We start from the raw sequence: 570,201 nt of genomic DNA on the forward strand, positions 1-570,201 counted from the left end.
TATGTTTTTGGTTAGATTTTTGTATTTTTGGAAGGCCTTATTAAAAGGAAATGTGTATCTATAAAGGCAACACATTGTTTCTGAATCAAGATTAATTCAGTGTGTTTGCTAAGTTTTATGGAGTAGAATCCTGCAGCAGTCCACAGGACAAGTACATATTAAATAAGGCCACTCTCACCTAGACGCTAAGGGATTTTCTGCAGGAAAAATGTGACCTATTCCCATAGGCTCTCTGGGCACTTTTAGTAATACTTATTTTAGGGATACCAGATCCAGGGTATATTTTTCCTTTCTACTCCCATGGCCAATCTTACAATCTAACAATGTTACAGGGTGCAATTGCAGCTCTCTACAGAACCTGCTATGTCATATTCAGAATTATAAATTTCCTTAAAGGAAATGTGATGACCTGAGAACACTTTATAATAATTACCTTCTGAACCTTTTAATAACGATTTACTGTAGAACTACCAGTAAAATTATTTTCATTTACATATTCACCTATCTAATCCATCTTCCCGTTTACAACCATCTCTGCAAAAAATTTATGCTAATAATTAATCTTTCTATTTATTCTCTAGTATTTTTCTAATTAAAAGCCAAAGTCTATATTTTGGCAGCTTTTCATATTGTTGGCATTAATGTAATATTATTCACTTTTAAAAAATTGAATTCTTATTGTTCTACTGAAAGATGTCCAAGACTATCATGTTCCTATCCTACAGGAGCTAAAGCCATCTTGTAGAGGAGAGAAGACTTACCCAATAAATGGTTATGTTCAAACAAGATGACATGTTAAGTACGTACATGAGTAGCAAACTATATGCTCATAGGAGTTTGGATAACCAAGGAAGATTACAGCAGGGAAATTAGAATTGAGTAGGATCTTGAAAGAATGGGTGAGATTTCAATAGGAAAAGTGAAAGGAGAACATTTGAAGTGACAGAACACATGGACTAGAAATAAGGTAGAACAAGTAGATCAGAGCTGATTGTAAAACTTTCAAAATGCAAACCCAGGTGTTTTAAATTTACCCAGCTGTTTAAATGTGCTGTCACAAACAATGGGGAGACCAAAGTTTCTGAGGAAGGGAGGACCTTAATAGAAATGATTTAAAGTAGTTTAGGCTATCAAGGGTGCAGGATAGACTAGAAAGGGGAGTGACTGTGCTGGAGGTATGGGGGAAATTGCAAATAAAGTGCAATTTCATTGTGGCCAATAAATCCCTTTTTCAGACTTCTGATGCACCTAATGTGTGGCAAGCACTATACTGGGAGACGAAGAACATAGCTCTGCCCTGAAGTTTCTCACAGTAGATTTGGAGAAATTCCAGTACAGATTATAAGTGTTGGGAAAGAGTGGAAGCCCAGGGCATTATGTGTCAAGAAGCCTGTACTGGTTTGAAAGAATTATGTACCCCAGAAAAGCCATGTTTTAATCCTGATCCAATCTTGTGATAGCAGCTGGTTTTATTTTTCAATCCCTATTCGGCACTGTCAGTTGGAAACTTGACTATCTCCATGGAGATGTGACACACTCAATTGTGAGTGTGACCTTTGATTAGATGGAGACATGACTCCACCCATCCAGGTGGGTCTTGATTAGTTTACTAGAATCCTTTAAAAGAGGAAACGTTTTGGAGAGAGTCAGGGTTAACAAATGACAGAAACAACAGAAGCCTCAGAGCCAACAGAAACTTCACAGCAGAGCTGACACAGTTGCGGACACGTGGAGAACAGAGACACAGGTGTTTGGAGGTGCTTGGGGCCCAGAAGACATTGAAGCAAGCCAGAACCTAGAGAGAGGCAAGGGATGCCAAGAGGTGAAAGCCGGCCCTGAAGAAGCAAAGTGAGGGTTCCCACAGGAGCCGAGGCTGAAAGCAATGGAGCCCAGGAACAAAGGAAGAGCCATGTCACTACCCAGCTGACTGAGGTGTTCCTGACTCATCAGCCTCAAGTAAAGGTAACTTCTTGTGGTGCCTTAATTTGTACACTTTCCTTAGAACTATAAACTTGTAACTTACTAAATTCCCCTTTTAAAGGGTGTTCCAGTTATGGTGTATTGCGTGCTTACAGCTTACAAAATAACACAATGCATAATCCAGTTTTATTGTCAGAGGGAATTTCACTTTTTGAGATAACTTTTCTATCTTAGAAATATTAATAGGGGGAGTCCGGGTCCAAGATGGCAACTTAGTGAGGTGTGGGATTTAGTTCATCCCCCAGAGCAGCTAGTAGATAGCCAGGGCCAGTAGAGAACAACTGCTGGGACCACGTCAGTGACCAGACACACAGCGTACACCCATCTGGACAAGCTGGACCAGCTGCGATCCCACCCAGAACCATGAGTTCTCCAAGCTGCAGAGGCCAGCGTCCCTCCCCCACAGGCTGGTTTCCCAAGGGGAAAGGAAAGAGAGTTTACTAACAGCAAGGGGCTGAGCTCAACCTAACTCCAATTGGGGAATTAATCGACAAATTCTGACTAATAAAAATAGGCCCGCAGTTCAGAATAAAAGCTAAAGTTACTAGTTTTTGCCCCAGCGCAGAGGGGGCTGGGCTGATGGGGGGGAAAAAAAACAGGTTTTTTTGACCAGACAGCACAAAATACTTTTAAAGGTCTGGACCCTAAAAAAAAAAGAGGGGGCACATAGGACCTGGAGATATGTAGAACAACATACCAACTTAAAGTCTTAATTAACAAACCCAAGAAATGGGGGCCCTGCTCTGAAAAGAATTTTTTTTTCTTTGTTTCTACCACTTAAAACTGCTCTCAGGCTCCAACTGCCCCAGATAAGGGTGGAATTAAGCTTGTCTGAGATGCAAAGAGGCTGGTCAGATTTGGGAATACCCAAATATGTTCCTAATTTTTAAGAGAAAATCATTCCATGTGAACGACTCTACTCTCTTTTACCTTCTTGCCATGCTAGAGCTCTATGCTAGCTCTTTGCAAATATTGCATTTCCCATAAGTAAAGGTGACCCCACTATTTTGGGGGGAAAGGAAATATCACCCTTCTCTTTGAACTTTGAACTGTATTCCAAATAAGGATTTGCCAGTTTCCTTAATTCTCACAGTTCAGTCAGATCTAGTAATCAAGTGAAGACAGGAATTTTCTAAAGGTTTTGAATTCTGGAGTGGAGGTAAAATACAAGTTGTAATTACTACAGAATTTCTGCCTTTGGGGATCCTTGGTGTGCCGCCTCCTTGCTGTGCTCCAGTACTATCACTATGTAGCATTGTTTCAGAGTCCAGACAGAATGATACTAATATTTACAGAGAAATGGAGTTTCCTAACTTTTTTGGAAGTCTCCTTTCTGAGTCTATAAGTCCTTGGTAATTACCCAGATAATTTGCAATGTGTGAATCTAGTCCTTCCAGAGGACTCTAAACTCCCACCTACATGACTGTCAGAGCTTCTGTTAGCCTTATCCAGAGTGTGAATTCAAAAAAGGCATCTGTGCTGGCTTGAATCTGTTATGTACCCCCCCACCCCGAAAAGATTATATAATTTTAATCCGTGGGGGGTGGAACCATTTTATTGGGTTGCTTCTGTGGAGATGTGACATACCCAATTCAGGGTGAGTTTTAATCCTTAAATGGAGTTCTTTATGAGAAGAAGTTCAGATACACAACCCAGAGATAATGAAACCAGGTGAAAGACAGAGACATAGAAATGCCCTGGAATAAACAAGCAAAGACCCACAAAAGCCCAGAAACATTTGGAGAGAAGAACCAGCAAATGTCACCAAGTGACCGAGAAAGTGACAGAGCCTTCCCATGTGATAGAGAAATTCTGGATACCATGGGCCTTTCTTCAGTGAAGGTGTCCTCTCGTTGATGCCTTGATTTGGATGTTTCCATGCCCTTAGAATTGTGACTTCTAACAAATGGACCCCTTTATAAAAGCCAATCCATTTCTGCTTTATTGCATCCTGGCAGCTATAGCAAACTGAAACAATTCCCTGGAGGCTGTGCCTTCCCCAGGAGAGGGGTGGGGCCCAGCTCAGAAGGAATCCCTCCCTCAAGGAATTCAGACCCCAGGGTCTGGAAAACTAAAGGGATTAAAGCCAGCCTACAACCTCTCCTCTGTCTCAACCACGCCCCTGGCAGGAAGAGTCTGCTGAAATTAAGGGTATTGCATTGCTTTATGCTGATGGAACCCGCAGGCAAACAAGCAGCACATACTGGGCAGGATAGGAAAAACACAGAGTCTAGAGGCTTCATAGGAAAGTCTTTCAACTCGCTGGGTCTCACCCTCAGGGAAAACTTATGCAGGTGAATCTTTCCTCCTGAGAGGAGGCCAGTCTGGTCTGGGAAAATCTGAATGGGGTCTATAATACCGGCATCATACAGATAGGGCGAGAAACAAGAAAACAAGAACTGAAAAAATCTGATCCAGTAAACAAAACCTAGCTAGAGGTCTAGAATAAGCTGAACTAAATGTCAAAGAACAGACAGAGAACAAGTCATCCAGCAAGAAAATCCTAGGTAAAAAAGTGAAAACAATCTCCAGAATAAACTAATTAAGGAATTTAAATGCCCAGATGCCAGTGAAAAATAACAAATCATACTAGGAAAATTGAAGATATGGCCCAGTCAAAGGAACAAACCAACCATTCAAATGAGATGCAGGAGTTGAAACAATTAATTCAGGATGTTCAAACAGACATGGAAAATCTCATCAAAAATCAAATCAATGAATTGAGGGAGGAAATAAAGGCAAGGAATGAACAAAAAGAAGAAATTGAAGTTCTGAAGAAACAATTCACAGAACTTATGGAAATAAAAGGCAAAGTAGAAGAGATGAAAACAAAAACAATGGAAACCTACAATGTTAGATTTCAAGAGGCAGAAGATAGGATTAGTGAGCTAGAGGACAGGACATCTGAAATATGACAAGCAAAAGAAAATACAGGAAAAAGAATGGAAAAATATGAATAGGGACTCAGGGAATTGAATGATAACATGAAACGCAGGAATATACATGTTGTGGGTATCCCAGAAGGAGAAGAGAAGGGAAAAAGAGGAGAAAAACTAATGGAGGAAATGATCACTGAAAATTTCCTACTTCTAGTGAAAGGCTTAAATTACAGATCCAAGAAGTGCAGTGTATCCCAAACAGAATAGATCCAAATAGACATACTCCAAGACACTTACCAATCAGAATGTCAGATGTCAAAGAGAAAGAGAGGATTTTGAAAGCAGCAAGAGTAAAGCAATCCATTGCATACAACAGAAGCCCAATAAGACTATGTGTAGATTTCTCAGCAAAAAACTATTGAGGTGAGAAAACAGTGGTATGATATATTTAAATTACCAAAGAGAAAAACTGCCAACAAGAATTCTATATCCAGCAAAATTGTCCTTCAAAAATGAGGGGAAACTAAAACATTTTCAGACAAAAAATCACTCAGAGAATTTGTGACCAAGAGACCAAATCTGCAATAAATATTAAAGGGAGCACTAGAGACAGATAAGTAAAGACAGGAGAGAGAGGTGTGAGAAGAGGGCAGAAATGAAGACTATTAGTAAGGTGAAAAGAGGAAAAATTAGATATGACATGTAAAATCCAAAAGGAAAAATGGTAGAAGAAAGTACTGCCCTTACAGTAATAACACTAAATGTTAATGGATTAAACTCCCCAATCAAAAGACATAGACTGGCAGAATGGATTAAAAAACAGGACCCATCTATCTGCTGGGAGATGGAATTTTAGACCCAAGGACAAACATAGGTTGAAAGTGAAAGGTTAGGAAAAGATATTTCATGCAAGCAACAATCATAAAAGAGCAGGAGTAGTATTCTAGTTTGCTAGCTGCTGGAATGCAACACACCAGAGATAGATTGGCTTTTAATGAAAGGGGATTTATTTTGTTAGTTCTTCAGAGGAAAGGCAGCTAACTTTCCACTGAGGTTCTTTCCTACATGGGAGGGCACAGGGCGATCTCTGCTGGCTTTCTCTCCAGGCCCCTGGGTTCCAACAACTTTCCCTGGGCTGATTTCTTTCTGCATCTCCAAAGGCCTGGACTGAGCTGCGAGTGCTGAGATGAGGTATGCTGAGCTGCTTGGGCTTTGCTACATTGAGCTCTCTCATTTAAGCACCAGCCAATTAAATCAAACATCATTCATTGCTGCAGGCACACCTCCTAGCCAACTGCAGATGTAATCAGCAACAGATGAGGTTCACACACTATTGGCTCATGTCCACAGCAATAGATTGAGGCATCTTCACCTGGCCAAGTTGACAACTGAATCTACCTACCACAAGTATCTATACTAATATCCAACAAATAAGACTTCAATTGTAAAACAGTTAAAAGAGGCAAAGAAGGACACTATGTATTAATAAAAGGAGCAGTTCAATAAGAAGTCATAACAATCATAAATATTTAGGCATCCAAATTGGAAAGGAAAAAGTAAAACTTTCATAATTTGAAGATGACAAGATCCTATGCTTGGAAAATCTTGAGAAATCTATAACAAAGTTACTTGAACTAATAAGCAAATTCAGCAAGGTGGCAGGATATAAAATTAATGTGCAAAAATCAGTAGCATTTCTATACACAAGCAATGACCTAACCAAGGAATCTGTTAAGGAAAAAATTACATTCAAAATAGCAACTAAAAGAATCAAGTACCTAGGAATGAACTTAACTAAGGACGTAAAGGAGTTTTTTTACACAGAAATCTATATAGCATTGCTAAAATAAATCAGAAGATCCAAATAGGTGAAAATATATTCCCTGCTCATGGATAAGAAGGTTAAATGTAGTTAAGATGTCAGTTCTACCCAATTGATCTACAGATTCAACCCAGTACCAATCAAAATTCCAACAACCTACTTTGAAGACTTGGAAAAATTAGTTACCAAATTCATCTAAGAGGGAAAGAGACCCTGAATAGCTAAAAGCATCCTATAAAAGAAAAACAAAATGGGTGAATTAACACTTCTTGATTTTAAAACTTATTATAAAGCCACAGTAGTCAAAACAACATGGTACTGGCACAAAGATAGAATCGAATGTGGCACAATGGAATCAGATCGAGAGCACAGAAATAGACTACCAAATCTATGGTCAACTGATCTTTGACAAGGCCCCCAAACCCACTGAACTGGGACTTTCAATAAATGGGCATGGGAGAACTGAATATCTGTAGCCAAAAGAATGAAAGAGGACCCTTACCTTATGCCTTATACAAAAATTAACTCAAACTGGATCAAACACCTAAATATAAGAACCAGTACCACACAGCTCCTAAAAGAAAATGTAGGGTAACATCTTCAAGACCTAGTAATTAGTAGGAGGTAGCTTCCTAAACTTTATATCCAAAGCACAAACAACAAAAGAAAAAAGAGATAAATGGAAACTACCCCAAACCAAATGCTTCTGTGCCTCAAAAGACTTTGTCAAAGAGGTGAAGAGGCAGCCAAGTCAATGGGAGAAAATATTTGGAAATCACACATTGGATAAAGGTTTTATATCCTGTATACATAAAGCAATCATACAACTCAACAACAAAAGAACAAACAACCCAATTATAAAATGGGCTAAAGTTATGAATAAGCATTTTTCTGAAGAGCAAATACACATGACTCAAAAGCAAATGAAGAGATGCTCATTTTCATTAGCTATAAGGGAAATGAAGATCAAGACTACAATGAAATACCACCTCACACTTACAAGAATGGCTGCTATTAAACAAACAAGAAAATACAAATGTTGGAGAGAATATGGAGAAACTGGGATACTTATGCACTGCTGGTGGGAATTTATAATGGTATAGCCGCTATGGAAGACAGTTTGGCGTTTCCTTAGGAAACTAAATATTGAGTTGCCCTATGACTTGGCAATAGCACTACTCAGTGTATACCTGGAAGAGCTGAAAGCAGTGACACAGACATTTTGCACACAGATATTCATACCAGCCATTATTCACAATCACCAAAAAATGGAAACAATCCAAGTGAACAGTTAATTCCTCGATTTTTTTTTTTTTTTTTTTGGCATGGGCAGGCACAGGGAATCAAACCCGGATCTCCAGCATGGCAGGTGAGAATCTGCCTGCTGAGCCATAAGCCACATGGCCCGTCCCTTTCTTCTTTTTTGAAATAGGCATTTAGGGCAATAAATTTCCCTCTTAGCACTGCCTTTGCTGCATCCCATAAATTTTGATATGTTGTGTTTTCATTTTCATTTGCCTCGAGATATTTACTGATTTCTCTTGTAATTTCCTCCTTGACCCACTGGCTGTTTAAGAGTATATTCTTGAGCCTACATATATTTGTGAATTTTCTGTCCCTCTGCCTATTATTGATTTCCCACTTCATTCCTTTTTGATCTGAGAAAATGTTTTGTATGATTTCAATCTTATAAAATTTATTGAGACTTACTCTGTTCTCCAGCATATGGTCTATCCTTGAAAATGACCCGTGAGCACTTGAGAAAAAGGTGTATGCTGCTGTAGTGGGGTGTAATGTTCTATACATATCTGTTAAGTCTAGTTTGTTTATTGTATTATTCAAATTCTCTGTTTCTTTATTGATTCTGTGTCTAGATGTTCTGTCCGTTAATGAGAGGAAGGAATTGAAGTCTCCAACTATTATGATAGATGTGTCTGTTTCTCTTTTCAGTGTTTTCAATGTTTGCCTCATGTATTTTGGAGCACTCTAGCTCAGTGCATAAATATTTATGATTGTTATGTCTTCTTGTTGGTATTATGGTCTTCAGCTATATTAGAAGGTGCACTTGATTAGTGCATTTCTTAATACAACATATATGGAAGGTTATTGAACACCATAAGTACATCAAACCTTGAGTAGGGCATGAAATTTTGTGGGTTTGTCCAGTGTGATGCCCCGATATATCCCAGAGAGATTTGAACAGTGAATAAAGAAGTATTTGCAAAGTTCCCTTGGGGAAATGGTGAGAAAGGGAGAAAATTCAATGTCCCCATTTGGAGAATTCCTGATATTCTCGCAAGCAGTGAGGACGACCAAATCAATAGGCCAAGCCCTCAATCTTGGGGTTTGTTCATATGAAATTTATCCCCACAAAGGTTAGGCTAAGCCTACTTAAAATTAGACCTAAGAGTCACCCCCAGGGAACTTCTTTTGTTGCTCAGATGTGACTTATCTCTCTCTCAGCCAAAACGGCAAACAAACTCACAGCCCTCCCGTCTCTATGTGGGACATGACTCCCAGGGGTGTAAACCTCCCTGGCAACGTGGGACAGAAATTCTAGAATGAGCTGGGACTCGGCATCAAGGGATTGAGAAAACCTTCTCGACAGAAAAGGGGAAGAGAAAGATGAGACAAAGTGTCAGTGGCTGAGAGATTTCAAACAGTCAACGTGGTGTGGTACATTTGTTAACTGTTAATGAAAGAATACTAAAATATTACTGTTAACTTTAGTCCATAATTTGCATTAGGTACATTTTCCCCATGTATTCATCTGTTTTTTTTAACATTTGTTCCCACTAATATTTATTTATTTTTAATCCATATTTTTTTATTCATCTGTCCATACTGTAGATAAAAGGAGCATCAGAAACAAGGTTTTCACAATCACATAGTCACATGCAAAAGCTATATCATTATACAATCATTTCAAGAAACATGGCTACTGGAACACAGCTCTACAGTTTCACTTCCCTCTACCTCTCTAATACTCCTTAGACTAAAAGGGGGTAGCTATATAATGCATAAGAATAACCTCCAGGATAACCTCTCGACTCTGTTTGAAATCTCTCAGCCACTGAAACTTTATTTTGTCTCATTTCTCTCTTCCCCCTTTTGTTCAAGACTTTCTTAATCCCATGATGCTGGGTCCCAGCTCATCCTGGGAGTTCTGTCCCACATTGCCAGAAAGATTTACACCCCTGAGAGTCATGTCCCACGTAGTGGGGAGGGCAGTTAGTTCACCTGCTGACTTGGCTTAGAGAGAGAGAGACTGTGTGAGCAACAAGAGGTTCTCTGGGGGTGACTCTTAGGTGTAATTTCAAGTAAGCTTTGCCTGTCCTTTGCAGGATTAAGTTTCATAGGGGCAAACCCTAAGATCAAGGGCTCAGCCTATTGATTTGGTTGTCCCCACTGCTTGTGAGAATACCAGGAACTCCCCAGATGGGGAATGTTCTAGTTTGCTAGCTGCCGGAATGCAGCACACCAGAGACGGATTGGCTTTTAATAAAAGGGGATTTATTTTGTTAGTTCTTCAGAGGAAAGGCAGCTAACTTTCCCCTGAGGTTCTTTCTTATGTGGGAAGGCACAGAATGGTCTCTGCTGGCCTTCTCTCCAGGCCCCTGGGTTCCAATAGCTTTCCCTGGGGTGACTTCTTTCTGCATCTCCGAAGGCCAAGGCTGAGCTGCGAATGCTGAGACAAGGAATGCCAAGCTGCTTGGGCTGTGCTACTTTGTGCTCTCTCATTTAAGCACCAGCCAATTAAGTCAAACGTCATTCGTTGCAGCAGGCAGGCCTCCTACCAACTGCAGATGTAAATCAGCAACAGATGAGGTTCACATCTCATTGGCTCATGTCTGCAGGAACAAAACTAGGTATGTTCACCTGGCCAGTTGACAACTGAATCTAACTACCACAGGGAAGTTGACAATTTCCTCCTTTCTCCCAGTCCCACCAAGGGGACTTTGCAAATACTTTTTTATTCTATGCCCAAATTTCTCTGGGACATATCAGGGCATCACACTAATGTAGAGAAACCAACAAAATCTCTCAATCTATTTAAGATTCCATGTACTTATGGCGTTCAACTAAATTGACCATACAAGTTAAATTAGGTAATGAACTATCTGGATATTTTTTAAGTTAAAAAAAATAAGTAAAATTAAAAGTAAAAACTTAAAATCTACCTCCTTATCTTAACTCCCACATACTGCTATTTAGCTAAGTTTTCAAAACCCCTGTGACAGATACCCAGTCTTTATTTAGTTTCTCCCTACTCCAAGCAATTTTATAGTCTGCTTCTAATCATTTTTGTGAATGATAGCTTTCACCAAATCACTGGCCTACTCAGAAACTTCACGTGGTTCAAATTCTTCAGCCTGACATTCCAAGTTGTCTGCTGTGCAGCAACCTTTCCAGCCTTATCTCCCATCAGCTCTATCCTACAGTTTATAGCTATTTATCTCCTCACTAAAGAGGGAGTCACCCTGAAGTACCAATGTTTAATTGATTAATATGTTTATACTAAAGTAGACTTTTTAAATTTTGGGGGTAGAGTCTCATCTAAGCTCTGTTAATCAGGCTTCTTAGTCCATCTGAATTACTCTGTGTGCTTGAAACTTACTTAACTGTAGATCATTCAGTAAGTTGTTCTGTGAGATTTGTAGCATAAGATTTGGGTTAAGATTGATCAAAATAAAAAGGGTGGAAATATTAAACTTCCCCACCTGGGGGAGCACTGCGGACTGCCAATTTGATGAGCCAGCCCCAGCCTCTTGATCTTTTTATTTTTATTTTTTCCTTTTGGTAGTGGTGGTGGTGGTGGGTTCCAGAAGCTGCTTTTATAGTACTTTTATTGACAAATCTTGATACACATACAGTCTATACATGGTGTGCAATCAATCAATCAATGGCTCACAATATCATCACATAGTTGTATGTTCATCACCATGATAGTTTTTAAAACATTTGCATCACTCTAGAAAAAGGAATAAAAAGAAAAAAGAAACAAGAAGAAAACTCACATACCCCCTACTCCTTACCCCTCCCTCTCATTGACCACTAGTATTTCAATCTTTTATCCCTTACCCCCCATTATTTATTTATTTATTATCTTTTTTTTTTTTACTGATCTGTCCATACTCTGAATAAAAGAAGCATCTGATACAAGGTTTCCACAATCCACAGTCACACTATAAAATTATATCATTATATAATTGTCTTCAAGAATCAAGTCCACTGGAACATAACTCAACAGTTTCAGGTATTCCCTTCCAGCCACTCCAGTACATGCAAAACTAAAAAGGCATATCTATATAATCATAAGAATATCCTCCAAGATAACCTCTCGACTGTGTTTGAAATATCTCAACTACTGAAAATTTATTTTGTCTCATTTCTCTCTTCCCCCTTTTGGTCAAGAAGGCTTTCTCAATCCCATGGGTCCCAGCAAATCCCAGGGGTTCTGTCCTTAGTTGCCAGGGAGATTTATACCCCTGGGAGTCATGTCCCAAGTACGGGGAGGGCAGTGATTTCACCTGCCAAGTTGGCTTCAAGAGAGCAGGCCTTTGATCTTGGGGCTTGCCCTTATGAAACTTAATCCCGTAGAGAAGAAGCTAAGCCTTCATTTATCATGCCTAAGAAGCACCCCCAGCAACATTTTTGTTGCTCAGATGTGGCCTCTATCTCTAAGCCAGCTCCTTAAGTGAACTCACTGCCCTCTTCCCTACATAGGACATGACTTCCAGGCGTCTAAATCTCCCTGGCAACATGGGTCATAACTCCAGAGATGAGCCTGGCCCTGGGAACATGGGGGTAAAAAATCCTTCTTGACCAAAAGGGGGAAGAGAATTGAAACAAAATAAGGTTTCAGTGTCTAAGAAATTTCAAATAGTGTTGACAGGTCATTCTGGAGGTTTTTCTTATGCAGTATATATATATATATATCCCTTTTCAGTTTTTGGTGTATTGGAGTAGCTAGAGGGAAATAGCTGAAACTGTTGAACTGTAATCCAATAGCCTTGATTCTTGAAGATGATTGAATAATTATAGAGCTTTTAAGGTGTGCCCTTGTGATTGTTAAAATCTTGTGACTGATATTCCCTTTATCCAGTGTATAGACAGATAAGAAAAAAAAAGACAAAAAATAAATAAACAATGGGGGGAGGTGGGGGATATAGGATGTTTGGGGTATTCTTTTTTACCTTTATATATATATTTTTTTGATTTTTGGAGTAATGAGAATGTTTGAAAATATTGATGATGAATGCACAGCTATCTGATACTGCAAACCACTGATTGTACACTTTGGATGATTACATGGTATGTGAATATATAATATATCTCAATAAAAAGAAAAAAAAGAGCATTAGAAAGAAAAAGGAAAGAAGAGTAGCTGCCCCTAAGAACAAAATAAACACGCTGTGAGAAAAAAAATTACTTATGATTCTTTCTGCTAGAAATAACTGACCATAATAAATATTTTGGTTAATTTTTCCTCAGTCTCTCTTTTATACATATAATTTTTATCTTTAAAAAATGATCCATTGGCTGTATTCTTTGGATGGATTTTATGGTATGTAAATATATCACAATAAAATTACATTTAAAAAACCTTGAAAATTAAAAACGATTGATCAAAGCAGTTAGCACTGAGGGAATATGTGGATGTGCTATACATATAAATATGGAGAATTTTAATGAGTACCAGTTTTGCTCACAGTACTACTTTCAGCAGTAGTTTCTTTCTTTCTTCTTCTTTTTTTTTTTTTTTACTTTCAACAGTAGTTTTGAAAAATGAATTAGATTAAGCAGGTTTGGAAAATAAATGCATTCATTTCTTTGCTTTTTAGTATACTGTTTCTATGCCTTACTTTTTCAGCAATGCCAATAAAACATTAAAATCGCACCTCAAGTGTTCAGCAACAAATCTGTGCACCACTTTGACCACTAGGCAGCTCTCTTATGTCACATTCTAAAAAGTAGGCAGTGTCTCCATTCTTTTCAAGGACTATAAGTCTCTGTTGTGGAATCAGGTTCATAATGTTTTCTTACTGATGATGAATAATAAGCAGGAAAGCCTCTGCGAACATTAGGTAAAGAGCCCAATGATTTCCATTGGCTAAAAAGGTTTGGGCTAGAAGAAAGCCTACTTTCTTACTCCTCTCCCAGTACCACACATAACAAAGTCAGCCTTTCACAACATGACCTTGTTGGCCTATGATTTCACTTTAGTCCTGCAAGGAGATGTGATTAATAATTTTGAAGACATTGGAAGAAATGTTTAATTCATAGCTGCTTAAACATTTTCATGAAACCCTAGCATTTTCCAGAATTCTGTCAGAGTTTAGGAGAGTTCCATACAGGCATTTTATAAACAAAGTTAGGCTTTAGATTTTTTAAAACCACTATAGACTTTGGGTTTCTTGATATCTTGATTACTTTCTCTTTTTTTAATTACTTTCTACCTTAAAATTGCATTCTTGTGTGAAGCTTCATCAACAAAAATATTTTTAATTGCACTCTTATCAACATTCAGAATCACTGAATGATCTTTAGTATTATTACTCTATATATTACCATAATAAAGACAAAAAGGTTCCATTTTTTTCCTATTACTACAAAGCTTTTGTGACTTTAAAAATTTGAAAATTCTTGCTTTAAGCTTTTGTTAAGATGCCTCCAGCTATATAAACTGACAGTAAGTTCCCCAATTATGAGAACTTATTTGGAAGTTCTAGATAGTAAATGGAGCTACTAGTATCCCCTTTACTAAAGATGAAAATGAAATAATGAGGGAAGAATGAGGCATCACTACATCAATCCTGAAAAACCAAAATATCCCATATGATACATTGAGTGTTGAGCTATCATAAATCATATTGACTAATACTTGACTTCCTAGTGTTCTTCAAGTTACTCATGTCAGAAATGTTGAATGACTTCCAATATTTTTGTTTTGTTTTTCTACCTAAATCTGACTCTCTATTTTCTTGTGTTCTCAAAAAAGAAATTATTTTCCCCCATCTTCCCAACAACAATCCCTGTAAATTTGAAGGCTGTTTCCATTGTAGCACATTGATTCAAGATTTCCATGTTTTTTTTTAAACTTTTTTTATTGTATAGTATAACATAGATACAAAGCAAAGAAATAAAAAAAAATAGTTTTCAAAGCCTTCTTCAACAAGTAGTTACAAGACAGATCCAAGACTTTGTCATGGGCTACCATATGATCCTCTCATATTTTTCCTTCTAGCCGGCTTCAGAATATAGGAGGTTAGAGGGCATAGATATTCTTTTATCCTCACAATCGATTTTTTTTCCTTCTTTTTTTGTGAAAAATAACATATATATACAAAAAAGCTATAAATTTCAAAGCACTGTACCACAATTAGCTGTAGAATATATTTCAGAGTTTGACATGGGTTATAATTTCACAATTTTAGGCTTTTACTTCCAGCTGCTCTAAAACACTGGAGACTAAAAGTGTCATGGTTAGGTTCATGTGTCAACTTGGCCAAGTGGTGGTACCTGTTTGTCTGGTTGGGCAAGTGCTGGCCTATCTGTTGCGATGAGGACATTTCATAGAATTAAATCATGAGCAGGTAAGCTACATCCACAGGTGATTACATTTGTAATCAGCCAAAGGGGAGTGTCTTGTGCAATGAGTAATGCTTAATCTGATCACTGGAAGCCTTTTAAGGAGGATTCAGAAGAGACAGCCTCTTCCTGTCTCGGCTGGTGAGCCTCTTCTGTGGAGTTAGTTCAGACCCTCCATTGGAATCATCAACTTCACAGCCTGCCCTGCGGATTTTGGACTCTGCGTTACTGCGGTCACTCTCCAGCCACGTGTGCCTTCTAGAATCTCAACTCTAACTCCATAACTCAGAGAGTTCACTGGATTCCACCTGGATTCTGATTCCCTGTGCTGAAGTCTGAAATTTTCTTAAGACATTGAGCTGCTTGGGCTGTGCTACGTTGAACTCTCTCATTTAAGCACCACCCTATTAACTCAAACATCATTCATTGCAGCAGGCATGCCTCCTAGCCGACTGCAGATGTAAATCAGCAACAGAAGAGGTTCAGGTACCATTGGCTCATGTCCACAGCAACAGAACTAGGTGCCTTCACCGGACCAAGGTGACAACTGAATCTAAATACCACATGTCCACCCCTTGTCAACTTGGCAAGTACAAGCATCACCTTAAACAATATTAAGGTGCAAAAAATTCTCTTCTGATTGTGGACCTGTGAATCTCAAAACAAGTTACCTGATGCCAATATGCAAAGGAGGACAGTCACAGGATCCATAGGGAGAAACTGGAAGGAAAGCCTGCAGGGCAAACATCATTGGATTTCAAGGTCTGAAAGTCATTTATCCTTCGGCTTTAGAAAGTGGCGGTCCCACCCTTTCCAAGGGCCTATGCAGTGGCCCGCCTCTTTCCAAATCAACCTCGGGGAACATTGAGGAGACCACCTTTTTTCGGCTCCACTCTCTCCAGGCATCAGGGTTACCCCTGGGCTCTCTGCCATTTCTGGGGCACACACTCAACCCTTCCATGTGGTGGCAGCCAGACTCTCCCCAGTCCCCCAAGGAGCGTGCTGTACCTTTTCCAGGGCCTGAGGCTGCACAACTCTTCCACTGCAACAAGGTACCTTTTCCTCACCCTTCAGGGAAAACTCACCCTCTCCATGTATATGGGTGGGTCCACTCTCCTGGCCGAGGTTTCTTGGCTTCAGACCCAAACTTCCATGGTTCTCACTCTGCAAACTCCAGTTTGTCCCCTTTGTGTGCCCCTTTGTCCAGACTGGCAGTGGTTCCATTTACACCAACAGTCTCTTCAAGCACTCCAGGACTTCATCATTCTCTTCACAGTTCCTCCAAAATCTTCCCCTTAGCCATCCAAAAAACCATTCAAATATATCTGGTATTTGCAATCTGCACAAAAGGGGATTTATTTTTTTAGTTCTTCAGAGGAAAGGCAGCTAACTTTCCACTGAGGTTCTTTTTGATGTGGGAAGACACAGGATGGTCTCTGTTGGCCTTCTCTCCAGGCCTCTGGGTTCCAACAACTTTCCCCGCTGACTTCTTTCTGCATCTCCAAAGGCCTGGGCTGAGCTGCGAGTGCTGAGATGAGGTATGCTGAGCTGCTTGGGCTGTGCTACATTGAGCTCTCTCATTTAAGCATGAGCCAATTAAGTCAAACATCATTCATTGCAGCAGGCATACCTCCTAGCCAACTGCAGATGTAATCACCAACAAATGAGGTTCAGGTACCATTGGCTCATGTCCACAGCAACAGAACTAGGTGCCTTCACCTCGCCAAGTTGACAACTGACTCTAACTACCACAAAAAAGATACCAATTAAATGATTCAGTATTCATATTCATTTGTTGAATATGTATAACTTCTTTGTATAACTCCCCCATCACCTTCGATCCTTCCATCCCTCTCTTTAGGGGTGTTTGGGCTATGGTGATCCTAAATTTTTCATATTGGAAGGGTTTGCCACTAATATGGGGTAAGGAGATGGAACTTTCTAATGTTCTGGAGAGGCTGGGCTAGGTTTCAGGACTTTTCTGGTCCAGGGACCCATCTGGAGGTTGAAGGTTTCTGGAAAGTCACTTTAGTGCCTGGAATCCTTGTGGAATCTTGCCCTAGGTGTTCTTTAGGATTGGCTGGAATGGTCCTGGTTGGGGGTTGGCAGATTATGATAGGTAGCAAGGTGTAACTGAAGCTTGCATAAAAGCAATCTCCAGAGTATCCTCTGGACTCTATTTGAACTCTCTCTGCCACTGATACTTTGTTGATTACACTTCTTTTTCCCCTTTTGGTCAGGTTGGAATTGTTGATCCCATCGTGTCAGGTCTGGATTCATCCCTGGGAGTTATCTCCCACATCACCAGGGAGATTTTTACCCCGGATGTCATGTCCTATGTAGGGGGTAGGGCAATGACTTCACTTGCAGAGTTGGGCTTAGGGTGATTGAGGCCACATCTGAGCAACAAAAGAGGTCCTCTAGAAGAAATTCTTAGGCATGCCTATAGGTAGTGGAAGCTTCTCTGTTACCTACATAAGCTTCACAAGGGTAAGCCTCATGATTGAGGGCATCACCTATTGATTTGGATACCCCTAAAGTTTGATGCAGTATCAGGGGATTCCCTGATGGTAAGGTTTAATAGTTTCATATTTTTCTCCCATCCCTTAGGGACTTTGTCAATACTTTTTGATTATCTGTTTAATATACTCTAGGTTATATCCAGGCATTACAATAATCTATTCAGGACTCAGGTGCCAGGACCTCTTTCTTATCCTCTGCTCCCTGTGTTTCAATTGTTCAAATGAGCTAAACAGGTTGAATTAGATTATACACTACAGAAAATTTCAGTTCCAAACCAAATAAACCTTTCTTCCATTGGTCTTAAAGAGCATGTGTGGTTCTAAAACAGACACTGTCTTTCTTCCCTCTTTGTTCTGAATTACTTTAACCCCAACCCCGTTCAGCTTCATTCTTATATCTAAATATCAGGTTATATATAAAAAACAGCCTCTCAAAATCCAGAAATAATAATCACCACTCCGGACTAAATGTGTCTGCTCTAAAAGTTTACAATCTAGGCCCCTGTTTTCTTATAAGCATTTTCTAAAGGTGACCGTACCATTCTTCTTCTTTTGTTTCTGGCTTATTTCATCTCACCAAATGTCCCATATGTTCATTCACATCATTGCATGCCTCACGACTGTTTCTTTTTGTAGCAGAACAACCTTCATTCAAAAGTATACACGGTCATTCGAAGTCTACTTCTCCATCAGTGCATCCTTCAGCCACCTTTATGCTGGTCATAAAAGTAGAATCGTACAGTATCTATTCTCTTGTGTCTGGCTAACTTCACTCAGCATATGTCCTCAAGGCTCATCCATCTTGTCATGTGCTTCAGGATGTCATTTTGTCTTACTGCTGCATAATATTCCATTGTATGTATATACCACATTTTGTTGATCCACTCCTCTGTTGATGGGCATTTGGTTTGGTTCCATCTTTTGGCTATTGTGAATAAAGCTGCTATGAACACTGGTGTGCAAATGTCTGTTTGTGTTGTTGCTTTCAACTCTTCTGGGTGTATACCAAGTAATGCTATATCATAGGGCAACTCAATATTTAGTGTCCTAAAGACCCATCAAACAGTCTTCCATAGTGGCTGCACCATTATCCATTCCCACCAGCAGTGCATAAATGTCCCAGTTTCTCCACATCATCCCAAACATTTACAGTTTCCTGTTTGCTTAATAGCAGCTATTCTTATAGGTGTGAGGTGGTATCTCATTGTAATCTTGATCTGCATTTCCCTTGTAGCCAATGAAAATGAACATTTCTTCATGTGTTTTTGAGCCATCTGTATTTGCGCTTCAGAAAAATACCTATGCATATCTTTAGCTCATTTTATAATTGGGTTGTTTGTTCTTTTGTTGTTGAATTGTATGATTTCTTTGTATATACAGGAAATCAAACTTTTGTCTGATATGTGATTTCCAAATATTTTCTCCCATTGAGTTGGCTGCCTCTTCACTTTATTCACAAAGTCTTTTGAGGTGCAGAAGCATTTGATTTTGAGGCATTCCCATTTGTCTTTTTTTTTTTCTTTTATTGCTTGTGTTTTGAGTGTAAAGTTTAGGAAGCTACCTCCTATTACTAGGTCTTGAAGATGTTTCCCTACATTTTCTTCAAGACGATTTATGGTACTAGTCCTTATATTTAGGTGTTTGTTCCACTTTGAGTTATTTTTTGTGTAGGGTGTAAGATAGGGGTCGTCTTTCATTCTTTTGGCTATTGATATCCAGTTCTCTCATGCCCAATTATTGAAAAAACTTTTTGTCCCAGTTCAGAGGATTTGGGGGCCTTGTCAAAAATCAGTTGACCATAGATTTGGTGGTCTATTTCTGTACTCTCGATTTGATTCCATTGGTCAATGCTTCTGTCTTTGCGCCAGTACCATGCTGTTTTGGCCACTGTGGCCACTGTGGCTTTATAATAGGTTTTAAAGTCAAGACTTCCATGTATTTTTAACAGGCCCTCTTTTGACATAAAAATTCTGTGTAGTCAGGGACCAGAATGGCAGTAATTGACTTCTGACCTATGGTAAAATTCTCCATCCTTTCAAAGAGATTTACACAGACATGTATTATATTTTCCAACATAAAGCCAATTTGAAGAATTAAAACAAGAAACCAAGGACTGGGTTTGCTTCAATTCACAGTTTGACTAAAACTCTGGAAAAAACCTTCCATAAGATATGTAGAATCTCAATAAATGATATCTATCCAGACCCTCTTCTCAATTACATTTATTTTCTTATATCATTTATATATCTTACATGCAAGAGGAGAATACTTGAATCCCTCTTCTCCAGTAAAGACAGTAAGAATGTGATGAGCCTAGGCTCATCAGTGTTTTGTTTGGCCTGGTAATACTTAAAATTTGGTTCTATTTGAATGCCTTTTAGGTGGGACTGGACTCACCTATGACTCTGCCACTCCCAATTGTCTTTACTCAACAAGATGTACCCATTTATATTACCTTCCTATTCTTTGTAAGCTTTTGGGTTTGTGCTCCTTGCTCCAGGAATGTCTATCCCAGGCATAACACAATTATAAAGGCCTTGAGATAAGGTATGGCATATTGGAATAAACTTGAAAGGGAAGCCAGCCCTAACTAAAATTTTAAAGTACGGGGATCTTGTTTGTGCTCTCCAGTGGTGACCAGATTTCTTCTTTTATAGGCAGTCAACTGTTAACATATTTCTCTATTCATCCCCCACCCCTCATTGAAACCTATACATGAATAAGGGTCTAAACCTCATTCATAGGAAAATGATTATTAAAAATGTAATTTAAAAAAAAGTTGGGGAAGGAAGGAAGAGATTCTGGGCCAAGATGGTGGCTTAGTGGGGTGTGGAAGTTACTTCATCCTCCAGAGCACTTAGTAAATAGCTAGGAACAGTACATAACAACAGCTGGGGACACGTTAGTGACCAGACACACAGCATACCCCAGTCTGGACAAGATGGACTGGCTGTGATCCCACACAGAACCATGAGTCCCCCCAAACTGCGGCAGCCAGCACCCCTTTCCCACAGGCTGCTTTCCAAACGGGAAAAAAAAGAGTTTACCAGCAGCAGGGGCTGAGCACAACCAAGCTCCAATTGTGGAATTAATTAACAAATTCTGACTACTAAAAGTAGGCCCCCAGATCAGCTGAACCTCAAGTCAAAGGCGAGGTTGCTGGTGTTTGTGCTGGCACAGAGGGGGCAGCGTAGACAAGAAAAGAAAACAGAAAAAAAGAAACAGAGTTTTTTTGATCAGATAGCACATAATACTTGAAAGAGTCTGAGCACTGAAGGAAAGAAGGGGGCATAGGAACTGAAGGTACACAAAGCAACCTACCAACTTAACCTCTTGATTGGCAAACCTGAGGAATGGGGGTACTGCTCTGAAAAGGATGTTTCTCTTTCTTTTTTCTGGCTGTGTTTCTATGGCTTGACTAGTCTTTGTTTACAGCTGCAAGGCTTCTCAGGCTCTAACTGCCCAGGCACAGGCAGAGTTAACCTTGTTTGAGTGTTTGTCTGGAGCCTGTGCCTTACCCAGGAGAGGGGTGGGGCCCAGCTCAGGTGGATTCCCTCACTCAAGGAATTCAGACCCCAGAGTCTGGAAAAGTGAAGCAATTAAAGCCAGCTTACACCCTCTCCTCTGTCTCAACCACACCCCCAGCAGGGAGAGTCTGCTGAATGGTACCACATCACCTTATGCTGGTGGGACCCACAAGCAGACGAGTGCCACATACTGGACAGGACAGGAAAAATGCAGAGTCCAGGGGCTTCATAGGAAAACCCTTCAATCTACTGTGTCTCACCCTCAGGGAAAACCGATGCAGGTGACTCTTTCCTCCTGACAGGAGGCCAGTTTGGTCTGGGAAAATCTGGCTGGAGCCTATAATACCTAAGTAGATCCTCCTATGGTGGGGTAAAACAGGCACCATACAGGCAGAGCAAGAAACAAGAAAACAAGAACTGAAAAATTCTGATCTGTTAAACAAAACCTAAGTTAGAGGTCCAGAATAAGCTGAACTGAATGTCAAAGATCAGATAGACAATAAAGTCATGAGCAAGAAAATCCTAGGTAAAAAAAGTGAAAACAATCTACAGAATAAACTAATTAAGGTAATTAAATGCCAAAATTCCAGTAAAAATAACTAATCGCACTAGGAAAATTGAAGATATGGCCCAGTCAAAGGAACAAACCAATGATTCAAATAAGATACAGTAATTGAAACAATTAATTCAGAGTGTTTGAACAGACATGGAAAATCTCATCAAAAATCAAATCAGTGATTTGAGGGAGGATATAAAGAGGCAAGGAATGAACAAAAAGAAGAAATCAAAAGTCTGAAAAAACAAATCACTGAACTTATGGGAATGAAAAGCACAGTAGAAAAGATGAAAAAAAACATCTACAATGTCAGATTTCAAGAGGCAGAAGGCAGGATTAGTGAACTGGAGGGCATCTGAAATCTGACAAGCAAAAGAAAATATAGGGTAAAAAATGGAAAAATATGAGTAGGGACTCAGGGAATTGAATGACAACATGAAGTGCATGAATATATGTGTTGTGGCTTTCCCAGAAGGAGAAGAGAAGGAAAAAGGAGGAGAAAAACTAATGGAGGAAATTATCACTGAAAATTTTCTAACTCTTATGAAAGACTTAAAATCACAGATCCAAGAAGTGCAGCATACCCCAAACATAACAGATCCAAACAGACGTACTCCAAGACACTTACTAATCAGAATGTCAGATGTCAAAGAGAAAGAGAAAATCTTAAAAGCAGCAACAGAAAAGCAATCCATCACATACAAGGGAAGCCCAATATGACTATGCATAGATTCCTCAGCAGAAACCATGCAGGCAAGAAGACAGTGGGATGATATATTTAAATTGCTAAAAGAGAAAAACTGCCAACCAAGCATTCTATAGCCAGCAAAATTGTCCTTCAAAAATGCGGGAGAAATTAAAACATTTCAGACAAAAAATCACTGAGAAAATTTGTGACCAAAAGAGCGGCTCTGCAAGAAATACTGAAGGGAGCACTGGAGACAGATCCGAAAAGACAGGAGAGAGAGGTATAGAGAAGAGTGTAGAAATGAAGATTATGAGTAAAGGTAAAAAGAAGGAAAATTAGATATGACATATAAAATCCATAAGACAAAATGGTAGAAGAAAGTACTGCCCATACAGTAATAACACTAAATGCTAATGGGTTAAACTCCCCAATCAAAAAACATAGACTGGTGGAATGGATTTAAAAACAGGACCCATCTATATGCTGTCTACAGGAAACACATCTTAGACCCAAGGATAAACACAGATTGAAAGTGAAAGGTTGGGAAAAGATATTTCATGCAATGAACATTCAGAAAAGAGCAGGTGTAGCTATACTAATATCCAACAAATTAGACTTCAAATGTAAAACAGTTAAAGGAGACAAAGAAGGACACTCTATTAATAAAAGGAACAATTCAACAAGAACACATAACAATCATAAATACTCTTGCACTGAGCCAAATATTCACTGAGCCAAAATATTCCAAAATACACGAGGCAAACACTGAAAATGGAAATAGACACATCTACCATAATAGCTGGAGACTTCAGTTCCCCACTCTCATCAGTGGACAGAACATCTAGACAGAGGATCAATAAAGAAACAGAGAATTTGAATAATACAATAAATGAGCTAGACTTAACAGACATTTATAGAACATTACACCCCACAATAGCAGGATACAGCTTTTTCCCAAGTGCTCATGGATCATTCTAAAGGATAGATCATATGCTGGGTCACAAAGCAAGTCTCAATAAATTTTAAAAGATTGAAATCATACAAAACACTTTCTCAGATCATAAAGGAATGAAGTTGGAAATCAATAATAGGCAGAGTGCCAGAAAATTCACAAATATATGGAGGCTCAACAACACACTCTTAAACAACCAGTGGGTCAAGGAAGAAATTACAAGAGAAATCAGTAAATATTTTGAGGAAAATGAAAACACAGCATATCAAAATTTATGAGATGCAGCAAGGGCAGTGCTAAGAGGGAAATTTATTGCCCTAAATGCCTTTATCAAAAAAGAAGAAAGAGCAAAAATCTAGGAATTAACTGTCCACTTGGAAGAACTAAAGAAAGAACAGCAAACTAACCCCAAAGCAAGCAAAAGGAAAGAAATAATGAAGATAAGAGCAGAAATAAATGAAACTGAGAACATGAAAACAATTGAGAAAATCAACAAAACCAGAAGTTGGTTCTATGAGAAAGTCAATAAGATTGATGGGCCCTTAGCAAGGCTGACAAAAAGAAGAGAGAGGATGTAAATAAATAAAATCAGAAATGGAAAAGGACCCATAACTACTGACCCCACAGAAATAAAGGAAGTAATGAGAGGTTACTAGGAACAGCTTTATGCTAATAAACTCAACAACGTAGATGAAATGGACAACTTCCTAGAAAGGCATGAACAATCAACTTTGATTCTAGAAGAAATAGATGACCTCAACAAACTAATCACAAGTAAAGAAGTTGAATCCATCATTAAGAAGCTCCCCAAAGAGAAAAGTCCAGGACCAGATGGCTTCACATGGGAATTCTACCAAACATTCAAGAAAGTATTAGCACCAATCCTGCTCAAACTCTTCAAAAAAATGGAAGAGAAGGGAAAGCTACCTAACTCATTCTACAAAGCCAACATCACCCTCATACCAAAGCCAGACAAAGATATTACAAGAAATAAAACTACAGGCCAATCTCTCTAATGAATATAGATGCAAAAATCCTCAACAAAATTTTTGCAAATCTAATCCTGCAGCACATTAAAAGAATTATACACCATGACCAAGTAGGATTCATCCCTGGTATGCAAGGATGGTTCAACATAAGAAAATCAATTAATGTAATACACCATATCAAGAAATCAAAGTAGAAAAATCACATGATCATCTTGAGTGGTGCAGAAAAGGCATTTGACAAAATTCAACATCCTTTCTTGGTATATCTGTCCTTTCTTGATATATCTATCAAAGGATAGGAATAGAAGGGAACTTCTTCAACATGATAAAGGGAATATATGAAAAAACCTTGGCTAACATCATCTTCAGTGGGGAAAAACTAAGATTAGGAAGAAAACAAGGATGTCCACTATCACCATTGTTATTCAGCATTGTGTTGGATGTTCTAGCCAGAGCAAGTAGACAAGAAAAAGAAATACAAGGCATTAAAATTGGAAAGGAAGAAGTAAAACTCTCACTCTTTGCAGATGATATAATATTATTTGTCGAAAAACCCGAAAAATCCACAGCAAAATAACTACAGTGAATAAACTACTACAGCAAAGTGGCAGGTTACAAGATGAACACTCAAAAATCTGTAGTGTTTCTACACACTAGTAATGAAGAATCTGAGGGGGAAATCAAGAAAATAATTCCATTTACAACTGCAATCAAAAGAATAAAATATTTAGGAATAAATTTAGCTAAACAGACAAAAGCCCTATACAGAGAAAACTGCAAGAAATTGTTAAAAGAAATCACAGAAGACCTAAATAGATGGAAGGGCATACTGTGTTCATGGATTGGAAGACTAAATATAGTTAAGATGTCAATGCTACCAAAATCGATTTACAGATTCAATGCAATACAAATTAAAATACCAAAAACTTACTTTTCAGAAATAGAAAAACCCAAACCAAATTTATCTGGAAGGGCAGAGTACCCAAATAGCTAAAAGTACCCTGAGAAAACAAAATGAAGTCGGAGGTCTCACCTACTTGACTTTCAGGCGTATTATGAAGCTATAGTGGTCAAAACAGCATGGTACTGGCATAAAGATAGATATACTGACCAATGGAATTGAATAGAGTGTTCAAATATAGACCCTCTCATCTGTGGACAATTGATCTTTGATAAGGCAGTCAAGCCAACTCACCTGGGACAGAACAGTCTCTTCAATAAATGGTGCCTAGAGAACTGGATAGCCACATGCAAAAGAATGAAAGAGAATCCATGTCTCACACCTGATACAAAAAATTAGCTCAAAATGGATCAAAGACCTAAACATTAGATCTAAGAACATAAAACTTTTAGGAGAAAATGTAGGGAAATATGTTATAAATCTTGTAACAGGAGGTGGTTTCCTAGACTTTACACCCAAAGCATGAGCATTGAAGAAAGAAAGAAAGAAATGGAACTCCTCAAAATTAAAACTTTTGTGCATCAAAGAACTTCATCAAGAAAGTAAAAAGACAGCCTACACAATGGGAGACAATATTTGGAAATGATATTTCAGATAAAGGTCTAGTATCCAGAATACATAAACAGATCGTTCAACTCAACAACAAAAAGACAGCCAACCCAATTACAAAATGGGCAAAAGACTTGAACAGACACTTCTCAGAAGAGGAAATGAAAACGACCAAAAGATACATGAAAAGATGCTCAACTTCCCTGGCTATTAGGGAAATGCAAATCAAAACCACAATGAGATGTCATCTCACACCCACCAGAATGGCCATTATCAATAAAACAGAAAATGACAAGTGCTGGAGAGGGTGTGGAGAAAGAGGCACACTTATCCACTGTTGGTGGGAGTGTCAAATGTTATAACTGCCGTGGAAGGCAGGTTGGCAGTTCCTCAGGAAGCTGAGTATAGAGTTGCCATGTGACATGGCAATACCATTGCTAGGTATCTGTTCAGAGGACATGAAGGCATGGATACAGACATTTGTATACCAATGTTTATAGCAGCATTATTCACAATTGCCAAGAGATGGAAACAGCCTAAATTTCCATCAAAAGATGAGTGGCTACAGAAGCTGTGGTATATATATATATATAATGGAATATTATGCAGCTGTAAGACAGAATAAAGTTATGAAGTATATAGCAACATGGATGGACCTTAAGGACATTATGCTGAGTGAGATCAGCCAGAAACAAAAGGACAAATACTGTATGGTCTCACTGCTATGAACTGACATTAGTGAATGAACTTGGAAAACTTCACTTGGTAACAGAGACTATCAGGAGATAGACATAGAGTACATACTGCATAATTGGAGCTGAAGGGATACAGATTGTGCAACAGGACTGATCGTAAAAATTCAGAAATTGATAACACAATTCTACCTAATTGTAATACAATAATGTTAGAATACTGAATGAAGATGAATGTGAGAATGATAGAGGGAGGAGGCCTGCAGGTACAAAAGAAATCAGAAGTAAAAGATTTTACTTTACAATAAGGACTGAGCTGGTATAATCCAGGAATGCCTAGAGTGTACAATGATAGTGACTAAATGTACAAATTTAAAAGTGGTTTTGCATGAAGAACAAAGGAATGTCAGTACTGCAGTGTGTTCAAAATAGGGTTTTGCTCATTAGGAATTTTGTTCATTTGGGGTTTGTTTATACGAAACCCCGCAAAGGATAGGCTAAGTCAACTTAAAATTAGGCCGAAGAGCCACTGCCATGAGAACCTCTTCTGTTGCTCAGATGTGGCCTCTCTCTCTCAGCCAACACAACAAGCAAACTCACGCCTTCCCCTGTCTATGTAGGACATGACTCCCAGGGGTGTGGACCTTCCTGGCAACGTGGGACAGAAATCCTAGAATGAGCTGGAACTCAGCACCAAGGGATTGAGAAAACCTTCTTGACCAAAAGAAGGAGGAGTGATATGCGACAAAATAAAGTGTCAATGGCTGAGAAATTTCAGAGTTGAGAGGTTATCCTGGAGGTTATTCTTATGCATAATATAGATAGCACCTTTTTAGTTAAGGTGTAATGGAGGGGCTAAGGGAACTGCCTGAAAATGTAGAGCTGTGTTCCAGAAGCCATGTTTCTTGAAGATGATTGTATAATGATATAGCTTTCACAATGTGACTTTGTGATAGTGAAAACCTTGTGTCTAATGCTCCTTTTATCTACCTTATTGACAGATGAGTAAAACACATGGATTAAAAAGAAATAAATAATAGAAGGAACAAATGTTAAAATAAATTTAGTAGATTGGAAAAAAAAAAAAAGCTGGGTTGTCCTGTCCCAATATGAATTGCTTTAAGTAAAAACAAACATTTGTTACATAAATATCACCAAGCAAATACTGTACCCAGAAATCACCCCATACTCAAACCTGCTGGTTTTATAGAGGCATCTCTTTCTTTCTGTTAATTGCTAACATTTAAGTATATTACTTTTAGTCTTTTCTTCATACACAGTGTTTAATTAAACCTAAGACACCTACATTTGAGAATACAATATTATTTTGTGCACCACTAAGAATGTGAAATTACACTCAACAATACTTCTTATCACAGACAGTGAGATGTATTCCATTTCAGATGTGAAAAAAATCTGTGTTGTGAAATCTATATAATAAGGCTATGTATTTTTTTAAACAAGTTTTTATTGCATTTCCAACTTTGTAGCTTGCTTCTTAACTATAATTCTTAACTCAGAATTATACCAAAATAATTTCCAAGGTATTAAAACTATTTGTAAAGCTGTATAATATTCTATTACATTGATATTCTACAATTTACACAACCATTTCCCTACCAACAGATATTATATGGAGTCTTTTTTTTTTTTTTTTACTATTAAATACAGTAACTCAATGAAAAATAGAGCCCATAGTGTTTATCTGAATTTTAGATGATCTGTGTAGAGTAGATTCCTAGTCATGGATCAAAAGGATGAAAAAAAATTAGGCTTTTAATGTATATTGCCAAATTGCTTTCCAAAAACTTCATACAAGGTTATACTCCCATTATTGGTATATAAGTGAGTGTCAGAGCCTTTTTTTTTTTAATTAGATGATTTTTAATAAAGTTTTTTAAATTGTGAAATATGACATATTTAAAAAGCAATAAATTTCCAAGAACATATTAACAAGTAGTTATAGAACAGATTTTAAAGTTTGGTATGGGTTACAATTCAGCAATTTTAGGTTTTTACTTCTAGCTGCTCTAAGATACTGGAGACTAAAAGCAATATCATCATAATGATTCAGCAATCATACTCATTTGTTAAACCTCACCTTCTCTGTATAACTCCACCATCTACTTTAATCTTTCTCCCACTCTTTAGGTATTTGGGCTATGGCCATTCTAACTTTTTCATGTTCTTTTTGATCAATTTATTTTTAACTTGGTAGAAGAGATGCCTAGGAAGAGTAGAAAATGAAAGCTGCTTTTGAGAAAGGAGAGACAGAGGAGTTTCAACTTAGTCTTTTAGAATGGCAGGACTAGAGAGAAGAGGCAGTCAGAAATCAATTGTTCTAAGTCAATACCCTCATTTTAAGGAAAACCGAGCCACAGAAGTATGGATCTGTGTGCTATTAACCTTTTTAGAAACCCATACCTGGCCCTTCAAGACTTACTTAAACTTTTTCTTACCTAAATTTTTTCTTGTTGTAGTTCTGGGGTATTTATTCTTTTAGTTGCTCATGTCAAAGAACACAGCAGTGATATGCTTTCATCTATTTAAAAATTAACATAATATCTCTCTGACAGTTGTTTCTTCCCTTGCCTTTAAGCCTCTTTCTCATATGTCTTATTTTGGAATGCTCTCCCCATTGTTACTAACCTTTCTCTGAGTTTGTTTTTACCTAAATTATAGGGGCCCAAACTCCTTTAGTACCTTCAACTATAATATACATTGGATAATTTACACATATTTTGGGGAAGGTTCTTGATGCTAGCTTTTCTAGATCAAAACTTGGGTGAAATTCTGTTCTTCAAAAGGCATAGGTTTTTAAGCAAATCTGCTACTGGAAAACCTGGGTTTATATTACAGGAAGTGATTCTTCAATTAAAAAGATTCACCAGTACTTTTTTAAAAAAAGCTCTCCTCTGGTACAGATAGTTTTTTTAATAACACATTTAGCATGCAAATCAAAATGCCCTTGTATAATCTGAAAGGGTGAAGAGAAAACTATGTGCAAATTGATGCAATACAAGAGTTGCCAGTTTTATAGAAAGTAACAATATATCCTTGCGTCATATAATTCTACAGTACTCTTTCCTACACCTTTCTTAATATGCCTCTACTTAAAAGCAAAATTAAAAGCTCTTAAAAGAGCTTTCTACTCTCCCTTAGCCTAAGTAAAGAGCATACTTCTCCCCAAACAGATAGTAGGTAAATAGGAAGGAAATCAACTCATTTAAAAAGGTAAAAGTAAGCATTTTTATTAATATCTCTTCCTTTATAAGTTTCAAAATAAGTACATTGATTTGGACTTTGAGCTCTATTTTTAAGATTACATTTTAACTAAAACCATGCAAAGCAATAACCTTCCTTATAATTCAAACAGTTCCTTGACTTTTTCAGATAAGCTCCACCCTTGGTCGTGCTGATATATCAAAGTTGTGAGCCAACTTCCAAGCCCCTTTGTAACTGGGATTAGAGAACAATATTTCCTTGCCTCTATGTGTATGTGGAATGTGTGTGTGTGCAGGCATGCCTGTCTGTGTAAGAGAGAGACAGACAAACTAAAACTGTGAAAACAAAGCTCAAAGCCCAGAGCCACTTTGATCCCTAGAGCAGTGGAAAATCTATTTCACTTACGTTGTTACCCAGAAGTTCTAAGTGGCAAACACAGGGAACTTATTGCCCTATAAACATAGCAGGCTATTGTCAAAAGGGTTAAGGGAATGATGGTTCAAATAGGCTACTCACTCTTTTTGCTGGGAGAAAAAAAAAAACAAACAAAAAAAACAAATACAACTTCCCAGGAAACTCATGGCTGGAGATACAGTGCTCCCCTCTCCACTCACCAGTTCTGCACATTTAACTGGTAAAAATGGGTGGCTTATTTCACCAAATTTATGGATCATTTTTAAATTTTTGCTTTGTGACCACTTCTAGGCCAAACCTTGACTTCATTGCCGCATTCTGGGTGGGTATGTTTTACCTCTTCTAAAAATAAAATTGATTTGTCTGGACTTGAAACTTCTCTAAGTAGAAAGGTTTTACCCGGTAGAAATAAAAATATCAGTGCCTTCAGTTAGTATGTCGGCTGATTATTTTGGAAAGAAATGAAATCCTTACGTATTATAGTGACTTTTTGAATTAACTAATTCATACATTCAACAAAATTTTTGAGTACCTATTATCATTGTTATATCTAACATAAATGAAACCTAGAGTAGATCATTTTTTAGCTTTCTCCTCTATACAACTAATGTTTTTTTTTTTAAGAATCTTGGCTTAAGATGAATAATAACAATGGCCAGAAAAGAACATTGAGAGAGTGAAAATTTTCTTTACTGAACTTTGTATTTAACAGTAATAAATAAATAATGAAATACTTAGTACAAAAAAGGAAAAGAGCAACTGACTGATACTTTTTAACTACATCATATATTTTTAAAATAGGAAAAACTGATAAATTGATCTGTTGCGGTGATGAATAATGATATTTTAGCTTATTAAATAAGAAGTATAACAATTTAAAAAATGCATTGCAATTTTAAAGATAATATTCAAATCCCATAAAATATTTCACATGTGTACAAATATTTGTATTTACTAGACAAAATTGTTACATCTTGCAGTTTGCACTCCATTTCAGAGTTTTAAATTTGAAACGCAAATGATACAGAAAATGGTCACATAGAGTGGCTTAATAAATATCACTGCTTCTTAATCTTTACAATCATGTACTATTATGTGTTTATTTTGAATCTACTGTTTAAATTCAGAAACAAGTAGTACCACAGGAGTATAAGATATGAACTGCTAAAAGTGAGTTAAAACAACACTAAACTTATGAACTTACTTTTTTTAAAAAAATATTTTTATTATAAATAAAAACATACAAATGTTTTTGACATGGTTACAATCAATAACTCACAATATAATCACATAGTTGTGTAGTCATCACCATGATTATTTTTTTGAACATTTGCATCTCTCCAGCAAAAAGCAAAAGAGAGAAAAAAGAAAAAACTGATACATGTCATACCCCTTACCCCTTCCTCTCATTGACCACTAGTATTTTAATCTACTCAATTTATTTAACCTTTGTTCCCCTATTATTTGTTTATTTCTTATCCATATTTTTTACTCATCTGTCCATACTGTAGATAAAAGGAGCATTAGACACAAGGTTTTCACAATCACACAGTGACATTGTTAAAGCTATATCATTATACAATCATCTTCAAGAAACATGGCTACAGGAACACAGCTCTACAGTTTCAGGTACTTCCCTCTAGCCACTCGAATACACCATAAACTAAAAAGGGGATATCTATATCATGCATAAGAATAACCTCCAGGATAACCTCTTGACTCTGTTTGAAATCTCTCAGCCACTGACATTTTTGTCTCATTTCTCTCTTCCCCCTTTTGGTCAAGGTTTTCTCAATCCGTTATGCTGAGTCCTGGCTCATCCTAGGATGAGAAAGAGAGAGGCCACATCTGAGCAACAAAAGAGGTTCTCTGGGGGTGATTCTTAGGCCTAATTTTAAGTAGGCTTAGCCTATCCTTTGCAGGGATAAGTTTCGTAGGGGCAAACCCCAAGATTGAGGGCTCAGCCTATTGATTCGTTTGTCCCCACTGCTTGTCGAGAATATGAGGAATTCTCCAAATGGGGAAGTTGAATTTTACCCCCTTTCTCGCCATTCCCCCAAGGGAACTTTGCAAATACTTCTTTATTCACTGTTCATATCACTCTGGGATTTATCGGGGCATCACACTAACCTGGACAAACCAATAAAATCTCATGCTCTATTAAGGAACCATGTACTTATGGTGATGAACTTAGTCTTGAAATGAATGTGTGTTACTGAGCCTGCATGTATTAGGAGGCTATTATATAACGGGGAATAGGTTTAACTTTTATGTAAAATAAAATATGGGCATGTAAGTGATACAAATATGCTGATTTGAAGCTTACAATGGGGAAACAACAATAATGGCCACAAGTGTTACAGAATGTAAATCAACCAAAGATTTTCCAGGGGAGGAATATTTTATGATTGACATTGTTTAGAATTAACAACTTATGTTGATAATGAAAAGCCAACTAACTTCTAGTTGGTTTTTATTATTCTTTTAAATATATCCCCTGATTGCCTGTGCCAGGGGCAGATTGTTCCCCCTGTGGGGCCATGGTAATCACTGCCTAGCATGTGCAGGCCATGTCAGGCGGATGAAGTACTACCCTCATGGAGTTCTCAGGTTAGTGAAAGAGATCAACATGGAATAAGTAAACAAATAAGAATTTACAAAATTCAAAGTGCTATGAAGGAAATAAACTAGATCCAGGGTTAGACACTAACAGAGAGAAGTCTATTAGCCAAAGTGGCCAAGGAAGGCTCATGTTCTCATACTTTATGAACATTGGGGAGAGTGGTATAAGTTGAAGGTGCAAGGCAAGCAAGCCGCTGAAGAGCCAAACTTTGAAGAGTTTGGCTTTTATTTAAAATGCAGGAAAAGTGTATTCCAAATTTTAAATAGTGGAATGATATAAATTTATATTTCCAATGATTACTCTGGCTGTTATGTGGAGAATGGATCAAAATTTGGCAAAAATAGAAGCTAGGAAACCTGTTAGATTCTTCCTAGTCCTGGAGAAAGATAATTGTGACTTGGCCTCAAGAGGCAGCAGCAATGACAGAAAAAAATATTAAAATGTGTGTCATGGTTAGGGACAGGTGTCAACTTGGCCAAGTTGTGGTACCTGTTTATCTGATTGGGCAAGCGCTGGCCTGTCTGCTGCAATGAGGACATTTCATAGGATTAGGTCATGAGCCTTTCAGCTGCATCCACAGCTGATTCCATTTGTAATCAGCCAAAGGGTAGTGTCTTCTGCAATTAGTGATGCTAAATCTAATCATGGGAAGCCTTTTAAGGAGGACTCAGAGGAGACAGGTTCCATTCCTGCTTTGGCTGGTGAGCCTCTCCTGTGGAGTTCATCCAGGCCATCCATTGGAGTCATCGGCTTCGCAGCCTGCCCTGTGGATTTTGGACTCTGCATTCCTACGGTCACATGAGACACTTTTATAAATTTTATATTTGCAAGTGTTCCCTGTTGATTCTGTTTCTCTAGAGAACCCTAACTAATACGCTGTGTTTTGGAATAGGAATGATTGAAAGTGGTGGAGGGGTTGGTGAGGTAAGGGAGGGCATCAAGAACAACACCTAGGTATCTGGTTGTGTAACTGGCAGAAGAGTGGTGTCATTTATTTAAATGGGGATCTTGGCGGGGAGCAAGTTTCCTAATGATGACTTGATCCAATGCACATTTTTCCCTGTGCTTTCAGTTTTGCCTCTTCAAACCACTGTTTCATGTAAGACAGATTCACTTTAACTCAGCCAAATGTGGATTCCTTTCATATTGTACAAGGCTATTTTTTTTCTTTTCAAAAATGAAAATATTTTCTTTTTATAAAAACAATGTGTATTCCCAATGGGAAATTTGAAAAACACAAAATTTAGAAAAAAAGAGGAAAAACTCTTCAAAAATAAAAAAAAAACTCTGGTACCTGGAAGACTGGAGGCTTTGGGAGTATCTGGAAGCCACTTCCTTAAGTTGGACATTTTGATGATACATGTCAAAAGCCTACAAAAGATACTTACACTTGATCCAACAATCCTTGTGAAAAAAACATATTCCATGGAAATCATTGGACATGTGTCTGAGGGTTAAATACAAGGATGTTTATAATTGGAAAAACTGGGAAACAACTTAATCCAGAAATTGGGAATTAGTTATGTAAAGTATAAGGTAGTTACACAATGGTTCATCCACGCATTTTAGTTCATGCATGAGTTTTTAATAATTGCATTAAAAATGGCCCTATAGGAATGTCACGGTCAGCTTCATGTGTCAACTTGGCCAAGTGGTGGTACCTGTTTGTCTGGTTGGGCAAGTGCTGGCTTGTCTGTTGCAATGAGGACATTTCATAGAATTAGATCATGATCACGTCAGTTGCATCCACAGCTGATCCTATTTGTAATCAGCCAAGGGGAGTGTCTTCTTCAATGAGTGATGCTCAGTCTAATCACTGGAAGCCTTTTAAAGAGGATTCCCGAGAGACAGGCTCTCTTCCTGCTTCAGTTGGCGAGCCTCTCCTGTGAAGTTTGTCCAGACCCTCCATCAGAACCATCAGCTTCAGAGCCTGCCCTGAGGATTTTGGACTCTGCATTCCCATGGTCATGTGAGACACTTGTATAAATTTTGTATTCGTGAGTGTTCCCTGTTGATTCTTTTTTTCTAAAGAACCCTACTAATACATTTTGGTACCAGAAAGTGGGGTACTGCTGCAGTTTACAAATACCAGATATGTTGGAATGGTTTTTTTGATGGCTAAGGGGAAGATTTTGGAGGAACTGTGAAGAGAATGATGGAGAAGTCCAGGAGTGCTTGAAGAGACTGTTGGCATAAACAGAACCACTGCCATTCTGGAAAAAGTGGGACACAGTGGGACAAATTGCAGTTTGCAGAGTGAGAACCATGGAAGCTCGGGTCTGAAACCAAGAAACTTCAGCCAGGAGAGTGGACCCACTCCACATGGAGAGGGTGTTTGTCCTGAGGGCAGAGAATGAATCTCCCATCTCGTTGCAGTGGAAGAGTTGTGCCACCTCAGACCTTGGAGAAGGTACAGCCTGCTCCTTGGGGACTGGGGAGAACCTAGCTGCCACCACATGGAGGGGTTGAGCATGTGCTCCAGAAATGGCATAGAGCCTTGGTATGGCCCTGATGCCTGGAGAGAGTGGAGCCAAGAAAAAAGTGGTCTCCTCAATATTCCCCAAAGTTGATTTGAAAAGAGGCAGGCCATTGCATAGGCCCTTGGAAAGGGTGGGACTGCCACTTTCAAAAGCTGAAGGATAAATAACTTTCAGACTTTGAAATCCAATGGTGTTTGCCCTGCAGATTTTCCTTCCAGTTTCTCCCTATGGATCCTGTGACTGTCCCTCCTTTGCATATTGGCACCAGACAACTTGTTTTGAGATTCACAGGTCCACAGCCAGAAGAGAATTTTTTGCACCTTAATATTGTTTAAGGTGATGCTTGTAGTTGCCAAGTTGACAAGGGATGGACATGTGGTAGTTAGATTCAGTTGTCAACTTGGCCAGGTGAAGGCACCTAGTTCTGTTGCTGTGGACATGAGTCAATGGCATGTGAACCTCATCTGTTGTTGAGTATATCTGCAGTCGGCTAGGAGGCATGCCTGCTGCAATGAATGATGTTTGATTTAATTGGCTGGTGCTTAAATGAGAGACTCAACGTAGCACAGCCCAAGCAGCTCAGTATACCTCATCTCAGCACTCACAGCTCAGCCCAGGCCTTTGGAGATGCAGAAAGGAATCACCCCAGGGAAAGTTGTTGGAACCCAGAGGCCTGGAGAGAAAGCCAGCAGAGATTACCCTGTGCCTTCCCAAGTAAACAAAAACCTCAATTGAAAGTTAGTTGCCTTTCCTCTGAAGAACTAATGAAATAAATCCCCTTTTATTAAAAGCCAATCTGTCTCTGGTGTGTTGCATTCCAGCAGCTAGCAAACTAGAACAAGGAAGAACAAAGGAATTTCAATAATGCAGGGTGTTGAAAATAAGTGATAATTAATATTTTAAAACTTTAACTTATGTGTGAGACTAAAGCAAAAAATGTTTATTTGGTACAAAATTCATATTTTGACTAGTGCATTTCCTAATGTAACTTATGTGGATAGCTTAATTGAACACCATAAGTACATGGAACCTTGAGTAGGGCATGAGACTTTGTAGGTTTGTCCAGAGTGATGCCCTGATAAATCCCAGAAGGACTTGAACAGTGAATAAAAAAGTATATGCAAAGTCCCCTTGGAGGAATGGTGAGAAAGGGGGAAATTTCAACTTCCCCAAGTGGGGAATTCTTGATATTCTCACAAGTAGTGGGGACAACCAAAGTGATAGGCTGAGCCCCCAGTCTTGGGGTTTGTTCATATGAAACTTAACCCCACAAAGGATAGGCTAAGCCTACTTAAAATTAGGCCTGAAAGTCACCCCCAAGAGAACCTCTTTTGTTGCTCAGATGTGGCCTCTCTCTCTCTCTCTCTCTCTCAGCCAACACCACAAGCAAACTCACTGCCCTGCATCTCTACATGGAACATGACTCCCAGGGGTGTGGACCTTCCTGGCAACATGGGACAGAAATCCTAGAATGAGCTGGGATTCAGCACCAAGGGATTGAGAAAACATTCTTGATCGAATGGGGGAAGAGAGAAATGAGACAAAATAAAGTGTCAGTGGCTGAGAGATTCCAAACAGAGTCGAAGGGTTATCCTGGAGGTTATTCTTACATTAAATATTCTTGCATTAAATAGATATCACCTTTTTATTAAGACATAACAGAGAGGCTGGAGGGAACTGCCTGAAAATATAGAGCTGCTGTGTTCCAGTAGCCCTGTTTCTTGAAGATGATTGTATAATGATACAGCTTTCACAATGTGACTTTCTGATTGTGAAAACCTTGTGCCTGATGCTCCTTTTATCTACCTTATCGACAGATGAGTAAAACATATGGATTAAAAATAAATAAATAATAGAGGGAACAAATGCTAAAATAAATTTGGTAGATTGAAATGCTAGTGATCAATGAAAGGGAGGGGTAAGGGGTATGGTATGTATAAATTTTTTTTCTGTTTTCTTTTTATTTGTTTTTTCTGAATTGATGCAAATGTTCTAAGACATGATCACAATGATGAATATACAACTGTGTGATGAAAAAAAGAACGTTCATATTGTATCTTGATTGGTTTATTAATAAAAATTTAAAAATTTTTTTGAAATGGCCCTATAGGTAACTTAGAGGAAATGGACAATTTCCTAGATACACTTGAACAATCTACACTGACTCTAGAAAAATAGAAGACTTCAGCCAACCAATCACAAGTAAAGAGATTAAAATGATTATCAGAACCTCCCAACAAAGAAAACCCCAGGACCCGATGGCTTCACAGGTGAATTCTACTGATAATTCCAGGGAGAAGTAATACCAATCTTTCTCAAACTTTTTCAAAAGATTGAAGAGGAGAGAACACTACCTAACTCATTCTATGAAGCCAACATCACCCTAATACCAAAGCCAGATAAAGATACCACAAGAAAAGAAAATTACAGACCAATCTCTTTAATGAATATAGATGCAAAATACCTCAACAAAATACTAACAAATTGAATTCAACACATTAAAAGAATTGTGCACCATGATCAAGTGGGTTTTACTTCAGGTATGCAAAGGTGTTTCAATAAGAAAATCAATTAATGTAATACACTGAATTAACAAATCAAAGAGGAAAAACCACATGATCATACTGACTGATGCAGAAAAGGCATTTAACAAAATCCAGCAAATGTTCTTAATAAAAACAGTTCAAAAGATAATAGAAGGAAATTTTCTCAACATGATAAAGGGCATATATGAAATACACACAGTTAATATGTACTCAATGATTGAAAGACTGAAAGCTTTCCCTCTAAGATCTGGTAGAAGATAAGGATGACCACTGTCATGGTTATTCAACATTGTGCTAAGTTCTAGTAGAGCAATTAGGCAAGCAAAATAAATAAATGGCATGCAAATGGGAAAAGAAGAACTAAGACTTTCCCTAGTTGCAGATGACATGATCCTATATTTAAAAAGTCAAAAAAACTACAACAAAGCTACTGGAGCTAATTAATGGGTTTGGCAAATGGCGGGATACAAGATCAACACGTAAAATTAGCAGTGTTTCTATACACTAGTAAGGAGCAATTTGAGAAGGAAATCAAGAAAAGAAACCCATTTACAACTGCAACTATAAGAATCAAATATCTAGGAATGAATTTAACTGAGGATGTAAAGGACCTATACACACAAAATTATAAAACAGTCCTAAAAGAAATTTAAAAGACCTAAATAAATGGAAGGACATTCCATGTTCATGGATTGGAAGACTGAAAGATGTCAATTCTGCCCAGATTGATTTCCAGATTCAATGCAATCCCAATCAAGATTCCAGTAGCCTACTTTGCAGAAATGAAAAGCCAATCATTAAATTTACTTGGAACAGTAAGGGGCCCAGAACAGCCAAAAACATCTTGAGAAAGAAGAATTAACTGGGAGGACTCAAACTTTCTGTCTTTAAAGCATGTTACAAAGGTATAATGGTCAAAACAACATGGTACGGGCATAAAAACAGATATATTGAGCAACAGAATTGAATTCAGAGTTCAGAAATAGAACATTCTGAACATTTCTGCTCAGATGATTTTCCATCCAGACAGAATAGTCTCTTCAACAAATGGTGCTGGGAGAACTGACTAGCCACATCCAAATGAATGAAAGAGGACCCACACCTTAAACAAAAATTAACTTGAAATGGATCAAAGACCTAAATATAATACCTAGGGTCATAAAACTAAAAATAGAAGAAAATGTAGGAAAGCATCACGAAAATCTTGTGGTAGGAGGTGATTTCTTAAACTTTACACCCAAAGCACAAGCCACAAAAGAAGAAATAGATAAATGGAACCTCCTCAAAACTGAAAACTTTTGTGTTTCAGAGGACTTTGTCAAGAATGTAAATAGGCAGCCTACTCAATGGGAGAAAATATTTAGAAACCACATATATGATAAAGGTTTAATATCAAGAATATATAAGGAAATCCTCCAACTTAACAACAGAAAAGACAAACAGTTCCATTTAAAATGGGCAAAAGATCTGCATAGACACTTTCTCCAAAGAGGAAATACAAATGGCTAAAAAGCACGTAAGAAGATGCTCGAAATCACTATGCTCGGTAAAGTTATTTGGGAATTACAAATCAATACTACAATGGTGTATCATTTCACACCTACTAGAATGGCCACTATGGGAAAAAAAAAAAAAACCTCTAGAAGTTGGAGAGGATGTGGAGAAATAGGAACATTTATTCACTGCTGATGGGACTGTAGAATGGTGCAGCCACTGTGGAAGGCAGTTTAGTGGCTCCTCAGGAATATATAATTGCCATATGATCCAGCAATCCAGCTACTAGAACCAAAAGCAGGAACATGAACTGACACTTGCAAACTGATGTTCACAGCAGCATTATTCACAATTGCCACAAAACGGAAACAACCCAAGTCTCCATCAATGGATGAATGGATAAATAAAATAAATGTATGCTGGAATATTATTCAGCAGTAAGGAGGAATGAGGTCCTGAAGCATGCAACAGCATGGATGAACTCTGCAGACATTATGTGGAGTGAAATAAGTCAGATACAAAAAGAAATATTGTATGATCTCACTAACATGAACTAATTATAATATGTAAACCCATAGACATAAAATCTAGAGTATATGATTATATATGTAGAACGGAATGATCATATGTTAAGAGTGTTTTGTTCGTTTGTTGTTAATTTTTTTAATTTAATAAATAAATAAAATTTAAAAAAATCTAGAGTATAGGGGATCAGGGGATAGAATGAGGCTAGAGGATGGGGAGTGGCTGCTTAATATGTCAGAATGTTTAATAAGGGTGATTGTAAATGTTTGGAAACAGAGGTTTTAGTGGTACATTACTGTAAGGGTAACTAATAGTGCTGAATTATCGGTGTGCTTATGGTTGAAAGGGGAAATTTAAGTCATGTATGTCACTAGAAGGAAAGCTAGAGGATGAAACATGGCACTGCATAACAGTGAACCCTGTTGTGGATGATGACTGTGGTTAATTGTACAAATATCAGACTGTTCTTACATGAACTAGGACAAATGTACGTCACTAATACAAGACGTTACTGATAGGGTGGTATATGAGAGAAACACAAATAATGCAAACCAAGGACTATAGTTAACAGTAACACTGTAACATTCTTGCATCCATTGTAACAAAGGTACTATATACCAATGCTAAGTGTCAAGATTAGGGGGCACAAGGAGTATGGGAATTTTTTCTCTTTGGAGCAATGAGAATGCTCTCAAATTGAGTGTGGCAACGAATGCACAACTTGGTGATTTTACCAAGAGCCATTGATTGTACACTTTGGATGTATTGTATGGTGTGTGAATAAAACTGTCTTTTAAGAAATGGCCCTAGAGATATATATGACATGGAGTTTCATTATCTACGTTGCTAAGGAAAAAGAGCAGGCTACAACACAAAAGGTGTACTGCAATTCTTTTGTCTTCTGTGTTTGAAATACATATAGAAATGCACAGAAAAAAGTCTGGAAAAGGTAACATCAATTATATTTAGGACATGATAATGGGTGATTTTCTTATTTATTTATTGCTTAACTATGTGTTTTAATTTTTTCCACAAGTTTGTGTAATATTTTAAACTGTCCACTCCTCCAAAACACACATACATCAAAAAAGAAGAGGGGAAAATACTTTACCCTGTGCCTAAAGTGTATCTTAGAGAACAGTTCTCTAGTCATGTGCTTTACCCTTAGCCATTTCTGCTTTCCAGCTACTGAGGTGAGTCTTACAGGGATGTGAAAGCTTACTCAGTGTTCTTTACTGTGTCTGTGTGACCCTATATAGTAATGGTCTGCTCATTTAATGTGCAATGAAGTGCTCAGTGTACTTTTACTCCTTTTTAGAGGCTGTTTGGAAAGATTTTCACTTAATCATAAGACATTGCTGAAGCCACTGGCATTATGACTGAATGATTCATCTCGGTTTAGGGCTTAGGATCAGAAAAACTCTGAACTCTGTTTTCAAAGTTGGAAAGAAAATTTTAAGATAGAGTAGTTCCGAAAAAGAGAAGAGGGTGATTATATTCAGTGTCCTTATCTCTATGGAGTTTGAGAGTGCCTATTCCTTTCTAATTAATGGGAATATTGATAAACAGGCATTTGTCTTTCAAAGCCTGTTTTTTCCCCAGAGGATGGACCTGCCACCCAAGTTATTTTTTTGTAGGCCTACTACTCCTCCCCTTTACCCCGCTTCTGAAGCTGGGGGATTTATGCACAAAATAGGCACTGTTGGAACAAAAGGACAACACCTAAGTTGAGACATAATAAAGTAACCTGTGGTTACCCGTGTACATGACTCCACATGTAAGCTTTTGCTTTGCATAATATACCCACATGGCCATTAAAATTGTTGTTTGATGAACAGAATTGTAGCTACTCTCTGAGCTGTAACATGGAAAGGTGAGAGATTTAGCGTGGTGATACCTGTATAAGTAGTAGAATACAGCAACAGCAGAACTTAAAAATCTAGTCTTTCAATAGAGTGGGAATCTTATATTAAACACCTTGTTTATACCCTAACAAGTCTTGAGAATCCTGTAGATTTGAGAATCCTCAACAGATATGAAAACATTTAAGATTCCCAGGAGAGGGTACTTGGGAAAGTTACTTTTCCTCTGTGTGCCTCAGTTTCCTCATCTGTAAAATATGGAATTTGAACTATGTGAACTCTAAAATGTTTTTGGCTCTAAAATTCTGTGATTCTATCTGCCTCTATATTTGAATTATGAATGATTGAATTCTATTTTTAAAGTAAAAGAAGAGTGCACCTACTCTCTGCGAAATATGATTAACTTTACCTTTTTTGTGTAAATGTTGCCAGGCATTCTCTTCTGTATTTGGTATGACTGGAACAATTTCATTTTCATTTCAGTGGTTTCAATTATTGTTTTTGAATTATCATTCTACCAAGGAAGTAATTGGCTCAGTGGTTAAAGGTGATCTGACTGAGTTCCTTTGGGTCCCTTTTAAAGCATTACTTTGAAAAATCTCCAGACCTCCTCCCCTCTATCACTTGGCTAGAGTGATCCTATTTTCATTTGAATCCTATCTTTTTTTTGCTTCTTGGAATTGGGAGAGAGGTTGTAGGGTCTTCTAAAGATCAGAAATCCAGGAAGATCCCTGGAAAGGGGAATATTTTTTCTAAGTAGTGGGAGGGAAAGCTGCCAGGTTGCTGACTCTACGATAGCAGATGACAGGGAATTAGTTGCCTGAGTCCTCTCCCCACTATAGGGTTTCTGGTTTATGGTGTCTCAGTAAAGTCCTCTAGACATGTCATGGCAGCCTATCCCTTGCCTTCTTCTGCCTGCATGTCTACACACCCAGGAACAGAGAATCAAGAGATCAGCCTTCTTGGCTGTTGTTGAAAGGATGCTCTATGTGTCAGCGGCAGACTTGTCTTATTCTGAAAACTGCCCTAATTTGCAAAGCTGCACAATGCATAGCTATTTGTTACCTGGATTTAAGGGACCAAAAGGCTGAATGTCACATTATTTTGATGGTCTCTAAAAGACCTCTCTCTCTAGCATCAACTGTTTCATGCCTCAGTCACTCAACAGTATTTATGAAACACTAGCCTTAAGCATGAAGGAAAGTTTGAAAAGGAAGAGAAACCACAATCTCTGGCCTTTAGGGGCTAAACAATTGCTGAGAAGAGACTTGGAAAATGCATTAAAAAACTATTCACTCACAAACAAGTACAAATTAACATTATCCAGAATATTTCCAGGTATGGTTAGGAGTTAATTGGAATGGTCAAGCTAGGGTAGAGTTAATTAGTGAAGGTTTCTTAGAAGAGTAGTCATTGCAAATTTAATTCAGTACATTAACATACTTCTCTAGAGAACCCAGGGACAATTTTACAAAGGGTTTAAATGGTTAAGAAAGCCCCACCAAGTCATATTCTAGAAAACACATAAAATGTAAACTAAAAGATCATGTAGTAAACTGTGTAAAAAGGGTTTGGGGAAAAAAATAAAAAGAGTTTGAGTAGGGAGAGAATAAGGAAGCTCAACAAGGGAATTTTGTAAAAATACACCTGACCTAAGGCCAAGCTGAGGAATTTGGATCTGATAAAATTTTCTATAGGGAGCCACAGCAGGCTCTTGAGCACAGAACTGGTAGGTGAGATTCTGAGGAGAATTAATCTTTCTGTTATGTATAAATTAATATGGAAATGTTAGTGACGGGGCTCAAGTTAGAACTACAGCTTTGGAAATGAATTGTGATTAAGTGAAATGGAACCACTTAGCAGGGCTTGACCAAGGCTTGGACAGTAATAACAGCCGACGTCCACTGAGTATTTACTATGTTCCAGTCACTGGCCCAAGAGCTTGTTTCTTGAATTAATGGGTTCAAATCTCCCCAGAACCATATGAGGGGACGTTAAATAACTTGCTTCAGAGCATACAGCTGTTAAGCGAGGAACCAGGATTTGAACCCAGGCACTCTGGTCCAAAATATACTATATACATTGCCTCTCCAAAGCAGAGGAAGAAAATTACCCAAGTGTAGTAGTTAGGAATATTGCCTCCAGATTCAGACTCCCTGGGATTTTATCCAGTCTCTGGCACTTCTTAGCTATGTGCTCCTGAACAATCTATAAAGATTCCAACTCTCCTTTTCCTCATCCATAAAAATGATAATAAAAACAGTGCCCGTGTATAGGGTTGCTGTAAGGCATAAATGTGGAATAGCATGTACAGTGCTCAGCACAGCGTCTCTCACATAGTGAGTGCTCAATATGTATTAACTATCAATAAAACTCTTATCCCTGTGTTAGAACCTAGAGTCCTGGCAGGATAGTACTATAATTGCCAGAATAAGAAAGGGGAAGTTTGGGTTCAGGTTATTTACTGCTTGAAAGTCCTCTGCACCTGAGTTAAAGAGGATTAAAGGGTCAGTAGAATCACACTGAGGGAAGTGATGAGAAACTGGGGGAAGTTCTTAAGTCATGAGTTAACTGAAAATGCCAGTCTTACAGATCCTTGTGGAAAAATCATGCCACAAATTGGGAAAAGGGAGTGAAGCTAAGACTTTGGGTAGTGTTGACCTGCTTGGGTTGTGAGCAGGGAAGAGTGGAATTGCCATTTTATTAGTAACTAACATATCAAGGATGAATTTTAACTTCCCTTTTGGTTTCCTCTTTTTCATCTTCACTATTAGTATACCATGCACATATTGAGAAGTAATCTATTGCTGCAACTCTCCCTCAGAACTGTAAGTGCTTAAAATGGAGTTAGTGGAGAAGATTTTAAAAGGACATTGCTTTATCAGTTGTCATCTTCTGGTTTCCTCCATAACTTGATTCACCCTCTGAATCTTTCTTGCGCTCTTCTCTATGTCATATTTACCCCACCCTTTAGTCTAAAAGTGAAAGAAAAAGAAAAAATTTATTCATGCACAGAGAGGACATTGTTTTAAGAAAAATTTTAAAAAACAATGCACCATGATAAGTGACTGTCATCTTTCATAGATCAGACCTGCTAGTTCTCTGTAGTTCTTTTCTCTCTAGAGAGATATTCAAGAAGAGGTCTTTGTACCCCATGTGTAATGACTATTTAGAAGCTGAGTCAAGCAAGGAGCCTTATTTTAGTCTTTTAAATACCAAGTCTGGGCAGGCCTCTACTTTCACTGCATGTGAAGAATCAGCTGTGCTTTTTCATTATATTGGGGGAGTAAGCAGTTAAGTGTATTCATTTGTTACTGCCCAAGTCATCCCACTGGGCCCATTTCTCAGTTATTTCTCCCAGCTGACCAGGAAGAACATAAATGGGGGCTAAGCTCTCTACTGTGTATAACAGGAAATAGTGATTTGGTACTCCGCCCTTTGAATTCATTTTCTATCCTAGAATGGCTAAGTGATATTGAGAAAACATAGCAGTAATCATTTGTGACATTTGTGCTGTTAAAAATCATTCATTCACAGATATTTATTGACATTGGTAGAATATCTGTATATAACACTGTATCTGCTACATAGCAGAAGCTCAAATTTTGTTGACTTGATGGCAGCATGAGTTGCCCCAAGGTTCCTTTGTCTGACAGAATATTTGAACAACTAGCAAAAACTTCCAAAGCCATTTTCCTCAGAGCTCCAGAAAATAGTTAAAGGGTTGCAGGAACTGAGTGAATGAGGAATAAAAAAAAAAAACAGCAATTTATAAATGGTGGGAAAAGCTTGTGGCACCCTTGCTGGTCACTCCACCATACATGGTGTGGAACCAGCCTGCACTCTCAGTGCAGATTCCTGGTCCTGTTTTGGAAGCAGCAGAGTAACCCTTATAAGCATCCTGGGGTGCATGTATGTCTGTGCCCATATATTTGCGGCAACCTTAAAGACTGAAACAGGACATTCATTCTGCCATCCCAGAACTTGCCCTACCTGTAGAAGCAGCTTGTGGACAACTAAGTCAGTGTAAGAAACAATCAAATCACAGTGGCTTGGGACAAAGGATTGCCAGCTTTAAGACACTCTGAGTCTAAGCTCCAGGGTTAACACAGTATAAAATATTAAAATATACAGTGTGCAATAAAAAATTATAAGACAAACAAATAAATAAGGAATAAAGGCCCATCCAAAGGAACAAGTTAAAATATCAGAAACCATCAAGGAAGAAGACCAAAATTTGCATAAATCAGACAATAAAAACAGTTTTAAATATATTCAAAGAGCTAAAGGAAAACACAGAAAAAGAACTAAAGTATATCAGGAAAGTGATATATTAATAATATGAGAATTTCCATAAAGATACAAATTATAAAAAGAAACAAATAGAAATAAGTGCACAACAGCTGAAACAAAAGAATCAGTAAACTCAAAGATAAGACAATTGGAACTTTTTGGATTGCAGGGCAAAAAGAAAAAAGGATGAAAAAAGTGAACAGAGCCTAAGAGACTTGTGGGACACCATCAAGAGTACTAATATGTGTATTATGGAACTATCAGGAGAAGAGAGAGATGGGCAGAAGTAATATTCAAAGAAATGATGGTAGAAAACATCTCAAATTTAATGAAAGAGATGAATATACACATCCAAGAAGCCTAACAACCCCCAAACAAGATAAACTCAAAGAGGTCCATGCCAGACACATTATCAAACTGTTAAAGACAAAGAGAGAATATGGAAAGCTACATGAAAGAAGCCACATGTCATGTACATGGAAGCACCAATAATAGTAAATGCTGATTTCTCATCAGAAACCATGGAGGCAAGAAGGCACTGGGACAATCTATTTAAAGTGCTTGAAGAAAATAATTTATATCCATCAAAACTGTCTTTCAAAAATGAAGGAGATATTAAGACATTCCTGGATAAACAAAGGACTTTGTCACTAGTAGACCTGCCCTACAGGACTTCTTCAGATGGAAAGGAAAGGATACTAAACAGTAGACAGAAGCAGCATAAAAAAATAAAGGTTTCTGTTAAGGGTAACTTCATGGGTAATTATATAGTCAGTATACTACTGTATTGCATTTTTGGTATGTAACACCAGTTGTTACTTCTTATAGGATCTAATATGCATATCTAAAATGCATGAAAGTAATGATAAATCTATGGTTTGGGACACAGAGTGAATAGATATGTAATCTGTGACAAGAACAACAGAAAGGTGGGGAGATAGAGGAATAAAAGAACATAGTTTGTGTATGCTATCTAAGTTAAGTTGACATCAAATCAAATGAGATAGTTTTAAATTTAGGATGTTACATTTAAGCCCCTGGGTAACCACAGAGAAAATATCTGAAAAAGATCACAGAAGGAAATGAGACATGACTCAAAATGGTTCCTATTTTAATCTGCCAGAACTGCTAGAATGCAAAACACCAAAGATGGATCTGCTTTCAATAAACTGGGATTTATTTAGTTAAAAACCTACAGTTCTTCAGAGGAAAGGCAGCTAACTTTCATCTGAGGTTCTCTATTATATGGGAAGTCACACGGTGATGTCTGCTGGCCTTCTCTCCTGGTTTCTGGGTCCCAGTGGCTTTCCCTGGGGCAATTCCCTTCTTCATCTCCAAACATCTGGGCTGAGATGAGGTATGCTGAGCTGCTTGGGCCACGCTGCTTTGAGCTGTCTTCTGACCTCTCTCTTTTAAGCCTCCAGCTAATTAAATTAAACATCACTCGTTGCAGAAGGCACTCCCCTTAGCCAACTATAGATGTAGAAAGCCATAGATGAATTTCACATGCTGACGGTTCAAGTCCACAGCAAGAGAACTGCGAGGCATCATCACTTGGGCAAGTTGACACCTGAACCTAACTACCATAGTTCCCTACAAAAAATTAAATAAACATGAAAGAAGGCAGTAATGGGAGAACTAAGGAGAACATAAAAACGTATAAGATTACAAGAATCACATAGCATAATGACAGAAGAAAGTCCTTCATTGTCTGTGGTTGCTTTAAATGTAAGTGTATTAAACTTCCCAGTCAAATGGTAGAGATTGGGAGAATGGATTAAAAAGCATGACCCAAGTATATGCTGTTTACAAGTGAGTTTAAATTCAAAGACTCATATTTTTTGAAAGTGAAAGGATGGAAACAAATTCTATGCAAATAGCAAACAAAAGATAGCTTGGGTAGTGTTAGGTAAAATAGACTTTAAGACAAAAAATATTATAAGGGTCAAAGGACACAAACATATATATATATAAAACAGCAGAGCCCCAAAACATGAAACAAATATTTATAGATTTGAAGGGAGAAATAGACAGTTCTATATTAATAGCAAGAGACCTCAATACATCACTTTTAATAACAGATAGAATATTGAGACAGGAAATCAACAAAGAAATAGAAGACTTGAAGTATACTATAAATCAACTAGACCTAACACACACGTGTAGAACACTTAAGTCACAACAGCAGATACACTCTAGGGCACATGGATCATTATCAGGATAGACCATACATTTGGTTAAAAAGAAGCCTCGATATATTTAAAAATATTTAAACGATCTAATATGTATTCTCCAACCACAAGGAAATGAAGCTAGAGACCATTAACAAAGGAAGAACTAGAAAATCCACCAAATGTGAAAATTAAATGATCATTTAAACAATTGAAGGATAGAAGAAGAAATCACAAGAGAAATTGTGAAATATCTCAAAGCACATGAAAACACAGCATACCAAAACTTCCTGGATGCAGCAAAGGCAGCCCTGGGGGAAAGTTTATAGCTCTAAATTCATACATTAAAAAAGAAGAAAGATCTGAAATAATGACCTAACACCTGGAGAAAGTAGCAAAAGAAGAGGAAACTAAATCCAAAATGAGCAGGAAAAAAAGGGAATAGTAAAGATTAGAGTGGAAACAAATGAAGTAGAGAATAGGAAAAAAAAAATAGAGAAAATCAACATAATTTTCTGAAAGGATTGATAAAACAGACAAATATTTAGCTTGACTGACAAAGAAAAAGAGAGAGGATACAAAACAACCAAAATCAGGAATGAAAGAAAAAGAGAGGACACAAAACAATTAAAATCAGGAATGAAAGGGGGAACATAACTACTGACCCCATAGAAATAAAAAATTAAAAGAGAATACTGTGAAGAATTGCATGCAAAGAAATTAAATAAACTAGATGAAATGGACAAATTCCTAGAAAGATGCAAACTACCTACACTGAATCAAGAAGAAAGAGAACACCTCAACAGATCAAAAACAAGTAAAGGAATTGAATCAGTAATCAAAAACCTCCCAAGCATAGGACCAGATAGCTTCACTGGTGGATTTTACCAAATATTCCAAGAAGAATTAATACCAATCCTGCTCAGACTTTTTCAACAAATTGAAGAAGAGGGAATACTCCCTAATTCATTTGTGAGGCTAGCATCATCCCAATACTAAAGCCAAATAAAGATATCACAAGAAAAGAAAATTACAGACCAACATCCCTATGAATATAGATGAAAAAATTCTCAACAAAATACTAGCAAATCAAATCTGATAGCTCATTAGAAGAATTAAAAGATGACCAAATGGGAATTATCCCAAGGTATGCAAAGATGGTTCTGCAAAAGAAAATCTGTTAATTAAATATACCACATTAACAGAATGAAGGAAAAAAACCTCATGACCATCTCAATTAATACAGAAAAGGCATTTGACAAAACACAGCACCATTTCTTGATTTAAAAAAAAAAAAAAAACGCTTAGAAAACTAGGAATAGAAGGAAACTTCCTTAACATGATAAACAGCATATATGAAAATCCCATAGGTACCATCATACTCAAGGGTGAAAGACTGAAAGTGCTCTCTCTAAGCTTAGGGACAAGACAAGGATGCCCACTGTCATCACCATTGTTATTCAACATTGTACTGTAAGTTCTATCCAGAACAATTTGGCAAGAAAATGAAATAAAAGGCATCCAAATTGCAGATGACATGACCCTATATACAGACAATCCTGAGAAATCCACAACAAAATACTAGAGCTAATAAACAAATTAAGCAAAGTGACAGGTAGAAGAGTAACATACAAAATCAGTAGTGTTTTCATATGGATAGCCCTTTTTAGTTTATGGTGTATTGGAGTGACTGGAGGGAACTACCTGAAACTGTTGAACTGTGTTCCAGTGGCTTTGATTCTTGAAGATGATTGTATAACTATACAGCTTTTACAATGTGACTGTGTGATTGTGAAAACCTTGTGTTTGATGCTCCTTTTATCCAGGGTGTGGACAGTTGTGTAAAAAAATTAGCATTAAATAAATAAATAAATAATGGGGGGGATTAAGGGTAAAAATTGGGTAGACTGAAACACTAGTGGTCAATGAGAGGGAGGGGTAAGGAGTATGGGATGTATGCATTTTTTTCTTTTTTCTTTTTATTTCTTTTTCTGAAGTGTGTAAATGTTCTAAAAATGATCATGGTGATGAATACACAAGTATGTGATGATATTGTGAGCCACTGATTGATTGTGTACCATGTATGGGCTGTATGTGTGTGACGATTTCTCAGTAAAAAAAATCAATGGTGTTTTTATGTGTTAGTAATAAACAATCTGAAAAGGAAATTGTTTCAGTTTCCTAGGCTGCTTAAAGCAAATACAACAAAACAGGTTGGCTTAAACAAGTGGAATTTATTAGCTTACAGTTTGAGGCCAAGAAAATGTCCAATCAGGGCATCCTTGTGGTGATTCTTTCTTCCTGAAGAACAGTTGCCGATGATCCTTGGCTCTTTTACCACATGACAAGGCACAGAGAAGCATCTTCTGGTCTCTGCCTTCTCTTCCAGGTTCACTGCTTTTAGTTTCCTACTTCGATGGCTCTCTCTATCTGTATTCATTCCATTTATAAAGGACTCCAGCAAGAGGATTAAGGCCCATCCCAAATGATGTGGGTCACACCTTAACTGAAGTAACCTTATCAAAAGTTCATACTTACAATGGGTTTATACCCACAGAAATGGATTAGACTTAAAAAAAAAACACAAACGTTTTTCTGGGGTACATACAGCTTAAAACAACTAAAGAAATCAAGAAAAATATCCATTTACAATAGAAACTGTCTTAGTTTACCAGTTGCTCTGACAAATAGTACACACAGGTTGACTTAAACAATGGAAATTTATTGTGTCACTGTTTCAGAGGCAGTAAAGCTTGTTTTTTTCTAGTTTGGTGTATTCTAGAAGAGTAGGAATCTTTTGGGTTCTTTGGTTTTCCTTCCATATAATGAGATCCTCTCTTTTCTTTTCAGGGTTCCAGCTGGCTTCTGGCTCATTCTCAAGGCTTTCTCTTTGTAAGGCCTTCACTAATAGGATTAAGCTCCATCCTGATTCAATTGGCCACACTTTCACTAAATATACCATCTTTAAACGGTCCTGTTTCCAAATAGTTTACAACCACAGGAATGAGATTAGATTAAGGACATTTTTTTTTTTTTAATTCTGGGTTACACAACTCAATCTACTATTCAACTAAAAGAAACAATTATCTGTGGATAAATTTAACCATGGTGTAAAGCACTTTTACATGGATATCTGTAATGTTTCTGTAAAACATTGCAGAAAGAAATAAAGGAAGTAGCAGATAAATGGGAGGACATTCTGTGGTTCATGGATTGGAAAACTAGATATTGTTATAATGCCAATTTTATCCAAAGAGATTTATAGATTCAACACAATTTCAATAAAAATTCAACAATCTTTTTTGCAGAAATGGAAAAACCAATTATCAAATTCATATGGAAGGGTAAGTTAAAACCATCTAGGAAAAGAAGAGCAAAGTTGGATGACTCACCCTTCCTAAATTTAAAACTTATTATTACAAAACTACAGTAATTAGAACAGTGTGGTACTGGCACAGGCCTGTTTTAGTTTGCTAAGGCTGCAGGAATGCAATATACCATAAATGGACTGGTCTTTATAAAGGAGATTGATTTAGCTACAAATTTTCAGTTCTTTAGAGGAAAGGCAGGCAGCTTTCATATGAGTTCCTCTGTCACATGGGAAGGTACACGGTGATGTCTACTGGCCTTCCCTCCCAGCTTCTGGGATCAAATGGCTCTCCCCTGGGCACCTCCTATCTGCATCTCCGAACGTCTGGGTCTATGTTGGCTCTGAACCCTGAGCTCAGTTGGGCTGGGTTGTGCTGAGCTCCATTGCTCTTTGTTGACCCTTCCTTTTAAGCCTACAGCTGAATAAATTAAAACATCATGTATTGTGGAAGCACTCCCCTTAGCCAACTGTAGATGTAATCAGCCATAGATAAATTTCACATGCTGATAACTTAAGTCCAGAGCAACAGAACACTGCATACCATCACCTAGCCAACTTGACACTTGAATATTACTGCTACAAAGGCAGATATATAGCCCAATGGAACTGAATTAAGAGTTCAGCAATACCGAGAACATCAACCAGTTTCCTTTCTCTACCCCAAAAGGTTGACACCCCTTTCCAGCTTGAAGAATCTAAAATGGTCATTGTCCAGATATCCCTGAAGATAGAGAAAATTATCAAATGAGAGGGAGGAGGTGTAACTAAGAAATTAGGATTAACAAATGATTATGATTACTGACTTGCTATGTATAGATATTTCTTTTTAGTTTCTAGTGTATCAGAATAGCTGGAGGAAATACCTGAAATTGTTGAACTGTAATCCAGCAGCCTTGATTTTTGATAAAGATTGTATAACTATATAGCTTTTATCATGTGACCATGTGATTGTAAAAACCATGTGACTGACACTATCTTTATTTGCTGTATGGGTAAAGAGTAATAAAATAAAGACATATATGAAAAAAAATAATACGTTGGGAATATGGGAAAATAATACCTCTATGTAAACTATGAAAAGTTGTTATAGTACTACTTTAATACTCTTTCTTCAAGTGTAATAAATGTAAATACTGTTAAAAAATAGAATTACAAAAAAGTGTTATCAATTGTAACAAATTTTCCACACCAACGCAAGTGTTGGATGTGGGGTGGTGTATGCATGATTTTTTAAAATTTTATGCATGATTGTCCTGTAATCCACAGCTTCTTTTAAGAAAAAAAAATGAGTTCAGAAATAAACTTTCACAGTATGGCCAACTGATTTTTTACAGGGGGGTGAACTCCACTGAATGGGCAAAGAATAGTCTTTTCAACAAACAGTGCCAGGAAAACTGGATGTCCACATGCAAAAAAATGAATGAATCCCTACCTCATACCACATATAAATTAATCCAAAAATGGATCAACGACCTAAATATAAGAGCTAAAACTATAGAACTCCCAGAAGAAAACAAAAGGGAACATCTTTAATCTCTTATATTAGACAATGGAATCTTAGACTTTACAACAAAAGCAGAAGCAACATCAAAAGTTGATAAATTGGCACAACAAGCAAACTCACTGCCTTCCCCCGTCTATGTAGGACATGACTCCCAGGGGTGTGGACCTTCCTGGTAATGTGGGACAGAAATTATAGAATGAGCTGAGACTCAGCATCAAGGGATTGAGAAAACCCCTAGAATGAGTGGACTCAGCATCAAGGAATTGAGAAAACCTTCTCGACCAAAAGGGGGAAAAGCGAAATGAGACAAAATAAAGTGTCAATGGCTGAGAGATTCCAAACAGAGTCCAGCGGTTATCCTGGAGGTTATTCTTATGCATTAAATAGATATCACCTTGTTATTCAAGATGTAATGGAGAGGCTGGAGGGAACTGCCTGAAAATGTAGAGCTGTGTTCCAGTAGCCCTGTTTCTTGAAGATGATTGTATAATGATACAGCTTTCACAGTGTAACTGTGTGATTGTGAAAACCTTGTGTCTGATGCTCCTTTTATCTACCTTATCAACAGATGAGTAAAACATATGGAATAAAAATAAATAATAGGGGGAACAAATGTTAAAATAAATTTAGATTGAAATGCTAGTGCTCAATGAAAGGGAGGGGTAAGGGGTACAGTATGTGTAATTTTTTTTCTTTTCTCTTTTTATTTCTTTTTCTAAATTGATGCAAATGTTCTAAGAAATGATCATGATGATGAATATGCAACTATGTGATGATATTGTGAATTACTCATTATATATGCAGAATGGAATGATCAAAAGTTAAGAATGTTTGTGTTTGTTGTTATATTTTAAAAAAGAATTAAAATTTTTTTTAAAAGTTGATAAATTGGACTTCATCAAAATGAGAAACTTTTGTGCATCAAAGGATATTACCAAGAAAGTAAAAGGAGAACCCACAGAATGGGAGAAAATATTTGGAACCACATGCCTGATAAGGGTTCAATATGCAGAATATATAAACTCCTAGAACTCAGTAACAAAAAGACAAAAAATCTAACTAAAAATGGGTACTAGAGCAATATCTTTAAAATCCTGAAGAAACCTCATTTCCAAGCTAAATCAGCAATCAAATATAAGGGTTGAATAGGCATGTGCAAACATACAATGTCTCTAAATTTTATCTTCAATGCATTTTTTTCTTAGGAAGCTATTATAAAACAAAAGAAAAATCAAGCAAATAAATGAAAAAGGAAGATCTTGGGTTTAGGGAACATGAGATACATGCACAGCCAAGAAGTAAAGGTAAATTCCAGGCTATGTAGAAGGCTTAGAGCATATCCTAATTCAGTTGGAGTAAGAGAACAGAATTCTCCATTTGGATGTTAAAGGAAAGATAAATCTCTAATCAATTTCAGAAAGGTTTGAGTATTCTTTTAAGGGTTTTGGGAAGAGCACTGAAAATGTAGTCAATGACAAAAAAAAAATCAGTTAATTTTATTTGGGTTTGAAAAAAAAGTTTGCAGAAATATTGCTTTTATACAATAGTCAATTTAAATACAGAAATATTTTGGATAATACAGTTATTATCTATAAACCCCAATTTCAAATTTTAGTGTTTACCAAAATAACCTCATTGTTTTCTCAGATTAATTTTTTTACATTAACTTTTTTTGCTAAAATAATATGTGAACTTGCTTTTAAAAAACCCAAATAGTAAGCACAAAGAACATATATAAAAAAGGACATCTTTCTCTCACCCCTTTCCCTCCCAATTCCCATTTTCAGAGACTACTTTCTTGAAATAATTTTCAGAGATATTCTTCTATGCCCATATAGAATATAGAATATGCCCATAGAAGAATGTATATAAATATATTCCTTAAAAAGAAAAGAAAAACACTATTGGTCATGCATATTGTTCTATATCAAGCATTTTTCTAATTATGAATATATCGTTAAATATATAGATGTTAAGAGTTTCTGAAAAGATATAAAAGCTGCTGGTACAGTGGGTATTATATCTCTGACAGCACAATGTCAGTGAACAAAGGGAGTCAATATCTTGCCTTTGAAGACTGAAAAGACCATATAGAGGGTGATTTTTGAGTTGAATCTTTATGGAAGCTTGCCTGACAGAAAAGTAGAAATAATTTTAAGCAGCATATGTAAATAGCGGAAATACCAATTCCAAACCTAATTTATTTTCTTTTTCTTTCTTCACAGTATATGTTAATAGGTATATGCAAAATATCTAGAGCAATTTCTAGTCTGTTGAAAGTCATTGTACTAGGGTGAAAAAGAACGCTGTGTGGGAGTCAAAAGGCCAGAGTTCTAGCTTTAGAAAAGTCATTTAATCTCTCTCTGCTTTAGTTTCCTCATTTATAAAATGGTATAACACATACATGTCTTTCTCACCAGGTTTTTGAACTGGAGTACCGTTTGATGGTGGAAGCAGATTGGTTCTAAAATCTAAAAGACATGAGATTGAAATCACTGTGTTCCTTTGTGACTGTGAATGGTACAGTTGCTAAATCATTCATTCATTCACAAGAAATTCCTGAACACCTACCATGTACTACTCTGCCAAACATGAAGACACAAGGTTGAACAAAACAGACAAGAGCTTAAATGATCTTTTTGAGCACTTAGCTGGCTACAGCCGAGAAGTAGCTGTAAATCCTTAGTTGATCTCATTTTCTCATACTGAAGACTCCCAAATTTTTATCTCCGGATCTGACCTCTCTGAACTTGAAAAGCCTTTCTGATGACGTCTCTTGGATAATTCATAAGAAACTCAAGCTTAATATGCCCAGAACTTAACAAATTTAGATCTCAAGACTTTTTTTCCTCCATTCTTCCCCATTCTGGCTAGAAACCTGCCAGACATCCCCCTCTGCTCTCTCCTCTTCATTTCCTATCATTTGCAAAACAAGTCAGTTCTACCTAAAAGGTAGATATTGAATCATCCATTCTTTCTCCCTCTCTGCTATCTCCCTTGCTCAGACTTCTTTGCTATAGCCTATTCACTCTCTCCTTGCTTCTTCTTGCTCCCTTATAAGCCATACCTATACAGTAGTCAGATGGATCCCCAATGTAAAAGTCACAGCATAAACCAAATAAAATTGAAATTCAAGTATTTTTTTCATTACCACAATTTCTTGGGAAGATTCCACCCCTGGGCTTTGGGGCTTCTGTTGTGCCTATCAGGATAATTTGGTAGAGATGCAGAAATGGTAAGGTTCACAGGGACAGGTTGATTTACATTAGAAAGAGCAGAAAGTTATTCAAGGAGAAAGAATGGACCTGAGAAGCTGGGAGAACTATACAAAAAAAAAGAAGAGCCAGTTCCAGATCTGGGCTAGAGTTTTGTTTTTTGTTTTGTTTTAATCTTCAGAGAGAAGAGAGATTGACTGCTGCTGTGCTGTACTGAATAGAATTTGAAGAGATAGATGAAAATTGTTTACTGTGGCTCATGCACAGAAATTTCCCTTTCATATTTATTTCGTAGGTTCTGGGAAATATTAGACTGCTTTCGTTTCTATTTTTGGAATCTGTTGTTTTTTTAGAATGAGACTCTATGCCGATACATGCAGCGAATGGGCCAGGCTTTATTAAAATGAAGTATGTACTTAGAATAAAATCTGAATCCCTTACCAGGGCCTAAAAATCTCTATACCAACTATCCTCTATCTACCTTACCATCTCATCTCTGAACTACTCTCTCCTTAGCTAGCACTGGCCTTCTTTGTTTCCTTAAACACATGGAGCTCTTTTCTTTCTTAGGCTCCACACAGCTATTCCTTCTGCTTGGAATGTATGTTCACGGATGGCTCATTCTTATATGTCTCATCTTAAATGTCACTTCTTCGGAAAGATCTTCTCACCATCTAACTTGGCTAGATCCCCATTGTTCTCTTTCGTGATACTCTATGGTTTCCTTTACAGAGCTTGGCAGTTGATGATTTATATGCGTGTGCTTACATATGTATGCATACAAAAGCTTTGTTTTCTGGCTCATTGTTTGTCTTGGGCAGATGTAAGTCCATGAGGACAAGGAACTTTGAGGTTGTCCATCACTGTAAACTCAGTGCCTCTCACAATGCTCTGCACATAGAAGGGACTCAATGAATATTTGTTTAGTGAACAAATAAGCTTTTGTGGAGCTTAAAGTTGAGCAGGAAAGAGAGATACTGAACAAGTAATCATGTTGTGACGGCTACAACAGGGAAGTATAATGTTATTGTAAACCTGGGGAGGTTAACTTAAGTGGGGAATGAGGCAATCCAAGAGTTCTTGAGACCAAAAAATTTGGCCAGGAATTGGCCAAATGATGAATGAGGAGCATTCTAGGAAGAAGAAAGAGCAAGCATGAAGTCCTCATAATGAGAGTGTGGGGTATTTGGGAAAATTAAATAAGCTGGAGCCTAGAGAAGAAGAAGTGGCAGGGGTGTGTCTGTGGAAGGTATGATAAGTCATATGGTTTGGACTTTTGTCCTAAGAGAAATGGAAAGCTTGAAGCAGTTAAGTGATAAGGTTTGTGTTTTTAAAAGACAACTAGAGATGTTGGGGGAGTGGGTTACGGGTGTGGAGTGGGGAGTCTGAAGAGGTGGAGTGAGGCAGAGATGATCTTGGGAGACTGGTTGGGTGTTAAGAGAGCAGGCCAGAGATGATAGCAGCTTGGCTAGAGGAGATGATAGGTCTGCAGAGCAGTGATGGATTCACAGGAAATTTAGGAATTAGAGTAGAGAGTAGATAAATTATGGTAATCCAATGGGCTTGGTGTGAGGAGGGAAGAGACAGACTTCCAGGGTTTTGATTTAGACCACCAAGTTGGTGGTGCCATTTACTGAGATGAAGAAAAACTGAAAGAGGAGCCAGATGGTGGTAGTGGGTGGGTGGTGAGAAGACAGTGAATTCAATTGTGGACAAGGTTTGAGGCACCTGTGAGATATACAAGAGACTAAGCAGGCAGTTGTATAGTTGTCAGTGTGATGATCAGTAGAATTTGACACTCATAAATGAAGCTATCAGAATAGGGAGTGAGTGGAGAGAGACAGGCTTCGCTAGGGTCCTGAGGTACTACCACCATTTATGGGTCAGACTGAGAAGAAGCCAGCAAAAGTGACGGAGGAGTAGTTAGAGATGGAATAGGAACATCTGGGAATGTGTGGTGCTATGTAAAGTCTTAAAGAAATGGTTTTATATGAAAGTCTCAGTGAAGTAGCAGTCACATTTTAAATAGAGAACAATATAAATTCTGATAATTTCCCCCTTTTATTAGGAAACCATGTATCAACATTTCTTGGAAAATAACCCCCCAAAATTTTACTTAAAAATGAATATATTCTTTTCATTTCAGTATTTTACCTTCCAATATTTGTTTATAGCTTCTAAGTGTTTTTGCATGTCACTGTTTTAGTTTGCTAAAGCTGCCAGAATCCAACATGCCAGAAATGGATTGGCTTTTAATAAAGGGATTTATATAATTACAAATTTATAGTTCTTCAGAGGAAAGGCAGCTAACTTTCATCTGAGTTTCGATCACATGGGAAGGCACACAGTGATGTCTACTAGCCTTACCAGTTCGTCTGGCTTCTGGGTTCCAATGGCTTTCCCGGGGATGATTCCTTTCTGTATCTCCAAACATCTGGGCTGAGTTGGGAGTGCTTAGTTGAGGTATGCTGAACTGAGCTCTCCTCTGACCTCTTTTAAACCTTCAGCTAATCAAACTAAACCTCACTCATTGTGGAAGGTACTTTCCCCAGCTGACTGCAAATGTAATCAGCCATAGACGAATTTCACACGCTGAGGATTTAGGGCTAGAGAAACAGAACAACAGGGCATCATCACTTGGCCAAGTTTATACCTGAACCTAACTACCAAGTCACATTTATAATAGATACATAATTTTGATTTTTCTTGTTTAAAAGTGAAAGTAATTTATGATTTCATGATTATCATTTTAGCAGTGATATAATGTTCCATGCAGTACTATTTTAGAAATTTTTTGATGGATATGCCTGGTTCTATTAAAACTACAGAAGGAGATTAAAAGCTATAGGAAGGTAAACTTTTTTGCAGAACCTATCATCCTTTTACATAACAATATGATTTTAAAGAGTTAAAAAAGCACATGAGCAAATTAGCCTACCAATAATATTGCCTTTGGGAATTTAAATATAGACAAACCAATTCCAATACATTGCTTCTGGTCTACAACTTCTTCATAGGTCACATTTCAACCTTGGAAAGAAAATGGAAAATTTGCATTATATCCTAAGAAAAGCAGAATTAAATTAGAGGAAGACATTTATTTCGTTGATCCTTGAATTACAAGGACTCTCTTCATAGATAACCTACCAAACTGAAGACTAATTCATCATCTTATTGTACATTATTTGCTTTGAATTTTTAACAACAGTTGAAGTCAAGGGTAAATATTAATGATGCTTTTATACATTGCTATCGGATTTTCAAAAGAGATGAGTTCTAAGATATACAAGTCATTTTTTTAAAGCATTCTTTGATGGTTTCATACTTTCAAAGCTTTTATTTGCAAGTCTTCACAAACATCCTTCAGTAAAAGGGGGGCTGAAATGGTTAATATGTGCTTCAGGTGCAGTGCTCTCATTTGTTTAAAGTTAAGCCCTAACCGACTAGGGAGGTAAGCTGTCAAGATGAAAAAGAGGTATATTTTGGAGATGAACCATTTGAGTTTCTGCAGGAAACATGGCTAAAAGCAAAAGGTGAACTGGCTCCACAAGAACTCATAATTGAGCCAAGCACATTTAACTCTTCACCTCAATGAACTTTTTCTGCTAAAATAAGTTCTTTAGGTTAGAAGACCTAAAAGTCTCTGGATATCAACAAATAAGTCTCTAGTTTGGCAACACCAAAAGCAGTTACGTGAGCTAGGTCACCAGGACTACAAGACTTCCTTCAGTTTAATTCAGTAAATACGTATTGAGATCTTACTTTCTGCAGGGGAAAGTGTAAGATACAGTTTCCATGACACCCTATTTAAAATCTTATCTTTCCTCCTACCCATTGTTTTAAAAGCAGATTTAGCTCTCTGCACGGATCTTGTCCGCAGTTTCCTGCATGTGGTCTGCCAAGTAAGAAGCTTTTTTTTCCTTCATTCTAGCTTGAGGGGAACAGGTAGTCATGTCAGGTGTATTTAGAGCACTAGCCACTTAAGGCAGGTTCCTAGACTAAGGCTTGGGGCTCTCCCTGTGGTGGGGGAGAAGGGAGGATAAAGGGGAATGGCTGGTAAGGAAAGATGTGGGCCTCTGAATCACATCTGAAAGTTTTGAGTACTGTTCCAGTTTGCTAGCTGCTGGAATGCAATATACCAGAAACAGAATGGCTTTAAAAAAGAGGAATTTAATAAGTTGCTAGTTTACAGTTCTAAGGCCAAGAAAATGTCCCAGTTAAAACAAGTCTATAGAAATGTCCAATCTAAGGCATCCAGGGAAAGACACCCTGGTTCAAGAAGGCCGATGAAGTTCAGGGTTTCTCTCTCCAGTGGAAGGGCACATGGCGAACACAGTCAGGGTTCCTCTCTCATCCGGAAGGGCACATGGGAAACACAGTGTCATCTGCTAGCTTCCTCTCCTGGCTTCCTGTTTCTTGAAGCTACCTGGGAGGCATTTTCCTTCTTCATCTCCAAAAGTCGCTGGCTGGTGGACTGTGCTTCTCTTGGCTAGGTTGTTCTGCTCTGCTCTCTCTGAATTGCTCTCATTCTCCAAAATGTTTCCTCTTTTATAGGACTTCAGAAACTAATCAAGACCCACCCAAATGGGTGGAGACACACCTCCATCTAATCTAATTTATCAACCACTCTTGATTAAATCACATCTCCAGGGAGATGATCTAATTACAGTTTCAAACATACAATATTGAATTGGGATTAGAAGAAATGGCTGCCTTTACAAAATGGGATTAGGATTAAAACATGGCTTTTCTAGGGTACATACATCATTTCAAACCAGCACAAGCACCATCTACACACCCTATTTTCATTTGACCCTTCATTAATAATCATAATTGTAAGAAGGAAATGGCATTAATTGCATTCTACAGATAAGGAAACTGGCTCACGATCTGCTCAAGGAGTAGTAAGAAGTGGATATGGGATCTGCATCTCCTTTCTAGGGTTGTAAAGCCTTTCCACCACGGTGCAAAGGGATCCAGAATAATTTTCAAGTCCAGACTGAGTCATATTGTGTTCTCCTCTACCACATTTTTACAAGGTGAAATCTATCTAGAATGTTTATCTAATAAAATATTTAAGGGAAAAGAGGCCCCAGAAAGACAATCTGCAGTTGGGGAAGTGAGTGGGTGAGGTGCAGTCCCATTATTCTTTCTGTCTTAATGAGGAGTTCTTTAGGTCACTTTAGAACTAGTGTTACTGCCTGCCTTTCGGAGTGCTTGCCCATACTACAAAGACCTATTTTCTTGACTAGATAAACACATGGGTGGATGGCCCACTTCTATCTCAGATAATCATTGTGAAGATAAAATAGGACCCTTTGCAGACTATAGCACTTTACATACGTAGCAGACCTCTTTCCAAGATGGCAGGGAACTGACACAGCTGATTAAATTCTTGATTACTTGAGATGTAACAGGGTAGAAATGGCATTTGGTAACTGGACGCCATAGATACAGTCTGAAATCGCATTCTAACCAGTAATTTGAACTCGAGATATGGTTCTTTGTAGGGCAAAAAAAAAAAATAAAAGTTTGTGTGTGTGTGTGTAAAATGCCAGCAATATAAATTAAATTTCATCTTCCTTTGAGCCCTGTCCATACGTTTATGGAATTACTACAGAGCAAATACATCAGGAAAAAAGGCCAGAGATGCGCGTATACGGCCCCTGCCAATTAATACTGTGGTAAAGAAATGAGTTATGCGGCAACGACTTCAGACTATCTATCCCTGGGGACCGCTCAGGTTCTAGACATTCATTTTGGCAACATTCCAGAGTCTGAGTCCCCAGGGCTCCCCCCAGTGGGAAGGGAAAGACGCGCGTGGCAAGGCGCGAGTACGTGTACACTCACATGTACACATACTCACGCGCGCGTACGCTACACTTACACACGGTGTGTGTTCTTCACTCCCCCCCCCCCGGGGGGCGGGCCTCTTTCTCTTTAAAGAGCAGACGGTGTTCAAGCAAACCCGAGCTCTCTAAGGCCCCGAGGGCCCAGGACCCAAGCCGCTGTCAGCCAATAGGCGCGGTCGAGTGGCTCGAGCGCGGCTGACGCTACGCCAATGGGAGGCTGCGGGGGGCGGGGGCAGCGGAGGAGACACTATTGTCGATGAGGAGGAGCGGCGGCGGCTGCTGCTGCACCACCTCGTTGCTGCCGGCCGCGGCTCCGGCACCCCCCGTATCCCCCGCACCCCGGATTCCAGCTTCGTCACCCCGTCGCAGGGGCCTTCCCTTCGGTCCTCATCCTCGAGAATTCTCTCCCCTGCAACACCACTACAACAACTACCTCCCCACCCCCCCCCGTCTCGCCCAGTCACCAGGGAGGGGGGACCATGTCCCAGCGGGTGAGGCGCAATGGGTCCCCCACGCCAGCCGGCTCCCTCGGGAGCGGCGCGGGCTCCACGGCCGGGGGAGCCGGGAGCCGCCTGCAGCCCATGAGGGCGACGGTTCCGTTCCAGCTGAAACAGCAGCAGCAGCAACATGGCAGCCCCACGCGGAACAACGGCGGCGGCAGCGGCGGCAACAACAACGGTGGCTGCTATGGTGGCGCCTCAGGCCCTTCAAGCAGCGGCGGCGGTGGGGGCCCACGCACCGCTTCGCGGAGCACAAGTCCCACGCGCGGTACCGGGAGCGCAGCGGCTCGCACCAGCCCCACGGTGGCCACACAGACGGGCGCATCCGCGACTTCCACACGGGGCACCAGCCCCACGCGCAGCGCCGCACCCGGGGCTCGCGGGAGCCCTCCTCGGCCGCAGCCGCCACCGCCGCCGACGCTACTGGGCACCGTATCGTCGCCTTCCTCGTCGCCCACCCACCTGTGGACCGGTGAGGTGAGCGTGGCCCCACCCCCAGCCCGCGTCCGCCACCGGAGGAAGTCCCCGGAGCAGAGCCGAAGCTCCCCGGAGAGGAGGAGCCCGAGCGCTCCGGTTTGCAAAGCAGGTACGTGCTTGGGGCCGCGCGACGAGGGGGAGCGGTCGGCGGGAAGGGGTCCCGGATGCCCCGGGCTTCCGCGCCGGGACTGCGGCGCTGCCGCTGTGCCCGTACGGCCGGGGGCGGGGCCGGGGGCGGGATGTACGGCCGGGTGGTGCGGCCCCGCCTCCCTCAGGGTCCGCGTGGTGCCAGGTAGCTGTGCGCGGCGGCCCTAGCTCATCGCAGTCGGTTCCGCGCTGCGTCCCCAGCAGTGGAGCTGCTGCCGCGTACCTTGTACTTGGCTGGATATGTGTTAATTATAAACCTGAGATTCTGTCGGTCTTGTCTGCCCTCTGGTTACTGCTTACTCTTCCTTCCTTTTTCTCTACCGCATGTTGGGGGTGGGTTAGGAGTGGCTTGTTTTTTGTTTTGGTTAGTGTTTGTATAGCACATATCTGCTGCTTCGTGTTTCTTTTTCATAAAACGGTTTCACGTATGGAGGGCTGAATGCATTAGTGTGGCAGATTGGGAGCAAGGAACCGAGGTGAGAGAGAGAACGTTTTAGCATTTCTTAAGACTCGGTAAATGCAAGAAGTGAGAAGGAAGTTAAGCAACATTCCTTTGGAAGGTTTGTGGGTTTTGTTTGGGGTTTCGTAGTATATTTGACATATTTATTTTGTGTGCTCAGGATTTAAAACCATTTATCCGAATTTATATTTAAAAAAACATTCCGAAGTTTGTTTCCTTGTGTGATTATTTTTAGGGACCTAAACGTTGTTTTTTTGTACTTTTTGTATGTTTCTCTGTGTGCCTGGGGGTTTTCTTGGGAAAGGTCCAGAATGGAGCTGTTGGGTTCCAATGGAGTTATTCATAAAGAAGAGTATCTCAAAAGAGAATTTAATAGACTGTGGGAGGTGGAAAGGGTTAAAAGTTATCATCTGGTTGCCTTCCTATCAGAATCTAATTAAAAAGAGAGAAATGGGTAGATTTTTAGTTATGATTTAACACACCTTGCCTTTTTCTGTCTTGGAAATTCCTGTTAGAATCTTCCAAGTCGAATGGCTAGGAAGTTCAGGAAACTTAGTACAGTACTTTCTGACTAAATAAATTGGACAAGTTGTTTCAGGAGTTTCAGAAATGGAAGGAGTAGGCCGTCTGTCTTACTATTTTATAAAGATGTTAGACATCAAATCCTTTTTTTTTGTGCTAAGAACTAGCCCTGAGAATGATCAATAGCGTTTTCTAATTAGAATAAGAGATATTGTCTTTAATCTTTTCAGAATGCAAAATATGTTTTTAATTTATGAAAAGCCCTAGAACCTCTCCTCCCCATAATGCTACCTAGCTATTGCTTATTGAGCTCCTACATGGCAGGTGATTTTCATAAAAGATCTCTATCTGGTAATAGCCTTTAGAGAGGTGAAGTAACAAGTGACAGAGTTGAGATTTGAATTCTATTCTGTGGTACTCCGAAGACCAACTATTTTACATTACATAAAAGGGGGGAGAGTTTTATGCTATATAGGATTGACTCTGGGAATTGTATTGTACACCAGAACTACATGTGCTTAGTTTTTTTTTTTTTTTTTTTACATGGGCAGGCACCGGGAATTGAACCCAGGTCCTTGGGCATGGCAGGCAAGCACTCTTACCTGCTGAGCCACCGTGGTCCACCCTGTGCTTAGTTTTTTATGTTGGTTTTTTTTTAAGGGAATTTTTTTTTATTGTGAAAAATAACATATATACAAAAAAGTAATAAATTTCAAAGCACCCCACAGTGGTTAGTTGAGGAACAGATTTCAGAATTCGGTGTGGATTATAATTCCACAATTTTAGATTTTTACTTCTAGCTGCTCCAAGACACTGGAGACTGAAAGAAATATCAGTCTAATGATTCAGCAGTCATACTCATTTGTTAAGTCCCATCCTCTCTGTTAAAACTCCACCTTCTCCTTTGATCTTTCTCCCAATCTTTAGGGGTATTTGGGCTATGCCCATTCTAACTTTTTCGTGTAGGAAAGGGCTATTATTAATACGGGATAGGGGGATGGAACTAGTTGATGTTTGGGAGGCTGGCCCCTGTGGGTTTCAAGACTTTACTAGCTTAGAAACCCATCTGGAGGTTGTAGGTTTCTGGAAAGTAATCACAGTACATGGAACCTTTGTAGATCTCAGATAAAGCCCTAGGTGTTCTTTAGAGTTGGCAGGAATGGTTTTAGTTGGGGTTTGTTAAACCATGATAAGTTGCAATGTCTAGCTGAAACGTGTATAAGAGTAGCCTCTTAACTCTATTTGAACTCTCTCTGCCACTGATACTTTGTTAGTTACACTTCTTTTCCCCCTTTTGGTCAGGATGGCATTGTTGATCCCATGGTGTCAGGGCCAGACTCACCCTGGGAGTCATCTTCCATGCTGCCCAGGAGACTTTCACTCCTGGATGTCATGGCCCACATAGTGGGGAGGGCAGTGGTTTTATTTGCGGAGTTGGGCTTGGATAGAGTAAGGCCACATCTGAACAACAAAAGAGGTCCTCCAGAAGTAAGTCTTAGGTATACCTATAGGTATGTTAAGCTTCTCCACTATGTCCATAAACTTCACAAGCATAAGCCTCAAGATCTGTTTCTGAGTTTTTGATTTTTATGTGTTAACATATGCACAAAATAAAATTTCCCATCTCCATTGCTTTAAAGTATACAATTAACTGGTATTAATTGCTTTCACAGTGTATGCTCCCATCACTATCATCAAAACTTTTCCCATCACTCCAAACAGACTCTACCCATTGAACCATGACTACGTATTCCTTTTCTACCCCCTCCCCTGGCAACCTGTAATCTCCTTTCTGTTTCTATGCTTTTGCATATTCTAGCTAATTCATATAAGTGAAATCATACTATATCTCTCCTTTTGTTTCTGACCTATTTTACTCCACAGAAAATTTGAAAGGTTCATCCGTATTGTCACATGTATCAGAACTTAATTTTGTTTTTGACTGAATAATATTCATTGTATATAAATATATACCACATTTTGTTTACCCAGCATTTGTTGATGGACATTTAGGTTGATTCCACTTTTGGCTATTGTGAATAATGGTGTTATGAATATTGATGAACAGTGTTCTGTTTTTTTTTTTTTTGCATGGGCAGGTCCCAGTACTGCAGGATGTGAGGTGATATCTCATTGTGCTCTTGATTTGAATTTCCCTGATGGCTAATGATATTGAGCATCTGTTCTTGTGCTTATTGGCCATTTATATATTTTCCTTGGAGAATTGGCTGTTCATGACCATTGTCCATCTTTTAATTGGTTTGTTTGCCTTTTTGTTGTTGAATTGTATGAGTTCTTTTCTGGATAATAAACTCTTATCAGATATCCACTTTCCAATTATTTTCTCCCATTCTATAGTTTCATTCACTTTCTTGATAATGAATTTTGATACTCAACAGTTTCTAACTTTGTGGAACTTCATTTTCATTTTTTTTATTCTGTTCTTGCTCTTGCTTTTGGTATAAAGTCTAAGATTCCGTTGCCTAATAAAAGATCCTAAAGATATTTTCCTATATTTTCTTCTGGCAGTTTTATAGTTTGTTTTTATATTAAGGTCTTTGATCTATTTGAGTTAATTTTTATTTATGATATGAGGTAGAGGTTCACTTTCTTTGTTTTGCATGAGGATATCCAATTTTCCCAGCATCGTTTGTTGAGTAGATTATTTCTCCATTAAGTGGATTTGGCACCCTTGTCAAAAAATGACTTGGCCATTGTGTTAGTGTTCTCTAGAGAAACAGAGCCAACAGGAGAGATCTGTAAATATGAGGTTTGTAAAGGTGCTTCATGTAACCATGGGAATGGAGGAGTCCAAAATCTTTAGAAGCTGGTGGCTCCATGAAGGGTCTAGACGAATTCCACAGGAGAGGCTTGCTGGCTGAAGCAGCAGTGAAAGAGTCCTTCTTCCTTAAAAGCCTTCATCTGATTGGATTATCTCATTGTGGGAGACATGCCTTAGTTGATTGCTGATGTAATCAGCCACAGATACAGTTAACTGACTGATGACTTAATGCATCAGACTTCTAGTTTATCAACCAGCCATGAAATATCCCTGTAGCAATGGTCAGGCCAGTGCTTGCCTGACCAGACAGCTGGACATAATCATCTGGCCAGGTTGACACCAGAACCCAACCATCACAGTCCACCCTTTGTCAACTTGGCAGCTGTACATATCATCTTGAAACATGCTTAATTTCCAACTAGAACACAGTAGCAGACATGTTTTGCCTAACAATACTCAACTGTCCTGTGTACAACTGGAAACGCACTACATCTGTCCAGAATAGGGTGCAAGTGCTTAGGTAACATTCACTCTTAAACATCGTATGACTTAAATAGTACAGCTTGAACATATCATAACTTATGTCATATGATAAGAGGAAAACAAGATATTTGTTCATGTACAAATGTAAACATTCTCATAACAAAGCAAGGAGGAAATACTCATACCATCACACTCCTTGTTTCTGTAACTGGTCATGTAGTCATAGTTGATATTTATCACTAACTTCTACCCATTCCATGTTCTTTTGGCCCTCAGCAAACACATCGATTGGCTGTGGGCCTTTGCCAGTTGGGGTGACCCACCTTCATTCTTGAAGTTTCTGGGCCATTGGTAGTCCTTCCTGGATTGGGTTGTTGCTGTTTTCCATTAACTTTAATCACAGGGAATAGTAGTACTAAAAGACACCCTAGGGGGTTTCCTGATTCTAGGAAAACTTTTCTTTACCTCCATTGGGTAGTTGCAGCCATATTTCACCTTGATAATTGGGATCAGTCACCCCATACAAAACAGTAATCCCCTTTCAAGCCTGTTGATTCAGTGGCATGAGAAGCCCAAAGGGGCCAGATGGCAGTCTTAATTTCCAGTTCACTGGAATCATTGTTGTGTCTTCTGGTAGGAGCACTCCTCCTTTTGGAACTAAGATCTGTAGACCAGCAGAACTTAAGGTTTCAAGGGCAGGAAACCAAAATTTTCCTAGTGGATCACTAGAGGTGATAGGGAGTAGTACCACTCCCATTTCCATCTCTTGATTCTGGACCCATGAATTCTGGCTATGGGAGAAATAGCACCATAGAGTGGACTGATTCAGAGCATACACAGCCTCCTGGAGAACATTGCCCCAGCCTTCAAGGTATTGCCACCTAGTTGGCACTGTAATTGAGTTTTCAAAAGGCCATTCCACCATTCTGTCAACCTAGCTGCCTCTGGATGATGGGGAACATGGTAAGACCGGAGAATTCCATGAGCATGTGCCCATTCCCTCACTTCATTTGCTGTGAAGTGAGTTCCTTTATCAGAAGCAATGCTGTGTGGAATATCATGATGGTGGATAAGGCATTCTGTAAGTCCACATTTGATATTTTGCAGAAGGCTCATGTGCAGGGAATGCAAGCCCATATCCAAAATATGTGTCTATTCCAGTTGGAACAAATTGCTGCCCTTTCCATGATGCAAGTGGTCTAATGTAATCAACCTGCCACCGGATAGTAGGCTGATCACCTCAAGGAATGGTGTGAATTTGGAGACTGAGTGTGGGTCTCTGCTGCTGGCGATTTGGGCACTCAGCAGTGGTTGTAGCCAGGGTTGGTATTGGTGAGTGGACGTACATGTTGTTGAGCCCATGCATAACCTCCATCCCTACCACCATGCTCACATTGTTCACAAGCCAGAGGATGAGCAGCTCTTCATGTGCTTTTTAGCCATCTGCGTTTGTTCTTCAGAAAATTGCCTATTCATTTTCTCTGTCCATTTTATAATTGGGTTGTTTGTTCTTTTGTTGTTGAGCTGTATAATTTCTTTGTATACACAGTATATCAAGCCTTTATCTGATATGTGGTTTTCAAATATTTTCTCCCATTGAATTGGCTGCTGCTTCACCTTTTAAACAAAGTCCTTTGAGTTACAGAAGTGCCTGATCTTCAGGAGTTTCTATTTATCAATAAATGGGCATGGGAGAACTGGATTTCAATAGCCAGGAGAATGACAGAGGACCCCTTCTTTACACTTTATACAAAAATTAATTCAAAATGGATCGGAGAGCTAAGTGTAAGAGTCAGTACCATAAAACTTCTAGTAAAAAATGTAGCATCTTCAAGATCTAGTAATAGGAGGTAGCTTCTTAAACTTTACATCTAAAGCACAAGCTGTGAAAGGAAAAATAGACAACCATTGTTTTAAAAATATTTTTTTTGACAGCCTTCACACACATACGTTCCATACATGGTGTAAAATTAATGGCTCACAATCTCATCACATAATAGTATATTCATCACCATGATAATTTTTTAGAACTTTTGCATCACTCCAGAAAAAGAAAAAAACTCACACATGCCATACCTCCTTACTCCTCCTCCTTTTTGACCACTAGTACTTGCATCTACTCCATTTATTTTACTTCTTATCTTCACTATTATTTATTTTTTATCCATGTTTTTTTACTCATGTTTCCAAACCTTGGATAAAAGGCGCATCAGACACAAGGTTTTCATAATCACACAGTCCTGTTGTAAAAGTTATATCTTTGTATACAGTCATCTTCAAGAATCAAGGCTACTGGAACACAGCTCAACAGTTTCAGTTACTTCCCTCCAGCACTCCAACACACCATAGGCTAAAAAGGGATATCTACATAATGCATAAGGATAACCTCCAGTATAACCTCTTGACTCTGTTTGAAATCTCAGAGCCACTGACATTTAATTTGTTTTATTTCTCTCTTCCCCCTTTTGGTCAAGAAGGCTTTCTCAGTCCCATGAAGCTGGGTTCTGGCTCTTCCCAGGAGTGCTGTCCTACATAGGAGAAAGAGCAGTGAGTTCACCTGCCGAGTTGGCTTAGAGAGGCCATATAACTTCAGTCCAAATTTGGTGCTTATCCTCAGGAGTGCAGTAAGAGGAAAGAGTGACTTTTACTGCCCCTAGGTAAATTTATAGGTTAATACTATGTGTTTAAAATTTTTCCATAGATTTTGAGGGGTTCTCCTACGGATAACATAATTTATAAGAGCCTTTCATGGATTTATTCTGATATAAGTTCATAAAAAGTTGTACAATAGAATTTCTTGTCACTTTCCCTCCTTTTTACAAAAGAGATTTAACTGCAGGTTAGGGTTCTAACTCTTCCATTTGTGGGCTAACACTGGCTGTCCTCCAGGCTATATTGTGGCCACACAATATTGCAGTAGAGAATAGGCTTTCTTTTTTTAGCTCTGTTGGGGGAAGATTATTCCAATTTCATAACAGGCAGCCCAAAGGACTGGAATACTGGAAGCACTACCCATTTCTAAGGAAGAGAGAGAAAATAAAAAGGGAGATTTTAGCACTGTGCCTGGTGTCCAGGTCATCACCCTACTGTTCTGAGCACTGATCTCTTGGTGCCATAGGATCAGGCTTCCTATTCCTAGGCGTCCCCTGGGGTCCTGGAAGACTCAGAAGACAGAGTGCATAGTACCATCCTGATACTGCTGAGCTGACTCATTCGTATTCCTAGAAGTATTTGTGCTTGTAACTTACTGCCTGATTTCTTGCCTAAGAGAATGGAAAGGATTTGCCACAAATAAAAAGACTCTAAGAAGGGAATCTTTCTGGGTGTGTCATGGGCAAGGCCAGTTACACAATAAAATGTGGCTTAGAATTCTTTTCAGGCAATTCATGGGGTCTGGGTATGGACATATTGTAGGGCCGGGCCAGGATGAGGCTCACTTCATCCCTTGCAATGCACATCTCTTTTAACAAAGTGAATGCACACCCACCAGCCTATTTTCCCCAGCCAATGGTTTCCTCCTGCGCTGGGTGACACGCTCAGGAGGACTAAAAGCAAAATGTGCTGGGACTTGAGATGTAGTAGTGGACAAAAAGATAAAAAGACCCAGAGAGAAAAAGTGAGAAGCCATTCATCAGAGCAACACTGTGAGTGAGCAGAAAGCAAGAGGTCCTGCATGTTCATGCTTACCAACTTTTATAGGCTCAGCTAACTCCAATCCTCACTCCAATCAAGTTAGCCAGCACTTTTGCTTATCCTACAAACCTCACTTCTGGCTCTTAGCCAGGAGACACTCACATTGGAATGTATCAATTCGATTCCCTTGGGCCTAAACCAGAGGTGACTCCCTAGAATGTTAAGACAACACCTTGTTTGGTACGAGAATCCTTAGCCAAGAATTCTGTGTTGTAACAGATGAAATGTCTTAGAAGACATTGAAGGCCAAACAGAGGAGAAAGGGAGATTATCTTGTAGGCAAAGAAAAGGACCTCTGTCAAAGAGGTGAAAAAAGGAATAGATTCAGCAGAAAGGGTCTGGGTCCTCAGATGGTAGGGAAAGAGAGAAGTGAAAATGAGGACATAGGATAGCATTGAGTCAAGTGAGTAGAAAAAGTGAAAGCATTCCAGTACTCATCAGTTCAGACTTTTGGAAAAGAGGCCTCATTCCTGGCTGGCTCGCAAAAATGTGTTGCCGTATTTTGACTTCCAAGTTCTTGGCCATGGCATGAGAAAAAATTCAAGAGCATAGCAGGAATAGAGCAAGTAGGTAGAACATTTATTAGATACATAAGTAAGAAGACATGTGGGCACTTTCGCAAGTAAAGAAAGATGGTGAGTGAGAGGCCCCCAACATTGGGACCATCTGCTTTTATTGCTTTGCTTTACCTACTTCCCTTCCGTGTTCGAGGTACTTCCTTTTTTTTTTTTTTTATAATTTTATTTTTTTAATTAATCAAAAAAAGAAAAGAAATTAACACAACATTTAGAAATCATTCCATTCTACACATGCACTCAGTAATTCTTAGTATCATCACATAGATGTATAATCATCTTTTCTTAGTACATTTGCATCGATTTAGGAAAAGAACTAGCAAAATAGCAGAAAAAGATATAGAATGTTAATATAGAGAAGAAAATTAAAATAATAATACTAATAAAAATATATATATAAAAAAGGAAAAAGAAAAAAACAAAAACAAAAGATACAAACAAACAAACAAACAAACAAAAAACTTTATTTCAGGTGCAGCTTCATTCAGTGTTCCAACATAGTTACATTACACTTAGGTATTATTGTGCTGTCCATTTTTGAGTTTTTGTATCTAGTCCTGTTGCACAGTCTGTATCCCTTCAGCTCCAATTACCCATTATCTTACCCTGTTTCTAACTCCTGCTGGTCTCTGTTACCAATGATATATTCCAAGCTGATTCTCGAATGTCGGTTCACATCAGTGGGACCATACAGTATTTGTCCTTTAGTTTTTGGCTAGACTCACTCAGCATAATGTTCTCTAGGTCCATCCATGTTATTACATGCTTCATAAGTTTATCCTGTCTTAAAGCTGCATAATATTCCATCGTAGGTATACGCCACAGTTTGTTTAGCCACTCGTCTGTTGATGGACATTTTGGCTGTTTCCATCTCTTTGCAATTGTAGATAATGCTGCTGTAAACACTGGTGTGCAAATGTCCATCTATGTCTTTGCCCTTGAGTCTTTTGAGTAGATACCTAGCAGTGGTATTGCTGGGTCATAATCCATTCTGCCGTTCTATGTCTTTTGATTGGGAAATTCAGTCCATTAACTTTTAGTGTTATTACTGTTTGGATATTATTTTCCTCTACCATTTTGGCTTTTGTATTATATATATCATAACTGATTTTCCTTCTTTCTACACTTTACTCCATACCTCTCTCTTCTGTCTTTTCGTATCTGACTCTAGTGCTCCCTTTAGTATTTCTTGCAGAGCTGGTCTCTTGGTCACAAATTCTCTCAGTGACTTTTTGTCTATAAGTGTTTTAATTTCTCCTTCATTTTTGAAGGACAATTTTGCTGGATATAGAAGTCTTGGTTGGCAGTTTTTCTCTTTTAATAATTTAAATATATCATCCCACTGTCTTCTTGCCTCCATGGTTTCTGCTGAGAAATCTACACATAGTCTTACTGGGTTTCCCTTGTATGTGACAGATTGTTTTTCTCTTGCTGCTTTCAAGATCCTCTCTTTCTCTTTGACCTCTGACACTCCAACTAGTAAGTGTCTTGGAGAACGCCCACTTGGGTCCATTCTCCCTGGGGTGCGCTGCACCTCTTGGATCTGTAAATTTAGGTCTTTCATAAGAGTTGGGAAATTTTCAGTGATAATTTCTTCCATTAGTTTTTCTCCTCCTTTTCCCTTCTCTTCTCCTTCTGGGACATCCACAACACGTATATTTGTGCGCTTCATATTGTCATTCAGTTCCCTGATCCCCTGCTCAAGTTTTTCCATTCTTTTCCTGATAGTTTCTGTTTCTTTTTGGAATTCAGATGTTCCATCCTCCAGTTCACTAATTGTAGCTTCTGTCTCTTTAGATCTACCATTGTAGGTATCCATTGTTTTTTCCATTTTTTCTTCTTTGTCCTTCACTCCCATAAGTTCTGTGATTTGTTTTTTCAGATTTTCTATTTCTTCTTTTTGTTCAGCCCATGTCTTCTTCATGTCCTCCCTCAATTTATTGATTTGGTTTTTGAAGAGTTTTTCCATTTCTGTTCGTATATTCAGCATTAGTTGTCTCAGCTCCTGTATCTCATTTGAACTATTGGTTTGTTCCTTTGACTGGGCCATATCTTCAATTTTCCGAGCGTCATCCATTATTTTCTGTTGGTGTCTGGGCATTTGATCAGATTTCCCTGGGTGTGGGACCCGGCTGGTTGAAAGCTTTTTCTGTGAAATCTCTGGGCTCTGTTTTTCTTTTCCTGCCCCAGTAGGTGGCGCTCGTGGCGCTCGTCTGTCTGCGGGGCCCACCAGTAAAAGATGCTGTGGCTCCTTTAACGTGCCAGTCCGAATCTTGCAGTCGGCCCGGGAAACTGGGCGTGGAGGGGGGGTCACTGGCTGCCGGGGCTTGGGGGAGTGCCGGTCCAAATTGCCCAGCTGGCCCGAGACGCCAAGCGTGGCGGGAGGGCCCCGCTATCCAACGTTCCCAGTCAGACCGCGGAGCCACGTGCGTGGAGGGGACCCCAGTCGCCAGCCGCCCCGCCGGGAAAACGCGCGCCCCTCGGGTATCTCACCGCAGCGGATTCTCCCTGCCCATTCAGCCGTTCCAGAATGGGGTACGCTGTCTTTTTGGTCTCTGTCGTGGCTCTGGGAGCTGTTTCGTATTGTTTCTGTTTCTTTAGTTGCTTTTCTGGAGGAGGAACTAATACCCGCGCGTCTTACTAAGCCGCCATCTTATCCGGAAGTCCGAGGTCCTTCCTTTTAACCTCCCTTTCTCTCCGGGGTGGTGCCTGTTAGTAGATAGTGCATTTGGGTGGGTTAGTTGGTTCCACCCTTCTCCATGGTTAACTCACTCAGGTGGGGGTCATTTGGCTTCATATGCGTCCACTGCTGCTGGGTGTTTCCCATAAGTGGGTAGCCCCCAGGCAGGTGTTTGTGCCAGACACAGGCCCTGCTGACCTTGATTACCCTCCTTGTTCAAGGGCTCCTTCATGTTTTTTTTTTTTTTTTTTACCTCTTTCCTCTCTCTCCCTGTTCTAGCCTGCTTCTGACTGGATTTTGTCAGAAACCTTTTTTTTTTTGAGAAAATTGAGATGATCATGTGATTTTTTTCTCTCTTCATTCTTTATTAATATGATTGGTTTTCTTAGGTTGTAAACTTTCTAACCCTTAAATTTCTCATTTGTAAATAGTGATAATATCTACTACAAATGGCGCTAAATATTAAAATGAGAGAAAATGGAAAAATACTCAGCATAGTAACTCAGTATAGAAGTTAGCTATCATGTGTCATTAATTTTGCTTATGGTTTTAGTGGATGTACCATAAATTGCCAGTTTAAACTTGGTTTTCATAGTTGAATGAAATTACAAATTTGAAAGAAAATTTCCTTTGAACATCAGAAGACTATTTCTCAAAAGTGGGGAGGTGTGGTTCATTTGTATCAGAATCACTTCGTGTGCTTGTTAAAAATGCTGGTTCTCAAGCCCTCCTCTAGACCTTGAAAGTTATGCCCCTTTCCCCAAGGTGATTGATTACCTGTGCTCTAAATTTGAAAACAGTCACAGAAGCCTCCAAGGAAAATAGTTTGAAAACTCTTACATTAGAGAAATGGGCATTAGTACAGTATTTATAAAAATTATTTTTGCATTGTGGCTGATAATGTGGATATCAAATTACATTCTTGCTAATTTTTCTTGTTGGATGAATTATTTTGTATTTGACTTTGTTTATTGAGGTGGAGGAGTGGCTAGAGGAGCAACAGAAAGTGGCCTTCTCTAGGCTAATGGGTAGAACCGGGAACCAGGAAGTAGTAGGGTATCAGAACTTGATATTGGACTTTTGCTTTCTAGTACCTTGTGAAGTACACAGCTCTATAAATTCAGTGTTTCTAACATTTGAAGGATTGCTGCCCACTTCACACCTTTAAGGGGATTCTTTTCGTTTGTGATGTCTTTATTTTACAGTTGGAAATGAGGCACAGTAAAACTTTATTCTTAGTTCTGCATCTTAGCTAGTGGAATTCACATTTATTTAAGTTCAATTCTGTAAGCTTTGATTCAATTACTCTATGTGTTAGTAACTCTGCAATCAGAGGGAAAAGGCACAGAGAGCTCCAGGACTTACCAGCTACAATGTAACAGGTGCATAGATATATTTTATAATGAATGCTCTGGACTCAGAGGAGTGAGTAATTCTAGTAGGGGATGGGTATAGAAATTCTTTCAGAGGAGATGACTTTTTGATGAAAAGAAATATTTTTATTGCAAAATCTTCACATTCATTCAGTATTCTAGTTTGCTAGCTGCCGGAATGCAATATTCCAGAAACAGAATAGCTTTTTAAAAGGGGGAATTTAATAAATTGCTATTTTACAGTTCTAAGGCCGAAATAATGTCACAATTAAAGCAAGTCTATAGAAATGTCCAATCAAAGGCATCCATGGAAAAATATCTTGGTTCAAGAAGGCCACTGAAGTTCAGGATCTCTCTTTCAAGTGAGAAGGCATGTGGTGAACAGGGTCAGGGTTTCTCTCTCATCTGGAAAGGCATTTGGTGAATACAATGTCATCTGCTAGCTTTCTCTCCTGGCTTCCTTTCATGAAGCTCCCCGGAAGGCATTTTCCTTCGTCATTCCCAAAGGTAGCTGGCTGGTGGTTTTCATGATTATGTCATTCTACTCTCCCTGAATCTCCTTCTTTCTCCAAAATGTTTCCTCTTTTTATAGGATTCCAATAAACTAATGAAGACCCACCCAAATGGGTGGAGACACGTCTCTACCTAATCCAGTTTAATAGCCACTCTTGATCACTCAAGATTACATTACGGTCACATCAACATAATATCAAGATGTGACTCACTAAGTCACATCTCCAGGGAGATGATCTAATTACATATTCAAACATACAGTATTGAATGGGGATTATTCTGCCAGTATGAAATGGGATTTTTATTAAAACATGGCTTTTCTAGGGTTCATGCATCATTTCAAATCAGCACACTCACCAAGAAGATATACCAAAGACTAATAAGCACTTAATAGTGCTCAAGCTCATTATTTATTGGGGAAATGTGTATGAAGCCACATTAAGATAACACTACACATTTATGAGACTGAATGAAGTGAAAAAGACTGAAAAGTTCAGTGTAGCCAATCACTCAAGCCATGGTTCAAAGGCTCCCTCATCTTTGGGTTATTTGTCTTCCACTGAGTAATCAGATTTACATTTTCTCTTTGTATAGCAATATGAAGAATTCAATTAGAACCCATGTATGTTGTTTTCTTGTAATTTTTGTTCTCATATATAAATAGTGTTTCATTACATTAAAAAAAAAAAAAAAGAGAGAGACCAGCAATACCAAAGGTCGATAAGAATGTGAAACAATTGGAACCTTTATATGTTGGTGGGAATGCTACCACCATGCTGGAAACCATTTTGACAGTTTCTTACAAAGTTAGACCTACATTTGTTTTAACACCCAGAATTTCCACTGTTTACCAAAGAGAAACTTTGTAACTGTATGTAACTTTGAAAACTCGGTGTAACTATATAAAAATTTGCACAAGGATGTTAATATATGTCTCATTCTTAATAGCCATATGCTGGCCGTTAGTACCCAACCCAAATGCCCATGAACAGGCTGTGGATAAATAAATTGTATACTATCCATACAGCAGTAAGATTATTCAGCAATAAAAAGGAATGAACTGTTGATAGAACTATAGAGATGAATCTCACAGATACTATGCTGAGTGAATGAAACTGACCACAAGAGTAATTACTATATGATTACATTTATACAATATTTTTTTAAAAAGGTGAAACTAATCTATAACAGAAAGCTTGTTAGAGTTTGCTAGGGTCCAGAGGTGGAGTTTTTGACTTCAAAGGGGCCTGAGGGATTATGTTGGGGTGATGACAGTATTCTAATGGGTATAGTTGGTTGTCAAAATTCTTGAAACATGTAATAAAATGGGTCCATCATATTTTATGTAAACTATATCTCACATTGATGAAGAAAAAAAAATCAGTGGATTTATGTATTTCTAGGATTTGTATATTTCTAGAATAGTCCTTTTCTTTTTTAAATTTTTTATTAATTAAAAAAAATTACAAGAAAGAAACACAAACATTCCCAACACGTACACTCAGCAATTCACAATATCATCGCATAGTTGCATATTCATCATCGTGATCATTTCCCTGAACATTTGCATCAGTTCAGAAAAAGAAAAAGACAACAGAAAAATAAAACAAAAACAGAAAAAAAATTAACATACCATACCCCTTACCCCTCCCTTTCATTGATCACTAGCATTTCAAACTAAACTTATTTTAACATTTGTTCCCCCATTATTTATTTTTATTCCATATGTTCTACTCATCTGTAGACAAGGTAGATAAAAGCATAGGACACAAGGTTTTCACAATCACACAATCACATTGTGAAAGCTGTATCATTATACAATCATCATCAAGAAACATGGCTGCCGGAACACAGCTCTACATTTTCAGGCAGTTCCCTCCAGCCTCTCCATTACATCTTGGTTAACAAGGTGATATCTACTTAACGCATAAGAATAACCTCCAGGATAACCTCTTGACTCTGTTTGGAATCTCTCGCCATTGACACTTTGTCTCATTTTACTCTTCCCCCTTTTGGTTGAGAAGGTTTTCTCAATCCCTTGATGCTGGGTCTCAGCTCATTCTAGAGTTTTTCTCAATCCCTTGATGCTGAATCTCAGCTCATTCTGGGATTTCTGTCCCATGATGCCAGGAAGATCCACACCCCTGGGAGTCATGTCCCGCGAGACAGGGGGTGGGTGGTGAATTTGCTTGCTGTGCTGGCTGGAGAGAGAGGCCACATCTGAGCAACAAAAGAGGTTCTCTTGGTGGTGACTCTTAGGCCTAATTTTAAGTAGGCTTGACCCATCCTTTGTGGGGTTAAATTTCATATGAACAAACCCCAAGACTGGGGGCTCACCTATAGCTTTGATTGCCCACACTGCTTGTGAGAATATCAAGAATTCAACTTGGGGAAGTTGAGTTTTCCCCCGTTCTCACCATTCCCCAAAGGGGACTTTGCAAATACTTTTCCACTCACTGATCAAATCACTCTGGGATTCATCAGGGCATCACCTGGGCAAACCAACAAAATCTCATGTCCTTTACAAAGTTCCATGTACTTAAGGTGCTCAACCAACTATCTACATAAGTTATATTAGGAGATGCACTAGTCAAAGTATAAATTTGTACAAAATAAACATTTTTTGCTTTAGTCTCACACATAAGTTGAAATTTTAAAATATTAATTACCATCTATTTTCAGCACACTGCAGTAATGACATTCTTTTGTGCTTCCCCATGCAAAGACATTTTTTAATTTGTACATTTAGTCACTATCATTATACACTCTAGGCATTCCTAGATTACACCATCTCAATCTTTATCGTCTATCTTTCTTTGTGATTTCATTTATGCCCCAGCCCTCCTCCCTCTATCATTCTCATATGCAGCTTCATTCAGTGTTTTAACATAATTTTATTACAGTTAGGTAATATTGTGCTGTCCGTTTCTGAGTTTTTGTATTCAGTCCTGTTGCACAATCTGTATCCCTTCAGCTCCAATTACCCAATATCTTACCCTATTTCTATCTCCTGATGGTCTCTGTTACCAACGAAATATTCCAAGTTTCTTCACTAATTTCAGTTCATATCAGTGAGACCACACAGTATTTGTCCTTTTGTTTCTGGCTAATCACGCTCAGCATAATGTCCTTAAGTTCTATCCGTGTTGTTACATACTTCATAACCTTAATCTGTCTTATGCTGCATAATATTCCATCTTATGTATATGCCACAGTTTGTTTAGCCAATCATGTGTTGATGGACATTTTGGCTGTTTCCATCTCTTGGTAATTGTAAATAATGCTGCTATAAACATTGGTGTGTAAATGTCCGTTTGTGTCCTCACCCTCATGTCCTTTGAGTAGAGACAGCATATACATGGGTCCTGTTTTTTAATCCATTCTGCCAGACTATGTCTTTTGATTGGGGAGTTTAATCCATTAACATTCAGTGTTATTACTGCATGGGTAGTACTTTCTTCTACTATTTTGCCTTCTGGATTTTATATTCCATAGCTAATTTTCCTTCTTTTTACCTTTACTCATAGTCTTCCTTTCTACACTCTTCTCCACAACTCTCTTCTGTCCTCGTATCTGTCTCTAGTGCTCCCTTTAGTATTCTTGCGGAGCTGGTCTCTTGGTCACAAATTCTCTCAGTGATTTTTTGTCTGAAAATGTTTTAATTTCTCCCTCATTTTTGAAGGACAATTTTGCTGGATATAGAATTCTTGGTTGGCAGTTTTTCTCTTTTAGTAATTTAAATATATCATCCCGCTGCCTTCTTGCCTTCATGGTTTCTGCTGAGAGATCTGCATATAGTCTTATTGGGCTTCGTGATGGATTGCTTTTCTCTTGTTGCTTTCAAGATTCTTTCTTTCTTTTTGACCTCTGACATTCTGAGTAGTAAATGTCTTGGAGTATGTCTGTTTGGATCTGTTCTCTTTGGGGTACGCTGCACTTCTTGGATCTGTAATTTTAAGTCTTTCATAAGAGTTTGAAAATTTTCAGTAATAATTTCCTCCATTAGTTTTTCTCCTCCTTTTCCCTTCTCTTCTCCTTCTGGGACACCAACATATATGCGTGTGCTTCATATTGTCTTTCAGTTCCCTGGGTCCCTGCTCATATTTTTCCACTTTTTTCCTTATATATATTTTTTCATGCCGGATTTCAGATGTTCCGTCCTCCAGTTCAGTAATCCTATGTTCTGTCTCTCGAAATCTACCATTGTACGTTTCCATTGTTTTTTTCCTCTCTTCATCCTTGCCTTTCATTCCCATAAGTTCTGTGATTTGTTTTTTCCGACTTTCAATTTCTTCTTTTTGTTCATTCCTTGCCTTCTTTATATCCTCCCTCAATTCATTGATTTGGTTTTTGATGAGGTTTTCCATGTCTGTTCGTATATTCTGAATTAATTGTTTCAGCTCCTGTATGTCATTTGTATTGTTGGTTTGTTCCTTTGAGTGGGCCATCTCTTCAATTTTCCTAGTGTGATTTGTTATTTTTGCTGGCGTCTAGGCATTTAATTACCTTAAGTAGTTTATTCTGGAGATATCTTTCACTTCTTTTACTTAGGGTTTTCTTGCTGGATGAATTTGTTGTCTGTCTGTTCTTTGACATTCAGTTCAGCTTTATCTGGGCCTCTAGCTTAAGTTTTGTTTAACAGAGGAAAATTTTTCAGTTCTTGTTTCCTTGTTTCTTGCCCTGCTTGTGTGGTGCCTTCCCCCACCCCACACACCCTTAGGAGGGTCTACTTAGGTATTATAGACCCCAGCTGGATTTTCCCAGACCAAACTGGCCTCCTACCAGGAGGAAAGAGTTACCTGCGTCAGTTTTCCCTGAGGGTGAGACCCAGCAGGTTGAAAGACTTTCCTGTGAAGTCTCTGGATTCTGTTTTTCTTATCCTGCCCAGTATGTGGTGCTTGTCTGCCTGCAGGTCCCACCAGCATAAGATGATGTGGTACCTTTGACTTTGGCAGACTCTCCCTGCTGGAGGCTTGGTGGAGACAGAGGAGAGGTTGTAGGCTGGTTTTAATGGCTCCAAATTACCAAGCCCTGGTGTCTGAATTCCTTGAGGGAGGGATTCCACCTGAGTTGGGCTTCACCCCTCCCTTGGGGAAGGTACAGGCTCCAGACAAGCCCCCAAATGATCTTGTTTCTGTTTATGCCTGGGGCAGGTGCAGCCCGAGAAGCTCCACTGCTTCATTCAAAGGCAGTCAAGCCTTTGTAGAAACACAGCCACAAAATCCTGTTTCCTTCTTTTTTCCCCCCTTTTTCAGTCAGCCCTGCCCCCTTGGTGCTGGGGCAAAAATGAGCAACCTCCGCCTTCACCAGGTTCACCTAAGCTGGGGGCCTATTTTTAGTAGTCAGAATTTGTTAATTAATTCCACAATTGGCGTTTGATTGTGCTCAGCCCCTGCTGCTGGTAAAGTCTCTTTCCTTTCCCTTCTGGGAAGCAACCTGTGGGGGAGAGGGTGCCAGCCGCCACAGCTTTGGGAACTCACGGTTCTGTGGGGGCACGCAGCCAGTCCATCTGGTCTAGACAGGGGTACACTGTGTGTCTGGTCACTGATGTGGCCCCAGGAGCTGTGCTGTACTGTTTATCCTTATTTAGTAGTTTTGCTGGAGAACAAACTAAAATGTGCACATTGTTAAGCCGCCATCTTGACCCGGAAGTCACCCTAGGTATCAGTCCTTTTCTTTTTTTTTTTTTTTTTAGAGAGAGGGAGGAAGGGAAGGAAAGACAGAGAAGGAAGGAAGGATGGAAGGAAGAAAGGGAAACATCTTTAAACATTTTCTTGTTTTTTATTATATTTTGTTTGTTTGTTTGTTTTTTACATGGGCTGGGGCCGGGAATCGAACCGAGGTCCTCCGGCACGGCAGGCAAGCACTCTTGCCCGCTGAGCCACCGCGGCCCGCCCAGTCCTTTTCTTTTTGATACTATGTCTTAAAAAATCAGTTTGGTTAAATTAATCATTTATTCTTTGCTGGGATAATTACTACTTAGTAGTGATGTGCCAGTAACAAATTTTAGCTTTGTGATGTATTAGTAGAGCTCTCTTACTGTTTCATTTACAGATGAGTGGAGAAATTAACCGAAGAAGAAAATGGAAATAACCAAAGAAGAAATGTGAAATTAGAAATAAATTATGGAAAACACCTGAACTGTTTTTAGTTTTTATTCCCCATTCCTTTCAAAATAAGATTGTCTTTTTCTGAATCCTACCACCCAGAAGACAGCGCAATTAACATTTTGGTATATTTTCCTTATGATTTCTTTCTATGTGTTCCTGTGCTTGTGTGTATATATTTTTCATAGTTATGAAATGTAACATTTCTGTTATTTCTTTATTCTAAAGTTTTCCTTTAGAAGAGTATAAAAATTGTCATGTAGGTTTATCCTTTCAAAAACATAATTTTTAATATCATCTTCAATATTCTATCATTTTTCCCATCTTCCCATCGGTTTCCCTGTTCTCCAGGTTTTGGACATATTATTTATGAGTTTTCCTATTGTAAATATTATGAATATCTTTATATGAAGTTTTTTTTGCATTTGATTAATCTTTTCTATACTTACCTATATCAGTCATTGAATGAAAGAATATAAATTTGAAGAATATATGGGTTAAGTTCACGTGTCAAATTAAAAAGGTACAATTAGGAGTGAATACAGTGAAATGTCTCCCTTGTGCCACTGTCTGCCTGTTCCTGGAGGCAGCCAGTGTTGCCAGTTTTTTGTGTTTCCTTCCAGGAATGTTTTAAGTGTGTGTATGTGTGTGTTGTGTGTGTGTATGTATGTGTAGACATTCTGGAAGGATACTCTTTAAAATGGTTATCTTTGATGGTGGCTTTATTGTGGGTTTTTTTTTTTTTTTGTACTTTGAGATTTCTAAATAATGAGTATTTATCAGTTTTATACCTGAAAAAGGAAAGTTTTTTCCCCTTTCCTAAACAAATGAATATGCCCAAGTTATCCCTTCTGTTTGTTCAATGTTTTTCTGGGTAACAGGAATAATAACCTTTAAGCAGTACCTGACAAAGTTCCACAAATACTTAAACCTAACTCTTTTATAGCAAAGTCTGTAGAATTTTCGTAATGTAATACCTAGGGACCCAGGTTTGGAATGTTCTGCTAGTGCCACTGAAATTACCCAGGACCAGTTGAATTGCTGTTGAATTGTTATTGTTAGTTGGTGAACTCTGAACTCCAGAGCCCAAGGGATTGACTAAAATTTTCAATACTATCCCTGTTGCAGTTAATTTTTTTAAAGGTTTGTTTTTAAAAGAACAAAGTCAAGATTTGAGCCTTTGTTTTCCTATTTTGTTTTACATTGTATTAATAGAAGATCATCTGGAAAAAAAAAATCATCTGAATTTATTACATGAACCTGTCCTTGTTAGAAGATAGTAACATTAGAGAGTCATTTGCTTCTCTGTGTGTTTTCTCAAGTTTTCATTTAGAGTAAGTGATTTTTCTTCAGTTAACCAAAAATTTAGGGGGACCCTTCTATGTGTCAGGTACTGTCTTAATCTCTGGATCTGGAGGGAATACAATTACTGCCTTCCAAAAGCTCACTGTGTAGTGGGACAACAGGAATAGCCTATACCTTTTTAGTGAACCATACCACGCCAGCACTCAAGAAGACTTTCGACCTACCTATTATGTGTCTTGCGGTTGGGTGACTGTTCCAGGAAGATTTTCCTGAGGAAGTTACACTGAAGTTGAATTTTGAAAGTTTAAGCAAGGATTAAACAAACAGGTAAAAGGGATTGCATAGTGTTCTAGGTGGAGAGACAGAACGACTGGAGTCATGGAAGTACATGACACATACTGGGAACTGCAAGGCGATTTAGCCTGGCACCACTGTTGAAATTGAGGTAGTGCAAGCAAGAAATGAGGCTGGGGGGGTCAGATCATGAAGTATCTTGTTAGCTACTAGAATATCTTCCTTTTTGTACTTATAGTCTTTGTTCATTTAGCCTGGGAATCTTTGACTGTCTAAGCTTCTTCCCCTCCTTTAACTTCCCTCATAATTAGGTACCAGGATTTGTCAATTTTGGGCTCTTGGAGAGAAATGGAATGTATGCAATGGGTTTTTTTGGGTGCTTGCTGTGATTTTCTGTTTTTCATTTCTGGGCCCAGCACTGGCTCAGAGGCCCTCAGTAAATGTTTAAATGAATGAATTATTGGAAGAAAATTCAAAAGAGAAAATGTTTAGTATTTTTACATGTGACCATGTATAACTCTTCCATTCCTCATTTCATTATAGAAATCTAATAATTTCAGGAGCTGTTTTAGTTTTCCTTGGCTGTTCAAGCAAATATCATACAACGGGTTGGCTTAAACAATGGAAATTTAGTAGCTCATGGTTTTGAGGCTAATGTTGAAATCAAGGCATTATCAAGACAGTGCCTCTCCTAGAAGACTGTGGTGTTCTGGGGGGTCTCCTGGAGATCCTTGGTCCTTAGCTTCTCTGTCACATGGTAATACGCACGGTGGCCTCTCCCTTTACTTCCAAGTCCCATTGACGCTCAGCTTCTGGCTGCAACCTTTCTGGCTTCTCACTCTATGTAAATCATTCTGCTTATAATAAAGGACTCTAGTAATAGAGTCCTTCAATAGTCCTTCTGATTGATTTGGGCCATACCTTAACTGAAGTAACCGCATCAAAAGGTCCTACTTACAATGGGTTCCCACCTACAGGAATGGTTTAAGAACATGTTTTCCTGGGAGTACATAGCTCCATACCATCACGGGAAGCCATGTTGAAAAGTCAAGCTCTTAGACAATTAAAAATCTTTCAAATGAAATTATAGTTATCTCTTCGACATTGCAACTTTCTCCATCACAGTTTTGTTATATTACAGGTCAGCATAAGAAATGCGAATTTTTGGTGGAGTTTTGTACTTTTACTTAACATTGACTAACATATATCCTATAACCAAATAGCTAACCCAGATTTTACAATAAAGTACTGTAAAACCCCAAAAAGAAAAAAAAATTCAGATTTTTCGGATATGAGGGAAGTGCCAAAAATTTTTATGTGAATTTTCCAGATTGCAGGGATGCTACTCCCGCCAACCCACATGATGTGGAAGGGATAACTGTAGATCCATTAGTAAGATCTGTTTGATTTGTGTACTTTTGGGCAACAGAAGTGCAAGGGTCATAGGGTAGAAAAGTGCTAGATAGTTCTTAGCAACTTGATTTTAATATACACCATTTTACATAGTGTATACTTTTATTTTCCTTGCTGAAAATGGTCCTTTTGTGACTATCCCAAGAAATTTATATTTTAGTTAGCAGAACATATATATTTATTGCTTATCACTAGTCATAGTTTAAAAATGTGGGTACATGTTCTCGAGCTTAGATATATTACTCCATTTATTTTCTGTTCTGTTTAATAAAAATATACTATTAAAGGAAAACTACATGAAGAGATGGTTCACAGTTGCAAGAATTAGGCACTGTTTTAGTGAAATAATTGTTCCATTTCAAAAGCAAATTATGTATCTGAGGCATATCTGTGAAGCAGTTTTGTAATTATCAGGAAGACAGCTGCTGTAACTATAATCATAGTGGAATTGAATCATTTTATGTGGGGTCACATAATCAGCAGCTGAACTTTTATTATTTTTTTAACCATGTCTTATTAAGACATAATGTAATATAAGCTACATATGTCCAAAGTGTTTTCATAGATGGCCTTCAGAAGATCAACTTATTTAGCATCATACAGAACTAGAATGATCGAAACTAGAATGACAGCATTGTAATATAATCCTACTTATGCATATATTTAATATTTTTAAAGTCCTCCTGAAAGTTAAGCTCAAGTTAGCCGAGCCTGTCTCTCCTCTCCCTTGAAAAAATAGATGTGAGAGTGTTCTGGCAGAGAAACCAAGACATAGAGGCATGCAATATAAACCATGGGTCAGCAGAGTTTTTCTGTAATGGGTTAGATAGTAAATATTTTAATGTTGTGGAGAGGCAGAATTAAAGATATTAGGTAAATGCTTTTTTTTTTTTTTTTTTTTTTTTTGGTGCATGGTCCAGGAAACGAAGGTAGGTACTTATTTAACAAGAGAGAAAACAGTTTTCCACAAATTTTTAATTGATTAAATTTCAAAATGTATAATAATTATGTATGTTTTCTTGTAATGCAGTTCCATTGAGAGGTAGGAATTCTTTTTGGGGGGTAGCATTTCACTTAATTGTGATTCAGAGTTAGTGTTCCTGTTATCAGCTCAATTGCAAATATTCATCTGTTAATACTGATCTGTAATAAGTTTTATTTATTTATTTATTTTTTGAGTGTATGGAATCGAACCCAGGTCCCCCAGATGGAAGGCGAGCATTCTACCACTGAACCACCCATGCACCCTGTAATAAGATTTTATGTATCATTTTTAAAAATGTCTTTTTACATAGATAGGTAATATGGCATTATTGGTTCACTACAATTTGCAGTACATTGAATGGCAGCACAAAGCTATGAGAGGGCCTCTTAAGGTCTCTAGCACTGCTCAAATCTGCTATCATAACATAAAATCATGTAACTGAATGAACATGCCTGTGTTCCAGTAAAACTTCGTGTACCGTTGATATTTTTTTCTTAGTATAATATTCTTTATTTACCTTTATAAAAAAACAATTTTGACTCCATGTCTCCCTTTAGCTGCTGCACTATTTCTGTTCCCTTCTTTAGCAGAACTCATTTAAAGAGCTGTCTTTATGTCTATTTTCTCTTCAGTGTTCTCCATACTTCTGTCTCCAGTACTCTACTAAAATTAATCTTGTCAGGGCTGTCGATAACGTTAATTTTCAGGCCTCTTTTTACTTGAATTCTCAGCAGCGTTTGAAAAGCTAAGGTTGTTTTCCTGCGAATATTTTCCTTCACCAACCTCTTTTTAGTCTTTTGCTAGATTAATCTGCCTGTTTCTATCCTCTGTAGTTTGGAGAACTCAGAAATACACTCTCTTCTTAAACAAACTCATCTAATTCTGTGTATTTAAATATGTATATCTCATGGTAAACAGTTAAAGGTTGATAGAAATTTTGGGAATTGTTAACGTACATAGGTTGACTAGAGCTTTACCTTGAAAAATAAACTAAATATTCTGAAAACAGTCAAATTTTATGTTTAACAAAATTAAATTATAACTATCCACTCCTAGATCAAAGAATAAATCAAGTAGTTAATTTGTTTTGATGACAATTTTCTGACAAAATAATGAGCATAAACATGACTTCACATTTGACTTTCAAGGAGCAGTTATCAACAAGGGTAATCTTTACTGCACCAAATTTCCCCAAGGACAGTCTTGAGCCTTTGAAGCACCTTGTCAGGATGCTTAATTGTTTCTACTCAAATTCTAACTGGTCTTCATATGAAGCCAGGTCATTATTTTCCTTTTGGTTATAATTTGAAAAGTTTTCTAACAGAACATTCGTGAATTTAAAATTAAATAAGAATACTTGCCCAATTATACTTAAATCAGAAGGGTCTTAGGCTTGATCAAAAAGAGCAATTTGAAGCTACCAGGTAGCTTTAAAGGTAAATAGTATTCCACCTCCTATGGCCACAGCTGAGTGTCCAGGGAAGGGCATCAGACCATCCAAGATGAGTCTGAACCCTTCCCTGAGATATCTGAATTTGCAAACAGAGGAAATGAAGCTCAGTCTCTCATCAAGCTGGTGTGAATTTAGGAGATGCCAGTCAAGTGGTGAAAGAATGAATCACGCAAAGGTTTTACCAGTTTTCTTTGTCATAAACATCTTGAATGTTCTGTCCTTTATTTTTAGTAAGAAAGACTTTGCTGGGTGGTACTGCTTTCACTGCTACTGGAGTAACTAGGTTTGAATTGTATTTTGACAAAATCTGGAGAATATCTTCTGAAATTGTGGTTACATCTGGAGGTGTAGGTGTTCTGAGCAGATTCTCATAAGAAATCGTAAGAGAAGAGGAATCCACAAGATTTTCAAAGCACTCCTCTGAATTTAAAACTAAGGAAGTACCATTTTTCATTTCCAAATCTCTTGATGAACTGTTTGATTTTGATAATGGATGATTTTTGGATACCAAAATTGTACTGTTCTTTGTAGAAGGAATTTTCAAACCAGGAGTGCAGAATGTAGGTGCCAAGGGTGAATCTGTGTATATGGCATCATTTTTTTCTCAACTGCTGGATTATGGGGCCAGAAGTGATGAAGAAATTATCATTGGTTATTGGTTTTCTTTCTCTGGCTTCTTCGATTTTATTATGCCTCATGTTTTTAATCCCCATTGTATAATCTTCAATAAAACACATAGTATATTTAGAGATACCGAAGTATTCTAATTTAGGAGTTATAGACCAAAAATCATCCATCTTTAGTGTACATTTGGAGTTTTTAGTACTTTAGTTGGTGATTGTTTGGTAGATGGAGTTAAAATTTTTGGCTCTTCCTGATGGTTATTCACTGCCTGTGGATGGTTTGATAGAACTTGGGATATCATCTAATGCTCAAGTCCAAAATCAGAAAATTCTAGACTACGTGGAGGTGTATCAGAAACTGAACTGCTTGTAACAGTAGGATCAGGCAGATCATCTTTCATATCAGGCGTTTGAAGCTTTCACATTTTGCCAACTCTGGTTTAGAGTTAATGACTTCTTGTTCATCTCTTCAGAGTCTGGACTTCTGAATGTAGGTCATGTAAAATTCTCATTGGATAATCTTCAAAGTTGGTTCCTTCTCTGCTCAGCACTAGCTGCAACCGGGCCATTTCGCTCTCCAGGGTAGCGGCCAGAGACCACAGCTTTGTGCGGAAGTTGTAGATTGGGTCCATTGGCAGGCACCTGGCAGAGAAGGAACATAGATGCCAGGAGACCAGCTCAGGCTGCCTGCTGCCCTTAGTTTGAAACTCTCGTCACCTGAACTCATTGGTTCTGTGGAGACCCCGCACCATTGAAATTTGAATGTGATATAATGATTGTGTCCCAAAATATTGTTCTTCTGACTTTTTTCCCCACCTATTAAAAAATGTAAAAAACACCATTAGCTTGCCAGCCATACAAAAAGCATATGTGATTCAGTTTTGGCCAGTGGGTCATAGTTTGCATCTTAAGACCGCTTATAAATAAATTATTATAGTCTTAAACTTGAACATATTCTTTAATTTTGAAATGGTTTTATGTTTATCGAATATAGTTTTAATATTGTGCATTTGTTAGAATGTAATTTCCTTTTCCACTGATGATTATAGGGGGTGAGGCTAGTTAGGATTATTTCTAACAGAGAGCTATGCATATGCTTGTTCCCAGTTGTTAGATCACACATATAGTATTGGACTGGTGCTTAAAATTTGTTTTTGTCTCCACAATGAGGTATCATCTCACACCCATCAGATAGCCATTATCAATAAAACAGAAAATGACAAGTGCTGGGGAGGATGTGGAGAAAGAGGCACACTTATTCACTGTTGGTGGGAATGTCAAATGGTGCAACTGCTGTGGAAGGCAGTTTGGCGGTTCCTCAAAAAGTTGAACATAGACTTGCCATATGACCCAGCAATAATACCATTGCTAGATATCTACTCAGAGGACATAAGGGCAAAGACACAAACGGACATTTGCACACCAGTGTTTATAGCAGCATTATTTACAATTGCAAAGAGATGGAAACAGCCAAAGTATCCATCAACAGACGATTTGCTAAACAAACTGTGGTATATACATATGATGGAATATGTATATTATGCAGCTGTGAAACAGAATAAAGTTATGAAGTATGTAACAACATGAATGGACCTTGAGAACATTATGCTGAGTGAGACTAGCCAAAAACAAAAGGACCAATACTGTGTGGTCTCACTGACCACGCACTCACTGACATTAGTGAATAAACTTGGAATATTTCGTTGGTAACAAAGACCATCAGGAGCTAGAAATAGGGTAAGATATTGGGTAATTGAAGCTGAAGGGATACAGACTGTGCAACAGGACTGAATACAAAAACTCAGAAATGGACAGCACAATACTACCTAATTGTAATACGATTATGTTAAAACACTAATGAAGCTGCGTGTGAAAATGATAGAGGGAGGGAGGGCTGGGGACATAAATGAAATCAGAAAGAAAGATAGATGTTAAAGATTGAGATGGTATAATCTAGGAAAGCCTAGAGTATATAATAATAGTGACTAAATGTACAAATTTTAAAAATGTTTTTGCATGAGGAAGAACAAAGGAATGTTTATTATTATTGCAGGGTGCTGAAAATAGATGGTAATTAATATTTTAAAATGTCATCTTATGTGTGAGACTAAAGCAAAAAATGTTTGTTACAAAATTTATATTTTGACTAGTGCATTTCCTAATATAACTTGTATAGATAGTTTGATTGAACACCATAAGTACTTGGAATCTCAGGTAGGAGATGAGATTTTGTTGGTCTGTCCAGAGTGATGCCCCAATGAATCCCAGAGTGATTCGATCAGTGAGTGGAAAAGTATTTGCAAAGCCCCCTTTGGGGAATGGTGAGAACGGGGAGAAATTCAACTTCCCCAAGTTGAATTCTTGATACTCTCACAAGCAGTGTGGACAACCAAAGCTATAGGCTGAGCCCCCAGTCTTGGGGTTTGTTCATATGAAACTTAACCTGAAAGGGTAGGTTGAGTCTACTTAAAATTTAGACCTAAGAGTCACCCCCAAGAGAACCTCTTTTGTTGCTCAGATGTGACCTCTGTCTCCAGCCAACACAAGCAGCAATCTCACCACCCTCCTCCTGTCTACATGGGACATGACTCCCAGGGGTGTGGACCTTCTTGGCAACGTGGGACAGAGATCCTAGAGTGAGCTGAGACTCGGCATCAAGGGATTGAGAAAAACCTCTAGAATGAGCTGAGACTTAGCATCAAGGGATTGAGAAAACCTTCTTGACCAAAAGGGGGAAGAGTGAAATGAGACAAAGTGTCAATGGCTAAGAGATTCCAAACAGAGTCGAGAGGTTATCCTGGAGGTTATTCTTATGCATTAAGTAGATATCATCTTGTTATTCAAGATGTAATGGAGAGGCTGGAGGGAACTGCCTGAAAATGTAGAGCAGTGTTCCAGTAGCCGTGTATCTTGAGGATGATATAGCTTTCACAGTGTGACTGAGTGTTTTTGAAAACCCTGTGTCTGTTTTATCTACCTTGTCAACAAACAAGTAGAACATATGCAATAAAAAATAAATAATAGGGGGAACAAATGCTAAAATAAATTTAGTTTGAAATGCTAGTGATCAATGAAAGTGAGGGGTAAGGGGTATGGTAAGTATAATCTTTTTTTTTCTTTTCTGTGTTTGTTTTATTTCTTTTTCTATTGTCTTTTTATTTCTTTTTCTGAAATAATGCAAATATTCTAAGAAATGAATATTCAACTAAGTAATGATATTGTGAATTAATGATTATGTTGATGTTTTATCTCGTTTAATTTTTTAATTAATAAATAAATTTAAAAAATTTGTTTTTGTCTTATAAAAACTTGGCCTGCATCCATGCAAAAATTTTTTCATGTAAATGAAAACGTAATCAAATCAGTTATTCCATTATTAACTAGTGTATTAGTTAGGGTTCTCTAGAGAAACAAAATCAACAGGGAACACTCACAAATATAAAACTTATAAAAATGTCTCACATGATTGTGGGAACGCAGAGTCCAAATTCTGCAGGGCAGGCTGTGAAGCGTACGATTCTGATGGAGGATCTCGACCAACTCCACAGGAGAGGCTCACCAGCCGAAACAGGAAGAGCCTGTCTCTTCTGAATCTTCCTTAAAAGGCTTCCAGTGAGTAGATTGAGCATCACTCATTGCAGAAGACACGCCTCTTGGCTGATTACAAGTGGAATCAGGTGTGGATGCAGCTGATGTGATCATGATTTAATTCTATGAAATGTCCTCATTGCAACAGACAGGCCAGCACTTGCTCAACCAGACAAACAGGTATCACCACTTGGCCAAGTTGACACATGAACCTGACCATGACAACTAGTAATCTGACATTTACAATGTTTAATTTCCTATTTAATAAAAGTTATATTATAACATACACTTTTTTTTGTATGCATCTCCCTTTGCATTACTTGTTACATTGGCTTTATTGCCATTGTATTTTGCTATTGTAATTTGCATTGAATTATATCATAATTAATGTTCATGTATTGGCAAACATCCCTTTTATTTGCTCAGAAATTAAACCTGTGCCTACTATAAAGCTGGTGGTTCGTACTTGGAGTCGATTTAGTTGTTTTGTGGGTCTTCTATGTAATCTCAAAGGTATGGGATCAGTGAACAAAGTATTAATAAAATTTAGTCTTTTAGAGCTGTCCTTTGGGATGCTATCAAATTATTATTAGAAAGCTCTGTTACTTATTACTCTATCACCTGTGAAGGTTTTGTTGTTGCCTTAGGGTGAGCTCTGTGTGCCTACATTGTATATTTTTAAAAATTGATGTTAAATAATATGAAATGTCACTAATATTTTATCCCATAATTTTCACCTTCCTGTCTTATTGTTGATATGATTTCATAGTTCCCTGAAAAATAGGACAACAATTTAATTTATAAATGAAAAGGAGACTTGGATAAGAATTTGTAGATACCAAGAGTACATGAATTCTGTAAAAAATTTCCAGGTACCACCATAGAGATACTGATTTGTGAGGTCCAGAATGGGGTCCAGGAATGTGCATTTTAAACAAGCATCCTAAAGTGGTTTTGTTGCTCTGACCTAGACTTTAAGAAACTTTAGATATGTGAGCCTGCTGTAATTGAGATTCTGTATTATACCATAGCATTCAGTTTCCTGTAGAAGTGAAGACCAAGAATTGTTTTGATTACTCCATGGATAGATTTTTTTTTTAAATTTGTATTGTGGTAACATATTTTATTTTAACCACTTTCTTGAGTGTGATTCAGTGGTGTTAATTATATTCATAATACTGTGCTACAGTCATCGCCATCCTTTGCTGTATTCATCAAAGTTCTCCAGAGAAATACTGTCAACAGAATATGTATGTTTGTGTGTGTGCATGCGTGTGTGTATAAAGAGATTTATTATAAAGAATTGGCTCATGTGACTGTGGGGGCTGGCAAGTCCTGACTGTACAATCCATGAACAGGAAACTCCAATAAAGGTGATGTTGAAGTCCTTCGTCTGAATACCCAGGTGAAGCAGGCTGGCTGGAAAATTTCCCACAAGAACCAATGTTGAAGTTGAGGTAGAAATTCTTCTGACCTCTGGTACCTTCAGTTCTGGCTTTCATGTATTTTTTCTCTTTTCTTTCTTAGAATAGTGACTGCATTGTTTTTTTTTTTTTTTTTTTATGGGGTACATGGGCTGGGAATTGAACCTGGGTTTCCTGGATGACAGGTGAGCAGTCTATCACTGAACCACCTGTGTACTCTCAGTTCTGGCCTTGAAGACCTCTAACTGATTGGATGAGGAAACTACCCACATTGCTGAGGGCAGTCTCCTTTGTTGATTATGGAAGCAAATCCTATCTATGAAATACTTCTGTCACAGTAACATGAAGGCCACTGCTTGACCAAACAACTGGATACTATAACCTAGCCATGTTGACATATAAAACTGATTATTGCAATTATGAAAACCTTTTTATCATTCCAAACAGACTTTGTGCACATTAAGCAGTAAGTCTCCATTTCTGTCTACTGCCCATATGTTTTTAATCTGTAACTAATGTGGTTAGAAATTTAGTAGACACAGAACCTGATCTAAGTTTCAATATCCCCCTACTCCCAGTGTTCCAAAGGGGAGGTAACATGAGTGTGGTAAAAAGAACACCAAGAAATCTGGGTTCAAATCTTAGTATTACCATAACTAGCTGTTTAACAATAGGCAAATTACTTCTCTATTTGTCATCCTCTGGCCCGACCCCATTTTATGAAATATGGATAGCACCTGTTCATAAGAGATGTAGGTACTAAACAATTGCTACATGAAAAAGGTAATGATTAAATTAGGGACTGATCTGTAAAGTCCCATTCAATTTTTTTAAAATTTTTTATTAATAAAAAAATTACAAAAATGAAACACAAACATTCTTAATATATGCTCATTCCGTTCTACATATATAATCAGTAATTCACAATATCATCATATAGTTGCATGTTCATCATCATCATCATTTCTTAGAACATTTGCATCAATTCAGAAAAAGAAATAAAAAGACAACAGAAAAATAAAATGAAAACAGAAAAAAAAATTTTTACATACCATACCCCTTACTCCTCCCTTTCATTGATCACTAGCATTTCAAACTAAATTTAACATTTGTTCCCCCTATTATTTATTTTTATTCCATTTGTTTACTCATCTGTTGACAAGGTAGATAAAAGGAGCATCAGACACAAGGTTTTCACTATCACACAGTCACATTGTGTAAGCTGTATCATTATACAAGCATCATTATACAGTCATCAAGAAACATGGCTACTGGAACACAGCTCTACATTTTCAGGCATTTCCCTCCAGCCTCTCTATTACATCTTGGTGAACAGGGTGATATCTGCTTAATGCATAAGAATAACCTCCAGGATAACCTCTCTACTCTGTTTGGATCTCTCAGCCATTGACACTTTTGTCTCTATTCACTCTTCCCCCTTTAGGTTGAGAAGGTTTTCTCAATCCCTTGATGCTGAGTCTCAGCTTATTCTAGGATTTCTGTCCCACACAGACAGGCGGAGGGTGGTGAGTTTGCTTGTTGTGTTGGCTGGAGAGAGAGGCCACATCTGAGCAACAAAAGAGGTTCTCTTGGGGATGACTCTTAGGCCTAATTTTAAGTAGGCTTGACCTATCCTTTGTGGGGTTAAATTTCATATGAACAACCCTCAAGACTGGGGACTCAGCCTATAGCTTTGGTTGTCCACACTGCTTGTGAGAATATCAAGAATTCAACTTGGGGAGGTTGAATTTTCCCATTCTCACCATTCCCCGAAGAGGACTTTGCAAATACTTTTCCACTCACTGATCAGATCTCTCTGGGATTCATCAGGGCATCACCTGGATAAACCAACAAAATCTCATGTCCTACTCAAGGTTCCTTGTACTTATGGTGTTCAACCAACTATCTACATAAGTTATATTAGAAGATGCACTAGTCAAGATATACATTTTGTACCCAATAAACATTTTTTGCTTTAGTCTCACACATAAGTTGAAATTTTAAAATATTAATAACCATCTATTTTCAGCACACTACAGTAATGACGTTCTTTTGTGCTTCCCCATGCAAAGACATTTTTTAAATTTGTACATTTAGTCACTATCATTATACACTCTAGGCATTCCCAGATTATACCATCTCAATCTTTAACATCTATCTTTCTTTCTGATTTCATTCATCCCCCAGCCCTCCTCCCTCTATCATTCTCATATGCAGCTTCATTCAGTGTTTTAACATAATTTTATTACAGTTAGGTAATATTGTGCTGTCCATTTCTGAGTTTTTATATTCAGTCCTGTTGCACAATCTGTATCCCTTCAGCTCCAATTACCCAATATCTTACTCTAATTCTTATCTCCTTATGGTCTTTGTTACCAATGAAATATTCCAAGTTTATTCACTAATGTAGTTCATATCAGTGAGACCACACAGTATTTGTCCTTTTGTTTTTGACTAATCACACTCAGCATTATGTCCTTAAGGTCCATCCATGTTGTTACATACTTCATAACTTTATTCTGTCTTACAGCTGCATAATATTCCATCTTATGTACATGCCACAGTTTGTTTAGCCAATCATCTGTTGATGGACATTTTGGCTGTTTCCATCTCTTGGTAATTGTAAATAATGCTGCTATAAACATTGGTGTGCAAATGTCCGTTTGTGTCTTTGCCCTCATGTCCTTTGAGTAGAGACAGCGTATAATGGGTCCTGTTTTTTAATCCATTCTGCCAGACTATGTCTTTTGATTGGGGAGTTTAATCCATTAACATTCAGTGTTATTACTGCATGGGTAGTACTTTCTTCTGCTGTTTTGCTTTCTGGATTTTATATGTCATATCTAATTTTCCTTCTTTTTACCTTTACTCATAGTCTTGCTTTCTACACTCTTCTCCATACCTCTCTCTTCTATCTTTTTGTATCTGTCTCTAGTGCTCCCTTTGGTATTTCTGGCAGAGCTGGTCTCTTGGTCACAAATTTTCTCAGTGATTTTTTGTCTGAAAATGTTTTAATTTCTCCCTCATTTTTGAAAGGCAATTTTGCTGCATATAGAATTCTTGGTTGGCAGTTTTTCTCTTTTAGTAATTTAAATATATCATCCCACTGTTTTCTTGCCTCCGTGGTTTCTGCTGAGAAATCTATGCATAGTCTTATTGGGCTTCCCTTGTACGTGATGGATTGCTTTTCTCTTGCTGCTTTCAAGATTCTCTCTCTCTTTGACCTCTGACATTCTGAGTAGTAAATGTCTTGGAGTATGTCTGTTTAGATCTATTCTCTTTGGGGTATGCTGCACTTCTTGGATTTGTAATTTTAAGTCTTTCATAAGAGTTGGGAAATTTTCAGTGATAATTTCCTCCATTAGGTTTTCTCCTCCTTTTCCCTTCTCTTCTCCTTCTGGGACACCCACAGCACGTATATTCACGTGCTTCATATTGTCTTTCAATTCCCTGAGTTTCTGCTCACATTTTTCTATTTTTTTCCCTATATTTTCTTTTTCTTGCCGGATTTCAGATGTTCCGTCCTCCAATTCAGTAATCCTATGTTCTGTCTCTCGAGATCTACCATTGTACGTTTCCATTGTTTTTTTCATCTCTTCTACCTTGCCTTTCATTCCCAAAAGTTCTGTGATTTGTTTTTTCCGACTTTCAATTTCTTCTTTCTGTTCATTCCTTGCCTTCTTTATATCCTCCCTCAATTCATTGATTTGGTTTTTGATGAGGTTTTCCATGTCTGTTCGTATATTCTGAATTAATAGTTTCAGCTCCTGTATGTCATTTGAATTGTTGGTTTGTTCCTTTGAGTGGGCCATGTCTTCAACTTTCCTAGTGTGATTTGTTATTTTTTTGCTGGCATCTAGGCATTTAATTACCTTAAGTAGTTTATTCTGGAGATTGCTTTCACTTCTTTTACCTAGGGTTTTCTTGCTGGATGAATTTGTTGTCTGTTTGTTCTTTGACATTCAGTTCAGCTTTATCTGGACCTCTAGCTCAAGTTTTGTTTAACAGAAGATAATTTTTCAGTTCTTGTTTTCTTTTTTTTTTTTTTTTAATAATTTTTTATTAATTAAAAAGAAATTACAAGAAAGAAACACAAACATCCATAATATATGCTCATTCCGTTCTACATATATAATCAGTAATTCACAATATCATCACATAGTTGCATATTCATCATCATGATCATTTCTGAGAACATTTGCATCAATTCAGAAAAAGAAATAAAAAGACAACAGAAAAATAAAACAAAAACAGAAAAAGAAAAAAAATTTTACATACCATATACCTTATCCCTCCCTTTCATTGATCACTAGTATTTCAAACTTACTTTATTTTAACATTTTTTCCTCTATTATTTATTTATTTATTTATTTTTCCTGAATCTACTATGTGCTTTTATTTTTTTATCCAATTTTAAAAAAATTTTTTTTAATTAATCAAAAAAAAGAAAAGAAATTAACACAGCATTTAGAAATCATTCCATTCTACACATGCACTCAGTAATTCTTAGTATCATCACATAGATGTATGATCATCATTTCTTAGTACATTTGCATCGATTTAGGAAAAGAACTAGCAAAACAGCAGAAAAAGATATAGAATGTTAATATAGAGAAGAGAATTAAAATAATAATACTAATAAAATATATATATATAAAAAAAGGAAAAAGAAAAAAACAAAAACAGAAGATACAAACAAACAAACAAACAAACAAAAAACCATATTTCAGGTGCAGCTTCATTCAGTGTTCCAACATAGTTACATTACACTTAGGTATTATTGTGCTGTCCATTTTTGAGTTTTTGTATCTAGTCCTGTTGCACAGTCTGTATCCCTTCAGCTCCAATTACCCATTATCTTACCCTGTTTCTAACTCTTACCAATGATATATTCCAAGCTGATTCTCGAATGTCGGTTCACATCAGTGGGACCATACAGTATTTGTCCTTTAGTTTTTGGCTAGACTCACTCAGCATAATGTTCTCTAGGTCCATCCATGTTATTACATGCTTCATAAGTTTAGTCTGTCTTAAAGCTGCATAATATTCCATCGTAGGTATACGCCACAGTTTGTTTAGCCACTCGTCTGTTGATGGACACTTTGGCTGTTTCCATCTCTTTGCAATTGTAGATGCTGCTATAAACACTGGTGTGCAAATGTCCGTCTGTGTCTTTGCCCTTAAGTCCTTTGAGTAGATACCTAGCAGTGGTATTGCTGGGTCGTAATCCATTCTGCCATTCTATGTCTTTTGATTGGGAAATTCAGTCCATTAACTTTTAGTGTTATTACTGTATGGATAATATTTTCCTCTACCATTTTGGCTTTTGTATTATATATATCATATCTGATTTTCCTTCTTTCTCCACTTTACTCCATACCTCTCTCTTCTGTCTTTTCGTATCTGACTCTAGTGCTCCCTTTAGTATTTCTTGCAGAGCTGGTCTCTTGGTCACAAATTCTCCCAGTGACTTTTTGTCTATAAATGTTTTAATTTCTCCTTCATTTTTGAAGGACAATTTTGCTGGATATAGAAGTCTTGGTTGGCAGTTTTTCTCTTTTAGTAATTTAAATATATCATCCCACTGTCTTCTAGCTTCCATGGTTTCTGCTGAGAAATCTACACATAGTCTTATTGGGTTTCCCTTGTATGTGACGGATTGTTTTTCTCTTGCTGCTTTCAAGATCCTCTCTCTCTCTTTGACCTCTGACATTCTAACTAGTAAGTGTCTTGGAGAACGCCTATTTGGGTCTATTCTCTTTGGGGTGCGCTGCACTTCTTGGATCTGTAAATTTAGGTCTTTCATAAGAGTTGGGAAATTTTCAGTGATAATTTCTTCCATTAGTTTTTCTCCTCCTTTTCCCTTCTCTTCTCCTTCTGGGACACCCACAACACGTATATTTGTGCGCTTCATATTGTCATTCAGTTCCCTGATCCCCTGCTCAAGTTTTTCCATTCTTTTCCTGATAGTTTCTGTTTCTTTTTGGGATTCAGATGTTCCATCCTCCAGTTCACTAATTGTAGCTTCTGTCTCTTTAGATCTACCATTGTAGGTATCCATTGTTTTTTCCATTTTTTCTTCTTTGTCCTTCACTCCCATAAGTTCTGTGATTTGTTTTTTCAGACTTTCTATTTCTTCTTTTTGTTCAGCCCATGTCTTCTTCATGTCCTCCCTCAATTTATTGATTTGGTTTTTGAAGAGTTTTTCCATTTCTGTTCGTATATTCAGCATTAGTTGTCTCAGCTCCTGTATCTCATTTGAACTATTGGTTTGTTCCTTTGACTGGGCCATATCTTTAATTTTCCGAGCGTCATCCATTATTTTTTGCTGGTGTCTGGGCATTTGATCAGATTTCCCTGGGTGTGGGACGCGGCTGGTTGAAAGGTTTTTCTGTGAAATCTCTGGGCTGTTTTTCTATTCCTGCCCAGTAGGTGGCGCTCGTGGTACTCGTCTGTCTGCGGGTCCCACCAGTACAAGATGCTGTGGCTCCTTTAACTTGCCAATCCGAATCTCGCAGTCGGCCCGGGAAACTGCGCGTGGGGGGGGGGGTCGCCGGCCGCCGTGGCTTGGGGGAATGCCGGTCCAAATTGCCCAGCTGGCCCAAGATGCCAAGCGTGGCGGGAGGGCCCCGCTATCCAACGTTCCCAGTCAGACCGGGGAGCCACGTGCGTGGAGGGGACCCCAGTCGCCAGCCGCCCCGGCCAGGAAAACGCGCACTCCTTGGGTATCTCACCGCAGCGGATTCTCCCTGCCCGTTCAGCCGCCCCAGAATGGGGTACGCTGTCTTTTTGGTCTCTGTCGTGGCTCCGGGAGCTGTTCCGTATTGTTTCTGTTTCTTCAGTTGCTTTTCTGGAGGAGGAACTAAGACCCGCGCGTCTTACTAAGCCGCCATCTTCTCAGTTCTTGTTTTCTTGTTTCTTGCCCTGCTTGTGTGGTGCTTCCCGCCACCCCCCCTGACACCCTTAGGAGGGTCTACTTAGGTATTATAGACCCCAGCCGGATTTTCCCAGACCAAACTGGCCTCCTATCAGGAAGAAAGAGTTACCTGCGTCAGTTTTCCCTGAGGGTGAGACCCAGCAGGTTGAAAGACTTTCCTGTGAAGTCTCTGGATTCTGTTTTTCTTATCCTGCCCAGTACGTGGTGCTTGTCTGCCTACAGGTCCCACCAGCATAAGATGATGTGGTACCTTTGACTTTGACAGACTCTCCCTGCTGGAGGCGTGGTGGAGACAGAGGAGAGGTTGTAGGCTGTTTTTTTTTTTTTTTAATATATTAAAAATAATTAACTAACACAACATTTAGAAATCATTCCATTCTACATATGCAATCAGTAATTCTTAATATCATCACATAGATGTATGATCATCATTTCTTAGTACATTTTCATCGATTTAGAAAAAGAAATAGTAACACAACAGAAAAAGAAATAAAATGATAACAGAAAAAAATTAAAATAAAAAATACAAAAAAAATATTAAAAAAAAGCTATAGCTCAGATGCAGCTTCATTCAGTGTTTTAACATAATTACATTACAATTAGGTAGTATTGTGCTGTCCATTTCTGAGTCTTTGTATCCAGTCCTGTTGCACAGTCTGTATCCCTTCAGCTCCAATTACCCATTATCTTACCCTATTTCTAACTCCTGATGGTCTCTGTTACCAATGACATATTCCAAGTTTATTCTCTAATGTCGGTTCACATCAGTGGGACCATATGGTATTGTCCTTTAGTTTTTGGCTAGTCTCACTCAGCATAATGTTCTCTAGGTCCATCCATGTTATTACATGCTTCATAAGTTTATTCTGTCTTAAAGCTGCATAATATTACATCATATATATATATATACCACAGTTTGTTTAGCCACTCGTCTGTTGATGGACATTTTGGCTGTTTCCATCTCTTTGCAATTGTAAATAATGCTGCTATAAACATTGGTGTGCAAATGTCCATTTGTGTCTTTGCCCTTAAGTCCTTTGAGTAGATGCCTAGCAATGGTATTGCTGGGTCGTATGGCAATTCTATATTCAGCTTTTTGAGGAACCGCCAAACTGCCTTCCACAGTGGTTGCACCATTTGACATTTCCACCAGGAGTGGATAAGTGTGCCTCTTTTTCCACATCCTCTCCAGCACTTGTCCTTTTTTGTTTTGTTGATAATGGCCATTCTGGTGGGTGTGAGATGATATCTCATTGTGGTTTTGATTTGCATTTCTCTAATGGCCAGGGACATTGAGCATCTCTTCATGTGCCTTTTGGCCATTTGTATTTCCTCTTCTGAGAGGTGTCTGTTCAAGTCTTTTTCCCATTTTGTAATTGAATTGGCTGTCTTTTTGTTGTTGAGTTGAACAATCTCTTTATAAATTCTGGATACTAGACCTTTATCTGATATGTATGTTGTTTCCAAATATTGTCTCCCATTGTGTAGGCTGTCTTTCTACTTTCTTGATGAAGTTCTTTGATGCACAAAAGTGTTTGATTTTGAGGAGCTCCCATTTATTTATTTCTTTCTTCAGTGCTCTTGCTTTAGGTTTAAGGTCCATAAAACCGCCTCCAATTGTAAGATTTATAAGATATCTCCCTACATTTTCCTCTAACTGTTTTATGGTCTTAGACCTAATGTTTAGATCTTTGATCTATTTTGAGTTAACTTTTGTATAGGTTGTGAGATACGGGTCCTCTTTCATTCTTTTGCATATGGATATCCAGTTCTCTAGGCACCATTTATTGAAGAGACTGTTCTGTTCCAGGTGAGTTGGCTTGACTGCCTTATCAAAGATCAAATGTCCATAGATGAGAGGGTTTATATCTGAGCACTCTATTCGATTCCATTGGTCGATATATCTATCTTTATGCCAGTACCATGCTGTTTTGACCACTGTGGCTTCATAATATGCCTTAAAGTCTGGCAGCGTGAGACCTCCAGCTTCGTTTTTTTTCCTCAAGATACTTTTAGCAATTCGGGGCACCCTGCCCTTCCAGATAAATTTGCTTATTGGTTTTTCTATTTCTGAAAATAAGTTTTTGGGATTTTGATTGGTATTGAGTTGAAGCTGTAAATCAATTTAGGTAGAATTGACATCTTAACTATATTTAGTCTTCCAATCCATGAACACGGTATGCCCTTCCATCTATTTAGGTCTTCTGTGATTTCTTTTAACAGTTTTTTGTAGTTTTCTTTGTATAGGTCTTTTGTCTCTTTAGTTATATTTATTCCTAAGTATTTTATTCTTTTAGTTGCAATTGTAAATGGAATTCATTTCTTGATTTCCCTCTCAGTTTGTTTATTGCTAGTGTATAGAAACAATATAGATTTTTGAATGTTGATCTTGTAACCTGCTACTTTGCTGTACTCATTTATTAGCTCTAGTAGTTTTGTTATGGATTTTTCTGGGTTTTCAACGTATAGTATCATATCGTCTGCAAACAGTGATAGTTTTACTTCTTCCTTTCCAATTTTGATGCCTTGTATTTCTTTTTCTTGTCTAATTGCTCTGGCTAGAACCTCCAGCACAATGTTGAATAATAGTGGTGATAGTGGACATCCTTGTCTTGTTCCTGATCTTAGGGGGAACGTTTTCAATTTTTCCCCTTTGAGGACGATATTAGCTGTGGGTTTTTCATATATTCCCCCTATCATTTTAAGGAAATTCCCTTGTATTCCTATCCTTTGAAGTGTTTTCAACAGGAAAGGATGTTGAATCTTGTCAAATGCCTTCTCTGCATCAATTGAGATGATCATGTGATTTTTCTACTTTGATTTGTTGATATGGTGTATTACATTATTTGATTTTCTTTTGTTGAACCATCCTTGCATACCTGGGATGAATTCTACTTGGTCATGATGTATAATTCTTTTAATGTGTTGCTGGATTCGATTTGCTAGAATTTTGTTGAGGATTTTTACTTCTATATTCATTAGAGAGATTGGTCTGTAGTTTTCTTTTTTTGTAATATCTTTGCCTGGTTTTGGTATGAGGGTGATGTTGGCTTCATAGAATGAATTAGGTAGCTTTCCCTCCACTTCAATTTTTTTGAAGAGTTTGAGCAGAGTTGGTACTAACTCTTTCTGGAATGTTTGGTAGAATTCGCATGTGAAGCCATCTGATCCTGGAGTTTTCTTTTTAGGAAGCTTTTGAAGTACTGATTCAATTTCTTTACTTGTGATTGGTTTGTTGAGGTCATCTATTTCTTCTTGAGTCAAAGTTGGTTGCTCATGCCTTTCCAGGAACTTGTCCATTTCATCTACATTATTGTATTTATTAGCATAAAGTTGTTCATAGTATCCTGATATTACCTCCTTTATTTCTGTGAGGTCAGTGGTTATGTCTCCTCTTCCATTTCTGATCTTATTTATTTGCGTCCTCTCTCTTCTTCTTTTTGTCAATCTTGCTAAGGGCCCATCAATCTTGTTGATTTTCTCCTAGAACCAATGTATGGTCTTATTGATTTTCTCTATTGTTTTCATGTTCTCAATTTCATTAATTTCTGCTCTAATCTTTGTTATTTCTTTCCTTTTGCTTGCTTTGGGGTTAGTTTGCTGTTCTTTCTCCAGTTCTTCCAAGTGGACAGTTAATTCCCAAATATTTGCCGTTTCTTCTTTTCTGATACAGGCATTTAGGGCAATAAATTTCCCTTTTAACACTGCCTTTGCTGCGTCCCATAGCTTTTGATATGTTGTGTTTTCATTTTCATTCGCCTCGAGATATTTACTAATTTCTGTTTAATTTCTTCCTTGACCCACTCGTTGTTTAAGAGTGTGTTGTTGAGCCTCCACGTATTTGTGAATTTTCTGGCACTCTGTCTATTATTGATTTCCAACTTCATTCCTTTATGATCCGAGAAAGGGTTGTGTATGATTTCAATCTTTTTAAATTTGTTGAGACTTGCTTTGTGACCCAGCATATGGTCTATCTTTGAGAATGATCCATGAGCACTTGAGAAAAAGGTGTATCCTGCTGTTGTGGGGTGTAATGTCCTATAAATGTCTGTTAAGTCTAGCTCATTTATTGTAATATTCAAATTCTCTGTTTCTTTATTGATCCTCTGTCTAGATGTTCTGTCCATTGTTGAGAGTGGGGAATTGAAGTCTCTAACTATTATGGTAGATGTGTCTATTTCCCTTTTCAGTAATTGCAGTGTATTCATCACGTATTTTGGGGCATTCTGATTCGGTGCGTAAATATTTATGATTGTTATGTCTTCTTGTTGAATTGTTCCTTTTATTAGTAGATAGTATCCTTCTTTGTCTCTTTTAACTGTTTTACATTTGAAGTCTAATTTGTTGGATATTAGTATAGCTACTCCTGCTCTTTTCTGGCTGTTATTTGCATGAAATATCTTTTCCCAACCTTTCACTTTCAACCTGTGTTTATCTTTGGGTCTAAGATGTGTTTCCTGTAGACAGCATATAGAAGGATCCTGTTTTTTAATCCATTCTGCCAGTCTATGTCTTTTGATTGGGAAATTTAGTCCATTAACATTTAGTGTTATTACTGTTTGGGTAATACTTTCCTCTACCATTTTGTCTTTTGTATTGTATATATCATATCTGATTTTCCTTCTTTCTACACTCTTCTCCTTACCTTTCTCTTCTGTCTTTTTGTATCTGACTTTATTGCTCCCTTTAGTATTTCTTGCAGAGCTGGTCTCTTGGTCACCATTCTCTTAGTGATTTTTTGTCTGAAAATGTTTTAATTTCTCCGTCATTTTTGAAGGACAATTTTGCTGGATATAGAAGTCTTGGTTGGCAGTTTTTCTCTTTTAGTAATTTAAATATATCATCCCACTGTCTTCTCACCTCCATGGTTTCTGCTGAGAAATCTACACACAGTCTTCTTGGGTTTCCCTTGTATGTGATGGATTGTTTTTCTCTTGCTGCTTTCAAGATCCTCTCTTTCTCTTTGACCTCTGACATTCTAACTAGTAAGTGTCTTGGAGAATGCCTATTTGGATCTATTCTCTTTGGGGTGTGCTGCACTTCTTGGATCTGTAATTTTAGGTCTTTCATAAGAGTTGGGAAATTTTTAGTGATAATTTCTTCCATTAGTTTTTCTCCTCCTTTTCCCTTTTCTTCTCCTTCTGGGACACCCACAACACGTATATTTATGCGCTTCATATTATCATTCAATTCCCTGAGCCCCTGCTCAAATTTTTCCATTCTTTTCCCTATGGTTTCTGTTTCTTTTTGGATTTCAGATGTTCCATCCTCCAGTTCACTAATTCTAGCCTCTGTCTCTTGAAATGTACCATTATAGGTTTCCATTGTTTTTTTCATCTCTTCTACTGTATCTTTCATTCCGATAAGTTTTGTGATTTGGTTTTTCAGACTTTCCATTTCTTCTTTTTGTTGATCCCATGCCTTCTTCATTTCCTCTCTCAATTTATTGATTTTGTTTTTGAAGAGGTTTTCCATTTCTGTTCATATATTCAGAATTAGTTGTCTCAGCTCGTGTATCTCATTTGAGCTATTGGTTTGTTCCTTTGACTGGGTCGTATCTTCAATTTTCCTGGTGTGATTTGTTATTTTTTGCTGGCGTCTGGACATTTAATCAGATTTCCCTGAGTGTGGGACCCAGCAGGTTGAAAGACTTTCCTGTGAAGTCTCTGGGCTCTGTTTTTCTTATCCTGCCCAGTATGTGGTGCTTGTCTGTCTGCGGGTCCCACCACCAAAAGATGTGGCTCCTTTAACTTTGGAAGACTCTCGCTGCTGGGTGTGTGGTGGAGACAGAGGAGAGGTTGTAGGTTGGTTCTAATGACTTCAAATTGTGAAGTCCTGGGATCTGAATTCCTTGAGAGAGGGTTTACACCTGAGTTGCATTTCACCCCTCCCGTGGGGAAAGTTCCAGTGGTAGAGAGCCCTGAAAGCACCCTGTTTCCTCGTTTGGGGCAGTCGCAACCTGTGTAATCCCAGCACTGAGCCCAGAGGCAACCAAGCCGCCATAGAAACAGCTGCAGAAGGCTCTGTTTCGCCCCCTTTCCTTTTTTTCAGTTAGCCCAATAGGCGACTTCCACCTTGATCAGTTTTCCTTGAGCTGAGGGCCTCTTTTTAGTAGTCAGAAGTTGTTCATTAATGCCGCTGTTGGTGTTAGGTTGGACTCAGTCTCTACTACTGTTGGAGACTCTTTCCTTTCCCTCCGGGAAGCCGCGTGTGTGGAAGGGGCTCAGGTCGCTGCAGCTTGGGGAACCGCTGATCCGAGGCTCCCAGCCGGCCCGGGAAGCTGTGCATGGGGGAGGAGCGCTGGCCGCCACGGCTTGGGAAACCGCCGATCCGTGGCTCGCAGCCGGCCCGGGAAGCTGCGTGCGTGGGAGGGGCTCTGGTCTTCGGCTGCCGCGGCTTGGGGAACCGCCAATCCGAGGCTCCCAGCCAGCCCGGGAAGGAGGGAGGGAGGGGGGCCGGCCTCCACCCACTGTGGCCCGGGGAAGCACGCACCGCTCGGGAACCTCACTGCAGTGGAGTCTCGTAGCCGGTCCAGCCGTTCCAGACTGGGGTACACTGTGTGTCTGGTCTCTGTCGTGGCTCCGGGAGCTGTTCTGTACTGTTTCTAGTTATTTAGTAGTTGTTCTGGAGGAGGAACTATGACGCGCGCACATTACTAAGCCGCCATCTTCTCCGGAAGTGTAGGCTGGTTTTAATGGCTCCAAATTACCAAGCCCTGGTGTCTGAATTCCTTGAGGGAGGGATTCCACCTGAGTTGGGCTTCACCCCTCCCCTGGGGAAGGCACAGGCTCCAGACAAGCCCCCAAATGATCTTGTTTCTGCTTATGCCTGGGGCAGGTGCGGCCTGAGAAGCCCTGCCACTGTATCCAAAGGCAGTCAAGCCTTTGTAGAAACACAGCCACAAAAACCTGTTTCCTTCTTTTATTTTATTTATTTTTCTCTTTCTATCAGATCTGCCCCCTTGGTTCCAGAGCAAAAATGAGCGACCTGGTCCACTTTGACCAGGTTCACCTAAGCTGGGGGCCTATTTTTAGTACTCAGAATTTGTTAATTAATTCCACAATTGGTGTTTGGCTGGGCTCAGCCCCTGCTGCTGGTAAAGTCTTTTTCCTTTCCCCTCTGGGAAGCAGCCTGTGGGAGAGGGCCGCCGGCTGCCACGGCTTGGGGAAGTCACCGTTCTGGGGAGGCTCACATCCGGTCCCAGCTGGTCCAGACTGTGGTATGCTGTATGTCCGGTCACTGACTTGGCCCCAGGAGCTGTTCTGTACTGTTTCTGATTATTTAGTAGTTGTTCTGGAGGATGAACTAAAATGCGCACATTGTTAAGCCACCATCTTGGCCTGGAAGAAGTCCCATTCAATTTTGACATTCTATGGTTGGTATGTATTTACATGATATAAAACTGATATCCTTTTATTTTTTTCTTTTCCTAGGTGTCCCCCTTTTCAGTAGCATTCCTTCTCTTTACTTCTCCTACTTTCTCAAATTTGATCTTCTGTAGGATTATTCCCATTGCTTCTTAGGGCTCTTCTCTTCCTTTCTCAGGTCTAGCTCACAGCTTCTCTTGTTTGAAGAGGCTATTAATGGTTATCTTGATGCACAGCACCACCCAGTTTAGGGTTACAGTGTCAAGGGCATTTCAAAAAATAAAAAATAGCTGAGTTTCATCAGATTGGAGGAAATAAAGCAAAGTTACCACCAGGTACTAAGTACTTACTGGGATATATTCATGGTATTTTCAGAGTTATTGCCAAGGTTTTAAATATTGTTCCCTACCCTGAAATCAGAGTTCTGACTTTTCAGTCTTTAGTCATCTGCATCCCATCTCTTATCTTGTTACCTAGTGTTTTAGATTTATGTTATCTTTAGAACTCCCTATATTAGTTGTTACCATTGTCACTTTATATCAACAGCATAGTTTGATCCTAAATTTTAGCCTTAGTTTAATCACCAGTGCCTCTTACACCCCACTTTTTTCTCCTAGGTTTCAATTTCCCTCTTTCTATAGTACTTTAAGTAATTTTTGCTTTCCTTCTTTGCATGGTAAATCTTCTTATTCTATGTTTGAGAATGAGTTTGTTTCACCCTCACACTTGAAAAATACGATAGCTGCTTATAGAATTCTAGATTGATAATTATTTTCTTAGTACTTGAAGTTATTTAAGTAACTTCTGCATTCTGTTATTGTGGATGAAATTGTTAATCGTTTTTTTCTTGTGATGCTTTGGGTTTTTCACATTATCTTTATGGTTCTGCAGTTGTACTACAACGTATTTGCTTCTGTTTTAGATTTATTTTGAAGATTCATATCTTTTATCAGTTCAAAAAATTGTAATTCATTATATCTTTGAATATTACCTTTCTTTTTTTGCCTCCTTCTGGTATTTATATTGCACATATGATGCAATAAATACAGTAAATAATGCAAATGTTATTATTTCTCTTTTTTCCATGTTTCATTTTCTTTCTTTTCTGATTTTTAATCTCTGTGCTGCTGTTTGGTGGAATTTCTTTTTTATCTCACCAGCTTTGTGGTTATTTTTAATTTCCATCTAATCTTGCATTTACTTCAACCATTCAATTTTAATTTTAATGACTGTTTTGTTTTTGTTTTGTTTTTGTTTTAATCAGGGCTTCTTTTTTTTTTTTTCTTCCCACTTTTATATATTTACCTTGTTAGGCTCTTTATTCAAAGGTTGCCTTCTTTGGAAGAGTGTCCCTGAAAAGCCCTCAAGGCTTCGATTTATGGTAATGCACAGCTACTTACTAAAGGTACTTGTTAGGCCAAGAAGTAAAGGATCTGTACCTATTTACAGGAGTCAGTAAAGATTGGTTGTTAATTCTTAAATGGGTATTCTAAGACTTGTGTTTTAGGTGAGCAATATGGGAGGAGTTTTTTAAACATAATGTAATGTTTAATCCTATGATAAAATTTGTAGAGTAGATTAAATTATTACACATCTCAATTGAAAAAATTTTAAGATGATAGTATAATGGATACTACTTTCTAAATAAGTGGTTAATTCTTTAATTATTGTCAAGTAGACTTTTTTCCTTCATTGAGAATATTGAATATAGTTGTACTTTTAAAATTGTTTTATAAAACAAAGTTAATTCCATGTGTTTGCAATGTCAAGTTAGAAACAATACCTAACCAAGTTTGCCCATCTAACATTCTTTGTAATATAACACTTTCCAATAGTATTTTTTTGCCATGGGCAGGTTCCTGAAATCAAACCCAGGGGGGTCTCCAACATGGCAGATGAAAATTCTGCCACTGAGCCACTGTTCTAGTTGGCTAGCTGCCAGAATGCAATATACCAGAAACAGAAGGGTTTTTTTTTTTTTTTTTCTTCAAATAGGGGAACTTAACAAGCTGGTAGTCTACAGTTCTAAGGCCAAGAAAATGTCCCAGTTAAAGCACGGAAATATCCAATCTAAGGCACCCAGGGAAAGATACCCTGGTTCAAGAAGGCCAGTGAAGTTCAGGGTTTCTTTCTCAAGTGGAAGGGCCCATGGCGAACACAGAGTTTCTCTCTTATCTGGAAAAGCACATGGTGAACACGGTCAGGGTTCCTCACTCATATGGAAGGCATATGGAAGGGCACATGGTGAGTACAGCTTCATCTGCTAGCTTCTTCTCTTGGCTTTCTGTTTCATGAAGCTCCTGGGAGACATGTTCTTTCTTCTTCTCCAAAGGTCACCAGCTGGTGGACTCTGCTTCTTGTGGCTATGTCGTACTGCTCTGCTCTCTCTAAATCTCTCTCATTCTCCAAAATGTTTCCTCTTTTATAGGACTCTAGAAACTTATCATGACCCACCCAAATGGGTGGAGACATGTTGTCACTTAATCTGGCGTTAACAACCACTCTTTTTTTGTTTGTTTGTTAATTTTTAAATTTTTTAGAATACCAAAAAACACCAAACAAATGCAAACATTCGTAACTTTTTATCATTCCATTCTACATATATAATCCGTAATTCACAATATCATCACATAGTTGCATATTCATCATTATGATCATTTCTTGGAACATTTACATCTATTCAGAAAAAGAAATAAAAAGAAAACAGAAAAAAATTCATACTTACCATACCCCCCACCCCTCCCCCTCACTGATCACCAGCATTTCACTCTAAATTTATTTTAACATTTAACAGCCACTCTTGATTAAATCACATCTCCAGGGAGATGATCTGATTATAGTTTCAAACATACAATATTGAATAGGGATTATTCTGCCTTTATGAAATGAGATTTAGATTAAAACATGGCTTTTCTAGGGGACATACATCCTTCCAAACCAACACAGCCACCATTGCCCAACCTCCAGTAGAATTTTTAATTTGTGAGTTGCTAAGTTCCTGTAGCCAGTAGTGGCGTTTTCTTATTTTACTGAAAAACTTTTTTTCTTTGAGCAGTTGTAGGTTTACAGATCATGCAGAAAGGACTTGCACAATATATAAATCCCCATATCCCTGTTCCTCACATGCATTTTTTTCTATTAACATTTTTTTTAACCTTTTTTGTTGTATAGTATAACAAAATACAAAGCAAAGAAGTAAAAAAGCAATAGTTTTCAAAGCACTCTTCAACAAGTAATTACAGGACAGATCCCAATATTTGGCATTGGCTACTATACAATCCACTCATATTTTTTCCTTCTAACTGCTCCAGAATATAGGAAGCTAGAGGGCTTAAATATTTTTTTATCATCACAATTGACTTTTTTTCTTTCTTTTTTTGTGAACAATAACATATACACACAAAACCTATAAATTTCAAAAAACAGCACCATAATTAGTTGTAGAACATGTTTCAGAGTTTGACATAGGTTACAGTTTCACAATTTTAGGTTTTACTTCTAGCTGCTCTAAATTACTGGAGACAAAAAAAGAGATACCAATTTAAAGATTCAGCATTCATATTCATTTGTTAAATCCTATCTTCTATGTATAACTCCACCATCACCTTTCATCTTTCCATACCTCTCTTTAGGGTTGTGGGCTATGGCAATTCTAAATTTTTGATATTGGAAGGGTCTGTCACAAATATGGAATAGGGAGATGGAACTATCTGATGCCTGTGTTTTTCTTTCAGCTGGCAGAACTCGTTTTAGTATTTCTTGTAGGGCTGGTCTCTTGTTGACAGAGTCTCTAAGGACTTCTTTGTCTGTGAAAACTTTAATCTCCCCCTCAATTTTGAAGGACAATTTGGCTGGGTACAGAATTCTTGGCTGGAAGTCTTTGTCTTTCAGATCTTGAATATATCATATCACTTCCTTCTCACCTCCAGGTTGCTATTTGAGTAGTCTGAACTCAGTCTTATTTGATTTCCCTTGTATGTAGTAGATTGTTTTTCTCTTGCTGCTTTCAGGATTTTCTGCTTCTCTTCAACATTTGACAGATTGATTAGTTTGTGCCTTGAGGAAGGCATGTTTGGATTTACTCTGTTTGGAGTTCTTTGGCCTTCTTTGACTTGTATATTTATGTCCTTTATGAGGGTTGGAAAGTTTTTCCCCATTATATCCGCAACTACTCTTCCTAACCCTTTACTTCTCTCTTCTCCTTCTGGGACACCAGTGATTCTTATATTTGTGTTCTTTGTTTTGAATATCATTTCCCTGAGTTCCCATTCAATGTTTTCCATCTTTTTTTGCCATTTGCTGTTTTGAGTTTTTGAAGTGAATTATCCTGTCTTCTATATCACTTATTCTTTCTTCTGTCTCTTCAAATCTGGTGTTGTGTGCCTCTAGTATGTTTCTTATTTGGTCAGCACAGTCCTTAATCTCTGTGTTATCTGCTATTTTTCTATTTATTCTTTCAAATTCCTCTTTGTACTCTTCTCCTGTCTTCGTGATCTCCTTTATGTCATTTGCTATTCCACTTATTTTATTAAGTAGAGTTGTATGAACATCTTTGATTAGTTGTTCCAGCATCTGTGTCTCCTCTAGTGTTTTAATTTTGTCATTAGGCAGGGCTATATCTGTCTGCATTGTGATATGCTTAGTTATCTTCTGCTGTCTTTGTGACATGTAAATATCTCAGTTGATTTACTTCGAGAGTTGATTTCTTTCAATAGTCTAAGGCCTTGTGTTTATGGGATGATTGTACGGTAGGAGCAGGGTATGTGGTGGGTACTCAGTGCGGTGATTTGTTTCAGGGCAAGTACAGGGGATGTTACACTGATGCTTGTCAACATGGGCACCCAGAGGCCAGGCAGGATATAACTGTGTGGGTACACTGGTCTGGTGGGCCTAACCCTGGTATGTGCTGGTCTAAGGCACAGGGCCCTTTGTGTGCATGCTTAGAGCTGTCGTAGCAGTTTAGCATTATACCTTCGTGTATTGGGGCAGGTGTGACCTGGCTGCCCAGATCGGCACTTTGTGAAGTGTGGCTGAGGGCTATGCACATGTGCTGTTCTAGGACTGCTGTAAGTGCAGTTCCCAGAGCTGAATGATGTGATTGGGGGCCTGTATGCATGTGTGGGCCTGGGAGTGTTGTAAGCGGATGCACAGAGCTCAGGAGGAATGGAGTGAGGCTGTGCCACGCCATGGGCAGGGATGGGCAGGGGTAGCCTAGGTATGGAGGTTAGTGCCTGAAGCCTTTATTTGCTGGCATCAGCCTGCAGGGAGCAGGGAGGGGGAGGTAGTGCTCGGGAGGGCTGCAGGAAAGGTGGGTTGGGCTGCACTTGGGGTGGGGGTGGGGGGCAGGTATGTGTACTGGGGGCTGGTGGGGTGGGGGCACCTAGAGCGCAGGGAATGGGAGCAGATGACAGGGTTTGGGTGCATGGGGTGTGGGGTGAGTCGCTGGTCACAGGGCTGCGCTGGTGAGGGTTGCGCGCCCAAGAACACGGCCTGGCTTACTTCCTAGTCCCGGGATCCTGTCCATGCACTGCTGCAGGCTCCGTGCCTCCATGCCAGGTTCCAGCTTTCTGCCTCTCAGTTCCTCGGCCTCAGCAACTGAGGCTGAGGTCAGCTGCACTCCCTAGTTGCCACCTCAGTTGCCCTCCTGTCCCTTCTGTAACTTTTCTGTGGCGCAGGGCTCAACTCGAGCTAGTCTATTCAGCCATCTTCCCCGTATAGCCAACTGATTTTTCTCTATTAACATTTTGCATTAATGTGATACCTTTGTTACAATTGATGAAACAATATTAGTATAATTTTTTATCATATATATAATTATTTATTAATTATATTCCATCTACTACATTAGAGGTCACTCTTTGTGTTGTAGAGTTCTCTGGTTTTTAAAAATTTTTTATTCTGGTAACATATATACAACTTAAATTTTAACTGCTCTCAAGTATATAATTCAGTGATGTTAATTACATTAATAATGTTGTGCTACCATTACCACCCTCCATTACTAAAATTTTCCATCACCCCAAAAGGAGCTTCTGTACCAATTATGTATTAACTCTTCATTCCATACTTCAAGCCCTGCCCCTAGTAATCTTTATTCTAATTTCTAACTGAAATTGCTTATATGAATTATTTTGTATATGTGAGATCACATAATATTTGTCCTTTTGATCTGGCTTCATGTTGTTGTAGCACGTATCAGAATTTCATTTCTTTTTACAACTGAGTAATAGTCCATTATAAGTAAGCACCACGTTTTATTTATCTGTTCTAATGGACACTTTGGATCCTTCTCTCTTTCAGCATTTATGAATAATGCTGCTATGAACATTGGTGTGCAAATATCTGTTTGACTACCTGCTTTCAGCTCTTTTGTGTTTGTACCTAGAAGTGGGATTGCTGGGTGGTATAATAATTCTGATTTTAATTTACTGAGGATTTTAATTTACTGAGGAACTGCCAAACTGCTTTCTAGGTGGGCAGCACAATCTTACATTCGCCTCAACAGTGTACCAGGTCCTTATTTCTTTACCCCGTTACCAATACTTGTTATTTTCCAATTTTTTAATAGTAGCCATTGTACTGGATGTGAAATGGCATTTCATTGTGGTTTTGATTTGCCTTTCCCTAATGGCTAAATATGTTGACCATCTTTTTTATGTGTCTGTTGCCCATTTGTATGTTGTCTTTGAAGAAATATCTATTTTTTTGCCCATTTTTAAATGAATTTATTTGTCTTTGTGTTGTTGAGTTGTAGGGTGTCTTTATATATTTTGATATTAAACCCTTATGAGTTATGTGGTTTCTAAATATTTTCTCTTATCTGTAGGCTGTCTTTACTTTCTTTATAATCAAAGTTTTATCTTTCAACTTTTTCTTTTGAAGAATTTCTAACTTATAGCATGTTGCAAAAATAATACAGACCCCCATACGGAAAATTCCAACATCTCTGGCCTACCATATACCTAGATCCACCATTTTTAAGATTTTGCCTCATTTGCCGTATGATTCTTTTAGGTGTCAGTACAGCATCAATCTCATCTTTCCATCATTTATATCTGTGTATCTATTTTCTGATATTTGAGACCAGGTTATATACAATATACTCAATGAACACATAATACTTCAATGTGCATTTTCTAAGAACAAGGATATTCACTTATATATCACCTTGATAAATCTTACATTTTATGTTTTGATTTTTTTTCATGCCCCAATAATGTCCTTTTGAGCCTTTTCTTCTTCTTTGATCCTATCCAGGATCATATATTTTATTTAATTGCCTCCTTAGTTTCTCTTTTTTTTTTTAAACATAAATCTTCCCATCCCAATCCCTTCCACGCATACCATTTAATGGGATTAATCACATTAACAATGTGGTGATTTGCTCACTACCATCCATTACTAGAATTTTCTTTCACTCCAGACAGAAATAGTCTACACATTCTGCTCTAGCTCCCATTGTCCCTTGCCCAAACCCTATAACTGTCTCTGTTGCTTTGCATAGTCTCTGATATTTTCTTTGTATTTACCATAGAGCTTAAATTTAACATCCTTAATTTATAACAATCTCATATAGCTTGATACCAGCAGCATACACAAATTGTTACAACTCCTGTTTCCCCTAGTTTATGGAGTTCTTGTCACAAATTACATATTTATATAGTATGAGTCCAAAAATGTTGATTTATCATTACATTTTATGCATTTGCCTTTTAGATCCTATAGGAAGTAGAAAGTGAAGTTAGAACAAACCAAAATTACAATAATACTCAAATTTACATTTACCCAGGTGTTCTCTATTGATAATCTCCTTGTGTTCCTGTATTTTTTTCCGAATGTCGTTTAGTTCTTCATCCCTGTGTTCCATTAGTTCTTTGAGCTATTTAGGAATGTTGTCTAAAAGTCTTTTTCTAGAATGTTCTAGGTCTGGTCCTCCTTATTGATGGGAAGGAAAAAAGAAAACACATTTCCAGTCCTGTCAGATTGACCTGTGTAAGTGTTCTCTTTCAGAGTGTCACTATAGAAGGAGTTCAGAGATTACTCTTGCAAAAGCATAGGGTCCTCCCTTTTGGCTTATGTATCTTTTCTTGGGGCCTAGGAATTCCCCTGTTTACACAGTATGAATGTTCTCTCTTCCCTATGAAACACTTTCTCACAGACCCAAGTACTGCAGTATACGTCCCACAGACAGAAATACCTTTCCCCTATCAGCCTTCTACACGGAGGGCAAGTTCTGGGATGCAAGATGGTGAGGAATTCCTGGTCCAGTTCTTCAGGCTACCACTAGACAGGTAGAGGCACACATATGTCTTTACTTTGCCCGAGGGTTACTCTGCTGTTTCTGAAACTAGGACTAGGAACCCACACTGGCAACATGAGGGGGTTCTGTGCTGAGCCGGTGATTGAATGAGGGAGGTCCAGTAAGTGCTGCAAGAGGTACTACCATTTTTAAGATGTCTTTTTTTTTTCTTTTAAAAGGGGGAATTTGTTAAGTTGCAAGTTTACAGTTCTAAGGCTGTGAAAATGTCTAATCTAAGGCACCCAGGGAAAGATACCTTGATTCAAGGAAGGCTGATGGGTCCAGAACTCCTCTGTCAGCTAAGCAGCTATGGTGAAGTCTGCTAGCTTTCTCTTCTCATTCTTGGTGGTGTTTTCCTTCTGTAAGATGCCTTTTCTTGATTTGGTGCTCACCCTGTTACTGCAGTTCTGTAACTGTTTTCTAGAGCTTTGAGAAAGGTGTTTCTGCTAGTTCCTGCTGATTGTTTCAAGATTCTTTGGTACAGCAGAACCCTGGAGTGACTCACTCTGCTATCTTGACTGTGATGTGGCCTCTGATGTTCAGAGTTTAAAAATTTTGATGGTCACATTTAAAAATTTTTTCATTTGTTGCTCTTGCTTTTGATATAAAAGTCTAAGAAACCATTGGGTAACACAGGCTCCCTGAAGATGTTCTCCTATGTGTTCATCTAGGAATTTTTATAGTTTTGTATGTCTTTGATCCATTTTTAGTTAATTTTTATATATGGTTTGAAGTAGGGATCCACTTTCATTCTTTTACATGTGAATATACAGTTTTCCCAGCATTGTTTGTTGACATGACTGTTCTTTCCCCACTGAGTGAACTTGGCACCTCTGTCAAAAATCATTTGACCATAAATGTGAGATTTATTTCTGAACTCTCAGTTCTATGCCATTGGTTTTATGTCCATCCTTGTGCCAGTACCACACTGTGTGACTACTGAACCTTTATAGTAAATTTTGAAATAAGGAAGAGTCCTCTAACTTTATTTTTATCTTTCAAGATTGCTTTGGTTATTTGGGGTCCTCCAGAACAGTGTGGGGAATGCAAGCTTTTCCTAATGTTTTAATTTGTGTTTTTCTTGGTGCTCATTCAGTGATTGCACCCTTTTATCTGTTTTCTGGAGCTATGAAGATGACTCTGCCAGATTTTGCTACTTGTTCAAAGATTCTGTAGAGGAATGGCACCTTGGAACATCTCATCCCAACATCTGGTCAGCCTGAAGTCATTGGGCATCATATAATGCTTTGAATCAAAACTGCATTATTGCCTTCTCCCCTCCAAATTACTTATTGGTTGTTTGAGGATGCATCCTTTTTTGTGATCCCTATAGAGCTTTACAAGCAGTTAGTCTTCAATAAATGTTTATAAATAGACTTGAAATAATTAGTTTTGTATTAATTGATACATAGTAAGATAATAGATGGAAAAGGAATTGGAAATGTGCATTTTTTTCCTCCTTTATTTTTCTAACAACAGGCTATATTTACTTTATAATGCTTATTGTTTATAATGCTCATTTCCTCTAACTTTCAGTTACCTCTAGTGTTTTTATTTTTCATTTTTGGCTTACATCTAAGTTCTATCCTGCCTTTGAAATTAAGAGAGGTTTGTATTTTTGGTTTCCTATAGCCTGGTTAGTATGTTTTTGTTTTTTTTTTTAAACATCTACTTAGTGTAACAAAATCTCACTAAAATACATGTCTTATGGAGTTGATTAAAATGAAATTTTATGTGCAACTGTTTTAGCTGCCTTATATCCTCTTGTATATGTTTGGATATAATGATAAATGAGTATTTTGCACATTGTACTATTTAATCTTCAAATCAAGATGAACATTTAAAAAATGGACAAGTATGTTTGTCTTAGTTTCTGTTTGCATGAATATCATTGTAGATTCCTGTCAAAAATAATACAGAGATCTTTCATACATTTTGCTCAGTTTACCGTAATGGTAACATATTACAAAACTGTAATATAATATCACAACCAGGATGTTGGCATTGATGTAATCCACTGATCTTACTCAGATTTTCTCACTTGTACTTGTACTTATTTGTGTGTGGATATGTGCGTTAAATTCTATACAATTTAATGTCTTGTTTATGTTTGTAAATCAACCACCATAGTTAAGATACTGAATAGGTGCAATACATCAAGGGTTCCTTGTGTGGCCCTTTTATTATAGTACCTGCCTGGGTCCCCCCTTAGCCTCTTTGTCCATTGTGAATGTCTGGCAACCACTAATCTTTCCTCCATTTCTGAAATGTTTTCATCTTGAAAACATTATATAAATGAAATCATACAGTTGTGTAACCTTTTGGGATTCACTGTTTTCATTCAGCCTAATTCCCTGGAGAGTCATCCAAATTGGATGTATCAACAGCTTGTTCCTTTTTATTGCTTATTTTCTACAATTTAGGATTGAGAACTTCCTCATGGTTTAAAACTTAGTTTCTGCTTTGTATCCCTCCTAATTTTTTAAAAAAATTTTTGTCTTAAATCTAGGTGACAAAACACGACCACCTTCTTCAAGTCCTTCAAGTATTATCCGCCGCACTTCCTCCCTCGATACGCTTGCCGCACCATACCTTGCAGGACACTGGCCTCGTGACAGTCATGGCCAAGCTGCACCTAGCATGAAGGACAAAGCTACGCAGGTAGGTTTATTTACAGTTCTTTTCCTGAGGTGCTTTACTCTGATGCCGTTTCTCATAATATAATTTGCCTTACTCTATGTTCAGATTCTGAAAACATTTTGTGTATTAGAAATACCTGAAGCCTTATTAAAGGTGTATAATCCCAGGCCCAATCTCTAGTAGATCTGGGGATGTGTATTTTTAAGACAGGCCACAAAGTAATTCTGTTAGAAACAGCTAATTTATGGACATACATTTCTCCCACTTGTTCCTTAGAGTTAGTTAAGAACTAACTAATATATTTAATGTGTGGAATTTGAACTTAGAATTTTATAATATTAAGAGTTACTTACTTTCCATATAACCTTATATTTTTGTGTCAGAAATCTTCACGTGTTGGGAGATGTGCCCATTAAAATGTGAATTATATTACATTTCTGATTCTGTAAACAAATATTCTGACAAAGGTACTCTGGAAGTAAAGTTTTACACTTTTAGATATATAAATTTTTTTAAATAAAAGAGTTGAAGGGATCATTTAGATCTGTCCCCTCATTTTACAGATGAGGGAGCTGAGGGCCAAGATCATATAATCAGTTGGTGATTGCATCTTAGTTTGTACTTTCCTTCATAGTTCTTACCACAATTATAATATATTAAATATTTCTGTCATCACTTCTTAAGTGTTTCTCATACTTAATGGGCTGTTAGCTCCAGGAATTTAGGGACTATGTCTGACTTGTCCATTGCTGTATTTCCATCCCCCAGGATTTAGTACTGTGATTGACATAGAATAAGTAGTTAGGAATGTTTATTAAAAAAATGAATGAACGAATTAGGGTCAAGATGGTAGCTTAGCGAGGTGTGGTAGTTAATTTGTCCTCCAGAACAGCTAGTAAATAGCCAAGAACAGTTCAGAACAACCGCTGGGGCCACGTCAGTGACCGGATACACTGCGTACCTGTGCTGGTTTGAAAGAATGTATGTCCCCTAGAAAAGCCATGTTTTAATCAAAACCCCATTTCGTAATGGCAGAATAATCCCTATTCAAAACTGTATGTTTGAATCTGTAATTAGATCATCTCCCTGGAGATGTGATTTAATCAAGAGTAGTCATTAAGCTGGATTAGGTGATGACATGTCTCCACCCATTTGGGTGGGTCTTGATAAGTTTCTGGAGTTCTATGAAAGAGGAAATGTTTTGGAGAATAAAGGAGATTCAGAGAGAGCAGAGCAGAACAACATAGCCACGAGAAGCACAGTTCACCAACCACTGACCATTGGAGATGAAGAAGGAAAATGTCTCCCAGGGAGCTTCGTGAAACAGGAACTCGGGAGAGAAAGCTAGCAGATGACGCCAGGTTCACCATGTGCCCTTCCAAATCAGAGAGAAACTCTGACCGTGTTCACCATGTGCCCTTCTACTTGAGAGAGAAACCCTGAGCTTTATCAGCCTTCTTGAATCAAGGTATCTTTCTCTGGATGTCTTAGATTGGACATTTCTATAGACTTGCTTTAACTGGGACATTTTCTCAGCCTTAGAATGGTAAATTAGAAACTCATTAAATTCCCTTTTTTAAAAGCCATTCTGTTTCTGATATATTGCATTCTGGGAGTTAGCAAACTAGAGCAGTACCCCAGTCTGGACCACCTGGACCAGGAGCAAGCCTGCCCAGAACCATGAGTTCCCCAAGCTGTGGTGGCCGGTGCCCTTCCCCTCCACCACAGGCTGCTTCCCAGAGAGGAAAAGAAAGAGAGTTCACCAGCAGTAGGGGCTGAGTGCAACCAAACTCCAATTGTGGAATTAATTAACAAATTCTGACTACTAAAAATAGGCCCCCAGTTCAACTGAACCATCAGTAAAAGTGGAGGTAGCTGTTTTTTTTGCCCCGGTGCAGAGGGGACAGGGCTGATGGAAAAAGAAAAAAAAAGAGGTTTTTTTTGGATTTGAAAAGGTCTGGGCTGAAGGAAAGGAGGGGGGCACATAGGACCTGGAGATACACAGAGCTACATACCAACTTAAGCTCTTGCTTGGCAAACCCGAGGAATGGGGGTCCTGCTCTGGAAAGGATTTTTCTCTCTTGTTTAGTTGCTTTGTTTCTACAGCTTGACTGCTCTTTGGATACAGCTGCAAGGGTTCTCGGGCTCCACTGCCCCAGGCATAGGCAGAATTAAGCTTGTTTGAGTGTTTGTCTGGAGCCTGTGCCTTCCCCAGGAAGGGGTGGGGGCCCAGCTCAGGTAGAATCCCTCCCTCAGGGAGTTCAGAACCCAGGGTCTGGAAAAGTGAAGCAATTAAAACCAGACTACAACCTCTCCTCTGTTTCCACCACACCCCACCCCAGCAGGGAGAGTCTGCTGAAGTTAAAGGTACCACATCATCTTATACTGGTAGGACCTGCAGGCAGACAAGGACCATATACTGGGCATGATAGGAAAAACAGAGAGTCCAGAGGCTTCATAGGAAAGCCTTTCAATATGCTGGGTCTCACCCTCAGGGAAAACTGATGCAGGTGACTCTTTCCTCCTAAGAGGAGGGCAGTTTGGTCTGGGAAAATCTGGCTGGGGTCTTTAATACCTAAGTAGACCCTCCTAAGGGTGGATAAAAAGGTACCATATAGGCAGGACAAGAAACAAGAAAACAAGAACTGAAAAATTCTGATCTGTTAAACAAAACCTAAGCTAGAGATCCATAATAAGGTGAACTGAATGTCAAAGAACAAGATAGACAACAAAATCACCCAGCAAGAAAATCCTAGGTAAAAAAAGTGAAAACAATCTCCAGAATACACTAATTAAGGTAATTAAATGCCTAGATGCCAGCAAAAAATAATGAATCATACTAGGAAAATTGAAGATATGGCCCAGTCAAAGGAACAAACCAATGATTCAAATGAGATATAGGAGTGGAAACAATTATTTCAGAATGTTCGAATAGACATCCTCATCAAAAATTAAATTAGTGAATTGAGGGAGGATAAAAGAAGGCAAGGAATGAACAAAAAGAAGAAATCAAAAGTGTGAAAACACAAGTAACTGAACGTATGGGAATGAAAGGCACAGTAGAAGAGATGAAAAAGACAATGGAAACCAACAATGTCAGGCTTCGAGAGGTAGACGGTAGGATTAGGAAACTGGAGGATGGGACATCTGAAATCCAACAAGCAAAAGAAAATATAGGGAAAAGAATGGAAAAATACAATCAAGGACTCAGGGAATTGAATGACAACACGAAGTGCACAAATATACATGTTGTGGGTTTCCCAGAAAGAGAAGAGAAGGGAAAAGGAGAAAAAGAACTAATGGAGGAAATTATCACTGAAAATTTCGCAACTCTTATGAAAGATCCAGGAAATGCACTGACTCCCAAACAGAATAGATCCAAACAGATGTACTGCAAGACACTTACTAATCAGAAAGTTAGATGTCAAAGAGAAAGAGAGAAACTTGAAAGCAGCAAGAGAAAAGCAATCCATCAAATACAAGGGAAACCCACTAAGACTATGTGTAGATTTCTCAGGAGAAACCGTGGAGGCGATCATGTATTTAAGATACTAAAAGAGAAAAACTGCCAACCAAAAATTCTATATCCAGCAAAATTGTCTTTTAAAGATTAGGGAGAAATAAACCATATTCAGACAAAAGAATCACTGAGAGAATTTGTGACCAAGAGAGTGGCTCTGCAAGAAATACTAAAGCGAGCACTAGAGACAGATATGAAAAGACAGGAGAGAGAGGTATGGAAAAGAGTGTAGAACTGAAGACTATCAATAAAGGTAAAAAGAAGGAAAATTACATATGACATATGAAATCCAAAAGGCAAAATGGTAGAAGAAAGTACTGCCCTTACAATAATAACACTAAATGTTAATGGATTAAATTCCCCAGTCAAAAGATATAGACTGGCAGAATGGATTAAAAAACAGGACCCATCTATATGCTGTCTACAGGGAGCACATCTTAGACCCAAGGTAAACATAGGTTGAAAGTGAAAGGTTGGGAAAAGACATTCCATGCAAATAGCAATCAGAAAAGAGCAGGAGTAGCTGTACTACTGTCCAACAAATTAGACTTCAAATGTAAAACAGTTAAAGGAGATAAAGAAGGACACTATGTATTAATAAAAGGAACAATTCAACAAGAAGACATAACAATCATAAATATTTATGCACTGAGACAGAATGCTCCAAAATACATGAGGCAAACACTGAAAAGAGAAATAGATACATCTACCATAGTAGTTGGAGACTTCAATTCCCCACTCTCATCAATGGACAGAACATCTAGACAGATGATCAATAAAGAAACAGAGCTCCTGGGGCTACAGCAGGAAATGGACACACAGCGTAACCCAGTCTGGGCTGGTTAGTCTGACTGCGAAACTCGGCTGCGGTGAGTGAGATCCCTGAACGGCGGGCGATTTCCCGAGCAGCTGCAGCTGCGGCGGTCCGAGCTAATCCCTCCCTCCTTCCTGGGCTGGCTGAGAGACGCGGAGAGACAAGCTTCCCAGCCAAGGCGGCCAGCACCACACTTTTGCGGGCGGCTTCGAGTCTTGGCTTCGAGTCCGCGACTACGAGTCTCGGATCAGAGGGCTATCCAAAGTCTGGGCTGGCAAGTCTGACTGCGAGACTTGGCTGCGGCGAGACCCCCGAGCGGCTGCAGCTGCGGCGGTCCAAGCTAATCCCTCCCTCCTTCCCGGGCTGGCTGAGAGACTTGGAGAGACAAGCTTCCCAGCCAAGGCGGCTGGCGCCACACTTTTGCGGGCGGCTTCGAGTCTCGGCTTCGAGTCCGCAGCTACGAGTCTCGGATCAGAGGGCTATCCAGAGTCTGGGCTGGCAAGTCTGACTGCGACTCTTGGCTGCGGCGAGACCCCCGAGCAGCGCGCGATTTGCCGAGCAGCCGCAGCTGTGGCGGTCCGAGCTAATCCCTCCCTCCTTCCCGGGCCGGCTGAGAGTATTGGAGAAGCAAGTTTCCCAAGCCGAGGCAGGCGGCGACCTTCTTTTGCGGGCGGCTTCGAGTCTCGGCTTTGAGTCCGCGGCTACGAATCTCAGATCAGAGGGCTATCCAAAGTCTGGGCTGGCTAGACTGACTGCGAGACTCGGCTGCGGTGAGACCCCCGAGCGGCGCGTGATTTCCCGATCAGTGGCAGCTGCGGTGGTCCGAGCTACTCCCTCCCTCCTTTCCGGGCCGGCTGAGAGTATTGGAGAAGCAAGTTTCCTAAGCCGAGGCAGGCGGCACCCCTCTTTTGCGGGCGGCTTTGAGTCTCTGCTTCGAGTCCACGGATACGAGTCTCGGATAGGAGGGCTATCCAAGCCACGGTAGCCCCCCCCCACGGGAGGCTTCCTGGTCCGGTGGGGAATCCCCCAGGCCCGCTGCGGCCTGCAACCAGCCACAGGGTCCCCTCAAGCCGCGGCAGCTGACGCCCCCACCACGCGCGGCCCCTGAACCAACGGAGAGAATTGGATCCGAAATCCCCAGGCCACGGAGATCGGTGACTGGGGGAGACCCATTCCAAACACTTGAGACAAACGTGCGCCACGTGCGCCACCTACTGGGAAGATAAGAAAAACAGATCCCAGAGATCTCACAGAAAAATCTTACAACCTTGCTGGGTCCAACACCCAGAGAAATCTGAATAAATGCCCAGACGCCAGCAGCAGAAGATAACTGTCCACGCTCAAAAGATTGAAAATATGGCTCAGTCAAAGGAACAAACCAATAGCTCAAATGAGACAGAAGAACTGAGACAACTAATGCTGAATATACGAACAGAAATGGAAAACCTCTTCAAAATTGAAATCGATAAATTGAGGGAGGACATGAAGAGGACATGGGCTGAACATAAAGAAGAAATAGAAAAACTGAAAAAACAAATCGCAGAACTTATGGAAGTGAAGGATAAAGTAGCAAACATAGAAAAAATAATGGATAGCTACAATGATAGATTTAAAGAGACAGAAGATAGAATTAGTGATTTGGAGGATGGAACATCTGAATTCCAAAAAGAAACAGAAACTATAGGGAAAAGAATGGAAAAATTTGAACAGGGTATCAGGGAACTCAAGGACAATATGAACCACACAAATATACGTGTTGTGGGTGTCCCAGAAGGAGAAGAGAAGGGAAAAGGAGGAGAAAAACTAATGGAAGAAATTATCACTGAAAATTTCCCAACTCTTATGAAAGACCTAAAATTACAGATCCAAGAAGTGCAGCGCACCCCAAAGAGATTAGACCCAAATAGGCGTTCTCCAAGACACTTACTAGTTAGAATGTCAGAGGTCAAAGAGAAAGAGAGGATCTTGAAAGCAGCAAGAGAAAAACAATCCATTACATACAAGGGAAACCCAATAAGACTATGTGTAGATTTCTCAGCAGAAACCATGGAAGCTAGAAGACAGTGGGATGATATATTTAAAATACTAAAAGAGAAAAACTGCCAACCAAGACTCCTATATCCAGCAAAATTACCCTTCAAAAATGAGGGAGAAATTAAAACATTCTCAGACAAAAAGTCACTGAAAGAATTTGTGACCAAGAGACCAGCTCTGCAAGAAATACTAAAGGGAGCACTAGAGTCAGATACAAAAAGACAGAAGAGAGAGATATGGAAAAGAGTGTAGAAAGAAGGAAAATCAGATATGATATATATATAATACAAAAGGCAAAATGTTAGAGGAAAATATTATCCAAACAGTAATAACACTAAATGTCAATGGACTGAATTCCCCAATCAAAAGACATAGATTGGCAGAATGGATTAAAAAACAGGATCCTTCTATATGCTGTCTACAGGAAACACATCTTAGACCCAAAGATAAACATAGGTTGAAAGTGAAAGGTTGGGAAAAGATATTTCATGCAAATAACAACCAGAAAAGAGCAGGAGTGGCTATACTAATATCCAACAAATTAGACTTCAAATGTAAAACAGTTAAAAGAGACCAAGAAGGACACTATATACTAATAAAAGGAACAATTAAACAAGAAGACATAACAATCATAAATATTTACGCACCGAACCAGAATGCCCCAAAATACGTGAGGAATACACTGCAAACACTGAAAAGGGAAATAGACTCATATACCATAATAGTTGGAGACTTCAACTCACCACTCTCATCAATGGACAGAACATCTAGACAGAGGATCAACAAAGAAATAGAGAATCTGAATATTACTATAAATGAACTAGACTTAATAGACATTTATAGGACATTACATCCCACAACAGCAGGATACACCTTTTTCTCAAGTGCTCACGGATCATTCTCAAAGATAGACCATATGCTGGGTCACAAAGCAAGTCTTAACAAATTTAAAAAGATTGAAATCTGACACAACACTTTCTCGGACCATAAAGGAATGATGTTGGAAATCAATAATAGGCAGAGTGCCAGAAAATTCACAAATACGTGGAGGCTCAACAACACACTCCTAAACAATGAGTGGGTCAAAGAAGAAATTGCTAGAGAAATTAGCAAATACCTCGAGGTGAATGAAAATGAAAACACAACATATCAAAACTTATGGGATGCAGCAAAGACAGTGCTAAGAGGGAAATTTATTGCTCTAAATGCCTATATCAGAAAAGAAGAAAAGGCAAAAATTCAGGAATTAACTATCCATTTGGAAGAACTGGAGAAAGAACAGCAAGCTAACCCCAAAGCAAGCAAAAGGAAAGAAATAACAAAGATTAGAGCACAAATAAATGAAATTGAAAACATGAAAACAATAGAGAAAATCAATAAGGCCAGAAGTTGGTTCTATGAGAAAATCAATAAGATTGATAGGCCCTTAGCAAGATTGACAAAAAGAAGAAGAGAGAGGATGCAAATAAATAAGATCAGAAATGGAAGAGGAGACATAACTACTGACCTCACAGAAATAAAGGAGGTAATAACAGGATACTATGAACAACTGTATGCTAATAAATACAACAATTTAGAGGAAATGGACGGGTTCCTGGAAATACATGAACAACCAACTTTGACTCAAGAAGAGATAGATGACCTCAACAAACCAATCACAAGTAAAGAAATTGAAGCAGTCATTCAAAAGCTTCCTAAAAAGAAAAGTCCAGGACCAGACGGCTTCACATGTGAATTCTATCAAACATTCCAGAAAGAATTAGTACCAACTCTCCTCAAACTCTTCAAAAAAATCAAAGTGGAGGGAAAACTACCTAATTCATTCTATGACGCCAACATTACCCTCATACCAAAACCAGGCAAAGATATTACAAGAAAAGAAAACTACAGGCCGATCTCTCTAATGAATATAGATGCAAAAATCCTCAATAAAATTCTAGCAAATCGTATCCAACAACACATTAAAAGAATTATTCATCATGACCAAGTAGGATTCAACCCAGGTATGCAAGGATGGTTCAACATAAGAAAATCAATTAATGTAATACACCATATCAACAAATCAAAGCAGAAAAATCACATGATCATCTCAATTGATGCAGAGAAGGCATTTGACAAGATTCAACATCCTTTCCTGTTGAAAACACTTCAAAGGATAGGAATACAAGGGAACTTCCTTAAAATGATAGAGGGAATATATGAAAAACCCACAGCTAATATCATCCTTAATGGGTAAAAATTGAAAACGTTCCCCCTAAGATCAGGAACAAGACAAGGATGTCCACTATCACCACTGTTATTCAACATTGTGCTGGAGGTTCTAGCCAGAGCAATTAGACAAGAAAAAGAAATACAAGGCATCAAAATTGGAAAGGAAGAAGTAAAACTATCACTGTTTGCAGACGATATGATACTATACGTCGAAAACCCGGAAAAATCCACAACAAAACTACTTACTAGAGCTAATAAATGAGTACAGCAAAGTAGCAGGTTACAAGATCAACATTCAAAAATCTGTAGCATTTCTATACACTAGCAATGAACAAGCGGAGGGGGAATCAAGAAACGAATCCCATTTACAATTGCAACTAAAAGAATAAAATACCTAGGAATAAATTTAACTAAAGAGACAAAAAACCTATATAAAGAAAACTACAAAAAACTGCTAAAAGAAATCACAGAAGACCTAAACAGATGGACGGGCATACCGTGTTCATGGATTGGAAGACTAAATATAGTTAAGATGTCAATCCTACCTAAATTGATTTACAGATTCAATGCAATACCAATCAAAATCCCAACAACTGATTTTGCAGAAATAGAAAAACCAATAAGCAAATTTATCTGAAAGGGCAGGGTGCCCCGAATTGCTAAAAACATCTTGAGGAAAAAAAACGAAGCTGGAGGTCTTGCGCTGCCTGACTTTAAGGCATATTATGAAGCCACAGTGGTCAAAACAGCATGGTATTGGCATAAAGATAGATATATCGACCAATGGAATCGAATAGAGTGCTCAGATATAGACCCTCTCATCTCTGGACATTTGATCTTTGATAAGGCAGTCAAGCCAACTCACCTGGGACAGAACAGTCTCTTCAATAAATGGTGCCTAGAGAACTGGATATCCATATGCAAAAGAATGAAAGAAGACCCATATCTCACACCCTACACAAAAGTTAACTCAAAATGGATCAAAGTCTAAACATTAGGTCTAAGACCATAGAACAGTTAGAGGAAAAAGTAGGGAGATATCTTATGAATCTTACAATTGGAGGCGGTTTTATGGACCTTACACCTAAAGCAAGAGCACTGAAGAAGGAAATAAATAAATGGGAACTCCTCAAAATTAAACACTTTTGTGCATCAAAGAACTTCATCAGAAAGTAGAAAGACAGCCTACACAATGGGAATCAATATTTGGAAACGACATATCAGATAAAGGTCTAGTATCCAGAATTTATAATGAGATTGTTCAACTCAACAACAAAAAGATAGCCAACCCAATTACAAAATGGGAAAAAGACTTGAATAGACACCTCTCAGAGGAGGAAATACAAATGGCCAAAAGACACATGAAGAGATGCTCAATGTCCCTGGCCATTAGAGAAATGCAAATCAAAACCACAATGAGATATCATCTCACACCCACCAGAATGGCCATTATCAACAAAACAGAAAATGACAAGTGCTGGAGAGGATGCAGTGAAAGAGGCACACTTATCCACTGTTGGTGGGAATGTCAAATGGTGCAACCACTGTGGAAAGCAGTTTGGCGGTTCCTCAAAAAGCTGAATATAGAATTGCCATACGACCCAGCAATACCATTGCTGGGAATCTACTCAAAGGAATTAAGGGCAAAAACTCAAACAGACATTTGCACACCAATGTTTATAGCAGCGTTATTTACAATTGCAAAGAGATGGAAACAGCCAAAATGTCCATCAACAGACGAGTGGCTAAACAAACTGTGGTATATACATACGATGGAATATTATGCAGCTTTAAGGCAGGATAAACTTATGAAGCATGTAATAACATGGATGAACCTAGAGAACATTATGCTGAGTGAGTCTAGCCAAAAACTAAAAGACAAATACTGTATGGTCCCAATGATGTGAATCGACACTCGAGAATAAACTTGGAATATGTCATTGGTAACAGAGTTCAGCAGGAGTTAGAAGCAGGGTAAGATAATGGGTAATTGGAGCTGATGGAATACAGACTGTGCAATAGGACTAGACACAAAAACTGAAAAATGGACAGCACAATAATACCTAATTGTAAAGTAATCATGTTAAAATACTGAACGAAGCTGCATTCGAGCTATAGGTTCTTGTTTTGTTTTGTTTTGTTTGTTTTGTTCTTATTATTATTACTTTTATTTTTTTTCTCTATATTAACATTATATATTTTTTTCTGTTATACTGCTAGTTCTTCTAAACCGATGCAAATGTACTAAGAAACGATGATCATGCATCTATGTGATGATGTTAAGAATAACTGATTGCATATGTAGAATGGTATGATGTCTAAAAAAAAAAAATGGTCAGCACAATACTGCCTAATTGTAATGTAATTATGTTGAAACGCTGAATGAAGCTGCATCTGATCTATAGTTTTTTTTTTGTTTTTTTTTCTTTCTCATATATTTTTGTACTTTTTATTTTTATTTGTGTTTTCTCTGTGTTATCACTTTATTTCTTTTTCTGTTGTCGTGCTATTTCTTTCTCTAAATCGATGTATATGTACTGAGAAATGATGACCATACATCTATGTGATGATATTAAGAATTACTGATTGCATATGTAGAATGGATTGATTTCTAATGTTGTGTTAGTTAATTTTTTTAATTAATAAAAAAAAAATAAAGAAACAGAGAATTTGAATAATACAATAAATAAGCTAATCTTAAACATTTATAGAACATTACACCCCACAACAGCAGGATACATCTTTTTCTCATGTGCTCATGCATTATTCTCAAGGATTGACCATATGCTGGGTCCCAAAGCAAGTCTCAATAAATGAAAAAAGATTGAAATCATACAAAACACTTTCTCAGATCATAAAGGAATGAAGTTGGAAACCAATAATAGGTATAGTGCCAAAAAATTCACAAATATATGGAGGTTCAACAACACATTCTTAAACAACCAGTGGGTCAAGGAAGAAATTACAAGAGAAATCAGTAAATATCTCGAGGGAAATGAAAATGAAAACATGACATATTAAAATTTATGGGATGCAGCAAAGGTAGTGTTAAGAGGGAAATTTATTGCCCTAAATGCCTATATCAAAAAAAGAAGAAAGAGCAAAAATCGAGGAATTAACTGTCCACTTGGAAGAACAAGAGAAAGAACATCAAAGTAACCCCAAAGCAAGCAAAAGGAAAGAAATAAAGAAAATTAGAGCAGAAATAAATGAAATTGAGAACGTGAAAACAATCGAGAAAATCAACAAAACTGGAAGTTGGTTCTATGAGAAAATCAATAAGGTTAATGGACCCTTAGTGAGGCTGACAAAAAGAAGAGAGATAAATAAAAATAAATAAATAAATAAATAAAACCAGAAATGTAAGAGGAGACATAACAACTGACTCCGCAGAAATAAAGGAAGTCATGAGAGGATACTTTGAACAACTTTACACTAATAAACTCGACAATGTAGATGAAATGGACAACTTCCTAGAAAGGCATGAATAACCAGCATGGACTAGAGAAGAAATAGACAACCTCAACAAACCAATCACAAGTAAAGAAATTGATTCAGTCATTTAGAAGCTCCCCAAAAAGAAATGTCCAGGTCCAGATGTCTTCACATGTGAATTCTACCAAACATTCAAGAAAGAATTAGTACAAATCCTCCTCAAACTCTTAAAAAAAAATTGAAGAGGAGGAAAAGCGACCTAGTAGCTCATTCTGAGAAGCCAACATCACCCTCACACCAAAGTCAGACAAAAATATAACAAAAAAAAAGAAAACGACAGATCAGTCTCTCTTATGAATATAGATGCAGAAATCCTCAACAAAATTCTAGCAAATCGAATCAAGTAGCATATTAAAATAATGATACACCATGAGCAAGTAGGATTCATCCCAGGTATGCAAGGATGGTTCAACATAAGAAAATCAATTTACGTAATATACCGTATCAACAAATCAAAGCAGAAAAACCACATGATCATCTTGATTGAGGCAGAAAAGGCATTTGACAAAATTCAACATCCTTTCCTATTGAGAACACTTCAAAGGATAGGAATAGAAGGGAACTTCCTCAACATGATAAAGGGAATATATGAAAAACCCACAGTTAACATTATGCTCAGTGGATAAAAACTGAAAACTTTCTTCCTAAGATCAGGAAGAGGACAAGGATGTCCACTATTGCCATTGTTATTCAACATTGTGTTGGACGTTCTAGCCAGAGCAATTAAACAGAAAAAAGAAATACGAAGCATCAAAATTGGAAAGGAAGAAGTAAAACCTCACTCTTTGCAGATGATATGATACTATATGTCGAAAACCCCCAAAAATCCACAGCAAAACTACTAGAGCTAATAAATGAGTACAGCAAAGTGGCAGGTTATAAAATCAGCGTGGAAAAGTCTGTAGTGTTTCTATGTGCTAGTAATGAAGAATCTGAGGGGGAAATCATGAAAAAAATTCCATTTACAATTGCAACCAAAAGATAAAATATTTAGGAATAAGTTTAACTAAAGAGACAAAAGACCTATACACAGAAAACTGTAAGAAATTGTTAAAAGAAATCACAGAAGACCTAAATACATGGAAGGGCATACCGTGTTCATGGATTGGAAGACTGCATATAGTTAAGGTATCAGTTCTACCTCAACTGATTTACAGATTCAATGCAATACGAATTAAAATCCCAAAAACTTACTTTTCAGAAATAGAAAAGACAATAACCAAATTTATCTGGAAGGGCAGAGTGCCCCGAATAGCTACAAGTATCCTGAGAAAGAAAATGAAGTCAGAGGTCTCACACTACCTGTGGTGTATTATGAAACTACAGTGGTCAAAACAGCATGATACTGGCATAAAGATAGGCATAATTACAAATGTAATAGAATAGAGTGTTCAGATATAGACCCTCTCATGTATGAACAATAGATCTTTAATAAGGCAGTCAAGCCAGCTCACCTGGGACAAAACAGTCTCTTCAATAAATGATGCCTAGAAAAAAACTGATATCCACATGCAAAAGAATGAAAGAGGATCCGTATCTCACACCTGATTCAAAAATTAGCTCAAAATCGCTCAAAGACCTAAACATTAGATCTAAGACCATAAAACTGTTAGAAGAAAATGTAGGGATGTATTTTATAAATTTTATAATAGGAGGTAGTTTCCGAGCCATTACACTCAAAGCATGAACATTGAAGAAAGAAGTAAATGGGAATTCCTCAAAATTGAACACTTCTGTGCATCAAAGAACTTCGTCAAGAAAGTAAATAGACACCCTACGCAATGGGAGACAATAGTTGGAAACAATATATCAGATAAAGGTCTAGTATCCAGAATATTTACAGAAATTATTCAACTCAACAACAAAAAGACAGACAACCCAATTAGAAAATGGGCAAAAGACTTGAACAGACACTGCTCAGAAGAGGAAATACACATGGCCAGAAGGCACATGGAAAGATGCTCAACTTCCCTGGCTATTAGGGAAATGCAAATCAAAACCACAATGAGATATCATCTCACACCCACCAGAATGGCCATTATCAATAAAACAGAAAACGACAAGTGCTGGAGAGGATGTGGAGGAAGAAGCACACTTATCCACTTTTGGTAGGAGTGTCAGATGGTAGAACCGCTGTGGAAGGCACTTTGGCGGTTCCTCAGGAAGCTAAGTATAGACTTGCCATATAACCCAACAATACCATTGCTAGGTATCTGTTCAGAGGATGTGAGGGCAAAGACACAGACGGACATTTGCACACCAATGTTTATAGCAGCATTATTTGCAATTGCGAAGAGATGGAAACAGCCCAAATGTCCATCAACAGATGAGTGGCTAAACAAGCTGTGGTATATACATACGATGGAATATTATGCAGCTGTAAGACAAAATAAAGTTATGAAGTATATAACAACATGGATGGACCTTAAGGATATTATGCTGAGTGAGATTAGCCAGAAACAAAAGAACAAGTACTGTATGGTCTCATTACTGAATGAACTTGGATAATTTCATTTAAGAACAGAGGTCATCAGGAGATAGAAATCGGGTAGATATTGGGTAATTGGAACTGAAGGGATACAGATTGTGCAGCGGGACTGATTGTAAAAATTCAGAAATGGACAGCACAATATTACCTAACTGTAATACAATAATGTTAGAACTCTGAATGAAGCTGAATGTGAGAATGATAGAGGGGGAGGACACCTGGGGGTACAAATGAAATCAGAAGGAAAGATAGATGATAAAGACCGAGGTGGTATAATCTAAGAATGTCTAGAGTGTATAATGATAGTGACTAAATGTACAAATTTAGAAGTATTTTGCATGAGGAAGAACAAAGGAATGTCAGTAATGCAGGGTGTTGAAAATAGATGGTAATATTTTAAAACTTTAACTTTTGTGTGAGAATAAAGAAAAAAATGTTTCTTTGGTACAATATCTATATTTTGACTAGTGCATTTCCTAATATAACTTATGTGGACAGCTTAATTGAACCATAAGTATGTGGAACTTTGAGTAGGGCGTGAGATTTTGTAGGTTTGTTCAGAGTGATGCCTTGATAAATCCCAGAAGGATTTGAACAGTGAATAAAAAAGTATTTGCAAAGTCCCCTTGGAGGAATGCTGAGAAAGGGGAAAATTCAACTTCGCAAGGGGAGAATTCTTGATATTTTCACAAGCAGTGGAAATAACCAAAGGAATAGGCTGAGCCCCCATCTTGGGGTTTGTTCATATGAAACTTATCCCTGCAAAGGATAGGCTAAGCCTCCTTAAAATTAGGCCTGAGTCACCCCTAAGAGAACCTCTTTTGTTGCTCAGATGTGACCTCTCTCTCTTAGCCAACATGACAAGCAGACTCACTGCCCTCACCCTCTCTACGTGGGATATGACTCCCAGGTGTGTGAACCTTCCTAGCAACATGGGACAGATATCCTAGAATGAGCTGGGACTCAGCATACCAAGGGATTGAGAAAAACCTTCTCGGCCAAAAAGGGGAGGAGAGAAATTAGACAAAATAAAGTGCCAGTGGCTGAGAGATTTGAAACAGAGTCGAGAGGTTATCCGGGAGATTATTCTTATGCATTAAGTAAACATCACCTTTTTAGTTAAAGCGTAACAGAGAGGCTGGAGGGAACTGCCTGAAAATGTAGAACTGTGTTCCAGTAGCCCTGTTTCTTGAAGATGATTGTATGATGATATAGCTTTTGCAGTGTAACTGATTGTGAAAACTTGTGTCTGATGCTTCTTTTATCTACCTTATGGACAGATGAGTGAAACATATGTATTAAAAATAAATAAATAATACGGGGAACAAATGTTAAAATAAATTTAAGAGATTGAAATGCTAGTGGTCAATGAAAGGGAGGGTTAAGGAGTATGGTATGTATGAATTTTTTTCTGTTTTCTTTTTATTTCTTTTTCTGAATTGATGTAAATGTTCTAAGAAATGATGATGATGAATATACAACTATATGATGAAAAAAAAATCACCAAGAGAGAAGTAGAGCTAAAAAGAGCTCTCTAAACCTGCCAGTCTGGCTGCCCTCCAGTTCCATGAACCTCGTCTCGGTTGTGCAGTAGGGCCTTGACCAACTCAACCTGGTCTCTCTGAGCCTTCACAGCCTCATCAGGAAAATGCAGGATTGAAGATTCCCTTCCAACTTGGAAATTCTGAATATGTGCATCTATGTGACCCTGCTCTGTGCCTCATCATCAGGCTGTAGTAGCAATTCCAAAAGAAGAATACATAGGACGATTTGAAAATCTTCAGGATAAATGTTGCGTTTCCTGGGGTAACTGAGAAGAGTGAATAAACTCTGGTCTGTGTGGTTAAGAAAAAAAAAGAATGATCCAAAACACTTACAGTCTTATTGCTAGTGAATAATGAACATCATTTAAAGATTTAAAAGATTCTTAATACTGTTTGTTGAAAATCATCTAAAGTACATCTTGATTTGTACTTCAGATTTACATTACTGGTGGTTGCTTGATCCCAGCATTTGATGAGTGAATGGACTTTTACAGAATCAAGCAAATTCCCTTTGATGATTTTGAGGTTTGCTTGTTGGTTTCCAAAATTTGAAACTTTCTTTGTGGGCATAATTTATTTTTTGTTTTGATATTCCTGAAAGTTCACCCCACTGTTAGGGCAGATGTTTGGGATTGAGATTGCCTCAAGGTTTTTACTCAAATGGTAACTATGGAAACTTAAACAATAGTGTGTATTCATCACAAGTAATCAGTCTTAATAGTAATTGTGACCTTCTTAAACCAAAATTCTGCAGAGTTCTGCAATTATTCAAAATCTATTCTTGCTGATCTTAGGGCTCTGTAGTAATAGAAAATATTTATGGTGTCTGCTTGCTTTCTATTTAGTCTGCATATCCTGTTTAAATTTGAGTGGGTATATTTCCTTGAACATGACGGCAATGCTCTTTATTTCCTCTGCAACTTCAGACTGTATTTTGGCGGGTTCAGATATTTTGTCATGTTAGTTAGAATATACAGTCTTACAAGCCGTTCGGAACTCTTTGATCTGTGCATGCAATTTAATAAGTCTTTTTTTTTTCCAGCAAGTTAGTATGATCTGGCTCTCACTACATTGAATTAAAATATAGAATATTCTCTGCTTCACCTTCTTCTAAATGTCTCCCAAGTTTGGAATGTTAGGGTACAAAAACAAAGAAAATGGGTAATTAACGTACTATTAATCTTGCTTATAGCTCACATGCAGAATTTACTAAGGAGTAACATGATGGTAGCTAGGCACACCAATCTTATGCTTACATTATGGGTCACCCTCTTTGGCAAATCAGTTTAGCACTAATGTGATTAATCACAGGTTCTCAAATTCCTTATTACCAGATGTTGGGTTTATTAATTAGGTCAAATTTTTGGTGAAACATCTCTTGTGGACCCTATCCAACATCATGTGGGGAACATTCGACTCATGGGCTACAGATTAATGCCCTCTACTATTTCATATTAGGATTGGAGAAATCTTTATTAATCTGATGGGTGAAGAATTATCTATCTAATGACCTACTTTTTTATTTTTTTAGGTAGAGTTGAAAATATTAATATATTCATAGCTGTTTTGGTTTTTTTTTTAATAAAAAGGTTATGCTATGTGTGTTTAAGACCCCAAACCTCCATTTAAAACAAATTCTTTCTCCTTTGGGAAGTGACTTTTGATTTTATGTTACTGAGATCCCTAGTATCTTTTACGATAGAATTCAATCTTAAATTTGGGAAGGTTTGCTGTGTAGGGTCTCTTTATGGATCTTATCATCAGGTACTATCTAAATTGGGTAACATTTCAGTGCTAATGACTGGTAGCATGCCTGAACTACAGTACTGATATCATTTTATTTTATATGTTTTTTAATATGTTATTGATTAAATAGTTGAAGTTGCACTTGTGATTGCAGTTCAGTTATATATGGTGCCTGATTATATCAACTTTCAGTTATTTGTCTGCGGGTATTTATTTCATGTGATTTCCACTTTGGAGAAGTAACTTTATATAGGTGAATTCCTTTTTTCCACCCTGTGCTACCTTTTCTCCTTCCCTCTACTTATGCATATGTTACTAAGTTAAATGCTACTTAACTAAATGCTTAAGAGCTCAAGTTCTGGAACAAAACTGCTTGGGTTTTTATCCTTGCCTTGACACTCACTAGACTAGAGTTGTTTCTTCGGGTACTTTCGTAACATCTCTGTGCTTCTCTTTTCTCTTTGTAAGATGAGGAAAATAATAGTATATTATGAGGAGTAAACAAGGAAGCACATATAAAGCACTTAGAACAGCATCTCTCACATAATAACCATTCAATAGAAGTTTATTATTTGAATTTTTACCCTGATTATTGTCAGATTAGAACAAGGATGGCATATAGGTTTCATCTCCTTTATCAGTTTGATTAATTGCTGTTAGATTTATGGACATTCATTATGTTGAAACAGATTCAGGCTATAGATTGTTGTAACTAATTAGCAAGTCCTGCCCCTAGTGAGGGTCTGGGAGCACATACATCAGGTATATACCACCACTGATCCAGAATCTTGTATTTGCCCAGTGTTATAGCAGACAGTAGGATAGAAATAATTTATCTTATATTGTAGATGGGTTCTTCCAGAAAATTGTTGTAGTCTTTGACAAGTAATATTATGTTCTCTGAGCCCAGGTTTCTATATTTGTGTAATAATTATTTCAGACTGTAAAGTCCTTTCTAGCTCCTGAGAGGGCAGGGATGGAAGAGGGAGGCTCTGGAAATGTAAAGAAAGGCAACATCGAAGTAGGAATATGGAACAAGTTTTTGAAGATTCACTCTTCCCCTCTATCTCCCCTCCATCGACATCTACTTTTTTTTTGTATGCTATATGGTGGGGGTCATATTTCATTCTTTTTTCCATGTGAGTATCTGTTATTGCAGCGCAGTTTGTTGATTTTTTGTGGTGGGGAGGTGGTGGGGGGTGTACCGGCTGGGAATAAAACCTGGGTCTCTGTCATGGCAGGCTAAAATTCCACCACTGAGCTACCCTTGCACCCCCTCTTTGATGTGTACTTTTATCATGAGAATGAATAAGATTTTACTATACCATGATGTTTATGTGACACAAAATTAACAAAATGTGACAACATTCTTTTTTTTTTTTCTATGTCACTGGCAGACATTACCCATTCCCTGGGAGCTCTAGTAGCCTAAAACTTTTTCTCACCTATTACTCGAGCATGTCATTGTCAGTGGATCAGGGCTGGTCTGCAAGACTAACTGCCTAAAGTCTGATTTGCCGTTTCTGTTTAGAGTTTGGTACAGAGCTTAATGCTACATTGCCATCATCCTTTGCCTTCAGCTACCTCCCCCACTCACTCATGTTCTTTTAAAGACTCTAGTCTGAGTCTGAAAAAGATTATACTAATTTATATTCCCAGCATTTTCTACTTATTCTATTATTTTAATTTAAACTACTTAATTTCCAGAGACTGCCTTTTGTATTTCTCGACTATTCCAATTTAGGGTGAGAAAAAGTGATGGGTATTGTAGTTGGTTTATTTGGGATTCTTCTGACACAAAAGCTATTCTTTTCAAACCTTCTTTAATCTCCTAGGCCTCTTTATGGTAGAGGTGGCTTAGTCCTGGATTTTTTACTCATTATAATAGCATTTGGTTTTTCTCTAATTTCTTTTCATTGTTTGGTTTCTTTATTTCATAAGCTAGTCATCTTTTGCTTTAAAAATCTTGCTATATTTTCTCTTGGAACACTTCTTACATTTCAGAGGCTCATTGTTTTTTCCTCAGAGATTGCTTTTAAAAAAAAAAAACAAAAACACAAAGCAGTCCTATTCACACACCATACAATTCATCCTAAGTGTGCTGTCATTGGCTTCTCGTATAATCACAAAGTTATGCATTCACCACCACAATCTATATTAGAACATTCCCATTTCTTCCTGGGGGTGGGGGTGGGGCAAAGTCCTGTACCCTTCCTTTATATCCCCGTTAGTTCTAGCTAGAGCAATTAGGCAAGAAAAAGAATAAAAGACATCAAAATTGGAAAAAAAGAAGTAAAACTTTCACTGTTTGCAGATGACATGTTCCTATATGTAGAAAGCCCTGAAAAATCTATAGCAAAGCTACTAGAGCTAATAAACGACTTCAGCAAAGTGGCAGGATACAAGATCAATGTGTAAAGATCAGTAGTGTTTCTATACACTGTTAAGGAGCAATCTGAGGAAGAAATCAAGAAAAAATTCCATTTACATTAGCGAGCAGAGGAATAAAATATCTAAGAGTAAATTTAACCAAGGACATAAAGGACCTGTACACAGAAAACTATAAAACATCACTAAAAAGAATTAAAAAAGACCTAAATAGATGGAAGGACACACTGTGTTCATGAATTGGAAGACTAAATATAGTTAATATGTTGATTCTACCCAAATTGATTTATAGAGTCAATGCAATACCAATTAAAATTCCAACAACTTATTTTTCAGAAATAGAAAAAACAGTATCTAAATTTATTTGAAAGGGCAGGGTGCCCTGTATATGTAAAAATATCTTGAGAAAGAAGAAGAATGAAGTGGGAGTCTACGCTCTTGTCAAAACAGCATGGTACTGGCATAAGCATAGATATGCTGAACAAAGGGGAGTTGAGTTAAGAGTTCAGAAGTAGACCCTTCCATCTGTAGACAGTTAATTTTTGATAAGGCAGCCAAATCCATTCAACTGAGACAAAACAGCCTCTTCAACAATTGGTGCTGGGAGAACTGGATATCCATACCTAAAAGAATGAAAGAGGATCCTGTTTTCATACTTTATACAAAAATTAACTCGAAATGGATCAAAGTCCTAAACATTAGAGCTAATAAATAACATAAAACTCAGAAGAAAATGTAGGGAAATATCTTATAAATCTTGTGATAGAAGGTGATTTCCTAGACCTTACACTCAGCACAAGCAATGAAAAATAAATAGATAAATCGTATCTCCTCAAAATTAAACACTTTTGTGCATCAAAGGACTTTGTCAGAAAAGTAAAAAGGTCGCCTATGCAATAGGAGACAATATTTGAAAACCACATATTAGATGAGGGTTTAATATCCATAATATATAAAGACATTCTGCAACTTAACAGAAAAAAAAAAAACTAATAACCCAATTAAAAAATGGGCAGAAGAAGAAAGGGGAAAAATTCAACTTCCTCATTTGGAGAATTCCTGATATTCTCACAGGCAGTGGGGATAACTAAATCAATAAGCCGAGCCCTCAGTCTTGGGGTTTGTTCATTTGAAACTTATTCCCGCAAAGTATAGGCTAAGCCTACTTAAATTTGTCCTAAGAGTCACCCCCCAGAGAACCTCTTTTGTTGCTCAGATGTGGTCTATCTCTTTCTCTCTCTCTCTTTCTCTCTCTCTCTCAGCCAGTGTGGCAGGCAAACTCACTGCCCTCCCCCTCTCTATGTGGGACATGACTCCTAGGGGTGTAAACCTTCCTGGCAGTGTGGGTCGGAAATCCTACTGTGAGCTGGGACTCAACATAAAGGGATTGGGAAAACCTTCTTGACCAAAAGGGGGAAGAGAAAAATGAGACAAAATAAAGTGTCAGTGGCTGAGAGATTTCAAACAGAGTCAAGAGGTTATCCTGGAGGTTATTCTTAAGCATTTTATAGATATCCCCTTTTTAGTTTAAGGTATATTAGAGAGGCTAGAGGGAAGTGCCTGAAACTGTAGAGCTGTGTTCCAGTAGCCATGTTTCTTGAAGATGACTGTATAATGATATAGCTTTTGCACTGTGATTATGCGATTATGAAAATCTTGTGTTTGATGCTTCTTTTCTATATGGTATGGACAGATGAGTAAAAAATATGGATAAAAATAAATAAATAATAGAGGGAACGAATGTTAAAACAGAGTAGATTGAAATGTTAGTGATCAGTGAAAGAGTGTTAAGGGGTATAGAAAAAAAGAGGGGAACAAAGATTAAAATATATTGGGTAGATGGCAATACTAGTGATCAATGAGAGGGAGGGTTAAGGGGTATGGTATGTATGAGTTTTTTCTTTTTTTGTTTCTTTTTCTGGAGTGATGCAAATGTTCTAAGAAATGATCATGGTGATGAATATACAACTATGTGATGATATTGTGACCACTGATTGTACACTAAGTATGAAATGTTCATATGTTAAGAGTGTTTGTGTTTGTATGTTGTTTTGTTTTGTCAATAAAATATTTTTTAAAAATGGGCAAAAGGCATGGAAAGACACTTACCAGAAGAGGAAATACAAATGACTCAAACGAACAAAGAAACATATGAAAAGATGCTCAACCACACAGGCTTTTAGGGAACCACAAATCAAAACCATGAGATATTTCATACTACTAGAATGGCCATTATTAAAAAAACAGAAAATGACATGTGCTGGAGAGGATGTGGAGAAATGGCACACATCACTTTAGTGGGAGTATAGAATGTTGCAGCCACTCTGGAAGGCAGTTTGGCAGTTCCTCAGAAAATTAAGTATAGAATTGTCGTATTATCCAGCAATCCCATAATTCGGTATATATTTGGAGGAACTGAAGACAAGGATGCAAACTGACATTCGCACACCCTTGTTTATAGCAGCCTAATTTACAGTTGTCAAGAGATGGAAACAGCCCAAATATCCATCAATGGACGAGTGGTTAAACAAACTGTGATATATACATATGATGGAATATTACACAGCTATAAGACAGAATAAAGTCATGGAGTGTATAACAACGTGGATGAACCTTGAACATTAGGCTGAAATTAGCCAGAAACAAAAGGATGAATACGTATGGTCTCACTGATATGAACTACCATTAATGAGTGAACTTTGAGTGTTAAAGTTGAGAACACAGGTTTTCAAGAGATAGAAAGAGGATTAGAGACTGGGCATTCAGTGCTGAAGGAGAAAGAGGATAGAAATTGGGCATTTGTTACTGAAGGAGTACAGAATGTGTAATAGACTGATTGTGAAGATCTAGAAATGGATAGCACAATACTATCTGATGTAGTATAATATTGTAAGTATACTGAATAAAGCTGAGTGTGAATATCATTGAGGGAGGAGGGCTGGGGGCATGTTTTTTTTTTTTTTTTTTAAAGGGAAACATCTTTAAACATTTTCTTGTTTTATTGTATTTTGTTTGTTTGTTACATGGGCTGGGGCCGGGAATCGAACCGAGGTCCTCCGGCATAGCAGGCAAGCACTTTGCCCGCTGAGCCACCGCGGCCCGCCCTGGGGGCATGTTTTGACACCAGAAGGAAATGGATGGTAAAGACTGGGATGGTATAACTTAGTGATGCCTAGAGAGAACAATGATGGTGATTAAATGTACAAATAAAAGAATGTTTTTGCCCGAGGGAGAACAAATGAATGTCATTGTTGAAAATGGGATGTTATATGGGGGAAAATGCAGTTAATGCAAACTAGGGTTTATAGTTAACAGTAACATTGTAATATGCTTCCATTAAATGTAACAAAGGTAGTGTGGGAAAGCTAAATGTCAGTGGGGGTGGGGTATGCGGGACAAGTATGGGATTCTTCGTTGAAGAAATGGAAATGCCCTCATATAGATTGTAGTGGTGAAGGCCATTGATTTTTTTACTTATGTTGGATTGTATGGTGTGTGAATAAAACCGTTTCAAAATGAACAGAGAGATAGAAATGCTGGGAAAATGTGAAGAGAAAGAGACGCATCTAATCACTGCTGGTTGGAAAGTAGAGTGGTGTAGCCCCTCTGGAGGACAATGTGGTGGCTCCACAGGAGGCTAGGGATGGGGTTGTCGTAATGCACAACAACCCCATAATTAAGTATATATTTGGAAAAACTGAGACTGGGAACACAAATGAACATATCCACGCTTTATGTTGTCAGTGTTCGCAATTTACAATGGATAGAGGTGGCCTTAGGGTACATTGACTAAGGAATGAAAGGGTGAACTATGGTTATACATACAATGGATTTTGAATTAACTACAAGAAGGAATGAAAGTGTGGGGTATGCAGCTATGTGAATGGAGCTTGAGGACAGTATGTTGAGTAAAATAGGTCAGAAATAAAAAGACAAATATAGCACTTCACTAATATGGACTGACTATAATGTATAAACTCTGAGAACTGAATTCAAGAGCATAGATTATCAGGTAAAGTCCTATGATAAATGTTCCTAGATTGTGAACTCTTACAGTAGTCACATCTATTCCTGAGTTGTAACTGTCATTTCAAGATTCTGAGTTGCTGAGCTCTTTGTATTTAACTTGGTTGTCCCCTTGAGCTTTGGGTATTTGTGTCATACCTGAGACTCAGAGGTAGAGTTCTGCAGCTATGGAAGTCAGCATTACCCCATTCAGCATCTGTAAAAAATGCTGAAATAGTGATCCCACTTCAGTTAGAGATATGAATGAAGCTGATCTGGGTAGGTCTAAGGTAAATCAGACTAAAGGGTAAACAGTGATATTGACTGTATTTTAAAACTTCAATTTCTGTGTGAGACCAAAGAAAGAGATGCTTATTTGGTGCAAAATTTCTATTTTCTGTAGCACACCATCTAATTTAACTTGTATGGCCAGTTTATTCGAGCACCATGATTACATGGAACCTTGAATAGGGAGTGAGACCTTGTGAGTTTGTATAGGTTAGTGTGATCCCCTGATACATCCCAGAAAATTAAAAAGTGTTTTTAATCTCCCCTTGACAGACTGAGGAAAAAGGTGGAACTACTTCCCCACCTGGCAAAGACCTGATATTCTTTCTTATAAGCACTGGGGGACTGCAAATTTGGTGAATCATGCCCTCAATCTTGTGGCTTGCACTTATGAAACTTATTCCTGCAAAGGATAAACTAAGCCTACTTATGATTTTGCCTAGGACACACCCTCTTTTTTTGTTGCTCAAATGTGGCCTCTCTAAGCCAGATCCACAAGTAAACTCACAGCCCTCTGCATGATGTAGCATATGACTCCCACGGTTGCAAATTTCCCTGGTAATGTGGGACATGACTACTGGGGATGAACCTAGCTCAGCCATTGTTGCAGTGAGAAAGACTTCTTGACCAAAAGAAAGAAGAGAAATGAAAGAAAATAAAGTTTCAGTGGCTGAGAGATTTAAAATAGAGTCAAGAGGTCATTCTGTATGTTATTTTTATGCAGTATATAGATATCCCTTTTCAGTTTTTGGTGTATTGGAGTAGCTAGCAGGAAATACCTGAAGCTGTTGAACTGTAATCCAGTAACCTTGATATTTGAAGATGACCCAATGGCTATAGAGCTTATCAGGTGTGTCCATGTGATTGTGAAAACCTTGTGACTGACACTCCCTTCATTTAGTATATGGACAGATGAGTATGAAAAAAAGACAAAAAACAAATAAACAATGGGGGGAATGTGGGGTATGGGATGCTTTTTAAGATGTCCCTTTTTACTTTTATTTTTTTATTCTTGTTCTTATTTTTATTTTTTATTTGGATTAATGAAAGTGTTCAACAGTCTATTGTGATGATGAATTCACAGCTATATGATGATACTGTGACCCACTGATTGTATAATTTGGATGATTATATTTTCTGTTAATATAGACTATATTTCAATTAAAAAAATGATTATGAAGCCTAGCTCCACAAAAATATTCTTAAAATACATCTAAGAATATTATCTGTTTAAAAACATTCTTATGTTGCATAGAAATCTACCTTCCTATAACTTCTATCCTTTTCATCTGATGCCCTTCTCTCAAATGTGTAGTTACAGATCTTGTTGCAGATGAACTAATTTCTAAATGCGTTATCATATTTGGCATGTCTTTATTAGATAATCATTAAGGTTATTGATGTATTTCCAAATGTGGTCTCTGCAATGTAAAACTGTTTTTAATATGAAGTTCATCTAGTGAGCACAGTAAGATTATTAGATCATTCCTTATTCCAGACTTTATGTTCTTATATATATTTTTCAAAGATTATATCACACCATTGGTAAGTATTGAACCCAAATTAAGTCCCTCCATCTTTTACTTGGATTGTTACCATTTATGTCTTCTAGTCTTAATGTAGTTAGTTGCGCTTTACATATATTCCTGTTTAGAAGAAATTTGTAAGTTTTTGTTCATTTTTCCAATTTGGTTCTGTGAGCCAATCATTTGATCTGTCTTCTAACTTTTATCGTATTTGTTTCTGTCTTTCATCTTTTTCTGAATCTGGCTAAAGCATTGAACAGGATCAATGAGTCAAGTAGAGAGCTCAGTGTCTCCTACTGGAGACTTCTTTCTAGCCAGCATTAATCTTTAATTCTCCATGATATGAGCCAGCAATACTACTTTCTTGAATCTATCCTATAAAAATTAAAATGCAAATAAATTTATGTAAAGGAATTTTACTTCAACCTCAAATTGCAAATAACCTCTCAATTGTATGGTAGTGAAATGGATAATTATATTATGATAGCTCCATACAGGGAGGTACAAGTAAAAATAATGAATTAAATAAATGTAAACCGAAAGGAAACTAGGGTAGGTTAACTGAAAGAAATTACATATCATTTGTATGGTATGTTTTCAATTTTTATTTTAAACAAGTTATGTCTGTAGTATGTGTTTGTGGGAAATCACAAAGTACTCTAGAAGGGTACAAAATGCCAATTGTTAATTGTTATCAAAATGTTAATAAGTGATTCCCCCTGTTTGGATGGCAAAGGAGATAATAAAGAAGTTTTTGTTTTCGTTTGATTAATATGTGTGCTGGTTTGAATCTATTGTGTACCCCAGAAAAAACATGTCCTTTAATCCTCATTCAGTATTACTGGGTGGAGGCGTTTTGATTGTTTTTTATAGATGTGATCCATCCAATTGTGGGTGGTAACTTTTGATTAGATGGCTCCCATGGAGGTGTGTCTCAACCCATTCAAGGTGGGGTTGCTTACTGGAGCCCTTTAAGAGGAAACTATTTTGGAGAGAGCCACCAGAACCAACAGAGCCAACAGAATGGACAGAGCCCCGGGAAGCTGTTGAAGAGAAAGCTAGCAGATCTTTCCAGCTGAGAGAGAAACCTTTAACATCATCTGCCTTCTTGAATCAAGTTATCTTTCCCTGGATGCATTAGATTGGACATTTTTATAGCCTTGCTTTAATTTGGACATTTTCACAGCCTTGGAATTGTAAACTAGCAACTTAATAAATTCCCCTTTTGGAAAGCTGTTTCATGTCTGGTGTATCACATTCCAGCAGCTTTCAAATGAGAACAACATGTATGTGTTACTATTGTAGAGAATTTTAAATGGTCAAAAATTGCTCATGGATAGTGTTCAGTCAATTATAAGTCTACCGACAGCACAAATTTCTCTATCTTTTTTATATTTTCGAGAGAGCTTTTTAATTCCCTGAGACAGAGTGGGGCAATAACATGGAATTTCCAGTAAAAAAGACATAACTTTAAATCTTGGCTGTGCTGTTTTCTGGGTTGGCCAGATTTTCTTAGCCATTTTGGAATTACAGTTTTCCTTTCTTGAAAGCATCATGTGATGTTTGGTTTTAAAATTAAAGGAGATATAAAATAGAGCATATGTATAGAAGATATCCATAAATGTTAGGTATTATTATTAGCTCAGCTACTGGAAACTAAATCTGAAACTAACTCTTTTGGCTGATTAAAACAGAAAATAAATTTGTTGAAATGATACTGATGTATCATAGTGTGGGTTAGAATACCTGCTCAGAGTCATGGTAGGTACATTTGATTGGCCAAGTGTGATGGTTAATTTCATGTGTCTAATTGACGAGGTTATTTTGCCCAGTTGTTTGGTTACACCAGCTCTGACCTGATTGTTGCTGTGAGGGTATTTCATAGATGAATTTGCACTTGCATATATAATCAACAAAGGAGATTTCCCTCAGCAATGAGAGGAATCTCTTGTTCATTCAGTTGGAGGTTTTAAAGTCCAGAAAGATTGTAGAAATCAAGAAGAATTTTTGTCTCTACTTCAGCCAGTCAGTTTTTCCTGGGGAATTCAACTTCACCTTCATTAGAGTTTCCAACTCATGGCTTCTCCTGGGAAATCCAGCTTCATCTTCATTGGAGTTTTCAACTTGTGACCTGCTCTGTGAATTTGGGCTTTTCAGTCCCCACAGTTGTGTGAACAGTTCTTATGACAAATTTCTTAATATTGCATACACACATATAAACACTCACACACTGTTGATTTTGTCTGAAGAACCCTGACTAATATACCAAATATTATTTAGCCATAAAAAAGAATAAAGTACTGTTACATAAATAGAACATGGATGAACCTTGAAAACATGCTAAGTGAAAGAAGCCAATCACAAAAGATCATGTATTAAATGATTCTGTTTATATAAAATGCTCAGAATGGGCAACACTAGAGAGAGAGAAAGTGGTTACAAGGGTGTGAATGAGAGGAAGGGGTAATATGGACTGACTGTTAGTGGGTATGGAGCTTATTGTGGTGATGAAAATGTTCTGGAATTAGAGGTGATTGTTGTGCAATCTTATAACTATACTAAAATGTCTGAATTACACAGTTTAAGGGGTGACATGAGTTTTGTTATGTGAACCATCTCAGTTTTTAAAAAACTTTGAAGAAAATGCAGTGTATTTTCATATTTATTATTTTATTTGCATTTCACAATTTTACAAGCTCTTGACCTCTATAATATTTTGTATCTTTTCTTCCTGATGTTTCTTACTTCAACATTTAATTTCAAGTTTGATGCTACTCCTTTTATGTTCATACAGTTTTGTTGAACTCCATCATAATATATTTGCAACATTGTGTATCAGTTTGAAAAGGTTCTGTTTTGCAAATATTTCAAAATGATAGAAATCCATGGGTGGGCCACGGTGGCTCAGCAGGTAAGAGTGCTTGCCTGCCATGCCCAAGGACCCGGGTTCGATTCCTGGTGCCTGCCCATGTAAAAAAAAAAAAAAAGAAATCTCTTACCTTTATCTTTTTGTATACAGAAATAATTGAACTGTCCTGCCTTGGGGAACCTAACATGTTTTTCAATCACTTTTTTTTTTTCCTCATCCATAAAAATGTCCTTCTTAGTGTATGACCTGCCAATACAGAATTTGATACAATCTCTACCCCACAGCTACTCTCTTTAATTTCACAAAGTAGTGTAGGGAAGAATGTTGTTGCCAATGAACCCTCCTCTTCCCATCCTCCCTCAAAAATAGAAAGGACTACATGTAATCTGATACAAAGGAAAATTTTGATGGTTGAATCATTTTAGTTATCTTACAAAGAATAAATTGCTTAATTTCTCTTTCTGGATGATCTAGTAGAATTGGAGGTATTTGTTATTATAAGATAGCTCAGAAGGAATTTCTTGGCACTTTATGTTCCTGTTATAAATGTTTCTAGATCAGTACACTAGATGTGAGCGAGTAAGAGTGCTTAGCAGTCAGTGACTTCATGGGTCAGACTAGAGAGACCATGTAGATGGAGACTTACTTTATCGTAAAACTGTGACAGTGGAATTGCCATCTAAAGCAGAAAATTTTTCAAAGGAAAGGAGGTGGAATAAATGTTAAACTAGATAGGATTCCTGCTCAACAGACATTAACCAGGACTCTTCCCAGGGAAACCCTGCCCTCTGTTTAAAGGTAAATTATGTGTGTGTGTTTTTTTGTATTTATGTTTGAATGTGAGTAAATATTCAGATGTATCCCCCAAAACATGAATTTTGACACACTTGGTGGGAAAGTTTCCTTTCTTTTCCTATTGATATATAACCTAAGCCACCAAGTTTTGTACGGAGTAGAAGAGATAGTCCTAATATAGCCTGGTTATTTTCTTTTTTAAAAAATATTTTTAATTTTTAAATAAAAAAAAATGACAAGAATGAAACACATTCTTAACATATGACCATTCTGTTCTACATATATACAATATCATCACATAGTTGGCATATTCATCATCATGATCATTTCTTAGAACATTTGCATCAATTCAGAAAAAGAAATAAAAAGACAACAGAAAAAGAAAAAGACAACAGAAAAAATTTTTATACATATCATACCCCTTACCCTTCCCTTTCATTGATCACTAGCATTTCAAACTGAATTTATTTTAACATTTGTTCCCCTATTATTTATTTTTATTCCATATGTTCTGCTCATCTGTTGACAAGGTAGATAAAAGGAGCATCAGACACAAGGTTTTCACAGTCTACACAGTCACATTGTGAAACCTATATTATTATACAGTCATTTTCAAGAAACATAGCTACTGGAACACAATTCTACATTTTGAGACAGTTCCCGCCAGCCTCTCCATTACATCTTGAATAACAAGGTGATATCTACTTAATGCATAAGAATAACCTCCAGGATAACCTCTCAACTCTGGAATCACTCAGCTATTGACACTTTGTCTCCTTTTACTCTTCCCCCTTTTTCGAGAAGGTTTTCTCAATCCCGTGATGCTGAGTCTCAGCTCATTGTAGGATTTCTGTCCCACGTTGCCAGGAAGGTCCACACCCCTGTCCCACATAGATGGGGAGGGTGGTGAGTTTGCTTGCTGTGTTGGCTGGAGAGAGAGGCCACATCTGAGCAACAAAAGAGGTTCTCTTGGGGATGACTCTTAGGCCTAATTTTAAGTAGGGTTGACCTATCTTTTGTGGGGTTAAGTTTCATATGAACAAACCCCAAGACTGGGGGCTCAGCCCATAGCTTTGGTTGTCCACACTGCTTGTGAGAATATCAAGAATTCGACTTGGGAAGGTTGAATTTTCCCCCGTTCTCACCATTCCGGGAAGGTTGAATTTTCTCCCGTTCTCACCATTCCCCAAAGGGAACTTTGCAAATACTTTTTTATTCACTGTTCAAATCACTCTGGGATTTATCGGGGTATCACTCTGGACAAACCAACAAAATCTCATGTCCTACTCAAGATTCCATGTACTTATGGTGTTGAATTACGCTATCTATATAAGTTTATATTAGGAAATGCACTAGTCAAAATATAAATTTTGTACCAAATAAACATTTTTTGCTTTAGTCTCACACATAAGTTGAAATTTTAAAATATTAATTGCCATCTATTTTCAGCACCCTGCAGTAATGACATTCCTTTGTTCTTCCTCATGCAAAAACATTTTTAAAATTTGTACAATTTAGTCACTATCATTATACACTCTAGGCATTCCTAGATTATACTATCTCAATCTTTAATGTCTTTCTGATTTCATTTGTGCCCCCAGCCCTCCTCCCTCTATCATTCTCACATTCATCTTCATTCAGTGTTTTAACATAAATTGTATTACAGTAGGTAGTATTGTGCTGTCCATTTCTGAGTTTTTATATTCAGTCCTGTTGCACAATCTGTATCCCTTCAGCTCCAATTACCCAATATCTTACCCTATTTCTATCTCCTGATGGTCTCTGTTACCAACAAAATATTCCAAGTTTATTCACTAAAGCCAGTTCGTATCAGTGAGACCATTTGTTGTTATTTTCTTTACCATCTATTATAGCACCAGCTATGATGATCACCATTTTTCTGATATTTATGTTTAGTCTTGGTATTAGCATTTTATGAAATAAATTATTGTTATTCTTTAAATATTCTGTAAAAGTCGTACATTATTAAATAAGAAGAAAAAAATCCCAAAATATAAGAAAACAAAAAATTCTGTATTATCAAATATGTAGGTATATGATAAAATATTCAAACCATTTTCTGAATAAATTGTCTAGTTAGTTAATGGGTTAAATATACTAAAACATGGTTTAATTTCAGACGTAATTTTTACCTGTTATTTTCCCACTAATCTAAGTAAATAAGAACAATGACTTTAATATTTATCCCCTAGATTGAGTACTAATCAAGATTTTGTGTATCTGCTTCATTTGTACCTTTGTTCTTTGTAGAACAAGTTTCAGATATTATGTCACTTAACTGTTACATAACTTAAGTATTGAAGACCAGTGTTTTTTTTTTACTGTACCTAGATATTAAATTTGTTTTTCACAAAAATATGACTTAGTGATTCTGAAACTACTTTATAATAATTAAACAAATAAACCTGTAAACATATTAAGCAAGTAAGATATACTATAAACATTTTATTAATAATACAAAGCTAGATTTCCCACAAGTAAGAAAGGAGGGGTGGTTAAATAAACATATGATGATCTTGGTTTAGAATTAAAGGTATCAGCATAAACTCAACTTTTACAATATATATCCCCATAAACAGATATATAGATAGATATACATAGATGTATTTCCTTGCTCTGTTTGCTGAGACCCTAGAAGCTATTTCACCTAGTAGCAAAAAGCATACCCAATTTGCAAATCATAGTTCTAAATATAACACCTTCCAAATACAAAACTAAGGTTGCTTCAAGAATCAATTGGATTAAGGACAAGGGTGAAACTTGAATAGCTTGTGGTAACAAAGATTAAGGTTTTATGCAAGCAGCTCAGAAGATATGCCAAAAGGAGATAGAAGAAGGTCTGAAGAAGTCCCAAATGGCCATAAGTGAGAAGAAATGGAGTAATAAAAGAAGTAATGATGTTAATATAACTCACAATATAAAATAATTACCCATGAGTTCATACATACAATTTTCAAATGCATGAATGCATACATGATAGAGAGACAGGTGGGTGGATGGATGGATGGATGGATGGAGAGAGAGAAAGAGAGAAATAAGCATAGGTAGGTCAAGACAGGTAGGCAGACAGGCAGGCAGAAAAGATAGTTGATGGTTTGGTAGGGGAGAAGGGAAGTTCCTCCTTGCAGTTGAATTCCAGTTAATATTTTTAGAAAGAATGCTGAAAATGCAGCATCATCAACTGAAAAACACCTAAATAATAATTTTTTCAGGTAGCAATCATCTGTAGGCTAAACGTCATAGGCAAAAATGATGAAAAATACATTATTTTTCTATCCTCAAAATATATCTCCACAAAAAAAATCTTAATTAAAAGGTAAAAATAATAACTTTACCATGTAGATTTCTGACTATGCCATCTTTACTAAGTGATAAATTTTAACATTATTTGTAATGGGATACATTTTATGAACTGAGAAGGGCACAACGTCACTTCTTTAATATTTTTGCCAAGGATGCAGAAACTGAAATAATTTATGAGGAAACATCAGACAGATACAAGCTGAGAAATATTTTACAAAATAATTGATTAGTATCCATAAAAGATTAAAATAGGAAATAACGTGCAACACAGAGAGGACTAATAAACTATCCCAAATTGGAGGAAATTAAAATGACATAGCAGCTACATGTAATGTGTTATACTAGATTATCGTATGTGTATATATGTATATATATATGCACCTTATATATCGTATGTGTGTGTGTATATATATACACCTTATATATATATAAAAGGTGTAATTGAGACAACTGTTGATATTTGAATGTTGAAGACCAGTATTTTTGAGGTTGCCTTAATTCTCTCCTTTTTTCTTATTTTTTCGAGATCCTTTGCCAAATGGGACATAAGAAATTATGGTATAGGAACATTGGTCACTTCTCTTTCACCATTTCCCTATAGTTATTTAAAACCTGGAAAAAATTGCCAGTGAAAAGGGGAGATCTGCAAAAAAATTCTCACTTGTTTAAGAAAATAGTACAGTAAAAACTAAAGGACCAAATCTGTTTTCTGAATTTCCAGAAATGTACCATTTTTTTTTTGGTAATCACCTTACACATATTTGAAACCTTTCCATCTGAAATTTTAAAATATTAAAATATGATACTGTTTTGATTTGTCATGGAAAGTTTAGTTTGGGATTTGTATTTCAAAGCAAACCATTTCCAAATTGCTTAAATACATATAGAAAATTGTTGATTTAATTTGTTTCTTAAATCTTATATCTGAGAAAAGAAAGGAAGAATTGTGGTTAACTCTTTTGTATCACATTTGAGCATGATGAAATGATATGCATATTTTTAGGACTAAGGGAAAGGAAACCTAGTTAAAACCTAAGGTATTTTCAGATTGTGGACTCAGATCATTACTCAATCATCTTTGGTTCCTTGGTTATTTGTAATTAACACTCTTTGAAGAATAAGAGCAAAAATGAGGTATTGATACTTTAGATGATTTTAGAATTCTTGGTAAAATGATTCAAAGAAAGAAAATACTATTTTTCTAGTGTGACCTTTTTTTCCGTTTGCTGTTTTAACTTGTTGAGAAGCAGCTGTGATGAAGGCAGCTACATGGAAATGACCTTTGCTTTTATTTTTTTCCTTTTCATTCTGAAGTAATTACAAACTTACAGGACAGTTGGAAAAATAAGACAAGCAAAGTTTTTCAGGGACTTCTGTGGAAGATGGCAGAGGAGGGAGCTCCAGAACTCAATCCTTCCACCCAAACAATGTTTAAGTAGGCAGGAACTGTGTAAGACTACTATTTTGAACTGTGGCTACTGGCACCCACCCACCTAGCAGTAGGTTGATGTGTGGTCCTTGGCTAGCTCACTGGTGACAGGGACATAAAAATCCTCTTTCCTGAGACTGGAGGTAGGGGACATGGCCAATTACTGATCATGGCTTTTGATTAGCAAAATTGAATTGCTGAATCTTGGCTCTGAGATCAGCTATTACTTCAACTCTTTCTGAATAAAGACAGCCTTCCTTAAGACCGGGAGAGTTGGTGGAGATTTAAAAAATGCAGCACTTCAGCTCAGATCTACAGGTAACAGTTAACTGAAGCACTGTATTTGCTAGACAACCAGGAAAGCTCAGCTTTGGGGAGCTGTTAGAGAAGTTCTTAGTAGCCCTTGCTGACCTCCTCCTCGGGGGGAGGCCAGTCTGTGCACCCTTTGTGAGTCCTAAGTTCTGTTTTTGCTGGGGAAGACCTCTCTGGGGTGTTTCTCCTCTCAGAATTTTCCCTCCAGCCAAAAGCAACTTTAGATTAAAATGGGAGTATAAAAAACTACAGAGGTGGACAACCTGGGACAAAGTCCTGACAGCTTCAGACTCCTGGAAGAGTATTTTAGTTTGTTCACACTGCTGGAATGTAATGTACCAGAAGCCAAACAGCTGTATAAAGGGAATTTATTAAATTGCAAGTTTGCAGTTTAAGGCCATGAAAATGTCCAAATTAAGTCACCAGCAAGAGGTTACCTCCTCTCTAGAAAGGCCGATGCTGTCCAGAACACCTCTGTCAGCTGGGAAGTCATGTGGCTGGCATCTGCTGGGGTCCTTGGCTTCTGGAACCTGTCAGCTGAGAAGGCACATAGTGCTGCCTGCTAGCTTTCTTTCCTCATTTCATAAGGTTTCCCCTGGGGCGTTTTCCTTCTTCATCTCCAAAGATCTCTGACTGTGTGGGCTCTCAAGCTTTTTCTAAAATGGTTTCCTCTTAAAGGACTCCAGTAAGCAAACCCAGCTTGGATAGGTAAAGACACATCTCCATGGAAACCATCTAATCTAAAGGATACCACCCAGCAATATCGAATGAGGATTAAAGAACATGGCTTTTCTGGGGAACCCAGCAGTTTCAAACCAGCACAAAGAGGGAGGTCTGTCTCCTGGGAAACAGAGGAGACAACCAAACTCCTTTAAGCAAGGGAGTGCCAACACAGCTAACAAACAAAAGCCCAGGAGAAGACAGAGACAGGACAAGACAGGAGGGCTGATGCTCAAGAAAATCTCTGTCTAATCACCAGCTGGGTAAATAAGAAACCGATTTCCCAGTAGTAAATCTCATAGTTAACATTTTAAAGTATTAAATGTACAGTGAGTATAAAACAGACAAAGAAACAAGAAATGCTGGCCCATCCAAAGAGGATGAAAAATTAGAAAACACCAACAAAGACAGTGAGAATATGGACATGGCAATGAAAGCCTTTTTAAAGAATGATCTTAAAAATGGTCCAGGAGATTAAGGAAAGGGTAATGGTCAGGTCAGTTTCATGCGTCAACTTGGACATGTGGTGGTACCTGGATGTCTGGTTGGGCAAGCGCTGGCCTGTTTGTGTGTGCTGTGAGGACATTTTATGGACTTAAATCATGATCATATAGGCTGTATCCACAGCTGATTGCATTTGTAGTCTGCTAAGGGAAGTGTCTTCTGCAATGATGCTTAATCTAATCACTGGAAGGCTTTTAAGGAGGATTCAGAAGGGACAGTCACTATTTCTTTTTCAACTAGCCAATCTCTCCTGAGAGTTTGTTGAGAACCTTCATCAGAGCTGCCAGCTTGCAGCCTGCCCATCAGATCTTGGACTCTTACATCCCCATGGTTGATTGAGACATTTTTGTAATTTTTATCTTTACAGATATCTCTTACTGATTATGTTTTTCTGGAAAACCCTAGCTGTTTACAGGAGTGGAGTGGTTTTTAAGAAACAAAATCTTAAAAATGAATTTTTACGACTGGCTTTCTACTCTGACTAGACTCAAAGGCACTAATTACTCTGTTTCCCACAATCAGGATGGCACTTTCAGTCCATGGGGGGAGCTGGCAAGAGAGATAATAAAAATAACACCATTAAGTTCTGCTAATTGTACACTTGTATGAGGCCATACTCTGGATGATAATGTTTTTGACACCTTTACGAGTTTTATGGAATTAAGATATATAGAGATGTCAACTGGTTGTTGTTAGATATGCTGGATACATTGATGAGGAAAAGGGATGAGCTTGAAGGCTTCAAATGAGAAGCTTACGCACTTTATGACAGATGTAAAAGTTTCTATGAGTGCCCTGAAGGAAAAATCTTATTTCCTGTAGCTTCAGACTTGAGATCTTTGAAAATCAGACCCATTCTGTAATTATTTCCCCAGTTCCAGAATGCATAATTGAAATAGACATACTGAGCAACTGGCAGAATTCCACATTGGCTCTCTGCTTCGTGGAGTGAGGGCTATTGTGTAGGAATGGCCAAGAGGAAGCCACTAAAACTGCCCTACCTAGCAAAATATGAATTCAGAAGCAATACTGATTTCTGGGAGGGATTGCAGAGATTTTAGTGCCAATCTTAAGGACTTGAAGAATGCAGGTATGGTAATTCCTACCACATCCCCATTCAACTTTCCTGTTTGGCCTGCGCAGAAAATAGATGTGTCTTGGAGGATGACAGTGGATTATCATAAACTCAACCAGGTGGTGACTCCAATTGCAGCTGCTGTTCCAGATGTGGTGTCATTGCTTGAGTAAATCAGCCCATCACCTGCTTCCTGGTATACAGTTATTGATCTGACAAACACTTTTTTCTTAATTGCCATTAGTAAGGACCACCAGAAGCAGTTTGCTTACACCTGGCAAGGTCAGCAATGTACTTTCACTGTCCTACTGCAGGGGTATATCAGCCCTCCAGTCCTATGTCATAATCTTGTCCGCAAGATTGAACTTGATCGTTTCTCCCTCCCACAAGACATCATACTGGTCTGTTATACTGATGATTTCATGTTGATTGGACCTAGTGAGCAAGAAGTAGCAGCTACTCTAGACTTATTGGTTAGGCATTTGTGTGTTCAGGGGTGGGAGATAAAGCCAAAAAAAATACGGGTGCCTTTCACCTCAGTGAAATTTCTAGGTGTCTGGTGGTGTGGGGCATGTCGAGATATCCCTTCTAAGGTAGAGGATAAGTTGCTCCATGTGGCCCCTCCTCTGACCAGAAAAGGGGCACAATGCCTAGTTGGTCTCTTTGGATTTGGGTGACAGCATATTCCTCATGTGGGTGTGCTACTCTGGCTCATTTATCAAGTGACCAGTAAAGCAGCTAATTTTGAGTGGGACCTGAATAAGAGAAAGCTTTGTGACAGTCCCAGGCTGCTGTGCAAGCTGCTCTGCCACTTGGACCATATAATCCTGCAGATCCAGTAGTGCTAGAAGTGTCAGTGGCAAACAGAGATGCTGTCTGGAGCCTTTGGCAGGCCCCTATAGGAGAATCACACCACAGAGCCTTAGGATTTTGGAGTAAAGCCTTATCATCTGCTGCAGATAACTACTCTCCTTTTGAGAAACAGCTTCTGGTCTGCTACTGGGCCTTAGAAGAGACTGCTTCACCATGGGCCACCAAGTTACCTTGAGACCTGAGTTGTCTATCATGAGCTGGGTGTTGTCTGATCCACCAAACCATAAAGTTGGGTGTGCGCAGCAGCACTCTGTCATAAAAAGGAAAAGGTATATATGAGATAGGGCCAGAGCAGGTCCTGAAGGCACAAGGAAGTTACATGACTAAGTGGCCCAAATGCCCATGGTGTGCACTCCTGCTACATTACCTTCTCTTTTCTAGACCAGGGCTATGGCCTCTTGGGGAGTTCCTTACAATGAGTTGACTGAGGAAGAAAAAAACTTGAGAAAGAAAATCTGGTTTCCAGATGGTTCTGTATGAGATGCATAGAGCCCTTGAAAGTAGACAGCTGCAGCATTACAACTCTTTTTTTGGGATGTCCCTGAAGGACAGTGGTGAGGGGAAATCCTCTCAGTGGGCAGAACTTCGAGCAGTGAGCCTGGTTGTTCGTTTTGCTTAGAAGGAGAACTGACCAGAGGTGCATTTGTATACTGACTCATGGGCTGTTGCTAATGGTTTGACTGGATTGTCAGAGACTTGGAAACACCATGATTGGAAATTTGGTGACGAAGAAGTATGTGGAGAGACCTTTCTGAGTGAGCTAAAAACACGAAGACATTTGTGTCCCACGTGAATGTGCACCAGAGGGTGACTTCAGCAGAGGAAGGTTTTAATAATCAGTTGGATAAGATGACCCTTTGTGTAAATACCAGTCAGCCTCTATCTCCAGTATCTCCTGTCATTGCCCAACGGGCTCATGAACAAAGTGGTCATGGTGGTAGGGATGGAAGTTATGCATGGGCTCAACAGCAGAGACTTCCACTCACCAAGGCTGACCTGGCTAAAGCCACCACTGAGTGCCCACTCTGCCAGCAGCACAGACCTACACTCAGTCCCTGATATAGCACCATTACCTGAGGTGATCAGCCTGCTACATGGTGGCAGGTTGGTTACATTGGACCACTTCCATCATGGAAGTGGCAGCAATTTGTTCTAACTGTCTATGAGTTTGGTTTGAGATACGGGTTTGCTTTCCCTGCATGCAATGCTTTTGCCAAAACTACCATCCATGGACATATGGAGTGCCTTATTTATCACATGGTATTCCACACAGCATTGCTTTTGATCAGGGAACCCACTTCACAGCAAATGAAGTGTGGGAATGGGCACATGCTCATGGAATTCTCTGGTCTTACCGTGTTCTGCATCATCCAGAGGCAGCTCGGTTGACAAAATGGTGGAATGCCCTTTTGAAAACTCAGTTATGATGGCAATACTTTGCAGGGCTGGGGTGATGTTCTCCAGAAGGCTTTGTATGCTCTGAATCAGTGTCCACTGTATGGTGCTGTTTCTCCCATAGCCAGGATCCATGGATCCAGAATCAATGTGTAGAAATGGGAATGGGATCACTCACTATTACCCCCAGTGATCCACTAGGAAAATTTTTGCTTCCTGTCCTTGCAGCCTTGAGCTATGCTGGTCTACAGGTTTTAGTTCCAGAAGGTGGAGTGCTTCCACCAGGAGAAACAGCAATAATGCCATTGAACTGAAATCTAAGACTTGTCACCATCACTTTGGGCTATTCATACCCCTGGACCAAGAAGCCAGGAAGGGGATTACTTTACTGACTGGGGTGATTGACTCTGACTAATAGGACTGCAACTACACAGTGGAGATAAAGAAGAGTTTTCCTGGAATATAGGAGATCCTGTAGGCTGTCTCTTAGTACTGCCTTGCCCTGTGATTAAAATCAATGGAAAACAACAAGAGCCTAATTCAGGCAGGACTACCAATGGCTCTGAAACTTCAGGAATGAAGGTTTAGGTCACCCTATCAGGCAAAGTACCAAGGCCAGCTGAGGTACTTGGGAGGTTAAAGGGAACATGGAATGGGTAATAGAAGGAAGTAGTGATATGAACTGTGACCACGTAATCAGTTACAGCAATGGGGACGTAATGGTATGAGTATTTCTCCCTTGCGTTGTAGTTAGTATCTGTGTATTTATACGTAAATCATATATCTTTGTTTTCTTCTTTATTTTATCCCCTTTATTATATGACATACGCTGTTTTGTTCATGTTATAGTACTTAAGTTGTAAAATATCAAATTTAAGAGTGAATATTACCCAAGGACTCTCTTATTCTGGAGAGATTTAATGCGTTTCCTGTTTGTTCTAGCTTGCTAGCTGCCGAAATGCAATATACCAGAGACAAAATGGCTTTTAAAAAGGGGAATTTAATGAGTTGCTAGTTTACAGTTCTAAGGCTGAGATAATGTCCCAGTTACAACAAGTCTGTAGAAATGTCCAATCAGAGGTTTCCAGGGAAAGCTACCTTGGTTCAAGAAGACCGATGAAGTTCAGAGTCTCTCTCGCGTCTGAGAAGGCACATGGTGAACACAGTCACGGTTTCTCTCTCAGCTGGAAGGGCACATGGCGAGCAAGGCATCATCTGCTAGCTTTCTCTCCTGGCTTCCTGTTTCATGAAGCTCCCCGGGAGGTGTTTTCCTTCTTCATCTCCAAAGGTTGCTGGCTTGTGGACTCCCTGCTTCTCGTGGCTATGTCATTCTTCTCTGCTCTCTTGAATCTCATGTTCTCCAAAATGTTTCCTCTTTATAAGACCTAGAAACTTATCAAGACCCACCTCTATGGGTGTAGACATGTTGTCACCTAATCCAGTTTAACAACCACTCTTGACTAAATCACATCTACAGGGAGATGATCTAATTACAGTTTCAAACATACAGTATTTAATTGGGATTATTCTGCCTTTATGAAATGGGATTTTGATTAAAACATGGCTTTTCTAGGTTCCATACATCCTTTCAAACCAGCACACTGTTGTACACAAGAAAGTTGAGTATTGTTAGGCAAGGAAAAAATATGTGTTAGTGTTTTCTATTTAGAGATTAAGTATGGTTTAAGGTGATGTGTATAGCTGCTAAATTGACAAGGGGTGGACTGTGATGGTCAGGTTCATGTGTCAGCTTGGCCAGGTGGTGGTACCTAATTGTCTGGTCGGGCAAGTGCTGGCCTGTCTTTTTTTTTTTTTTTTTTATTAATTAAAAAAAGAATTAACAAAACAATTAGAAATCATTCCATTCTACATGTACAATCAGTAATTCTTAATAGCATCATATAGTTGCATATTCATCATTTCTTAGTACATTTGCATCGATTTAGAAAAAGAAATAAAAAGACAACAGAATAAGAATTAAAACAATAATAGAAAGAAAAAAAAACAAGAAACAAAAAACCTATACCTCACATGCAGCTTCATTCAGTGTTTTAACATAATTGCATTACAATTGGGTAGTATTGTGCTGTCCATTTCTGAGTTTTTATATCCAGTCCCGTTGTACAGTCCGTATTCCTTCAGCTCCAATTACCCCTTCTCTTTTTTTCTTTTTTTTTAATTAACAGAAAAAAAGAAATTAACCCAACATTTAGAAATCATACCATTCTACATATGCAATCAGTAATTCTTAACATCATCACATAGATGCATGATCATCATTACTTAGTACATTTGCATCGGTTTAGAAGAACTAGCAACATAACCGAAAAAGATATAGAATATTAATATAGAGAAAAAAATAAAAGTAATAATAGTAAAATCAAAACAAAACAAAACAAAACAAAAACCTATAGCTCAGATGCAGCTTCATTCAGTGTTTTAACATGATTACTTACTTTACAATTAGGTATTATTGTGCTGTCCATTTTTGAGTTTTTGTATCTAGTCCTGTTACACCGTCTGTATCCCTTCAACTCCAATTGCCCATTATCTTACCCTGTTTCTACCTCCTGCTGGACTCTGTTACCAATGACATATTCCAAATTTATTCTCGAATGTCTGTTCACATCAGTGGGACCATACAGTATTTGTCCTTTAGTTTTTGGCTAGACTCACTCAGCATAATGTTCTCTAGGTCCATCCATGTTATTACATGCTTCATAAGTTTATCCTGTCTTAAAGCTGCATAGTATTCCATCGTATGTATATACCACAGTTTGTTTAGCCACTCTTCTGTTGATGGAGACTTCGGCTGTTTCCATCTTTTTGCAATTGTAAATAACGCTGCTATAAACATTGGTGTGCAAATGTCCGTTTGTGTCTTTGCCCTTAAGTCCTTTGAGTAGATTCCCAGCAATGGTATTGCTGGGTCGTATGGCAATTCTATATTCAGCTTTTTGAGGAACCGCTAAACTGCCTTCCACAGTGGTTGCACCATTTGACATTCCCACCAACAGTGGATAAGTGTGCCTCTTTCTCCGCATCCTCTCCAGCACTTGTCATTTTCTGTTTTGTTGATAATGGCCATTCTGGTGGGTGTGAGATGATATCTCATTGTGGTTTTGATTTGCATTTCTCTAATGGCCAGGGACATTGAGCATCTCTTCATGTGTCTTTTGGCCATTTGTATTTCCTCTTCTGAGAGGTGTCTGTTCAAGTCTTTTTCCCATTTTGTAATTGGGTTGGCTGTCTTTTTGTTGTTGTTGAGTTGAACAATCTCTTTATAAATTCTGGATACTAGACCTTTATCTGATATGTCGTTTCCAAATATTGTCTCCCATTGTGTAGGCTGTCTTTTTACTTTCTTGATGAAGTTCTTTGATGCACAAAAGTGTTTAATTTTGAGGAGCTCCCATTTATTTATTTCCTTCTTCAGTGTTCTTGCTTTAGGTTTAAGGTCCATAAAACCGCCTCCAGTTGTAAGATCCATAAGATATCGCCCAACATTTTCCTCTAACTGTTTTATGGTCTTAGACCTAATGTTTAGATCTTTGATCCATTTTGAGTTAACTTTTGTATAGGGTGTGAGAGATGGGTCTTCTTTCATTCTTTTGCATATGGATATCCAGTTCTCTAGGCACCATTTATTGAAGAGACTGTTCTGTCCCAGGTGAGTTGGCTTGACTGCCTTATCAAAGATCAAATGTCCATAGATGAGAGGGTTTATATCTGAGCACTCTATTCGATTCCATTGGTTGATATATCTATCTTTATGCCAATACCATGCTGTTTTGACCACTGTGGCTTCATAATATGCCTTAAAGTCAGGCAGCGCAAGACCTCCAGCTTCGTTTTTTTTCCTCAAGATGTTTTTAGCAATTCGGGGCACCCTGCCCTTCCAGATAAATTTGCTTATTGGTTTTTCTATTTCTGAAAAATAAGTTGTTGGGATTTTGATTGGTATTGCATTGAATCTGTAAATCAATTTAGGTAGGATTGACATCTTAACTATATTTAGTCTTCCAATCCATGAACACGGTATGCCCTTCCATCTGTTTAGGTCTTCTGTGATTTCTTTTAGCAGTTTTTTGTAGTTTTCTTTATATAGGTTTTTTGTCTCTTTAGTTAAATTTATTCCTAGGTATTTTATTCTTTTAGTTGCAATTGTAAATGGGATTCGTTTCTTGATTCCCCCTCCGCTTGTTCATTGCTAGTGTATAGAAATGCTACAGATTTTTGAATGTTGATCTTGTAACCTGCTACTTTGCTGTACTCATTTATTAGCTCTAGTAAGTAGTTTTGTTGTGGATTTTTCCGGGTTTTCGACGTATAGTATCATATCGTCTGCAAACAGTGATAGTTTTACTTCTTCCTTTCCAATTTTGATGCCTTGTATTTCTTTTTCTTGTCTAATTGCTCTGGCTAGAACCTCCAGCACAATGTTGAATAACAGTGGTGATAGTGGACATCCTTGTCTTGTTCCTGATCTTAGGGGGAAAGTTTTCAATTTTTCCCCATTGAGGATGATATTAGCTGTGGGTTTTTCATATATTCCCTCTATCATTTTAAGGAAGTTCCCTTGTATTCCTATTTTTTGAAGTGTTTTCAATAGGAAAGGATGTTAAATCTTGTCAAATGCCTTCTCTGCATCAATTGAGATTATCATGTGATTTTTCTGCTTTGATTTGTTGATATGGTGTATTACATTAATTGATTTTCTTATGTTGAACCATCCTTGCATACCTGGGATGAATCCTACTTGGTCATGATGTATAATTCTTTTAATGTGTTGTTGGATACGATTTGCTAGAATTTTATTGAGGATTTTTGCATCTATATTCATTAGAGAGATTGGTCTGTAGTTTTCTTTTTTTGTAATATCTTTGCCTGGTTTTGGTATGAGGGTGATGTTGGCTTCATAGAATGAATTAGGTAGTTTTCCCTCCAATTTGATTTTTTTGAAGAGTTTGAGGAGAATTGGTACTAATTCTTTCTGAAACGTTTGGTAGAATTCACATGTGAAGCCATCTGGTCCTGGACTTTTCTTTTTAGGAAGATTTTGAATGACTAATTCAATTTCTTTACTTGTGATTGGTTTGTTGAGGTCATCTATGTCTTCTTGAGTCAAAGTTGGTTGTTCATGTCTTTCCAGGAACCCGTCCATTTCATCTAAATTGTTGTATTTATTAGCGTAAAGTTGTTCATAGTATCCTGTTATTACCTCCTTTATTTCTGTGAGGTCAGTAGTTATGTCTCCTCTTCCATTTCTGATCTTATTTATTTGCATCCTCTCTCTTCTTCTTTTTGTCAATCTTGCTAAGGGCCCATCAATCTTATTGATTTTCTCATAGAACCAACTTCTGGTCTTATTGATTTTCTCTATTGTTTTCAATTTCATTTATTTCTGCTCTGATCTTTATTATTTCTTTCCTTTTGCTTGCTTTGGGATTAGTTTGCTGTTCTTTCTCCAGTTCTTCCAAGTGAACAGTTAATTCCTGCATTTTTGCCTTTTCTTCTTTTCTGATATAGACATTTAGGGCAATAAATTTCCCTCTTAGCACTGCCTTTGCTGCGTCCCATAAGTTTTGATATGTTGTGTTTTCATTTTCATTTGCCTCGAGGTATTTACTAATTTCTCTTGCAATTTCTTCTTTGACCCACTCGTTGTTTAAGAGTGTGTTGTTGAGCCTCCACGTATTTGTGAATTTTCTGGCATTCTGCCTATTATTGATTTGCAACTTCATTCCTTTATGATCCGAGAAAGTGTTGTGTATGATTTCAATCTTTTTAAATTTGTTAAGACTTGCTTTGTGACCCAGCATATGGTCTATCTTTGAGAATGATCCATGAGCACTTGAGAAAAAGGTGTATCCTGCTGTTGTGGGATTTAATGTCCTATAAATGTCTGTTAAGTCTTGCTCCTTTATAGTAATATTCAGATTCTCTATTTCTTTATTGATCCTCTGTCTAGATGTTCTGTCCATTGATGAGAGTGGGGAATTGAAGTCTCCAACTATTATGGTATTTGTGTCTATTTCCCCTTTCAGTGTTTGCAGTGTATTCCTCACGTATTTTGGGGCATTCTGGTTCGGTGCGTAAATATTTATGATTGTTATGTCTTCTTGTTTAATTGTTCCTTTTATTAGTATATAGTGTCCTTCTTTGTCTCTTTTAACTGTTTTACATTTGAAGTCTAACTTGTTGGATATTAGTATAGCCACTCCTGCTCTTTTCTGGTTGTTATTTGCATGAAATATCTTTTTCCAACCTTTCACTTTCAACCTATGTTTATCTTTGGGTCTAAGATGTGTTTCCTGTAGACAGCATATAGAAGGATCCTGTTTTTTAATCCATTCTGCCATTCCATGTCTTTTGATTGGGGAATTCAGTCCATTAACATTTAGTGTTATTACTGTTTGGATAATATTTTCCTCTACCATTTTGCCTTTTGTATTGTATATATCATATCTGACATTCCTTCTTTCTACACTCTTCTCCATATCTCTCTCTTCTGTCTTTTTGTATCTGACTCTAGTGCTCCTTTTAGTATTTCTTGCAGAGCTGGTCTCTTGGTCACAAATTCTTTCAGTGACTTTTTGTCTGAGAATGTTTTAATTTCTCCCTCATTTTTGAAGGACAATTTTGCTGGATATAGGAGTCTTGGTTGGCAGTTTTTCTCTTTTAGTAATTTAAATATATCATCCCACTGTCTTCTAGCCTCCATGGTTTCTGCTGAGAAATCTACACATAGCCTTATTGGGTTTCCCTTGTATGTGATGGATTGTTTTTCTCTTGCTGCTTTCAAGATCCTCTCTTTCTCTTTGACCTCTGACATTCTAACTAGTAAGTGTCTTGGAGAACGCCTATTTGGGTCTAATCTCTTTGGCGTGCGCTGCACTTCTTGGATCTGTAATTTTAGGTCTTTCATAAGAGTTGGGAAATTTTCAGTGAAAATTTCTTCCATTAGTTTTTCTCCTCCTTTTCCCTTCTCTTCTCCTTCTGGGACACCCACAACACGTATATTTGTGCGGTTCATATTGTCCTTGAGTTTCCTGATACCCTGTTCAAATTTTTCCATTCTTTTCCCTATAGTTTCTGTTTGTTTTTGGAATTCAGATGTTCCATCCTCCAAATCACTAATTCTATCTTCTGTCTCTTTGAATCTATCATTGTAGGTATCCACTGTTTTTTCTATCTTTTCTACTTTGTCCTTCACTTCCATAAGTTCTGTGATCTGTTTTTTCAGTTTTTCTATTTCTTCTTTATGTTCAGCCCATGTCTTCTTCATGTCCTCCCTCAGTTTATCGATTTCGTTTTTGAAGAGTTTTTCCATTTCTGTTCATATATTCAGCATTAGTTGTCTCAGCTCCTGTATCTCATTTGAACTATTGGTTTGTTCCTTTGACTGGGCCATATTTTCAATTATTTGAGCGTGATCCGTTATCTTCTGTTGGCGTCTGCGCATTTAGACAGATTTCCCTGGGTATTGGATCCAAAAGCTTGGAAGATTTTTCTGTGAAATCTCTGGATTCTGTTTTTCTTATCCTGCCCAGTAGGTGGCGCTCGCGGCACACGTATTTCTGCGGGTCCCACCAGTAAAAGGTGCTGTGGGACCTTTAACTTTGGAAAACTCTCGCCATCCGGGAGGTTCGCTAGCCGAAGCGGCTTGGAAGAGTGCGAGCTGGCCCGGGGTCTGAACGCGGGGAGGGTTGCTGGCCGCCGCAGCCCGGGAAAGTGCCCGTCCGAATTTCCTAGTCGGCCCGGGGCGACAAGCGTGGCGGGAGGGCACCAGCCGCAGCGGCCTGCCCGGGAGAGTGCACGTTCCCGGGGAGTCACGGGTTTGGAAGGGGCCTCCCCCACCCGTCTCCGTTCTCCGTGGCCTGGGGATTTCCGATCCAATTCTCTCAGTTGGTCCGGGGGGCCGCGCGTGGGGTGGGCACCAGCCGCCGCGGTTTCAGGGGACTGCCTCTCCAATTCTCCCAGCCGGCCTGGGAAGGAGAAAGGGAGTGACTCTGGCCGCTTGCCGCCCCGTCCGGTGATGCCCTCGCGCCTCGACGATATCACCCGAGCGGCTTCTCTCAGCCAGCCAGCGGTTCCAGGATGGGGTACGCTGTCTTTTTTATCTCTGTTGTGGCTTTGGGGGCTGTTCTGTATCGTTTCTACTCCCCTAGTAGCTGTCCTGGAGAAGAAACTAAGATCCGCGCGTCTTACTAAGCCGCCATCTTCTCTGGCCTGTCTTTTATTGTGAGCACATTTCATGGACTTATATCATGACCATGCTGGCTGCATCCACAGCTTATTGCATTTGCAGTTCGCTAAGGGGAGTGTCTTTTGCAATGAGTGATGTTTAATCTAATCTCTGAAACCTTTTAAGGAAGATTCAGAAGAAAGAATCACTCTTCCTGCTTCACCCAGCCAACTTTGTTGAGGACCTTCATCCGAGCTGCCAGCTCATGGCCTGCCCTATAAATCTGGACTCTCACATCCCTATGGTTGTGTGAGACACTTTTATAAATGACAATTTTACAGATATCCTGCTGATTTTGTTTCTCTAGAGAACCCTAGTGACAGGATATCAGGAAAGCAGTGAATGATCAATATGAGACTCTAAAGAGATAGAAATTTTTTAAAGGAACCAAACAGAACTACTAGAGTTAAAGACCACAGTAATTGAAATGAAGAATCCCCGGGAGGGTTTCAAGAGCAAATTGGAGCTGGTAGAAGAAGGAATCAGTGAACTTGAAGATAAAGATACTTGAAATGAGTCAGGCTGAAAAGCAGAAAGGAAAAAGAAAAATTAAAATAAAAAATAGCCTAAGATGCTATGGGATACCATCAAGGTCGCTAATACACACACATTATGGAAGGCCAAGGAGGAGGAGAAGGAAAGTGACAGCAGGAATAATCAAAGAAATAATGACAGAGAACTTCTTAAACATAGCAAAAGAAGTGCATATGCACATCCCAGAGGCTCAGAGAACACCAAACAGGGTAAACTTGTAGAAAAGTACACCACATCATATATTTGTTACAGTGTCTAATGCAAAGGACAAGGTGAGAGTTGTGAAAGCAGCAAGAGAAAAGGAGCATGCTATGTACAAGGAATCCCAATTAGATTGAATGCTGATTTCTCATTAGAAGACCATGTAGGCAAAAAGGCAGTGGGTTGAATCAGAAGTGAAATTACAAAATATCTTGAGGTTCATGAAAATACACCAAGTGTTGATGGGAAAAAAATTGCTGGCCAAGAATTTTGTATCTGGTAAGACTCTTTAAAAAATGAGGAAAATGCTTCCCTCCAGACGATCCAATACACCATGAACTAAAAAAGGATTCTCTATAGTGCATAAGAATAACCTACAGAATAAGTTCTCGACTCTCCCTCCTTGAAATCTTGCAGCCACTGAAACTTTATGTTGTCTCATTTGTTTCTTACCCTTTTTGGTCAAGAAGCCTTTCTGAATCCATGATGCTGGATTCTGGCTCATCCCAGGAGTCCTGTCCCATACTTTCAGGGACATTTACCCCTGGGAATTATATTCCATATAGGGGGAGTTGGCTTAGAGAGAGTTGCCACATCTGAGCAACAGAAGAGGTTTTTGGGGATGACTCCTAGGCATAATTATAAGTAGGCTTAGCTTCTCCTTTGCAGCAATATTTTCATAGGGGTGAACCCCAAGATGGAAGGCTCAGCCTGTTGAATTGGTTGACCCCACTGCTTGTGAGAATATCAGGAATTTACCAGATGGGGAAGTTGAATATTTCTCTTTTTTCCCCTGTTCCTGGGGGGACTTTGCAAATACTTTTTTCTTTTCTGTCCAAATTACTCTTGTATGTATTGGGGCACCACACTATCCTGTACAAACCAACAAGATCTCATGCCCTGTTCAAGACTGTGTACTTATGATGTTCAAATAAACTGACCCTACAAGTTAAATTAGGGAATATACTATCCAAAATATAAATTTTACAGCAAATAACTATCTATCCCTTTGGTCTCACACAGAAGTTGAAGTTTTGACATATGGGCTATATCCTCCTGTACCCTGTATTCTGATTTTTACCTTAGTCCTATTCAGATAAGCTTCATGCAAATCTGTAGTTGAAGTCTTACCACTCTTTCATCTTTTTAAATAGTTGCTGTATGGGGTACTGCTGACTTTCATAGCTTCAGAGCTCTAACTCTGAGTGTCAGGTGTCATAAATACCCAAAGTTTCTGGCCATGATCACGTTATATACACATAGCCAAGTATCTCAGAATTTAGAAATAACAGGTACAATTTCTGAATATATGTGACTCCTGTAAGAACTTACAATCTAGGACCCTTTAAAATAGGCCCCAACCTGATAACCCATGTTCTCGACTTCCATTTTCTGAGTTTATATATTAAAGTTAGTCCATATTGAATGAGGCAAGGTAATATTTGAGTTTATGTTTTATTGGAGTGGCTGGAGGGAAGTACCTAAACTGTTGAGCTGTGTTCCAGTTGCCTTGATTCTTAGATTGTATAATGATAAAGCTTTTACAGTGTGACTGTAGAATTGTGAAAACCTTATGCTGGTGCTCCTTTTATCCAGGGTATGGACAGATGAATAAAAAAATAAGGATAAGAAATAAATAAATAACAGGGAGGATGAGGAGTAAAATAAAATGAGGGAGTGGTAAGGGGAATGGGATGTATGAGTTTTTTCTTCTTTTCATTCTTTTTATGGAGTGATGCAAATTTTATAAAAATGATCCTGGTGATGAATACACAACTATGTGATGATGTGAACCATTGAACATAACACTATGTATGGACTGTATGTGTGTATGGACTGTATGTGTGTGAAGATTTCTCAATAAAACCATTTTTTAAAATGAGGGAGCGATTAAGACTTAATCAAATAAACAAAAGCTGAGGGCATTCATCATCACTATACCTGCTCTATAAGTAATGCTGAAAGGAATTTGTCAGACTAAAATGAAAAACAGAGCAGCATAAAGAAATAAAATCTCTGCAGTAAAGGTAACCATTTGGGTAATTATAAGTGCCATTATTATTGTATTATTGGCTATGTAACTCCTCTTTCTACTTCCTATAGTTGCTAAAATCAGATGCATAAAAAGTATGGATAAATCCATGGTTTTGTATATAAAATATGCAAAGGTAGAATTGTTAACAATTACAAAAAATCGTGGGCAAAAATAGGATTATAGAAAAAGTAATAATACATACTATTAAAGTTGTTAAGAAACCAGTTATGATTGTTATATATTTAGGATGTTAAATTTTAACCCCATGGTAATGACAAGGAAAATAGAAGAAGAATGTATCTAGGTAGAAGTAGAAGACTTTCAATATGGTGTTACACAAAAAGGCAAATTAAATATAAAGTACGCATTAACAGATGTGAGGGGCAAAAAAGGTATAAGACTTACAAAGACTACATAGCAAAATGACGAGCAAAAATCCTGTATTATCAATAAATAACTTTAGATTTAAATGAATTAAACTCTCCAGTCAAAAGACAGAGATTGGTAGAATGGATAAAAAAAGCATAGCTCAATTATAGGCTCTCTGCAAGAAACTCACCCTAAAGTCAAAGATACAGGTAAGTTGGGGGTGGAAGGATGGGGAAAAAATATACCATCAAGTGGCAAACAAAAGAGAGGTAGAGTGGCTGTACTAATATTGAATAAAATAACTGTAAGTGAAAAACAGTTACAAGGGGCAAAGAGTGTCATTATATACTGATAAAGGGGACAGTTCAACAAAACTACCTAACAGTTGTAAGTATCTGTTCACCTAACAGCAGAGCCCCAGTGTATGAAGCAAATACTGACAAGTTTGAAGGGAGAAATTGACAGTTCTGCATTAAAAGTAGAAGATTTTAACACACCACACTTTCAATAATGGATTGAACATCTAATCAGAGGATCAATAAAGAAATACAGGGCTTGAATGATTCACTAAGCCAACTAGATGTAACAGACATATATAGAATGCTGTACCCAATCAAAATAGAATACACATTCACATTTTCCTCTAGTGCTGGAATATTCTGCAGCATAGACTATATTTTGGGTCACAAAACAAGTCTCAATAAATTTAAAAATAGTGAAATCATGCAATATATATTCTCCATTCACAAGGAAATTACAGTAGAAATTGGAAAAAGGGAAAATTTAAAAATATGTGGAAATTAAGCAACATACTCTTAACCGCTGTGTTTAAGACAAAATCAGAAGTGAAATTACAAATTATATTGAGGCCGAATGAAATTGAAAATGCAACATACCAAAACTTACAGGATGCAACAAAGGCAATGGTGAGATGGAAATTTATATCTCTTAAGTGTTTACATTAAAAAAGAAAGACTTCACATCAGATACCTAACCTCAAAACTGGAAGAACTTGATGAAGAAAAACAAACTAAACCCAGAGGGAGCAGAAAGAAAGAAATAGATTAGAGCAGACATAAATGAAATAGAAAACAAAACAATAGGATCAACAAAGTAAAAAGTTGCTTCTTTGAAAAGTTAAAAAAAAAATTGAGAAACCTTTAGCTAAGGCTGACAAAAAAAAAAGAGAAATGATACATATAATGATAATCAGAAATGAGAAGGGGAATGTTACCACTGACTCTGCTAAAGTAAAAAACAAAAACAGCTATAAGAAAATACTGTGACTAATTGTATGCCAATAAATTAGATAACCTAGATGAAATGGGCAAATTCTCGCATGAAGAAACTACCTACATTGACTCAATAAGAAATAGAAGATCTCAGCCGACCAATTACTAGTAATGATATTGAATCAGTCATCATAAACCTCCCAACAAATAAAAGCTCAGGACCAGATGGGTTCATGGTGAAATTCTACCAAAATTCCAAAAAGACTCAACCCTAATTCTGTTCCAACTTTTTCCAAAAATGAAAAATGAAAAAAAAAGGAAACCAAAAAAACATGCTTCTAGTCTTTGCATATTGGCCTGTGTGAATGCTCTCCTTCAGGGCTTAGCCATCAGTGAATTTGGAGAATAGTTCTAGGAGAAAGCGTTAGCTCTTCCCTGGTTATTTCTGTGTGTGTATCTTATCTTGGGCATGTATGCATGACTCTAGGGATTCCCCTGTTTGCATGGCTACAAATGTCCCCCTTTCCCTATGAAACAACCTTTCCTTGTAGTCTCAGTCACTGGACTGTATCTCCCACAGCCGGTAGACCCTTGCCCTAGGCTGCCATGACTTGCTTGCACTCTCCCAATGTTCTTTAGTAGCGTTCTGTGAACTAGTTGCCTTCTACATGAAGAGTGAGTTATGGAATATGAGCCAGCGAGGTTCAGTTCTTCAGTTCCAAACAGATTTGCAGGATATACATCCTCCAGTATGTGCACGAGGTTTTCTGGACTCCAAAGCCACAGCTATAGCTTCTTGGGCTCTGACTCCGTCTAGTTAGATTGTACTTCTGTACATTGCTTTTAACTGTCCCCTTGTTTTCTTGTCAGCTGGGTGTTGAGGGATAAGGAAGGGAAAAGACTCATCATTAGATTAATGTGTCATGAACTAACTGAAGTCCTTTTGGTTTTTGTGAGAGATTTAACTACTTTATCATTAATGTGACAGTTTGTTTTGGAAAAATCCAAACTACTTAGCTATTTTATAGTTACTTCTGAGGAGTACCAATGAGTTCTATGATTCTATTGCTCAATACTATCTCTTCAAAAATTCAAGCCTTTGCCCACTTCATGGGAAGGTATGTTCCTTATGCTACAGTGATCAGGTGATGTCTGGCATTTTCATTGAAGAACCCTCAAAATGATAGCATTTTCTTCAGATAAGCATCTTCAAATCATCTGTTGGATACTGGCCCCAGTGTTTTGGGAGCTAGATGCGAGAAATGGGCTCGTGTAATATTGAAGACTTGTAGTTATTCTCTGACCTCAGCTGTGACTGATGTTCCTTTTGTTTATTCACATTTTTAGATTGAATTTCTCTAGCCCAATGAATAGTACATTGTTTTTTTCACTTTTAAAAAGTTTTTATTGAAAAATTTTCACATACCTACAGTCCATAGGTGGCATACAATTGGTGGCTCACATTATTATCTTGTAGTTGTGTATTCATCAACATGGTCATTTTTAGAACATTTGCATCGTTCCAGAAAAGGAAATAAAAAGAAACCTAACTCATTCTCTGAAGCCATCATCACCCTAATACCAAAGCCAGACAAATATATTACAAGAAAAAAAAATTACAAACCAATCTCTTTAGTGGATATAGATGAATATAGATACAGAATATAGAGATGAATGTAAATGCAGAAATCCTCAACAAAATGCTTGCAAATCAAATCCAGCAGCACATTAAAAGGGGGAAAACAAAATGTCTCTCAAGCATTTTTCTTTTCTTTAGAAGTGTATTTTTGCATTCTGTTCGCAGACCAAAAAAAAAGAAAAGAACCCAGTGCTATGAGTGGGAAATAATATAATTATGTTATTTTAATACACATCTGCAGAATAAGTTACTAGAAGAGGGGTTGTCATGTCAAACCATGTGCTTTTGTAACTTTGACAGCAATTGCTGAATTCCCTTGGTTTTTTTTGACTCTTACCATCAATGTAGGAGAATGTATGTTATCAAATCTTCCAGTCTTTGTGAAGTTTTAAGTTGTATTTCTCTTACTATGAGTGAAGATGAAACATTTTCATATGCCAAGAGCTATTTATCTTTTCTTTTCTGATACAGTATTTTTAAATTCTGGGTTTGGAATAACCACTAAGAACTTAATATTTTGAGACTATTCTCTGAACGTACTTAAAGCAAGATAAGACATAGTATGGTAAGATTATGAACTCTGGAGTCTGGTTTATAACTTGGCATTGCCATGTTTTAGCTTTGAGACCTTAGGCAATTTATCTAACCTCTTATTGTTATAGTTTCTTATCTGTGTAAACTAGTAGAACTTTTGTATGTATTTGTGTTAGTTTGTAAGCTGCCAGAATGCAATATACCATTAATGGAATGGTTTTTAAAAAGGGAATTTATTAAATTGCTGTTCTAAGGCCCTGAAAATGTCCAAATTAAGACATCAAAGGAAAGAAACTTAACTCCAAAGAAAGGGCTGATGAAGTTTGGGGTTTTCCTCTGAGCTGAGAGGGCACATGGCAATGTCTGCTAGTTTTCTCTCCTCATTTCATAAGGATTCCCTGGGGTTGTTTTCCTTCTGCTCCAATGGTTTCTGGCTGCAGGGGCTCTGTTGGTTCTAGTGGCTCTAAAGCTTTTTCTAAAATGGTTCTCTCTAAAAAGGCTCCAGGAAGCAACCCCATCTTGAATGGCGTTCCATGTCCATGGAAACCATCTAATCAAAGGATACCTCCCACAGTTGAGTGGGTCACATCTCCATGGAAATAATAAATAAAAATCCCATCCAGCAATATTAAATGAGGATTAAAGAACTTGAGACTTTTCTGGGGTACACAGATTCAGACCAGCACAGTATTAAATTAGGTAGTGCATATGAAATTACAGGACCTAGCATATAGTGAGAACACAGAATATTAGCTATTAATAAGGATGCATTGTTACACATATATTCAATAAATGCTAAATTTATAGTTTGATTTCTGTTATGTAAAAATACTAATTACCAGTTTTTTATTAGTAGTAAAAATGAAGGAACTATGCTAAAATGTTAATTCTAATTAATTATCTGATGCTGGAGGAAATATGGATAATTTGTGTTATTTTAAATAGTTTCTAATACTCCTCCCCTCTTTTTTCTGTTATAGACAGAGAGTGCATGGGCTGAAGAATATGCTGAAAAAAAGAAAGGGTCTCACAAACGTTCAGCATCCTGGGGCAGTACTGATCAACTTAAGGAGGTCAGGAAAATGGTTTCAAGAAAGTGGGTGTGGTAGTTCCTTAAAGTTGTGGGCAATGAAGATTTGTAATTTCTGATTTTTTTTTGACTTGAGAAATAATGGAAAAGCAGTTATTGTGTTAATTTGATAATGATTTGTATAGAAGAATAGACATTGATTACTTACGTGTTTTTCTTGCTCTTTTTTTTTTTTAAGGAGAGTTCATACCTGTTGATATAAACATCAGATGTATAAAACTATAGTGATGTAGCAAATTCACATTTATTATTTCCATATATATGATAGTGTTTCTAAAATTTATAACCCCCTAAATATTTAGGGTTGATTATGGCTCTGTGCTTTGAGTGCTTACTGTTTTACATGCCTATAATTATGACATTTGCATTTTGCATGTAATAGAAATAAAACAAAAAAATTAGTCTTGGAGTAACATTCAGTGAAATAGAAATTGTTAGTTATAGGTTGTATCTGTAAATGCATATCATGACTTGAATTTAATTTTTTGAAACTTTTGAAGGTTATGTATTTGATTTAAAAATCTAAATAAAAGTAGATTCATCGTAAGTGCAATGAGAGAATATCATCATTTTGAATTCTTTGTGAAAGCTGTAACATAATTTATTCTAAATGTGGAAGACTTAATTTCTTTAATGTTTGGGAAGGCTCAGAACAATGTTGAAACAAAATTCTGTTTTTCTTTCATATATATAATTTTTTTACATTAAATTTTTTGCATGTTTAAAAAATTGAAGGATTATTAAGGCTGAATTTTACTGATTTTTATTAAGTGAGGATATGTTTTTATTTATATCAGAAAGTACTGTGGTATACCTGTTATTTTTCCCCTTTTCAGATTGCAAAATTACGTCAGCAGTTGCAGAGAAGTAAACACAGCAGTCGACATCATCGAGATAAAGAAAGGCAGTCTCCATTCCATGGCAACCATGCAGCTATTAACCAGTGTCAGGTAAGAGCATTGATACCATAAAATCCAGACAAAGAGTAATGGCGTGGTGATGTGTTATTTCATAGATATTTGTTTAAGACAAAAATGTCCAAAAATATACTTGAAACTGGTTAAATACTGAATCACAAACGTCATATAAAAATAAAATATTACATTGCAAACATGCTGTTTTCTTTTGTGATATGAGATATGACTTTTAAGAGATGTAGCTAATTACATATTTTGATTGTATTTTTTTCTTTACTAGTCTGATATATTGGAGGTAGAATAATATAGAGAAAAAAATAGTAGAGATACAATTATTGATTACAGAATCAGACTCTGAGCAATTTCCTCATCTGAGGATAATGTAATTCCTGTGTTATTAGGATTTCCTTCTTGGTAGAGAAGCTACCTTCAGCTGTTTAGCTGCTTTGGTTCCTTAATGAAGCCGACTGCTCATGATGGCTTGTTCTGGGAGCATTTCTCTTTAACTGAATTGAAATTGGCTGGGGTCTTTTGACAAAGAGAGAGCAAGGTCTTTTTACATCCTTGAATCTTTTAAATCCTTTGAGTGAAGCTCTGGAAATGGGGGGAAGCCGCAATTCAATTTTATGTCTTATCTTGACAGTAAGACAATAGGTCCTGGAAGTAGAGGGAACTAGAAAGTGTAGTGCTGTGACTTTGATGATCTCATAGGACTGGAGTTGATAGACTGCCTCCTGCAGGCTTGGTGTGGCTTTCCACCTGTTTGAGTAGCTGTCACAGAGACTGGCTAGCCTGCAAAGCCAAAATTATTCACTATTTGGTTTAGAAAAAGTTTGCCAACCCATTTTATAGGGTGTTAGCTTCTCATGATTGGTATGTATATATGAGGCTTTTTTTAAAAGAGAAAGTGTGGGTGTATATATGTATATATTTTTTCCAAACTGATTTTATTCTAAATGATTGATACATGAGTAAACCTTTTTTTCATAAGTTTTTAGTTTGTAGTTTTCAGTAGCTTTTTTCCATGTACAAAATATTTTAATAAATATGTGAACATATGCTAATACATCTAAAAACCTAAACAGGTTTGTTTCTGGGAAAATAGGAAATGTAAAATTGAAAAATAAGAAATGAAGGAAAATATGAATAGACTTATAACTGTCAAAATGGGAAATTTATTAAAAACTAAAACTTTTCTCCCTCAAAAGACTGCAAACCCACATGGTTTTTACAGGTGAATTTGTCAACCGTCCACCTCCTCCTATTCATTCATAAATAATATATCTACTATAGTATGTATTATATAGAATACTATATATATATTTAGATTTCTCTTTTTTTCTCCCAGTGTGTATTTTTTTTTTTGTATGCTTTATGGTGGGGGCCACATTTCATTCTTTTTCCATGTGACTATCCTATTATTGAAGCACCATTTATTGAATTTTTTTTTCCCGCCAAGGAGGTAGCAAAGTGCATAGGCTAGGAATTGAATCCAGGTCTCCTTCATGGCAGGTGAAAATTCTACCACTGAGCTCCTTGTCATGCCTGCCCCCCACAATGTGTATTTTCACTCCAAGTAGGATAGTGGTTAAGATTGAATTTTATGGAATTAAGTTATAAAATTTAGGAGTTTATAAGTTTGTGAAGTGATTATTTTAGTTGTGTGAAACTTAGCAATGGGAAAATAGTTAAATTTTCCTTTTTTCGCCTTTAAAGGTGAGTTTGCTTAATAAAGATTATTAGAGCTTGCATGAAATCCATGTTGATTTAGTTCTAGAAAATCCCTTTGGAGGGAAGGTAAGGAGTAGTAAATATAGCAGCTTGAAAAATAAGTTCATGTTGCTTGAGTTTTGTACACTTGGCATGCCAGAAATCTTGAGTACTTGACTTACTGACTATTAATATCAAGTCACAGATGAGGCACATGTGTCATCATGATACTATTACAGTGGTATTTGACCAATTGAAATGATCAGACTGTGAACATGGAAATTTATCTATTATGTCATGAGTGTGTGGGTTTGTTTTACTGGAGTCTTTCTCTAGTGGAGAAAAGTACCACTTCTGTGTACTTTTGAGGCCGTTTGCTTATCCACATAGTGTTTTTTATTTATCACATGCCTGTTATTGTAGTATTCATTACGGGATACAGTGGTAGATGAAATATTGGGGCTTGCCCTCACCAACTCTTATATAAGCTAGATATAATAAATAGTTAATTATGATACAGTGTGTTCTAGTTTGCTAGCTGTTGGAATGTGATTTACCAGAAACAGAACGAATTTTAAAAGGGGGAATTTATTAAGTTGCACATTTACAGTTCTAAGGCCATGAAAATGCCCTAATTAAAGCAAGTTTATATAAAAATGTCCAAATTAAGACACCAATTACCTTGACTCAAGAAAGACTGATGAAGTTCAGGGTTTCTCTCTCAACTGGAAAGGCACATGGTGAACATGGTGATGCCTGCTAGCTTTCTCTCCAGGCTTCTTGTTTCATGTAGCTCCCCTGGAGGTGTATTCCTTCTTCATCTCCAAGGGTCTTTGGCTGCATGGGCTGTTGTGGTTCTTGTGGCTCTGAAGCAGTTTTCCAAAATGTTTCCTCTTTGAAAGGATTCCAGTAAACTAAACAAAACCCTCCTGGAATGGGTGGAGTCACCTCTCCTAAGCAAGGGTTAATACCCACAAATGTGCATGCCATATCTCCATGGAGATAATCTAATCAAGTCTCCAACCTACAGCGCTGAGTAGGAATTAAAAGAAAAAGCTGCCTCTACAAAATGGATCAGGATTAAAACATGTTTTTGCTGGAGGACATAATCCTTTCAAACTGGTACACAGTATAATGAGTGAATTGATAGGGAAAGTTCTGAGTGCTATAGAAGGGGTAATTATGCTCGGTCTGGGAATGGGAACATCTTGAAAGGCTTATCAGAGAGAGTGGTATGTGAACATATTCCTGAAAGATAGGTAGGAGTTAGCCAGTCTTCTAGGTGGAAAAGAAAATAGAGACAAAGAACTAAAGTTGGAAGCCATTATAGCCCAAGGTAGAAGTAGTAGTAAGAGATTAGGTTGAAGAGGTAAATAATAGCCAAATCTGAAGATCTGCATGTCACCATTGTTAAGACGCTTCAACTTTGCCTAGGGGCGTCAGGTAAATTTTTTAAATGCAAGGATTGATGTGCATGTATTCTGAAGTTGAGTTCCTTAATCAGAAGCAATACTATGTGGAATACCATAATGATTATAAGGTATTTTTTTTCTTGAGTATTATATATCTTTTTTTAATGTTTTTTTTATTGTGATATATAATATATACAAAAAAAGCAATAAATTTCTGAGAATATTTTAACAAGTAGTTATAGAATAGATTTTACAATTTGGTATGGGTTCCAATGCTGTGATTTTTCATTTTTTTTTTCTTCTTCTAGCTACTCCAAGACACTAGAGAACAAAAGAAATTTCAGTATAATGATTCGGCACTCATACTCATTTGCTAAATCCTACCTTCTCTGTATAACTCCACCATCACTTTTGATCTTTCTCCCACTCTTTAGGGCTGTTTGGGCTATGCCCATTTTAACTTTTTCATGTTGGAAGGGGCTATTGATAATGGGATAGAGAAATTGAACTAGTTGATGTTCTGGAAAGGCTGACCACTCTGTATTTCAGGACTTATCTGGTCTGGGGACTTATCTGGAGGTTCTGAATTTCTGGAAAGTTACCCTAGTGCATGAAACCTTTGTAGAATCATATATAATGCCCTAGGTATTCTTTAGGATTGGCAGGAATGGTTTTGGTTGGGGTTTGGTAAGCTATGATAGTTAGCAATGTCTAATGGAAACTTGCATAAGGGTGACCTCCAGAGTAGCCTCTTGATTCTGTTTGAACTCTCTCAGTGATTGATACCTTATTTGTTACACTTCTTTCCCCCCTTTTGGTCGGGATGGCATTGTTGATCCCATGGTGCCAGGGCCAGGCTCATCCCTAGGAGTCATCTCCCATGCTTCCGGGGAGACTTTCATCCCTGGATGCCATGTACCGTGTGGGAACGGCAGTGGTTTCACTTGCAGAGTTGGGTTTAGAGAGAGAGAGAGAGAGGCCACATGTGAAGAACAAAAAAAGAGATCCTCCGGAGGTGACTCTTAGGCCTACCTATAGGTAGGCTACGCTTCTTTGCTATACACATAAACTTCACAAGAACAAGCTTCAAGATCAAGGGCTTGGTCTATTGATTTGAGGGCCCCTAGTGTTTGACACAGTATCTGGGATTTCCCTGATTATAAGGCATTCTGTAAGTCTATGGATAGTAGTTTTGGCAGAAGCATTGACTGCAGGGAAGGCAAATCCTTATCCAGAGTAATATCTGTTTCAGTAGGAACAAAGTGCTGCTGTTTCCATGATAGAAGCCATCTGATATAATCATTTGCCACCAGGTAGCTGACTGATCACCCAGGTAAAGGTGCCATAATGGGAACTCAGTTTTAGTCTTTGTTGCTGGCAGATTAGACACTCAGTGGTGGCTGTAGCTAGGTCAGTTTTGGTGAATTCAAATCCATATAGCTGAGTCCATGCGTAACTACCATTTCTGTCATCACTTTGTTCATGATCCCTTTGGGCAATGACATGAGTGGCTGGGAAAAGAGGCTGACTGGTATCCATAGAATGGGTCACCCTGTCCACTTATTAAAATTCTCCTCTAACTGAGGTCACCCTCTGGTGAGCATTCATATGGGACATAAATATATTCCTGATTTTTGCCCATTCAGAGAGGTTTACCCACATACCTTTTCCCCAGACCCCATTGTAAACCAATTTTTCAGTCATGTACCTTTCAAATCCCTGACCATCTAACCAAACCATTGGTTACAGCCCTTGAATCAGTAGACACATACCTCTGGCCATTTCTCCATCTAAGCAAAATATGAACAACCTGGTATCCTGCTCAGAGGTCACTGAGAGGATTTCCCTTCATCGTTGTCCTTTAAAAGTGTTCCACAAAGGGGCTCTAGTCTTGCAGCTATCAACTTTTGAGTAGTTCCTGCACATTGTACAGAATGATCAGTAAGTCAGACCCAGGTTATCTTTTCCTCATAGGGAACTCATTAAGAGGCCATAGATGTGAGCTGGGAAAGAGATGGTGATATATTAAGAGTGGGTGCCATGAGCATTTGCACCACTTCCTTATATAACTTTTACACTTGCCTTCAAGTCCTGCTCAAGCCCAATGTCACTTATACCACTTCCATTTGATGATGAAATTCTGTGCTTACCCAGTTTTATGGCTTGGTGGGTCAAAGTATACCCAGTTCATGATGGGCAGCTCAAGTTGCACAGTAATCTGGTAATCCATGGCTAAACATTCAGTCTACTGAGGCCCGGTATCAAACAAGAAGTTGTTTCTCAAAAGGAAAGTAGTTATCTATTGGGGATTCTGCCAGTACTGAATATGTCTATTCCAATTATGCATTCAGGAATTGGGAAGATAACCATAGAATAACTTTAGGGACTCACTAGAAGCACTGTGAGATGGACATGGGTGAGACTCCATTGATCACTTAACCTCCATAAGCCCCTACGCTGATTTTTCAGATCTCTTGGAATTAGTGTTAGTTCAGAGTCAGAGCCCAGAAATTCCTGAAAAGTCTCATTATTTCCTTTTCCCCAGTGCGCAGTCACCCTGATAAAAGGCTGTAGTAGGTCCCTTTGAGGAAGACTGAGAGAAAGATTAATGGTGTAAATTTTTGGCAGTATAGTAGAGTCCTTCCTCCAGGACACTAGCTTCCCCTTCCTTTAATGAGTTGTGGGTCTATAAACTGGCTTAAGTCTGAGAATTGATCAAGGGGCCATATCTCTGTTTTGGTGATTCAAGTTAGATTGCTACTCACTCAAACTAGACATTTTTTGCTTATACAGATCAAGTATGAATTTAGTAGACTGCCCATCTGTTTGTCTTCTAGGTTATGGTATGATCAAATAGCCAATGCCATAGGATAGATTATTCTTATTACCGCTTTTTTTTTTTTTTCTGTTACAGTAACCATGTCTCCCTTGTCTTTGACAATTAAGTGCCACCACTTGGCTCCTGCCAGTCCAGGACCCAATTATCCCCATCACATTTAAGAATGTTAACTAAGTAGCAGCAGTCCTACTGTAATTTCTGACCCTTAGAGAAGATCAACCACAGAGTTCTTCAAGGATGTATGGGGCTTCCTTCAAGAATTTATTTCTCATGGTCATGGTGAAAGTGTGTTTTCTAGACACAGGGTATGTGAACATGAACAGGTCTGACGTAACTTTAATATTTCAATCTCCTTTGAACTTTGGATACTTTACAGTATACCAAGGCAGTTCTGACATTTCACCTTCATTTAGTGTTGGTCATCTTTTGATTCATATTTCCATCAACCAAATAAACTAACTAGTAAGAGTCCTTTCTGATCCCTCAGGGTACAACATTGAAGCCAGAATCTCTGTTCAGTGGGCCCATAACAATAAATTCAGCTTGATCCAAGTTTATGTTCCTTCTATCACTATCCCACATCCTTAATATGCATTTCCATCCATAGTTCCTGGATTTATGTCCATATAAATTGGAACAATCATGTAGATTTTGGTGTGTAGTATGTCTTGTGAATCACACATTGTACCTTACCTTCTGGGCCTTTTGGGACTTGAGTGTAATTATAGGTCTAGAAGCAAAGAGGGAATGTGGGGTTAGGTCCTGAGGAGAATCAGCAGTGTCACATAAGGCAGTTACTTAAGGACAGAGATCATTACAGGTTCATCAGGCAAAACAGGGTGAACCTTCTTAGACAAGGATAAAGGGGCTACTACTGGCAAAGACAGCAAAATTTAGAAGTTCAAGATCTGTCCATTTGTCCCCCTTCCAATTTTTGGGATCCCTATTGCTTTCCAGTCAGTGCACCCTCACTTTAAGAGACGATACCTTGTAAGGTTGGAAATTCAGTTTGCATTGTAATTCATCCACTTGTAAGATGAGACTCTGGATTTGGTTTTTAGAAATCTCAAGTATTCAGATAAAGGAGATAAGAATTTCTTTCAGGGCAGAAGTAGAAGCTTTTAGGTCATTTATGTGGCCCTTGAGCTGTGAAGTTGAAACTCTGAATTCATCCTTTTCTTTCACCACCTTTTACCACTTTCTTCAGCACAAGTAGGAGCAGTTATCCAATCTCATTATGTTTGTTAGCTTGATTCAAATGTTCTAAGGTATCAGATTCATGGTTACCCAGAATCTTGGCTTTTTAAATTATTTGATAAGGAATATTTTGTGGTGATATTTTGTATATATCCATTGCCATATCGTACTGTGGGCTATTACTGCATGCTTTACTACTGAAAATAATCAAAATAGTGCCCCAAGTATCTAATCAGATTGGAGGACCAAATCCAGAAGCCTAATAACCAATCGACAAAACTCATCCTTAAGTTTCTGTTCCTCTAGAAGCATTCTCTACCAAAATCCATATCAGCTAGGGCTCTCCAGAGAAACACACACACACACATATGTAATTATGTGTATGTGTATGTTAAGAAATTTATTTCAAGAAATTGGCTTACATGATTGTGTGAGGGCTACCTGGTTTGAAATTTGTATGGTAGGCCAGCAGGCTGGAAATAGAAACTAATGTTGCAGTCTTGAGGGAAAATTTCTTCTTCCTTAGGAAAACATCAGTTTTGCCCTTAAGGCCTTTCAACTGATTGTGTAAAGCCCACTCACATTAGGATGATCTCCTTTACTTAAGTGAATTCATTGTAGATGTTAAGTACAGCCACAAAATACCTTCACTGCAACACCTAGATTGGTGTTTGATTGAATAACTGAGTACTATATCTTAACCAAGTGCGACATAAGGCTAACCATCATATCTTTAAACATTATTTTAAAAATATATATATATTATAGGTAATGGAGGAGGGGGCAATTATTGCTTAATTGGTATAGAGTTTCTGTTTGAAGTGATGAAAAAGTTGGGATAATAGATGTTGGATGTAGTAAGTGCTACTGAAACGTATACTTGAGAGTGGTTAAAATGGGAAATTTTGAGTTATATGTGTGTATGTGTGTGTGTATATATGTTACTATAATAAAAAGTTAAAAAAAAAAAACGAAAAACCTGTCTCACACTATATGCAAAAGTAATTCATAGTGGATCAAAGACCTAAATGTAAAATTCTTAGAAGAAATCCTCATGACCAGGGATTAGGCAGTGATTTCTTAGATATGACAGCCACCAAAAGCAGAAGAAATATAAGAAAAAGTAGATAGATTAGATTTCACCAAAAGTGGAAAATTTTGTGATGCAAAAAACACAAAGTGCAAAGACAACCCACAGAGTGGAAAAAAATATTTGCAGATGATTTATCTAATAGGGGACTTGTATCTAGACTATATGTAACGAACCCTTGCAACTCAATAATAAAAGGAATAAAAATTGCAATGAAAAATGGGCAAAGGCTCTGAATAGACAGTTCTCCAAAGAAGAAATATATAAAAGGGCTCAACACTATTAGTGAATAGGGAAATGCAAATCAGAACCCCACCAGGATGACTGTAGTTAAAAAAACCTGCTGATAATAAGTGTTGGCTAGGATGCAGAGAAATTAGAACCCTCATACACAGTTGGAAATGTAAATGGTAAAGCCACTTTGGAAGACAATGTGGCAGTTCCTGAAAAGATTTATCATTGACTTGCCATATGACCCAGCAGTTTCTCCCCAAGGTATGTACCCAAGAAAATTGAAAACTTATCCACCTAGAAATCTGTACTGGAATGTTTATAGCAGTCGTATTCATAATACTCCAAAATGGAAACAACCTCAAAGTCCATTAACTAAGTTATGGATAAATAAAGTATAGTACAATGGACTATTATTCTGTCATAAAAAGGAAGGAAGGACTAATCCAAATGAGTGAACCTTGCAAACATTATGGTAAGTGAAAGAAGCCATTCACAGAAGTCCACAAATTATATGATTCCGTAATATGAAATGTCCAGAAAAGGTAAATCCATAGTGACACAAAGTAGATTGTTGGTTGCTTGGTGCTGGGTGGGTCAGGGAGAAATGGAGAGTGACTGCTAATGGTTAAAGGGGATTTCTTTCTGGTGTAATTGTGTCATGGTGGTAGCATAACTGTTTAAAATTATTGAAAAAAAAACAAGGTGTACACTTTAAATGGGCCTTTTTAATATTATGAATTATATTTCAGTAAAGCTTTTATTAAAAATATCTAGCCACATAAAATAGAATAAAAATGTTTTAAATAGTAAATTAGATTAGATGGTAAAAGAACCAAAAAATATGGTTGGAAGATCATGTAGCAGTGGTGAGGTTTAGCATAAGAACTCTGAAATCAGACCCTCCAGCTAAAAATCTGTTCCCTACCATTTGCAAGTTTTATGAAGTTCTTCAAGTTCTCTGCATGGCACTGTCACCTATATATTGTGTTATCCTGGGAATTAAATGAGATTAAATTTTATAAAACACATTGAAATTCTTGGCATTTAACCTGGAAGGAAGCTTCAGGAAGACAGGTGTCACATGCTGGGCAGGATAGGAAAGACATAGAGTCTAGAGGCCTCACAGGAAAGTCTGACAACCTGCTGGGTCTCACCTTCAGGAAAACTTGATACTGATTACTCTCTCAGCCTGAAACATGTGCCTGTCTGGTCTGGGAAAATCTGACTGGGATTGATCATATTTGAAGAGACAGGGAAAGAAATGAAAAACAAGAGCTGAAAAATTTCAATCAGTTAGGCAGAATTTATGATAGAGGTGTGGAATAAGTTGAACAGAATACCAAAGAGCAGATAGAGCCACCCAACAGGAAAACCCTAAGTAAAGAATGAAAAGGACTTCCAGCATAAACTAATTAAGAAGTCAAATGCCTAGATGCCAGCAAAAAAAAAAAAAAAAAAACATGTTATACTAGAAAAATCAAAGATATGACCTGGTCAAAGGAATAAACCAACAGTTCAAATGAGATACAGGAGTTGAAAGAACTAATTCAGGATGTTTGAACACACATGGAAAATCTCATCAAGAATCAAATCACATTCAGTTTCATTCAGTGTACTTACATTATTGTGTCCATCAATGGACAAGTGGCTGAACACGCTTTGGTGTATACATACGATAGAATATTATGCAGCTATGAGATGGAATAAAGTCAGGAATTATGTAACAGTGGGGATGAACCCTGAAGACATTATGCTGACTGAAATTAGCCAGAAACAAAAGGACAAATACTGTATGGTCTCACTGATAGTTCTGAAATTGGAGAATTGAAGTTAAGAACACAGGTTATTAGGAGATAGAAATAGGATAGCGATTGGGCAGTTGGTGCTGAGGGAATACAGATTGTGCAACAGGACTGATTGTACAAATTTGGAAATGGAAAGTGTAGGTACCACCTGATTGTAGCACAATAACGTGAGTAAATGGAATGCAGCTGAATGTGAGAAAGATAGAGGAAGAAGAACTGGGGACACATATGAAACCAGAAGTAAAGATAGATGATAAAGACTGAGATGGTATAATATAGGAATGCCTAGAGTGTACAATGATAGTGACTAAATGTACAAATTAAAAAATGTTTTTGCATGAGGAAGTACAAAGGAATGCCAGTATTGCAGGGTGTTGAAAATAGATGGTCATTCATGTTTTAAAACTTCAATTTCTGTGTGAGACTAAAGCAAGAAATGTTTATTTGGTACAAAATTTATATATATATATATATATTTTTTAATTTTTTAATTTTTTATTTTTTAATTTTTATTAATTAACGGAAAAAAAGAAATTAACCCATCATTTAGAAATCATACCATTCTACATATGCAATCAGTAATTCTTAACATCATCACATAGATGCATGATCATCGTTTCTTAGTACATTTGCATCGGTTTAGAAGAACTAGCAACACAATAGAAAAAGATATAGAATGTTAATATAGAGAAAAAAACTAAAAGTAATAATAATAGTAAAAAAAAAAAAAAAAGACAAACAACCAGACAGACAAAAACAAAACAAACAAACAAGCAAACAAAAAACCTATAGCTCAGATGCAGCTTCTCATTCAGTGTTTTAATATGATAACTTTACAATTAGGTATTATTGTGCTGTCCATTTTTGAGTTTTTGTATCTGGTCCTGTTACACAGTCTGTATCCCTTCAACTCCAATTGCCCATTATCTTACCCTGTTTCTAACTCCTGCTGGACTCTGTTACCAATGACATATTCCAAGTTTATTCTCGAATGTCGGTTCACATCAGTGGGACCATACAGTATTTGTCCTTTAGTTTTTGGCTAGACTCACTCAGCATAATGTTCTCTAGGTCCATCCATGTTATTACATGCTTCATAAGTTTATCCTGTCTTAAAGCTGCATAATATTCCATTGTATGTATATACCACAGTTTGTTTAGCCACTCATCTGTTGATGGACATTTTGGCTGTTTCCATCTCTTTGCAATTGTAAATAATGCTGCTATAAACATTGGTGTGCAAATGTCCGTTTGTGTCTTTGCCCTTAAGTCCTATGAGTAGATACCTAGCAATGGTATTGCTGGGTCGTATGGCAATTCTATATTCAGCTTTTTGAGGAACCGCCAAACTGCCTTCCACAGTGGTTGCACCATTTGACATTCCCACCAACAGTGGATAAGTGTGCCTCTTTCTCCGCATCCTCTCCAGCACTTGTCATTTTCTGTTTTGTTGATAATGGCCATTCTGGTGGGTGTGAGATGATATCTCATTGTGGTTTTGATTTGCATTTCTCTAATGGCTAGGGACATTGAGCATCTCTTCATGTGCCTTTTGGCCATTTGTATTTCCTCTTCTGAGAGGTGTCTGTTCAAGTCTTTTTCCCATTTTGTAATTGGGTTGGCTGTCTTTTTGTTGTTGTTGAGTTGAACAATCTCTTTATAAATTCTGGATACTAGACCTTTATCTGATATGTCATTTCCAAATATTGTCTCCCATTGTGTAGGCTGTCTTTCTACTTTCTTGATGAAGTTCTTCGATGCACAAAAGTGTTTAATTTTGAGGAGAAATTTATATTTTGACTAGTGCATTTCCTAATTTAACTTATATGTACAGTTTAATTGTTATAAGTACATGGAACCTTGAAAAGGACATGAGATTTTGTTGCTTTGCCCAGGTTATGTGATACCCCAATAAATCCCAGAGTGATTTGAACAGTGAATAAAGAAGTATTTGCAAAGTTCCCTTGGAGGAATGGGGAGAAAGGGGGGAAAATTCAACTTCCCCATTTGGAGAATTCTTGATATTCTCACAAGCAGTGGGGACAACCAAATCAATAGGCCAAGCCCTCAGTCTTGAGTTTTGCCCCTATGAAACATATCCCTGTAAAGTATAGGCTAAGCCTACTTAAAATTATGCCTAAGAGTCACCCTCAGAGAACTTCTTTTATTGCTCAGATGTGGCCTCTCTCTCTCTAAGCTGACACAGCAAGTGAACTCATTGCCCTCCCCCCCCCATGTGGTTCATGACTCCTAAGGGTGTAAACTTTCATGGCAACGTGGAATGGAAATCCTAGGATGAGCTGGGATTCAGCATCAGGGGATTGAGAAAACCTTCTCGACCAAAAAGAGGAAAGGAGAAATGAAGCAAAATAAAGTGTCAGTGGCTGAGTTTTCAAACAAAGTTGAGAGGTTATCCTGGAGGTTATTCTTGTGCATTATATAGATATCCCCTTTTTAGTTTATGGTGTGTTAGAGTGGCTAGAGCAAAGTGCCTGAAACTGTAGAGCTGTGTTCCAGTAGCCATGTTTCTTGAAGATGATTGTATAATGATACAGCTTTTGCAGTGTGACCATTTGATTGTGAAAACCTTGTTTCTTAGGCTACTTTTGTCTGTGGAATGGACAGATGAGTAAAAAATATGGATAAAAAAATGAACAAATAAATAATAAGGGGAACAAAGGCTAAAATAAATTGAATAGATTGAAATACTAGTGGTCAGTGAGAGGGATGGGTAAGGGGTATGGCATGTTTGAGTTTTTCTTTTTTATTTATTTTGCTGGAGAGATGCAAATGTTAAAAAAAATGATCATGGTGATCATGGATGAATACACAACTATGTGATGATATTGTGAGCCATTGATTGTAACCTTTTCAAGAATGTTTCTATGTTTTTTACAATAAATTATTTTAAAAAATCAAATCAGTAAGTTCAGGGAGGATATAAAGAAGACATTGAATGAACATAAAGAAGAAGTTGAAAGTTTGAAAAAAATCACAGAACTTATGGGAATGTGTATTAGTTAGGGTTCTGTAGAAAAACAGAATCAACAGGGGACACTTGCAAACATAAAATTTATAAAAGTGTCTCATGTGACCGCAGGAACGCAGAGTCCAAATCCACAGGGCAGGTTGTGAAGCTGACGACTCCGATGGAGGGTCTGGATGAACTCCGCAGGAGAGGCTCACCAGCCGAAGCAGGAATGGGGCCTGCCTCCTCTGAGTCCTCCTTAAAAGGCTTCCCATGATTAGATTTAGCATCACTAATTGTAGAAGATACTCCCCTTTGGCTGATTACAAATGGAATCAGCTGTGGATGCAGCTGACGTGATTATGACCTAATCCTATGAAATGTCCTCATTGCAACAGACAGGCTGGTACTTGCCCAATCAGATAAACAGCTACCACAACGTGGCCAAGTCGACACATGTCCCTAACCATGACAGAATGAATGGCATAATAGAAGACATGAAGAAAACAATGGAGAGCTAAAACAATAGAATTGAAGAGGCAGGAGAAAGGATTAGTGAACTAGAGGACAGGACATCTGAAATCCTACACACAAAGGATCAGATATGGAAAAGAATGGAAAAATATAACCACGGTCTCAGGGAATTGAATGACAACATGAAGTGCATGAATATGCACATTATAAGTGTCCCAGAAGGAGAAGAGAAGGAAAAAGGAACAAAACAACTAAAAGAGGAAATAATCACTGAAAAATATCCTGTCTTTTATGAAAGACATGAAATTACAGATCCCAGATGTGCAGTATACTCCAACAGAATAGAACCAAATAGACCTACCTCAAGACACTTACTAATCATATTGTCACATGTCAGAGACAGAATTCTGAAAGCAGCAAGAGAAAAGCAATCCATCTTCATACAAGGGAGGCTTGATAAGTCTATGTGCAGATTTCTCAGTAGAAACCATGGAGGAAAGAAGGCAGTGGTATAATGTATTTAAAATACTGTAAGAGAAACACTACCAACCAGGAATTCTATACCCAGGCCAACTGACTTCAGAACCAAAGGGGAGATTAAAATTTTTCAGACAAACAGTGACTAAGAGAATTTGTGCCTAAGGGACCAGCTCTACAAGAAATACTAAAGGAAGTGATATAGGTAGATGGGAAAAGGCAGGAGAGAATGGTTTGGAGAAGAGTGTAGAAATGAAAACTATCTGTAAAGGTAAAAAGAAAAGAATTAGATATGACATATAAAATATAAACTCCAAAAGTCAAATGGAAGAAGAAAATACTGCCTTAACAGTAGTAACGTTAAATGTTGATAGATTAAACTCCCCAATCTAAAGATATAAATTAGCAGACTCGATTAAAACACAGGACCAATCTAAATGCTGTCTACAGGAGACTCGCTTTCGACCCAAGGACAAGAACAGACTGAAAGTGAGAGTATGGAAAAGGATATTTCATGCATACAACAATCAGAAAAGAACGGGGTTAGCTTTACTAATATCAGACAAAGTAGACTTCAAATATAAAACAACTAAAAGAGACAAAGAAGGACACTATACATTAATAAAGGGAACAATTCATCAAGAAGACATAACAATCATAAATATTTATGCAAGTCAAGAGTCCTCCAAAATACATGATGCAAACACTGAAGGGAGTAGAAACCTCTACAATAATAGACTTCAATTCCATGTTCTCTTCAATGGATAGAAATCTAGATGGAGGATCAATGAAGAAACAGATTTTGAAAATACCATAAATTTGAAAAACACAACAAATGAACTAGACTTAACAGACATTTACAGAACATTACATCCCACCACAGCAGGATACACATTTTTCTCAGGTGTTCATGGATCATCCTCAAGAACAGACCATAGGCCGGGTCAAAAAGCAAGACTTAATAAATTTGAAAAGATTGAGATTATGCAAAATACTTTCTTAGATCATAACAGAATGAAGTTGGAAATCAGTAACAGACAGAGGACCAGAAATTTCAAATCTATATGGAGGCTAAACAACACACTCTTAAACAAGCGGTGGGTTAAGGAAGAAATTACAAGAGAAATCAGTAACTATATTGAAGCAAATGAAAATGAAAACACAACATATCAAAATTTATGGGATGCAGCAAAGGAGATGTTGAGAGGGAAATTTATTGCCCTAAATGGTTATGTTAAAAAAGAAGAAAGGGCAAAAATCAAGGAATTAACTGTTTACCTGGAAGAACTAGAGAAAGAACAGCAAACCAACTCCAAAGCAAACAAAAGGAAAGAAATAATGAAGATTAGAGCAGAAATAAATAAAATTGAGAATGTGACACAATTGAGAAAATCTTCGAAACCAGAAATTGGTTCTTTGAGAATATCAGTAAAATTGATGGACCCTTAGCAAGGCTGACAAAAACAAAACAAAACCACAAGTGAGGATACAAATAAATAAATTAAAAAATGGAAGAGGGAACATATTGACTGACCCTGCAGAAATAAAGGAGATAATGGGAGAACACTATGAGCAACTATATGCTAATAAAATATACAATGTAAATGAAATGGACAACATCCTAGAAAGGCATGAACAACCAACACTGACTTGAGAAGAAATGGACAATCTCAACAAACCAATCACAAGTAAAGAGATTGAATCTGAGTCATCAAGAGGCTCCAGAAAGAGAAAAGCCTAGAACCAGATGGCTCCGCATGTGAATTCTACCAAGCATTCAAGAAAGAATTTGTTTCAATCCTGTTCAAACTCTTCAAAAAAATTGAAGAGGAGGGAAAGCTACTTAACTCATTCTATCAAATTACCCTTGTAACATTACCCTTGTAACAAAGCCAGACAGAGGTACTACAAGAAAGGAAAATTACAGATCAATTTCTTTAGTGAACTCAGATGTGAAAGTTCAACAAAATACCTGCAATTCAAATCCAGGTGCACATGAAAGAATTATACACATGACCAAGTGGGATTTATTTCAGGTATGCAAGGTTGGTTCAACACAAGAAAATCAGCTGTTGTAATGCACTGTATCAATAAGTCAAAGCGGAAAAACCACATGATCATCTCAATGGATGTAGAAAAGGCATTTGACAAAATTCAGCATCCTTTCTTGATGAAAACACTTCAAAGGGTAGGAATAGAAGGGAGCTTCCTGAACATGATAAAGGGAATATATTAAAATCTCAAAGCTAACATCATCCTCAAAAGATCAGGAACAAGACAGTGATGCCCACTGTCACAATTGTTATTCAGCATTGTGCTGGAAGGTCTAGTCGGAGCATGTAGACAAGAAAAATAAAAGGCATCCACATTGGAATGGAAGAAGTAAAATTCTTTTTGCAGTTGGCATGATACTATATGTCAAAAATCCCAAAAAATCTACAGCAAAGCAGCTAAAGCTAATAAGTACTGCAGAGTGGTAGGGTACAAGATCAACACCAAAAAATCAGTAGTGCTTTTATATACTAGTAATGAACAATCTGAGGAGGAATTCAAGAAAAATATTCTATTGCAACCAAAAGAATCAAATATTTAAGAATAAATTTGACTAAGGACATAAAAGACCTATACACAGAAAACAACAAGAAATTCCTAAAGAAATTGTGGAAGACGCAAATAAATGGAAGGGCAAATCGTGTTCATTTATTAGAAGACTAAGTATAGTTAAGATGTCAAGTCTGCCCAAATTGATTTATAGATTCAGTGCAATACCAATTAAAATTCCAGCAACTTACTTTGCAGAGATAGGTAACCTAATAACCAAATTTATTTGAAAGAGCAGCTTCTCAAAATAGTGAAAAACATCTTGAGAAAGAAAAATGAAGTGGGAATTCTCACACCACCTGACTTTAAAGTATGATCACAACAGCATGGTGCTGGTGGGAAGGTAGATATACTGACCAATAGAACAGAATTGAGAAATAGACCCTTATCTACAGATAACTGATCTTCAAATAAGGTAGTCAAGCCATTCCAACTGGGACAGAGCAGCCTCTTTAAGAAATGGTGTTCAGAGAACTGGATATCCATATGCAAAAAAAATGAAAGAGGATCCAAACTCACACCCTATAGAAAAATGAACTTAAAATGGGTCAAAGACCTAAACATTTGAGCTAAGAACATAAATTTTTTAGAAGAAAATGTAGGGAAATATCTTATAAATCTTGAGATAGGAAGTAGTTTCCTAGACTTTACAGCCAAAACAGGAGGAATGAAAAAAAGAAATAGATAAGTGGAATCTCCTCAAAATTAAACACTTTTGTACATCAAAGCACTTTGTCAGGAAAATAAAATGGCAGCCTATGCAATAGGAAACAAGGGTTTAATATCCAGAATATAGAAAGAGATTCTACAAGTCAAAAACAACAAGACAAACAATCCAATTAAAAGATGGGCAAAAAATGTGAACGGATCAACATCCTTTCCTGTTGAAAACACTTCAAAGGATAGGAATACAAGGGAACTTCCTTAAAATGATAGAGGGAATATATGAAAAACCCACAGCTAATATCATCCTCAATGGGGAAAAATTGAAAACTTTCCCCCTAAGATCAGGAACAAGACAAGGATGTCCATTATCACCACTATTATTCAACATTGTGTTGGAGGTTCTAGCCAGAGCAATTAGACAAGAAAAAGAAATACAAGGCATCAAAATTGGAAAGGAGGAAGTAAAACTATCACTGTTTGCAGATGATATGATACTATACGTCGAAAACCCAGAAAAATCCACAACAAAACTACTAGAGCTAATAAATGAGTACAGCAAAGTAGCAGGTTACAAGATCAACATCCAAAAATTTGTAGTGTTTCTATACACTAGCAATGAACAAGCTGAGGGGGAAATCAAGAAACAAATTCCATTTACAATTGCAACTAAAAGAATAAAATACTTAGGAATAAATTTAACTAAAGAGACAAAAGACCTATACAAAGAAAACTACAAAAAACTGTTAAAAGAAATCACAGAAGACCTAAATAGATGGAAGGGCATACCGTGTTCATGGATTGGAAGACTAAATATAGTTAAGATGTCAATTCTACCTAAATTGATTTACGGCTTCAACTCAATACCAATCAAAATCCCAAAAACTTATTTTTCAGAAATAGAAAAACCAATAAGCAAATTTATCTGGAAGGGCAGGGTGCCCCAAATTGCTAAAAGTATCTTGAGGAAAAAAAAACGAAGCTGGAGGTCTCACGCTGCTGGACTTTAAGGCATATTATGAAGCCACAGTGGTCAAAACAGCATGGTACTGGCATAAAGATAGATATATCGACCAATGGAATCGAATAGAGTGCTCAGATATAGACCCTCTCGTCTATGGACATTTGATCTTTGATAAGGTAGTCAAGCCAACTCACCTGGAACAGAACAGTGTCTTCAATAAATGGTGCCTAGAGAACTGGATATCCATATGCAAAAGAATGAAAGAAGACCCATCTCTCACACCCTATACAAAAGTTAACTCAAAATGGATCAAAGATCTAAACATTAGGTCTAAGACCATAAAACAGTTAGAGGAAAATGTAGGGAGATATCTTATGAATCTTACAATTGGAGGCGGTTTTATGGACCTTAAACCTAAAGCAAGAGCACTGAAGAAATAAATAAATAAATGGGAGCTTCTCAAAATCAAACACTTTTGTGCATCAAAGAACTTCATCAAGAAAGTAGAAAGACAGCCTACACAATGGGAGACAATATTTGGAAAAGACATACATATCAGATAAAGGTCTAGTATCCAGAATTTATAAAGAGATTGTTCAACTCAACAACAACAAAAAGACAGCCAACCCAATTACAAAATGGGAAAAAGACTTGAACAGACACCTCTCAGAAGAGGAAATACAAATGGCCAAAAGGCACATGAAGAGATGCTCAATGTCCCTGGCCATTAGAGAAATGCAAATCAAAACCACAATGAGATATCATCTCACACCCACCAGAATGGCCATTATCAACAAAACAGAAAATGACAAGTGCTGGAGAGGATGCGGAGAAAGAGGCACACTTATCCACTGTTGGTGGGAATGTCAAATGGTGCAACCACTGTGGAAGGCAGTTTGGCGGTTCCTCAAAAAGCTGAATATAGAATTGCCATACGACCCAGCAATACCATTGCTAGGCATCTACTCAAAGGACTTAAGGGCAAAGACACAAACGGACATTTGCACACCAGTGTTTATAGCAGCATTATTTACAATTGCAAAGAGATGGAAACAGCCAAAATGTCCATCAACAGACGAGTGGCTAAACAAACTGTGGTAATATACATACGACGGAATATTATGCAGCTTTAAGACAGAATAAACTTATGAAGCATGTAATAACATGGATGGACCTAGAGAACATTACGCTGAGTGAGTCTAGCCGAAAACTGAAGGACAAATACTATATGGTCCCAGTGATGTGAACTGACATTAGAGAGTAAACTTGGAATATGTCATTGGTAACAGAGACCATCAGGAGCTAGAAATAGGGTAAGATAATGGGTAATTGGAGCTGAAGGGATGCAGACTGTGCAACAGGACTGGATACAAAGACTCAGAAATGGACAGCACATTACTACCTAATTGTAATGTAATTATGTTAAAACACTGAATCAAGCTGCATCTGAGCTATCGTTTTTTTTATTATATTTTTTGTATTTTTTATTTTTATTTTTTCTCTATATTATTTCTTTTTCTGTTGTCTTGTTATTTCTTTTTCTAAATCGATGCAAACGTACTAAGAAATGATGATCATACATCTATGTGATGATATTAAGAATTACTGATTGCATATGTAGAGTGGAATGATTTCTAAATGTTGTGTTAGTTAATTTTTTTTTAATTAATAAAAAAATGTGAACGGACACACTTTTCAGAAGAGGACATAAAAATGGCAAAAAGGTATATGAAAAGTTGCTTGACTTCACTTGCTATTAGGGAAATGCAAATCAAAAGCTATCATCTCACACCCACTAGAATGGCCCTTATCAAAAAAACAGAAAATGACAATTGCTGGAATGTATGGAAAAAGAGGCACACTTATCACTGTTGGTGGGAATGTAAAATGGTTCAAACCACTCTGGGAGGCAGTTTTCAGTTTCCACAGGAAGCTTAGAATAGAATTTCCATATGATCCATCAGTCCAATTACTAGGTATATATTCAGAGGTACTGAAGGCAAGGATGCAAATGAATATTTGCACACTGATGTTTATAGCAGCATTATTTATGATTGCTAAGAGATGGAAACAGCCCAGATGTCCTTCCATGGGTGAGTGGCTGAACAAGCTGTGGTATAAACATACAGTGGAGCAGTATGCAGCTGTAAGGCAAAATAAAGTCATGAAACGTGTTACAACGTGGATGAACCTTGAAGACATTATACTGACTAAAATTAGCCACAAACATAGGACAAATACCGTGTGGTCTCACTACTATGAACTAACATTAACGAGCGAACTTTGAAAGTTAAAGAACCCAGTCCATCAGGAGATAGAAAGAAGGTGGATATTGGGCATCTGTGCTGAAGGAATACAGAATGTATAACAGGACTGATTGTAAAAATTCAGAAATGCATAGTGCAATATTATCTGATGCTAGCACAATAACATAAGTACACTGAATGAAGCTGAATGTGAATATGGTTGAGGGAGAAGGGCTGCAGATGTGTATGACACCCGAAGGAAAGAGAGGATAAAGACTGAAATGGTATAACTTAGGAATGCCTAGAAGGAACAATGATGGTGATAAAATGTAAAAATATAAGAATGTTTTTGTATAAGAGAGAACAAATTAATATCAACATTGTAAGGTGTTGAAAAATGGGATAGTGTACAGGTTAAAATAAAATCAAAGCAAGCTAGGGTCTGTAGTTAACAGTAACCTTGTAATATGCTTCCACTGAATGTAACAAAGACATTTTGCCGAAACTAAATGTCAACAAGTGGGGGATATGGGGGAGGAGTATGGGATTCTTTGTGGAAGAAAAAGAAATGTCTTCATTTAGATTCTGGTGGCAAAGGCATGGGTATATGATTATACCAGGAACCAATGATTTTTTACTTAGATTGGATTGTACGATGTGTGAAGAAAACTGTTTAAAAATGAATAGAGAAAGGCAAGTGCTAGAGAAAATGTAGAGAAAAGAGACGTACCTATTCACTGTTAGTAGGGAAGCTGAGAGGTGCAGCCTCTCTGGAGGACAGTGTGGTGGGGGTTCGGGATTGCCATATCATCCTGTAACCCCATTGTAGGTATATACCTGGAGAAATTGAGAGTGGGGACATGCATAGACATTTGCATGCTGGTGTTTTTGGTGCCAGTGTTAGAGGTTCACAATGGGTGGAGGTGGCCTAAGGGTACAATGACTGAGGAATGGAAGGAGTTACTGTGGTGTATACATACAATGGACTACTGAGCAGCTGCACGGAAAAAGTTGTGAGGCATACAACTAGGTGAATGAATCTTGAGGACAGTATGTTGAATGAAATGTCAAAAGAAAAAGACAAATATTATCATGCCTTACTCAGATGGACTAACTACAATATACAAATTCACAGAGTTGAAGTCTAGAGCATGGGTTATCAGGTTGGGGCCTATTGAAAGGGTCCTATATTGTAAGCTCTTACAGCAGTCACATCTACTCTAGAGTTGTAACTGTTATTCCTAAATTGAGATACTGTGTGATTTTATATATAACATGGTCATTCCCTGAAACTTTGGGTATTTATATAACACTTGAGACTCAGAATTAGAGCTCTGAAGCTATGAAAGTCACCATTATCCCATATAGTAACTATTAAAATTTTTGAAAAAAGTGATCAGACTGTGACTAGAAATATGAATGAAGTTGATCTGGATAGGACTAAGGTAAATCAGAATACAGGGTAAAGGATGTTATCGTCCAAATTTTTAAACCTCAGCTTCTGTGTGAGACCAAAGGGAGAGATGTTTATTTGGTGCGAAATTTATATTTTGCTTAGTACATTATCTAATTTTACTTGTATGGTCAGTTTATTTGAGCACCAGAATGACATGGACTCTTAAATAAAGCATTAGATCTTGTTGGTTTTTATTGATTAGTGTGATGCCCTGATACATCCCAGGGTAATTTGTGCAGAGAATAAAAAAGTTTGCAAAGTTCCGTTGGGAAACTGGGAAGAAAAGCCTCCCTATCTGTGGAATTCCTGATACTCTCTCACAAGCAGTGGGAACAACTAATTCAATAGGCTAAGCCCTCAGTCTAGGGTTGTGCCCTTTGAAGCTTATTCCTTCAGAGGAGAAGCTGAGCCGCCTTACAATTATGTCTAAGAGTCACTCCCAGAGAACCTCTTTTGTTGCTGAGATATGGCCTCTCTCTCTAAGCCTACTCAGCAGGTGAACTCACTGCCCTCCCCCTTACGTGGGATATGACTCCAAGAAGTGTTTAAATCTTACTGGCAGCGTGGGACAGGACTCATGGCATGAGCCAGGACTGCGCATCATGAGATTGAGAAAGACTTCTTGACCAAAAGAGGGAAGGGAGAAATGAGACAAAGTATTAGTGGCTGAGAGATTTCAAACAAAGTTGAGAGGTTATCCTGGAGGTTATTCTTATGCATTATATAGATATCCCTTTTTAGTTTATGGTATATTGAAATAAATAAAATATTAGCAAATTGAATCCAACAGCACATTAAAAGAATTATACACCATGACCAAGTGGGGTTTATACCAGGAATGCAAGGATGGTTCAATACAAGAAAATCAATGAATGTAATGCAGCACATTAACATCAAAAGGGAAAAATCTCATGGTCATCTCGATTGATGCTGAAAAAGCATTCAGCAAAGTTCAGCATCCTTTTCTGATAAAACAACATAAGATAGGAACCAAAGGTAACTTCCTCAATATGATAAAGGGCATATATTGAAAAACTGATAGTCAACATCAAACTCAATGGGAGAGACTGAAAGCTTTCCCCCTGCGATCAGGAATAAGACATGGATGCCTACTGTCACCACTGTTATTCAGTGTTGTTTTAGAAGTTCTTTAGCTAGAACAGTCAGGCAGGGCAAAGAAATAGAAGGTATCCAAATTGGAAAAGAAGTAAAACTTTCATTGTTTGCAGATGACATGCTACTATACTTGGAAAATTTTGAGAAATCTGCAACAAAGTTATTTGAGAATTTGTGAGAATCAAAACTATAAGCCTCCTTGAAGAAAACTTAAGGAAGCAGTGGTTTCTTTGAGTTTTACACCAAAATACATGCAACAAAAGAAAAAAATAGATAAATGGGACATCTTCAGCATGATAAATTTGGGGGTGTCAAAGAACTTCATCACGAAAGTAAAAGAAAACCACATAAGGGGAGAATATATTTAGACCATATAGACTATCTGATAAGCACCTAATCCAAAATCTGTAAAGAAATCCTACAACTCAACAACAAAAAGACAACCAACCAAATCTAAGAATCAGCAAAAGAAATCAATCAGTAGGCATTTATTCAAGGAAGATATATAAATGTAGAAAAAGCACATGAAAAGAGGGTTAACATCTTTAGGAAAATGCAAATCAAAATCACAGCAAGATAATAATTTCACACCCACTAGAATGGCTACAATTAAACTAAAAATAACAAATTTTGGAGATGATGCAGAGAAGTGGGAATATTTTTGTCATTGTTGTTGAGAATGTAAAATGGTGCTGCTGCCATGAAAAATAGTTTGCTGAGAATTACATTATGACCTGACAATCACATGTCTTAAGTATATAACCCCAAAATATTGAAAGTTGGGATTTGAGCAGATATTTGTATACAACTGTTCATTATGGCATTATTCACAATTGCCAGAAGATGAATGCACCCCAAGTGCCAGCCACAGAAGAATGATTAACAGTATGTTCTATATACATACAGTGGAGTATTATTCAGCTGTAAAAGAAGAAATGAAGTACTGTTAAATATAACATGAACGAACCTTGAAGACATCATGCTAGTAAAATATGCTTAATTAAAAGGACAAATATTATTTGTTCTCACTGATGTGATGTAATTAGAATAAGCAAATCCATAGAGGCAGAAACTAGAGTACTAGGAGTTGGAGTGGGTTAAAGTAGGGTTGCTGATGCTGACTTGCTACAGAATTCTGTTTGGGGTGATGGATTCTGGTGATGGTTGCACAACATTGTGAATATAATTAATTCCACTGAATTATATATATATATTAGTGTGTTTATAAGGGGAAATTTTAGGTTATATATGTGTTATTTGAAGAAAAATTTTTTTAAATGCATAGGACTATGCAATACAACCAGAGAACCCTAATGTAAACTACAGCCTACAATTAATAGTATGATTATAATAATATTCTTTCATTAATTGTAACAAGGGAACCCACTAATACAAATTGTTAACAATGGGGCTGGGATTATATGGGAATCTGCATTTTCAGTATGATATTTTTGTATACCTATAACTTCTCAAATAGAAAATATTTTAAAAAATTAAAAAGAAGGATGTTATGATGACTGGGCTGACCCCTCCCCCAACCCTCATCTGCTCGGTGGAGTGCTGGCTGGAGCTCCAGTGTAGATCCCTGCTTCCCAGTATTGGAGGAAGCACAGTGACCCTTATGTACATGTTGGCAGCCTATATGCCCAGCTCAATCTATCTGGTGGCCTGATGGATTTGCTGTCTCAGAATTTGCCCTGCAAGTATAAGGCAGCTTATTGAGCTCCATTACAGAATGCTGTGAGACAGCAATCAACTCCTACTGTCAGGGGCAGTGGATTATTGGCTGTGAGACATATAGTGCAGTGCCCATGACTGTGAGAAAACTTTTTCTTAGGTAGGAAGTGGACATTTGATTCCATGTAAATGGGAATCTTAGGCCCACACATGCATGCCCTAGGCAAGACACATGTGCAGAAAGGATCAGGAAGGGCCCATATTCTCTGGTTTGAAGCTATTCTCTGAACTTGTTGTATAGAGAAGAGCCAACGGGGAGAGAGTATGGTACAGGTCAATCTGCAAAGGGTAGGAAAAATGTTTTATTTTTTCTCTTGTTAGTTCCTGGCATTCAAGAAAGCTGTCAGAGCTGGATACAAGCTTAATGAACAGACACCTCAGAGACTAAATTCCAGTGATAACGCATCAAAATATAAAAATGTCTAGGATTCAATAAAAGGTCACAAAATATGCAAAGAAAGAGGAAGCAATGCCCCAGGCAATGGAGAACATTAAAGCATCTGAAACCATCAGTGCAGAGGCCCAGGTCTGGAACATACCAAAGACTTAAAAGATGTTCCTAAAAATACCCAGAAACCTAAAGGAAAATATGGACAGAGAAGTAAAGGAAATTAAGGATCTGATGAATAGAATACAAAAGAGAATTTTTGAGAATATAGAAATGGAAATTGTAAAAAGGAACCAAGTATAGCTGAAGATCATAGTTAATAGATGCTAAGAATTCCCCAGAGGGTTCCAGTAGCAGATTAAAGCAGATAGAAGAAAGAATTTATGAACTTGAAGAGAAGACCATTGAAATCATTTGTTCTGAGGGACAGAAATAAGAAAAGTGAGCAGAATCTAAGGAACAGAAATAAGAAAAGTGAGCGGAATCTAAGGAACCTGTGAGATGCCATCAAGCGTACCAATATGTGCATTGTGGGAGTTCCAGAAGGAGAAAAAGAGTAAGGGGCAAGGGGATATTCAAAGAAATAATGGCAGAAAACTTACTGATTTAATGAAAGATTTGAATATATACATCCAAAATGCTCAGTGGTAAGGGAGTTTATCACTACTGGACCAGCTCTAGTGGAGCTTGCAGGTTGAAAGGAAAGGACAATAAATTGAATAGAAGTCAAGTGAAGAAATAAAGATCTCCAGTAAGGATAACAACTTAGGAAAATATTAATGCCAGTACTATTGTATTTTCGTTTTAACCCCCCTTTTTGTTTTCTACAGCATCTTAAAGGCAAATGCATAAGATATAATGATAAATCAGTGGTTTGTGACTCAATACATATATATATATAATTTATGACAGCAATGTAATGGTGAGGGGAATGGAAGGTATAAGAACATTGTATATATTATTCAAATTAAGTATATACCAAAGCAACTGAGATTGTTAAAGATCCAGGCTGTTAAATTTAAGCACCAAGGTAACTATGAAGAAAATATCAAGAGAATATGCAAGGTCACAGAGACAAAAATTAGAATATAAGTTGCCAAGAATGGTGGGCTGGGGCAGTGGGGCATTATTGCATAATGGGTATAGGGTGTATGTTTGGGGAGATAGGAAAGTTTTGTAATGGAAGGTGGTGAAGGTACTCCGATACTGTGATGTAATTAATCCCATTGAATGGTCAGTTTGGGATTGGTTAAGATGGGAAAGTTTCTATTGTTTGTATGTTCCCACAATTAAAATATGAAAAAAAGAGTAACCAAAGTGACAGTCACAACTGAATACAACATGATCCCAGATGGAATGTAGCAAGAGTGAAGAAAAGGCTCAGAGGGACATTATTGGGATATCTGAAAAAACTGGAATGTAGACTGTAAGCTTTATATGAATGTTAAATTGGATTGATAGATGGATAGATAAATGCATAGAAAGAAGCAAAGAAAGATAAAGTCATGTGGCAAATGTGGTAAAATGTTGAAATTGGTGGATCTGGGTATGGGGGAGAGGGGCATAGTATAATGTTAGAGTTCTCTGTGGGGTTTGTATTGTTTTTGTAAAGGTCTATTAAGTTTGAATGGATTTCAAAATGAGAGGTTAAAAAATAATGCCAAGAACAGCAACTTAAAAGGTAATGTATTGAGAAAAAAAATAGGTAATGTATTGGATGCATGGGTGGTTCAGTAGTAGAATGCTCAGTTTCCATGCAGGAGACCTGGTTTGATTCCCAGACCATGCACCATCCCCCTTCCTCCCCCCCCCCCCAAAAGGGTAATATATGAAACCTCTCTTTTTTGCTCTCACGTTTTTCTTAAGGCTCCTGTTCCAAAGAGTGCACTTATTCCAGTAATTCCCATCACCAAATCAACAGGCTCCCGATTTCGAAATAGTGTGGAAGGATTGAATCAGGAAATTGAAATAATAATTAAAGAGACTGGAGAAAAAGAAGAGCAACTTATAGTAAGTGATCTTATATGTTAAAATATGTTTTTTTTTTTCACATGGGCAGTCACCGGTACGGTAACAGAACCCGGGTCTCCGGCATGGCAGGTGAGAACTCTGCCTACTGAGCCACTATCTCCTGCCCTAAAATATGTTTTTAACTATTAAAAACACAAAATTTTAATTTCCATATTAATTTCCTTCCCATTAAGAGATAATGAAAATTTGGGAATTTTTGGAAAACTTTGACCTTGGAAAACTTTGACCTTGGCAAGTGAGTGAAAAGTTTCAGGGGCAGCTGATGTAAGTTAAATTGAGTCCTTGAAAAAAATTTTTTTTTCTTTATTTGCATTTGACAATTAGTAGACAGATAATTTACTTATTATTTGCTGTTTTTCAGTATACACAAGTTTATTTTACTAGTTTTGGGGAATCTGTGTGTTACATGACGTAAAAATCTTCCTAAACATTAATCTACTCGTTGCTTTATTGTTTGGTTTTTGGTTAACATTTCGTGGGTATACTGGGCTGTATCATTATGAAGTGCCATTTGAAACCATCTTCTACATAACCTTTTGCCAGCTAGAATACACTTAAGAATACTTCATATGTTAGCCACAGTGAGAAAGATTCCTACTTAGATTTAAAAGCTTTGTCACAGAGTATATTTATCTAAGCCTCCATTCTTTAGTGAAAGAGGAATTGAGGAGTTTGTGTTTTATTGATGGTTTAAATCCTTTCCTCTAAAGATGAAAGATTTGTTTAGCTTAGAGAAAACAACTCTCTACTACCTTTCCTTTCTCCATGATGGAGAAATGTTCCCTGAGATAAAAATATATGAATCAAGGGTGGAAAAGGGAGCTGATTCCTTTACTAAATGAGCCACACAAGCTTTCCTCCAAGTGTCTCCTTGATTTCCCTCTGTAATCACTCCTGATATAATTAACCTTTTAGGAAGATTTCTTTGAAAGTCTTTCAGGCGGAGTAGGCAGACAGAGAAAGGTAGCAAACGCCTGGCTTCAGTTATCACTAGGTCATACAGTGGATAACCTTTTCCTCTAATATGGAATCTGGTGTTACACTTAGTTTTCTCAGACACTTTTTACTTTAGCCCTTCCTTATAATTAAAAAATAACATTTAGCACATAAGTGTTTCAGTGTGATTCAAGCACCATTGACTCTCTGCTGTGAGCCAGGCCCTGAGAATAGTCTTTCACCAGGCTGCTCAGTGTCCAGTGGAGGAGTTAGATTCAACCAGGATGTCACTAACAGAACGGCATGAAGGCTCTTTTTTTAGCCATTTAGGTCTCATAAGTAGGAGGGAATTTCTCTCTTGTTTAGGTCTCATAAGTAGGAGGAAATTTCTTACTTGTGTGTCTTTGGGACTACAGGGGAAAGTAGACATTGGGTACATTTCTGGGTGCATTTCAAAATCAATAATAAATTTACTTATATTTAAAAACATTTATTTATAACAGCCACAAGATATTCCAGATGGCCATCGTGCACCTCCCCCCCTTGTACAGAGAAGTAGCAGCACACGCAGCATTGACACGCAGACACCTGGTGGGGCAGACAGGGGAAGCAACAACAGCAGCCGCTCTCAGTCTGTGTCCCCCGCATCGTTCCTCACCATCTCCAATGAAGGTAGTGAGGAGAGCCCTTGTTCAGCTGATGACCTGCTTGTTGATACCCGGGATAAAGGTACAACACTGGAGGAATTTGTTGCTAGGTGATAAGCAAACAGCACCTGTTTTATTATGCATTCTGTTCATTTTCTAGCAGAATGCACACTGTTAAAGCTACCAAGGCAGTGGCTTTGAGATGTGTGCAAAGCACAAATTTTTAAAATTGGAGTAAGAACAAAAGGTTTTACTGTGGTGCTCAGGTGATCTCCTAGTTGGATGGTTTTTGGGGCTTTTGTTTGTATTTTCTTTTTTTAGCATTATTAAATAGTTCCTTATTAGTGAAAAATACATTCTTTTTGGTATAAATGAGGTGAACATTTGTCCCAAAAGCACTTTGTTCTGTCTCACCTTACTAGTCATAAGTTGTTAATATCTAAATACTTTTTAATTGAGTGTGAATCCCTCAAGTTAGTGTTTTTTAGGATCTATATTTGTGATATTGCTAACACAGGTTAACCTTATTTATGTCAATGCAAAATGTATATTCAAGGCAAGTCTAGACTAAAAAGTTGGAGAAGGCTATTTATACACTTAAACTGCTTATGCAACTTAAAAAATAACATGAAAACATAGCAGTTTGTATATTGATTTACAATTTTTTTAAATCTTTTAAGACAAATGTGAACTTTTGTGTCAGTCCATATCAAGGCAATGTTTTTGTTAGCTTAATCTTAGTTACCACATCTACCTGAAAACAACAATATGAAATTTATTTGTGAATTCTGCGGCTCAGTTCAGTGGTCATTTATTTACAATCTGTTACATGCAGTGTATTGAGTGTCCTAAAATGTTTCAGTTTTTTAAAAATTTATTTTTATTTTTTTAAATACCAAAAAACACAAAGAAAATGCAAACATTCCTATTTTGATCATTCCGTTCTACATATATAATCAGTAATTCACAGTATCATCACATAGTTGCATATTCATCATCATGATCATTTCTTGGAACATTTGCATCTATTCAGAAAAATAAATAAAATGAAAACAGAAAATGCTTCAGTTTTATGACTGGCCATTACTACTAGTCACCTAAATCAGTGAGACTATAGCAAGTGCAGATGGCATAAGAGTCACTGAAGAAGTCACTTCAAATTGTGGACAGTTTGTGGGCCTTTTTTTTTTTTTCTAGTTTCTAGTTGAGATAAACTATGGCTATTAAAATTTGCGCCTTTATTTTCCATAATTTCTCCTCTTACATCAGTAATTGTAAGAACTCCACAAATTTTTTGTTGTGCTGTTTTGTATTTTAGGAGATTAGTGATTGACGTCTTTGAAGAAAGTAGGGTCACGGGCTACTATCAGAAAGGAATTTGTAGCTTAGCTGATACAGTCAGACTGAAAAATTTAGAACAGTTATGTAATATATCAAGAAGTTTAAGTTAATATAGTAGAAACTGAGGACATTACACTGAACATGAATATAGGAGTAAAGAAGTATTCCCTCTGGTAGGGTTAATTTGGAAGGATTTCAGAAATTCTGAGCCGACTTTGAAGGAAGTTTTGGAAAGTGAACCAAGAAGGACCTTATAGTGAAGAGGAATTTCATCAGCAAAAGGAAGTCTTCAGCAAACAATGCACATATGGCTATGGCTACCTGGAGCAGAGATTATAATAAGAGGAGCAGAAAATTCAAATGGAGAAATTTTGAAGAGCAGGCCAAGAGCTACCAATGAGTAATCCATTTCAGAAATTTTTACTCAGGAAAATGGAAGTGGTGTTTGGGTATATTTGTTGAGTATAGAATAAAAATAAGGCAGCCAACTAGATCATTGTTCACAGTACTGAGGGTTACATGACTCATGCCTAGGTGGTTGTGGGTGAAAAAAAAGTATCACTTAATAGTTAAGCATGTATTAACAAATATTAATCATTTCCTCTTGAGTAGGAATGGTGTAAGATATTGTGGTGATAGAGATGAACAAAACACTTCCTTCTTTCAATTAGTTTGTGTCTGTGTGTGTGAGGGGTGGTGGCCATGAACAATTACAACACAGTATGACCAAGTATTTATGCAGCAGTATTTCTTAATAATCTAATGTGTTATTTCTTGCAGAGAATGGGAACAACTCTCCTTTGCCCAAATATGCAACTTCACCAAAACCTAACAACAGTTATATGTTCAAAAGGGAACCTCCTGAGGGCTGTGAAAGAGTCAAAGTCTTTGAGGAATGCTCGTAAGTCTCCACCCCCTATGCCCAAACTTTCATTATCAAATAAGTTGCAAGACTAGTATAGTGAGCACCGTATCTATCACGCGGATTCTGTAGTTGTTAACATTTTGCCATATTTGCTTTGTTTGTGACTGGTGGTATTTGTTTTGCTGAACCATTTGAAAGTAAGCTGCAGATGTCAGGATACTTAAACCCTCACTACGTTTTAATTTGCATTTCATAGAAGTCCTCCTGTATAAACAACAATACCATTATCACACCTAAGAAAATAACAGTAATACCTAATGTCAACTAATATCCAGTTGTTATTCAGATTTCCTCAGTTGTCCCCAAAGTATCTTCTATGGCTGTTTTTTTTTTATTGTTATTTTTAAAAATCTTTGTCTAGTCAGATTTGCACATTGAATTCAATAATGTATGTAGTAAAGGTAGACCATGGATCTCACCTAGTTTGTTTCTCTTCTTTCAAGGATCAAATCTCTTTCAGTTTTTGTTTACTTTTAGTGTCTCTCCAGTTCTTTTAAACAGTTTTTAAAAATATTTTGTCCGGAACTGGAATTCTTTCACTGTGTAGAATCATATTACTATGATGAAGATAATGTAAGAAGCAAAACTTTAAACTAACAGTAATTGGTGCCCTTGATATTCCATATTCTGTACTCATGTAATTTTGTTGGCTGGCATTCTAGTCACCTACTCCCATTTAGGCTTATAATTAACCCAGAAAGTGTGAAGCCTTGTGTTTTTTGCGTTTTTAGTAACTGTGGCTCCTTTCTTTACAAATGATGGCTTACAGAGTTTCAGGTAGGTATACAACTGGGAAAATGAGGTGGTGAACATTATTTGTGATTATGATGATAGTACTTAATCCTCATCTCCAGTCCCTCTATGGCTGCAAGTCTGGAAACCATCCTTGGCCTTCTGTCACTATAAAACCCAAAAGACAATATGGAGATTGTTCAGCCTCTTCCAATTGACATACTTGTCTTTCTCTATCAGGAACATCTTTGAATAGTTTGAAATATGGCATCCTTTGGTTGTTCTTATGTGGTCCTTCCTGTCAGTGCTTTCTTCAACCTGAATTCTCAATAATTTTGCCACACAAAGAGCATTTTTTAAAATTCCTTCAACTTCTCTGTTAGGAAACAGCAGCTATCAGTCTCTTACCTATTTCTTTGACAGTAATTGAAAACTTTTTTAGCAACTGCTATTTTTTTTTTAATCTTGTCAGTCTCTTAAGTTTTGTCTATTGCTAGCTGAGTGTTTAAGCCAGTATTTCTCTAGATTTATACCATGAACTCTTTGCATCATATCCAGGATAACTAGTTAAAACCCCATCCCGGACTTAATGAATCAGTAAATTTGGTGGTAGGATGTATATTCTGCATCTTCAACTTATATACTTCATGTGATTTTTATGCTCAATTTGAAAATATTGGCTTAGACTTCTTAATGAACAATTCTTAAGATATGGGGTCATAATTTATTAAGTAAAAATCAGTTGGGGGTGCACAGGTAGTCCAGTGGTTAGAATGCCTGCCTTCCATGCGGGAGACCTGGGTTCGATTCCCGGACCATGCATCCAAAGAAAAATCAGTTGGGCCAAAAAAACCTTTTTTAGGTTTGACTCATTGATGTAGTCATTAGTGGGTAGGATTTGCTTAAGTGCAGATAAATGGCTGATTGATTCAAAAGCAAAAGGAATTTTTTTAATGACCTTGAATGAACAGGTTGATGTTCTGTGATATCTGCATTAGATGATTATATTTCTCATGACTTAATATGAGAGTGTTCTAGTTTGCTAGCTGCCAAAATGCAATATACCAGAAATGGAATGGCTTTTAAGAAGGAGACTTGAATAAGTTGCTAGTTTATAATTCTAAGGCCAAGAAAATATCCCAATTAAAGCAAGTCTATAGAGATGTCCAATCAAAGGCATCCAGGGAAAGATACCTTGGTTCAAGAAGGAAAATGTCCCAATTAAAACAAGTCTATAGAAATGTCCAATCAAAGGCATCCAGGGAAAGATACCTTGGTTTAAGAAGGCTGATGAAGATCAGGATTTCTCTCTCAAGTGAGAAGAAATCCTTCTCTCTCAAGTGAGAAGGTACATGGTGAACACAGTCAGAGTTTCCCTCTCATCTGGAAGGCACATGGTGAACACGGTCAGGGTTCTTCTCTCACCTGGAAGGGCACATGGCAAACACAGCCTCATCTGCTAGCTTCTCCTGACTTCCTGTTTCATGAAGCTCCCCGAGAGGCATTTCCCTTCTTCATCTCCAAAGGTTGCTGGCTGGTGAACTCTGCTTCTCGTGGCTATGTCATTCTTCTCTGCTCTCTCTGAATCTTTTTCTCCAAAATGTTTCCTCTTTTATAGGACTCCAGTAAACCAATCAAGTCCCAACCAAATGGGTGGAGACATGTCATCACCTAATCCAGTTTAACAACCATTCTTGACTAAATCACATCACCCAGGGAGACGATCCAGTCACAGTCTCAAACATATTGTATTGAACAGGGATTATTCTACTTTTATGAAATGGGATTTTGATTAAAACATGACTTTTCTAGGGGGCATACTTCCTTTCAAACCAGCACAGAGAACTATATACTACTGTTATTTATATTTAAAGAGAGGAAAGAAAGGACAGATGTGTTTGTATAGAGAGAGAGATTGATAGGTAGATAGATAATGAAACAAGCTAAATCCTACATTACATGTTTTATGACACATCTATTATTAGAAGGCAAAACCCATTCTTTTTTATATGTGTATAGTTTATTATAAATTTTACTAATATAAAGGATGCATAGCACATCAAAACATATTCATTTTTTAAAAACTTTTTTTTATGGTATAATGTAACATATATACAAAGCAAAGAACGAAAAAAGCAATAGTTTTCAAAGCACTCTTCAACACGTATTTACAGGACAGATCCCAAAGTTTCTCATGGGCTACCATACCATCCTCTCAGGCTTTTCCTTTTAGCTGCTCCAGACTATAGGAGACTTAGAAGGAATATGTTTTTTTTTAATCATTGAAATCAACTTTTTTTTTTTTTGTGAAAAATACCATATAAACAACAAAACAATAAATTTCAAAGCACACCACAACAATTAGTTGTAGAACAGATTTCAGAGTTTGATTATCGGTTACAATTCCACAATTTAAAGTTGTTACTTCTAGCTCCTTGAAGATACTGTCAACCAAAAGAAATATTCAAGCTTTTTCAACTTGGAAGGAGCTGTAAATACTGTAGGGTAGGGAGATTGAGCTAGCTGATATTCTGGAGAGACTGGGTCCTCTAGGTTTCAGATCTTATCTAGTCCAGGGACCCATATGGAGGTTGTACAAAACCTGTTCATTTTTAAACACAGTATGGATGTATTTTTTTTTATGTAATATGACTTGAGTTTTCTTTCTTTGGAGCTACCATTTTCTTTGCTAGTAATTTATTTCCAAATTGAAAAAAAATTCAACAGTTCTTTAAGAATAACAAGGAGGGGCTTCTGGGAAGATGGCTGAATACAGCAGCTCAAGATTAGCCCTGCTCCATGAAAAAGTTAGAGAAGGGACAGGAGGGCAACTGAGGCAGCGATTTGGGAGTGTGCATGACTGGGAAAGCGTTCTGCATGACATGGGGCAGCCTGGGTTGCAGAGGCTGAGGAACTGAGAAGCAGAAAGCTGGAGTCTGGCATGGAGGCACAGAGTTGGGGAGCCCGCGGGAGTGCATAGATGGAATCCTGGGACTAGGAAGTAAGCCAGGCCATGTTCCTTGGGTGTGCTACTCTCACCAGCACAGCCCTGTGACCGGCGACTCATCTCACGCCCCACACACCCGAACCCCATCATCCACTCCCATTCCCTGCGCTTCAGGTGCCCCCACCCCACCAGCCCCTAGTGCACGTACCTACCCCCCACCTCCACCCAAGTGCAGCCCAAGGAACTTCCTGCAGCCCTCTCGAGCACTACCTCAACACCTTCCCTGTTCCCTGCAGGCACTAACCTCCATACATAGGCTACCCCCGTGTCCCTGCCCATAGTGTCACACAGCCTGACTCCCCACCCCCTCACCACTGTGTGTCCGTTTACAGCATTCCCAGGCCCACGCATGTGCATGGGCCCTCAGTCATGTCATTTAGCTCAGGGAACCGCACTTTATAGCAGTCCTAGAACTGCACATGTGCACAGCCCTCAGCCTCACTTCCCAGCTCTGAGAAAGTGCTGACCTGCGCAGCCAGGTCAAATCTGCCCCCAGTCCATGAAGGCATAACGCCAAATTGCTGCCACAGCTCTATGCATGCGCAAAAAGGGCCCCATGCCTTAGACCAGCACACATCAGACTTATGCCCCCCAGACTGGTGCCCCTACACAGTTACCTCCTCCCTGGCCACTGGGCATCCACGTTCACAAGCATCAGCGTAACATCCCTAATCTGTTCCTATATATGCCCTGAAACAAATCACCACACTGAGTGCCCCAACCTGTGCCCTGCTCCCTGCTGCACAACCATCCCACAAACACAAGGCCTTAGACTACTGAAAGAAAACAACTCCCAAAGTAAATCAATCAAGATATTTACAAGCCATGAAGACAGCAGAAGATCACTAAGCATATCACAATGCAGATATAGCCCTGCCTACTGACCAGATTAAAACACCAGAGGAGACACAAACATTGGAACACTAATCAAAGAAGTTCATACAGCTCTCTTTAATAAAATAAGTGGGATAGTAAATGATGTAAAGGAGATCAAGAAGACAGTAGAAGAGCACAAAGAGGAATTTGAAAGAATAAATTAAAAAATAGTGGAAATCACAGAGATTAAAGACTATGTTGACCAAATAAAAAACATACTAGAGGCACACAACACCATATTTGAAGAGACAGAAGAAAGAATAAGTGACATAGAGGACAGGATAATTGACTTCAAGGACTCAAAACAGCAAATGGCAAAAAAAAAAAAAAGGTGGAAAAAATTAAATGGGAACTCAGGGAAATGATACACAAAACAAAGCGCACAAATGTAAGAATCATTGGTGCCCCAGAAGGAGAAGAGAGGAGTAAAGGGCTATGAAAAGTAGTTGAGAATATAATGGGGGAAAACTTCCCAACCCTCATAAAGGACATAAATGTACAAGTCAGAGAAGCCCAAAGAACTCCCAACAGAATGCATCCAAATAGGCCTTCCTCAAGGCACATACTAATCAATCTGTCAAATGTTGAAGAGGCAGAAAATCCTGAAAGCAGCAAGAGAAAAACAATCTACTACATACAGAGGAAATCAAATAAGACTGAGGTCAGACTACTCAAATAGCAACCTGGAGGTGAGAAGGCAATGGTATGATATATTCAAGATCCTGAAAGAGAAAGACTTCCAGCCAAGAATTCTGTACCCACTAAAAATTGTCCTTCAAAATCGAGGGAGACAGAGATATCCCCCCGATGAATCCCAGAATGATTTGATCAGTGACTGGAAAAGTATTTGCAAGCCCCCTTTGGGGAATGGTGAGAGTGGGGAGAAATTCAACTTCCCCAAGTTGAATTCTTGATACTCTCACAAGCAGTGTGGACAACCAAAGCTATAGGTTGAGCCCCCAGGCTTGGGGTTTGTTCACATGAAACTTAACCCCACAAAGGATAGGTCAAGTCTACTTAAAATTTAGGCCTAAGAGTCACCCCCAAGAGAGCCTCTTTTGTTGCTCAGATGTGGTCTCTCTCTCCAGCCAACATGACGAGCAGTCTCACCACCCTCCCCCTCTCTGCATGGGACATGACTCCCAGGGGTGTGGACCTTCCTTGCCACATGGGACAGAAATCCTGGAATGATCTGAGACTCAGCATCAAGGGACTGAGAAAAACCCTAGAATGAGCTGAGAATTAACATCAAGGGATTGAGAGAACCTTCTCGACCAAAGGGGGAAGAGTGAAATGAGACAAAGTGTCAATGGCTGAGAGATTCCAAACAGAGTCGAGAGGTTATCCTGGAGGTTATTCTTATGCATTAAGTAGATATCACCTTGTTGTTCAAGATGTAGTGGAGAGGCTGGAGGGAACTGCCTGAAAATGTAGAGCTGTGTTCCAGTAGCCATGTTTCTTGATGATGACTGAAAAATGATATAGCTTTCACAATGAGACTCTGTGAATGTGAAAACCTTGTGTCTGATGCTCCTTTTAGCTACTATATCAATAGAAGAGTAGAACATATGGAATAAAAATAAATAATAGGGGGAACAAATGTTAAAATAAATTCAGTTTGAAATGCTAGTGGTAAATGAAAGCGAGGGGTAAGGGGTATGGTATATATAGTCTTTTTTTTTCTCAATTATTTTATTTCTTTTTCTAAATCGATGCAAATGTACTAAGAAATGATGAATATGCAACTATGTGATGATATTAAGAATTACTGATTGTATATGTAGAGTGGAATGATATTTAAATGTTTTGTTTGTTAATTTTTTTTAATTAATAAAAAAAGTTTAAAAAAAAAATCGAGGGAGAGATTAAAGTTTTCACAGACAAAGAAGTCCTGAAAGAATTTGTCAACAAGAGACTGGCCCTACAAGAAATACTAAAAGGAGTTATACTGGGCTGAAAAAAAAAGTCAAGAGTGGGAGGTCTGAGGAGGGCACAGAATTGAAGAGTACCACTAAGGGCAATCTAAATAATACAAAGAGAAAGAGGGAAAAGAATATATAGATCTGACAAATAAAATAAAAATGATAAGAGGGTGGAATCAAGAAACACCTTTTCAGTAATAACTTTGAATGTTAATGGACTAAACTTAACAGTTAAAAGATATAGATTGGCAGAATGGATTAAGAATCATAATCCAGCTATATGCTGCTTATAGGCATATCCTATATGCCTTAGGCACAAGGATACAAACAGATTGAAAGTGAAAGGATGGAAGAAGATTTCCCATGCAAGTTGTAACCAAAAGAAAGCAGGAGTAGCTAGCTATACTAATATTGGACAAAATAGACTTTAAATGTAAAGACATCATAAGAAGCAAAGAAGGACACTATATGTTAATTAAAGGGTCAAGTCACCAAGAAGATATAACAATCATACATGTTTATGCTCCCAATTTAGGAGCTCCAAAGTACATGAGATAGACATTGGCAAAACTGAAGGGAGTAATAGATGTTTCAACAGTAATAGGAGGTTTCAATATACCACTCTCCTCTATAGGTAGAACAACCAGACAGAAGATCAACAAGGAAATAGAGAAGTTAAATAACTTGATAAATGAATTAGACCTAACAGACCTATATAGATCATTGCACCTCAAAGCACAAGGATATACATTCTTCTCTAATGCTCATGGAATATTCTCCAGGATAGATGATATGCTGGGGCATAAAACAGGTTTTTATAAATTTAAGAACATTGAAATTATTCAAAGCATTTTCTCTGATCACTATGGGATGAAGCTGGATCTCAATAACCACCAAAGAACAAGAACATTGACAAATATTTGGAGATTAAATAACACACTCTTAAACAACCAGTTGATCAAAGAAATTGCTAGAGAAATCAGTAGCTATCTGGAGATGAATGAAAATGAGAATACAACTTATCAGAACTTACAGGATTTGGCAAAGGCTGTGCTGAGAGGGAAATGCATTGCCCTAAATGCCTATGTTAAAAAACAAGAAAGACCAAAAATTGAGACTTAATAGCATATCTGGGGGAACTTGAGAAAGAATAGTAACTAACCTGAAAGCAAACAGAAGATGAGAAATAACAAAGGTTAAAGCTGAGATAAATGAATGGGAGAACAAAAGAACAATAGAAAGAACCAATAAAACCAAAAGTTAGTTCTTTGAGAAAAATCAATAAAATTGATGGGCCACTAGCAGACTGACAGAGAAAAAGGATACAAATAAACAAAATCAGAAATGAGAAAGGGTGCATTACCAGAGACCCTGAAGAAATGAAAGAAATCATAAGAGGATACTATGAACAACTATACGCCAACAAATTAGACAACTTAGCTGAAATGGACAAATTCCTGCAGACTGTACACAAACAAGCTACACTGACTCAGGAAGAAATAGATGCGTTCAACAAACCAATCACGAGTAAAGAGATTCAGTCAGTCATCAGAAATCTTCCTACAAAGAAAAGCCCAGGGCCAGATGGCTTCACAGGGGAATTTTATCAAACATTCCGAAAAGAATTAACACCAATTCTGCTCAAATTTTTTCCAAAAAGTTGAGGAAAAAGAAACTCTACCTAACTCATTTTATGAAGCTAATATCATTTTAATACCAAAACCGGGTAAAGGTGCTAAAAGAAAGGAAAACTATAGGCCAATCTCCCTATGAACATAGATGCAAAAATTCTCAATAAAATATTAGCAAACTGAATCCAACAGCACAATAAAAAAATTATACACCATGACCTAGTGGGGTTTGCAGGGATGGTTCAACAAGAAAATTAATGAATGTAATACAGACATTAACAAATCGAAAGGAAAAAAATCACATGAATATCTCGATTGATGCTGAAAAAGCATTTGACAAAATTCAGCATCCTATTCCAATAAAAACACTCCAAAAGACAGGAATCAGAGGTAACTACTTCAATATGATAAAAGGAGTATATGAAAAAATAATAGCCAGCATCATACTCAATGGAGAGAGACTGAAAGCTTTCCCCCTAAGATCAGGTACAACACAAGGATACCCACTGTCACCACTATTATTCAACATTGTGCTGGAAATTCTAGCTTGAGCAATCAGGCAGGACGAAGAAATAAAAGGCTTCCAAGTTGGAAAGGAAGAAGTAAAACTCTCATTATTTGCAGATGATTGATACTATACTTGGAAGATCCTGAGAAGTCTACAGCAAAGTTACTTGAGTTAATAAACAAGAATTTGTAAGAATCAAAATTATAAACCGCTTTGAAGAAACAAAAACAGGGAGTAGATCAGATTTGGCCTGCAGGCCACAGTGCCAATCCCCCATTCTAGTGAAATACTGGAATAACAGTAGTTCACTGGAACTCAGTGTAAGTGACACATATGGAAATGTGATTTGAAAGTATAATTGCTAGAAGGTTCTGATTAGGAATAAAACCTAACTAGATTCAAACCCAAACCCAAACCCAAAATACCCAATATGAAAAAACAGAAGTACTAGAGAAATACTATCTCTAGGAAGCTGTTCAAACCCAACAACCAAAAGAGAAGAGATTGGCCTCTAAATTCTTCTCCCATTAATACATGGACTCCAGTAATAAGATTAAGATCCATCCTGATTGAATTGGGCTATGTCTTAATTGAAGTAACCTCATCTAAAGGTCCTACATACAATGGGTTCACAGCCACAGAAATGGATTTCTGTGCTACATAGCTCCAAATCCCCACAGTTTGTCCTCTGAACCCTAAAAACATATGTCCCTTTTACATATAAGATACATCACAAAAGCCCCAAGTCATTTCAGTAACAATGCTAAGTACAGAGTCTCATCAAATCAGTTAAAGGGATTATCTGTCCTGATGCACAATTCCCCTCTATCTGGACATATGAAATCTAGAAAACAACTTATCTGCTTCAGATATGTAAAAGAGGGATTGGCATAGAATAGACATTACCATTCTAGAAAGGAGAAATGTGAAGGAAAGCAGTGTTCATGGGTCTTAAGCAACTCTGAAACCCAGCAGGTAAACTCCTTTAGATTTCAATGTCTGGGAGTCATTTATGGATCACAGTTTTGTCCTTTGGACCTGAGGGAGCAGCGGCCCCACCCCTTCCAATTGTGCAGTTGTTTGCTCTTGCCAAACACTGGGGTGAAGGATTCACCCTCTCTGAGCATCAGGATGGCGGCCAGGATCTGTGCAAAGGCAGCTAGGCTCTCTGCAAATCCTGGGACATGGCCTCATTCTCTGTGAGCATTGAGGTAGTAGCTAGTCTCTCCATACCTCAGGACAACACAGGTTCCACCTTCTCCTATCATCAGGGTGGCAACTTTCTCTCTGAACAATGGAGCACAAGCTCTGCTCCATCCAAGAGCAGTGGCAAACCTTTCTACACAAATGGTGGGCCCACTTTTTTTATCCTGAGATCTCTTTGGTTCAGACATTAGCTTCCATAGTTCTGCCCTTAGTCATTCTTCCTTCAATTCAGCCTCTCTTTGTCCCTTTCAGTTCAGGCTGGCAATGGGTCTGCTCTTACAAATTTTGCAAAGGCCTTATCGATTTTGTGTGCAATTCCTAGGGATAAAAACCATCAGTAAAAAGGGCTTTTTACAGATCCTTTCTGGATTACTGTACATTCAGTACTGACTTTCACTGACCTGGCTGACTGAATCCATGTTCAGTTAAACCCTCACATGGAGCCGTTTTCTCTGGTGATTCACTTTCCAGAAGCTCAAGGAGGTATCTTGATATTGGTGCTCCTGGCTCTATTCTCAGAGCATACTATCTGGGTAGGCTCTGAATTTTCAAAACCATCAATTTCTGTTTTCTTTGTACTTAACAGTTTGTTTTTCAGCTTATCCCTTATCCCTTTCCTCTCACATTCCAGTTTAAGCTGCATGGGGAAACCAGGCTGTACCATCCAAACTTAGCTTGGGCATCTCAGCTAAATATTCATGTTCATTGCATCCAAGTTCTGCCTTCCATCCAACATCAGAACTCTATTTTGCCAAGTTCTCTGCCCTTTCAAACAAGGGGATTGCCTTTTTTCCCTCCCATTTTCTAATAACACATTTATTATTTCCTGAAGCTCACTTCGGAATGAATGAACATCCATGTTTCTACCAATAGTCTCTTCAAGGCAATCTGGGCTTTTTTTTTTTTTTTTTTTTTTTTGCGTGGGCAAGCACTGGGAATCGAACGTGGGTCTCTGGCATGGCAGGTGAGAATTCTGCCTGCTGAGCCACCATGGCCCGTCCCAATCTAGGCTTTTTCTGTCAAGCACCTCACAGTTTTGTTTCTTTGTTTTGGTATTTTTAATAGCCATAACCCATTCTCCTAGTTCCAGATCTATTTTAGTTTTCTGGCTGCCAAAGCAAGTATCATACAATGGGTTGGCTTAAATAGTGGGAAGTTATTGGTTCACAGTTTTGAGGCTCAAAGTTCAAATGGGGCTATCACCTAGGTGATGCTTTCTTCCTAAAGATTGGCATACTGGTACTGGCTGCCAGTTATGGTTATACTTGGTCCTGGGCATTACTGTCACAAGACAATGCAAATGGTGCCCTCTTTAGGTTTTGTTGACTTTGAGCTTCTGGCTGCTCCCTCTGTGGCTTTCTAGCTGTCTGAATTTCATTCTACTTATAAAGGACTTCAGTTAGTAAGGATTAAAATCCATACTAATTTAATTATGCCCCACCTTAACTTAAGTTACCTCATCTAAAGGCCCTACTTACAATGGATTCAGAAGCCCCAGAAATGGATTAAGTTCAAGAACCTGTTTTCCTGGAGTATATAGCTCCAAACCACCACAGCCACCTAATTTCTTTTTACTTTTGTGGCACTGATGAGTTATTTTAAACAACTTAATTTTTTCATGAAATACTATTAACACCAGTATCCTTTTCAACTATTGGGCTAATTTTCAGGAGCATTTGGGAACAAGGAAGAATTCTGATTTCAATAAAAACTTTGAAAAGCAAAGGACTGCCATTGGCTTTATTTTGGTTTCAAAAAAATTTACATTATATTGCTCAAAACTCAAAGAGTTGTTTCAGTCAAAGAGATTTCTAAGAGAATTTGATGATTGACTTTGTAGATCATTAATTTCCATGCTTTATCCTTCCAGAATAGTTCAAACCTTGGAAAAACCATGATAGTGGAATGTAGTTTTGTCTTTAAACATCCACATTTTCTTTGCTTTGGGGAATTCATTTTTCATACTACCTATTTTAGATCGGGACTGAAATGCACTGGTCACTATCCTGAGCCTCCTATATGGTAAACAGACTTACCAGGGAACTGAAAGCTTGAATGTGAATGTTGACCTTTGGCATCATTCATTTGAATCATGTCTAATATTGCTTTGGTTCTTGACATTTGAAGCTTTTAATAAATACTTCCTGCTTTGCTTCGTTTTATATGTCTATGTTATCTGTTTTTTTAAATGTAAAAGAACTCTTTCTAGCATGCAGTGACTTAAAAGTATTGGGTTATCTGTTTGTTTAGGCCAAAACAACTTCATGAAATCCCAGCCTTTTACTGTCCTGACAAGAACAAGGTGAATTTTATTCCTAAAAGTGGCTCTGCTTTCTGCCTTGTCAGCATTCTCAAACCACTCCTTCCCACACCAGAGCTTACCCTAAAGGGCTCTGGCCACAGCCTGACAGTCACCACAGGCATGACGACCACTCTGCTGCAGCCTATCTCTGTGGCCTCCCTGACTACAAACGCGGAGCAAGATCGAGTCTCTCGAGGAACAAGTACAGTCATACCATCAGCCTCTCTGCTCCCACCACCAGAACCAATTGAGGAAGCGGAAGGATAGATCCCAGTGCTGTACGTCTGTTGTTCTGGGAAACTGAGAATGTCCTTGGATCATGTGGCTGTGACAGCATCCATGCACTTGCGACTGGCTGGGATGTAGTTCAGCCTCCTGCTGTGACATGTCAGTGAAGCTTCTGGAAGAAAGCAGCCGCTCTGATGGCTCTGCCCCACTCATGAAGGCCAACCCTATGTTCTTAGCCTGCTTTTTTAAAAGCATTAATTGAAATAAGAAGTCTTATTCTTTACTTTTGGAGGGCCAATAGCACATTGTTTTTTATTTTTTAATTAGACTTCTTTAAAAACAACAAGAACAACAGCAAAACAATCCCTGTAAACATGATTCCTGAGGGGAGACATGAATGATGCTGCAAGAACCATCTTTTATATGAAAAGGACTATTTTATAATACCAATGTTGCATTTTCTGAAACAAAGCCAACAGGATGTTCAAAGGATTCTTTGGTGGCCTCTGTTTCTTGTTTCCCTTTCTAGATATGTGCTTTTCTCAGTTGTTTGCAGCTTTGGGACCAAAGGGACTGTTGATATTTTCCAGCAATCTTAATCTCATGACTGTGTTCTTCTCCCAGACAAGAAATAATAAGTAAATGCATTGAACCAAGTATATATAAAAAGAGATAAAGAGCAATATCAGTACATTATGTGATTTATGTTTCTTGACGTCAAAAGTTTGTGCTTTGGGTGAAATATTTGTAATACTGCTGTTTTCTTCACTATTCCTGTACACATTTCACCATGTGTCAGAAAAGTTATAGTCTGGAATCAAGTGCTTTAATATGGTCTTACCTATCATTGGAACTTGGTTTAACAGTCAGTGAGCCAAAAGGTAACTAACTACTCAGTGTCAATTGCTATCTAGGAATAATGATCCCCTTTGGTTTTCTGCAAAGTATATATTACCTGATCTCCTTCTTTACCATAGGTGTCATTCTACCTTTAATCATCACTGTATCATAGCCCCAGAAGATCGTAAAATGGCTGTGCATGGATTCCCTCCTTTGCTTTTGTGATGTTGTCTTGTGGATTTGATCAGGTTTAGTAGTTTGCCATGAATGTAATCCACTGAATAGTAATCCACAGCCACATAATCTCACAACTGACATTTTCTTTATGGTGGCTGGCATACAGATTTTGCTAGTTTTTCCTCCAACATTCCACATAATGGGGAAAACAGACAAGGAGAGCTTTAGAGCATAGACAACAAGCATCTCTGAAATATCAATATAATTTTTGGATTTGGGCTCATCCAAATACAGATCACTGCCAATATTACATGACAACAGATCTTTCAGTCATGAATATGTGGCACTGAAGTTAAGGAGCAGCTCTTTTTATAAATGAGTGAAAAATGTTGATAAAAGCATCCTTCTAAGATCTTTATGTTCCACCCTATGATGCAATAATTTAACGTTCCTATACATATTATAGGCAGAATAAAATTTTAAATACTCATTAAAAGAGATACTGTTTTCACAGTCAGTATGTCCTTTGTCCAGACTTATATCATCAAGAAAAACCTACTGGTAGCAATAAATCTTCTAAAAGGACTACTTATACTCATGTACCTTTAAAACATCTAAGTGATTAAAAATATGCACTGTAAATCGAAAATAGAAATATTATTAGGAAAATCAGATAAATTCAAACATTTAAATAAATCTGACAGATTTTAGTTGGTAGGACCAGTGGACTTTGGTACTTTTCCTTGCAAAAAAACAATTAATTAAATTTTCTGGTTGGTAGTTAAAAATTTTTGAGAACCTCATTCTTACTCTCTCTACCTTCTCTCTTATGCCTTTTGACTTTATCATTCCACCACTGAGTGGTGCAGAAGAAGCAGTGCAACTGAAATCGGGTGAGTTGGTATGAATGATTTTTTATATTTTATAATTTTATATTTTTTTTAAAAAAAAAACCTGTTTTGGATTACCCAAATTCTATTAAATCTATGCTCTTCTTGCTTTAGTGTTGCTTTCCTCTTCTCTCTTCATTCCTACCAGTTAACGGTGTATTTTACAATCTGCCACTCTGTAAACGTTTTTTCCATGTTCTGCATGTTTGTCTAATTCACACCTTTTTGTAGCGTTCCATATATCCTTAATCTAAAGTAATTTAAAATTGGAAGGGAAGAACAAGAGTAAGATTTATTACCTACAAAGTATGTAAGCAGAACTTCTCGTATAAAGTTAGGTTCTAAGGAGAGTGTGAATTTGCAGAAAAATGAATTATATGGCAACCAAAACAACTCCCTTGTGTTTGGGAGAAAGAGCCTGAGATTTGACAAGAGAGGTACAAGGTACAAACAACCCTAATCATCAGTGCTAAAGGGCTAATTTTTAAGCATCTATGCTTGACTGGTGTCTTGAAAAAATATTAACTATATAGGTCCATCCAGCTATTATATTTAATCCTTAGTTCACATTCTATTTGTGAAAAGGTCTGTTCACAGTAGAATGCATATTTTTTTTCTATAGTTTCATCCCATAATTATTGTTTTATTTTGTAGAAAACTATACAGAACATAAATAAATTAGAATAGCCTCAATGGGAAATAATTTAAAATTTTAAAATTTTACTTCCATTGCAATAAAAGAAAGATATAGGTAGCATGTAACTTTTGACAAAAGGCGCTATTCTCTGGTTATTGTTCACATTGTCAATCTTATTTTTTACCCGTCAACAGATTTTCCTTGTGGTGATAAAACTTACAGAAGTTTACTGTTTCTAATCATGACTAAGTCTGTTTCTATTGTCATGGCTCTTTTGTGAACAATTATGTTTTTAAAAATACCTGTTTTATTTCCTAAGTTGTTAAGCTTGAAATCCAAAATTATTTTTGAACTAGATACTTCATTTTGTTTTAAAATTTTCTTGTATTTATGACCAGAAGCCAAATCAGCCTTTTAGAAGGTGCTATTGCTAACTGTGGACAACATGAAAGGCATTTAAAAAAAAATTTTGTGGTTTTTTTTTTTTACTGGAAGAAGGTATTTTAAAATGACAGAATGTGTAACCTTCTGTATATCAAACATTAGGACTCAGTTGTCAAGATGTTCTTTTGTTAAAGGAAATTTTTTAAAAATTGCCACTGCTGAATTTACTGTTCTAAACTTAAGATTTGTTCCTCAAAACTTGGAATTTTGATGTCTCAAAACTAGACCAATGGAAGTGCTGAATTTGTAAAGAAGCTGAGAATACTTAACTCTGCACTTTAAGTTTTACTCTGCCAATAAGCAGAGCAGTCCTGAACACTATTTTGTTTATACCGTCCTGTTGAAGAATTATAATTTGTTTTTTTAAACTCAGCATCTTTTCATCTATTGAAGCTGTGTAAATCTTTTTAAAAAGCAATTTTTAAAAAAATGTGTTTTTCTAAAATATTCTCCTGAAAATCAGCATTTCCAGTGGTGATAAATATTGTTACTATGTACTTATGTATTAGTAAGTACGTGTATTTGAACACTTGTTGCTGCCTCACAAGAAAATAGAACTTTTATCTTAAACAGTGTCTGTTCTTGAGTTTTTTTATGTGTATGTCTATGAATATTGCCTTGGAAATTCAAATTATATTTCTTTCAAGACATTTATAGCCTAAAATAACTTATAAATAAGAGTTTCTTTCACAAATTTGTATAAAAATGGGTTTGTGTTAAGTAACAGAAGAAGTAATTCTGTTAGTTGTTACTCCTTTGCCTAGCTCCTTAATTTCTTTGGAATTAAAAGTGTGGGATCTTTATGCTAAGTGCTAAGCAAAACATTACAATATAAGCAAGAACACTGAAAGATACATGTTTATAAGTAATTTTAGTACCTCATAGTTTATTAGATATTTTAGCTGGGGTGGTCAATTTCATTCTAAAGTATATAAAGAGGTTTTGTTTTGCTTTATTAATTCATTCTTGCTAAATTATGTTCTTCCTTTATGATGATGGTTTTGTTTGTATGTAAGACCATTTAACCTGAGTGGTTTAGTCTGTATCCACACAATAGAGCTAGCGGGAAAAGGGAGGGTTTGGGGATAACTTTGTGTGTTTGTGTCTATTACTGTGTCATTACTTAACCTAGTGTCAAATGCAAAGGGCATCTCTCTAATTGGCACGTTTTCTTTTTTTCCCTTAGTCTTCTATGCACCTTTAAGAAAATTGAAAAGAGCATATTTAGTGCAACAGAAGATCAGCTGAAATATAATCTCTTAGTTTTTACTTCTCAAGTTGGGGAGATTTTTATCCCACTTGTTTGTTTGATTGACTGATTTAATTTTTTGCTTTGGTTCAAGAGTACTAAATTTACAAAAAAAAATTTAGGGCTATAATGATCCTTTCTGTTTGTTTACTTTTAGTGGTTGTGTCTGAAATAATCTAGTAAGAGCAATTCCCTGCCTGTGTCTATCAAATAGCAGGGTTTTTTTTTTCTTTGATAAGATTAGACATGCTTTTTAAATCCTTTTTTTAAGCCTCTACTAGAACATGGGTAAGATAATACATAGAGCTTTCATATTTCTGGGTTCAGTGTTATTTAAGAGTATACACACATACTAGGTTGTGATGTAAAATGCATTTCTTATTTAGGGTTGCAATCAAAGTGATTTGAAAACATTGCTGTAGAACATACACGTGCCTTTGGGTTGGTCTGGTATTTTAATGCACATGAGATTGGAATCTTTTAAGACTGCAATCTTTCTACTTCCCCTTTTTATTTTTTAAATGCTTTCAAATTTAAGACAGAAAAATCTACTTCACTTTTAATAACTATCTACACACACTGCTGATTTCAAAAACAAAATAAAATACTTGTCTTTTCTACAAAGGTTGCATCTTCCTCAAACTGCAAATTTATCTCCGTATATTATAACTTTGATTTTATATGCTAGCATGGATTAGTCCTGCTAAATCATCGTGTTTTATAGAAGACTACCATGGAAGCTCAGATGGTTAAAAACCACAAGTAGTACTATTTGTCTCAGTCCCTTGTCTTATAAGTAATTATGTTTGAGATCAATAGGATGATTCTGGAAGATCAGAGAAAGCCTTGGATTTTGGAGCACAATTTTTGTATTATTTCTGGCTCTGCTGCTTAATGGCGATGGGATCATAGGCAAGGAAGCCACAAGCCACCTTTTTGAACCTCATTTTCCTTATGAGATAAAGGAAATGCTGTCATTTAAATGGGCTAGTGATTATGAAAATTGTCCGCAGCCGTCTCGTTCGGCTTCTGATCCCCGGCCGGCGAAGGGAACAGGAGGGGAGAAAGAGACAGGCGCAGGCAAACCGACTCGAGTGACAGACACGGGTTCGAGGCACGCAACGGTTGTGAGCACAGACCTTTACTGGAGTTAAGCTTGCATTCTCTGTTACAGGTTCCACGCGGGCCTAAGCACCCCGCGGGGAGACAACCTCTGTGCGGCCGTCAGGTACGGCTCCCTGTGGGTCGTCTCCACCCACCCCGTCCGGGTAACCTCTTATATACTGTGCCCAAACCCAATAGGTTAGTGCCACGTATACAGAGGTGATTGGAAGATAGGGTTGGTGGGCGCGTACGTCATACGCGGAAACAGGATGCGGGCGCCATCTTGACTCACTCGATGGGCGGGGGGAACTCTAGAGCAGGCTGCAGCGCGACCACTAGGCCTGACCCGGGAGGCGGCTCTCCACAGAAAATAGTTTAACTTCTAAAACTGTAAGCAAATATTTATCATCTCCTTTATATTTTGTTAGGTAAGTCCATTCATTCCAAGGGCTTTTGATCATGGAAAGTGGTCCCGTAAAATTCATTTTAGCTTTGGATGTAGAGTTAAAATTACAATAAAAGTAGGTAACTCTTACTGATAGCATACCAAATGCCAGGCTCTTTACATATTACTGTCTATAATAATCATTATAGTAATGCTGTGAAGGCAAATATTGCTATTTTTACTGTCTAACAAATGATAGAATTTGATTAAGTAACTTATTCATGGTCATACAGTTGAGAAATGGCCAAGTCTGGCTTAGAACCAAGTCTTATTCTAGAAGTCAACCATTACACCTTACTGTTATTTCCTGTACCAGTGACACTGATAAATCATGAGTGTTTAGTATCGCCACAGATTATTTGCCATTGGGCCACTGCCTTGCTCTCTTTTTGTGGGCTTTTGCATTGTGTACTGCCAGCAGATTGGTTGAGAGGGCTAAAAGAAAGAAAGCTGGTTAGACACCAGCTCCTGACCAAGGTAGGTTAGTGACACAAATCCCCAAACTCTAGGGTTTTTAATGTTGCATAGCTGCAGAAATTCAAGAGAAATTTTTTCTTTAGTTGGGAAGCACATTTTTTAGAGAGTTAGGAACTGACTTCAGTCACATTTTTGGTAGATTTTCTTTTTTAAACCTGACTTTTTGTGGAAAAGGTGTATAAAGTCATTTCTTCCCCTCAGTGACTTGGTATGCCCATTTCAGACAGGACAATAAAATGAAATCACCTGTATTACAATTTAATTCGTATGTGTGCCTAGAGGTACTAAAAAAGTAACCCAATATACATTGTTAACAATGGTTATCTCTGGAAGGTAGGGCTATGGATGATTTTGTTTACATCTAGTTTTAGCTGCTTTGCAGACTTTAAAGTGAGAGGGTATCACTTTGAAATCCATGTTTCTATCTTACCTTATAAGAACAACAGATCTTTATCTCCTTTTTGTATTTACTCTTTGGTCATTGAATGGTTTATTTGCACGACTGAATGAAGATCCATATCTGTACTTTCAATGCCAAGGATGGTATTTACTGAACTCTGGTCTTCCTTTAACTTGCACACAAAAGACAGGTGATATTTTATACTGGGCTCTGAATGTGACCATCCTGACCAACATTTGTTCTTCCCATCCTGTTCCTTGGGTTCCCTTTGCCATTTTAAATACCATACTGTTCAGATGTTTTAAATGCATTATTTTTAGTACTATTGAATTAGTTAATATTTTAAAGTTTGTGCTTCCTTTCTAGTTTAATTTTTACATTCTGAGGTTCTGAGGATGCTTCTTTGCTTGTAAAGAAATGGTGGGCCCTACCAACTCTATGGAAGATAGAAATAACTGGAATCATTTCTGGGTTTTGTTTTTTATTCCTGTCTTCAATAAGATTAAATACTATGGCTTATGTTTGCAAAATGGGATATCTGATAATCTGTGTTCTGTTACTGAGAGTATTTACACAAAACACATATCCTATTCCATATGGTACAGCCTCCTTCTGTATGAAGTAGATTAGAAACACAGCCTCACAAAGATATAAACTGCTCCTGTTTTATTTTCATTCTGAGGGAAGTATATCAATTTAATCCATCTACTGTCCTACCATGGTCCATAAGTAAAACCCAAGTTTGTGAACAGGGGAAATAAACAATAATTGGATTTGTATGAACACCTTAGGAAATGAACTTTTTGTTTTATGCCTTCTTGTAATCTTCATTAAAAGAGGATCAGAAAAACAGAGCACATTCAAACTATATTCGTTCTAATGCTAAGGCCTATACAGTTCTAGATGGTCTAAAAAGATAGTTGTATAAACTGTCCATAGTTGAAATACAAACACTTTTCCCATGTGCAAATACTTAAATCTGTTTTGGAAATATTGTTTGTTTCTAATCATATCAGAGCTCTGTTCGACAATTACTAAAAGATTTTTTAAAATACTAAATTAAACACTGATCTTATCTTAATATGCCAGGCATTCCTGTAAGTGGTATTGTAGAAAGAGTAAGCAAATTTTAGTTTTTCTGGGTCTTCTTTAAATTCATTCTAATCTTGTATTTAAAAAAAAAGTAAAAGGTGTTTGCTCCCCATTTGATAAAAAAACTATACATTTTTGTTGAAGAGTTATAGCCTACCCATAGTTAAGGTTAATTTACTTATTAAGTGGATGATCTGGATTGAGCAAATAGCAACTGTTATGTTTGTTACTGTTAGGCTTATTTTGTCCTTCCCATCATCCCTTACTGAATGTGTGGCTGGTTTCCTCTATTAACAGTACAATTTTAAGTAAAATTCATCTTTTTGATCCTTAAATTAGAGGCTGAATTTCATATAACTAATCTTGAGAAAATATAAATTATCTCCATTTTAATAAAGTTTTCAATGTGCTCTTGAAAAATGGAGTAGTTAGACCTTGTTGAAGTAAATAAGTGGACTTACTATGGCAGTAATGTAGCTTCTGTGTTAAACGGGCAATTATTTCCATATTCTGTGTTGAAAGGGAAGTTAGAAAAACTGAATAATAAAAAAATCCTTTGTATGTTTCTACTTTTTAAGAACCTTTGGTTTTAGAAAATTTAGGGCACTATCCCTTCCTATTTATTGACTAGGATTCAGGCTTCTGGCGTGGAGAGACTAATGGTTTTCCTACACATTGCGGTTCATTTATACCAGATAGCAAGGACTGCTCTGAATCAGTGTGAGGGAGATATAAAGAGATCTTTGACCTAACACTTAAGTGAAGCTACCACTGAAAAGAAAAATAGCACAAACTCAAGATATAAAGTTAACATTCATTTGAGGCGCTGAAAGCACCAGAATCACCATAGTTACAGAATTTTCAGATTGTGATTTATAATCGTAATCCTTATTGATTGGCAAAGACAGTACTGCATTCTGGGAAATTCCACTGAATAAAGAGTAAAATATGCTTCTGAAGTAGAAATAAGCATGTGAAATGATCTTGAAGAAAGACAGTTTATGATCGTTTTCTGGGTCCTTGTTTCTGAGCCTTAGATGTTATCTCTCCAGTGTATGCAGTAATTGGCCAGAGTTGCGATTTTCTAGAGAGCTCATGGGCTGTGAAGAGCCTGGCAGTTAGGCCAGACCTCTGTGGATGGAAGATGGCCTACATTTTACTTAGAATGAATGGTCTATTCCTAAAAAAAATTGTTTTTCTCTATACAATGACTCAGACATTGGAAGCATTTCTTTTCTAAGCTTGTTTCGAACAAGGAATGCATGGAAACTACCATGAACAACTTAGTTAAAATGTTCTCTTATGGAGATATGAAGATGCTGTGGATTGGATGACCAAAATAAGACACCTGGCAAACTGCCTCAAAACTAAAGGGCAACACAAATAAATAAACAGCAATAAAAACAAAACAGAAAATTGAGTGATGGACATACGTGTACCATAGTTATGTTTTCATCTGCTCATACTAACTTCTATAAGTTTTCCTTCTGATGCTTGTTTTCTAAACCTTCCAAGGGTAAATGTTTTAGCTTAGCAATCCCAGAGAGCCTCAGAGGATATACTCACAGAGAGAACTGGAAAAATAAGACACTTTTATTGATCATGTAGACCTTTCTGTAACTTTGCCAGCAAGTATTCCAGATTAATGTCAAGAAATATGGGGTATGTATGCAAATAGTTTTAAGGATACAAGGTGTTCAAAATTTCCTTTCTCTCATTCAGGTAGAAGTTTCTGGGTACTTTCGGAAATACTACTGCAGTTGCTTAGGGAGTATCCTCCCCTTATTTTCTTTTATGGAAGAATATGAATACTGTATAGTTCCAGTGTGTACAAAACCAGGCCTGACACTTCTACAATGTCTTGAATATTATTGGACATCCTTGTGGTTTATGAGCAGGGAAGAGAGATTTTCCATTTCTGTGGGATGAGTTTAGTAAATAATCATCCTACTAGACTCCCTGTGATTTTGTATGAATTAAAAAAAAAAATTAGTTAACCTTAAACTTTAGCCTCCAAATGGAGAAAAGCAAGGGCCAAGATTCTCTGTGATCGCATTACAACAAATTAAGTTCTCATGTTATTTCACTTTTCTAACTAAAGACAAAGTTGATCTGCTTCTAATTCCCACAACAGATTAATTTCCCTACCACAGTTTTATTTAAAAACTAATACCAAACCAACCCCAAAATACATGTCTTTTATCCACATGGTCCTTTTATAGCTAGCAAGGCAACTTACACATTAAAGTTTTTCTATAGAAGGATGCCCAACTCATTACTGACAGAATTATTCCTAGCTGTTTTTAAAAAACAAATTTTGGTATCTATTTTGAACTCATTTTCTAATGTTTTCCACATATTACCAGAGTTACAAATTCAGGATATTAAAGGTATACTTAATAAATCCAAATGTAGTCCTTACCATCTGTCTAAAAGTTGGCTAAAAGTTTTAACATTCGCGAACACCATGGTTTGTGTGTGGATTACAATATAAACTTCTTTCCACCAAGGAAATGTGTTTCAAAATTGATATCTTGAAGCCACTGAAGTGCCATAATTTCAGTTAAGCATTAAGAAGTTCATCATCAGAGTGTCCAATAGCATCTGGATTTGAAAGTGGATCCAAGTCTGCAAATAGATTGAACCAGGCTGACATGTCTTGGTTACCACTGGTAGGGGCTAAAAAAAAAAAAAAAGAAACACATTAAAGAGTTGTAACTTTCTGAAATCACATTTTTATACTACTGTTATGATCTTGAACTAGATGACAAGAATAAACTGTCTTCTTGAGGATAATTTTGAAAAGCTAATGCAGATACCTGTGCTTTGCTGAGGGTCCTAATATTTAAGTAATTGAATGGTGCTCTGAGAACTTAAAAGTGAAAAGGTAGGCAGTAGTATAGGCTTCTTAAAAACACTAAGATAATTTATCAGAGGTCTAAGATAAGATTTAAAATTAAAAGTAACCTTCGTTCCTACCAAGTAGAAGCATTACATTTATAAATTCAGTCCTTAAAAGGTATATTTATTATAAAAATAATGTAAGAAAAAATACTAGTCATGAGGGGAAAAAAGTCTAATCCAATCACATCAACACAACTCAAAGCTGTCATTTTGGTTATAGTTATCTTTTTTTCATGTGCACTTTTTAAAAATTTGATATGTACAATATTCCATGGAGAGGACTGTATCTCAGATACAAACTTATTAACTAACTCTTCTCTCCTGGTGGAGACTGAAAAATCTCTCATATTATTGACAATCTACAACTTGCACCATGGCAAAAATTCAGGGATGCATTTTTAGGCTGAAGACTGAGACTGATAAAAATGCACTAGAGAGAAGAACCAGCTCTCAAGATACACATTTCAAAATATCTGCCCTGGGAGGACTTCTGAGAAAATGGCAGAGTAGGATAGGCTGGATTCGCCCCTGCTCCATAGACCAAGATAGGGGTTGGGGGAAAAGTGACTGGGACTGCAGTCCCAGGGATGAGTGGTTGAAGAGGGTTTTCAATATTTCCTAAGGAAGAGAGAGATGGGTAGATCAGGAATGAGAAAGCAGTGTGGGTTGGAGCTGTGACAACTACCAGGGGGCTGGTGCACAGGTAAGTACAGATCCAAGGGAACCGAACCATCTCTTCAACTCCAGCCTGTCCCAGCTGCTGGCGGAGGAAACCTCTCTGTACTTATCCATAGCCAGCAGCACTTGTGGATAGTCCAGAAGAAGGACTGGTTATTTATCACAAAAAGATGTGCCCCTGGACAATGGGAGCAGTTGCCCTGCTGGGTGTCATGAATAGCAGTCCCATCAGGCATGGTGAACAGGACATGCTAGGCAACAGGTGTGGTGATCGGTTCCCAAGTCTCACTGTTGCATACCATGAACACTTTCACTGCATTTGTCATCTTCCCAGTTGGCCACTGCAGTTGGGGAGGGGTGGGCCTGAGGAGAGGAGGTACCTCAGGAGCACCACCTGCTGGGAAGAAATGGTAAGTACAGTCTGGCAAACTCCCTATCTGCCTAGATTTTTAAATATATTTACTTATAGTTTTATTAAAATTTTATTTTTTTATTTTTATATTTTATATATTTATAGTTTTATTGGTCTACATTTTACTTTATTTATTTTTAATTTCCTTTCCCTTTTGTGGGTACCAGTATGGGTTCATTCCAGTATATCTTGGGGTATCTCCTTCTGACTTCAGGGCCTACTATTGCTGAGGTGTGTTTTTTAATATTTTTATTTTGTTGGGTTTTTTTTTGGGGGGGGGACAATTGGGCCAGGAATAGAGCACCTGGGTCACCCACATGGTGGAGAGGCATTATGTCACTGAACTACCTGTGCAGGCCTGCCTAGCTTTTAATAGACCCTCAGATAGAACTGTATTCCTTACCTGAGATCTGGACCTTAGTTTGGTGAGGAATTACTGACAAACCAAGTGCAAAAGGAAACCTTCCAATGTAAAACGAAGTAGATACAAAACTTTAGGTGAGTGAAGGAAACCAATTTGCAAAATAAACTTATTAAGGGAATTGAATGCCCCAAATGTAGCAGAAAACAGCAAAGCATGTGAGGATCCAGGCAGAAATGGCTCCGCCGGATGACAAAACACTGGAGGGAATGCAAAATACAGAATAACTGCTCAAGTATATTATTATAAAGAAATAAAAGATATCAGGAAGACATTAGGAGAGCATAAAGAAGAATTTGAAAGATTAAATAGAAAAATGGCAGATCTCACAGAGATAACAGAGAAGACCAAATTAGAAATATAGTAGGGGTGCATGATAGTAGATTCGAAGAAGCAGAAGAAAGAATAAGTGAGCTAGGAGACAGAACAATTGAACTAGAGTGCACAAAAGAATGAATGGCAGGAAAGATGGAAAAAGTGGAACTGGACCTTAGGGGAAAGATGGACAACAAAAGGTGTGCAAATATAGGAATCAGACCTCCTCCTCCCCTCTCTTTCTCCGCCGGCCCGCCGCGCGGCGCCCAAGCCCCGCAGCAGCCGAGCCGCCCGACCTCCTCCTCCCCTCTCTTTCTCCGCCGGCCCGCCGCACGGCGCCCAAGCCCTGCAGCAGCCGAGCTGCCCGACCTCCTCCTCCCCTCTCTTTCTCCGCCGGCCCGCCGCGCGGCGCCCAAGCCCCGCAGCAGCCGAGCCGCCCGACCTCCTCCTCCCCTCTCTTTCTCCGCCGGCCCGCCGCGCGGCGCCCAAGCCCCGCAGCAGCCGAGCCGCCCGACCTCCTCCTCCCCTCTCTTCCCCCTCCTGCTCCGGCTGCTCTCCAACCACCACGGTGCCCTCTTCCCCCGCCTTCACCGTGCTCCTCCGCCACCAGCCTCGACAGCCTTGCCGCCCTCACCTTTCCTCCTCCAGAACAGCTACTGGGGGAGTGGAGATAATACAGAGCAGCTCCCGGAACCACGAGGGAGATCAAAGGGACAGCGTACCCCATCCTGGAACGGCTGACTATCTGGGAGAACCAGCTCCGGTGAGATCACCAAGGGGCACGGGCTTTCCTGGGTGGGACGGCAAGCGACCGGAGTCCCTCCCTTCCACCTTCCTGGGCCAGCTGGTAGAATTGGACAGGCGGTCCCCTTAGGCCGCGGCGGCTGGTGCCCCCACCACACAAGGCCCCCCGGAACAACTGAGATAGTTGGGTCGGAAATCCCCAGACTGCGGAGAACAGTGACCGGGGGATCCCTTCCAAACACGTGACTCCCCCGTCGGCTGGGAACAGTGTACTCTCCCGGGCTGCGACAGCTGGTGCCCTCCCGCCACGCTTGGTGCCCCGGGGCGACTGGCTAATTTGGCCGGACGCTCTCCTGTGCTGCGACAGCCGGCGACCCTCCCCGCGTTTGGAACCCCGGGCCGGCTGGCATTCTTCCAAGACGCTTCGGTTGCCGAACCTCCCCTACGGCGAGAGTTTTCCAGAGTTGAGGGACCCACAGCAACTTTTGCTGGTGGAACCCACAGACAGGCATGTGCCACGAGCGCCACCTACTGGGCAGGATAGGAAGAACAGAACCGAGAGATTGCGCAGAAAAATCTTTCAAGCTGTGGGGTCGAACACCCGGGGAAATCTGACTAAATGCCCAGACGCCAGCAGAAGATAACGGATCACGCTCAGAAAATTGAACATATGGCCCAGTCAAACGAAGAAACCAATAGTTCAAATGAGATACAGGAGCTGAAACAACTAATGCTGAATATACGAACAGAAATGGAAAACCTCTTCAAAAATGAAATCGATAAATTGAGGGAGGACATGAAGAAGACATGGGCTGAACATAAAGAAGAAATAGAAAAACTGAAAAAACAAATCACAGAACTTATGGAAGTGAAAGATAAAGTAGAAAAGATGGAAAAAACAATGGATACCTACAATGACAGATTTAAAGAAACAGAAGATAGAATTAGTGATTTGGAGGATGAAACATCTGAATTCCAAAAAGAAACAGAAACTATCCGGAAAAGAATGGAAAAATTTGAACAAGGTATCAGGGAACTCAAGGACAATGTGAACCGTACAAATATACGTGTAGTGGGTATCCCAGAAGGAGAAGAGAAGGGAAAAGGAGGAGAAAAACTAATGGAAGAAATTATCACTGAAAATTTCCCAACTCTTATGAAAGACCTAAAATTACAGATCCAAGAAGTGCAGCGCACCCCAAAGAGATTAGACACAAATAGGTGTTCCCCAAGACACTTACTAGTTAGAATGTCAGAGGTCAAAGAGAAAGAGAGGATCTTGAAGGCAGCGAGAGAAAAACAATCTGTCACATACAAGGGAAACCCAATAAGACTATGTGTAGATTTCTCAGCAGAAACCATGGAAGCTAGAAGACAGTGGGATTATATATTTAAGTTACTAAAAGAGAAAAACTGCCAGCCAAGACTCCTATATCCAGCAAAATTGTCCTTCAAAAATGAGGGAGAAATTAAAACATTCTCAGACAAGAAGTCACTAAGAGAATTTGTGACCAAGAGACCAGCTCTGCAAGAAATACTAAAGGAAGCACTAGAGTCAGATACAAAAAGACAGAAGAGAGAGACATGGAGAAAAGTGTAGAAAGAAGGAAAGTCAGATATGATATATATAATACAAAAGGCAAAATGGTAGAGGAAAATATTATCCAAACAGTAATAACTCTAAATGTCAATGGACTGAATTCCCCAATTAAAAGACATAGACTGGCAGAATGGATTAAAAAACAGGATCCTTCTATATGCTGTCTACAGGAAACACATCTTAGACCCAAAGATAAATATAGGTTGAAAGTGAAAGGTTGGGAAAAGATATTTCATGCAAACAACAACCAGAAAAGAGCAGGAGTGGCTATACTAATATCCAACAAATTAGACTTCAAATGTAAAACAGTTAAAAGAGACAAAGAAGGACACTATATACTATTAAAAGGAACAATTAAGCAAGAAGACATAACAATCATAAATATTTATGCACCGAACCAGAATGCCCCAAAATACGTGAGGAATATAGTGCAAACAATGAAGAGGGAAATAGACACATATACCATAATAGTTGGAGACTTCAATTCACCACTCTCATCAATGGACAGAACATCTACACAGAGGATCAATAAAGAAATAGAGAACCTGAATATTACTATAAATGAACTTGACTTAACAGACATTTATAGGACATTACATCCCACAACAGCAGGATACACCTTTTTTTCAAGTGCTCATGGATCATTCTCAAAGATAGACCATATGCTGGGTCACAAAGCAAGTCTTAACAAATTTAAAAATATTGAAATCATACACAACACTTTCTCGGATCATAAAGGAATGAAGTTGGAAATCAATAATAGGCGGAGGGCCAGAAAATTCATAAATACATGGAGGCTCAACAACACACTCTTAAACAACAAGTGGGTCAAAGAAGAAATTGCAAGAGAAATTAGTAAATACCTCGAGGCGAAAGAAAATGAAAACACAACATATCAAAACTTATGGGACGCAGCAAAGGCAGTGCTAAGAGGGAAATTTATTGCCCTAAATGCCTTTATCAGAAAAGAAGAAAAGGCAAAAATGCAGGAATTAACTGTCCACTTGGAAGAACTGGAGAAAGAACAGCAAACTAATCCCAAAGCAAGCAAAAGTAAAGAAATAATAAAGATCAGAGCAGAAATAAATGAAATTGAAAACATGAAAACAATAGAGAAAATCAATAAGACCAGAAGTTGGTTCTATGAGAAAATCAACAAGATTGATGGGCCCTTAGCAAGATTGACAAAAAGAAGAAGAGAGAGGATGCAAATAAATAAGATTAGAAATGAAAGAGGAGACATAACTACTGACCTCACAGAAATAAAGGAGGTAATAACAGGATACTATGAACAACTTTACGCTAATAAATACAACAATTTAGAAGAAATGGACAGGTTCCTGGAAAGACATGAACAACCTACTTTGACTCAAGAAGAAATAGACGACCTCAACAAACCAATCACAAGTAAAGAGATTGAATTAGTTATTCAAAAGCTCCCTAAAAAGAAAAGTCCAGGACCAGACGGCTTCACATGTGAATTCTATCAAACATTCCAGAAAGAATTAGTACCTACTCTCCTCAAACTCTTCAACATAATCGAAGTGGAGGGAAAACTACCTAATTCATTCTATGAAGCCAACATCACCCTCATACCAAAACCAGGCAAAGATATTACAAAAAAAGAAAACTACAGACCAATCTCTCTAATGAATACAGATGCAAAAATCCTCAATAAAATTCTAGCAAATCGTATCCAACAACACATTAAAAGAATTATACATCATGACCAAGTAGGATTCATCCCAGGTATGCAAGGATGGTTCAACATAAGAAAATCAATTAATGTAATACACCATATCAACAAATCAAAGCAGAAAAATCACATGATCTTCTCAATTGATGCAGAGAAGGCATTTGACAAGATTCAACATCCTTTCCTGCTGAAAACACTTCAAAATATAGGAATACAAGGGAACTTCCTTAAAATGATAGAGGGAATATATGAAAAACCCACAGCTAATATCATCCTCAATGGGGAAAAATTGAAAACTTTCCCCCTAAGATCAGGAACAAGACAAGGATGTCCACTATCACCACTATTATTCAACATTGTGTTGGAAGTTCTAGCCAGAGCAATTAGGCAAGAAAAAGAAATACAAGGCATCAAAATTGGAAAGGAAGAAGTAAAACTATCACTGTTTGCAGACGATATGATACTATATGTAGAAAACCCAGAAAAATCCACAACAAAATTACTAGAGCTAATAAATGAGTACAGCAAAGTAGCAGGCTACAAGATCAACATTCAAAAATCTGTAGCTTTTCTATACACTAGTTATGAACAAGCTGAGGCGGAAATCAAGAAATGAATCCCATTTACAATCGCAACTAAAAGAATAAAATACCTAGGAATAAATTTAACCAAAGAGACAAAAAACCTATATAAAGAAAACTACAAAAAACTGTTAAAAGAAATCACAGAAGACCTAAATAGATGGAAGGGCATACCGTGTTCATGGATTGGAAGACTAAATATAGTTAAGATGTCAATCCTACCTAAATTGATTTACAGATTCAATGCAATACCAATCAAAATCCCAACAACTTATTTTTCAGAAATAGAAAAACCAATAAGCAAATTTATCTGGAAGGGCAGGGTGCCCCAAATTGCTAAAAACATTTTGAGGGAAAAAAACGAAGCTGGAGGTCTCACGCTACCTGACTTTAAGGCATATTATGAAGCCACAGTGGTCAAAACAGCATGGTATTGGCATAAAGATAGATATATCGACCAATGGAATCGAATAGAGTGCTCAGATATAGACCCTCTCATCTATGGACATTTGATCTTTGATAAGGCAGTCAAGCCAACTCACCTGGGACAGAGCAGTCTCTTCAATAAATGGTGCCTAGAGAACTGGATATCCATATGCAAAAGAATGAAAAAAGACCCATCTCTCACATCCTATACAAAAGTTAACTCAAAATGGATCAAAGATCTAAACATTAGGTCTAAGACCATAAAACAGATAGAGGAAAATGTTGGGAGATATCTTATGGATCTTACAACTGGAGGTGGTTTCATGGACCTTAAACCTAAAGCAAGAACACTGAAGAAGGAAATAAATAAATGGGAGCTCCTCAAAATTAAACACTTTTGTGCATCAGAGAACTTCATCAAGAAAGTAGAAAGACAGCCTACACAATGGGAGACAATATTTGGAAACGACATATCAGATAAAGGTCTAGTATCCAGAATTTATAAAGAGATTATTCAACTCAACAACAAAAAGACAGCCAACCCAATTACAAAATGGGAAAAAGACTTAAACAGACACCTACCAGAAGAAGAAATACGGATGGCCAAGAGGCACATGAAGAGATGCTCAATGTCCCTGGCCATTAGAGAAATGCAAATCAAAACCACAATGAGATATCATCTCACACCCACCAGAATGGCCATTATCAACAAAACAGAAAATGACAAGTGCTGGAGAGGATGCGGAGAAAGAGGCACACTTATCCACTGTTGGTGGGAATGTCAAAGGGTGCAACCACTGTGGAAGGCAGTTTGGCGGTTCCTCAAAAAACTGAATATAGAATTGCCATACGACCCAGCAATACCATTGCTAGGTATCTACTCAAAGGACTTAAGGGCAAAGACACAAACGGACATTTGCACACCAATGTTTATAGCAGCGTTATTTACAATTGCAAAGAGATGGAAATAGCCAAAATCTCCATCAACAGAAGAGTGGCTAAACAAACTGTGGTATATACATATGATGGAATATTATGCAGCTTTAAGACAAGATAAACTTATGAACCATGTAATAACATGGATGGACCTAGAGAATATTATGCTGAGTGAATCCAGCCAAAAACTAAAGGACAAATACTGTATGGTCCCACTGATGTGAACGGACATTCGAGAATAAACTTGAAATATGTCATTGGTAACAGAGTTCAGCAGGAGTTAGAAACAGGGTAAGACAATGGGTAATTGAAGCTGAAGGGATACAGACTGTGCAACAGGACTAGATACAAAAACTCAAAAATGGACAGCACAATAATACCTAATTGTAAAGTAATCATGTTAAAATACTGAATGAAGCTGCATCTGAGCTATAGGGTTTTTTTTTGTTTTTGTTTGCTTGTTGGTTTGTTTGTTGTTGTTGTTTTTTACTATTACTACTACTTTTATTTCTTTTCTTTATATTAACATTTTATATCTTTTTCTGTTGTGTTGCTAGTTCCTCTAAACCGATGCAAATGTACTAAGAAACAATGATCATGCATCTATGTGATGATGTTAAGAATTACTGAGTGCATATGTAGAATGGTATGATTTCTAAATGTTGTGTTAATTTCTTTTTTTTTTTCTTTCCGTTAATAAAAAAAAAAATATATATATAGGAATCATTGGTGTCCCAGAAGAAGAAAGGAGTAACAGATTGGCAAGGTTAGTTAAAGATATAATTGGGGAAAACTTCCCAACCCTTATAAAAGAAATATGCAAATCAGAGGCACAACAAACTCCAAAATGGATCAATCCAAATAGGCCTACTCCAAGACACATACTAGGTCAGACTCTCAAATGCTGAAGAGAAGCAGAAAGTCCTGAAAGCATGAAAAAACTGACCTACTACATAGAAGGGTAAACACAAGACTGACTTCAGACTACTCAACAGGCACCATGGAGGGAAGAAGGCAGTGGTATGATACATTTTAAGATCCCAAATAAAAAGGGTGCCAGCCAAGTTCTCCTTCAAACAGAGAAGACATTAAAATCCTCAAACAAAAACAAATGTTGAATGAACAAAATGTTTTTGCATAAGGAAGAACAAAGGAATGTCAGTATTGCAGGATGTTGACAATAGATGGCCATTCATATTTTAGAACTTCAACTTCTGCATGAGACTAAAGGGAAAAATGTTTATTTGGTGCAAAATTTATATTTTGACTGGTGCACTTCCTAATTTAACTTGTGAGATCAATTTAATTCAACACCTTAAGCAAATGGAACTTGAATAGGGCATGAGATTTGGTTGGTTTGTCCAGGTTAGCATGATGCCCCAATAAATATCAGAGTGATTTAAACAGTGAATAAGGAAATATTTGTAAAGTCCCCTTGGGGAAATGGGGAGAAAGGGAAAAATTCAACTTCCCCATTTGGAGAATTCCTGATATTTGCACAAGCAGTGGGCACAACCAAATCAACAGGCCAAGCCCTTGATCTTGGAGTCTGCCCCTATGAAATTTATCACTGCAAAGGATATGCTAAACCTATTTAAAATTATGCCAAAGCTGACATGTAAATTGACCTCACTGCCCTCCCCCTCTCGTGGTACATGACTCCCAGGAGTGTAAACCTCCCTGGCAACATGGGATAGAAATCCTGGGATGAACTGGGACTTGGCATCAAAGGATTGAGAAAAACTTATTGGCCAAAAGGAGAAAGAAAGAAATGAGACAAAATAAACTGCCAGTGGCTAACAGATTTCAAGCAGGGTCAAGAGGTTATCCTGGAGGTTATTCTTATGCATTATATAGACATTCCCTTTTTAGTTTATCGTGTATTAGAGTGGCTAGAGGGACGTGTTTGAAACTGTAGAGCTGGTTCCAGTAGCCATGTTTCTTGAAGATGATTGTATAATGATATAGCTTTTGCAATGTGACTGTGAAAACTTTGTGTCTGATGCTCCTTTTATCTACAGTATGGGCAGATGAGTAAAGAATAAGGATAAGAACCAATAATAGGGGGAACAAAGGTTAAAATAAATTGAAGAAACTGAAATACTAGTGAGAGGGAGGAGTAAGGGATATGGCGTGTATGAGTTTTATATTTTTTCTTTTGCTGGAGAGATGCAAATGTTAAAAAAAAAAGATGGTGATGAATACACAACTATGTGATGATATTGTGAACCACTGATTGAACAAGAATGTATGTTTGTTGAGTACAATAAAAATATTTTTTAAAAAATGCAGAAGAAAGAAAGGAAATGAACAGCTTTTGCAGTAATAACTGAACATTAACTAAACTCACCAATTAAAAGATACCGATTGGCAGAATGGTCTTGAAAATAGGATCCATCTATATGCTGTTTACAAGAGACACATCTTAGACCCAAGGACACAAATAGATTGAAAGTGAAAGGACGGAAAAAAATGTTCCATGCAAGCTATAAACAAACAAGACAAAAACAAAAAAAGCAGCAGTAGCTATACTAAGATAAAATATACTTTAAATGTAATGACATCGTAAGAGACAAGAAGGACACTACATATTAATAAAAGGGTCAATTCAACAAGAGGAAATAACAATCATAAATGTTTTTGCTCCCAATCAAGGAGCTCCAAAGTACATGAAGCACACATTGGCAAAACTAAAGGAGCTATGGATATTTCAACAATCATAGTGGGAAACCTTAATATACCACTCTCCACTTTATATAGAACCACCAGGCAGAGGATCAACAAGGAAACAGAATCTAAAAATGTGATAAATGAATTAGACCTAATAGATACATTGAGATTGTTACACCTCCAAATACCAGTATATACATTCTTCTCTAGTGCACACAGGATGTTCAGAAGGATAGATCATATGCTGTGACACAAAATAAGTGTTACAAATGTAATAAGATTGAAATTATCCAAAGCACTTTCCCTGACCACAAAGGAATGAAGCTGGAAATTAATAATCACCAAAGGTCCAGAGCTTTCACAAACATGGAGATAAAACAACACACTCTTTAACACTCTTTAATAATCAGTGGGTCAAAGGAGAAATTCCTAGAGAAATCGGTAAATATCTGCAGACAAATGATAATGAGAATACAACATATCAGAAGTTTGGGACGAGCAAGGCAGTGCTGAAAAGGAAATTTACTCCCTGAATTCCTGTATTAAAAAAAAAAAGGAACAAACAAAACGCGAGGACTTAATTGCTGACCTGGAGGAACTAGAGAAAGAACAGCAAACTAACCACAAAGTAAAGAAAAGAAGAGAAATAACAAAGATCAAAGCAGAAATAAACAAACAGAACAATAACAACAAAAAAAGAATCAACAAAACCAAAAGTAGTTTTTGAGAAAATCAATAAAAATTGATGGACCCCTAGCTAGACGACAAAGAAAAAAAGAGAAATGATGCAAATAAAATCAGAAATGAGAGAGGCATGATTACAACAGATGCTGAAAGTTTAAAAAATCCATAGTATACTATGAACAACAAAACTAGACAACTTAGATGATATGGACAAATCCCTAGAAACACATGAACTACATATTTTAACTTGAGAAGAAATAGAAAAGCTCAGCAAACCAATCACAAGTAAAGAGATTCAATCAGTCATCAAAAATCTTCCTTCTAAGAAAAGCCCAGCACCAAATGGCATAACGGAGGAATTCTATCAAGAATTACAAAAAGAAGTGACACCAATCCTGTTCAAACTCATCCAAAAATTTGAGGAAAAAAGAATGCTACCTCATTTTATGAAGTTAACATTACTCTAATACCCAAACTGGATAAAGATATAAGAAACGAAAACTACAGACCAATCTCCCTAATGAATATAGATGCAAAAATTCTCAACAAAATACTGGCAAATTGAGTCCAATGACATATTAAAAGAATTATATATCATGACCAAGTGGGGTTTATACCAGACATGCAAAAATGGTTCAAAACAAGAATATCAATCAACATAATACAGCACATTAACAAATGGAAAGGGAAAAATCACATGATCATATGGATTGATGCTGAAAAAGCATTTAACAAAATTCAGCATCCTTTCCTGATAAAAACACTTCAAAAGGTAGGAATCAAAGGAAACTTCCTCAATATCATTAAAGGCGTATATGAAAAACCCATAGCCAACATCATACTTAATGGTGAGAAACTGAAAGCAATCCTCCTAAGATTGAGAAGGAAACAAGGATGCCCATTTGTCATTACTGTTATTCAACACTGTACTAGATTTCCTAGCTGGAGTGATTAGATTAGACAGGAGAAAAAAATAAAAGGCATTCAGATCAGAAAGGAAGATGTAAAACCTTCATTATTTGCAGATAACATGATCCTAATACTTGGAAAACCTTGAGAAATCAATGACAAATCTACCAGAGCTAATAAACAAATAAGCAAAGTGGCAGGATACAAGATTAATGTACAAAAATCAGTAACGTTTCTATACACAAGTAATGACCTATCTGAGGAGATAACTAAAGAAAAAATTCCATTCAAAATAGCAACCAAAAGAATCAGGTATCTAGGAATAAGCGTAACTAGGAATGTCAAGGTCTTGTACACAGAAAACTACAAACACTGGTAAAAGAAATTTAAAATAACCTAAATAATTGGAAAGACATTTCATGTTCCTGGTTAGGAATGTTGAATGTCATAAGATGTCACTTCTACCCAAATTGATCTACAGATTCAATGAAATACCAATCAAAATTCCAACAACCTACTTTGAAGACTTGGAAAAGCTAGTTATCAAATTTATTTGGAATGGAAAGACACCCTGAACAGCTAAAGATTTCCTTAAAAAGAAGAGTGAAGTGAGAGGACTAACACTTCCTGACTTTAATGCTTACTATAAAACCAGAGTGATCAAAATAGCATGGTACTGGCACAAAAACAGCAGTATCCAACAGTGGAATAAAATCAAGAGTGCAGAAATAGGCCAACAAATATATGGCCAGCTGATCTTCAACAAGGCCCCCAAATCCACTAAACTGGGACAGAATAGTCTTTTTAATAAATGGGCATGGGAGAATGGGATATCAATAGCCAAAAGAATGAAAGAGGACCCCTACCTTATACCCTATACAAAAATTAATTAAAAATGGATTAAAGACCTAATGTAAGAGCCAGTACCATAAAAGTTCTTGAAGAAAATGTAGGGAAACATCTTCAAGATCTAGTAACAGGACATACTACTCAAAACGTTATACCTAAAGCACAAGCAGCAAAAGTAAAAACAGATTAATGGGAACTCCTTAAGATCAAGAACTTCTTTGCTTCAAAGGAGTTTGTCAAAAAAGTGAAGAGGCGGCCAACTCAAAGGGAGAAAATATTTTGAAACCACACATCAGATAAATGCTTGATATCATGTGTGCATAATTCTATGGCATAACAGCAAAAGAACAAACAACCCAATTATAAAATGGGCAAAAGATATAAACAGCCACTTTTATAAAGAGCAAAGACAAATGGCTAAAAGCACATGAAGAGATACTTATTTTTTATTAGCTATAAGGGAAATGCAAATCAAGACAACAATGAGATATCACCTCACATCGATAAGAATGACTGCTATTACAGTGGGGACAACCAAATCAATAGAACCCTCAATCTTGGAGTTTGTCCCATGAAACTTATCCCTGCAAAGGACAGGCTAATCCTACTTAAAATTATGCCTAAGAGTCACCCCAGAGAGAACCTCTTTTGTTGCTCAGATGTGGCCTCTCCATTTCTCTAAGCTGACACAGCAAATGAACTCACTGCCCTCCCACCACCACTCTCGTGGGACATGACTCCCAGGGGTATAAATCTCCCTGGCAACATGGGACAGAAATCCTGGGATGAGCTGGGACTCAGCATGAAGGGATTCAGAAAACCTTCTTAACCAAAAGGAGAAAAGAGAAATGAGACAAAATAAAATATCAATGGCTGAGAAATTTCAAAGAGTCGAGAGGTTATCCTGGAGGTTATTCTTATGCATAATATAGATACCCTCTTTTTAGTTTATGGTGTATTAGAGTGGAAGTACCTGAAACTCTAGAGCTGTGTTCCAGGAGCCATGTTTCTTGAAGATGACTGTATAATGATATAGCTTTTGCAACGTGACTGTGTGATTGTGAAAACCTTGTGTCTGATGCTTTTATCTATGGTATGGACAGATGAGTAAAAAATACGCATAAGAAATAAACAAATAATAGGGGGAGCAAAGGTTAAAATAATTTGAGTAGATTGAAATACTAGTTGATCAATGAGAGGGAGGAGTAAGGGGTATGGCATGTATGAGTTTTTTCTTTCTTTCTTTTGCTGGACAGATGCAAACATTCAAAAAAATTATGGTGATAAATACACAACTATCTTATGATATTGTGAGCCATTAACTGTAACCATGTCAAGAGTGTTTGTATGTCAAGAATGTTTATGATTGCTATTAAACAAATAGGAAATTACAAATATTGAAGAGGATGTGGAGAGATTGGAACATTCAATCACTGTTGGTGGGAATCTAATGGTGCAGCCATTGTGGAAAACTGTTTGGTGATTTCTCAGAAAACTAAATATTGTGTTGTCCTATGACCTGGCAATACCAATACTCAGTATATACCTAGAAGAGCTGAAAGCAGTGACACGAACAGATATTTGCACACCAATGTTCACAGTAGTACTATTCACAGCTGTCAAATGATGGAAACAATCCAAGTGCCCATCAACAGATAAGTGGATAAACAAAATGTAGTGTGTACATACAACGGAGTATTATGCAGCAGTAAGATGAAATAAGGTCCCAAAGCATATGACAACCTGGATGAACCTTGAGAACATAACGCTGAGTGAAATAAAGCAGACACAAAAGGACAAATACTGTATGATTTTGCCATTATGACTCTGGTAAAGGTAATCTCAGAGGTTACACTATAGAATATAGCAAACTTAGAGGTACATACAAGCTAGAGATGGGGGAAAAGCTACCCAATTAAGTTGAATTTAAATGTTGAGGGAATGGATAGAAGTGATGGTAACCAATTAGGGGCTTATGAGTAACATTGCCATATTGAAGGTGAAAGTGATTTAAAGGGGATATATAGTGCCATGTGTCCCACTGGTTAAATCTACAATTATAAATAAGTTCTCACATGAACTGTTTCAAAGGTTTGATATCAAAGAGTCAATATTAGAGGGGTACAGGGCGAAAACTAAATGCATACTATAACCCACAGTTAACAGGAGGACATCAACAGTACTACAGCACAACCAGCGGCAACTAATTGGAGGGGAGGGACCAGTGATAAGGGGTAATTTTGATTTGATATTTGGTAAGGCTGTTTTTGTTGGTTCTTTGTCTCTATGGACCAATGAAAACTGTCTGAAGTTGAGTATGCTACAGACTGTACGACCAAGTGAGGATACTGTAAGACATGGTTTATTCTGGACCTTATCAAAGATGCCCAATAGATAGAGGGGGCTGAAGGGTACAAAGACTGAGAAGCAGAATGGTGAACTTTGGTGCATTTATATGATGGAACACAGTGCCGCTACAAAAAGGAATGATGCCAGGAGGCATGCAATGAACAGAGTAAACCTTGGGGACAATGTGTTGTGCTAAATAAGCTAGAAACAAATATGCTACAGCCTCTTTCAGAAAATACTTAGAAGAAAATTGGAGCCTAGATCATAAGCCCTTATAGGAGCCACACTTAGTCTGAAGTTTTAAGTTTATTTCTAGATTCTGAGACACTGGGCTATATGTGTATCAGCTCGTATTTCCCTGAGCACCCTACTGAGTAACTGTGACATTTAAGACACAGAAATGGAGTGCTGCAGCCTTGAAAGTTAGCACAACTGTATATAATAACAGTAAAAGTAAATGAAAAAGAGATCAGGTCTCCATTAGAGATAAAAATGAAGTCAATTTGAGGGTGTTGCATGGTTAACTCAGCAGTAGAATTCTCACCTGCCACGTGGGATACCCAGGTTCAATTCCTGGACCCGGCACTCCCCCCACCCCTATCTCTCCAAAAAAACCTCCTTCAAATCCACAGAGATAAAAAGTAGATTAATGATCACCCAGGGTTTGGGGAGTTTAGGGAGCAGGAGTGGAGGCTATTACTAAAAGTTACAGGTTTGCTTTTTTCTTTTTGGGCGTGGTCCAGTAATCAAACCCAGGTCTCCTACACGGAGGGTGAGTGTTCTGCCACTGAACCAACTATGCACCCTTCAGGTTTCTTTTTGATGTGATGAAATTGTTCTAAAGTTAGTTATGGTCATGGTTATATAACAGTCAATATACTAGAAAAAAAAATGAAGCCAATCTCGCTGGGACTAAGGTAAAATGGAATACAGGGTAAAAGATGATAGTATATATACTCTAAAGCTTCACCTACTATATCAGACCTAAGACAGAGAGGTTTATTATATCTAGAAGCTAACTTTTCTGTAACACACAATCACTATATCAATATTTCTTCTAGCCTCCAGCATTTTCAAGCAGCTAGAAGGAAAAATCTGAGATAGTGGAATGGTAACCCTTAACAAACTCTGAAATCTGTTCTGTAACTACTTGTTGAAGTGTACTTTGAAAATCATGCTTTTTATTTGTATATATGTTATATTTCACAATAAAAAACAGTTTTTTAAAAAATGCAGAGAATGGGTCAGATCACCTTCCTTAGAAGGCAAGTCTCATGAAAGCCCAGGAGTCAGACCCAGAAGACCACCTAAAGTACTAGATTATGAAGTCAAAATAGTGGACAAAGAGCAGAAGGCAGTTCTACTTTGAAGACTCTAATGCAGCCCAATTTACAATCACGGTTATTACTTTCCACAAAAAGAGGCTGGCTTGTGGGCTGCCTAAGCCTCAAGGATCAGAACAGAGTAAGACTGCAGTGTGTGTCCAGTTCTGTTTTTAGGTACCCCAGAGTTGCGCAGTGATACCCAAACAAGTTCTAGCTTTGAGTACTGGGAATACTACCTACTAATGAGTAATACTGGGCAAGTTATTTAATGTGGAGGGAGGAAGGGCTCTTGTTTACTCATCTATAAAGTAATAAACATATAATTTATCCTTAGACCAGGACAGTTGAGAGTCATCAGGGGGACTATTAACAATTATGCTGGAAGGAAAGATGTCAATCTGTACATGTGGTCACTGCCAGTAATACCTGACCTCCTTTATGCAGTTATGGAGGGATTCTGATGAGTACAAGAAAACTGTACAGTTTTACACAATACAAAATGCTTTTATATTCATTAGTAACAATGGAAAACATTTTTTTCCTTTTTTTATGGAGGCTATCTTTGAGTACACAATTCTTGCCTCCAGAGATTCTTAGAGGATGGCAAATAGAAAAGGAATTAATTGTACTGAGTACTAATATACATATAGATATAAGAACTCAAGTAACTTTAATTTTCATAAAGTAAATGCAAAGAAACAGAGCCTGACAACTCCCTAGAACTTCCCCTTGTGACACCCTTCCAGTCATTATTCACATGCCCCCCACTGAGGGAACAAGTGGGGTAAATAAATCCCTTTTTGGGCATTAGCAACAGTGCTGTGATAAACATTCTTGTGCATATACTTGGGTCAAAATATGGATACATTTCTGTTTGGAAGGTACTCAGTAGCAGAAGTGCTTGATCGGGGTAAAGTGCCAAACTGTTTACAAATAGTAATACTAATTTATACTCCACAAGCAGTGTATGAAAAATTTCACTTTCTCTACTTTCCTTGACAATATATGGAATTTGCTATCTTCTTTTTCATTCAGCTATTCTGGCAGGTGGATATTATTATATTTTGGCTTTAGTTTGCATTTCCTTAATGATTAATGGAGTGGGACAGTTATGAATAAATTTAAAGATGTTAAGAATTTCAATTTTTATTAAAATTTTCCAGCTTAGTTTTATTGCACCTTTCTTTTCTTCCTTATTTTTTTCTCCAAGAAATGTTGGGAAGTATAAAATAGGACTCCAAGAATTCACACTGATATATTTAAGTAACTAAGTAAATAGGGGGGACAAGAGAAAAGCTTTTCCATAAAAAAGCATGCCAATTAGTAAATGAGGGAAAAAAGAAATAAAAAAATCACCACTTGGCAATATTCATAATATTAAATGTTTCAGGCAAGAATTACCAATGAATGCCAAATCAGCAGGTAAAAATTTGATAGAAATATGCTGAGAAACACAGTCTCAAAATATTTTCCAATAAGATGTCTATTAATTACAAAAGGAAAAATACAGTAGTATTAAATACAATAGTACATAATTTTATAGTGGAGAAACTTGGCTGATACCACTTTAACCAAGTGATCAAAGTTACCAACAATGTATCATCTCACCAACAAGACAAAATAGATATTACATACCCTCTGATGTGATTCACGCATAAGGCACAACATCACTCCTGTGCTGCTTGTCCTACCACAATGCATAACCTGAATCTGATTATCAGGAAATATCAGACAAACCCAACTCAAAGATCTCTACAAGATAAAGTACCTGTACATTTCCAAAATATCAAGATCATGAAAGACAAAGACTAAGGAACTGTTCCAGATTAAAAACTAAAGAGATTTGACAACTAATTATAATGTGTGACCCTGGACTGGATCCTGAACCAAAAACAAAACCCACACTTTTTTTTGGTTATAAAAGACATTAGTGGGGTGGTGCGATGGTGGCTCAGTGGCAGAATTCTGGCCTGCAATGCCAGAGACCCGGGTTTGATTCCCGGTGCCTGCCCATACAAAAAAAAAAACATTAGAGGGCCAGTTGGCAAAATTTGAATATGGTCTGTATCAATATTCCTTGATTTTTGATCATTATACTGTGCTTATGTAAAAGGATATCCTTGTTTTTAGGAAACAGACATTAAGTATTTAGGGGTAAACGGGCATTATGCTTGCTACTTAGTCTCAAGAGGTTCAGAATATATATATATGAAGAGAGAGAAAGAGAATAAGGCAAACAGTAAAATGTTAACATTTCAGAGAATCTGGGTGAAGAATATATGGAAATACGTTTTCAACTTTTCTCTAAAGTATGAAATTATTCAAAATTAAAATTAAAAAAAATACTGATATCACAAGGAGAGGCCCTGAAAGGGCTCTCAGTGGCCAACACGGAGGCAATTTGAGAACCAAAATGATTAAACAGAGTTATGATTATAAACCATTGAAAAAAATGTTTTCTTCCAGAGATATTTTGCAAGGTATATTATGTGTGATAAGAAAGAAAGAGAGAAACCTGCTTAAAGTAAATAGGGTAAAATACTAACAATAGGTGAATCTGGGTAAAGGGTATACAAGTATTCTTTGTGAAACCATTTTGTGCAACACTTCTGCACATTTGAAATTTTCTGAATAAAAAGTTTTAAAATTGACATCAGTACATAAGATTAATATCTATCTAAAATCTTGCAAGCCAGAGAGCAAGTTTGTTTTTTTATGTTTATCCTTTACTACATGGATCAGAGCTCTGCAGACAACAATAATGAAAAGTATTCAACATATGATCACAGTTACTATATACCAGGCTCTGTGCTAAGTGCCTGAATTGAATTAATCATCAGTAGGATCCTGTAATCAAAAAGCATCTTCTTTCTGTAATGGTATCCCTTATCAATGAACCTTAACACAAAATATAAAAGATTACAGTACAGAATTTAGGATATTATGACAAGTTCATAATTTTTATTCAGTGCTTTCTGCAGTGAGGTGTAGCCAGGAATAGGTTTCGTTTTAATAATAGCTCATTACTAATAAAATATTTTTCTGGGCAATGTGAAGCAAAGACTTTCAGTTGATTCTTTTCAAACTTTATCTGAATTCAACTAATTCCTAATGTGGTGGCAAAAAATATTTTTAAAATAACTTACATCTTGTTAATTTCTTTCGACTTGGTGAAGGCACTGGTTGGTTATCAATGTGTGAAGGAGGAAGTTCAGCTCCTTTGTGGGAGGCCCAGCCTAGAGGGAGGAAAGTAATGAATTATCTACTGTTTAGGAAGTAGGTAGTAGTAATGGAAGGACAAAAAGTAAAAATATCTAATAGGTCCTCCAGTCTTGGGTACCAGGGTAAAGGTCTATAATACAAAAAGTATAAAATACTTAAAATTCATCTACATAAAATGTATTTTATTCAAACAAATCTAACTTTCATCCTAGCTGGGATTAGACTTCCTCATATTTTTCAACGTCAGTTTGAAATAAGTATATAGGTTTTATTATTGTTTTTTTTAACAACTGAAAATGGAGAAGGTATAGAAAGAGAAGTTCTAGGGTGTCAGAAATAGAAGAAATAGCCTGAGTAGAATCTTGAAACCTACAAATATGTTTATATCCTTAGACTCAATAACACTCCTAGAAATTTACCTTAAGGAAATATTTCAACCAAAGAAAAAAGGGCATGCATAATTATATTTATTGCAGCATTATCTGTAATGATGAAAAAGTATTAATAGTAAAGAAGGAATTAAGATTATGGAATATAAAAGTGACAAAATATTATGTAGCCTTTTAAAAGTGTTATTATGAATGTTCTATGGGAACAAAAGGAAATGTTTACTACAACATGTAAAACCATTTATGCTATAATTCAAACATAATACTAGAAAGGAATTTAGATTATCCAGCCTAATCCTTTCTATGTAAAGAAGACACTTTTGAGACCCAAGTAAAATGGAGTTTCTAGAACATAGATGTTTTAAATTTTCAGGGCAGCTCACGTTCTTGATCTATATCAAAGGAGAAAAATAAGTGGAAATAAAGGAAAAACTGATGAAGCAAGAAGAGTCCTAAACTAGGAGGCAGGAACCAGATTGTGGATCCCACTTAAAATGTTTTAAACTGCCTGAAGGTTTTCAGCAAGTCACGGCACACTGGATTTTAACTGCCTCAGCAATGAAATGGAATGTCTGTTAGCCTGCAGGCAAGAACCATTTTCGATATTATTTGTACTGCCTAGAAATAAGACAAAAATCCAGTGCTGCTCAAGACGTGGTATGGTAAGAGGAAAGAGCAGGAAGAGTTCACAGTAGAGAATGAATCAGTTCATAAATCTTTATAACTACTAGGCCATTGATATGCCACGCAAAACCAAGTGTTTCCAAAATTTTGCTATAGCAAAAACACTTGAATTATCCTAGATAGAGTGCTTCTTTATCAAATAATAATGCCCATTCTTTCTTTTAGGCTATTAATTTAGCAAATTCTTAGTTACTATTTAACTAATGTATTTTATTTATTGAGCCAACTTTATGCTGCTGTCATAGAAAGCACAAAGACAAAAATCACTCCATAGATCATGCTTTTGAAGTATTTTCAGAATGGATAAAATGTATGATGATCTTTCAGAAACAGTATTTTAAATGAAAATACAATGCATTAAGACACTGTTAGACTAAGGTAAATCAGAATACAGGGTAAAGGATAATTTCATTCATATTTTAAAACTTTAACTTCTATGTAAGACCAAACCGAGAGATGTTTATTTGGTACAAAATTTATATTTTGGGTAGTGAATTTCCTAATTTAAATTTTATGGTTATTTTAGTTGAATACCATGAGTTCATGGAATCTTGACTAGGGTGTGAGATTTTGTTGGTTTGTTCAGGTTAGTGTGATGCGCCGATATATCGTAGAGTAATTTGGGCAGTGAATAATGAAGTATTTGCAAGGTACCCTTGGGAGACAGGGGAGAAAGGAGGAAATATTCAACTTTCCCATCTGGAGAATTTCTGATATTCTCACAAGCAGTGGGGACAACCAAATCAATAGGCTCAGCCCTTGATCTTGGGGTTTGCCCCTATGAAACTCATTCCTACAAAGGATAGGATAAGCCTCGAAAATAGGCCTAAGAGACACCCCCCAAGAACTTCTTTTGTTGTGCAGATGTAGCCTCTCTCTCTAAGCCAACTCAGCAGGTAAACTCACTGCCATCCCCACTAGCTGGACATAACTCCCAGGGGGGTAAATCTCCCTGGCAACATAGGACAAAAATCCCAGGATGAGCCAGGACCTGGCAGCAGGGTCAAGAAAGCCTTCTTGACCAAAAGGGGGAAGAGAGAAATGAGACAAAATAAAATTTCAGTGGCTGAGAGGTTTCAAACAGAATCGAGAGGTTATCCTGGAGGTTATTCTTATGCATTATATAGATATCCCTTTTCAGTTTATGGTGTATTGGAGTGGTAGGAGGGAAGTACCTGAAACTGTTGAGGTATGTTCCAGTAGTCTTGATTCTTGAAGACAACTGTATAATGATATAACTTTTACAATGTGACTGTGGGATTGTGAAAACCTTGTGTTTGTTGGTCCTTTTATCCATGGTATGGATAGATGAGTAAAAAAATATGAATAAAAAATAAATAATAAGGAGGACAAAGGGTAAAATAAATTGGGTAAATGGAAATACCTAGGGGTCAATGAGAGGAAGGGGTAAGGGGTATGGTATGTATGAGTTTTTTTCTTTTTATTTCTTTTCCTGGAGTGATGCAAATGTTTTAAAAAATGGTGATGAATACATAACTATGTGATGATATGTGAGCCACTGATTGTACACCATGCATGGAATGTATGTGTGTGAAGATTTATCAATAAAAATATTTTGAAAAAGACACGTTAGGTGCCCTTAAGTTTTTCTCACGGATTAATATGTACTAGAGGAATAAAGACAGGGATATAAGGCAAGTCAATTAGATAAACTATAATCACAGCCATAAAAATAGATGAAAGAGCTACGGGAGGCCAGAGGAAGGAGAAGTTACTTCCATCTGGCAGTACTGATGACTGGGAATCAAATATGCATTCTCAAATCCAAGTGCATCATTAACCATCATAGGTCAAAGGAGCAACACAAAGATGCCTTGGAGGAATGTGGAATTACTCAGTTTGCTTATGTAAGTGGTAAGTAATATGAAGTAAGTTAGGAAATAAAGGTGGAAATGCAGGCCCAGGCAGGTTTTATTCTGGAGCCTGTGGTGCTTCATTTTAATGAAATGTAAGAGGGTTCTGACATGAGAATTTGTTTCTTGGAGGGAACTCTGGAGGCAGTGTGGATGATGAATGATTTGGAGGTCTCTTATAGAAATTGAGGAAACCAAATGAGGATCTACCTGGCTCTGATAGTGGAGGGAGGGAGGAGTGGGAAATTTGAGACATGTTTTAGAAATAGAATCAACAGGACTTGGTAACCAATATGGATATGGGGTACAAGCAGTACTAAATGACACTCAACGTGCAGGATTGGACACATAATGGTGGACCCAAAGGTAAGTAGAGGGAGCTCTTACCATATAAACAAACCAGGAGACCCTTTCCTCAGGAAAGTGCCCTGCCCCAAGCTTTCTACCATAGTCTTCGACTCCTAGGTTTTGCCCAGAAGGCTGCAGTGGGAGCAGCCTTCAGAGCTGTTCCTTTTCTCTTGTCATCTCTAAACCCACAGGAACCAGAACACAAGTTTTGCTTTTCCTTTGTTTGTTTATCATAATGGCTCCCATAAGTGGACAGACAGTATCACCTCATGTAGGCAGGGGTAACTTAGCAGGTCAGATGTCTTAAACAAGGAGCTAATTTTCCATACAGGGAAGATAACAGCAAAAGTCAATGAAGAGAACGTGGGGTTTGGTGGCAGTGGCAGGAAAGCAGCCCTTCTTTCACTCCTGTTTAGATTCCAGTACAATATATATTACATGTATATAATATAATATATATTATAATATAATAAATCATATTTATTAGCTTTCTAGTTGGTTGGTGTGCTACAGATTTCATCTAGCTGTACTGAAGTTAAAACTGATATTCTCATGGATTGTAGCATCAGTCAGCAAATACTTTTGCTTCACAGAGATAAAATAAGACACACAGGTACAAATGTTTAGTAAACACTTACTGTTCAAAGCCCCAGCAGCATGAAAGCCAAGGTCAAAGAGTTGTGAAGGAAGGAATCCACAGGAATGACCAAGAGGCTTGGACCCCACAAAGGGCTCCTGGGACATGAGACTGGCACTGGGGCTCCCAAATGCAGTCTGGCATTCTTGAGTAAATTCACTAGTACTTGAAGAACCAGGACTTAAGAGGTTGTTGAGAAATGAGAATTCCTTCTCAAAGTCCTCTCCTTCCAATGAATCTACAAGTAGATCTTTTGCAACTGTTGAGTGAAAACAAAACCAAAAAGTTTCCTTTTAGCAGGAAATGCATGTAGGACAAAGCAACTGTGTTTCATTGTTCTCATACTTTATTAACATAATTTTTTTTTTTTTTTAAAGGAAAGACAGAGAGAAGGAAGGAAGGAAGGAAGAAAGGGAAACATCTTTTAAACATTTTCTTGTTTTATTGTATTCTGTTTCTCCGTTTTTGTTACATGGGCTGGGGCCGGGAATCGAACCGAGGTCCTCCGGCATAGCAGGCAAGCACTTTGCCCGCTGAGCCACCGCGGCCCGCCCCTATTAACATAATTTTTAATGAGCTAAACTGACTGGGATTTTATGTGAAAATTATTTCTAATTAGGTAGGATAAGTATTTAAATGGCCACATTTCACAATGAAGATCAAGTTATGAATATCTAAATGTGAAATAACCAAGCAACCACCCATATAAAGCAAAAACTAAAGGAGATGCAAAGAGAAATAGATAGGAAAAACTAATAAAAAGAGACTAATACATCATTCAGAAAAAACATGTCAAGAGGACAAAAAATAAGTAAAGTTATTCTGAATAGCAAACCATAATAGAAAATATACCTTCTTCCCAAGCACACATTGAAAATTCACAAAAATGGATTATACCAAGACACAAAAAATCAGGGTTTCCTAATGCAGAAACATTAAAAACAATATTCTCTGATTACAATATAATAAAACTGTAATATATATAAAAGTGACATTAAAAAGGCTCTTCCACCTGGAAATTCTGAAACCTTCTATTGAACACCTCAAGTAAAAAGGGAATAAAATTTCTGAAAAATAAAGATAAATCCACGGGATACTTAAATAGCAATGACAGAGGAGAAATGATAGTCCAACACCCTTATCAAGAAAAATTAAAGAAGACTTCTCAGATGACACTGTAAAGAGGTCTGTGAACCTACATGCCAGTGAAACTCATAAAAATTATTAAAAAGCAACCATTTAGGGTTTTTAGAAATGGTTATAAGGCTATAGAGCAAATGAAATATTTACTCAAGAAAATCTACTAAAATTCAGTGCAGGCAGTGAAATCTGTGGTATTTGTAATGAGACCCACTACACCCCTTCCCCTCCCAATTTAGCTGGACAAAACTCTACCATAGACTGGTGCAGCCAAGAACACTGGGAACCCTCTTCCCCTAGCTTCCAATAGGAAGGCCATCTACCTAGGAGGACCAGGATGTCAGCATTTTTTATCTTGCCCTCAGCTACCAGTTGCTGAGGCTAAGTTCTGGACAAACTGCAGTACATTCATAGAATATTATTACTTATTAATAAAAAGGAACCCATAACTGGATACCCACAACCACATGGATGAATCTCAAAAACATTACGTTGAGCAAAAGTGTCCAGACAAAACAGAATACAAGTTTTGAGAGTCCAGTCACAAAAGACTACATATTATATGATTCCATTCATATGGAAGGTCTGGAATAGGCAAATCTAAAGAGACAGAAGGTGGATTAGTGGTTGCATAGGTCTGGGGGTGGGGGTGAAGGTAGTTTATAAGAAGGCGGTAGTTAAAGGGTTCAGGGTTTTTTTTTTAGATGAAAATATTATAAAATAGGCTGTGACAATGGTTGCACATATCTGTGAATATACTAAAACAACAACAACACTGAACTGTACTCTTTAAGTGGGTGAATTTTATGATATCTTCATTATATCTCAATAAAACTGTTTAAAATAACAGAAAACAAAACAAAAATAAATAAAACCCCAATTCAAAAAGCCAGAGAACTGTATCATGTAAAGTGGTTAAAACAGAAAATGTTATGCTGTATATACATTACCAAATAAATGTTAAAAAAACAACAAAATGACAAAAAAAATCCAGAGAAAGTACCAAAAATAAACTTAGCACAGGATTGACAGCAAATAGACTCAAGGGTATTGGGGGTGGAGAATGTTGGAAATGTTCTAAAACTGGATCATAGTGATAGTTGCACAACCCTGTGAATTTATTAAAATCATGTATTGTAAGTTTACAATGCTTGGGTTTTATGATATGTACATATACCTCAATAAAGCTGTAAAAGTATAAGGAATAAGATAAAATTAAAAGGGAAAATTATTGCAGTAGAAAACAGAAAAACAGCAATCAAAATAAATTAGAATGTCATTCTAAGGGTAAAAAAATCAGTACAACAGATCAATTATCAGCTAATTTAATCAAGGGAAAAAAAGGGAAGATGGCACAAATATATAAAATAAATGACCAGCTACTGATATGGTACAGAGGTCAGCAAACTCTTTCTGTAATGGATCAGATATTAAAAAGAGTAAAAAGACAGCCTACACAATAGGAGACAATATTTGGAAATGGTATATCAGATAAGGGTCTAGTATACAGAATATATAAAGAGATTGTTCAATGCAACAACAAAAAGACAAACAACACAAGCACAAAAATGGACAAAAGACACGAATAGACACTTCTCAGAAGAGGAAATACAAATGGGTAAAAGGCACATGAAAAGATGCTCAACTTCCCTGGGGATTAGGGAAATGCAGATCAAAACCACAATGAGATATCATCTCACACCCACCAGAATGGCCATTATCAATAAAACAGAAAACAACAGGTGCTGGAGAGGATGAGAAAGAGGCACACTTATCCACTGCTGATGGGAATGTAAAATGGTACAACCACACTGGAAGGCAGTTTGGTGGTTCCTCAGGAAGCTAAGTATAGAATTGCCATATGATCCAGCAATACCATTGCTAGGTATCTATTCAGAGGACATGAGTGCAAGAAAACCAACAGACATTTGCACACCAACGTTTATAGTAGCATTATTTACAATTACCAAGAGATGAAAACAGCCCAAATGTCCACTGACAGATGAGCGGCTAAACAAGCTGTGGTATATACTTACAGTGGAATATATGTGCTATAAGGCAGAATAAAGTCATGAAGCCTGTAACAACATGGATGGACCCTGAGGACATTACGCTGAGTGAGATTCGCCAGAAACAAAAGGACAAATACTGTATGGTCTCACTGATAAAAACAAACATTAATGAATGAACTTGGAGGATTTCAGTTAAGAACAGAGGCCATCAAGTGTTAGAAATAGGGTAGATTTTGGGTAATTGGAGCTGAAGGGATACAGATTATACAACTGGACTGACTGTAAAAATTCAGAAATGGATAGCACAATGCTACTTAATTGTAGCAGAATAATGTTAGTACAATGAATGAACCTGAATGTGAGAATGACAGAGGGAGGAGGGCTGGGGGCACAAATGAAACCAGAAGGAAGACAGACAATAAAGACTGAGATGGTATAATCTAGGAATGCCTAGAGTGTACAATGATAGTGACTAAATGTACAAATTTAAAAATGTTTTGCATGAGGAAGAACAAAGGAATGTCAATATTGCAGGGTGTTGAAAATAGATGGTAATTCATATTTTAAAACTTCAACCTATGTGTGAGACTAAAGCTAAAATATGTTTATTTGGCACAAAATTTATATTTTGACTAGTGCATTTCCTAATATAACTTATATCAACAGTTTAAGTGAACATCATAAGTACAAGGAACCTTGAAAGGGCATGTGATTTTGTAGGTTTGTTCAGAATTGATGCCCCAATAAATCCCAGAGTGATTTGAATAGTGAATAAAAAAGTATTTGCAAAGTCCCCTTGGGGAATGGCAACAAAGGGGAAAATTCAACTTCCCCATTTGGAGAATCCCTGATATCTCTCAAGCAGAGGGGACAACCAAATCAATAGGCCGAGCCCTCAATCTTGGGGTTTGTCCACATGAAACTTATCCCCAAAAAGGATAGGCTAAGCCTACTTAAAATTAGGCCTAAGAGTCACCCCAGAGAAGCTCTTTTGTTGCTCAGATGTGGCCTATCTCTCTCTCTCAGCTAACACAGCATGCAAACTCACCGCTCTCCCCCTCTCTACCTGGGACATGAGTCCCAGGGGTGTGAACCTCCCTGGCAACTTGGGACAGAAATCCTAGAATGAGCTGGGACTCAGCATCAAGGGATTGGGAAAACCTTCTCAACTGAAAGGGGGAAGAGAGAAATGAGACAAAACAAAGTGTCAGTGGCTGAGAGATTTCAAACAGAGTCGAGAGGTTATCCTGCAGGTTATTCTTACACATTTTATAGATACCCCTTTTTAGTTTAAGGTGTATTAGAGAGGTTAAAGGGAAGTGCCTGAAACTGTACCAGTAGCCATGTTTCTTGAAGATGAATATATAATGATAAAGCTTTTGCAATGTGACTGTGTCTTTGTGAAAACTTGAGTCTGATTCTCCTTTTATGTATGATATTGACAGGTAAAAAATATGGATTAAAGATAAATAATAGTGGGAACAAATGCTAAAATAAATTGAGAAGACTGAAATACTAGTGAACAATGAAAGGGAGTGGTAAGGGAAGAGAAAAAATGTAAGGGGAACAAAGGTTAAAGTCTATTGAGTAGACAGAAATACTAGTAGTCAATGAGAGTCCCTCTGTCTTAAAAAGGTTAAGGGGCATGGTATGTGTGGTTTTTTCTTTTTATTTCTTTTTCTGGAGTGATGCAAATGTTCTAAAAGATGATCATGGTGATGGATATACTACTACATGATGATATTGTGAGCCACTGATTGTACACCACAGAATGTCTGTATGTTGAGAATGTTCATGTTTGTATGTTGTTTTGGTTTGATACTACAAAACAAATTAAATTTCAAAATTTAATTCAAAAATTAAAATTAAAAATTAAAATAAATAAATATGGCAATAAAGAAACTGAATCTAAGTGAAAAAAGAATGTATGTGTGTGTACATTGTTTTATCCATAAAAAATTTTTTAAAAGTAAAAATAAAAAAGAAAATCATAGGATAGGCATAAAAATCACAGCCATTTTGACTAAGGCTGAGTGAGTGAGGGTCATGAAGTCCTCTCCACAAAAAGCAGCTACAGAAAGTTAAACAAAATTGACAATTTTTACAGTGCTGGTAATCAACTAAAGTCATGGAACAATCTTAAAGGGTTTTTCCTTAGAAAAACTGCTGAGCTTCTGGTAAGAACAGTGGGAGTCCTTATGTTTTGCCTACAGGTGCTCCTATACCCCACCCATAGCTTATTTGATAGGAAAGTTTTGCCAGAGTGGGGTAGGCTGTGAGGGTCAGCATCTGTGCTAGCATGGCCAAAGATCCAACAGATTGGAAATGTGGAAGACCCCCTCAACCAGCATCCTTGTTATTAGAAGTGATGATCTCAATGGTAGGCAATTTGCACAGGGCCAATGGCCCTATGTCAGCTGTGGATGGGGCAAATATAATTCTAGCTGAGCCTGTATGCATAAGCAGCAGAGACCAGATAGGGCCCAAGATAGCCACTTTTGGCCAGTCCTCAGACTCTGTGTTCATGCACAGAGAAGACTGAAAAGAATTCAGTGGAAAGTAAAGGCTGGGGCCAACTTGTAAATGGCCTAAAGGTTTAATGTGCTTCCCATCAACACTGTAACAGATATAGAGCTAACCAATGTAGCTCAGGCAAGTTGCTAAAGCAAAACAAGACAAACCACAAAGAAACAAACAAACAGCAGCAGCAACAACCATAGCCACCTGTGGTTGGGGGAAAAAAAACAGAATTTTTAGAATATATTATCTAAAATGTCCAGTTTCCAACAAAAAAATCTGAGGCATTCAAAGAAAAAACTGTGACCCATTCTCAGGCAAAACAATCTATAGGAGAAACAGGAAAAAATTTTCATGACATTGGGTTAGGCAAAGAGTTCTTAGATATAACACCAAAAGAACGATGCATGAAAGAAAAAAATGACAAATTGGTCCTCATAACCAAATGATTAAAAATTTTAAAATTTTGTGCTTCAAAAGGCAAATTAAGGTGGTACAAGGATAGTTCAGTGGTAGATTCTTGCCTGCCATGGGAGAGACTGGGTCCAATTCCTGGTCCATGCACTTGCCAAAAAACAAACAAATAAGCAACACAAACAAACAAACAAAAAAAAAACAAAAATTCAACAAATGGTAGTGCAATAACAGGATACTCACATGGGAAAATAATGATATGTAACCCTGCCATACAGCATACAAAAAAAAAAAGAAAAGACAAATTACAAAAGTAAGAAGACTAGGACATAAGAACATTTAGGGCAATATATAAGATTCTACAAAGGTTCCATGCACTAGGGTAACTTTCCAGAAACCTACAACCTCCAGGTGGGTCCGTGGACCAGATAAGTCCTGAAACCTAGAGGGCCCAGCCTTTCCAGAACATCAGCCAGTTCTTTCTCCCTACCCCATGTTATAGAGACAGTCCCTTCCAACATGAAAAAGTTAGAATGGCCATAGCCCAAATACCCCTAAAGAGTGGGACAGAAGGAACAAAGGTGATGATGGAGTTACACAGAGAAGGTAGGGTTTAACAAATTAGTATGATAGCTGAATCATTGCACTGATATTTCATTTAGTCTCCAGTATTTAGAGCAGCAGGAGCAAAAACCTAAACTTGTGGAATTGTAACTCAGAACAAACTCTGAAATCTGTTCTACAACTAATTGTTGTGTTGTGCTTTGAAATTATTGTTTTTTAGTATATATGTTATTTTTCACAAAAAAAAGAAAAAAAGTGATGATAAAAAATATACATATTCCTGCTAGCATCAAATGTTCTGGAGCAGCTAGAAGGAGAAATCTGAGTTGATGGTATGGTAACCCATGATAAACTCTGGGATCTGTCCTGTAACTACTTGTTGAAGAGTGCTTTGAAAATTATTGCTTTTTTTGCCCAGATATATCCCAGAATAATTTGGGCAGAGAATAAAAAAGTATTTGCAAAGTCCCCTTGGGAGACTGGGGAGAAAGGAGGAAATACTGAACTTCCCCATCTGGGACATTCCTGATATTCTCCTAAGCAGTGGGGACAACCAATTAAACAGGCTGAGCCCTCAATCTTGGGACTAGTCCCTATTGAAGCTTAATCCTGCAAAGGAGGAGTTAAGCCTAACAATAATTATGCCTAAGAATCAACCCCAGAAAACCTCCTTTGTTGCTCAGTTGTAGCTTCTCTCTTTAAGCCAACTTGGCAGGTGAATTCACTGCCCTCCCCTCTACATGGGACATGACTCCTAGGGGTATGAATTTCCTTGCCAATGTGGGACCAAATTCCCTGGGATGAGCTGGGACCTGGCATGATGGGAATAAGAAAGCATTCTTGACCAAAAGGGGGAAATGAAACAAAATAAAATCTTTTTGGCTGAGAGATTTCAGAGTTGAGAGGTTATCCTGGAGGTTATTCTTATGCATTATGTAGATATCTCTTTTTAGTTTATGCTGTATTGTAGTGGCTAGAGGGAAGTACGTGAAGCTATTGAACTGTGTTTCAGTAGCCATGATTCTTGAAGAAGACTATATAGCTATATAGCTTTTACAATGTGACTGTGTGACTGTAAAAACCTTGGGTCTGATGCTGCTTTTATGCAGGTTATGGTAAAATGAAGAAAAAAAAGGATAAAAACTGAATAACTAATAGGGGGAGATAAAGGTTAAAAATTGGGTAGATTGAGGCACAAATCCCATTTGCCTCTGCATTGTCCTCGTAGCTTGTAGGTACCTGGCTAGACTTCCCTACTGTGCTGACGGGAGCCTTGGTAGTGTCCTTCACAGAGAAATTACCCACGATGGGACTCTCTGCAGAGAACCAGTCCAGTACAGGTGGGGAAGGATGAGGCGACACTGACCGTAAAGATCCTATTATTGTCATAATTAAATCAAAATATGATCGAGTTAAAGAGGTGTGGTCTCAAGCAAATAGGAAGAGACAGTTTTATATAGGACCCCCTATATAAAAGACTTCAGTCAAGAACCTTGGGAAGCAGCTGGTGTCCAGAAGAGAATCTCCTAGTGAAGAGCAGGAGACATGTCAGAACACTTTCAAGAAGCAAGCAGATGTCCCATGTATCAGGCCTATTTTGAGAAACCCAAGTACTTAAAATGTGGATACATTTGCTGCCACCACTGCACCAATTCCCTGCAGAAGGACCCCAATGGGGATGGGGAAGCACACTTCCCATGTGCTCTTTGGTTTCTCAGAAGGACAATGTTAGGACAAACTGTCAGCTGGGGAAGTGGTTTCCAAAATCAAGGACCAGGAGCCCCACCTGAAAGTTGAACTAAAGATGAATCCAAGGATGCTGAAATTCTAAGTAGACATGATCTTGGACATTGACTCAGCCCACAACTACCTCCCAATTTCTGAGGACCAGAGGAGTGTTGGGTGTGTGTACAGCAGACAGAACTGTGAAGGGTGCGCTGAGAGATTCTGCTTCGGAATCTGTGTCCTGGGCTCCTCTTGGTTCACCTCTGGCCACCATTACTGGGAGGTGGATGTGGGAACAAGCAATGAATGGGATCTGGGTGCCTGCAGAGAATCTGTTCAATGAGGATGGAAGGTCTTGATGACCACAGAATTTGGATTCTGTACCCTGAACTTGAGAAAAGGAAAACACTTCTCAGCCAGCACTAAACCAAGGACTCTTCTTTGGGTAACCCCCCAGCTACACTGAATGGGCATTTTCCTAGACATGGATATTGGAAACATCACTTTTTATGACGTTAGAGATGGATCCCACACCTTCACATTTATCAAAATTTGTGCTTCTGAGTTACTGAGGCCATTATTTTGTCCAGCAAATCCAAGAAATGATGATGCAAGCATCTTAAGTGTTCTACAATGATATCAAGTATTCTTTTCTTCTGCACAACCCAAACTAGACCAATAAAGCCAAGACAAACTTTGGGCTTACAGCTATGGCTTTTCTATTTGGTCCACACATTGCACAGAGTACTAGAAAAATGTGGAACATTTTATGAATCACAAATACCAAAATTTAATTAGAATATACTTGCATTTAAATATTAAATGTTGTCATGGTCAAACAAAAAAAAAACCTGAGTAGACTGAAATGAGAAGGAGTGCAAGGGGTAGGGGATGAATGAGTTCTTTTTTATTTCTGTTTCTGGAATGATGCAAATGTTCTAAAAATGATCATGGTGAAGAATACACGACTATGTGATGATATTGTGAGGCACTGATTGCATAATATGGTTGGACTGTGTGTGTGTGTAGATTTCTCAATAAAATATTTTTTAAAAGGGCAGCAATAGAGGGCAAATAGCAAAACTGTTATTATTTCAAAATGCATTAAGTGTATTCTGACAAGTTTTATTTTGAGGGTAATTGTATGTTGTGAGATGTTTGCCTGGAAAAAGTTTCTAAAATTATATTGATAACTTAAGTATGAAAGATATAAAGAATGTGGTTTTTTATTAAAAGGAAAAAGTGTAGCTTTGTCCCAAGACAAAATGAATAGTTGCTACAGAATGAGGTAAATGTAAGACAAAACCCAAATGGATATGGAGGTTGTAGAAAGTTTGCAGAAAGAGAAATTATGCCCACGGTTAAGAAAAATTTGATGGATCTGTAATATACTAATGCAAAGGTAAAACACAGTTTTCTGTTAAAGTGACAAAGTTTTCTTAAATTATTATTCCACCTTCAGAACAGAGTTTTCCTTAAGTAGTCAGTGTAAAAGCAAAAAGTCTAGTTTATCAAAATAACTTCTTGTGTCTGTGTTAACATGAGAATACCTTTAGTTCAAAAACAAAACTTCTCACTTTTAAAAAAGCTAAGTCTTTTCCTTAACATTAATTAAATAAGAAACCAAATATTGTTTCAAACCTAACAACTTTGAACAGTTCTCTTTCTCAAGGCCAAATCCTAAACTTTTATTCCAAACAGTTGCTAAAATGTATTGTTTCACCTCATAAAAATTAAGTGCTGAAAATAGTTAAATTCATTTAATAATTATTACATAAAAAGTGTTCAGTGTTATAATCAAATTTCCCTGTCAACTGCTTTGCATCACTCTAATACTTCTCTAAAAGTGTTTGTAGTAAACAACAAATCAGAAATTCATTTCACAAAAAAAAGACGTTTAAAAGAAGCAAGGCAAGCATATAAATTATCTTTTTCCTGTTAATGTAATCATAGTTAGGTTAAAAAAGAAAAAATAAATCTCTATTTTAACTAAAGCATTTGGAAAATATGTTCCAGCTTGTGCTGGGTTGACATGATGTATATACCCTAGAAAAGCCATGTTTTAATCCTAATCCCATTTTGTAAAGGCAGCCATTATCTAATCCCTATCTAGTACTGAATGTTTGAAACTGTAATCAGATCATCTCCCTGGTGATGTGATTTAATCAAGAGTGGTTGTTAAACTGGATTAGCTGGAAGTGTGTCTCCACCCATTTCTTGATTGGTTTCTGGGGTCCTATAAAAGAGGAAACATTTAGAGAAAGGAGGAGATTCATAGAGAGAAGGGCAGAATGACATAGCCACAAGAAACAGAGGATACACAAGAAGCAGAGTCCACCAGCCAGTGACCTTTGGAGATGAAGAAGGAAAATGCTTCCCGGGCAGCTTCATGAAACAGGAAGCCAGGAGAAGAAGCTAGCAGATGATGCCATGTTTGCCATGTGCCCTTCCAGATGAGAGAAGAACCCTGACTGTGTTCACCATGTGCCTTCCACTTGAGAGAGAAACCCTGAACTTCATCGCCTTCTTGAACCAAGGTATCTTTCCCCAGGTGCCTTAGATTGGACATTTCCATAGACTTGTTTTAATTGGGACATTTTCTCGGCCTTGGAACTATTAACTACCATCTGATTAAATTCCCCTTTTAAAAAACCCTTCCATTTCTGGTATATCGCATTCTGGCAGCTAGCAAACTAGAACAGATTTGGTACCAGAGAGTGGGGTGCTGTTGCTGTTTGCAAACACCAAACATGTTGGAACGGCTTTTTAAATGAATAAGGGGAAGATTCTAGAAGAGTTGTGAGAAGCTTGATAGAGAAGGCCTAGAATTCTTTGAAGAGACTGTTGATAGAAATATGGACTCTAAAGATACTTCTGACAAAGCCTTACATACAGATGGGCATGTGTTATTGTAGACTAGAAGGAAAGAGAGCCTTGTTTTAATATTGCAGATAATCTGGCAAAGTTGACTAGTGGTTTTGGCTGGAAGGCTGATTTTAAAAGCCATGACCTTGAATATTTAGCAGAAGAGATCTTCAAATTAAATGTTGAAAGTGCAGCCTGGTTTCTCCTCACAGCTTATAGTGAAATGTGACAGGAGAGAGATAAGCTGAAAACTGAACTCTTGAGTACAAAGAAACCAGAAATTGATGTCCTGGAAAATTTTGGGCTTCCAGGAAGGGAGCAGAGAATAATGCCCTGTATGAGAATTTAACCAAATGTGGAACCAGTCAGCCATTTCTCTGATCCAGAGAAAGCCAGGATCAGACATGGAGTTAACCAAGAAAGATTTGTGGAAACTCTTTATGTCTGATGGGCATGATCCAAAGCTACGGCATAGAAAGCCAACAAGAGTGCTGTGGGACCTGTATAAACAGAGCTGCTGCCAGTCTGGACTGGGTGATTCAGAGAAGGGACATATTGGAGAAAAAAATAACTTCAAAGGCAAAACCATGGAGGCTGAGGTCTGAATTCAAGAAGCCTCATGCCAGGAGAGTGGACCCACCCAAGCCCATGGAGAGGGCAAGTTTGCCCTGAAGGCAGAGGATGGGCCTTCCACCTGGTTGTAGTGGAAGAGTCATGCTGCCTCAGGCCTTGGAGAGGGTGTAGCACATTCCTTGGGGTTTGGGGAGAGCCTGGGGGCCACCACATGGAGGGGTTGAACGTGTGCCCTGGAGATAGCAGAGAGCCTGGGTGCAGCCCCGATGCTTGGAGAGGATGGAGCCGAGTAAAAGGTGGTCTCCCCAACATCTCCCAAGGTTGCATTCAGAGAGAGGCAGGCCTCTGTGTAGGCCTTTGGAAAGGGTGGGACTGCTGCTTTCTAAAGCCACGAGGATAAATGACTCTCAGGTTTTGAAATCTAATGGTCTTTGCCCTGTCGGTTTTTGAAACTGTATGGGTCCGGTGACCCCTGTGTTCCTTCTTCCCTATGGAAATGGGTATATGTATCCTGTGACTGTTCCTCCTCTGTATGTCGGCAGCAAATAACTTGTTTTGAGTTTTTATAGGTCCAGAGACAGAGAATAATTTTGCCTTAGAACAGACTATGCCTGTAACTAACTTTGATAGAAGTTTGTACATTTCTAAATTTGTATTTCATGTGTATTGCTATTGAAATGGTTTAAGGATTTGTGATATTGTTATGGAATGAATGTATTTTGTATATGGGGAAAACATGTCTTTTTTAGGGTCCAGAGGGTGGATATGTGTTGGTTTGAAATGATGTATGTACCCTAGAAAAGCCATGGTTTAATCCTAATCCCATTTTGTAAAGGCAGCCATTTCTTCTAATCCCTATCTAGTATTGAATGCTTGAAAGTGTAATTAGATCATCTCCCGGGAGATGTGATTTAATCAAGAATGGTTGTAAAAGTCCCCTTGGGAAATGGTGAGAATGGGGGAAAATTCAACTTCCTCAAGTTGAATGCTTGATATTCTCACAAGCAGTGTGGACAACCAAAACTATAGGCTGAGTTTTTCATAAGAAAACTTTCATATAGGTTTTTCATATGCAATTTAACCCCACAAAGGATAGGTCAAGCCTATTTAAAATTAGGCCTAAGAGTCATCCCCAAGAGAACCTCTTTTATTACTCAGATGTGGCCTCCCTCTCTCCAGCCAACATAAGAAAACTCACCACCCTCCCCCTGTCTATGTGGGACAGGGGTGTGGACCTTCCTGGCAACGTGAGACAGAAATCCTAGAATGAGCTGAGACCCAACATCATGGGATTGAGAAAACCTTCTTGAAAAAAGGGGGAAGAGTAAAAGGAGACAAAGTGTCAATAGCTGAGTGATTCCAGAGTTGAGAGGTTATCCTGGAGGTTATTCTTATGCATTAAGTAGATATCACCTTGTTATTCAAGATGTTATGGAGAGGCTGGTGGGAACTGCCTCAAAATGTAGAGCTGTGTTCCAGTAGCCATGTTTCTTGAAGATGACTGTATAATGATATAGCTTTCACAATGTGACTGTGTAGATTGTGAAAACTTTGTGTCTGATGCTCCTTTTATCTACCTTGTCAATAGATGAGTAGAACATATGGAATAAAAATAAATAATAGGGGGAACAAATGTTAAAATAAATTTAGTTTGAAATGCTAGTGATCAATGAAAGGGAAGACTAAAGGGTACGGTATGTATGAATTTTTTTTCTGTTTTCATTTTATTTCTTTTTCTGAATAGATGCAAATGTTATAAGAAATGATCATGATGATGAATATGAAAGTATGTGATGATATTGTGAATTACTGATTATATACGTAGAACAGAATAATCAAAACAGGAATGTTTGTGTTTGTTTGGTGTTTTTTGGTATTTAAAAAAAATAAAATTAAAAAATTAAAAAAAAAAGAGTGGTTGTTTAACTGGATTAGCTGGAGGCGTGTTTCCACCCATTTGGGTGGGTCTTGAGTCCTATAAAAGAGGAAACATTTTGGAGAAAGGAGAAGATTCAGAGAGAGCAGAGCAGAATGACAAAGCCACAAGAAACAGAGTCCACCAGCCAGCGGCCGTTGGAGATGAAGAAGGAAAATGTCTCCTGGGGAGTTTCATGAAACAGAAGGCCAGGAGAAGAGCTAGCAGATGATGCCATGTTCGCCATGTGCTTTTCCAGGTGAGAGAGGCACCCTGACTGTGTCCACCATGTGCCTTTGCAGATGAGAGAGAAACTCTGACTGCCATGTGCCTTCCACTTGAAAAAGAAACCTTGAACTTCATCGGCCTTCTGAACCAAGGTATCTTTCCCTAGATGCCTTAGACTGGACATTTCTATAGACTTGTTCTAATTGGGATATTTGCTCAGCCTTGGAACTGTAAATGAGCATCTGATTAAATTCTGATTTTTAAAAGCCCTTCTGTTTCTGGTATATTGCATTCCGGCAGCTAGCAAAGTAGAACACAGCTTTAAGTAATTCTAGCCTCCCATGGAATATTCTTCCACTGCCTTCAGTTAATTGGAACAATTAAATAAAAACTGTTAATCACCCATATCCCCCAAAGTGGCAACTACCTAAGTTCGAATACTCTATAACTATTCCCTCTGTTCTATATGTTATCTCTAATGTCAGAGGACATCTAAACAGGACCTGCCCATCTATGACATACATTTGGAACAGTTGAATCTCGATAATTACTAAAGGTGGCAACCAAAAACCAGAACTCCTAATTCAACTGCACACCAGCACATAGGATGGCTGTCCATACTCAAGTGTGTCCAGGACATCATTATATAACAAAATAAATGAACAAGCAAGCAAAGCCGCTCTAAGAAAGTCAGAGCATATTGTCTTCCCCTTAGTACTACTATATTCTCCTTCATTAGCACTGCAGACTACACACCTGTAACCTCCGTTCCCACTCAGGGACTCAGGCAGAAGAGGTGGAAGAAAGATGGTAAGAATGGTGGGTGGAAGGGGGACTGTAACATAATAATGCTTTTGCATTTCCCAATATCCCCAGCCCTTCCAACTCTGTCAGCAGTTATACACATTCCTACATGTACTTTCTCAATTCTGTGAAAACATACAAAAAAATTCATCCTTCAACCCCCTTTAGGACTAACTGAATTAAACTCTTTCAAGGGAGAGATTGAAGCAGGATAACATAGGACAACTGTAACTGCCTGGTTTCCTATTCAGGTCTGAAAGAGTTAACAGACAACTGTAAGTACCTTGTTTCTTATCCAGCTCCAAAGAAACTAACACAGAACTGCAAACTTCAGCAGCCAATTTCCTGGGACAAATTTCCCTAAAGCCCCCAAACCTCCCCAAACCACTGAAACTTTCCCAAACCATAAAAGCTTGTAAAATTCTGGGGCCAAAACAAACTTAGTAATAGGATGCATTGGATCATAAAGATTGTTAACCATTTGCCCAAAGACAACAAACCATGAATGTGACAACAAACCATGAATTTTGCTAGCTATCTCCTCCTAGAACAAAGAAGACACCTAGTGTTCAAAGGTCTCTACAGAAACCTTTACTAACAAAACTTTCCTATAAAACAAGCCAGTGCACTTCACTCAGGGCATGTCCCTCCCTTTAGCATGTCTGCATTAAACTCTTTAACGTGTACTCTCTCTTTCTGATAAACTTCTCCTTTTAATAACCTTTCCTACTTATTACAAATATAAAAGATAAAAATAAATAGCAGTCATATACACAAAATAATAACTACTGAAAAGTTATATGGAAAAGAAAACCTTGTTTACAATGGCAACAAAAAAGATAATCTACGTAGAAATAAACTTAACAAAAATGTTCAAAACCTGTAGGAAACATTCCAGAAGGATACACAAACTGAAATTTAACAAATGGAAAGATGTGTCTTGTTTTCAGTTAGGATATCTCGACATCACGCTGTCAGTTTTAACATTTATTGTGATCACTATAGAAGTATTATGCATATTTTTATGGATCTACACAATTTGGTATAAAATTTATATTGAAAAATAGACATGTAAGAATAGCTAAGAAAACAACAAAAAGGAGGGAGGGGGACTAGCCCTCCAACATATTAAAACATGCTAGAAAACATGCTAGAAACTTTCTATACTTAAAACTGTGTGGTATTGGTATATGAACACACTACCAGAATATAAAGAAAGTTTAGAAATAGACCAAAGTAACACAAAGAAGATTAATGTATGATGTTACCTAAATGACCAGGGCAAAGATGGTGTTCAAGTTTGCTAGCTGCTGGAATGCAATATATCAGAAACAGAATGGCTTTTAAAAAGGGGAATTTAATAAGTTGCTAGTTTCCAGTTCTAAGGCCAAGAAAAGGTCCCAGTTAAAACAAGTCTATAAAAACGTCCAATCAAAGGCATCCAGGGAAAGATACCTGATTCAAGAAGGCTGGTGAAGTTCAGAGTTTCTCTCTCAAGTGAAAGGGCACATGGTGAACACATTCAGGGTTTCTCTCGCATCTGGAAGGGCATGTGGCGAACACAGCATCATCTGCTAACTTCTTCTCCTGGCTTCCTGTTTCATGAAACTCCCCAGGAGGCATTTTCCTTCTTCATCTCCAAAAGTTGCTGGCTGGTGGACTTTGCTTCTCATGGCTATGGCATTCTGCTCGCTGTCTCTGAATCTCTCCGAATCTCTTTCATTCTCCAAATGTTTCCTGTTTTATAGGACTCCAGAAACTTATCAACACCCACCCAAATGTGTGGAGACATGTCGTCACCTAATCCAGCTTAACAACCACTCTTGATTAAATCACATTTCCAGGGAGAAGATCTGAATACAGTTTCAAACATACAGTATTGAATAGGGATTATTCTGCCTTTACGAAATGGAATTTTGATTAATACATGGCTTTTTTAGGGGACATACATTCTTTCAAACTAGCACAGATGGCATTTTTGGTAAATCATATAAAGTATAGCCATTTGCACAAAGATAATATTTAATCCATTCCTAAAACCATACACAGGAATAAGCCCCAAATCAACTGGAGATCTATACATAAAAAATAAAACTAAACATATACTAGAAGCAAACATGAATAAATTTCTCTGTCATGTGGGTTTGGCTTTCTGAGTAGGACAAAAGCTCATACCCAATTAAAAAAAAAGATTAATAGAGACTACATGGAAATCAAAAAAAAAAAAAACTTTTACATGGCAAGAAACAAGTATGCAACAAGTATGCAAAGTCAAAAGAGAAACGATAAACCTGAATAAAAGCTTCACAACATATTGCTAGGGGAAGATAGTCAAGGTAGCTTTTTAATGCAGAAAATATCTCAAACTTGATTTAATCTTGTTACTTCATTTCATAGCATTAGGAAACCAGAATATTGGCAAGTTGTTTTGTTAATAATATAATGATTTTAACTTTTTTAATGTGGAACAAAATTAGAATATTAGATAGACTAGTATCTCAAGACATTGGATGTATAACTTGTATCCATTTGTTCAACAAATATTTACTGAGTGACACACTGCTGGATGGTGGTGGTACATGAAGAGTACGATAGACATTGTCCAGCTGTCCTCAAAGTTATACACAATAATAGGGCCAAAACAAACACAAACAAGAATTCTTTAATATCCATTATGATATGCTACAAAGCACAAGTTCAGAGTTGTATTATTGCTCTCTAGGGACCTACACAGTTTCCGTTGATAAAGAAATGGATACAATAAAAAATTGAAGAATTTTAAATAACGAATTATCCTTGTATATATTGAAATTGTAATTTCTTACCATTTTCAGAGTTAGAAAACTGAAGTGCTCCAAATTCTCTCATTTGAAAATATTTCTCCTTGTGACCCTTGGTTGCTGAAACAAAAGCAGATAAAACATAAGTTGAAAAAAGAAGAAATTTAGAATGCTTATTTACTATAATAATCCATAATAATTAGACAAAATATTTAATTGACCAAATCAGATTATAACACATCTGAAAGGGAGATGTAAAATTTTAAAGACTCTTACCTATAAAACCCACATTTCATATAACAAATAACTTTATAATACTACTGAATACCCAGTTCAGGTATTCTGTTAATCTTAGTTTTCACATTCCAAAGCCTACTCCTTCCCTGATGGACATGTTCTCCTTCTATGTTCTCCAAAAGGCATTTTATATTTATTCTGCCTTATCTCCACAGCTCTGATACAGTGGATGTTCTTTTTAATGTTGAATAAATGGATGTGGCCTACTTTTAATTCAGACTGCTTTATTCTTGTAAGAACAGTGCACAAGAATAAACTGGATCTCCACATTTTTTCACTTAAACTACAGCTAGAGCAGTAGTGATCTTATGTGAAGGGAAAGATTAGACAGACACTAGAAAACACGGTCTTCTGATCAAATGGATAGCACACTCTCATGTGTTTTTCCATATTTTAAACATCACTACCTCATTTGCTACCCAGTATAGACACACATACAAAAAAAAATCCAAGATTTTGACATCATCAAATATTATCAGGGTCAATTCAGAAAAGACAAATGAAATGGAAATTTCTTCAAGATACAAAAGTAGATAGTATCGTTGTCTCTGGAGAAATGAGAGGGTGTAACACATCTGTTGTTTTTGGAGAACAGAGAGGGCATAATACATCTAAGGACAAGGAAATAATAGCCCTGCTACACAATCATTAAAATTCTACGCTGTTTGGGATACTACAAAAGAATATGGGGAAGGGTGCACAGGTGGTTCAGTGGTAGAATGCTCACCTTTCATGCAGAATACCCCAAGTTCTTTTCCAAGGCCATGCACCCCCCCCCAAAAAAAGAATATGGGGGTCAGGTCATGGTGGCTCAGCAGGCAGAGTTCTCACCTGCCATGCCAGAGACCCAGGTTCGAGCCCTGTTGCCTGCCCATGCAAAAAAAAAAAAATGATAATGCATATACTCTAGAGTTTTACCTACTGTGTGAGACCAAAGACAGACAGGTTTATTATGTCTAGAACCTAAATTGTTCTGTAACACATAATCTAAATCAACCTATCTGGATAGCTCATTTAAAACAACCCAAACACATGGAGCCCAGAACGGGAGCAAGGCCTGGTAATCCTGTGTAGCCTAATGTAATGCCAGGATGTATCCCAGACTGTGGGGGGCTGATAATGAAAAAGTATTGAGGCCATATTGTCGACAACTTTCTCCAACATGAAAAAGTTAGAATGGGCATAGCCCAAATATTCCTAAACAGTGGGAGAAAGATCAAAGGTGATGGTGGAGGTATACAGAGAAGGCAGGGTTTAACAAATGAATATGATTGCTAAATCATTAAATTGGTATTTATTTTAGTCTCCAGTACCTTGGAGTAGCTAGAAGTAAAAACCCAAAATTGAGGGATTGTAACCCATATCAAACTCTGAAATCTGTTCTACAACTAACTGATGTGTTGGGCTTTGAAATTTATTGCTTTTTTGTACATGTAATTTTTCACAAAAAAGAAAAAAAAGTAAGTTGTGAGATAAAAAAATATTCCCTCTAACCTCCTATATTCTGGAGTAGCTAGAAGAAAAAATCTAAGAGGATGGTATGGTAGCCCATGACAAACTCTGGGATCTGTCCTATAACTACGTATTGAAGAGTGCTCTGAAAATTATTGTTTTTTTCTTTCTTTGCTTTGTATATATCTTATATTATACAATAAAAAAGGCTAAAAATTTTAAAAAGCACATGAAGAGCTGCTCATCTTCACTGGCTATAAGTGAGAGTCAAATTAAGATGACAACAAGATATCATCTCATACCTATAAGAATGGCTGCTATTAAACAAACAGGAAAATATAAATGTTGGAGAGGATGTGGAGAAACTGGAACACATATTCACTGCTGGTGGGAATATATAATAGTTCAGCTGCTGTGGAAGTCAGTTTGGTGATTCCTCAAAAAACTAAACGTTGAGTTGCCTTATGACCTGGCAATACCAATATTTGGTACATACCCAGAAGAGTTGAAGGCAGTGACACAAACAGACATTTGTACACTGATGGCCATAGTTGCATTATTCACAGTTTCCAAGAAATGGAAATAATCCATGTGCCTATCAACAGACAAATGGATAAACAAAATGTGGCATATACATATGATGGAATATTATATAGCAGTTAGATAAACTGATGTCCCAAAAGATATGACAATGTAGATGAACCTTCAGGACGTATGTTGAGTGGTATAAGTCAGACACAAAAGGACAGATACCGCATGATTTCATTATTATGAGTCTGGTAAAGCCTAAAGGATTTTGGAGCAGATAGGAGGAAAAATCTAAGATGAGGGAATAGTAGCCCATGACAAACTCTGGAATTGTTCTGTAGCTGCTTATTGAAGCGTGCTTTGAAAATGATTGCTTCTTCCTTTCTTTGCTTTGTGTATATGTGCTATAATTTACAACAAAAAGGTAAACAAACAAACAAAAAAACTATAGTCAGCTATAGTAATATTAGATAAAATAAATTATTGAAATCACAAATCTGAAAATGTTTAGTGACATAGGTCCTACTATAGCAAAATTGATTTTTGTAATAACTTTCAACTTGATATTTTGAAAATGTATACAGTTTCAATAGTTAATCGAAGGTATTTAAGATAGTGTTTAATATTTAGAATTTAGGAAATTCTGATATCTTTATCTGTAGATTTTTTCCTTCCTTGCTTTAATTTTAAATTGGTTTATGAAATGTATTGTAGAAACAGGCTTTACAATGATTATTTAGATATTTTATTTAAATATGCCTATGGATAAGCTAACTAAGATATTCATTTAAGGTGGTTAAAATTTTCATAAGTTAATTGTAAAAACATTTGTATCTTTATATTTTCCTGACACCAGGAGAATTTTTAGTAACATAGGTCACTACTACAGCAATGTAGACATTTGTAGTAACTTTTTACTTGATATTTTGAGAACATTCAGTTTTGACAGCTGATCAAATGGTACTTAAGTTAGTGTTTAATATTTAGAGTTTAAGAAACTCTACTATCTGAATTTGTAGATTTTTTCTGTGTTGCCTTAATTTTAAAATGGTTTATGGAACTTACGGTACAAACACAGGTTATATAATGATTATTTCCATACTTTATTTAAATATGCCTGTGGTTAAGCTAACTAGGAGATCCATTTCTGGTGGTTCTAAGTGTATTGTTTGTTTTCTTAAATAAAAATATGAAAAATTAAAGTATATAAACTTTTAATTAAATAAATTATAAACAAAGATAAAGAAAGGTGAAAGGCACAACTCCAATATTCATGGAATGTTCTCCAAGATAGATCATATGCTGGGGCATAGAACAGGTCTTAATAAATTTAAAAAGATTCAAAACTATTCAAAACACTTTCTCTGACCATAACAGAATGAAGCTAGAAATCAATAATGACCAAAGAACTAGAACTTTAAAAAAACATGTGGAGATTAAATAACACACTCTCAAACAATCAGTGGGTCAAAGAAGAAATTACAAGATAAATCAGTACATATCTGGAGATGAATGAAAATGAGATTACAGCATATAAGAATTTATGGGATGTGGCAATGGCAGTGCTGTGAGGGAGATTTATTGCCCCAAATGCCTATATTAAAAAAGAAGAAAGAGTAAAAATAGAGGATTTAACTGCTCACCAGGAGGAACTAGGGAAAGAATACAAACTAACCACAAAGCAAATAAAAGAAGAGAAATAACAAAAAATTAAGGTAGAAATAAATGAACTGTAGAACAACAACAAAAAAATAGAATCAATAAACTAACAGTTGGTTCTTGGAGAAAATCATTAATATTTGGATGCTGGCTAGGCTGATCCAACAGAGAGAGGATGCAAATAAACAAAAAATAAGAGGGGTGTAGTTATGATGGATCCTGAAGAAATTTAAAAAATCATAATACTACGAACAATTATTTGCCAACAAACTAGACACTTAGATGAGATGGACAAAATTCTAGAAACACACAAACCACCTACACTGACTCAAGAAGAAATAGAAGCTGTTAATACACCAATTGCAAGTAAAGAGATTCAATTAGTCATGAAAAATCTTCCCACAAAGAAAAGACAGGGCTAGATAGTTTCACAGGGAAATTTCATCAAATATTCCAAAAAGAAGTAACACCAATCCTGCTCAAACACTTCCAAAAAATTGCAGAAAAAGGAATGCTACCTATTTTAGTTTGCTAATGCTGCCAGAAATATAATATACCAGAAATGGGTTGGCCTTTATAAAGGGAATTTATTAAGTCACAAATTTGCAGTTCTAAGGCCATAAAAATGTCGAAACTAAGGCAATCCAGAAAAAGATACCTTGACTCAAGAAAGGGATGATTACGATTGGGGTTTCTCTGTCAGCTGGGAAGGCACATGGCAATGTCTGCTAGCTTTCTCTTCTGACTTCTAGTATCAGATAGTTTAGGGTGTTTTCTTTCTGCATCTCCAAAGGTCTCTCTCTCTGTGTCAGCTCTGAAGCTTTTTCCAAAATGGTTTCCTCTTAAAGGATTCCAGTAAGTGACACCACCTTGAATGAGTGGAGACAGATCTCCATGGAAACCACTTAAAAGATCCCACCCACAACTGGGTCAGTCACATCTCCATGGAAACAATTTAATAAAAAAGATCCTACCCAACAAAATCAAATCAGAATTAAAAAAAAAAAACTTTTCTGGGGTAGACAACAGTTTCCAACTGACACATTCTACCCTCTGCACCCCAAAAAGACATGTTCTTTCCATATACAAAGTACATTCATTCCATTACAATACCAGAAACACTTAAGCAATTTCAGTAAAAATACAAATGCAATACCAAATCAAAACCAGTAAAAATCTTATCAAAGTCAGCTACATGCATAGTCTGTCCTAAGGCAAAATTCTCCTCTGGCTCTGGACCTGAAAACTCAGAACAAGTTATCTGCTGCCAATATACAAAGGAGGGACAGTTATAGGATAAATATTCCCATTTCCTTAGGGAGAAAGGGGAAGGTACACAGGGGTCACTGGACCCAAACAGTTCTAAAAACCTGCAGGGCAAATTCCATTAGATTTCAAAATCTGAGAGTCATTTATTCTCAGAGCGTTATAAAGCAGCAGTCCCACTCTTTCCAAGGGTCTATACAGTGACCCTGTTCTCTCCAAATGCTGGGATGAGTCTTGCAACATTGGGGGACACTAAGGAAATCACTTTTTCTAGGCTGCATCCTCTCCAAGCATTGGGCAGCAGTCAGGCTCTCTGCCATATCCAGGGCTCACACTCAACCCCCTCAGAACAATGGGGTAGAAGCAAGGCTCTACCCAATCCGCAAGGAATGTGTTCCACCATCTTGGAGGCCTGGGGCACCAAAACTTTTCCTGAACAAACTCATCTGCTCCAAGTGCATGGGTGAGTCTGCTTCCCTGGCCCAAAGTTTCTTGGCTTCAGAACTTTGCTTCCATGGTTCTGCATCTGAAGTTATTTTTCCTTCAACTGGTCCCTTTTCATCCAGACTAGCAGTGGTTCTGTTTATACAGATCCCACAACACTCTTGTTGGTTTTCTATGCAGTATGCATGGATCATAACCACCAGACAACAAGACTTTATACAAATCTTTTCTAGATAACTCCATCACCAATCCTTGCTTGTCCTATAATGGCTAACTGTTTCCACGTTTGGTTAAATCCTCAGGTGGGACCCTATTCACTGGAGTGAACATTCACTGAGAGCCCAGAATTTTCCAGACCATCAATTTCTGTTTTCTTTGTACCCAGGAGTTCAGTTTTCAACTAATTTCTTTCCTGTCACACTTTACTATAAGCTACAAGGAGCAACCAGGCCATACTTTACATATTTAATTTGGAAATCCCTTCAGCTAAGTTTCCCAGCTTGTGGCTTTTAAAATCTGCCTTCCATCTAAAAGCAGGACAAAATTTGGCCAAATTCTCTGTCATTTTAAAACAAGGATCACTTTCTTTGCAGTCTGCCATAACACATGCATCATGTCTCTCTAAGGGCTTATCAAAAGTATCTTTAGACCTGCCGCCATCTAGCCCTCCTCTTCCTCTTTCTCCGCCGGCGCTCCTGCCGCCATCTAGCCCTCCTCTTCCTCTTTCTCCGCCGGCGCTCCCGCCGCCATCTAGCCCTCCATTCCACCTTCTCCGCCGGCGCTCCCGCCGCCATATAGCTCTCCTCTTCCTCTTTCTCCGCCGGCGCTTCCGCCGCCATCTAGCCCTCCTCTCCCTTTCTCCACCGGCGGTGCTCCCGCCGCCATCCAGCCCTCCTCTTCCTCTTTCTCTGCCAGCGGCGCTCCCGCCACCATCTTGCCCTTCTCTTTCCCCTTCTGCTCCGGCGGCGCTCCATCCGCCATCTTATCCTTCCCTTTCTCCTCCTACTCCAGCGGCTCTCCAACCACCACCGTGCCCTCTTCTGCCTTCACCAGCTCCTCTGCCACCATCCTCGACAGCCTTGCCATCCTCATCTTTCTTCCTCCAGAACAGCTACTAGGGGAGTAGAAATGATACAGAACAGCTCCCGGAGCCACAACAGAGATAAAAAAGACAGTGTACCCCATCCTGGAACAGCTGAATACCTGGGAGAAACCGTTCTGGTGAGATCACCGAGGGGAACGGGCTTTCCCGGGTGGGGCGGCAAGTGGTCAGAGTCCCTCCCTTCCTCCTTCCCAGGCCAGCTGGCAGAATTGGGCAGGCGGTCCCCTGAAGCCGCGGCGGCTGGTGCCCCCACCACGTGAGGACCCCCGGAACAACTGAGAGAATTGGATCGGAAATCCCCAGACCGCGGAGAATGGTGACCGGGGGGAGGTCCCTTCCAAACACATGACTCCCCAGTCTGGCTGGACACGGTGCACTCTCCCGGGCTGTGGTGGCTGGCGCCCTCCCGCCACACTTAGCGCCCCGGGCCGAATAGGAAATTCGAACGGGCGCTCTTCCAGGCTGCGGTGGCCAGCGACCATCCCCGCGTTCGGACCCCCGGGCCGGCTGGCGCTCTTCCAAGACGCTTCGGCCGGCGAACCTCCCCCACGGCGAGAGTTTTCCTAAGTTAAAGGACCCACAGCACCTTTTACTGGTGGGACCCGCAGACAAACGTGTGCCACGAGTGCCACCTACTTGGCAGGATAAGAAAAACAGAACCCAGAGATTTCACAGAAAAATCTTTCAACCTGTTGGGTCCAACACCCAGGGAAATCTGACTAAATGCCCAGACGCCAGCAGAAGATAACGGATCACGCTCAGAAAATTGAAAATATGGCCGAGTTAAAGGAACAAACCAATAGTTCAAATGAGATACAGGAGCTGAAACAACTAATGCTGAATATAAGAACAGAAATGGAAAACCTCTTCAAAAACGAAATCGATAAATTGAGGAAGGACATGAAGAAGACATGGGCTGAACAAAAAGAAGAAATAGAAAAACTGAAAAAACAAATCACAGAACTTATGGAAGTGAAGGATAAAGTAGAAAAGATTGAAAAAACAATGGATACCTACAATGATAGATTTAAAGAGACAGAAGATAGAATTAGTGATTTGGAGGATGGCACATCTGAATTCCAAAAAGAAACAGAAACTATCAGGAAAAGAATGGAAAAATTTGAACAGGGTATCAGGGAACTCAAGGACAATATGAACCGCACAAATATACGTGTTGTGGGGGTCCCAGAAGGAGAAGAGAAGGGAAAAGGAGGAGAAAAACTAATGGAAGAAATTATCACTGGAAATTTCCCAACTCTCATGAAAATTATAGATCCAAGAAGTGCAGCGCACCCCAAAGAGATTAGACCCAAACAGGCGTTCTCCAAGACACTTACTAGTTAGAATGTCAGAGGTCAAAGAGAAAGAGAGGATCTTGAAAGCAGTGAGAGAGAAGCAATCCATCACATACAAGGGAAACCCAATAAGACTATGTGTAGATTTCTCAGCAGAAACCATGGAAGCTAGAAGACAGTGGGATGATATATTTAAATTACTAAAAGAGAAAAACTGCCAACCAAGACTCCTATATCCAGCAAAATTGCCCTTCAAAAATGAGGGAGAAATTAAAACATTCTCAGACAAAAAGTCACTGAGACAATTTGTGACCAAGAGACCAGCTCTGCAAGAAATACTAAAGGGAGCACTAGAGTCAGATACAAAAACACAGAAGAGAGAGGTATGGAGAAGAGTGTAGAAAGAAGGAAAATCAGATATGATATATATAATACAAAAGGCAAAATGTTAGAGGAAAATATTATCCAAACAGTAATAACACTAAATGTTAATGGACTGAATTCCCCAATCAAAAGACACAGACTGGCAGAATGGATTAAAAAACAGGATCCTTCTATATGCTGTCTACAGGAAACACATCTTAGACCCAAAGATAAACATAGGTTGAAAGTGAAAGGTTGGAAAAAGATATTTCATGCAAATAACAACCAGAAAAGAGCAGGAGTGGCTATACTAATATCCAACAATTTAGACTTCAAATGTAAAACAGTTAAAGGAGACAAAGAAGGACAATATACTAATAAAAGGAACAATTAAACAAGAAGACATAACAATCATAAATATTTACGCACCAAACAAGAATGCCCCAAAATACGTGAGGAATACACTGCAAACACTGAAAAGGGAAATAGACTCATATACCATAATAGTTGGAGGCTTCAATTCACCACTCTCATCAATGGACAGAACATCTAGACAGAGGATCAATAAAGAAATAGAGAATCTGAATATTACTACAAATGAGCTAGACTTAACAGACATTTATAGGACATTACATCCCACAACAGCAGGATACACCTTTTTCTCAAGTGCCCATGGATCATTCTCAAAGATAGACCATATGCTGGGTCACAAAGCAAGTCTTAACAAATTTAAAAAGATTGAAATCATGCACAACACTTTCTAGGATCATAAAGGAATGAAGTTGGAAATTAATAATAGGCGGAGTGCCAGAAAATTCAAATACGTGGAGGCTCAACAACACACTCTTAAACAACGAGTGGGTCAAAGAAGAAATTGCAAGAGAAATTAGTAAATACCTCGAGGCGAATGAAAAAGAAAACACAACATATCAAAACTTATGGGACGCAGCAAAGGCAGTGCTAAGAGGGAAATTTATTGCCCTAAATGCCTATATCAGAAAAGAAGAAAAGGCAAAAATGCAGGAATTAACTGTCCACTTGGAAGAATTGGAGAAAGAACAGCAAACTAATCCCAAAGAAAGCAAAAGGAAAGAAATAACAAAGATTAGAGCAGAAATAAATGAAATTGAAAACATGAAAACAATAGAGAAAATCAATAAGACCAGAAGTTGGTTCTATGAGAAAATCAATAAGATTGATGGGCCCTTAGCAAGATTGACAAAAAGAAGAAGAGAGAGAATGCAAATAAATAAGATCAGAAATGGAAGAGAAGACATAACTACTGACCCCACAGAAATAAAGGAGGTAATAACAGGATACTATGAACAACTTTACGCTAATTAATACAACAATTTAGATGAAATGGACGGGTTCCTGGAAAGACATGAACAACCAACTTTGACTTAAGAAGATATAGATGACCTCAACAAACCAATTACAAGTAAAGAAATTGAATCAGTGTTGCAAAAGCTTCCCAAAAAGAAAAGTCCAGGACCAGATGGCTTCACATGTGAATTCTATCAAACATTCCAGAAAGAATTCGTACCAACTCTCCTCAAACTCTTCAAAATAATCGAAGTGGAGGGAAAACTACCTAATTCATTCTATGAAGCCAACATCACCCTCATGCCAAAAACCAGGTAAAGATATTACAAAAAGAGAAAACTACAGACCAATCTCTCTAATGAATATAGATGCAAAAATCCTCAATAAAATTCTAGCAAATCGTATCCAACAACACATTAAAAGAATTATACATCATGACCAAGTAGGATTCATCCCAGGTATGCAAGGATGGTTCAACATAAGAAAATCAATTAATGTAATACACCACATCAACAAATCAAAGCAGAAAAATCACATGATCATCTCAATTGATGCAGAGAAGGCATTTGACAAGATACAACATCCTTTCCTGTTGAAAACACTTCAAAAGATAGGAATACAAGGGAACATCCTTAAAATGATAGAGGGAATATATGAAAAACCCACAGCTAATATCATCCTCAATGGGGAAAAATTGAAAACTTTCCCCCTAAGATCAGGAACAAGACAAGGATGTCCACTATCACCACTATTATTCAACATTGTGTTGGAGGTTCTAGCCAGAGCAATTAGACAAGAAAAAGAAATACAAGGCATCAAAATTGGAAAGGAAGAAGTAAAACTATCACTGTTTGCAGACGATATGATACTATACGCCGAAAACCCGGAAAAATCCACAACAAAACTACTAGAGCTAATAAATGAGTACAGCAAAGTAGCAGGTTACAAGATCAACATTCAAAAATCTGTAGCATTTCTATACACTAGTAATGAACAAGCGGAGGGGGAAATCAAGAAATGAATCCCATTTACAATTGCAACTAAAAGAATAAAATACCTAGGAATAAATTTAACTAAAGAGACAAAAAACCTATATAAAGAAAACTACAAAAAACTGTTAAAAGAAATCACAGAAGACCTAAATAGATGGAAGGGCATACCGTGTTCATGGTTTGGAAGACCAAATAAAGTTAAGATGTCAATCCTACCTAAATTGATTTACAGATTCAATGCAATACCAATCAAAATCCCAACAACTTATTTTTCAGAAATAGAAAAACCAATAAGCAAATTTACCTGGAAGGGCAGGGTGCCCCGAATTGCTAAAAACATCTTGAGGAAAAAAAACGAAGCTGGAGGTCTCGCGTTGCCTGACTTTAAGGCATATTATGAAGCCACAGTGATCAAAACAGCATGGTACTGGCATAAAGATAGATATATCGACCAATGGAATTAAAGAGAGTGCTCAGATATAGACCCTCTCATCTATGGACATTTAATCTTTGTTAAGGCAGTCAAGCCAACTCACCTGGGACAGAACAGTCTCTTCAATAAATGGTGCCTAGAGAACTGGATATCCATATGCAAAAGAATGAAAGAAGACCCATATCTCACACCCTATACAAAAGTTAACTCAAAATGGATCAAAGATCTAAACATTAGGTCTAAGACCATAAAACAGTTAGAGGAAAATGTAGGGAGATATCTTATGAAACTTATAATTGGAGGCGGTTTTATGGACCTTAAACCTAAAGCAAGAGCACTGAAGAAAGAAATAAATAAATGGGAGCTGCTCAAAATTAAACACTTTTGTGCATCAAAGAACTTCATCAAGAAAGTAGAAAGACAGCCTACACAATGGGAGACAATATTTGGAAATGACATATCAGATAAAGGTCTAGTATCCAGAATTTATAAAGAGATTGTTCAACTCAACAACAAAAAGACAGCCAACCCAATTACAAAATGGGAAAAAGACTTGAACAGACACCTCTCAGAAGAGGAAACCAAATGGCCAAAAGGCACATGAAGAGATGCTCAATGTCCCTGGCCATTAGAGAAATGCAAATCAAAACCACAATGAGATATCATCTCACACCCACCAGAATGGCCATTATCAGCAAAACAGAAAATGACAAGTGCTGGAGAGGATGCAGAGAAAGAGGCACACTTATCCACTGTTGGTGGGAATGTCAAATGGTGCAACCACTGTGGAAGGCAGTTTGGCGGTTCCTCAGGAAGCTAAGTACAGAACTGCCATACGACCCAGCAGTACCATTGCTGAGTATCTACTTAAAGGACTTAAGGGCAAAGACACAAACGGACATTTGCACACCAATGTTTATAGCAGCGCTATTTACAATTGCAAAGAGATGGAAACAGCCAAAATGTCCATCAACAGAAGAGTGGCTAAACAAACTGTGGTATATACATACAATGGAATATTATGCAGCTTTAAGAGAGGATCAACTTATGAAGCATGTAATAACATGGATGGACCTAGAGAACATTATGCTGAGTGAGTCTAGCCAAAAACTAAAGGACAAATACTGTATGATCCCACTGATGTGAACCGACATTCGAGAATAAACTTGGAATATGTCATTGGTAACAGAGTCCAGCAGGAGTTAGAAACAGGGTAAGATAATGGGTAATTGGAGCTAAAGGGATACAGACTGTGCAACAGGACTAGATACAAAAACTCAAAAATGGACAGCACAATAATACCTAATTGTAAAGTAATCGTGTTAAAACACTGAATGAAGCTGCATCTGAGCTATAGGTATTTTTTTTTACTATTATTATTACTTTTATTTTTTTCTTTATATTAACATTCTATATCTTTTTCTGTTGTGTTGCTAGTTCTTCTGAACCGATGCAAATGTACTAAGAAACGATGATCATGCATCTATGTGATGATGTTAAGAATTACTGATTGGTATGATTTCTAAATGTTGGGTTAATTTCTTTTTTTCCGTTAATTAATAAATAAAAAAAAAAGTATCTTTAGAGTACACATTTCTACCAACAGTCTCTTCAGAGCATTTTAGGACTTCTCTATGAAACACCTCACAACTCTTCCAGAATCTTCCCCTTATCCACTTAAAAAGCCCCTCCAATGGGTTTGGTATTTGCAAACAGCAGCACCTCACTTCTATGGTACCAAAATCTATTTTTCTTTGCTAATGCTGCCATGAATATAATATACCAAAAATAGGTTGGCCTTTACAAAGGAAATTTATTAAGTCACAAATGTACAGTTCTAAGGTCATAAAAATGTCCAAACTAAGGCATCCAGAGAAAGATATCTTGACTCAAGAAAGGGCTGATGACATTCCAGTTTCTCTGTCAGCTGAGAAGACACATGATGATGTCTGCTAGCTTCCTCTCCTCGCTTCTTGTTTCAAACGGCTTCCTGGGGGCACTTTTTCCCTGCATCTTGGGAGATCTGTTTCAGCTCTGAACCTTTTTCCAATATGGTTTCCTCTTTAAGGACTCCAGTAAGCAACTCTATGTTGAATGGGTGGAGATATCTCCATGGAGACCACCTAATCAAAATGTCCCACCCACAATTGGGTGGGTCACAACTCCAGTGAAACAGCGTAATCAGAAGTATCTCACTCAACAATACTGAATCAGAATTTAAGAGCATAGCTTTTCTGGTATACACAACAGTTTCAAACTGATACACTAATTCATTTTATGAGCCTCACATCACTCTAATATCAAAAGTAGATAAAGATGCTAAAAGAAAGGAAAACTACAGACCAATTTCCCTAATGAATATAGATGCAAAAATTCTCAAGAAAATAGTTACAAATCAAATCCAATGACACATTAAAATAATTATATATCACAACCAAATGGGGTTCATACGAGGCATGAAAGGTAGTTCAAAACATGAAAATCACTCAATGTAATAAAACACATTAAGAAATCAAGAGGGAAAAACGCATGATTATATTGATTGACACTGAAAAAACATTTGACAAAATTCAGCATCCTTTTCTAATAAAAACACTTCAAGAGCTAGGAAACAAAGGAAACTTCCTCAATATAATAAAAGACATATACAAAAAACACACAGCCAGCCTCATCTTTATGGCAAAGGACTCATTTACCCCTTAGATTAGAATGAGACAAGGATGCCCACTGCCACCACTATTATTCAGCTTTGTGCTAGAATTTCTAGCTAGAGCAATCAGGAAAGAAAAAGGAATAAAAGGCCTCCAAATTGGAAAAGAAGTAGTAAAACTTGCATTATTTGAAGATCACATGACCCTATACTTGGAAAATACTGAGCATCTATGACAAAGTGAATTACGCTAATAAACATATTCAGTACAGTAGTGGGATACAAGATTAATGTGCAAAAATCAACACTGTTTCTATATACAAGTAATGACCTAATGGAAGATACAATTAAGGAAAAAATTCCATTCAAAATAGCAACTAAAAGAATCACGTATTTGGGATTAAACAGACCTGCATACAGAAAACTAGAAAACATTGCTAAAAGAAATCAAAAATCTAAATAGGTAAAAGGCATTCCATGCTCATGGATAAAAGGATTTGATGTCATTAAGATGTCAAGTCTACCCAAATTGATCTACAGATTCAAGCAATACCAATGAAAATTCCAACAACCTACTCTGAAGACTTGGAAAAGGCAGTTATCAAATTTATATAGAAAGGAAAGAGATCCTGAATAGCAAATCAAAACTACCATGAGATATCATTTCATACCAAAAGAATGGTTGTTATTAAACAAAAAGGAAATGCTAGAGAGGATGTGGAGAAATTGGAACACTTATTCACTGCTGGTGGGAATGTATAATAGTTCAGCCACTGTGGAAGTAAGTTGGTGGTTCCTCAGAAAACTAAATATCGAGTTGCCCTATGACCTGGCAATACTCGGTATATATCCAGAAGAGCAGAAGCGTGACACAAACAGACATTTGCATACCGAAGTTCATAGCACCATTATTCATAATTGCCAAAAGATGAAAACAATCCAAGTGCCCATCAACAGACAAGTGGATAAATAAAATGTGGTATATTCATACAGTGGAATATTATGCAGCAGTAAGACAAAATGAATTCCTGAAGCATATGACAACATGGATGAACCTCCAGGACATAATGCTGAGTGAAATAAGTCAGATACAAAAAAAAAACAGATACTTAATGATTTCGCTCTCATGACCCTGGTAAAGATAAACTCAGAGTTTTATAATATAGAATATAGGGGACCTAGATAAACACAGAAGCTGGAGAGAGGTGAACAGTTACCTAATGAGGTTGAACTTTAGGAATGGATAGAGGTGATGGTAGTTCATTAGTGGGTTTATAAGTAATATTGCCATACTGAAGGTGAAATTGATGGAAAGGGTTGTATAGAGCCATGTATCTCACTCACCAATTAACACTACAGATATAAATAAGCTTTTGAATAAACTATTTAAATATATGAACCTTATACAAAGAGTCAGTAATATAGGGGTATACGGGGAAAACTATTGTATGCAACGGTCTAAATTTAACAGGGAGACATCAGCAGTATCACACCAATACTAGGAGTAAATAATTGGGGGCTAGGGACAAAAGTTAAGGAGAGTTTTGAATTTTTTTCTTTGGTGAGAATGTGTTCATCTGTTATTTTTTTCTTTGGAGCAATGAAAAGTGTCTAAAATTGAGAGTGATGATAATTGTACAAAGAAGTGAGGATACTGAGAGACATAGATTGTTTGTTTTGGATATTACCCATGAGGGCCAATCAATGGAGGGGACCAAAGGGTATAATGACTGAGAACCAGAAAGGTGAACTGTGGTATAAACATATGGAATATTTTGCGGTTACAGAAAGGAACGAAGTTATGAGGCAGGCAATGAGGTGAATGAATCTTAAGGACATTAGGTTATGCAAAATAAGCCAGAAAAAAAGGGACAAATATGCTATGGTCTCTTTTAGAGAATACTTACAAGAAAATTGGAGCCTAGATTGTAAGGTTTTAAAGCAGTCACATTTTTCCTGAGCTTTAAGTGTTATTTCTAGATTCTGAGATGCTGTATTCTATGTGTATAAACTGATTTTTCCCTGCAGCTTTGGATACCTGTGTGACACCTAAGACTCAGAGCTGGAACTCTGTGGCTCTGACAGTCAGTATTGCTACATATAACTGTTACAGAAACGAAAAAAAGAGATCAGGGTTCAATTAGAGATAAGAACAAAAACAATCTGGTTGGGACTAAAGTAAATCAGAATACAGGGATAAGAAGGACACTGTATTTTAGAATTTCACCTACTCTATGGGACCGAAGGAAGAGAGTTTTATTTTGTCCAAAATCTAAATTTTCTGTAGCATACAATCTAACTCAACCTGTCTGGGTAGTTCATTTAAACAACCCAAACACACGGAACCCAGAATGGGAATGAGGGGTTGTAATTCTCTATAGCGTAATGTAATACCCAGATACATCCCAGAGTATGTTGGGCAGATAACTGAAAAAGCATTGGCAAAGTCCCTTGAGGAATGGAAGAAAAAACATGAAAGCATTAAGCTCTACCCCCTAGGAACCCCCTGATGCTCTCTTAAATACTAAGGACTCCCAAGTTAACAGGCTAAGCCCCTGATCCTGAGGTTTGCTCTTATGAAACTTATTACTGTAATGGAGAAGCTAGCCTAGCTATAATTATGCCTAAGAATTACTTCTGGAAAACCTCTGGTTACTCAGATGTGGCCTCTAAGCTCAACTCTGCAAGGAAAATCATTACCTTCCCCTCTACGTGAGAGACCAGATATCGAGGGATGAGTCTTCACGGCAACATGGCACATAACTCCTAGGGATGAGCCTGGTCCTGGCACCATGAGTTTGACATGCCTTCCTGACTAAAAGGGGGAAAAGAAATGTAATATAATAAGGTATCAGTGGCTAAGAGAGTTCAAATAGAGTTGAGTCGCTACTCTTATGCAAGCTTCAGCTACGTATTACTAATTAGCACATTCTGCCAACCTCCAACCAATATCATTCCTGTTAACCCTAAAGAACAACCAGGGATTCTACAAAAGTTGAGATCCTACAAAAGTTGCACACACTAAGCTTACTTTTCAGAAACCTAAAACCTTCAGACGGTTCCTAGGCCAGATAAATCCTGAAACCCAGAGATGCCAGTCTCTCCAAGATCATCAACCAGTTCCAATCCCCTAGTCCACATTGTCAACACCCCTTTTCAACATGAGAAAAGTTAGGATGGGCATAACTCAAATATCTCTAAACACTAGGAGTAGGGTCAAAGAAAAAGGAGGAGTTATAGAAGTTATGACTACTCAATCATTACATTGATTTATTTTTTAGTCTCCATTGTCTTAAAGTGCTAGAAGGAAAGACTTGAAATTGTGGGAAATGTAGCCCATACCAAACTTTGAAATCTGTTCTATAAACCACTTGTTAAAAGGTACTTTTAAATGTATCACTTTTTGTATATATATATTTTACAATAAAAATGTAAAAAGTGCAATTATGAATCTATGGTTTGCACATACAAAAGAAATAACTTATATAACAAGTACCAGAAAAGATCTGTAGATGGAATAAAAGAGGAAAAGTATATGTATATACTATTGAAGTCAGCTTGGTTTCAAGACAAATATGATTGTTTTATATTTAGGATGGCAAAATTTTATCCCAAGGTAATATATGCAAAGGTAAACATATAGAAGGAAAATACATACAAAATACATCCAGATAGAAATAAGAATGGACTCAATATGGTACAATACAAAAAAATCAAATAAATATGAAATTAACCATTATCGGAAGAACTGAACAAAAAAGGTATAAGACTTACAAAGACAAAATAGCAAATGGAAGAAGAAAGTCATGTATTATCAGTAGTGATTTTTATATATAAATGGCTTAAAGGCAGAGATTGGCAGAATGGATTAAAAAAAAGCGTAATCCAACTAAATGCTGTTTACAAGGACCAACCTTAAATTCAAAGATATGAGTAGGCGGAAAGTGCAAGGATGGAAAAATATGTACTACAGAAGTAACAACTGAAAGAAACCAAGGATGGAAAAATACGTACCACAGAAGTAACGACCAAAAGAGCTGGGGAAGCTATACTAATATCAGATAAAACAGACTTTAAATCAAAAACAGTTTACAGGGACAAAGACTATCATATTATATTATAAAGGGGTCAATTCAATGAAAAGATTTTAAAAAGTATAAATTTTTGCATTTAAAGGCACCTGTATTAGCTAGGGTTCTCTAGAGAAACAGAATCAACAGGAGATATCTATAAATATAAAATTTATAAAAAGTATTTCACACAGCCGTGGGGATGTAGAGTCCAAGACCTGTAGGGCAGGACACAAGCTGGCAACTCTGATTAAGGTTCTCAATGAACTCTCAGGAGGGGCTGGTTGGCTGAAGCAGGAAGAGTGATTGCCTCTTCTGAGTCCTCCTTAAAAGCCTTCCAGTGATTAGATTAAGTATCATTCATTGCAGAAGAAACTCCCCAATCATCTGTGAATGCCGCCAATGTGGTGATGATTTAAGTCCATGAAAATGTCCTCATAGCAAAAGACAAGCCAGTGTTTGCCCAACCAGACAACTGGCACCACCACTTGGCCAAGTTGACACATGAACCTGACCATCCAGTCTACCCCTTGTCAACTTGGCAGCTGTACACACCACCTTAAACCACACTTAATCTCTACATAGAAAAGAATTAGACACATTTTTCCTTGCCTAATAATACTCAACTGTCCCACATACAACTGGAAACACATTAAATCTCTCCAGAATAGGGTGCAAGTCCTTGGGTAATATTCATTCTTAATTTGATATCTTACAAATTAAATACTATAACATGAACAAAACAGCTTATGTCATATGATAAAGGGGATAAAATAAAAACAAACAAAAACAAAGATATTTGATTTATGTATAAATACAAAGATACTAATTCAAAGGAAGGAAGAAATATCCATACCATTACAGTCCTCATTGCTATAAGTGATCATGTGGCCGTAGTTGATATTTATCACTATGTTCTTCCACTACTCATTCCATGTTTCTTTATCCCCAGTAAGGACTTCAGCTGGCCGTGGTTCTTTGCCTGGTGGGGTGACCCAAACCTTCATTCCTGAAGTTTCAGAGCCATTGGTAGTCCTGCCTGGATTGAGTTGTTGCTGTTTTCCATTTATTTTAATCACAGGACTTGGTAATACTAAGATATGCCCTAGGGGATCTCCCATATTTCAGGAAAACTCTTCTTTATCTCCATTGTGAAGTTGCAGTTCTATTTCCCCCTGATAGTCAGGATAAATCACCCCAGCCAGCAAAGTAATCCCCTTCTTGGTTTGTTGATCCAAGGGCACGAGTACCCCAAAGTGACCAGGTGTCAGCCTTAGATTCCAGTTCAATGAAATCATTGTTGTGTCTCCTGGTGGAAGCACTTCCCCTTCTGGAACTAAAACCTATACACCAGCAGAGCTCAAGGTCACGGGGACAGGAAGCAAAAATTTTCATAGTGGATCTACTAGGGGTAATAGTGAGTGGTGCCACTCCCATTTCCACTCCTTGGTTTCTGGGCCCCTGGGAGAAACAGCACCATACAGTGGATGCTGATTCAGAGCATGCATAGCCTCCTGGAACACATTACCCCAGTCCTGCAAGAAATTACCATTTAGTTGGTACCATAACTGAGTTTTCAAAAGGCCATGAATGTCCAAATTAAGGCATCAATCAGAGGACATCAGCTTTGAGGAAAAGCCGCTGGGATCTGGGATTCCTCTGTTACATGGAAAGGTACATACCAACATGTGCTGGTCCTTCTTCTCTCTGGGTTCTGGTTCCAAATTTAGCTTTCTTAGCTCCGATGTGTCCCAACTTCTAGGGCTTTTTCTTTCTCTCTTAACGTCTCTGGCTCTCTCTCATAAAGGGCTCCCAGATACGATCAAGATCCACCTTGAATTGGGTGGGTCACATCTCCATGGAAACAACTTAGTCAAAAGGTCTCACCCACAACAGGTTTCATATATATACTGTGATCATATGGGGCTTATCCCAGGAATTGAAAGCTGATTCTATATTTGAACATCAATCAATGAAATACACCATATTAACATTCCTTTGCAATTTCATCTGGTGAAACAGGATTAATCACTCCAGAGTAAATCCCCTTAGGTTGGGTGGCCAACTCCTCAGGGCAGGCTGGAGGAGGGGTGGCTATGTCCTCAGGGTAGACTATTACAGGGTTATCTGGAAAAGACTCAGCATGATCTAGGGTTTCTACCTCTCCACAGCCATCATTATCAATCCATACGCCGCCATCCCATTTTTCAGGGTCCCACTCCTTTCCAATCAATGCCCTCAATTTTAACAGCAGACACCATGCAAGGTTGAGATTTCAGTTTACATTGTAAAATTGCTACCCTAACAATGAGACTCTGAGTCTAATTTTCAGAGATCTCAAGTCTGCGGCTACAGGAAAAAAAGATTTTCCTTCAGGGCACTCAAAGAAACTTTTATACTTGTCATATGGTGCAAAACTTCTCATTTGAAGCCTTCAGATCATCCCTTTCCCTCATTAGTGTATACAGCATAGCTAACAACAACCAGCCAACAACCCTATATCCACAAACCCCCGTAAAGGTGTCAAAAATATTATCCCCGAGAGCCTGGATTCATATAAGCAAAGCATTACAAGAATCCAATGGTGATATTTTGACTATCTCTTTTGCCAACTCACCCCATGGATTGGCAGTGTCATTCTAATAATGGGAAACAAGTGCCTTTGAGTCCAGTAGGAGTAGAAAACTAATGATAAAAACCGATTTTTAAGATTCTGTTTCTTAAGAACCACTCTCAGTACCAAGCTTATGTATTAACTAGGGTTCTCTAGAGAAATATAATCAGCAGGACATATCTGCAAATACAAAATTTATAAAAGTGTCTCACGTAACCACAGGGATGTAGAGTCCAGGGTCTGCAGGGCAGCCCACCAGCCGGCAGCTCTGATGAAGGTCCTCAATGAACTCAGGAGAGTATGACTATCTCTTTTGCCAACTCACCCCATGGATTGGCAGTGTCATTCTAATAATGGGAAACAAGTGCCTTTGAGTCCAGTAGGAGTAGAAAACTAATGATAAAAACCGATTTTTAAGATTCTGTTTCTTAAGAACCACTCTCAGTACCAAGCTTATGTATTAACTAGGGTTCTCTAGAGAAATATAATCAGCAGGACATATCTGCAAATACAAAATTTATAAAAGTGTCTCACGTAACCACAGGGATGTAGAGTCCAGGGTCTGCAGGGCAGCCCACCAGCCGGCAGCTCTGATGAAGGTCCTCAATGAACCATGAGAATGTAAGAGTCCAAGATCTGTAGGGCAGGCCACAATCTGGCAGCTCCGATGAAGGTCCTCAATGAATTCTCAGGAGAGGCTGGTTGGCTGAAGCAGGAAGAGTGATTGTCTTTTCTGACTCTTCCTTATAAGCCTTCTGGTGATTAGATTAAGCATCACTCATTGCAGGAGACACTCCCCTTAGCTGATTGCAAATGCAATCAGCTGTGGATACCACCAATGTGATCATGATTTAAGTCCATGAAATGTCTTCATAGCAACATACAGGCCAGCACTTGCTCAACCAGACAACTGGGCACCATCACCAGGCCAAGACACATGAACCTGACCATGACAGCACCTAACAGCAGTGCCCCAAAATACATGAAGCAAATACTGACAGATTTGAAGGGAAAATTTTATGGTTCTACATTAATAGTAGGAAATGTCAATATGCCACTTTCAATAATGAACAGAACATCTACACATAGAAGACTTGAGCAAATACTCTAAACCAGCTAAATTTAACAGTTATATATGGAACACTTCACTAAAAACCAGCAGAATACACACTATTCTTGAGTGCACAAGGATCATTTTCCAGGACAGATCACAAAACAAGTATCAGTAAATTTAAAAATATTGAAATCATGCAATATATCTTTTTCAACCACAATGGAATGAAGCTATAAATCAGTAACAGATGGTTTCAGAGGAAATAATAAGAATTAGGAAGTATCTTGAGGCCTATGAACATGAAAATACAACATACCAAAACCTATGGATCATAGCAAAGGCAGAATTGAGAGGGTAATTTATAGCTCTAAATACTTACATTAAAAAAGAAAAAAGATTTCAAATCAGAGACATAATTTCTATACTAGAAAAAGAAGAGCCAACTAAACTTCAACTGAGTTGAAGAAAGGAAATAACAAAGATTAGAGATGGAATATATATATATATATATATATATATATATATATAAAATAGAGAACAAAAAACAGAGAATATCAACAAAACCTAAAGTTGGTTCTTTAAAAGATCAATAAAATCTACAAAACTTTATCTAGGCTGATGAATAAAAAAAGAAAAATCAGAAATGAAGATTGACATTACTATCAATCTCACTGAAACATGGGAGGATACTATGAACAACTGCATGCCATGAAATCAGATAACATAGATGAAATGGACAAATTTCTAGAAACACAAGAACTACCTACACGGTCTCAAGAACAAGTAGAAGATCTTTACAAAACAATAGCTAATGAAGAGATTGAATCAGTAATAAAAAGCCTCCCAACAAAGAAAAGGACCAGATGTCTTCACAGGGGAACTATCAAACATTCCAAGAAGAATTAACCCAATCGTGCTCACAGTCTTCAAAAACATTAAATAAGAAAGAACACTTCCTAATTAATTCAACAAGGCCAACATCACCCTCATACAAAAGCCAGATAAACATACCACAAGAAAAGAAAATTATAGACCAATATCTCCTATAAATACAGAGGCAAAAATTCTCAACTAGCAAACCAAATCCAAGAGCACATTAAGAGAATTATACACCATGTTTAGATATCCCAGGTATGCAAAGTTGGTTCAATGTAAAAATATCAATTAATGTATTATACCACATTAATAGAATGAAGGGGAAAAAAACACATGATCATCTCAACTGATGCAGAAAAACCATTTGACAAAATCCATCATCACTTCTTGATTAAAAAGCATTTAGAAAACTAGGAAAAGAAGGAAACCTCTTCATCATGATAAAGGAAATATATGAAAACCCACAGCTACATCATACTCAGTGGTGAAAGACTGAAAGCTAAGATGAGGACTAAGACAAGGATGCCCACTGTCACCACCATTATTCCACACTGTGCTGGGATTTCTTGCCAGAGCAATTAGGCAAGAAAGGAAATAAATGGCTCCCAAATTGGAAAGGAAGAGGTAAAACTTACCCTAACTGCAGATGACATGACCCTATATGCAGAAAATCCAGAAAGGTCCACACCAAACCTCTAAAGAGCTATTAAATGATTTCAGCAAAGTGGTGGGGTACAAGAGCAACAACCAAGAGCAGAAGTGATTCTACACACTAGTAATGAACAACCAGAAGAAGAAATCAAGAAAAAAATTATATTTATAATAACTAAAAGAAACAAATACCCAGGAAAAAATCTAATCAAGGATTAAAGGACCTCTAAACAGAACCTATGAAATACTGCTAAAAAAAATCGAAGAAGAGTTACATAAATGGAAGAACAGTCCTTGTTCACAGATTGGAAGATTAAGTACTACTAAGATGTCAATTCTACCCAAAACGATTTACAGAGTCAATGCAATCTCAATCAAAATTCCAATAGCCTTTGCAGAAATGGAAAAGCTAATCATCAAATTTTTATGAAAGGGTAAGAGGCCTAAAATAGCCATAGCCATCTTGAAAAAGAAGAATTAAGTTGGAAGTCTCATACTTGATGATCTTAAAATTTATTACAAAGCCATAGTAAACAAAACAGCATGGTACTGGCAGAAGGACAGATAAATAGACCAGTGGAAAATCACTGAGAACTCAGAATTCAACCCTCACATTTATGGCCAATGGCTTTTTACAAGGGGGTAAAGACCATTCAATTAAAAAAGAATAGTCTCCTCGACAAATGTTGCTAGGAAAACTGGCTCTCAATTTGCAAAAGAAAGTAGGTGGACCCCTACCTAACACCATATAGAAAAATCAATTCAAAATAGATCAAAGACCTAACTATTAAGAATCAGAACAATAAAACTCCAAGAAGAAAAACTGGGATGCATCTTCAGGACCTTGTGTTAGGCAATAGTTTCTTAGACCTCACACCCAAAGCATAAGCAAAAAAAAGAAAAAAATAGATAAATGAGACCTGACCAAAATCAAAAACTATTATGCCTCAAAGGACTCTATCATGAAAATAAAATGACAATCTACACCATGGGAGAAAATATTTGGAAACCATGTATCTGATAAAGGTCCTTTCAAATCTTTCAACTTAACAACAAAAGACAATAACCCAATTAGAAGATGGTCAAAAGGCTTGAATAGACACCAACTAGAATGGCTACCATTAAAAAGACAGACAATTACAAGTGTTGGAAAGGATGTGGAGAAATAAGAACTCTAACTCATTTTGGTGGCAATGTAAAATGGTCCAGCTACTGTGGAAGACAGTTTGGTGGTCCCTCAGAAATTTAAATATAGAATTACCATCTGACCTGGAAATCCCACTTCTAGGTATATACCCAATATAATAGAAAGAAGGGACTTGAACAGACATTTGCACACTAATGTTCATAATGGCATTATTCACAATTGTCAAAAGATGGAAGTAACACAAGTGTCCATTAACCAATGAACACATGAACAAAATGTGGTATAAACTCACAATAGAATATTTTCAAACAAAGAATGGAATTTTCCCCATGCAGGCTTCCAGTGCCCTCCAACTTCTTCCACTAAGCGTGGGCACCCCCTCTCCCTCGCTCCTGTGCCCCACTGCCTGCTCGTGGGTCCAGACTGGCCCACTGGGCCACTGTTGCCACTACAGTACCAGCAAGGAAAGAGATACTTTGAAGATGCTACTTCATTATCTTCTGACTTCTGTTGTGTCAGTTGAAAAATCAGTTTAGAATTTAATTGCTCCTTTAAAGCAAAAGACATAAACAGGTCATGACACATTTAGCAAAAAGTCAACAACTGGCTACAAAAGCTATCCAGCATTTTTGGGCAGCTACTGAAATTATACAGAACCAGAAGCAAATTGTCAACGTGACCACATTACAAAGTATATATCTCAAGTCCATGGTATGCATCCAAAACAGACCACCTGTCAGCTTAGCTCTTTTGTTTTTTGTTTTGCTGTGAAAAGATATTAAACATTTTCACAGCTAAGCCACCTGTTGGCTTAGCTGTGAAAGATGGTCTTATTGTCGAAACTCTAATAGTGGACTGCAAAGGTTCAAAAGCTGGTATTGAACAAGAAGGATACTGATTGCTAGGAGATGAGGTTGACTGGGTATTCTAGTTTGCTAACTGCCAGAATGCAATATACCAGAAACATAATGGCTTATAAAAAGGGAATTTAATAAGTTGCTAGTTTACAGTTCTAAGGCTGAGAAAATGTCCTAATTAAAACAAGTCTACAGAAGTGTCCAATCACAGGCATCCAGGGAGAGATACCTTGGTTCAAGAAGGCTGATGAAGTTCAAGGTTTTTTTCTGAAGTGGAAGGGCACATGGCGAACACAGTCAGAGTTACTCTCTCATCTTTAACAGCAGGGGTGAACATGGTCAGGGTTTCTCTTTCATCTGGAAAGGCATGTGGCAAACACGGCATCATCTGCTAGCTTTCTTTCCTGGCTTCCTGTTTCACGAAGCTCCCCAGGTGGCATTTTCCTTCTTCATCTCCAAAGGTTGCTGGCTGATGGACTCTGCTTCTTGTGGTTATGTCTTTCTGCTCTGCTCTCTCTAAATATCCCATTCTCCAAAATGTTTCCTCTTTTATAGGACTTCAGAAACAAATCAAGACCCACACAAATGGGTGGAGACATATCGTCACCTAATCCAGCACAACAACCACTCTTGATTAAATCACATCTTCAGGAAGATGATCTGATTACAGTTTCAAACACACAATATTGAAGAGAGATTAGAAGAAACGGCTGCCTTTACAAAATGGAATTAGGATTAAAACATGGCTTTTCTAGCATATATACATAATTTCAAACCAGGACACTGAGAAACAAAATCATGACTGGTATTGGTTTTTTTTTTGTTTTGTTTTTTAAATGGGCAGGCACTGGAAATCTAACCCAGGTCTCCAGCATGGCAGGCAAGAATTCTGCCACTGAGACACTGTCGTACCACCCTGACTGGTATTGTTTTGAATGCCATTTCCTGGAGAGGTGTTGTTATGTGACCTGTGTTTTCGTGTATTATTCCAAATGTTTGTCTCATGAGTTCAGGCTTAGAGACAGCAGTAGTCACTGGCAGTGCCCAGTTTGTAAGAGCATTAAGACAAAAAATACAAACAGGAGATGAGCACGTACCTGAGATTCACTGTCTCCCACATGATGAAGCAGGTTATAGATCATAATAAAAAGAGGAAAGACAATAAGCATCTGATGTACAGAAGGCTGGTTCATTCAGCCCTGATGTTCCCGCCATAGCAGAGAAAGCAAATAAAGGGAAATACTGAAGTTTTGAAGAGTTCAAAGCTGATGCTCAACTACTTCTCCAGAACACCGTGATTTTCTATGGAGCACACAGTGAACAAGCTGACACAGCAAGGATGCTACATAAAGACACATGTCATGAGCTGGATGAACCACAGTTTGGCAAGAATTTCTTCTATTTATCAAATGCTCATCCTGACAATTGATTTTGCTATCCTTGAATACCTAATCATGAACTGGTTTGGGCTAAAACGAAAGGTTTGGGGTTTCAGCCAGCAAAAGTCATGCAGAAAAAGGACAATCAGGTTGACATTCACTTTTCTGAGCACCACCACCAGAAGGCCTGGATTTATTCTCAAAACATAAGATATCACAGTTGACATTAATCAGTTACATGTTAAAAAAAAGTGCAGTATGGGTTGGAAAAAGGCACGTGATGAGCTGGAACTGCACCAACGTTTCCTTTGTGAAGATTTTGAAAATTGAATTATTCTACCAGTAATGAACAGATGAAGGTTTTACTCAGGAACCAAGAGAAAAGAAAGGATGATGTAATCAAAGTATGGAACCCAAAAAAGAAGAACAACAGCCTGAAGCTGAAGCAGTAAGTTTGAGCCAGGAAATTCCCACAATGCCTCAGCCAATAGAAATAATTTCAGTTTCAACTCAGACCAAGAAGTTAAGTGCTTCTTCTCTAAGAAATTTGCATCAAAGCACTCACACCAGAAACGATGGAGTGTGTCCAAGCAAGTACCACGACAAATACACCAAAATTTTCAATGACCAAATGCAATCCAATCACAGCCTGAAAGAGTTGCATGAGTTGCATTCTGAAATAGAAGAAAAAAGACAAGCTGTGAAAAAAAAAAGAGAGAGAAGTTGAAAATAAAGCTGTAGCTAATATCCAGGTGAGATGGCCAGAAAATGTTAGCAAGTAAAGGAAAAGTGTAAATACAGATTTGGGGACACTAGACCATCCATTCTCCTATATGCCTAGTAATAAACTCTTTCTCTCTTTGTAACCCAGGTGTCTCAGGAATTGGTTATTGAGCTTACTGGGTAAAAGAATCCACCGGCTTTGTCCAGTAACAATTTGGACAAATGCCCAGGGCTTTGGAGCCCTAGCCGAGCAGGTAAGCCAGGTAACTGAGCCTTTTGCAGCCACTGGACTGAATTTAGTCTAGATGCTTGCAAATGGGATTTCTCTGTTCTGCTGGTACACTATTTTGGCACCATAAAAAACTTTAAAGACAGAAACTGTTTCTAGTTCCATACCAGGACATCTTACTAGGTGAGTGGGTTATCAGGATAAAAGTGGACTGGGGAGTAAATAGGCGGTTCAAGTTCCCTTGGCTTAGGCCTGGGTCATGCTTCCAGAATGATCCCCTTTGCTCTGACTTCTGCTTTTGGCTACCGTATTACACAGGGTTTGAAGCCCTGACCTAATCCAACAATTAACTGGTATTTAACGAAATTAAGTAGGCTTGTTTAAATGCTAGTGAGTGTGCTACCTGGGTATAGTAAGAATTAATGGTGTTAAATAGTTAAATGGTGTGTTAAGCATTTTAATTACTGTTTGTTAGTTGGTATGTTCAGTCTAGTTATTAATTGGCATGTTAGTGAAATATAATAAGTATTAAGCGTCTATTTGAATTTGTTGATTGGTATGTTCCTGCATTTGTATTGGTCAAATGTTCAGAATTGGTTACTGATTATGGAAATTATTTTAAAAAGAGAACCTTTGGGCCATATTGGAAATTGAAAAGATTTTGGCTATGAATCTATAAAAAAAAAGGTTTTATTTCTGTACCATAATCTGGCCTCAAAATGTTTTAAAATTAAAATACTACCATTATACCTAAAGTTATAGATATGGTGCTAGAATTATCCTGCAAAAAGGGAGAAATGGTATGAGAGAATAGTAATTCTATGTTTCTGTTTTTTTGTGTAACTAATTTTCTATTTATGTCTATCTGTATTTTCAATGCATATTTTCATACCTCCAGATAGTAATAGCAAATTAATAAGAAAAATTCTTAAAGAGCTCTATTTGGACTGCTAGAAATAACTAGGTGCCTGATATAATATATAAATTGGTACTTCTGAAATAAAAGAGTAAAAAGAGAAAAACTTCTCTGAACGGCAAGATTTAAAACCCTAGTACTATAATTACTGTAAAAAATTGCAGTATATTTTCCATCCTTGGTAGTCAATGTACTTTTAAAATTGTTGATAATTTTAAGATATTTCAACCTCTGATAAAAGGAATTTTATGATAAATTTTGAACGGAACAAATTCAATTTATTCTACTTAGGTATATTCTTCCTAAATCTATATAAGCTTACTGATAAAATAAGCTAGTATTATAAATACAGTCTCAAAATTTCACTTAAAATAGCCTAACCAGATAGGTTAGTTACATGAACTGAGCAATGTACCTGGTAATAAAACTTACAGAAAGTATAATAAAATTAAAAATATGCTAATGATTCAAACATATTCTATTTAAGAAATCAGTTACATTTAGTAAGAAATATAAATGGATTTTTTTATAACCTTGATAACCTAGATTTCAAAGAACCTGGATTTTGGTTACTTGGTGATCTGTTACCTCAATATGTGAAAGAATTTGAATTTGTAGTGGTTTTATTAATGTTAATCAGAATATTTCTATTAGTAAATGCTGTCATAAATAAAGAAAACTTAATTCTTAGCTTCAAAGAGTTTAATTCTAGTTAGAGTATACTCGTACAAGGGCATAGTGTAAGACAATAATAATGAAGGAATAAAAAGGCTGGAAAAACTTAAAAAGCATTTAGATGAAGAATGACCTAAGAAGACCTCATATAAGAGATGACTTTTATAAGACCTTTTAAATAAGAAAGTAGTATTTAAATAAATAGAGCTCTGAACTAGTTCCTATAAGATTACTTTTTTAAAAAAAGCTACAGATTATAGAAACAGCCAAATTATCAGTTACATTGCTTTGACATATTACTTTTCTAAAAGTATATGTGGTCAGCTATAGGTCTGATCTCCATCTGTAAAAAGGAAAGACTTATTTAAAAAGCAGGTCAAATATATATATATATATATATATATTATATTTTATCTGTTTAATTAGTATAATTCGGTAAATGTGTAAAAGGGAAACAGAACAAAACCTCTGCTATGGTTTCTTAATATAAAACAACTGTCTAATGTTTTTATTTCTGAAAGTAGTTTCATTTAAAATGCTTACAAGTTCCAGGTCAAGATGGTGGCTTAACAATGTGCGCATTTTAGTTCGTCCTCCAGAACAACTACTAAATAACCAGAAACAGAACATAACAGCTCCTGGGGCCACATCAGTGACCAGACACACAACGTACCCCAGTCTGGACCAGCTGGACTGGCTGCAAGCCTCCCCAGAACTGTTGAGTTCCAAAAGCTGCAGTGGCTGGTGCCCCTCCCCCACAGGCTACTTCCCAGAGGGGAAAGGAAAGGACTTTAACAGCACCAGGGACTGGGCACAATCAAATGCCAATTGTGGAACTAATTAACAAATTCTGACTACTAAAAATAGGCCCCCAGCTTAGGTGAACCTGGTCAAAGCAGAGGTTGCTCATTTTTGCCGTGGCACCAAGGGGGCAAGGCTGACAGAAAAAAGGGGGAAAAAAAAAGAAGGAAACAGAGGTTTTTGTGGCTGTGTTTCTACAAAGGCTTGACTGTCTTTGTTTAATCCATTAACATTCAGTGTTATTACTGCATAGGTAGTACTTTCTTCTACCCCAGGCATAGGCAGAAGTGAGCTCTTTTGGGGGCTTGTCTGGAGTCTGTGCCTTCCCCAGGGGAGGGGTGAAGCCCAACTCAGGTGGAATTCCTCCCTCAAGGAATTCAGACCCCAGGGCTTGGTAATTTGAAGTCATTAAAACCAGCCTACAACCTCTCATCAGTCTCCACCACACCTCCAGCAGGGAGAGTCCGCCAAAGTTAAAGGTACCGCATCATCTTACGCTGGTGGGACCTGCAGGCAGACAAGCGCCACACATAGGGCAGGATAAGAAAAACAGAGTCCAGAGACTTCACAGGAAAGTCTTTCAACCTACTGGGTATCAACCTCAGGGAAAACCGACACAGGTGACTCTCTCCTCCTGCTAGAAGGCCAGTTTGGTCTGGGAAAGTCTGGCTGGGGTCTATAATATCTAAGTAGACCCTCTTAAGTGTGGGGGGGAAAAGGCACCACAAAAGCAGGGCAAGAAACAAGAAAACAAGAACTGAAAAATTCTCCACTGTTAAACAAAACTTAAGCTAGAGGTCCAGATAAAGCTGAACTGAATGTCAAAGAACATATAGACAACAAATTCATCCAGCAAGAAAACCCTAGGTAAAAGAAGTGAAAGCAATCTCCAGAATAAACTAATTAAGGTAATTACATGCCTAGATGCCAGAAAAAAATAACAAATCACACTAGGAAAATTGAAGATATGGCCCAGTCAAAGGAACAAACCAACAATTCAAATGACATACAGGAGCTGAAACAATTAATTCAGAATGTACGATCAGACATGGAAAACCTCATCAAAAACCAAATCAATGAATTGAGGGAGGATATAAAGAAGGCAAGGAATGAACAAAAAGAAGAAATGGAAAGTCTGATATAACAAATCACAGAACTTATGGGAATGAAAGGCAAGGCAGGAGAGATGGAGAAAACAATGGAAACCTACAACGGTAGATTTTGAGAGACAGAACATAGGATTTCTGAACTGGAGGACGGAACATCTGAAATCCGACAAGAAATAGAAACTATAGAAAAAAAATGGAAAAATATGAGCAGGGACTCAGGGAATTGAAAGACAATATGAAGCGTATGAATATACATGTTGTGGGTGTCCCAGAAGGAGAAGAGAAGGGAAAAGGAGGAAAAAAACTAATGGAGGAAATTATCACTGAAAATTTCCCAACTCTTATGAAAGACTTAAAATTACAGATCCAAGAAATGCAGCGTACCCCAAAGAGAATAGATCCAAATAGACATACTCCAAGACGTTTACTAATCAGAATGTCAGAGGTCAAAGAGAAAGAGAGGATCTTGAAAGCAGCAAGAGAAAAGCAATCCATCACATACAAGGGAAGCCCAATAAGACTATGCACAGATATCTCAGCAGAAACCATGGAGGCGAGAAGACAGTGGGATGATATATTTAAATTATGAAAAAAGAACAACTGCCAACCAAGATTCTATATCCAGCAAAATTTTCCTTCAAAAATGGGGGAGAAATTAAAACATTTTCAGACAAAAAAATCACTGAGAGAATCTGTGACCAAGAGACCAGCTCCGCAAGAAATACTAAAGGGAGCACTAGAGACAGATACGAAGACAGAAGAGAGAGGTGTGGAGAAGAGTGTAGAAAGGAAGACTATGAGTAAAGGTAAAATGAAGGAAAATTAGATATGACATATAAAATCCAGAAGGCAAAATAGTAGAAGAAAGTACTACCCATGCAGTAATAACACTGAATGTTAATGGATTAAACTCTCCAATCAAAAGACATAGTCTGGCAGAATGGATTAAAAAACAGGACCCATCTATATGCTGTCTCTACTCAAAGGACACAAGGCCAAGGACACAAATGGACATTTACACACCAATGTTTATAGCAGCATTATTTACAATTACCAAGAGATGGAAGCAGCCAAAATGTCCATCAACAGACAGTTGGCTAAACAAACTGTGGCATTTACATAAGATGGAATATTATGCAGCTGTAAGACAGAATAAAGTTATGAAGTATGTAACAACATGAATGGACCTTAAGGACATTATGCTGAGTGAGATTAGCCAGAAACAAAAGGACAAATACTGTATGGTCTCACTGATATGAACTGACATTAGTGAATAAACTTGGAATATGTCATTGGTAACAGAGACCATCAGGACATAGAATTAGGGTAAGATATTGGGTAATTGGAGCTGAAGGGATACAGATTGTGCAACAGGACTGAATATAAAAACTCAGAAGTGGACAGCACAATATTACCTAACTGTAACACAATTATGTTAAAACACTGAATGAAGCTGAATGTGAGAATGATAGAGGGAGGAGGGCTGGGGCATAAATGAAATCACAAAGAAAGATAGACAATAAAAATTGAGATGGTGTAATCTAGGAATGCCTAGAGCATATAGTAATAGTGACTAAATGTACAAATTTAAAAAATGTTTTTGCATGAGGAAGAACAAAACAATGTCATTACTCCAGTGTGCTGAAAATAGATGGTAATTAATATTTTAAAATTTCAACTTATATGTGAGACTAAAGCAAAAAATGCTTATTTGGTACAAATCTCTACTTTGACTAGTGGATCTCCTAATATAACTTATGCAGATAGCTGATTGAACACCTTAAGTACATGGAACTTTGGGTAGGACATGAGATTTTGTTGGTTTGCCCAGGTGATACCCTGATGAATCCCAGAGTGATTTGATCATTGAGTGGAAAAGTATTTGCAAAGTCCCCTTCGGGGAATGGTGAGAACAGGGGAAAACTCAACTTCCCCAAGTTGAATTCTTGATATTCTCACAAGCAGTGTGGGCAACCAAAGCTATAGGCTGAGCTCCCAGTCTTGGGGTTTGTTCATATGAAACTTAACCCCACAGGGGATAGGTCAAGCCTACTTAAAATTTAGCCTAAGAGTCACCCCCAAGAGAACCTCTTTTGTTGCTCAGATGTGGCCTCTCTCTCCAGCCAACACAGCAAGCAAACTCACCACCCTTCCCCTGTCTACGCGGGACATGACTACCAGGGCTGTGGATCTTCCTGGCAATATGGGACAGAAATCCCAGAATGAGCTGAGATTCAGCATCAGGGGATTGAGAAAAACTCTAGAATGAGCTGAGACCCAGCATCAAGGGATTTTGAGAAAACCTTCTCTACCAAAAGGGGGAAGAGTGAAATGAGACAAAGTGTCAATGGGTGAGAGATTCCAAACAGTTGCGAGGTTATCCTGGAGGTTATTCTTGTGCATTAAGTAGATATCACCTTGTTAACCAAGATGTAATGGAGAGGCTGGCGGGAACTGCCTCAAAATGTAGAGCTGTGTTCCAGTGGCCTTGTTTCTTGAGGATGACTGTAAAATGATATAGCTTTCACAATGTGACTGTGATTGTGAAAACCTTGTGTCTGATGCTCCTTTTATCTACCTTGTCAACAGATGAGTAGAACATATGGAATAAAAATAAATAATAGGGGGAACAAATGTTAAAATAAATTTAGTTTTATTTTGGTATTTATTTTGAGAGAATTTGTGACCAAGAGACCGGCTCTGCATGAAATAGTAAAGGGAACAATGAAAGGGAGGGGTAAGGGGTATGGTATGTAAACTTTTTTTTTTCTGTTTGTTTTATTTTTCTGTTGTCTTTTTATTTCTTTTTCTGAATTGATGCTAATGTTCTGGGAAATGATCATGATGATGAATATGCAACTATGTGATGATATTGTGAATTGCTGAGTGTATGTGTTGGGAATGTTTGTGTTTCTTGTAATTTTTTTTTGAATTAAAAAAGTTTTTAAAAAGTAAAAAAAAAATGCTTACAAAATTTTGAGCTTAGATTTTAAGCTTTAACTATTATCTTTAACTTCTGAAATGCTTTGCACTTTGTATAACCTAGTCGTTCCTTGGAACTTTAAGTATCTGTGTAACACCTGAGACTCAGATTTAGTTCTCCAGTTCTCAGAGTCAGCATAAGTCCATATAGCAACTGCTACAAAAAAACAAAAAACTGAAAGAGATCAAACTCTGATTAAAGATGTGATGAAACTGATCTAGTTAAAACTAAGGTAAATCAATATAGAAGGTAAAGAAAGTATTGTATATATATTTTAAAACTTGAACTTTTTTGCGAGATAAAAATGTTTATGGAGAGCCACGATGGCTCAGCAGGCAGAGTTCTCACCTGCTATGCTGGAGACCCAGGTTCTATTCCCAGTGCCTGCCCACGCAAAGAAAAAGAAAAATGTTTATTTTGTCCAAAGTTTAAGTTTTCTGTAGTACACTATCTAATTTAATCTGACTAGTCAGTTAATTTAAACAACCTAATCCAGCTTTATTTGATATAGAACCTGGAATAAGGAATAAAATCTCAATTTTCTGTACAAGGTAACATTATTCCATGATACATTTCAGATTATTTTGGGCAGATAATGAAATAGTGTTTGCAATGTCCCTTGAGGGACTTGAAAAATAGAACTATTAAGCTTCCCTATCTAGGGAATTCCTGATATTTTCTTAAGTAAGATGGACTCTCAATTTAATAAGCCAAGGCCTCAATTTTGAGGCGTGCCCTTATGAAATTTATTTCTGTAATAGCAAACTGAAGCTACTTATGATTGGTGCCTGAGTCATCTCCAGAAAATCTCTGCTGTTACTCAGATATGGTCACTCTCCAAGTTAAACTCTGAACTTCTCTCCCTACATGGGTGATTTCTGGGGTATAAGCCTGGCTCTGGCATCGCAGGATAAAACTTGCTCTGGCACTGTGAGACATAAGTTCCAAGGATGAGCCTGGCTCATGATGGATTAACTGACCAAAAGAGGGAAAAAGAAATAGAGTTCAATGGCTAAGAGACTTCAAATAGAGTTGAGAGGGCATTCTGGAGGTTACTCTTATGTAAGTTTCAGCCAGAGACTGCAAACTGCCATAACATGGCAACCCCCAATCAGCAGTGTTCCTGGAAACCCTGAAAGATATCCTGTGCTCTAGAAAATCGTATTTGTTAAGTTTGTTTTTCAGAGACTTGAAACCTCCAGATTGTTTCAACGCCAGAGAAGTTCTGAAATCCAGAGATATAGGACTCTCCAAGAACAACAACCAGTTTCATTGTATCATGCCTTTGCCTCTTAATAACAATGTCTCTTTTCAGCTTTGAAGCAGTTAGAGAGTCATCACCCAGATATCCCTCAAGATTGGGAGACAATTATCAAATGAGAGGGAGGAAATGTAACTGAGAAATCAGAACAGCAATCCAGCTGCCTTGAACGCTGATGATGATTGTATAGCCCTTATCTTCTGCCCCTATGATTGTGAAAACCTTGTGACTAACCTTCATTTGTACCTAGTTATCCAGTTTTTCAACTTTAGAGTCTTGTAATAATTAAAGATAGCCCCTAATGTTTATTAATGAAGAGTCTTGAGTCCACCTGGAACTAATGCACCCCAAGTACAAAGTTATCTTGCTGAGACTGGATCCAATCAAAGTGGGTCCATGCACAGTAGCTTAAATTTCAACCTACAAGTCACCTAATACCTCATTCCACCATTTTCTTTTACACATTCTGTGACTAAGCATGTAATCAATCTGTGCATACTCAGTATCAGAGTCCTCTAGTTATATCACCTGGGGCCATTATCCTAAATCCTGCCCATCTTTTCTCTAATAAAACTATCTGAATTACTGCAGTTTGGGGAGAAAGATTTGGGCCAATAGGCCATCTGCTCTCCACTATGCACCTAGTAATAAACTCATTCTCTCTTTGAAAAAAAAAAAGGAAAAATAAAAAGAAGCTTAGCCAACCTATAGGTATGCCCAAGAGTTACTTCTGGGGGGCCTCTTTTGTTACTCAGATGCAGCCTCATTCTTTCTAAGCCCAACTCTGCAAGTGAAATCATCGTGAGACACAACATCCGGGGGTGAAAGCCTCCCTGGCAATGTGGGAGACAACTCCCTGGGATGAATCCAGCTTTGACATCATGGGATCAACAATTCCACCCTGACCAAAGAGGGTAAAAGAAGTGAAACTAAAAAAGTATCAGTGGCAGAGAGAGTTCAAATAGAGTCCAGAGGCTACTCTGGAGTTTGCTCTTACACAAGCTTCAGTTAGACATTGTTACCTATCATAACCTGCCAAACCACAACCAGGACCACTCCAGTCAATCTTAAAGAACATCTAGGGCAATATATAAGATTCTACAAGGGTTCTATGCACTAGAGTAACTTTCCAGAAACCTACAACCACCAGATGGGTCCCTGGACCAGTTAAGTCCTGAAACCTATAGGGCATCAGATAGTTCCATCTCCCTACCCCATATTAGTGACAGACCCTTCAAACATGAAAAAGTTAGAATGACCATAATCCAAACACCCCTAAAGAGAGAGATTAAAAAAATCAAAGGTGATGGTGGAGTTATACAGAGAAGGCAGGATTTAACAAATGAATGTGATTACTGAATCATTAGATTGATATTTCTTTTAGTCTCTAGTATCTTAGAACAGCTAGAAGTAAAAACGTAAAATTGTGGAATCATAACCCATGTCAAACTCTGAAATATGTTCTACAACTACTTGTGGTGCTGTGCTTTGAAATTTATTGCTTTTTTGTATATATGTTATTTTTCACAAAAAAAGAAAAAAACAGTCGATTGTGGTGATAAAAAAATATTTAAGCCTTTTAGCCTCCTATATCCTAGAGCAGCTAGAAGGAAAAATCTGAGAGGATCATATGGTAGCCCATGACAAACTCTGGGATCTGTCCTGTAATTATTTTTGAAGAGTGCTTTGAAACTATTGCTGTTTTTTCATTTCTTTGCTTTGTTATACTACACAATTAAAAGTTTAAAAAAAGGAATTACTATATAACATAGTATTATACACTATACTGTATGATGGACAATTATAAAAATGTGTTTTCATCATTTGTAACCAAATGTACCACACCAACACAAGGTGTTAGTGATAGGGTAGTATATAGTTATCTTGTAATTTATGCATGATTGGTCTATAAACCTACAACTTCTGTAATAAAAAAAATTTTAAACAAATAAAAAGGGAAAAATAACATTATTTCCAGTTAAATATAAGCCAAGTTTACCACCAAAAGATTCACTAAAGAAATTCTAGACTCAAGGATGTATACTTAAGGAAAAAGGAAAATAGCCTCACAGTGAATATATCTGTAATACAGGAAGAAAGAGTAAACTAGGAAATATAATGTTAAACATAAAAAAATCTTATTTCCTCATAAAATAATAAAAATATTCTAATTTGTGGGAAATTAGCCAATAAAAGTAATCAAACGCTAGACAATAACAGCTGGTAAATTGGGATGGGATGGATTGGGATTAGTTTTCTGAGATATTTGTAATATTTGGAGGCACCTGAGATATTCATGAACTATACTATAAATTACTATCAATGGGCATAAGAGATCTTTTAAGGGGATAAAAAATGTTCTAAAATTGATTTATGGTAATGACTGTACCACTCAATAGTTACTCAAGATCAGTGAATTGTACACTTGAAATAAGTGAATTATATAATATTTTTAAAAATACCCAATGTAGCTGTTAAAAAAAATAACTGTGGGATACAGAAAAGTGAAATTTTAAGGGAAATTATAGCCTTAAATACAGAAAAACTCAATGTAGAAGGAAAAATATAATAAAAATAAGAACTAAAATGAATAAAACAGAAAACAAAGACACAATAGGATTAGTAAAAAAAGCTGGTTTGTTGAAACATTAATAAAATAAGTCATTACCAAGATTAGCCACAAAAAAGGGAGAAGGCACAAATATCTGGAATTTGAAAAGGAACATAACTACCACCACAGGAAGATTTAAAAGATAATATAATACTATGACTGACAGTGAAATTTTCAGCAATGACTGTTGTATTTTCTTTGTGATTTAAAAAAATGTTCTCTGCAGGGTGCAGTATTTTACACACACAGGTAACTCACCTTTTGCACACAGATTTTGAAGCTATATTTTAGTTATACAAGTTCACTATTATTATGACTTCTTAAATTGTTTTATATCATCTTTGTGTGTATACTTAAAAATGGCTCTCATATTCATTGGGCACCTATTATTTGGTTTGTATTTATAAATATTATCTCATGTCCCCGAAAGATAGGCATATATGACTCATATCTCAGATGAGAAAACAGAGACATAAATGACTTCAAATGCAGCAAAGCTTTAAACCCACGTTTTTCTGGCTCCAAAGTCTGCACTAATTTTTACCACAGTGATTCAAATATATGTTGCCTATATATATATATATAAAATATGAAAAAATAACAGGAATTAAAGTCTGAGGAAAAACTCAAAATTCAAATCACTCATGCAAATGTTTTAACAAATGATCATGATGATGAATATGCAACTATGTGATGATATTGTGAATTACTAATTATATATGTAGACCGGAATGATCATATACTAAGAATGTTTTTGTTCACTTGTTATTTTTTGTTTGTTTGTTTGTTCTTTTAACATGGGCAGGCACTGGGAATCAAACCCGGGTCCTCTGGCATGGCAGGCAAGCATTCTTGCCTGCTGAGCCACCGTGGCTTGCCCTGTTTTTTCTTTAATTAATAAATAAGTTTTTAAAAAATTCAAATCACTCAACCCTATTATCTGTGAATTTCTGCATTTAGAAGCATCTAGCTGTGAGAAAGCCAGAATTTCCTAAAGAAACCCATCAGACTCTTCCTTAATTAGGCACTTTTAGAAGGATAACTCAAAACTGTTTGTACAGAGGGACCCATAAAGTTACTTAATATTTCTTTTATAATTGAGTAGATTTTAACACAACTTTTTTTTAAAAGCGTTAAAGTAACTATTATGACATTTAAAATGTGTTCCTTTCAAAATAATGAATTCACTATCTTACCTGGTTCACTTCCCAAGCTTGCTTCTTCATCTACCAGAACTAATCTGAAGTAAAAAACAAAAATTGCAAAGATTATGGTTAAAATACAATTGGAATTCATGTTCCACAAACGGTAATATGTGATTTTTTAAAAATAAATTTGAAAAACAACAGCTGAAATAGCTGTCCAGGAGATTTCATAAAAGCTCTCTCTCAGAGAATTTCTTAGATCTTCTATAGCTCTATACAGATTATGAAATTAACCTTTCATTCCCTCATTCTTTCAATAAACATTTACTGAGTACCAAGGAAGCATCAGGCATCATCTTCAACATTGCAGTCATTGTGCTAAGTACTACATCATAGAGGATATTTATCAGTTTGTCAGGCTTCACAGGAAGCACCCAAGTAACAGAGTTTAGTTTTTAAACATTGAAGGGTTTTGCTCAGGAATACTCAGAAGTAAAAGAGGAAGGAATCAACTCCAGGAAAAAAAACGCAGTACTCCATTTTGAACAAATTCTCAACCAATGCTAATTTTGATATTTCTAGGCATCCATTTGATGGAACAATAAATAAGTAAAACAAATTTAATACATTAAGCCATAATCCCTGGGATATGACTTCATAATTGTTAAGTTTTGGAGGTTGTTTTTAAGAAGTCTTTAAAGATACTTAAAAACAATACAGTATTTATTTGACAAGTGTCACAAAACTAAATCAATAGAGAAAATAGGTATGGTGACTTGGAATGGAATTTCCAATGATGGTAAATATATATAGTTTTAAATAAATTGGATGGAAAAGAAGGTGAAGTGCTTAGGAATTTGTTGACACAAAAAGTAGCTCTCAATGCTGAAGATGCATGAGAAGATTCTGAATAAAACTTTTCAGAATATGAGAGTGGAAACATTCTATTGATTTAATATATTTCATTAGCATATGATTTTTTTCCCCCATGGGCAGGCACCAGGAATCAAACCCAGGTCTCTGGCATGGCAGGTGAGAATTCTGCCACCGAGCCACTGAGCTACTGTCGCACTGTCCCATATGATTAAGTTCAGTTCAGTTTATAACTAGACATTTGATTATTTAATCTATAACCTAAAAGGTTTACATATTCAAGCTAGCCAAAAAAATGTTTTAGATTTTCACATAGAGAAAATAGGGAGATGCTTTATATCTAGAATGATTACCTTTTACTCAAGAATATATATGGTTTGTCATTGTCTGGGCCTTATTTCTAGATACATTTTTATGCCCAGTGAAACCTGCTTAAAATCAGTATTAATGGGTCCCTGGACCAGATAAATCCTGAAATCTAGAGGGCCCAGCCTCTCCAGAATATCAGATAGCTCCATCTCCCTACCTCATATTATTGACAGCCCTTTCTAACTTGAAAAAGTTAGAATGCCCATAGCCCAAATTCCCCTAAAGATGGGAAAGATCAAAGATGATGGTGGAGTTATACAGAGAAGGCAGGGTTTAACAAACGAATATGCTGTTTGTTAAACGACTGCTGAATCATTAAATTGATATTTCTCTTAGTCTCCAGTATCTCAGAACAGTTAGAAGTAAAAACCTAAAATTGTGGAATTGTAACCCATGTCAAACTCTGAAATATGTTCTACAACTAATTGTTGTGCTGTGCTTTGAAATGTATTGCTTTTTTGTATGTATGTTATTTTTCACAAAAAAGAAGGAGAAAAAGTCGATTGTGGTGACAAAAATATATTTACTCCTTCTAGCCTTCTATATTCTGGAGCAGCTAGAAGAAAAAATCTGAGATGATGGTATGGTAGCCTATGACAAACTCTGGAAACTGCCTTGCAACTACTTGTTGAAGAGTGCTTTGAAAACTATTGCTTTTTTCTTTCTTTGCTTTGTATATATGTTATATGATACAATAAAAATGTTTTTAAAAAATCAGTATTAAGGGACAGCTCTGAAAGGAAAACAAAGGGAAAATGTAATGAAAGACAAACAAGCCACATGAAAAATATGCATGGAAAGAGTTTATTTTCAGGTAATCTGTCCCAGTCCCATTTGCTTTATTTTAGAGACAGATTTTTAATAGGAGTCTCCTGGGCTGTTGTGACATACTGCTGACACCTGTCCTTTTTTCTCTCCAATGTCCCCACTAGATGGTGGTACTTGTGGTTCTTATCATGAGGCTCAGACTCCCAATCTATAGCGTGGGGTTATCACCCCAATCTGTTCTATACTTCTGTCAATTCCTTCATCTGCCACTTTAAAAAAAAAAGACTTCAAAATAAATGTATATTGTTGATTGGGAAAATGACATAGAAATGATTATTCACTAAATAAGAGAAGAAACTACTCTTTCGAAATAAAGCATACAATGGTATCCAAGACCTTCATAACACTATATATAACTTTTGCCTGCTTACTTATTGAGGTTTTCAGTAGCACAAGTGTTTTCTGTTTGTTCTTCTTTATGGTCTTCAGAAAGCTTACTTGTAGTGTCTTGTAGTTGCTAAGGATAAGAAATTCAATGTTAAATAGATGGAAAGAATTTGGTTCTCTGCAAACAAAACAAGAATAAAAATTCTAAAGAACAATATGAAACAGGAATAACTGTGGAACTAGAGAGCGATAAACATGGGAAATGAATGCTAATGTAATTTGAACTGATCACCATGTACTTCTTTATTCTGGTTGTCTCTGGTAACTGCATACATTTGATGCGGGCTAGCCACAGAGGTGAAAAAATTTAGTATATACCAAAAGAAGATTTATACTCTGTTGCTAGCCCATAATGCAATGCTCTAAAATACAGCTAAAGATTTTCAATTTCAATTCTAAGCAGAAATTGGATATTAAATTTGCCTAGATACACTGTATGCAATCCAGTAAAGCATTTATTATAGAAGTAAAAACAAAACAACTAATTCAAAGGTGAATTTTGGATTGGAAAATGCCATATCAGAAAATGAGTTAAAAATCCAGACCAAACAAACCCATCACAGATACACATCCAGCTTGAGCAAACCCACCAGCAACACTTTGAAGGTTTACTAAAAATAAAGCAAAATGGTAAGTTAAAAGGTACCAAAATCTAGCCTATTAGAACTGAAGAATTGCTTCTCTGCTGGATATATCATATGCTAAGAAGGCACACAGGAAGATATGCAAATGTTAAAAAACATTATAATCACAGACACTGAACACCTTTCACATATGTGTCACAGATAGAACTGCTAATATGTTAGTCTCTGTGAAACACATTCTGCGACATCAGCATGGAAGTAAAACTAGAAATTTTATTTGTAACTTTTAAAATTGTCAAGTGGGTACTCTGGTTACTTCTGAGAACACATGGCCACTTTCCATCATTTGCTCCTCCCTAAGTTTCCTTTTCATAACCTTTCCCTATCTCTTTTGCATTTTAATTTTCATTTCACACCTTTATCCTCTTCTTTCCCTCATCCTACTATCTTGAACCTATCAGCAGTATTCACAAGTATTTTACTTAATATTGCTGGTAGCATAAAGAATCAAGGAAGTGCTGATCCTTGGCTTGAAAGAGTGCAGAAAAATGCTTCCCAACGTTTTGTAAACCTGAAATTAGGTTTAACAGAAAAATGGGGTAGGGGAGCAGGGAGTAGGTTGCACTTTTTTTTTCATTAGAGAAGGTGTCGGTTTACAGAAAAACCATATAAAAAGTACAGAGTTCGCATACACCCCTCTACACACAACTTTCCATTTATTATTTTTATTACAACTGATGAAACAATATTATTATAATTATGCTATTAACTTTGGGACATGGTTTACATTAGGGTTCACTATTTGTGTTGTATAGTGCTTTGGATTTTTAAAATTTTTATTCTGGTAACATATGTACAACCTAAAATTTCCCAACCTTCTAACCACCTTCAATTATACAATTCATTGTTGTTAATTACATTAACAGTGTTGTGAATATAACCATATATTACCAAAACTTTTCTATCACCCAGACAGAAACTCTGTTAACAATTAAGAAGCATTAACTCCCCATTTCCTACTCCGACCCTTGTCTCTGGTAACGGCTTTCTAGTATCTGACCCTATGAATTTGCATATTTTAATTATTTCACGTAAGTGAGGTCATACAATATTTGACTTAAAAATCTGGACCAAACTCCAGGGATATATGGTTGTAAGATATGAAAGATATTTGTCCTTTTGTGTCTAGATTGTTTGATTTAAGATGATATTCAAGATTCATCCATGTGTGGCATTAATGTAAATAAGAAAATAGATTAGTAAAAAAGAAAATAAGCATGTAATGAAAATAGTTTTAATGTTATCACCCAAATCATCCAACAAAAGAAAATGGAAAGAAATGTACCTTGAGAGATACAAAATCATATGGATGGAAGCCAATACATTCCCCATGGATAAGGGACATCATTCGAGCTGTATTTTCCCAGAACCCAAGCAGTGTTCTCTGTGGAAAAAGAAAAGGTAACTACAGTTCTGTTTCCCCTCTATGATGCGTTCAGTGCTATTTTTACTTATGGTATAGTAGATGAATAGCTGCCAAACATTAAGAAGTAGGAACTACATTCAATTTTCCAAGTCTGGGGAGCAAAAAAATGCTGTAAATGGCCATTCTGCATGCAAATTGGCATCTGTGTCTGCATATACATATGCCTATTTGTATATAGCTCTGGAATGCACATTTGAGCCACCTAGAGAGTAACTGTAGCCAAGTGAATGGAAGCTGATGGATTAAAACATCTGAGAAATCCAAAAAAGAATTGTTAAAAGCATGGAATAGAGCAATTTCTGTAAAAGGAAGGGCATATGTATAATCTTTATGATAGTAAATATATATAAACACTAATTTGAGAAAAACTCTCAAAAAACATCTTCTCACGCTAACTTAAGTAATTATACCTTATTCTTGTTGCTTCAAGATTCTGGTTCTAAGTGGAGGGATGAATGGAGAAAAAAAAGAATGCAATGAACAGCCATTATGTTTCAAAGAGCTACTGTGTTTCAAACATTATGCTAGATAGATTATTGTATTTTTTTCCTAACTTGTATCCTTTCTTAATTGCTGAATTCCACAGTACTGAACTGAATTAGATAGATTCTTTAAAGCAGCAGTGAATGTCCTTTTCATTTAAGTTTATTTTTAAAATTATAAACAATCTGATCTCCTTTTTGCTGTTTACAAATATATGTTTAAGTCAGGCATTGCTTACTTGTTAATATCTAACTAATTTGTTGTATGCTATTTATGTGGAATCTGGGGAGTATAAATACAAGTGAGAATTTTGAGGTTAAAGTGGTTTGGGAATGACACTTTGGCAGAATGAAAAGAACATATAACCTAGAGTTAGAAAACTGGTTTTTAAGTCCAACATTGTCATTTACATTAATTCTCTTAGGTTTTACTTTCCTCATCCATAAGAATGTCAGGGGAAGAAAGCAGAAAAATTTTTAAACTTTTTTGGCTACAGCATCTTTGCTTCATAGGAAATTGTATGTATAAATTAAAAAACAGAATGGAGCAGCTCTTGGTGAATGAGAGCTAATGGGCCTTGAATCTTACCTCTTTGACCTTCCCTTTCTCAAACCCAGATGGTTCCTAAGTCTTCAGTGAAGTCTTGGGACACCAAGGAGCACAACGTGAAGCTGCAGGAGGCTATCTCAAAGATCTTTTTCAGTCTAGAATTCTATGACTTGCTGACTGTCATAAGCTCAATAAGCCAATTACAGCAGTCAAAGGAATCAGATCAATTATATACAATTTTTTTTTTGGCATGGGCAGGCTCCGGGGACCAAAGCCGGGTCTCTGGCATGGCAGGTGAGAATTCTGCCACTGAGCCACCATTGCACTGCCCTAACTATATATAATTTTATGCACCCTTTAACAACTCTTTTTTTTTTTTTTTTTTTTACCCTTTAGACAACTTTTAAAAAGGAATCTCACCACTCATCTTTTACTGCAAGGGCATGCTGACCATGGAGTTGGGTACCTGGTAGGTAGTGAGTGAATAAGATAACATATTGCAGCGACTAGCTCCAAGTAAATCCACTTTCTGACAAACATCCATCTTTAATTTGTCAAAAGAAGCTTTGCTGTTTTTCACTTGGATCTGTACCTGTAACCACAAAAATATTCATTATTATTATGATCAAAAGACAGATATAACCACATCATACAGCTTCACATAATATCTTCAGATGCATAAAGCTGCAATAAAGAAGAGAGATTCCTTTTTCGGTATTACTAGTATTTCATGATTAATGGCAAAGGTTATAGCTATTTTTAGTAATTGTAGGAGATTCTTTCTAGCAGGTAACTTTTGCTACAAAAATATGAAATAATAAATGGTATAATGAGAAATGATTTAATTAAGAAGAAAAAATTCATTCCAAATAAAAAGAAACATCCGAAGTTACTCATGGATGGTATAATATTTAGCTAATAGTAGAAGAATAAATGGAAAGGGGACATAGATAAAATGCTGAGAAACATTAATAGTTCTGAATCATGAAGATATATTTATAAACACAGGCCTATTATATTTCTTAGCCGATATGGAGAGTCATATGTTACCAAGTAATGTGAATCCTCAACTTTTAAACAGACTCCTTCATTCATTCAACAAATATAATGTATCTATTATTTGCCAGGCACCATTCTAGGCACTGGGGATACTGTGGTGGATGAGACAATGTTTTCCCCCACTATCCCCGAGTGGGGAGGCACAAGAAAAAATAAAAAAATAAATATATAAGATAACTTCAGGTGACAAAGATAGAAAATAAGTGAAGAGAAATGGGAAATTATTATTAATAAACTGATCAAGGAAGCCTTCAGTGAGATTGCGTATATCTGAAATGAGACAGAAAGATGATGACAGGGCCATACTAAGGCCCTGGGAAGAGTATTCTAGGGAAAAGCAAGGACAAACCTGATAGGAAATGAGCTTACTGTGTTTGCAAAGGAAGTAAGTGCAAGATGAGGCTGCAGAGCATTCAGAGGTCAGACCAGGCAACCCTTTTTGGGTGGAGAGAATGGGTTTGGATTATATTCTGATTGTCAAAGACTGTAAAGGGAATGAAGTGCTAAAATTGCTGTGGCCTGAGGTCACGTATCCACCTATTTCACAGGGCTGTTGGGAGTAATCAAAGAGGCAAACCACAGAATAAAGGCTCTATCAATAGTAAATATTATTATTTTTATTACAGGTACTCTAAAAATTCATGAAATGAAGACATGAATGAGTTTATGTTATTGTTATGATACCATACATGTATGGTTAATTTAGGGGATATAATTTAAAACAAGGGTTTATTTAGCAAAAACATAGGCCCATACATAAATAGCTGCTTTAAAAGTTTGTGATCTAACTCTGTATTGTGGTAGAATGAAAAATTGGATAACCTCTACTTTTTCTTAAAATTTATATTCATTTTACATGGATTTTCACTGAAATTAATTTTTGTCTTGTAATAAACTACTTTCTTTCTGCAAACAAATCCCAAAAATCCAGGTAAGCAACATTTAAAGAGGAGTTCATTCAATTATGAAGAGGATAAAAAGAGATTAATAAAAACGGTTGATGGGAGTGGGGATGCCATTCAAAGAGTAAAGAAAAGTTTCACAAAATTTTATCCTTCAACCAAACATCTCAAAGCAGCAAAAAATCTATAATATAATACATATTTTCTAAAAATAGTCTGTATTTTATGATCTCCATTAAATTATTCTGTAGCAGTTCCAGTCGTTTATGTATTAAGCAAAGGAAAAGGGTATCTTTTCATACTTTTCTGAACCTTTCCATTTGTTTTGTGGTATCTGGGTCCAGTTCTTGGGAAACATCCTTCATCCACAGCAGAGCTGCTCTGTATTCTGTGCGTGCCTGTTCCATCCGATTAATTGTCACCAAGGTGTCAGATACTGCCCTTTGACTGAATGTTGCTACTTCTTGCTTAAGACGAGACAAAGGAGTATACAAGGCTAATCTAATAATGGGAGAGAGGTAAGAATCAGAGTTATACATCCTGTAAGCAAAACAAAACAAAAACAAAGGTACAAACCAACCATAAAGCATATTTATCATTAAGATGAGTCTACAGATAGAAAATTTTTTTTTTTGGGGGGGGGGGGTACACAGTCCAGGAATTGAACCTGGGTCTTCTGCAAGGAAGATGAGCATTCTATCACTGTGTACCAATACAAATAGGAGATACTTAAGGAGCTTTAATCAGCAAATAAGGATCATGTGGCCAACTTTGAATGGTTAACATAAGATTTATCTCTTTTTCTTATTTTAAGAAATACATCATTTTTGTAACACTTTGTTTGCCAATTCAAATGTAAGTAACCTGCCAAGTAAATCTGCCATTTAGAATAGAGACCCATGAGTCATAGAGAGTCTGCATTCATAAAGCATAAATCCTATAAAAACAAAGCCTTTCATTTGACAAATCTAGGAAAAATGTGAGTATAGCAGATAAAATGCCAGAACTAATGAGAATTGGGATGAGGACAAGAAATCAGGGATTTAAGAAACATGATCAAATCCAACTCCTCTGTTCTGCTTTTGACTCAGTGGCACTGGAGTGCCTGCACTGAGTATCTGTCACTTCCAAGATAGACTTTTGCACTGATGTTGCATTTCAGAATAAAGTCACCTTGGTTGGACATCATCTTTATAGTCTGATATGGCCCACCTTAATTTTTCTGTTAAAAATGCAAATATTTGGCTATATTTAGTAACTGTCAGAGATGCTCTGCAGCAGGTATCTTTATTCTACAAAATTGTGAAATGATAAATGGGAAGTCTGTAACTAAAAAGAAATTTTATTCTGTTAAAAAAAGAAAAGTCCTGTACTACCCATGGATATTATAGTATCAAAGAAAAAAGAAGGAAAAAAATGAAAATACATATATGTAAAACATTAGCAGTTCTGTGATTTAGTTACATAAAACCAATAAAAAATTTAAATACAGGCCTAAAGGCTACTTCTAGGCATTAAAAAAAACCCCAAGAACTTCAAGTTTTAAAATAATTTTTAAAATACAAAATTAGTAATTAATAGTTAGGCATCAAAGCAATTATATACTATAATATATTTTTGTCTTCTTTTATCCTGTACTGGAATGATCAGTGATCTTTACAAATAAGCATATCTATCATATTGACTACAACTTTAAGGATGATGGAAAACCATGGTGAACCTTTGCTTGGCTGAAGAACAGAGTGCCTTGCCAGTGGCATCCATCATTCTACCAGCTTGAGTTACATCCCGTTCTGCTTGAAACTTTAAAAAGAGTCCTAGCTCATTTTCTTCCTCCGATACAACTAGGAGAAAAATTACAGTATAGTTAATTCTATAATTTCGTCATTTGCTTAAAATACACAAATAACATGTGCAACTAAAATTCTCATAGCAATAGTCCTCTCTATATAAGAATACTTGAGAGAAGAAAAGGAGAGGATTATACTAAAAATGTAAATTCCTGGGCTTCATCTCCAAAGACTCTGATTTCCAGAGATTCCAGAGATTGCGGTCTGTGATGGGGCCAGGAGATCCTTTTATTTATTTTTTTACAAGCACCCCACATGCTTGTAATGATTTTGATGCAGTGAATCCATGGACCTCACTTTGGAAAAGAGTGCTCTTTAGTGACAAAAAAGCCAAACCTAATCAAAAGAAAACAAAACCCTCAAAATGACAAAACAAAACCACAAATGATGCATTTTCAAATGTACAGAGATGCGTTTTAAGATAACTGCCTCTTACAAAGTATTAATTTTTCACTTAAACTTTTAAACTTATTCTTGCCTCTCATCTTGGCCTCAGTTTCCTACACTCAATATCCCCAAATCACAGATGTCTACAATTCTGCTGCTGAGACACTAAAATTTGTCTAGTACACCACTTCTCACAGTGTGGCCCACAGCCCAGTGCCCGTCCAAAACTGTCAGCTAACAGCCTGTGACAAGATAAGAACAGAAAAAGATAATAATTGTTTAGAAACTTTTACCAATTTGACTATTTTATATCTGTTGAATCTAATAAAAAAAAGTGAACTTACATTTTACATGTCTTAATTTCATTTTTCTAGTAATTCATTTTTATTATATTTTTTAAAGTGTCAGCTAACAAACTGAAAGTGAAAATCAAAACAAAAAACTGGTCCTTCTCCACAGATAGTTTTAGAAGCACTGATCTAGACAAGTTCTAATGACAAGAAAAGTAATAAAGGGAGGGTGGCACAAAAGTGTTCAAACTGTAAGCTTAAAGTGAAAAAAATGATAAATGTCACCCTAATTTTGCCCTTATTTACTGGTAGAAAAACTGAAGTTAAAAACTGAAAGGAAAGTTCTTAGGTATCTCTGATGCAGCAACAGAACTCAGACTGCCTCGCTTGTGGTCCTTCCACTCCCACTACTTCTTGTATCCTGGCTATAAGGGTGGCCGTAGGAAAACAGGACAGCATTATGGGAAACAGTCTATACATTCTATAGTACCATCTTTTAAAAAAACATGCGCTGCATTATGAACTAACTGGATCTAGAGTGGTGGGATTTGTAAGTCCTTACTTATTTAATACTCTGATTACTGGAAAGATTACACATCTTTTCATTAGATCTTCGTAAAATACATCTCAATGAAAACTGCTGGAATAAAATTTAATTTGTATATATAAACTAGAAAGACCTCTAAGAACTTGGAATACTTCATTATGACAAAGTTTCAATTGAACAAGAATCATCACTGAGCTTTACTCCTATCAATGCAGAAAGGTAGGAGATGAAGCTGAATCTATACTGATTCTGTTAGGATCCTCCTATCAAAAACTACAGAGATCCCATCTCTATATGTTTTTTACCTCGCCACGTGATTCCCATAAAGGTTTCTAATGCTGGCCCAACTAATGCATTTGTGATGTTATTCCCAACAGACGAGGTATTAACAAAATAAGCTTCAAGGAATCATATGTTTATATAGAATTTCGAAGAGAAAATATACAATGAAATCTATATATGTGGATCACTTCCTTGTTCTGAAATGTTCCACCACAGTGCTAAAAGATCTAGTGATTTCAGGACAAAATGCAGGACACACAAACTTGCCAATGTTTCTTTACGTTTCCATTTCTAGTATAGGTTTTCCTTGCTCCAATGGTTGTGATGGCTTTTTACTGTTTGGTAATATTTAAAGTCCTTAACAATCTGATCCCAATCTTTCTTTCCCCCTTTACTTCTTTACTATTCCCAGTCAAAAATTCTTCTGCCCACACGGGCTGTTCTTACTCTTTAAGCTTGTTTCCCTGACTCCAGATCTCTTCTTTTCTACACGTTTGCCTTCAATAAATCCTTTAAATTTATTGGGTTTGTTTTTTTTAACCTCAATTCTCATCTTTGGAGTTGCCTTTACCAACTGCTACACTAATCCATCGTTATATTTTACTCCGAGGAATTCAGAGTTATGTCTGTATTACTATTCTGAAATCAATTACATATTATTTTCTGTCATGCTATTTTCCTTTGAAAAGCACAGCTTTACCACATGGCAGATACTCAAAAATTATTTGAATAATCGTGCAATACTGGATTTATTAGTTTAATAATGGGATAATACATGAGTTTTGACTATAAAGTGATGAGATTAATTGCCACATAAGACATTCATTCAACTCATTGAACAAATGATTAATTGTATAGCCATACAAGACATTCATTCAATTCACTGAACAAATATTTACTGAGTAGCAACTGTGTGCTAGACACTGTTTCTTGGTGTTGGGGACAAAAAGTAAAACAGGCAAATCCCTGTCCTTAGAGAGAGCATATTCTAACAGAAGGAAGAAAAACAATAGATAAAAAATATACAAAATGTTAAATACTGTTAGGTGCTATTTTTAAATAGGCAGAATTTTATGAGGGGAAAAGGGTATTGCATTTTAGTTATGAAGGTCAGGGAAGACCTCACTAAAAAGATGACATTTGATAAAAAAAAAACAAAAAACTAAAGTTGGGGAGCTCACTACGCAGATATCTGAAGGTAGTGGCATGCCTACTTGAAGAAGACTAATGTGGCTGAAGTACAGAAAGTTTTAGGAGATGAGATCAGAGAGATAACTAGGATTAGAGAGGTGGCCAGGTCCAGTAGTTGCAGGCAGGCAGCCAGTGCAATTAAAATAGGAGAAGAGATCCAAAAATTTAGTTCAATCCTTAAGATGCCTAGGAGAGAGCAGGATTCAGCAAAGGCAGAATATTGAGAAAGAATGACCAGTAGATAGAAAACCAGGGAAGTGTGCCGTGGAAGCCGAATGAAGAAAGTGGATCAAGAAGGAGGGAATAATCAATTGTGTTAAATCTGATAAGTCAAATGAGACAAGAATTTAGCTCTTCATGACTCTTCTTGGAGGCTGGGGGTAAAAATCTTACTGGAGTAAGTATAAGAGAAAGTAGAAGGAGAGGAATGGAAACTGTATACAGACAATTATTTCAAAATTAAATGTAAAGAGGAGCAGAAGAATGGGATAGTAACCGTGAGAGCAAGTGGAGTCAAGAGAGATTCTTTAAATGACAGAAGCAAATCCACTTAAGACTCTGGGAAGGAGAAGTTAACATCAACAAAATTACTGAGTCAGTAGATTGGATGAACTAAAGAGGGAAGGATTGGATTCTGGGGGTTTTGAGAACTAGTCACTCTAAATATTCATATTTTGCCATAAAATACTATCTATAAAATAATTCAATAAACCACTTCTTTTACATCAAATACAATTTTCAAAAAAAATACAAGGTAATATTTATTTCAAAGGATATCAGGAGATAGATATCTATGATTCCATACCATTGAGTCTCTGCTGATATTTCTCAATTATCTTCAGAAGGTCAGTGCATGTTTCTTGAATGGAATGAAAAACCTTAAAATATAAAAATTTATAATTTTTTTGTCCTAATAAAATATTAGGGCAATTTAAAGGACTATAAACAAATATAAAATATCTAGTAGATTCTCCTTTCAAATTAAACACTTGAAACATTAAGATAGGATACAATTATACACATGAGGTAATTGTTCATATGGATCTATAAATACAGGTTTTTCAGGCTAACAAAGCCAGCATAGGTTTTAGGGTACAACCTCACAAAACCATATGTTGAAGAATTTTTATGAAACGTAGTTCAAAAAGACTTTGACGCTATGGTGTAATAATCTTTCGATTATTAAATAAATTCCTAATAGCATTATAAAATCCAAATCGTCTATCTCTTAAGCAATTTTACATTATTTTGGTGTTCGAACAGAACTCAGAAAGATTAATAATAGATACTATTTATAACAAAGTCCCTTCATTTTTCCACATCTTTTACAGAATTCTAAGAAGAATGCTTTTAAACACAAATTGTAAAGCTTGTTAACCTGTCCTCTATTTCCATATCTGTTATGGTAATAACTGAGTTTACTTTTTGCCAAATGAAGAAAAATCAGTGTACATAAAAACCTATTTAATTAGACCTATATTTTTAAGAACCCCAATATAATGATTATATTTCAAACATAACTAGAACCCCTGCCTGGAAATATTTCTAAGAGTTAACGTAAATTAGTGCATGTACATGAAATTAGTAAAATGGCATTTAAATATCAAGATTTTCATCAATTTACACAAGATGCCCATCTAATTATAATTAGTTTCATTACTTAAAAGTATGAAACATTTATAGGTTTAAAGGTATTTCATGGTCATTATTGCTTTTATTCAAAATGAAAAACAGAGCCAAAATGAGGCCCTAGGAAATATTTCAACAATTCTCTTAGTGACAGAAACAACCAAATCCTCATTTTCTATTTTATGTCAATGAACTATAAGCCCAACTCAAAGTAATATAAAATGATGATATATAAAGAATACAAGGTCCCACAAAGACTTTACATAAAAGCAATACAAAATATTATGTCAAAAATGTAATGACTATATGGTCCCAATTGGGAATATAATTATTCATTTACATTTAACTTTAATACGTATGGCAAACAAATTATTTAGTTCATGACTTATCTAATTTAGTGAATACCAGTTCTGGCAATTCTCAATTTGTGAGAACCACCTATGCAGAAGATGTGATTAACAGTTACAACTAAGCATTCTATTAACAAACTTGCATTTATTCTCCTAAATTCTCCAGTGTGAAAGCTTGTCAAAGTCCCCCTTGTAGTTCCAAATAATAAACAGTTATATGCAATACTCAGAATTCTCAAATTTACCTCAAGTTTAGCATCAAGTTCAGCATCAGATGCCACCACATGCTCATCCTCTTTTTTCCCTGTTGCTTTGATAAAGACCTGTTTAGTTTTCCAATATTTCTTTTGCATTCTGCTGACTACTGATTGGTTATCTTCTGGTCCAGGTTGTGCAAAGGAATCCATGGAATGACTATAAGGAAAAGACTACAATTAAAGTTCTTAAAAAATATTTTCTATAGGGCAGTGCAATGGTGGCTCTGCGGCAGAATTCTCACCTGCCATGCCAGAGACCCGGGTTCAATTTCCAGAGCCTACCCATGCCAAAAAAAAAAAAAAAAAAGTCTGCTTTTTAGCCAATATTTAATCTAATTGAAAAACTGAAAAAGATACTAAAGAGAATACTGTCAATAGCCACAAATGTAAATATTGGTTTTCTGTAGTCTAAGTTTATGTTACAATTACAACTTACACAAGAAACAGGAAAAAAGATAAATATTTATATTAATTTTGGTAAGGAAGTAAAGTTGATAAAACTGTCACGTTTTTGCAAATAATGGCTGGAATAATTCTATTTTATTTGATCACTCTCAATTTGTAGGAAAATTAGTTTATAATTTCTGCTTTTATAATAAAACTACACACATATCTTTGTGGGGGTGCCTAGCAGCACCTGTTCATGGATACCAGAGACTTAAAGCATCTAGAATGTCTCAGTGCCAGATAAGCTCTGAAACCCATAAGTATTGGTCTCTCCGAGAACAGCAACCAGTTTCATCTCTCTGTTTCATAATGTTGACTCTCCTTCTCAGCATAAAGAAATCTGAAGAATCATTACCCATATTTCCCTCAAGATTGAAAAAAAAATTATCAAATGAGAGGGAGCTGTAACTGAGAAATTAGGATTTAAGGGGTGATTATGGTTACCGAAATCATTATATAGATACTTCTTTTTGTTCTCTGGTTATTGGAGTAGACAGAGGAAAATACCTGAAATCTTTGAACTGTAATCTAGCTGCCTTGATCTCCAATAATGACTATATAACCTTTATCAAATGCCCTTGTGATTGTGAAAACCTTATGACTGACCCTCACTTGTACCCATTTTATCTGGTTTTTCAACTTTGGATTCCTGTAATCACTAAAGACAGGCTCTATGTTTATTAATGAAGGGTCTTGGGTCAGCCCAGAACTAATCCATCACAAGTCCAAAGTTATCTTGATAACTGAAACTGGATCTAACCAAAATGGACTCACCTGACATGAGCAGTGGCTTAAACTTTATCCTATGTCACCTATACTTCATTATAATACTAAAACTCATACCCATCATCATACTAGGGTTATCATTTTCTTATACACATTCTGTGACTAAGCATGTAATTAATCTGTGTATGTTAAAAAATTAGATCACCTCTATTACATCACCTGAGGCCATTTTGCTCATTATCCTAAAACCTGTCCATATTTAATACTATAAAACTATCAGAATTACTGTAGTATGGGGAGACAGATTTTTAGCCAACAGACCATTTGATTTCCTGCTCCGTGCCTAGCAATAATTTTTTCCTCTCTCTGAAACCCTGCTAGCGCAGGAATTAGTCACTGAATCACATCAGAAGAAAATCCACTGCCTTTGTCTGGTAACACCGGTGGGTACAGATAAAATGATACTAAACTTTTTCGAAGTAAAGTTGATGGTTATCACAGTTATAGTTTTGAAGTCTGTGTGGAAATAATGTCATTATATTTTCATCTCTGTGCACAATGTAAGACCAGAAAACATTTTCTGCAGTATGGAGAAAATTAAGATGTTACTATATGAAAATATTTTATGCCAAAATTAGCCTCATATCTTTATAAACATACATAAGTCATGAAAGCAAAGAGGGAAATTGCCTTTTTATTTCTCTTCACTGTGTGTATGTTTAGTCATTGCCTTGAAAACTCTCTCAAATTTTTGCTGTTTTACATTTTGGATATTATGTGTATAAGAGTCTCATCTTTCCATAGAGGGATCTGGGAGTCCAAAATGATCAGACAAGTAATTACTTTGCGTCCTCTTGGTGTCAACAAACCAAAAAAAAAAAAAAAAATCCACAGGAAATTCTTTAGATCTCAGAGCTTTATTAAACAATTCATTAATTGGGATTCATGCTAGTTTGAAACTGTTAGGTACCCCAGAAAAGGCAATGTTCTTTTAATCCATCTCTGTGGGGGCAGACCTACTATTGTGGGTAGGACTTTTGGGTTTAATTGGAATGTGACCTAGTCCATTTGCGGCAGGTCTTAATCCCCTCACTGGTGTCCTTTATGAGAGGATAAAAGACAGAAAGAACCCAGATAAAAAGTACAACAAAGCTAAGAGAGGACTCAGAGAAGCTGAGAGAACCAGAGGCTGAAAGAAAGGAAACCTGGAAGCAAAGGACCAGCAGATGCTGGTTGTGTGCCTTCCCATGTGGCAGAGGTGTCCCAGATACCAGCAGCCTTTCTTCAGAGTCCAGGTATCATCCTGTTGATGCCTTAATTGGGACATTTTCATAGCCTAAGAACTGTAAATTGTAAGTTAATAAATCCTCATTGTAAAAGCCAGTTCATTTCAGGTATATTGCATTACACCAACTTTAATAAACTGAAACAGATTTTGGTACTAAGAAGTGGGGTGCTAAGGGATACAAATACCAGAAATGCTGGAACCGCTTTATAAATGGATAAGGAAAAGGTTCTGAAAGAATTGCAAGGTCCTTGACAGAAACAGCTTAGACTGCTTTGAAAAGACTGTTATTAAAATATGTCCTTACAGGTATTTCTGATGAAGCCTTAGACAGAAATGATGAATGTTTCATTGCAAACTGGAGGAAATGTGATCCTTGTTTTAAAGTGGCAGACAATTTGCCAAAATTGAGTTCTGGCTTGTTCAGTGGAAGACAGACTTGAAAATGATGAGCTTGGATATTTAGTTGAGGAAATATCCAAACTAAACGTGGAAAATGCAGCCTGGCTTCTCCTTCTAGTTTATAGTACAAAGGAAACCAGAAATTGACAGATTGGAAAATTTTAAACTTTAGGAAAGCAAGTCCCCAGAGAATAGTGCCCCATGTGAGGATTTAAGCAAACATGGAACTGGCCAGTCATTTCATTGTAAGTTACGATTTGAGATGGAGTTATTCAGAAAGGATTTGTGGAAAGTCCTATTGCCTGACAATTGGGACTCCTGTGTGCTGCATTGTGAGGTCTCTATGAATGGAACCACTGTCATCCTGGACTAATAGCAACAGAAAAGAGACAGACTGACGGAAACATAATCTCAAAGGCAGAACCATGGAAGCTGAGGTATTGAACCAATAAATCTCAGATTAGGAGAGTGGACCCATCCATGCACAATGGAAAGGGTGAGTTTGCCCCAGAGTTTGCAGAGATAGGGCCTTCCTCCCCATTGGTCAGGAAGTATGGGGCCATCCAAGGGCTCTCGGATACAGAAGAATTGAGGGGAGCTTAGCCACCTCATTGTTTAGGAAGAGTGCTACTGTCCCAAGCCTCAGAGAGGGTGCAGCACATTCTTCAGGAATTGGGGAAAGCCTGGCCACTACCCCTCCATTTTGATGGGGCTGAGTCTATGCCCTGGAGATGGCAGAGGGTCCAAATGTCACCAAAATGCTTGAGTCAGGAGGGACCTAGAACATGGTCATCTCTCCAATATTTGGAGATGCTGGAGACCTTACTGCAGTGTTTGGCAAGAGCAGGGCTCCTGCATAGGCCCTTGGAAAGGGTGGGAATGCTCTTCTCTCAAGCCCTGAGAATAAAAGCCCTGCGAATAACACATCTACAGTTGACTCCCAGACCTTAAAATCTAATGAAGTATGCCCTCCAGGTTTTTGGAATTGTTTCAGTCCAGTGACCCCTGTTTTCCTTTCAATTTCTTCCTTTGGAAATTGGTAAAATTATCCTATGACTGTTCTTCTTTTGTATACTGAACCCTGTTTTAAGTTCCACAAGTTCACAACCAGAGGAGAAATTTGCCTTAGGATAGAACACACATGTAACTGAATTTGATGAGACTTAATACTGTTATTGAAATGATTTAAGCTTTTATGATACTGTGATAGAATGAATATATTTTGTATATGGAAAAAAACAGGTCTTTTTTGGGTCCAGAGGGTAGAGTGTGCTGATTTGAAGCAGTTAAGCACCCCAGAAAAGACCATGTTCTGTTTTTAATGCAATTTTGAGATATATTCACCCACCATATAATCCATCCAAAGCATACAATAAATGGCTCACAATATCATCCTATAGTTGTGTATCCATCACCACAATCAACTTCAGAACATTTTCATTACTCCAAAAAATAAAAATAAAAAAGAATACGTAAAACCTAAAACATCCCATACCCCTTATCCACACACCCACCCCCCATTATTAAGAAAATCAAGTCCATGGTCTTGGAAAAAAAAAAAAAGAGAGAAAGTTTAAAATATTCATAGTTAAACAGGAATTGAAATAATTCATCAGAGACCTGCCCTACAAGAATCATTATTAAAAGGAGTTCTGCAGGTTGAAAGGAAAAGACAGGAGAGAGTGACCTGGAGTAGTATAAAGAAATGAAAATCATCAGTAAGGATAACTAAAAAGGTAAATGCAAACACAAAAGCACTGGATCCTCTTTATATAACTCTATTCTTCAATTCATGTAAGAATCAGAATAAAATTGAACAAGAAAAAGACATATTTCCTGATAAAAGACATATAAAATATCAAGTGGTAAAATCTGACAAAAACTACATAAAGAGAGGAAACAGGATATGGGAGCATAGACCATGTATGCTACTGAAGCTAAGTTGCTATCTTTCTAAATTAGGTTATAGAATAGGTTGCATAAAAACAGACCCGAGGGCGGGCCAGAGTTCTCGCCTGCCATGCTGGAGACCTGAGTTCGATTTCTGATGCTTGCCCATGCAAAAAAAAAAAAAAAAAAAAAAGCAGAAAACCAGACGTGAGAATTCCTGCCTACCATGCGGGAGACCCCAGTTTGGTTCCTGGCCCAAGCACTTCCCCTCCCCCCAAAAAAACCCAGAAAACAAGCAAACAAAAATTCAACAAATGGTGCCACAACAATGAGATACTCACATGGAAAAACAATGAAATGTGACCCCATCATACAGCATACAAAAAAAAAAAAAAACCCAGACCCAAAAGATTTCCCAGATACGACAATTATCAGATAAGTACTTTAAAGCAGCTATTACTTATCAATATGTACAAAGACTTTAACTAGGCTATGTGTATAACAACTGAACAGATAGTAAATATTAAAAGAAACAAATGGAAGTCTCCAGTTGCAAAGTTTAACAACTTCAATTAAGAACTGACTGGATAGGCAGGCTTAAGATGGCAGAAGTAAAAAGTGAAGTTAAAGAGAAATCCATAAAAATTACCCAATCTGAAGCATACAGAGCTAAAAGAGACCCAGAAGGAGTGGAGAGGTAAAATGAGGCAGAGGAAATATGTGAAAAAATAAAAAAACCCAAATTTTGTGAATGATATTAATTTACAGATTTAACAAGCTCAACAAGCCCCAAGCACATTAAATACAAAGAATACCACAGACAGGCACATCACAGACTGCTTAATTCCAAAGCTTAAGAGAAAATCTTCACAGTAGAGAGAAACGGCACATAACTAACAAGGGAACAAAAATACAAATGGCAGATGACTTCTTAACAAAATCAACAAAAACCAGACTACAGTAGCAAGACCTATTTAAGGTGTTGGGAAAAAAAATGTCAACCTATAATTCTGTATTTATTGAAAATGTCCTTCAAAAAATGAAAAGAAAATAAAGACTGTGATAGTTTAAAGTTATATGTACCTCAGACAAGATCATGTTCTTTTAATCCATTCCTGGGGGTATAAACCTACTGTAGGTAGGACCTTTTGATTAGGTTATTTCCACTGGATTGAGAGAAGCTCAGAGACTCTCACAGAAAAAAACCCCAGAAATGTGGAGAGAGGAAGCCACTGAAACCAGAAGCTAGAAGGAATGAAACTGAGGGTGGGAGTGGGGGTGGGGATCTTGTGATAATACAATATCTATTCTTTGTTTATATATATATATGCATATATTTGTACACCCATACACATTTACATAAAATGTCTTAAAAACACTGTGTAATATTTAATCAACTATCCATGAATTCAGTAGTCATTTTTGGTTCTGGCAAATCAACAAATGGATTAGGTTATAGACTCTTGTCCTTTTCCCTTCACGGTTTAGGATAAAATGAAGACTACTAGAACAATTATTAAGGGCTACTGATATGAAAGACAAACCACCAAGTCACACTGAGAAATGTCCTAAAGGACATATTTTGTAAAGTACCAGCTTTACCATTAGATTACAATTGGATACAGGTTATAAATATGAATCTTTTGGATAGGTGTACTTAATTAAGGTTCAGCCAAACATACACTGGTTACTGAGATACAGAAACTATCACAGGACTATTGTAGTTGAAATTTCCAATTACACTAGGATAGCACAAACACTGTAAAACTAAAGTAGCTTAAATTACCAAATAGCCCCTTCCCAATAGGAAGTCTGTTTTATTTTACATGCCAAGTCTGTTCTGGGTGCTACATTTGGTACTGCAATGTAGGGATAACACTACACCAATGAGACACTGATATGGAAAAATCCAAAAATTGAGACCTGTGTTTGTTTAGAGTAGAAAGAATACTGCAAGTACCACCATTCAATCATACTCCTCCAGTCCAACAGAGAATGTTACCACCTTAACCAAGTATTCCTGTAATTTCTATAAAATGAATAGAGCTTAGACTCTTTTCAAAAACAATTTAAAATTATAAAAAGAATAATTTTCCTAGAGGGGGTGGAAGACATTTAAAAGTTCTCAATAATCTTAGTACTACTAGTTCTTCAAATTATAATCATCATATTTGTAGATCCCTGGATGGTTTTTAAAACATTTGCACATATTTTATCTCCTTTGATCCCTATAACAATCCCCTTGAAAACTAGAAATGGCAGATTTTATTAGTCCAGTTTTATAAAGGAGGTAGCTGAGGCTCTGTAAGTATATTCATACATTAAAAATATCTTGATATCTGACACATATCCAGGTACTTTTACTTCAAAAGTAGTGTTATTGTCCATTTTGAAGGTGGCAAAGTGCGATTTAAGTTTTTATCTCTAATACTGTAGTGAATTAACTGCAATATACAATATTAGCTTCAGGCAATCCACTTCAAACAATCTATAGGTTTCCAAACGATTAGCTGGGTACAGAAAAAGGAATGTTGCTTCTAAGAACGAGAAACAAATCAGCTATTATTTTATTCCAAAAATGTATGGTTCAGGATTATCTATTTTTCATATTCTCTGACAGATCAATAATGTACTACAGAGATATAATTAACTTACTTTAGCAAGTCAGTCATATCATGTCTGAAAAAAAGTATGAGTAGCATACAAAATAGATTAGAAAAATAAGATTTGAAAAATGTTGATGAAATCAATAAGACCTATGAAAATACAAACAATTTATTGGAATGGAAGAGAAAATGAACCAGAGAAGAAAATACTATTTTATCTTTTTGAAGGAATGGCTGAACATTGTATTTCAAATGCTCTTGATAGTTTAATGTAAAGAACCTAAGTTCTTATGTTAAAAAGAGTATTAGAGCTAAATTCACCATTAAGCTTTAGAGTTATATTTCCAACTTTACCACAAACTTCAGTCCATTACCTTCCCTCAGAGCTCTGCTATGCCAGGTGCAAAGCCATTCATGTTATGAGGATACAATGGATGATGCATGCAAAACTGCTTTGAAATATGTAAAGGTATATATAAGTATAACACATTATTATAATTATTATATCCAGCATAAAAATAAACAAAAATGTGTAGGATTATTCTTTTTATTTAAATGACAAAATTATTTTAAAGCACAATATTGAGAATAACCCATAGAAGAAGAGAGCTTGCCCTTCCAGATAAAATAAATTACAAGGGCATCCAGTTAAAAGTGTGGATAGATCATTTATACTTACCTGTTTCCCTTCTCAAACCCCACTAAAACAATAGTAAAGGAAACAAACAAAAAAGTAATATATTAATTTATAACTATAAAAACCGTTGAGAGACTTCCTGGAAGATGGCGGCTTAGTAAGACGCGCGGATCTTAGTTTCTTCTCCAGGTCAGCTACTAGGGGAGTAGAAACGATACAGAAAGCGCCCAAAGCCACAACAGAGATAAAAAAGACAGCGTACCCCATCCTGGAACGGCTGGCTGGCTGAGAGAAGCAGCTCAGGTGAGATCGCCGAGGCGCGCGGGCCTTACCGGGCGGGGCGGCAAGCGGCTGGAGTTACTCCCTTCCCCCTTCCCGGGCCGGCTGGGAGAATTGGAGAGGCGGTCCCCTGAAACCAAGGCGCCTGGCGCCCACACCACGCGCAGCCCCCCCGGACCAACTGAGAGAATTGGATCGGAAATCCCCAGGCCGTGGAGACCAGTGACGGGTGGGGGAGGCCCCTTCCAAACCCGTGACTCCCGGGGAACGTGCACTCTCTCGGGCGGGCAGCTGCCACTGGCGCCCTCCTGCCATGCTTGTCGCCCAGGGCCGACTAGGAAATTTGGATGGGCTCTTTCCCGGGCTGCGGCGACCAGCAACCCTCCCTGCGTTTGGACCCCGGGCCGGCTCAAGCCGCTTCGGCTAGTGAACCCCCCGGACGGCAAGAGTTTTCCAAAGTTTAAGGTCCCACAGCACCTTTTGCTGGTGGGACCCACAGACAAACGTGTGCCACGAGCGCCACCTACTGGGCAGGATAAGAAAAACAGAACCCAGAGATATCACAGAAAAATCTTCCAAACTTTTGGATCCAATACCCAGGGAAATCTGTCTAAATGTGCAGACGCCAACAGAAGATAACGGATCACGCTCAAATAATCGAAAATATGGCCCAGTCAAAGGAACAAACCAATAGTTCAAATGAGATACAGGAGCTGAGACAACTAATGCTAAATATACGAACAGAAATGGAAAACCTCTTCAAAAACGAAATCGATAAATTGAGGGAGGACATGAAGAAGACATGGGCTGAACATAAAGAAGAAATAGAAAAACTGAAAAAACAAATCACAGAACTTATGGAAGTGAAGGACAAAGTAGAAAAGATAGAAAAAACAATGGATACCTACAATGATAGATTCAAAGAGACAGAATATAGAATTAGTGATTTGGAGGATGGAACATCTGAATTCCAAAAACAAACAGAAACTATCGGGAAAAGAATGGAAAAATTTGAACAGGGTATCAGGGAACTCAAGGATAATATGAACCGCACAAATATACGTGTTGTGGGTGTCCCAGAAGGAGAAGAGAAGGGAAAAGGAGGAGAAAAACTAATGGAAGAAATTTTCACTGAAAATTTCCCAACTCTTATGAAAGACCTAAAATTACAGATCCAAGAAGTGCAGCGCACCCCAAAGAGATTAGACCCAAATAGGCGTTCTTCAAGACACTTACTAGTTAGAATGTCAGAGGTCAAAGAGAAAGAGAGGATCTTGAAAGCAACAAGAAAAAAACAATCCATCACATACAAGGGAAACCCAATAAGACTATGTGTCGATTTCTCAGCAGAAACCATGGAGGCTAGAAGACAGTGGGATGATATATTTAATTTACTAAAAGAGAAAAACTGCCAACCAAGACTCCTATATCCAGCAAAATTGTCCTTCAAAAATGAGGGAGAAATTAAAACATTCTCAGACAAAAAGTCACTGAGAGAATTTGTGACCAAGAGACCAGCTCTGCAAGAAATACTAAAGGGAGCACTAGAGTTAGAACCGAAAAGACAGAAGAGAGAGGTATGGAGAAGAGTGTAGAAAGAAGGAAAGTCAGATATGATATATATATAATACAAAAGGCCAAATGGCAGAGGAAAAAATTATCCAAAAAGTAATAACACTAAATGTTAATGGACTGAATTCCCCAATCAAAAGACATAGATTGGCAGAATGGATTAAAAAACAGGATCCTTCTATATGCTGTCTACAGGAAACACATCTTAGACCCAAAGATAAACATAGGTTGAAAGTGAAAGGTTGGGAAAAGATATTTCATGCAAATAACAACCAGAAAAGAGCAGGAGTGGCTATACTAATATCCAACAAGTTAGACTTCAAATGTAAAACAGTTAAAAGAGACAAAGAAGGACACTATATACTAATAAAAGGAACAATTAAACAAGAAGACATAACAATCATAAATATTTATGTACCGAACCAGAATGCCCCAAAATACGTGAGGAATACACTGCAAACAATGAAAAGGGAAAGAGACACAAATACCATAATAGTTGGAGACTTCAATTCCCCACCCTCATCAATGGACAGAACATCTAGACAGAGGATCAATAAAGAAATAGAGAATCTGAATATTACTATAAAGGAGCTAGACTTAACAGACATTTATAGGACATTACATCCCACAACAGCAGGATACACCTTTTTCTCAAGTGCTCATGGATCATTCTCAAAGATAGACCATATGCTGGGTCACAAAGCAAGTCTTAACAAATTTAAAAAGATTGAAATCATACACAACACTTTCTCGGATCATAAAGGAATGAAGTTGGAAATCAATAATAGGCGGAATGCCAGAAAATTCACAAATACATGGAGGCTCAACAACACACTCTTAAACAATGAGTGGGTCAAAGAAGAAATTGCAAGAGAAATTAGTAAATACCTCGAGGCAAATGAAAATGAAAACACAACATATCAAAACTTATGGGATGCAGCAAAGGCAGTGCTAAGAGGGAAATTTATTGCCCTAAATGCCTATATCAGAAAAGAAGAGAAGGCAAAAATGCAGGAATTAACTGTTCACTTGGAAGAACTGGAGAAAGAACAGCAAACTAATCCCAAAGCAAGCAAAAGGAAAGAAATAACAAAGATCAGAGCAGAAATAAATGAAATTGAAAATATGAAAACAGTAGAGAAAATCAATAAGACCAGAAGTTGGTTCTATGAGAAAATCAATAAGATTGATGGGCCCCTATCAAGATTGACAAAAAGAAGAAGAGAGAATGCAAATAAATAAAATCAGAAATGAAAGAGGAGACATAACTACTGACCTCACAGAAATAAAGGAGGTAATAACAGGATACTATGAACAACTTTATGCTAATAAATACAACAATTTAGATGAAATGGACGGGTTCCTGGAAAGACATGAACAACCAACTTTGACTCAAGAAGACATAGATGACCTCAACAAACCAATCACAAGTAAAGAAATTGAATTAGTCATTCAAAAGCTTCCTAAAAAGAAAAGTCCAGGACCAGATGGCTTCACATGTGAATTCTACCAAACGTTCCAGAAAGAATTAGTACCAATTCTCCTCAAACTCTTCAAAAAAATCAAAGTGGAGGGAAAACTGCCTAATTCATTCTATGAAGCCAACATCACCCTCATACCAAAACCAGGCAAAGATATTACAAAAAAAGAAAACTACAGACCAATCTCTCTAATGAATACAGATGCAAAAATCCTCAATAAAATTCTAGCAAATCGTATCCAACAACACATTAAAAGAATTATACATCATGACCAAGTAGGATTCATCCCAGGTATGCAAGGATGGTTCAACATAAGAAAATCAATTAATGTAATACACTATATCAACAAATCAAAGCAGAAAAATCACATGATCATCTCAATTGATGCAGAGAAGGCATTTGACAAGATTCAACATCCTTTCCTGTTGAAAACACTTCAAAAGATAGGAATACAAGGGAACTTCCTTAAAATGATAGAGGGAATATATGAAAAACCCACAGCTAATATCATCCTCAATGGGGAAAAATTGAAAACTTTTCCCCTAAGATCAGGAACAAGACAAGGATGTCCACTATCACCACTATTATTCAACATTGTGTTGGAGGTTCTAGCCAGAGCAATTAGACAAGAAAAAGAAATACAAGGCATCAAAATTGGAAAGGAAGAAGTAAAACTATCACTGTTTGCAGACGATATGATACTATACGTCGAAAACTCGGAAAAATCCACAACAAAACTACTAGAGCTAATAAATGAGTACAGCAAAGTAGCAGGTTACAACATCAACATTCAAAAATCTGTAGCATTTCTGTACACTAGTAATGAACAAGCTGAGGGGGTAATCAAGAAATGAATACCATTTACAATTGCAACTAAAAGAATAAAATACCTAGGAATAAATTTAACTAAAGAGACAAAAAACCTATATAAAGAAAACTACAAAAAACTGCTAAAAGAAATCACAGAAGACCTAAATAGATGGAAGGGCATACCGTGTTCATGGATTGGAAGACTAAATATAGTTAAGATGTCAATCCTACCTAAATTGATTTACAGATTCAATGCAATACCAATCAAAATCCCAACAACTTATTTTTCAGAAATAGAAAAACCAATAAGCAAATTTATCTGGAAGGGCAGGGTGCCCCGAATTGCTAAAAACATCTTGAGGAAAAAAAACGAAGCTGGAGGTCTCGCGCTGCCTGACTTTAAGGCATATTATGAAGCCACACTGGTCAAAACAGCATGGTATTGGCATAAAGATAGATATATCGACCAATGGAATCGAATAGAGTGCTCAGATATAGACCCTCTCATCTATGGACATTTGATCTTTGATAAGGCAGTCAAGCCAACTCACCTGGGACAGAGCAGTCTCTTCAATAAATGGTGCCTAGAGAACTGGATATCCATGTGCAAAAGAATGAAAGAAGATCCATCTCTCACACCCTATACAAAAGTTAACTCAAAATGGATCAAAGATCTAAACATTAGGTCTAAGACCATAAAACAGTTAGAGGAAAATGTAGGGAGATATCTTATGAATCTTACAATTGGAGGCGGTTTTATGGACCTTACACCTAAAGCAAGAGCACTGAAGAAGGAAATAAATAAATGGGAACTCCTCAAAATTAAACACTTTTGTGCATCAAAGAACTTCATCAAGAAAGTAGAAAGACAGCCTTCACAATGGGAGACAATATTTGGAAATGATATATCAGATAAAGGTCTAGTATCCAGAATTTATAAAGAGATTGTTCATCTCAACAACAAAAAGACAGCCAACCCAATTACAAAATGGGAAAAAGACTTGAACAGACACCTATCAGAAGAGGAAATACAAATGGCCAAAAGGCACATGAAGAGATGCTCAATGTCCCTGGCCATTAGAGAAATGCAAATCAAAACCACAATGAGATATCATCTCACACCCACCAGAATGGCCATTATCAACAAAACAGAAAATGACAAGTGCTGGAGAGGATGCAGAGAAAGAGGCACACTTATCCACTGTTGGTGGGAATGTCAAATGGTGCAACCACTGTGGAAGGCAGTTTGGCGGTTCCTCAAAAAGCTGAATATAGAATTGCCATACTACCCAGCAATACCATTGCTGGGAATCTACTCAAAGGACTTAAGGGCAAAGACACAAACGGACATTTGCACACCAATGTTTATAGCAGCGTTATTTACAATTGCAAAGAGATGGAAACAGCCGAAATCTCCATCAACAGAAGAGTGGCTAAACAAACTGTGGTATATACATACGATGGAATACTATGCAGCTTTAAGACAGGATAAACTTATGAAGCATGTAATAACATGGATGGACCTAGAGAACATTATGCTGAGTGAGTCTAGCCAAAAACTAAAGGACAAATACTGTATGGTCCCACTGATGTGAACAGACATTCGAGAATAAATTTGGAATATGTCCTTGATAACAGAGTCCAGCAGGAGGTAGAAACAGGGTAAGATAATGGGCAATTGGAGTTGAAGGGATACAGACGGTGTAACAGGACTAGATACAAAAACTCAAAAATGGACAGCACAATAATACCTAATTGTAAAGAAATCATGTTAAAACACTGAATGAAGCTGCATCTGAGCTATAGGTTTCTGTTTTGTTTTGTTTTGTTTTGTTTTGATTTTACTATTGTTACTTTTATTTTTTTCTCTATATTAACATTCTATATCTTTTTCGGTTATGTTGCTAGTTCTTCTAAACCAATGCATATGTACTAAGAAATGATGATCATGCATCTATGTGATGATGTTAAGAATTAATGATTGCATATGTAGAATGGTATGATCTCTAAATGTTGGGTTAATTTCTTTTTTTCCGTTAATTAAAAAAAAAAAAAAGAGAAGGGATAATTGGAGCTGAAGGGATACAGACTGTACAACGGGACTGGATATAAAAACTCAGAAATGGACAGCACAATACTACCCAATTGTAATGCAATTATGTTAAAACACTGAATGAAGCTGCATGTGAGGTATAGGTTTTTTGTTTTTGTTTTTGTTTTTTTGTTTTTTTCTTTTTCTTTCTATTATTGTTTTAATTCTTATTCTGTTGTCTTTTTATTTCTTTTTCTAAATCGATGCAAATGTACTAAGAAATGATGAATATGCAACTATGTGATGTTATTAAGAATTACTGATTGTACATGTAGAATGGAATGATTTCTAATTGTTTTGTTAATTCTTTTTTTAATTAATAAAAAAAAAAAAAAACGTTGAGAGATGTTAGTGAATTTTTGGAAGACAGCAGAGAAAGTAGCAACCTAAGTAATAAACAAAGGAATGCTAGTGAGTCAATTATTCAGCAGTATATCTGTGTGACTCACCATTCAGTGAGGAGGATTTACTGAAAGTGGTTGGACCCTGAGACCCCTCCTTAATCTGTGTCACTCAAGGGAAATTGAAAAAATCCAATCTGGAAAGCTCTGGATTTGGACATGCAGACACAGCAGGGGACTGGGTCTAAAAACAGAAAAACTTAAGTGAAAGTCTACATATTGAACCACTGAATGTCAGGGTCTTTCCCCCTTCCTTGCTTACCAGCAAGCATTCACACCCAAACCCCCTGTCACCCAAAGCCTCTTTCCACTACTCAGAGAAGACTGGAAGACTATTCTCTCTGGAAAAAAAGGAAAAGATCTAGAGAAAAGAAGGAAGTCACTGGGGCAATCCAAAAGGGTGGATTCCAGCCTATTCACCCTAGAGCAAAATACACTTTGGAAAAGCTCACCCATGCAAACAAAAGTCCCAATCAGTTTTTTTAGAATCTCTTAAATATAAATATGAAGCCAAAGATCACCAGATATCTGAAAAAGCCTCCCTCAAGAAAGACCTCTGACCAAAACCAGCAAATATCAGAAAATAGGAAACAAAGAATATAGGGAGAAAAACAACAAAATACAAAAATAAAACACACAACCCTCTAATACTCTCAGAGACATGAGAAGCTTCTATGAAAAAAGTACAGAATATCACTAAGAAAAGATAAAAAAAAAGAAGAAAGAATTCTTGGAAAATATAGGAGAGCTGATATTTAAAAAAAAATTAATAGACTAGTTGAAAAATGAAAGAAACATCTTAGAAAAAAATTAAAAGGAAAGAAAATTAGGGATTCAGTTGAAGAAGTCCAATAAATAACTAAAAAAGCTCTAAAGATTGCTAAGGGAAGAAATAATTCAAGAAATTTTCCTATGACTGAAAGACACAAACTTCTATATTATAAGAGATTTAGTCCAAACTGTAATATTAAGAACTTTCAAGAAATCAGGGATAAAAAAGATCCTAAAAGTTTTAAGACAGAAAAGGTAGATCTCACACAAATCACTGAGAATCACAATGAAGCAAATTTCCCAAAAAACAACAACGCAAATTAAACACCAAAACCCAACCTAGAAGAGCAAGGACTGGAAAGCGCAGCAGGACAGCCACACAGAGGCCCACAGAAAAAGCTACTTCAACCGGAACATGAAGATGAAAGTCTCTGGAAACGAAGTCTCCAGGCAAAAGTAAAACAAACTATAAATTTGAGCCTATAAAAAAAAAAAAAAAAAAAAAGACAGTCATGTAGCCAAGATGTTAAATCAACTGGAAAAAGAATCAATGGTATGTATTATGAAAATTAGGTAAATGAAAAACAGCTATTATTGACTCTAGTAAAAATGAAAGAAAAGGATATTCAAAAGAGAAGGCATATTTATATTTCAATATTTGCCTCAGTTTCAATATTTTATACTTCATTGTAATATGAACACTTGTTTGATTTAATAAAAATTCTAATATAAGTATCTGGGGATAAAGAAGGAAGAGAAGTGATAAGAGATAAGTCCTCATCCATCATAGTGGAAAGTCAGTAGATAATGCCTAAAATGAATAAACTAAGAAAAACAGTATAGATAAATGGTTTAGAAATATAGAAGGAAATATCAGGAGCAACAGAAAAATTAACAGTAGGTGCTGTTGGAAACTGAACTAGGGCAAGAGTGGGAAGACTGCAGATATAAATTAAAATGCTTTAGTACTTCCAGCTCCACTTCTTGATAAAAACAGAAAACTATTGGCTATGGATGGTAGTGATGGTAGCAAAATAATGTAAATGTAATTAATACCACTGAGTAGCATATTTCAAAGTGGTTAAAATGGGAAATTGTATATTGTATAATGTTATTACATTTAAAAAAGGAAAAAGATAGAAATTTAAAAATATTTAGAGCTCAAAGATAAAACAAAACAAACCCAAACTTGTGGCTTCAAATAAAGAATATTGCACTGATTTGAAACTGTTGTGTAGCCTAGAAAAGCAATGTTCTTTAATTCTATTTCAATACTGCTAGGCAGGGACTTTTGATGAAATTATTTCCATGGAGATGTGACTCACCCAATTGTAGGCGGGACAGTTCATTTAGGTGGTTTCCATGGAGATGTGTCTCTACCCATTCAAGGTGGGGTTGCTTACTGGAGTCCTTTAAGAGGGAACTATTCTGGAAAAAGCTTTAGAACCAACACAGCTGAGAAAGCCACAAGGCCAGAGACCTTTGGAGATGCAGAAGCAAATACCCCCAGGGGAATCCTTACGAAATGAGAAGCCAGAGAGAAAGCTAGCAGATGTCACTATGTGCCTTCCCAGCTGACAGAGGTGCCCAGAAGCCAAAAAACCCCACAATTGCCAGCCATGTGCCTTCACAGCTGACAGAGGTGTCCCAGATGGTATCAACCTTTCTTGAGTGAAGGTAACCTCTTGTTGGTGCCTTAATTTGTTCATTTTCATGGCCTCAGAACTGTAAACTTGCAACTTAATACATCCCTCTTCTTAAAAGCTGTTTTGTTTCTAGTATATTGCATTCTCTGGTATATTGCATTCTGGCAGGTTTAACAATCTAAAACACATGCTAAGAGGGAAATTTGTAGCTTTAAATGTTTATATTAAAGGGGAAAAAGTGTAAAATCAATTATGTAGGTTTCCATCTTTAGAATTTAGAAAAAGAAGAGTAAATTAAACCCAAAGTAGAAGAAAAGAAATAAAAATTAGAGGAGACAAACCAAATTGAAATATTAACTCAAAATGCACTAAAGTTCTAAGTGTAAGAGGTAAAACTATAAAACTCTTAAGAGAAAATATAGGGAACTATATTGAGGACCTTATATTAGGTAACGGATTCTTAAACTTTACATCAAAAGCAAAAGCAAGAAAAGAAATAATAGTTAAACTGGAATTCACCAAAATTAAAAACTTTTTAGCTTCAAAGAACAATATCAAGAAAGTATAAAGATAACGTATAGATATGAGAAAATAACTGGAAACCATATACCTGATGTGGGTTTAATATCAGGAATAAAGAATGCTGACAAATTGAAAACAAAAAGACAAACAAGCCAACCAAAAAATGAGCAAAGGATTTCAACGGACATGTTTCCAAAGAAATACACAAACTGCAAATAAGCACATGAAAAGATGCTCAGCATCATTAGCCATTACGGAAATGCAAATCAAAACCACAATCTGGGCTTCAGAGAAGGACTATGAGAAGATGGTAGATTTGGAAGCTCCAGGATCATTATCTCCACCAAAACATTTATTGAACTGGTAAGAACTGTCTGTAACAACTATTTTAGAACTCCAAAGGCTAATGGAACACTATGCAGCATCAAGAAATGAGCAGGACTAAGAGGCAGGTAAACCGTGGTAAATACCAGTGAATTTCACCCTCTGTGCAGTGGATACCATCCTCACAACCCAGTCACATGGCAGGCAGCAGTCGGGACTGTAGATTGAGGTGACAGGATGGCCTACGAAAGCCTAATTCTCGATAATCTCAGGGAGTGTGGTCAGACTGCTGATCCGTGCTTTAGATCAGCTACTTCAGATCACTGGAGGGCCAGCTCTAAGGGTGGTTACTGCTCCAATCACTGCTAACAGAAAAGGGGAAGTTAAGAAGAGGAAAAATACACTTTTTTCCCCAAATAGTTAAGAGGGGGTGAAAATGGCTACTTCTTTAAGAATCCTATTCCCCAGTTGGAAGCAAAAATATGTTGGAAATGTCACAAATTTATAGCTTAAGTCCTCAACAACAACAAAAACAAAAAGTTTGTGATCCCAGAGAAGTAGGAAAAGTAGATTTCCAGAATTACAACATAATACTCAGAATGTCCAGTTCTCAACAAAAAATTACAAAACACATAAAGATACAGGAAAGTATGGCCAATTCACAGGGAAAAATAATTTGCCAGAAAGCATCCCTGAAGAAGCTCATACATTAGAAATTTTAGTCAAGGAACTTTAAATCAACCACCTTAAATATGTTCAGTGAGTTAAAAGAATCCATATACAAGGAACCAAAGGAAATCAGGAAAATGTTAACTCAGCAAAGTAAAGAGATGGAAATTATAAAAAAACAAAGAGAAATCTAAGAGTTGCAAAGTACAATAACGGAAATGAAAAACTCAAGAGGATTCAACAGGAGATATGAACAGGCAGAAAACAATCAGCAAACCTGGAGATACCAAAATAGAAATTATCCAGTGTGAGGAGCAGAAAGAAAAAATAATTATAAAGAAAAATGAACAGAGACCCAGAAACCAGTGGGACACCACCAAACCTACAACTTACACATAACTGGAATTCCAGAAGGACAAGAAAGAGAGAAACGGGCAGAAAAAGTATTTGAAGAAATAATGGCCACAAACTTCAAAAATCTAATGAAAGACATGAATACACACATCCAGGAATCACAACAAATTCCAAGCAGGATAGACTCAAAAGAAATTTACACCAAGAATATCACAGCAAAACTATCAAAATCCAAAGATAAAACAAGGATTTTGAAAGCAGCACGAGAGAAGCAACTTCTCACATACAAGGGATATCTGATAAGATTAACAACAGAATTATCATCAGCAAGCATGATGTTCAGAAGACAGTAAGAAAAAACAAGAAAAATTATCTTTCTAAAATGAAAGAGAAATTAAGATATTTACAGATAAACAAAAGCTGAAGAAATTCTTTACCAAAAGACCTGACCTACAAGATGCTAAAAGCAGACCTTTCAGCTGAAATAAAAGGACACTAGACAGTAACTCAAAGTCATAAGAAGAAATAAAGAACATTGATATAAGTCAGTACACAGATAAATATAAAACCCTAGATTACTGCACTTTTGATTTATAACTGCTTCCTCCTCCCACAATATGACTTAACCAGCAAATGTGCAAAAAAAGTCATAATTCTATGTTAAGGTGCAGACAATACATAAAGATGTAATGAGACAATAACAAAATAAGCCAGAAACAGAAGAGCAATTATTGTATGGTTTCATTTAAAAAATGCTTATCTCTAGGGGCCTAGAGATTGTAAGCTCTTGTAGCAGTCACATTTTGCCCAGAGTGGTGATTATTATTTTTGGATTTTTAGAGGCTGTTTTATATATGTATAACCTGGTATTCAGAGATAAGAACAAAGGTGATCAGTCAGGATTAAGGTAATTCAGAATACAGAGGTAAGGAAGACATTGTCTGTATTTTAGAACCTCACTTACTCTTTGAGAACAAAGGAAGAATGGTTTATTTTGTCCAGAACCTAAATTTTCTGTAGCACATAATCTAACTAAATCTGTCTACATAGCTTCTTTAAACAATCAAAACACAGGGAGTCCAGAATAAAAATGAGGGCCTTTAATCCTGTATAGCTTAATGTAATGCCTGGATACATCTCAGAATATATTAAGCAGATAATTTTAAAGTATTGGCAAAGTTCCTTGAGGGATGGGAGAAAAAATATGGAACTATTAAACTTTATCACCTGGGAAACCCCTTACACTTTGTCAAACATTAGGGACACCCAAATCAATAGGCTTGCTGCTGTGAAGCTTATATATGTAGCAGAAAAGCTTAGTCCACCTATAGGTGTACCTATGTCACCTTTAGAGGACCTCTTTTGTTGCTCAGATGTGGCCGCTCTCTCTCTAAGCCCAACTCTGCAAGTGAAAACACTGTCATCCCCTCTACGTGGGACATGACATCCAAGAGTGAAAGTTTCCCTGACGGCGTGGTAGATGACTCCCAGGGATGAGTCTGGCCCCAGCACTGTGGGATCAACAAAACCATCCTGACCAAAAGGGGGGAAAGAAGTATAACAAATAAGGTATCAGTTGCTGAGAGAGTTCAAATAGGGTCTTAAGGCTACTCTAGAGGTTGCTCTTAAGCAAACTTCAGTTAGGCATTGCTACCTATCATAACTTGCCAACCCCCAACCAAAAGCATTCTAGCCAATCGTAACGAACACCTAGGGCAATATATAAGATTCTACAGAAGTTCCATGCTCTAGGGCAACTTTCCAGAAACCTACAACCTCAAAATGCGGTACCTGGACCAGATAAGTCTGGGAACCTAGAGAGGCCAGCCTTTCCAGAGCATCAGTTAGTTCCATCTCCCCACCCCTTATTACTGATAGCCCTTCCAACATGAAAAAATTAGAATGGGCATAGCGCAAATACTCCTAAAAAGTGGGAGAAAGAACAAAGGTGATGGTGGAGTTATACAGAGAAGGTAGCGTTTAACAAACGAGTAAGATTGCTGAATCATTGTATTGATATTTCTTTTAGTTTCCAGTATCTTAGAGCAGCTAGGAGTAAAAACTAAAATTGTGGAACTGTAACCCATACCAAACTCTGAAATCTGTTCTACAACTAACTGTCATGCTGTGCTTTGAAATTTATTGCTTTTTTGTATACATGTTTTTTTTTCACAAAAAAGTGATGATAAAAAAATATATCCCTTCTAGCCTCCAATGTTCTGGAGCGGCCAGAAGGAAAAATCTGAGATAATGGTATGGCAGCCCAAGAAAACTCTGGGATCTGTCCTGTAACTACCTGTTGAAGAGTGCTTTGAAAATTATTGCTTTTTCCTTTCTTTTCTTTGTATATACGTTATATTATATAATAAAAGTTTTTTAAAAAGATGTAATCTGAGGATAGAGGGGAAGTGGTGGAGATATACAAGAGTAGAGAGTTTGTATACTTCTGAAACTAGGCTGGTACTAGTCGAACAAGATTGTTTTTAAGACCTTCATTGTATTTACAAAGGTAACCCCTAATAACTAAAAAAAAATAAAGAAAATGGAGTAAAAATCTAACCAAAATGATACACTATAAAAAAACAACTAAATACAAAAACAGCAGTGGTATAATAACTGAGGAGCAATAAAATACAGAAAACCAACAGCTAAATGACAGAAGCAACTTTTCTCTTTTCAGGTATAACCTAAAATATCAAAGGATTAATCTCCCCTATTAAAAGGCAGAGATTAGCAGACTGGATGAAGAAGCATGATCCAGTCATAAACTGCCTACAAGGACTCACTTCAGATACAAAGACATAAAAAGGTTGATGGTGAAAGGATGGAAAAGATATTCCATACAAACAGAATTCAAAAGAGCAGGTATGGCTATATTATTCTTAGACAAAATAGACTGTAAGTAAAAAAAAAAAAAAATTACAAGATATGGTGAAAACTGCCTCATGTAGTAATAAGTTGAGCCCGCATGGGTCAACATGACTGTGTCCCCAGCCTATAAAGACTAGAGGCAATCATCCTTGATCCCAAGCTTCTAGATGAATTCCCTCACTGTGCTAAATGCCCTAATCTCTGAATTCTCAGAGCTGCACCTCTGAGAGGAACTAGGGAGCTACTGAAGAGCTATATCCACTCTCATGCATCTATAATCTTTTGCATATCTTCTGTAAATCCATGTATGTTATACTGCATGCTTACTGGATTAACAGTAAATTAAGGTGAAGCAATATTTAAAAAAAGATTACAAGAGACAAAGTATATTATATTTTGGTAAGATGTTCAATCCATCAAGAAGATATAACAATTATAAATATGTATATATGCACCTCATAAAAGAGCCCCACAATACATGAAGCAAAAAGCAACAGAAATGAAAGTAGAAATACAGTTCTACATAAGGAAAGAGGATTTGAATAACACTATTAAGCAATGACACCTACTGGGCATTTATAGACACTCCACCCAATAACAGGAGAATATATATTCTTCTCAAGTACTCATGGACCATGTTCCAGGAGACAGCATATGTGGTCAGAAATCAAATCTTAATATATTTGAAAATACTGAAATCATGCAAGGTATCTCTTAGACCACAATAGAATAAAGCCAGAACTCAAAAACAGAAAGAAAACTGGAAAATTTATAAAAATGCAGAAATTAAACAAGATAGAAGCAACCCAAGTGTCATTAATGTATGAATGGACAAATGAAATGTGGTAACCCATATGTGCTGGTTTGAAAGGATGTGTGTGGATGTGTGTCCCCTAGAAATGCCATGTTTTAATCCTAATCCCATTTTGCAAAGGCAGCCATTTCTTCTAATCCCTATTCAGCATTGTAAGTTTGAAATTGTAATTAGATCATCTCCCTGGAGATGTGATGTAATCGAGAATGGTCGTTAAGCTGGATTGGGTGACGACATGTCTCCACCCATTCGGGTAGGTCTTGATTAGTTTCTGAAGCCCTATAAAAGAGGGAACATTTGGGAGAATGAAAGAGATTCAGAGAGAGCAGAGAATGCTGCAGCACCATGAAGCAGAGAGTCTACGAGCCAGTGACCTTTGGAGATGAAGGAGGACAACGCCTCCCGGGGAGCTTCATAAAACAGGAAGCCAGGAGAAGAAGCTAGCAGATGACGTCGTGTTTGCCATGTGCCCTTCCAGATGACAGAGGACCCCTGACTGTGTTCACCATATGCTTTTCCAGATGAGAGAAAAACTCTTACTGTGTTCGGCATGTGTCCTTCCACTTGAGAGAGAAACCCTGAACTTCACTGACCTTCTTGAACCAAGGTGTCTTTCCCAGGATGCTTTTTTTAAAAATTTTTATTATTTTTTTTAATTTTTACATGGGCAGGCATGTAAAAATTAATTAAATTAAAAAAAATCGGGAATCGAACCTGGGTCCTCTGGCATCACAGGCAAGCATTCTTGCCTGCTGAGCCACCGTGGCCCACCCTCCCTGGATGCTTCTGATTGGACATTTCTATAGACTTGTTTTAATTGGGACATTTGGGACATTATCTCAGCCTTAGAACTGTAAACTAGCAACTCATTAAATTCCCCATTTTAAAAGCCATTCCATTTCCGGTATATTGCATTCAGGCAGCTAGCAAACTAGAACACCATACAAGAGAATATTCTTCAGCTGTAAAAAGAAGTGAAGTACTGGTACATGCTAAACATGGATAAACTTTGAAGACATCATGTTGAATGAAATAAACCAGACACAAAAGGACAAATATTGTATGATTTCTCTTATATAAAAGACTTAGAATAAGCAAATTCATAGAGACAGAAAGCAGGATAGTGGATACCAGGGGTGGCAGGAGGGGGGCATTGGGATTAGTACATAGGGGTGTAGGGTATCTGTTTGGTGTGATGAGAAAGCTCTGATAATGGACAGTGGTGAGGATGGTGGAACATTATGAATGCGATTAACACACTGAATGATATGCTCAGTAGTGACTGAAATGGGAAATTTTATCATTTGTGTATGTTTCCATACTAAAAAAAAAAATAAATAAATAAGTGACTAAAGAGATAATGACAATCGAATGCAATCAGTGCTCCTAGACTGAACCAAAAATGGAGAAAAAAGCCCAAAAGGACATTATTGGGACAACTGAAAAAGAAGAAAAAAAAAACTATAATATAGAATGCAAGATTTATATCAATGTTAAATTTCCTGAACTTGATAATCATGCTAAAGGTGGTCACATGAGTGAATATCTGTGATTTCAGAAACATATATGGACGTATGAAGGGTTCAAACAGCATGATACATAAAGCCTACTCTCAAATGTTTATAAAATAGACAATCAGAGGGATAAATACTGATGGATAGAGGGGGAAAAGAAGTGTAATTAATAAAGTATCAGTGGCAGAGAGAGTTCAAATAGAGTTGAGAGGCTACTCTGGAAGCTGCTCTTTCGCAAGCTTCAAGTAGACCTTGCTACCTATCATAACCTGCCAACCCCCAACCAGGACCATTTCAGCCAATCCTAAAGAACACCTAGGGCAATATATAAGATTCCACAAGAGTTCCATGCACTAGAGTGACTTTCCAGAAACCTACAACCTCCAGATGGGTCTCTGATCGAGATTAAGTCCTGAAACCTAGCCCAACCTCTCCAGAACATCTCCTACCCCATATTATTGACAGACCCTTCCAATATAAAAAATTTTGAATTTTCATAGCCCAAACAACCCCAAAGAAAGGTATGGAAAGATCAAAGGTGATGGTGGAATTATACATAGAAGATAGGACTTAACAAATGAAGATGAATGCTGAAAAATTAAACTGATATGTCTTTTAGTCTCCAGTATTTTAGAGCAGCAGAAGTAAACACCTAAAATTGTGAAATTGTAATCCATGTCAAAGTCTGAAATATGTTCTACAACTAATCGTGGTGCTCTGCTTTGAAATTTATAGCTTTTTTGTATATATGTTATTGTTTACAAAAAAAAAACACAGAAGGAAAAAAAGTCAAATGTGATGATAAAAATATTTAAGCCCTCTAGCCTCCTATATTCTGGAACAGCTAGAAGGAAAACTATGAGAGGTAGCCCATGATGAACTCTGGGATCTGTCCTGTAACCACTTGTTGAAGATGCTTTGAAAACTATTACTTTTTTTATTTCCTTGCTTTGTATATATGCTATACTATACAATAAAAAAAAGTTTAAAAAATAGAGATGGATGGAAAGGTTGATGGATAGACTGATTAGGTAAATGTGGCAAAATGTTAAAATCTTGTAGATCTGGGTATTTAAGTGGGGCTTTGTGGAAGTTCTCTGTGTGGAATTTGTGTTATTTTACAGCTGTCCTATATATATGAAATCATTGCAAAATAAAAAGCTTTTTAAAAATTAAAGTAGAAATCAGTGAAATAAAAGACACATCAGAGAGAAAGACAACAAAACCAAAAGTTGGTTCCTTTTAAAAAAATTACTAACATTGATTACATCATCAGTACTAATAAAGAAAGAAAGAAAAAGAAAATCAGAAATATCAGGAATAAAAGAAGGAACATTACTACAGATCAAACAGATATTAAAAGAATAGGGTAGGTAAAGCAAGATGGAGACATGAGATGCTCCAATATTCTTTCCCCCCACTGAATGATTGAACAAGTAGCAAAAACTAAAGCCACCTTCCTCAGAGCTCTAGAAAATACTTAAAGGGTTGCAGTAACTGGGGAAGTCCCAATCAAGAAAAAGGGAACTTAAAAAGGGTAGGAAAACATTGTGACCCTCTTGTGGGCCACTCTCTCACCACACCTGGTTCTGTATTGAGTCAGCCTGTGCTCTCAGTGTGAATCCCTTGGCCCCATTCTGGAGAGAGCAGGGTAACCCCTATGAGTATACTGGGAAACAGGTAACTCTGTGCCAATCTATCAGGTGGCAGCATCTAAGAATGAACCAGGACACATATCTCAGACTCACCATCACATATCCCTCCTCAACTTGAAGCAGCCAGAGAAATAATCATCCCAACTCCCTCAAAACTGAGGAATGAACAAAAAATAGGAGGGATTATCTGCTAACTAGAGCAGATATACTGTTATTGTAGTTATCATTTTGCATTAAATGAACACATTGTATTTTTACTATAAAACCAAAAGAAAAAATATGTGCTACTATTAATTGTAACAAATGCTTCACACCATTGCAGTTGGGAGGTGGTTTACAGGAATTCTATATTTTACAGGTGACTGTCTATAAACCCGCAGCTTCTCTAATAAAGAAAAAAATCTTAAGTATGTTCAAAGCGCCAAGAGAAATACAAAAAAGGAACTAAATGATAGTTGCGAAGCAATATATGAAGAAAACGGGAACTTCAATAAGGAGATAAAAATTTAAAGAAAGGAACCAAACAGAAATACTGTAAGTGAAGAGTATGTAATGCCAGAAATAAAAATTCCCTGGAGAGGTCCATCAGCAGGTAGAGCTGGCAGAATGAACAGTGAATCTGAAGAAAAGATAACTGAAATTATTCAGGCTGAAAAAAAGGAAAGAAAAAGCATTAGTGGTGCAGTGGCAGAGTTCTCACCTGCCATGCTGGAGACCCATGTTCGATTCCTGGTGCCTGCCCATGTAAAAAAATAAAAAAGTGAACAGAGCCTAAGAGTCCTATGGGACTTGAAGAAAAGATAACTGAAATTATTCAGGCTGAAAAAAAAAGAAAGAAAAAATAATTTTAAAAAGTAACAGAGGCACAGTGGCAGAGTTCTCACCTCCCATGTTGGAGACCCAGGTTCGATTCCTGGTGCCTGCCCATGTTAAAAAAAAAAAAAAAAAAGTGAATGGAGCCTAAGAGTCCATACCAATGAACCATACTAATATATGCATTATGGAAGTCACTAAAGGTGAAGAAAGGGAAAGAAGGAATTTTCAAGGAAATAATGGCAGAAGAGTTCCAAAATTTAATGAGACATGAATATATAGACCCAAAAGCTCAACAAATGACAAACAGGATAAACATGAAGAGCTCCCTGCCCAAACACATTATAATCAAACTGGCAAATGCCAAAGACAAAAGAGAGAATCCTTAAAGTTATAACAGGGAATTTGTCATGTACAAGGAAATCCCAATGAGATTAAATTCTAATTTCTTATCAGAAATGATGGAGGTAAGCAGGCAGTAGGATGACATATTTAAAGTGCAGAAAGAAAATGATTGCCAACCAAGAATTTTATATCTGGTAAAAAGTCTTTCAAAAATGAAGGAGAAGGGGAGTGCAAGGATAGTTTAGTGGTAGAATTTTCACCTGCCATGTGGGAGACCTAGGTTTGATTCCTAGTCCATGCACTTTCCAAAAACTAAAAAGCAGGACAAAGTAAAAACAATCAAACAAAAATTTCAACAAATGGTGTTGCAATAATGGGAGACTCACATGCAAAAATAACGAAATGTGACCCCACCATACAACATAAAAAAAAAGAGGGAGAAATTAAGACATTTCAGATAAACAAAAGCTGAGGGAGGGCATCACTATTAGACTGATCCTACAAGCAATGCTAAAGATAGTTATTCAGTTTGAAAAGAAAGAACATTAAAGAGTAGACTGAAATGGCATAAAGAAACAAAGATCTCCAGGAAAGGTAAACACATGGGTAATTATAAAACCCAGTGCTATTGTACTGCATTTTTTATGTAACTCCATTTTTTACTTCTTACAGGTTATAAAACACAAATACATAAAAAGTAATAATAAATCTATGGTTTTAGATATATAATGTAAAGAGATATAATTTGTAACAAGTACATTAAAAGTTGTGGGGTTTGAGGAATATAGGAAGTATTTGTTTATGCTGCTGAAATTAAATTGCTATTAAACCAAACTTGAGTGTTATATATTTAGTATGTTAAATTCAAACCCCATGATACCACAAAGAAAATATTTGAAAAATGTATACATAAGTTAGAAAGAACTCAAAATGATACACAAAAAAAAATTTTTTTAAAACATGAAAGCAACCATTAACAGAAAATTGTGGGATGAAAAAAGATACATTTACAGAGTCAAAATAGTAAAAAGGCAGAAGAAAGTCCTGCATTATCAGTAGTTACTTTAAATTGAGGATTAAACTCCCCAGTCAAAAGATAGAGATTCACAGAAAGGATAAAGAAGCATGATCCAACTTAGTCTGTTTGCAACAGAGTCACCTTAAATTCAAAGATTCAAGTTAAGTTGAAATTTAAAGGATAGAAAAAATATAACATTAAAACACAAACAAAAGAGAGCTAGGGTAGTTTTACTAATATAGTAAACAGACTTTAAGTCAAAAACTGATATGAGGGGCAATATACTGATAACAGGGTTAATTCAAGAAAAACACATAACAATTACAAATAAATATGCACCTAAAGGCAGAGGCAAAAACATATAAAGCAAATAGTGATATATTTGAAAGTAGAAACAGAAGTTCTTCATTAATAGTAGGAGACTTTAATGCACCACATTCAATAATGGATAGAACATCTAGACAGAGATTAATAAGGAATTAAAAGACTTGAATTATAATATAAAGCAACTAGACCTGACAGACATGTATAGAACACTTCCCTCAACAGCAGCAGAATACACATTCTTCTCTGATCACATGGATCATTCTTCAAAACAGACTTTATGTTAGGTCACAAAACAAGCCTCAATGAATTAAAAAATATTAAAATCACACAATGTATCTTCTTCAACCACAGTGAAATAAGGCTAATAAGCAATAACAGAGGGAGAACAGGAAAATTCACAAATATGTGGAAATAAAGTAACACACTCATATAAACTAGTAGGTCAAAGAATAGAAAATTAGGAAATATCTTGAGACCAGTGAAAATGAAAACTGAACATATCAAAACTTATGGGAAACAGCAAAAGCAGTGATTACAGGGAAATTCATAGTTCTAAACATTAACATAAAAAGAGAAATATCTCAAATCAGGAACCCAATTTCACAACCTATGAATCTAGAAAAAGAAGAGCAAGCTAAACCCAAAGTAAGCAGAAGGAAGAAAATAAAGATAAATAAACCAGAGGTAAATGAAATGGAGAATAAAACAACAGAGAGAATAGAAAAACAAAAGTTGGTTCTATGAAAAGAGTATAAGTTGACAAAGCTTTACCTAGATTGATAAAGAAAGAGAGAGGACACAAATAACTAAACTCTGGAATGAAAAGGAGGACATTACTACTGACCACACAGAAATAAGAATGATTATAAGAGGACACTATGTCCAACTGTAAGCTGACAAATTAGATAACCAAGATAAAATGGACAAACTTCTAGAAACACACAAACTACCTGCACTGACCCAAGAAAAAACAGAAGATTGGAAATCAATAATGGGCAGATTGCCTGAAAATTCACAAATACGTGGAGTCTCAACAACACACTCTTAAACAACGAGTGGGTCAAGGAAGAAATCACAAGAGAAATCAGTAAATATCTCGAGGGAAATGAAAATGAAAACACAACATATCAAAACTTACGGGATGCAGCAAAGGCAGTGCTAAGAGGGAAATTTATTGCCCTAAATGCCTATATCAAAAAAGAAGAAAGGGCAAGAATTCGGGAATTAACTGTCCACTTGGAAGAACTGGAGAAAGAACAGCAAACTAACCCCAAAGCAAGCAAAAGGAAAGAAATAACAAAGATTAGAGCAGAAACAAATGAAATTGAGAACAAGAAAACAATTGAGAAAATCAATAAAACCAGAAGTTGGTTCTATGAGAAAATCAATAAGATTGATGGGCCCATAGCAAGACTGACAAAAAGAAGAAAAGAGAGGACGCAAATAAATGAGATCAGAAATGGAAGAGGAGAAATAACCAGTGACCTCACAGAAATAAAGGAGGCAACAACAGGATACTTTGAACAACTTTATGCTAATAAATACAACAATGTAGATGAAATGGACAACTTCCTAGAAAGGCATGAACAACCAACTTTGACTCAAGAAGAAATAGATGACCTCAACAAACCAATCACAAGTAAAGAAATTGAATTAGTCATTCAAAAGCTTCCTAAAAAGAAAACTCCAGGACCAGACGGCTTCACAGGTGAATTCTACCAAACATTCCAGAAAGAATTAGTACCAACCCTGCTCAAACTCTTCAAAAAAATTGAAGTGGAGGGAAAGCTACCTAATTCATTCTATGAAGCCAATATCACCCTCATACCAAAACCAGGCAAAGATATTACCAAAAAAAGAAAACTACAGACCAATCTCTCTAGTGAATATAGATGCAAAAATCCTCAACAAAATTCTAGCAAATCGAATCCAGCACCACATTAAAAGAATTATACATCATGACCAAGTAGGATTCATCCCAGGTATGCAAGGATGGTTCAACATAAGAAAATCAATTAATGTAATACACCATATCAACAAATCAAAGCAGAAAAATCACATGATCATCTCAATTGATGCAGAGAAAGCATTTGACAAGATTCAACATCCTTTCCTGTTGAAAACACTTCAAAGGATAGGAATACAAGGGAACTTCCTTAAAATGATAAAGGGAATACATGAAAAACCCACAACTAAGATCATCCTCAATGGGGAAAAACTGAAAACTTTCCCCCTAAGACCAGGAACAAGACAAGGATGTCCACTATCACCATTGTTATTCAACATTGTGTTGGAAGTTCTAGCCAGAGCAATTAGACAAGAAAAATAAATACAAGTCATTAAAATTGGAAAGGAAGAAGTAAAACTCTCACTGTTTGCAAATGATATGATATTTTGTGTCGAAAACCCTGAAAAATCTACAGCAAAATTACTAGAGCTGATAAATGAATACAGCAAAGTGGCAGGTTAAAGATCAACACTCAAAAATCTGTAGTGTTTCTATACACTAGTAATGAACAATCTGAGGGAAAATCAAGAAAAAAATTCCATTTACAACTGCAACCAAAAGAATAAAATATTATATTTAGGAACAAATTTAATTAAAAATACAAAAGGCCTATACAAAACAATTACAAGGAATTTTCAAAAGAAATCACAAAAGACCTAAATAAATGTAAGGGCATACTGTTTTCATGGATTGGAACACTAAGTATAGTTAAGATGTCAATTCTACCTAAATTGATTTACAGATTCAAGGCAATACCAATTAAAATCCCAAAAACTACTTTTCAGAAATAGAAAAACTGATCACCAAATTTATTTGGAGGGGCAGGGTGCCCCGAATAGCTAAAAATATCCTGAGAAAGAAAAATGAAGTTAGAGGCCTCAGGCTACCTGACTTTAAAGGCATATTTTGAAGCTACAGTGGTCAAAACAGCATGGTACTGGCATAAAGATAGATATATTGACCAACGGAATCTAATAGAGTGTTCAGACATAGACCCTCTCATCTATGAACAACTGATCTTTGATAAGGCAGTCAAGCCAACTCACTTGGGACAGAACAGTCTCTTCAATAAATGATGCCTACAGAACTGGATATCCATAAGCAAAAGAATGAAAGAGGATCCATACCTCACATCTATACAAAAATTAACTCAAAATGGATCAAAGATCTAAACACTAGATCTAAGACCATAAGACTTTTAGAAGAAAATGTAGGGAGATATCTTATAAATCTTATACTTGGAGGCAGTTTCCTAGATCTTACACCCAAAGCAGGAGCACTGGAGAAAGAAAGAAATGGGAACTCCTCAAAATTAAACACTTTTGTGCATCAAAGTACTTCATCAAGAAAGTAAAAAGACAGCCTACATAATGGGAGACAATATTTGGAAATTATTGTCACCCTCCCCCTGTCTACAAGGGACATGACTCCCAGGGGTGTGGACCTTCCTGGCGACGTGGGACAGAAGTCCTAGAATGAGCTGAGACTCGGCATTAAGGTATTGAGAAATCCTTCTTCACCAAAAGGGGGAGGAGCAAAATGAGACAAAATAAAGTGCCAATGGCTGAGAGATTCCAAACAGAGTTGAGAGGTTATCCTGGAGGTTATTCTTACACATTAATTAGATATCACCTTGTTACTCAAGATGTAATGGAGAGGCTGGAGGGAACTGCCTGAAAATGTAGAGCTGTGTTTCCAGTAGCCATGTTTCTTGAAGATGATTGTATAATGATATAGTTTTCACAATGTGACTGTGTGATTGTGAAAACCTTGCATCTGATGCTCCTTTTAGCTCCCTTATCAACAGATGAGTAAAACATATGGAATAAAAATAAATAATAGGGAAACAAATGTTAAACTTAGATTGAAATGCTCGTGATCAATGAAAGGGAGGGGTAAGGAGTATGGTATGTATAAATTCTTTTCGAATGCCTTTTTATTTCTTTTTCTGAATTGATGCAAATGTTCTAAGAAATTATCATGATGACGAATACGCAACCATGTGATGATATTGTGTATTACTGATTATATAGGTAGAATGGAATGATCATATGTTAAGAATGTTTGCGTTTCTTTCTTGTCATATATATTTTTTAAATTAAAAGTTAAAAAAAATTTTTTAAAAAGAATAATAGTGGCAGACTTCAATACACCACATCCATCAATGGATAATCAAAAATTCACAAGTATATGCAAGTTAATAACATGCTATTAGCAGCCAGTGGGGCAAAGAAAAAAAATTGCGGGCGGGCCGCGGTGGCTCAGCGGGCAAGAGTGCTTGCCTGCCATGCCGGAGGACCTCGGTTCGATTCCCGGCCCCAGCCCATGTAAAAAACAAACAAACAAACAAAATATAATAAAACAAGAAAATGTTTAAAGATGTTTCCCTTTCTTCCTTCCTTCCTTCCTTCCATCCTTCCTTCCTTCTCTCTGTCTTTCCTTCCCTTCCTCCCTCTCTCTTAAAAAAAAAAAAAATAAATAAAAAAAAAAAAAAAAAAAAAAATTGCAAGAGAAATCAGCAAAGATCTTGAGATGAATGGAAATAAGAACACAAATTATGGGACGCCGTGAAGGCAGTGATGAAAATGAAATTTATGGCACTAACCACCAACATTAAAAAGGAAGAAAGAGCTAATATCAAACACCTAACTGAAAATCTGGAAAAATCAGAGAAAGAACCACAGACTAATCCCAAAGTGAGCAGAAGGAATGAAAAAACAAAGATTAGAGTGGAAATAAATTGAACAAAAAACAAAAACAATAGAGAGAATAAAACTGAAATCCAGTTATTTGAGAAGATCAATAAAATTGGCAAACACTTAGCTAGACTGACAAAAAAAGAGAGAAGATACAAATAAAATCAGAAATGAGAGGGTAGTCATTACCACTGATTCCACAGAAATGAAAGAGATCATAAGATACTATGAACAACTGTACGCCAACAAATTAGATAATGTAGAGGAAATGAACCACTTCTTAGAAACACATGAACGACATACACTGCCTCAAGAGAAACAGAAGATCCCATAAACCAATCACAAATGGAGAATGACTCAGTCATCAAAAATCGGTCAACAAAGAAAAGCCCAGGATCAGATGGCTTCACAGGTGAATTTTAGCCATCATTCAAGAAAAAAATTGAAAAAAAAAGACAGAAAAAAACTAATACCAGTGCTTCTCAAACTCTTCCCAAACAACTGAAGACCAGGGAACACTATTTAACTCATTCCACAAAGCTAAGATCACCCTAACACCAAAAATTACAGAGCAAAATCTCCAATGAATATACATGTAAAAATCCGCAACAAAATACTTGCATATAGAATTTGACAACACATTCAAAGAATTATACACCATTGCGCTGGTTTGAATCTTTTGTGTACCCCAAAAAGCCATGTCCTTTAATCCTCATTCAATACTGATGGATGGGAGCTTATTGATTATTTCCATGGAGGTATGACCAACCCAAATGTGGTGGTAACTTTTGATTAGATGGTATGCAGGGAGATGTGTCTCCACCCATTCCAGTTGGGGTTGATAACTGGAACACTTTAAGAGGGAACCATTTTGGAAAAAGCTACAGAGCCCATACAGCCAGAGACTTCTGGAAATGGAGGAGGAAAATGCCCCCAGGAGTTTCATGAAACAAGAAGCCTGGAGAGAAAGCTAGCTAATTTTGCCATGTGCCTTTCTAGTTGAGATAGAAACCCTGAATATCGTCTGCCTTTTTGAACCAAGGCATCTTTACCTGATGCCTTAAATTGGATATTTTTATAGTCTTGCTTTAATTTGGGCATTTTCACAGCCTTAGAACTATAAATTAGCAGCTTAATAAATTCCCCCTTTTAAAAGCTATTCCATTTCTGGCATATCGCATTTCAGCAGCTATCAAACTAGAATAACTATCATCAAGTATTGTTTATTCCAGGTATGGAAGGGTGGTTCAACACAAGAAAATTATTTAATGTAATACACCACACTCACAAATCAAAAGGGAAAAATGACATGATCATTTTGATGCAGAAAAGGCATTTAACAAAATCCAGCATCCTTTCTTGATTAAAAAACACACTGAAATACAGGAATGTTGGGGCCCAGAAGCAGGCCCCTGACTGTTGGCAAAGCCATGTCAGAATAACCTTGGAGGCACGGCCCCTTGGTCTCCGGTGAAATGAGGTCCAGCCTCTATGCACTATCTAATCTGGCCTTACTGTGAGAAGGTTCGGCCTGTGCAGTTTCAGGCAGGTTAGTCAATGCTCACTCTGCTCTCAAGGATGCTGACTCTGGAGCCCAAAGAGAGTTGTACAGAAAACATTCTGATAAGAAATAAATGGTTCCTGGGACAGAAACTGTGAACCAAACTTTGTATCTTTGCAGGCATGACAGATATTAAAAATAATCTTGCTTTGTTATACTCCCTAAAGCAGTTCCCATAAAAGAGCACAATAAATATGTGGCTGTCAGTTTATTTGGGACTCTTGCTCCTGATGAGCTTGAATTCCCTGACTCCACTTAACTAACTTCTTGTGTCTGTCGTTTCTTAATCCTGTACGGTGACCCTTCTTCTCCCCTTTTCCCTAGGGAAATCCCGGCACAGGAATAGAATGAAACTTCCTCAACACGATAAAGGGCATATATGCAAAGCTCACAGTTAATACTGATCTCTCTGGTGAGAGATGGAAAGCTTTCTCTCTGATTGGGAACAAGATAAGGATGCCCCCACTGTCACCACTGTTATTCAACATTGTGCTAGAAGTTCTAGCGAGAGCAATTAGGTAAGAAAAAGAAACAAAAACTTACACATCAGAAAGGAAGAAGCAGAACTTTCACTATTTGTTCACAACATGATCCTATATTTAGAAACCCTGAAAATTTTATGACAATGCTATTAGAGCTAATATATAAGATCAGCAAGTGGTGGGACACAAGATCAACATGCAAAAGTAGTGTTTCTATACACTAGTAATGAGCTATCTGAAAAGGAAATAAAGAAAAAATCCCATTTACAATAGCAACTAAAAGATCAATAACTAGGAATAAACTCAACCAAGGATGCAAAAGATGTATATTCAGAACACAAAAAAACATTGCTAAACAAAATCAAAGAAGACTTAAATAAATGGAAGGACATTTCATGTTCATGGAATGGAAGGCTAAATACCTTTAAGATGTCAATTCTAGCCAAATTCATCTACAGATTCACAGCAATACCAATCAAAATCTCAAGAACCTACTTTGCAGAAATGGAAAAGCTAACTATTTGGAAAGGTAAGGGGCCTCAAATAGCTAAAAACATCTTGAAAAAGAGCAAGTTGGAAGACTTACGCTTCTAACAACACAAAGCCACAGTGGTCAAAACAGCATGGCATGGCATAAAGATAGATGTATTGATCAATGGAATCAAACTGAAAGTTCAGAAATAGATTCTCATATCTATGGTTAATTAATTAATTTATTTGTTTGTTTTAAACTTTTAATTTACTTTTATTTTTATTTTTGGAGGGTGAATGGGTCAGGAATCGAACCCGGGTCTCCTACAAGGCAGGCAAGCATTTTACCACTGAATCAGTCAATTTATTTTTGACAATCTGCCAAATTCACTCAACTGGAACACAACAGTCTCTTCAATTAATGATGCTGGGAGAACTGGATACCCATACCCAAAGGAATGAAAGTAAATCCCTATTTCACACCCTATACAAATATTAACTCAAAATGGATCAAGGAGCTAATTGTAAGAACCTCGATCATAAAACGCCTAGAAGAAATACATGGAAGTATCTTCAAAATCTACTGGTAGGCAGTGTTTTCTTACACTTTACAACCAAAGCATAAGCAATAAGAGAAAAAAAAGATAAAAAGGACTTCCTCAAAACTGAACACTTTGTGCTGCAAAGGATTTTGTCAAAAAGGTGAAAAGGCAGCCTACTCAATGGGAGAAAATATTTGGAAACCACATACCTGATAAGGGTCTGATATTCAGAATATATAAAGAAACCCTACACTTGACAATTAAAAAAAGAGACAATACAATTTTTGAATGGGTAAAAGACATGAACAGGCCTTTCTTCAAAGAAGATAGACAAATGTCCAAAAAGCACAAGAGGCTCAACATCACTAGCTATTAGGGAAATGCAAATCAAAACCACAATGAAATACTACATCATACCCATCAGAATGGCTATTACCGAAAAAAAAAAAAGAAAAAGCATTGGGGAGGATGTGGAAAAACTGGAACTGTGACTATAAAATGCTGCAGCCATGGAGGAAAAGGTTAGCAGTTCCCCAAGTAGTTAAGTATAGACTTACCATGTGACCCTGCAAACCTAATTCTAGGAATATATCAAAACTAATCAAAAGTCTAGACTTGAACAGATATTTCCACACCCAAGGTGGAATTATTTGCCACTGCCAAAAGGTGGAAGCAACCCAAGTGTCCATCAATGGATGAACAGAAAAACAAAATATGGGTATACCTGCACAATGGTATATTAATCAGCAATAAAAAAGTACAATGTTCAGACACATGCAACAACATGAATTGTGAAGACATCATATTGAGTGAATATAAGTAACACACAAAAGGACAAATAATGTATGATCTCACTTATATGAAATAAGACTAAGCAAATTCATAGCGCTTGAAATCAGAATACAGTTACCAGGCACGGGAGTGATGATGGGGAATGGGGAGTTAATGCTTAACTGGCATAGAGTTTCCATTCGGGATGATGTTTTGGCAATGGATGGAGATGCTGGTGTCACAAAATTGTGAATGTAATGAACACCATTGAATTGTATTCTTGAAAGTTATTCAAATGGGGGAATTTTAGGTTGCATATATGTTACTAGGGTAACAATTTTTTAAAATGCCATAGAAATGTACAACATGTAGAGATAACCCTAGTGAAAACTAGGGAGTGGATTTAATAATGTAACTAAAATAATATTGTTTCATTAAATTGTAACAAAGATACCACACTAATGCAAAATGTCAATAACAGGGAAAACTGCATATGGGGGGGGTATATGGAAACTGTGTATCTTCTGCATATTTTTCCTATAAACCTACAACTGCTCTAATAAAAACATTAAAAAAATTAAGAGTATATTATGAACAATCTTATGCAAAATCATTTTACACCTTAGATAAAGCGGACAACTTCCTTAAAAAATACAAGTTACAAAAACTAGCACAAGAAAGAAAGAAATCATCTGAATCACTGTATATTCATTAAAGAAAACTCAATTCACAATTTAAAAAATCCTACAAAGACAATGGCAGTCCCAGACGGCTGACTGGTGAATTCTGTCAAACATTTAAAAAGAAATAAAACCAAACTTACATACATGCTTTCACAAAGTATAGGAGGAAGGAAAAATTTCCCACTCATTTTATGAGCTAGCAAAACTCCACTCTCAAAACCAGCAAAAGATACGTATGTAAAAATCCCCCAGAAAATTCTAGCAAATCTAAGAGGGCAATATATTAAAGGATTATACACCATAATGAAGTGGAATTTATTCCAGGGATGTAAGATTAGTTTACCATTTGAAAATCAGTCATATCATTAATTAAATGAAGGGACAAATGGAGAAATATTATATATTCATTTTAACAGATGCAGGAAAAAAATATTTAACAAAATTTAGCACTCATTCATGATTAAAAAAACCAAGAACTCTCAGCAAACTAGGAATTGCAAAGGACATCAACAGATTACATCATAGTTATCTGTGAAATACTGAATATTTCCTTTTATTATTGGAACAAGGCAAGGATGAATCTCTCAAAACTGCTATTCCAGGACTTCCGGGTCAAGATGGCGGTTTAACAACGAGCACGTTTTAGTTCATCCTCCAGAACAACTACTAAATAACCAGAAACAGTACAGAACAGCTCCTGGGGCCACGTCAGTGACCAGACACATAGCGTACCCCAGTCTGGACCAGACGGATCGGCTGCGAGCAACCCCACCCCCACCCCAACCGTGAGTTCCCAAAGCTGCGGTGGCCAGGGCCCCTCCCCCACAGGCCGATTCCCAGAGGGGAAAGGAAAGGACTTTACCAGCACCAGGGACTGGGCACAATCAAACGCCAATTGTGGAACTAATTAACAAAGTTAAACATACACTTGCTAAACATCCCAGCAATAGCACTCTTAGGTATTTACTCAAGAAAAATAAAAACACATGCCCACATGAAGATTTGTTCACAAATGTTCATACTAGCTCTATTCACACTAGCCAAAAACTAGAATGTCTATCAACCCAAGTGTCTATCAGCAGGTGAACAGATCTACAAATGATGGTATATCCATGCAACGGAATACTTCTCAGTAAAAAAAGAAGAAACTTGTGATAAAAAACATGCATAATTTTTCAGTTCACATTATTATATCTCTAAACATACCCACTAGAATGACCGAAATGAAAAAGACTAACACCACCAAAACTGGTGAGAATATAAGCAAAAGAACTCATACACATTGCTGATGAAAATATAATTTAGTATAACCAGTTTGGAAACAATTTGGGCAGTTTGTTGTAAAACTTAACATGCTCTTACTTTATGACCTAGGAATTTCACTATTAGATATTTAAAGCTCTACATGGGCAGATATTCTCATTGGTCTCTGAGCAAATAGTGTGGGCACATAGTAGATAAATATTTATTAAATAAGTAATTGAATGCATACATGTTAATTTCAGCACTGTAATAGCTAAAAACCATAAAACAACGTAAGCATGTTAATCAATAGCTATATGGATAAAAAATATGGTATATTCAGATGACAGAACACTATTTAAAACAATTATACTAATGACTAGATCCATCAGTATCAACCTGAAGGATTTTAAAAGCAACACTGAATTAAAAAGACAAGTGGCAGACCTCAATATAATTCATTTAAAATGTAAAAACGTATGCTATACTAGTGCATACATAGACTATATAAATGTATTTTTAAAGAAATCAAAACAAAGACATTAATTCATGATGGTGATTAACTGATTAGGAATGAAGGTGGGCAGTGGGGAATGGGTAAGGTGGAATAGAAACATTAGCTTTATTGAAAATGTTTTATTTATTTAAAAGTATTAGAAAGAAAGCTGACAAAATGTTAACCATTGTTAATGTTGGCTGTTGTAAATACAGATGTTGTGTTATTTAATTATTTTTGTTCTTTACTTCTTATCTATATCAACTAAATTAGCAAAAAAAGAAATGTAAAAAACCTAGTGTTATTTGCAAATGAGTCAACAATGGCAAAATAATAATAATTACATACACAGAGGATGACTAACCTGTAAGGGTGAATATTGGATCCAAGGTGAAGTTTGAAAAGTATGACTTCAGGAAAAAGTCCAAATTTAAGAGATAAATGAAAAACAGACAAAATAGAAAAGAGAATAAGCAGCTTATTAAATAATCTTTTCAGTTACAGACATAATAAAAAGTCTTCCCCACACTCCATCAGTTCTTTAAAGAATATAAAAAGAATAAATTCTTAAAGATGGTGCAGTGACTACTGAAAAAGATAAATCACAAAAGGAAACATATAGGATGCATTACAATGAAATCACACAGTCTAGCAGCATTGTACAACAAAAAATGTACTATCCGTTTTATACTTGAAACGTTAATATTTTGATATTTGGTCCTACTTCAGTCACTGTATAAATTGTGTTTTATGTATTGTTTTATGGATATAATAAACATGTGACTTCCTCTTTTCCCATCAGTCATACATATGCAATTTTTGCACTTGGGGCTCATCTCTGAGCACCTTTCTATCTCTAAAATTATATTGATTTTTCCGGCAATTGTAGTTACTGGTAATCAGAACAATTCCTTGCACAAAGTTGGTGTTTCAATTTTAGCTGTACAATCATTTTGCGCTATTAAAAAATACAGAAATTTCAAAAATACTAGTTATAGTTAGGCACAGGTAACAAATGTAAAACGATAAAAACTGTCATGTAAAAATATACACATACTGTTACATGTTTGGGTAATAAATGTACAATTAACTCCTACTAAAAGATGAGGACCTGTGACTACTCCACAAATATTGATGTGAAGATGATTAAAGTAATATTGCCTCAAGTTATGTTGCCTGGTACAGAACCAAATAAATCAATACATACTCGGAGAAAACCCAAAACCATGGAAAAAACATTATCTTCCCTATAAGCTTTCTCATAGCGATCCACAGCACATAGCAGTTCTTACGCTGTAGTATCATGGCCTGTTACATGAAAAATAATCCTTGCCCTACTGGCAAGCCCACAGCTTCGCAGGTTTGGCTAATTGCCCGGATGGCTTTTTTCCTGCTCTACCTTTCTCAGAGCTTCAGTATCTGTTCACTGACATCATGTAGGCACCTGACTAGATGAATCGCTTTTCCCGGCCCCCACGAGGCCAGATCCGTGCGGTGGAGCCACTGGGCTCCGAGCCTAAGGCTGCAGGATTTGTGCACGCAACCCTCGGGAGCTCGTGCATTCCTCCTGTTCATGCCAAACAGCGTATTTCTTATGTTTTCTTTTTACCAATCGTTTCCCACATAATTTCTAAGTAATACATTCCTACTGTAAAATAATGAAATAAAAATAACCACAACGTAAAAAACAGGTCAGGAGGAAAGCTCCTAAAGACTGAGCATTTGCTTCTCAATGGAAGCAAACTCCACCTTCGAGAGAAATCCCAACAAGCCTCGGGCCGCCGCACGTTCGTGCCCGGGACGAGAGTGGATGTAGGTTTCTTTCCGCTTAAGAGGACACAGCCACGCCCAAAGCCACTCCTTGCCCGTTTTGTCCCGGGTGAACCCCGAGAAACTCGGACTAGGGCCTCGCCTGGAAGAGCGAGGGCCCGGGGGCCGGGGAGAAACCGGAGAGGCTGGGGAGGCCCCGAGAGTCCGCGCACGCTCGAGCGCCTTCAGCCCGGCCTCCACCGCCTCCTACTAAATCCGCGGGCGTCACCATGGGAACCCAGGTTTTGGCCTTAGGGCCAGACTCCGTCCATCCCGCGCCCGGGAAGAAGAGAAAACGGGCAGGCTAGAGGCCCCGGACGCTCACCGCGACGCTAGACCACCGACACGCTGAGTCTGCACCGCCTTAGGTCGCGCTTCGCGGGGCAGAGATCCGTTCCGGCGCCAGTTCGCGCTGAGGCCACCCCACGACGCCGTTCGGCGGCTACCACAGCCTGTGCTCCTCCGCACCAGCGTGCGTGGAGGTATCGGGCTCCGGCTGCGAGGCGGGAGATATAAACCCCCGCGGTCGGTGAACGCGGGCTCAGTGAGTCGGGGAACTGCGCAGCACTCAGTACCTCGGACCTGGCATCTCTTCTTTCTCCGCCTTTAGCCTAACCCAGTGGGGGTTCAGGCTGTGGACAGGTGTCTCTCTCCGTCCATTCTTTAATGAGCTCAGTAACCCCTTTATTTCTCCTTTGCCTGAATTCCTATTTACTTCAAGTGAAGTGACAAACACTAAGCCGGTCAGGGGATCAGTATAAAAGAACTGATTATGAGACTGAGGCGTGGTAAGTGGAAGGAATTCTTGGCTTTCTTTTCTGAACCTCACGCCTTTAGCCTGGGTCCCCCCTCCCTTCTCGGAGTTCTAACTGCACCTGCCAGACACCCTCCAGGGCCTCCCGTGTAAGGCGGTAAGCTTCTGAATATCATTCCAGAATCATCGGGCAATTTTCGGTATGTGCCTGGCACGTGGTAGGTGTTCACGCGCAACAGCTTAACCCTCATTTTAAAGGTTAAAAAGAACTAAGTTAAAAACTGTTAAAACTGACCCCAAATGCACATATATATGTAACCATAATTTTGGCATAAATGAGTCTTCAAGAGTAAATGGCAAAACCTCAGTTTAAAAGGCTCAGATAAAAATTAGAAATAAAGCAAAAGGAAAACTGATGTTACTGGTAGAAGAGAGCTCAATAAATTGCAAAGTGCTGGTTTTCTTTTTAAAGACGACTGAAAAAGTATCAGCTTTCTTAAAATTTTGCAAACTATGAATTAACTACAACTATGTTAGCAAGTAAAAAAATTTACACTTGAACTGATAACTAAAATCTGTAAAAGCAAGATGGACAGAGATGAGATAATGGCATACTGATAGTACAAAGTACCCTCCTTAAAAACCCAAAGTAGTTTTAGAATACCGAAGAGTGAGGTATTTATAGGAAAGAGGGTAAATTTGGACTGAAAGTTTTAAGATATCTTTTGACCAGGGATTCTTACTCTGAGATTGGTGAATACCTTGAAATTACATGCAAAATTCTGATATCTCGTTTTGCTCAGAGTCCACAGCTTTCCTCAGATTCTCAAAGTGCAGCACATCCTTAAAAGTTTAAGAATTAATGTTGGACAAACGTGGACGACTGCTGTACTTCTTAAGGATGCTCTTCCTGATCCTGGTTGTTTGGCATCCCTTCCTAAGGGGCATACCATACCGATACTCTCATTCAACAACTGTACTGTATTTTAATTATTTACCTTTCAATCCCATTAGATGCTGAGCTGCTCCAAAATGAAAACCTTATGCATTTCCAGAGCCTTCTTCTATCACATTACTTAATATATACTAAGCCATAAATGTTTATTTAAATGATAAACAATTTATCCAAAATGCTTATTTTTAATCAATAAAGATGGCTAATTTGACAACTGAAGGAGACAGCATAAAATGTCAAAAAAATAACTGAACATCCCCACCACCACCACCACCACCCCCCCCCCCAGGAGGAATAGCTAACTAATATGGTAAGCAAAATGAGCTTCAAAGTGCCATGTGCACCATGCGAAGTTTTCTTGGGACATTTTAGGAAATATTTAACAGGATGAAGTTTAACTGAAGCAAGGAAATCTGAATCTGAAGCAGGGAAAGGTAATCCATGGAACACTACAGAAAATCTAAGGGGGGCAGACCTGTTGATTTTGTTCTCTTAATTGGGGACAATTACAGAAAGCTACATGCTACCTCCAAACCATCATGAAATATAGCAATTTACACATAATCTCATTTCCTTCAGAAGTCACTGAGAAAACTGTACAAGTGTGGCTTCAGTGAGTAAGGTAGAGAGAGCTCCTTATGCTCTTCCAGGGCAGGAATTAGATCTTACTGCTAGTATTCCAATTGTTTGAATGAATAAAAAGAAAATCTATTTTTAGCTGTTAGATTGGTAAGACATTTAAATAGCTAGTAACAGTTTCTCAACAAATAAATGAGGTAGTGAAGCAATTAAAATTTAGTGCTACTTTAGAGAATGAAAGGATTTAACACCATTAAAATACCTTTATATGGAGGATTTTAATTTCATTTTGAAGTACATTTATAGATCATATCATTTTCCATCAACATGTAACAGAAGTACTCTAGTATAAAAAGTGTTTTTGGGCAGGCTACGGTGGCTCAGCAGGCAAGAATGCTTGCCTGCCATGCCAGAGGACCTGAGTTCGATTCCCGGTGCCTGTCCATGTTAAAAAAAAAAAAAAAAAGTGTTTTCATCTCCTGTGGACTTTCACTCTGCAAACTAACAAGAAAAGAAGAGCATGAGATGACTTAAAATGTAGGACCCACAAATCTGGGATCTAAACCTGGAGTCCTAGTTTCCTTAGTGAAAAATGATCTTTTATATTTGCATTATCAGGCAAACCTCTGGTTAACCACCCCAATAAAATCTCAGCTGATACTAGAAAACATTAAGAATTCTGACTTTTGTATAATTTTACTCTTAAATATTAGGGACCTATTGAACCTGAGATCGTGGAAATAGTTTAATTCTTCCAGCTGTTCCGCCTTATAATCTGATTTTTACCAAGGATGTCTGGAGAAACATTACAGGTAGTGTACTAATGGCTGTTAGGAAAGAGATGGAGATCTATATTCCCAGGTGATCACACAAATTACTTAAACATTGCAAGCCTAACATATTCTCTTTCCCCTATTATATTTTCAGTTATTCAAGCAAGTCTAGAATTACAGACATTATTATAGGATGTTATTTTTGTTTAATATGAAATATTGTGGACATTAAAAAAAAAAGTGTTTCCTTCCCCCTGAAAAAACAACGCTGAATTTAACTTGGTATTAATAAGGCCCAGGCATATAATTTATACTTTTTTTAAACTATAGATATAAATTTTAGAAACAAAAAAATTCTTTCAGATTGTAACTAACAAGATGATTTTGCTGTAGTCTTCAATATGCAGAGGCATGTCTCCTAGCTCTATCATTAACTAGCTTTATTCCCTCATACTAGTTACTTGATCTGTCTGTGTTGTGGCTTCTTTTAGTGACAAGAATAACATTATAATTCAATGTTTTGAATCAATAGGATAATTTCTAAAGTTACTTCTTGCTCATATACAATTTCTACATGAAAATAAAGAAACATTTTAAAGTATATATTTGGTTACTATTATGCTAACATATTTCATGGTATACTAAAATTTAAGTGAATTTTCAAGGCCAAAAATGCACAGCTGCACATAACTTTATGGTATTTTAGTACCAATAAATGCCACCCCAAAATTTATATATTTCCTTTCTTTTATGTATCTGAAGGTATTTTCATACTTATTCTTTACATTGATAAAAAAGTCATTCTAATGCACTAAATAAGAACAGATAGACTATGTACTCGTGAAGAGCCTGAGCTCTAGAAAGATAAACCTGAATTCAAATCCTGGCTCTGCCATTTACTGGCTGGCTATATAATCGTAAATAACTTACCCGCTCTAACAACTATCTTCTTTTTATAATACAGATAATATAGTACTTATGCCAGAGTACTATTTTAGTAGGATATAATTTTATTTCCCTTTTACAGATACCACCAGAAAATAATTTACTTCCTTAAACCTACAAATCATTGGAAAAGATACGCAAGACAGCCAAATTCTATTATACAAACATTACTACTAAGTTACATTGAAGATATATTTTGTTCATATAACAAAATTTTAATTAATTTTATTATTATGTTAACTTGAAGTCTATACTAGTAAAAAAGCATCAGTATTAAAGTGACCACAAGTTGCTATTTTTTTTTTTTTCACATGGGCAGGCAACTAGGAACCGAACCCAGGTCTCCTGCATGGCAGGCAAGAACTCTGCCACTGAGCCACCACTGCCTGTCCCCTACTGTTTTTACACCCTGGAGTTTTTTATTAGAAGTTTGGATTTTACTTCCCTTATGAACCTGATTCTTATTAGTAGCTTTTTTTTTTAGTATGCTGTATGGCGGGGTCACATTTCATTCTTTTTCCATGTGAATATCCCATTATTGCAGCACCATTTGTTGAATTTGTTTTGTTAATTTGTTTGTTTGGGAAGTGCTTGGGCTGGGAATCAAACCCGGGTCTCCCGCATGGCAGGCAATTCTACTACTGAACTACCCTAGCACCCCCTCCTATTAATAGCTTTTATAAAAAAGATATTAATTGACTATCTCTTGCATATACAGTCATAAAATGTCACCTTTTTCCTTTAAGAATAGGAGCTATGTTAACAACTATCAAAGATTAGTATTTTTCCTTACATTTGCTTTATATAACATAAGCAATGACGATTTTTCAAAACTAGAATATATCAAAGGAATTTTAGGCTGTCTGAACAGATTTCAGTGTTATTGTCAGAAATTCTCAGATGGTATTTGCTTTGTTACGTAGGGTTGTTTGTTCAACTATTCAACTATTTTATATTAATATCAAAATTAAACTTTCATTTGTTCTGTTTCCATGATAATGCTAGGAAACATTCTGATACATAATTATGCACTGTTGGCAAAAGCTCCAAAATGTTAATTCTAAATTCAAAGGAAAAGGATATGGCATAAATTCTGGTCATCTACTCAAAGAAATTATTGTTTTTAAACATTCTATGTAGAATACCAATTTTAAAAAATTCAAATGTCTATCCTAATAATCTTTGGGTAATCTTACAGCAAGGTTTTCCAATATGAAAAGACCATCTTGTCTTACAGAAGACCTGGAAGATGGTTTTATTTAAAAGAGGAAAACAAAATTAAATTTCTTAGCATTTCTATTCTTCATATAAAAATATTATGCCTACTTGCTTATAGTATTTCTGAGACATCACTTCTGATGCTTCCATGCTGCTCCCTCTTCCAGGAATAATCTACTCAGCACCCTCCAACCAATTATTTGTCCAGATCTGGACCAAATGTCGTTCCTTCATGATAACTTTCTTGGCAACCAGTTCCCTCTCCAAAAGGTTAATTGCTTTAATCTCTATGCTGTCTACCTAATATTTACATCTTTCTTTGCAGTTTGGACATTGTCATAACTGATTGTTAATGGCTATGTCTTAGGGGTAGAAGGAGTCCAGATTCTTAAACGGAATGTGGAACAAAACACTATGCCATCCCTGGACGGCCTCTGAACTTCTTCATTACAAGAGAACTAAATGCCTAAATGGTTTAATTTACTATTAATTTGGTGGTCCACTACAACAAAGTATAGATGTTATTTCCCAGACCTCCTACGCTGGTTTGAAACTGTTGTGTACTCCAGAAAAGCCATGTTCTTTAATCCTGTTTCAGTACTGCTGCGTGGGATCTTTCCCCCCCCCCCCCGCTGCTTCCATGGAGCTGTGACTCACCCAATTGTAGGTGGTACCTTTTGATTAGGTGGTTTCCATGGAGATGCTCGTCCACCCATTCAAGATGGGGTTTATTACTGGAAGTCCTTTAAGAGAGAACCATTTTGGGAAAAGCTTCAGAGTCCACACAGCCAGAGGCCTTTGGAAATGCAGAAGGAAAACACCCCCAGGAAAGCTTTATGAAATGAGAAGCCAGGAGAGAAAGCTGGCAGACATCACCACTTGCCTTCCCAGCTGACAGAGATGTCCAGAAGCAAAAGCCTCCAGCAGATACCAGCCATGTGCTTTCCCAGCTGACAGAGGTGTTCTGGATGGCATCAGCCTTTCTTGAGTAAAAGTAACCTCTTGTTGGTACCTTAATTTGGACATTTTCATGGCCTTAGAACTGTAAACTTCCAACTTAATACATTTCCTTTTTAAAAGCCGTTCCATTTCTGGTATATTGCATTCGGCAGCTTTAGCAAACCCAAACACCTCCATAATGGGAATATCTTTTGAGATATGCTGCACTTGAATCTAGTTAGGAGATAAAATTGACTTCCTATATATTACTAAGAGGTTGTGTAAGTGCTCTGCTTGAGGGATTCCACAATCCATTAAAGATAAAAATTATTTAAGACAATTACTTTGAATATTTGATATTTAACATGCTAAGGATAAATGCTAATGATAAATCATAAATTCTGTAGAATGTTTATTATCTTATTAAAAGGTTTTGTCTAAAGAATCTATTCCTATTTACAATGATAGTAAGAGAAAAGAAATGTCTGGTTATCAGGAAATTTGTATGCACTTTCTAAAGGACTCTGACATCTTTTATCAAAGTTCTTCACAAATATTTCAGTAAATACTTAGTAAACCATCTTCAAATGTTCTGAATACCTACAAAGTCTTACTTTCTTATAGTAAAGATATCACTTATTTTACCAAAGGTAAATTGTATTTCTAATTATTTACCCTATTTAAAAATATGTATTAGACTTTTTAATATATGCTTTTTAAAAAAACAGTAAATTTAAAACCTAAACTTATCCATCAGAAATAAAACTTAATTACTACATTGCTAATATATACTTTGTAAAGCATTACAAAAGCAAATCTTAATTCAAACCAAAATCTTTAAAAAGAAAATAAAACACTTTAATTTCAAGAGTTCAGAGAATGCAGTTCATATTTTATACTTTATAAACACAAAATGTTGTTATTATAAATACAAAATAAAGAAGAAAAATACAGTAATATAGCTTTATAAAGGATGAAAACCTTATGTAAACTTTTAACTTAAAAGGCTGCTTTCTGAAGAGTTGACCTGCGGGTCTACATAATCTGAGAATTATCTATAGATTTCATTTATAGAAAGAATCTCTATAGTCAAATTATCATTCACTTTCATGCCCCCACATGGGAAGTAGTAGGTGAATATCTGTAGGAGTACAACTTATTGTCTGCTCCTCCACTCAGAAGTAACTGTATAAAGGGAAAGAAAAAGACACAAAAACATAAGTAAATACAATTATTTCAAGTGACAACTAAACCTAACAAGATACTGATGATTTTGATTCAAAAAAGAACTACACATGACTTGCAGCAAGTGCTAATATTTAAATGAACCACTTGCATCAATTTTCCCATTATATACATCTATCAAAATTTTAAAATCAGATCATCTGAAATCAGTTAAGACATAAGCTCTACTTTCTATGACACATTTGCTAAAAAACAATAAACAAGTTTGAGTATAATTATCCATTTGAGAAAATTAAAAGTTAAAGGACAGCAGAATAGTCTGCAGGTAAACAGATAATACAAGTTATGCAAATAACCATAGAATTCGTATTTAAAAAGAATTCTTAGGAACAAGAGTTTATAAATATACAGAATATACAGAAAAATAACTACAAATTGTATGCCTTTAACAACATTTTATAATCCAGACACAAGATTTTTCTAATTCGGAAATACTTTGATCCAACTAAGTCTAAAGTAGTGAATTTATGGACTTAAAACACTGCTTCAAAATTTAAAATTTTACTGTTCCTATTATTAAAGGACAAATTTGTTTCTTCTTTCCATGAGATGTAAAATTTTATTAATAACTTTAATGAATAACAGAGTACAAGACTTGTAAATGATATACTGAAACTAATAACTATAAACACAAATGCCAGATTTAATCTAATAACAGATTTTATTCTTCACCAAATAACCAATTAAATTCTTACCCCTGCGTCTGTCCAATCTACACTCAGAACTTTGTCTTCATGAGCAGCCAGATCATAGAGAGGAGCCTTACAACTAAAAGATGACAAATTAACAAGGTATATGTATTTCATAGTATTAAAAGAAACAAATATATATGGATATATACACTTTCCTAAGACCTTTACAGAAGTTTAGTACCCTTGTCCTGATAACCACAGAATCTTAAAATTCTGAGTATTTACTTAAATACCTCTGTTTTTTCCATATCATTAGCAGGCAAAAAATTTACTGTAACAAATATATTCAGGAAAGATGCTATTTATAAAAATTTATAAAATTTATTTAAAATTTCACACTTTCACGACTACCTTTCTTTTACCCAAAATTGTGGCTTTATATACTCTTTTGTCTATATGCCAATAACACCCAAATTTATATCTTCAGCTCAAACTTTTCCCTTGAACTTGGTAAGTACAACAAATTGCCTGACAGGTATCTTATAAACACTACAAATTTAAAACACCCAAAACAAAATTCTTGATTTTCACTTTCAATCCTGTTTTTCTACTCCTTCCCATCCCAGTAAGTGGCACCATCACCCCATTGCTCAGGCAGAAATTATGGGCATAATCTTTGCTTTCTGTCTCCACATTCAATCCATAAACCAGATATGCCAAACACCATCTTCAGAATATATGTCAAAGCTAACCACTTACCATCTCTAGTATTCCTATGATAGTCCAAGTCACCATGACCATTCTCCTAAATTGCAACAGCCACTCTGCTTCTATTCCTGCTCCTCTGCTCAAAACCCTCAAAAACCTTCCCAGCTGATAATGAAACCCAAACACCATTTGGCTTATAAGGACCTACTCAATAGAACTACTACCTTCCTCATGTCCTGCTACTTTCTCCCATGTTTCATTCCATTCCATCAACACTGGCCTTCTTGCTATTTCTCCAACATACCAAGATTCTTCCTACCTTATTTACTGTTCCCTCTGCCATGATCTTTGTTCATCTCATAACTTCATATTATTCAGTTCACTGCAAAAATATCATGTTCTCTGAGAAGCCTTCCTCAAAGATGTGTCCCTTTACCCTGCTTTACTTCCTTCACAGAACTTAGAACGTACTAGAAACTATAGATTATTTGCTATGTAAAATGTCCAGTTAAAATGCATATTCCTTCTGAATGTTAAAAGTCACATATCAGACTCGTAGCTCAGCCCAGGCCTTTGGAGATGCAGAAAGGAATCACCCCAGGGAAAGTTGTTGGAACCCAGAGGCCTGGAGAGAAGACCAGCAGAGACCATCCTGTGCCTTCCCACGTAAGAAGGAACATCAGCGGAAAGTAAGCTGCCTTTCCTCTGAAGAACTAATGAAATAAATCCCTTTTTATTAAAAGCCAATCCGAGTTCCGGACCAAGAGGGCGGCTTAACAATGTGCACATTTTAGTTTGTCCTCCAGAACAACTACTAAATAACCAGAAACAATACAGAACAGCTCCTGAGGCCACATCAGTGATCAGACACACAGCGTACCCCAATCTGGACCAGCTGGACTGGCTGTGAGTCCCCCCAGAACCGAGAGTTCCCCAAGCCGCGGCGGCCAGTGCCCCTACCCCACAGGCCGCTTCCCAGAGGGGAAAGAAAGAGATTTTACCAGCAGCAGGGGCTGAGCCCAACCAAACACCAATGTGGAATTAATTAACAAATTCTGACCATTAAAAACAGGCCATCAGCTCAGGTGAACCTGGTCAAAGCAGAGGGTGCTCATTTTTGCCCCAGCGCCTTCCCCAGGGGAGGAGGGTGGAGCCCAACTCAGGTGGAATCCCTCTCCCAAGGAATTCAGACACCAGGGCTTGGTAATTTGAAACCATTAAAACCAGCCTACAACCTCTCCTCGGTCTCCACCATGCACCCAGCCAAAGTCAAAGGTACCACATCATCTTATGCTGGTGGGACCTGAAGGCAGACAAGCACCACATACTGGGCAGGATAAGAAAAACAGAGCCCAGAGACTTCACAGGAAAGTCTTTCAACCTGCTGGGTCTCACCCTAGGGAAAACTAAAGCAGGTGACTCTTTCCTCCTGATATGAGGCCAGTTTGGTCTGGGGAAATCTGGCTGGGGTCTATAGTATCTACGTAGACCCTCCTAAGTGTGTGTGGGAGAAAGGCACCACACAAGCAGGGCAAGAAACAGGAAAACAAGAACTGAAAAAACTCCTCTATTAAACAAAACTTAAGTTAGAGGTCCACATAAAGCTGAATTGAATGTCAAAGAACAGACAGACAACAAATTCATCCAGCAAGAAAACCCTAGTTAAAAGAAGTGAAAGCGGGCGGGCCGCGGTGGCTCAGCGGGCAAAGTGCTTGCCTGCTATGCCGGAGGACCTCGGTTCGATTCCCGGCCCCAGCCCATGTAACAAAAACGGAGAAACAGAATACAATAAAACAAGAAAATGTTTAAAGATGTTTCCCTTTCTTCCTTCCTTCCTTCCTTCTATCCTTCCTTCCTTCTCTCTGTCTTTCCTTTAAAAAAAAAAAAAAAAAAAAAAAAGAAGTGAAAGCAATCTCCAGAATAAACTAATTAAGGTAATTAAATGCCTAGATGCCAGCAAAAAATAATGAATCACACTAGGAAAATTGAAGATATAGCCCAGTCATAGGAACAAACCAACAATTCAAATGCAATACAGGAGCTGAAACATTTAATTCAGAATATACGCACAGACATGGAAAACCTCATCAAAAACCAAATCAATGAATTGAGGGAGGATATAAAGAAGGCAAGGAATGAACAAAAAGAAGAAATTGAAAATCTGAAAAAACAAATCACAGAACTTATGGGAATGAAAGGCACGGTGGAAGAGATGAAAAAACAATGGAAACCTACAACGGTAGATTTCGAGAGAAAGAACATAAGATTTCTGAACTGGAGGATAGAATATCTGAAATCCGGAAAGAAAAAGAAAATATAGGGGAAAAAATGGAAAAATATGAGCAGGTACTCAGGGAACTGAAAGACAACATGAGGTGCATGAATATACGTGTTGTGGGTGCCCCAGAAGGAGAAGAGAAGGGAAAAGGAGGAGAAAAACTAATAGGGGAAATTATCACTGAAAATTTCCCAACTCTTATGAAAGACTTAAAATTACAGATCCAAGAAATGCAGCGTACCCCAAAGAGAATAGATCCAAAAACACGTACTCCAAGACACTTACTAATCACAATGTCAGAGGTCAAAGAGAGAGAGAGAATCTTGAAAGCAACAAGAGAAAAAGCAATCCATCGCATACAAGGGGAGCCTGATAAGACTATGTGTAGATTTCTCAGCAGAAACCATGGAGGCGAGAAGACAGTGGGATGATATATTTAAATTATTAAAAGAGAAAAACTGCCAACCAAGAATTCTATATCCAGCAAAATTGTCCTTCAAAAATGAGGGAGAAATTAAAACATTTTCAGACAAAAAAATCACTGAGAGAATTTGTGACCAAGAGACCAGCTCTGCAAGAAATACTAAAGGGAGCACTAGAGACAGACATGAAAAGACAGAAGAGAGAGGTGTGGAGAAGAGTGTAGAAAGGAAGACTATGAGTAAAGGTAAAAAGAAGGAAAATTAGATATGACAGATAAAATCCAAAAGGCAAAATGGCAGAAGAAAGTAATACCCATGCAGTATTAACACTAAATATTAATGGATTAAATTTCCCAATCAAAAGACATAGTCTAGGAGAATGGATTAAAAAATAGGACCAGTCTATATGCTGTCTCTACTCAAAGGACATGAGGGCAAGGACACAAATGGACATTTGCACACCAATGTTTATAGCAGCATTATTTACAATTACCAAGAGATGGAAACAGCCAAAATGTCCATCAATGGACAGGTGGCTAAACAAACTGTGGCATATACATATGATGGACTATTATGCAGCTGTAAGACAGAATAAAGTTATGAAGTATGTAACAACATGGATGGACCTTAAGGACATTATGCTGAGTGTGATTAGCCAAAAACAAAAGTGGGAATAAACTGGGAATATTTCGTTGGTAACAGAGACCATCAGGACATAGAATTAGGGTAAGATATTGGGTAACCAGAGCTAAAGGGATACAGATAGTTCAACAGGACTGAATATAAAAAGTCAGAAATGGACAACACAACACTACCTAACTGTAATACAATTATGTTAAAACACTGAATGAAGCTGAATGTGAGAATGATAGAGGGATGAGGGCTGGGGGCATAAATGAAATCACAAAGAAAGATAGACAATAAAGACTGAGATGGTATAATCTAGGAATGCCTAGAGTGTATAATGATAATGACTAAATGTACAAATTTTAAAATGTTTTTGCATGAGGAAGAACAAAGGAATGTCACTACTGCAGGGTGCTGAAAATAGATGGTAATTAATATTTTAAAATTTCAACATGTGTGTGAGACTAAATAAAAAAATGTCTATTTGGTACAAAATTTATATTTTGACTAGTGCATTTCCTAATATAACTTATGTAGATAGTTGGTTGAACAACATAAGTACACGGAACCTTGGGTAGGACATTAGATTTTATTGGTTTGCCCAGAGTGATGTCCCGATGAATCCCATAGTGATCTGATCAGTGAATGGAAAAGTATTTGTAAAGTCTCCTTCGGGGAATGGTGAGAACAGGGGAAAATTTAACCTCCCCAAGCTGAATTATTGATGTTCTCACAAGCAGTGCGGACAACCAAAGCTATAGGCTCAGCCCCCAGTCTTGAGGTCTGTTCACATGAAACTTAACCCCACAAAGGATAGGTCAAACCTACTTAAAATTAGGCCTAAGAGTCACCCCAAGAGAACCTCTTTTGTTGCTCAGACGTGGCCTCTCTCTCCAGCCAATACAACAAGCAAACTCACCACTCTCCCCCTGTCTACATGGGACATGACTCCCAGGGATGTGGACCTTCCTGGCAACGTGGGAAAGAAATCCTAGAATGAGTTGAGACACAGCATCAAGGGATTGAGAAAACCTTCTCGACCAAAAGGGGGAAGAGTGAAATGAGACAAAGTGTCAATGGCTGAGAGATTCCAAACAGAGTCGAGAGGTTATCCTGGAGGTTATTCTTATGCATTAAGTAGATATCACCTTGTTATCCAAGATGTAATGGAGAGGCTGGAGGGAACTGCCTGAAAATGTAGAGCTGTGTTCCGGTAGCCATGTTTCTTGATGATGACTGAATAATGATAGAGCTTTCACAATGTGACTGTGTGATTGTGAAAACCTTGTGTCTGATGCTCCTTTTATCTACCTTGTCAACAGACGAGTAGAACATACAGAATAAAAATAAATAACGGGGGAATAAATGTTAAAACAAATTCAGTTTGAAAGGCTAGTGATCAATGAAAGGAAGGGGTAAGGGGTATGGTATGTAAAATTCTTTTTTTATTTTTCTGTTTTTGTTTTATTTTTCTGTTGTCTTTTTATTTCTTTTTCTGAATTGATGCAAATGTTCTAAGAAATGATCATGATGATGAATATGCAACTATGTGATGATACTGTGAATTACTGATTATATATGTAGAGCGGAATGAGCATATATTAAGGATGTTCGCGCTTCTGATTTTTTTTTAATAAAAAATTATAAAGAATAAAAAAGCCAAAAAAAAAGTCACATATCATAAACTTGTATAAGAATATCAAAAGGCAAATTTAAGGTAAGAAAATAACTACACCAAACAGGAATTTTCAATTCTACTTGTAAAAATATGTAAATAAACAATGTATCCACTTTATTGGTACATTATATAATAGTATTGTAGCACTAGCCCATAAATAAGATGATTATCTTTAATATCTAGTTATCTTTTAAAATCTATATTTTTATTTAATTTTCTATTGCCATATAATTTATAATTTAGGCACAAAACTATTTACTCAGTGACTTGGCCTTCTTCTTTATTTCTGGAATATATATCATAGGTTCTCTAAACTCTCTTTTTCTCTATGTCTTTTTTTTTTTTTTTTTTTTTTTTTTTTAAAGAGAGAGGGAGGAAGGGAAGGAAAGACAGAGAAGGAAGGAAGGATGGAAGGAAGGAAGAGAGGAAGAAAGGGAAACATCTTTAAACATTTTCTTGTTTTATTATATTTTGTTTGTTTGTTTGTTTTTTACATGGGCTGGGGCCGGGAATCGAACCGGGGTCCTCCGGCATGGCAGGCAAGCACTCTTGCCCGCTGAGCCACCGCGGCCCGCCCCTCTCTATGTCTTTTAACAATAATAATTTCAAGGTCAGAAAGATGGATTTTATAATCTTGTGGATTTTTTCTTTTTTGGCAAAAAATAACACTAATTAGATTCTTTCTGAATGTAAAAACTAGCTTAATAACATAAAGACAATTCCTTTGATCCTGGTTTTTCCCTTTGATTATCAGTATTTATAAGATCAGTACGATTGAAAACATTTTTTACTCTTGTTTTTTGGATAATTATTTCAGTATTCAATTCATTTCTCAGGATAAAACAAATAATTAGTATATTTATGTTGTATATCATAAATAGGATTTACCTTCTTGTATCCCACAGCTTGACAATGTTATCTAAAGAACCTGAGATCAGCTGCTGTTCATGGGTAGGACACCACTTTACTGATGTGACCCAGCCTGTATGTGAGGTTAGGGACAGTGACACCAAAGAACCATCTGAACAAAGCAAAAAGATAGAAATTGTTGGATTTTAGAAAAGAGAATTAGGCAGCACAAACCCAAAATACTTCCAGATAATTTTTATATACCTTTCTAGCAAGAAGAGAAATTGATGTTATTTACAACTAGTGTACTGTTTGCAACTCACCTTTCATTCGGGGATCCCATAGTCTGATGTGCCTATCTGTACTCCCAGATGCTAAACGTTTACAAAGTGGAGAATAGGAGATACAATTAAATACTTTATTTCCTGTCTAAAAAAAACAGAAGGAAAAAACACTTAGTTATGGTGGGTTAAAAGTAAGCATCCCCAGAAATTTATCACTGAAAATATCAGAAAAACAATGAATTTCTAAGTCTTACCAAAGTTGACTTAAGGCTGCCAGTTTCAACATCCCACACTCTAATTGTGTGATCCCAAGATGCAGTACAGATTTCTTCAGCATCTGACCAAAGGACTGAGGAAATTGCTTCCTTGTGGCCAGAAAGGGTCACAATGGGAGTCTAGAAATGAAAGGAGAAAAGATTTTCATTTCATAGTAATAGAAACAATCAATTATTACTTCTAAAGCCCATATCCCAGATACTTTAACAAGTCACTTTAGCTCTCATACTGCCTTATTACTTCTTACATCAATCCTCCAAAATGGATATTTCTGTTTCTTCTTTTATAGATGAATAAACTGAAGCTGAAAAAGATAACTCACAAGGTCACAGAACTTATAAGTCAAAGATGGAGGTTTGAACCTATATTACTCCGAAGTATATAGTCTTTCAACTATATTCTGTTGCTTCCCAATCTGTCTGTTGGCTAAGAATTGTTTTTCATTTTTAGTAGTATTAACATTAACAAAAACTTAAGTCTCCTGCTGACAAATATGTTATATGTAGAAGTTAGTAGAAAAGGCTTTGGGATCACATAAACCTAGATTCAAGTTAAGGTGCTGCCAGTTTCTAAATTAATTTCAATAGTTTATTCTCACCGCTCCATTTCCTCAGTGTCTTAAAGTCCTATTATTTAATTTTTAAATAACGTCCAGAGCTTATTTATTTATATTCCAAAATTTCTAACATCTTTCTTAAATTAAAAGCCCCAAATTAGGTATAATGCTTCCTTAACTATAAGCAACATGTGAGACAAGGCAAGAATTTTGGAATGGAAGATGGTCAATCTACCTTTGTATCTGTTACATTTAGTCTCCTTAAGTATCATTTCCTCATCTGCAATATGGAAAAATGCAAACTTTTTCTGTAAAGAGCCAGGGAGCAAATATTTTAGGCTTTGCTGGTCACATACAGTTTCTGTTTTATTCTTTTGTTTTTAAAACCCTTTAAAAATGTAAAAACCAATTTTAGATCTCTGCAGTACAAAAACAGGCCAAGGCCAAACGGACCATTGGAATGCAGGTTGCCAACTCCTGGGCCAGATGATGTTTATGGTCTCTCCCTTCCAGCTCTAAAATTTTCCTGAAAGAAGTAAAGAAACATGCTAGAGGAGTAAGGAATAGAAATACCTCTACTGGAAGCCAAAACAAAATGAAAAGATAGTGTTCTGGTTTGCTAGCTGCCGGAATGCAACACACCAGAGACGGATTGGCTTTTAATAAAAGAGGATTTATTTTGTTAGTTCTTCAGAAGAAAGGCAGCTAACTTTCAACTGAGTCTCTTTCTTATGTGGGAAGGCACAGGGTGATCTTACTGGCCTTCTCACCAGGCCTCTGGTTTCCAACAACTTTCCCCGGGGTGATTTCCTTCTGCATCTCCAAAGGCCTGGGCTGAGCTGCGAGTGTTTGAGATGAGGTATGCTGAGCTACTTGTTGAGCTCTCTCATTTAAGCACCAGCCAATTAAATCAAACATCATTCATTACAGCAGGCGCGTCTCTTAGCTGACTGCAGATGTAATGAACAACAGATGAGGTCCATGTACCACTGGCTCACATCAACAGCAAAAGAACTAGGTACCTTCACCTGGCCAAGTTGACAAACTGAATCTAACTACCACAGTTAGTATAAATGTAATCAAAGGCTCTATGATAGAAAGCAACATGGTAAAAACAATAAACTTATCATATAAACCAACAATCCCATTCCTATTATTTACCAGGGAAAAATGAAAACTTAAGATTCACACAAAAACCTGTACATAAATATGTATAACAACTTTATTAACTGTTGAATGATTAAACAACCTGTGGTACATCTATACAATAAAGGAACAAACCACTGACATCTCAACAACATAGATGAATCTCAAATGTATTATATTAAGTGGAAAAGCCAGGTACAATGGTTATATACTGGATGATTATATTATATGACATTCTGGAAAAAGAAAAACTGTAGGAACAAAGAACAGATCAGTGGTTGCCAGGGCATGCATAGGTTGGGAGGAGGGGTTGACTACAAAGGGGCAGAATGAGGGAGGTGGTTGGGGAAGGATGGACTGACCTTAGTTTGGTAGTAGTGACAAAAGTTAGAATAGTCTAACTTTATTAGACTTAGAATTAGTCTAACCTTATTAGAGAGAAAAAAGCAATTTTAATACAGAGGCAAAAACCTTACTATATGTTAATATATGAAGTAAATGATAAGTAAATTAACTGAATGGCAACATAATTAAAATTGAAAAGTCAGTTACTGGAAAGAAATGCAGAGAGAAGATAACTGTTTTTGATATGTCTTATTCTTTTGGTCTTAAAAATCTGAATTTTTCTATGTGCTATTTGCAGCAAAATTTTCACTGCAATTCGCACTTTTAAGGGTTTCCAGCATAATTTCAGTTAATAATTTATGAATGCATGAGTTCAAAAAGCTAGATGAGAAAATGAATATACTGTTGTTCCCCTCAAATAAAATGAATGGAAAAACTTATGAAAGTACACAGTAAGTTATCAGCAAGACACTGAATGGAGAAGATACTTGTAAGATATATATCCAGCAAAGAACTTGCATCCAGAAAATAAAGAGAACTCTTACAAATCATTAAGAAAAAGATAGGCAACATACTTATTTAATGTAAGCTAAAAATACGAACAAGAACTTCATAATTGGATATCCAAAGAGCTGAGGCTTCATATCATTAGTCATTAGGAAAAAGCAGATTAAAACCAAAGTAAAATTCTACAATGTACCACGAGAAATTGACAAAATAATATAATTCTTAAAAGTTATTAAACGTAGGCATGTATTACTTGATAAAATTAGTTGTGGGTTAAAACAAACTGACAATACCAAGTGCTGGTAAGGATGTGGAGTATTAGTTCTCACGTACTGCAAGTGTAAGTGTAAACTGATAAAACTATTTCAGAAAACTTTTTGGTGATATCTAACAGAAAGTTGAACATACTAATACTCTGGAACCCAGTAATTCTACCTCTTTGACTATAGCCAACAGAAATGACTGCATATATGCACCAAAAGATAAGTATAAGAACTTTCTTAGCAGCTTTATTCATGACTGCTCAAAATTTTAAGCAACATAAATGTCTGTCAAGAGGAGAAGGGAAAAAGTATGCTCTATTCATGCAATGGAACCCCATATATCAATAAAAAGAACAAACTATGAATGCCCAGCAGCATGAATGAGTCTAACAGATATGATATTAAATTTAAAAATAAGTAAAATGTGATTTAAAATAGAATAGTGATTACCTTGAGGGAACTACTTATTGTGAGGGAGGATAAAGGGAAACTTCAAGCTGCTGGCAATTTTCTAAACATTGATTTGGGTAGTGATTATTTGGGGGTATGGGTTTGTAAAAATTCATTAAGCTGTATATTTAAGATGTGAATTACTGTACATAATCTTTTTCTAATCAGATACATTCTCTTGGAGATTTTAGCAGGGATATTCGTTAACTTACATTACCACTGGCACAAAATCCAATTGGTAAGGCATTTCCAGCTTCAATTTGTCTTATCAGAGTAAGTGATAAGAAAGCTGGATAGCTGCCAGATCTTTCCTCTTGCAATTTGGCAGTCCATGTTTAAATGTATTAAGAAGTTATAAATCACTACTTTCAGATGGATCCAGCTAGCACATTGCATTTTACTCGTTTGACCAATCTTTTATGAGCACACTTCACTCCTAATTTCCAATAATTGTTATAAGATATTTTGCTTTTGAGGATTATAAGAAATGTTAAAAATGTGTGCTTGATTTAGTACACATTCATTACAGCTTTAGGAAAAATATGTTTTCCTAAACCCACTCACTACTGTCCTTCTCATTTAACTGTATAAATAAAGGTCAAATCATGTTATGGCAATCTTCATAACAAAACAGAATAAATAAGAATCTGGATGAATTTAGCGAGTTTGATGTAATGCAATCTAACAGCTAAATGATGAGAATAAAATCCCAAATTAAACTTGATTTATAGTAGTTATCACTAGCATCCCTAGTAAGAAATACATTCTTAGTAAACAAAACAAATACAGACACAAATACAAATAGTCAAGTAATTGAATATTTCACTTACCTTTAGTGCAAAATTTAATAGTTAAAATATCCTAACTTCAGGAATGCATTATATACCAAATATAATAGCTAAATAATCAAACTACCAGTCTGTAAGATTGGTTGGATATATTTGAAGACTCAAATAAAGGTAGAATAGAATATTGTAATAAAAAAATTCTACAAACCTACCAAAAGAAAACATAATTATGACTGAAGTAGCAGGCAAGATAAAAGTAACCATAAATGTGAAAGAATATATTAAATTACCATATATTTGTCAATACTGACCTAAGCCAAGTATAGTTAATTTCTCAATACACTTACTCTGGTTAGTCCCAATTGCTCTGTTTTCTGTTTCTTTCTTGGTCGATTAGTAGATTCTTCCATTTCATCTTCCTCATTTGTAGGGACTGTATTATAGTGAATCAGATTTGGTATTTTCTTAATTTATAATTAATATTCATTGCAAACATTCTCAAAGAAATATTTACAGTTCTAGGTACAGACTTCCTCCATGTTATCTCAATCGGTTAAGAAATGGATATACCTCATTATTTTGGTTAATAGAAAATAACATAAAAACAATACCTGGACTACCAATCTTCAAAATTTAGAAAGCAAAAAAAACACCAGTACATTAAAAAACTAAATTGCAACCAATCTGAAATTTTCCTGTCTTTAAGATCGGCATTTCGAATATTCATTACTTTACCCATAGCCAGGCAAAACTGCTTATTATTAGTTCTAGGAGAGTACTGACCAGATTACATTTAAATTATAAAGGAGGAAATAACAAAAACAGATACATTTCAACCATGTTTATTCTCCTTAACTAGTAAATAATATACATTTTTTTCTAATAAATTTTCTAATACTTTTCTAATAAAGAATTAAAAGTGTTTCATGGATAGTTGTGTTTTCTGTTTGATTTCTTTTCATTTTTATTAAAGGTCTTCTGACTAGGTATCACATCCAGATTGAAAACCAGATTGTAGTTTTTTAACTACTTTATAAATATTTATCTGCTTGATAAACCCTTTAAGGGTAACAATTAATCATAAGATATCTCACCTAGCACTATCAAAAAAAGTAAAAAATTACACAAAAGGAAACTTTTCTAAACTAAACCACCTCCTGCCTCAAAATTGTTTGCTTTAATCATTTTTGAAAAATCTACTAAAATGGATTATACAGTTTCTGCCATCTTACACCTAATTTAAAACAGTTTAAACATTTCTTCAACTTTATGAACTTTATGGTATAATACTATAACAAAGCAATTCTTTCAGAAGTAACAGAGGTATTCTAGTCTGTTAAGAACCTAGATTACTAGATTCTTTAAATTTAAATGTTTCATGTTTTTTTTTTCTCTTTTCTTCCCATCAGTGTCTTCTCACTACTATCAAGGTACCTTCCTCTAAGAGTCCTTCCTCCACCTCTATATCTCTTTATTGTTCCTTATTATCTATACTTTTGAAGTGAGAAATTGAACCTTGATAAAATTGTATTAAAAAAAGAAAACAAAAGTAAACCAGTTTAACTGAGAGATTCCTCTAACAGGAAAGTGTATCAAAATGGTTCAGAAGCTATTTTTGTTTTGTTGCCAGGTTCTGAATAGGAGAATTCTGAGAACATAATACCAAACATATTGTGGATACTTGCAGTAATTTAGTGATATTATCAAATAAATAAAGGGATATTTGGACAGAAAAAAAATTGAAACAGAGACGTAAACTTATTTTTGTCCATTCTATAGTCAAAAATATGTATACTTTAAAAAGCTTTGGTAAATTTTCATGGCTTATTATGGGTAACAGAGATTCTTAAAACACATTTAATAAAACAGAATAAAGGAAATATTTAATTTACCTGTAGACCAGATCTTTAGCATCTTATCCCAGGAGCCACTGCAAAACTAAATACATATATGAAGGAAAAAGAGTATGTAATATAATTCATCATATTACTTGCCTCATTGTTTCTATCTATTTAACTTAAACCTTTACTTTGTCTAATCTTTGTGGAGCATGGATTCTGAAATTCTTCACTACTAGTTACATTCCACCTAGCTTCTTAGCCTCCTGGAGGATGCACCCTCAATCTGCATGGCAACTAAAGGAGCTACCTATGCTCATGAGCCCTGGCCATGTTTGCATGTAGATGGACAACTAACCTACAATGTACCAAAAGGGCAAATCCTCATTCAGGACCTCTTTATTTAAACACGTGTCCCAGAGAGTTGAAATTAGTCTCTTTTCACGGACAGAAAGTGTAGGATGTAATATTAAGAGCCAGGTTTATTGCCATGTGGAAAATGCCAATCTGTTGTGAGAGAGAACACCAACTTAGAGGGAAGGGAAAGGGAGAATGTGCTGCCATGTGAACCTCCATTCCATCACTCTTGCTATGACGTTGTTCAACCTTTCCTTCGATCTCACAAGCCAATTTTCCTTTAAGCCTAAACAAGTTCAAGATGAGTTTTCGACTCCTGTAGCCAAAGGTAGGGTGCCATTAATTCACTTAAGTTTTTTTTTTTTTTTTCATGGGCAGGGTCCAGGAATCAAACCCAGGTTTCCAGCACTGCAGGTGAGAATTCTGCCACTGAGCCACCATCGCACTGCCCTTCACTTAAGTTTTGACTCAACAATAAGTAAACTTTCTTTTTGGCTGAATATTAAAAAAATCATTGAGTCTTTACTTTCGAATGCATCAAATGTCCTGTTACCCTAACTTAAACTAGAATGTTTCAATATAGCTTAAGGAATTTTCTAAATTTTAAGAGGGTTTTGTAGACTTATAAATTAGTAGTGTTGTTGCCCTTACGTTCGTATCCTTTCAACTAAAATGTATCATTTTGTCACGATAAAGAATAGGTCAGCACTGATGATAAAACAAACTCCGTTAACACTAACCTAGTATATGCTAAGGCTTAGATAATCAATTAGGCATTTTCAATAGATGACAGCATGGTGAGTAACTGATGGACTGAAAAATATGTCAATTATTATGCTTCAGAAAATTATATAAATTGCTTGATAATTTGATTTCTTCACATTTCTGTGGTTTATATAATGCTCTAAACCACAAACATACAGAATGAAAAAGTGAATCTATATCTCTTATTGAATAACTTTTTACTTTTGGTTTGAAATCACATTCTTTTATCACCAATTATCCTTAAACTAGGCCAATTACGATGAGGATTTGCAGAAAATTTTTTTTACTAAAGCTCAAATTCTAATTTAACACACTGCTAATAACATAACAGCTACTTACTTTAGTACCGGTGCTATCAACAGCTATAGATTCCACACTTCCAGCATGACCTCTGCAGCAGTGTAGGGCTTTCACTTTGTTTCTCTCTACATTCCACTCCCATAAGAGAATAGTCTGATCCATAGATGCACTCAGTAGTAAGCAAGACAAACTGTCTGAAGAAAGGAGAACATAAGCAAAGGAAATAAATTAAATGCAAAAGTTTTAAATACATTGTATTCTAAAGCCAAATAATTGAATTTTTTTTAAGATGATAAAAGACAAAAGTACTCATATAGCCAGCTATTAAAGAGAAAGCCAACTAAGGGTATAAAGGGAAGATTCTTCAAAAATACAAATAGAAGAGGTTTTAACATACTCAATATTAACTCCAATGTGTATACTATCTTATGTAATTTTAGTAACGATTTGTTTCTACCAACTTCATGGATATTTTATATAATCCTTTTCTTCTAAATATTAAAATTTTTTAAAATACAGTTTTATTGAGAACACTCACACACCATCCAAACCATCTGAAGTAAAGAATCACTGGCTCACAGTATCATCACATTGTTGTGTATACATCCCCATGATCAATTTTGGACTATTTTCACTACCTCAGAAAGGAAATAAAAATAAAAAATAAAATCCAAATCCTCCGATACCCCTTGTTCCCGACCTCTCCCACACTGACCCATAGTACTGGTGTGGTACATTTGTTAACCGTAGAACACTAAATTTTTAAAACACTCACAATAACTTATGGCATGAAACATTTCCAGACTACTCCCCATTCTGCTCCAGCACTGAAAATGGCTTATTTCAAAATCCCTGTCCAGGATTCTCATCAATTTAAGCAAAGATCCCTAACCTTTTTTCACCCAGGCCACATCTTTTACAACATCTGTATGTCCCACAATTGTCATTATTGACTTTCCTTCCAAGGACCAAATTCGAGAAGTTTTATCATAAGAACCAGCCAAGATCCTATGAAGAGAAAAAAAGTCCTATGAAATATAAAAAATAAGCATTTTCATACTCTAAAATTTAACTGTTTCAAAGGCAAGGACAAAGTAAACCTTGATAATTACATTTTTAAGCTCTTCCTTAATTATGAAAATTAAGATTTCAAAATGCACTAAATCAAAAGATATTACACTTGACTTTTCCTGACCTTATAAATATAAAAATATAACTGATAATCCCTGAATTTCATTGCTTATAATAGTTATAAATACTACAATTCTCAGGAAAGCCAGACAAATTACTTATGCAGTCTTACAGTCCTTTTGTACTTAACCCGTGACAAAAACAGTAAAACCATCTGAAGTTAAACCAGAAAAAATATGACAATGTATAATAATTCCAGGGAGACATTCATTAAAGAAGTAAGCTTCTACTATGATCCACTTTTGAGGTATTTTACTACATGTATGGCCAGTGGAGATTTGCTCTGAGCCATCCACACCTTTTTACTTAATTCTAGTACGCCCTTTAATATGTTCTAATATGGTATGATCTGCATATTCCTGGTAGTAAGCCAAGACATCTGTGGATTTAAAAGTTTTTTTCCTCTAAACAATATATATCTTTAATCTTTAAAGCTTCATACTCAAACCAAATAAATGTCCCAAGTCACTTGACTAATTCAAAAGACAAATGTCACTTTCTAGTCTTAAAACAGAAAAGAAAACCTATCAATAGAAGCTGCTTCTTTTTTAATACACTGAACTCAAAAAATCTTTGTTTGGCATTGTCATCCAAACCTATATCACTAAATTATTTTTACAAAGAACTGGAAATCTGAGAAGACTTTTTACAGAGTGGACTTAAAAAACCAAGGACGTGGTAGCATAAGAAAGCAGACAGAAGCATATTATTTTGGCAATACCATTCCTCTGCTCCTTTAATAGAACTGATCCAGTCATCGTGGAACATGCATTGCTCTGGCTGAGGTGCACTGTACTTCTCCACATATTCTAGTTCCACAACCTCTTCCTAGTCACAGAGAGAAACCAGAAGTCAATCAGGTGGTACAGTCTTAAGATATCACATTATGAATTCAAAGATTCCCCAGTTTAATATATACCATTTATATTAGAACTCTTCATAACTCATAAATTTGGAACTATACAGAACTCAAAAACTTTATTGCTGCCCACCTTCCATGCAAGAGACCCGGGTTCAATTCCTGGACCATGCACCCAAAAACAAACAAACAAACAAAAGCTTTATTTGGACTAACAATATGCTAAAACTAATATTAAGAACTGTGGCTTTAAAAAACTAATGCTAAAAATGGGAGGGTGGAGGGGGGAAGAATATTTAAAAAGCTCTCTAAATTATAAAATGATCAAAGCAATTATAAATTTAAGTTTAAATTATAAAAGCAGTATTATGGGAAGTCTGAAAATTAGAGAAAGAAGAGAATTGCCTATAAATCAAAATAACCTAACCCAAAAGTTTTGTTATATGTGCACAATCATTTTGTACACCTGTACCAGCAGTTTACATGCATTTGCTATAAATTTTTCTTGCTAGTTCTTCCAAAATATAAAGGTATCTTTCTAAGTTCATTCATCTGTATTCTCAGAAGGGGGAAAGGTGTTCAAAATTGGATATACAGAAGCTGAAGTTCAAATTTCTAGAATAAAACAGTAAATGAAGGAATCCTGAGTGCTAAAGATAGATTTATAACTGATTCTAAAAAGGATTTTACCAACATTATAAGAGATATAGTATAACAGATATAGTAAAATATAGAAGGTATATGAACTTACAGATGAGATGTTCTCCAATTCCATATGTTTGATGAGTGGCATTCGCAGAAACTGGCCCTTGATAAGGAAATCAAATTCCACATATTTGTGGAACTCTAAAGAAAATACATAATAAAATTATCATCACTCTTAAGATCTGGTTTAAATGGTATTAGCAGACGTATATAAGAAACCTCAAAATAAAGAGGTTTCTATTATCTGAGGGTGGCCTCTGAGTTTCTCCAGAATTTCTCCATGGCACAATCAGACCACATATTCCCATATACTATATGATTTTTAAGAACAGAAATACTGGTATTTTTGTTGGGGTAATTATTTTTTTTATTTTTAAAAACTGTTTATTCTATGGAAAATTTCAAACATAAGAAAATTATAAATAATATAATGAACCTCGATGTATCCATCACCGTCACCTACTCTGACAAATATCAATTCATACACAATCATCTACACTCCTTCCTCCAATTTCCAGCTGGTTTATTATAAAGCAATCTTCAGAAACAATATCATTTTATCTGTAAATACACGTATGCATTTAAAGATGCATATATCTCTAAAATATAAGGTCTTAAAAAATAGAGTCAAAATATTAAAAGTTTTAATACTTGTTTAATATCAAAAGACAGGGCAGGAAATGGCGGCGCAGTGGCAGAGTTCTCACGTGTCATGCTGGAAACCCGGGTTCGATTCCCAGAGTCTACCCATGAAAAAAAAAAATTGAAAATAAAATAACATAAACTGTGAGTTTCAAAAACAAAGTATGTTAATGGAACCACCATTTAGGGGGAAGAATCTTTTATGCAGATGTTTCAAAATGCTAAAAAGCACTTTTGACTGATGTTTGGAGGAATGGGGAGGTGAGAGTTAGAGACTAATGCCTAGTATTTGCCCCTTCTTCATATTGAAATTATGTTTGTGAAAAACTTTTTAAAGCAATCTCTTTATTGCTAACAAGCTACAGTTCTCAATTCAGAGATATTCAAATACATTTCCTATTAGTCTTTCTCTTTACTTTCTTCATGATGTGTACAAATTCTTATGTATAGGTACTTTTATATATTGCACTTGTTAAAAAAAGTTTTTGGACCAGAATAAGATTTATTCCTGCAGTCAAAGCTTTGCAATATCAGTATATAGTTGTTTACTGTTACCACATAGTTGCAGATTTTTTCTAAATTTTTAGATGTATCATTGGTTTGTCTTTTCTGTAAACTGAGGAACTTGGTTATTGATTTGAGCTAAAATGCAAGATTAGATTTCAGTTTAAAAACAACATATCAAATAGTTGATGAGCAAACACTCTTCTGTAGAAGGCTCACAGCTAATAAAGCAGAAAGAATGATAAAATTAGACTATTGCCATTTAGGCACTCCAAATGAAATACTGTATGTCTTCACAGTGATTATTAGTAACTTCTAAAATCATTAATTAGATAAAAGGCTGATGGTAGATGGAATAAGACTGACATCTGAGCCCAAAGATGGTTCTTAGCATATTAAGAGAGACAACTAGATATTAAATGCTTCCTGATGTGATACAATATAAAAATAGACAATATTGCCTGTGAAGTATATATTTTTGCCAAAAAAAGATCAAACCTGGAATCTAATCAAATCTGTAGGTTCTACCATCAGTTTACAGGATTTTCAATTTTTCTTGATTAAATTTTCTTTTATATAATGTTTCATTAGTTTTTAAACCATTGTATTACAGAAAATTTTCAAACATATAAAAAAAAAGAGGAGAATAATATAATAACCCCCTATCTACTAACTTCAATAATTATTAACCCATGGACAATCTTGTTTCATCTATAGCTTTGCATACATTTTTCATTTTAATTTTATGGGCTAATAATTTATATTAGTACAATAATATATGTTTCATATTTTATCTTTATAAATGTTTTATTTTCACACGTTTACAAATTTTTGTATTTAGCCATTAATTTATGAATTCTAAAAATTAAAAAATGAAATACCAGTATTAACACTGATGTTTTTGGTATTAGAGAAAATAAATGCTCAAATATTAAGACTGGCATTTTGTTCCCATGTTGTTTTAACTAGCCAATGAGTTCCAGATGACAAAACCCTTGTGCCAGTCTGTACCAGACTGCTACAATCATAACAATTATACCAAATCTTTATTCTTAAATCATAACCATTGCCTTAAAGCAGAATAAACAGAAATAAATTTTTTCTGAAAACTTTCCTTTCAAAACATTTTTAATCTTCCAGCAGGAAAATCTGTATATTTATAAATTCTACAGTTACAAAATTTACACAGCATTTTTAAATGAGGCAAAAAAAAAAAACTAATTTTTTTAGTGTAGTTAGTGGCATCATGCCCCCTTCTAGCTTCTCACAGTATATATACCCACCATTTTTGGCCTCCAGCAATTTATTGATGATATTACTAAGGTCAGCAATTTCAGAGGCAGCAGGAATTGAGAAGGGAACGTCATCTACTGCATATCTATAAAAAGGAAATGATATGTTAAGATCAATTCTACAGATATTTTAACAAATGTATATTTTTTCATTTAACAAGCATTTATTAGGTACCTACTCCATGCCACACATTCTGCTACATGGGGTGAACAAAAATTAAGAAACGTTTGTTGTCCTCAGAAAGAGATAGTCTGGTAATTACAGAAATTACAATAGAGCTATACAAGAACAATGTCATGTTATATATAAATGGGGACACAAAGAAACAATAGGTCATTTCGAATAAAGAAAAGGATGCTGGGTGAAGCAGGGCCTGAAAAGATGTACAAAAGCAACTCTAAAGCTGCATCTAATAAAGCAAGTTTTCGCCTGGTGGGAGTAGGTATAGGCAGAAGAGGGAATGTACTCAAGCAGGGAAAGTAGCAAAGCTGTAACTAGGGAAGAAGTTGCCCATGTAAACCATTCCAGAAAGTTTGATTTTGCTATAAGCAGTCAGTGACCAAAGATAGCCTAAAGAGATGAAAGAGGTTTTACTTCTTTTCTTATGCAAATAAGGAACCATTGTAGCAATCCAATTTAAGGAATAACATCATCCGAATTTTATTTAGTTAAATTTTTCTGACAGTACCATGGAGATTGGCAGGTTAGGAGTCTCTTATAAGATTGAATGGGAGAAAACATTTGCAAATCACATATCTGAAAAGCAACCTGTATCTAGAATATATAGAGAACACTTAGAACTCAATAAAAATATTAAAAAACAAAGGAGCTGAAATTTATCCAAAAAGGATATACAAATAATAACCAGTAAGTCCATGAAAACATCAAAAAACCATAAGATATCATTTCACACAACTGTGCTGCTGTAACAAAGACAGGTAATGACAAGTTTAGGGAGGATATGGAAAACCCTGAACCCTCATACATTGCTAGTGGGAATATAAAATCGCGCATTGCTTTGTATAACGGTCTGGCAGTTCCTTAAAAAGTTAAAGAGAGTTACTATTTGCCCAGCAATTCTATTCCTAGGAGCATAAACAAAAGAAATGATACAGTATGTCTAGACAAAAACTTGCATATAAATGTTTACAGCAGCACTGTAACAGTCAAAAGATGGAAACAACCCAAATATCCACCAACTGATAAACAGATAAACAAAATGTTATATATTCATGCAATAGAATATTAGTCATAAAAAAGAATGAAGTACTGACACATGCCACATCATGGATGAACCTTGAAAGATTATGCTAAGTGAGAGAAAGACATACACAAAAAACCCCCACATATTATATGATTCCACTTACATAAAATGTCCAAATCCATAAAGAAAGAAAGTAGATTAGCAGTTACCTGGGCTGGAGGAGTTGGGGGGGAGGTGGTTGGGAGTGATAACTAGAGGGTATAAAGTTCTTTTTTAGGGTGATAAAAATGTTCTACAATCGACTGTAGTGATGGTTGTAGAACTCTGTGAATATACTAAAAAAAACACTGAATTCTATAATTTTTAGTGGTTGAAGTGCATGGTATGTGAATTATCTCAAGAAAGCTATTGCCAAAAAAAAGAAAAAGAAAAAGAAAACATCTCTGTGAGACCCAAATTAAGGCTGTAATCAGGAATAGAAAAGATTTAAAAGATGTTAAGTGCTATCTGGAGGGTTTATCAAGATATGCTACAATAAATGTGTTTTGCCACAATCTACCGAATTGCTTCTCAAACTTAAAGTGCACTCAAATAACTGAGGAGTGTGGATTCTAATTCAGTAGTTCTGCCGTAGAATCTGAAATTCTGCTTCCTCTAACAAGCTCCCAAGTGATGCTGAGGCTGCTAAGTAAGGCTAGGCATATATTTAACAGGCTGAAAAATTAAGCAGTTATTTAGGTTAACATTAAGCAGTTATTTAGGAGTGCAGGGGTGGGGTGGTGGGGCTGAGGTGAGATATATTAATTCATATGCATATGAAGTCTATGTCAGGAAGTTAAAATACAATAGTCTATAATCTCAACATCTTATAAGTCCTATGAATCAACAAGTATCTCAATTATAGGGAATGGGGAGTAAAGGCTTAAAATGTACAGAGTTCCCCCCAAAAATGTACAGAGTTCCTATTTGGAACAAGGGAAATGTTTTGGTAATGGATGGTGGTGATGGGAACAAGCCTCGTGAATATAATTAACAGCACTGAAAAATATATCTGGTTGTAGTTAAATGGGGTGATATGTTATATATGTGTTACTAGAATAAAATTTTAAAAAATATAACCATGGAACTGCACTATACAAACAGTGAACCCTAAGTTAAACCATGGACTATAGTTAATAGTATATTTATAAAAATGTTCAGTGTTTAGTTGGTACAAAATTTATATTTTGACTGGTGCATTTCCTAATGTAACTTATGTGGAGAGTTTAACTGAACACCATACATGGAACCTTGAGTAGGACATGAGATTTTATAAGTTTGTCCGGAGTGATGCCCCAATAAATCCCAGAGTGATTTGAACAGTGAATAAAGAAGTATTTGCAAAGTCCCCTTAGGGGAATAGTGAGAAAGGGGGAAAATTCAACTTTCTTGTGTGGAGAATTCCTGATATTCTCACAAGCAGTGGGGACAATCAAAGCAATAGGCCAAGCCCTCAATTTTGGGGTTTGTTCATATGAAACTTATCCCTGCAAAGGGGGATTAGAGAACCTCTTTTGTTGCTCAGATGTGGCCTCTCTCTCTCAGTCAACGTGACAAGCAAACTCACAGCCCTCCCCCCTCTACATGGGACACAACTCTCAGATGCGTAAACCTTTCTGGCAACGTGGGACAGAAATCTTAGAATGAGCTAGGACTCAGCATCAAGGGATTGAGAAAACTTTCTCGACCAAGAGGGGGAAGAGAGAAATGAGACAAAATAAAGTATCAATGGCTGAGAGATTTCAAACAGAGTCAAGAGATTACCCTGGAGGTTATTCTTACACATTACATAGATATCACTTTTAATTAACGTATCTTGGAGAGGCTGGAGGGAAGTGCCTGAAAATGGAGAGCTCCAGTACCCATGTTTCTTGAAGATGTTATAACTTTCGCAATGTGACTGTGTGATTGTGAAAACCTTGTGTATGATGCTCCTTTTATCTACGGTATGGACAGAAGAGTAAAACGTATGGATTTAAAATAAATAAATAATAGGAGGAAAAATGTTAAAATAAATTTAGTAGATTGAAATGCTAGTGATCAATGAAAGGGAGTGGTAAAGAGTACAGAAAAAAAATAGGGGAAACAAAGGCTAAAACACATTAGGCAGATGGAAATACTAGCAGTCAATGAGAGGGAGGGGTAAGGGGTATGGTATGTATGAGTTTTTTCTTTTTTCTTTTTCTGAATTGTTGCAAATGTTCTAAGAAATGATCATGTGATGAATATACAACCATGTGATAATACTGAGTTGCTGATTATACACCAGAATGAAATGATCATATGGTAAGAATGTTCATGTTTGTATGTTTTAAATAAAAAAATAAATAGTACATTCATAAAAATGTTCTTTCATTAATTGTAACAAATGTAGCTGTGGACAACAGGATCTGGGCCCTTCTCCATGTTGAGAATAAGTTAACACAGGTAACTGCCTACCATGACCAGGACAGAAATGAAAGGTCATCAGACTTCCTGGGGGAGGGGGGGATAGTATATACAGATGGCATGATAAATAAAGCATAAAAACTCCCCTCCCTTGATCAATTCTGATAACAAACCTCCAGACCCCTGTATCACAAGACCCTTTGAAACTCTGTTCTCACACCCTATGGAATGTCTTTGTCCTATACCCTTATAAGCTGTCCCTTGCACTCCCCACCCTATTGTGGTGCATTGACTTCTATTTCCCAACTGGCTGCCATCAGGAAGAATATTCTCCTGTTTGTAAGTCCTAATAAAATTCATGTCTAACTCCATGCCTGACGTGTTCTTTGGTATTAGAGCTGCTCTGACCCAAGTGCTCCAAGAGCTGGGCTGGAACAGTACTACACCAATGGAATAATAATAGGATGGTATAGGGGAATTCTATATTTTATGCTCAATTGTTCTGTAAATATACAACCTCTGTAATAAAAAAATCCTTTTAGCTATTTTTTTTTTAATGGAGACAAAAACCTGTAATGACACCTAAGACTCAGAGTTGGAGTTCTGCAGCTCTGAAAGTCAGCATTGTTACATACAACAACTGTAAAAGAAACTGAAAAAGAGATCAGACCTCAATTAGAGATAAAAACAAGGTTGATCTGGTCAGGACTAAGGTAAATCAGAATACAGGGGTAAGGATGACATTGTCTGTATTTTAGAACATCATCTACTGTATGAGACTAAAGGAAGACAGGTTTACTTTGTCACCAAAACCTAAATTTTCTGTAGTACATACTCTAACTTGGCCTGTCTGGATAGCTCTTTTAAACAATGTAAACACATGGGGCCCAAAACGAAAATGAGGGCTTATAATTTTGTATACTTAAGGTAATACCCAGACATATCCCAGAGTATGTTGGGCAGTTAATTCAAAAGTATTGGCAAAGCCTCTTGAAATGTGGGAGAAAAAACATGCAACTATTAAGCTTTACAACCAGGGAAAGCCCTGATACTATCTCAAATACTAGGGACTCCCAAACCAATAAGCCAAGCCCCTGATCAGGAGGCTTGCCTTTGTGAAGTGCATTCCTGTAATGGAGAAGTTAAGCCTACCTATAGTAATGCCTAAAAGTCACTTCCAGAAAATCTCTTTTATTGCTCAGATGTGACATCTCTAAGCCCAACTCTGCAAATAAAATCATTACCCTCTCCACTCCATAGGACATGTCATCCAGGAAAAGTCTCCCTGGCAACGTGGGACATGACTCCCAGGAATGAACCTGGTCCTGGCACTGTGGGATCAACAACGCCTTCCTGGCCAAAAGGGGGGAAAGAATTGTAACAAAAATAAGGTATCAGTGGCTAGGAGAGTTCAAATAGAGTCCAGAGGCTATTCTGGAGGCTCCTCTCATTCAAGCTTCAGCTGGATAGTGCTAATTACCCAAGTTTTGCCAAAACCCAACCAAAATTATTCCTGTTAACCCTAAAGAACATCTAGGGCTATATCTGAAATTCTAAAAAAGTTTCATGTACTAAGATTACCTTCCAGAAACCTACAAGCTCAAGATAAGTTCCTAGGCCAGATAGGTCCTGAAACCCAGAGGGGCCAGTCTCTCCATAAACATCAACTAGTTCTATCCCCCTATCCTATATTGTTGACACTCCTTCTCAACATGAAAAAAGTTAAAATGGGCATAACCCAAATATCCATAAACAACAGAAGAAGGACCAAAGGGGAAGGAGGAATTATAACAGAGAAGTTAGAATTTAACAAATCAGTAAGGCTACTGAAGCATTATATTGATATTTCTTTTGGTCTCAAGTATCTTGGAGCAGCTAGAAGTAAAAACCTAAAATTATGGAGTAGTAACCCATACCAAACTCTGAACTCCGTTCTATAACGGAGTTATAAGTACTCCTTTGAAATGTATTGCTTTTTTGTATATATATTTTATAATAAGACATGGAGAGAAAAAGAATAATAAATGAGTAAATCTAGAATAATATCAACTATATAAAAAATAATACCAACTCCTGAGATTTTAAAATTAGTACAGGATTAAAGTACAAAACAGCAGAAAATAAAACTAGATAAGCACAATATAAGGGTCATAAGGTCTTCTGATTGTCAAAATGATTAAAAGTAGCAATTAACTTAGACCATGAGATGATTAATGGAAACATGATGAAATTATTAGGATGAGTATATTAAAAATATATATTTAACTTCCAAACTAAGAAGGAAGAAAAATGTAATTAAAAATAGTACTTAAGAAACCCAAGAATAGTTCAGAAATGAGATTAAAAAAGAACACATTATGCAAATGGAAAATATTAAAATGGCAGAGTTAAACCTATATATAGCCCTTATCACTGTGCTGGTTTGAAACTGTTATATACTCCCAGAAAAGCCAAGTTCTGTTTCCCAATCTAATCTTGTGGAGGCAAACTTATTGTTTAGGGTGGGACCTTTCAATTAGGTTATTTCCATGGTGATGTGACCCACCCAATTATGGGTGGAACACTTCGATGAGGTGGTTTCCATGGAGATATGACTCATCTAATTGTGGGTGGGACCTTTTGATTAAGTTGTTTCCATGAAGCTGTACCTCTGCCCATTCAATTCCCTTACTGGAGTCCTTTAAGAGGGAACCATTTTGGAAAAAGGTCAGAGCTGACACAGACAGAGATCTCTGCAGGTGCAGAAACAAAATGCCTGCAGGGAAGTTGTTTAAAACCAGAGGCCAAAGGACCAGGTGATGCTAGCCGCATGCCTTCCCAGCTGGCAGGGGTGTTCTGGACACCATCACCCTCTCTTTAAAGTATTTTCCTCTCAATGCCTTAATGTGGACATTTTTATGGCCGCAGAACTGTAAACTTGTGACTTAATAAATACCCTTTATAAAAGTCAACCCATTTTTGGTATACTGCATTCAGCAGCATTAGCAAACTAAACAATTACTTTAAATGCAAAAGTATTCAATGAGATAAAATCTTTGTTATGCATACACACATACACATATGCTGCTTACAAGAAACACATTTAAAACAAAATGAGTTAAAAAAAAAAAACCAAAATGACAGAGTAAAGATGAAAAGAAAAAGAAAAAGATATATCAGGCAAACACCAACCTAAAACAAAACCACACAAAAGAATGATGATGAAGTTTAATAAACAGACCAAAGTGAGTTTAAGAAAAAACCCTTCAAAAAAATTAAATAAAAAAATACAGTGTTTGTGTATACTACAGATGGACTGTATGTATGTGAAAATTTCTCAATAAAAGTATTTAAAAATAAAAATAATAATAAAAATATGGGAAATACTTATATTTAATATTGAATAGAAGAACATCACCGTACTTTACATACAGTGTGCTCTCAAATGTTTAAAATTCTATAGGAAGGGCGGGCCACAGTAGCTCAGGCAGGTTCTCACCTGCCATGCCAGAGACCGGGGTTCAATTTCTGGTGCCTGCCCATGCAAAAAAAAAAATCTATAGGAAAAAAGGCTAGGTAGACCAAAGTGTTACTGGTTTTCATTGGATGACTGTTTTGTAAAATTTTCTGTATTTTTCATGTTTTCTACAATGCTCATGCATTACTTCTACAAACAGGAAAATTTTTATTTTATTTTTAAATTAAGCCACAAGTACATTGTAACAAGATTACCTTTCAGATGATATGTGACAGCTAAGTTGATTTTGTGTGCTTAAACTGTTTTAATCAATGGAATAAAACTTGGGGGCTATTACAAAAAAAATATAGTAGTATTTTTACTATAGCATTACCACATTTTTTGAGAAGCAGACTAAGTATGTAACATACATATATATTATTCATGTGCACTGATAAAACAATTTATGTACACAGTAAGCAACAATATAAGAGGAATGAATATGATTTACCAGATCAATTCATAAAGCTATAAAGACAAAATTAAAGGTATAATCTTCACTCAGGTAAGGGTTTTCCAGCTTATATCTGACATGTTGTTAATGAAACAAATATTTACTGATTGTTAATCATTAGCACCAGAAGCTCTTCATATTTGTTGAATGAATGGCCCAGATAAACCAAGAAGCTTGATATATAGTCCCTGCTCTCAAGGAATTTACAACACAGTTAAAAAAAAAAAAACAGGCAAACACAAAGAAAAGTTATTAATAGTGCAATAAACATCATCACAAGGCTGCATAACTGGGGTTTCATATGAGACCTGAGCAATTTTCAGCTATGCAACTTAAAAATCATATTTGAAAGTCCCATTAATTAAATGAACTTTACTCTGTAATCACTGCAGAACTCCGTTTACTACTACATTAATAAGTAGTGTTATTATTAGCCGAGAAACTAGCTGAAGAAATAACTATGATTTTTATGAAAATCACAGGCGCAGTGAGAGTTGCAGGCGCTTGGGTCGCTCGAACTGACATTAGGTGATATAAGACTTCGAATCTGAGAAACTGCTTGGCCTAAAACGGCGGAGAAAGACTGTAAAAAGAGAATTTGAGCTAAATCTTAAAGAAAAGCTAAGGTTTTCATAGGAGTGGGCATTTCGAACAAGGCAAATAATTTGGTAAAAATGTTTGCACTATATATAAATGCACAAACGTATACCCAAATTGGCTCCATATACTTATCAAATGCCAGTTCTATCAACCCTCTATTCAGAGCTCTATTTTCTAGCCTGGTCCGTCAAAAGAAAATGTATTTTTGGAAGAGGTTAAACACCACTATAAGCCTGTAACCACATGGCCCATCAATCTCTTTTTAAGCTTCCAAGCCATTTTTCACTGTTAAAATTACCTATATACGGCGTTCTTTATTGAGGAAGGAAACCTTCAGGCCCCTCCATATTCACAATTAAAATCAGACAGAGTCCGTGTTGCTGGGCAGAAAGGAGGTGATATCGGAGGACGGCCGGCCAGTCCCAGAGAAATCCTCACAAGAGACCGCTTCCACTTGAGAGGAAAACAGACTTAAACGAAGAGTCAAAAAAAGAGGAGGGGAGGGAGGCGGGGAACGTGAATTGATAACAAAGACAACCAGGAAGCTGCAAAGTCAGGACTAGAAAAGGAAAGGAGAGAAATGAGGACGCTTACTTCTTGTTGTCGGTGTAGAAACGTGTCTGAAGCTGAGCCATGGCGGGATGAGTACGCACGAGACTTGCCCAACAGAAACGTACGGGGTAATGGTCAAAGAACTGGCCCTTTAGTCTCTTGGAACTACAAAAAGAGGAAAAATTAGATCGTACAGGTAAGAGAGAAACTGCTATCGAAGTCTGGCTTCCACTTTCTTTGCTCGGGTCTGCGCCGCAGATAGCCCCATGAGGCCACTCTTACCCGGAAGCTCAGCCCACAAACATCAACTACCTATCGCTAGATTTAGAAATCATTGATTAATAAAGCCTAGTCTTAAAGGCGGCGCGTCCCTTTCATCACGTCTGGATTATTTTTAATATAATTAGGTCTTAATCTATTAGAAAGATAGCGAAAGCCCAGATTCAAATCTGTTCTTTTGTTTTTTAACATTTTCAAGATGCTGTTCTCTGACTCGATACTTCAAACACGGTTTCTAGATACCACAACCCCCAGAAAGTAATGCTTCTCAGACGCTTTGATCTCTGGGAATTGTAGTCTTTTCTTTTTTTTTTTTTTTTTGCTACTAAGCAAAAGACATATCTGATTTGCATGGATTTCTTCCGACTCCCAACCAGATAGTTATTAAATTCTATCAGCCTTCAGATTTGATTGGCTAAAGCCTTGTCCGGCAACCTTTCTCACGCGTATTCCCAACCAGCACTTCACTCTCCCGAAATTTTTCCTGGGCCGCGCCTCTAGCTTCGGGTTTTAGATCCAGGTGAGGGGCGGGAATTCGGAAAAAGAACTAATCAAGAGAGACATTGATAATGGTGGCCGATTGGGGTCTTATCTCATGGAACTGCCCTGCTTGTTCCTGGAGGTGTGCGCCTGCGCCTTGTTCTGGTCTCCATGGCGGGGCCTCGGAACCAAGACGAGGTTGAGTAGACTCGTTTTGAATTTTTTTCCCCCTCTGCTCCGGCGCTTTATGGACTTCCCTCTTCGCCCTGTAGCCTTCTCGGCGGGAGGGGGGCTGGGGGAATCGAAGGTTTGGCAAAGCTGTCTGCTCTGACGGACCAGACGCCACCTCCCAACCCCCCTTTCTTCCTCCTGCCCCCTTCCATCACCTCCTGACCCGTCCGGGCTCTAACAACGGCCGGCCCCCGCCCCCTCAGTTCCCGGGCGCTTGGCGCACCCTGCGCGCTCTTCCTCGGCGCCTATTGGGGGTCCAACATGGCGGGTTCTACTGTCCTGGGCCCAGAAGGAGGCTCGTTGGCCCCTGGGGAGTCCCGCTGGAGGAGGAGGAGGATGTTAGGATTCTTGAAGAGGGTTGTAAGCCTGAAGCCGCCACTGTCGCGGAGAAGGATCCTTTGGTCGGGAGCACCAGTGGGTGATCCCTCACGGCGTGCCCCGCCCCGCTTTTCGGGTTGTTTTTTTCCCCTTTCTGGGCCCCTTTATATCATGTGTTTAGAAGGGGAAAGACATCTTCCCAAATACTCTCTCCCCCTTTTTTATTTTTTTATTTGAAGTTACCGAAAGGCCTTGTTCTCAGTGACCCTGAGAATTACTCTGATTGAATTTAGTTTTTTTCTGAGAGAAGTAGAATGGATGGAGAAATACTATCCACATCCCAAAGTCACTTTATAAGGCGTTCGCCAGAAAAGTTCCAAGAGGGGGAACTTCAAGAGACAGTCGTTTAGAATAAGGCAACAATTGGATTGCAAAATTTGTGGCCAGAGCGGTATGTGTGCAGGTGAAAGCAACTAAAGCATTTTTTTACGTTGCTTAAAGACGTACTACAGTTAAGTAACGCCTAATACTTACATCAATTATAGAAAATGAGAAATGATTTAAACAGTTATAAGACAAAAATACTTTATCAGAGAGCAGTGACAGACTAGAACTGTGTTCAGTTTACCTACATTTTTTAGAATGTTGGCCCCTGGAACCAGAATGTCTGGATTCGAACCCTGCTTCAGCTACTTATTTAGCCTCTGTGCCACTCTTTGGTCAACTGAAATGCCATAAAGGGAGACTCCAATAAATGTTAACTATTATTACTGTCATTATCGTTTAGATGTCAGTCTAACAAAAAGTTTTGCCACCATGAACTTAAATAAGGGAGAATAGTTACGTTACATTGTTCGAGGAATAAAATGAGAAAACCTCTGTGAAGTCCAAGGAAATCACTTCTTAGGATTGAGCTTTCTGATAGAAACTGGTCATTTAAGCCTGTTTTAAGGGTGAGGATTTTAAACAAACAAATCCAGGCAGCAGAAGCTTGAAACACTTTCTTAATTGAAATCTTGCCATTGAATCCATATTTTTTTCAATTTGGTAGAAGTGGTAAGAAATTTGCCAGTTTTACACATTCTCCTTTAGTCATAAATGATTTTTTAATTACAACAGAATTAGCTGATTTAAAATTCATAGAACCTGAAATAATTTTCAATTAGGCTTTGTTTCAGATATATTTTTATTGATAATAATTAGTTAAAATATTTTCAAAAAATAGTATAGTTAATCAACAGGTTAATTTTTTCACTATCATTAATTTAAATTTATCAAAATAAGAAAACGTGATACCTGATATTTAAATATAATATAGTTTGATCTGAATTCGAACTGAAAAATATGACCAGTATGATACAGAAGCTGAATATATACTTAATAAGATAAAACTGCAATTTGTAAAGCAGAAACGTTGGATACACTAAAATTGTATTTTTCATTTGACTGAAACTCTTAGTTAAGGAAGAGTTGTATTAGTAAGGGTTCCAAGATAACTGAAGACCCAGTGTGATGTTTTTGTATTTTTCACAATGGTGACTTGTGTGCTCTCTTTTGGGTTGCCTTCAAACAATACCTAGGATATTTAGAGCTTTTACTTTGAGTGTTTTCCTTGAGCTGATACAGCAATAACTGCAAGCTTTTGGTTCTTAATAATTTCCTTCAGAATTCATTTACTGTGAGCCTCATGAAGATAAACTGTCATCTGCAGAACTGCAGATGTCTGGCTTGTAAAATACATTTATCTTTATTATATGGTTGGTTGGTTTGTCTTCTGTGTGTAATGGCATAGTGTGGTATGATATAAGGACTATGTGTGGTCTTTAGCATCCTGATTTTTTTTTCCTACCTGGTTTGAAATCTATCTCTAATGCTTTCTGTGATCTTAAACAAGTTACTTGACAACTTTGGTTCTCTTATCTGTAAAATGAAAATGATGATATCTACCTTAGAGTTATTGTGAGGATTAAATGAAGTAATTTGTAAAACTCTCAAAGGGCAAAGAGGTAAAAAGAGTTACATATGTACAGATTAAGAAATGGGTGAAAAAAACAAGTTTACAGGGATGCTTAGAGGAAGGGCATCCCTTACTTAGAAAAAAGAAAAGAGACATTGTGAACACCAGCCTTGAATTTTTTCATGCTATCTGAAATGTTAAAGTAGGTTATTGTTTATATATGTTTGCATACTTTTCAAATTTTGATGTTGGTTTAACATACTACAACTTTTCCAAACCCATCTTTAAAAAATAAATTACTCTGTTAAAATATTTGCGAATAAGGAGTCTTGATTTAATTTTTCTACTACTGATTCATAGCGATTTTGTATAAATCATAACAAGAACATTGTCATTCACCTTTCTCTAAAAGATGAGGGAATTTTATTTTCTAAAGTACTTGTGGGCAATATCTCTAAATTTAGTAAGCTTTGACACTGATATTGAAAAGATTCAGAGATCCTTTTAATTTTGAGAGACTAATCAATGTGCTGGAATCAAGAGAAAGTCTAAACTTCAAGTGGCTTCATTCTATATGTGCTATCCTGTTTGGGGCTTTTTTTCTCAGATTATTTGCTTTAACAGATACATTTTAATCAACACAAAAGTCAATAAGGAAACAGCAGCATAATCAGATGTTAAGGTAGACTTTTTAGAAATTTAAGCTGAGAAATTATTTCTAAAGCTTGGAACAAATAGAATTGCTGTGGAATAAAGTAAAAATAGACCAGCAAGTAAGTGACTTCAGCCTGAATAGTTTCTTCCCCTCTGCAACACATTCACTTTGTATAAACAATTAAAAAAACCCTTCCTCCCTATAAATAACAATTTCTGGTCTTACAGTATTTTTTAAATTTGTCATTTATCAAGAAAACTTTGCTTTTGATAAATGATAAATCCACTTTCATAATAAGATAAGAAACATTCTTGGAAATAATTTTCCAGCAAAATTTAATGCCTTTGAGTGTTAAATAATTAACTGTAGCCTCCATATTTAACACCTTTCTTTCTATTCTATTTTTCCAATCCCAATTCTTCTTGCTTAAGCAATAAGCTTGTCAAATCTATTCCATGATTTTGTTGTTGTTGTTGTTGTTGGAGGGTGGGGGAGAGAGGAGGTCTTTATTTTCAAACTTCTTGTGACTTCAAAAGATGCTCTGGTAGTAAATATTTACATTGAGAAAAATGTAATTCGCTATGGAGGTCTTTGTTTCTGTGGTCGATAAAGAAGGTAAGCTTTGAAACAAAACTCTAATCTAAATACGTAATTTTAGGATGTCCTCAGGCCAGGACACTGAGTTATCTGTAAAGTCAGTCCTAGTTTTTAGATTTCTTCGCTGAGTCTGGTGATGGTTCTACTATGCCAAACTAGTAATGACTGTTTTATAATAAAACCTGCATAGTGAAATCTGGTGATTTTCTTTATGTGTAGAAAAATAAACTATACATTGAATACCTTCTCATTACAGAGAAATGGCTACTGTGAAGACATAAGTATAGCTTTGACATAAATGAAGCAAGCTACAACTATCATGACTTAGTGCTCCCAAAAAGGAAGAACTTTCAGTGGACAAAAAAGGGCATTCTGGGGGGTAGTAGAATGTTTGAGTCCTGGAATTTAAATTTGAGTCTCTGCTTGAAGATAATAATTTGATATTTAGCTAAAGAAAGTAACAGCTCCATAAAAATTAACTATTGTCCTTTCTATTACATGTTAATGAAAAATTCAAATTGCACTTTTTGCTGTTTATGGATACCAGCTAGAATATTTTATACCTAGGTGTTTAATATTATCATGTATATTCTTAAAATCTACACTTCGACAAAGGGTGCATGAAAGTAAGGCTCGTTTATAGCATTTATAAAACACGTACTTGCTATTGAAGATAGGTGGGAAAATTCGGTATTTTAAGTAACCCTGTATTTGAGAGGATTGAAAAAGGTAATGCAGATTGTTAGAAGGAAGGGGGAGAAGGAGAAATACTTCTTATTGCATTCAAATTATTTTAAATAAAAGGTGTCTACAATTTAAAAATATACTTTTAATGCCCAATTCAAAAGTGGATTAGGTCAATAGTCCATTATTAAAATCCACTTTTCCATATAGGAACAACTTTAAATAGTATTTTCCTAATGTAACCACCAAAAGCTTATTTAACCCACAATATAGATACACTGTAGTATGTTCTGAAAGAAAACTTTTGTCTCCAAAGACAGTAGAAATAGAAGTTATCTTTCTTCCTTTGCCGGATCTTAATTTAGACAAAATTCTAAAACTGATAGTTTATGTTTGGTAGTCTTCCTTTCTCAACATGACAATCCCTGTCACAGTTTCCAACATTACTGTGCCTTTAGTAAGACACATCTCCCTAGTGCCTTCATACTGCCTTTCTTCACTGCTGCATCTAGCACAGGCCTGCTGAATCCATCTAAGTGCTCTGAACCTAAGTATACTTGCTTTCTCACCTCCAAATTAAACTTTTTATTCCCTCTGTACTGTCTTGACTCATCTTAAAGGAAGAAAGCTATCTTTGTATAAATTTACACAAATTCATGATACTATCCCAGGAATATTTTTTCATTAAGAGATAATGCTTATTAATGCCAATGAAAATTTCATTGATGAAATTTCAGATAGGATAAGTAAATAAAGTAGGAAAAAAATATTTAGGTCGGTAGGGATAACTTGTAGTGGGGTCAAGGCACCTATTAGAAAACTGGGAATAAGTTTTTTTAGTTCTAAACTATTTGCATTTTTTACGATTCCTTCCCTGACTTCACTTGTAAATCGATCCTACAGAATGTTTTCTCAGTGGCTGCAATGTGTGCACAGAGAGAGCTTTAGTTATTGGGTGGGGTCAGATATACTTAGATTGTTTACCAGAGTGTTTTTGGTTTTTATTTTTTGGCATGGGCAGGCACCTGGAATCGAACCGGGTCTCCGGCATGACAAGCGAGAATTCTGCCCCTGAGCCACCATTGCAGTGCCCTACAGAGTACATTTTGAATGTTAGAGACTACATCTAATTAAATTTCAGCCTGGAAAATTTAAGAATAAAAATGAACAAAAAGTTTCTTTTCGCACCTGTATTTTATTTGTTATAATTACCTATCCAAACAAAAATGTCTTTTAAACTAGGGATTGTTTGACTAATGAAAGAAGGGAGCTTTTTGACTTGAAAGAATTATTTTTATCTTGAAAGAATTGTGGTTAGTAATATAGGCTTTGATATCAACACATTAGTCCTGGCTCAGCAACTAACAATATTTGTAATCTTGGGGAAGTTACTTATCTTGGCTGAGTTTATTTCTTCATATGTAAATTGGAGTAAGTAATTAAGTTACAAGTTTATCAAAAGGATTAAATAAAATGACTATGCTATATAAAATACTTTTTTAGCACAGTGCCTTATACATAGTAAGTGTTCAATAAATGTTAATCTTATAAGCTTGTCAATGAACCTCAGTTTCCTTTTCTGTAAAGTGGTGATAATAATAGCCTTGACATTTGATCAAAAAGCAGTTGGCTTTATATATATCTGGGTCTATTTCTGGACTGTATTCTGCTCCATTGATCTATTTGTCTATCTTTACACTAATATTGCACTATCTTGATTACTTAATAGTAAGTGTTGAATCAAATAGTGTAAGCTCTCCATCTTTGTTCTTTTTCAGAGTTGTTTTGGGTAGTCTAAGACTTCTGCATTTCCACTTGAATTTTAGAATCAGCTTGTCAATTTCAAAAAAAGCCAATTGGGATTATATAAAATATACAATATTGAGTCTTCTATTCCATAAACACGGTATATATTTCCATTTTTTAGGTATTCTTTAATTTCTTCTAGCATTGGTTTACACTTTTCATTGCACAGATGATACATATCTTTCATCAGATTTTTTTTCCTAAAAATGTCATATTTTTAGCTGTTGTGCTTTTGAAGGAGGTTTATATTATACTTAGTCAACCAAAGTTATAGTCTTAACTTGTTCTCCACATTGAGTTGCATTTTGGCCTTTATTTTCTGACTAAAGTAATTTGTTATTGTTAGGAAGAATTTCTGTTAGAAAAGTACCAAATAAAATATTCCTTTTATTTTCTTTTTTTTATCTGACTGTCTTGCTCATAGCAACTCAACTATATTTCTTTGGTTGGTCTAGATATTTGGAAATTTTGAAAAAAATAAGACTTTATATAAAAGATCTTGTATTTATTTAACTTTTAATTTTGACATAATTTCAAACTTACGTAACAGTTGCAAAATAATGCAAAACCCATACTCCAATATACCAGTTTTACAATTTTGCCATGTTTGCTGTGTCATTCAATCCATCCATTTTAGTCTGTTTGTCCATTTGTCATCCATTCATCTGTGTGTATCTAGTTACCTATCAATTTCCTAAATATTTGAGAGTAGGTTGTATATGTCATGCTCCTTGAACACATAATAATTCCGCAGAACAAGAACGCTCCCTTATGTAATCAATTTAAGCACAGTTATCGAGTTCAAGGACTTTGACATTGATAAAAAGTTTCAGCATCTATTCCAGGGTTTTCATATGTTCCAATAATGTCCTTATGAACCATTTATCCTACATTGTTAAATTCAGCCCAGAATCATGTATTGCATTTGTCATTGTTTATAGTTGCTCTTTTTTAAATTGTAAAAACAATTAAAAATCTCTATATATGTATATACATATATATGTGTGTGTGTATTATAAACTCTCCCATCTTAACCACTCCCAAGCATATGGGATTAAGCACATTCACAATGTTATACTACCCTCACCACCATCTATTATCAGAATTTTCCCATCACCCCAAACAGAAACCCTATACCCATTATGTATTAACTTCCCATTTCATCTGTTTCCTGGTCCCTGATAACCTGTACTCTATTTTCTTTTGCCATGTGTTTGCATTCTGGCTATTTTATATAAATGGAACCATGCAGTATGTGTCCCTTTGTATCTGACTAATTTCACTCAACATGATGTCCTCAGAGTTCATCCATGTAGTGGCATGTATATACATGGTACATGCACAGAAGTACATTCCTTTTTAAAGCTGAATCATATTCCATTGTGTGTATATACCACATTTTGTTTATCCATTCATCTACTGATGGATACTTGGATTGCTTCCACCTTTTGGCTGTTGTAAATAACACTGCCATGATCATTGGTATGCAAATATCTGTTCAAGTCCTTGCTCTTGCATTTCTTTTGGTATATTCCTAGAATTAGGAATGCCAAGTCATATACTAGTTCTGTGTTTAACTTTTAGAGAACTGTCAAACTGTTTTCCTGACAGCTGCACCATTTTTCAATCCTCCAGCAATGTGCAAATGTTCCTATTTCTCTGCATTATCACCAGCACTTTTTTCTCTGCTTTTTTAACAACACCTATTCACTGAGAGTGAAATGGTATTTCATTGTGGTTTTTTTTTTTTTTAACTTTTTATTTTAAAACACTTTCAAACTTACAGGACTACAGGACAGATACAAAAATAATACAATCCTCCTACAGAGAATTAAAATGTACCTCTTTCCCCCCAGATACCCAAAGCCACTAATTTCAACATTTTGCTGCATTTGCCATTTCATTGTATCTATCCATCCAACTATCTATCTGTCATCTATTTATCAATACATTTTCTGAGCATTTGAGAGTATGTTGTATACATCATGCTCCATGAACATATAATATTGCCATGTACCTTTCCTAAGAACAAGGATGTTCATTTGTGTAACCACCTTAAGTGCAGTTATAAAGTTCAAGAAATTTAATGTTGATATATAGTTTACAGTCAATATTCCAATTTTTTCATATGTCCCAATAATGTCCTTTTGAGGCTTCTCTCTTCCCTTATTACATTTAAGATTATGTATTGCCTTTAATTATCATTGTCCCTCTAGTTGCTCTTTATTATTATTGTAGTAACATATATGCAACATAAATTTCCCAATTTCAACCACTCCCAAGTATACCATTCAGTGGGATTAAACCCATTTACAATATTGAGGTACCCTTACCACCTTTCATTACTAAAACTTCCCTTCCCCCCAAACAGAAATCCTACAACCACTATACACCCTCTCTACCCACACCAGTGGCAGTCTGTATGCTATTTTCTGTTCCTATGAGCTTGCATATGCTCTGATTTTTTTTTTTGGTAGTTATCATGGGGCATAAATTTAACATCTTAAATCTATAAAAATCTCGTTTGCTTTTATACCAACCTAACTTTAGTATAATTTGCAAACCGTGTTCCTATACCCCTTCATCTCCCCATCGATATGTGGCTTTTATCACAAATTATGTATTTATTCCTTGAGTGTGAAATCACTACCATTACATTTTATTAACTATTTACTATTATAATACTATTTACTATTACATATATCTTTTAGATTTTATAGGAAGTAAAAAGTGAAGTTACAAACCAAAAATACAAGCATACTTGTGTTTATATTTAACTATATTGTTACCCTTACCAGAGATCTTTATTTCTTCATTTGGTTTCAGTATGTCCTTTCCTGTCTACTGCAGAACTGTCTTTAGCATGTCAGTGGAGCCCATCTAGTTGTGATGAACTCTCTCAGCTTTTGTTTTTCTGGGGATATCTTAATCTCTCCCTCATTTTTTTGAAAGACAGTTTTGCTGGGTATAGAATTTTGGATTGGCAATTTTTTGCCTTCAGCACTTTTAAATGCCTATTTAAATTTCATCCCATTGCCTTCTTGCTTCCATGCTTTCTGATGAGAAATCAGCCCTTATTCTTATTAAGGCTCCCTTGTACATAACATGTTACTTTTCTCTTGCAGCTTTCAGAATTCTCTATTTATCTTTGGCATTGATTATAATATATTGTGTTGTAGGCCTATGGAGTTTATCCTGTTTGGAGTTTGTTGAGCATTGTGGATGTGTTCATTGTGGTTTTGATTTGCATTTGCCTAATGGATAATGATGTTGAGCAATTTTTGTTTGCTTATTGGCCATTTGCATATCTTCTTTGGAGAAATGCCTGGTTTGTTGTTGGAGTTGTAGGATTTCTTTTTATATTCTAGATATTAAGCCTTATCCAACATATGGCTTGTAAATATCTTCTCCTGTTCTGTAGATTTTCTTTTCACTTTATTAATAAATATTTTCTCCTGTTCTGTAGATTGTCTTTTCACTTTCTTAATAGTGTCCTTTCATGCACAGAGTTTTTAATTTTGATGAGGTTGAATTTATTGATTGTTTCTTTTGTTGCTCATGTTTTTGGTATTATATCTAAGAATTCAGTACTGAATCCCAGATCATTAAAATTTGCCTCTATGTTATTTTCTATAAGTTCTATAGTTTTGACTTTTATATTTTTGTCCTTGATCCATTTTAAGTTAAGTTTTGTACGTGATGTGAGGTTGGGATCTAACTTCATTCTTTTGTGTGTGAATATACAATTTTCTCAACATCATTTGTTGAAGGAACTGTTCTTTCCCCATTCATTGCATATACTTAGTCTCATTAGCAAAAATAATTGGCCATAGATGTGTGGTTCTGTGTCTGGTTTTTCAGTTCTGTTCCACTGGTTTGATTATTATAGCTTTGTAGTACATTTGAAATTGGGCAGTGTGAGTCCTACAACTTTGTTCTTTTTCAAAACTTGTTTTGGCTGTTTGGGGCCCCTTGCAATTTCTTAAGAACCTGAGGCTTGGCTTTTCCATTTCTGCTAGGATTCTGATAAGGATTCCACTGAATTTGTAGATCACTTCAGGTAATATTGACATCTTAATAATATTTTTTCCAATTCATGCGCATGAAATGTCTTGCCATTTATTTAGGTCTTCTTTAATTTCTTTCAGCAGTTTTCTAGTTTTCAGCATACAAATCTTTTATATCCTTAGTTAAATTTATTCTTAGATATTTTATTCTTTTAGATTCTGTTATAAATGGAGTTGCTTTCTCAGTTTCCCCTTTTATTTAATCATTGCTAGTTTTTAGAAACCAAACTGATTTTTTGCATTTTGATCTTATACCCTGCCACTTTGCTGAATAACTTTATTAGCTCTAGCAGTTTTCTTGTTTATTCCTTTGGATTTTCTATATATATAAGATCATGTCATCTTCAATAAAACTAGTTGTACTTATTCCTTTCCAATTTGGATATCTTCTGTCTTTTTCTCACCTAAGTATTCTTGCTGGAACTTCTAGTACAATATTGAATACTACTATTCAATACAGTATTTGGTGGTGAAAGTGGGCATTCTTGTCTTGTTCGTGACCTCAGTGGCAACAATGAATATGTCAACCGTGGGTTTTTCATAAATGGCCTTTATCATATTGAGTAAGTTGCCTTTCCTTCTTAGTTTTCTACATATTTTTATCAAAAAAGGGTGCTAGATTTTATCAAATCAGTGAGATAATCTTCTGGCTTTTTCTGTTAATTGTATTTTTGTGTTATATCCATTGATTGATTTTCATATGTTGAGGTACTCTTGTATTTCTGGGATAAATCCCACTTGGTTATAGAGAATAATATTTTTAAATTTATTTTTATTTGAGAAGTTGTGAGTCTTCAAAAAATCATGAAGAAAATGCAGAGTTCTCATATACCTGCCTAATTCTTTAAATATGTTCTTTGATCTGGTTTGTTAGTACTTTGTTAATGATTTTTGCATTCACATTCATAAGGAAAATTGGTCAGTAATTTCCTTTTTATGTCTTTATGTCTTCATCAGTCTTCGGTATTAAGGTAATTCTGGCCTCATTTAACTTTTTGGAAGAGTTTGCAAATGATTGGTGTTAATTCTTTAAATGTTTTGTAGAAGTCGCCAATAAAGCCATCTGGTCCTAGAGTTTTCTTTGATAGAAGATTTTGATTATTACTTCAATCTCTGTACTTGTTACAGTTTTGATGAGATTTTCTATTTCTTCTTGGTAATTTTGTATTTCTAGGAATTTGTCCATTTAGTCTAGGTTATCTAATTTGTTGGCATAGAATTATTCATAGTATTCTCTCATTATCCTTTTTATTTCTATAATATCAGTAGGGATATCATCTTTTTCTTTCTTATTTTAGCTGTTTGACTTTTTTTCTCTTTTATTTCTTGTCACTCTGGCTAAAAGCTTGCCCGCTATATTGACTTTTTTCAAAAAGCCAACTTCTTTTTTTGTTGTTAATTCTCAATTGTTTTTCTATTTTTTATTTCATTGATCTATACTCTGTTTCCTTTCTGTGCTTATTCTGACTTTCCTTTGCTCTTTTTCTAGTTCCTCAAGATGTGAAGTTAGTTTATTAATTGAGATCTTTCTTCTGTTTATTATAGGCATGCATAGTTCTACATTTCCCTCTGAGCAATGCCATTGCTGCATCCCATAAGTTTTGGTATGCTGTGTCTTGATTTTCATTTATCTCATTTCATTAGAAAATGGTACTTTCTAATTCCCCTTGTAGTTTTTTCTTTAACCCATTGGTTGTTTTAAAATGTACTGTTTAATTTCCAGATAATCATCATTTTTCCCATTTTCCTCCTATTATTGATATCTAACTTTATTCCATTGTGTTCAGATAAGATACTTTGTATGACTTAAGTATTTTTAAATTTATTGAGACCTGTTTTGTGACCTAACATATAGTCTATCCTAGAGAATGATCCACATGCACCAGGGAAGAATGTTATTGAGTGAACTATTATATATATAACTATCCAATGTAGTTGGTTTATAGTATTGTTCAGGTCTTCTTTCTGTATTTATCTTCTGTTTAGATGTTCTATCCAATTATATAAGAGGGAGTAGACCTGTCTATTTCCCTTTTCAGTTTCAGCTTTCTTCAGATATTTTGGGCCCTGTTTTTAGGTGCAGATATGTTTATAATTGTTTTATCTTCTTGTTGAATTTTCCCCTTTATCTATAATATAATGTCTTTTTATCTCTTCTAACAATTTTTAATTTAAAGTATATTTTGTCTATTAGTATAGCCATCCCAGATCTCTTTTCTTTTTTTTAAATTTCCTTTTTTATTGTGAAAAATGACATTTTTATACAAAAAAGCAATAAATTTTAAAGAATACCACAACAATTAGTTGTAGAACAAATTTAAGAGTTTGGCAGGTTTTTCCTTCTAACTGCTCCAAGACACTATAGAGGCTAAAGTCAATATAATGATTCAGCAGTCATACTAATTTGTTAAATCCTGTCTTCTCTTTTATCACTCCACCTTCTCCTTTGATCTTTCTCCGAATCTATAGGGGTATTTGGGCTATGCCCATTCTAATTTTTCATGTTGGAAAGAGCTACTGATAATATGGGTTAGGTGGATGGAACTACTTGATGTTCTGAGAGGCTGGCCCCTCTGGGGTTTAGGACTTATCTGGCCTAGGCAGCCATCTGGAGGTTGTAGGTTTCAGGAAAGTAATCATTGTGCATGGAACCTTTGTAGAGTCTCAGATAAAGCCCTAGGTTTTCTTTAGGGTTGGCGGGATGGTTTTGGTTAGGGGTTTGGCAAACCATGATAAGTAGCAATATCTAGCTGAAGCTTGGGTAAGAGTAGCCTCCAGAGTAGCCTTTCGACTCTATTTGCACTCTCAGCCACTGAAACCTTATATATTACACCTAGATCTCTTTTCATTACTATTTGCATGGAATATTTTGTATATCTTCATTTCCAATTTATGTGTCTTTGGTCTAACACGAATCTCTTGTAAACAGCATATTGTTGGATCATGCTTTTTTATCCATTCTACCAATCTCTTCCTTTTGATTGGAGAGTTTAAACCATTTACATTTAAGGTAATTATTGATAAGGCAAGACTTCTGCCATTTTGCTAGTTGTTTTTTGTAGGTCTATACCTTTTTTGTCCCACCATTCTCCATTACTATTTTCCTTTTGTTTAGACATTTGAGATATTCAGAATTGAGGTAATAGCATTTTTTTAAACTTATTGCAGTGATAGTTACATGTGTTATGATCCATAGAACTGTACCAAAAAGTCCACTATGATGTATGTTAATTAAAAAAAAATTAAAATTTTAAAGAACATATATTTTGAAAATTGTATGTATGGGTTGTTAAAATATTCCATAAAGTTTACTTCCTATTTTAAATTTTTAAATGGTGTGATTATTCACCAGTTTAATTTTGATAGCAAATTTCAGTCCATTTGGTGATATAGACTCCAGTATGCACTATAAATACTAGGCTAGGGTTGTTAAATCCTGGGCACTGTTGACATTATTAGATTGGATAACTCTTTGATATGGAGGATTGTCCTATGTTCTATAAGATGTTCAGTAGCATCCCTGACTTCTACCCATTAGAAATGAGTAGCATCTCCTCCTCAGTTGTGACAATCAAAAATTTCTCTAGACATCATCAGATATCCTGGTGAGGACAAGAGTCCTAAGGTCTAAGTGGCTAAAATTTTTGGTATAAATATTTTCCTATTTTCAGAGCTTGTGAAACAAATATTGAGTGATATGACTGTATATTAATGGTAAGAGTTCTGTATAACTAATTTCCATATACACTGAGGTGATTTCTATACATATTGCTAGAATAGGGCACATCCAGTTCATAAAGTTAAAACCTTTATTGTATTAAATCTGGGTAAAATGAGAATTTTAAAGGCATTGCTGTACCTTGTCACATAAGGCACAGCAATCTTAATAGGTCATTATACTATTGCAATCAAGGAGACCTAAGGGAACTACATGTACTATCTTTGCTCTTCTTTAAATGTATTTTGGTGTTTTGTAAGTTATTTAGCAAAAATCTTAATTTTATTACCTAAAGGATAAAAGAGATTTACCTTAAAATGTAAAGGGTAAGGAAAATGAGAGATTTGTTTAAAATAAAACATTCAATAAAAATAATAAGTGCCTTAGTTGATCAGATATTTAAACTCTTTCAGCTATTAAATAATAGGAGAAAATGTAATTGAATATGCTATCAACATGGAACAGTCTAATGATTCATTAAGAGTAAGCCACAATGGTGCCAGAAAGTCAAAAACAGATGCTCAAATATTTGAGGTAAGAAATTTTTGCACTTCAGAGAAAAACAGCATGCCCTTTAGTAATTTGTTATGCTTAATGTATTAAAAAATTTTAACACTTAATTATTCACACATTCTTTCAAATATTTAATTGCCTAATAACATAGAGCTTTACTTAAAGTAACATTTAAATATTTTCATAAAAATTTGTATATTACATAAAGAAAAATCTGTACATTGAATTATATTTCATAATTTCAGGTTGCATTTCAAAGGACAATTTTATCTCAGTAAAATTGAGATAATATAATAAAAATAAAATAATTTCACTTAAGAACTAATTTTTGTCTATATCAGTCTGTATGAATTGACAGCCTTTTTTATAATGTTAGCTTATATATCATAAAATTTCTCATTTTATTTATTTTTTAAATGTATAATTTAATGGTATTAATTTGAAAACTATTACAAGAAAGTAAAATGGACAACTAGCTGAAAAATGAAATCTATTTCCATTTTTATTTTAAAAATTCTATTTTAAAAAATATTGTAGCCATACATTTTACAAAGACTGATGAGATTTTTTAATCTTTGCAAAAGCATCTAACTTGTATGGACTCCAGGGATCCTTCCTTTGGACAAAATGGTTCTCCTACAGTTGAGCCCATCACTATTCGTGAAGCAGATAATTCACTCCCATCACAAAATATACCAGGGTCCCTGACCCAGACACAGCCTCCTTCTGCAGAGCAGTTCCATGTTGTGGACCAAAATGGGCAACCTGTTCAATATGAATTTCAATCACTGCGGGATTCTAATGCACATATGGTGAGTATTTTTTATGAATAATCAGTTTCACGCTGATGAGCAAAATGTATTAGTCTTACTAGATAACCTTAATTGCTTGAAATTACTAATTATATTACATTGGAAATATTGTTGCCATAGCCTTCATTTTAAGTTATGTAAGGATTTTAAAAGCTTTCCTTTCAATCTAAAAATACTACTTTAACCAATATATCTTAGCTGCTATATCATGGCACTTTGTTGCTTTGAGATTATGTATAACTAGTGTCAAAATTGCCAGGGTTTACATGTAACTTATATTTCTTTTTTATATTACATTCTGTTTATATGTACATATATTAGGCTGAAGTTACTGCTTTATCTCTATCTCCCTCACTGACCTGTCTGCCACAGGCTGATATGTTTTCTTCAAAAAAAAAGAAAGCAATAGAGTTACCACTGGTATACTGGGGATTAGATATAACTTTTGCTGATCTTTGTAAATAGATATGTGTGTCATATGAATAATTGAAAAAAATGGAAGAGATGAAAATGCTGCTTTAAGCTGTTAGCTGGAAGTATTTTTGACCTAGTCTGTAGTTTCCGTAGAAAAGATAAAAGATTAAGTAAAATTACTAAGAAAAATTTATAAGTTCTTACCAAATTTTAGGGGAAGATTTTTTTTTTTTTTTTTTTTTTTTTGCATGGGTAGGCATCAGGAATCGAACCCGGTTCTCCGACATGGCAGGCGAGAATTCTGCCACTGAGCCACCATGGCACCACACTAGGGGAAGATTTTTAAGAGTAAATTAATATATTCTTCATATAGGGCAATGTAAATATAGTTTACTTGGGAGACAGATGAACCTTTTTAAAATTTCCTTAAGCTCTGATTTAATAAGAATGTATAGTAGTAAAAATAGGAAGACTAACATATATCTCTTTTGCTAAACAGTATTTTCCAAATTTTCTACAATAAATAGTTATAACTTTTATTATTAAAATTAAATATTTTTAAAAGCATAATTTTAAATTTAATGAAAAATGAATAATAAATTATACCATAAGTAAAACGACATTTTACCTAAAATGAATCTCTATTTCTGTTTTTAGTCTAGAACGTTTGAGAGTTAACCGTCCCCTTTTGTTCCCATATAACCTAGCTTCTGGGATTGAGAATAATTGGTTGAGAGATGGCTAATTATGGAGGAGGCCTTTTTGTGCACACATTTAGGCTCATTGTTATTTCTAGACCTAATCCAGTACTGAAAAGCCAAGTAAGGGTTCCGTTCTGTAACTATACTACATCAGCATCAGAGGTTAATATGCAACAAATAACCTAGGTATGATCAAACTCCTTTCTAACTTTTCATTTCCAGAATTAAACACTCTGTCCTTTCCCCTATTATTTGACATTTATTCTAGTTTCTATCAGAATATTAGAAGGTCTATATATTCTAATAGAAGATCAAAGAGCCTCAATTTATGAAGGGTTATAATTTTATAAATAATACAATTCCTAAAAAGTATGTTAAAGTTATTTGTTGGAGTCTGAAAAATTAGAGTTACCTCTCTTTTTGTAATAGATTAGACTTGCTAAGCAAAGTAATTATAAAAAATATTTAAATTCCACTTGGTTGTGATGTATAATTCTTTCAATGTATCATTAGATTTGATTTGCTAGTTTTTGCTGAGAATTTTTACATCTGTGTTCATTGGGGAAATTGGTCTGTAGTTTTCCTTTCTTGAAGTATTTATGTCCAGTTTTGGTATTAGAGTGATATTAGCTTCACTTAGTGTTCCTTTTTCCTCAATTTTTTGGAAAAGTTTGAGCAAAAAGTTAAGCAAAAAAAAAAGACCCTTTTTGGAATATTTGATAAAATTCCCAAGTGAAGTCGTCTGGCCCTGTGCTTTTCTGTTAGGAAGACTTTTGGTGATTGATTGACTCTCTTTACTTGTAATTAGTTTGTTGAGATCATCACTTTCCTCTTGAGTTAGTGTAGGAAATTCATGTGTTTCTAGGAATTTGTCCATTTCATCTAAGTTGTCTTGTTTATTTTTATTGGCGTATCATTGTTTATAATATTCTCTTATGATTTTTTCAGTTTCTTTAAGCTCAGTAGTAACAACCCCCCACCCCCATTTCTTATTTTTTTTTATTTGCATCCTCGTTTTTTTTCTTTGTTATTCTAGCTAGGGGTCCTTCGATTTTATGGATTTTCTCAAAGAACCAACTTTTCTCCAGTTTGTTTATTTCTGCTTTAATCTTTGTTATTTCTCTTTTCTCTTTGCTTTGGGGTTAGTTTGCTGTTCTTTCTGTAGTCTCCCCAGGTGAGCAGTTAAACCCTTGATTTTTGCTCTTTCTTTTTTTTAATACAGGCATTGAGGGCAATAAATTTCCCTCTCAGCACTACCTTTGACATATCCCAAAAATTCTGATATGTTGCATTCTTATTTTCATTCATCTGAAGATATTTACCTATTTCTCCAGAAATTTCTTCTTAAACCCATTGATTGTTTGAGTGTGTTGTTTAATTTCCATGTATTTGTGAAAGTTGTTTCTTTGATGGTTATTAATTTCCAGCTTCATTCCATTATAGTTAGAGAAAGTGCTTTGAATAATTTAAATCTTATTAAATTTATAGAGACCTGTTTTGTGACCCAGCACATGATCTATCCTGGAAACATTCCATGAACCCTAGAGAAGTGTTCCTGTTGCTTTGGGGTGTAGCGATCTGTATGTCTGTCGGGTCCAATTCATTTATCACATTGTTTAAGTTTCCTAATTCCTTGTTGATCATCTGGTTCTATCTATAGTTGAGAGTGGTATATTGTGTCTCCCACTATTACTGTTTAAAACACTAACTGCTCCCTTCAGTTTTGCCAATGTTTGCCTCAGTACTTTGGTGCGCCTTGGTTGGGAGCATAAACATTTATGATTTTTATTTCTTCTTAGTGAATTGTCCCTTTTATTAATACATGTGTCCTTATTTATCTCTTAGGAAAGCTTTACATTTAAAGTCTATTTTATCTGATATTAGTATAGTTACTACTGCTTTCTTTTGGTTATAGCTTGCATAGGTCTTTTTCTGTCCTTTCACTTTCAGTCTATCTATATCCTCGGGCCTAAGATGAGTCTCTTGTAAGCAGCATATAGATGGAACATATTTTTTAATCCATTCTCCAATCATTATCTATTAATTGGTGAGTTTAGTTTGTTAATATTCAAAGTCCTACTATAAAGGCAGTTCTTACCCTTTCAGTTTTTGTCGAATCTATAAATTCTTTTCCTCTCTCTCTTTTTATCCTTTAAGTTAAACTTAAGGTGTAGAGTATAGCGGCCCTACCCGACACCAGATATTGCCACAGTAGCATCAAGAATAGCTTTTTTAAAAATTTTTTTATCTTTTTTTTAAATTGTGAAATATAACATATATACAAAAATGTGATAAATTTCCAAGTATACTTTACCAAGTAGTTATAGAGCAGATTTTAAAGTTTGGTATGGGTTACAGTTCAACGATTTTTCATTTTTTTCTTCTAGCTGCTCCAAGACACAGGAGACCAAAAAAAATGTCAATATAATGATTCAGCAGTCACACTCATTTGTTAAATCCTATCTTCTCTGTTATACTCCTCCTTCTCTCTTTTTTTCTTTTTTGTGAAAAATAACATATATACAAAAAAGCAATAAATATCAAAGTACATTGCAACAATTAATTGTAGAACAGATTTCAGAGTTTGGTATGGGTTATAATTCCAAAATTTTAGGTTTTTACTTATAGCTGCTCTAAAAGGTACTGGAGACTAGAAGAAATATCAGTATAATGATTCAGCAGTCTTACTCATTTGTTAAACCCTACCTTCTCTGTATAACTCCACCATCATCTTTGATCTTTCTCCCACTAAGAATAGCTTTTTTTTTTTTTTCGCATGGGTAGGCTCCAGGAATCAAACCTAGGTCTCCAGCTTGGCAGGCAAAAATTCTTGCCTCTGAGCTGCTGTTGCACCGCTTTTGATGATTGCAAAGCCTTCTATATTGTGGAGTTCCGGGTTATTGTGGTTTATTTATTTATTTTTTTTTCGAATTTAAATTTTAAATGACCCTCTTAAAAGTAGGAGTATGGTCTCTGTCAAGCATCAGTAATATTCCTGTGTTTTACATAGCAAAGTGTAGGTCTGGGAAAGTGGGTTGGGATGATTAAGGAGAGAACTGATGACAGCAAACTTAGTAAAACAGTAAAACTATGTCCATAAGAGAGTAGTGTGTTAGATAATAAAGTTTACTGGCTGTCCAAAAAGTCTGGAAACATAATGAAGTTATTTACAAATAATATGTTAGTTATATTTTCAAATGATAGGCTCAAAATGTTTTTCTTCAACTTAAGACACCTTTTTAGTTGACATTCCCCTAAATTTAAGGCAGTGGGTTAAGTGTCTTATATTGAAAAAAAGTATAATAAATATTTTCCTTGTGTTTTCTTCCTTTTTAAACACTTATGGACCAAATAGGTTAACTATAAATGCACATGTATGAAAAATAAATCCTGATTAATTAAACATCTAATAAGTCTTTTAAAATAATGAAAATGAGTTAACATTTGGAACAAATGATTGATTACCCAACAGGTAGGTCAAACATGTATTAATAATGGAATAAATAGCAAAAGGTAAATTTAAGTCCTATTAGAGACTTTGGTCACATTACTAAATAGCTAGATACCGTGCATGATTAATTTGGTGGTTAAAGCCATTGACTATACAGAATCCTGACTTCAACACTTAAGAGACTTTGGAAAAACTTTTTATGTACCTCAATGTTTTCATCTATAAAATGGGGGAAATAATAGTATCCACTATAGTGGTAGGTATATAATTAATAATGTATTTAATAATTCTGTTGTCAGTGTAGGCATATGGCTTTTAATTTTTGTTATTGTTTTTAATGCATCCAAGATGATTGTTACCAGCCCATCAGAAAATGGACAGGTTCTGCATGTAATTCCAGCTACCCAGAGGGGAATGACACAGGTGATTATACCTCAGGGGCAGCCTGTGAATGTGAATAGTCCTCAGGGTGAGTAATAATGGGATATAGGGGATTACAGAATGTTTTAAGAACAAATAAATATTTCAGAAAATCACCATATGAAAGTCAGTGCTAAAATTGATCTCTTTAGGTAAGATTGTAAATTTAATAATTAGAAATCATTTCTTGGCCCAAGTAAATTTTAAGTTATTTTTCAACTCCTGCCCTAGGTAGCTATTTCCTTTTGGAATTCAAAGAAGCTGGTTGACTCCTGCTTCCTCCCAAAGGACCAGTGAGCATAAAATGAATTATTCTTAATTATAACAACAGTAATCATAACAACAGCAATAACAAGAATATAATGCTAATAGCTACTGGAGAAGTTTTTATGTTTGTAGTTTTATCAATATTTTTGTTAACCATGTGATTCATTATGTTTTTTTAACTATTCTTTTCTTCCTCTTAGCTCTCTTCCTCTCCTTTGTTCTTTTTGATTCAGAAAAGAGACTCATGCTCTTCCTTTTTTTTATGTATATTTTTTTCTTTCTTTGGTGACTTACCTTTTCTTTTCATTTTCCTTCCCTTCCTTTTCCATCTAGTTAAGCCTCTTGTTTCTATTCTGTTTTGTGGCTCTCTGACTACTAATGGCTTAGGGTAGATATTTTTACTGTAGTGCTATGATTTTTGGTCTATGTTAACAGTCATTAAAACTTAAGAAAAAACATCGTAAACATGGTACATAAACAAAAAAATCTTAGTTGTACATTGTTGTATTATATTCTGAAACTCTTAATATAACAATTATTTCTACTAGTTTAACATCCCACCTATTCAATTTAGGCTTCAAAAACTTAATTACAAAATTGCAGTAGTCTGAATTATAATCTGAAAGTAAGGAAGTTTATCAGGAAGTTCTGGACAAGCATTATGAGTTCATTATTTTTAGCCTCAGAGCAATTCTTCCCTTTCCTATTAAAAATTATGTAAATTCTGGTTAGGCATGTTCTCTTGTTATTCAAGATACTGAGATTGTTTTCTCCCTCTTATTGTTATTAAGATGGTCCTGAAGAGAAATCCAGTGATGGAAACTTACCAACTGTAGGTGTGGATGGTCTAGCAGACAATACCAGTAGTTGCACTCTTCATCCACAAGCATCCGGAACATTTCCCAAAAAGACAGTGACTAGGTGAGTTACTGGGAAAAGGGGGGCTCATCTTTTGATAGCACCATGAAAATCTTTTATTAAAGTAACACCTCTATAGCTGGCTGAGTATAGAAAAGATCAGAAATTTAGGAAATATAATAGAGTTTCATCGAATACACCTTTAATTACTTTAATGTCGTCTTAGGCAACAGAAAGGCTATTCTAAAAGCTATAACTGACCAATGTGTTACTATTCTCAGTGCCACTTGCCTGTTGTCTTTTGAAGGAATCTGAAGACATTTGATATTGAGTTTTTAGAATAAAGAAATATCCATTCTAGTTCTTAAAATTTGTAATGGTTTCATCATATTTTTATACATTTAATTCTTCTCTGATAAAGTGTTCAAAATGTATTTTACAAACTTTTTTTTAATGAATTTTCATTTATCTGAAAGATTACAAAACCCATTCTATGACAGGAATACAAGCAAATATTGTTCTAGAATTGTTCAGGGATACATTTGAAAGTGCTTAGATTACACACTAATAGTATGATTTGAAAACTTCCCAGATTAGACTCTTAAGTAAAACAATTTAATGTATTGAATGATATTTGTTCCTTAAAAAGCATATCTTAATCATGGCAGCTGTGCCAAGCATCTGATGAAAATTCATCACCAATAACAGGTATAATACATATGAATCCATAGCATAGTACCTTGAGGTTCTGGTATGCCTTATTAGAGAGAAACTAGTATTAAGTAAGATCATATAGAATAGTAGAAATATATGTGTGATTTTTTTTTCTTTTTTAAAAACTATTTAGATACCCATCCCATTCCCATTCATGGCCAAAAACGCAAAATAATTAAATCCCTCAGGGTTACACCTTCCCTTTTGTTTTGGGCAAGAGTGAAGATAAACCTAATAAAATGCACAGGATTTTAAGAGTAAAAATTCATCCCGCAATCATTAAGGATCTAAGCTACCTCGAACCTTTTTTACCCCTTAATTAAAAAGCAAAGCTTTAGATGGTAAACTATTTATTGAAACACAAACCGAAATCTTTATCCTTATGCCCTCGCTTGTATTTAAAAGTTCTATTTTAAGTACATCAGTTTGAAAAACTCAGGGTACAGTTCCTTCAAAACTATAATGACATTGAACTAATCTACTTAGAACTATTATAGAAACTCTCTTCTCATATACCTTTACATATACTGTACTCAAATGCGATGTGCTCAAGTATTTTACAAACTTTTATTTCAGTTGTTATTTGTCCAGATAAAATTCAAATAGATTACTAAATATACCCCAAAATAATCATGACACTGTCAGTCATAATTTGAGGAAATAAGTACCTGGTTTGTGTATTATTTTTATTTGTCCAGATAAAATTTAAATAGATTATTAAATACACCCCCAAATAGTCATGACACTGTCAATCATAATTTGAGGAAATATGTACCTGGTTTGTGTATTATTTTTATTCTTTTCATTATTCTGTGAAGGTATTTTAAGATAATATTTATGACATTTAATCTCAGAACTTGAACATTTTATCATGTTACTTTTAACAAGTCATCAGAAGATGTTTAGCTCATTTTGATAAATGGAAAATAATTATATAATGAGAAGAACAAGAATAAGCTTTGAGAGAGAGAAAGAAAATACTTGAATTTGTTGGAACTGCATATACTTGAAAGAACAAACTCAGGCTTTGATTTAGCAGCTAATAAGATAGTGATGATTTTAAAATATAATTAACACACACTTTAAATGAATCTATAATTATTTTATTAAAATTTCTTATTGATTACTATAATACATTATCTTAGACACTTGCTCAGGGAATAAAGCAATTGCATGCTTTATTCTGTGTCTAGTACTTGTAATATATGTATATACATACACATATATTCCTCTCCATCCCAGAATACTTGAAGAACCTTTTATGGCTCCACTCCAACCACTTTCTTCTAACACACCTATATGGGCCTGCCGTCTTAGAAGCTGTGAGGTGAGTTAAAAGTAACCCTTATTTAGATTCACTTAACTGGTTGTGACCATGCTTCATCCCAAAATGTACACTTTTGAGTACAACCAACATGTATCTTTAATATTTTTTGTGTTTATGCTAAATCTGATCTCCTCTATTTTAAAAATTTCTTATAGACTTTAACCTCTGTTAAAAGCCAAGATCATATAAATCCCTAACAAACACATTTCAGTATCATTTCTTCTCTTGCAACTCTCTTCCCTTGTCTTCCATGAAACTTAATTACCATGTTTCTTTACTTTTTATTTCATGATCATTCTTTCTCTTTCTTTGCTTGCGCTTACTTCTTATTTTCTCAGTAGAAATTCTTCAAGGTTCACTGTTTGACCTTGTCTTATTTCTCTACATCTTATCCTTTGGAGAGTTTATCTCTTTTATTTTCAACTCTAATTTTTATAAAAGTGATTCCTTAATCTTTATCACCAGTTCTTTAATTCTATCCTTCGTCTTTCCCAGGTCTCCACCTATTTACTTGAAGTTTCACTTGGATTTCACCTCAATTTCACTATTATTATCTACCATACCACACAACTCTTCTGCCTCCTAAATTCCTTCTCTCTATGTTGGCAAATATCACTTTCTTACCAAACACAAAATTTTTAGACTAATTTCTTCCTATTTCACATTCAGGTAGTCACCTGATTCTGTTAGTTTTTCCTTGAACATAATCTCTCTGTGTTGGCAAATATCACTTTCTTACCAAACACAAAATTTTTAGACTAATTTCTTCCTATTTCACATTCAGGTAGTCACCTGATTCTGTTAGTTTTTCCTTGAACATAATCTCTTTTTGCTCCTTCTTCCACACACCCTTATCTTGATTATAGTATTAGTCTTCCCCTTTATCTCTTTAACTCTTCAATTTTGGGTCCTTTCTGTGTAGTTTTTATAACTTCTTGCCTTTAAACATTGTTTTCATTTTTTTCCCTCACTGCCCCAAAAGTTCAGTGTTATTTTTACCACATCATTCAGCCCTTCTTTCAAGGTCTTCCATAGTCTGATCTCACCCTAACTTATCCTATTTTATTTCCTTCTTGACTTCAACTCATATTTCATACTGTTAGCTTAGTCTTCATACTTTCCATAAACACATAAGACTTTTCCTTCAGCTCTGCCTTCATCCTTTTTTTTGGGTGCACGGTCTGGGAATCGAACCCAGGTCTCATGCATGTAAGGTGAACATTCTATCACTGAACCACCCATTCACCCTGTCTCCATCCATTTTTATTTCCATTTCCTAATATGTTATTTTTCTTCTATTTCTAACTATTCTTCAAATCCCAATGCAAGTTCTATATATCTTTTCTTTAAATAATCTGATGATTATTTTAGTTTTTATCTGTTTGTCTTTTTAAGTTCCTTTGGTATTGATTGTCATTACCATTCTTAATTATTTACTTGCTTGAGTTGTTTATTGTTACATAGCAATTAGTCTATACAATTTTTGAGGGAAGGGATCATGCCTTATACCTCTATATTTAATCACAGTAATGTCTAGTTGTTAAAATGTTTCATTGTTTTAAACAAATCTTGAAATGTGGGCAGTTAAAACATTCCTTCAGTTTTAATATTTTGAGAAAATTGCCAATAATAAAGAGACTTATGGTGTGATGTATTTGTTAGGACACCATCACTGTTGTTCCTTTTCTAAGTAGTGTAATATATTTATTGTAAGATCTTCCCCCAACAGTCATAGTTTTTCAGTGGCCTCGTAAAGTTACTGCTGTGACTGTTTTAGAGAGTTATAAATATCATTATTAAAAACTTCACAAAATGCTAAGGACGTTAGAGCATTAGCCGTCATGTGGCCTAGTTACCTTATTTGACAGATAGTGCTGTACTGTGTGACTTACCAAAAGTCACACATCTTATAACAAACTAGTTAAAACTGTCCAACAGACTGAATAACTTCCTGGAAGGATTCTTTCTCTTCCACCAAGCAGGTTCAGTATTGAAAAACATCTTTGGTTAATGACTGAAGAAAATTTTTTTGCACTTTGCTTTATAATATTGTTTAGTCAACCTTTTTATTTTTTGAAGTTGCATTTAATGATATTTTTCTATAGGCATTATCCAGTTTGACCAAAGTGGATTAATTTGACAAATTTTAATACTATATTAAACATTTATCTCCTGATATAGGCTTGATTATAATATACCTATCTATGAATTTTTCCCTTCTACTACATCATCATGTATTCTCTTCATTTTATTTATTTATATAAAAGTAATTGCTACTAGACCTTATATCGCTGCCTGTATTCATAGGAAATTTTGATGAAGACGTACATAGACTAGAAGAAAAATTTATAAATATAAGTATTTTCATTGCTTTTCACCATTACTATTATTAAGGGAAATTGTTGATAATGTGTTGCTTGGCATCAGATTATCTCTTTATATTATAGCCAAAAGTACAGTCATACCTTATTTTGTTCCAAAATGAAATATTTAATCTAATGAGCAAGATCTGTATTCTTATTCTTTCTGAGAGATGAAAATATACCAAGTCAATTATAGGTCTTCATGCATTTCACTGTAGGAGATAAGAGGTAAGGAATTTTCTCTTCTGGTATAGCAAAAGCTTCTCCTCTAGTACAGGAATATTCAAATGGTAGTGGGTAGACAATATCAATTTATTTATACTTAGCCTTGTTTCAGAAAGAATTTAAGACAGCTTACACAGAAATATAAAATACATTAGCAAGGTGGAAATTAAAAGTGGGGACTAAAGAATAAAGATAAACAAGAATAGGAGCATAAAATGGAAGTAAGAAAATGCATATCTTATTACCAAAGCCCAAAAGAAGAGCCACTGTTGATGATAATAAGTATTTTTACTGCTGTATCTTACCAATAAAACTGAAGCTTGTGACAAACTGAGTTGGAAATAAGAGATTTGGTAGTCTTCAGCTGGCAATCATAGCCGTACGGATGGATGTGATAAACCAAGTAGACTGTAGATGGAGAAGGTCGGGACAGAACCCTCCAAAACAGCAATGTTTAAAATCTGGCAGAGAAAGTAATCAGGGAAGAAATAGCAGAGAAGTAGGACGTAAGCTAAGAGAGAGAGTAGCAACAAGAAAGCCAACAAAAGAGAATATTTTAAAAGGAAAGACATGGTCGGCTGTGTCAAATACATCATAGCAGTTAAGTAAGTTGAGTATTGAAAAAGTATCCATTGAATTTTTTATCAAAAGATCACAGATCAGTGACCGCAAATGAGCACCATGATCTTTTGGGGGTAAAAGAAATGTTCTGAAATTGTGCACAACTCTGTAAATTTACTAAGAATCACTGAATTGTAAATGTAAAAATGAATGACTTTTATGGTATGTAAATTGTACCTCAATAAAGTTGTTAAAAAGCAAAAAAAAATGCATATCTTAAGGAACTAGATGTGTGTGTGTATCTACTATCTATCTATATATACATACACATACTTGTTCATAATCTATTTAGCTGCATTTGGAAGAGGGAACCTATTTAGTTACTAAATTCTGTACCCATTAGATAAAATCAATTATTATAATTTCCATAAGATAAAATCAAGTCAGTAATTATTTTTGATACTAAGGCCAAGCAGTTTCTCTCAAAAAAAGATCATCTTTGTAGAGAATATTTATATGATGAGCAACTTCTTCGAGAACAAATTTATAGGAGATATAATTTTCTTCCTTCTGTAGAGCTTCAAATAAACTGATGACATCATATCAAATCAATTTAAGTAAAAGAAATACCACAGGGACCCAGTACTTTGTGGCTAGCTTTATGCTGATCTGGATTGATCCAGGGATAGAATTTTAAATATAAGGAAGAAGAGATTTACTATATGTTCTTCAAGCTATCCTCACAGTCAGTTTGGCATTATGTTCTCTACCAAATATCTGTAAAACGGCTTTTTGATGATGCTGATTGAATTTAGATTGGACTCACTGGTTATAATAGACCTTGGTTGATCTGAGGGAAGGCGTGGCATTCTCTTGTGAAAGCTGATGAGTCTTTCCTCTTGGACAAGTATCTCATTAAATTTATTGTACAATGCAACAGCAGTCCTATTTGCTAATAATTTTGTTATTTAACTTTTACCAAATGCAGAGAATTGGAGATTCATACCGTGGCTACTGTGTAAGTGAAACTGAATTAGAAAGTGTCCTAACATTTCACAAGCAGCAAACTCAGAGTGTTTGGGGCACCCGCCAGTCTCCAAGCCCATCTAAACCTGCTACACGTTTGATGTGGAAATCCCAGTATGTCCCATATGATGGAATCCCATTTGTCAACGCAGGTACTTTTAAAATAATTAAAGTGGTTCAGCTGTAGCCATAGTCAATTGTGAATGTGTGTATTTTCTAAGGTTATACTTTTTCATTTTGGTAGATGACAGTTGAGTATTAATAGATGAAAATACATATTAGACTAAAAGAAATTTTTATAGTAAATATAACCAACTATTTTATGTTGTAAAATTACATTTTAATGTATCAGAGTAAATAAATATATAATGCTTCCTTTAGGTTATTATTATAATTATTATACTGATAAATTGAAAATAAAATATGGGAATTCCCAAAAGACCTATTTAATAAAATTTAAATAATGGAGAAGTTTTATTTTTTAAATAGATATATTTGCTCTCTTTTTTTTGTCTAATCCAGATATTCTCTCTTCCTCTCTTTAATTTGCCTTGTAAGACAAATTTGTGTCCATTTTATTTAGTTTTTAACTATGTGGTTACTGTATAGAATCTGGAGTCATTGTACAAAGTTCTTGTATTTCCCGTAGACTTCTCAAGCACCAGGTGTGTTGTAAACAGTTTTCTTAAACACTGGACTAGTGCTTACTAAGGCAATAGAGTTTCAAGAAATTTCCAGAGATCCACCCTTGGACTAGCCAGATACCAAAGAACCTGAAGATAAGTAATTTAGTTCAAGACTGCAGTATACTTATTCAGCTGGAAGAGTTACAGCCTCATCCTGGACCTCTGAGAGTAATGAGAAACGTTTTGGGGAAGATAAAATCAATGTAACCCCTTCTGTTCAGGTTTCATCAGTATAGATTCCTAGTTAAACACTTGGCGAGCTGGGGCTATAATTAATGCTCATAGTTTATAAGAACTATTGAAATTCAGATGTAAGCCAGACTTGCCATTATGATCAAACCGCTGAGTCATTTATCATTTCCCAGTTATCATTTTATTGATTCCCCAGTCTGAAAAATTCTAATATCTATTATGATGTGAAATGATAAACTTGATTTGTCATTATGATTTAGTAGTATGAATTAGTGAATGTACACTATTAGGTGAACCTAGGTTCACATACCTGGCTTTGCCACTTAATATAGCTTTGAGGCCTTGTAAATGTTATTTTAATCTCTTCAAACCTAGGGTTCTTTGTTTATAAAAGTAAGAATTATTTCATCACCCGTTGAATTGTTAGAATAAATGAGGTAACTGAAAAAAATAGTGTAGCAGTTGGTGCTTTGTAAGGCCAATATATTCTTGTAACTATTCTTAATCATGTATTTCAAAGGAGCTCCTTCATTCCTAAACTAATTTTCCCTGTACAGGAAGCAGTGCATCTCGTTACCCTCTTGTTTGCTTAAACCAAACAAGAATAAAGTCCAGGACTGCAGGAACTTCATACCTTTATTTCATACCCTTGCAGGATCAGTTGTGAACCTTAGCTGTTTTAACAAATGGCAAGAACATTTGATAGTAAAGGCTATTTAAATGGGTTCATTTAGGAATCGCAGTTCTTTTGTACGAAAAGTGGCAGTATACTTGGCTTTGGAGGGAAAAGAACTATTTCCAGTATTTAATGAGCTGCTTCTCTAAGCAGTTAAGGGCCCACTACAATACATTACAACTCCCAGAGGGCTAGGGTTTTACTGTTACAATATGCAGTTATTTCTCAAAATGAATGAATTTTTTATACACCCTCTGTGTTCCCTCAAATATTTACATTTTTGGGAAGAAGGGAAGGCTCTTTCTTATAGTAGAATTCCAATTAATAAATGCTAAAATTAGTGACAAAAAGTTTGGTGAGAAACGAGATAATTATATAGTCTCAAAGTATCTCCTCACAAGATATTTATAAATTACAGAGGGAAAAATAATAACTTTACCCTGGATAAACTTGGTAGATACATACCACCTTAATCAACTGATCAAAATTAACAGAATCAATAAGGGGACAAATATACATCATATACCTCTAAATGAGGACACAACATCCATTTCTGTGGTATTCTTACCAAATAGGTAGTCCTTATGTGAAAAATCAGTTTTCATAACCTTTATCTCCTACAATCAATTACATGCCTGTGTGTATGTGTGTTAGATTTTTTTCCCAAGGAATAGATGAGAACTTAAGAATTTTAAAGCTGGAAAGAATTCTGATTATCATGTAGCCCACTGGTTCTCAAACTACAACTTATACCCCTAAAAACAGTGTGGTATGACTATGGACATAAGGCTGCAAGTGAAGTGAGAGAGAGCACAGGTATGGAAAAAAGCAGCCAACCGCTATTAGGAAAGTTCTTGGATTTCTCTTCTTTCAAAATAAAAGTGATGCTAACTTTGCATTTTACTCCCTCATGCTATACATCTGTTTGCTTTAAGTATTTTAAATTTTTTAAATATAAATTATCTCTTCCCAGATATTCTCTTAAGCATAATATTCCAGAAAGATGAACCATAATTTCCTTTTCTTGTTTTGAGAAGTTTAAGAAATCTGAAAAAGTTTAGAGTACAATACTGTATAATGAAACACCTAGAATTAACAAATGACCACATTTTATCATTTTTGCTTCAGATACTCTATATACCATTAAAAAAGACACATAACATTAAAAGTAATTGAAGTCCTGAAGTCCTCTTTTTCCCTTCCCCTGTTCTATCTCCTTCTTACCTCTTCACAGGCAATCACCACATGGATTTGATATGTATCTTTCCAGTCTGTTTTCAGACTTTATTATACATGTTTATATTCACAACAACATATTTTATTGTTTTGCAATTTTTATGATCATTATTATTTTTGAGATCTATCCATAGATAGAACTATTTATAGATCTACTTAATTCAGTTTATCTACTATATAATATTCCAGCATATACCCAAGTCACAATTATTTTTCTATTAGGTTTTTTTCAACTTTTCGCTATTACAAAGAGTACTATAGTTAAACCTTGAAGACCACTTATAATGAAAAGGCTTAGTGAGTTTATGCCTTAAAATGGAATTGCTAACTTGTGAAGTATGCCCCTTTCAACTTTACAAGATAATCTCAAATTTCTCTCTAAAGTGATTACAAGGTCTAGAATCCCTTCTCTTAAATTTTTTGGACCAGTTGTATATTTCAGGATTCAGAATCTGGAGGGAGGTTTTGAAAGTTAGTATGGTAATATTATAGAATACTCCTAGCAAGTATTCTATAGACAGTATCCCATAATCAAACAGTAATATTTTATAAGAGGAATAAATAAGGAATATAAGTAATGTCAAACAGTTCGGGTCAGATTTAGCAGCCACTAGAGTTACAAAAAATTTTGTTTTCAGAGCATTTTAGATTTCAGAACTGTATATGAGGGGTTGAGGACCTGCACTGATTTTCACTCAGCAATATATGAAAATTCTCCATCCCTGCATCCACTCCATGACATAGCATTGTCAGACTTTAAAAAATCTTTGTTATAGCTCACCTTCCATGCAGGAGACCATTTGATCCAAAAGACAATAATTTATGAAACTCCATGACCCCATGTATCCATCATTCAACTTTAACACTTAACAGCATAAGGTGAATTTATTTCATCTGTATCCCTACCCAGTCTCATTCCCCACCCCACAGATTATCTTAAAGCAAATCCCAGGAATCATATCATTTCATCTTTAATTATTAAAGTATATATCTCTAAAAGATAAAGACTCTCTATACATGTATAAACATACATACATACATACAATGATAGATGATAAACAATGACAATCCCATTATCACACTTTGAAAGAATTAGAGATACTCAATGTTAAAAAATGTCCAGTCAATGTTTATCTTTCTCCACTAATCTCATAGTTGTTTTTTTCCCATAGGTTTGTTCAAATTAGAATCCAAATATTTGTATTTGGTGTGCATGTCTTTAAAATTCTTTTCACTGGAAGATTTCTCCTTCCTTTCCCCCCATTTTTTTGTCTTTATTTTCTTACTCATCTGTCCATACACTGAATAAAGGGAGTGTCAGTCACAAGGTTTTCACAATCACACGGTCACACTGTAAAAGCTATATCTTTTTACAATTATCTTCAAGAATCAAGGCTACCCCTGGGTTACAGTTCAGCAGTTTTAGGCATTTCCCTTCAGCTAATCCAATACACGAAAAACTGAAAAGAATATCTATGTAATATATAAGAATAGCTTCCATAATGACCTCTTGACTCTATTTGAAACCCCTCAACCTCTGAAACTTTGTCTTATTTCTTTCTTCCCTCTTTTGGTCAAGAAGACATTCTAAATCTCATAATGCCAGGTGCAAGTTCATCCCCGGGAGTCATGCCCCACGTTGCCAGGGAGATTTACATTCCTGGGAGTCATGTCCCATGCAGGTCCCCCCATTTTTTTGTTGAAGACACCAAGTAGTTTGTTCTTCAGAGTTTGCCATATTTGGGATTTTATTCAGTAGTGTAATTTAGTATTTTTATTCCCTGTATTTCCTGTAAACTTTAAGATCTAGAGGCTTGATGAGATGCAGATTTGACTTTCTCTCTTTAAACTTTTTTTTTCAAAATAATTTCAAACATGAAGGACAGTTGTAAAAATAATACAAAACTAATACAGAGAACTCCAACAACCCCACAACCACCAAGTACTCAGATCCACCAATTTCACATTTTGCTATTATTCATTCCACCACTCCATCCATCCATCAGTCTTTCAATACATGGCTTTCTCTCTATCTTGCTATGTATCTATCAGTTTTCTAAACATTTGAGAGCAGATTGCATGCATCATGCTTCTTGAATGCATAATATTTCTGTGTACATTTCCTAAAAACAAGGGTATTCATTTATGTAACCATCTTTAAGTACAGTTACCAAGTTCAAGAGCTTTAACATTGATATAAAGTTTACAGTCTATATTTCAATTTTTTAATATATCCCAATGATATTCCTTTGGGCCTTTTCTCCTCCATTAGTACATCCAGTCCACATTCATGTATTGTATATAGTTGTCATTAACTTTTTATTTGCTCTTTTTTCCTTTTAAATTCTACAAACATATATGCAAAATAAACTTCCCCATCACAACCACTTTAAGCATATCATTCAGTTGGATCAATTATATTCACAATGTTATTCTACCTTCATCACCATCCATCACCCCAAAGCAACCCTGCATCCATCATGCCTTTACTCCCCCTTCCCTTTCCCTGCTGCCCCTAGTATCCTGCATCTATTTTTTGTCTTTATACTTTTGCATATTCTAGCTATTTTGTATAGTGGAACGATAAAATATCTGTCCCTTTATGTCTGGCTTATTTAACTCAACCTAATGTCTTCAAGGTTCATCGATATAGTGGTATATATCAGATGATTGTTCCTTTTTATGGCTGAATTATAGTCCATTTTATATCTGTGTCACATTTTGTTTATTCATTTCTCTACAAATGGACGTTTGGGTTGCTTCCATCTTTCATCCATTGTGAATAATACTACTGTGAACATTGGTGTACAGATATCTGTTTGAGTCCTTGCTTTCAATTCTTTTGGGTATATACCTAAAAGTGTAATTGCTGGGTCAAGGTTATTCACTAATGTAAGCTCAAGTACACTAGTTGTATGTTGAACTTTTTGAGGAAATGCTGAACTGATTTCCACAATGGTCTACGTCCCCATCAGCAATGTATGACGGATCCTATCTCTCCACATCCTCACCAGACTTGTTATTTTGGGTTATTTTTAAATAATAACCATTCTAGTGGGTTATTTTTAAATAATAACCATTCTAGTCAAGTTGTATCTATTGTGCTTTTGATTTGCATTTCTTATGATAAATGTTTAAATTTATGTTTTTGTACCTCTTAATAAGATTTACTGATGTTTTCTTTCCTTAAAGCAGTGTAATCGAATGTGGAGGTTTTGACATGGCTGCCAAATTAGTTTACTATAGTATCTGGAACAGATAGACACTTGAATTAATATCAATAGTTGGTCTTCACCCACAGGGAGCAGAGCCGTGGTAATGGAGTGTCAATATGGGCCAAGGAGAAAAGGTTTCCAGTTAAAAAAAATCACTGAGCAGGAAAGCAGGTCATGTCAGCTCTACAAAGCCACTTGTCCAGCCCGGTAAGCTTTATTTTCTTTTATTATTATTTTTCAAAGCATTTCATTTTCAAATATGGTTGCAAAAATAATACAAAACCAATACAGAAAGCTACATTATAGCCCCTTCCCAGATACCTATATTTCACAGCTTTTAACATTTAGCCACATTTGATACATCATTCTGTGTATGTATGTATTTTCTAAACTTGTGAGAGTAAGTTGAGCAATTAATACTTATATGTATATATCCTAAGAGCAAGGTTATTCATTTATGTAACCTCAAGTACAATTATGAGATTCAAGAAATTTAACAGTGATATAAGCCATACAGATTGCATTCCATTTTTTTCCCATTGTTTTTAATTGTTCCAATAATGTCCTTTTGGACATTTTCTCCTCCATTATTAGCTTCAGTCCTGGTCATGTGTTGGATTTAATTGTTATTGTCTCTTTAGTCTCTCTTATTATCTTTTTCAAAATTGTGTAAATGTATATACAACATAAAATATCCCACTTCAACCAATCCCAAGCATACCGATAGGTAGGATTAATCACGTTCACAATGTTGTTGCTATCCTTTTTACAGCTTATTAATATTCCATTGTTGTGTATACATTTATTAATCCATTCATTTGTTATGGACACTTAAATTACTTCTACCATTTTGCAATTGTAAACAATACTGCTATGAACACTGATGTACAAATATCTGAGTCCCTGCTTTCAATTCTTTTCAGTATATACCTAGAAGTGAAAGGTAGTTCTATGTTTAACTTTTTGAGGAACTGCCAAACTGTTTTCCTCAGTAGCTGCCCATTTTACATTCCCACTGACAATTTATTAGGTTTCTTATTTCTTCATATCCTTTTCAGCACTTGTAATTTTCTATTTTTCTTAATAATGCTAGTGAGTGTTAGGTAGTATCTCATTGTGGTTTTGCTCTGCAGTTCCCTAATGGCAAATGATGTTGAGTATCTTTTCATGTGCTTATTGGTCATTTGTATATCATCTTTGGAAAATATCTGTTCAATTCTTTTGCCCATTTAATTGGGTTGTTTGGATTTTTTTGTTTTTTGTTGGTGAATTGTAAGGGTTCTTTATTTATTTTGGATACTAAACCCTTATCAGGTATATGATTTCCAAATTTTCTTCCTTCTGTTAGTTTTCTTTTCATTTCCATGATAATGTACTTTGATGCATAAAAATTTTTAAATTTCATGAAGCCCGATTTATCTATTTTTACTTTTCTTGCTTGTGCGTTTTGGTGCAGTCTCAGAATCCATTGCCTGTTCAATTAGAGATAAGAACGAAGCCAATCTGGTTGGGACTATAGTAAATCAGAATACAGGGTGAAGGATGATATTGTTTGTATTTTAGAACTTCACCTACTATATAAGACCAAAGAAAGAGAGGTATATTTTTTCAAAGCCTCTATTTATTGTAGCATACAATCTAACTTAACCTGTCTGGCCAGGCCAGTTCACTTAAACAACCTAAACACACGGAGCCTAGAATTGGGAACAAGGTCTTGCAATTCTGTATAGCTTTATGTTATACCTGGATACATTCCAGAGTATGTTGGGTGGATAATTAAAAACTATCGACAGGCAGCTCTGAAATATGTTCAATTAATTATGCTTTGGAAAAATTTAAAAAACCAAAACTATTGGCAGGACTTTGGTTGAGCTTTACCCCTGCTCCAAAGAACATCCATAGAAGGGACAGAAAAAAGACCAGGAGAGTGATTCCAGGGTGTAAGTGTAAGTGGGATGACACCATATAGGGAGGACCTGGTTGAAAAAGCAGAATAATTGAGATGCAGAGGATCGGAGACTAGCCAGCTAGTGCAAACAGCCTAGTGCATCCATTTCCAGACAGAGGCCCGGAGCCATCAGGAATGCATGAACAGGGAGAATGGGGACTAGGAGAAGTAAGCCAAGGTGCATTCCTTGAACATGCTACCCTCATGCACGTCACCCCCGCCCTACTACCTGTGATTCCTCCCACACCCCACACACTTGAACCCTGTCACCCACCTCACCACAGCACTACAAGTGCCCCCACCTTGACCCCTTACCCGCACATCCCTGCCCCTGCATGTACAAAACTTGTCCCAGCCCGACCCACTGCACCTGCGTATACGCACAGTCTCACCTCGCACCTCCTGAGACACACGTACCTGCCTAGCCCCTCGACTCCCTCTCCCTGTCCCCTGCAGGTGGTGACCTGCACATCTGGGCTACAGGTGCTGATCTTCATACCTGGACCACACCCACACCCACCCATAGAGTAGCTCACCCCCACCTGACCCCGCCTTATACTCTGTAGACGTGCATTTCAGCATCTGGACCCCAGATGTGTGTATGTACATACGCCCTCTCATGCCATGTCTCCTCAGCTCTGGGTAAGTGCTGACCTGCAGATCTGGGCCACACCTGCCCCCAGCCCACATAGGCATAGTCACACCCTGCTGCCCCTGAGTTCTGCACACACGCATACCAGGGACCTGCCCCACAGATCCACACACTGGCACAGCCACATCCTCCCTGCTGGGCACCCATGTAACTGTGCACTGACCTCTCGAACCCGGCACCCCACTCCCCCTTGCCCCACACACATGCCCACCCTTGCTCCACCCCACAGCACAAGTGTCCTTCTCCCACACCTATGCCACATAGCCTCCTTCCTGCACTAGCAGACACCCCTACACTACCCCACCTTTGCATCTACAGATCACACCCATCATCACCCACCTGATAAATGTCCTGCAAACTCCACGGCCCTGCTTCTACACACTTGTGCATCTGCATCTCGGCCCCCCTGGACCCCTCCCCCTGTGCAAGGGCACACCCGCATCCTAGCCTCCCTGTGTCCCGACTTCTGTGCCCTGTTCTCCACACCCTGACACCCACAACCCACACGCTTCAGGTGCCCCCCTGCATCCTGCCCATATACTAGCCCCCGTGCATATGCTCAGCCACCCCCATCCGCCTCCTGCTGCACCCTACCTCTGTGTCCCCCACACCATACCCTGCTCCTGTGTTCCAAGGTCTGCTTAAGCTGCACTTCACCCCCATGGTTCCTGCACTGTACGGCCACAACACTGTGACCTGCACCCCATGCTCACAGGCACCAGCGTATATTCCCCGCCCCCTGCATATACCTGCACTGCAACCGTCACTGCGCGGTTGTGCCCCTCCTTATGCCTTGCATCCTGCTTCACCCTCCTCCTGCAAATACAGAGCTTTAGACTACTGAAGGAAATCAACATGTAAAGTAACCCTATTAACATATTTACATGCCACGAAGAAAACAGAAGATCACTAACCATATGAAGATGCAGACAGATATAGCCCGGTCTAATGACCAAATTGAAATACCAGAATAGACATAGACTTTGGAACAACTAATCAAAGATGTTCATTTAACTTTACTAAATAAAATCAATGGATCGCTAATGACATAGGAGATCAAGAATACACTAGAAGAGCATAAAGAAGAATTTGAAAGAATAAGTAGAAAACTAGCAGATATTGCAGAGATTAAAAATGCTGTAGACCAAATAAAAATTAACCTAAAGACACACAACAGTAGGTTTGGAAAGGCAGAAGAAAGAATAAGCAAACTAGAGGGCAGGATAACTGATTTTTGAACACATAAAACAGCAAATGGCCAAAAAGATGGAAATTTGTATTGGATATCAGGGAAAAGGTGGAAAAATCAAAGCGCACAAATATAAGAATCATTGGTGTCCCAGAAGGAGACGAGAAGACTAAACAGGAAGATTAGTGGAGGATATAATAGGGGAAAATTTTCCAACCTTTATAAAAGACATAAATATGCCAATCAAAGAAGCCCAACGAACTCCAAATAAAATAAATCCAAATAGGTCTTCCCCAAGACATAAACTAATTAGTCTTTCAAATTTTGAAGAGAAGCAGAAAATCCTGAAAGCAGCAAGAGAAAAACAATCTACTGTATATAAGGGAAACCACATAAGACTGAGTTCGGACTACTCAGCTGACACTGTGGAGGCAAGAAGACAGTGGTATGATATATTTAAGATCCTGAAAGAGAAAGATTTCCAGCCAAGAATACTAGTCAAATTGTCCTTCAAAACTGAAGGAGAAATTAAAATTTTCACAGACAAACAAAGGCTGAGAGAATATGTCAACAAGAGACCAGCTCTACAAGAAATACTAAAGGGAGTTCTGCTGGCTGAAAAAAAAAAGACATGAGACAAAATCTGGAGGAGGGCACAGAACTGAAGAGTACTAGTAAGAGTAACCTGAAGGATAAAAAGAGAAAGAAGGAAAAGAACATATAGATCTGACAAATAAAATCCAAAAGATGAGATGGTGGATTCAAGAAATTCCTTTACAGTAATAATTTTGAATGTTAACAGACTAAACTTACCAATTAAAAGATACAGAAATAGAATCCAGCTATACGCTGCTTACAAGAGATTTATCTTAGATACAAAGATATAAATAGGTTGAAAGTGAAAGGATGGAAAAAGATGTTCCACACAAGTATAACCAAAAGAAAGCAGGAGTAGCTATGCTAATATCAGACAAAATAGACTTCAAATGTAAAAGCATCATAACAGACAAAGAAGGACACTATATATTAGTAAAAAGGACAATTATCCAAGAAGAAATAACAATCATAATTGACTATGCTCCCAATCAAGGAGCTCCAAAGTACATGAGACAGACATTGGCAGAACTGAAGGGAGCAACAGATGTCTCAACAATAATAGTGAGAGTCTTCAGTACACCACTCTCCTGTAAAGACAGAACAGTCAGACAGAGGATCAACAAAGAAATAGAGAACTTAAACAATTTGATAAATGAGTTAGACCTAACAGACATATACAGGTCGTTACACTCCAAAACACCAGGGTATACATTCTTCTCTAGCACTCATGAAACATTCTCCAGGATAGATCATATGCTGGGGCATAAAACAGGTCTTTTAAAAAAAATAGATCTTTATCAATTTAAAAACATCGAAATTCACCAAAGCACTTTCTCTGATCACAATGGAGTGAAGCTGGAAATCAATAACCAAAGAACAAGAACTTTCACAAATATATGGAGTTAATAACACATTCTTAAACAACCAGTGGGTCAAAGAAGAAATTGCCAGAGAAATCAGTAGCTATCTGGAGATGAATGAAAATGAGAATATGACGTATCAGAACTCATGGTATGCAATAATGCTATCCTGAGAGGTAAATTTATTGTACTAAATGCCTATATTAAAAAAGAAGAAAGGGCAAAAATTGAGGACTTAACTGTGCACCTGGAGGAACTTGAGAAAGAATAACAAACTACCACAAAGCAAATAGAAGAAGAGAAATAACAAAGATTAAAGCAGAGTTAAATAAATAGGAGAACAATAGAAAGAATCAATAAAACCCAAAAGTTGGTTCTTTGAGAAAATCAATAAAATCGATGGGCCACTAGCAAGGCTGACAAAGAAAAAGAAAGAGAGAATGCAAATCAATAAAATCAGGAATAACAGGGGGGTCATTACCACAGACCCTGAAAAAAAAATCATAAGAGAATACCGTGAACAAACAACAAACTAGACAACTTAGATGAAATGGAAAAATTCCTAGAAGCACACAAACAAGACACTGACTCAAGAAGAAATAAAAGATCTCAACAAATCAATCACAAGTAAAGAGATTCAAACAGTCATCAAAAATCTTCCTAAAAAGAAAAGCCCAAGTCCGGATGAATTCACAGTGGAATTTTATCAAACTCTCCAAAAAAGAACTAACATCAATCCTGCTCAAACTTTTTCAAAAAACTGAGGAAAAAGGAACACTACCTAATTCATCTTATGAAGTTAACATCACTTTAATACCAAAACTGGGTAAAGATGCTACAAGAATTTCTCCCTAATGAACATAGGTGCACAAATTCTCAACAAAATATTAGCAAATCAAATCCAACAGTACATTAAAAAAACTATACACCATGACCAAGTGGGGTTAATAACAGGAGTGCAAAAGTGGTTCAACACAAGAAAATAAGTTAATGTAATATAGCATGTTAACAAATAGGGAAAAATCATATTGTCATCTTGATTGATGCTGAAAAAGGTTAGACAGAATTCAACATCCTTTTCTGATGAAACACTTCAAAAAGTAGGAATCAAGGGTAACTTCCTCAACATGATAAAAGGCATATATGAAAAATCCATAGCTAACATCATACTCAGTGGTGAAACGCTGAAAGATCAGGAATGAGACAAGAATGTCCTCTGTCATCACTATTATTCAACATAGTACTAGAAGTTCTAGCTAGAGCAATCAGACAGGACAAAGAAATAAAAGGCATCCAGATTGGAAAGGAAGAAGTAAGACTTTCATTTTTTCCAGATGACATGATACTATACTTGGAAAATCCTGAGAAATCTACAACAGAGTTACTTGAGCTAATAAACAAATTCAGTAAGGTGGCAGGTTATAAAATTAATGTGCAAAAATCAGTACTGTTTCAATGCACAAGCAATGACCTAACCAGGGAGTCAATTAAGGAAAAACTTCCAATCAAAATAGCAACTGAAAGAATCAAGTATCCAGGAATGAACTTAACTAGGGATGTAAAGGACTTGTACACAGAGAACTACATAACATTGTTACAATAAATCAGAGAAGATCTAGGTATATTGAAAGACATTCCATGCTCATGGATAGGAAGGTTAAATGAATTCTGCCCAAATTGATCTTCAGATCCAATACAGTATCAACCAGAATTCCACCAACCTACTTTGAAGACTTGGAAAAGTTAGTTACCAAATTCATCTGGAAGGGAAAGAGACCCCGAATAGCTAAAAGCATCCTAAAAAGAAGAACAAAATGGGACGATTAATACTTTCTGATTTTTTTTTTTTTTTTTTTTGCATGGGCAGGCACTGGAAATCGAACCCAGGTCTCCAGTATGGCAAGCGAGAATTTTGCCTGCTGAGCCACCATGGCCCACCCAATTACTTTCTGATTTTAAAACTTATTATAAAGCCACACGGGTCAAAACAGCATGGTACTGGCACAAAGATAGAACTATTGACCAATGGAATCGAATAGAGAGCCAGAAATAGACCACCAAATCCATGATAAACTGATCTTCGACAAGGCCCCCAAATCCCACTGAATTGGAACCAAAATATTAGCATTAGCTAGGGTTCTCTAGAGAAACTTAATCAGTAGGAGATATCTATAAATATAAAATTTATAAAAATGTCTCATGTAACTATGGGGATATAGAGTCCAAGGTATGTAGGGCAGGCCACAAGCTGGCAGCTCCAATGAGGGTCCTCAGTGAACCCTCTGGAGAGGCTGGCTAGGCAACCATGGGAATGTAAGAGTCCAAGATCTGTAGGGCAGAGCACAAACTGGCAACTCCAATGAAGGTTGTCAATGAACTCTCAGGAGAGGCTGGCTGGCTGAAGCAGGAAGGGTGATCGTGTCTTCTGACTCCTCCTTAAAAGCCTTCTGGTGATTAGATTAAGCATCACTGATTGCAGGAGATATACTCATTAGCTGATTGCAGGTGTAATCAACTATGGATGCTGCCAATGTGGTCATGATTTAAGTCCATGAGATGTTCTCATAGCAACAGACAGCCAGTGCTTACCTGCCCAGACAACCAGGTACTACTACCTGGCCAAGTTGACACATGAACCTGCCCATGACAATAGTCTTTTCAATAAATGGGCATGGGAGAACTGGATATCAATAACCAGAAGAATGAAAGAGGACCCTTACATTACACCCTGTATAAAAATTAACTCAAATTGGCTCAAACACCTAAATATAAGAACCAGTACCATAAAGCTCCTAGAACAAAATGTAGGGAAACATCTTCAAGACCTAGTATTAGGAGGTAGCTTCCTAAACTTTATACCCAAAGCAAAAGCAACAAAAGAATAAACAGATAAATAGAAAGTCCTCAAAATCAAATGCTTTTGTGCCTCAAAAAGACTTTGTGAAAAAGAAGGCAGACAGCTCAATGGGAGAAAATGTTTGGAAATCACACATCGGACAAAGGTTTGATATCCTGTATACGTAAAGAAATCATATAACTCAACAACAAAAGAACAAGCAACCTAGTTATAGAGTGGGCTAAAGATATGAATAGACATTTTTCTCAAGAGCAAATACAAATGGCTAAAAAGCACATGACAAGTTGCTCATTCTCATTAACTATAAGGGAAATGCAGATCAAGACTACAATGAGATACCACTTCCCACCTATAAGAATGGCTGCTGTTAAACAAACAGGAAGCTACAAATGTTGGAGAGGATGTGGAGGAATTGGGACACTGTTGGTGTCCCACTATTGGTGGGAACGTGTAATGGTACAGCCGTTATGGAAGACAGTCTGGTGGTTCTTTAGAAAACTAAATACCGAGTTGCCCTATGACCTGGCAATACCACTACTCTGTATATACCCATGTATTAGTTAGGGTTCTCTAGAGAAACAGAATCAACAGGGAACACTCGCAAATATAAAATTTATAAAAGTGTCTCACATGACCATGGGAACGCAGAGTCCAAAATCCACAGGGCGAGCTGTGAAGTCCATGACTTTGATGGAACGTCAGGACGAACTCCACAGGAGAGGCTCACCAGCTGAAGCAGGAAGAGAGCCTGTCTCTTCTGAATCCTCCTTAAAAGGTTTCCTGTGATTAGATTAAGCATTACTCATTGCAGAAGACACTCCCCTTTGGCTGATTACAAATGGAATCAGCTGTGGATGCAGCTGACGTGATCATGATCTAATTCTATGAAATATCCTCATTGCAACAGACAGGCCAGCACTTGCCCAACCAGACAAACAGGTACCACAACTTGGTCAAGTTGACACATGAACCTGACCATGACAACCCAGAAGAGATAAAAGCAGTAACACAAACAGACATTTGTTTACCAGTATCCATTGCAGGACTATTTTCAGTCACCAAAAGATGGAAACAATCCAAGTGCCTATTAACAGACAAGTGGATTAAAAAAATGTGGTATATGTAACGATGGAATATTATGCAGCAATAAGATGAAATGATGTCCTGAGCCACATAGCAAGATGGATGACCCTTGAGGGCATAATGCTCTCAAATAAGCCAGACACAAAAGGATAGACACTGTATGATTCCACTTTCATGACATGGTAAAGGTAAAAATCAGAGGCTCATAATGCAGAATATAGGGGACCTAGAGATACACAAAAGGTTGAGATGGGTGAACAGTTTGCTAATAAGGTTGAACTTAATTGTAAGGAAATAGGTAGAAGTGAAGGTAGTTCACTAGTGGGTCTATAAATAATATTAACATAATTGAAGGTGAACATGATTGAAAGGGGTTGTATAGACTCATGTGTCCTGCTAGTGCACACTAAAGAAATAAATAAGTTCTTGCATGAACTACTGCACAGGTTTGAATCTTATACACAGAGTGTGTAATTTCAGGGTATGGGGGGGGAATGTTATTGCATACTAAGGGCTATATTTAACAGGAAAACATCAACAGTATCTTAGCAATACCAGTGGTACATAATGGGGGCAGGAACAAGAGTTAGGGGGAGGTTTGGATTTTCTATTCTGAAATGAAAGGGGCCAGCCTTTCCACAGCATGAACTAATTCCATCCCCCTATCCCATATTATCAACAGCCGCTTCCAACATCAAAATTTAGAATGAGCATAGCCCAAATACCCCTAAAGAGGGGGAGAAAGATCAAAGATGATGGTGGAGTTAAACAGAGAAGATTGGGCTAAACAAATAAGTATGAGTGCTGAATCATTATGTCACTATTTATTTTAGCCCCCAGTACCTTAGAGCAGCTAGAAATAAAAACTGAAAATTGGGGCATTTTAATCCATAACAAACTCTGTAATCTGTTCTACAACTAATTGTTGCTATGTACTTTGAAATCTATTGCCTTTATGTGTATATGTTATTTAATGAGAAGGAGGACTATAATAGAGAAGATAGGATTTAACAAGTGAGTATGAGTGCAGAATCATTATATTGATATTTCTGTTGTTCTCCAGTGTCTTGGAGCAGCTAGAAGAAAAAGTGAAAAATCGTGGAACTGTAACCCATACTAAACTTCAAAATCTATAACTTCTTGTTAAAATGCACTTGGAAATTTATTACTTTTTAATATATATGTTATATTTCACAACTAAAAAAAACATTAAAAAGAAAAAAAATGTATTGGCAATGTTCCATTAGGGACTAGATAAAAAAATACAGAACTATTAACCATTCCTAACTGGAAAATCTCAGATACTCTCTCAAACATAAGGGACTCCCAGGTTAATGGGTCAAGCCCCTGATCTTGAGGCTTGCTTTTTTTTTTTTTTTTTGAGGCTTGCTTTTATGAAACTTATTTCTGTAGTAGAGACGCTAAGCCTACCTATAATTACACCCAAGAGTTACTTCCAGAGAACTTCTTTCATTACTCAGATGTGGCCTCTCTATCTCTCTAAATCTAACTCTGCAAGTAAACTTACTACTCTTCCCCTTACATGGAACTTGACATCCAGGGGTGTAAATCTCCCTGTCAGGATAGGCCATGTCTCCCAGGGATGAGCCTTGCACAATGGGATCAACAATGTCTACCTGACCAAAAGGGAGAAAAGAAATATAAAAAAGTAAGGTATAGACTTCCGGAGAAGATGGCGGCTTAGTAAGACGCGCGGGTCTTAGTTCCTCCTCCAGAAAAGCAACTAAAGAAACAGAAACAATACAAAACAGCTCCCGGAGCCACGACAGAGACCAAAAAGACAGCGTACCCCATTCTGGAACGGCTGAATGGGCAGGGAGAATCCGCTGCGGTGAGATACCCAAGGGGCGCGCATTTTCCCGGCCGGGGCGGCTGGCGACTGGGGTCCCCTCCACGCACGTGGCTCTCCGGTCTGACTGGGAACATTGGATAGCGGGGCCCTCCCGCCACACTTGGCTTCTTGGGCCAGCTGGGCAATTTGGACCGGTGACACCCCCCTCCACGCGCGGTTTCCCGGGCTGACTGCAAGATTCGGATTGGCAAGTTAAAGGAGCCACAGCATCTTTTACTGGTGGGCCCCGCAGACAGACGAGCGCCACGAGCGCCACCTACTGGGCAGGAAAAGAAAAACAGCCCAGAGATTTCACAGAAAAACCTTTCAACCAGCCGGGTCCCACAGCCAGGGAAATCTGATCAAATGCCCAGACACCAGCAGAAAATAATGGATGACGCTCGGAAAATTGAAGATATGGCCCAGTCAAAGGAACAAACCAATAGTTCAAATGAGATACAGGAGCTGAGACAACTAATGCTGAATATACGAACAGAAATGGAAAAACTCTTCAAAAACCAAATCAATAAATTGAGGGAGGACATGAAGAAGACATGGGCTGAACAAAAAGAAGAAATAGAAAATCTGAAAAAACAAATCACAGAACTTATGGGAGTGAAGGACAAAGAAGAAAAAATGGAAAAAACAATGGATACCTACAATGGTAGATCTAAAGAGACAGAAGCTACAATTAGTGAACTGGAGGATGGAACATCTGAATTCCAAAAAGAAACAGAAACTATAGGGAAAAGAATGGAAAAACTCGAGCAGGGGATCAGGGAACTGAATGACAATATGAAGCGCACAAATATACGTGTTGTGGGTGTCCCAGAAGGAGAAGAGAAGGGAAAAGGAGGAGAAAAACTAATGGAAGAAATTATCACTGAAAATTTCCCAACTCTTATGAAAGACCTAAATTTGCAGATCCAAGAAGTGCAGCGCACCCCAAAGAGAATAGACCCAAATAGGCGTTCTCCAAGACACTTACTAGTTAGAATGTCAGAGGTCAAAGAGAAAGAGAGGATATTGAAAGCAGCAAGAGAAAAACAATCTGTCACATACAGGGGGAACCCAATACGACTATGTGTAGATTTCTCAGCAGAAACCATGGAAGGTAGAAGACAGTGGGATGATATATTTAAATTACTAAAAGAGAAAAACTGCCAACCAAGACTTCTATATCCAGCAAAATTGTCCTTCAAAAACGAAGGAGAACTTAAAACATTTATAGACAAAAAGTCACTGAGAGAATTTGTGACCAAGAGACCAGCTCTGCAAGAAATACTAAAGGGAGCACTAGAGTCAGATACGAAAAGACAGAAGAGAGAGGTATGGAGTAAAGTGTAGAAAGAAGGAAAATCAGATATGATATATATAATACAAAAGCCAAAATGGTAGAGGAAAATATTATCCAAACAGTAATAACACTAAAAGTTAATGGACTGAATTTCCCAATAAAAGACATAGAATGGCAGAATGGATTACGACCCAGCAATACCACTGCTAATTATCTACTCAAAGGACTTAAGGGCAAAGACACAGACGGACATTTGCACACCAGTGTTTATAGCAGCATTATCTACAATTGCAAAGAGATGGAAACAGCCAAAATGTCCATCAACAGACGAGTGGCTAAACAAACTGTGGCGTATACCTACGATGGAATATTATGCAGCTTTAAGACAGGATAAACTTATGAAGCATGTAATAACATGGATGGACCTAGAGAACATTATGCTGAGTGAGTCTAGCCAAAAACTAAAGGACAAATACTGTATGGTCCCACTGATGTGAACTGACATTCGAGAATCAGCTTGGAATATATCATTGGTAACAGAGACCAGCAGGAGTTAGAAACAGGGTAAGATAATGGGTAATTGGAGCTGAAGGGATACAGACTGTGCAACAGGACTAGATACAAAAACTCAAAAATGGACAGCACAATAATACCTAAGTGTAATGTAACTATGTTGGAACACTGAATGAAGCTGCACCTGAAATATGGTTTTTTGTTTGTTTGTTTGTATCTTTTGTTTTTGTTTTTTTCTTTTTCCTTTATATATATATATATATATTTTTATTAGTATTATTATTTTAATTCTCTTCTCTATATTAACATTCTATATCTTTTTCTGCTGTTTTGCTAGTTTTTTCCTAAATCAATACAAATGTACTAAGAAATGATGATCATACATCTATGTGATGATACTAAGAATTACTGAGTGCATGTGTAGAATGGAATGATTTCTAAATGTTGTGTTAATTTCTTTTCTTTTTTTTGATTAATAAAAAAAAATTAAAAAAAAAAAGTAAGGTAGCAGCAGCTGAAAGATTTCCAATAGAGTTATGAGGCTACTCTAGAGGTTACTCATGTGCAAGTTTTGGCTAGATATTGCTAATTACCATGGTATGCCAAGCCTCAATGAACAGTAATCCTGAAAACCCTAAAAATTAATTTACAATGGATCAGTGTCATAAATATAAAAGATAAAACTCTATCTGAGATTCTATACAATTTTACTCATTAAGTTTATTTTTCAGAAACCTAAAACCTCCAGGTAGTTCCAGGGCAGATAAGCTCTAAAACCCAGAGTTACCAGTCTCTCCAAGAGCATCAACTGCTTGCATTCCCCTACCTCACAATATCAACACCCCTTTTCAATGAGACGAATTTAGAATGGCCATTGCCCAAATATCCCTAAAGATTGGGAGAAGGATCAAAGGAGGAGTAGGAACTGTAAAAGAGAAGATCGGATTTAACAAATGAGTTTGACTTCCGAATCATTTTGTTGATATTTCTTTTTTTTTTTTTTTTTTTTTTTTTTTTTTTTTTTAGAGAGGGAGGAAGGGAAGGAAAGACAGAGAGAAAGAAGGAAGGATGGAAGGAAGGAAGGGAGGAAGAAAGGAAAACATCTTTAAACATTTTCTTGTTTTATTGTATTTTGTTTATTTGTTTGTTTTTTACATGGGCTGGGGCCGGGAATCGAACCGAGGTCCTCCGGCATGGCAGGCAAGCACTTTGCCCGCTGAGCCACCGCGGCCCGCCCTTGATATATCTTTTTAGTCTCCAGTGTCTTAGAGCAGCTAGAAAGAAATACCTGAAATTGTGGAATTATAACCCATGCCATACATTGAAATTTATTCTCTATCTGCTTGTTAAAATGTACTTTGAAATATACTGATTTTTGTATATATGTTATAGTTCACAATGAAAAATGTTTTAAAAAAGAATCCATTGCTTAATTATATGATCTTGAAGATATTTTCTTATTTTTTCTTCTGAGTTAGAGTTTCAGTTTTTATATTTATGACATTGATCCGTTGTGAATTAATTTTCACATATGGTATGAAGTAAGGGCCCACTTCCATCCTTTTGCATGTAGCTACCCAGTTTTCCCAGAACCATTTATTGAAAAGACTGTTCTTTCATCATTGAGTGGATTGACACCTTTGTCAAAAATCAGTTGGCTATAGATAGATATCTTTATCCCAAGAGTGTGATATCCTATCTATTCCATTGATCTGTATGTCCGTCCTTGTGCCAGTACCACAATGATTTCTTTATTTTTTTAATAAAAGTTTTGAAATCTGGAAGTATAGTTCTCCAACTTTGTTCTTTTTCAAGATGTTTTTGTCAATTCAGGGTACCTTTATCTTCCATGCAATTTTTTAAAATTAATTTTTAAAAAATATGTAACAACAAACAAAAACATTCTTAACATATGATCATTCTGTTCTACATATACAATCAGCAATGCACAATATTATTACATAGTTGCATATTTATCACCATGATCATTTCTTAGAACATTTGTATCAATTCAGAAAAAGAAATAAAAAGACAACAAAAAAAATTCATACATTACATACCCCTTACCCCCCTTTTCATTGATCACTAGCATTTCAATCTACTAAATTTATTTTAACCATCGTTCCCCCATTATCTATTTTTATTCCATATGTTTTACTAATTTGTTGATAAGGTAGATAAAAGCCTTCCATGCAATTTTGATGATTAGTTTTTCCATTTCTGCAAAGAAGGCTATTATAATTTTGATTGGGATTATATTGCATCTGTAAATCAATTTGGGTAGTATTGACATTTAAACAGTATTCAGTCTTCCTAAACCATGAGCATAGAATATTCTTGCATTTATTTAGATCATTCTCTGAGTAATGATTTGTAATTTTATATGTAGAAGTCCTGTATGTCCTTGATTAAATTTATCCCTAGATATTTGATTCTTCTAGTTGCTATTGTAAATAGAATTGTTTTCTTGATTTCTTTTACAGTTTGTTCATTGCTGGTGAATAGAAACAACACTGATTTTTGTGTATCGATCATGTACTCTGCCGCATAACTGAATTCATATATTAGCTCTAGGAGCTTTCTTTTTTATGCTTCTGTATTTTGTATATATAAGATAATATGTCTGTGAACAGGGATAGTTTTACTTCTTCCTTTACAATTAGGGTGCCTTTTATTTCTTTTTTCTTGTCTAATTGTTCTGGCTAGCACTTCCAGTACAATTTTGAAAAGCAGTAATGAAAGTAGGCAGCTTGTCTTATGCCTGATCTTAGGGGTAAGCTTTTGGTCTATCACTGTTGAAATGATGTTAACTGTGTTTTTTTCATATATGCGCTTTATCATTTTGAGGAAGTTCTCTTCTATTCCTGGTATTCTCATGTTTTATCAATAAAAGATGCTAGGCTCTACCCCAGTCACTGTGGCAAAGTGAGAAGCTTCAGGGCTCTGTTCCCCAACAGAAGCTTTGAGTAACCAGCAGGATGTGGCAGCAACACCTTTCTCAAGGCTCCAGAATTCAGTAACAAGGCGAGTGCCAAATCAAGACAAAGATTATGTAAAAACAGTAAGATCTTATGGTGCCCTGTCTGGCTTCTACCTCATCCCTCACTGACTTGGCACAGAGCTGGTCTTGCACCCAGTGTGGGTCCCCAGTCCCAGTACCAGAGGAAACACAGTAACTCTCATACACATATGTTAGCATGTATGTCTCACCCAATCTGTCTCATGTGGTATGAGAGACTCACTATCCAAAAAATTGTCCTGTGTGTAGAAGGCAGCTTTCAGAACTCCCTACAGAGTGCTGTGGGAAAGCACACAATTAAGTGGCTGCCTGGCACGAGGGATTTCTGGCTGTAGGATGTAAGTGTAGTGTTCTTAACTGCAAGATTCTGTTTTCTAAGGAAAAAACCATTCAGAACCATGTGAATGAGGGAATTCCCAGGGCCACATGCACAGACCTAAGACAAGATACTTGTGCAGAAGAAGGGACCAGGAAGCCACCTATACTTTGGACTGAAGCTATTTTCTAAACTCATTGTATGGATAAACTCTGAAAGAGAACTTTCCTACAGGTCAGTCTGCAGACTGGGGAGGGAGTGCTCTTTTTATCCTTCTTTTATTTTGTTAGCTCCTACCCTTCAAAGAACACCCTGTCATACAAGCTTAAGGGACAGGCATCTCAGAGCCTATTTCCAGCAATAACACATTAAAATACTGAAGTGTTTTTTTTCTCCTCCGGCGGCGCTCCCGCCGCCATTTAGCCCTCCACTTCCCCCTTCTCCGCCAGCGCTCCCACCGCCATCTAGCCCTCCTCTTCCCCCTTCTCCGCCAGCGCTCCCGCCGCCATCTAGCCCTCCTCTTCCTCTTTTTCTGCCGGCGGCGCTCCCGCCACCATCTAGCCCTCCTCTTCCCCCTTCTCTGCCAGTGCTCCCGCCGCCATCTTGCCCTTCTCTTTCCCCTTCTGCTCCGGCGGCTCTCCATCCGCCATTTTATCCCTCCCTTTCTCCTCCTACTGCAGCGGCTCTCCAACCAGCACTGTGCCCTCTTCCGCCTTCACTGGCTCCTCCGCCACCGTCCTCAACAGCCTTGCCATCCTCACCTTTCCTCCTCCAGAACAGCTACTAGGGGAGTAGAAATGATACGGAACAGCTCCCGGAGCCACGACAGAGATAAAAAAGACAGCGTACCCCATCCTGGAACGGCTGACTAGCTGGGAGAACCCGCTCCGGTGAGATCGCCGAGGGGCGCGGGCTTCCCCGGGGGGGGCGGCAAGCGGCCGGAGTCCATACCCTCCTTCTTCCCGGGCCAGCTGGCAGAATTGGGCAGGCGGTCCCCTCAAGCCGCGGCAGCTGGCGCCCCCACCACGCACGGCCCCCCGGCCAACTGAGAGAATTGGATCGGAAATCCCCAGGCCGCAGAGAACGGTGACTGGGGGGGTCCCTCCCAAACACGTGACTCCCTGGTCCGGCTGGGAACGGTGCACTATCCCGAGCCGCAGTGGCTGGCGCCCTCCTGCCACGCTTGGCGCCCCGGGCCGACTAGGAAATTCGGACGGGTGCTCTCCCGGGCTGCGGCGGCCAGCGACCCTCCCCGCGTTCGGAACCCCGGGCCGGCTGGCACTCTTCGAAGCCGCATCGGCTAGCGAACCTCCCCCACGGCGAGAGTTTTCCAAAGTTAAAGGACCCACAGCACCTTTTACTGGTGGGACCTGCAGACAAACGTGTGCCACGAGCGCCACCTACTGGGCAGGATAAGAAAAACGGAATCCAGAGATTTCACAGAAAAATCTTTCAACCTGTTGGGTCCGACACCCAGGGAAATCTGACTAACTGCCCAGACGCCAGCAGAAGATAATGGATCACGCTCAGAAAATTGAAAATATGGCCCAGTCAAAGGAACAAACCAATAGTTCAAATGAGATACAGGAGCTGAGAAAACTAATGCTGAATATAAGAACAGAAATGGAAAACCTCTTCAAAAACGAAATCGATAAATTGAGGGAGGACATGAAGAAGACATGGGCTGAACAAAAAGAAGAAATAGAAAAACTGAAAAAACAAATCACAGAACTTAAAGTAGAAAAGATGGAAAAAACAATGGATACCTACAATGATAGATTTAAAGAGACAGAAGATAGAATTAGTGATTTGGAGGATGGCACATCTGAATTCCAAAAAGAAACAGAAACTATCGGGAAAAGAATGGAAACATTTGAACAGGGTATCAGGGAACTCAAGGAAAATATGAACCACAAATATACATGTTGTGGGTGTCCCAGAAGGAGAAGAGAAGGGAAAAGGAGGAGAAAAACTAATGGAAGAAATTATCACTGGAAATTTCCCAACTGTCATGAAAATTACAGATCCAAGAAGTGCAGCGCACCCCAAAGAGATTAGACCCAAATAGGCATTCTCCAAGACACTTACTAGTTAGAATGTCAGAGGTCAAAGAGAAAGAGAGGATCTTGAAAGCAGCAAGAGAAAAACAATCCATCACATACAAGGGGAACCCAATACGACTATGTGTAGATTTCTCAGCAGAAACCATGGAAGGTAGAAGACAGTGGGATGATATATTTAAATTACAAAAAGAGAAAAACTGCCAACCAAGACTCCTATATCCAGCAAAATTGTCCTTCAAAAATGAGGGAGAAATTAAAACATTCTCAGACAAAAAGTCACTGAGGGAATTTGTGATAAAGAGACCAGCTCTGCAAGAAATACTAAAGGGAGCACTAGAGTCAGATACGAAAAGACAGAAGAGAGAGGTATGAAGAAGAGTGTAGAAAGAAGGAATGTCAGATATGATATATATAATACAAAAGGCAAAATGGTAGAGGAAAATATTATCCAAACAGTAATAACACTAAATGTTAATGGACTGAATTCCCCAATGAAAAGACATAGACTGGCAGAATGGATTAAAAAACAGGATCCTTCTATATGCTGTGTACAGGAAACACAACTTAGACCCAAAGATAAACATAGGTTGAAAGTGAAAGGTTGGGAAAAGATATTTCATGCAAATAACAACCAGAAAAGAGCAGGAGTGGCTATACTAATATCCAACAAATTAGACTTCAAATGTAAAACAGTTAAAAGAGACAAAGAAGGACACTATATACTAATAAAAGGAACAGTTCAACAAGAAGACATAACAATCATAAATATTTACGCACCGAACCGGAATGCCGCAAAATACGTGAGGAATACACTGCAAACACTGAAAAGGGAAATAGACACATATACCATAATACTTGGAGACTTCAATTCACCACTCTCATCAATGGACAGAACATCTAGACAGAGGATCATAAAGAAATAGAGAACCTGAATATTACTATAAATGAGCTAGACTTAACAGACATTTATAGGACATTACATCCCACAGCAGCAGGATACACCTTTTTCTCAAGTGCCCATGGATCATTCTCAAAGATAGACCATATGCTGGGTCACAAAGCAAGTCTTAACAAATTTAAAAAGTTTGAAATCATACACAACACTTTCTCGGATCATTAGGAATGAAGCTGGAAATCAATAGTAGGCGGAGTGCCAGAAAATACACAAATACGTTGAGGCTGAACAACACACTCTTAAACAACGAATGGGTCAAAGAAGAAATTGCAAGAGAAATTACTAAATACTTTGAGGCGAAAGAAAATGAAAACACAACATATGAAAACTTATGGGACGCAGCAAAGGCAGTGCTAAGAGGGAAATTTATTGCCTTAAATGCCTATATCAGAAAAGAAGAAAAGGCAAAAATGCAGGAATTAACTGTCCCCTTGGAAGAACTGGAGAAAGAACAGCAAACTAATCCCAAAGCAAGCAAAAGGAAAGAAATAGAAAAGATCAGAGCAGAAATAAATGAAATTGAAAATATGAAAACAGTAGAGAAAATCAATAAGACCAGAAGTTGGTTCTATGAGAAAATCAATAAGATTGATGGGCCCCTATCAAGATTGACAAAAAGAAGAAGAGAGAGGATGCAAATAAATAAGATCAGAAGTGGAACAGGAGACATAACTACTGACTTCACAGAAATACAGGAGGTAATAACAGGATACTATGAACAACTTTACGTTAATAAATACAATTTAGATGAAATGGACGGGTTCCTGGAAAGACATGAACAACCAACTTTGACTCAAGAAGAAATAGATGACCTCAACAAACCAATCACAAGTAAAGAGATTGAATTAGTCATTAAAAGCTCCTTAAAAAGAAAAGTCCAGGACCAGACGGCTTCACATGTGAATTCTATCAAACATTCCAGAAAGAATTAGTACCAACTTTCCTCAAACTCTTCAAAAAAATCGAAGTGGAGGGGAAACTACCTAATTCATTCTATGAAGCCAACATCACCCTCATACCAAAACCAGGCAAGATATTACAAAAAAAGAAAACTACAGACCAATCTCTCTAATGAATATAGATGCAAAAATCCTCAATAAAATTCTAGCAAATCATATCCAACAACACATTAAAAGAAGTAATACATCATGACCAAGTAGGATTCATCCCAGGTATGCAAGGATGGTTCAACATAAGAAAATCAATTAATGTAATACACCATATCAACAAATCAAAGCAGAAAAATCACATGATCATCTCAATTGATGTAGAGAAGGCATTTGACAAGATTCAACATCCTTTCCTGTTGAAAACACTTCAAAAGATAGGAATACAAGGGAACATCCTTAAAATGAAAGAGGAAATATATGAAAAACCCACAGCTAATATCATCCTCAATGGGGAAAAATTGAAAACTTTCCCCCTAAGATCAGGAACAAGACAAGGATGCCCACTATCACCACTATTATTCAACATTGTGTTGGAGGTTCTAGCCAAAGCAATTAGACAAGAAAAAGAAATACGAGGCATCAAAATTGGAAAGGAAGAAGTAAAACTATCACTGTTTGCAGACGATATGATACTATACGTCAAAAACCCGGAAAAATCCACAACAAAACTACTAGAGCTAATAAATGAGTACAGCAAAGTAGCAGGTTACGAGATCAACATCCAAAAATCTGTAGCATTTCTATACACTAGTAATGAGCAAGCTGAGGGGGAAATCAAGAAACGAATCCCATTTACAATAGCAACTAAAAGAATAAAATACCTAGGAATAAATTTAACTGATGAGACAAAAAACCTATATAAAGAAAACTACAAAAAACAGCTAAAAGAAATCACAGAAGACCTAAACAGATGGAAGGGCATACCGTGTTCATGGATTGGAAGACTAAATATAGTTAAGATGTCAATCCTACCTAAATTGATTTACAGATTCAATGCATTACCAATCAAAATCCCAACAACTTATTTTTCAGAAATAGAAAAACCAATGAGCAAATTTACCTGGAAGGGCAGGGTGCCCTGAATTGGTAAAAACATCTTGAGGAAAAAAAACGAAGCTTCAGGTCTCACGATACCAGACTTTAAGGCATATTATGAAGCCACAGTGGTCAAAACAGCATGGTATTGGCATAAAGATAGATATATCGACCAATGGAATCGAATAGAGTGCTCAGATATAGACCCTCTCATCTATGTACATTTGATCTTTGATAAGGCAGTCAAGCCAACTCACTTGGGACAGAACAGTCTCTTCAATAATGGTGCCTAGAGAACTGGATATCCATATGCAAAAGAATGAAAGAAGACCCATATCTCACACCCTATACAAAAGTTAACCCAAAATGGATCAAAGATCTAAACATTAGGTCTAAGACCATAAAACAGTTAAGAGGAAAATGTTGGGAGATATCTTATGAAACTTACAACTGGAGGCGGTTTTATGGACCTTAAACCTAAAGCAAGAGCACTGAAGAAGGAAATAAATAAATGGGAGCTCCTCAAAATTAAACACTTTTGTACATCAAAGAACTTCATCAAGAAAATAGAAGGACAGCCTACACAATGGGAGACAATATTTGGAAATGACATATCAGATAAAGGTCTAGTATCCACAATTTATAAAGAGATTGTTCAACTCAACAACAAAAAGACAGCCAACCCAATTACAAAATGGGAAAAAGACTTGAACAGACACCTATCAGAAGAGGAAACACAAATGGCCAGAAGGCACATGAAGAGATGCTCAGTGTCCCTGGCCATTAGAGAAATGCAAATCAAAACCACAATGAGATATCATCTCACACCCACCAGAATGGCCATTATCAACAAAACAGAAAATGACAAGTGCTGGAGAGGATATGGAGAAAGAGGCACACTTATTTACTGTTGGTGGGAATGTCAAATGGTGCAACCGCTGTGGAAGTCAGTTTGGCGGTTCCTCAAAAAGCTGAATATAGAATTGCCATACGATCCAGCAATACCATTGCTGGGTATCTACTCAAAGGACTTAAGGGCAAAGACACAAACGGACATTTGCACACCAATGTTTATAGCAGCATTATTTACAATTGCAAAGAGATGGAAACAGCCAAAATTTCCATCAACAGAAGAGTGGGTAAACAAACTGTGGTTTATGCATACGGTGGAATATTATGCAACTTTAAGACAGGATAAACTTATGAAGCATGTAATAACATGGATTCACCTAGAGAACATTATGCTGAGTGAGTCCAGCCAAAAACTAAAGGACAAATACTGTATGGTCCCACTAATGTGAACGGACATTCGAGAATAAACTTGGAATATGTCATTGGTAACAGAGTCCAGCAGGAGTTAGAAACAGGGTAAGATAATGGGTAATTGGAGCTGAAGGGATACAGACTGTGCAACAGGACTAGTTACAAAAACTCAAAAATGGTCAGCACAAGAATACCTAATTGTAAAGTAATCATGTTAAAACACTGAATGAAGCTGCATCTGAGCTATAGGTTTTTTTATTTGTTTGTTTTGTTTTTTTTTGTTTTTGTCTGTCTGGTTGTTTGTTTTTTACTATTATTATTACTTTTATTTTTTTCTCTATATTAACATTCTATATCTTTTTCTGTTGTGTTGCTAGTTCTTCTAAACCGATACAAATGTACTAAGAAACGATGATCATGCATTTATGTGATGATGTTAAGAATTAATGATTGCATATGTAGAATGGTATGATTTCTAAATGTTGGGTTAATTTCTTTTTTTCCATTAATTAATAATAAAAATAAAAAAAATAAGAAACGATGATCATGCATTTATGTGATGATGTTAAGAATTAATGATTGCATATGTAGAATGGTATGATTTCTAAATGTTGGGTTAATTTCTTTTTTTCCATTAATTAATAATAAAAATAAAAAAAATACTGAAGTGTCCTGGTTTCACCAAAAAATTACAAAACATACAAAGAAATAGGAAGCAATAGCTCAGGCAAAGGAGAAGGTTAAAGCATTAGAAACCATCATTAAGGAGGAGGATCAGGCCTTGGACATAGCAGACAATAATTTTCTAAAAATGTTCCTAAATATGCTCAGAGACCTAAAGGAGAACACAAAGATGCAAAGGTAATTAGGAAAACAATAGATGAACCCAAAGGAAACATTAATAGTAAAATGAAAATTCTGAAAAGGAACCAAGCAGAGCTGAAGACTACAGTAGTGCAAATGTAAAATTCCCTATTAGAGTTCAATTAGAGTTCAATAGCAGATTGGAGTTTGCTGAAGAAAGAAGTAGTGAACTTGAAAATTGTTCATCCTTTCTGAGGAACAGAAGGAAGAAAAAATGAAGAAAAACAAAGAGAAAAGAGGAAACTATGGGCCCTCATAAAGCATACCAATACATATATTGTCGAAATCCCAGAAGGCGAAGGAGATGAGAGAGCAGAGAAAATATTGAAAGAAAGACAGAAAACCCTATTTCATTTACCTCCACTTTATCTTTAGTATATGTTTCCTACTCTCACTTTGGGTTAAGTTTACAGTCCTTTAACTATTTTTGTGAGCTTTGTAAAAGATGTGTCTGCCAGTTCTTGGTTGTTCAAAGTTGCTGTCTCACTGATTCTTTCTTCTGACACCTCCAATCTGCAGATGAACACCTCTAGGGAAGACTATGGTCTTCCTCTCTTTTTGGTTCCTTTTTATGATTTTTATCTCTTTATTGATATTCTTTTTTAGTTCATTTGTTATTTTCCTTATTTCCTTTAGTTCTTTCCTGTGTTGTCCTTAACTCTTTGAACATTTTTAGCAAGATTTTTTTAAAGTTATCTTCTGGTATGTCTAAGGTGTTATCTCCTCATTCATTGTTTCTGAGGCTTTATGCTGCTATGTTGTATGGATCATCATTTCCTGTTTTTTTCCTGACAGTGCTGCTATGTTGTATTTTTTCCTAACAATACTCCTATGTCGTATGGATCATCATTTCCTGTTTTTTCACTACAGAAAAAGAAAGAAAGAACAAAAAGAAACACCTTTCCAATTCTTTGCAGATTGGCCTGTGTCAAGGGCCTAACAATGAATTTAAAGAACAGCTTGAGATTAAAGCATGACATCTCTCCAGTCTTTTGTCAGCATGATACGAATGTCCCTTTTTTTCCTAAAAATTGGGGTTTTCTCCCTGTTTTGGTTTCCTAAAGCTGCTGAAATGTAATACACCAGAAATGGAATGGCTTTTTTTTTTTTATTAACGAAAAAAAAAAAGAAATTAACACAACATTTAGAAATCATACCATTCTACATATGCAATCAGTAATTCTTAACATCATCACATAGATGTATGATCATCATTTCTTAGTACATTTGCATCGGTTTAGAGGAATTAGCAACACAACAGAAAAAGATATAGAATGTTAATATAGAGAAAAGAAATAAAAGTAGTAATAATAGTAAAAAAAAACAAAAAAAACAAACAAAACAAAAAAAACCCTATACCTCAGATGCAGCTTCATTCAGTGTTTTAACATGATTAGTTTACAATTAGGTATTATTCTGCTGTCCATTTTTTAGTTTTTGTATCTAGTCCTGTTGCACAGTCTGTATCCCTTCAGCTCCAATGACCCATTATCTTACCCCGTTTCTAACTCCTGCTGGACTCTGTTACCAATGACATATTTCAAGTTTATTCTCGAATGTCCATTCACATCAGTGGGACCATACAGTATTTGTCCTTTAGTTTTTGGCTGGACTCACTCAGCATAATATTTTCTAGGTCCATCCATGTTACTACATGCTTCATAAGTTTATCCTGTCTTAAAGCTGCATAATATTCCATCGTTTGTATATACCACAGTTTGTTTAGCCATTCTTCTGGTGATGGACATCTTGGCTGTTTCCATCTCTTTGTAATTGTAAATAATGCTGCTATAAAAATTGGTGTGCAAATGTCCGTTTGTCTTTGCCCTTAAGTCCTTTGAGTAGATACCTAGCAATGGTATTGCTGGGTCGTATGGCAATTCTATATTCAGCTTTTTGAGGAACCGCCAAACTGCCTTCAACAGTGGTTGCACCATTTGACATTCCCACCAACAGTGGATAAGTGTGCCTCTTTCTCCGCATCCTCTCCAGCACTTGTCATTTTCTGTTTTGTTGATAATGGCCATTCTGGTGGGTGTGAGATGATATCTCATTGTGGTTTTGATTTGCATTTCTCTAATTGCCACGGACATTGAGCATCTCTTCATGTGCCTCTTGGCCATCCGTATTTCCTCTTCTGGTAGGTGTCTGTTCAAGTCTTTTTCCCATTTTGTAATTGGGTTGGCTGCCTTTTTGTTGTTGAGTTGAACAATCTCTTTATAAATTCTGGATACTAGACCTTTATCTGATATGTCATTTCCAAATATTGTCTCCCATTGTGTAGGCTGTCTTTCTACTTTCTTGATGAAGTTCTTTGATGCACAAAAGTGTTTAATTTTGAGGAACTCCCATTTATTTATTTCTTTCTTCAGTGCTCTTGCTTTAGGTTTAAGGTCCATAAAACCACCTCCAGTTGTAAGATTCATAAGATATCTCCCTACATTTTCCTCTAACTGTTTTATGGTCTTAGACCTAATGTTTAGATCTTTGATCCATTTTGAGTTAACTTTTGTATAGGGTGTGAGATACGGATCTTCTTTCTTTCTTTTACATATGGATATCCAGTTCTCTAGGCACCATTTATTGAAGAGACTGTTCTGTCCCAGGTGAGTTGGCTTGACTGCCTTATCAAAGATCAAATGTACATAGATGAGAGGGTCTATATCTGAGCACTCTATTCGATTCCATTGGTCGATATATCTAGCTTTATGCCAATACCATGCTGCTTTGACCACTGTGGCTTCATAATATGCCTTAAAGTCCGGCATCGCGAGACCTCCAGCTTCGTTTTTTTTCCTCAAGATGTTTTTAGCAATTCGGGGCACCGTGCCCTTCCAGATAAATTTGCTTATTGGTTTTTCTATTTCTGAAAAATAAGTTGTTGGGATTTTGATTGGTATTGCATTGAATCTGTAGATCAGTTTAGGTAGGATTGACATCTTAATTATATTTAGTCTTCCAATCCATGAACACAGTATGCCCTTCCATCTATTTAGGTCTTCTGTGATTTCTTTTAGCTGTTTTTTGTAGTTTTCTTTATATAGGTTTTTTGTCTCTTAAGTTAAATTTATTCCTAGGTATTTTATTCTTTTAGTTGCTATTGTAAATGGGATTCATTTCTTGATTTCCCCCTCAGCTTGCTCATTACTAGTGTATAGAAATGCTACAGATTTTTGAATGTTGATCTTGTAACCTGCTACTTTGCTGTACTCATTTATTAGCTCTAGTAGTTTTGTTGTGGATTTTTCCGGGTTTTTGACGTATAGTATCATATCGTCTGCAAACAGTGATAGTTTTACTTCTTCCTTTCCAATTTTGATGCCTTGTATTTCTTTTTCTTGTCTAATTGCTTTGGCTAGAACTTCCAACCCAATGTTGAATATTAGTGGTGATAGTGGACATCCTTGTCTTGTTCCTGATCTTAGGGGGAAAGTTTTCAATTTTTCCCCATTGAGGATGATATTAGCTGTGGGTTTTTCATATATTCCCTCTATCATTTTAAGGAAGTTCCCTTGTATTCCTATCTTTTGAAGCGTTTTCAACAGGAAAGGATGTTGAATCTTGTCAAATGCCTTCTCTGCATCAATTGAGATGATCATGTGATTTTTCTGCTTTGATTTGTTGATATGGTGTATTACATTAATTGATTTTCTTATGTTGAACCATCCTTGCATACCTGGGATGAATCCTACTTGGTCATGATGTATAATGCTTTTAATGTGTTGTTGGATATGATTTGCTAGAATTTTATTGAGGATTTTTGCATCTATATTCATTAGAGAGATTGGCCTGTAGTTTTCTTTTTTTGTAATATCTTTGCCTGATTTTGGTATGAGGGTGATGTTGGCTTCATAGAATGAATTAGGTAGTTTCCCCTCCACTTCGACTATTTTGAAGATTTTGAGGAGAGTTGGTACTAATTCTTTCTGGAATGTTTGATAGAATTCACATGTGAAGGCGTCTGGTCCTGGATTTTTCTTTTTAGGGAGCTTTTGAATGACTAATTCAATCTCTTTACTTGTGATTGGTTTGTTGAGGTCATCTACTTCTTTCTGAGTCAAAGTTGGTTGTTCATGTCTTTCCAGGAACCCGTCCATTTCATCTAAATTGTTGTATTTATTAACGTAAAGTTGTTCATAGTATCCTGTTATTACCTCCTTTATTTCTGTGAGGTCAGTAGTTATGTCTCCTCTTCCATTTCTGATCTTATTTATTTGCATCCTCTCTCTTCTTCTTTTTGTCAGTCTTGCTAAGGGCCCATCAATCTTATTGATTTTCTCAAAGAACCAACTTCTGGTCTTAATTGATTTTCTCTATTGTTTTCATGTTTTCAATTTCATTTATTTCTGCTCTGATCTTTTCTATTTCTTTCCTTTTGCTTGCTTTGGGATTAGTTTGCTGTTCTTTCTCCAGTTCTTCCAAGTGGACAGTTAATTCCTGCATTTTTGCCTTTTCTTCTTTTCTGATAAAGGCATTTAGGGCAATAAATTTCCCTCTTAGCACTGCCTTTGCTGCGTCCCATAAGTTTTGATATGTTGTGTTTTCATTTTCTTTCGCCTCGAGGTATTTACTAATTTCTCTTGCAATTTCTTCTTTGACCCACTTGTTGTTTAAGAGTGTGTTGTTGAGCTTCCACGTATTTGTGAATTTTCTGGCACTCCGCCTATTATTGATTTCCAACCTCATTCCTAATGATCCGAGAAAGTGTTGTGTATGATTTCAGTCTTTTTAAATTTGTTAAGACTTGCTTTGTGACCCAGCATATGGTCTATCTTTGAGAGTGATCCATGAGCACTTGAATAAAAGGTGTATCCTGCTGTTGTGGGATGTAATGTCCTATAAATGTCTGTTAAGTCTAGCTCATTTATAGTAATATTCAGATTCTCTATTTCTTTATTGATCCTCTGTCTAGATGTTCTGTCCATTGATGAGAGTGGTGAATTGAAGTCTCCAACTATTATGGTATATGTGTCTATTTCCCTTTTCAGTGTTTGCAGTGTATTCCTCACGTATTTTGGGGCATTCTGGTTCGGTGCGTAAATATTTATGATTGTTACGTCTTCTTGTTTAATTGTTCCTTTTATTAGTATATAGTGTCCTTCTTTGTGTCTTTTAACTGTTTTACATTTGAAATCTAATTTGTTGGATATTAGTATAGCCACTCCTGCTCTTTTCTGGTTGTTATTTGCATGAAATATCTTTTCCTAACCTTTCACTTTCAACCTATGTTTATCTTTGGGTCTAAGATGTGTTTCCTGTAGACAGCATATAGAAGGATCCTGTTTTTTAATCCATTCTGCCAGTCTATGTCTTTTCATTGGGGAATTCAGTCCATTAGCATTTAGCGTTATTTCTGTTTGGATAATATTTTCCTCTACCATTTTGCCTTTTGTATTATATATATCATATCTGACTTTCCTTCTTTCTACACTCTTCTCCATACCTCTCTCTTCTGTCTTGTCATATCTGGCTCTAGTGCTCCCTTTAGTATTTCTTGCAGAGCTGGTCTCTTGGTCACAAAGTCTCTCAGTGACTTTTTGTCTGAGAATGTTTTAATTTCTCCCTCATTTTTGAAGGAGAATTTTGCTGGATATAGGATTCTTGGTTGGCAGTTTTTCTCTTTTAGTAATTTAAATATATCATCCCACTGTCTTCTAGCTTCCATGTTTTCTGCTGAGAAATCTACACATAGTCTTATTGGGTTTCCCTTGTATGTGATGGATTGCTTCTCTCTCGCTGCTTTCAAGATCCTCTCTTTCTCTTTGACCTCTGACATTCTAACTAGTAAGTGTCTTGGGGAACGCCTATTTGGGTCTATCTCTTTGGGGTGCGCTGCACTTCTTGGATCTGTAATTTTAGGTCTTTCATAAGAGTTGGGAAATTTTCAGTGATAATTTCTTCCATTAGTTTTTCTCCTCCTTTTCCCTTCTCTTCTCCTTCTGGGACACCCACAACACGTATATTTGTGCGGTTCAGATTGTCCTTGAGTTCCCTGATACCCTGTTCAAATTTTTCCATTCTTTTCCTGATAGTTTCTGTTTCTTTTTGGAATTCAGATGTGCTATCCTCCAAATCACTAATTCTATCTTCTGTCTCTTTAAATCTATCATTGTTGGTATCCGTTGTTTTTTCCATCTTTTTTACTTTATCCTTCACTTCCTTAAGCTCTGTGATTTGTTTTTTCAGTTTTGCTATTTCTTCTTTTTGTTCAGTCCATGTCTTCTTCATGTCCTCCCTCAATTTATCGATTTCGTTTTTGAAGAGGTTTTCCATTTCTGTTCTTATATTCAGCATTAGTTTTCTCAGCTCCTGTATCTCATTTGAACTATTGGTTTGTTCCTTTGACTGGGCCATATTTTCAATTTTCTGAGCGTGATCCATTATCTTCTGCTGGCGTCTGGGCATTTAGTCAGATTTCCCTGGGTGTTGGACCCCACAGGTTGAAAGATTTTTCTGTGAAATCTCTGGGTCCTGTTTTTTTTATCCTGCCCAGTAGGTGGCGCTCGTGGCACACGTTTGCCAATGGTTTCCACCAGTGAAAGTTGCTGTGGGTCCTTTAACTTTGGAAAACTCTCATCGGAGGGGAGGTTCGGCAGCCGAAGCATCTTGGAAGAGTGCCAGCTGGCCCGGGGGTCCAAACGCCGGGAGTGTCGCAGGCCACTGCAGCCCGGGAGAGCGCCTGACCGAATTTCCTAGTCGGCCCGGGGTGTCAATCGTGGCGGGAGGGCGCCAGCTGCCGCAGTCTGGAAGAGTGCACTGTTCCCAGCCGGACCGGGGATTCACGTGTTTGGAAGGGACCCCCTGGTCACCGTTCTGGGCAGTCTGGGGATTTCCGACCCAACTCTCTCAGTTGGTCCGGGGGGCCTCGCGTGGTGGGGGCGCCAGCTGCCGCGGCTTGAGGGGACCGCCTGCCCAATTCTGCCAGCTGGTCTGGGAAGGAGGAAGGGAGGGATTCCGGCCACTTGCCGTCCCGCCCAGGAGAGCCCGCACCCCTCGGCGATCTCACCGGAGCTGGTTCTCGCAGACAGTCAGCCGTTCCAGGTTTGGGTACTCCGTCCCTTTGATCTCCGTCGTGGCTCCGGGAGCTGCTCTGTATTGTCTCCACTCCCCCAGTAGCTGTTCTGGAGGAGGAAAGGTGAGGGTGGCAAGGCTGTTGAGGCCTGTGGTGGAGGAGCCGGTGAAGGTGGAAGAGGGCACCGTGGTGGTTAGAGAGCCGCCGGAGCAGGAGGAGAAAGGGAAGGATAAGATGGCGGATGGAGCGCCGCCGGAGCAGAAGGGGGAAGAGCGAGAGGAGGGTGGGCGGGCTGGCTGGCTGGCGGGGCGTGGGCGCCGCGCTCCGGGCCGGCGGACAAAGAGGGAGAGGAGGGTGGGTGGGCTGGCTGGCTGGCGGGGCGTGGGCGCCGCGCGCCGGGCCGGCGGACAAAGAGGGAGAGGAGAGCGGGCGGGCTGGCTGGGTGGTGGGGCGTGGAATGGCTTTTATAAAGGAATTTGGTAAGTTACAAGCCATGAAAATGTCCAAATTAAAGCACCATCAAGAGATTACCTTTGCTCAAGAAAGGCTGATGCCATCTGAAACGCCTCTGTCAGCTGGGAAGCCACATGTGGTAGTTCTTTATTCCTGGGCTCCATTGCTTTCAGCCTCTATTTCCTGTGGGGGTTCCTCCCTTGGCCACTCTGGGACTGGGTTTCATCTCTTCCCTTCCCTTGGCTCTCTCCATGTTCTGGCTTGCTAAGCATCTCATGGGAATACCCATGGCAATGTCAGCTGGGCTCTGCCCATGACTAGGCATATGCTCTCTCTGTTGCACTCCAAGCATCTATGTTTCTGTCAGCTCTGAAGCAACTGTTCACCAAAGGTCTGCATCTGAGATTTCTCCAAAATGTTTCCCCTTTTAAGGGATTCCAGTAAACTAATCAAGACCCACCTTTAATGGGTAGAGTCACATCTCCATCTAATCAAAAGGCCATGCCCACAATTGGGTGTGTCATATCTCCATGAAAGTAATCTAACCAAAGGTCACACTCACAACTAGGTGTGTCATATCTCCATGGAAACAATCCAGTCATAGTTTCCTACTCTAAGCAATAGGTTTGGCCCCACAAGATTGGATCAGGATTAAAACATGACTTTTCTGTCATATGTATAGTTTCGAAATGGCACACTCCCCCATCCTGAGGCTATACTGTTTGTCGTGCAGCCAACAATCCTTTGCCTCTGGCAGTTGCAATTTCAGCATTCCTGTATAGAATTCTAGCTGTCCAGTGTTCGACCTCCTATGTTCAGGGTAAATTCTGGGATGGCAAGCTTATGAATATCCTGATTCTGTTCTTTATGCTGCTACCGTACAGATTGCCCAAACATACATGCTACCTAGTACGTGCACAAGGGTTACTCTGCTCCCTCCAGAACTGGGACCAGGGCTCACACTAGGAGTGCAGGCCAGCTCTATACCAAGCTGGGGAATGGATGGTAGAAGAACCAACAAGAGCACCACAAGGTTTCCTGACATTTTACATTGCCATTTTTACTTATTTGGTACTCATTCACTTACTACAGCCCTTTAACTGTTTTCCAGATCCCTAAAAAAGATAGTTGTGCATATTTTACTTGTTATTTAAACCTTCCATGGGGAGACAGAATCCTGTATAGTCTTACTCTGTTAATTTAGTGATTTTGCCTGTTTTTTATTAATTATTTTTAATAGCTAATACCTGCACATTTTTATTAATTTTAAATATAAAATATTCATATTCTATAAAGACCAAAAAGATTACCCAAAAGTGTACAGTCAATTCTAAGTTTTTCTCTTACCTCTGTTACCTGTGTCTCTCATTTTAAGGCAATGACACTTCTTACCCTTTTCTTGGGTATCCTTCCAAAGATACTCTGTGCACATAAATTCATATATATCTTCCCCCCCCACCCGAAATGCTGAAAATCTCAATAAGGCTTACTGATATTTTCTTTCCTTAAAGGTAATGCAGTAATATACCTTCTTTCCTACTATGAGTTGACATTGATTTATCCCAGTTTCAATGCCTATAATGATTATCTACTCCGCAAATATGCTGCATACTAGTATGAATGTAATGACCTATACTACTCTATCCTTTTTTTTCATTCCCAGTATATCTTAGCGATGGTTCCATACCTGAATATAAAAGCCCTGTCTCTTTTGAATAGCCATATAATATTCCATTTATGGATAAATCATTATTTACTCAATCAGTCCTCTAATGATAGACCTGAGGGTGTGGAAGGTATTTTTTTTTATTACATACAAAGCCCCAATTGATAACATTGTACCCATTTGTACATATGTGGAAGTATATCAATAGGATAAATTCTTATAAATAAAATTGCTAGGGCAATGGATATATCCTTTTAAAAAGTTGACAAGTATTGCAAAATTGCTTTTTAGAGAGGTTTTATCAATTTGCATTATTACCAGCAAAGTATAATACTAACACAGTAAGTCTTAGGTAGAACAGGACAACAGGTAGTCATTGCTTTGGGTGAGAATAAAAAATATGAACCAATAAAAGATTTTTACAATGTCCTTTACTGATATTTTTATTTCGGACATTTTATTTTAAATTATCTTGTAAAATATCATTTTAAAATAATATCTAATGTTTGGATTTAATTGATCTTTGAAACATTTTATTTTAGCGTTATATCTCATATCACAAAACTCAGTATGCTTAAGAGGTTTTTTGTTTTTGTTTTTTGTATGCTGTATGGTGGGAGTCACATTTCATTCTTTTTCCATGTGATTATCCTGTTTTAAGAGCGAGTTTCAGAAGGCTTTTCATATTTCAACTGATAATGTTCAATTTAGGCAATATGTAACCCTGTCTATGAAACAAAACTTTCCCCTGATTTTTTTTTTTTTTTTTTGACATGGGCAGGCTCTGGGAATTGAACCCGGGTCTCCAGCATGGCAGGCGAGAATTCTGCCACTGAGCCACTGTTGCCCACCGTCCACTGATTTTTAAATATAAAGAATACAAAAACATTAGGCATTACTTGGGAAGAAACCTTTATATATGAAGAAATAACTTGTTCTCCATCAGCCCTCAAGTTCTTTTTGTACCTATTTTGTGCCCAGCCTTTATATTAGATGCCGTGGAATGGAGGGAGACCAAAAGAGGTATAAGACTTATTAATTGCAAAGAGCTTAATTACTGTTAACATGGATCAGGAAACAAGAAACATGATGTATAGCATATGGTATGATATTTGTGTATTAACTATTCCTGGCATTCAGAGGAGTGTATCCATGCAAACTTATAGCAACTTTATATAGATGGTGAAGTTTAGATTGAGTTTGGGTAGGTAGGTAATTAGAGGAAAGATATTGTAGGCCAGGAGAACAACATAAAGATATGTAGCAATGTATATTTGGTATCAGAAGAGAAAGGATAATCAAGAAGATGAACTTCACAAGAAAATAAATTTTATATTTGAAATAATAAAAAGTAACACTAGAAAAATAAGATCGCATCAAATGGAACACCTTGAATGCTACCAGAATATTTGTACTTGGGTAAAGTGTAGCAGATTTTTCAACAGAGGAGTTCGAATGTAAATAGTTATTGTGACATCAATGTACCTAGTAAATTTAAGTCATAAAAGACAGGAGGCACCGAGGCCTAGAAAAAGCCTGTTAAACTAATTTAGGCAAGAGGTGGTTACAGCCCCCAAGAGAATAGTGAATTTGAGGCAAATCTCGGAAAATAAAAGTTTAAATCCTTAATATTCAGATATTGTTACTGAAGTCACAATTATTGTAAATTTGTTGAGTATTATGGATTGAGAATATGGCATATCTTTCATATAATCTGCTGAATACTTTGTAGATTATGATTGAATTTTTTTCTAAATTTAAATGCTTAAAGTAATACAATAATTTTGGTTGATAAATTTGATTTTCTTGAGATATAACTTAAAAATTCTTCTTTATCTTATAAAAAGAATTTACATTAAAAAGGTACAGAAATTTCCTGAATACAGAGTTCCTACAGACCCCAAAATTGACAAGAAAATAATCAGAATGGAGCAGGAGAAAGCCTTTAACATGCTAAAGAAGAATTTGGTAGATGCTGGTGGTGTTCTTAGGTATGATATTTATATAATTTTTTCATTTTACAAATTAATTAGCTCCATTTACAAAAATTAGTTTTGTAAATAAGAGAAATTGCAATTATGTTTACAACTATTTCACTAGGAAATGGTATTATAAGATAGATGTCTTTCACATTAGTCACCTAGATATTAAAATGATTTGCTACTGCATAAGCCATTGAATTTCTCAGCCAAATGTGTTGCATTCTGACCAAAGAATTTTTAAAAATATTTTTATTGATAAAACAACATGTAAACATACAAATATTCTTAACATACAGATATTCCATACATACACAGCGTATAATCAATGGCTCATAATATCATCACATAGTTGTGTATTTATCACCATGATCATTTTTTTTGAACATTTGCATCTCTCCAGCAAAAGAAAGACAAAAGAAAAACTCATACATACCATACCCTTCACCTCCCCCATTTTTTTTAGTTTTTCCATCTACCCAATTTATTTTAACCTTTGTTCCCCCTATTATTTGTTTATTTTGTAACCATGTTTTTTACTCATCTGTCCATACCCTAGCTAAAAGGAGCATCAGACACAAGGTTTTCACAATCACGTAGTCACATTGTAAAAGCTATATCATTGTACAATCATCTTCAAGAAGCAAAGCTACTGGAACACAGCTCTACAGTTCAGGTACTTCTCTCTAGTCACTGTAATATACCTTTAACTAAAAAGGGATATTTTTTAACATTTAAGAATAACCTCCAGGAGAGCCTCTCGACTCTGTTTGAAATCTCTCAGCCACTGACACTTTATTTTGTCTCATTTCTCTCTTCCTCCTTTTGGTTGGGAAGGTTTTCTCAATCTCTTGATACAAACTCCTGTCTCATCCCAAGATTTCTGTCACACGTTGTCAGGGAAATTTATATCCCTGGGAGTCATGTCCTGCAAAATAGGGGAGGGCAATGAGCCCACCTACCATGTCACCTTAGAGAGAAAGACCACATCTGAACAGCAAAGGAGGTTCTCTGGCAGGGACCCTTAGGCCTAATTTTAAGTAGGCATAGCCTATCCTTTGCAGTAATAAATTTCATATGGGCAAACCCCAAGGTCGAGGGCTTGGCCTTTTGATTTGGTTGTCCCCACTGTTTGCGAGAATATCAGAAATTCTACAAGTGGGGAGTTTGACTATTTCCCCCATTCTGCCCATTTCCCCAAGGGTACTTTGCAAATACTTCTTTATTAACTGTCCAAATCACTCGGATTTATTGGGACATCACACTAACTTGGAAAAACCAACAACAACAATTATACTTACAGTGTTCAATTAAACTGACCATACAAGTTAAATTGGGAAATGCACTACCCAAAATATAAATTTTGCACCAAATAAACATCTCTCCCTTTAGTCTCACACAGAAGTTGAAGCTTTAAAACATGGATGATATCATCCTTTACCCAGTCTTCTGATATACCTTAGTCCTGTCCAGATCAGTTTCATGTCTCTACTTGATGTCTGATCACTTTTTCAACTTTTTAGACAGTTTCTGTAAGGGGTACTGCTGACTTTCATAGCCTCAAAGCAATTAACTCTGAGTCTCAGGTACCACATAAATACCTGAACAAAGTTTCTGGGAAAGACCATGTTTTGACCAAATAATTCTATATTTCATATGGAAGCTTTTTTCTCAAATGACATATTATTTTGCAGCATATTTCATATACATTTAGTACTTTCTGTTCAATACTTATTAGGAGCAGAATTCACAGCCATCTGGATATTTTTTTTATACCACCTTTGATTACTTATCCCAGCCAGAAATTAATTCTAAATCCAAATAAAATTCTGTTTTATACTTTTTTTATGCTTCAGGTTTTAAATGTCTCTTTTTTTTTAATATGTTGTATGGTGGGGTCACATTTCATTCTTTTTCCATGTGACTGTCCTGTTACTGCAGCACCGTTGAATTTATTTTTTGGGGGGGGCGGGAAATGCATGGGCTGGGAATCAAACCCAGGTTCCCACATGGCAGGCAAGAATTCTACCACTGAACCTCCAATATGTGTCTTTGTGTGTCCTTGCACATTGGGCCACAGATGTGGGAGTGCTGTGGAGACTTTTTACTGAGCTCCTGTGAGAGAAGAATCTCCCACATAGCTCAATCTTGACAGGCTCTGAATTATATCAGCTCTTTGGTTTAAAGGATGGTAGGTGCAACACAGAAACGACATTTGGTACGAAATGGAAGATAAACAGGAAAATACACAGTTCAAAAGATGATAGTTTACAATGTTGTCTCTTTGTTTTGTGGTAAAATTTACCTAATAAAGTTTAAAATACCATTTTGATATATATATAAATCCCTGAATGGCTCCCTTGAATTTCAGGACCATCTTGAAAGTCTGTAAAGATTTGCAAACATTTTTATTTAATTAGGTGTAAAGCCAATCTTAGAAGAATTAATCAGAGAATTTAACAACTTTCAGTGTGATATAATAATATATAATTTTTCTTAAAATATTTGTTCTCTTGATGAATATTATGATTCTTGCACTTTCTAATAATAAATCTTTAATTATTTTCTCAGGTGGTATGTACAGTTGCCTACACAGCAGGCTCATCAATATCACGAAATAGAGACTCCCTGTCTCCCTTCTTCACCTTCCTCTTTTCCTACATCTTCTCTTGAAGAAGAGGAAAATGCAGTTAGAGATGAGAATTGTGCATTACCCTCACGTCTACATCCTCAAGTAGCACATAAGATTCGAGAATTGGTATCACAGGGAATAGAACAAGTATATGCAGTAAGGAAACAGCTAAGGTATAGTAGAAACAAATTGTTCTCTTATATTTTTGTTTGTTGGTTAAATAATACACTTAACATTATAGACATTTTCTGGATATGTGCTATGAAAATAGATAGGAATATGGTTTATTAATTTGTTAAAATAATCCTGTTTGTGAACTGACCATTTTCTAGCAGATGCTTGGCAAACCATGGTATAATATGGCTTATGATGATCCTGATTATTCATTTGGAACATTTCCTATTCAAGTTTGGTAAATTGGACTAAATCCAAATAACATATAGATTGAACTATATACAAATACGTTTAAAGACAAAAACCTTTGTCAAACCAAAGATTTTTAAACCTAGGTGAAGATTACTTGTTTCAAGCTGTTTGAAAATGCAATTAACTTCATTGCAACTATATACAAATACGTTTAAAGACAAAAACCTTTGTCAAACCAAAGATTTTTAAACCTAGGTGAAGATTACTTGTTTCAAGCTGTTTGAAAATGCAATTAACTTCATTGGATAGTTCTTTGTTTAATGAAAGTTGATTTATAGCACTCTGGTCTAATTTACTTTACTATTGTTATATGTGTTCCAGGTAGGTATTGTAAGTGCTTTAGATGCATGGTCTCATTTAATCTTACAAGAGCTCTATGAAGTTGGTATCTTTATCCCCATTCTACAGATGAAAAAATGGAGACTCAGAGTGGTTAAATAACTGGCTTAAGAGGCAGAAGCAGAACTGAAATCTAGGTCTAACTCCACAGCCCGTGTTCTTCGCCATGATTTCTGGTACTTAACCAACCTTGTTCCTACTGGTTATTATGTTGTCTGATCTGAACAACAAAATGAGTACTTCCTAGAATTATTTCTTAATAAATACAGGACTTTTCTATTTACCAACTTTCTTAAACCATTTTTATTTATCTTTGTTGAAGCATTGTTAGAGCCAAAATTTGGTAAACCATCTGCTGTTTCATAACTTGATCTTAATAGAGGTTTAATAAAGAGCTCTGATTTGATTTAGAAAGCCTATGTATGTTGAACTTTATAATTTCCTTTATATATTTGTTTTTTAAGCAATTATGTAGCAATGCTGCCTTCTATTCCTATCTTTTATTTTCTCTGCTTGTAAAATTTGAACATATATTTCATATAATATTAATTGGTATTTTTTGGAAGCAGTATAACATGGTGTTTATGCATATAACCTATTTATAGTTCCAAGGTCTCTTACTTATTAGGTCTAGGATATGATTGTGGACAAATTATTAAATTCTTTAGTCAGCAGGCCCCTCATCTGTAAAATGGGAATGATAATTGTACCTGCCTCACAGGATTACAGTAAGGATTAAAGGAGATAATTGGTATGAAGTGCTCAGTACAGTGCCTGACACAGTAAGCATTAAAAAAAAAAGTATTTAAATTGAAAATAATAGTTCCTTTAAATTAAATTTATAAAAATGTCAAAGCTTACTCTAAGATATACAGGTTTTTATCAATAAAAATACTCTTTCTTTAATCTGCATGATTTCTACTATTTAGTGTATGGAAAAAATTTAATTATATAGAATTATAAACCATACTTTATAGACATTTATGCTAAAAGAGAATCTTTAAATCAATAGAGACAGACTAGATTACACTTTACCAGGAACTAGGTGTGGGACAGGGGATGGAAAGTTGCTTAATGGGTACAGAATTTCTGTTTTAGGTGTTGAACAGGTTTTGATAATGTAAAGTGGTCTTGTACAGTCTCAGGGTAATTAATGCCATTCAATTGTACACTTAAAAAATAGTTCAGCTAGTAAGTTTTCTTTTGTATCTTACCACAATAAAAAATTTTAATAAAAGCATATCGTTAGATGGCTTATGTTTTTATTCTATTTTATATTTTCTCCAGAAAATTTGTGGAAAGGGAACTGTTCAAACCTGAAGAAGTACCTGAAAGACATAATTTATCTTTTTTTCCAACTGTAAATGATATAAAAAATCACATCCATGAGGTACAGAAATACATGAGAAATGGAGATATGGTTTATAACTCAGAGATGATACCAGCAACGGTATATTTACAATTATAGTTACTTATAGTTACAATTATAGTTACAATTATAGTTAATTATTTTATTATAGAATCTTTCCCAACTCCTATTAATATTTGACTGAACAGTGATGGCTTTTATTGTGCCATATTTAATAAATTGGATATGAGAAAAATAGTGATATCTCTTTCTTGAAATGTAAAATCTAACACCTCTCAGATAGTGATTTGACCAAATTATTTTATTACTCGCACAAGAAAAATCTGTTAATTTCCATCTCTGATTTAAATAACAGTACTAATCTTCATTTTAAAGTGAACGTATTTTATCTCTGTAAAAAGTATTATTTAGTTAAAAGACATTTATTGAATATATACTGTGTATATCTCCCTCCTTTAACATAGATGGGCAGGCTTAAATAGAATAGTTGAGACTCAAATATATAAAGTGATCATTTTGGTTGGATATCGGTTTTACCTTATGGTTGCATATGCTTCCTATGGATATCAGTTTTACCTTAGTATGACATTGTAGTTTTCTCCTGAATATTAGTCATTTCTATGAAAAGTTCACCTACTCTGAATACTACTACAATTACCTTTAAACTACAAATTAGAATTCTGACAGTGATATGGTACTAAAATCTAAGTAGCAATATCCTTTGTTCTCTAAACTTTTACTATCCAAACTCAGTAACTACTTAGTTTTTTTTTTTTTGTTTTTTTTTTTGCTATAGCAACTCTTCCTTGCTATTCAAAACTCTTAATCATCCACTATCCTAAATTCAGAACTAAAACAGCCTTGATTAGCAATGGTCCTTGCCATTTAAACTGCTATACAAATTTTTGCTGTCTGAACTCAGGAACCAAATGTTTTTGTTTAGTGAGATATATTTATGCTTTGAGAGTGTGAACAAGTGAAAACAGCAATTACAGAATAAAGCACAATTACACTGACTGAATAAAATAATAGTTGTATTGATAGGTTTTAATGTATTTTCAATATAGACATTTCATTATTTTTACTTAAATAAAGGTTCCTATTTCAGCTTCAGTGGACGACAGATAATGGGAATATTCTCAGAGAGACTGTGGCAGTTACATTTGCAGAAGGTAGGCTATCTTGAATACCTTTAAAATATACTCAAAGAATGTTAAGACTGTAAGGAGCTTAAGTTATTATGTCATCTAATCAAATTTTATAGATGAGGAAACCATGGCTCAAAGAGGCAAAATGTTATCAAAATACTTCCAGTTATTTAAATTTTCTCCTATAATCAGCTTTTATGTTTCTTTATGGCTGAAATTTCAAAGCTGATAGTTAGCAAAATGAACTGGAAGGGTGGGTTAATTTCAATAGAAACAGCCTTAAGATACTGTGCTAGTTTGAAACTGTTATGTACCCCAGAAAAGTCATGTTTTTTCCTGATCCAATCTTGTGGGGGCAGACCTATTGTTTAGGGTGAAAACTTTGATTGGATTGTTTCCATGGAGATCTGACACACCTAGCTACAAGTGTGATCTTTTGATTAGATTACTCCATCGAAGTGTGACACACCCAATTGTGAGTGTGACCTTTTGATTAGATGGAGATGTCACTCCTCCCATTCAGGTTGGGTCTTGATTAGTTTACTAGAGTCCTTTTAAAAGGAGACATTTTGGAAAAGCATAGTTATTTCAGAGCCAACATAAATGCAGACATTTGGAGATGCTTAGGGTGCCGACAGAGGTGATTGGAGAACAAGACAGAAATAGCTTGGGTGCTAAGCAAGGACCACAGAAATAGCCAGAACCTGAAGAGAAGAAATCTTCGACCCCAGGAGATGCTAAGCTAAGAGATAAAACCCAGATTTTTACCCCAGAGCAGTTAAGTGAGAACCCATAGACATTCAGAGAGGAAGCCACTGGAATCAGAAGCTGGAAACATGGAACTGGGAACAAGGACCAGCACACACCATGTGCCTTCCCATATGACACATATCAGCCTCTCTTTGGAGTCAAGGTATCTTTCTCTGGATGTCTTAGTGTGGACATTTTTAAGGCCTTAGAACTATAAACTCGTAGCTTAATAAATCCTCTTTATAAAAGCTATTCCAGATCCAGTATATTGCATTCTGGCAGCAGTAGCAAACTAAAACAGATTTCTTTTTCTGGAAACTATTGTCAATTTTGTATGGTTTGCATTTTCTCATGTGTTTTTACTTCTATGTTCTCTCAATATTCTAGGCTTATTTTAACTCTTTTGCGGGAGTTTTTCTTTCTCAAGGAATGTCTTTTCTCTTTCTTTGCTTGACAGATTCCTCTTACTACTCAAAGATCTATTTGACTTGAGGCACTCTCTTAATTTCACCCCCTATATAAAGTTAGATATTCACTCTTTTGTATTTACCTCTGCATTTAACATGAAAATCATTTGTTTGCACATTTGTATCTTTAATTATGATTTGAGTTCATCAGGAACGGGGACTGTGTTTTTTTCAAATTAACACACTGAGAGCCTAGTATAATGCCTATTATAAAGTTAACACCTATATAAATGCTTTACAATGAATTAATGAATGACTGTATATTGAATATACAGCACAGTTATTTCTTTATTCTTCTACTTGTGTACCTAGAAGAGTCACTTTGTCTACAGAATAACTTTCCAATTCTTTAGCATTATTCATTCATTTATTCTACACATATTTCACTTACTGTGCTAAATGCTGGGTATAGAAAAGGACAGGTAAGTTTCCTGCTTCGTGGAACTTAAAGTCTAGCAAGAGAAAAAGACATTGAGCAAATATTTTTAACTTAATTGCTATTATGAAAAGTGCCATAAAAGAGAGGTACAAAATTGTATTGGAGTAGTGATAGAGACTTTTAACTTAGTCAAGGGAATAGGGAAGTGAATTTTAGAAAGTGACTTCTAGGCTAAGACCTGAAGAATGCATAGGAATTTGCTAATCAAAGTGCAAATGCTCTGAAGCAAGAATTTGCCATGTTCAAGAAACAAAGGAAGGCTAGGGTGGGTGTAGCAAAGACAATGCTTGCTTTGTAAAACTGAATAAGCGAAACAAGGTTTAGGAGGCCATTACACCTGTCCAGATGAAATGTGATGGTTGTTTAGATTATAATTAGTGACATTTATACTAGAATTAGACATGCTTAAGAGTTACTTAAAGAGTAGTTGAAAGATGTGTAGTTGATTGACTAGGTATGAGAACAGTCGTGGCTGGCTCCTGAGTTTCTAACATAAGCAACTGACTGATAGCGGCATTTACTGAGCTCAGAAACACTGATGAAAGAACCCTATGGTGGAGAAAAAAGATCATGAAATCAGGTTTAGAAAATTTGAGTATCAGAGCATTTTCAATAAAGTAGATTGGGAGGAAGTCATACTGGGGAAGTTGAAGAATGAAAAGGAGGTGAATGAAGAAATAGAGACAATGTAGACTACTTTTTTTTTCTTTCCATCATTAGAGCTATTGTAAGTTTTACAGGAAAATTGTGCAGAAAGCACAAAGTTCCCATAGCTCCCTACTCACACAGTTTTCCCTATTAACATTTTGCAGTAGTGTGTACTTTCGTTATAATTGATGAAATGATATTATAATCATGCTATTAACTCTAGCCCATAGTTTACAGTAGGGTTCACTCTTTGTGTTGTGATGGAGTTTTCAAATTATTTTTGTTCTGGTAACATATAAAACCTATAATTTCCCATTTTATCTGCTTTCAGTTATATGATTCATTGGTGTTAATTACATTGATAATGTTGTGCCACCATCACCACCATTCATTACCAAAACTTTTCCATCACCCCACACAAAGAAACAAAGAGCCACCATTGCGCCACTCTGGATAGAGTTTTTTAAAGGAAGGGGTTGAATGTTTTAGTTTCCTTGGCTGCTGAAGCAAATACCAAGCAGTGGTTTGGCTCAAGCAATAGATATTTATTTGCTCACAGTTTTGAGACTAAGAGAAAGTCCCAATCAAGGAATTGTCAAAGCAATGCTTTCTCCCTGAAGACAGTGATGTTCTGGAGTTGGCTGCCAGTGATCCTGGTTCCTGGGTTCCTCTCTCACATGGCAATGCACATGGTCATCTCCCTTGGCCTCTCCCTTCTCCTCAGGGTTCCATTGATATTCAACTTCTGACTGCTCTCTTTGTGGCTTTCCCTCTGTGTCTGAATGTCATACTGCTTATTAAGGTCTCCAAAAATAGGATTAAGGTCCATCCTGATAGAGGTGGGCCACACCTTAACTCCTACTTACAGGAGAAAGCCATAGGAGCAAGAAGCTGAAATCGGTGCAACCTGGAAGAGAAGGGAAAGACCATGTACCTTGCCATGTGGCAGAGGAGCCAAGGATTGCTGGCAGCTGGTATTCAGGAAGAAAGCATCACTTTGATGATGCCTTGTTTTGGACATTCTCACAGCCTCAAACTGTCTGGCAGAATCTGGGGTGGATCTTGGCCTGTAGGGCATGGAGTCTTTGGAAGAATTCATTTGCAAGATTGTGACAGCTACGGATCAGAAGGACATCTCCCAAGCATTGACTTCCAAAATAAGACACTCTAAACACATGGTTGAAAACTTTAACAAGAATGGACTCCTCACTGCAGTTTTTGAGTGATTGGGTAAATAAGACTGCTTACCTGGAAGGAGATTTTTCTCCCTGTGGGACAAAAAGTAGCCAGCAATGAAGTTAAGCTGAAATACAATTGGGTGGATGCTGGCAAATTAGCAGTTATACACTAAAGCTACATGGAAGCCCAGGTCCTTTAAATATAAAGTAAACACAAATGAAGTTTCCAAATTTAAGGGCATTATTTTAGGTAGGCTTAACTTCTCTGTTACAGATATAAGTTCCATAAGAGCAAGCCTCAAGATCAAGGACTTCACCTATAAACTTGGAAATCCCTAATGTTTGAGAGGGTATCAGGGATTTCCTAGGTGTCCTTTCTTCAGTTCTTCTAGTGTTTGCCTCAAGTACTTTGGGATACCTTCATTAGTTATATAGATATCTATGATTGTTATTTCTTCTTGATGGATTGCCTCTTTTATTTATATGTAGTGTCCTTTGTTTTTTTATGACATTTAAACATGTATTTAAAGTCTGTTCTGTCTGATATTAGTGTGGCTACCCACGTTTATTTTTTGTTTCTCCTTGTGTGGAATATCTTTTTCCATCCTTTTACTTTCAAGCTACTTGTATCTTTGGGTCTAAAATTAGTCTCTTGTAAACAGCATATAGATAGATCATATTTTTAAAATCTATAATGTATATTTTGATTGAGAGGTTTAATCCATTAATAATCAGTGTTATTGCTGTAAAAGCCCTCCTTACTTGGACCATTTTATCCTTAGACTTTAATTTGTCAGATCTATTATTTTTTTCTCTTTTTACCCTCTTAGTTACCATTATTGATAATCATTATTTCTATATTCTCCTTCAAGCCTCTCTTTCCTGTCTTTTTTTTTTATCCAGCCAAATTCCCTTTATTTCTTGCAGAGTAGGTTTCTTCTTAACACATTCTCTCAGCTTTTGTTTATCTTTGAATATTTTAAACTTTCCCTCACTTTTGAAGGACAGCTTTGTGGATAAAGTATTCTTAGCTAGCTATTTTTCTCTTTCAGTATCATAAACATATTGTACCACTGCTTTCTCTTCTCCATGGTGCCTGATGATTAGTAAACACCTCACCTTATTTGGCTTTCCTTGTATGTGGTGAATTGCTATTTTCTTGCTGCCTTCAGGATTATCTCCTTCTCTTTTGCATTTGACAGACTGATTAGTATGTGTCTTCAGGTGGGTCTATTTGGATTTATTCTATTGAGAGTACATTGGACTTCTTTGATTTGCATAGTTATGTCTTCTATAAGGGTTGGGAAGTTTTCTGTTGTTATTTCCTCAAATATTCTTCCTGGCACTTTACCCTTCTCTTCTCCTTCCAGAACACATATGATTCATTCATTTATATGCTTTATGTTGTCAGTCATTTCCCTGAGACCCAGTTCAAATTTTTTTCCATTTTTTTCTCTATTTGTTCTTTTGCATGTTTGAATTTAGCCTCTTTGTCCTCTAGTTCACTGATCCTTTCTTCTGCCTCTTTGAATCTGCTGTTGTGTGTCTCTAGTATATTTTTTATTTCATCTACAGTATCTTTCATTTCCATAAGATCTGCTATTTTTGTTTGTATTCTTTCAAATTCTTCTTTATGGCTCTCCTAGTGTTTTCTTAATATCCTTTATCTCTTTAACCATCTTGTTGAAATTATTTAGGAGATTTGTTTGAACAACATTGATTAGTTTTTCCAAATTTTATTTCTCCTTCTCCTTTTTTAATTTGATCATTTGCCTTGGCCATATCTTATTGTTCTTGATGTGCCTTGTAATTTTGTGCTGTTTCTGGACAGATAATAATAATAATTATTATTATTATAATTAAATATGTATATATATATAATCTGATTATCCTGATAAGATCATTTTGAAAGTTGGTTTCCTTCTTTTGTCTAAGGTTTGTTGCTGTTTGGGTTCTCATTAAAGGTCTCCTTTGGCACTTGGTTTCACAGTATTTCCCAGGCAAACGAGGGCCAAGTTCTCAAGCAGGAAGTGCAGACCTATTCTGAAAAGTCTTAGAGATTGTGCAGGAAAGCACCTTCCCAAACTATACTTTCCCAGCTTCCACAGCATATAGCACTCTTGGGTATCCTATTCCCAACACTCCTGCTCTCCCAGACTGCAGCAGTCCACCAGACAGCATCCAGACCTAGTGGAAGTTGACAGCCTTGGTGGTGGGAATTAGGCACTGGGAGTTGCAGTGGAGCCCCCTCCCTCACTTCTCTATTCATGAAAATAGTAGATCGGTGAGCACCCGGGTCTCCTTCATAGAAAGGTTCAAGGCTGTGGGACCCAGAGAGTTGCCTTCACTGGCCACTGTTAGTTGAGGACTGTTCTTCATTCCCCTCATTTCTTAAGGGGAGGGCCTCCTTACCTCTCCCAGGTCTAGGCACCCCCGAAGCTGCTAGCCTAGGGGGTGGGATATGAGCTTTAAGAACTTCAGTGAACTGTCTATTTGTGAATATAATGGAGCTATTGGCTCCAGGACTCCCAGAGGGAAAGTCACTATGCTGTGGGATTGAGAGGTTAACTTTGCCAGCCAGCAGTTGCACCACATCTTGCCCATCAGCAACAACCAGGCCGATGCACAGCTGTCAGCTTCACAGGTGGAGGATAGGTGCTTTCAAGTTTATTCACTCCTATTTCTCAGTCATTGTTTCCCTGATTTTTCATCCATCTCTTTCTTATATGTTGCAGTGGTCATTCCCTGGTCTCTGGAGCCCCTGAACCTCTGCTTTAGACAGTTTCTGCCTCTTCTCTAGGTGTTTTTGGTGGAGGAGTGAGTTCTTCCTGTCCTTATTCCACCATCTTCGTGGAAGTCTCTTGATAGTTGGTGTTCTGGTTTGCTAGCTGCTGGAATGCAGAAACAGAATGGCTTTTAAAAAGGGGAATTTAATAAGTTGCTAGTTTACAGTTCTAAGGCCAAGAAAATGTCCCAATTAAAACAAGTCTATAGAAATGTTCAATCAAAGGCATCCAGGGAAAGATCCCTTGGTTCAAGATAGCTGATGAAGTTCAGGGTCTCTCTCTCATCCTATAAGGCACATGGTGAACACAGTTACGGTTTCTCCCTCGACTGGAAGGGCACATGGCGAGCACAGCATCATCTGCTAGCTTTCTCTCCTGGCTTCCTGTTTCATGAAGCTCTCTGGGAGGCATTTTCCTTCTTTATCTCCAAAGCACTGGCTAATGGACTTTCTGGTTCGTGGTGCTGCAGCATTCTCTGCTCTCTCCGAATCTCCTTCATTCTCCAAAATGTTACCTCTTTTATAGGACTCCAGAAATTTATCAAGACCCACCCAAATGGGTGGAGACATGTTATCACCTAATCCAGTTTAACAGCCACTCTTAATTAAATCACATCTCCAGGGAGATGATCTGATTACAGTTTCAAACATACAGTATTGAATAGGGATTATTCTGCCTTTACAAAATGGGATTTAGATTGAAACATGGCTTTTCTATGGCACATACATCCTTTCAAACCAGCACAGTTGGCTTTTGCTTGATTAAAGAGATGAATATATCTGGGTTAATATAAAATTATATGAGAATGTTTCAGATTCCTCTAAGGAAAATTATTTTAAGTATTGAGATATTTAAAAAGAGAAGCTTTTACTTTTATTCATTTATCCCAAAATGAGTTATTGAAAGAAATGTAATACTATTATTATTGAGGACTTACTTTATGTCAGGTATTGTCTTAAGCACTCAGATTATAAAAAGATGACTTAAGTTTGGTCTTTCTAACTGAGATGCACAATAGGTTTCACATATTTCAACAATTATAGTTAAGCACCAGAACATGGAGGATGGACTAGTCCAGAGTTACAGATATAGAATCTTTCAAATAAAAAAGTGTAGTTTCTTAGGTCCCGTCCTAGATCAAGTGAATTAAATTCAATGCAGATTAATCCTAGGAATCTATATATTTTTAAAATTCCCAGAGTGATTCTGATGTACTGCCACGTTGTAGAAATAATAGACTAAATGACTTCTTAAAATCCTTTGTAAACTTTTGACCTTAATTCATATTCTAATTCCAATAATAGGGGTAGTAATAACATGTAGTATCCTAGAAGCTGCTATTGTTTTAATAGTTTATTTTTTCTGTGACTTAGGAAATTCACTGAAAGAATCAATGACCACCAAATTGGAAGCACATCAGCCAGGGGGTTCTTTTTCTCCAGAGCCAACCCACTTGCTCTCCTCACTTTCCTCATTTCAGCCCAAAATATTTGCACAGTTGCAGGTAGGTATCCAGTGATATCCCAAATTTGAGTTCCTTCTTTTCCTTCCTCAATGTCTCCCCTTAGGGAATTTTAGAGAAGTGTTTTAGAATTATAATAATGGTCAAATATATTTTCATTATTAATTTCTGGTGTCTTGATTTTAAATGATAATTCAAACAATATGTTTTGAAAAACTTTGAGGTTGACTATGAATGCAATAAAATGTAGTTGTACCATTTTTTCCCTTGTTTCTTAATTTATGTCCTAACTTAATATTTGATAGTTCACTATATTTATATTTTATTTGTTCTAATTTTGTAACAAAAGAATATCATACATAATAAATTGAATTGAAACATTTCAGTATAACTCTCTTTTGTTTAAAAGGGTTTGCACTTACAACCAAGATTCACCTCTCCTGATGGATCACCGGCTTTGATATCAGTAAATAACCACCCCTCCTCCAGTCCTTCAGGCCTCCTGGATTCAGTAGGAAATGCTGTGTTGAATAATAATTCCCTACTGGCTGGTCAAAGTCATAACCTTCAGACAGATACATGCCTAACCCAAAACAGTAGTCCTACCTCTGCCATGGGTAACCTTCCAGGGCCAGATCAAAATCTAGTTGCAATGGATCAACTGGTGGAAGTTGAAGATGTTGAAGATACAGGAAATCTGGAAGGAAGTATTCATCAAATTCTGTTGGGAGATGTGCAGACCATTCCCATACGGATTATAGACAACCACTCAGTTCTTAGTAAGTTAAAAATCAACTTGAGTTATTTTTTTTTAACATTTATGGACTATCATTTCTATATTATACCACAGAAAGACATATTATTTCCATTTATTTGATTTATATAAATCAAATAAAACCATGAGAAAAAGAGGAAATTTTTCATTAGCATGAGTTTGATAACTCCATTATTTTTTCTGCTCCCTATTTCTAACTATTTAGTCCCATCAAAGATATTCATCTTTGAATTACATGGCTTTCCCTGGAGAATCTGTGGTGACATTAAATCAGGACATTCATTTTAGAATATACACACACATACAAAATTGATAGGAACAATTGAAAAAAAAGGAAAACTTTTTTATCATAAAGGTTATTATGGGAATATTGATGTATGTATGTGTGTGTATATATGCTTATACATAAAAGCACATAAAGAAAATGGACTGAAGTCGACAAATATAAAGTTTATAAGGAAGATTTTGAGTTATAGACTTTACTGTTGAGTTTTGTGGACACTTAAAGGGACCTAGTAAGTCTTGGAGTCTTGGATTTAATCCAAGACTTTGTTACTTCACTTTGTAACCAATCTAGTCAACATAGTAGTAAACTCTGGTAACTCCTACTTGATTTAACCATGTCATTTCTTTTCATACAAATTGTTCTGGGTTGGACACTTGAATGAGAAAAGATTTACAGCCTGCCTTTGAAGAACAAAAATTTTTATAGAAATTATTCATTTAACATATGAAGTTATTTTTCCCTCCATTCTTTGTCATCAGTCTTTTGGCTAAAGAAAACTGTGGGATAGCACCTTCCAGAGGAGTCACTGTCCTTTAAATTCATTGAAAACATTACTTTAAAAAATATATTTTTTTATTGACAAATCTTCACACACATACAGTTCATACGTGGTGTACCATCAGTGGCTCAAAATATCACCACATAGTTGTGTATTCATCACCATGATCATTTTTAGAGTATTTACATCATTCCAGGAAAAGAGATAAAAAGAAAAAACTCATACATCCCATACCCCTTATCCTTCCCTCTGAGAATTCACCACTAGTATTTTAATCTACCCATTTTTTTTTTACCCCCTATACCCCTTATTATTTATTTTTTTATCCATATATATTTTTCTCATCCTGGAGCATCAAACACAAGGTTTTAAAATCACACAGTCATGCTGTAAAAGCTATATAATTGTACAGTCGTCTTCAAGTATTAAGGCTATTGGAACACAGCTCGATAGTTTCTAGCCATTCCAATACACCATAAACTAAAAAGGGCTATCTCTATAATGCATGAGAATAACCTCCAGGATAACCTCTCGACTCTGTTTGAAATCTCTCAACCACTGAAACTTTATTTTGTCTCATTTCTCTCTTTCCCTTTTTGTTCAAGAAGGCGTTCTCAATCCCATGATGCCGGGTCCCAGTGAATCCCGGGAGTTCTGTTCCACATTGCCAGGGAGATTTACACCCCTGGGAGTTATGTCCCACATGGAAGGGAGGACAATGAGTTCATCTGCCAAGTTGGCTTAGAGAGAGGCCATATCTGAGCCACAAAAGAGGTTCCTTGGGGGTGACTCTTAGGTATAATTATCAGTAGGCTTAGCCTCTCCAAGCTTCATAGGGGCAAACCCCAAGATTGAGAGCTCAGTCTATTGATTTGGTTGTCCCCTCTACTTGCTAGAATATTAGTAATTCTCCAAATGGAGAAGTTGAATATTTCCTCTTTTCTCCCCAGCCCCCCAAGGGGACTTTGCAAATAATTTTTATTCACTGTCCAGATTACTCTGGGATACATCAGGGCATCATACTAACCTGTACAAACCAACAAGATCTCATGCCCTATTCAAGTTTCCATGTAATTATGGTGTTCTAGTAAACACAAGTTAAATTATGTAACGTGCTACCCAAAATATAAATTTTGTACCAAACAAACATCTCTCCCTTTGGTCTGACATAGAATTTGTAGTTTTAAAATATGGACAGTATCATCCTTTACCCTGTATTCTGATCTACCCCATTCCTATCCAGATCAGGAAAGCATTACTTTTAAGAAAATATATCCAAAGGGTATGAAAATTACAATTATCAGGTTTTGGCCCCTAAGGAAATTTAGTCAAAAAGAGGGAAAAAGGGACAGACATGAATTAATCCTTATGACAACTCCCTGAAATGGTTGGTAGTGTCCCCCTTCTATAGATGAGGAAACCAGGCCTGATTGAAGTTATGTAATTGCTTAGAGCTCATATCTAATAAGTGAGAGCAAAGAGTTAAAGCCAGATCTGACTATCTCCAAAGCTTCTTTCCATTCTATCGAGTTTCCTCCCTCTATGTTGTGCAGAGGTATTTCTGGGAGCTCTAATACACATTGCTTTAAAAGATAGCCTCTTTGGCTCCAAACGTCCATAATTTATCAAGTTGGATCATAATCTGAGGGGCTACTTCAACTGAATATACATTCTCAGGGTCACTCAAATCTAGTCTCTACTAGTTCTCCATGGTTGAGGCTAAATGCCAAATACCCCTGTACGACAAATATTAGGTGTGTTCAACACACTTTTCTGAGCAAATATAGTCCTCTTAACCTCTGTTCCCTATAGCAACGGAAAAGCTGATATTCCAGAGAAAAAGAGATGAATATTGGATCTTAGACAAATATTAGATCTTAGTAGTACTGTTTATATGCTAACATTTAAATTAATTTGGTTATAAGTACTTTGAAATTAGAATGGTAGGTGCATCCTGAAATGTTTCAGATAAACAAACAGCTCAGATAGTCAAATCTATCACTTAAGATGCAATACTGTTTTTCTGAAGTACTTATATAGTCATATTCTTTAATGGAGGGAGAATTTCCTTTAATATATGACCACATATGAGTACCATATGGTTATGGTAACACATCTGTAAATTTGTAATACATGTACCTGCCATTTGCAAAACAAATCATTTTGAGATAATTGGAGGCTTCCTGACTTATTCACATTTATTTTTAAACATGATTACGTTTAAATATGAGATGATCCTCATAATTATATCAAAATACAGGCTGCCTTTTGTCCTGATATTTTTAGAAGAGAATAACTTAATAGCTTTCTCAGTCTTATCTTCTTTTCATTCCTGGACTCATACAAAAGTTATTTAATATGAATGACTTAAGGTGTAAAAATCACTGAGTTCTCAAATACACCAACTGCTTTTCTACATTACTTGGTTCTTTTTCCAAACTACTGTTTTGTGCTTTGCTTCTAAATTAATATAATTCTAAAGATTCCGGTGTTATAAATTACATTAATCTTTAGGTTTTTTCTTTTATGTTTGGTTTCAAAGGTACTCTTTCTGTGAGCCAAGTTAAGCAAGAACCCAAAGAACCAACATTGTCTATGGAAGCAAAAAAATAATTGGACTGTAAGATATTATCAGCTACATAAATTATTGAAGCTTTCCAGAATTTATTACTCTGGTCACTTCTGATATCTTAGAAAAAGAAGGTGAATATTGTCAAAGTATTGCCATTCTTCAGAACAGCATTGGGCTAAGTGGACTGAATAGCTCTAGTTCAATGAACAGCATTGATTTAAAACTGATATGTTTGTTGCCAATTCCATATTTTTACCTTCTTAAGAGACATTTTATTCTTCTTATTTTGTATGATTCTTATGCTTTGAGTAATAAGGCCAGTATTTCAGAACATAGTTTGAATCTATCCATGGTGATGTAATCTGAACATACATGATTACCTTGCTCATACCCTGAAAATATCCAATTTCAATGCAAACAGACAAAAAAGAACAATAACAACAACAACACAAATGTGTATGAGTGTATATTTGTGTGTGTGTAAGTGTCATGATTTTTTTTGAATTTGGAAAGAACTTATTCTCAAAGTTGTGAGGAATTTTTTATTTGGCAGTCATATGAGAAAAAATGTATAGTCTGTCTCATTTGGAAAGATAAAGCGATAGATTTTAAACCATAATATGAAACCCAACAGTCATATTTGTGGACAGTATAGTTGCATTTCAACTTTTTCCCTTATAATTTTTATACTTATCACTATAAGTCAATAGCATATTAATGGTCATCTAATAGAAATTTAAAGTATCTAAGTAAGTATGGAGAATTTTAACTTAGCTTAAGAACATAAGCAACAGAAATAAATATATGTGACATGGATTTCTGTTTTACCTACTGTTTGTAGGTAAAACACTACACATATGAGTAGAAAAACAGAAATTGAAAGAATTCAGAAAGAATAATATAATTCCCTCATGTTTACAAATAATTTGGGGAACCTTTTGATAACACCAGAGATTTTTTCCCCCTATTTTATATTGAATATTCAACTGTGGTTAGAACACAATTTGAGTTATATTTACATTTTCCTGTGCCAGAATTCTTACTGAATTGATATTTGTGTTTATGGTATTTCAAAACAAATAGTTATAGTTTAAAATTTAATTCATATTTAAAACTTTAAACAACTGATCTATTTGGATTGCTGGTTAAGTGAGTATTTACTTCAAATACTAAATAACTAGTTATCAGTATATTAATGATAAATTTCTATTTTTCCGGAAGGTTGATAAGTTAGAAATGTCAACAATAATTGTCAAGAAATCAACCTAAAAGCTTTTTCTACCCAAATACCATTTGTGGGTATATTTAAATTTTATTTTTTAAAAAAGGAATTTCAAATGAATAATGTTTTTAATGTTCAATGCATGCACAATGTAATATGACATTAAACCTCAATACTTTGCCTAAGTTATTTTGGCTTTTCTAAGTCCAGTCTCCCATTCTTAATTGTTTCAGGTATATGAAATGCATCTAAGTATAAAGCATTCTTAATTAGAAGTGGGTAGAACTCTAAAATTCCTTGCTCTTTAGATTTATACAGTATTTAATATAAAGTTTATTATTTATGCCCTATTTAATACAGTATTAATATTCAGTTAAATAAATAATTTTAATAAAAACAGATTTTCTTTTTCTAATGATTGCAAATATTTGATGTAGGCATTTAAAGAGGCAGGCGGCCAAATCTGATTATGTAATACTAAATTAAGCCTTAGTTACCTCAAACCCAGATTTCTCTTAGTCTGTGTGTGCCTAAAGTAATGTCTAAGTTACTTTATAGTTTAGTGATACACTATAGTTAATATTCTTTACATTTATTATTTCCAGTTTTTATAGAAAGGCATTACATAATAGATCTTCACCTTTCAATAATGGTAATGACTTACTAGTAAATGTTTTACCAATTAAACTTTATTCTTTTGGAGACATTTCTTTCTTTTTGATGTTGAGTTGCTAAGGAGAAATGCTTAAGATACAAACCCAAGTCAGTTAATTATGCCGATGAGAGATATCAGAGGATTCAGACTTTGGAACTAGACCAAGAACAAAATATACTTTAAAAATAATTCGATCATTTTGTTCTATTTGAATGTCTCTTCTGATTGTTTTATCACAAGGACAGAAAATTACAGTGCATCTTCCCCACAAACAAAAAAGAATAAAATGAGCATAAAAGAAGGGTTAAATCCCTAATTGTATACTTTTTTGGTTTTTAGGTAGAAACTGGAACTATTACTATTTTCATGTAAGTATTTCATTAAATAGCTCTTTAAAAATGATTTCTAAATGAGTTTTTAAAAATTCATTTATCCTCTAAATGCATGTTCAGTCAGGACGTACCAGTATTGTATTTAAAGGTGCTTAGCATTGCTTTTAGAAACTGTGTTTACATATTTTTAACATTTAACTACATAGAGAATTAAATAGAAGTGCATAAAATTCACAGTATCTTTGGCATTCTCCTAACAGCTCTACAGCAAAGTTTGACGTATATTCTTTTGTGTCGTATGTAACAAGTTATAATGTCTGTTTTAGTGAGATGGACATTCAGAATAAGCAGCTAGAAATTCACATTTACAGCTGAGCTTGTTTCTTTATTGAAGTTTTCATATTCTAAGCCTCCTATGAACTTCATATATACTAGAATGAATAAACAACCATGGTGGGTTTTTTCCTGAAAGACAATTTTCTGTATAAACAGTTAAATACTTAAAATAAAAGGCTTTTATATCTTATGCAAGGTAAATGTTTCCTGTAAGGCACAAACAAGTGATAGAAAACATGTTTGGGGGTCTTTTCCTGCATTAAAGTTTCTAATTTTGAGATCCACCAACTTACGTATTATCTTTCCTTATATGCTGTCAAAAGTCATACTGAATCATGTGGATATGGGAAAGATGTCATTTAATTTGTACCAGGTTTAAAAAGAGATTTTTAATTATGTGTGTGTGTGTGTGTGTGTGTGTGTATATATATATATATAGTGTGTATATATATATATATATATATATATATATAGTAACTTCATGTACAGTGCCCTTGTTATAATGTAATTGTTTTCATTTTAAAATACTGTGTTATTTCTTTCTTAAACATGTTAGTTTCCTTTTTTATAGTTTTCTTGGAGTTAGTGGTTGTTTTGCTCATCTTGAAGGTGGTGAAATAACACTTTAATACCTGAGAATTTTTATTAGAGATTTATGTTCATTTTGGAACCTGAAAGTTTTTAGGAACAAGTATCGGTAAATCTTGTTTGGCATTAGATTTTTCGGATAAATATTATTTACTATTCTTCAACTCAAGCCACTTGTCAAAAATTTTTAACAATGCATATAATAAAGTTTAAGTAATCCATTTTATCTTAAATTTTGGCAGCATGTCCTCTTCAACTACAGCTTCAAATTTTAGAAGTGATAACAGAAATATTTGATTAAAAAAGGAGGGATCATTAATTTTTTTAGCTCTTTTTTTTTTTTTTTTTGCTTTATTTCCCCTCTGTGACTATTTTTCAATCTCTACTAAAGGGGGAATAAATTGGCTCATTATCAATTGATAAGGCTCCAAACATCTCATAAGTTATACTGTTTGATATCTAAACATCTGTAATTCTAGTTAATTAACTTAGTTGTAGTAACATTTTGCCACATACATGTTAGGTATGAACTCTATCGTTAAATAATGCAAGTATTCATTGCCTACTGAATTCTTAAAACTTTCGGGAATGAAATCAGAATTTTTGAAAAAGCCTCACTTTTTTTTTTTTTTTGCATGGGCAGGCTCCCATGCCCCTCAAACCTGGGTTTCCGGCATGGTAGGTGAGAATTCTGCCACTAAGCCACTGTTCTACCACCTGAAAAAGTCTCATTTTTCAAAGGATACTGAAATGATTCATGAGAAAAATGAGTAAATTGTATGGTTAATATGGAATACGTTTGGGAATGTGATATGGGTTTAAGAATGCTAAACTGGAAAACAGGGTAGGAATAAGATATTTGAGGATTTTTGTTTTTAAACATCTTTATTGAGGTCTAATTGACATATGGTAAACTGCACATATTTAAAGTGCACAACTTGATAAGTTTTGACATGCATATAGAGCTATGAAAATGTCACAATCAAAATAATGAATACTATTTTGAATTCAAAATAATGAATACTAAATTCATTATTTAGTATTCATTATTTAGTATTCATAATAATGAATACTAAATTCATTATTCAAAATACAAAATTTTGAATTCAAAATAATGAATACTAAGAACAAAGTTTTGTAGTACCTCTTTATAATTCCTCCCTCCTAGACAGCCACTAATCTGCTTTCTGTCACTACAGATCAGTTTGCTTTTTCTTCAGTTTGATATAAATGTAATTGAACATTTATGTATGTATATATTTTTCTGGCCTTTGTCACTCAGCACAGATATTTTGAGATTTATCTGTATTATAGTCTGTATGACTAGTTCATTCTTTCTGCAGCAAACTAAATATTCCTTTATATGTATATACCACAGTTTATCAACTTACCTGTTGGACATTTGGGTTGTTTCCAGTTTTTTATCATTACAAATAAAGCTGCTGTGAATATTCGTGTATAAGACATATGCATTCATTTCCCTTGAATAGATACCTAGGCATGGAATGGCTGGGTCATATGGTAGTTATATAATTTGTTAAACAGTTGCCAAACTATTTTTCAAAATGGTTGTACCATTTTACATTCCCAGCAGCAGTGCATGAAAGTTTGAGGTACCCCACATCTTAGCCAATACTTAGCATGGGCAGCCTTAAATTTTAGACATTCTAATATATGCATGATTGTATCTCTGATTGTGGCCTTAATTACATTTCTCTAATTACTAGCATGGTTGAACATCTTTCCATGTGTTTATTTGCTGTCTATATCTTCTTTGATGAAGTGTCTTTTGTATCTTGCACCTTTTTTTTTTTTAATTAGGTTTGGGGAAGTCTCACACAGAAAATACTCAGTTCTCATATCCCTGTCCCCATTTTTAACATTTTGAATTAGATGGTAACTTTGTTACAGTAGATGAGAGAATATTATTATAATTATATTATTAACTATAGTCTATAGTTTACATTAGGGTTTGGTGTTCATGTTGTACACTCCTATTTAAAAAAAATTTTTTTTTCTAACAACTTCTGGGAAGATGGATGAATAGAGTAGCTGGAGATTAGCCCTGCTTCATTGAAAAATTAGAGCTGGGACAGGAGGGTGACTGAGGCGGCAATTTGGAAGTGCGGCTGACCTGGGAGAGCCTTCCGCACCATGTGGAGCAGCCCTGGTTACAGAGGCCAAGGAACTGAGAGGCAGAAAGCCGGTACCTGGCGCAGAGCCGGGGAGCCTGCAGGAGTGCACAGACGGGAGCCGAGGACTAGGAAGTAAGCCAGGCCACTTTCTTTGAGCTCGCTACCCTTACCAGTGCAGCTCTGTGACTGATGACTCACCCCACATCCCACACAATGGAACCCTGTTATCCGCTCCCATTCCCCATGCTCCAGGCACCCCGACTACACCAGCCCACAATGCAAGATCCTGCCCCAGGGGGAGGGGCCAAGATGGCGGCTTAGCAATGTGCGCATTTTAGTTCATCCTCCAGAACAACTATTAAATAACCAGAAACAGTACAGAACAGCTCCCGGAGCCACGATAGTGACCAACACACAGCATACCCCAGTCTGGACCAGCTGGACCGGCTGCGAGTCTCCAGAACCGTGAGTTCCCCATACTGCGGTGGCCAGCGGCCCGCGCCCCTCCCCTACAGGTGGCTTCCCAGAGGGAAATGAAAGACACTCTAACAGTAACAGGGACTGAGTCCAACCAAACACCAATTGTGGCATTAATAAACAAATTCTGACCACTAAAACTAAGCCTCCAGTTCAGGCGAAACTGGTCAAGGCGGAGGTCGCTTATTGGGCTAACCGAAAAAGAGCAAAGGGGATGAAAGGGAAGTTTTTGTGTCTGTTTCTACGGAGGCTTGGCTGCCTCTGGATTCAGCAGTGAGACTACTTGGGCTGCAAATGCCCCAGGCATAGGCAGAAACAGACTGCTTTCAGGGCTGTCTCCCTCTTGTTCCCCACGGAAGGGGTGAAGCCCAACTTAGGTGGAATCCCTCTCTCAAGGAATTCAGACCCCAGGACTTGGCAATTTGAAGCCATTAAAACCAGCCTACAACCTCTCCTCTGTATCCACCACGCCCCCAGCAGGGAGAGCCTTCCAAAGTTAAAGGAGCCACAACATCTTTTGCTGGTGGGACCCGCAGGCAGACAAGTGCCACATACTGGGCAGGATAAGAAAAACAGAGCCCAGAGACTTCACAGGAAGTCTTTGAACCTGCTGGGTCTCACCCTCAGGGAAAACTGATGCAGGTCACTCCTTCCCCCTGATAGGAGGTCAGTTTAGTCTGGGAAAACCCGGCTGGAGTCTGTAATAACTATGTAGACCCTCCTAAGTGTGTGTGTGGGAAAGGCACCTTACAAGCAGGACAAGAAACAAGAAAACAAGAACTGAAAAATTACCCTCTGTTAAACAAAACTTAAGCTAGAGGCCCAGAAAAAGCTGAAGGCCAAAGAACAGATAGACAACAAATTCATTCTAGCAGGAAAACCCTAGGTGGTGGCTCAGCAGGCAAGAATGCTTGTCTGCCATGCCAGAGGACCCAGGTTCAATTCCCGGTGCCTGCCCATGTGAAAAAAAAAAAAGAAAAAGAAAACCCTAGGTAAGATAAGTGAAAGCAATCTCCAGAATAAACTAATTAAGGTATTTAAATGTCTAGACGCCAGCAAAAAATAACAAATCACACCAGGAAAATTGAAGATATGGCCCAGTCAAAGGAACAAACCAATAGTTCAAATGAGATACCAGAGCTGAAACAATTAATTCAGAATATACGAACAGAAATGGAAAACCTCATCAAAAAACCAAATCAATGAATTGAGGGAGGACATGAAGAAGACAAGGAATGAACAAAAAGAAGAAATGGAAAGTCAGAAAAAACAAATCACAGAACTTATAGGAATGAAAGATACAGTAGAAGAGAAGAAAAAAACAATGGAAACCTACAATGGTAGATCTCAAGAGACAGAGGTTAGAATTAGTGAACTGGAGGATGGAACATCTGAAATCCAAAAAGAAACAGAAACTATAGGGAAAAGAATGGAAAAATATGAGCAGGGACACAGGGAATTTAATGAAAATATGAAGTGCACAAATATACATGTTGTGGATGTCCCGGAAGAAGAAGGGAAGAGAAAAGGAGGAGAAAAACTAATGGAAGAAATTATCACTGAAAATTTCCCAACTCTTATGAAAGACCTAAAATTACAGATCCAAGAAGTGCAGCGCACCCCAAAGAGCATAGATCCAAATAGACGTTCTCCAAGACACTTACTAGTCAGAATGTAAGAAGTCAAAGAGAAAGAGAGGATCCTGAAAGCAGCAAGAGAAAAACAATCCATCACATACAAGGGAAACCCAATAAGACTATGTGTAGATTTCTCAGCAGAAACCATGGAGGCAAGAAGACAGTGGGATGATATATTTAAATTACTAAAAGAGAAAAACTGCCAACCAAGAATTCTATACCCAGCAAGGTTGTCCTTCAAAAATGAGGGAGAAATCAAAACATTTTCAGACAAAAAGGCACTGAGAGAATTTGTGACCAAGGGACAAGCTCTGCAAGAAATACTAAAGGGAGCCCTACAGACGGATATGAAAAGACAGAAGAGAGAGGTGTGGAGAAGAGTGTAGAAAGAAGGAAAAGTAGATATGGCATATAAAATATAAAAGGCAAAATGGTAGAGGAAAGTACTACCCAAACAGTAATAACACTAAATGTTAATGGACTGAACTCCCCAATCAAAAGACATAGACTGGCAGAATGGATTAAAAAACAGAATCCTTGTATATGCTGTCTACAGGAAACACATCTTAGACCCAAAGATAAACATAGGTTTAAAGTGAAAGGTTGGGAAAAGATATTTCATGCAAATAACCAGAAAAGAGCAGGAGTAGCTATACTAATATCCAACAAATTAGACTTCAAATGTAAAACAGCTAAAAGAGACAAAGAAGGATACTATCTACTAATAAAAGGAACAGTTCAACAAGAAGACATAACAATCATAAATATTTATGCACCGAACCAGAATGCCCCAAAAATACGTGAGGCAAACACTACAAACACTGAAAAGGGAAATAGACACATCTACCATAATAGTTGGAGACTTCAATTTCCCACTCTCATCAATGGACAGAACATCTAGACAGAGGAGCAATAAAGAAACAGAGAAGTTGAATATTACAATAAATGAGCTAGACTTAACAGACATTTATAGAACATTACACCCCACAACAACAGGATACACCTTTTTCTCAAGTGCTCATAGATCATTCTCAAAGATAGACCATATGCTGGGTCACAAAGCAAGTCTCAAAAAATTTAAAAAGATTGAAATCATACACAACACTTTCTCAGATCATAAAGGAATGAAGTTGGAAATCAATAATAGGCAGAGCGCCAGAAAATTTGCAAATACGTGGAGGCTCAACAACACACTGTTAAACAACCAGTGGGTCAAGGAAGAAATCACAAGAGAAATCAGTAAATATCTCGAGGCAAATGAAAATGAAAACACGATATATCAAAACCTATGGGACGCAGCAAAAGCAGTGCTAAGAGGGAAATTTATTGCCCTAAATGCCTATATCAAAAAAGAAGAAAGGGCAAAAATTTGGGAATTAATTGTCCCCTTGGAAGAATTGCAGAAAGAACAGCAAACTAACCACAAAGCAAGCAAAAGGAAAGAAATAACAAAGATTAGAGCAGAAATTAATGAAATTGAGAACATGAAAACATTAGAGAAAATCAATAAAACCAGAAGTTCTATGAGAAAATCAATAAGATTGATGGGCCCTTAGCAAGATTGACAAAAAGAAGAAGAGAGAGGACACAAATAAGATCAGAAATGGAAGAGGAGACATAACCACTCACCTCACAGAAATAAAAGGAGGTAATAACAGGATACTATGAATAACTTTATGCTAATAAATAAAACAATGTAGATGAAATGGACAAGTTCCTAGAAAGGCATGAACAACCAACTTTGTCTCAAGAAGAAATAGATGACCTCAACAAACCAATCACAAGCAAAGAAATTGAATCAGTCATTAAAAAGCTTCCCAAAAAGAAAAGCCCAGGACCAGACGGCTTCACATGTGAATTCTACCAAACATTCCAGAAAGAATTAGTACCAACCCTGCTCAAACTCTTCAAAAAAATTGAAGTGGAGGGAAAGCTACCTAATTCATTCTATGAAGCCAACATCACCCTCATACCAAAACCAGGCAAAGATATTACCAAAAAAGAAAACTACAGACCAATCTCTCTAATGAATATAGATGCAAAAATCCTCAACAAAATTCTAGCAAATCGAATCCAGCAACACATTAAAAGAATTAATACATCACAACCAAGTAGGATTCATCCCAGGTATGAAAGGATGGTTCAACATAAGAAAATCAATTAATGTAATACACCATATCAACAAATCAAAGCAGAAAATCACATGATCATCTCAATTGATGCAGAGAAGGCATTTGACAAGATTCAACATCCTTTCCTGTTGAAAACACTTCAAAGGATAGGAATACAAGGGAACTTCCTTAAAATGATAGAGGGAATATATGAAAAACCCACAACTAATATCATCCTCAATGGGGAAAAATTGAAAACTTTCCCCCTAATACCAGGAACAAGACAAGGATGTCCACTATCACCACTGTTATTCAACATCGTGTTGGAAGTTCTAGCCAGAGCAATTAGACAAGAAAAAGAAATACAAGGCATCAAAATTGGAAAAGAAGTAAAACTATCACTGTTTGCAGATGATATGATACTATACATCGAAAACCCTGAAAAATCCATAGCAAAACTACTAGAGCTAATAAACGAGTACAGCAAAGTGGCAGGGTACAAGATCAACATTCAAGAATCTGTAGTGTTTCTATACACTAATAATGAACAATCTGAGGGGGAACACAAGAAACGAATTCCATTTACAATTGCAACTAAAAGAGTAAAATACTTGGGAATAAATTTAACTAAAGAGACAAAAGTCCTATACAAAGAAAACTACAAAAAACTGTTAAAAGAAATCACAGAAGACCTAAATAGATGGAAGGGCATACCGTGTTCATGGATTGGAAGACTAAATATAGTTAAGATGTCAATTCTACCTAAATTTATTTATAGATGCAACACAATACCAACCAAAATCCCAACAACTTATTTTTCAGAAATACAAAAACCAATAAGCAAATTTATCTGGAAGGGCAGTGTGCCCCGAATTGCTAAAAATATCTTGAGGAAAAAAAAACGACGCTGGAGGTCTCATGCTGCCTGACTTTAAGGCATATTTTGAAGCCACAGTGGTCAAAACAGTGTGGTACTGGCATAAAGATAGATATATTGACCAATGGAATCGAACAGAGTTCTCAGATATAGACCCTCTCATCTATGGACATTTGATCTTTGATAAGGCAGTCAAGCCAACTCACCTGGGACAGAATAGTCTCTTCAATAAATGGTGCCTAGAGAACTGGATATCCATATGCAAAAGAATGAAAGAGGACCCGTATCTCACACCCTATACAAAAGTTAACTCAAAATGGATCAAAGATCTAAACATTAGGTCTAAGACCATAAAACAGTTACAGGAACATGTAGGGAGATATCTTATGAATCTTACAATTGGAGGCGGTTTTATGGACCTTATACTTAAAGCAAGAGCACTGAAGAAAGAATTAAATAAATGGGAGCTCCTCAAAATTAAACACTTTTGTGCATCAAAGAACTTCATCAAGAAAGTAAAAAGACAGCCTACACAATGGGAGACAATATTTGGAAACGATATATAAGATAAAGTTCTAGTATCCAGAATTTATAAAGAGATTGTTCAACTCAACAACAAAAAGGCAGCCAATCCAATTACAAAATGGGAAAAAGACTTGAACAGACACTTCTCAGAAGAGGAAATACAAATGGCCAAAAGGCACATGAAGGGATGCTCAACGTCCCTAGCCATTAGAGAAATGCAAATCAAAACCACAATGAGATACCATCTCACACCCACCAGAATGGCCATTATTAATGAAACAGAAAATGACAAGTGCTGGAGAGGATATGGAGAAAGAGGCACACTTATTTACTGTTGGTGGGAATGTCAAATGGTGCAACCACTGTGGAAGGCAGTTTGGCGGTTCCTCAAAAAGCTGAATGTAGAATTGCCATATTACCCAGCAATACCATTGCTAGGTATCTACTCAGAGGACTTAAGGGCAAAGACACAAATGGACACTTGCACACCAATATTTATAGCAACATTATTTACAATTGCAAAGAGATGGAAACAGCCAAAATGTCCATCAACAGACGAGTGGCTAAACAAACTGTGGTATATACATACGATGGAATATTATGCAGCTTTAAGACAGAATAAACTTTTGAAGTATGTAACAACATGGATGGACCTTGAGAACATTATGCCGAGTGAGACTAGCCAAAAACTAAAGGACAAATACTGTATGGTCTCACTGATATGAACTGACATTAGTGAATAAACTTGGAATATTTTGTTCATAACAGAGACCATCAGGAGATAGAAATAGGGTAAGATAATGGGTAACTGGAGCTGAAGGGATACAGACTGTGCAACAGGACTGGATACAAAAACTCAGAAATGGACAGCACAATACTACCTAAATGTAATGTTATTATGTTAAAACACTGAATGAAGCTGCATGTGAGAATGATAGAGGGAGGAGGGCTGGGGACATGAATGAAATCAGAAAGAAAGATAGATGTTAAAGATCGAGATGGTATAATGTAGGAATGCCTAGAGTGTATAATAATAGTGAAATGTACAATGTACAAATTTTAAAAATGCTTTTGCATGAGGAAGAACAAGGGAATGTCATTATTGCAGGGTACTGAAAATAGATGAAAATTAATACTTTAAAATGTCACCTTATGTGTGAGACTAAAACAAAAAATGTTTATTTATTACAAAATTTATATTTTGACTAGCGCATTTCCTAATATAACTGATGTAGATAGTTTGACTGAATGTCATAAGTACTTGGAATCTCAGGTAGGACATGAGATTTTGTTGGTTTGTCCAGAGTTATGCCCCGATGAATCCCAGAGTGATTTGATCAGTGACTGGAAAAGTATTTGCAAGCCCCTTTCGGGGAATGGTGAGAGTGGGGAGAAATTCAACTTCCCCAAGTTGAATTCTTGATATTCTCACAAGCAGTGTGGACAACCAAAGCTATAGGCTGAGCCCCCAGGCTTGGGGTTTGTTCACATGAAACTTAACCCCACAAAAGATAGGTCAAGTCTACTTAAAATTTAGGCCTAAGAGTCACCCCCAAGAGAGCCTTTTTTGTTGCTCAGATGTGGCCTCTCTCTCCAGCCAACATGACGAGCAGTCTCACCAACCTCCCCCTGTCTACGTGGGACATGACTCCTAGGGGTGTGGACCTTCTTCGCAACGTGGGACAGAAATCCTGGAATGAGCTGAGACTCAGCATCAAGGGACTGAGAAAAACCCTAGAATGAGCTGAGAATTAACATCAAGGGATTGAGAGAACCTTCTCGACCAAAGGGGGAAGAGTGAAATGAGACAAAGTGTCAATGGCTGAGAGATTCCAAACAGAGTCGAGAGGTTATCCTGGAGGTTATTCTTACGCATTAAGTAGATATCACCTTGTTGTTCAAGATGTAGTGGAGAGGCTGGAAGGAACTTCCTGAAAATGTAGAGCTGTGTTCCAGTAGCCATGTTTCTTGATGATGACTGAACAATGATACAGCTTTCACAATGAGACTCTGTGAATGTGAAAACCTTGTTTCTGATGCTCCTTTTAGCTACTGTATCAACAGAAGAGTAGAACATATGGAATTAAAATAAATAATAGGGGGAACAAATGTTAAAATAAATTTAGTTTGAAAGGCTAGTCTAAATGAAAGCGAGGGGTAAGGGGTATGGTATGTATAATCTTTTTTTTCTCTGTTATCGTTTTATTTCTTTTTCTGTTGTTTTTTTATTTCTTTTTCTAAATCGATGCAAATGTTCTAAGAAATGATGAATATGCAACTATGCGATGATATTAAGCATTACTGATTGTATATGTAGAATGGAATGATATCTTAATGTTTTGTTTGTCAATCTTTTATAATTAATAAAAAAAGTTTAAAAAAAAAAAAAAGAACCTGCCCCACACCCCCAGCCGAAGTGCAGCCCAACCCACCTCTCCTGCACCCCTCCTGAGCACTACCTCCCCCTCTCTGTTCCCTGCAGGTTGTTGCCAGCACATATAGGCTGCAGGCACTAACCTCTAAATCTAGGCTACTCCTGCCCTCCACCCAAGTATCGCACACCCTCACTCTGTCCCCCCTCCCCAAGCTCTGTGCATCCGTTTACGGCACTCCCACGCCCCTGCAAGCACACAGACCTCCAATCACATCATTCAGCTCTGGGAACTGCACTTTACAGCAGTGCTAGAACCATGCATGCACATGGCCCTCAACCACACTTCCCAGCTCTGAGAAAGTGCAGACCTGTGCAGCTGGGTCACATCTGCCCCCAGTCCAAGAAACCATAACACCAACCTGCTGCTACAGCTTTACGCATTGCACAAAGGGCCCCGTGCCTTAGACTAGTCGCACAGCAGGTTTACACCCTCCAGACCGGTGCATCCACACAGCTGCATCCTCCTTGGCCACTGGGTGCCCACATTCACAAGCATTAGCATAACATTCCCAACGTGCGCCTATACCTGCCCTGAAAGAAATCATCACACTGAGTGCCTCACCCAGTTCCCTACTCCCCGCTGTACAACCATCTGCGTACATAGGGTCTTGGACTACTGAAAGAAATCAACTTCCAAAGTAAATCAATCAAGATATTTACATGCGATGAAGACAGCAGAAGAAGGTAGAAAACACCCCCCCCCAAAAAAAACATGTTTTAAATCAAAGAAACTGTGATACCTTTCACTAATAGGAGCAATAATTTTTGTACAGTGAGAAAAAAGGGTGTTTGAGAATGAGGTAAGATCAGTAATAGCAAAAAAAAAATTTAGAGCTTTTCACACATCTGATTTATTTCTATTCACTTTAAGCCTGTACCATTTATTTATGTCCCATACTTGATTTAACAACTATTCATATATATGAGGTAATATATTATAAGACCTTAAACAATAAAATGGCTAAAAAATAATATATTTGATATAGGCACTCTGAAAATTTATTTCTCTTTCCTTTGTTGATTTAGCAAAACTTTGCTTGCAAATTCAGCGTGTATTGGGGATGAAAGAGAATAAATCAGGACAAATATTATGGAGAGAAATTTGACATATTGTATCAAGAGGGCTTGAAAAAGATGTTTTCTAATCCTGTCATTCTAGATCTAGTTGTCTTTCCTAAGAAAGTAGATATTTGGCCAAAAATTTGTATACCAAGTTGTTTGCTCCAATTGTATTTATAACAACCAAAGAGAATGAGAAAGCGAAAGTTAATGACAATAGAGAATTGATTGAACATATTATACTGTAGCCATATGATAGGAGATAATGCAGACTTTAAAAGTTATATTCCCATGATTTTTTAGGATGTGGGAAAATACAATATAGTACGTGGAAAAAAGGCAAAGATTATCCTCATCTTCAGTGACAAAATGTACATAAGTTTTGAATGTCTTAAATATTTTTCTTCATGTTCTATATTTTCCAAATTTTCTGATATCAAGATATGTTACTTTTATAATCATAAGAAACAAAATTATTGTAAAATAAAACCAAACCATGAAAGCAAATCCAGCATGGTCTTTAGAGGTTTCTTTACTTTCATTAACAAATATTTACTTTGCTCTGGTATATATGAGATTTTGTTCTCTATACTAGAGATACATTTTTCTTTTTACATGGGCAGGCACCGGGAATCAAACCCAGGTCCTCTGGCATGGCAGGCAAGCATTCTTGCCTGCTGAGACACCATGGCCCACCCTAGAGATACATTTTTCAACAAGATGGGATTGACAAAACAAACAAGATCCATATCTTAGTGGAATTTAAATTCTGAAGGGGGAGATAGTATCTGAACAAATGAATAACCTAACAAACCATAATTATAGGTAGTGATACATTATAAGAAAACAATAATGTGACAGGAACGTGGAATGAGAATACCTCCTTTAGATAGGAAGATCTGTTATTAAGAGGCAATTTTTGATCTAAGATCTGGTTTGGGTGAGAATATGTTTCCTGTTACAGGAAACTCTTGCCCAGGAAGGGAAAATTGCAGACAACTTGGTTTCTTCCTGGAACTCCCCGCAAATTCACTTACCAAACAATAGATTACTCACCTAACCTTTATACTCCCTTCTCAGGACAAAAAAAAATTACACTTGAAGCCCTACAACTGTTTACTCTTGACTCTTCAAAACTCTTGACTCCCTGTGTCTAATGCTAAACTATTATGTCCCAAACTTTGCCCTGTCCCAGTCAGATCCCCTGCTTTGAAACTCACCTTAAGCCAGATCCCCCAAACCTCAAAAATATCATGCCTTTGCTTTTTCCCCTTTGAGATACTGCTAAGACTATCAAAGTGCATTTTTCCTTATTGCAGTAAACCCAAAAAACTAAGTTTTGCTTTATCAACAGGTTATTTTGGAGGTATTTGAAAGGAACCAGAATTTGACAAACCTGGAGTTCCCATCAAAATCTGATCAATATCTCAGATCCTCAACTTAGAAATAGCATGCTTTTCTGAGGCCCTTTGCACTTCCTGAATAGGGTCTCTACATTGATGATGGTGAGGTAAGTTCATATTGAGTTTGTGCCGATGTCTTTTTTTTTTCATTAGACACCCCCAAGTGCTGAGTTTAGTTTGTTCCATTTAAAAGCACTACCTAAGAATAAGAAATCCTTTTAAAAAAATCCATTGATTAATTTGTCAGGCTTCAAAAGCTTTTATTTATGGTAGACATTTGCATTACTACTGGCAACACTATTTGTCTCTGTCATTGTCATTTTTTCATTGCACATCTAAAACAGGAAGTTAATAGAGGAAAGAATTAGTGTAAGTTGTAATGTTCAGAAGTTTTTTCTTCTGACTGACATCTTTGGTCAAACTTTGTTTTAGTTATTTATCAAAACCTTATTAGATTGGTGAGCTACATGGAGAGAGCCAAGTCTCATACACAGAAGACCATTAAGTACCGAAGTAAGGCCTGTCAGAAGATCATGATCATCTTCTGTTCTGTAGTCCTGGGCATTGTCATCACCTGTATCTTTAGAGGCATATTTGCATAGAAACTGCCCCATTCAAAGCTCCATTTTAGATGGTTTACACCAGGAGATTCCCTGGCTGCTACTGCCCAATTTGTTAGCCCTCCCCACCCTCACCTCTGGCACAGAGAACCCTGCCTCCCACCTAACACTGCTCCTTTCTCAGCCATGGGGCCGTCCATTTTCATCCAACTCTGAGCCATGCTTTGTGGAGGATCCTTTTTTTTTTCACATGGGCAGGCACCAGGAATCAAACCCAGATCTCCGGTATGGCAGGCGAGAACTCTGCCACTGAGCCATAGTGGCACACACCCTGTACAGTATGTGTCTGTACAGAAGAGGCAGAGGGGAACCAAGCTAGGAGAGAGCCCATGGGGTGGGGATGAAGTCAGCACAGGACAGATTCAGGCCCTGGCCCAGGCTGATTCAGCCTTACCAAGCAGGGCTGCCCAAGGGAGCAGATGCTACTCTTCCCCTGCCTTCAGTAATTCTACTAAGCCTGGGGCTGCTCTCCTCTGGTATCAAGGTAAAGTCTAGAGTCTAATCTTGCTTCCAACTGACCTGCCCACTGCTCTGTCCTTGGGCCTCTCCAGGTATACCCCCAAACTGAGCCCCCTGAGAAATGAAGACCAGCTGGCCGCATGGTGCAGCTTTTCAGGCTAGGAGAAGGGTGACCCTGAAGGATAGTTGTAACTGCCAAGGAGGCTCAGTGCATCACAGTTTCTCTCCTACCAGACTCCTCCCCTACCCAGGGACATAGCCCAGTAGAACTTGGCTCCCTTGGCCTAAGCTCTGGCCTCATCCTCCTTTCTTATATTCCCATCCAGCCCAGCAGCAACTTTTGAGCTAGGTTTGGCTCCAGGTGACCCTTTGGAGGAGGCAGTCCTAGACAGCCTTCTACTCTGCCTGCAGCCTGGCCACGCTTTGGCAGGCCTCAGTCCAGTCCTTTGGCCATTATTGTGTATGGCATATTTGGAACAGTAGTCCATACTGTCCTGTGCTCTGAGAAGTCAAAAGTCATTTCAGGCCTGAAGTCGCATCCTTCTCTTTCCATCCCATTGATGTGTCTCAGATGTCTTGGATGCAGTATCCAGCAGCCAGCCAGGAAGAGTTTCCACCCTCCTCTCCACCATTCTGGGACTGTTTTCTCAAGTTAGGAGTATGCCCCACACCAAGAAACCTCTTCCTCCTTGACAGGCAGCAAGTGTACATGCAAGGGCATGCAGTAAGGATAGGGCCATGCCTGTGTCCATCGAACCTCAGTTTTGCTCCTGCCGAGTAACCATATGACCATTGTCCATGTGGCCTTTCATAGCAACTTCCCTCCACTCTTCTACCTCTTCACCAAAGGTACAACCAGCTGCCCAACTTGTGGAATTTTTGTGTAGCATAAACATTCATATATGTAAAAATATCTTATTAGAACTTTCCTCATTCTTGCTCTATTATGTTCATAAAGGTCTGGTTCTAGTTGGTGGTGAAGGGTTCTAAGACATGAGTACACAAGATTTGAATGACTGTTGCCAGGCTTATAGATTTATCTTAGTATAGGTCTGTGCTTATTCTGGGCATTTTATATGTATTTATACTAAAACCAAAATGTACATTCTTAACTTTTTTTTTATTAATTAAAAAAAAATAACTAACACAACATTTAGAAGTCATTCCATTCTACATATACAATCAGTAATTCTTAATACCATCACATAGATGCATATTCATCATTTCTTAGTACATTTACATCGATTCAGAAAAAGAAATAGAAAAACAACAGAAAAAGAAATAAAACAATAATAGAGAGAAAAAATAAAAATAAAAAAATAAAAAGTATATAAAATAAAATTTAAAAAAACCATACCTCAGATGCAGCTTCATTCAGTGTTTTAACATAATTACATTACAATTAGGTATTATTGTGCTGTCCATTTCTGAGTTTTTGTATCCAGTCCTGTTGTACAGTCTGTATCCCTTCAGCTCCAATTACCCATTATCTTACCCTATTTCTATCTCCTGATGGTCTCTGTTACCAATGACATATTCCAGAATTATACTCTAATGTCTGTACGCATCAGTGGGAGCATACAGTATTTGTCCTTTAGTTTTTGGCTAGACTCACTCAGCATAATGTTCTCTAGGTCCATCCATGTTATTACATGCTTCATAAGTTTATTCTGCCTTAAAGCTGCATAATATTCCATCATATGTATATACCACACTTTGTTTAGCCACTCTTCTGTTGATGGACATTTTGGCTGTTTCCATCTCTTTGCAGTTGTAAATAATGCTGCTATAAACATTGGTGTGCAAATGTCCGTTTGTGTCTTTGCCCTTAAGTCCTCTGAATAGATACCTAGCAATGGTATTGTTGGGTTGTATGGCAATTCTATATTCAGCTTTTTGAGGAACCGCCAAACTGCCTTCCACAGTGGTTGCACCATTTGACATTCCCACCAACAGTGGATAAGTGTGCCTCTTTCTCTGCATCCTTTCCAGCACTTGTCATTTTCTGTTTTGTTGATAATGGCCATTCTGGTGGGTGTGAGATGATATCTCATTGTGGTTTTGATTTACATTTCTCTAATGGCCAGGGACATTGAGCATGTCTTCATATGCCTTTTGGCCATTTGTATTTCCTCTTCTGATGAGTGTTTGTTAAGTCTTTTTCCCATTTTGTAATTGGACTGGCTGTCTTTTTGTTGTTGAGTTGAGCAATCTCTTTATAAATTCTGGATACTAGACCTTTATCTGATATGTCGTTTCCAAATATTGTCTCCCATTGTGTAGGCTATCTTTCTACTTTCTTGATGAAGTTCTTTGATGCACAAAAGTGTTTGATTTTGAGGAGCTCCCATTTCTTTCTTTCTTTCTTCAGTGCTCTTGCTTTAGGTTTAAGATCCATAAAACTGCCTCCAATTGTAAGATTCATAAGATATCTCCCTACATTTTCCTCTAACTGTTTTATGTTCTTAGACCTAATGTTTAGATCTTTGATCCATTTTGAGTTAACTTTTGTATAGGGTATGAGGTACAGGTCCTCTTTCATTCTTTTGCATATGGATATCCAGTTCTCTAGGCACCATTTATTGAAGAGACTGTTCTTTCCCAGGTGAGTTGGCTCGACTGCCTTATCAAAGATCAAATGTCCATAGATGAGAGGGTCTATATCTGAGCATTCTATTTGATTCCATTGGTTGATATATCTATCTTTATGCCAGTACCATGCTGTTTTGACCACTGTGGCTTCATAATATGCCTTAAAGTCAGGCAGCGTGAGACCTCCAGCTTCGTTTTATTTCCTCAAGATACTTTTAGCAATTCAGGGCACCCTGCCCTTCCAGATAAATTTGCTTATTGGTTTTTGTATTTCTGAAAAATAAGTTGTTGGGATTTTGATTGGTATTGCGTTGAAGCTGTAAATCAATTTAGGTAGAATTGACATCTTAACTATATTTAGTCTACCAATCCATGAACACGGTATGCCCTTCCATCTATTTAGGTCTTCTGTTATTTCTTTTAACAGTTTTTTGTAGTTTTCTTTGTATGGGTCTTTTGTCTCTTTAGTTAAATTTATTCCTAGGTATTTTATTCTTTTAGTTGCAATTGTAAATGGAATTCGTTTCTTGATTTCCCCCTCCGCTTGTTCATTGCTAGTGTATAGAAACACTACAGATTTTTGAATGTTGATCTTGTAACCTGCTACTTTGCTGTACTTGTTTATTAGCTCTAGTAGTTTTGCTATGGATTTTTCAGGGTTTTCGATGTATAGTATCATATCATCTGCAAACAGTGATAGTTTTACTTCTTCCTTTCCAATTTTGATGCGTTGTGTTTCTTTTTCTTGTCTAATTGCTCTGGATAGAACTTCTAACACGATGTTGAATAACAGTGGTGATAATGGACATCCTTATCTTGTTCCTGATCTTAGGGGGAAAGTTTTCAATCTTCCCCATTGAAGATGATATTAGCTGTTGGTTTTTCATATATTCCCTCTATCATTTTAAGGAGGTTCCCTTGTATTCCTATCCTTTGAAGTGTTTTCAACAGGAAAGGATGTTGAATCTTGTCAAATGCCTTCTCTGCATCAATTGAGATGATCATGTGATTTTTCTGCTTTGATTTGTTGATATGGTGTATTACATTAATTGATTTTCTTATGTTGAACCATCCTTTCATACCTGGGATGAATCCTACTTGGTCATGATGTATAATTCTTTTAATGTGTTGCTGGATTCGATTTGCTAGAATTTTGTTGAGGATTTTTGCATCTATATTCATTAGAGAGATTGGTCTGTAGTTTTCTTTTTTGGTAATATCTTTGCCTGGTTTTGGTATGAGGGTGATGTTGGCTTCATAGAATGAATTAGGTAGCTTTTCCTCCACTTCAGTTTTTTTGAAGAGTTTGAGCAGAGTTGGTACTAATTCTTTCTGGAATGTTTGGTAGAATTCACATGTGAAGCCGTCTGGTCCTGGACTTTTCTTTTTGGGAAGCTTTTTAATGACTGATTCAATTTCTTTGCTTGTGATTGGTTTGTTGAGGTCATCTATTTCTTCTTGAGTCAAAGTTAGTTGTTCATGCCTTTCTAGAAACTTGTCCGTTTCATCTACATTGTTGTATTTATTAGCATAAAGTTGTTTATAGTATCCTGTTATTACCTCCTTTATTTCTGTGAGGTGAGTGGTTATGTTTCCTCTTCCATTTCTGATCTTATTTATTTGCGTCCTCTCTCTTCTTCTTTTTGTCAATCTTGGTAAGGGCCCATCAATCTTATTGATTTTCTCATAGAAACAACTTCTGGTCTTATTGATTTTCTCTATTGTTTTCATGTTCTCAATTTCATTAATTTCGCTCTAATCTTTGTTATTTCTTTCCTTTTGCTTGCTTTGGGGTTAGTTTGCTGTTCTTTCTCCAGTTCTTCCAAGGGGACAGTTAATTCCCGAATTTTTGCCCTTTCTTCTTTTTTGATATAGGCATTTAGGGCAATAAATTCCCCTCTTAGCACTGCTTTTGCTGCGTCCCATAGGTTTTGATATGTTGTGTTTTCATTTTCATTAGCCTCGAGATATTTACTAATTTCTGTTGTGATTTCTTCCTTGACCCACTGGTTGCTTAACAGTGTGTTGTTGAGCCCCCACGTATTTGCAAATTTTCTGGTGCTCTGCCTATTATTGATTTCCAACTTCATTCCTTTATGATCTGAGAAAGTGTTGTGTATGATTTCAATCTTTTTAAATTTTTTGAGACTTGCTTTGTGACCCAGCATATGGTCTATCTTTGAGAATTATCCATGAGCACTTGAGAAAAAGGTGTATCCTGCTGTTGTGGAGTGTAATGTCCTATAAATGTCTGTTAAGTCTAGTTCATTTATTGTAATATTCAACTTCTCTGTTTCTTTATTGATCCTCTGTCTAGATGTTCTGTCCATTGTTGAGAGTGGGGAATTGAAGTCTCTAACTATTATGGTAGATGTGTCTATTTCCCTTTTCCGTGTTTGCAGTGTTTGCCTCATGTATTTTTGGGGCATTCTGGTTTGGTGCATAAATATTTATGATTGTTATGTCTTCATGTTGAATTGTTCCCTTTATTAGTACATAATATCCTTCTTTGTCTCTTTTAACTGTTGTACATTTGAAGTCTAATTTGTTGGATATTAGTATAGCTACTCCTGCTCTTTTCTGGTTGTTATTTGCATGAAATATCTTTTCCCAACCTTTCACTTTAAACCTATGTTTATCTTTGGGTCTAAGATGTGTTTCCTGTAGACAGCATATACAAGGATCCTGTTTTTTAATCCATTCTGCCAGTCTATGTCTTTTGATTGGGGAATTCAGTCCTTTAACATTTAGTGTTATTACTGTTTGGGTAATACTTTCCTCTACCATTTTGCCTTTTGTATTATATATATCATAGCTAATTTTCTTTCTTTCTACACTCTTCTCCACACCTCTCTCTTCTGTCTTTTCGTATCTGACTCTAATGCTCCCTTTAGTATTTCTTGCAGAGCTGGTCTCTTGGTCACACATTCTCTCAGTGACTTTTTGTCTGAAAATGTTTTGATTTCTCCCTCATTTTTGAAGGACAACTTTGCTGGGTATAGAATTCTTGGTTGGCAGTTTTTCTCTTTTAGTAATTTAAATATATCATCCCACTGTCTTCTTGCCTCCATGGTTTCTGCTGAGAAATCTACACATAGTCTTACTGGGTTCCCCTTGTATGTGATGGATTGTTTTTCTCTTGCTGCTTTCAAGATCCTCTCTTTCTCTTTGACCTCTGACATTCTAACTTGTAAGTGTCTTGGAGAATGCCTATTTAGATCTATTCTCTTTGGGGTGCGCTGCACTTCTTGGATCTGTAATTTTAGGTCTTTCATAAGAGTTGGGAAATTTTCAGTGATAATTTCTTCCATTAGTTTGTATCCTCCTTTTCCCTTCTCTTCTCCTTCTGGGATACCCACAACACGTGTATGTGCGCTTCATATTATCATTCAATTCCCTGAGCCCCTGCTCAAATTTTTCCATTCTTTTCCCTATAGTTTCTGTTTCTTTTTGGATTTCAGTTGTTCCATCCTCCAGTTCACTAATTCTAACCTCTGTCTCTTGAAATCTGCCATTGTAGGTTTCCATTGTTTTTTTTTCATCTCTTCTACTGTATCTTTCATCCCCATAAGTTCTGTGATTTGTTTTTTCAGACTTTCCATTTCTTCTTTTTGTTCATCCTTTGCCTTCTTCATGTCCTCCCTCAATTTATTGATTTGGTTTTTGAAGAGGTTTTCCATTTCTATTCGTATATTCAGAATTAGTTGTCTCAGCTCCTGTATCTCATTTGAACTATTGGTTTGTTCCTTTGACTGGGCCATATCTTCAATTTTCTTGGTGTGATTTGTTATTTTTTGCTGGTGTCTGGACATTTAATCAGATTTCCCTGAGTGTCAGACCCAGCAGGTTGAAAGACTTTCCTGTGAAGTCTCTGGGCTCTGTTTTTCTTATCCTGCCCAGTATGTGGCGCTTGTCTGTCTGCGGGTCCCACCAGCAAAAGATGTTGTGGCTCCTTTAACTTTGGAAGGCTCTCCCTGCTGTGTGCATGGTGGAGACAGAGGAAAGTTTGTAGGCTGGTTTTAATGGCTTCAAATTGCGAAGTCCTGGGATCTGAATTCCTTGAGAGAGGGATTCCACCTGAGATGCATTTCACCCCTCCCGTGGGGAAGGTTCATGTGGTTGAGATCCCTGAAAGCAGCCTGTTTCCGCGTTTGGGGCAGTTGCAACCTGTGTAATCCCGGCGCTGAGCCCGGAGACACTAGGCCTCCATAGAAACAGCCGCAGAAGTCTCTGTTTCACCCCCTTTCCTCTTTCTCAGTTAGCCCAATAGGCGACTTCCACCTTGATCAGTTTCGCCTGAACTGGGTGCCTATTTTTAGTAGTCAGAATTTGTTTATTAATGCCACTATTGGTGTTTGGTTGGACTCAGTCTCTGCTACTGTTGAAGACTCTTTTCTTTCCCTCCGGGTACCCGCCTGTGGGGGAAGGGCCCTGGCCGCCAGCCACCGCAGTTTGGGGATCTCGCTGATCCGAGACCCACCGCCGGACCGAGAAGCCGCCCGCGGGGGAGAGGCACCGGTTGCCGGCTGCCGTGGCTTGGGAAGCCCACTGATCCGAGACTCGTAGCCGGTCCGGGAAGCCGCCCGCGAAAGAGGGGCGCTGGCCACCACGGCTTGGGAAACTTGCCTCTCTGAGACTCTCAGCTGGCCCGGGAAGGAGGGAGGGAGGAGCTCTGACCACCAGCCACCGCGGCCCGGGGAAGCACGCGCCACTCGGGGATCTCACCGCAGCAGAGTTCGCGGTCGGTCTAGCCAGTCCAGACTGGGGTGCACTGTGTGTCCAGTCTCTGTTGTGGCTCTGGGAGCTGTTCTGTTCTGTTTCTGGTTATTTAGTAGTTCTTCTTGAAGAGGAACTCAGGCAGTGGGTCGGAAGGTGATCAGCGCCCAGCAGCGTGCCCAGCAGCGCGCCCAGCAACTCCCATTCTTAACTTTTTAAAAAATATTTTTATTAACACATATTCACACATATAATTCCATACACGGTATAGAATCAATGGCTCACAGTCTCATTACACAGTTGTTTATTCATCACCATGATCATTTTTAGAACATTTGTATTACTCCAGAAAAAGAAATAAAAAGAAGAAACTTATACATACTGTTTTAGTTTGCCAAAGCTCCCAGAATACGACACAGCAGAGATGGATCAGCTTTTAATAAGAGGATTTATTTAGTTAAATATTTGTAGTTATTCAGAGGAAAGACAGCTTTCATCTGAGGTTCTCTGTTACATGGGAAGGCACATGGCGCCATCTCTTGGCCTTCTCTCCTGGCTTCTGGGTTCCAACAGCTTTTCCCAGAGCAATACCTCTTTGTATCTCCAAAAGTCTGGGCTGAGTGGTGAGATGATGTATACTGAGCTGCTGAGCTCTCATCTGACCTCTCTCTTTTAAGCCTATGCCTAATGAAATAAAACCTCACTCATTGTGGAAGGCACACTCCTTAGCCAACAACAAATGTAATCTGCCATAGATGAATTTCACATACTGATGATATAAGGCAACAGTAACAGAACAGTGAGACATCATTAGCTGGCCAGGTGGACACCTGAACCTAACTACCACACATACTATATCCCTTAACCCCCTCATTGACCAAGAGTATTTCAATCTATCCAATTTATTTTACCTCTTATTCACGGTATTATTTATTTATTTATTATCTGTATTTTTAACTCATCTGTAAAAAATGAGTAAGAGGAGCATCAGATACAAGGTTTTAACAATCACACAGTGACATTGTTAATGTTATATCTTTATAAAGTCATCTTTGAGAATCAAGGCTACTGGAACACAGCTCAACAGTTTCCGGTATTTCCTTCCAGCCACTCCAATACACTATAAACAAACAAGGAATATCTATATAATGCATAAGAATAACCTCTCGACTCTGTTTGAAATCTCTCAGTCACTGAAACTTTATTTTGTCTCATTTCTTTCCTCCCCCTTTTGGTCAAGAAGGCTTTCTCAATCCCTTGATGCTGGGTCCTAACTCATCCCAAGAATTCTATCCCACATTTACAGGAAGATTTATACCCCTGGGAATCATTGTCCTATGTAGCAGGAGAGGGTAGTGAGTTCACCTGCCCAGTGACTTAGAGAGAGAGGCTACATCTAAGCAACAAAAGAGGTTATCTGAGGGTGACTCATCGGCATAATTTTAAGTAGGCTTAGCCTTTCCTTTGCAGGTATAAGTTTCCTAGGGGCAAACTCCAAGATCAAGGGCTTGGCCAATTGATTTGGTTGTCCCTACCACATATGAGAATATCAGAAGTTCTCCAAAGGGGAAAGTTGCATATTTCCTCCTTTCTCCCCAGTTCTCCAAGGGGACTTTACAAATACTTCTTTATCTACTGCTCAAATTATGCTGGAAAATATCGGTGCATCACACTCACCTGGACAAACCAGCAAAATTTCATGCCTATTCAAGATTCCATGTGCTTATGGTGTTCAACTAAACTGACCATACAAGTTACATTAGGAAATGCAGTACCCAAAATATAAATTTTGCACCAAATAAACATCTTACCCTTTGGTCTCACACAGAAGTTGAAGCTTTAAAATATGGACAATATCATCCTTTAACCTGTATTCTGCTCTACCATAGTCCTATCCAGATCAGGTTCATTCATATGTCTACTTGAAGTCTGTTCACTTTTTCAACATTTTAAACAGTTTCTGTATGGGTACTGCTGACTTTCATAGCTTCAGAGTTCTAACTCTGAGTCTTATGTGTCACATAAATGCCTGAAGTTTCTGGGAACAACCAGGTTATATAAAAACAGCTCGGTATCTCAGAATTTAGAAATAACAGTTACAACTCCTGAGTATATGTGACTGCTGTGAGAGCTTACAATCTAGGACACTTTACAGTAGGCCCCAAACTGAAAACCCATGTTCTCTACTTCAGTTCACTAAGTTTTTATATTATAGTTAGTCTATATGATTGAGGCATGATAATTTGTCTTTTTGTTCCTGACATTTCATTCAACGTACAGTCCCCTTAAGGTTCATACACCTAGTTGCATGCCTCACAACTTCATTCCTTCTTGCAGCAGCTCAGTAGTGTATTGTATGTATGCACCATTGTCCGCCCTTCCATTCCACAGTCATTATATCTTTAGGCTACTAAAGTTACTGTTGACTATAGACCCTAGCTTGCATTAAGTGTACTTTTTCCCATATACCATCCATTTTCAACACGTTACAATTTTGATATTTATTTGTTCCCCCTCAGGCAAAAACTTTTTTTATTTGTACATTTAATCACCATCATTGCCCACTCTAGCCATTCCTAAATTATACTGTTCTAGTTTTCTAGCTGCCAGAATGCAATATACCAGAAACAGAATGGGTTTTAAAAAGGGGAATTTAATAAGTTGCTAGTTTACAGTTCTAAGGCTGAGAAAATGTCCCAATTAAAACAAGTCTACAGGAATGTCCAATCTAAAGTATCCAGGAAAAGATACCTTGGCTCAAGAAGGCCGATGAAGTTCAGGGTTTCTCTCTCAAATGAGACAGCACATCGTGAACACAGTTAGGGTTTCTTTCTCATCTGGAAAGGCACATGGTGAACAGTCAGGTTTCTCTCTCTCATCTGGAAAGGCACATGGCAAACAGAGTATCATCTGCTAGCTTTCTTCTCCTGGCTTCCTTTCATGAAGCTCTCTGGAAGGTGTTCTCCTTTCTCATTTCCAAAGGTCACTGCTGGTGGACTCTGCTTCATGGTGCTACATCATTCTCTGCTCTCTCTGAATCTCTCTCATTCTCCAAAATGTTTCCTCTTTTATAGGACTTAGAAACTTATCAAGGCCCACCCAAATGGGTGGAGACATGTTGTCACCTAATCCAGCTTAACAACCACTCTTGATTAAATCACATCTCCAGGGAGATGATCTGATTACAGCTTCAAACATACAGTATTGAATAGCAATTATTCTGCCTTTATGAAATGGGATTTAGATTAAAACATGGCTTTTCTAGGGGACATACATCCTTTCAAACCAGCACATATACCATCTCAGTCTTTATTCTCTATCATTTCTTCTGGTTACATGTGCACCCTACCCCTTTTCCCTCATTCATACTCACATTCAGTTTCATTCAGTGTACACATAATATTGTGCTACAGTCATGTAGTATTGTGCTATCCACTTATGAATCTTTACAATCAGTCCTATTGCACAATCTGTATTCCTTCAGCACTAATTGTCCAATCTCTACCCTATCTCTATCTCCTGATATATTGTGTTCTCAAAGATCACTCATTAATATTAGTTCATATTAGTGAGATCATACAGTATTTATCCTTTTGTTTCTGGCTAATTTCACTCACCATAATGTCTTCAAGATCCATCCATGTTGTTACATGCTTCATGAGTTTATTCCGTCTTACAGCTGCATAATATTCTATCATATGAATATACCATGGCTTGTTTAGCCACTTCTCTGTTGATGGACATTTGGGCTATTCCATCTCTTAGCAATCATAAATAATGCTGCTATAAACATTGGTGTGCAAATGTCCGTTTGTGTCCTTGCACTTAGGTCCTCTGAATATATACCTAGTAATGGAATTGCTGGATCATATGGCAATTCTATACTTAGCTTCCTGATGAACTTCCAAACTACCTTCCTGAGTGGTTATACCATTTTACATTCCCACCAGAAGTGGATAGGTGTGCCTCTTTTTCCACATCATCTCCAGAACTTATCATTTTGTATTTCTTAGATAATGGCCATTCTAGTGTGTGTCAGATGATATCTCATTGTGGTTTTGATTGGCATTTCCCTAATGGCCAGCGAAGTTGATCATCCTTTCCTCTGCCTTTTAGCCATTTGTATTTCCTCTTCTGAGAAGTGTCTGTTCATGTCCTTTGCCCATTTTGTAATTGTGTTGTTTGTCTTATTGTTGTTGAGTTGAAGAATCTCTTTATATATTCTGGATACTAGATGCTTATCTGATATGTCATTTCCAGATATTGTCTCCCATTGTGTAGGCTGCTTTTTTAGTTTCTTGACAAAGTTCTTTAATGCATAAAAGTATTTAATTTTGAAGAGTCCCCATTTATCTATTTCTTTCTTCAGTGCTCATGCTTTGGGTGTAAGATCTAGGAAACAGCCTCCTACTACAAGTTTTATAAGATATTTCCCTACATTTTTTTCTAAAGGTTTTGTGGTCTTAGATCTAATGTTTAGCTCTTTGATCCATTCTGAGTTAATTTTTGAATAGGGTATGAGATATGGATTCTCTTTCATTCTTTTGCATGTGAATATCCAGTTCTCCAAGCACCACTTATTGAAGAGACTGTTCTGTCCCAGGTGAGTTGGCTTGACTGCCTTATCGAAGATCAATTGTCCATAGATGATAGGGTCTATAACTGAACACTCTTTCAATTCCATTGGTCAGTATAACTATCTTCATGCCAGTACTATGGTGTTTTTGACCACTGTAGCTTTGTAATATGCCTTAAAGTCAGGTAGTGTGAGACCTCCAACTTCATTTTTCTTTTTTAGGATATTTTTAGCTATTTGGGGCATCTGCCCTTCCAGGTAAATTTGGTATTGGTTTTTCTATTTCTGAAAAGTAGGTTTTTGGATTTTAATTGGTATTGCATTGAATCTATAGATAAATTTAGGTAGAATTGACATCCTAACTATATTTAGTCTTCCAATCCATGAACACAGCATGCCCTTCCATTTATTTAGGTCTTCTGTGATTTCTTTTAGCAATTTATTGTAGTTTTCTTTGTATAGGTCTTTTGTGTGCTAAGTTAAATTTCTTCCTAAATATTTTATTCTCTTGGTTGCAATTGTAAATGGAATCTTTTTCTTGATTTCCCCCTCAGATTGCTTATTAGTGGTGTATAGAAACACTACAGAGTTTTGAGTGTTGATCTTGTACCTTGCCAATTTGCTCTACTCATTTATTAGCTCTAGTATTTTGCTGTGGATTTTTCAGGTTTTTCAATATAAAGTATCATATCATCTGCAAACAGTAAGAGTTTTACTTCTTCCTTTCCAATTTTGATACCTTGTATTTCTTTTTCTTGTCTAATTACTCTGGCTAGAACTTCCAACACAATGTTGAATAACAATGGCAACAGTGGACATCCTTCTCTTGTTCCTGATCTTAGAGGGAAAGCTTTCATTTTTTCTCCATTGAAGATGATGTTATCTGTGGGTTGTTCATATATTCCCTTTATTATGTTGAGGAACTTCCCTTCTATTCCTATCCTTTGATGTGTTTTCAACAAGAAAGGATGTTGAATTTTGTCAAATGCCTTTTCTGCATCATTCAAGATGATCATGTGGTTTTTCTGCTTTGATTTGTTGATATGTTATTACATTAGTTGATTCTCTTATGTTGAACCATCCTTGCATACCTGGAACGAATCTTACTTGTTCATGGTGTATAATTCTTTTAATGTGCTGCTGGATTTGATTTGCAAGGATTTTGTTGAGGATTTTTGCATCTATATTCATTAGAGAGATTGATCTTTAATTTTCTTTTCTTCTCGTATCTTTGTCTGGCTTTGGTATGAGGGTGATGTTGTCCTCATAGAATGAGTTAGGTAGCCTTTCCTCCTCTTCAATTTTTTTGTAGATTTTGAGCAGGATTGGTACTAATTCTTTCTTGAATGTTTGGTAGAATTCACATATGAAGCCATCTAGTTCTGGACTTTTCTTTTTTGGGAGCTTCTTAGTGACTGATTCAATTCTTTACTTGTGATTGGTTTGTTGAGGTCGTCTATTTCTTCTGGAGTCAATGTTGGTTGTTTATGCCTTTCTAGGAAGTTGTCCACTTCATCTACATTGTCTAGTTTATTAGCATAAAGTTGTTCCTAATATCCTCTCATTACCTCCTTTATTTCTGCAGGGTCAGTGGTTATGTCTCCTGTTCCATTTCTGATTTTATTTATTTGCATCCTCTCTATTCTTTTTGTCAACCTTGCTAAGGGTCCATCAATTTTATTGATTTTCACATAGAACCAACTTGTTTGTTTTTGTTTTTTTTAATTTTCTCGATTGTTTTCATGTTCTCAATTTCATTTATTTCTGCTCTAGTCTTCATTATTTCTTTCTTTTTGCTTGCTTTGTAGTTGGTTTGCTGTTCTTTCTCTAGGTCTTCCAAGTGAACAATTAATTCCTCGATGTTTTGCTTTTTCTTCTTCTTCTTCTTTTTTTTTTTTTTTAAATGGGCAGGCACTGGGAAGTGAACCTAGGTCTCCAGCATGGCAAGTGAGAACTCTGCCACTGAGCCACCATTGTCCAACCTCTTCTTTTTTGATATAGGCATTTAGGGCAATAAATTTCCTTCTTGGCACTGCATTTGCTGCATCCCATAATTTTTGATATGTTATGCTTTCACTTTCATTTGCCTCAAGATATTTACTGATTTAGCTTGTAATTTCTTCCTTGACCCACTTGTTGTTTAAGACTGTGTTGTTGTGCCTCCATATATTTGTGAATTTTCTGGCACTCTGCCTGTTATTGATTTCCAACTTCATTCCTTTATGATCTGAGAAAGTGTTTTGAATGATTTCAATCTTTTTAAATATATTTGGACTTGCTTTGTGACCCAGGATATGGTCTATCCTTGAGAATGATCCATGAGCACTTGAGAAAAATGTGTATCCTGCAGTTGTGGGTGTAATGCTCTATAAATGGTTGTTAAGTCTAATTTGTTGATTGTATTATTCAAATTCTCTGTTTTTTTTAAATTGATCCTCTGTCTAGATGTTCTGTCCATTGATAAGAGCGGGGGAATTGAAATCTCCAACTATTATGGTAGATATGTCTTTTCTCTTTTCAGTGTTTGCCTCATGTATTTTGGAGCACTCTGGCTTGGTGCATAAATATTTATAATTGCTATGTCTTCTTGTTGAATTGTTCCTTTTACTAATACATAATGTCCTTCTTTGTCTCTTTTAATTGTTTAGCATTTGAAGTCTAATTTGTTGGATATTAGTATAGTTACTCCTGCTGTTTTCTGATTGTTGTTTGCATGAAATATCTTTTCCTAACCTTTTACTTTCAAACTATGTTTGTCCTTGGGTCTAAAGTGCATGTCCTGTAGACAACATATAGATGGGTCCTGTTTTTTAATCCATTCTGCCAGTCTTATGTTTTTTGGTTGGGGAGTTTAATCCATTAACATTTAGTGTTATTACTGTAAGGGCAGTATTCTACCATTTTGCCTTTTGGATTTTGTATGTCATATCTAATTTTTCCTCTTTTTACCTTCACTGATAGTCTTCATTTCTACACTCTTCTCTACACCTCTCTCTCCTGTCTTTTCCTGTCTGTTTCTAGTACTCCCTTTAGTATTTTCTTTAGTAAATCAGCGATTTTTTGTCTGAAAATGTTTTAATTTCCCCTTCATTTTTGAAGGACAATTTTGCAGGATGTAGAATTATTGCTTGGCAGTTTTTCTCTTTTAGAATCTTAACTATGTCATACCACCATCTTCTCGCCTTCATGGTTTCTGGTGAGAAATCTAAGCATAAACTTATTGGGCTTCCCTTGTATGTGATGGATTGCTTTTCTCTTGCTGCCTTCAAAATTCTCTTTCTCTTTGACATCTCATATTCTAATTAGTAAGTGTCTTAATGTATATCTATTTAGATCTATTCCATTTTGAGTATGCTGCATTTCCTGTATCTGTAATTTTAAGACTTTCATAAGTTTTCACTGAAAATTCTTTCTCCTCCTTTTTCCTTCTCTTCTCCTTCTGGAACATGCACAACATGTATATTTTTGCACTTCATGTTGTCATTCAACTCCCTGAGTCCCTGCTCATATTTTCCCATTCTTTTCCCTATATTTTCTTTTGCTTGTCAGATTTCAGATGTCCCATCCTCCAGTTCACTAATCCTATCTTCTGCCTCTTGAAATCTAACATTGTAGGTTTTCATTGTTTTTTTCATCTCTTCTACTGTGCCTTTCATTCCCATAAGTTCTGTGATTTGTTTTTTCAGACTTTCAGTTTCTTCTTTTTGCTCATCCCTTGCCTTCTTTATATCCTCCCTCAATTCATTGATTTGATTTTTGATGAGATTTTCCATTTGTTTGAAAATCCTGAATTAGTTGTTTCAATTCCTTTATCTCATTTGAATTGTTGGCTTGTTCCTTTGACTGAGCCATATCTTTGATTTTCCTAGTATGATTTATTATTTTTTGCTGTCATCTAGGCATTTAATTTCCATAATTAATTTATTCTGGAGATTGTTTTCAATCTTTTACCTAGGATTTTCTTGCTGGATGGCTTTGTTCTCTATCTGTTCTTTGACATTCGGTTTGGCTTATTCTAAACCTCTAGCATAGATTTTGTTTAATGGATCAGAAGTTTTCAGTTCTTGTTTTCTTGTTTCTTGCCCTACCTGTAGGATGCCTTTTTTTTCCCCTTAGGAGTGTCTATTTAGGTATTATAGACCCCAGTCAGATTTTCCAAGACCAGACTGGCCTCCTCTCAGAAAGAAAGAGTCACCTGCATCAGTTTTCCCTGAGGGTGAGACCCAGCAGGTTAACAGACTTTCTTATGAACTCTGTAGACTCTGTGTTTTTCCTATCGTGCCCAATATGCGGTGCTTGTCTGCCTGCAGGCCCCACCATCATAAAGTGATACAGTACATTTAACTTCAGCCGACTCTCCCTGATGGAGACATGGTTGAAACAGAGGAGAGGTGGTAGGCTGGCCTTAATTGCATCAGTTTCCAGTCCCTGTGGTCTGAATTTCTTGAGGTAGGAATTTCACTTGAGGTGGGCCCCACCCCTCTCCTGTGTAAGGAACAACCTCCAGGGAATTACCTCCTTTCACCTGGCCAGCTTCTTTGTCTCTCAGGCAAGCTTAATTCCACCCTTCTCTGGGCAGTTGGAGCCTGAGAGCAGTTAAGTGGTAGAAACAAAGAAGAAAATAATCCTCTTCAGAACAGGACCCAGTTCCTCAGGTTTGTTAATCAAGAGCTTAAGTTAGTTTGTGCATCAAAGATCTTTGTCAGGAAGGTAAAAAGACAGCCTACACATTGGGAGATAATATTTGGAAATGATATGTCAGATAAAGATCTAGTATCCAGAATATATAAAGAGATTGTTCTACTCAACAACAAAAACATAGACAACCCAATTACAAAATGGGCAAAAGACTTGAACAGACACTTCTCAGGAGAGGAAATACAAATGGCCAAAATGCTCAACTTCCCTGGCTATTAGGGAAATGCAAATCAAAACCACAGTGAGATATCTCACACCCACCAGAATGGCCATTATCAATAAAACACAAAATGACAAGTGTTGGAGAGGGTGTGCATAAAGAGGCACACTTATCCACTATTGGTGGGAATGTCAAACGGTACAACTGCTGTGGAGGGCAGTGCAGCAGTTCCTCAGGAAGCTAAGTATAGAATTGCCATATGACCCAGAAATACCACTGCTAGGTAACTACTCAGAGGACATGAGGGCAAGAACACAAACGGACAGTTGCATACCAATGTTCATAGCAGCATTATTTACAATTGCCAAGAGATGGAAACAGCCAAAATGTCCATCAGCAGATGAGTGACATTATGCAGCTGTAAGACAAAATAAAGTTATAAAGTATGTAACAACATGGATGGTCCTTAAGGACATTATGCTGAGTGAGAATAGCCAGAAACAAAAGGACAAATACTGTATGGTCTCACTAATATGAACTGACATTAGTGAATGAATTTCAAGAATTTCAGTTGATAACAGAGACCATTGGGAGATAGGAATACAGTAGATATTGGGTAATTAGAGCTGAAGGGATACAAATTATGCAACAAGACTGTTCTAGTTTGCTAGCTGCCAGAATGCAATATACCACAAACAGAATGGCTTTTTAAAAAGGGAATTTAATAAGTTACTAGTTTACAGTTCTAAGGCCAAGAAAATGTCCCAATTAAAACAAGTCTATATAAATGTTCAATGAAAGGTATCCATCCAGGGAAAGATACCTTGGGTCAAGAAGGCTGATGAAGTTCAGGGTTTCTTTCTCAAGTGAGAAGGCACGTGGCGAGCATAGTCAGGGCTTCTCTCTCAGCTAGAAGGGCACATGGCAAACATGGCATCATCTGCTGGCTTTCTCTCCTGACTTCTGGCTTCATGAAGTCTCTGAGAGGCGTTTTCCTTCTTCATTCCCAAAGGTCGTTGGCTCGTGGACTCTGCTTCATGGTGCTACAGCATTCTCTGCTCTCTCTGAATCTCTTTCATTCTCCAGAATGTTTCCCCTTTTATAGGACTCCAGAAATTTATCAAAACCCACCCAAATGGGTGGAGATATGTCATCACCTAATCCAGCTTAACACTCTTGATTAAATCACATTTCCAGGGAGATGATCTGAATACAGTTTCAAACATATAGTATTGAATAGGGATTATTCTGCCATTATGAAATGGAATTTTTATTAAAACATGGCTTTTCTAGGGGACATACATCATTTCAAACCAGCACATTCCACTCTCTGGACCCTAAAAAAGACATTTTTTTCCCCATTTACAAAATACATTCATTCCATAACAATATCAGAGATCTTTAAACCATTTCAGTAATCATACAACTACAATACAAAGTTAGAAACAGTATAAAATCTCATCAAGTCAGTTACAGGTATGGTCTGTCCTGAGGCAAAATTCTCCTCTGTAAAACTCAGAACATGTTATTTATTGCCAACATATAAAAGAGGAACATTCATAGGATACATATGCCCATTTCCATAGGGAGGAAGGAACACAGGGGTCAGTGGACACGTACAGTTTCCAAAACCTGTAAGGGCAAAGACCATTAGATTTCAAAGTCTGAGAGTCATTTATCTTCAGGGCTTTAGAAGGCGGCAGTCCTACCCTTCCTAAGGGCCTATGCAGTGGCTTGCCTCTCTCCGAATGCAACTTTGGGGGATATTTGGTAGATCACCTTTTACTCGGCTCCACCCTCTCCAAGCATTGAGGCTGCACCCAGGGTGTCTGTCATCTTTGGAGCACACGTTCAACCCCTCCATGTGGTGGCAGCCAGGCTCTCTCCAAACCCCAAGGAATGTGCTTCACCCTCTCCAAGGCCTGAGACAGCATAACTCTTCCACTGCAATGAAGTGGGAGGCCCATCCTCTGCCTTCGGGGCAAACTCACCCTCTCCATGTGTTTGGGTGGGTCCACTCTCCTGGCCTGAGTCTTCTTGACTTCAGACCTCAGCCCCCATGGTTTTGCCTCTGAAGTTGTTTTTCCTCCAGTGTGTTCCTTCTCTGAACCCTGGCTCAGTCCAGATTGGCAGCAGCTTTGTTTAAGCAGGTCCCACAGCACTTTCAGCTTTCTGTTCAGTAGCATTGGATCATGCCCATCAGACATAAGGAGTTTCCACAAATTCTTCCTGTATAACTCCATGTAGAATCCTGGCTTTCTCTGAAATGGCTGACTGGTTTCATATTAGGCCAAGTCCTCATGTGGGGCACTATTCTCTGGGGTCTCCCTTCCTAGAAACCCAGAATTTTCCAGAACTTCAATTTCTGGTTTCTTTGTATCCAGGAGTTCAGTTCTCAGCTCATCTCTTTCCTGTCACATTTCATTATAAGCTGTGAGGAGAAAACAGGCTACACTTTCCACATTCAATTTGGAAATCTCTTCTGCTAAATATCCAAGTTCATGGCTTTTAAAATCTGCCTTCTGGCCAAAGCACTAGTCAATTTTGCCAGATTATCTGCCATTTTAAAACAAGTCTCACTTCCCTTCCAGTTTACAATAACACATGCCTCATCTCTGTCTAAAGCTGAGGTATCTTTAGAGTCCACATTTCTACCAACAGTCTCTTCAAAGCATTCTAGGACTTCTCTATCAAGCTTCTCACAACTCCTCCAGATTCTTCTCCTTATTCATTTAAAAAGCCATTCCAACATGTTTGGCATTTGCAAACTGCAGCAGCACCCCACTCTCCAGTACCAAAATCTGTTTTAGTTTGCTAGCTGCAAGAATGCAATATACCAGAAACAGAATGGCTTTTAAAAGGGGGGATTTAATAAGTTGGTAGTTTACAGTTCTAAGGCCAAGAAAATGTCCCAATTAAAGCAAGTCTATAGAAATGTCTAATCTAAGCCATCCAGGGAAAGATACCTTGGCTCCAGAAGGCTGATGAAGTTCAGGGTTTCTCTCTCAAGTGAGAAGACACATGGTAAGCACAGTCAGGGCTTCTCTCTCAGCTGGAAGGGCACATGGCGAACATGGCATCATCTGCTGGCTTTCTTTCCTGGCTTCTGGTTTCACGAAGCTCCCTGAGAGGTGTTTTCCTTTTTCATTTCCAAAAGTCATTGGCTCGTGGACTCTCTGCTTCATAGTGCTGCAGCATTCTCTTCTCTCTCTGAATCTCTTTCATTCTCCAGAATGTTTCCTCTTTTATAGGACTCCAGAAACTTATCAAGATCCACCCAAATGGGTGGAGACATGTCGTTACCTAATCCAGCTTAACAACCACTCTTGATTAAATCACATCTCCAGGGAGATGCTCTGAATACAGTTTCAAACATACAGTGTTGAATAGGGATTATTCTGCCTTTATGAAAATGGATTTTGATTAAAACATGGCTTTTCTAGGGGACATACATCATTTCAAACCAACACAAGGGTTGATTGTAAAAATTCAGAAATGGATAGCACAATACTACCTAACTGTAATACAATAATGTTAGAACACTGAATGAAGATGAATGTGAGAATGATAGAGGGAGGAGTTCTGGATGCACAAATAAAATCAGAAGGAAAGACAGATGATAAAGACTGAGACGGTATAATCTAGGAATGCCTAGAGTGTATAATGATAGTGACTAAATGTGTAAATTTAAAAATGTTTTTGCATGAGGAAAGACAAAGGAATGTCAATAATGCAGGGTGTTGAAAATAGATGGTATTTAATATTTTAAAATTTTAACTTATGTGTCAGACTAAAGCAAAAAAATGTTTATTTGGAACAAAATTTATATTTTGACTAGTGCATTTCCTAATATAACTTATGTGGACAGCTTAATTGAACACCATAGTACTCAGAGTAGGGCATGAAATTTTGTAGGTTTGTCCAGAGTGATGCCCCGATAAATCCCAGTGATTTGAACAGTGAATAAAAAAGTATTTGCAAAGTCCCCTTGAGGGAATGGTGAGAAAGGGGGAAAATTCAACTTCCCCAAGTGGAGAATTCTTGATATTCTCATAATCAGAGGGGACAACCAAAGTAATAAGCTGAGCCCCCAATCTTGGGGTTTGTTCATAGGAAACTTAACCCTGCAAAAGGATAGGCTAAGCCTACTTAAAATTAGGCCTAAGAGTCACCCCCAAGAGAACCTCTTCCATTGCTCAGATGTGGCCTCTATCTCTCAGCCAACATAACAGGCAAACTCACTGCCCTCCCCCTATCTATGTGGGACATGACTCCGAGGGGTGTGGGCCTTCCTGGCAATGTGGGATAGAAATTCTAGAATGAGCTGGGACTCAGCATGAAGGGATGGAGAAAACTTTCTCAACCAAAAGAGGGAAGCGTGAAATGAGACAAAGTGTCAATGGCTAAGAGATTCCAAACAGAGTTGAGAGGTTATCAACTGGAGGTTATTGTTACACATTAAGTAGATATCACCTTGTTATTCAAGATGTAATGGAGAGGCTAGAGGGAATTGCCTGAAAATGTAGAGCTGTATTCCATTAGCCATGTTTCTTGATGATGATTGAATAATGATATAGCTTTCACAATGTGACTGTGTGACTGTGAAAACCTTTTGTCTGATGCTCCTTTTATCTACCTTGTCAACAGATGAGTAGAACATATGGAATAAAAATAAATAATAGGGGGAACAAATGTTAAAATAAATTTAGTTTGAAATGCTAATGATCAATGAAAGCGAGGGGTAAGGGGTATGGTATGTATAATCTTTTTTTCTGTTTTCATTTTATTTCTTTTTCTGAATTGATGCAAATGTTCTAAGAAATGATGAATATGCAACTATGTGATGATATTGTGAATTACTGATTATATATGTAGAAGAGAATGATCATATGTTACTGTTTATGTTTGTTATTAATTTTTTTAATTAATAAATAAATAAATTTTAAAAAATGGAAAAAAAAGAATGCTTGTGTGTTTGTTAAGGAGTGACATAAAAATATTTTTTTAAAAAAAGAGCTTAAGTTGGTATGCTGCTCTATGTATCTCCAGGTCCTATGTGCCCCCTCCTTTTTTTTTTAGGGTCCAGACCTTTTCAAGTATTTTGTGATGTTCAATTCAAAAAACCTCTTTCCCCCGCCACCCCCTCCACCTCCATCAGCTCTTCCCCTTCTGTGCTGGGGCAAAAAGTAGTAACTTTAGCTTTTATTTGAGGTTTACCTGAGCTGAGGGCCTATTTTTAGTAGTCAGAATTTGTTAATTAATTCCACACTTGGAGCTTGGTTGAGCTTACCTCCTTGCTGTTAGTAAAGTCTCTTTCCTTTCCCTTCGGAGAACCAGCCTGTGGGGGAGGGGTGCTGGCTTCACACCTTGAGGGTCTCATAGTGCTAGGTGGGATAACAGCTGGTCCAGCTTGCCCAGACGGGTGTATACTGTGTGTCCGGTCACTGATGTGGCCACAGCAGTTGTTCTGTATGGTTTCTGGCTGTTTACTAGTTGCTCTGGAGAAGGAACTAAATCCACATCCTACTAAGCCACCATCTTGGATCCAATTTCCTATGTCTTTTGAAATCCTCATCACCATCCTATTTTTTTTCCATTTCCCTCTGTTCCATCTTTCCTGACCTTCTTTCCTTCCCTTCTGTCTTGCCAGAAACACCTCAGGAGGAGGTTGTCTTGTTGGTCTAAATAATAAAGGTCACTTTGCTTAATAGCCTCCTCTCTCATTAATATACTTCACATATTAATAAATACTGACTTTTTAAAAAACTTTTTTATTGTATAGTATAACATATATACAAAGCAAAGGAATAGAAAAGCAATAGTTTTCAAAGACTGTTCAACAGATAGTTACAGGATAGATCCCTGAGTTTGTCATGGGCTACCATATTATCCTCTCAGATTTTTTTCCTTCTTGCTGCTCCAGAATATAGGAGGCCAGAAACCTTAAATATTGTTTTTATCAGCACAATTGACTTTTTCCTTCTTTTTTTGATAAAAAATAACATATATACAAAAAAAAAAACCCGATAAATTTCAAAGCACAGCACCACAATTAGTTGTAGGATATATTTCAAAGTTTGACATGGGTTACAATTCCACAATTTTAGGTTTTTACTTCTACCTGCTCTAAGGTACTGGAGACTAAAAGAGATTCAGCATTCACATTCATTTGTTAAATCCTATCTTCACTGTATAACTCCACCATTACCTTTGATCTTTCCATTCCTCTCTTAGGGGTGTTTGGGCTGTGGCCATTCTAAATTCTTCATATTGGAAAGGGCAGTCACTAATATAGGGTGGGGAGATGGAATTGTCTGATGTTCGGGAGAGGCTGGGCCCTCTAGATTTCAGGATTTATCGGACCAGGGGCCCCCATTGGGAGGTTGTACGTTTCTAGAAAGTTACTCTACTGCATGGAACTCTTCTGGAATCTTCTAAATTGCCCGAGGTCCTTAGGATTGGCTGGAATTGTCCTGGTTGGGGTTTGGAAGGTTATGATAGGTAGCAAGGTCTAACTGAAGCTTGCATAAGAGCAACCTCCGGAATAGCCTCTCGACTCTATTTGAACTTTTTCTACCACTTATACTTTATTAGTCACACTTCTTTTCCCCCTTTTGGTCAGGATGGAATTGTTGATCCCATGGTTCCAGGGCTGGATTCATCCCTGGGAATCATCTCCCATGTTACCAGGGGGACTTTCACCCCTGGATGTCATGGCCTACATGGGGGGGAGGGCAATGATTTCACTTGCAGAGTTGGGCATAGAGAGTGTGAGGCCACATCTGAGCAGCAATAGAGGTCCTCCAGAAGTAACTCTTAGGTATGTCTATAGGTAGTGTAAGCTTCTCTACTACCTACATAAGCTTCACAAGGATAAGCCTCAGGATTGAGGCATGGCCTATTGATTTGGGTATCCCTAAAGTTTGATACTGTATCAGGTGATTCCCTGATGGTAAGATTTAATATTTCCATATTCTTTCTCCCATCCCTCAAGGGACTTTGCCAATACTTTTTGATGATCTGTTTAATATACTCTAGGATGTATCCAGATATTACAATAATCTATATAGGACTAAAGGACTTTTTTCTTATTCTGGGCTCCCTGTGTTTCAATTGTCTAAATGAGCTATACAGATAGGCTGAGTTAGATTATGTGCTACAGAATATTTCAGTTCCAGACCAAATAAACCTTTCTTCATTGGTCTCAAAGAGTATGTGTGGTTCTAAAATATAGACACTGTCTTCCTTACCCCTTTGTTCTGAATTACTTTAACCCCCAACCTGATTGGTTTTGTTCTTTTTTTTTTTTCTCTCTTTTTTCCTTCATTTTTTTTTATTAATTAAAAAAAGAATTAACAAAACAATTAGAAATCATTCCAATCTACATGTACAATCAGTAATTCTCAATAACATCACATAGTTGCATATTCATCATTTCTTAGTACATTTGCATCGATTTAGAAAAAGAAATAAAAAGACAACAGAATAAGAATTAAAACAATAATAGAAAGAAAAAAAACAAAAACAAAAACAAAAAACCTATACCTCACATGCAGCTTCATTCAGTGTTTTAACATAATTGCATTACAATTGGGTAGTATTGTGCTGTCCATTTCTGAGTTTTTATATCCAGTCCCGTTGTACAGTCTGTATCCCTTCAGCTCCAATTATCCCTTCTCTTTTTTTTTTTTTTTAATTAACGGAAAAAAAGAAATTAACCCAACATTTAGAGATCATACCATTCTACATATGCAATCATTAATTCTTAACATCATCACATAGATGCATGATCCTCATTTCTTAGTACATATGCATTGGTTTAGAAGAACTAGCAACATAACCGAAAAAGATATAGAATGTTAATATAGAGAAAAAAATAAAAGTAATAATAGCAAAATCAAAACAAAACAAAACAAAAACCTATAGCTCAGATGCAGCTTCATTCAGTGTTTTAACATGATTACTTTACAATTAGGTATTATTGTGCTGTCCATTTTTGAGTTTTTGTATCTAGTCCTGTTACACCGTCTGTATCCCTTCAACTCCAATTGGCCATTATCTTACCCTGTTTCTACCTCCTGCTGGACTCTGTTATCAAGGACATATTCCAAATTTATTCTCGAATGTCTGTTCACATCAGTGGGACCATACAGTATTTGTCCTTTAGTTTTTGGCTAGACTCACTCAGCATAATGTTCTCTAGGTCCATCCATGTTATTACATGCTTCATAAGTTTATCCTGTCTTAAAGCTGCATAGTATTCCATCATATGTATATACCACAGTTTGTTTAGCCACTCTTCTGTTGATGGAGATTTCGGCTGTTTCCATCTCTTTGCAATTGTAAATAACGCTGCTATAAACATTGGTGTGCAAATGTCCGTTTGTGTCTTTGCCCTTAAGTCCTTTGAGTATATTCCCAGCAATGGTATTGCTGGGTCGTATGGCAATTCTATATTCAGCTTTTTGAGGAACCGCCAAACTGCCTTCCACAGTGGTTGCACCATTTGACATTCCCACCAACAGTGGATAAGTGTGCCTCTTTCTCCGCATCCTCTCCAGCACTTGTCATTTTCTGTTTTGTTGATAATGGCCATTCTGGTGGGTGTGAGATGATATCTCATTGTGGTTTTGATTTGCATTTCTCTAATGGCCAGGGACATTGAGCATCTCTTCATGTGCCTTTTGGCCATTTGTATTTCCTCCTCTGGTAGGTGTCTGTTCAAGTCTTTTTCCCATTTTGTAATTGGGTTGGCTGTCTTTTTGTTGTTGAGATGAACAATCTCTTTATAAATTCTGGATACTAGACCTTTATCTGATATATCATTTCCAAATATTGTCTCCAATTGTGAAGGCTGTCTTTCTACTTTCTTGATGAAGTTCTTTGATGCACAAAAGTGTTTGATTTTGAGGAGTTCCCATTTATTTATTTCCTTCTTCAGTGCTCTTGCTTTAGGTTTAAGGTCCATAAAACCGCCTCCAGTTGTAAGATCCATAAGATATCTCCCAACATTTTCCTCTAACTGTTTTATGGTCTTAGACCTAATGTTTAGATCTTTGATCCATTTTGAGTTAACTTTTGTATAGGGTGTGAGAGATGGGTCTTCTTTCATTCTTTTGCATATGGATATCCAGTTCTCTAGGCACCATTTATTGAAGAGACTGCTCTGTCCCAGGTGAGTTGGCTTGACTGCCTTATCAAAGATCAAATGTACATAGATGAGAGGGTCTATATCTGAGCACTCTATTCGATTCCATTGGTCGATATATCTATCTTTATGCCAATACCATGCTGTTTTGACCACTGTGGCTTCATAATATGCCTTAAAGTCAGGCAGCGCGAGACCTCCAGCTTCGTTTTTTTTCCTCAAGATGCTTTTAGCAATTCGGGGCACCCTGCCCTTCCAGATAAATTTGCTTATTGGTTTTTCTAATTCTGAAAAATAAGTTGTTGGGATTTTGATTGGTATTGCATTGAATCTGTAAATCAATTTAGGTAGGATTGACATCTTAACTATATTTAGTCTTCCAATCCATGAACACGGTATGCCTTTCCATCTATTTAGGTCTTCTGTGATTTCTTTTAGCAGTTTTTTGTAGTTTTCTTTATATAGGTTTTTTGTCTCTTTAGTTAAATTTATTGCTAGGTATTTTATTCTTTTAGTTGCAATTGTAAATGGGATTCGTTTCTTGATTTCCCCCTCAGCTTGTTCATTACTAGTGTATAGAAATGCTACAGATTTTTGAATGTTGATCTTGTAACCTGCTGCTTTGCTGTACTCATTTATTAGCTCTAGTAGTTTTGTTGTGGATTTTTCTGGGTTTTCTACATATAGTATCATATCGTCTGCAAACAGTGATAGTTTTACTTCTTCCTTTCCAATTTTGATGCCTTGTATTTCTTTTTCTTGTCTAATTGCTCTGGCTAGAACATCCTACACGATGTTGAATAATAGTGGTGATAGTGGACATCCTTGTCTTGTTCCTGATCTTAGGGGGAAAGTTTTCAATTTTTCCCCATTGAGGATGATATTAGCTGTGGGTTTTTCATATATTCCCTCTATCATTTTAAGGAAGTTCCCTTGTATTCTTATCTTTTGAAGTGTTTTCAACAGGAAAGGATGTTGAATCTTGTCGAATTCCTTCTCTGCATCAATTGAGATGATCATGTGATTTTTCTGCTTTGATTTGTTGATATGGTGTATTACATTAATTGATTTTCTTATGTTGAACCATCCTTGCATACCTGGGATGAATCCTACTTGGTCATGATGTATAATTCTTTTAATGTGTTGTTGGATACGATTTGCTAGAATTTTATTGAGGATTTTTGCATCTGTATTCATTAGAGAGATTGGTCTGTAGTTTTCTTTTTTTGTAATATCTTTGCCTGGTTTTGGTATGAGGGTGATGTTGGCTTCATAGAATGAATTAGGCAGTTTTCCCTCCACTTTGATTTTTTTGAAGAGTTTGAGGAGAATTGGTACTAATTCTTTCTGGAACGTTTGGTAGAATTCACATGTGAAGCCATCTGGTCCTGGACTTTTCTTTTTAGGAAGCTTTTGAATGACTAATTCAATTTCTTTACTTGTGATTGGTTTGTTGAGGTCATCTATGTCTTCTTGAGTCAAAGTTGGTTGTTCATGTCTTTCCAGGAACCCGTCCATTTCATCTAAATTGTTGTATTTATTAGCGTAAAGTTGTTCATAGTATCCTGTTATTACCTCCTTTATTTCTGTGAGGTCAGTAGTTATTTCTCCTCTTCCATTTCTGATCTTATTTATTTGCATCCTCTCTCTTCTTCTTTTTGTCAATCTTGATAGGGGCCCATCAATCTTATTGATTTTCTCATAGAACCAACTTCTGGTCTTATTGATTTTCTCTACTGTTTTCATATTTTCAATTTCATTTATTTCTGCTCTGATCTTTGTTATTTCTTTCCTTTTGCTTGCTTTGGGATTAGTTTGCTGTTCTTTCTCCAGTTCTTCCAATTGAACAGTTAATTCCTGCATTTTTGCCTTTTCTTCTTTTCTGATATAGGCATTTAGGGCAATAAATTTCCCTCTTAGCACTGCCTTTGCTGCATCCCATAAGTTTTGATATGTTGTGTTTTCATTTTCATTTGCCTCGAGGTATTTACTAATTTCTCTTGCAATTTCTTCTTTGACCCACTCGTTGTTTAAGAGTGTGTTGTTGAGCCTCCACGTATTTGTGAATTTTCTGGCATTCCGCCTATTATTGATTTCCAACTTCATTCCTTTATGATCCGAGAAAGTGTTGTGTATGATTTCAATCTTTTTAAATTTGTTAAGACTTCCTTTGTGACCCAGCATATGGTCTATCTTTGAGAATGATCCATGAGCACTTGAGAAAAAGGTGTATCCTGCTGTTGTGGGACGTAATGTCCTATAAATGTCTGTTAAGTCTAGCTCCTTTATAGTAATATTCAGATTCTCTATTTCTTTATTGATCCTCTGTCTAGATGTTCTGTCCATTGATGAGAGTGGAGAATTGAAGTCTCCAACTATTATGGTATTTGTGTCTATTTCCCTTTTCACTGTTTGCAGTGTATTCCTCACGTATTTTGGGGCATTCTGGTTCAGTGCATAAATATTTATGATTGTTATGTCTTCTTGTTTAATTGTTCCTTTTATTAGTATATAGTGTCCTTCTTTGTCTCTTTTAACTGTTTTACATTTGAAGTCTAACTTGTTGGATATTAGTATAGCCACTCCTGCTCTTTTCTGGTTGTTATTTGCATGAAATATCTTTTCACAACCTTTCACTTTCAACCTATGTTTATCTTTGGGTCTAAGATGTGTTTCCTGTAGACAGCATATAGAAGGATCCTGTTTTTTAATCCATTCTGCCAATCTATGTCTTTTGATTGGGGAATTCAATCCATTAACATTTAGTGTTATTACTGTTTGGATAATATTTTCCTCTGCCATTTTGCCTTTTGTATTATATATATCATATCTGACTTTCCTTCTTTCTACACTCTTCTCCATACCTCTCTCTTCTGTCTTTTTGTATCTGACTCTAGTGCTCCCTTTAGTATTTCTTGCAGAGCTGGTCTCTTGGTCACAAATTCTCTCAGTGACTTTTTGTCTGAGAATGTTTTAATTTCTCCCTCATTTTTGAAGGACAATTTTGCTGGATATAGGAGTCTTGGTTGGCAGTTTTTCTCTTTTAGTAAATTAAATATATCATCCCACTGTCTTCTAGCCTCCATGGTTTCTGCTGAGAAATCTACACATAGTCTTATTGGGTTTCCCTTGCATGTGATGGATTGTTTTTCTCTTGCTGCTTTCAAGATCCTCTCTTTCTCTTTGACCCCTGACATTCTAACTAGTAAGTGTCTTGGAGAACGCCTTTTTGGGTCTAATCTCTTTGGGGTACACTGCACTTCTTGGATCTGTAATTTTAGGTCTTTCATAAGAGTTGGGAAATTTTCAGTGAAAATTTCTTCCATTAGTTTTTCTCCTCCTTTTCCCTTCTCTTCTCCTTCTGGGACACCCACAACACGTATATTTGTGCGGTTCATATTGTCCTTGAGTTCCCTGATACCCTGTTCAAATTTTTCCATTCTTTTCCCGATAGTTTCTGTTTGTTTTTGGAATTCAGATGTTCCATCCTCCAAATCACTAATTCTATCTTCTGTCTCTTTGAATCTATCATTGTAGGTATCCATTGTTTTTTCTATCTTTTCTACTTTGTCCTTCACTTCCATAAGTTCTGTGATTTGTTTTTTCAGTTTTTCTATTTCTTCTTTATATTCAGCCCATGTCTTCTTCATGTCCTCCCTCAATTTATCGATTTCGTTTTTGAAGAGGTTTTCCATTTCTGTTCGTATATTTAGCATTAGTTGTCTCAGCTCCTGTATCTCATTTGAACTATTGGTTTGTTCCTTTGACTGGGCCATATTTTCAATTATTTGAGCGTGATCCGTTATCTTCTGTTGGCGTCTGCGCATTTAGACAGATTTCCCTGGGTATTGGATCCAAAAGTTTGGAAGATTTTCCTGTGAAATCTCTGGGTTCTGTTTTTCTTATCCTGCCCAGTAGGTGGCGCTTGTGGCACACGTTTGTCTGCGGGTCCCACCAGTAAAAGGTGCTGTGGGACCTTAAACTTTGGAAAACTCTCGCTGTCCGGGGGGTTCGCTAGCCGAAGCGGCTTGAGCCGGCCCGGGGTCTGAACGCAGGGAGGGTTGCTGGTCGCCACAGCCCGGGAAAGAGCCCGTCCGAATTTCCTAGTCGGCCCTGGGCGACAAGCATGGCGGGAGGGCGCCAGCAGCAGCAGCCCGCCCGAGAGAGTGCACGTTCCCCGGGAGTCACGGGTTTGGAAGGGGCCTCCCCCACCCGTCACCGTTCTCCGCGGCCTGGGGATTTCCGAATCAATTCTCTCAGTTGGTGCGGGGGGCTGCGCGTGGTGTGGGCGCCAGCCACCTTGGTTTCAGGGGACCGCCTCTCCAATTCTCCCAGCCGGCCCGGGAAGGGGGAAGGGAGTAACTCCGGCCGCTTGCCACCCCGCCCGGTGAGGCCCGCGCGCCTCGGCGATCTCACCCGTGCTGCTTCTCTCAGCCAGCCAGCCGTTCCAGGATGGGGTACGCTGTCTTTTTTATCTCTGTTGTGGCTTTGGGCGCTTTCTGTATCGTTTCTACTCCCCTAGTAGCTGTCCTGGAGAAGAAACTAAGATCCGCGTGTCTTACTAAGCCGCCATCTTCCAGGAAGTCCTCTGGCTTTGTTCTTATCTCTAAATATCAGGAGATATATATGACAGCCTCTTGAAATCCAGAAACAACAATCGCCACTCCAGACTTAATATGTCTTCTCTAAAAGCTTACAATCCCTATTTTCTTATAAGCATTTTCTAAAGATGACCATAGCATTCTTGTTCTTTTGTTTCTGACTTATTTTGCCTCCCAAAATGTCCCACATGTTCATCCACATTGTTGCATGCCTCACGATTTTGTTCCTTTTGGTAGCAGCACAACATTTGTTCATAAGTATACACCATTGTTCGCCAATCTACTTCTCAGTCAATGCATCCTTCAGCCACCTGCATTCATCAGATACCATGTATAGTTCTCAAAGTCCACCATCCATCAACATTCTCAATTTTAGATAATTTCATTGTTCCCAAGAGAAAGAAAACCAATAAACACACCCTTGCCAAATAGGAAATCTAAACCTCCTCTTAACTCTTGTCCCCCCCCCCCTTTTTTTTACCTCTGCTGTTGCTGTGGTAGGGCTGATGTTTTCCTTATGAACATACCCCATAGCATACAATAGCAGTTCTCCCCCTGGACCCTGGATTTAAACTCTCTTTGTACAAGAATCATATCTTTGAAGTAATTCTTACAAGAACTAATTCATATTTCTAGTGTTAATCAGTGAGACACATAGGTCTTTACAACCCCTTTCAATCTTATTCATCTTCAATATGGTAATATTACTTATAGAACCACTAGAGAACCACCTTCACTTCTATGTATTCCCTTACATTGGAGTTCAACCTCATTAGCTAATGGTTCATCCATCTCTAGTTTCTATGTATCTCTAAGTACCCTATATTCTGTATTGTGAATAATGCTGCTATGAACATTAGTGTGCAAATGTCTGTTTGTGTCATTGCTTTCAACTCTTCTGGGTATATACCAAGTAGTGCTATTGCTGGGTCATATGGCAACTTGCTATATAGTTTCCTAAGGAACTGCCAAACAGTCTTCCATCGTGGTTCCACCATTATACATTCCCACCAGCAGTGCATAAGTGTCCCAGTTTCTCCACATCCTTTCCAACATTTATAGTTTCCTGTTTGTTTAATAGTATCCGTTCTTATAGGTAGGAGGTGGTATCTCATTGTAGTCTTGTTCTGCATTTCCCTCATAGCTAATGAGAATGAGCATCTCATCACGTGCTTTTGAGCCATCTGTATTTGTTGTTCAGAAGAATGCCTATTCATATCTTTAGCCCATTTTATAATTAAGTTGCTCTTTTGTTGTTAAGGTCTATGATTTCTTTGTATATACAGGAAATCGATCCTTTGTCCAATATGTAATTTCCAAATATTTCTCCTTTTGCATTGGCTGCCTCTTCACCTTTTTGACAAAGTCTTTTGAGGTGCAGAAGCACTTGATTTTGGGGATTTCACATTTGACTATTTTTTTCTTTTGTTGCTTGTGCTTTGGGTGTAAAGTTTAGGAAGATACCTCCTACTACTAGGTCTTGAAGATGCTTCCCTACATTTTCTTCTAGAAGTTGTATGGTGCTAGTTCTTATATTTAGGTGTCTGATACACTTTTGTGTAGGGTATAAGATTGGGGTCCTCTTTCAATCTTTTAGCTAAACCCAGTTTTCCCATGCCCAATTATTGAAAAGACTTTTTTGTCCCAGTTCAGAGGATTTGTGTGCCTTGTCAAAAATCAGTTGACCATAGATTTGGTGGTCTATTTCGGCATTCTTGATTTGATTGCATTGGTCAATACTTCTATCTTTGTGCCAGTACCATGCTGTTTTGTCCACTGTGGCTTTATAATAGGTTTTTAAGTCAGGGAGTGTTAATCCTCCCACTTCGTTCTTCTTTTTAAGGATGCTTTTAGCTATTCAAGGTCACTTTTCCTTCCAGATGAACATTCACAAATATATGGAGATTAAATAACACATTCTTAAATAACCAGTGGGTAAAAGAAGAAATTGCTAGAGAATCAGTAACTATCTGGAGATTAATAAAAATGAGAATACAACATATCAGAACTTATGGGATGTGGCAAAGGCTGTGCTGATAGGGAAATGTATTGCCCTAAATGTCTATATTAAAAAACAAGAAAGTTCAAAAATTGAGGAATTAACAGCACACCTAGAGGAACTTGAGAAAGAGCAGCAAACTAACCCCAAAGCAACTAGAAGAAGAGAAAAAACAAGGATTAAATCAGAGATAAATAACTGGGAGAACAAAAGTACAGTGGAAAGAATCAAAACCAAAAGTTTGTTCTTTGAAAAAATCAATAAAATTGATGGGCCACTAGCAAAACTGACAAAGAAAAAAAAGACAGAAGATGCAAATAAACCAAATTAGAAATGAAAAGGGTTGTAAAACCACAGAACCTGAGGAAATAAAAGAAATCATAAGAGGATACTATGAATAACTATATGCCAATAAAGTAGAAACTTAGATGAAATGGACAAATTCTTGGAAGTACATGAACAAGCTACACTGACTCAGGAAGAAATAGAAGATCTCAACAAACAAATCACAAGTAAAGAGATTCAATCAGTCATCAAAAATCTTCCTACAAAGAAAAGCTCAGGGCCAGATGGCTTCACAGGGGAATTTTATCAAACATTCCAAAAAAAAACTAACAGCAATCCTGCTGAAACTTTTCAAAATTGTGGAAGAAGGAACTCTACCTATCTCATTTTATGAAGCTAATACCATCTTAATACTAAAACTGGGTAAAGATGCTGTAAGGAAGAAAAACTACATGCCACCTCCCCTAATGAACATAGATGCAAAAATTCTCAACAAAATATTAGCAAATAGAATCCAACAACACATTAAAAGAATTATGCACCATGACCAAGTGGGGCTTATACCAGGAATGCAAGAATGGTTCAACACAAGAAAATCAATTAATGTAATACAGCACATTAACAAATTATAAGGGAAAAACACATGATCATCTTGAATGATGCTGAAAAAGCATTCGAGAAAATTCAACATCCTTTTCTGATAAAAATAGTCCAAAAGATAGGAATAAAAGGTAACTACCTGAATATTATAAAAGGAATATATGAAAAACTGATAGACAGTATTGTACTCAATGGAGAGAGACAGAAAGATTTCCCCCTAAGATCAGGAATGAGACAGGGATGCCCTCTGTCACATTATTCAACATTGTGCTAGAAGTTCTAGTTAGAACAATCAGGCAGGACAAAGAAATAAAATGCATCCAAATTGGAAAGGAAGAAGTAAAACTCTCATTATTTGGAGATGAAATAATACTATACTTGGAAGATCCTGAGAAATCTACAGCAAAGTTACTTGAGCTAATAAACAAATTCAGCAAGGTGGCAGGATATAAAATTAACATGCAAAGATCAGTAAAGTTTCATACACAAGCAATGACCTAGCTGAGGAGTCATTTAAGGAAGAGATTCCATTCAAAATAGCAACTAAAAGAATCAAGTATCTAGGAATGAACTTAACTAGGGACATAAAGGACTTGTACCCAGAAAGCTACATGACATTGCTAAAAGAAACCAAAGAAAATCTAAATAGGAGGAAAGACATTCCCTGTTCAGGGACAGGAAGGCTAAATATAGTTAAATTGTCAATTCTCCCCAAATTGATCTACAGATTCAACATAGTACCAATCAAAATTCCAACAACGTACTTTGAAGACTTGGAAAAATTAAGTACCAAATTCATCTAAATACTGACAATGAAACTGTCAAGTGCCCAAATTTATGTTTAAACTACTCTTTATCTCTCCCTACTGTGTATGTGTGTTAAAATAGGTATACCTGTATCTAAACTTTCCCATCTCCTTAAAGATAGATCATCATTAGTTAACAGTGATAATTTTTTTTTTTTTTTTTGGCTAAAGTTGGCTTCCTCTCATTTTTTCTTTATGTTCTCCTTCCTCTTTTTCACTCCCTTTGGAAACTTTCTGTCATTATGTGCTCACTCAAAGAATGTCTACTGAGGAATTTCAGAAAAGGAAAGACAAACTATTAACTACTTTGTGTTTTATTTAATTGCTTTTCAGAAATATTTCTGTTTAAAACTTGAAAATAGAAGAAAGGCCTTGGTTCCAAGATATTTAAAAGATATTTAAAAGAAAGGCTTTTAAATAGGATTTAAAGAGATTTTTAAAATTTTGGTTTATGAATTAAGTTTACATAGCATATATAAAATACTCATAAAAATTCCTGAATTGATGTGGATACATGAATCTTTTGATAAATTAGGAGTTCATGGTATTGGCTGAAAGGATTTAAAGGAATTCTCTATCTCCTTCCTGTTTTTTAATATATGAAATTAATACCAATGCAATATTCTACTTTATAGAAAAAGGTTGAAAGTCTCATAATTTAAACTTTGTTTTCTGCTTTGGCTTTATGGTACAAACAAGTTATAATTATTTCTACAAATTGTTCAAGATTACAAAAATTCCTAATCATGTTTAAATAAATAAACTTGTAATAATGGTTACCTCAAAAGGATTTATACTTTTATAATATTTCTACAATATTAAAATTCTTGAGAACTTTATATTTGGACTAAAATTTTAATTTCCAGACATTAGCTAACTTATAGATCTTAGAAAAAAGCTAAACTGATTTAATTCATATACCATCTTTAACACTTGAAAAAAGTCTAAAGAAAAAAAATGAGAGATAAGATGATGGTCACTAAACAGTTTTATGTCACTGACATTCTTACTTAATCAAGGTAGAGGTATATTTATAGGATTGAACATGCCTTTAGATTATGTTTTATATATAGCTCTTCAAAATTTATAAAGGTAATATGAAAGACATGTTCATGGGAAAAAATGACTAAACAGTTCCTGGTTTTCTGTCTTTTAGTTTTCTCTGGGGAAGTAAAAGTTGGTCACTTTGGGTAGGGGGGAAATTGAGACTATATTCAGTATAATTACAGAGATAAATGAATACATATGCAAGATAATTGATATGGTTTATTTCTTTAATAAATTGTTATGCTTTATTAATAAATTCATAGAATATTGTAATGGCCTTTTAAAGGTAGAGCTGAAATATTAAGTCAGAGGCAATATACTGAAAGGATGGGTGCCATCCTTCAAAAGGAGTTATATGCATTAAATGAAAGATCTGTCTATTGTGCTACATTCCCAGCAGGAAGAATACATGGGTCCAGGAACCAAGGGATGGAAGCAGGGGTGGTCCCATTTACCATCATTCCCACTGACACTGGGAGATTTTGTGCTTCCCACCGTCTCAATCCTGGGCTCTGTAGGGTTGGAGTTCCTGGTCCCCCGTGGGAGAATTACTCTTGCCAGAGGAAACACAAACTTTTTATTGAACATGAAGCTATGTCTGTCACCAGTGCATTTAGGAGTCCTTGTGTCAAGAGACCAGCAGGCAAGAAGAGACTGTCTCTGATCAGCAGGAGGAAGTAGGGCAGGGAAGACTACATGTGAAATCCAGATAATCCATTTGGGCACCTTTTGGTACTTACTTGCCAACATTATTAAACATGTCCCTTCACAGTTACAGTGGAGTAAGGGAGTATCAAAAGATTTTTGGCACAGGAGGGGCCACTCCCTGGTGGTGACTGTTCATGGCAGTTCTGGGGTCTCCAGCATTTTCCCTGGCTATAGTCCTAAAACTGTTGGAAGTGGAGTTAGCAGAGCTTGGGATTCTTGCAGGTATGAAATGATTGAGTACAAACTGGTGGTAGTTACAGCAGGTGGTGTTGGGAAAAGTGCACTGACAATCCAGTTAATTCAAAACCACTTTGTAGATGAGTATGATCCCACCATAGAAGATTCTTACTGAGAACAGGTGATTATGGATAGTCGGAACTCTCTGTTGGATATACTGGACACAGCCAGGCAAGAGGAGTTCAATACCATAAGAGAACAATACCTGAAGACAGGCAAAGGCTTCCTTTGTCTGTTTGCCATCAATAATAGCAAGTCATTTGCAGATATTAACCTCTACAGGGAGTAGATTAAGCGAGTTAAAGATTCATATGATGTACCTATGGTACTGGTAGGAAAAGTATGATTTGCCAACAAGGACAGTTGACATAAAACAAGCCCATGTACTGGCTGAAAGCTATGGGATTCCATTCATTGAAACCTCAGCCAAGACCAGATAGGGTGTGGAAGACGTCTTTTACACACTGATAAGAGATATAGGTCAACCAAATGAAAAAACTCAACAGCAGTAATGATGGAATTGAAGATTGTATGGGGTTGCCATGTGTGGTGATGTAATGAGATACTTACATGTTGGGGACAATTAAGGTAGCATGTATAAAATCCACCCTCAGCGATGCCGGAAACATGCAACATGGCCGCCAGGGCTGAAACAAAGAACAGCCTAAACTATAATCAGCCTTCTTCACGGAAGTAATAGTAGTTCACGCCTAAAGTTCGCGCCAAAAGTACTAACCGTACATCTGCCCTCTGCCCTAGCAACAGCAGCCACCAATCCCAGATCACCACTGTCCCTACTAGCCACCCCCTCTCCTTCTAGAGTATATATACCCAGCCTCCTTAATAAACTTTTGCAGCTTGATCAGAATATTTGTCTTGCTGCCGTTCTTCATGTCTCTTTGTCCCATGCCATTCTTCCCTCACAGGAGTTCGAGCTTCGGTTGATCGTCCCGCGGGCCGGGACACTTACATAGTTCTATCATCAGACAGAAAAGGCACTTGACATAATTCAGCATCCTTTCTTTATGAAAACACTTAAAAGGATAGGGATAGAAGGAAACTTCCTCAACACGATAAAGGGAATATATGAAAAACCCACAGCTAACATTATCCTCAATGGGGAAAGACTGAAAGCTTTCTCTCTAAGATCAGGAAGAACACAAGGATGTCCACTGTCACCATTGTTAATCAGCATTGTGTTGGAAGTTCTAGCCAGAGCAATTAGATGAGAAAAAGAAATACAAGGCATCCAAAATTGGAAAGGAAGAAGTAAAACTCTCACCGTTTGTAGATGATATGGTACTATATGTGGAATGCCCTGAAAAATTCGCAGCAAAGCTACTAGAGCTAATAAATGAGTACAGCAAATTGGCAGGGTACAAGATCAATACTCAAAAATCAATACTGTTTGTATGGATTAAAAATAAATAAATAATAGGGGGAACAAATGTTAAAATTAATATATATATATACTGGTAGATGGAAATACTAGTGGTCAATGAGAGGGAGGGGTTAAGATATGATATGTATGAATTTTTTCTTTTTTCTTTTTCTGGAATGATGCAAATTTTCTAAAAAATGACCATGGTGATGAATATACAACTATGTGATGATATTGTGAACCACTGATTGTACACCATGAATGGAATGCTTGTATGTTAGGAATGTATGTGCTTGTATGTTGTTTTATCAGTAAAAATTTTTTAAAAATCAATAGTTTGTATATACTAGTAATGAGCAACCTGAGGAGGAAATCAAGAAAAAATTCCATTTTCGATTGCAACCAAAAGAATAAAATATTTAGGAATAAATTTAACTAAAGATACAAAAGACCTATACACAGAAAACTACAAAAAATTCCTGAAAGAAATCACAGAAGACCTAAATAAATGGAAGGGCATACCATACTCATAGATTGGAAGACTAAATATAGTTAAGATGTCAACTCTACCTAAATTGATTTATAGATTCAATGCAATACCAATTAAAATTCCAAAAACTTACTTTGCAGAAATACAGAAATCAATAACCAAATTTATTTGAAAGGACAGAGTGCCCCAAATAGCTAAAAATATCTGGAGAAAGAAAAATGAAGTGGGAAGTCTCACACTACCTGTGTGGGAGGTCTCACACTACCAAGATTATGAAGCTACAGTGGTCAAAACAGCATGGTACTGGCATAAAGGTAGATATACTGACCAATGGAATTGAATAGAGTGTTCAGATATAGACCAGCTGATCTATGGACAATTGATCTTTGATAAGGCAGTCAAGCCCACTCACCTAGGACATAGCAGCCTCTTCAATAGCAGCCTCTTCAATAAATGGTGCTTGGAGAACTGAATATCCATATGCAAAAGAATGAAAGAGTATCCATATCTCACACCTTATACAAAAATTAATTCAAAATGGATGAAAGACCTAAACCTTAAAGTTTAGGTCTTTCTAAACTATAAAACTTTTAGAAGAAAATGTAGGGAAATATCTTATAAAACTTGTAATAGGAAGCTGTTTCCTAGAACTTACACCCAAAGCATGAGCATTGAAGAAAGAAATAGATAAATGGGAACTCCTCAAAATTAAACACTTTTGTGCATCAGAGAACTCTGTCAAGAAAGTAAAAAGAAAACCTACACAATGAGAGACAATATTTGGAAACAACATATCAGATAAGGGTCTAGTATCCAAAATATATAAAGAGATTGTTCAACTCAACAACAAAAAGACAAACAACCCAATTACAAAATGGGCAAAAGACATGTGCTGGTTTGAAAGGAAGTACGCCCCCTAAGAAAAGCCATGTTTTAATATAAATCCCATTTCTTAAAGGTAGAATAATCTCTATTCACTACTGTATATTTGAAACTGTAATGAGATCATCTCCCTGGTTGATGTGATTTAGTTAAGAATGGTTGTTAAACTGGATTAGGGGATGACATGTCTCCACCCATCTGAGTGGGTCTTGATTAGTTTCTGAAGTCCTATAAAAGAGGAAACATTTTGGAGAATGAGAGATTCAGAGAGATTCAAAGAGAGCAACACTATGAAGCAGAGAGTCCACCAGCCAGTGACCTTTGGAGATGAAGAAGAAAGACGCTTCCTGGGGAGCTTCATGAAACCGGAAGCCAGGAGAGAAAGCTAGAAGATGACACTGTATTCTCCATGTGCCCTTCCAGCTGAGAGAGAAGCCCTGACTGTGTTTGCCATGTGCCTTCTCACTTGAGAGGGAAACCCTGAACTTCATTGGCCTTCTTAAACCAAGGTATCTTTCCCTGGATACCTTTGATTGGATATTTCTTTAGACTTGTTTTAATTGGGACATTTTCTCAGCCTTAGAACTGTAAACTAGCAACTTATTAAATTCCCCCTTTAAAAAGCCATTCCATTTCTGGTATATTGTGTTCTGGCAGCTAGAAAACTAGAACAAGACATGAACAAACACTTCTCAGAAGGGGAAATACACTATTTGCCCTTTTGTTTCTAACTAATTTTATTCAGTATAATCTCTTCAAGGTTCATCCATGTTGCTGCATGCATCATTATTTTATTCTGTATGCTTAGTAAGGGTCTTCATTTCTGTACTGTTCTCCAGACCTCTCTCTCATGTCTTTTCCTATCTGCCTGTAGTATTCTGTACTGTTCTCCAGACCTCTCTCTCATGTCTTTTCCTATCTGCCTGTAGTATTCCATTTACTATTTCTTGTAGAGCAGGTCTCTTATTCACAAACTATCTCAATGTCTGTTTGAAAATATTTTAAACTGTCCCTCATTTTTGAAGTTAGGTTTTGCTGAATTATATAACTCTTGGTTGGCAGTATTTCTTTTTCAGTATCTTAAATATATCATGCTAGGGCCTTCTTGCCTCCATAAGACTATGTGTGTATTTTGCTGACAAATACACATATAGTCTTATGAAGCTTCCCTTGTATATGACAGATTTCTTTTCTCTTGCTGATTTCAGAATTCTCTCTCTTTTTTTTTGACATTTAACATTAAAGTATCTTGGAGTAAGTCTGTTTGGATCTATTCTGTTTGGGGTGCACTGTGCTTCTTCAATCTGTAATTTCATGTTTTTCATAAAAGATGGGAAATTGGCAGTGTTTATTTCCTCTGTTATTCTTTCTGCCCCCTTTCCCTTTTCTTCTTTTTCTGGAACACACATAATTCATATATTAGTGTGCTTCCTGTTGTCATTCAATTCCCTGAGACCCTACTCATATTTTTCCATTATTTTCCCTATCTGTTCTTTTCTGTGTTGGATTTCAGATATTCTGTTCTCTAGTTTGCTAATCCTTTCTTCTGCCTCTTCAAATCTGTTCTTATAAGTCTCTGTTGTTTGCATCATTTTTATTGAGCCTTTCATTCCCATAAGTTCTGTCATTTGTTTTTTTCAAGCTTCTGAGTTCTTCTTTATGGTCGCCCAATATCTTCTTTATGTCTTTCATAAAATAAACCCATTGATTTGATTTTTAAATTGATTTTGCATGTCTGTTCAAAAATCCAATTAGTTATTTGAACTCCTATATATCATGTGAAGAATTAGTTTGTTCCTTTGACTGGGCCACAGCTTCAGTTTTCCTAAAATGACTCAATTTTTCCTTATGTCTAGGCATTTGATTTTCTTGATTAGTTTATCCTGGAGGTTATTTTCACTCTTTAATCAAGGGTCTTCATGATTTCTTTTAGCAATTTCTTATAGTTTTCTGTGTATAGGTCTTTTGTATCCTTCATTAAATTTATTCTTAAATATTTAATTCTTTTGGTTGCTCTTGTCAATGGAATTTTTTTTTTTATTTTCTCCTCAAATTGCTCATTACTAGTATATAGAAACACTACTGATTTGGGGGTGTTGATCTTGTACCCTGCCACTTTGCTGTACTCATTTATTAGTAGGTCTAGTAGCTTTATAGTAAATTTTTTTTTGTTTTTGACATTTAGTATCATATCATCTGCAAATGTGAGAGTTTTACGTCTTCCTTTCCAATTTGGATACCTTTTATTTCTTTTTCTTGTCTATTTGTTTTGGTTAGAACTTCCATCATGTTGTTGAATAACAATGGTGGCAGTGAGCATCTTTGTCTTGTTCCTGATCTTAGAGGAAAAGCTTTCAGTCTTTTCCTATTGCAGATGATGCTAGCTGTGGGTTTTACATATATTCTTTCTATCATGTTGAGAAAATTACATTCTAGTCCTATCCTTTGAATTATTTTCATTAATAAAGGATGTTGAATTTTGCCAAATGCTTTTTCTGCATCAATCAAGATGACCATGTGGTTTTTCTACTTTGATTTGTTCTTATGGTGTATTACATTAATTAATTTTATTATGTTGAACCATGCTTGCATGTCTGGCATAAATGCCACTTGGTCATGGTGTATAAGTCTTTAAATGTGCTGCTGGATTCTATTTGCAAGTATTTTGTTGAGGGTTTTGCATCTCTATTCATTAAAGAGATTGGTCTCTAATTTTCTTTTCATGTAGTATCTGTCTGGCTTTGGTATTATGGTTTTGTTGGCTTCATAAAATGAGTTAGGTAGCTTACCATCCTCTTCAATTTTTTTGAAGAGGTTGAGCAAGATTGGCACTAATTATTTCTTTTTTTAAAAATTTTTTATTAATTAAAAAAATTACAAGAAACACAAACATTCCCAACACATACACTCAGCAGTTCACAATATCATCACATAGTTGCATGTTCATCATCATGATCATTTCCCAGAACATTAGCATCAATTCAGAAAAAGAAATAAAAAGACAACAGAAAAATATAACAAACAGAAGAAAAAAAAGTTTTACATGCCATACCCCTTACTGATTCCTTTCATTGATCACTAGCATTTCAAACTAAATCTATTTTAACATTTGTTCCCCCTATTATTTAATTTTTATTCCATATGTTCTACTCATCTTTTGACAAGGTAGATAAAAGGAGCATCAGACACAAGGTTTTCACAATCACAGAGTTACATTGTGAAAGCTATATCATTGTTCAATCATCATTAAGAAACATGGCTACTGGAATACAGCCCTACATTTTCAGGCAGTTCCCTCCAGCCTCTCCATGACATGTTGAAGGACAAGGTGATATCTACTTAATGCATAAGAATAACCTCCAGGATAACCTCTTGACTCTATTTGGAATCTCTCAGCCATTGACACTTTTTCTCATTTCCCTCTTCCCCCTTTTGGTCGAGAAGGTTTTCTCAATCCCTTGATGCTGGGTCTCAGCTCATTCTAGAGTTTTTCTCAATCCCTTGAATCTGAATCTCAGCTCATTCTGGGATTTCTGTCCCACGCTGCCAGGAAGATCCACACCCCTGGTAGTCATGTCCCACGTAGACATGGGGAGGGTGGTGGGTCTGCTTGCTGTGTTGGCTGGAGAGAGAGGCCACATCTGAGCAACAAAAGAGGCTCTCTTGGGGGTGACTCTTAGGCTTAATTTTAAGTAGGCTTGACCTATCCCCTGTGGGGTTAAGTTTCATATGAACAAACCCCAAGACTGGGGGCTCAGCCTATAGCTTTGGTTGTTTACACTGCTTGTGAGAATATCAAGAATTCAACTTGGGGAAGTTGAGTTTTCCCCCCTTCTCACCATTCCCTGAAGGGGACTTTGCAAATACTTTTCCACTCACTGATCAAATCACTCTGGGATTCATCAGGGCATCACCTGGGCAAACCAACAAAATCTCATGTCCTATACAAAGTTCCATGTACTTAAGGTGTTCAATCAACTATCTACATAAGTTATATTAGGAGATCCACTTGTCAAAGTGTAGATTTGTACCAAATAAATATTTTTTGCTTTAGTCTCACACATTAGTTGAAGTTTTAAAATATTAATTACCATCTATTTTCAGCACACTGCAGTAATGACATTCTTTTGTTCTTCCTCATGCAAAAACCTTTTTAAATTTGTACATTTAGTCACTATCACTATATGCTCTAGGCATTCCTAGATTACACCATCTCAATCTTTAACATCTATCTTTTTTTCTGATTTCATTTATGTCCCCAGCCCTCCTCCCTCTATCATTCTCATATGCAGTTTCATTCAGTGTTTTAACATAATTGTATTACAGTTAGGTAATATTGTGCTGTCAATTTCTGAGTTTTTATATTCAGTCCTGTAGCACAATCTGTATCCCTTCAGCTCCAATTACCCAATATCTCACCCTATTTCTGTCTCCTGATGGTCTCTGTTACCACGGAAATATTCCAAGTTTATTCACTAATGTCAGTTCTTATCAGTGAGACCATAAAGTATTTGTCCTTTTGTTTCTGGCTAATCACACTGAGCATAATGTCCTTTCGGTCCATTCATGTTGTTACATATTTCATAACTTTATTCTGTCTTACAGCTGCATAATATTCCATCTTATGTAAATGTCACAGTTTGTCAACTGTCTGTTGATGGACATTTTGGCTGTTTCCATCTCTTGGTAATTGTTAATAATGCTGCTATAAACATTGGTGTGTAAATGTCCATTTGTATCCTTGGCCTTGTGTCCTTTGAGTAGAGACAGCATATAGATGGGTCCTGTTTTTTAATCCATTCTGCCAGACTATGTCTTTTGATTGGAGAGTTTAATCCATTAACATTCAGTGTTATTACTGCATGGGTAGTACTTTCTTCTACTATTTTGCCTTCTGAATTTTATATGTCATATCTAATTTTCCTTCTTTTTACCTTTACTCATAGTCTTCCTTTCTACACTCTTCTCCACACCTCTCTCTTCTGTCTTCGTATCTGTCTGTAGCGTTCCCTTTAGTATTTCTTGCAGAGCTGGTCTCTTGGTCACAAATTCTCTCAGTGATTTTTTGTCTGAAAATGTTTTGATTTCTCCCTCATTTTTGAAGGACAATTTTGCTGGATATAGAATTCTTGGTTGGCAGTTTTTCTCTTTTAATAATTTAAATATATTATCCCACTGTCTTCTTACCTCCATGGTTTCTGCTGAGAGATCTGCGCATAGTCTTATTGGGCTTCCCTTGTATGTGATGGATTGCTTTTCTCTTGCTGCTTTCAAGATCCTCTCTTTCTCTTTGACCTCTGACATTCTGATTATTAAATGTCTTGGAGTATGTCTATTTGGATCTATTCACTTTGGGGTATGCTGCACTTCTTGGATCTGTAATTCTAAGTCTTTCATAAAAGTTGGGAAATTTTCAGTGATAATTTCCTTCATTAGTTTTTCTTCTCCTTTCCCCTCCTCTTCTCCTTCTGGGACACCCACAACACATATAGTCGTGCGCTTCATATTGTCTTTCAATTCCCTGAGTCCCTACTCATATTTTTCCATTTTTTTCCCTATAGTTTCTGTTTCTTGTCAGATTTCAGATGTTCCATCCTCCAGTTTAGAAATCCTATGTTCTGTCTCTCAAAATCTACCATTGTAGGTTCCCATTTTTTTCATCTCTTCTACTGTGTCTTTCATTCCCATAAGTTCCGTGATTTGTTTTTTTCAGACATTCAGTTTCTTCTTTTTGTTCTTTCCTTGCCTTCTTTATATCCTCCCTCAATTCATTGATTTGGTTTTTGATGAGGTTTTCCATGTCTGATCGTACATTCTGAATTAATTGTTTCAGCTCCTGTATGTCATTTGAATTGTTGGTTTTTTCCTTTGACTGGGCCATATCTTCAATTTTCCTAGTGTGATTTGTTATTTTTTGCTGGCGTCTAGGCATGTAATTACCTTAATTAGTTTATTCTGGAGATTGCTTTCACTTCTTTTATCTAGGGTTTTCTTGCTGGATGAATTTGTTGTCTATCTGTTCTTTGAAATTCCATTCAGCTTTATCTGGACCTTTAGCTTAAGTTTTGTTTAACAGAGGAGAATTTTTCAGTTCTTGTTTTCTTTTTTCTTGCCCTGCTTGTGTGGTGCCTTCCCCCCCACACACACTTAGGAGGGTCTACTTAGATATTATAGACCCCAGCCAGATTTTCCCAGACCAAACTGGCCTCCTATCAGGAGGAAAGAGTCAGCTGCATCAGTTTTCCCTGAGGGTGAGACCCAGCAGGTTGAAAGACTTTCCTGTGAAGTCTCTGGACTCTGTTTTCCTTATCCTGCCCTGTGTGTGGCAGTTGTCTGACTGCAGGTCCCACCAGCATAAGATGATGTGGTACCTTTAACTTTGGCAGACTCTCCCTGCTGGGGGCATGGTGGAGACAGAGGAGAGGTTGTAGACTGGTTTTAATGGCTTCAAATTACCAAGCTCTGGTGTCTGAATTCCTTTATGGAGGAATTCCACCTGGGTGGGACTTCACCCCTCCCCTGGGGAAGCCACAAGCTCCAGATAAGCCCCCAAAAGAGCTCACTTCTGCCTATGCCTGGGGCAGTTGCAGCCTGAAAAGTCCTGCCGCTGTATCCAGAGGCAGTCAAGCCTTTGTAGAAACACAGCCACAAAAACTTCTGTTTCCGTCTTTTTTTTCCCCCCCTTTTTTCTGTCAGTCCTGCCCCCTTGGTGCCAGGGCAAAAATGAGCAACCTCCGCTTTGATCAGGTTCACCTAAGCTGAGGGCCTATTTTTAGTAGTCAGAATTTGTTAATTAGTTCCACAATTGGCGTTTGATTGTGCCCAGTCCCTGCTGCTGTTAAAGTCCTTTCCTTTCCCCTCTGGGAAGTGGCCTATGGGGGAGGGGCACTGGCCACCGCAGCTTTGGGAACTCACGGTTCTGGGGGTTGCTCACAGCCAGTCCAGCTGGTCCAGACTAGGGCATGCTGTGTGTCTGGTCACTGATGTGGCCCCAGGAGCTGTTCTGTACTGTTTCTGGTTATTTAGTAGTTGTTCTGGAGGATGAACTAAAACGCGCACGTTGTTAAGCTGCCATCTTGACCCGACTAATTATTTCTTGAATGCTTGGTAGAATTCACATGTGAATCCATCTGGTCCTGGACCTTTTTTTTTGGGGGGGGGGGGAGCTTCTTGATGACTGATTCAATCTTTTTACTTATGATTGGTTTCTTGAGGTTGTCTATTTCTTCTTGAGTCATGGGTTGTTCATGCGTTTCTAGGAAGTTGACATTTCATCTGTGCTCCCTAGTTTATTAGCATATAATTGCTCATAGTATCCTCTCATTGCCTTCTTGATTTTTGTGGGATCAATGGTTATGCCTCCTCTTCCATTTCTGGTTTTATTTCTTTGCATACTCACTGCTTTTTTTGTTTGTTTTGTCTACCCAGCTAATGGTCCATTGATTTTACTGATTTTCTCAAAGAACCGACTTCTGGTGTTGTTGATTTTCTTGATTATTTTCATATTCTCAATTTCATTTATACTGCTCTAATCTTCATTATTTCTTCCTTTTTGTTTGCTTTGGGGTTAGTTTTCTGTTCTTTCTCTTGTTGTTCCAAGTGAACAGTTAATTCCTTGATTTTTGCTCTTTCTTCTTTTTTAATATAGACATTTAAGGAAATAAATTTCCCTCTAACACTGTCTTTGCTGCATTCCATAAATTTTGATATGTTGTGTTTTCATTTTCATTTGCTTCAAAATATTTACTGATTTTTCTTGTAATTTCTTCCTTGACCCATTGCTTGTTTAATAGTATGTTGTTTAGTCTCCATATATTTGTGAATTTTCTGGTCCTCTGACACTGTTATTGATTTTCAACTTCATTCCCATATAATGTGAGAATGTGTTCGGTATGATTTCAATCTTTTTAAATAATTGAGGCTTGCTTTGTGGCCCAGCATATGGTCTGTCTTTGATAATGATCCATGAGCACTTGAGAAAAATTTGTATCCTACAGTTGTGGGGTCTAATGTTCTGTAAATTTCTGAAAAGTCTAGTTCAGTTATCATGTTATTCAAATTTCTCTTTCTTTATTGATCCTCTGTCTACATGTTCTATCCATTGATGAGAGTTGGAAATTAAAGTCTCCAACTATTATGGTGGAGGTGTCTGTTTTTTCCTTCAGGGTCATCAGTGTTTGCCTCATATACTTTGGCACACTCTGGCTTAGTGCATAAATATTTATGATTGTTATATCTTCTTGTTGAATTTTTCCCTTTATTAATACATGGTGTCCTTCTTTGATTCTTTTAATTTTTTACATTTGAAGTCTAATTTGTTGGATATTAGTATAGCTACTTCTGCTCTTTTCTGATTGTTGTTTGCATGAAATATCTTTTCCCAACCTTTAACTTTCAATGTATTTTTTGTCCTTGGGTCTAAAATAAGTCTCCTGTAGACAGCATACCAATGGGTTCTGTTTTTTAAACCATTCTGCCAGTCTATATCTTCTGTTTGGGAAGTTTAATTCATCAACATTTAATGTTATGACTATAAAGGTCGTAATTTCTTCTACCATTTTGTCTTTTGGATTTATATGTCATACCTGGTTTTTTTCTCTTTTTACTTTTACTGATATTCTTCATTTCTATATTCTTCTCCAGACCTCTCCTGACTTTTCCTATCTGTCTATAGTGCTCCCTTTAGTATGTTTTGCAGAGCTGGTCTCTTGGTCACAATCTGTCTCAGTGATTGTCTGAAAATATTTTAATCTCCCCCTCATTTATTTATTTTATTTTTTTTTTACATATTTTTTATTTAAGAAAACAAACAATATACTTAGAACAACCAACAATGGATATCTTAGTTAGCTTAACCATAGGCATATTTAAATAAAGTATCCATATAATCATTGTAAAGCCTGTGTTTATGCAGTAAGTTTCATAATCCAAATTAAAATTAAGGCAACAAGGAAAAAACTACATATTCAGATAGCAAAGTTCTTAAATTCTAAGTATTAAAAACTAACTTAGATACCATTTGATCAGCTGTCAAAACTGTGAATGTTCTCAAAATATCAAGTAGAAAGTTCTTACAAATATCTGCATTGCCATATTAAGACCTATATTACTAAATATTTTCCTTATTTCAGGAAAATATTAAGATATAAATATTTTTACAAGTAACATGAAATCTTAGTCAACTAAAATGGATATCTTAGTTACCTTATCCATATGCATATTTAAAAAATCTAATTAATCATTGTAAATCTTGTTTGTACAATGTTTTACAAACCAATTTAAAATTAAAGCAAGGAAAGAAAAAAATCTGTAAATAGAAATATCAGACTTACCCGAATTCTAAATATTAAAGAGTATCTTAAATACGATTTAATTAAGTATCGAAACTGTGTGTTCTCAAAATATCAAGTAAAAAATTATTACAAATATCAACTTTGCTTTAGTAGTGAGCTATGTTACTAAATATTTTCAAATTTTTTATTTCAGGAATTTATTGTATCTAATATTACTATAACTGCATATACTTTTTAAAACCGTTTTTAGTTGTAAAATATAACATATATAACTGTGTGTGTATATATATATATATACACACACAAAGAAAAGGAAAAAAAAGCAATAATTTTCAAAGCACACTTCAATAAGCAGCTACAGAACAGTTCTCAGTGTTTGCCATGGACTACCATGCCTTCAAGTTAGATTTTTCCTTCTAGCTGCTCAAAAACCTGGTGGCTTTATCAGAGTCACAATAATGGAATCATACAGTATCTGTCCTTTTGTGTATGACTTATTTCACTCAGCATTATATCCTCAAGTTTCATCCATTTTGTCATATGTTTTGGGATATCATGTTGTCTAAATGCTGCATAATATTCCATCATATTTATATACCAATTTTGTTTATACACTTGTCTGTTGATGAGCACCTGGATTGTTTCCATCTCTTGGCAACTGAATTGTGTCACTATGAAACATTGGTGTGCAAATGTCTGTTTGTGTACTGCCCTCAATTCTTCTAGTTATATACCAAGTATTATATTGCTGGGTCATAGGGCAACTCAGTATTTAGCTTTCTGAGGAATCGCCAAAGTTTTTTCCAGAGTGGCTGATCCATTTTACATTCTCACCGATAGTGAATAAGTGTAACAGTTTCTCTGCATCCTCTCCAACATTTATAGTTTCCCATTTGTTTAATAGCAGCCATTCTTATAGGTGTGAGGTGATATCTCATTATGATCTTAATTTGCATTTCTCTTACAGTCAATGAAGATGAGCAGCTCTTCATTTGCTTTTTTAGCCATCTGAATTTGCTCTTCAGATAAGTACCTGTTCATTTTCTCTGCCCATTTTTAGATTGGGTTGTTTATTCTTTTGTTGGTGAGCTGTATAATTTCTTTATGTATACAGGATATCAAGCCTTTATCTGATAAGTGTTTTCCAAATATTTTCTCCCATTGAGTTGGCTGCCTTTTCACCTTTTTAACAAAGCCCTTTAAGACACAGAAGTTCTTGATCTTAAGGAGTTCCATTTGTCTATTTTTTCTTTCACAGCTTGTGCTTTCAGTGTAAAGTTTAAGAAGCTCCCTCCTATTACCAGATCTTGAAGATGTTTCCCTACATTTTTTTTTCCCATGAAGTTTTATGGTACTGGCTCTTACATCTAGGTCTTTAATCCATTTTGAATTAATTTTTGTATAAGGTGTAAGGTAAGGGTCCTCTTTCATTCTTTTGGCTATTGAAATCCAGTTCTCCCATGCCCATTTATTGAAAAGACTATTCTGTCCCAATTCATTGGATTTGGGGGCCTTATTGAAGATCAAATGTCCATAAATTTGGTGGTCAATCTCTGCACTCTCGATTCTATACCACTGGTCAGTCCTTCTGTCTTTATGACAGTACAATGTTGTTTTGACCACTGTGGCTGTATAGTAAACTTTAAAGTCAGGAAGTGATAGACCCCCCAGTTTGCTCTTCTTTTTTAGGATATCTTTAGCTATTTGAGGTCTCTTTCCCTTCCATATGAATTTGATAACCAATTTTTCCAAGTCTTCAAAGTAAGTTGTTGGGATTTTTAATGGCATTGCATTGAATCTGTAGATCATTTGGATAGAACTGACATCTTGATGATATTCAACCTTCCTATCCAGAAGCATGGAGTATCTTTTTATCTATTTAGGTCATTTTAAAATTTCTTTTAGCAATTTTTTGTAATTTTTTGTGCATAAGTCCTTGACATCCCTGGTTAGGCTTATTCCTAGATACCTAATTCTTCTGGCTGCTATTCTGAATGGAAATTTTCCTTAGTTGTCACCTCAGATAGGTCATTGCTTGTGTATAGAATCATTACTGACTTTTGCATGATAATCTTCTATCCTGCCACTTTACTGAATTTGTTTATTAGCTCAACTAGTTTTACTGTAGATTTCTCAGGGTTTTCTAAGTATACAATCATGTCATCTGCAAATAATGAAAATTTTACTTTTTCCCTTCCTATTTGGATGCCTTTTATTTCTTTCTCCTGTCTAATTGCTCCAGCTAGTACTTCTAATACAATGTTGAATAGTACTGGTGATGATGGACATCCTTGTCTTGTCCCCCATCTCAAGCAGAATGCTTTCAATTTCTCACCATTAAGTATAATGCTGGCTATGGGTTTTTTATATATGCCCTTTATGATATTGAGAAAGTTTCCTTTGATGCCTAACTTTTGAAGTGTTATTATCAAGAAAGCATACCAGAGCAAACTCACTGCCCTCCCTCTCTCTATGTGGGGCATGACTCAGGGGTGGAAACCTCCCTGGCGGTATGGGACAGAAATCCTAGAATGAGTTGGGACTCAGCATCAAGGGATTGAGAAAACCTGGACTGAAATGGAGAAAATGTGTCAGTGGCTGACAGTTTCAAATAGAGTTGAGTTATCCTGGAGGTCATTCTTATGCATTATATAGGTAAACCCCTTTTTAGTTTAAGATGTATTAGAGAGGCTAGAGGGAAGTGCCTGAAACTGTAGAGCTGTGTTCCAGTTGCCATTTTTCTTTAAGATGATTGTATAATGATACAACTTTCACAAGTGACTGTGTGATTGTGAAGACCTTGTTTTGATACTCCTTTTATCTACACAGATAAGTAAAAAATATGGATGAAAATAAAGAAATAATGGGGAGACAAATGTTAAAATAAATTGGGTAGATGGAAATACTAGTAGTCAATGAGACGGAGGGGTGAGAGGTATGGTATGTATGAGTTTTTTTTTCTTTTTATTTCTTTTTCTGGAGTGATGCAAATGTTCTGAGAAACGATCACATGATGACTGTACAACTATGGGATGGTATTGTGAGCCACTGATTGCACACCAAGTATGGAATGTTCATACACTAAGAATGTTCGCATTGTATGTTGATTGATTTTATTAATAAAAATTTTTAAAAAAAGCATACCAGATTTTGTCAAATGCCTTTTCAGCATCAGTCGATATGATTATGTGATTTTTCCCTTTTGATTGAAAGTGTGCTGTCTTGCATTAATTGATGTTCTTATGTTGAATCCTCCTTGCATTCCTGGTATGAATACCACTTGATCATGATGTATAATTCTTTTAATGTGATGTTGGATACAATTTGCTAGTATTTTGTTAAGAATTTTTGCATTTATGTTCATTAGGGAGAGTGGTCTGTAGTTTTCTTTTCTTGTATCACCTTCATCCGATTTTGGTATTAGAGTGATGTTAGCTTCATAAAATGAGTTAGGTGGCACTCCTTTTACTTCAAAATTTTTTGGAAGACTTTGAGCAGAATTGGTATCAATTCTTTTTGAAAAGTTTGATAAAATTCTCCTGTGAAGCTGTCAGGTCCTGGGCTTTCTTTTTTTTTTTGATGGGAAGACTTTTGGTGACTGACTGGATTCCTTCCTTATAATTAGTTTGTTGAGATCTTCTGTTTCTTCTCAAGTCAGTATAGGTAATTCGTGTCTTTCTAGGAATTTGTCCATTTCATCTAAGTTATCTAATTTGTTGGCATATAGTTGTTTATAATATGCTCTTTTGAGTTTTTAATCTCTTCATGATCTGTGGCAACAATCCCCCTCTCATTTTTTATTTTACTTATGTATGTCCTCTCTTCTTCTTTGTTAGTCTAGCTAGGGACCATCAACTTTATTAATTTTCTCAAACAACCAACTTTAATTTCATTGATTCTTTCTATTGTTTTATTGTTCTTCAGTTTGTTTATTTCTACTTTAGTCTTTATTATTTCTCTTCTTTTATTTGCTGTGGGGTTAGTTTGCTCTTCTTTCTCTAAATTCTCCAGTTGAGCAGTTAAATCTTCAAGGTTTGCTCATTCTTGTTTTTAAATATAGGCATTTAGGGCAATAAATTTCCTTCTTAGCACTGCCTTTTCTACATCACATAAGTTTTGATGTGTTGTATTCTCATTGTCATTCATCTCCAGATATTACTGATTTCTCTTGCAATTTCTTCCTGGACCCACTGATTATTTAAGGGTATGTTATTTAATCTCCATATATTTGTGTAAGCCCTGGTTCTTTGGTGATTATTAATTACCAACTTTATTCCATTGTGATCATAGAAAGTGCTTTGGATAATTTCAATCTTATTAAATTTATGGAGACTCAGATTATATCCCAGTATATGATATATCCTGGTGTGCTGGTTTGAATCTGTGGTGGACCTCAGAAAAGCCATGCCCTTTAATCCTCATTCAATATTTCTGGGTGGGAACATTTTGATTGTTCCCAGGGAGATGTGACCCACCCAATTGTGAGTGGTAACTTTTGATTAGATGATTTCCACAGAGGTGTGTCCCCAGCCATTGAAGATAGAGCTGCTTACTGGAATCCTTTCAAAGAGGAAACATTTTGGAAAAAGTCCCTTTTGTAGAGCCACGAGGAAGCCAGCAGATGCTGCCATGTTCACCATGTGCCCTTCCAGCTGAGAGAGAAATGTTGAATGCCATTGGCCTTCTTGAACCAAGGTATTTTTCCCTGGATGCCTTAAATTGGACATTTCTATAGACTTGTTTTAATTGGGACATTTGCTCTGCCTTGGAACTGTAAACTAGCAACTTATTCAATTCCCTTTTTTAAAAGTCATTCCATTTCTGGTATATTGCATTCAGGCAGCTAACAAACTAGAACACCTGGTGAACATTCCATGTGCACTAGAGAAGAATGTGTATCCTGGTGTTTTGGGATGTAGTGATCTATATATATCTATTAGCTCTAACTCATTTATCTTATTATTTATGTTCTCTATTCCCTTGTTGATTCTCTGTGTGGTTGTTCTATCTATAACAGAGAATGATGTATTGAAGTCTCCCACTATTACAGTTGATATACCTATATCTCCCTTCAGTTTTTCCAGTATGTGCCTCCTGTACTTTGAAGCTCCTTGATTAGGAGCATACACATTTATGATTGTTACTTCTTCCTGGTTAATTGTCCCTTTTATTAATATGTAGTGTCCTCCTTTTTCTCTTATGATGTCTTTACATTTAAAGTCTATTTTGCCTGATATTAATATAGCTACTCCTGCTTTCTTTTGGTACAGCTTACATAGAAGATCTTTTTCCATCCTTTCACTTTCAATCTAAATGTGTCCTGAGCCTAAGATGAGTCTCTTGTGAATAGCATATCGATGGATTATGCTTTTTTATCCATTCTGTCAGTCTGTATCTTTTAATTGGTGACTTTAGTCATTACTGTAAGAGCAGTTCTTGATTCCACCATCTTGTCTTTTAGTTTTTATTTGTCAGATCTGTATATTATTTTCTTTCTTTCTCTCTTTTCCTTTAAATTACCTTTACTCATATTCTTCAATTCTGTGCCCTACTCCAGACCTCTGTCTCCTTTCTTTTTTTTTTTTTTTAATCAGTTGACAGGGCTCCCTTTAGTACTTCTTATAGTGCTGGTCTCTTGTTGACTAGTTCTCTCAATCTTTATATTTGAAGATTTTAATGTCTCCCTCAATTTTGAAGGATAACTTGACAGGATAAAGAATTCTTGGTTGAAAGCCTTTCTTGTGCAGTATCTTAAAAATATCATACCATTGCCTTCTTGCTTCCATGGTACCTGTTGAGTAGTCTGAATTCAGTCTTATGTGTTTTTCCTTGTATGTAGTAGATTGCTTTTCTCATGCTGCTTTCAGGACTTTCTGTTTCTCTTTAACACCTGACAGTCTGATTAGCATGTGACCTGGAGTGGGTTTGTTCAGGTTTATTCTATTTGGAGTTCACTGGGCCTCTTTGATGTGCATATTTGTGTCTTTTATAAGGGTTGGGAAGTTTTCTCCAATTATATCTTCAAGTAACTTTCCCAATGCTTTATTCTCCTCTTCTCCTTCTGGGACACCAATGATTCTTATATTTTTGTGCCGCTTGTTGTCCATCATTTCCCTAAGATCCAGTTGCATTTTTTCCATCTTTCTTCCCATTTGTTCTTTTGTGCACTCTAGTTCTATTGTTCTATCTTCTAGCTCACTTATTCTTCCTTCTGCTTTTTCAAATCTGCTATCAAGTGTCTCCAGTATATTTTTTTATTTGGTCTACTTATCTTTCATTTCTGTGAGATCTGCCATTTTTCTATTTACCCTCCCTAATTCTTCTTTATGTTCTTCTAGTGTCTTCCTGATATCCTTTATTTCTCTATAAATATCTTTGAGTAGTTGTTCCCTATTCTGTGTTCCCTCTGGAATTCTAATTTGGTTTTTTTTTTTATTCTAATTTGTTTGGCTGGGCCATTTCTGCTTGGATCTTCATGTGCTTTGTGATTTCCTGTTGTGTTCTTGGCATTTGTTTATCTTCACATGGTTATTATGCAAGTTGGTTTTCTTTACTCTTCTAAAGTTTTGTATTTACTTAGTTTTTGCTGAATGTTCCCTTTTGTACTTTGTCAGTTTCTCTCTACTAAATTAAGGTCTGGATTTATGTAGGGGGTACAATTCAACTTAAGGGTCTATTATAAGATAGGCTGGAGTGCACAGGTACTCCAGGGGCAGAATGACTGATTACCACACAGGAGACCCAAGGTGGACTCCTAGCCCATGCACACACACGGAAGATAAAAAACTTGAGAAAAGAGATAATAATATAAAGTAAAATAATAATATAATTAGAATATGAAACATAAAAACAAGAACCACAACAAAATACACCTTGACAGTAGTACACACCAGAATCAAAAGGAGACACTCCAGGACATACTGGGAGTGAAGTCAGGCTTCTCCAGAGGGAGAGAAAATATAAGAGAAAAATAACAATAGTAATAATAAAAATAAATGAAACAATAAGAAAAACTAAAACATGAAATAAAAAATAGAAAATGAGTAAAATATAATAATATAAAATATCTATAAAAATTTTTTAATAATGAAAAGGGCAGTTATATTACTAATAAAAATGTATAGAAAGAATATGTTTTAAAGCTTCTGTTTTTTTCACAAGGGCAGGCACCAGGAATTGAACCCGACATGGCAGGCGAGAACTCTGCCTGCTGAGCCACCATGGCCCGCCCAGGAAGATATGTTTTAAAAGAGGGAAAATAAAAAAAAATATTAAAAAGAAGAAAAAATAAAAATAGAAATAAAGACCTAAGCAGATAGTTAGCTTGCTTGCACGTACCCCTTCTTCCCAGCAGGTGGCAACCGTGAGGCTCCTCCTCCCTCAAGCTCTCGCCTCCGGGTTTGGTGCAGCTGACCTGCACTTACATATCTGGCCAGCAGATGGCATGCTCGAGTCTCCTCCTCCCTCAGCCCCGCCTCTCCAGACTGGAGGACTCAAGGTCCCTCAGAAGGGGCTCTGCTCTGCCAGGGTCAGCCTGCCCGTAGGTCTCTGCCAAGGGACCAGGGATCTGACCAGCGCGTGGGGGATCAACTGCCAGACACTGCCACTGTGGGCAGCTATTTCCACACCCGACCGGGTGATCCCTACCTACACCCTGAGGCCTGCCTGGTAGCGGACAATCGATCGCTGGCCTCTGGGCTCCCTGTGGGTGCTGCACACCACAACCACGTGGGGAGATTTCCCTGGCCGGCAGCTGTGCAGGCTGGAGCCTAGGAGGGTCAGTTCCCTCCTATGGCTCCTCCCCATGCACCACAAACCCCCCGGTGGGGCTCCGTATCACCCAACCACTCACTCTCCCCTGAGCCTCCTCCCCCACAAAACTGCCTAAAGACCCTCCTAGACTATTCACACCTAGGACCCGCTGTCTTGGACGTTTTCTCTCCATCTTCTATCTTGTTTCACACAGCAGGAATGAACTCTCTCCACTTTGGTCTGCCATCTTCCTGAAGCCGCGCCCACTGTGGCTTTACAGTAAGCTTAAAGTCAGGAGTTGATAGTCTTCCCACTTCATTCTTTTTTTTTTTACGATGTCTTTAGCTATTCGGGGTCTCTTTCCCTTCCAAATAAATTTGATAACTAGCTTTTCCAAATCTTCAAAGTAGGTTGTTAGGATTTTGATTGGTATTGCATTGAAGTAGATAAATTTGGGTAGAATTGAGATTTTAACAACATTCAACCTTCTTATCCATGAGAATGGAATGTCTTTCCATCTATTTAGGTCATTTTTTATTTCTTTTAGCAATGTTTTGTAGTTTTCTGTGTACAAGTCCTTGAAATCCCTGATATGCTGGTTTGAAACTGCTGTGTACCCCCAAAAAACCATGTTCTTTAATCGTGATCCAATCTTGTGGGGTGGAAACCTTGATTGGATTGTTTCCATGGAGATATGCCACACCAAGTTGTGGGTGGGACCTTTTGATTAGATGCAAGTGTGACTCAACTCATTCAAAGTGGGTCTTGATTAGTTTACTGGAGTCCTTTAAAAGAGGAAATATTTTGGAGAGAGTAGAGAGCTGACAGAGCCAACACAAGACCCTGACATTTGGAGATGCAGAAAGAAACGCGCCCCCCACCCCCCTAGAAGCTGTTTGAAATGAGAAGTCAAAGGACCAGTAGATGCCAGCTATGTGCCTTCCCAGCTGACAGGGGGTTCTGGACACATCAGCCTTTCTTGAGTCAAGGTATCTCTCTACATGCCTTAGTTTGTACATTTTTATCTCCGTAGACTGTAAACTTGTAACTTAATAAATTATCTTTTTAAAAGCCATTCAATTTCTGGTATATTGCATTCTGACAGCATTTAACAAACTAATACACATGGTTAGGCTCATTCCTAGATACCTAATTCTTTTGGTCACTATTTTGAACACAATTTTTTCCTTAATAGTCTCCTCAGATGGGTCATTGCTTTTATATGGAAACATTACTGATTTTTGCACATTAATCTTGTGTCCTGTCACTTTGCTGAATTTGTTTATTAAACCAAGTAGCTTTGACGTAGATTTCTCAGGAATTTCCTAAGTATAGAATCATGTCATTGGCAAATAATGAAAGTTTTACTTCTTCCTTTCTGATTTGAATGCCTTTTATTTCTTTCTCCTCTCTAATCATTACAGCTTGGACTTCTAGTACAGTGTTGAATAATAGTGATGACAATGGGCATCTTTGTCTCATTCCTGATCTTAGGAGGTATGCTTTCAGTCTCTCGCCATTAAGTATGTTGCTGACTATGGGTTTTTCATATATGCCCCTGATGATATTGAGGACGTTTCTTTCTATTCCTACCATCTGAAGTGGTTTTTTAATCAGGAAAGGATGTAGAATTTTGTTGAATGTTTTTTCAGCATCAATCAATATAATAATATGACTTTTCCCTTCTGCTTTGTTATTGTGCTGTATTATGTTGAGTTGATTTTCTTGTGTTGAACCACCTTTGCATTCCTGGCATAAATCCCACTTGGTAGTGATGTATAATTTTTTAACGTGCCATTGGATTCAGTTTGCTTGTAGTTTGTTGAGAATTTTTGCATCTGTGTTCATTAGGGAGGTTGGCCTGTAGTTTTCCTTTCTTATAGCATTTTATCTGGTTTGGATATTAGAGTGAGTATTAGCTTTCTCAAATTTTTTAAAGAGTTTGAGCAGGATTGGTGTTAGTTCTTTTTGGAACATTTGTTAAAATTCTCCTGTGAAGATGTCTAGTCCTGGGGTTTTCTTTGTGGGAGATTTTTGATGACCAATTGAATCTCTTTACTTGTAACTGGTTTGTTGACATCTTCTATTTCTTCTTAAGTCAGTTTAGGTAGTTCATGTGTTTCTAGAAATTTATCCATTTCATCTAAGTTGTTTTTTTTACTGGCGTATAATTGCTCATAGTATTCTTTTATGATATTTTAAATTTCTTTAGAATCCATAGTATTGACCCTCTTTTCATTTCTGATTTTGTTTATTTGCATCCTTTCTCTCTTTTTTTGTTAGTCTAGCTAGGAGTCCATCAAGTTTATTGATTTTCTCAGAGAACCAACTTGTGGCTGTGTTGATTCACTCTGTTTTGCTTTTCTCCAGTTTGTTTATTTCTACTTTAATCTTTGTTATTTCTTTCTTCTATTTGCTGTGGGGATTAGTTTGCTCTTCTTTCTCTAAATTCTCCAGTTGAGCAGTTAAGTCCTTGATTTTTGCTTGTTCTTGGTTTTTAATATAGCCATTTAGGGCAATACATTTCCCTCTCAACACTGCCTTTGCCACATTCCACAAGTTCTGATATTTTGTATCCTCATTATCATTTGTCTCCAGGTATTTACTGATTTCTCTAGCAATTTCTTCTTTGACCCACATATTATTAAAAAGTGTGTTGTTTAATCTCCATATATTTGTGCAAGCTCTGGTTCTTTGTGATTATCAATTTTCAGCTTCATTCTGTTGTCAGAGAAAATGCTTTGGATAATTTCAATCTTATTCAATTTAAAAGACTAATTTTATGTCCCAACATATGATTTATCCTGGAGAATATTCCATGTGCCCTGGAGAATAATGTATATCCTGGTGTTTTGAGGTGTAATTAACTCTATATGTCTATCACATTCTTTAGGTTCTCTATTTCCTTGTTAATCCTCTGTTTCATGGTTGTATCTATAGAAGAGAGTGGTATACTGAAGTCTCCCACTATTTTTGCTGAAACATCTATAGCTCCCTTTAATTCTTCCAATATTTGCCTCATGTATTTTGGAGCTCTTTGATTTGGAACATAAACATTTATGATTGTTATTTCTTCTTGGTGAATTGTCCCTTTTATTAATATGTAGTGGCTTTCTTTATCTCTTATGACATCTTTACATTTTCAATCTATTTTATCTGCTATTAGTATAGCTACTCCTACTTTCTTTTGGTTACAGTTTGCATAGAATATCTTTTTCCATCCTTTCCCTTTCAATCTATTTGTGTCCTTGGGTCTAAGATGCATCTCTTGTAAATAGCATAAATGGATTATATTTTAATCCATTCTGCCAATCTGTATCTTCAATTGGTGAGTTTAGTCTGTTAACGTTCAAAGTCATTACTGTAAAAGCAGTTCTTGAATATACTATATTATCTTTTAGCTTTTGTCAGGTCTCTATATATTTTTCCCTCTCTCTTTTTTATAATTTAAACTGCTATTACTGGTAGTCTTCAATTCTGTGTCCTCCTCCAGACCTCCCTCCCTGTATTTTTTTTTTTCAGCTGACATGATGCCCTTTAGCATTTCTTGTAGTGAGGGTCTCTTGTTGACTAGTTCTCTCAGTCTTTTTTTGCATCCTTTCTCTTTGAGGATTTTAATCTCTCTATCGATTTTGAAGGAGAAGGTGGCTGATAAAGAATTCTTGCCTAGAAACCTTTCTCATTCAGCATCTCAAATATATCGTAATGCTGCCTTACTGCCTCCATGGTGCCTGTTGAGTAGTTCAAACAGTCTCATGTGTTTTTCCTTGTATGTAGTTGATCACTTTTCTCATGCTTTCAGGACTTTTTATTTCTCTCAATATTTGACAGTGCAATTGATAGGTGGCTTGGAGTAGGCCTATTTGGAGTTTATTGGGACTCTGACTTTTATATTTACGTCTTTTATAAAGGTTGGGAAATTTTCCCCAATTATATCTTCAACTAACTTTCCCAGCCCTTTACTTTTCTCCTTCTGGGATTCCAATGATTCTTATATTTGTGCACTGCTTGTTGTCCATCATTTCCCTAAGATCCAGTTCCTTGTTTTCTACCTTTCTTGCCATTTGCTCTTTTTTTGTGCTCCAGTTCAATGGTTCTGCCTTCTAGCTCACTTACTCTTTTTTTTTAATTGAAATGCTGTTTTTATTAAATGCTAAATTTCAGAATATACTTTGATTTGTTCTATGATCTATCTTACTGATGTAGTTTCTTGTTCCATTTCAGTATCATAATTGTTTGTTTATAAAGCTTTATGTTAGATTTTAATATCTGGCAGGTTAAGTCTCTCATCACTATTCTATCTAAAAATTTTTTTGGAAATTGTTGTACATTTATTCTTTTATTTTATTTTATTGAGAAACATCCACACATATATAGTCCAACCATATTATATAATCAAGGGCTCACCATATCATCACATAATTGTATATTCTTCACCGTGAAATTTTTAGAACATTTGCATCACTCCAGAAAAAAAAATGAAAAGAAGAAAAAATAACCTATACATCCTATACCCCTTACCCCTCCCTTCATTGACCCACAGCATTTCAATTTACCCATTTTTTACCCTTTATCTCCCCCTTTTATTTATTTTTTATCCTTTTTTGTTTGTTTGTTTTTTCACTCATCTGTCCATACCCTGGATAAAAGGAGCATCAGACACAAGGTTTTAACAATCACACAGTCACATTGTAAAAGCTATATAGTTATAAAGTCTTATTCAGGAATGAAGGCTACAGGAAAACAGTTCAACAGTTTCAGGTGATTTCCTTTAGCCACTCCAATATGCCATAATCTTAAAAGGGATCTTTATATAGTGCGTGAGAATAACCTCCAGGACAACCTCCTACTCTGTTTGAAATCTCTCAGCCACTAAGTCTTTATTTTATCTAATTTCTCTCTTTCCTCTTTTGGTCAAGAGGCTTTCTCTTTCTGATGATGCTGGGTCCCAGTTCATCCCTGGGAGTCAGATCCCATATTACGAGGGAGATTTGCATTCATGGGAGTCATGCTCCATGTAGGGGTGGGGGAGAGCAGTGAGTTTACCTGCTGCATTGGCTTAGAAAGAGAGGCCAAATCTGAGCAACAAAAGAGGTTCTCTGGGGGGTGACTCTTAGCCATAATTATCAGGAGGCTTAGCCTCTCCTTTGTAGGAATAAGCTTCATAGGAGAAAGCCACAAATTGAGGGCTCTGCCTATTGATTTGATTGTCCCCATTGCTTTAGAGAATATTGGGTATTCCCCAGATGGGGAAGTTGAATATTTCCTCTTTTCTCCCCTGTTCCCCAAGGCACTTTGCAACTTTATTATTCTCTGCCCAAATTATTCTGGGATATATCAGGTCATCCCACTAATCTGGACAAACCAGCAAGCTCTCACACTCTATACAAGATTCCATGTAATTATAGTGTTCAAGTAAACTGATCATAAAAGTTAAATTAGGTAATACGTTACCAGAAATATACATTTTGCACCAAATAACTCTCTCCCTTTGATCTCACACAGAGGTTGAAGTTTTAAAATATGGACCATATCATCCTTTACCCAGTGTTCTGATTTACCTTAGTCCTACCCAGATCAACTTTATTCATATCTTTAGGAAAAGTCTGATCACTTTTTCAGCTTTTTTTTAACAGTGCTGAATGGAGTAATACTGACTTTCATAGCTTCAGTGTTCTAACTCTGAGTCTCAGGTATCACATAAATACCCGAAGTTTTAGGGAATGATCAGGTTATGTACAAATAGCTCAGTATCTTGGAATTTAGAAATATCAACTACTACCCCTAAGTATATGTGACTGCTGTAAGTAACTCATGTATTTTTCCTTTTCTTCTTTGAATCTGTTATTGTGTGTCTCTCGTATTTTTCTAATTTGGTTTACTATATCTTTCATCTCTGTGAGGTCTGCCATTTTTCTATTTGATCTTTTGAATTCTTCTTTATGATCTTCTAGTACCTTCCTGATTTCCTTTATTTCTTTATAAGTGTTCTTGAATAGTTGTTCCAGATTCTGTGTCCCCTCCAGAATTTTGATTTAGTTGTTTGGCCATTTCTAGTTGGATCTTCACATGCTTTGCAATTTTCTGTTGTGTTTGGGGCATTTGATTATCTTAGTAAAGTTATTTTGAAAGTTGGCTTCCTTTACTCATCTAAAATTTTGTATTTACTTGGTTTTGCATGGAAGGTTTCCCTTTGCACTTGGTTTGTCAGTAATTTCTTGTCAAACCAAGGCCCAGATCTCATGTAGGGGGTATTGGTCTACTGAGGGTCTATTAAAGGTTAGGCAGGGTATGCTGATTTGAATGGATTGTGTACCCTAAAGAAAGCATGTTGTAATCCTGATTCAATCTTGTGGAGGCAGCCTTTTGTTTTAATCCTTATTCAGTACTATAGGTTGAAAACTTGAGAAGATTATCTTCACAGAGATGTGACTCACCCAATTGTAGGTATTAACCTTGGATTAAAGGGAGATGTGACCCCATGCATTCCAGATGGGTCTTGATTAGTTTACTGAAATCCTTTAAAAGAGGACACATTTTGTAGAAAGCTTGAGAATAATGGGAGAGAGAGCCACAAGGCTGAGAGCCCTCTTAGCCTAAGACCTTTGGAGATAAAGAAGGAAATCACCCCTGGGGCAGCTTCGTGAAGTAAGATTCCTGGAGAGAATGGTAGCAGATGTCGCCATGCTTGCCATGTGCCTTTCCAGTTGAGAGAAAAACTCTGAACTTCATTGGCCTTTCTTGAGTGAAGGTAACCTCTTGTTGGTGCCTTAATCTGGACATTTTTATAACTTGCTTTAATAGGGACATTTTCATGGCCTTAGAACTGTAAATTTGCAACTTCCTTTTAAAATTCTTTTAAAAAGCCGTTCCATTTCTGGTACATCACATTCTGGCAGCTAGCAAACTACAACACAGGGCTACATGGGTATTTCAGTGGCAGAATGCTTGCCTTCTCTACAGAAGGCCTAGGCTCGATTCCCAGCCCATGTACCAATAAAATAAAATAAAATAATTAAAATAAAATAAAATGAAAATATAATACAAATTTGAAAGGAAAAAACCCACACCGCAACAGAATTAGGCTCCAAAGTTAGAAGGAGACACCCCAAGATAAATTGGCAATGAACTAAGACTTCTCTCACAGAAGTGAGAAAAAAAAACAAAAACAAAAACGTAAAGGAAATAAAATATAAATATGTAAAAATATATAAATAAAAATAAAAAGTGAAAGATAAAAAGTAACGATAATACTACTAATAAAAATATATAGAGAAAAATATATTAGAAAAACAAAAAATAATATGAAAAAAACCCCTAGGTATATAGAGTTTGCTAGCCTGCGCTTACCACTTATCACCAGCAGGTGACAGGCCCAAGGTATGTCCTCCCTCCTCAGGCCCGCCCCTCGCCAACTACAGCAGCGCTAGGAAGCCAGGTTGCATGGTGGGAGGGGCTACTCCCAGCCAGGGGCTACAGGCAGCTGGTTCTGGCTCGGCACTGGGGAGTGGGCAACAGCGCCCAGGGGGAATCCCTGAGATGTAGCACCTGGAGCCCTGCAAATCTGCGACACACTGCATCTGATGGGCCTGCTGTTTGTGGTGTCCAGCCAGGCAACTGCTCCCAGGGCCTGGAGGCCCGACTCTTTTGGTGGACAGTTAGGTCCACTTCCAGACTTCCTGCAGGCATTGCTGGCTGCGGGCTCTGGGTCTCCACAGTCCACTCCCATGCAGCAGACTACGTTGACCATAGAACAGACATTGCATCCACATTCTACATTATAAGAGACCACAGAACAACAAGTCCCACACACAAAGTTAGCAATCCCAAAAAGAGATGTCATGGCCAAGAAAGGGAATTAAACCACTTAGACAAGGGTCCTACTGATAATTGATCAATATTATGTATGCACTCTTGCATATGATTCAAAACTTGTGAAAGATTGTGCTAATGATCAGAAATATATATGCAGCACTACACATTAATTAAGGCATTAGTGATACCTTGTGCTGCAATGAGGATATCTAAGGCCATTCTATTTTGTAAAACAATTTTCCTAAGCTGTGGTGTTTCTTCATTTAGCAAGGGTATGGCCATTTTGGAGTCATTAGTGCTTAGGCAGTGTGACTGGCTAAAGTTGCCACATGTTTTCAGTAACCTATTGTAGCTCCTCCTGGTGCAAGAATTTCTAAAGGATAATACCACCAGGAGGTGCATTTTATGCTATGTCTAGCTTTAATCATACTGCAATTATGAAGAGTATGGGGTAAGGAGTCATGTGAGGTAGCGAGGACATAGGGCTATCCCCATGTATAACATCCTATCCAGTTAGAGGGTAAAAGGGCCAACCATATTGTCCACAGGTCCATACCATCATTAGGGGAAGGGCATGTTCCATGTTGGTTGGGGATATCTTGCCAGCAGGAAAAACAAACACTACTGTTCTGTAGCTTAGCAGTAAAATTAAACTATTTAACGGCTAGCCACCTGACATGATAAACTCCATCAAGTTGGTCCATACAGACAGAGGCAAGATGGTCGACTATTACAGCTTGTGCTGTCAGCCACCCTAAGTCATCATATACAGCATACCTCAGTACAGATCGGAGCCTGTGCACCTGTTCCTAAACAAGGGAGAAGATGAAAGCCTGGTCTCATTATAGGATGGTAGTTGGATTTCAGTCTTAAATGAGAATCTTCTTCTCCATATTTTCTGATGCTTTGAATTCTGCCAGTCAGCAGGGTATTCAATTTGCAGGGGTCACAGTCCAAGGAAGGCAGGTAGTGTCTGAAGATGGCACAATGCCTGCAAGTTTGTGCAAACCCAACATTGGGTTTGATTGTGGGCATGAGTTACACTAAAGCCCACTGTAGGAAGGTGTTTGCTAGGACCATATGGGCAAAAAGAAAGATGTTTATGGGGAATAATAAGGGTTCTAAAAATAGACATGCTAGAGTTCTATTGGTTGACAACAAGGCACCAGGCAGAGGGACATATGGGGAGGTTTTAAATACCAGATATCTCCCCCTGTGCTGGTTTGAAAGGGTTATGTTCCCTAGAAAAGCCATGTTTTAATCCCGATCCATTTTATCAAGGCAGCCATTTATTTTAATCCCTATTCAATAATGTAGTTTGGAAACTTGATTAGATTACCTCCATGGAGATGTGACATGCCCAATTGTGGGTATTAACCTTTGATTAGAGAGAGATGTGACTCACCCATTCCAGGTGTGTCTTGATTAGCTTACTGGAATTCTTTAAAAGAGGAAATGTTTGGGGAAAAGCTTGAGAGACAGGAACCATGAAAGCCCATGCAGCCAGAGACCTTTGATGAAGAAGGAATATGTCCCTGGGTAGCTTCATGAAACAAGAA

The 570,201-nt window shown here is 36.9% G+C and overlaps 4 protein-coding genes and 4 pseudogenes across 19 annotated transcripts; 5 read left to right on the forward strand and 3 right to left on the reverse strand.

Moving 5' to 3' along the window:
• The first annotated feature begins 62,546 nt into the window (after nt 1-62,546).
• FAM117B (family with sequence similarity 117 member B) lies at nt 62,547-223,014 on the forward strand. Its single transcript, XM_077154745.1, has 8 exons — nt 62,547-63,369; nt 118,793-118,944; nt 174,051-174,143; nt 174,997-175,110; nt 202,321-202,464; nt 203,925-204,150; nt 206,190-206,310; nt 218,467-223,014. Exons 1-8 carry the CDS (start codon nt 62,763-62,765, stop codon nt 218,783-218,785), a joined length of 1,776 nt encoding a protein of 591 aa, XP_077010860.1. The 5' UTR covers nt 62,547-62,762; the 3' UTR covers nt 218,786-223,014.
• Nucleotides 88,224-89,300, reverse strand: LOC143677985 (spindle and kinetochore-associated protein 3 pseudogene; annotated as a pseudogene).
• A 2,736-nt stretch (nt 223,015-225,750) lies between the features above and the next one.
• Nucleotides 225,751-365,487, reverse strand: ICA1L (islet cell autoantigen 1 like). 5 transcript variants are annotated; one of them, XM_077154741.1, is made up of 14 exons: nt 364,875-365,182; nt 363,490-363,535; nt 323,891-324,059; nt 322,472-322,544; nt 318,840-318,963; nt 317,422-317,620; nt 315,625-315,750; nt 313,986-314,084; nt 312,041-312,126; nt 309,651-309,694; nt 270,737-270,811; nt 253,156-253,413; nt 249,147-249,236; nt 225,757-229,180 (listed from the first exon to the last, which is right to left on the reverse strand). In XM_077154741.1, exons 3-14 carry the CDS (start codon nt 324,050-324,052, stop codon nt 229,065-229,067), a joined length of 1,452 nt encoding a protein of 483 aa, XP_077010856.1. In that variant the 5' UTR covers nt 324,053-324,059; nt 363,490-363,535; nt 364,875-365,182; the 3' UTR covers nt 225,757-229,064. The 5 variants fall into 5 exon arrangements, with proteins under 5 accessions (XP_077010858.1, XP_077010857.1, XP_077010856.1 ...); XM_077154740.1 differs by lacking the exon at nt 364,875-365,182 and adding an exon at nt 365,260-365,369 and having other exon boundaries at nt 225,758-229,180; XM_077154742.1 differs by lacking the exons at nt 313,986-314,084; nt 364,875-365,182 and adding an exon at nt 365,260-365,369 and having other exon boundaries at nt 225,754-229,180.
• Nucleotides 261,235-262,302, forward strand: LOC143677987 (ret finger protein-like 4A pseudogene; annotated as a pseudogene).
• Nucleotides 295,487-297,873, forward strand: LOC143676843 (zinc finger MYND domain-containing protein 11-like; annotated as a pseudogene).
• Nucleotides 365,488-371,931: 6,444 nt separating the features above from the next.
• Nucleotides 371,932-402,500, reverse strand: WDR12 (WD repeat domain 12). Of its 5 annotated transcripts, none has more exons than XM_077154777.1 (14): nt 402,484-402,500; nt 401,381-401,503; nt 392,596-392,690; nt 390,213-390,307; nt 389,324-389,430; nt 388,304-388,419; nt 387,451-387,605; nt 386,044-386,089; nt 384,499-384,584; nt 380,075-380,215; nt 379,860-379,965; nt 379,576-379,708; nt 373,038-373,110; nt 371,932-372,282 (listed from the first exon to the last, which is right to left on the reverse strand). In XM_077154777.1, the coding sequence occupies exons 2-14, from the start codon at nt 401,419-401,421 to the stop codon at nt 372,205-372,207; spliced, it is 1,272 nt and encodes a 423-aa protein (XP_077010892.1). In that variant the 5' UTR covers nt 401,422-401,503; nt 402,484-402,500; the 3' UTR covers nt 371,932-372,204. The 5 variants fall into 5 exon arrangements, with proteins under 5 accessions (XP_077010892.1, XP_077010891.1, XP_077010890.1 ...); XM_077154776.1 differs by lacking the exon at nt 402,484-402,500 and adding an exon at nt 402,223-402,477; XM_077154775.1 differs by lacking the exon at nt 402,484-402,500 and adding an exon at nt 402,053-402,185.
• CARF (calcium responsive transcription factor) lies at nt 401,966-503,863 on the forward strand. 8 transcript variants are annotated; one of them, XR_013173000.1, is made up of 16 exons: nt 401,967-402,295; nt 416,544-416,664; nt 417,228-417,455; nt 422,370-422,490; nt 423,500-423,629; nt 425,523-425,607; nt 429,745-429,934; nt 435,874-435,994; nt 470,079-470,222; nt 472,782-473,015; nt 474,895-475,057; nt 476,085-476,148; nt 483,766-483,896; nt 484,264-484,633; nt 487,957-488,117; nt 503,729-503,839. XR_013173000.1 is itself a non-coding variant. In XM_077154771.1 (15 exons), exons 2-15 carry the CDS (start codon nt 416,587-416,589, stop codon nt 503,746-503,748), a joined length of 2,079 nt encoding a protein of 692 aa, XP_077010886.1. In that variant the 5' UTR covers nt 401,966-402,295; nt 416,544-416,586; the 3' UTR covers nt 503,749-503,863. The 8 variants fall into 8 exon arrangements, 6 of the variants coding, with proteins under 6 accessions (XP_077010886.1, XP_077010883.1, XP_077010885.1 ...); XR_013173001.1 differs by lacking the exon at nt 503,729-503,839 and adding an exon at nt 490,203-490,945; XM_077154771.1 differs by lacking the exon at nt 487,957-488,117 and having other exon boundaries at nt 401,966-402,295; nt 503,729-503,863.
• A 36,920-nt stretch (nt 503,864-540,783) lies between these two features.
• Nucleotides 540,784-541,734, forward strand: LOC143677994 (GTPase NRas pseudogene; annotated as a pseudogene).
• The last annotated feature ends 28,467 nt before the right edge of the window (nt 541,735-570,201 follow it).

The sequence above is a fragment of the Tamandua tetradactyla genome, chromosome 3 (genome assembly GCF_023851605.1).
Source record: "Tamandua tetradactyla isolate mTamTet1 chromosome 3, mTamTet1.pri, whole genome shotgun sequence".
In the NCBI taxonomy this organism is placed as follows: Eukaryota; Metazoa; Chordata; class Mammalia; order Pilosa; family Myrmecophagidae; genus Tamandua; species Tamandua tetradactyla.

Coding starts and splice junctions, on each gene's coding strand:
- ICA1L (XM_077154741.1), bottom strand. CDS start 324,052: ATGGATTCCTTTGCACAACCTGGACCAGAAGATAACCAATCAGTAGTC. Junction 317,621..318,839: donor TGTTCTTCAGCCAAGCAAAG/GTTCACCATGGT, acceptor TCCCATTATTAG/ATTAGCCTTGTATACTCCTT. Junction 253,414..270,736: donor GTTTTCTAACTCTGAAAATG/GTAAGAAATTAC, acceptor TTCACTCAACAG/TTGCAAAAGATCTACTTGTA.
- FAM117B (XM_077154745.1), top strand. CDS start 62,763: ATGTCCCAGCGGGTGAGGCGCAATGGGTCCCCCACGCCAGCCGGCTCC. Junction 175,111..202,320: donor CAGCTATTAACCAGTGTCAG/GTAAGAGCATTG, acceptor GTTTTTCTTAAG/GCTCCTGTTCCAAAGAGTGC. Junction 204,151..206,189: donor TGTTGATACCCGGGATAAAG/GTACAACACTGG, acceptor TATTTCTTGCAG/AGAATGGGAACAACTCTCCT.
- CARF (XM_077154768.1), top strand. CDS start 416,587: ATGGAACAGTCTAATGATTCATTAAGAGTAAGCCACAATGGTGCCAGA. Junction 435,995..470,078: donor AAAGCCACTTGTCCAGCCCG/GTAAGCTTTATT, acceptor TCTTATAAAAAG/AATTTACATTAAAAAGGTAC. Junction 473,016..474,894: donor GCAGTAAGGAAACAGCTAAG/GTATAGTAGAAA, acceptor TATTTTCTCCAG/AAAATTTGTGGAAAGGGAAC.
- WDR12 (XM_077154777.1), bottom strand. CDS start 401,421: ATGGCTCAGCTTCAGACACGTTTCTACACCGACAACAAGAA. Junction 390,308..392,595: donor ATTGCTGGAGGCCAAAAATG/GTGGGTATATAT, acceptor TATTTTCTTTAG/AGTTCCACAAATATGTGGAA. Junction 372,283..373,037: donor TAGATTGGACAGACGCAGGG/GTAAGAATTTAA, acceptor CCCTTTATACAG/TTACTTCTGAGTGGAGGAGC.